General features: G+C 41.3%; 1 protein-coding gene, 3 long non-coding RNA genes, 2 other non-coding genes and 2 pseudogenes across 14 annotated transcripts, besides 36 other annotated features; 2 read left to right on the forward strand and 6 right to left on the reverse strand.

Moving 5' to 3' along the window:
• On the reverse strand, nucleotides 9128–328245 carry MED13L (mediator complex subunit 13L). 8 transcript variants are annotated; one of them, XM_017019090.2, is made up of 31 exons: nucleotides 327612–328245; nucleotides 288020–288257; nucleotides 161980–162064; nucleotides 147221–147304; nucleotides 73008–73153; nucleotides 70330–70524; nucleotides 69776–69964; nucleotides 65661–65826; nucleotides 63349–63453; nucleotides 58953–59684; nucleotides 57963–58188; nucleotides 56858–56963; nucleotides 56421–56545; nucleotides 53555–53654; nucleotides 47562–47779; nucleotides 47028–47233; nucleotides 41572–42509; nucleotides 37661–37840; nucleotides 36818–37041; nucleotides 34732–34924; nucleotides 33669–34092; nucleotides 32936–33155; nucleotides 31302–31490; nucleotides 26067–26290; nucleotides 25723–25865; nucleotides 22630–22788; nucleotides 21146–21322; nucleotides 19492–19649; nucleotides 16634–16795; nucleotides 13959–14071; nucleotides 9128–11950 (listed from the first exon to the last, which is right to left on the reverse strand). In XM_017019090.2, exons 1-31 carry the CDS (start codon nucleotides 327681–327683, stop codon nucleotides 11818–11820), a joined length of 6630 nt encoding a protein of 2209 aa, XP_016874579.1. In that variant the 5' UTR covers nucleotides 327684–328245; the 3' UTR covers nucleotides 9128–11817. The 8 variants fall into 8 exon arrangements, with proteins under 8 accessions (XP_016874579.1, NP_056150.1, XP_047284563.1 ...); NM_015335.5 differs by having other exon boundaries at nucleotides 47562–47782; XM_047428607.1 differs by lacking the exon at nucleotides 327612–328245 and adding an exon at nucleotides 326982–327244.
• Nucleotides 12128–12627: an enhancer, noted in NCBI's record as "H3K4me1 hESC enhancer chr12:116399381-116399880 (GRCh37/hg19 assembly coordinates)". NCBI's record gives its function as "activates a minimal SCP1, AML or CMV promoter by ChIP-STARR-seq in primed H9 embryonic stem cells {active_cell/tissue: H9 hESC(primed)}" and the evidence as "EXISTENCE:reporter gene assay evidence [ECO:0000049][PMID:30033119]".
• Nucleotides 48568–49069: an enhancer, noted in NCBI's record as "OCT4-NANOG-H3K27ac hESC enhancer chr12:116435821-116436322 (GRCh37/hg19 assembly coordinates)". NCBI's record gives its function as "activates a minimal SCP1, AML or CMV promoter by ChIP-STARR-seq in naive H9 embryonic stem cells {active_cell/tissue: H9 hESC(naive)}" and the evidence as "EXISTENCE:reporter gene assay evidence [ECO:0000049][PMID:30033119]".
• Nucleotides 48953–49002: an enhancer, noted in NCBI's record as "active region_7088". NCBI's record gives its function as "activates an Ori minimal core promoter by ATAC-STARR-seq in GM12878 lymphoblastoid cells {active_cell/tissue: GM12878}" and the evidence as "EXISTENCE:reporter gene assay evidence [ECO:0000049][PMID:35858748]".
• Nucleotides 49070–49569: an enhancer, noted in NCBI's record as "OCT4-NANOG-H3K27ac hESC enhancer chr12:116436323-116436822 (GRCh37/hg19 assembly coordinates)". NCBI's record gives its function as "activates a minimal SCP1, AML or CMV promoter by ChIP-STARR-seq in naive H9 embryonic stem cells {active_cell/tissue: H9 hESC(naive)}" and the evidence as "EXISTENCE:reporter gene assay evidence [ECO:0000049][PMID:30033119]".
• RNU6-1188P (RNA, U6 small nuclear 1188, pseudogene) lies at nucleotides 133122–133228 on the forward strand (annotated as a pseudogene).
• Nucleotides 181056–181350: a silencer, noted in NCBI's record as "tiled region #5057; HepG2 Repressive non-DNase unmatched - State 7:EnhWF, and K562 Repressive DNase matched - State 8:EnhW". NCBI's record gives its function as "represses a minimal TATA promoter and a strong SV40 promoter by Sharpr-MPRA in HepG2 and K562 cells {active_cell/tissue: HepG2 | K562}" and the evidence as "EXISTENCE:reporter gene assay evidence [ECO:0000049][PMID:27701403]".
• Nucleotides 182056–182557: an enhancer, noted in NCBI's record as "H3K4me1 hESC enhancer chr12:116569309-116569810 (GRCh37/hg19 assembly coordinates)". NCBI's record gives its function as "activates a minimal SCP1, AML or CMV promoter by ChIP-STARR-seq in naive H9 embryonic stem cells {active_cell/tissue: H9 hESC(naive)}" and the evidence as "EXISTENCE:reporter gene assay evidence [ECO:0000049][PMID:30033119]".
• Nucleotides 182558–183057: an enhancer, noted in NCBI's record as "H3K4me1 hESC enhancer chr12:116569811-116570310 (GRCh37/hg19 assembly coordinates)". NCBI's record gives its function as "activates a minimal SCP1, AML or CMV promoter by ChIP-STARR-seq in naive H9 embryonic stem cells {active_cell/tissue: H9 hESC(naive)}" and the evidence as "EXISTENCE:reporter gene assay evidence [ECO:0000049][PMID:30033119]".
• Nucleotides 192966–193110: an enhancer, noted in NCBI's record as "145 bp 12:116580291 sequence used in MPRA reporter constructs". NCBI's record gives its function as "activates a minimal TATA-containing promoter with rs113469387 allelic activity by MPRAs in UACC903 melanoma cells {active_cell/tissue: UACC903}" and the evidence as "EXISTENCE:reporter gene assay evidence [ECO:0000049][PMID:36423637]".
• Nucleotide 193038: a transcriptional cis regulatory region, noted in NCBI's record as "rs113469387 or 12:116580291 MPRA-significant variant associated with a GWAS melanoma risk locus at 12q24.21". NCBI's record gives its function as "allelic transcriptional activity by MPRAs in UACC903 melanoma cells {active_cell/tissue: UACC903}" and the evidence as "EXISTENCE:reporter gene assay evidence [ECO:0000049][PMID:36423637]".
• Nucleotides 199112–199206, reverse strand: MIR620 (microRNA 620). Its single transcript, NR_030351.1, has one exon. It is a non-coding gene; the product is annotated as a microRNA 620 (primary transcript).
• Nucleotides 204449–204994: an enhancer, noted in NCBI's record as "NANOG hESC enhancer chr12:116591702-116592247 (GRCh37/hg19 assembly coordinates)". NCBI's record gives its function as "activates a minimal SCP1, AML or CMV promoter by ChIP-STARR-seq in primed H9 embryonic stem cells {active_cell/tissue: H9 hESC(primed)}" and the evidence as "EXISTENCE:reporter gene assay evidence [ECO:0000049][PMID:30033119]".
• SNRPGP18 (small nuclear ribonucleoprotein polypeptide G pseudogene 18) lies at nucleotides 219597–219810 on the forward strand (annotated as a pseudogene).
• Nucleotides 247736–248030: an enhancer, noted in NCBI's record as "tiled region #4680; K562 Activating DNase matched - State 5:Enh". NCBI's record gives its function as "activates a minimal TATA promoter and a strong SV40 promoter by Sharpr-MPRA in K562 cells {active_cell/tissue: K562}" and the evidence as "EXISTENCE:reporter gene assay evidence [ECO:0000049][PMID:27701403]".
• Nucleotides 247736–248030: a silencer, noted in NCBI's record as "tiled region #4680; HepG2 Repressive non-DNase unmatched - State 23:Low". NCBI's record gives its function as "represses a minimal TATA promoter and a strong SV40 promoter by Sharpr-MPRA in HepG2 cells {active_cell/tissue: HepG2}" and the evidence as "EXISTENCE:reporter gene assay evidence [ECO:0000049][PMID:27701403]".
• Nucleotides 287727–287871: an enhancer, noted in NCBI's record as "145 bp 12:116675052 oligo used in MPRA reporter constructs". NCBI's record gives its function as "activates a minimal TATA-containing promoter with higher activity for the rs61935859 G allele by MPRAs in C283T melanocytes and UACC903 melanoma cells {active_cell/tissue: C283T | UACC903}" and the evidence as "EXISTENCE:reporter gene assay evidence [ECO:0000049][PMID:36423637]".
• Nucleotide 287799: a transcriptional cis regulatory region, noted in NCBI's record as "rs61935859 or 12:116675052 MPRA-significant variant associated with a GWAS melanoma risk locus at 12q24.21". NCBI's record gives its function as "allelic transcriptional activity with higher activity for the G allele by MPRAs in C283T melanocytes and UACC903 melanoma cells {active_cell/tissue: C283T | UACC903}" and the evidence as "EXISTENCE:reporter gene assay evidence [ECO:0000049][PMID:36423637]".
• Nucleotides 328074–328543: a silencer, noted in NCBI's record as "silent region_4899". NCBI's record gives its function as "represses an Ori minimal core promoter by ATAC-STARR-seq in GM12878 lymphoblastoid cells {active_cell/tissue: GM12878}" and the evidence as "EXISTENCE:reporter gene assay evidence [ECO:0000049][PMID:35858748]".
• Nucleotides 328594–328653: a silencer, noted in NCBI's record as "silent region_4900". NCBI's record gives its function as "represses an Ori minimal core promoter by ATAC-STARR-seq in GM12878 lymphoblastoid cells {active_cell/tissue: GM12878}" and the evidence as "EXISTENCE:reporter gene assay evidence [ECO:0000049][PMID:35858748]".
• Nucleotides 357621–357765: an enhancer, noted in NCBI's record as "145 bp 12:116744946 sequence used in MPRA reporter constructs". NCBI's record gives its function as "activates a minimal TATA-containing promoter with rs76530201 allelic activity by MPRAs in C283T melanocytes and UACC903 melanoma cells {active_cell/tissue: C283T | UACC903}" and the evidence as "EXISTENCE:reporter gene assay evidence [ECO:0000049][PMID:36423637]".
• Nucleotide 357693: a transcriptional cis regulatory region, noted in NCBI's record as "rs76530201 or 12:116744946 MPRA-significant variant associated with a GWAS melanoma risk locus at 12q24.21". NCBI's record gives its function as "allelic transcriptional activity by MPRAs in C283T melanocytes and UACC903 melanoma cells {active_cell/tissue: C283T | UACC903}" and the evidence as "EXISTENCE:reporter gene assay evidence [ECO:0000049][PMID:36423637]".
• Nucleotides 374579–374788: an enhancer, noted in NCBI's record as "active region_7089". NCBI's record gives its function as "activates an Ori minimal core promoter by ATAC-STARR-seq in GM12878 lymphoblastoid cells {active_cell/tissue: GM12878}" and the evidence as "EXISTENCE:reporter gene assay evidence [ECO:0000049][PMID:35858748]".
• Nucleotides 375848–375927: an enhancer, noted in NCBI's record as "active region_7090". NCBI's record gives its function as "activates an Ori minimal core promoter by ATAC-STARR-seq in GM12878 lymphoblastoid cells {active_cell/tissue: GM12878}" and the evidence as "EXISTENCE:reporter gene assay evidence [ECO:0000049][PMID:35858748]".
• Nucleotides 375998–376057: an enhancer, noted in NCBI's record as "active region_7091". NCBI's record gives its function as "activates an Ori minimal core promoter by ATAC-STARR-seq in GM12878 lymphoblastoid cells {active_cell/tissue: GM12878}" and the evidence as "EXISTENCE:reporter gene assay evidence [ECO:0000049][PMID:35858748]".
• Nucleotides 387724–387773: an enhancer, noted in NCBI's record as "active region_7092". NCBI's record gives its function as "activates an Ori minimal core promoter by ATAC-STARR-seq in GM12878 lymphoblastoid cells {active_cell/tissue: GM12878}" and the evidence as "EXISTENCE:reporter gene assay evidence [ECO:0000049][PMID:35858748]".
• LOC105370005 (uncharacterized) lies at nucleotides 390848–401279 on the reverse strand. Its single transcript, XR_945392.2, has 3 exons — nucleotides 401199–401279; nucleotides 396669–396802; nucleotides 390848–390922 (listed from the first exon to the last, which is right to left on the reverse strand). It is a non-coding gene; the product is annotated as an uncharacterized LOC105370005 (long non-coding RNA).
• Nucleotides 397756–398050: a silencer, noted in NCBI's record as "tiled region #4817; HepG2 Repressive non-DNase unmatched - State 23:Low". NCBI's record gives its function as "represses a minimal TATA promoter and a strong SV40 promoter by Sharpr-MPRA in HepG2 cells {active_cell/tissue: HepG2}" and the evidence as "EXISTENCE:reporter gene assay evidence [ECO:0000049][PMID:27701403]".
• Nucleotides 409660–409749: a silencer, noted in NCBI's record as "silent region_4901". NCBI's record gives its function as "represses an Ori minimal core promoter by ATAC-STARR-seq in GM12878 lymphoblastoid cells {active_cell/tissue: GM12878}" and the evidence as "EXISTENCE:reporter gene assay evidence [ECO:0000049][PMID:35858748]".
• Nucleotides 411367–411903: a transcriptional cis regulatory region, noted in NCBI's record as "candidate enhancer chr12.3954 targeted for multiplex CRISPR interference". NCBI's record gives its function as "positively regulates MED13L gene expression with high confidence in K562 cells {active_cell/tissue: K562}" and the evidence as "EXISTENCE:mutant phenotype evidence [ECO:0000015][PMID:30612741]".
• Nucleotides 419468–419969: an enhancer, noted in NCBI's record as "H3K27ac hESC enhancer chr12:116806721-116807222 (GRCh37/hg19 assembly coordinates)". NCBI's record gives its function as "activates a minimal SCP1, AML or CMV promoter by ChIP-STARR-seq in primed H9 embryonic stem cells {active_cell/tissue: H9 hESC(primed)}" and the evidence as "EXISTENCE:reporter gene assay evidence [ECO:0000049][PMID:30033119]".
• Nucleotides 433461–434137: an enhancer, noted in NCBI's record as "H3K27ac-H3K4me1 hESC enhancer chr12:116820714-116821390 (GRCh37/hg19 assembly coordinates)". NCBI's record gives its function as "activates a minimal SCP1, AML or CMV promoter by ChIP-STARR-seq in naive H9 embryonic stem cells {active_cell/tissue: H9 hESC(naive)}" and the evidence as "EXISTENCE:reporter gene assay evidence [ECO:0000049][PMID:30033119]".
• Nucleotides 477410–477957: an enhancer, noted in NCBI's record as "OCT4-NANOG-H3K27ac hESC enhancer chr12:116864663-116865210 (GRCh37/hg19 assembly coordinates)". NCBI's record gives its function as "activates a minimal SCP1, AML or CMV promoter by ChIP-STARR-seq in naive H9 embryonic stem cells {active_cell/tissue: H9 hESC(naive)}" and the evidence as "EXISTENCE:reporter gene assay evidence [ECO:0000049][PMID:30033119]".
• Nucleotides 477958–478504: an enhancer, noted in NCBI's record as "OCT4-NANOG-H3K27ac-H3K4me1 hESC enhancer chr12:116865211-116865757 (GRCh37/hg19 assembly coordinates)". NCBI's record gives its function as "activates a minimal SCP1, AML or CMV promoter by ChIP-STARR-seq in naive H9 embryonic stem cells {active_cell/tissue: H9 hESC(naive)}" and the evidence as "EXISTENCE:reporter gene assay evidence [ECO:0000049][PMID:30033119]".
• Nucleotides 478505–479051: an enhancer, noted in NCBI's record as "H3K27ac-H3K4me1 hESC enhancer chr12:116865758-116866304 (GRCh37/hg19 assembly coordinates)". NCBI's record gives its function as "activates a minimal SCP1, AML or CMV promoter by ChIP-STARR-seq in naive H9 embryonic stem cells {active_cell/tissue: H9 hESC(naive)}" and the evidence as "EXISTENCE:reporter gene assay evidence [ECO:0000049][PMID:30033119]".
• On the reverse strand, nucleotides 478804–478870 carry MIR4472-2 (microRNA 4472-2). The gene has a single exon (NR_039683.1). It is a non-coding gene; the product is annotated as a microRNA 4472-2 (primary transcript).
• Nucleotides 505197–505735: an enhancer, noted in NCBI's record as "H3K27ac-H3K4me1 hESC enhancer chr12:116892450-116892988 (GRCh37/hg19 assembly coordinates)". NCBI's record gives its function as "activates a minimal SCP1, AML or CMV promoter by ChIP-STARR-seq in naive H9 embryonic stem cells {active_cell/tissue: H9 hESC(naive)}" and the evidence as "EXISTENCE:reporter gene assay evidence [ECO:0000049][PMID:30033119]".
• Nucleotides 507456–507955: an enhancer, noted in NCBI's record as "H3K4me1 hESC enhancer chr12:116894709-116895208 (GRCh37/hg19 assembly coordinates)". NCBI's record gives its function as "activates a minimal SCP1, AML or CMV promoter by ChIP-STARR-seq in naive H9 embryonic stem cells {active_cell/tissue: H9 hESC(naive)}" and the evidence as "EXISTENCE:reporter gene assay evidence [ECO:0000049][PMID:30033119]".
• Nucleotides 532147–532647: an enhancer, noted in NCBI's record as "H3K4me1 hESC enhancer chr12:116919400-116919900 (GRCh37/hg19 assembly coordinates)". NCBI's record gives its function as "activates a minimal SCP1, AML or CMV promoter by ChIP-STARR-seq in naive H9 embryonic stem cells {active_cell/tissue: H9 hESC(naive)}" and the evidence as "EXISTENCE:reporter gene assay evidence [ECO:0000049][PMID:30033119]".
• On the reverse strand, nucleotides 534950–541503 carry LOC105370007 (uncharacterized). Of its 2 annotated transcripts, XR_945394.3 has the most exons (3): nucleotides 538861–541503; nucleotides 538314–538456; nucleotides 534950–535205 (listed from the first exon to the last, which is right to left on the reverse strand). It is a non-coding gene; the product is annotated as an uncharacterized LOC105370007 (long non-coding RNA). The 2 variants fall into 2 exon arrangements; XR_007063472.1 differs by lacking the exon at nucleotides 538314–538456 and having other exon boundaries at nucleotides 538861–539561.
• Nucleotides 547348–547902: an enhancer, noted in NCBI's record as "H3K4me1 hESC enhancer chr12:116934601-116935155 (GRCh37/hg19 assembly coordinates)". NCBI's record gives its function as "activates a minimal SCP1, AML or CMV promoter by ChIP-STARR-seq in naive H9 embryonic stem cells {active_cell/tissue: H9 hESC(naive)}" and the evidence as "EXISTENCE:reporter gene assay evidence [ECO:0000049][PMID:30033119]".
• Nucleotides 547903–548456: an enhancer, noted in NCBI's record as "H3K4me1 hESC enhancer chr12:116935156-116935709 (GRCh37/hg19 assembly coordinates)". NCBI's record gives its function as "activates a minimal SCP1, AML or CMV promoter by ChIP-STARR-seq in naive H9 embryonic stem cells {active_cell/tissue: H9 hESC(naive)}" and the evidence as "EXISTENCE:reporter gene assay evidence [ECO:0000049][PMID:30033119]".
• Nucleotides 555561–558968, reverse strand: LOC105370008 (uncharacterized). The gene is made up of 3 exons (XR_945395.3): nucleotides 558418–558968; nucleotides 557350–557465; nucleotides 555561–555684 (listed from the first exon to the last, which is right to left on the reverse strand). It is a non-coding gene; the product is annotated as an uncharacterized LOC105370008 (long non-coding RNA).
• Nucleotides 558993–559122: a silencer, noted in NCBI's record as "silent region_4902". NCBI's record gives its function as "represses an Ori minimal core promoter by ATAC-STARR-seq in GM12878 lymphoblastoid cells {active_cell/tissue: GM12878}" and the evidence as "EXISTENCE:reporter gene assay evidence [ECO:0000049][PMID:35858748]".

The following is a 563604-nucleotide window of genomic DNA, read 5'->3' on the forward strand; positions in this document are numbered from 1 at the left end:
GAGAAAACAGATCTTGTCTTGGAAGTGTAGAAGGTTCCAGAAAAACGACCAGGTAGGATGGTAGGAAGGAACTCATCTCTCCAAGGTTCAGGGCATGCAGCTATTCCACTTGACCATTCGGTCTGTTGAATGTCTCCTCTGTACCAGGCAGGAAGGGGCCGTGGGAGAAGAGTCCACTGATAACACAGTGTTGTCGGTGCCCTGATGGGGCATCAGCTACTCTGGGAGTCCCGGGAGGGACAGAGGGGCCAGCCCAAAGCTAGAGATGGCTGCGCAGAGGCAGCAAAGACCAGAGAGTTTGGGCTTTATCAGCACCAAGACTGGGGTGAGAAGTGCCTCAAGCAGAGACGGCTTTCTAGGTGTGAGCCGCATGCAAAGTGGAGCTTTAGTCAACGAAGCGGAAACAAGGACTGCAAGACTTGAGGGTTTCCAAGGCTCCTGTGAGAGGAGCTCCCTCTCCTGTTGATTTCTGTTGCTCCTCTCAGTAACTCAAACTCAGGTGGAAGTCACAGCATGCTGGACCTAGTTCTGTCCCTGTCCCGCACTGTGTTGCCTTGGGAGACCAGCCTAAGAAGCTTGCTCAAGACCAGATCATGGTGAACCTCGTTGGGTTCCCTGCCTAGGAAGTTGGACTTCACTAACACCAGTAATAGCTTGGAGATTGGATTGAAAGAGGCAGGTTGCAGACAGGATGGCATGCAAGGAGGCCACCGTTGAGATCTGGGTAAGAGGTGAGGGGAAGGAATTGTGGGGGGGGACATAGGACATGGTATCCGGCAGGTCTTGGTGATGGAGGAGTCGTGATCTAGATGCCTTCATTGTTTCTGCCTGGGGCAACTGGAGACCTGCAAGAATCGTTCGGGTCCTGGATCTATAAGGCCCTAGACAGAACCCAAATCCATGCCTACCTGAGATGATCTGGCAGGCAGTGAATGTGCTTGGCACTGTAAACCAGTTCCCCCACCCTCCATCTTGGTTTCTAAATGGTGTCTGAAGAATATTCTGGGCAAAAGGCACTCTGTAAGGACAGGGTTTAGCCGGAGTTGGAAGCAGGTAAATTGGTCTCTGCTCTTTCCCATGTGCCATCTCCCACCTTCCTTGGCTACAGGCTCTCCTTTGGCCTCATGCTCTGCAAGATCCTTTTGCCATCCTCCTCGAAGATGTGAGATCTTCCCTCTTGTAGCTAAGCCCGAGAGGCTACCTCGACACACTGTTCCGAGCTACAGGGAGAGGCCCAGAAGAGGTCTTTTTCCAGCTGTACAATCAGGACACTCACTCGGGGCGTCTGATTCTGTGTCCTCATAGTGGTGTGGAGGGAACAGCAGGACTGAGAACTGCGCTCTCCATCCCCATCCTGGGGCAGGGAAGGTGTATTAGTCCATTCTTACGCTGCTATGAAGAAATACCTGAGACTGGATAATTTATAAAGGAGAGGTCTAATTAACTCACAGTTCCACGTGGCTGGGGAGGCCTCAGGAAACTCACAATCATGGCAGAAGGCACCTCTTCACAGCGCGGCAGGCCAGAGAATGGGTATCCAGCGAAGGAGGAAGCCCCTTATAAAACCATCAGATCTCGTGAGAAATAACTCACTATCACAAGAACAGGATGGGGGAAACCACCCCCATGCTCCGATTATCTCCACCTGATCCCTCCCACAACAAGTGGAGATTATGGGAACTACGATTATGATGAGATTTGGGTGGGGACACAGCCAAACCTTATCAGAAGGAAAAGCTCATAACGGTGCAGAGAGGTGGGTACCACTGTAAATTCATAGTCTCAGGCCCGCTCATTGTTCTCCTCGGTTCTCATCCCTGATCTGCACCAAGGCTACTGCACATCCTGAGACCCACCCACCACTTCCATTTAACACTCCTTGGCATCCTCCTTCACAAGGAAAGGAACAAAGCCATCAACCAAGGCTCTCTCTCCATCAAGCTTCCGGGTCCCTCCTCCTTGGACCCATCTGTCACTCACGTCCTTCCCTGTTCTGGCACTGACGTGTGCTCCAGGCCTCAGCAAATTAAAAAGCAAACCAATCAGCCCCCCTGACACCTCCATGTCCTACTCTGGCTACCTGCTTTCTCTCTGCTTTGTTCCTGCATGCACTGCAGTCTGGCCTCTGCCCCGTCCTCCCCGCTGAAATCATTCTCAGCAAGGTCACCAGTGGCTGCCTTGTTCCCATAGCCATTTTGAGGACAGCTGTCTAACTGCTGAGGCCAGAAACCTCCCGCGTCCACAACCCACTTCTGAAACCGCACACCCTACTTGGTCAATAACCACTTTCTGTTGATTGTTTTTCAATAGCCCTCTCTCCCTCTTCACTATCCATACCAGGGTGTGGCCCACCATTATTCTAGCTTCCATTTTTACCCCCTTCCGATAGCCATAATAGTTGTTTTTTTTTCTTTCTTTCTTTTTTCTTTTTTTGAGACAGGCTCTCACTCTGTTTCCCAGGCTGGAGTGCAGTGGCACAATCTTGGCTCACTGCAACCTCCACCTCTCAGGTTCAAGTGATTCTCGTGCCTCAGCCAAGAAGCTGGGACTACAGGCACCTGCCACCACGCCCTGCTAATTTTTGTATTTTTGGGTAGACACGAGGTTTCACCATGTTGGCCAGGCTGGTCTTGAACTTCTGACCTCAGGTGATCTACCTGCCTTGGCCTCCCAAAGTGCTGGGATTACAGGTGTGAACCACCTCCCCCAGCCATGATAGTTCTTCTAAAGGTCAATCTGATCATTAACTTGCTTAAAATGCCTTCGTGAGTCCTCATTTCTCTCAGACGTGTCGGGCTGACCTGCAGGGGGCTCCTGTGGCCTCACGTTTCTGCATATGCTGTATCCTCCACCTGGAACACACCCCACCTCTGACAGCTGCCTCCTATTGGCTCTGCGGAGCTTCTGAAAATACCACTTTTCCAGAAAGCTTTTCCCAGAGTGTAAGCACTCTGTCTTCACCCTATCCCAGATCCCCCACTAGGCTGCACCTGCTCTCACTAGACTATGCGCTGCCCCAGGCCAGGGATGATGCCTGCCTTATTTCTTGTGGTTCCCCCATGCCTGGTTCCAGAGAAGATCCGATGACTTTTAGAATGGAGAATCTGAGAATGACAAAACATGGGGATGAGGGGAGAAGAGAGAGAGATATTCAAGATGACACAGACTTCAGGGTTGATGAGCAGGAGGAGAAGAAGAGTTTGAAGGAAGAGGTTCAGGGCTATGTCTGGAGTGACCCTGAGCTTCCAGGTCGAGGCATCTTGTGGGAAGATGGAGATACTGAATCTACAGCTACAGACGTGGGAGTCATGGGGGAAGGGCTGATTGTCTCTGGAAACTATAGAAGGGCCATGCTGAATTTTAACACAATAATGGCAGCCGGATGTCCTGTCTGCTTTACCACCTGCCTGCCTATCCACACTGTCCTAGCAGAAGTTAAGCTGACTTGGACAGATGTTTCTCGAAGTGTGGGCCACCAGTTCCTGGATCCAAGTCGCCTGGGGAGGGAGGGAATTAAATGCAGATCTGTGGGCCCTGCCCCCCACCAACTGGATCAGGATCTGGGGTAGCCTGGGAATCTGAACACTAACCAGCTCCCGGAGATCAAGGATTGAGACTTTGCCAAGACAGATGCAGAATAAGCAATGGGTGAGGAATTAAAGGTGTCAGCAAGACAGTAGCCGAAATGGATGGCTTGGTTATGCTGACAGACTGGACATGGGAGGTGCGTGTGTCCTGTCATAGCAACAGGCTGCTGGGGACATCCCAGAGGACCCGTAGGGCTCACACATCGCCCATTGCTCGCATAGCTTTAGAGGACAGTCCCTTGTGTCATAGATGCTGACCTCCTAGACTGATTTCCACCTTAAAGATAGGACTACAGTCGGGGGTTCATGTATCTCTTTATCCCCTAGCTTGGGGCCTGGCACCTTAGGGGCACATATCCTGTTAACAGAATCATCAAATTCCTTCTGCAAACATGTTACATTTATGTGTAACAGCAGCTGGGAGTGCCTAACGGTAAGACAGTCCCTGAGTAACATTGACTTCCACATTTGTTGGGGAAGAAGCCTGTGACTAAGGGAGTTGCCTAAAACTGAAGGGCAGTGTCCAAGGAAAAGGATGAAATAATTTGGCTCTGACTAGCAGGTGTTACCCTGTGGCCTAGGAAATGAACCCCACACAGTTTGAGTTCACATCCATTAAATCCCGAGAGAATGAGAACGGGGTTGGAACGGGTGGATCCAAGGTGCTGTTTTTATTAGAATGGAATCTACGGAATGAGAGGAGCATGGTGGATGTCTGTGGACTGTGTAAAGGTCATCACTGATGGAATTAGGTAATGGAGGTTTCTTTCCAAAACACGTTAAAAAAAAAAAGGCAAATGGCAGAGTCCATACACAAAAAAGGCAAAACTGAAGAGTTAAAGGAAGCAAATAAATCTGTATGTGTATTTATAAAAATTGGCTGACAAGTCAAAGTATAACATGAAACAGGAAATGCAAAGGCAAAAATTACCCTATTCAAATAAAAATAGTATTGTTCTCTTAAGAAATAAAATACAAGAGTTTGTATGAAGTACACCTGACACAAAATGACAAAGGTTGAAAATAAGTGGTGGGCCAAAGATATAACACTGGAATTCTAATCAAAGGAAAGAGGGGCGGTATTAAAAGGATAATTTAAAGCAAAGAGCATTATGCAGAACAAAGGGTGATTATACAGAGATAAATTATATAATACATAAACATCATTAAACCTTTATGCACCAGTAAGGAAGTACAAAGGAAGACCAAACTTCCAGCAGGAAATTTTAACTCCTACTGCCTGCCTGGGACAGAGGTTGAGGTCCGAATGGGGTGTAGAAAACAAACAAAAACAATATACTCAAGACACAATTAGTTGCTACCAAATCTTACACCCCAGCTGTACTGGCCCATAGGATCACCACTACTCCATGTGGCTGTTGATCATTTTGAAATACGGTGAGTGTGACTGAGAAACTAATCTTTTAATTTTATTAAGTCTAATTAATTTAAATTTAATTTAAAAACGGAAGCAGTGCATTTTTTCTGCTAAATCCCTTTTTTTTTGATAGAACTACATTTTTCCTCAACTATTGAAAATTTAGCATCCAAATGTAGACGTGCTGTAAATGTTAACTACATACAGATTTCAAAGACTTACTGCAAAAATAAGAATGCTACATAGTTCACTGATAATTTTCATATTGATTTTAGGTTGACATGGAATAAGAATTTGGATATATTTGGTTAAATAAAATATATTAAAATTAATTTCACCTGTTTATTTTTACTTTTTAAATGTGGCTTCTAGAAAATATTAAATTACATGTATGGTTCACATTCTATTTATATTAGGCAACACTGCCCATGAAATAGGACACACCTTGTTTTGAAGATTTCAGAGAATGCAAGATTATGTTGTAGCATAGGAGAATATTACAGCGTGAGAGACTTTAAGAGAATTTTCCTTAACAAAAACGGATCAAAAAAGAAATAAAGAACCAAGAGTATAAAAATAAAAATGAAAACATTAAGCATCAAGACTTGTAGGATGTAATCAACTTAAATCTAGTGCCAGATTTCATCCCTTTTAGCGTTTGACATCTCAAACGATAAAAGCAATTTTATCCCTTTTAGGGTTTGACATCTCTGAGAATCTGATACAAAGACTGTCTCCCTAAAAAAAAATGCACATGAAGAATTCTGCATATAATTTGAGGAGGGCCAACACATCCAGAAGCCCCCAGGCTATAATGCCTATATCATCAAAAGTGAAAATAAATTAACTAAGCAGGCAATTAAAATTCAAGCAAAATGAAACATAACTCTCAAGGAAACTAGGAAAAAGAATAAGAAGACAAAGCCAAGGTACAAACAGCAGAATTGTTAAGTCCATGAGCTGTTTCTTTGGAAAAATCAAACAAAAACTAAAAAAAAAAAATCAAACTGCTAGAAAAATCAATCGAGGTGGAATAAAAGCATTAATATTGCTAGAAATGGAAAAGAGCATACATCACCAAAAAGTTTCAAAATTAAGGGGGTATTCTGCACCATTGCATTAAGTAATACATTTGAAAAACTCATTTTTTTCCTGTAAAAATCTAAATTAACAAAATCAACAAAAGAAATGGAAACCCCAAATCAACCAAAAACGAAAAAAAAAAAAATTCCTGTTTTGTAAACCGCTTCCCCAAAAGGCATCAGGATCTGATGAATTTACTGGTAAATTATTTCAGATTTTTGAGGTGCAACTAATTCTACTCTTTCAACAGTATCAGTATTTGACAAACATTTCGTGAGTGCCTACTTCAGTCCTTTATTCAGTCTCAGCCCAATAGAAAGTTGGTGTCATGAAAGATAAACTCTTTGGGCTCACGGAAAATGACGGGGAAGTTCATTGGTTCATCTTATCAAGCAAACGTGATCTTGACCCCTAGACCTAAGAGAGAAAACCTCCTAAGCTTTGCAGTAATACAAGAAATAGCAACAACAAAAAACACTGGTGTATGTATAATTACAGAAACTGTGTCTCCTCTACAATTAAAAAAAAAATCACATACTTCAAAGGAAGCAGACAGGAAATTATATATGTAAATAATGTATCGAAATTAATAAGAACATCAAGACCTCTAAGTGAACAAACTAAGATTTATGAGAAGCTAACGTGAAAATGCTTACTGAAAAACGTTATAGCCTAAATTAAGACAATTACTATTTTACATGTTAAATTATTTAAATTGACATTCCCCCACAACGAATACTTCCTCGTATTAGATATTTTTTTTCCCAGAGCTTCTGTTCTAAGCTCTGGGGTGGCCCATTTTACTGAATATTGTCTAGTCTTATAAAACAAGTAGATTGAAACATGCCTCACCCAACAGCAAGGCAAAAGAGGTATACACTAGGCAGCAGGAGCCAGAGAAATGCTCAGAGATGCTGCCAATTTCAACGTGTCTGCATGCTGTGATCACTGGGTGAATTTCAAGCACACTCCAGGACAGACATGGTTTGACCCATATGGGTAACAGCCCAGACAAGTGCCATGTTAGCAGATTATTAAAACTGAACCTGTGCTTTCCTCACTTCCCTGCTTGTTTGAAAGAAAACAAAGAAAAAGTGGGACTAACAGGAATGTCTGTCTTCGGGTCTTCCCATCACCTGGGAACTTGAATTCATTGAGGAAATAGCCTTTACAGAGAAAAATCAATACTTTGGTTATGTCCAACCTTCTTCCTGGAGATTAAACTTTCTCATCAACTTCTATTTCTTAACTGCTTCATGATTTAGCGTTCTAGCTAGAAGCAGTTAAGTGTCAAAAAATCTTTTTTAAACGTGACCCTGGAATTGTAAGCAAAGTGGAGGAAGACTGGTAAATCTGGTTCCAGGCAGAGCAGGATGCCCAGGGCAAACATTACAACCCTCTATAATTACCTGGCACAACAGAATTTTCTAGTGGTGTCTCATTAGGTATTAATGACATGAAATAATTACTGCTAAAGTGACCTTTTTGTCAAGGGAATATAAACAAGAGAATCGTTTAACACCAAAATAACACGGTAATAAGTGAAAATTGCATCTTGATAGGATTTGGGCGTGCGGTGAATTCCAAAGCACGATTTCCTTTTTATACTGGCTTGACTGTAAATGACAAGCGGCAAAGACTGTTTTCAATATGTGGCTTATGCTTCTGCAGTATGTCTTACGAGGTTTGCTTTTAAAAACTCATTGACGAACTGTACTTTTATAAAGATTTTTAGTGGTTCTTTGATGCCCAGTTGGTAACAAATACCTTTGCTCATGACTTCCTGAACAGTAAAACCAAAAACTACATAATCACATGGTTGGAGGGAATGAACTGGTGTGAAGAGCAGAATCTGGGTGATGCAAACTGCTGAAGGCTGATGGCTTATCTACATCTAACTTGGAAGACATTTAAATGCATTCATTTATCCTACCTCAAAGAGATTTAGCTGCGGTTGCTGAATTGGTACAGGTGGGGGCACTTATGAAAATGACATTCCTACTATAAAGCCAACACTAATTGTTGAATATAGTACCACCCAACGTATGAGCTAAGCATTGAAGCTACTGAATGCTTGTAAAAGTACCTCCTAGTTCTGATTATTTAGCTGCTGCAGGACTATATAAAAGTTATATATGTAAGGCAGTAACTGGATGAGATCACTATTATTTTTTAACCAAAAAGTTGGCCTCACTTTTCTCAGTCTTTCTTCAACAGTGCAGCTGTAACATGGATACAAGCCTTTTAGTTTGCAAAGCATTTCTCATGCAATCATCCTCATCCCTCATTTGCAGATGAAGTAACAGAAGGTTGAGTTGTCTCAATAGCTTTATCTCTGGATTCTGATAATGTTAGGTTCAGAACAACGTATATTTCTAAAATGATGAAGGCAGATTAAAAGCAAGGCCTTTCCAATTATTCAAATGTTTATTGTAAGCTCTGCCAAGTCCTGGGGTTTAACCATTTTTAATGAGAGATTTTGCAAGGGCAGTATACGAAATATACCCTCGCAACTCCTGCTAGAACATGTGGCTTTTCCTAGCTGATGGACCCAAGAAGGGAACAGCATGGTAGATGGTGTGCAGCCAACAGGGACTTGCGTGTGGTGTATCAGATGCCAAACTCCCGTCACCAGCCTGTGAATCAGGAAAACAGCAGAGAGAGATGTATCTGTCATTTCTAAGAGACATCATAAAGAAACTGGCTGAGACTGTGTAGAGAAAGGCGGTGGAATATAAGATACAGACTTGTCATTTGTGCTAGAATTGACCACAATCTTACAGCTGAGAGACACCATTAGAGCTCATCGACTCACAGCAGTTGATTCGGTGTTGTGTGTGTTAGCATGTAAAAACTGATGGGGGAGTGTACTTGTGCCCTGGAGCATGAGAATACCATTTCAGAACAGCTGTTAGGGGGGTGATCAGGGTGGTAAAATTCTACATCCATTGCACTGACTGGAAGGTAGAGGCCTGGCTACTAATCTAGGGCTATTCAATACATATACATGCACCTCTCAAACAGGTGTAGATAATTTTATACAAAGGCAGGAGAGGAAGGGAAAAAAGCCACTCAAAGCTTCAGTAATTCAATAATTTATTCCTCTAAAAAAGTGTGTAAAAGTATATAGCTCTCATCCACAAGGTATATATGAATGACATTTAAAATGGAGGCCTTTTATTATTGTTTCTTTTTATCAAAGTCTTTTAGTGTACTGTACCAGCGCTATACTGTAGTTATTTTTTTAAATGAACTTCACATATTTTTGTATTCTTTCAAATTGTTTGCTATATATAAAAGAAGCTCACTGCAAAATGCTTGAAGGAAAAAAGGAAACAAAAGAAATTCAGAACTTCCCAGAAATGTACAGCTTTTACATTTAAAAAAGGTTCTGAAATATACATACAAGCATGCTGGACAATCCCACCCTTTTCCCCTCCCCATTTCCCCTTTTTTTGTTCAAACCATGGTAAGAGTTCTGATTTCTGCAGAATTTCCAAAATTAAAAATAAAAAAAAATAAAATAACTTCTCACTCTGTAGCAAATCCAGGGCTTGTACATTTCAGATTAATTCAGTAAAAAACTCACAAGTAAAATAATGCATATTTAAGGGAAATATTATACAGACTTTTTCACACAGAAGTACATAATAAGATTTTTTAAAATCTATTGCCATTCATTTATTTTTGCACAAAAACGTATAAATATGTCACCAGCTTTTCTTAACTTAAAAAACTTAAATAAAAGACACCAGATGAAAACTACCCTTTGCTGCCATTTTTTTTAAAGTTTTTTTGTAGGGGTTTTTTATTTTTTGTGTTTTTTTTCTTTTTCTGCTTAGAATTGGGTTTCTAGGGAAGAAAAGCCCCTGCATTAAAAACAGCCCATTTAAAAAAAAAATTCAAAGTTCTGATGAATTCCGGGAAAAAAGCAACCCCAAAGTGGTAAAAGATTACAAATATCTACTTTACAATTTGTCTTCTCACCAAGATAATTTTATACAAGTTTACAATCTTCATCTTCTTATGCTCTTCAAAAGGCCTTGAGAATTTTCCTTTCTGATTAAGAAAAAATAGCACTGCAATATTTTTAAAGTCAATTTTACACTGTACACATTAGATACAAATGGTTTGATATATCAGATTTTTTATCCTATACATTGCGAAAGTCAACCCCCCCTTCAACTGGTGGTACAGAGAACAAAATTATCCATTTACAAGTTATTTCTCTGCTTTCACATTCCCACCACACAACTTTTTTTTTAATATAATGTTTTAAACTTTAGATTATTTCAAGAAAAATACTTTTACAAAATCATATCAATTATTACATTTTTCCTTTTTTGTTAATAACCAGGACATGGAAGTCTCTTGGAAGAACTTTTAAAATTTGCATGATTCTCTCCACAGATGACAAGAGCTCAAAGGCCTGGTCACAGTGGCTCCCGGGAGGCCAGTACACACCCACTGTCCTCAGACAGAAACACACAACACAAGGGTTAGAAACAGGGTTTCAAAGACAACCCTCTGGGCCAGGAATGAGGAGTCATAAAATACTTCAATTAGCCATTAATGCTTTAAAAAGGCATTTTTTTAAAAAGTCCCACCACAAAGGCTCAACTTCAAGTACTAATTTAATGGTTAAGTTGTAATATTTCTTTGAAATAATATTCCTATGGTCCAGAAAAAATTCACCATATTTATAACTGATTTCATGAGCAAACACTTTCAATTGTTGTATGTACATAAGTCCCTTTTGATCTAATGAGAGGAGAGACCTGGCTTCCAATAAGAATTCACTAGAAAATATATTTCCGTTGTGACTATATAAAACTAATTAAGGTACTTGCCTCCATGGCTCTGAGTTGAGCTTGACTGCCTTCTGTATAAAAATGTTATCCTTCATGAAATGCTGGCCACTTAACATGGCAGAACTTTTAAAATCCAGTTTGTTGTTAACAAAACCTACTGCTGGGTGGTTTTGAATATATTACTTTTAGGCATGATCTCCCCAATGTGTTTTTACTCCTTTTCCGGCTTCTAGGACAGAGGTATGTAGTCAAAGAATCCTATGGTGGATCTGAATTGGGTTTCAGCTACTGTACCTGGTCCTTGTGAATTAAAAAAATAAAGTCACAAAAACCATATGACAAAACAAATTAAAATAAATAAACAAAATGAAGCTGTCTCCAGACCTTCTGCATTGACACACAGGTTTGAAGTCAACCAAAGCACTCATGCTAATCTGGATGGGAACACTAGGGAGACAGAAACCCCAGTATGAAACCATGTACTTGAGCTGGTTCTTATTTTTAAAAAGTCCCAGATTATGGAGTTCAGGTAACCCACAGGCCATACACCAGTAACTAAGAGGATTTCATCCAAAGGGCTAGACTGCCCTCAATTGTATACAGAGGCTGAAAACACAGACTCTTGTGCAAAAGGACACTGTCTCTTCTGTTTCCCGCTGAAAAGCCATCAACCACCACCACTTCCTGGGGACCAGTGGTTGGGGCTACACACACCACCGCACTGGCTGAAAGTCACCACTTATGGAAGTTTCCAGGTCCATGAGAGAAGTGTCAAGGAGTCACTCTGGTAATGAACACTGCAGAATTGACATGTGCCTGCTGAGAAGGAATCACAGTGCAGGACTGTGGAGAGTGGTCTGAAGAAAAGGATGTGGGTTATTTGCAGAGTGTAGCAGGTTCCTTGGACTGAGGTTGCAGGGAGAAGGAACTGAGCCAGAGAGAACAAGTGCTTTTCCAATTAAAGTATATTCATGATGGCATTGTACAACTGAGTGAGCACCACAAAGTGGACGGGAAGGCAGGAAGTACGGTCCTGGGTGGCCGGATTGCACGTGAGCCAGGACAGAGCGTTGTACTGCTCCAAAACAAACCTGCCAAAGAGAACACACAGAGCAGGGGCGTGAGCCTCAAGAGGGAAGGCTGGTTCTCAGATTCTAATACATTCCAGATCTTAGCAGGAAGGAGGTCTCAAAGGCATTCCTTAACTTGCCCCAGGCTCTTTCCCTCATCCTTTGTCTCATGTTCCTCCTTCCTTCTAGATATGGACTATCCAGTACAGTAGCCAGCAGCCACACATGGCCATTGAGCTCCGCCAGTGAGGCCAGTAGGAACTTGCGTGGACTGCAGGTAAAGTAGGCACTGGAGCCCAAACACTTAGGGGCCAGGTGCAGTGGCTCACGCCTGGAATCCCAGCAACTTTGGGAGGCCGAGGTGGGGGTGGATCACCTGAGGTCAGGAGTTCAAGACCAGGTGGCCAACATGGTGAAACCCCATCTCTATTAAAAATACAAAAATTAGTCAGGCGTGGTGGTGCATGCCTGTAATCCCAGCTACTTGGGAGGCTGAGGCAGGAGAATTGCTTGAACCTGTGGGCGGAGGTTGCAGTGAGATCATGCCACTGCACTCCAGCCTGGGTGACAGAGCAGGACTCCGTCTCCAAAAAAAAAAGAAAAAGAAAACGAAAAAAAGAAAAGTATGTAAAATATTTCATGAATATTTTTATATTGTTACATGTTGAAATAACATTTTGAGTATATTGAGTTAAATAAAATATATTACTAAAATTAACCAGTTTCTTTTTACTATTTTAATGTGGCTAACAGAAAAATTTTAATTAGATTTGAGGTTCACATTGTATTTCTATTGGACAGTGTTCCTCTAGGGCAGCAGTCTCCAACCTTTTTTGGCACCAGGGACCAGTTTCGTGGAAGACAATTTTTCCACGTGGTGGGGGATGGTTTCAGGATGAAACTGTTCCACCTTAAATCATTAGGAGTCTCATAAAGAGTACACAACCTAGATCCCTTGCATGTGCGGTTCACAATAGGGTTTGTGCCCCTATGAGAATCTAATGTCATTGCCTGACAGGAGGCGGAGCACAGGCTGTAATGCTCGCTCACTTGCTACTTACCGCATGCTGTGGGGCCTGGTTCCTAACAAGGCATGGACGGGGGTTGGGGACCCCTGCTCTAGGGGGCCTGGAAGCCAAATTTATGTTGATCAGGTTCTTTATTTTTATCCATAACTATAATTATACATTAATCTATAATATATAGTTTCCTATCATTTCCTAACCATTTAAGAGTTAGAAAACATTAGAAAAGGCCTGTATATTTTCTCAAGGTAGATGAAGAATGCCTGTGGCTTGATTAATACACACTTCTGGAATGCACTTCTCAACTATGTCATTTATGTTCTAGTCCATTTTTAAAAAAACACATAATCGGTGGCTCATGCCTGTAATCTCAGCACTCTGGGAGGCTGAGGCAGGCAGATCATGAGGTCAGATCGAGATCATCCTGGCTAACACGGTGAAATCCCGTCTCTACTAAAAATACAAAAAATTAGCCGGGCATTCTGGCGGGTGCCTGTAGTCCCAGCTACTTGGGAGGCTGAGGCAGGAGAATGGCATGAACCCAGGAGGCGGAGTTTGCAGTGAGCTGAGATCACGCCTCTGCACTCCAGCCTGGGTGACAGAGCGAGACTCCATCTCGAATAAACAAACAAAAATACATAATCTATCTCAGGAAGCATAAAAAGTGTTTTCAATGTGAGGTGCTTTAAGAGTTCCAGACACTGTCTTCTAACTATCCACCCCCAAGATCTGACCTCTCTTCATCACCATGAAGTGCCTGCTCTGAACAGGAAGCAAAGGCAACTATAAATGCCTATCACTGCCTAACTGAATCCAATGTATTACACCGCCTGTCCCATGCAGCTATGAGGGACTGCAGCTCTCACTGACTCATCAGATACTGTATCACTGCACAAACGGCAGCTTCTATGAATACCACACTTAGATTAAAACACCTTGGAAAGACAACAGTAAAGGAATATTGTTTCAAATTGCACTGCTATGATGCCTAGGTTGGTATCTACCTTAAAACATCCGACGTGGTTTTGGAGTCAAGAGGGTGTGGAACCCGCTGAGAATTCCTGGCAGGCAGAAGTTCGTCTGTCTGTGCTACTGAAATGTGGTGATGCAGCGAAGCCTGGTGAAAAAACAAAGAGAGTTACCTCTCTGGTCTAGACAATCACAGTGCAGAAGTGAGGGAGGCCATGTCTGCCAGAAGCAGATGCTCCCAAAAGTCCGTAGAAGTCAGGGTTTCTGTGAGTCTACAAATTTTAACCTGCTCAGTAACCCCCAAGGTAATCCCAAATAACTTCTTATCCTAGAGTTGGAAAAAAACAAAAAAAAAGCAAACTTTTTGGGCTTTTTTTGTCTACTACATTTTGTTTCTTCAATGGAAATAGTCTAGCACACACAAAAATACTATAATATATAATAAGGTCCCATGAATTGATATCGCCAAGATGCAACAATTATCAATATTCACCACTTTTCTGTTTTCATTTTCTTTTTCTGAATTAAACACAAATATTACCATCTCTATAAAACATTAAAAAAAAATAGCTGGGCATGGTGGTGTGTGCCTGTAGTCCCAGCTACTCAGAAGGCTGAAGCTGGAAGATTGCTTGAGCCTGGGAGGATGAGGATGCAGTGAGCTGTGATTGCACCACTGTGCTCCAGCCTGGGCAACAGAGCAAGACTCTGTCTCCAAAAAAAAGAAACAAACAAACCAACCCCCAAAAAACCCTCCCCACAAAAAAACAAATATTGTATTATTTTGCTTGTAAAAAGTCAGTAGATGTCTCACATAAGGACCTTTAAACATAACAGTAATTATCACAGAAAAATTAACAATGATTCCTTAATATTATCACCCCATCTGTAGGATAATGAGGAAGATAATGCTCCATTATCTCAAAAATGTCTTTTTATAATTGGTTTACTAAAATCATGAGCCAACATGATCTGTACATGACAAATGATTAAAGGCATGAAATGTCTACTGTCCCACTTGAAGTCACATGATTCATCACTGGGTTCAGGTGATACCAGGACACTACATCCATCATAAAGTTCCTCATCAACTTTTCACCTAATGGTTTTGGTATTACTTTACATGTAAAGGAGAGGCAACATATAAATGCTTCTTTCTCTTTATTTTTTTATTTTTCAGACTGAGTTGATGCTCTAGCAACAAATGATGACTGATTTTTTGTTTGTTTTCCAACACAATTATGAACCAAGGATTTGTTTCATTCTATCACTGTCATCATTTTTTTTAATGATCACACTGTCCCATCCTATCCCTGGACAACAGAGCTGCCCCCTAAGATGGCTCCTGAGGCCCTGCTGGACCATAATAATCTTTGGTAACTTTCTTCCTTTTAGGTGTGACAAGATGCCTCAGGTTCATTGTGAATATTTCCTGCTGCATATCTGGAATCAGTCATCTCTTCAAAGAACCACAGTTCCTTTAAATGACAACGGTGTGCAGGAACCACATTCGTGGCAACAGAGGTGTTTATTGCTGCTAAGCTTTTTCAGCAGACAGAGCTAAAAAAATGTGTATACTTTTTTAGAGAGGAAAAATAAATCTATGCTCATATTGATAATTCTAATTCAAAATAAAGAACACATGCATTTTTATAAACCTTCTTTGATTTTATAATAGTATGTTAAAGTCATTAGGAAAAGAACATTGCTTCACTGTCTAATAAGTTTTTGGTTTAATTTCCATCGTTTCTTTCTGAAAATATACACAGCTATGTGTGTACGTGTATATGTGTGTGAATGTGCATATCTTATAGATTACTCCATGGTAATCTCTACTCCACAGAATGATTACATAGAAATGGTCTCCATTTTGTTGTAGATGATTAATATTTCACTGTCTGGATGCACCACAGTTGATTCAATCAGTCCCTCACTGATGACACTTAGGTTCTTTCTAGTCTTGGACATATGTCATTTTCTGTTTTGGCAAAGAACCTTTGGGCTATTCCTTAGAGGTGGGATTGCTGCCCTGAAAGGGAAGTGTGTAGGGCTATATCATTCAGCAATCCCACCAACACCAGGGCCTGCTCCCCACATCTGGCCAACACAGTATGCTGCCAAATCTTTGTATTTTTGCCAATCTGTGGGCAAGAGATGGATTTCATTCTAGGTATTGCTGTTTTTAACATAAACTGCAAGTAGGGGATCTTTTGTTTTGAACCCTTAAAATTGGGATTAAAAGGTTCCAAGAAATATAAAGGAAGGAGCAAGTGTAAATGTGCGATGTTTTTAGCTGACTCTTACTCTTCTCTAATGAAGAATGTGAAGAGTCCCTGGCAGGGGAAGAAGAGGATGGCTGGTTATTATACCTTCGACACAGGCTTAACTTTACTGATAGTGATGCAATATAGACTTGGAGAAAGACCATCACATTGAACCCCATGCATCCATCCTAGATTTACCCTCTGGGCCCCACTGTTTCCTCCTTGGGCTACAGTGATTCATTTCTTTGTGACATGGTTTTGGGTCCTCCTAAATTCTACTCTCCACCTACAACTGTAATTAAAATTTCCTCAGAGTATAAGTAGATACAAGAGAAAAAAGGAACAGAATAAGATTATGGTGACTAAAACTGAAATTTCTAACCAAAATTAAATTTAAGCGTAAATCACTCATTCCTTGCAAACTTCTAATATGACACCAAACCAACCTTTAAGAAGAGAGGGCACTGGTTTTGAGCCTGGGGACACGATGACCAAAACCACTGGGGAAGATTCTCAGCTTTGGCAGTTGATACAAAATACCCAAGGGCCAGGGGCTGCTGCTTTAGCTCCTCTGGTGCTTCTCTAGAAAGAAGACGCTCACCCTGGCTCTGAAAAACAAAAATCCCAAAAACATGATCAGCATTTATCTTAAAGCTTGAAAAATGAACTTTCATCAGTTCACTCTGCACACTGCAGTGAGTGATCCCCTTTGTGGCAGCATCTCACAGAAAACAACAGGTGACTGAGAAAGGTAAGCGGGGCCAGCATCGTCTTTGCTGCACACATAGAGAAGATACCAGCAAAACTGACAGCCTCAGTCAAGTAAGTACAGATTTATTTGCTTGGGTTTCTTTTCTAAGGGATGTAAGATCTATTTCATGGCATTATGATGTAACAAACTAAAATGGAAAGATTACAATCTCTGACAGCAGAAGGCTCTACCACACGCAGGTGCTCTTTCACCAGCAACCAGCCAAAGACACACAAGCGCACCAGCCTGACCAGGACAATGTGACACCAGTATGTGCACAGCACAAAAGTTCCTGAGCTGCCAGTAGTGCAAGATCTGCTCACAGAGAAGCCATGTTTTCATTTGCAGCATTCCCCTTAATAAGAGACTCCTGGAAGAGGCTATGTTTTGCTGCAACTGACACTTTTCTTATCTTTTAATTCTTTTAGCTAGCTTCATCAATTGAAAATGTACCTTTCATGCAAGCAATAAGTAATGCATTTGTTTTTAAAAGTCTCTGTTTATGCTGGGTGCGGTGGCTCACACCTGTAATCCCAGCACTTTGTGAGGCTGAGGCGGACAGATCACTTGAGGTCAGAATTTCGAGACCTGCCTGGCGAACATGGTGAAACCCCACTCTACTAAAAATACAAAAATTAGCCAGGCACAGTAGTGCACGCCTGTAATCCCAGCTACTCAGGAGGCTGAGGCAGGAGAATCCCTTGAACCCAGGAGGCAAAGGTTGCAGTGAGCCAAGATCATGCCACTGCACTCTAGCTTGAGCAACAGAGTGAGACTCTGTCTCAAAAAAAAAAAAAAAAAAAAAAAAAACCTTCTGTTTGGAAGGAAAAAATAATCTGCAGCTACTACATCAAACTGTATCAATTCTGAGTTGGTTAAAAAAATAAAAAATTTACTGCCACTTTGAACGCATTCTCTTCCCTGCTGTAATGTCTTAACTGGATATCAAAGAATGTTTAATGGTTCAGAAAAAGGAAATGCTGAAAGCCTCTTGGAGGTCACCTGGCTGCAGGTGCTCAGGATTGAAAAAGGCCACCTGGCTAGCTTCAGAACAGCACTGTCTAAATCATGGCATTGAATTAAAGACTTTAGTGCTTAAGGCTCCAAAAAAAGGGAGAAATACAGCATACCTCTGTTTCTTACACAACTAACATTACAACTTCAATAACCAATTCTTTGTTAATGCATAAACTGAATTACAAAAACAGGTACTGGGAGGTAGTTGCTATTATTCCATTTCACAGATAAGGTAACTCAGGCTAAGAGAGGTGAAGTTAGCTTGTCCAAGGTCACAAAGCCCGTAGGCCCAGAGCTGCAATTCAAAGTTGTCTTTAACAGACTGTGGGGCATGCATTCTTAGCTGCTATGCTACTTGCCTCCAGAATTCAAATTAAACCCAACTTTAAAAAAATAGACAATGTAACATTTGTGTTTTTCGTTCCTATCACAACCGTTTCCCATGAACAAATTATCATTAACTGGTAAGTACTGCAAAGGAAACAAAGACCCTTAAAACCCCTTCCTTCCAGAAGAGGGTAATAGGGGCAGGTATAACATGGGAACAGTCTGAGATGCCCTCCTCTGGTCTTACCTGCTCTGTGACTAATCTAAGCTATAAACCTTTTTTCTCTCCAGCGTCTAATAAATTCAGTGCTGGGAATAAAAGTCCCCCCCCCCCCCCGATGAAAACTGAAGTCCTTTATGTCCATCTTTGTGTCTAAATAAATGAGTGTGAGCAGGCTGCTTATGCTTGTTCAGTCTAAGATACCAGACATAGCTATTTTTCAAAGTCTTAACTCCCCAGTCTCATAACATTTTAAATAAACAGTACAATACAGTGATGCAGCAGGAATCATCTAACTGAAGCAAAGTTACCACAAGCTGTGGCAGAACCCTCTAACTCTTAAATCTTCTGTTGTTCATCCACCTCCAATATCCCTGAGATATTTAAAGATGAAACCAGTTGTAAGCTCTGGTTTTTTCCTTAATACTCTGGCGTTAACCTGGACACATCTGTAAAATCAATCTCCTGGCGGCTCTTGCCATTCCTGCAGGTCGGCTAGAAAGAAGAAGGCTGCAAAATGACTAAGCCAGGACACGCAAAGAGCACGGCAGGCTCCTTTCAGAACAAGCCATCACCAACGTGTTCTTCAATCAGCACAATTACTCTGCATGTTGAGTAAGTACGGTTGTTGTACTAATCTCTTAAAAGCCACTATTTTGGCAAAAAATAAAACCATTAAAAAACTGGGAAGCAGCAAGCAACTAGAACTAATTTTTGCTAAGAAAACAATGCATTAAAAACCCTTGCATCTGTAATAGGACTATTCTTCTGATAAAACTTATTCATCAGAAATAATAACATATTTATTTCAAATTCCTGCCTTCTATTCAAAATGGAACCATAGTCAGTTTCCCACACTTATTTCTCTTGTACCAAGGACCCAGACCATCAAGAACTGTGCAAGTAGGAACAAGATGATCAGATGTCCAGTGGATTATCTTCCTAAAGGCTATGGTTGTCTTAAACAACGTACTCCAAATCATCCTTACCCGACTATGCTGGAAGTGAGAGCCCACACCAATTCCAGAAGGAGAGCCTGGGGAGGGTACTGGGGAAGAGTTGGGAGAGGAATGGAGGTTCCCAGTCATTAATATGCCAATATCATTGTCCATATCATCTGGGAATGGAAGGTCAACAAACATATCATCTAGAGGGAAGGGGGGAAAAAAAGCACAAAAATTAAAAAGATAGTCCACATATCAATATCATAATAATCCAACCTAACCTATGTCATGTTTTGTTGGCATATGGCTATTATGGACACACACTGTTAATAACTTAGATTCAGTTAGGACCTACTGAGTGCAAGCTATTACAAATTATTCTTTCATTTTGTACTCTCTCCAATGATCTCCTTATGTACAGTATTAACAGAATGCAATAAAGAATATAACATAAAAACCTACACTCTGCATAGCCTCCAAAGACACATAAAAGTATGGTAAAAGAGCTAAAGCAACAATTTAATCATTAAAATTGACACCATTCAAAAACACAGTAGACTCCATCTATGTATCCACTTAGCATCTAAAACACCAGAGGCTGAATGAATGCATGTTAATGAGTGTGAACTTGCCCTGAAAATGGAGACCTATTCCAAAAGCAAATCAAAGCACAATGTTTTCTCTCTTTTTTTTTTTTTGAGATGGAGTCTCCCTCTGTTGCCCAGGCTGGAGTGCAGTGGCACGATCTCGGCTCACTGCAACCTCTGCCTCCTGGGTTCAAGTGATTTCTGGCTAATTTTTGTATTTTTCATAGAGATGGGGTTTCACCACGTTGGCCAGGCTAGTCTCAAATTCCTGACCTCAAGGGATCCGCCTGCCTCAGCCTCCCAAAGTGCTAGGATTACAGGCATAAGCCACCGTGCCTGGCCCAGCATTTTCATTAAGAAATCCTCCCCAACATTATAAAAGTAAGGTACACTCACAGCAGAAAATTTGTAAAGAAAAGTATAAAAAGTGAAAACCATCACCTAGAACCCAATCACCATGATCATTTTTTTCTATGATTCTTTTATTTTCTCATATATTTGTTATTCTATTGTAATCATACCAGATATAAAATTTGGTATCCTTTTCCTCATCCCATTTACCATAAATAAACACTGGTAGGTGTTATAATTTCTTCAAAAACAATGCAAATGGATGCTGTGTTGAGTGTTTTATAGTTTATAAATAATCATTTTTTTAAACAAATACCTTAACAGCTATTCAAAAATTTCCATTAAGAATAATCAAATAAGGGTTTCTCTATAGCAAATTAGATTGCCATAGACTAGCTAAAGGAAGGTGCTCTCTTCATATTGCTTAGTACTTCACACATTTCAAATCACATCAGCAAATATTTATTGAAAGAGTGGCACCTAAGTACAGAACAGTGCCACGCAGGTATTATTTTTTGCCTTTAATGAAAAATGGAAGAAAGTTAATTGCCCAAACAAGGAAAATATTTATTTGGTCTTGTTAATTGTGCAGATAAATCAAAGCTTTAAGACCAAATAGATTCTCAAACCTTCTATCCCCTCTTTATAGTTCCTGGGTTGTTTATTACAACACAGAAAAGCCATGCGGCAGCCCAGTGATTCCATACTCCGGCTCTGCCCTGCATGAAGGTGAGCACTATCCATACAGGTCTTCTACTCACCATTGTTGGGGCTAAACCCATCTTCATTGGGGTAGTTGGCTGGAGCCACCTGGATGGTTGATGATGTTGGGAACACCAAGATGTGTGTACAAGAAGCATCTTGAGGGGTGTTGAGCTGAGATGACTGCATGTTCAGTGCAGTACTTCGGCCAAAAACAGAGCCCATTGTGACAGCATCTTTAAAGAAAAAAATAGAATTATATCAATCAATGAACAACCCCAGAAATGAGGTTTTCAGAGGGCCTGATCTGGAGTGGTATGAGTCTGATGAAAATGCCATGATAAATACACATTCAAAATTGAGTCCAATTGTTTAAATATCTTCAAAGAAACTGACTCAGAGCACATAGCTGTCTATAATAACCCAAGTTTCATTTCATACTGAAAAGGTTAAGATAAAATTGGACCAAGTCCACTAAATGTTTTAATTACTTACGTAAGAAGTATTTCTAAAAATAAACACCCTACTTTCTTTCCTCCTCTGGTTGTTCACAATTTATAAAGTACTGTTCTAAACGGTTAACAATCCTATAGAGATAGGACCATAAAATCAATACATGTTATAACACTTAATGAATGCTTACTACATGCCAGCATTTGTGCTAAACTCTTCATTCAAGTCATCGCATTTGATCATCACAGCATCTGAAGGTAGGAACTATGATCCCCATTTATAGATGAGGACAAAAGCACAAAGAAGTTACGTAACTGCCCAAGTGGTAGCGGCAACAGAGGTAACCTATAGTCTAATGAGGACATCTGTCTCTCACTGGATTGATGACAAGTAACCCCATTCTCACACCACAATACTGTTGACTTTTATAAGGAATAAGTGGGGAAGGTCCCCCATTTGATTCAAGAAATATCTGGATGGTAAAGATAGGTTATAAAAATATAAAATCGCTCAGTTACTGGTTTTCAAAAACCAGCCAGATTCTTAAGAAATTCTGTGGCCACGTTTTGGCCATCCACAAATGACACCTACATCTATTGAGAGCTTACTGTGTACCAGGTACTGTGCTAACTGCTTTATCCTTGTTTGCCTTCCCATTCATCTTCAACCGTATCAGAGAGACTATAGAAATATCCCTTCGAGGCTGCTGAGAGATTCTGCCAAATGCATGTCTTCAAAAGGATATTCAAATATGCATCATTCTGGTGTCTACTTTCATAGTTCTTTGGAGGGTGATCTTCATATACTAACAACAAACTGGGGTCAGGTAACAGTCATTAGCCATGACTCTATGAGATCTCAATGATATTCAGAACTTAGTCTCTCCCCCGAGCTATGGTCAACAAACATGATAAAATCACAAACCACTCCGCATGGAAGGTATCGAATGTTTTCCATCTTTAAGCCCCAAATACAATCTTCCCTTATAGAAATATAATGAAGACAATTCTACCCTTGTCTGCGGACTTAAGTTTGAGTGGACTGAATTGATGTGATATGTAATTAATGACAATGACAAGAAGAAATTTACCTGGCATCACTACAAAGGACCCCTGGGGCTCCATGGCAACCAGGCAGGCACTAAGGATAGAAGGAGAGTCTGCGGCAGAGATTCCACACATCCGGCACACATCCTTGAGCTTTTTGCTGATTGTCTGTAGTGAACATTCTCCAAGGAGGATACTCCAATCTGAAATCAAATATCGCAGTCATACACAGTCTTTAGAAATTCATACTGATGGGAGATTTGAGCTTTTTAGCAGTTCTGCCCGGTAATTGAATTTCCAAGGTTGGGCCCTAAAGGGAATTATGGCTTTACATATGTTCCCCTCCTTGCTATAGAGAATGTTACTCGACTTCTATTACACTTCATTAACAAAGGAACAAAGGCCTACTATTCTGTGGCTGAAGTCATGTCTGAAATGACCTTTGAGAGTCCAGCACTAATCCAGTCTAATCTACCTAGACCAGATTTAGGCACTTAGAGTGCTTTTCCATGATGACAGCAGTGTTAGCTGCCCTATCCTTTCTCCTCCTTCTCAAGGTCCGATTCTTTCAGTACTCTGCTCTGGAGGAAAGCACTGGCAGGTGGAGGTAAACCTGAGTTTTGTTTATTGTTGTAGGTTAGTTATTTCCATGAAAGTCAAACAGCAGCAGAAATGAAGAGAAATAGTTCTTAGAACACCCAAAAGAGCTCACAACGAGTGTGAGTGAAGTGCTCCAAATGATGCCATACTAATAGTGGAGATTGAAATGTTGGCATAAATTTCCTTTCTAATGTTTATTGCCTCCAAACAAAAGCATTATACCTAACTGGAGCACTGTGGAGGATTATGTTACTCTGAGAAGTGGAAAGCACTTGGTCCCCTCTTCTGACCTCCCTTACACACACGAAGTATGCGCCATTCCTATGCATCACCCCTGCTTTCGGATCCCATCTTGCTCATAAAATGCCACACCAGTGCAGGCTGCTCTACCTCCACACTTTTTTTCCCCCAAATAAGCTGCCATTTCTCCCCTTAAAGAGCAAGTGAATGGAAAACTGTTTCCATATTCCCAATGAACCCCAAACTGAAGTGGCTGAAATAAAAGTGGCCAGGAACATGAAGAATGTTTGTTTTAAAACTATGGGAAATCACAGATGTGAGCTTCATATTTCAAACCAAGTACGAAAGAAAAGGCAGTGTGTATTTCATCATAAAGACTCTGGAGATAAGAAACAGAAATTCACAAAGCTGACTCTGAAACCTAAGGCTCCTGTCATACACTGTCCCATGGAGATGCAATGTGGCACAGATCTTGGCTCCTCAAAGGAAGGAGCTGTAGATTAGTAAACAGATTTCCTGTACACTAGGTTCTTCCTGTGTTTTTATTCCTGAACATACATTTTCTTTCAATCTTTTGATGGGCTCCTCCAGTCACACATTCCTCTCCACTAAGAGATAAGGAAGAAGAATGTGCCCTTACAAAAATCATACAAAGGAAGGAGATGGCCTTAATAATTTTCCAAAATACCAAGTGACTAGACTATTACTCTATATTTTTATCCTCCCTCTTCTTTCCTATTATAGTCTAACTTTCCCCAAGGGTTAAGAATAGCTCAAAGCCTTTAAGAAATAAGATTGACTAAAAAAGCAGACTGGGGAGGAAGATAGAAAATTCTGACAGAAATAAAATGATGAATCCCCTAATGTATTAGACCTCCAGGCTCTTGATACAAGATTCATTATGATATTCCTTTAAAAAATGAAAAGGGTCTATTAGTCTACAGTACAACTTATTACTTAAAAAATTTGTAAATGCCAAAGAAAACATTTACTTAATACATATGATGTAATATTTATATAAACTGCTGTTAAACCCTGAAAATTTGATACCAGATTTAACCTGCATTGTAGGAAGCGAGGTACACTTAGGCATTCCTACAGTGCAAGTTATATCTGTACCAGTGATTTTTGTTTAGGGATTCTACAAATACCTGATGTGAATTTCCTATAAAAAAAAAAAGTACATGGTCTAATGCAGGGACCAGCAAACTATGATCCACAGGCCAAATCCTGCCTCCCATTTGTTTTTGTAAATAAAGTTTTATTAAAACACAGCCATCCACACTTGTCTAGAGCCGCTTTGACGTTACAACGGCAGAACTGAATAGTCACAACAGCAACCATCTGGCCTGCAAAGCTGAAAATATTTACTATCTGGCCATTTACAAAGAAACTTTGCTGACTCTGCTCTAATGTATTTGCACCCAGGAAGCCACCAAGCTAATCTGTGACATTAAGTCTTTCTTTTGTGCAGATCTTAGGGAAAAAACTTCTCCCATCTGAATGCATATATTGAACTTCTTACAAATCTGTCATTACTTAATAAGGCTTTAAAAATAATCTAGGCTAATTCATACTACTCACATAAAACTGTACAAGTAGCTACATTGGGATAGTAAATGAGCTGGGCTCAGCACCAGGCAAGGCAGCTGCTGGTGGTCAGTTGTGTTGTGTTACAGTTAAAGTGCTTCCTGACTGTTAAATTTATGACAAAGAATATAAGCAGTGGTAGTTGGGGACTGAACTTCAAAAATCTGCTCTTGTAAGCTTCCAGGCTCAAGAACATCAGACAGTGGCAATGTGAATAAAGACTGCCTCTACTGGCAACTACTTGTCCTCATGAAACAGGATTTCTTTGCTGTTGTGCCACCAAAAAAACTAAAGAAACACAAAACTCATCATCAACCACCAAACAAATTGAAGGCTGTTTTTATATGACTTCAACTGTCACCTATAATCACTGATATAAAATTTTTGTCTTAAAACTGACTAGTTCTTCTCCCTGATTCAATATATAAATAAATGTTCGAAATGTGAATTTACTATCATTTTTATATTAATAAAACCCTCTTTTTGTTTTATATATTGGGGCTCAAAATTTAAGATTTTATTTGGATATTTATTTTGTTGCCAAAGAAGAGTTTAAAACTGGTTTATCCTGTACATATAAAAGAATCATAAAATAGAATCTGTTTAATTCTTACAAATTTAAACATTTTCTCCCTTAGCTCAGTTAATGACAATAGCTGAGCCCTTTTCCTCTGTCTTCTGCAAATACTTCTTCAAAAATTTCTCACCTTTAAGCTCCCCATGGCCAAGACGCCCAAGTCGCCCGATTACAACTCTCCAGGGTAGAGATGTCATTTGGACAATCCCTATGCACCACTCCCATAACTTCTGTAGTCCAATTTTACGTGCAGATACTTTACTCCTCCGTGACCTAACAAATAAAGAAATGGGGAAGGGGAAGGGGTCCCTAGATAAATCAGAGTTATTTATCACTTATAAGACAAACACTAGAAATTCCAAAGAACCTATCCATGCTGTACCCACTTCATTTACATAGAAAACTGGAAATATTCATATTTGAGGAACGGTACAGCATTAATTTACATGCACCATAAACATCAAGTCTTCTCACCTGTTTGGTAAAGCAATATTTACAACGCAGGTCTCTAATAATTCCCCATGGAGGTCAGTGCAGGAAGCCAAAAGCCAGCGCTGGTCGTGAGACAGACAATAGCCCACGAAGAGCACATTGTATTTCTGGCTCGCCTCACCAAACGTCTCTCCCAGCTCTGTCTGCTTGTCTTTGATTGGGGCCAATATAAAGGGAGGGGAGTAAAGCTGGATTGGGCTGGGCCGCTGAAATCAAAACCAAAATCAATATCAGTACAAAGCCATACAACTTAATGATTACAACAAAATCCAGAACGACACTGAGGGGACCCACAGGGAGTAATGGTAGTAAATCGTTTCTCTCTCTCTCTCTCCAGTACTAGAGACACATAAATAGTACTGAGGACACATAACAAAATGATTGTTTAAATCATGTAAGCTGGGAAACTCAATCAAGCCAGTATTTCCTTATTAAAAGAAATTACTATTTTAGAAACTGCATTGGCCCAACTTCATTAGTTGTTAGGCAAGTGGGAAATTGAAACTACAATGAGATAATGCTACACAACCACCAGTATGTCGAAAATAAAAAAAGAGAAAATATTGGTAAGAATATGGAGCAACAAGAATTTTTATACATTGCTGCTTAAGCTGAACAAACATATACTCCCTTTGAACCAACAAAATGCACATATATGTTTACCAAAAAACAGGTATAAGAATATTCACGATAGTATTAATCACAATAGCTCCAAACAGAAAGTTATCTAAATACTCATCAACAGTGAAAGAGATAATAAATTGTGATATAGTTAACAGAATCAGAATATTAAACAGCAATGAGAATGAAAAAACTATAAGCAACAAAACAGATGAATCTCAACAATGAATAAAAGAAGCCGAATGTGAAAGAATACAAAGTAGATGATTCAATTTATATCAAGGTCAAAGACAGGCAAAACTACACTGTCAGAAGTCAGAATAGTGACTATCTTTAAGGGATTGGAAAGGCCACAAGAGGGGCTCTGGATACCAGTTATGTATTTGCTTCTTGCACTTGTTAAATGATATTTTTTTAATTACTGAAAATTCATTCAGCAGTACACTTATGATTGAGTACTTTTGAGTACATATATAGTTTAATATGTGTGTCTGTGTATATAATTTTAAAAATCAAATCAACAGTTGTTACCAAATATAAATATTTTAGATCAACTGTGAAAATGTTTTAATTGTCATATTTTTTACAGCCATCATAATACACATCTTACTATTTAATAAACTACAACAGGGGTCAGCTAACTTCTACAAAAAAGAAAACCAGAGAATTAAGTTTAGATTTTTATGGCTGTCACACATTCTCCTTTTTGTAAAAATGTACTCACTGGCTAAGTGTGTTGGCTCATGCCTGTAATCCCAACACTTTGGGAGGCTGAAGTGGGAGGATCACTGGAGCCCAGGAGTTCAAGACCAGCCTGGCCAACACAGTGAGACTCCCTCTCTACAAAAAATAAAATAAAATTAGCCAGGCATGATGGTGCATGCCTGTAGTCCCAGCTACTTGGGAGGCTGACTGCCTGAGCCTGGAAGGTCGAGGCTGCAGTGACCCAGGTTCATGCCACTGCACTTCAGCCTGGGCGACAGAGTAAGACCCTGTCTCAAAAACACAAAAGTAATAATCATTCTTACCTAGCTGGTCATTCAAGTACAGGCTGCAGGCCAGATACAGCCCAAATCCATAGTTGCTGACCCCTGAACTACACAGCATTAGGCATGGCAGTAACAGAATGACACAATTTTAAAGCTAAAAGAGACTTTGAAAATAATATAACCCAACTCATTCATTCATCATAGGGATTCAAAACTCAGGCTGAGAAATATTCAATGACTTGCTCAAAGTTGCAAAGCTAATCTAACACTCATCAATTCACTCTCCACATGACCAGAAACTGCACTCTTAGGTATTTATCAAGAGAAAGAAATATTATGTCCACACAAAAACCTTGTACATATTCATAGCAGCATTATTCACAAGTGCCAAAAAGTGGAAACAACCTAAATGTCCATCAACTAATGAATGGATAGACAAAATGTGGTACAGCCATACGATGAAGTATTATTTAGCCAGGAAAAGAAATGAAGTACTGGTACATGTTATGACATGGATGAACCTCAAAATCATTATGCTAACTGGAAGAAGCCAGACATAAAAGATCGCATATGGCCAGGCGAGGTGGTTCACGCCTGTAATCCCAGCACTTTGGGAGGCTGAGTCAGGCAGAATGCTTGAGCCAAGGAGCTCAAGACCAGCCTGGGCAACATAGCAAAACCCCTATCAAAAAATTACAAAAATTTAGCGAGGCACGGTGGCACATGCCTGTAGTCCCAGCTAATCCAGTGGCTCAGGCAGGAGGATCACTTAAGCCCAGGGAGGTCGAAGCTGCAAGTAACCGTGATCTTGCCACTGCACACCACCCTGGGTGACAGAGCGAGACCTTGCCTCAAAAATAAAAATAAAAAAATTGGGGGGAAGACTGCTTGAGGCCAGGAGTTCAAGACCAGCGTGAGCAATATAATTAGACCCTGTCTAAAAAAGAAAAAAAAATCATATATTGTGTGATTCCATCTATAAGAAATGTCCAGAACAGGCAGCTCCATAGAGACAGCAAGTAGACCAGTGGTTGCCAAGGACTGGAGTGGGGAATGAGTAGTGTGTGCTAATGAATATTGTGTTTCTTTGAGGGTTGATGAAAATGTTCTAAAATTAGATAGTAGTGAAGACTGTACAACTGTGTGGAAATACTAAAAACCACTGAACTGTACAATTTTTTTTCTTTTTTTTTTTTTTTTTGGAGACAGAGTCTCACTCTGTCGCCGAGACTGGAGTGCAGTGGCGTGATCTTGGCTCACTGCAACCTCCACCTCATGGATTCAAGCAATTCTCCCGCCTCAGCTTCCCAAGTAGCTGGGATTATAGGCATCCGCCACCACGCCTGGCTAATTTTTTTATTTTTAGTGGAGACGGGATTTTGCCATGCTGGCCAAGCTGGTCTCGAACTCCTGACCTCAGGTGACCCGCCAGCCTCAGCCTCCCAAAGTGTTGGGATTATAGGCATGAGCCACCGCGCCCGGCCTGAACTGTAAAATTTTTAAAAAGAATTTCGTGATATGTGAATTGTATCTCAATAAAGCTGTTATTAAAGCAAGAAAAGTCCAGCTGAGTTTGCCTGGAGTTTTTTATAAAACGAATGGCTAAATGTGAAATATCTTAGATATAATAGATAGCATCTGAAAACACTAAATAAAATATGATTCCCAAACTGTGTTCTGAGATGCGAGATATTCCATGAAAAACAAAAGATAACAGCAATTGGATTTATTTGAAAACTTGCATAATAAAAACTATAAATTCTTTCACATGTGATAACTTGCATAAAACTGTGCCACCCAGAGAATGAGAATTGCATGGAGGCAGGGGCCTGTTTTGTTCACCCCTGCATCCTTAGCACCTAATACAGCACCTGGCACACCGTAGATGCTCAACTGTATTTACCAAATGAAAACACAATGTTCTCGCTGCAGACTGAGGCAGAGGCAGCATTGACCAACTAACCATTACCTTAATGCAGATTAAAATGTATAAACTTCAGCAAATATTTATAACATTTGGTTCTTTTGTTTTTAATAAAGTAAAATCATTTACTTCTCTCTTCCTGTTCCAAGCAAAATGGAGAAAAACGATATTACTCGAAGTCTTTTTGCCATTTATTTTAATCTAAACCTCACTTTATCTTATGAGCTCCTGATGGTGTTCTGCCTGAGCATAATAACCTTTAGAAAGGCAATAATTCATAATTTCTGGAAACAAAATAAAAAACAAGTAGAGACATTTATTTTTGAAATTCTAGAAAAATTTAACAGAGAAAACAGATGAATTGCTCATAGAAGTGAAAAATTCAAACTCAAAGAATAAACTAAACTAAAACTGCCTAAAATAGAAATTTTATATAACACTGGAGTGAATGTAGGTCATTGGCTGAGCAGCTTTTCTCCCTTGGGACTAAGCTGACCTGCACCAAGTTACAACAAACACAGTGTTAACTACTTGCATCATTTTTCACTCCCAAGCATTTTACTTATAAAAGTGCAAGCATTTCATAGAGTTGTTCAGAACAACATTACCAACTAAAAATAGCAATTGGTGTTTTAAGGAGCTCTCTTATGGTAAAGAGGTGTATGCTGGCTTTTACTAATGGGATACTTTTCATGCAATAAAATTGTGGGAACTGATTTTTGAAGGCTTTGAAAATTCTGAACATTGCTTTTTATACCTATCTTCAAGATAAGGTGATTAGAAAAACAAAGGAAGTGTAAAACTTTTGTTTAAAACATGTTTAGCTTTGGTGTTGTAAAATTCCCTTTGAGATCCACACATATCTGTAGGAAGTAGGTTTTAAAAGATGGAGTGAAAATGCATTCATTTATATACGGAAGCACTGAGGCAAGGAAAGGAGAAATCAACTTCCTCTAAGTATGTGCATCACAAAACGAGGGACCCCTGCAGAGTAAACACAACTACAACTGTTGTCCCAGGATACAGACCAGAGCTGGAAAACGCAAAGGATTTCTGATCTAAGACACAGATTAGCTTAGAAAAATAAAGAAAATAAATTTAGGAAATTAAAACATTAAAAACTAAAAGGGATACATTTATTATTGCCTAAAGTCCTACATAAAAAAAACAGTAAGAATTTGCTTGCCTCTCTTCTCAAAAATGTTTTAAAGTTCAGAGAAGTATCTCCTCTATTTAAACCTAAGAGTTAAAGAAACCTGCCAACTCGTTTTTATTCCCCCCTGAGACAGGGTCTTGCTCTCCAGGCGGAAGTGGTTATGTGATCACAGCTCACTGCCATCTCAAACTCCTGGGCTCAAGTGATCCTTCCACCTCAGCCTCCCAAACAGCCAGGACTACCGGCACACATCACACCTGGATAATTTTTAAAAGAAAATTTGTAGAGATGGGGTCTTGCTATGTTGCCCAGTGTGGTCTCAAACTCCTAGGCTTAAGCAATCCTTCCACCTCAGCCTCCGAAAGTGCTAAGACTACAGGTGTGAGCCAACACATCCAGCCTAGCAACTCTTATATCAATGTAGAAGACCAACTAAGCAACCAGCCAATCTCTGGGTTAGATAAAATACCTCTTCTAGCTTGCATTTTAGTATAAATTTTCTAAGTTTCTGTCCTGCCAATACCTACCTCAGGGTTCTTGAGGGTCATCTCAATGCTGGCTGCAGGCCCAAATCCCGTGAGGGATTTAATGTGGATCTGTGTAGGCAGTGGTCGCCTGCACTGGCAGTACACTGAAAATGCCATGGACTTCAAGTATTGAATGTAGAAAACTTGCTCATCCTTCATTGTCTGCAGCATGTACTGGCAAGGCACAATCTAAAGACACAAATACAAAAAAAAAACAAAAACCAAAAACCTAGAAACTGAGATCTAACACACTAACAAGCAAGCTGAAAAAGGAAACGGCATGAATTCCTTACCACAATGGGGAGAGGTAACCTCAGCCTTAAAATATATCTGTGCCACACATAATATAATTAAATCCTAATTCCTTCCGCTGACATAAAATTCTCTATCACCAGCAATTTCAAAAGATGTACGATTATGTTGGTCAAGTTATACTGTCACTTAGAAACTACCATGTTCCCACTTTAGGGGTAAGATCTCAATTTATTACAGGTATTACCATGGCCCCAAAATTTTATTATATTTCTTTTTATAATTACACAGTGTGTATGGCATTTTTTGGAATTATTACCTAATCATTTAGGATACAGACTTCAAAACAATGGAAAACTATCAGCAATGTACTCTGATAACTTTAATTTCAATCTTTTAATTTTACAAGATAGCTTCAGTTAAAGTGACATTAAAACGAAACCCAAACATCCGAAGCATTGTTTTTCATCTATATAGAATTTTTTAAAAAATCATTACACTATAAAGCTGTCAAAGGTGCAGTGAAAATAAGCATACTCATTCACTGATGAAAGGAAATAAGTGTAACCTCTTTTGGAATGGAATTTGGCAATATTTGTCAGCATCTAAGAATCCATGTTAAAAATGACCTGAAATGTGAAAAATAAGATTATACATAAACGTGTCCTATGGCTTTATTTATAACAGTAAAGAAGTGGAGATATAGGAATGACTATGGAAAATATGCAGTCATTAAAAATGTTGCTTGTAAGAATTTAAATAATATGAAAATGTGTTAATGAATAACATTAGGTAGAAAATAAGTTATATTAAAAGTATGATCTCAACTGTGTAAACAAAAATAGAGAAACAAGCTAGAAATACACCAAAATGGTTATGGTGGTTGAATGTAAAAGACGGAATTATGACTATTTTTCTTTTATACTTTCATGTACAGGTTGAATATCCCTAATCAAAAAATCTGAAATCCAAAATGCACCAAAACCCAAAACTTTTGGAATGCCAATAAAACGCCACAAGTGGAAAATTCCGTTATCAGACCTCATGTGATGTATTGCAGTCAAAATTTAATCAAAACTTTGTATAAAGCACAACATGACCAAAAATATTGTATAAAATTACCTTCAGGTTATGTGTGTAAGGTGTATATGAAACATAAATAAATTTTATGTTTAGACTTGGGCCCACTGCAAAGGTCTCCCATTATATATATGCAAATATTCCAAAATCGGAAATCCAAAACACTCTGGTTCCTAGTATTTTGGTTAGGGGATAATTAACCTGTACTTCCATTTTTTAAGAAAAATCATAGGCCTGTATTTATTTTCATAACAACAAAAATAACAACATCAAAAGTAAATAATAAACTTGCAAACAGTAACCTGGAGAATGAAAGAATTTCTCATATGCTCAGGTAAATTATCCAGCATTTCTGTGTAGCAGCGCATCAAGCTCAACAGCCAAAAGTTCCCAGAAGTGGAGTCCTCCTCTGCAGCATACGTGAACGGGTCCACCATGTAAATGACAACAGCTGGAGGGTGGGCATGGCTGTCTGCAGAGTCAGGCTCCGTGGGAATTCCTATTCTCTCCCTTTCTGTAACACTGGAGAGAGAGTCACTTGTGAGATGCACAAAATAAATATAAATTACACGAACATGAAAAACAAAAGGGCTCAATTCTAGAGCACACAGGCTCCCTAAAGAATGTTTACAGATTAAAGGTAAGAGTAACATTTATCACCTTACCAAAATACAGGCAAACCAAGCCAGAGAGCATCGAGGGCAGATGGAAAATGGCAATGTACTCCTCTAAAATGGGAGGTATCTTTTTCAACTCCCCTTTCTTTTCTGTGGTTATGTTGTACAAAGTTGTTACTAATTAAGTTGATAGTAAGTAAGTTTAATAATAAAGTTTATAATTCATAATAATTTATAAGAAGTCTCAAATTTTTAACACTGCAGCTTTAGATCGACCATTGCCCCTTTCTTTTGAGAAGAGAAATAGAGCACTTCATAGGATTCACAGAATCATGAGGTCAAGGGAGAAAAGGTGCAGAAGAAGAAGAGAGAAAGGGTCTGAGCTGAAGCCACTCATCTCAATTAGTGAATAACATACCTCTCTTGTCCATCCTGTGAGGGCTGAGAAGAGCTCTGCCCAGGGTCAGTGTCTCCACCACAGCCTATGTTCCCTTGCGTTCTATCCGCAGAAATGCCCCCAGTGCTGGGGTTCTGCCCTCCAACACTACCACTGAATCCTGAAGAAGAGGTAGTGCTTATCTGGCTAATACCAGGAGCAGAGGCAGACGATGAGACCGGTGGCACAGAGGAACCAGATGCAGAACTACTTGCTGCAGGATTTGTAGAACTACTATTCGAGGTGGGATTAAATGCACTGCCAGCTGGGGGAGCTGCTGATCCATTTGGAGCTAAGGGCCCAGCATTCCCTGGCGTAGCTTGTCCCTGTGCTGCTGCTGGTGGGGTCTGGTATTTAGGTGGTATCAATAGGCTGCTATCAAGCTGCAGAGTGGCTAAATAAGGTGCTGAAAGAATACATGCAAAGAGGTGACTTTAGTGATATTCTGCAGTGTCGGACTGAACCAGAATCTAGAATGGTCACTTGTAAAAACATTATGCTTTCAGGCTGCAATACTCTGATTACAATACCCAAAATACTATCTCCACAGTCATGCTTATGTATTCTGCAAACATGGAGATGCACATGGAGCAACTTATAAATTCTACAGTAGAGGCTTGTTTGAAAAGAGAAAATCAATCACTTGTGATAGTCTCCTTTCAGACTGATTCCATGTGCCTGCCCTAAAAAATGAGAAGCTATATATTCCACAGTCATCATGGGACATTATGCTCCTAGGTTTACAAGCTTCTAAGATTCTCTTCAGAATATGGGTTAAAACTAAGCAGCTAATACCAAGTCATGCTGCTAAGTTTTCAAAATGTGCAGTAATTAGACATGATTAGGCAACTTTGAATAGTTTTTAAAAAATATATGTCCATATAGAAATTAGCATTAAACTGCCCAGAACACCAAACTGGACCTTAACAAATACAGCATTACTTGAGACAAAAGAAATATAATGTTGCATCTATAAAAGAAGGGATGGGACGGATTTGCTATTTTACTTCTCCAATTCTACTTTGCCAAATAAATTCCCATTTACCTAGGTGATGGCGGCAAACTTGCGCATAAAGTTTGAGTCTGGAATGATTGTCATTCTCCTCGCCGCTCCAAGGCTGGTTAAACCACTCACTCACAAGCTCATCTGTCAGCTTCTGTGCCACAGTTTTTCCCACGCGCATGATCCCGTCACGTAGCACTTTGCAGATGGGCTTGTGCTGCCCAAGCCTACACATCTGATATCATAGACAAGATCATTAGTTATAACAGGAGCCATTCCTTCATTCAGTACCAATGGTTAGCAAGGGAGATTCTTTAACATACATATGGAAGCATTTTCCTTTTTCTTTTAGGGTTATCACATGCAATCAAACCAACATTACAAGTTGGTCCTTTCAGGTAATTGTAATGTACCCTTAAATTGCTATCTGTCTCTCTAAAACTTGGACTAGGCTCTCTAAAAAAAAAAATGTTTCTTCACTCAAGCCAATTCCTCCTGTACAAGAGGAGGCTGCTGAACACTACCTGATTGCTAACGGACAAAGAATTAGCAGATTCCTGCCTACTGTTGCTAACTGAGACATATGCCCACTAAAATCTCCTAAGTAATCCCTACTCATAATATTTTCCCATAAGATAACATTAAAATTTTATGGGCCATCTGTTCTGTTACAGACATTTGGAGATCACCAATAGCAGGGGCCACTGAAGCAGTGAGTATGCTGATCGCCTTTTTTTTTTTTAAAGTAAATAGGACAAGGAGATTCTGCTATTAATCTCCATGACGCTAAATGGGTGCTTATGGCAGGGAATATAATAAACCTGCAAAAAGTAAACTACCTGTTCACCAGCAGGAGAGCCCGTATTATTATCCCTTACTAGAGTAGATGAAGTGAAGGCTTACTAAGCCCCGACAAAATCCTCTAGTGTATACTCTTCCTAAGGAGGTATCAATTACTGCCGAATAAGCAACCCTAGTGAAGTCATTAAGAAAAATTTAAAAGAGTGTCTGTCTGTACCCTCTTAAAAAGATCTGGCAGTGCTTTTTACATTTTGTAACTTATGTTGAAGGTTCCATTCAAGGAAATGGCTGGGCTTTAAAACTGCTTACACAAATTTTCTGTTAATTATGATTTAATAGTATTATATATGCCCTGACCAGACACTGTTCAGAAATGAATGTATCCAAGGCAGTGACTTAATTGATGTCATTACATCATGTTAGCATCTCCTCATTTCTTTGTAGCAACAACGTAAATTTACTATTCCGTGCCTACTCATACATTTATAGATCATGAATGTCCTGTTTTGGAATATTTTGCAATTCAGCTTGGAATCTTATTTAAAAACCACTTTCATAATGTTTACATGCCTATCATAGTACTAAATATTTTACAGATATTAATTTCATTTTGCTGAATACAAAGACATTAGATGTATCAGATACAAAGAACTTAGTGCATATATACTTTGGCATAAGAAATGTGGCACTTATTCTTCAAAGACAGACATGATTCTATTTTTTTTAAAGCAACAGGAATTCATATACTAAAGATGTAAAATTATCTGCCTGGTTTTTACATTATTATAGGAATTATATTTTTAATCAGTATCAAAGTTTCAGTATTAAGATGTCATGTTAAAACACAACAGGGACATTATTCATTAAACTTATGTTTCAATTCAGAAATTTGCAAAAGACACATTTTTACACTGTTGTCAGGAACTCTCACCTACTCACCCTGTCCCTCAATCCATCCAGTAAATAAATACAAAGAGTAGATGTGCTCTTTTGGTAAAGCTCATCTTCTACATAGCCACACTTTCCCCTGGTGAGCAATATTCTTCAACTTTTAGCACATAAATGGAGAAGAGAGAACTGATGGGATTTTAAGACGTGTGGTAAGAATGGGAGGGGAACGTTTTCTAAATCTAACAAATATAAAGCAAAGATGGGAAAGCAATTTGCTTCCAGAAAAATTGGCCAATTCAATTCTCTTCTTCATCCACCTGTTTGCAAATTTTCTCTGAGATTTACTTTCAAGACATTTGTCTTGAAATTTAGTCATCACTATAAACAATCAGAGGATCCAAGTCATAAAAAGCAATTTTCACAGTAACTTCCTCACCTCGTATACAGCACTCAAGTCCCTGAAGAAAGTTTTGGCTCCTTCGAGCAAGGCCTCATTTTCTGGACACACCACAATATAGGCAACATCACGGTGGCCCCCATATGGGTCCAACAAGAGCCTCTCCCAAAACGGCAAGGAGAATGGCGAGATGGTGAGGAAATCCTTGTCATAGCCTACCAGCAGAGTGGGGATGGGCAACGGCTCAGGAGATTCTTCCGAACCTAAAATGACATTGTAGTGTAGAAAGGTGCTAGAGAGTTTTTCCCACAACCTTACAATTTTGAAATTCCTGGTGCACTGGTCTTAATTCTGGCATCTGAAATGTCACTCCATGTTCACAAGACATTCTTAAAAGTATTTTTGAAATCATCTAATTAAATGGTCACTGATGAGGACTCTTAATTAAGTAAGTCAGAATTTGTTTATAAAGGTTCAGTAAGATCAGAGGGCAGACTAGAACAAGTTAAAATTAACTTTCCAAGCAGCACTACATCATTTCCTTCAAGATAAGCATTATGATTCTGACTATGATGAAGTAGACAGAACTGGCCCAGAAGTCCATCCAGATGAAAATGCAGTGAGGATTGGGAAAATGAGGAGAATCTAAAAAATGCACTTTTTAGGGATTAGCTTCCTCACTGACCTGGATTATGCCAAGGGTGGTAGGAAACTTGACTCCAAAAGTAACTTTAGGAAAACAAAGAGATTATAAAACTAAATGGTCAAAGAAAAAGACTCCCCTATTTTGTTAGTGACGCAAGGACTTGACAGTAACTAACGCTGCTCTTCACTGAACAGCACTGAAGTCAGAAGGAATTTTAAACAGGACAAAGACCCTACCGTAGGTTCCCCGTCCTGCCATTTTATGGAACTGCTGCCAAGTGAGTGGTCCCTGCACATGCTGGATGTTCTCCCAGGTCCTGCCCGTGCGCTTCTTTTGGATGGCATCTTGGAGAAAGGGCTGCAGGGACAACAGCATACGAACCACATCCTGGGAGGAGAGCATGCTGATGTCCAGCACTGGAAGAGAAGTGAGAAGAAACAGAGAAGATAAGGGGGCTAGCACCCTCCTCTTCCTCACCATCACCTCGAGCCTCAGTTATATTCAGAACAATGACGTTATTAGCTGTAGTAGATTCTAAAATATTTGACTTAGGAGTCAGGAGGAAAGATATTCTTCTACTAAATTAGAGAAAATAATTGATAATTTAGTATCAACAATAATAAAAGGGGAAATGGATTACTCTATATAAAAAAGTTTAATGGAAGAATTGTTTAAAAGTGGAAAAATGGATAGGTGCGACTTTTTAAAACCATGGAAATCTGTTTCCAAGGATTTTCATAAGACAGCTGCAAAAGTTTCTTAATTATTACTTTTATTTGCAAATATCAATGTTTTGTTTATATGATAAGTAGGAAAAAATGGAACTTAAATAAAAGCTTTTAAAAACTCTTTAAATGCTCCTAATTGTAAAAATATTTTCACAAAATACAGAATGCATGAAGAGAAGGCCAATCTTCAGTGCAGCCAGAGGCACAGGGAAACACAGCTGAAGCCCTCAAGGACCGAAGTCCGCTGCAGGCACGGATGGGATTCACTGCCTTCTAAATGCAGATGACTTTAGTCCCAGCAGTCGCCCTGGGGAGGGATTTCTAACCTAAAATTTGAAAGTTGTCTGAACTCCATGCAAAACTGTGCAAGCACGCTTGGACATACGTATTTTTTTCTCAGGATGGAGGGTTCATCATGCAAATCAGATTCTTAAAAAGGTCTGCAGAAAGAGCTAATGACGCTGGAGGTGATGTGGTGTGAATCTGCACAGCTGGATTCCTGAAGACTCTGCCTCCCTCTTACCCTTCTAGCTGATGAGGGAAGGGGCATGGAAAGAAATCTAAGATTTATCTGCCAACTAAATTTGAAACACAGGATGATTAAGGATTCTTAAGACATTTTCAAACGTGTCCCTAAATCAGTAAAACACAGGTTGCAAAGTGGTGGTCCACAGAATATTTTGTTAAACTTTGGAACAAATCACTCCAGGAAATTTCACACACAAATCTAGATTGCCAGCTTCCCTTGAACTGGGAGACCCATATTCCTGCATAACCACCACTTGCTGGAGCTGAGGAGCAGCTGTCCCTCTCAGGCACCTCATGGCCCCTTCCCTGCTGTCTGTCCTGAGTCTGATGCAGTTTTCATTGCCTTTTATCTTCAGCCAGTGCTTCTTTTTACATATAGTAAACAACAACAGTGAATACTTCTTGTATTAATGGCTCTATCAAAAGCAGGAAATCACAGACCAAGAGAACCACAGATTTGAGGAAACTAAAAGCAAGCACGTTTCTTATGAACCCTATTCCTGTGCCTGCAAAATAGAAAGTGAGTTTTGAAAAGACAGCTTAAGGCACTGCCTTTTGCAAATGTCTCCCATCACATTCATTTACATTATCTGGTACTTTTAGGCATCTTAAAATTTGAAACCCAGACCTCCCCTGCAATAAAATGTCTTATTTTTCATCCTGAAAGACGACACCACTGATTCATGCACACAGACTGCTTTTCTGTCCGAAGGCCTATCTAGTAAAAGGACTCACCCAAGCTGATCATCCACATTTCTTTAGGGGAAAGGCTGCATTTTCTTCACTTCATAAATTCATTCAGTAGAAACTGATTAAGGGTCTGCTTAAGTATAAGGCACTGTGCTTGAACCTAAGCAGTTATACAAATGAGCATAACCCTTTAATGCTTTCTTAGTCATCTCTACCTCCATGAAAGCTTCCTTGATTGGCCTAGTCAGAAAATACCCATCACTCCCCATACTCTACTGACCTCTGGACATACTTTTAATTACTTCAGATTTCAAACTGTATTTAAGAAGCTTATATAACTTTCTTCCCTGCAAGACTGAGAGTTGTTCAGAAGCCGGGTTCGCACATCATTCACACAACCCTTCCAGTCTGGCCTCTGCTCCCACCACTCTACAGAAACAGCTCTCACCACGGTCAGAAGACATGTTTAATCCTTATCTTAAAATCTTCACTTGCATTTTAATGCCTGTCAATCACTTCCTCTTTCTTGAAACACTGGCTACCCCTGGCTTCCAAAAGCCCCCTCTATGGTTCTTCCTTCTCTGCTTGATAGGCTCACGCTTCTCTGCCTCACCTATACCCGTCAGAATGTAGCTAAGCTCTACCAGGTCCTCTTCTCGTCTATACTTTTCTCCTCCTCCTCAATGAGCTCATCTGTGCCCCCTTAATTGAAGTTATCACCTATATGCCAACCACTCCCTCTCCCCTGAGCAAAAGGCCCAAGAGTCTACTTGATACCTCTACCTGGATATATCAAAAGGGATCTTTAAAACTTCCAAACTTCCACAACTCAATTTATAAACTTTCTCTCCAGATATAGTCTTATCTTTGAACACCACTGACTATCCAGGTATACAAGTAACAAATCTGGGACTCCTCAACATCTCTCTTTCCCTTATCCCCAAAACTCAACTCACTATTGAGTCCTGCAATAATATTTCTTCTCCACCTTCTTCACAAGGACACTAAGGCAAGCTATTGTTTCTTACTAGGTCTTCCTCACTAACCTCCTTGTCTCCCCAAATCCATTCCTGCCACTTTCTAATCCATACCCAGAATTATAGCCAGTGCACATTGTTATTTTTCCTTTTTAACTACACAAATCTGACATCAGTGCTTCTTCTTAAAACCTTTCAATGACTTTGTATTGCTTTTTGCAGGAAGACCCAACCCCTAGCATGCCTCTAAAGAGTCACTGTAATCTAGCCCCTGCATGCTTCTAACCTCGCGTCAGTTTCTAAAGGCCCCAAGCTCCATACAACCAAGGGCCTTCCCACTTGCAGCACCTCCTGTCTGGGACACATGCCTCGCTCCCCATTCTCCTTCCTCAGTTAATGTGTACTCATCATTGAGATCTCTGAGCAAATGTTACTACTTCTACAACGAAGTCTTCTCTGACCTTCAGCCTAGAGTGCCCCGTCTATCCCATGCTTTTATCACTTATAAAATGGGTTGTAATAATATGCGTGCTTGTGTAATTATTTAATTGATGTCCACTTCCAGAATAGATTAGAAAGTCCATGAGGGTAAGTGCCTTGTTTCTTTCAGTAACCATTTTATCCCCCATGATGCATTGCAGTTTAGGCAGTGAATGAGTAAGAAAAGGAAACAGCAAGTTGCTTGGCACTCTTACAGCCCAACTTCACTGGAGCTTTTAATAATACAACCAGTTATATGCCCCAGTAACCACAATGCAAAGTAAAATGTGATTTTGTTATAAGTGATACAACAAAGGGGGAAAACAGAGAAGGGAGAAGAGACTCTGGAAATGGCTAGAAGGCTTCATGGAAGAGGTTCCTTGGAAACTTGATCTGGAAGAATGGTGGATTTAAGCATGCAAGAGTGTGCAAATTATCAGTCTGTAAGCTCCTGACGACTCTGATACTCAGCGGTCACAGGTTCCCAACATAGACTGCTTACTTATGAGTTACAAGAGGAAAATTTCAGAAAACAATTACTCTTCTCCAAAGGCATTTCAATATAAAACATTCTCCCAGTCCATAAGTTTAGGATAAAATCAATACAGCTCTCACTTTAGGTTCTTTTTTTTCCCCCGAAAGACATGAAATTAAAATTTTTTGTCAAATACAGTAAAGAAAGCTTTTAAGTTATGATCATACCAAGATACTCCTCAAAGTAAATTTGTGTTCTGGGACACCTACCATTGCTGTGAGGCCAAGAGTGCACAGTGGCACTTCTCACCAGAGCTTCGTCCACTTTTCCACCAGTGGGGTTATCCACATACTGCCGCCCCTGCTCCAACGCATTAAAGCATTCCGTCCAGTAATCATTATTATCTGCTTGCACCCGGTCATAACTCCAGCTTACACAGGGAAGAGTTTGGCGATTGTTAGAGGAAATGTAGTCCAGGAAATTCAGTGAAGCAAAAGGTTGTGTGTGTTGATTCTGGAGGAGGAGGAGAAGGCTTATGGGTGGCTCCTGGGGTTTTTTGGTTCCTTCCACCTGAGGAAGGAAGGTGGACTGACACATCATTAAGCGCCTCTCTGCAGCCTGACCAATATCAGAATTCTTCCCAAAAATATCCAACTCATCTTCAAGGAAGAGTCCTGAATTGTAGCCAAGTTTGCGGTTCATAATCGCACTAAACCCACAGGTACAGCGGTACTGGTCCTCATTGGAAGAATCGGGGATGTAAAGCCCGACATCCGCCCCTTTGATGTTCATGTTGCAGGCACAGATGCAACAGCTGTCAAAGTTTCTGTCTTTAAAGATATTCATCACGGAATCGGAGAGAATCAGGGTAACATAGAGGCTGTGGGCTTCGGGAATTGGCTGCATGGTGGCGGGCTCCACAGAGTTGAGGGGCCGTGTAGTAGAGGGGGTGGAGGCTGGTGATCCTTGATCGGTGCTATCATACTTAACAGACCCTTGACCACTGGCAGTGCCCCCACCTCTGGGAGTTCTTGGGGTCCTGGGGGTTCGTGGTGTGGGGACAGAGAAGCGAGGGGTTGCTGGAGATGGTAGGACTCCTGCCCCACTATTGCTGGCTGGGGCAGCGCTGTTCAACGTCACGGGTGTGTTCATCTGTGGTGTGTTCAGATAGTCTGGATCTGCTAGGCTCCCAACACTAGGCACGTTACTACAAAAAGAGAAGGCACCAAGTGAGGAAGGGCAGCATGTCACAGATGCTGAACTAGACACATGATCACCCCAGCCATGTACTGTGTATTTCTTATCATTTGTTTCTGCTATCACTGGGATACACTGGTATATTTAATTTTCTCTTAAAAAAAAAAAAGAAGATACAAAGGTCAGTGCAGTGTGTAGAGAAGAAGAAAGTAAGGTATGAAGAATAATTCAACACAGCACTTTCCTTCTACTTATTCCACATATAAGCATCCTCATCCTAACCTCTTGAAGGAACTTTTACTATTTTTATAAGAAAACATGGTACTGGGTTTGGTCAATGTAATTTGAAAAGTTAACTACTAAATGGAACTTCAACCATAAGTGCAGACACTAAATTAGCTAGAGGACCATAGGATGAAATTTCCATCTAATTTGCAATTACATTTTTGTCATTTTTTTTTTGAAATTCAAAGTCTGCCAGTGTACTTGTTCTCTGAGGCTATAATCTATATATCATATCAAAGTAGTTATAATCAAATACACATGAAAATTTAACATTTTTCTAATTTTCAAAATGCAGCCCTATCTAGGCTTACATTTTTATAGTAATGAGTGACCATGAGGGAATTATATTTTAGGTAGCCCATTTACCAGTACTATACTACAACTGATAGAAATATTACATATGCGGCTAAGAGGCCTCAGTATTAATTAGGTGGTTGCACAGAAGTACACATACTGTATCAGAGTTTCCAGCTTCCAGCAGCTTTCTGTGGGGTGGTAAGCACTTCATTTTTCACTTTTCAATATGGTATGCATTGCATATAGTGTAATTATTTTAGTTGCCCAAGACTGACTGGGCTATGTTATCTACTTTCTCATAAGCAGTGACTTCTTTTTGGAACAGCTAGGCAGAAAACACTGTCTGCAAGGTTCTGCTGTTTCATTATCATAAAACATTTTCTTGATATACAGTTGGCCCTCTATAGCCACAAGTTCCACATCTGTGGATTCAGCCATATACAGATGGAAAATCAAAATAAAAATACAATTAAAAAAAAAACAACAGTTAAAAAACACAAATCAAAACAGTAAAGTACAACATTTATATAGCATTTACATTGTATTAGGCATTACAAGTAATCCAGAGATGACTTAAGGTATACAGAGGGATTTGTGTAAATTACAAGGAAATACTCTGCCATTTTATATAGGGTACTTGAGCATCTTCAGATTTTGGTATCCGAGGGGGTCCTGGAATCAATCCCCCAAGGATACCAAGGGACAACTGTACTTTCTTAGATGTATATGTATATTAGCATATGAGTCCATTCTTCCTACTTAGAAGGTATCAAAAGAATATTTTTAAAATTTTTTAATATCCTTTTATATATATTAATACTGTACTTAAACTAATGCTCCTCCAATAAACTACATATTCAGTTACTTATAATGTGAAAGAAGCACGTCATAAAGAAATGTCTCTTCAAATAATTTCCTTGTGATTTTTAATTAGCTATGCCTAAACTACCAGCCTAAAAGTCCAAATCAGGCACTGTAAAGAAATATTAAATCTGAGGCACAGTGGTATCTTTGAGTACAGATAAAAAAAAAAAAATGACCCAGAAAACTTGATTGGCAATCACTGCTCTCTTAGAGACCAAAATAGTTAAGTGTGTAATAACGATCTTTACTCTAACTGGACTCCTTTCAAATTCTCCTGTTCAACAAAACCCTAAAATTATTACGCAGTTCAGATCAGAAAAGGAACTATGAGTACTAACTGAAAACCTAAAGAATTAAATTGCTCCCTGGGTAGTAAGAATGGTTTATCTTGTAATCTGATTTTTCCCATTTAATAAAAATGAACTGAGTAGCAACCCTACGCTAGAAGCTGGATAGTCAAAAGTGAAAAAGAGAAACAAAAGGTGGCTCATAAGCAAGTATGGCAGACATGAAGCAAATGATTGCAGGGGTATTGCATGTGACAAAGGAGGAGTCCAGGGTGATGGCGAGCAGAGACCACAGCAGGATTACACATATGCTGGAAACATACTGTCCAATAAGGTAGCCACCAGTCCCCATGTCCTAAATTTAAATTAATTAACATAAAACAATTCAGTCTTGGTCTCACTAGCCACATTTCAAGTGGTCAACACCTGCAGCAGGAAGCTGATGACTGCCATAGTGGACAGTGCAGACAGGAATCACCTACATGCCAGGTGCAGTAGCTCATGCCTATAATCCCAACACTTTAGGAGGCCGAGGCAGGAGAAACACTTGAACCCAGGAGTTCAGGACCAGTGTCGGCAACACAGGGAGACACAAACTCTACAACAAAATTTCATAAAAATTAGCTGGGTGTGGTGGCACGTGCCTGTAGTCCCAGCTACTCAGGAGGCTGATGTGGGAGGATCACTTGAGCCCAGGAGGTCAAGGCTGCAGTGAGCTGTGATTGTGCCACTGTACTCCAGCCCAGGTGACAGAGCGAGACCCTGTCTCCAAAAAACCCCCCCAAAAAACAAAAACAAAAACAAAAACAAAACCTTCATCACATAAAGTTGTATAATAGAGCCAGTTAAGAATACAAAGAATCTTTGGGATGGCAAATGAAAGATGTAATAGATCTAAATAATGACCTAAATGATTTAAACGATTACACAGCAAAAGCTTGCATGTGACCTTTTTGGGGAAACCTGTATGTATGAAAGAGATTAAACTGCTGAATGGGTTCTTAAAACTGCTATGTCATTTATTGGCAACTGTATGTGCTAAGCTAACCCCTTATGCGCCAAGGTGTTCTAGGTGTGTTGTGCCAGGATCTAGCTGAGTAAGCTAGAGTACAATCGGAGCACAGCAGCAGCACACCAGCCAGGCGCTCAGGGTGCTTTTCAGCACACTCTTTATACTGCTGGTGCATTGTTATTTCCACGGTACTTCTACAGTCATTAGTCGTTGAAGCATTGTGGAAGTCCTGTGCGGGAGGCAGAGCAGGATTACTCCATTTTAAAGGGAAGACCCACGTAAAATGGTCATTTAAGGTCATGCATATAATTTTTGCAAGGCAGGAATTTCAGTCTTATTAATACTGCAAGTGTAGCTTCCTAAGTCTAGGATTCCTCTGTACTTTTCTGTCACCGTTTTTCTTTCTGACACTGACTTTATATACACAAGCAGGAAGTCTTGTTACGACATTAAAATTAACTTCATCAGGATGATTTTACAGAAGGTCACAAACTTGCAGCCCAGAGGCTGAGGCTGGACCACAAATTTGTTTTATTGGTTCCTTAAGCTCAGCACAATGGTGCTGAGCATCAGTAGTACCAACTCTTTTGCATTTACCCTGTCCATTTCATCTATATATTGCTTACCTGACCACAGCAGAAATCTGAATTTGTGGCCTTTTCTATCAATCAAATCACTTTATTTATTAAGAAATTATTCATCACAGGGAAAACTGATTCCATCATTGTTTAGCCTATCTGTTTGTTTTTGTGACAGGGTCTTGCTCTGTCGACCAGGCTGGAGTGCAGTAGTGCAATCTTGGCTCACTGCAACCTCCGCCTCGTGAGTTCAAGTGATTCTCCTGCCTCAGCCTCCCAAGCAGCTGGGTCACAGACACACACCATCATGCCCAACTAAATTTTTGTATTTTTTGTAGAGACAGGGTTTCGCCATTTGCCCAGGCTGGTCTCAAACTCCTGAGCTCAAGCAATCCATCCACCTCGGCCTCCCAAAAGTGTTGGGATTACGGTTTGAGCCACCGCACCCGGCCCTAGCCTATCTTCAACATATTCAGAACACTTACATTGGCCTACCATTGGGGAAATCATCTAACTCAAAGCCTGTTTTACAATAAAGTGCTGACTATCTCGTGTAATTTATCAAATACTGTACTGAAAGTAAAAAACAGATCGGTTGTATGGGTTCTCAAAGTACAGCATGTCCTGAACGTGTATTACTTTTACATCATCAAAAAGTCAAAAACTCCTGAGTAAATCCACTGTAAGTCAGGGACTGTCTGCATACAAAATTTCATTTAGAAAATAATGCACATTTTCCAGCACAAAATAATTTGCACAAAAACATGAACGACCAATAAAGGAAAGTTTCAAATGATATGCTACTTGTCATCATTTTTTCTTTCTTTTTTTTCTTTCTGAGACAGAGTCTCACTCTGTCGCCCAGGCTGGAGGGCAGTGGCGCGATCTTGGCTCACTGCAACCTCCACCTCCCGGGTTCAAGCGATTCTCCTGCCTCAGCCTCCCGAGTAGCTAGGATTACAGACTCCTGCCACCAAGCCCAGCTAATTTTTTGTATTTTTAGTAGAGACGGGGTTTCACCATGTTGGCCAGGCTGGTCTCAAACTCCTGACCTCAAGTGATCTGCCCGCCTCCACCTCCCAAAGTGCTGGGATTACAGGCATGAGCCACCGCGCCCGGACCTTGTCATCATTTTTAACAAACATTTAGTTAAGATAAAAATTGCATCAAATATGGCAAGTAAATGACACAATCCCTATACATACTTGTAGCCATCTCTAATGAAAGTGGCTGCAGGGGGCATGGGCAGTTGTTCAATTTTAGGAGGAATTGCCCATGAAGGCCGAAACAGACAGGCATCAGGTATCTTCAGAGGTAGCAAACAATGGCTCGGCAACATCTTCAGTGGAGCAAACATGGAGGATCCCACAAAAGGTTGAAAGGATGGAACTTTGTGCACATATGAAAAGTCCTGTGACAACAAAGTGGGGTCAGTGTTAATATTGGTAAACTCTGTAGAACACACCACAGTGGCATAGTGCTATCATAAAAACAGCAACCAAAATGATCGTATTTCAGTATTTCTCTCCTATGATCATTAGAAAATGCTAATGCAGAAATGTTAAATCAATCAAAAGACACTATTTAATATGCCTGCTGGTGTGCCTCATGTTCTAATTAAAAGGATTCTTAGGAACTTATGTATATATGGCACACAGACAATACCATTTTAAAGCAGATGTATGTGAATCCACTTGGAAACTGCTCTGCCCTGGAAATGTTAATATATTGACAACTACCTTAATTTCCTCGGGCTTGGGACTTCCTAATCCATCTTCCACTTCCATTTTGAATTCTGTGAGTTGTGTTGAAACCATACTGACCATAGGGCTCTCCATCATGCCTAATGCTGTCACTGTCTCTGAGCTGATCCCATCTTTATAATTCATCACAGGAGAAAATGCAGGATGCTGTTCCAAAGATGGTGGAGTGGGAAACATCCTTTGCAAGTCTGCAACTGCTAAAAATAAGAAATAAAAAAAATTTGTTTAATAGGAAGGGCTTCTAAAAAGTCCTAGCTTATAGCCAGGCGCACTCTTTGGCACCAAAAATAGTGCTAATTAAATGATCACATCAGTTCACAAAAGAATATTAATAATGGAAGTGACTAAGAAGAAGGCCATCAGCAGAGAATTATCTTTTTCTGGGTCTTGTTTTGTTTTGTTTCGTGAGACAAAGTATCACTGTATCACCCAGGCTGGAGTGCAGTGGCCTGATCTTGACTCACTGTAACCTCTGCCTTCCTCGTTCAAGCAATTCTTGTGCCTCAGCCTCCCAAGTAGCTGGGACTATAGGCACGTGCCACCATGCCCAGCTAATTTTTGTATTTTTGGTAGAAACAGGGTTTCACCATGTTGCCCAGGCTGGTCTCGAACTCCTGGGCTCAAGTGGCCCGCCTGCCTCGTACTCCCCAAGCGCTGGGATGGCAGGTGTGAGCCACTGTGCCTGGACTTTTCTTGGTCTTTATCACTAACTTCTTGATGCTTTATGGTCTGGCTTCACATTAATTAAGTAAACAAAGTCTACATAACTTGTATGTTTCTTCCAACAACTGATTCCCTGAAAAGTCTAAGGAGAGGAATTAAACAGAAAGTGGAAGCAATTAGATAGTTACCACTACTAAAGTTCTATCCCTGCTTTCAAGTATGTATAAAATATTACAAAAAATAAAAATTGTTTGGAGCTGATTACTCAGCTAGTTTGACAAATCCACTACACTTACAGCTGCTCTTTTGGGGAAACTCACAGCTGCTCTTTTGGGGAAACAGTTCCATATTTTTTCCAGACAGATATTAAAATGAAACTTCAAAGTTTCTTTTAAGAAATACTTAGAACAGCGGTTCTGAACTCCTTCTTTAAAAAAAAAGTTTCCTTTAATACACCTGTAGTAAAAAATTATCACTACAGTAGTTCATTAAGGCACTGATTCTTAAAAAGTAGACCTATTGAAAAGTTGTAGTTGTAAAATTTGGCCACTAGGGGGTGGCCTATGCAGCAAATTTTTTAAGTTTGGAGCCACAGGTTTTTAAATCAGTGATTTAATGTCCCAGTTTCCTATCCTATTGCTCTTTCCAACAACTTCAAGATTTAAACAGACCAATAATAACCACTGAATCACTAAGATCTGACTCCTAGCTCCGAATCAGAAATTAACACTGGGCAACTGTACCGTGCTGTGCTCACGGCTACCCAGTCCAGGTGCTGGGGACTTAGATCTGCTGTGGTCAGGTCACTTCCCCCCTTGGGGCCTTGGTTCCTTCATCTAACAGGGAAGGCAGGGCTAGATGGATGACTCTCAATGGGCCTACTTGCTTTGCTTTGTTTGTGAGGGGAGAGGAAAGCTTTCAAACACCTCAGCATATGGAGGCAGAAGAAAAGGTGAGAACTTCTGAATTACATAATCTTTACCGTGTTTCTAAGTGAAACAACTGTATAATCCTAAATCATTTAGCCTCTCTTGGCCTGTGGAGTTATTTGTAAAATAAGGAGAGGGAGAGGCCAATCAGCAGGGTTGTTAATTCCAACATTCATTTCCATTAGCGATGCTCCACTGCTACTTATTTTCTATAATAGGAATCTGTATCTGATTTCATTATACAAAAAAGTACCTGCTGCTTCTAAAAAAAAGAAGAAGAAAAAACTAAAAATCCCAAGTTGATCTTCAAGGCACCTTAAAAATTTATAGAAGTAGAAACATGAGCCAAGCCAAACAAGAAACTGGCAGAAAACTATTTGAGAGGCTACATAACCGATACACTCTGAGGTGGAAAAACAGGACTTAAAATGTAGCAGGAACCAGATCAGTAAGTTTTCTTTAAAACAAAGCCAAGATCTTTAATATAAAGTTAGTCTACACTGGAGGCCGGGTGGGATAGCTCACACCTATAATCCCAGTACTTTAGGAGGCCAAGGCAGGCAGATCATTTGAGGTCAGGAGTTCGAGACCAATCTGGGCAATATGGCGAAATCCTGTCTCTATTAAATAAATACAAAAATTAGCCAGGCATGCTGGCAGGAGGCTGAGGCACAAGAATCTCTTCAACTGAGGTGGCAGAGATTGCAGTGAGCCGAGATCTCGCCACTGCAATCCAGCCTCGGTGAAAGAGAAAGACTCTGTCTCAAAAAAAAAAAAAGTTCATCTACGCTTGAAATAAATCCATCACCTTTAACCTTTAGTCCCTATTCCTCCTCTCAAGCCGAAGAACAGCTACTACAAAACTGTAATATAATTTGAGTTATATTTTAAAACATAATTCTGCTTCATAAAATCTTCAAAGTCACATTGCCATAAATCTTAATAGCCAGTGTAGCTCTTTGTGAAGTACAGAAATTGTATAAATTCTCTTTAAGTTAAAAGGATGAGCTTAAACATAGCCTTTCTTATAAGTATCCTATGACACAAGATTTTGCAAAAAAAAAAAAATAGTTCTATTAAATTTGTTTTTACATTTCCTGTAAGAAACATAATAAAGGCATTTCCACCCACTTAGTGTTAGCTGACTTCTTTGATCTTCCTGAACGCACGCATATATCTCAGTTTTCAAAGCCTCAGCCACCCTGTTAATTTTAGCAAAGGTAAACAGAGAACACACAAAAAAGCAGGGATGAAATTCTACCTCCAAGAGAGTCACTTTATAAAGTGGTCTTTATCATTGTTACTATCAGATATTCTTAAGGAAGACTCAGTCTGTCTCACTTCAATTTCCTAATCCGTAAAATGGGAAAAATATCTACTTCATATTTTTTGTGCATATTGAGATAATGTATGCTCAGAAGTGAACACTTTGCTGCAAACATCTAAACATTCAGCAAATGATGAACTCAGTACAAATTAATTCTCCCTCCCAAACCTGGATTGGAAAAAGATGGAACCACTGTCAAGTTTTGGGACTTTCTGAAAATATATGACCCTAAAGAAATTTTGAGATGACCAAAGGGAATCGGACTCAAAGTGGGTAAAGCAGAAAGAACACACAGACTCCAAGAAACACTTTGGTCCTCCAAAATAGAAACATGATTTGTCTCTTCAATTTTCTTCCCAGAAAACGGCTAAAGCAAGGGTGGAAACAGCCACCAGGACGGACTGGAGGTGAGCTGTGCTGCCCACAGCGCTCTGCTTACTCCCATCCTGCCTATCTCTGCACTTCAGCGGGAACTCATAAGACACCCACCTGCTCCTGCCCAGCACTTTATGTATTCATGCACAGGATGGAAGACCTCCAACAAAGCAGCATTGTTGATTTCTTAGTGTTCTCCTCACCCCAGAGCACATGCCCAAGTCCCTTCCAAACCGTAAGGACTCTTGGAAAATAAACAAATGAACCAACCCCAAAATCCAACTCTTTCCTTTTGTCTATTCAAAGACTCATACTTTAAACTGATGTGCTTTCAAATGCGAAAATTTGTAAGAAAGTGGTTAATAATAAAACCTAATAAAAACATGTTTTTACTATAACACAATACTACCTTAACATAAACTTGATATTAAAGTAAACCTATTTGTCACTGTTTGTTGCTGTCTTCAGCATTACATTCACAAATGAATAATGAGGAACCTATGCTTTCCAACACAATATCCACTGGCCACACGTGGCTACTGAGCACCCAAAATGGGGCTTGACCAAATAGAGATGGGTTGCATATGTAAAACATACACTGTATTCCCAAAACTTCATACCAAAAAAAAAAGTAAAATATGTACAACCATTATATATTACATTTTTATAAAAAAAGTGAAATACTGCAATAATTTTATACTAATTACATGTAAAAATAATATTTTGGATACTTAAATAAAATACTGTATATTATTAAAATTAATTTCTTTTTTTAAATAGCCACTAGAAAATGTGAAATTGCACATGTGGCTCTCATTTGTGGCTTCCCTTGTGTTTCTACTGGACAGTGTTGTTTAGACATTAATTTTGTTTTGTTTCTGTTTTTTGAGATGGAGTCTTGCTCTGTCGCCGAGGCTGGAGTGCAGTGGTGCTATCTCGGCTCACTGCAACCTCCGCCTCCTGGGTTCAAGTGATTCTCCTGCCTCAGCCTCCCGAGTAGCTGGGATTAGAGGTGCACACCACCATGTGGTGCCAAGTTTTGTATTTTAAGTAGAGATGGGGTTTCACCACGTTGGCCAGGTTGGTCTCCAACTCCTGACCTCAAGTAATCTGCTCACCTTGGGCTCCCAAAGTGCTGGGATTACAGGCTAGACATTAACTTTTATAATACATTTGTCTTCCCACTGCAATGCCCAAAAATCTATTGCTGAGATTAAAATATCTTGCCAGGCTATTTTCATTGTCATTTCTTGGGAGGAAATACTGTGTGTTCCCCTCACTCCCCCACCCCATCCCACAAATACATATGCTCTCACGAACACATATTTATATATATGCTTTGTACACATTAAAATGATCCTCTGTATTCTTGCATATCTGGGTTTTCCTGGTGTTAATATTCTGTGCTACATTTCATATTGATTCGTTTTTATAACGTGCACTTTATCATAAAATTTTGAATTTTGAGTAGCTTCTTTTTGAAATAATTCTTTTTTGGATAGAAATGAGAGAAAGGATAGAGCACACAATATACTTCACTTGGCAATGCTGCTAACTAGCAGGATGTCTGCGAGTGAAAAGCCTTGGCTGAGTTATCAGACATTCTAACATTTCACATCACTACGCATCACGTCATGTCAAAAAGGGTAAAGGATCAATGGATTCAAAAAAGAGGAAAAACTCACTCATCTGACCTGCACATATCTATTTTAATACTGTTTCTTTTAATCTGTGAAGTTCCATGTTTGTGAAATTCTGCAGTGCAGAGTAATAAAACAAGAAAAATGTTTAACTAAAAAAACTACAGCAACGGGCTGGCTATCATTATTCATTTTCACCCATGTCATGCTTGAGAAAGCTTTGCATATTTTAAAAAGCTATGGATCCACTAAAGCTGTCAAAATCCAATCTCTGTATACTTCCCAACTTCTAGATTTGAGTAAATCAGCACTACATTTATAGGTTCATAAAGCTTTTTGACTCATCCCTATGACATGGTGGTTTTTCCCCTCAATTTGTTCTCATTACCAGCTGAAGTTAATGAGAAGGTGTTAAAGAATGATTTGCAATGGAATTATGTTTCTGCTTCAGAGTATCCACATAAGCTACCCTTTTTTTTCCTCTTGTAGAATAATTTGGTTTCTTAGGGCAAAGAATATACTCAAAAAAAAGAGGTTCATCTCTTTGTCAGCATATATGGTAAAACTAGTTGATCTCAAAAGGAAACACAAAAACTTTAGTATGCATCTTGAAAAGGACCACTGAAATCAAATATCCAATATCCTTGAGTGAATTATATTTATAAAAACAGAAACATTTTACACAGTCTTATAATAGAGTATCAGTTTGAAAAATCACTTGTGCAGCATTTATTCTACTAGGAAAGGACTATTAGAAAAACAAACCTAAAACATGTTTTTCTACATTTTAAGCTATAAAAAGCTAATTCTTAACTGGAAAACAAAGGAAAGGAATTCAAATTAAGATGGTTTCTGTATATGATTAGCTGCCTGCCATCTCAGAACACCAATTTATATAGGTTTTAATTCACAGTTAGAATTCTGTCAAAAGGAAGGGAAATTTCAGATAAAGATAAAGCACCACTAAGTATGAGAATATTATATCTAAGTTACAGGCAGTGAGCCACAATGGCTCAGTCAAGTTTCTCTACCTACTTGGTGGATAAGGAACAGCAGCTCTTCCATCCTTCCCAAGAGGTCGGTCTTCTGTCCCAACTGCAGGCATTTTTGATGAGCGCAGAGCAGGTGATACAGCCTAAGAACAGACGGTGTTATTAAAACAGAGTGACGTGTATATAAGTAGGGCAGCATTCAAATATTTCCTAATGTATGCCTATTGGTAGATGCCTCTTGGTAGAAGCGTTTACCAGGTGAACCTCTAGAAATACCAACAGATAGTGAAACAAAGGAGATGGTTACAAGCTTATCAAGTGTAAGAAACAGTGAATTTTTTTCATGGATCTTGTGAGGGCAGATTGCGCCATCAAAGGAGAGCTTGCAGACCTTAAGCAATTCTTCCCTCCCAAGTCAATTTTCAGGGACACAGTGTTACATTAGGGTGGTGCCTCCAGTAGTAACTGACAATTGGTCTGGTTTCCCTTATACTTGGAAGCAAGCAGCTAAAAGGCATAATCTCAAGCCCTCCAATTCTTTTTTTTTTTTTGCATTTATCACAACAAACTATGTATCTTCTGTACCTATTTTTATAGTTACTATTTATCTTCACCAAAAATAACCTTATTGTGTAAAATTATTGAAATATTCAGAAGGTTTTTCTCTGATCTGTTATTCAAAAACAAACCAAGTGCATTACTGGGCAAGATTATCTTTAACATTAAATGAACTGGTGATGAATTAAAATAAAATATAAAATAAAGCAAAAAATGATTTTTACAAATAGAAGGCCTTTTATTTATTTATACTTATACAATGTCACAACATTGAAATGTAAAATTAAAATTAAATTCAAAGACACATGAGATGACAACTCAGCCAACAGCCTCCCAACTCCATTTACGAGTAGTAAGATGAATTAGCAATATATTCTAAGGTAAACCGCTCATGTGATTAAATGCCAGACTAAAAATCAGAGTAAAGCAAAAACACTCAGAGAAATGAAAATTTGATTGAAAATGTCCAATTCTCCTTTTCATGTTAATATTACTAAAAGTATATTCCCAACAGTTAAACATTTCTTCATTAAGCTTAATAGTAATTCATAATTTATACAAAGAATAAGTTCAGTGGCCCAGAGCAGAAACAATTACCAGGATGGTGGTCATGAACAGATCAGGCAGGCCACTCCAAAATGCTTGCTCTGTTCCTTTCTTTCTCCTCCTTTGACTTGTACCTCCTTTTCTTTTCATATTGGATTCCCATCACCATTGCCAAAGCACCTATCCTAACCCTCTGTATCTTTAAAACCAAACCCAGGCAGCACTTGGCCTCCAGTGGATAGTCAAATTCAATGCCTGGATCAGCAATGAAGAAATGAGTCATTTCTTCTACCAGAGTTTTTCACATTTTCATGTCCTTTTCCTTCATGTGGCCACTGTATAAATTCAGATTCTAGTGTTCCAATCCAACAAAAGTTACCAGATTAGAGGATTCCTGCTTTCGGCATATCAGACTGGAAAAAAAAATAGCCCTTCTGCCAGTTCAGTTCTATACTCAGCAGCCCTCAGAGGAACACATATTAGTACAGTTTAAAATCCAAAACTTTCCTAGACCTATCAGTCTCTAATCATCCAAAAAAACAGACCAATGGTCTGTTCCTTATCCCTGAAAGCTAATCTAGTTCGTTTTTGTTGTTTAATCAAGGCTCATTCCACACTTAAACTAATGTCCCTCCCCCTTCCTCTCAATGACCCCTTCTTTCCATATTTCAAGTACAATCCATTCTTCCAGACCATTATGATCTCCTCATCTTCTAAGTACTTATAACAGTAATGGTATATAATATCTGTTAGATACATTTTATTTTAAAGTTTGGGCTTTAGAAATGTTTCCTACTTAACTTTCAAGCCTTAACTTAAACACTGCTCCCCATCACTTGGTCACGTCGTATCTGAATGTCCAGCAACTTTAGATTCAGGTCTATTATTGTACTCACAGCAATAAGTACATTATAACTTTATGTGCCATTTCTCCTTATGTCTGTGAGTGTCTCAAGTATAAGGGTGGTAATTTAATCATATTTCTAACCTCAATGACTAGCCTTAGTACCACCACAAAGGAATTAACCTTCAAACAATTAACAAATGTATGTAAAACAGATGAATAGGGAGGTAGATAAGTGAATGAATGAAAGAAAAGTAAACTAATAAGCTGACCTTTTTGAAAACAGAGCCTATCTTACTCATCTCTAGATCTCCCAGAAAAAACAGGCACTTGTATTTGCCCAAAGGTACAGAGTTGGTTAGGAGGATGAGGACACACATTTCCTGACTCTTAGTTCTGCTGATCTCCAAAGAATTATAATAATTATTCTTCTCTGTCATTTTAATTGTATGCTGCCTTGTAGTATTTAACTTCTATGTATATAAATTCTATTCCCCTACAATGATGCCATGATCTTAAAAAGTATAAATCATATTTGCATACCTAACCTCTGACTTATTAGATGAATAAAAAGTTATGTGGGCATTACTTTAAAAATCAAACCTAAGGGACAATGTAATACATTTCTAGTAGTCCTGTGATATTTAGAAGAATTTATTACAATAAATGTGAGAGATTTTAATATGTACAACTGGAATACACTAATGAAAAAGATCCTTCAATGAACAAAACTCGAGGTGGATACACTACACTAATAACCTTTACAATCTTTTCCAAGTATACAAACTTTTTTTATACAGCATGACTAGATTCCAGTATACAGACATTTATAAAGAACATTCAGAACCTGAAATAAGAGCCCCCAAATTCAGGACACCAAACTATAAAGAAATACTACAACACTGATATAAAGTCCTTTCATGTAGCGAAATTTTTGTTTATGTAGCTACGGCAAACTCACCCCAAGTTCGTCGTCATCAGAATTATCAAAGATGTTGTCTAAGTCATGCAGGGAAGGTGCCAAATCTGTTACCTGTGTAAGGCTACTGGAGCCAGCTCTGCCAGCAGCATTATCCTGCCGGACATCTGTAGGAAAGGAGGCAAAAGACACAGAATAAACAACTCCACCAAGCGCAAAGGAGTAGGGAGAGGACACGGATCTCAATGAACATGACCTGCCTGTGAGTTTTTCCCTATGGTTTTAGTTAAATTTAGAGACAATTATTTCCAAATATGTTTATCAGTTTTGAAAGGAACTGAAAAACAAACTATGAAAAATATATTAAAGATGAGATGAAATTCTTATTACAATAAGAATAAAATTTTACATTGAGAAGCATCTCCTTTGCATTTCATTTTAGCAACAATCCAAGTGAGGCAAATAATCATTGTACACACCTGTTTTAGTAGCAGAACTGAAAATAGACATGGCATTTTTCCCATCAGGCACCGGCGTGGAATGACCTGGTGTAGTGACATCCTTGGTACCAAATCCATCCTCTGACTGTATAATAAATTCAGCCAAACAAAACACATGAACACCAACCCAAAGTGTGAAATATGAGGGAGAACACAAAGAATTAGAGGGTAGAATGGAACTTGTTATGAGCACAAGTATGATAAACCATGGTCTATGCAACCAAAGGAAGTAAAAGATAGGTCCTTTCTCTGGAATTTCAACAGAACCATGAGCTCCCCACTTTCCCCTCAATCCTATGGGGTATTCTGAGTGAATCAGTGTTTTATGCCTAAGCAGTACTGGTGGCATTTGATTACAGACCTGCCATGGTGTTAAAAGCTGCCTTTAACAACATTTTAGATGCTAAATTATAGATTTGGCTTTCTGGGTCTAGGGAGATCTGTATAAAACAATCTAAAAAGCATTCCCCTAACTATACCGGCCTCTTATAATTGTTTTATTTCCTTGATTCTCAAGAATACCTATTTCAATGGCCCATATTTTAGAATGTCTGAAAATTTGAAATTAAAGACAGCAGACACAACCAGTACTCATTTTTATGATGATGAAACCAGTAAAATTAATACTGATAGTCTATGGGTAGAGTTGATATTAACCCAGAGAATATATAGGTACAGCGCTCAGCACAGTAAGGATAAGAAGCGCTCGATAAATTGTGTATACCTACTGTTACAAACATTTTTTCCTTTACATTTTGGGTAGTTCGGAATAATATTTTAAAAGAAATAGGGAGCATAGGCCAACAAGAATTAGCATATGAGAGAAAACATGCACTGTACAAGCTATAGCCTGGAAAATATGAGGCTTCATTTATGTTCGGCTGACTTTTAAACAAAGGTGAGCCATGACATAAAAAGGAACAATACGCTGTTCAATACAATAGTACCAAGAGCATGAATATGGGGACAGAGCAATCAGGCAAGACTATCTCAAACGTTCTGCCTCCAAAGTCTTCCCACACATGTTGTACTGACATAGATAGAAACCCACACCATGCTGGACTCTCTCTCTGTTAAATGGTACCTTATTCTTTTTCAGGGAATCTTTCTCCGTCCCTTGTTTGCATTTCTTGTTGGCTGTAAAGATGTATTTTATGTCACCATCTTCAAAGGTATATGGGTCATTCACTTCTCCCAAACTGTCTCCAGGTTGTTGTGATAGAGGCAATGGGTCAAGGAAGTGGAGTGGCTGCAACTGGGGCTGTTTGTCTTGCCAGATTTTAAACCGTTTGTTAGGTTGTGCTAAGAGTCTAAAAGACAAAAAAAAAAAAAAAAAAAAGAGCATTTATGCCTTAAAGCATTTACAAAGTTTAAACTTTTTGTAAAAACAACTAAAAATTCACCGATATAGTGATTTGCTTTTACAGTTTATATTCATGATTAAATAAAAATTAGCATACTTTGTCAAGAATATATGTTTTTGTCTCTGGGTCCATCAATTCCACTTAAGAGCACAGGTTCTCAGGACAGACTGCCTAGTTTCAAATTCCATCTGTGTCATTTACTAACTGCATGGCCCTAGTTTCTCAGTTATAAAATTAACGTAATAATATGGTACAGTGAAGATTAAATGAGATCATCTATGTAAAGTTTTAGAATGGGTGGCTCAAAAGAGCTATAAATATTATACTAGATACATGATACATACACCTGAATGCAGGCAAAGCCTTCCTCAAAAATGTCAACATACAAAGAAGGCACTGACAGCAGTATGGAAAGTCTTATAAAGCTATATTCTTTAATTAACAAACAGTAGGGCAAAAATGTATTAATATATTTGGAGTGTACTTAAATGGCATAAAGAGTTCTTTATATGCCCATGTGTCAAATGACATGTGTGCTAACCTATAAGTAGGACAAAGCATTTGACCATTAAACATTTTCCATATCCGGAGTCAAGAAGGACAAAGAAAAGCCTACTTCAATTTTGAATCTGAAAGTTTAGCAGGTAGAGATGGGGAGGGAGCCCATGCCCTTCCGGTGGACGGGTGGGTGGTGCAGAGAGCTGTCTTACCTTTGCAATGCAGTGCTCTCTGAGTTTACCTCCATTTTGGCATCACATCTCTCACCCTGGAGCTCTGGAGGCCTGAACTCAGCATCATCACTGGGTGGGAGACGATAACTATGCCACCACTTTTCTGATGACTCCGGGTTCGAGGGCCTAATCCCACAATATAAGGCTGTCTCGCTGACCTCTGCCATGAGAGGCAGTCTTTGGCCTACGAGGACAGTTCTGTCATCCAGAGTAGACAACTGCTGGAGTTCTAGTCCATTTCCATAAAGGGCTGGATTCACAGGGACCGATGGTGGGTCCAAACTCTCTGTTTCCTGACCTCGTGGCTGAGGGCTGAGTGTTGGTGGCAGAGGGGATATAGGGGAATGAGGTGAATCCATAGGATTCAGATTCATTTGCTTGCTTGTATTTCTGGAAGGCACGGCCATTTGCTTATCATATTTCCTACTGCTAGACACCTCTAAGGAGGAGTCTATCCCTGCCAACCCTAGTTTCTGTCCTGGTGTATCTTGCTCCATGCATAATTCTTCGGCCACAGAGGGCCTATGGTGAAATGGTATTAAGGGTCTCTTTTGCAGCTTGTCTCCTTTTTCCTGTCTTTCTGCTGTTTTGTGCTTAGAAGAAGCAGGAGGTGGTAAAGATGAAGATGATGATGGTCCTGCACTGAACCCTGGTTGAGATACTGTGGGAGGTCGATTGGGCCCGACTGCACAACGTTTTAAAAGCTTATGCCTAAAATGAGAGTAAACAATTACATCATTATAACATTAAGAAAAGAGATTCTCTGACAAAATTTTGCCTTTTAAAGCATACATTAGATGTACTAATACATATAAAAGGGCTCTAAGTTTTTAATTATACTTATATAACTAAAAAACACAATACACCCCAATGAAAAATGAAGAATCAATCACATACAAGTTAAGCAGATAAGAAATGGGCACAGCAAAAGATGTAAGGTACATTGCTAATCCCTACAAATCACTGATTCAAAAAAACCCAAATCTTTTAGATTTGGTGAGGGCCTCAGATAACCTATTCATACTGCATCTTAAAACCATGAGAGTAGAGTCATGAGATTCTCTGCCAAGAAACAACAAAGCTTCCAATTTCTATTTTATAACACTCTACTAACTGTAATATAGAATGGCTTATAATGGCTTGTAGTGCTGTAAATTGGGAATAAAATAACTACGCAACTACTCTGCCTCAAAGTGTGGAACTAAAACAGTAAGTTTCAATCCTAAGAACATTTAATAGGATAAATATACTAGAAACTTTATGTGCCACTATATCTAGGCAAGAAGGGATAAAAGACAACTTTGGATCTTACAGACACACGTTAAAATGACAGAAGTTAACACCACACATACACAAATGCACCTGAACCATCTAAGCAGAAAAACCAAGTCGGCTCACATCTTAACACACTTCTTGGCAAGCATGGGTGTGAAAAATGGCTCAGTAAGAGCCCACTACATGATGCCAAGGTTTAATCTGTACAACAAAGTTATACTGCATGTCAGCCAGTACCTCCCAATATATAAATCATTCCCGGGGAAAAATATGAGGTCTCCTGCCGGTGTAGTAGTAACTCTCTGAGGCCACTAGGGTGGCATTAAATTACTGCTGCATTGCCCTAAATGATGCCCTAGTGAGCAGTAAAACGGATTTGTGGGGCATAATGGGATGGTTTAGTGGGACAGCAGGATGGCTGCCCTGCTCCATAAGGCCATTAAAGAGTGGAAGGAGTGGTCTGTACCATAATGGGTTTGGTAATCCTGCAGCAGATAATCTGCAAATACTCTTGCCAAAGTCTTTGCTACTCTAAAAAAATAAAAACAAACACTCCTGAACTTCTTGTCTTTAAGCTCAATGAGCATGGTACCACAGTAACATGTGAACGTCTCATCAGAAAGTATCTCAATAACTTATGAAGGTACTTACTTTAAAACCTAAAATTTAAAAGTCTTTTAGACTTTTTTTCTCAGAGAGCATTTACCCGCACTAGTTCTTTGAGAGACACTTTATGATACCCTCTTCAAAGTAAAGATTTTTTGCAAAGTGGATAATCTAATCATAAAGTAAGTTTTTTCAACTGTATTTAATGATTCAGCTACATTGCAAAAAGGTTAGAATGAGGAATGCACAGTAGGTAGGAGAGAATCACAGTGCGTCTCAGCAGGAAAAGAACCTGATGCAGGCAGTGGGAAAATCAGACGAAGTCGGCACACTATATGGGTGACTGGTGGTAGGAAGAAACCTGAGGCAGGGCCCAAGCATGTAGAAATAGATCATGACTAAAAGAACAAGGAAAGGAGAAGGATTACAATAGGCATTTCAAAGGAAGTCAGTGTGAAATCCAGTGACAGATTACATCTAACAAGTCTGTAGGCTGGGAAGAGAAAATTGTGATAAAAATGACCACAATAGGGTTCCAGGTTTGCAGGGAAGCATACATGGCAAAAATTAAGGATTTTTCTTTTTTTTTTTTTTTGAGATGGAGTCTCGCTCTGTCTAGGCTGGAGTACAGTGGTGCGATCTCGGCTCACTGCAACCTCCGCCTCCCGGGTTCAAGCAATTCTCCTGCCTCAGCCTCCTGAGCAGCTGGGATTACAGACACGCACCACCATGGCTGGCTAATTTGTGTTTTTGTTTTTTTTTTAAGTAGAAATGGGGTTTCACCATGTTGGTCAGGCTGGTCTCGAACTCTTGACCTCGTGATCTGCCTGCCTTGGCCTCCCAAAGTGCTAGGATTACAGGCGTGAGCCACTGCACCCAGCCTAAGGATTTTTCTTAAAGGCATCCCCCAAAATACAAGACTATGTGAAAGTCAGGTTGGGACAGAAGTTGGAAAGTCAATGGAATGGTGCCTTGGTATGCATATGGTTATAAAAAAAAGACCTGAAGATATATGCATTTGGCAAAGAAATACAACAATAATTCCAGAAAACAAAAAGCAAAGCATTATTTGTTTATTTACACTTAACGTGTTACAAAAATAATTCCAGGTAGCTAATAAAAATGTGTAAAAGTCAGTAAATACGTTATCTTTTTAAGTGAAAAAATCTGGGCTAAGGAAAGAGCAGGGAAAATAAGATGAAAGAAAAGTTAAATACACTACAGTTTATATCCTATGTATGTGCTAAAGGCGGGCCTTAACTTGGCTGTGAGCTGTCCATAAGTCAAAGTTACTGGGAAAATACTTTTTGTCACACAATTCACAAGAGCCTAGAGACAAGAGTAAAGTAGGTATTCACCTACTAACACCAGAGAGAGGCTCTCACATGCTCAGAGAGGGAACCCTTAATGAGCAAGCAACTTCTTCAAAAACATCCTCCCTGAAAAATCAATAATGAGTTTCATTAGGCTTATCCTTACATCTCTCAACAAGAGGCTACCAAGGCAGAGCTCGATAAAGAATCAATTCAAGGGGCAGGGGAGAAGAGGAAAACGTGTCAAAGCTGTTCCCTAAGTGTACACACGCAGCAGTCTGCATATATGCAGGGGGCGTATGGACTACCTCCTCAGCCTGAAGCCAAGTCACTCATGCTACATTAAGAAACCCTGATCTCACCAGAGACATGAATGGCCATCTTCTAAATATGCTTATCTCACCTGAACTTTTTATCAACATTGAACAGTATCAAATTTGAAAGTGTATATTTCAGAAGCAGGGCTACTCAAAATAGCCCAGTCGTGGTGAAAAATCATCACCACTTCTTCTAACTGTCAAATGAGCTGGGGGTTAAGACTTATGCCCAGTTAAAGAATTTAAGAACCCTAATGAAAACCTATGATGGTAAGATTCTTTACTACAACAAAGAGTGGTAAGTCAATGGAATATCCATGAAGAATGCAAAAATTTTCTACAAAAAAAGCAATCTGAGGACGTATCCAAAGAACTAAATGAATAAGCAAGGTATCATTACTGCAACAGTTTTAGCTTTTAGCAGTTGTGACCAAATACCTGTCTCGATCAAAAAACACCACTGCTAGCAACAAAACAAATTATCTACAGAAAGTCTCTTTAATCCAAATTCTATTGACTCAAGCCCATCTGTTTTTAATGTATCTCTACTTTAAAATTAAGAGTAGTTAAATAAAGTCATTTAAAGGGCTAAGAACTGTCTTGTCAAACTGATGCCTTTAGTTTTGAAGCTGCTAACCAGAAAAAAGTTGTGGGAGCAATATGTTAACAGGGCCGATTGTCTAACAAACTCTGAGTCCTGACAATAAAACTGTATCATCTGCATATAAGAAAAAAACTAATCTTTTTCTTCTCTACTGGAGGAGAATGGAGAATCAGGAAGAACTGATCTGTGAGGCCAGGAGATGAATCAACAAGATGCGCCATCATTCGATCCATTACTATTTTGCCTTTTTTATTACCTACCTGGAACAAGAACAGCTGACTCTTTGGGTTGGATCCACAAAATCCCAAGTAGCAGGATTGCTAGCAGGCTCTTCTTCAAGAGTTGGAGTTGACATTTGGCTCCTCCTAAAAGGGTTAAAAATGTGACTTATGTGTGAACATAATACCCATACCCCTGGGGAGAAAAATGTTCAAGAGTTGAATACATTTCATTCACATAGTAATGGTATCCTGCTGACATGTAGTTCAGAGCAACCAATGAATAAAACAACCTGTTTTATGTACTGGAAGCAGGATTCAAAATGTTTCCATTTGGCTGGGCGCATGTGGTTCATACTTGTAATCCCAGCATTTTGGGAGGCTAAGGTGGGCGGATTGCTTGAGTCCAGGAGTTTGAGACCATCCTGGGCAACATGGCAAAACCCCATATATACAAATACAAAAATTAGCCGGGCATGGTGGCGCTTGCCTGTAGTCCCAGATACTTGGGAGGCTGAGGTGACTGCTTATCGGTAGCATATGAATTCTGAGTCAGGAATGATGGTGATGCCAAACAATCCCAGATTATCCACATGGGTGGCTGAGATAGACACCCTTGCTTACTCAGGGTTCAATGTACACAAACTTTGTTTCATGCACAAAATTGTTTTAAGACATTGTATAAAATTACCTTCAGGCTATGTGCACATGAAACATAAATGAACTTTGTGCTTAGACTTAAGTCCCATCCCCAAGATATCTCATTATGTATATGCAAATATTCCAAAATCTAAAAAAAAATCTGAAATCCCAAACACTTCCGGTCCCACGAACTTTGAGTAAGATACTCATCCTGTAAAATATTTACTAGCATTTAAGAGCAGCACTCCTAATGTGAAATAGAAAATAGAAGTATCGCCTACATATCACTGATAATTGGTAGCGAAAAGCAGATCGCTTTATTATACAATGAAATAACAATAAGGGGCAATATTTTTGGATTGCTGATTTTGCTACAGCAGATACTGCAAAGTGTTTCAACAGTGGCTCTACAGGGAGTTCTCCCACTCTCTGCCCTCCACTGCCCTCCTGGTTGTCTCATCTCCCTGTTCTGTACTGCTGAGAAAGGGACTATGATCTGTTAAGAGTTGTGGAGGTGTAAGGTTGATGGTGATTAAAAATCAAACATGATAAGTGAAAGGAAAAGAAAAAGAAAATGTTTACTTGGAAATAATCTAGGCATTGCAGATGGAAGTAAAAATATCTGTACCAATTATTCTAAAGGAAAGGACCATTTTAAAGTGACTAGAGATAACTTTTTAATTCTAGAATGTGACATGATTTTCCACTGCAATTATTTTAGAGCTCTCTACTACATCTTCAATGGACTATTCTAGAATCAATTCATTGGTCAATATTTAGTATGAAATTGCTAAAAGCTGGGTCCAAAGGACAGGTTTTAAATCTGTATAAAAACTTGGAACAGTAGTCACTTAAGAAACATTTCATTGGCTTCTAAATGAGGGAAGTTATTGGATTTTACTGACATGCATGTCCATATTCATTCTGTTTCAGAGAATCAAGACTCATTTGTCTACTTTCATTAGTCAAGAAAGCAGACATCTACTCATATTAAAACAGAGATGAAACTGTGCTGATTATGTTTACATAAATCTTGATAAGTGGAATAGTACTTATTGACTCCTGTTTGTCATTACTGTTTAGGCAATTAAAATAATCAGCAGCAGTCTTTTCTAAAAATCAATTCTCTCCTTTTCCAAAAGTATGTTAAAGAAGAAAGGCAGGGAGACTGGAAAGGAAGGAAAGTTAGGTCAGGGAAGAAAAGAACATAATTTTCTCAAATCAACAAACAGGAGCACGGCAGATAATAAACACCCCTCCAACTGTCATCAGTCTAGTTCAAAAATGTATTGTTAATTACAACTAAGGCCTGTATACAATAGTAAATCAGCAAGGAAGGTTCTTTCCCTTCACAATAGGGACGCATTCATACATTGATATGCAAGGAAAAACCAAACCCACTGGTTGCTGTCCTGATACCCATGGTGAATCCCTGTGCCAGCTGTGCTACAAAATATTAGGTCAACACCATGCCAATCTGTACAGTATCAGGAACTTCAAAAAGTTCCTCGATAATGAAATCAAGTACAGTAAATGTCTTGATTTTAACATATTTATTTCAAATTTTATTCTATTAAATTCAAAAAGATGAAATACCAATGATGACCTCTCAAGTTTGGTCACACAATAGTGCAATGTGATTGACATTTTCCAGGTAGCAATCAAGGAGATGGTTACTAAACTATGATCTAGACATAATCGAGAAAACTTACTTGGACTGGGTTCTGTTGAGGATGCATTCCTTCCAGACTCGATGGACCATATGATTGTGGAGTTTTGGAGGAATCTTCCCCGATCTCTTTGGACTGTGCATCGTTATCATCCCTCCATCTTGGGAAACCAGGTGACTGGCAGCACTCTGCATACCTCCACTCTCACCTGAAAAAAAAGGCAATTTGGAATGTTAGGATTTTCTGAAAAGGTTTCCTACTTCATAGACTGCTATCTTATTAACATAAATATGCATTTTAATTGTTGAAAGTCATATACATAGCTTTTTCCCTATCCCCTGGCAATAACACTATCTATAATCATGAGTAAAATTTCTATCAGAATGGATTTTTTTCCCTGGAACTCTGTCTGTATGATTCTTTGTTTTTTCCCTAAATCAATTAATCAGATGAACACTCACACAACCATAAGGGCACACACATACATAGGCACTCCTAGTCCACATGTATTGGAAACAACTTAGAAGCAAGGGTACATACATCACAATATTAAAGATGCAAACCTCCACTGATTGTTTTAGATTTTTAAATCTTAACACAGTCAATGAGTTTCAAGGCAAAAGGGAACAGTAGAGGGAGCTTTATACTCATGTAGCTAAATGGCTGTATATCAGCAGCACACAGTGCCCTGGGTAGGAAAAAGAAAGTAATGGCACAAAGCTTTTAACAAGGTCAAATTTCAAATTTGTGTGTGGTACTGTTTGTCCTTATGCCTGACACTATGTATTTAAAACTTAGTACTACGACACTGAAAGAGGTTGTCTTGACATTTTATTTCAGAGGATTAAAAATTCACTGGTTTCTCTCTAGTAACTCCACTTAGTTTTTTCAAATACAGTGGTTATAAATATAATCTATTTCTTTCAACTATGTTCATTATGATTATTGATGATACTGGTTGTTGTTTACATTTTGAGTATTTTACTACTTCTATCTTATATAAGACAAATACTAAAGTCAATTTCCAGTATTAAATTCTGATTGAATCACTTTCACCTATTTGACTTAGTAAGTATATATTATGGATTTTCTTCTCAATAGAACTATGATGCAAAACACCTTAACGAAAGTCAAGGTGAAAAAGAAAGAAGCAACTTTATAACACAAACTAAGTATTCTTATTATCAATGAAAGATGATGATGATACAAGCTGAATGGTCAGGCTTACGTCTATTTAAAAAAAAGACCCAAATGCTTATATTCTAAGGAAATGAAGCGCTCTTCTTTCCGATAAAAGTATTACTATATTACAAATGAGATAAGAAATTTGAACTTTGCTACATTTTAAAAGTTCCCAACTTGGTTCATGATGCAAAAGAATTAATTTCAATTTTACAATTGCTTTTCAAACACCAATTATAAAACTAGGCAAACTAAAGAAATAAACAGAAGTATGAAGTAGATAACATAGACCTTCTCTCCAAAACATCCTATGATATAGCTAAAGAGATCATATGCCCATGGTATCATAAAGAAACAATTTATGACCAAGAAAAGAAAAGAGTAGGGAGAAACAAGCCATAGAGACTTTTCTGACTAAAGCTAGGTTGAAGCTTTTCAGTGGCACTTAAATGACTGAACTAAAATCTGAGTGGTATCTTAGATGGAATTAAACAAGACTTGTTACTCCAATCTGTTAAAATGCATGTTGAATGTTGTTACTTGCAATTACCTCTACATATCAAACAAAGAGGCAAGTGGATATACCAATCCAAATAAGGTATGAGTAATGTCACTAATACTATTCGGCCCTCCTAAGCCCTCTGCTAATCAAGGAGAACCTTGGTGTTTTTTAGACGGCAAAGTAGCCCATTCTGTCCTATATCTAGAAAAATATGGCATTCAACTACAGAATGTCAAGGCTGACCGGGATACTCTCTGATACAGCATTAAGACTCCTAACCTGTAATTCAACATCCTATGATATGAAAATTTAGGCAAATTCATTTTACTACAAGGATATCGGCAGCTTTTGTTCAGTTGTGTGTGTTTGTTTTAAGGAATAAGGCGACATCAGGGGATTTATTTATCCAAGGCCTAACACAATAGCATACAGAGTTAAAGGGGAAGGAATTTGAAGATCCATAGTTAATTAGTCCACACTGAAATCCCCCATCAAAAAAAACCTCTTGTTTCTGAATTATGACTATTAAGAGTTCTGAACTGACCAGAGGTCAAAGCCTCATTTACACAGCAGGCCTTCAATTTTAAGTTGAATACAAATTTCACTAAGTACAAGGCAAAACAAAAACAAACAGATAACAAGTGGATAACTTAATGTAGTGCAATTGTTAAAAATCCAAATTGTGATGTGAAATTAAAAACTTCAAAATACTGATAATTCTAATTTTTATATTCATATATCTTCTCTATGATGATTACTACAAAAGACTATGAAAGTTCTTTTTTAGTTTAATATAGTTGATTGATGATAAATCCTTTCACAAGGAATCATCCAAATTCTCTGCTCTACCAAATGAAAGCCGCAAGTACTTTTTTATTTTTTTGAGATATGGTCTAGCTCCGTCGACCATGGTGGAGTGCACTGATGCTGTCTTGGCTCACGGCAACCTCCACCTCCAGGGCTCAAGCCATCTTCCCACCTCAGCCTCCCAAGTAGCTGGAACTACAGGCATTTGTCACCATGCATAGCTCATTTTTGTATTTTTTGTAGAAACAGGATTCCACCATGTTGCCCAGGATGGTCTGAAACTCCTGAGCTCAAGCGATCCACCTGCCATGACTTTCCAAAATGATGGGATTACAGGCATGAGCCATCATGCCTGGCCTTGGATGTACTTTTCTTTTCTTCTTTTTTTTTTTTTAACCATCTCAGCAAATACATGGTTCTTAAAAACATACATGTCCATTTCTATGTCTCCCACAAAACATCTGAGTAATTACCTCCAGACAATGTGTGCTAAACTTCGAGTTTTGAATATTGCTTTAAATTATTGCTACCACTTGTATATGACTTTATTGTTTACCAAGCACTTGTATATATTACCTAGTATGTACAACAACACGGTAAAGTATGTATTTATCAGAAAAAATAACCAAGATTCAGAAAAACTACGAGAATTAAATAAGGTCACTCACCTTGTAAACGATATAGCCAGGTTTTACAACGAGGTGCGCTCAATCACAAAGTATATGCTTTTCCCCAATATCTTCTTTAACTATAAACATTTATTTAATGCCCACTAATTGCCAAGAATTGTGCTAGAAACTTTCAAATTTTGTCTTACTCTGGTAATTTTCATGAGGATTACGTATGTATCATGCTTGATAGTTTATTTTCAAAGTTTAGCAGCCAAGGCTTTATTTACTCTAATGTTCCTGCCAGCTTGGCCCACATTCAATGCTTATAAATAAATAATCTCATTTCGGCTCAAGTATGATGAGTATCCTTTCCATACTGACCACAGTTCTAATTAAAGTGAGGTCAACTACAACAATAACAAAGTTAATATAGGAACTATACTACTCAATAAAGAAGGCAAAAATGTTCCCAATTTAAACAATTTCTGAATTTTTCCATGAAGACAGGCAGTTCCAACTGTCAAAACTGTCCCATATAATTAATATTTATTATTAATGCAGACACTTTACTGACAGAGAAAAGTATTTATTCAGAGCTACTAAGCACTAGTCTAACTTTACATCTAACAGGGAAAAGAGTTGTTCAAGGCCTGTCCCTGGCTGACAATGGTCACCGGGGCAGAGGCTTCAGCTACTCTCTGATTTAGTATTCTTCAGTTGTTCAAAATTAAAAAAAAAAAAAACAAAAAAAAACCCTACATTTTATCTATATGTGAACACATACACACATACAGGGGCAGATGTGTGTGCAAACTTTAACAGAATCTAAACTATTTAATAACAATAAAGACTAATATGGACAGAGTTAAAATTCTGAAGTGTATGAATTCTGTTTGTTTATAGTTTTCCTTCTCCATTTTGTAATATCCTTACGTTACTCTACTACCTCCATCTCTTCCAACAGGAATTTCTGTTTTCTCACCTGTTCCATGGCAGGTAGACTATACAATTGTCTGAGATCTCTTCTCCCCAGGACACTCCTGGATCCTACTCACCTAGGATAGCCTGTTCTGGAGAGGTGGGAGGGGTCAGAGGCATCCCACAGTTACTTGGGTCCTTCACACTACCAAGCCCTTGCTGCCCAACTGCAATGTGGCCTCCAGCACTGGCAACACTCTGAGGAACCGGGATGTCATTCTGAGAGATCAAAACAAATGCTGAAGGGTAAACCATCCGAACACCACCTATAAGCAAAGAGAACAAGGAAAGAATCAGGACTGAGAAAGAATTCATACAAGACTTCCAATTTTATGATTCCAATGGTGAAAATGAGATGCTCATGAAGTACTGCCAAAAGTGATAGGCTCCATTCTTTCATAAGTTAATAGCTGTTTAAACATGTGTTCCAACATGATGATAAGAGCATTTGGAATACAAGGACCAAGGGTGCTTCAGGCAAGATAACTACTCAGTACATACCATTGTGTCAAGAGAATTTCTTTAAAAAGATGGGTATGGAGATTATTTCTGAAGAATCTAAATGATTATCTTTTTAAATTAAGGAAGAGGAAGAAGAATAAAGTTCTTCAGGCAAAATATTTTCTCTTACCAACAATTACTTCAACTGCCACAGGGAAATCATCATCATATCCCAACTCGTCTTCCTCTTTCGATTCTTCTTTCTTTTTTAGCACCATCGGGTAGAAATACTGCCATTCCTCAATCAACTTACGAGTGGCTGGGTCTGACATCTTGTATGCTTGGCCTGTTAGCGTCCCATTTAAGCCATAAGGACTTACCAGTACTATGGAGGGGAGGAGAAATACATGCTAAACATTAGAGAAATAATTCCTACTTAAGTGCAACACTACATATGTGGTAATTTTAGGTTACAGTATCACTTAATGTGCATTGTTCTTTATTTCCTAACTCTATTTAAAGTATGATTTAAAAGAAATTTTTTTAAAAATTATTTTTGTAGAGACTGGGTCTCACTATGTTGCTCAGGCTGGTCTTGAACTCCCAGGCTCAAGTGATGCTCCCGCCTTAGCCACAAAAGTATGATATTTTGAAGTTTCTTGTTTTAAAATTTCTTATTATTTATACACCTCTCACCTCCCACAATTTTTAAACGAAATAAAATATGGATAGTACAATGTTATCAGACAGCTATGCTTTGAAGCATATACATATCTGTTTAATAATAGCCTGTACAATGTAAACACTGACTCTCTCAAAACAGAAGAAAATCATTCAACATGGAGACCGCAAATGCTGCCTAAAACTTGAACACTCTTGTGGTTCCTGAGACTCCCTAAACATCTGTGGTAATCAAAGAATAACATATAAATGAAATTTCTAACAGTGGGAAAGTTTTAATGTACAAAAGCTTGAAGCATAATAGTTATCGTTTCTGTTTTGACTGTTTTAGAGGTCTGTTGATAAAACAACTCTAAGTAAAATTTGATTTAACTCAAAGTAAAGGACCCAAAGTCCTCTATCTTCTTTCAGTATTTGACCTTGATGGCATTTTCACTGAGTCAGACACAAAAATATAGTTAATATAGTACTGTGAATTACCCAGCCAGTTCATAGCCTTGAAGTGAGTACTTCAATCTTCCAAATAATACGTTTCTGAAGATAAAGGCCACTTTTTCTTAATTCTAATTTTTAACAAAAACTCAGCATGGTCATTAAACGGAATGTCTTTTTTTTAATTTTTTTAAAGAGCTAGATCATATGTCACATCAATCAAGAGAGAGACAGTTATAGACATCACATGTATCGTTGAGTCTTTCTGCTGTTCCTCAATGATCCAAATGGGATAAAAATACTGACTCCAACTAACACAGTTAATCAAGGGTAATTTTTTTGCAATAATGCTTCCAGGAAATTCCCACATCAATTTGGATAATTATGATGAATATAATTATCCATAAGGACAGCAACTGCCTTAGTATGGTCTTCCTCCACACCAATCATGGAAAATAAGCAGAATAATGCTCCACAAAAGTATTCTATGACTTCCATCAGTGACAAAAATCAGAAAAATTAAAAGTGGTCTATAGGGACCTGGTATTCCTAATATTATTGTTCCCAACATTGAAGATTAGAAATAAGTTCTCTTCCCTCATGACTACTTATTCCTCTGTTATTACCATAACTAAATGCTTTTATTCTGAGTGATAAAATGTTGGATGGAGTCAGATGGTCCTCAGCACTTTTACACTCAAGAAAACAGTATTTTAAAAATTCTGATAAGCCATAATTTGCAAATACTGTACAATTTGTACTGTACAGTTTAAGAATTGGGTTTTGAATTTTCTAGTAGTTTTATTATATTTGGGGCAAGAAACAGATGCTTTCATTGAATTAAATCAGAATAGTTTATAGAAAACAAAAAATAAATACAATGGAGGCTAAATGCTCATGACAGGCTTTTACAGCAATTATAATATTTTAGTCAAGTCTGTTAAAATATCAGTGTTTTTTAAAATTATATTGTGTGATATGCTAAGACTATTTCAACCAGTCATCTCTAATAATGACATATTAGACTGAACCAAAAAAAGATTGTTTCCATACGGTTCAATCTAATATTATAACATTTAAAAGCTGTTACTCACAGAAAATTCTGAATTCCAAAGACAAAACTAAGATTTGTAATGCTCAGATCAAAAGGACATGAAGTTATTTTGGTGATATATAGGTGGTAAAGCTGAGAATTAATGAAAATATGAATGTATCAATTACATTTAAATTACAGCTAAATACCTATTACCAATGGAGTTTAAAATTAAAACAAAGTTAGGAACATCGCTGAAGAAACTATACACTGTATAATTCTAGAACTTTGATTCTGATAGAAATTTCAAATACTAAGTATTTGGTTTATCTTCTATAAACCATTACATTCCTAAAACCTTGTTAATAAACACAACAATGAAAACCTTTAATTTGTGACTTTGGTCAATTACTCATTGAATTCTATTTTTCAAGTATTTATTGATTTTCTTTTGTTCTGAAGGAAATTCTACATTTTATTCTTACAAAAGAATACACATAAGACCATCTTATATATGCGATAAGCTTCAGCGAAAAACTAACACACTATTACTACTTAATTATGAAATGGTAGTCTTTTCTTCCTTCTTCAAAATCTGACCCTTATGCTTAGCTTTAAAATGTCCATTTAAGATAAGGTCTCACCCTGCAAAACTTTACTGGGCAAGATGGTTATCCACTCGGTGGCGGATAGGGGTGGAGAGCAGGAACACCCATACTTACCTTGAAATGGTGCAGGTGAAGACTGAGCCATGTGTATATGCTCCTCATTGATCAAATAAATTGGCTGGTGCTGGGCAATCTCCACACTTGTGCATACATTACTTTCTCCATGCAGAAAGAATGTGAAAGCACAGGACAAATGCTCACTACAAAAGAGAGAATGAGAAACTCAACTTTATATTTTGGTAGGAAAGGGTGCTAGAAACAGGAACTACAGGTAAGATACAGCTCTACTTTATCAACCGTCCAGTAAGGCTGACTTCTAATTGTGGGCAAAAGAGAAACTTCTAATTCAGTATTGACAAACTAAGCCATCAGATAAATCTGGAAATACGAATATACTGCATTGAGAACTTTTGTAAGTTACTGTACAAAATGTTTCCAGTTTCATTTGCATAAAATCTAACTCTTATGCCAACTATAAACACCTAAGAACAGAGAAGGAATTGGAATAGTTTTCTATTGTCTCAGTGTCTAGCACAAGACAAGCACTCAAAACGTGTTAAGTCAAATAAATGAATAAACACTTAAAAGACTTATTTTTTAAAGTGGCCCACTGACCCAGCATAACAGCTCACACCTGTAACTCCAACGTTTTGAGAGGCTGAGGCAGGAGGATAACTTGAGGCCAGAATTCAAAACCAGCCTGGGCAACATAAGACCTCATCTCCACCAAAAATAAATAAATGAATTAGCCAGGCACGGTGGTGTGCACCTGTAGTCCTAGCTCCTGAGGAGGCTGAGGTGAGAGGATCGCTTGAGCCCAAGGGTTCGAGGTTGCAGTGAACTGTGATCAAGCCACTGCACTCCACCATGGACAACAGAGCAAGACCCCTGTCTCAAAAAAAGTGGCTTACGAACAAGATCAGAAGGCAACCCCTCAGCACATTTTTTCAAAATTGTAACTTTGGCCCTAAGATAGCCATAACACATCTCCATTTCTCAAAACATCTCGTAAGAACATTTTCCTGATGAAACAAAATCACTTTTACTAAATAAAGCCAAGCAACCACAATTTTTAAAAGTCATCTCAAAGATGCTGCTTCTTTTCAAAACTTCTCTAAAGTATTATAAAGTACATTTGGAGTACTACTCAAAAAAAAAATGTTGTTTCAAGTGCAAAATCATAATGCTTGAAAGGAAAACATGAAATAAAATTAAAATGTTTCTCTATCACATAGTGACACATATATATTCTCCTTTGACCAGTATGTTTAGATAACATTTTTTGTTTTACCAAAATATGACATTTCACCAGTAGGAAACACCCAGTCTTGGTATCTGGGTATTTAACATGACAGAGTAAATTCAAGATAGTGACTACAATTTTAAAAGAATTTTGAAAAAAAGTTTTAAAAACCCTTGATACCATACTTCTAAGTTCACAAAAGCAAAAATGCACATAATTTGAACATCTATAGGTATAAAATAATATAAACAGTAAAAATACTCTGTCCTTTATGAAAATGACACTAGAAACACACCATCTTCTACATACAACATTATGTCTGGCACATTAAATAGGACCAAAATATAGTTTTACTGATTGTGGATTGGCTTATTTTTCAGCTGTAAATTTCAGCTAAGGGAGTTTGAGCTGACTTATCCCTATTCATGCCCAGTATCCCATGTAGTTACTAGCTTATTTATAAGAAGCTGGTGGGAGAAATAAATGTAGACTACAGCCATAGAACATGTTCTCTATTCCACCGAGTCCCAACTGTGCATCAGAACAAATACAACCAACATTTATCTAAGAATGGTGCAAGGAGCCTGAAGTGACACTGAAGAAAACACAGTCCTTGCCCTCAAGGAGCATATTCACTAGCAAGAGACTGATATGAAAACACATGAATAAAATAAAGCCAGGCACAAACATACAAATAATAACAAAATGCCATAGAAAGGCTAACCAGTAGTGATTTCTTCAATTTAGAATATACAAACAAATGCTTTAAGAAGAAAAGAACAAATGAAAATTTGAGAAACGTCCATTCAGGTATTTTGCCCAGCTTTTAAATCTGGTTGGTTTCTGCTACTGACTTGAGTTCCTTAGATATTCCAGATATTAATCCCCTGTCAGATATATAGTTTGCAAATATTTTCTCCTATTCTGTGGGTTACCCTTTCACTCTGTTGGTCAGTTCCTTTGCTGTGCAGAAGCTTTTTACTTTGATATAACCCCATTTTCTATTTTTGTTTTTATTACCTGGACCTTTGAAGTTTTATTTTTAAAATCCTTGCCCAGATCAATGAATGTGAAGAAGGATTTCTCCTATGGTTTCTTCTAGTAGTTTCATGCTTTTTTTTGGCGGGGCGGGGGGGGGGGGGAGGTGATCTTGTTTTTAAATTGAGAAATAGGGGTCTAGTGTCATTCCTCTGCATGTAGAAATCCAATTTTCCCAGCATCATTTTTTGAAGACACTATTCTTTCCTCTAGTATGTGCTCTTGGCACCTTCTTTTAAATCAAGTGTCTGTTGATAAGAGAATTTATTTCTGGGTTCTCTATTCTGTTCCATTGATTTACGTGTCTGTTTTTATGCCAGTGTCATGCTATTTTGGTCACTACAGCTTTACAGTATACTTTGAAGTCAGGTAGTGTGATGTATCCCCCCACCACTGCTTTGTTCTGAAAATAAAACATGCAAATGGCCAACAGGTATATAGAAAAAATGTTCAACATGAGTAATCATCAGGGAAAGGAAATCAAAATCGCAGTAAGATATCCCTTCACTCCAATTAAAATGGACATCATCAAAAAGATAACAGATAACAAGTGTTGGCAAGGATGCAAAGAAAAGAGGACCTTTATACACTGTTGGTGGGAATGTAAATTAAGACAGCAATTATGAAAAACAGTATAAAGATTCCTCAAAATGTTAGAAATACAACTACCATATGATCCTGTAATCCCACCACTGGTGATATACCCAAAGGAAATGAACTCAGTATGTCGAAGAGTTATCTGCACTCCCTTGCTTATTCATTATTATTCACAATAGTTAAGATATGGAATCAACCTAAGTGTCCATCAAGGGATGAATGAATGAAGAAAATGTGGTATATAATACACAATGGAATACTATTAAGTTATAGAATGAAATCCTGTCATTTGAGACAACATGGATGAACCTGGAGGACATTATGTTAAGTGAAACAGATCAGACACATAAAGACAAATACCACATGATCTCACTCACATGTGGAATCTAAAAAACCTGATATCATATAAGTAGAGAACAGAATTGCCATTATCAGAGGCAGGGGAGGGGAAGGGAAGAGATGGAGGAGGTTAGCCAACAGTTACAGTTAGAAACAATAAGTTCTAGTATTCTATTGCACAGTAGGGTAACTAGTTAACAATAATGCATTGTATATCTCAAAACAGGTAAAACAGACAATGTTCTTACCACAGAAAAATGATAAATGTTTGAGGTTATGGATTTGTTAATTACCCTGATTTGATCATTACACGCTGTATACAGGTATCCAAGCATCACTTTGTAGCTCATAAATATGTACAATTATTATGTGTCAATTTAAAATAAAATAGAATTCAAAAAAAGAAAGAAAATAGGGTTTAATAGTAAAAAGAAAAAGTAAGAGAAAACATGAGGCAAGGAACAGATGTGGTTAAGAGAAGGATATAGTTTGGAATGGTGGGATGTGACTGGAAAGGAGTCAAAAAAAGGATGTCGGGGGCCATCCCTTGAGACATCGGAAGACTCGTATATGCAAAATAACAGGCAGTTAATTTAAGGATTGGTTTTAGAAAGTCTAAGGAATTGTTATAAAAATTTCAAAATAGTATTCATTTGAATTTGCTATGTCCCAAAACACAGACAGTTGAGAAGCATAAATAAAAAAGATTAAAATCGAATCAAGGATCTTTTATATTGATAACTTAAAAAACAAAATGTCCTTTTAAAAGAGGCACTGAAAACAAGAAAAATAGAAGTTATAGTGGAAATATAACAGAAGCCACCAGTAACTATATATTTTTGGCAAGTTATTTCATCACTCTGATCAGTTTCCATAGATGTAAAAGCACCTGTTAGTGCAGACTGCTGGGCCCCTGAGGCTCTGATTCAGGAGGTTTAGGGTGGGCCCCATAAATCTGCATTTTTAACAAGTTCCCATGTGATGCTGCTGCTGCTGCTGCTCCTGGCTCAAAGACCACACTTTGAGAATCACTGGATTTGATAATGCCTAAATCCCAACTATTAAATTCTATTTTTTCTAAGATCATGTAAAACAAGGACAGGAATGACAGCACTGACACTAGAAAGTTGAATCCCCCTGTGACCTAGCAACAGCACTTCTAAGAATTTATCCCATATATAAAACTATGGTATAGAGTACAGATTATAGCACTGCTTGTAATAAAGTCTGAAAAACACTAAAATGTCCATCAGTAGTGGACCTGTTAACTAAACTATGGTATGTAAGCCACAAAGTAATGCCCTGCAGCCATGTAAAAGGAAATGATCACACTGATACGGAAACACCTCCAACAAGGACTATTATGAGAAAAAAGGAAAAAGGTACAAAACAATATGAGTAATATACACCCAGCTGTATAAAATGTGAAAGTGGGGAGAAAAATATTTCCACACACAATTTGCTTACAATTTGCATGTGGCATAACATTTTTCTGAACAGATCATTTAAAAAACCTAATAACAGCTGGGCAAGGTGGCTCACGCCTGTAATCCTAGCACTTTGGGAGGCAGAGTTGGGCAGATCGCTGAGCTCAGGAGTTCAGGACTAACCTGTGCAACATGGCCAAAACCACATCTCTACAAAAAATACAAAAATTAGCTGGGTGTGGTGGCACTGCCTGTAGTCCCAGCTACTCGGGTGGCTGAGGTAGGAGGACAGCTTGAGCCTTTGAGGTTGAGGTGGCAGACAGCCCAGATCATGCCACTGAACTCCAGCCGGGGTGACAGAGAGACTCTGTCTCAAAACAAACAAACAAACAAACAAACAATCCCTAATAATTTTGGTTCCCTCGGGGAATGAAACGGCATGACTAAAGGGGAAAGAGAGAATTCACAATATTCTTTTATACTTGTTGAAATGTGGGATCATGTGTCACACAGAAAGCAATGTGAAGGCAAGATCTGAGGAAGCCCTTGCCTCCTATCCTTATGCAGCGCTGCTTGTTGGCCCAACCAGAGGAGTGCTCTAGAGAAATCCGCGGTGCTTCCATGTGTCATATTTGGTGCTTAAGTCAAAGCCTGCTGAGACCCTGATTTTGTAATCCAACATACAAGTTACTTGCTTAGCAAGCCATCAATATCTTTATCCAAAGCAATGCTAAAAATGGTGAAATAAAAACCGCACTGAGAACAGAATCCTGTGCCATCTCATCAGATAACTCCAAGTTACAAATTCAACAATGAGTTGTCACTCACTCATTCTACTCTAAAGAGAATAATCAAAAAGATTATGTCAAATGTCTTGATAAAATATGGACACACAACAACTATCATATTTCTCTGATCTAGAAATGTGCCTGCAAGTAAAATTCCGGTGTTTTCATACAAAGTCCACCCTCCTTCATTTCACAGATGAACCAATAGGGCTAAAAAGACTTTAGTGTGCCCAATAACACTTCTAAATGCACGACTGGAATTGGCCTTAAAATTCAATGTTCTTTCTACTAGCTGGCTCGTACATAAGTGGGAATGTTCATTTATATTAACTGTATCAACTTAAATTTTAATTTGTTAAAATGAGATCAGATTTGAGAATGAACATTGAAGATAAGGGGTTCTATGAATACAATTATAGATATGTTAGGGTATACAGTGTTACATGAGAAGTGGGAGGTAAATCTTTATTACAAGCTCTATACCATGTTCTTGCTTCTTGTCACTTATTACTCTTTTTTACCTGAACCTTTACTCACCCCATTTATTTCATATACTTTCATTAAAAATTTTAAGACTTTGGAGATTATTAAGGTCAACCTCTTTCTGATTCGGGGGGAAGGCAAGATTGAGCCCAAAGTTACACAGCAAGTTCAGAGCACAGTTGGAATAAAAACCTGGTCCTTCTTCTTAACATAGTGTTTAGTACATCCAAGATTTTCTACCTTAGATCAATGCTGCCTTCACCCCTATTCAACATCAACATAAATCAGACACAATGTAACTTAAACTAGTCCCGGCATCAGTTCTACTATCTCCCTAACTGCTATAGGCCAGAAGATACTATCAAATGAATACACAGAACCAAAAACATGGCAAGGTCAAAGGAAAATTGGAGCTTCACCCCTGTTCTCTTAGGGGCACACCACTTGACAAGTATTCCACGCCTTCTCAACTCTGTTTATTCTCCACTCTTTACTCAGTGAATCAGGTCTGATTCAAGTAATTCTTTGTTTAACCTCTTTCTCACCTTAAAAATCTCTGTAGTTAAACTTAATTCACCCTTCCCTAGAGATTACTTTCTCTCTGTGAAGGTACTCCTATACATACTCTCTTCCATCACGAATAATCTTTATGTCTTCCTCAATTTGCTTCAGGTAACCCAACGCTGAAGCACCTCCTCTTGACCATGCTACCCTTTTCTTCATCCTCTACCAACTAATATCAAGTAACTAACATATAAATAAAATGATAAAAAATGGAGACATTAATACTAGTATCATCAGTAAATAATCTACATAGAAATGAGATAAAACTTTTCTAAGTATTATAAAAGAAATAAATAAGGAACTAAGAAAATAATGGGAGTTGGGGTCTATTCTAAAAAGGGATTGGTCAGAGAAAAGCTTCTCTGAAAAAAAAAAAAGGGGGGGGAGGGAAGCATTTAAACTGAGGTTTAAATCATAAGAAAAAGGAAAGTGGTAAAAAACCATTAAAAAAATTGAAACTTATAAGTGCAAAGGTATGGAGAGTCTGCCATTTTTAAAGACATTTTTAAAAGGCAATGGTGGCTCTATCACTGTGCAAATGAAAAAAACTAGTGTAATTAAACCTACTGAAAAGACAAAGATTACCAGAGTAGCTAAAATAATTAAAGTAAACCCATCTACGTATTGCACAAAAGGCATGCAAAGTAAAATTACACCAAAAGTTAAAAAAATGTAGAAAATCATATGCCAGATGAATTCTAACAAGAAAAAACCTGGTACAGGAATAACAACAAATAAAACAACGAAATATTTTAAAACTTAAGTTCATCAATAAATATATAAAGAGAAACTCAAGAAGAAAAGTAATCAATCATGAACATGTACACAGCCACACTGGTATGCAATACAGCTCAGAAATATACACAGAAAAAATTTGAATAAGAAGAAACTGACAAATCTAAAATTAATAAATATTTTAACATGTTTTCTAGTGTATACCATGGCTTTCCACAAAGAAAGAACGTATCCTCTTTCCATGAATACATGGAAGAGCTACAAAAATTGAATACATAACAAGACACAAGACATCATTTCAAAGAAATGATGATATACAGTCTACATACTCTTTTTGGGTTTTTTGTTTGTTTGTTTGTTTGTTTGTTTTTCAGATGGAATCTCACTCTGTCACCCAGGCTGCAGTGCAGTGGCATGATCTCTGCTCACTGCAACCTCCACCTCCCAGTTCAGGTGATTCTCATGCCTCAGCCTCCTAAGTAGCTGGGATTACAGATGTGCGCCGCTACGCCCAGCTAATTTTTGTATTTTTCGTAGAGACGGGGATTCACCATTTTGGCTAGGTGGTCTCAAATTTCCGACCTCAGGTGATCCACCCACCTTTGCCTCCCAAAGTCAGTCTACATATTCTTTAACAACAGTGCAATTTAGTTAGAAATCAACAGTTTTTTTTTTAAAGGTTAAAATAAAATCCTTTTGTTTGAAAACTTAAACGTGTAGTTCCTAATAAATCATGGGTTACAGAAGAAATCACAATGGAAATCACAAAATATTTAAAACTGAATGACAACAAAAGTAATACATGTCAAAATCTACCAGAAACAGTACTTACAAGTAATTTATATCCTTATAGGCCTAAAAGTCTTAAATGAAGAAAGCAAGGAGTAAACACAATAAAACGGAAGGAAGAAAATAATAACAAAAATATGTATTATTAATAAAATAGGAAAAAGCAACAGAAAGGATTAACAAGATAAAACTTCTTTTTTGAGCAGACTAACAGATGACAAAAATACTAGGTATGACTGATTTAAGGAGAGGGATGAAAGATGTATGTGCAGGAAGGTAAGTGCTCAAACAATCCTGGGAACAAACATAGAGGAAATAACTACAAACAAAGAAGGAACACTTTTAACAATAAGAACACTATAAATACAGTAACTTTATGCCGATAAATCTGATATATATGAAATAAGTAATTTTCTATAAAAATAAAAGAATTTGAAAACAGTAACTAAAAAAACCCATCCACCCACTTCAATACCATCTTAGGTTTTACCAAATTTTCAAGGCTCAACCCATTTCTCTTATTCAAACTGCTTCAACAAATGATGTGATGAATTAACATCAGCAAATCTATGAAACTAATACAATGCATTAACAGATGAATGAGAAAAATCAAAGAATCTATCTCAATACCTAGGAAAGAAGCATATGTTAAATTTCAGAAAAAAGTTCAATAATAATTATTTTTAAAACTCTTAGGGAACTCTAGGAATCAAAAGGAACTGACCAAAACAGATAAAGCAATTGTCTTGCTTCATGTCAAAACTTTAGAAGAATCCCTTTTAAAAAATGGAGCAAAACAAAGATAACTGCTTTTCTACACAACACTGCCCTAGATATCCAAGTCAATGCAATAAGACAAGAAAAGAAAAAAGGTGGTATAAAAATTAGAAAGGGGCCGGGTGCAGTGGCTCATGCCTGTAATCCAAGCACTTTGGGAGGCAGAGGCGGGCGGATCACGAGGTCAGGAGATTGAGACCATCCTGGCTAACACAGTGAAACCCAGTCTTTACTAAAAACACAAACACACACACACAAAAATTAGCCTGGCATGGTGGCGGGCGCCTGTGGTCCCAGCTACTCAGGAGGCTGAGGCAGAAGAATGGTGTGAACACAGGAGGTGGAGCTTGCAAGAAGCTGAGATTGGGCCACTGCACTCCAGCCTGGGCAACAGAGCGAGACTCTGTCCAAAAAAAGAAGAGAGAAGAGAAGAGAAGGAGGGGAGGGGAGGGGAGGGGAGGGGGGACGGGACGGGACGGGACGGGAGAAAAGAAAAAAGAAAAGAAAAGAAAAGAAAAGAAAAGAAAAGAAAAGAAAAGAAAAGAAAAGAAAAGAAAAGAAAAGAAAAGAAAAGAAAAGAAGGAAGGAAGGAAGGAAGGAAGGAAGGAAGGAAGGAAGGAAAGAAAGAGAGAAAGAAAAAAAGAAAGAAAGTGGTGATGCTATCTTTATTTGCAGATGGATATAATTTTCTTGGATTTCCTATGTAGACAATACATAGACTAAGAGAACTAACAAAAGAGATCAAGCATGTAGATAAGGTTGGTAGATACAAGTTCAACAATAGTTGTACTCCTACAAAAAACTTAGAAAATAAAATGGGGAAAAATATATCCCATTAGCAATAGCAATAAAAACTGTAAGGTACCCAGAAAATAAACCAATAAAAGACAGCTTAGGTTTCTATGGAGAAATTTATAGATGAGTCTGTTTGAAGAATATAAAAGAATATATGAAGTCTTTTAAAAGATGTATCATATATTCCTGGATATAATAAATACCATAAAGATTATAATTTCCCAAAATGATCTAAAAATTCCATGTAATTCTAATCAATAGCCCAAGTTTTTGACAAGCTGATTCTAAAATTCATATAGAACACAGAGTCAAGAATAGCCAACCCAATTTTAAAGAAAAAAACAAGTGAGAGACAACCTGCTAGTATCACTATTTATAATTAAACCATGGTAATTATAACAGGATAATAATGACTCAAGGACAAAGAGGCCAATGGAACAGAACAGGAAACTCAGAAATCAACCCTCCAATGGCCCAGTAATCCCCAACACCCAGCCCCAGTTACCCTTCTAACCAAATTGCCTATTGCTCTCTCCCCTTTCTTCTCTGCATTCCAGCCTAATAAGCTATTATTCAAACAATCACAATTTGAAATTACTGTTCCCTGTGCCTAGAATTTTCTTCCTTTCAGATACCGACATGGCTCCTCTCTTTACTTCTTACAAGTTTTCCTTAAATGCCAGCACCTCATCAAGACTGTTCTTCCTGACAAAATTTAAAGTTACAACCGCCATGGGTCTCTTCCCTATTTTTTTTCCAATAGCACTCATCACACTGATACACTAACCACAGTGCTCAGAGGTTCTGTGCACCTAAAAACAATTTGCAAACTATAAGTCTCTCTCTACATTATGTTCTTTCTATAGATACTGGAAACAAAGGGAGATGAGGCTGAGAGTGACAGGAAGGAGGAGAGGAGACAAGGAGAAAGGAAAAGAAGACGGATGGGAGAGGAAATGATGGTAGAGCAGAGAGGGAGAAGAATATAGGAAAGGGTGGCGGGGAGAAGGAAGTGAAGAAGAGGAAGAGAGGGAGAAGATGATGGGGTAGAAAAAAGGTTTCTGGGATCTACTTAGGACTGTGGTGTATGAGTTTGATTGGGTTTTGTTTTTTTAAAAAAAAACACATTCAAGAATATAATTATAGCACTGGAAAGCGTTCATCTTAAGGACTTTATAGAGGGGTTTGTTCCACAGCTTTACACTTGCCACCTTTTTTATTTTTAAAAATCAATGTGTAAATTTTGAGGAATAAAACTAAGTAAAACAAATGCTAGAATATTTCTGACTAATAAACACCTGGGCTTATACCTGAAATTCGTTCACAAGAACATCATTTTAAGTGCCCTACACAAACACTACTGATAAAGACAGGAAACCACTATAAAAATTATTAAACTATTTTCAAAATAAAAACTATAAAAACTTCTTAATTCAAGTGCATTACATGACTTAGGGAAGTTTATTCAAGTTAAAAACCCTTTTCACTGGGTGCCTTATTTTCATATTTCACAAGTGTTACAAGTATGTCTCCAAATATTTCTCCAGATGTTTCTAACTCTTTATTCCAAGCTTCAAAGATCTATTTCTTCCAGAATTAAAGTAAAAAAAAGACCATCAAAATATATTGTTTCAAAGTACCTCTGGGTAAATATGGTCATGTCAGTTTGTGAGTAGTACAAGATCCTCACTCCTACACGTCACCTTGGAGCTTCCCTAGATATCAGGATTTTAAATAACATATTTTTGGTTCTCTAAAGTATGAATCATGAGTGTGTGTGTGTGTGTATGTGTGTACATATATTCCTTTTATATACATATAACAGGAAACTGTGTTAGAGAAAGCCCATCTACTGCTTAAGTACTGAATAGCTAAACACAACATAAACCTATTCCCTCCTGGCAATTACTGTAAAAAGGAAACATTCAATATTAGCACTCGTATACAATCACTCCATGAGCTACTTCTCCAGCCTCACTCAAACAGTCAAACTACTTCAAGACTGAACGCTCTCTGTGAGTGCCACTCTGGTTCATATCTCTATGGTTCTGCTTGCGTTGATGTTTTGCTTAGAATAAACTTCTCCTATTGTTCATCTAACCCCTATTTATATTTTCCATGAAATTACCTTTAAAGCCCCAGAATAGACTAAAATGCTCCTACACATCTCTGTGTATACCTCAATCACAGCACTTCGATTTTTATAAGTTTATGTTTAGCCCATCTTACTAAATTTTGTGAGGACAGGAATCATATTTTACCTATCATTTTGGACCCCAGTACTTAGTATGGTGCTTGCCATAGGTAGATGCTACATTAGAGTTTCTGATACATTATAACATTCCCCTAAAATTTTCTGGCATTTTACTAGAAGACTCAGAAATAAATAAAGCCTAGAATTCTGAGTCATGAGGTGCGGAAGAACACAAATGTAAAGCTCTGATAGTCCAGCGAGGCATACACCAGGAGATACACATCATTAGCCTTGAGAACAATCTCTCTACGCATTCTTCTGAAGGGAGCCTGCATGAGGCATATTCCTGATAGCTATGGAGAATAATACAGTGTTGACTCTCTTTGTAGCCTAAGGTAGCCTATATTCTCTGGGCTAGAAAGGTGACTAGCATAGCAGTCCGACATCCGTTCCACTTTCTCCATAGTCTTCTCATATTACCTCTTCCCACGGAGATCTCTTTCTTCTCTGCTACCAACAGTACTCACCTCTCACTGGGCACCCATACTAACAGAGAAACTCAGGCTGGGTCACACCTGTAATCCCAGCACTTTGGGAGGCCAAGGTGGGTAGATCACCTGAGGTTGGGAGTTCAAGACCAGCCTGGCCAACATGGTGTAACCCTGTCTCTACTAAAAATACAAAAATTAGCCAGGCGTGGTGGCACAGGCTGTAATCCCAGATACTCGGGAGGCTGAGGCAGAAGAATCACTTGAACCTGGGAGGCGGAGGTTGCAGTGAGCCGAGATCGCGCCACTGCACTCCAGCCTGAACGAAAAAGCGAGACTGTCTCAAAAACAAAAACAAAACAAAACAAAACAAAAAGCAGAGAAACTCACTGAACAAACATTCACTAAGCGCACCTATCTTTGTGCCAGACACTGTGCTAGATTTAGGGATGTATACATAAATAAGAGCAGATAGCGCTTGGGTATTTTACAGTTTCCTGAGCAAACTACATAAAAACCTTCAAAAGGAACAAAAATATACAAGCGTGAAACTATGGTACTCACTGGCATGCACAGCAAGAGCCCAAAGACTTTAAAAGAGGCAGAAATATAAAGGGGGAAAAATTCTGGTAGGACACGTCAGCCAAAATTTTGTGCTTTAATACCAAATCACTAAAAACAACAATAATAAATCCCTCAATATATAATTATAATGCTGTATCTTATACTGTTTGTAAACTATGCAATCTTTACAATTTCTATAAAGAATGGTTGCAACTCATGGAGCAAGGCAAGAGGTAGCAGGATACATTTTCCTATCATTTATAAGGTATCATATAACTCACTTAAGCTATATAATATATTTTGTAATGGCTAAAATTCTATATTCTCAAGGTCCAGTAAGTAACACTAAAACTATATTCTTATTAATTAATTAATTAATTTATTTAGAGACAGGGTCTCGTTCTGTCACTCAGGCTGGAATGCAGTGGCGCGATCATGACTCACTGCAGCCTCGACCTCCCAAGATCCAGCGATTCTCCCACCTACGCCTCCCGAGTAGCTGGGACCCCAAGCACACGCCACCACACCCAGCTAATTTTTACATTTTTGGTAGAGACGGGGTTTTGCTACGTTGCCCAGGATCGTCTCGAAGGACCCACCCACCTCAGCCTCCCAAAGTGCTGGGATTACAGACCTGAGCCACCATACCCAGCCAAAAACTATGTTCTAATAGGGAAAGAAATTTGTTTTCACTCTATCCTTCCAACTTCATCTCTCACTATTTTAATTTATATGTCCAATGCCTCCATTGCCCAATTTGCTTCCTTCACAGGGCTTGTCATAATTTACAACTATTAATATTTCATTTATTTTGATGGTCTCCCTCACCATAATGTGAGCTCCATGAGGGTAGAAACCATGTCTGTCCCCTGCCTTCTGTAACCCCAGCAACTAGCATACTGCATGGCACACAAAACCTAATATTCACCAGATAGATGAATGCAGTTTCAGTCATAACCAAAGATTAAATTACTTTTCTTTAGAAAGTTTCATCATGAGAAGAACAAGAACAACTGATATACACAGTGAAGATTTTTAAAGCTGAAAGAAGTTTAATCATCAATAGGAGAAAATAATATGTGTCTAGCTATTTAAAAAATATCTTTTAAGACTTTTTACTTAAGAAACACAAGGGGTTGGTGTGGGTTACAACTGGGGTAGTTGGGAAAGGACTTGTATAAATGCAAAAGAAGAAACTAGTGCTCCAGATCATTTTATTCTCTTACAATATTCTAAATCCTCTAAAAAGATATTTTTACTTCTCACGTTGAGTTTTAGAATGCAACTATTACATGTGCTTTCAAAACGTATTATGAATATTAATACACTCCTTTTCATGGTGTAAAAGTGTTTTGATAACAGATTCTCAATGCAAAATGCATTCGGATAATTGTATCTAAATGCTTTCTGTGGTATGAACTTATCTATTAAAATTTTCAAAGTTGCCATTAATCAAGCCTCTTGCCAGAAGCAATTTGCCTCAATATATAGATCCTTATTTGGGAATATTTTGCTAATATTACTTTACCACTTACTCTCCTTAAAAATGTAGTTTACTTTGGCACCACTCACAAAGACTATGTTGAGGTCCTTTGCTTGCAGGTATACTGAGTTTTCTTTTATCGGACAGGCCTTAACTTTTACCTCCTTTTCAAAAGACAGTGGCATTATAGTATCCACATAATGAGACTTGATTAAATTATTTTGTGAGGCTCTGAGGTACTCTTACTATTTCATATATCTTCTCTTTCAACTATAAGTTAAACCTGATTACAAGGCAATGAAAACGTCCAGGAAAGTTAATTGCACATAATTTTCTAAAATGAGGCATAGTACTTGTATATTACTACTAAATCACCATTACAGTTCTATGAATAATCACCCTCCTGAGAAAAAGTTACCAAGTACATTATTACAATACAAAAGCGCCTCATGGAACATTTTACCTACACCTATACCTACATAAACACATATTGAGCATCCCTAATCCAAAAATCAGAAATGTTCCAAAATCCAAAATTTTTGAGTGCCTACATGACACCACAAGGAGAAAACTCCACACATGACCTCATGTGACAGGTTACAGTCAAAATGCAGTCAAAACTTTGTTTTATGCACAAAAATATTTTTAAAATATTGTATAAAATAACCTTCAGGCTGTATGTACAAGGTATATATGAAACAAATGAATTGCACATTTAGACTTGGGTTCCATCCCCAAGATAACTCATTTTGTATATTCAGATATTCTGAAATCCGATGAAATCTGAAATCCAAAACGTTCTGATCCCAAGCATTTCAGATATGGGATACTCAATCTGTATAAGAGCAAAGTTAGCAAGCCCCATGGTCGCTGTTTTCTACCCTTCTATCCTCAATTCTAAGTTGTTCTCTGGCAGTAAGTTTGACACTTGGGTAGTGCGTTATAAATTCTTCCAGACTGTAGGATACCATTCCCAGCACCGTAGTGGTATCAGAGAAGCAGCACACTTTGTGTTAATGAAAAAATGGTGTTCTACTGGCCTACGGGACTTAATTCTCCCTGGGTACATCACTTATTAAGAGCAAGTGATAGTGAAGAGGCCGTGACTCAGTATGTCCTTAATTCAAAGAGTCGAAGAGGCTGAGGGGTCCCACTCCGGTAGTAAAAACTAATATAATTTTCAAGATGCCAAAATAGATATAAGAGCTGCTCTAGTCAGTGATGCGTGCTTGAAAAACCAGAAGCCAACATACGTAAGATTTGAGGATTATGAAAGTCATCTTACTAAAATCTCTCCTGAGGTTACTAAACTAGCCAGATTATCTAGTCACAGTCTCTGGACAGCACTTTGAGAATTCAATGGGGAGTGTGTCTGACAGAACACACAGATTAAAGTGGAATTTATATTAGGTAAACTGTAACCACCAAAGTATTTTTATTGCTTACTTTAAGACATGCTTGGAATTCTTTTTTTTTTTTTTAAATATAAAACCTTTCATCCGTTTTGGAGGTTACTTTAAAGATAGGGACAAGCAAGGTATAAGACATGGGGGATGATGAGGAACCACATAAATTTTTCTACTGTTTTTCTCATTAAATACTAAGGCATTATATATCACTGTGAACAATCAAGGATCAACTGACACTGAAATACTGCCAAGACTGCACATATTCTATTGACTCCCTGCCTAACTCCATAGCTCCCTATTGCTAAACTGAAATGGTGTACCTTCCCAAATTACAAAATGTGTCTCATTGTACACCTTAAAATCAGGAATGTTTATGTTTTACAAAAACATCCAACCATTATGACAGATTCTGACACCCATGGGGGAGCAAGTGGCAGTCATGGTGGAATTCTTGCCAGCTTGAAAGAAACATAGGGACAGACCTCTGACATCTGCCTAGATTCTCAAGCCTGGCTCACAGTGGGAGAAATGACCCGCCAAAAGAGTGTAAAACAGATGGAAGTTCCAACATGCTGCCCTTCATCAGGTCAACAGCAGCAAGCAGGACTTTACCTATGCGGTCAAAAGGCCAAAAAAAAAAAAAAAAAAAAAAAAAAAGGAGAACCTGCTAACGAGTACTGGTGCTAGCTAGGTATGCAGCCTTTCTTATAGAACGTTATTTCCCCATAATCTACTATTGCATTTTCCATCCATCCTTATTTTTTCCTCTATCCGTATTTCCTCATCTATTTTTTTTTCCCGCCTCGTTAAATTTACTATATGAAAGCTACCTTAAATACTTCTCTAATGAGATGAGGCAGGAAAAAGAGAAGGGAAGGACCCATGTTCGTATTCTTCCCCCCACACTCCAATTCTATCTAAAAAACTGATAAAGCTATAATATTTATTTAAAGGAAGCTAGTATACAACTACTGTATAACATAAAATTATTTTCTGTGTCTATTCACCGTAATGATTCTAGTTATATTTTTAAAGGCACTGCTTAGCACAAATATAGCACAAAAGAAATCTACCTTTTCACATCACTATTTCAGAGCTAGCAGCTGGCACTCACTGTGGCTTGGCATCTTCTTTAAAGGCCTTCCAACATTTGGCATTAGCCTTTCAGAGACCAGGGCCTTTCATACTCAGCACTGTTGCAAAATGTCTTACTCACTAGTACTCAAAGAAGGCCCCAGTTTCCCAGCAAAAGAGAAATAAAATTGGAGCTAACGCTTATTTGGTAGAATGCTATTATCAGCAAATACTTGTCTTCCATACTCTTCCCATGCCATAGAGCTACACCAGAGGCAGGTTTTCTTTTTCTTTCATCAAAACACAGTATGGCCTTCAACCATCTGCATTGCTCATGATCCCAACTCCTCTATCCCTAACATAAATCTCATAATTCTAAATACACTGATAAGCCCCTAGAGGATTTAAGGCAAGGAAATTACCATGGTCTCATTTATATTTTGAGATCACTTTAGGTGCAATTCATTATGAAGGAGTTAAAAGGAGAGGCAGAGATGACAGCTAGAAGGCTATGATGGCAGCCCAAGTGAGAGAAAAGCTTGGTTTATATGAGGGGGTAGCAGTGGAGATGAAAAAAGCATGAGTTCAAGATGTATTTTAGAAACAGGGCTGACATGACACTCAAGCAGAGACACCATGAAGGCGGTAAGACACATTAGTTAGTATGGAACTGAGGAAAGAGGTCGGGGCGAGATACCACCATTTTGGAGATATCCCTTACAGATGGTATTTAAAGGCAGTAGGGTGAGTGAGAGCACCTAGGTGTGAGTGTGAGAGACTGCAGACGCACAGAAAGCGACATGGCTCAACCAGTGCCCTACTGCCGTCAGCTTCTTTTAAGGGGGATGGGAGAAAACAAATGCCACAACGTTTTCTGTAAGCTAGTACACGATGCATAGCTCTCAGTGATATGTCTCCCAACAATAGGTAAAGAGAAAAAAGAAAATTGTGGTGTTTTTTTCCTTAATTTTTGTTCATTTTAGTAACAGAAGCTTTCCGTTCAACCTCATGCATAAACACACTTCCAACGGCAGTTTAATGAATTTATTAGCTGAATCAAACTAATCCATTCATATTTTCTCCTTTTAAAAAGTTAGAATTCACTTAGTAAGAAAATTCACTGAAAACAAATAATGAAGTTATAAGATACTATTTGAATCAAATTATCATTTGAATACAGGATTTCCTAATTAGTAATCACAACTACAAAATCTGATTAATATCACAACCTGAATAGTAACTAACAATAAATGAAATAATCACACAATCTATTTTACATGAAATTCAGAGATTTCCACTTTAAGGTTCTCCTTTCATAATGCTAATGAAAGTGGAATTCAGTAGTCATTGCCTTTCTTTGGATCAGCCAGGTCATTTACTCAAAAAATAAAAGATTCCATCAGATCTACCACTTTCCCACTGAATGACTCAGACGGACTTATTTCCTGATTTTTAAACTCGTATCAGAACTGGAAACTACTCAAACTCCCATCAATCCATTCTACAATGGATAAATAAATTAGGATATAGTCACACAGTGGAATAGTATACAGCATATAGAGTTGGCTTAAAATTCCACTATAGCTTGTATATGTTTAGGAGTCCTCAAAAAAAAAAAAAAAATGAAAGGGGATTTTAACTGATAACAGGAGGCAACTACATGTGATTGGCAAATCAAGCAAAAGTACTTGTATGATGCATCAATTGACCTAGATGTAGACAATCTACAGAATTAGTACGGGAGGGATAGTAATGAGAACCCCATGGGAAAGTGCTTCTCAAGCCCATTTCCCCTAAAAACTATAGGTGTAGGGAGCCAGTGTTACTAATGAACACGTGCTCCATACATCAGACAGGCTGGGGCAGAAAATGCTAAAATCAGTAATTAAAAACAAGGGAACAGGTATGGTTTAGCTCTGTGTCCCCACCCAAATCTCATCTCGAATTGTAATCCTCATGTGTTGAGGGAGGGGCCAGGTAGAAGGTGACTGGACCTTGGGGATGGACATACCTCTTGCTGTTCTCATGACAGAGTTACTTCTCAGGAGATCTGGCTGTTTGATGAGTATGTGTGTGTCTCTCCCCTGCTTTGCAGTGGAAAGATGTGCCTTGCTTCCCCTTTGCCTTCTACCACGATTGTAAGTCTCCTGAGGACTCCTCTGTCATGCTGAACCATGAGTCAATTAAACCTATTTTCTTTATAAATTACCAAGTCTCAGGTAGTTCTTTATAGCAGTGCGAAAATGGACTAATACAGGCCCGAAGAGATCTGTTCTACTACAGCTCTGTGCTAACTGGACCATGCCTGGAATGTTCTGTTTAATTCTGAATACCATAGTTGAAAAGAATTTTGTATAAAGTAAAACATATGCAAGGCTGGGCGCGGTGGCTCATGCCTGCAATCCCAGCACTTTGGGAGGCCAAGGCGGGTGGATCATAAGGTCAGGAGATCAAGACCATCCTGGCTAACACGGTGAAACCCCGTCTCTACCAAAAATTAGCTGGGTGTGGTGGCAAGAACCTGTAGTCCCAGCTACTCAGGAGCCTGAGGCAGGAGAATCGCCTGAACCCGAGAGCCGGAGATTGCAGTGAGCCAAGATCGTGCCACTGCACTCCGACCTGGGCGACAGAGCGAGACTCTGTCTCAAAACAGACAGACAAACAAACAAACAAACAAACCATATTCAAAGGAGAGTGACCAAAAGAACTTAAAGCCACCCAACATGACAAATGAAAGAAATGGAGAAATTTAGCCAAGAGGAGACAACTCAGGAGAGAGATAAAAACAATTTTTCAGTGCACAGGTTATACTCAAGTACACCATGCCATGAAACCTATTTTACTCAGCACTGTATTTTAAAACTATTGTTAGAATAGTAATTGCCCTCCTCCAATAGTGGTAAATATAAATTTTAAAAATTGATCAAAATGTGGCAACAGACTGGTCAATACTTCATAGTATACCAGAGGGCTCAGGCACACCAGCCAAGTACCACTGATGAAGACACTGCAGAAAATAGACTTCAACTCAATATAAAGACTAGCTTTCTAACTGGGTTATTTAAAGAATAAACAGGCTTACAAGAAAGGTACCATCTTGGCTATCCCTGAAAGTGTAATGAAGGAAACTTGAGTGTTGGAAGGGATGAGGGGCAGGATGCCTTTAATGGCACCTTCAGTCCTATGATTCTGATGATTCTGTATCTTGATTCTCAGATAAGCTGTGCCTGTTTTAAAATATCCCATACAGGCTGATTACTCAGAAGCAGATAGAATAATGGAAGGCAAGGCACATCAAATTATAAGGGAAAGATGAGATGTGGTGAGACAAGGTAGAGAGAAATATCTTGAAGATACCATTCTAAAACTTGAAATTTATATTACTAGTAAAGCCACATATACATGAATTCTTAAATCAGCCCCCTGAATCAAACTTTTCTGCTTTTTTATTACCAGGAGTACTATTTGAAAGCAGAACTTACATGATTTACATTTTGTTTATAAAAGCAGCAATATAACAGAGGTGAATAAACACACATTTCTTCTCCCTGGAAAGGACAGATGAGGCTGATAGCGTAAAAAAAAACCCAGCATCCTGTCTGACTGAAGTATTAGCCTATGAGGTGGAATGAGAAAAATCAGTATTGTTTGAATAGAAATAATTATAAAAAGAAGGAAATTTTATCTGGGTATGGTGCCATTACACTGTTTACCCTCAAGAGCTGAAGTCTCAGTTCAATTCTTTCAAGGATAAAGGGCTATATTTACCCACTGTTAGCCGATGTTCATGTTAAACAAAGCCCTCACAGAACGTAAACTTTTAATTTTTTTATTCAGTAACATTTAACTTCTTTCTGTGCCTGGGGTCATCACTGGTAAGAATTCCAAGAAATATTCATTCTGTGGAGATACATTCAGCTATCCTGGAAGAAGAACTGTACCACCTTAAACCTCAGGAATGGTTCTATCCCCCTCTCCCATTTAATCATGATACTCTGAATCCCTTCTGCATCAATTATGCATACAATAGAGTACAGTACATAAAACCACAATAAGCAATACAGAAAAAAAAGGATTAAAGCCACGAAAAATGTATTAATTTATTCTATGCAATGCACTTGTAATTCTTCCACTTTCAGTCAAGATCACAGTACAGTTTAATAGTCTGGTTCAGGGACCAATTAATCCTTTTATATTTAAATCAATCACTGACTCCTCTCCGAATAATTTAGCTTCTACATGCTGCCTCCCATTTGATGTCTTTGGGGGAAAGAGCACAGTTAACACTATGTGGTACATTAATCATGTTTAGTAACAGAAAAAGAAATGCATTATCAGAGAAATCTAATACAAAAAGTAAAACATGCTCTAAAACATGTTAGGATAATCAGTACATGTGTCACATTTTTCTTAATAAAAGCAGGCAAGTTAAACTGGGAACCAAGAGTATACTCTTCATCTGGCTTTTCATAGTATGTGTGCATGCATGTATCTATTTATCTTGACTATGTATAAATAGATATCCAGGAATAAAGCCACTCAGCTCAATCCATACCCCTACGCACTGGCAGATTCTTCTCCATCCCAACCTAAAGCAAATGACTTGATGATGCTCAAACAGTGGGGAAGGGGAAAAGTAATAGAAAGGCATGTATTTTATTCAAACTGGCATATGTTTGGCACTTTGCCACAAAGCTGAGTCCTTTTCCTAGAACAACTCAGAAGCCTAATTAATAGGGTTAATTCAATGTAATATTCATGTGTAGTCTAAAGATTCTTACCACTGCATATAAAGCAGATGTCCATGTTTTAAGAATATTTTCTCTAAACAAATGTGTCAAGAAAGCATTAAGAGTTCATGTGACCAAGAATAACGCCATTGTACTATATGCTAGCTCTATTTTAACCAACAGCAAGAGAAGGAGGTCCTCTTTTTTGTTCCTGGATCTTAATCACAAGAATAAATCAACTTGGTATTCTAGTGCCCACCCCATGGATTACAAATGCAGGATTTAGTTTCAGAAATTTCAAAGCCAACTTAAGCACTTTTCAAATGTTCCATAAGTAAGTGTTTTCAAAAAAATTAACCAATTAAGTTTCTATGTAGATTCAGCACTGAGAAAAGTGAAGTCTGTATCTTGGCATAACCCGAATGTATTGCTGACTCAGGAGCTCTGCCAGTTCAAACAACTCCACACGAAAGAAAGCGCAAGTGAATGTTAGCTCTGTGTTCACTTCACACCAACACAGAGAAATCAAATGGTCAAAGTTTAAGACCAGCTCTGTGATACTAGTGGGAAGAAGAGTGAAAAAAGAGGCCATACTATAGGTGGAAATCCTAACTCCTAAGAACACACAACAGCATCTAAAGACAGATTCAAAAGCCTGGCTAGATTATCTCACTGAAGGAATATTTCTCTGAGCATGTGAGCTGAGACAACATTTGAGAATCTGGTAGACAACTATGACCCGCAAATAATCATCAGGTAGAAAAATATTGTCATCCTCACTAATCCCCGGAAAAGTCACATCAAAGAAACATCTGGAAAGAACCCAAGTCTTCTGTTTCTTTTTTAAGCCTCAGAATAGAACAGAACACCACTAATCAAGATTAAACAAGTGAACCAAAGCTCATCATCAAAAATCATCTCATCCCTAGAATATGAAGTTGTATCAGCTAACAAGCTACTGTCAACAGGATGAGTCTTGTGTCATTTTCATGGTGGCTTGGTAAATTTGGGTGGATCCATTCATACTCCTCTGTCTAGTTATGTCTGTCAAATGGTATGCAAACTGTATATGCAAAAAAGGGTATAGTAAGAGACCCTACAGATAACTACAAAACACACATAAATCCAAGGAGTTAAATGCAAGGAAAAGAGGGGGCCCCTCCTTCTCTATTTATTTGTTTGGGTAAAATGCACCGTTATATTTTAGTGACTTTCTCAGGCAGTAAATCCAAAGATGGAAAATATTACATGTTCTTTCTGGATTCAGTATAGAATAATGTTCAAAACGATAATAAAATGCCTAAAATCCTTTTGAACACTGGTGTTCCTTTCCTTTCTCTTCTCTGCTTTTAATCTGGTCATCCCAATCCTGGGCCTACATAGTACTGAGTCCCCCTGGCTGAGACAACAAATGAAAGCCTCAGCACATCCACAAACTGCCCTTCTCTCATGCTCAGCTCCTGTCTGAGCTGCTCTGAAAAATTCCCTCCCATCCTCTTGCTAGCAGAGGCTGTACTCGGCTTCTAGATGGGGGTCTTTGGTGCTTCTTAACTGCCTCTGATTTGGTAGGAGCTCTTCCTTTACTAGCCCCTGTGGACTTGTAACTAATTATTTAATCTATGGACAGTCTGTACTGAAAACTATGGTATGACATAAAATATGAGTCACAGCGTATCTGGTAATAGTATATATGTGGTGAAAAATGCTCTGCTATAAACCTCATATTTAACATAATTTGACCAACATTAACATAACAAATTTTCAAGTAAATAACATCATAAACATTAGGATTACCAAACGGGATCCAGTTCAGAGTTGCTATTGTATCAGCAGCCATCTTTAGACAGGTTACAAGTAAAATGGGAAAAGAAAAATATTAATGCAATAAAAATTATTAAGTCACAAAAAATGTTTAACCAGCCTTTCAAAATCACCAATAACAAGACATATTTTAGGTAGATAAATATATATATATTTCTATAATAAAGTATTTCTTTTATTACCAACTACCTAATAAAGTAGTAGGTAATCAATAAAAATTACATGCATGAAGTGACATTTCTAAGTCAATATATAAAATCAACTCTGGAGAAAGACATGCTTAAAAAAGAAAAAGCAGGCTTAGCATTTTATTTATAAAGCCAATATTAAAATGCAGTCTTATCATTCTCTAACTACTCTTTAACATACCATGTCTAAGTCAAAATATGGTAGGCTGGTTTATAGTCACTCACACACACAAAAAAGAATGTTCTGATATTTGTGAAACTGGAGTTCTGTTTGACAAGTGCTGAGTTTTTTATTTTCAAAAGCTGAATCAGCTAATTTTGAATAGTCAGTGTAAAAAACAAAAACACAAAGATGTTTGTCAAGATAAATAATATGAAGACACCCATCCATTGAAACATTGAAAAAAAAATCACAAAAGAAAAAGTTAATGCTCTGATACAAAATCTAAAGCCAAATGGATGTAAATAATTTCACATCCCAAAATAATAGGAGAAATGGCCATTTAAAAGAAATGTTGGATATTTAATGGCTTTGTCTTTTGTTACCTTCGTTACTCAGCACAACCCCAACTTCACATATATGAGAACATTTTAACAATATAGCAGTAAAACATAAAAATATAATTAAATAAAGATATTTGCTTCAATTTGTAAGGGAAATTTCTTGCAGTGCAATTTTAGTAGCAGGCAAAATCAGTGTAATATTTCATTCTCACTTCTATCTGTGTACGAGTAACTAAAAGTGTTTTTTAAAAGAAAGAAAAGGCCGGGTGCGGTGGCTCACGCCTGTAATCTCTGCACTTTGGGAGGACGAGACAGACGGATCACGAGGTCAGGAGATTGAGACCACCCTGGCTAACACAGTGAAACCCCGTCTCTACTAAAAATACAAAAAATTAGTCGGGCATGGTGGTGGGTGCCTGTAGTCCCAGCTACTTGGGAGGCTGAGGCAGGAGAATGGCATGAACCTGGGAGGCAGAGCTTGCAGTGAGCTGAGATCGCACCAATGCACTCCAGCCTGGGCGACAGAGTGAGACTCCCTCTCAAAAAAAGAAAAGAAAGAAAGAAAATGTCTTCATTTACTTGATAGCCAAGTAGGCTCTTCACCCAAGTTAGGCATCTCACAGGAATATAAAAGATGGCCAGGCGCAGAGGCTCATGCCTGTAATCCCAGCACTTTGGGACACCAAAGCGGGGAGATTGCTTGAGGCCAGGCATTTGAGACCAGACTGAGCAAAAGAGCAAGACCCTATCTCTACAAAAAGAAAAATAAAAAATTGGCCAGGCCTGGTAGCGCATGCTAGTAACCCTAGCTACTTGGGAGGCTGAGGTGAGAGCATCGCTTGAATCCAAAAGGTCAAGGCAACAGTGAGCCACGACTGCCACTGGACCCCAGCCTGGGTGACAGAGAAAGAGCCTGTCTTCAAAAACATAAATAAACAAGAAATAAAGACAAAAACATCAAGCTAGCTGTTGTACAGATTTATTGAAGAACTTTGTTGAGAGCAAGAAACACCATTTCTTTCATTTAATTTATAAGTGGGTTTTCTTTATCCAATATGCATACATCAGCTACATGATTCCAAGTGACATGTTCTTGATAGTCAATAAAATTTCAGCTAAAATAATGTTAGTAATTAGAAACAGAAAATTAAAGAAAATAGATTAAGATAACCAGGAAATAAAAATAGAGGCTGATGATAACGGTGTCAGGAAACAAGCCCCAAGTAAATCCTCCAGGGTCTTCTGACAGATCTAAGGTGTTTAACTAACGGTTTCTGTCCCATCCCTCTTCACCCTCAAGCAAAATCCTCCTGACCAAATCCCAGTCCTCACTCACTACAAGAAGTTTTGCCCATGTTCTACTGCCACATAACCTGTATATTTCATCTGAGGCATTTAGAAGCTGAGGTAGGTTTCCAGTACAGCCTTCCCTCTTGTTTTCTCTTTCAATAGTATGGAAAGGATAGATGGAGTTAAGAAAAAGAGTAAGGGAAGCTTGACCATAAAACATTTACTGAATGTGTTTTTATTCAGGCTAGTTTTCATGTAGTGTTGGGAAAAATCAGTTATGAGTTATACCTGCAAAGATCAAAGATATATGTTACTTTTTTTTTTTTTGAGACAAGTTGAAAAGCTTGTGTGTCGAACTACACCATGCCCAGCAACTTTACTTTTAATTGTTACTTCTAAAAACCCATTTACTACTCTCTGAACAACCTGGGAACTAAAATTTGAAAAAGAATAAATAAATCCGTGCCTATCACTAGTCACAAAGGAGAATGAATTAGGTAATAGTCCCCACTCTAGGAACTGAAAAAGGAATCAGAGTCACTGGGGCAGTGCTTCAGAAGACACTGTATATTACAGTGGGCTGAACTGGGATAGGAAGAGGGGATAATCAGAACTTAAAACTGTGGAAAAAAGAGACTGCACCTATCAGAGCCTGTAAACCTGCACATCATACATCAAGGAAGAGCCAGGGTAATGGCAGGAGTGGTAAGATACAGGGCAAGGAGAGGGGAGTCAAAACATTAGGCTAGTGCAATAGCTCAGAATGAAGTGATAGAAACTTAGAATGTGACAGTAAAAGTTGAAAAGAAACCAAAGAATACATTTTACAACTAGGCAAACCAAGAAGTATACCTTGTGATACCATATGGGCACCTTCTTCAGCTGATAATGCTTAAGAAATAAACTTATCTATGAATCAGAATGAAATTTTGTTTTTTTTTTAATATGCAGAAAAACTCTTTGGAGTTCAGGGTTAAGGGCAGAAAAATTGACTAAGAAGTTATCAATATTTTACTTGCTACTTTCTCTTATACCTTTCAATTGGAAAATGAGGCAGTGCCTAAGTTACAGACAGCCATTACCGTTATTGATTTCCATTTTTAAAATCAGTGTTTTTAATATTACTTTAAGGAGAGACAATGATATTCTAATATTCTTGTGCTGTCTCTACTTAAACCTTGTTCCCAAGGAAACAGCTAATGTCTCAATATCAGATCCTGCATAATCATGACTACAAAGGAAGTATGCTACAATAAGACATTTGCACTTTTAGCAGAGTGAAAATGACCAGCTTCTTCTGCCTTCCTAGCAAACAAAAGTCTCTGATTTTCATACAAAGACCAGCCCTTTCTACTAGACATATGCTGACAGGAACAGGTTACAGTATTAACATGATCTCATGTACAGAATGTTACTATTTTCAGTGGCATTCTGTTCCAGATGAAAACAAAGACACAACTGAAATCACCTTTATTTTTAGGCATTAGTGACTGTCTCTTTTGGAAGAGGCTCAGTTTTGAAGTCAGGCTTATTAAAGCATAGGTGGAGATAACTGCTCATAAACCATTATGGATGAACATATTTCCCAAGGCCAAAAGGCTTGAAATTAAAATGACTTAAATAAAAACAATGTTACAGATTTTTATTAGCCAAAACACCCCCACAACAAATAAGCATGGATCTTCTTAAATGTATCACATAATTTTTTTAATACTGAGTACACTTCTTTCACCTTTTATAACCAGCCCTTTTTCCAGATGAAGCACTTAAAATTTTGGCATGGCAAAAGAAAAAAATGATAGATGAATCATTTGCAGTTAGGAAAAAATAGACGAAGTATGGACATAATCACTGGCACAACCTCGAATTTACACTTCTGAAGAAATGCTTTTCGTTAAGGATTTACAAACATTCAAACCAGACAGTTCTAACATTATTGGTATTGAGCCTAAAAATATAACATGCATGGACATTTTATCTTGCCCAAAATATTCAAACAATTTAGGAAGGTGGACAAACTGAACACTTAGCCTCATATACCACACAGTGGAAGAAAATGTAAACACTAATTATAAAAACATCTGAGGACTACAATTCTAAGAGTTTTTCAAATGGCAGGAATCATAAAATCAATTTAATAGATTTCAACCAATATTTCTTAAATAGAATAGAATTGAAAATGTAAATAAAATTTCAGACTTATTTTAAGAAATGAGAGATACAAAAACACGTATGTACTACGTTGCAATGTAAGATCTATTCCTTTGAATGTAGTCAAAATAAATGGAAAGTTCTTGGAAGGATCAAATATTGTGTTAAGCCTCAATTTAACAACCCAATAACACAAGGATTTTTCATTACACTGGCCTGTTAAAATGTTCTGTTAAAGCCCAAAACCATAATTTATAACTAGATTGTTCTAGGGTGCGACTCCATGGAAGTTAAAATTATGACTCTAAGAGTTGAATTAACTCTTTAGTGGAACAAAATATAGCACAGCTTTCCCAATAATGGTAACCTGGCAGATCAGGACAAGTATATACATTTAGAAAATATGTGAGCGGGCACACAAAATCTTAAAATTGAAATGATAATTTCACCAAAACTTTACTGGACATGTCTGCAGCAATATCATTTTTCTGTGTACACATGGAACAGGTATCATCAATACTAAAACTCTAGAAATAAAATGTATCTACTGAATGTGAAACTAAAAATGAACACCACTGAGACACTCTAATAACCAGTGGCAGGAAGCCAAGTTCGGCTAATAGAAAAGTTGTAAAATTAACTAAAGACTTCTCCCCCTGAATTAAAAGTACACCCTACTTAGAAGATGGTAATTCTTTTTTTTTAATTAAATGGTTACACAAGCTCTACGTATAAGTATCAAGAGTCTCTAATTTAAGTGTATAAGGAAATTTACATCCATTGGCCGGGCACGGTGGCTCATGCTTGTAATCCCAGCACTTTGGGAGGCCAAGGAGGGTGGATCACATGAGATCAAGAGTTCGCAACCAGACTAGCCAACATGGTGAAACCCCGTCTCTACTAAAAATACAAAAAAATCAGCCAGGCGTGGTGGCACATGCCAGTAATCCCAGCTGTTCAGGAGGCTGAGGTAGGAGAATTGCTTGAACCTGGGAGATGGAGCTTGCAGTGAGCCGAGATCATGCACGCCAGCCTGGGCAACAGAGTGAGACTCCATCTCAAGAAAAACAACAACAAAAAAAAAAACCCAGAAATTTACATTCTTCAAATATAAGTGCTCATTTTTCAAATATTTAACAACATATCTTTAAATGTATATTGTACAAAACTGTATGCATAATACGGAAAAATACCTAAATTAGGAAGCCCAAATTTTACAAGTCAAATCCTAAGGAAATGGGTTGTTTATAGATTATCATACATCATAAGCAATTTCCACAGCATTAAAATGTTAAAGAATATTATATAGCATTTTAATAAAACATTTTTCAAAGATAAAAATAATAGAAATGAACAGGCCAGGCATGGTGGCTCACACCGAGATCCCACCACTGCACTCCAGCCTGGATGACAGAGCGAGACTCTGTCTCAAAAATATTGATAACAATAGAAATGAATTAATATTTAACTTCAATAATTTTTAAACTAGAAATACAGTTTTATTCTCTCCATAAAGGGAGTAAATAGCCTGTGCAGTTTCCTTTTAAATCATAATTTAAAAATTCTAATTAGCCTAGACATAAACTCTGAGGAGTAAATGTTGGCTACAGATCATATGCAAACAGCAATGATAAATGGCAACCAAGTACAGGCTGAATATCCTTTATTCAAAATGCTTGGAACCAGAAGAATATCGGATTTCAAACTTCTTTCGATTTTGGAATATCTGCATACACATAATAAGATATATTGGGAATGAGACCCAAGTCTGAATATGAAATTCATTTAGGTACATTTATATTACATATAATACCTTAAGCACACAAATCCTGAAGGTAATTTTGCACAATATGTTAAATAATTTTGTCTGTGAAACAAAGTTTTGACTGTGACCCATCTCATGAAGTCAAGCATGGAATTTTCCACTTATGACATCATGTGGGCACTCAAAAAGTTACAACTTTGGAGTATTTCAGATTTTGGACTGAACAGAGATAGCCACTGAGGAGCCAAGCTGACTGATATGAATGCAAGGAATAAGATGAAACATAGCCAAATTTCCAGCATTTAAAGAGATGTTAAGAAAACACTTGCCAAAAAGCCACAATCAAATTCTAGCTTGCCCTTCATTTCTAACAGCAGCAGTGGTAGCCGACCAGTTTTGTTTTTGAAATTTAATGTTTATTATGTACTTACCTACACACATACACACACACACACACACACACACATAAAACTATATAAGAACATTCTATACAGCTAAGAAACACAAAAACAGTTTCGTAGTGTTAAATGACTTGGATAATGCAAAGGTGTCATTCAGAGGCAAGGATTCGAATTCAAAGCCAGGAGTGACCCATGTTTTGTTAGCTCAAAGACATGACCTTACACACAGGATAGAGAAACAGAAAGGTCAGACTAAAGGGATGATTAAAGTCATTAGAAAATACAAAGGATGTGAGGGAGTGTTGCTGAGTCCTGTATTACAAGAAGTGGGTCTCTCGCTAGGTCAAAATCTCAATTTTGCCTTTAGGAATTTATTTGGTTCTGCAGGAGATAGAACCTAAAAGCATTAACTAATGAGAAAATTGCTCTAATATTTTACTGAACTATACTGTAGAAATTAATTCTTCATAACCCATTGAGAAAAATGTCTTGGTGCCATCCTAAAAGGGTGTTAAATCCATTGTGATCTTTGTGGGGGAAAAGTTGGAAAGCATCATTCACTCTTAAATGTCAGTTAGTTAAGAACAAAAATCACTAATCATGTGTTAAGATTCTGGTTTGCATTACACCATTTTGACAAATTAGCCATCCCAATCTTGCTTTGCTTAGGCTAATAGCACAAACTGCTTATATCCTCAGTCTCTGAGACAGACCCAGAGACTGGGAAGAGGAAGCAGGGGAACAGGGTGCTGGGTGCCTAGAAGATGCTAACCAGGTATGAAAAATTAACAAGGAAGAATTTACAAGAATAATCCATACATTAATTATGGAGTGTTTAATGTATTTTGATTAAATGAGAAAGTCAAATGCATTTCAGTAAAACTGATGGGCAACATATTAATAGTAAGTCATGTAAGGCAAGCATCATCATTAACGTCTTAAAAAGCACTGAATAAGCCTAAGACATTTTCTAGAAAATAAAATATATAATCCATTATTCCATTTATTATGCAAATATCTGTCTTTCTGAAAGATTTACGGAAAACATTTTCTCCATGTGTCATGCACTATGTAAGAAAGCAAGAAAACCACAGCACTAATTATAGTTTCTTATTAAAAAGTAAAAAATTCCTTTTTATTCAATGACTTCTAAATTATTGCACAGATACAAGTGATTAGGGAGTTAAAAACATGAGTAAAACATAAAACATAATCCCTATCCTTAAGGAATTTATACTCTTCTAGAAGAAAAAGTAAAATATGACCATAAATAAGTATAATCGAAGGTATACATAAATACCAGAAGAAAAGCTTAGGTCTGTAAAATTTAGGAAGACATTATTCTGGCTGAGAGAATCAAGAGGCACTGTGGAGGAGTTAGGACTAAAGTTGGGCCTGAAGGACTTTTAGGATTCGGATAATATGAGACTGGATGCTTAGAAAGGAAGGCTATCCAGGAAAGGAAATACTAAGAGTTATTAATATTTGAGTGTTTACTTTGCCAGGCAGTATTCTAAGTGTTTTAAATATATCCTTAATTCTCACAACAACTCTAAGGTAGGCATTAAATTATTACCCCTACTTTGAAGCAGAAGGGAGGAAGGGGAGGGAGCTAAAGTCACTTGCCTAAGGTCATATAACTTGGAAGGGGCAAAGTCATACTTTAGATCTGACTAATCAAAGATTCTACACTCTCAAAGCTCTGAACTTTACAACCTTAACTGAAATGGCATGATAAAAACTGGTTATAGTTCAGTAACCATTAGCAAAAGGCTTTCACCTTAAATCAGCTCATTTTAGCTCTTTTTACCTCTATAAAGCTCATTAGAGGTATGCTAGTATCCCCATTTTAGATGACACCACAAGCTCAAGGAGTTAAAGTAACTTCCCCAGGGTCACAGAGGCAAAGGTCCAGCTGATAATCAAACCTCGGCTTTGGCCTACAAGTCCAGTGTTTCATCACATCTACTTTACATTAGAAAGGCTGCTTACAAATTGTCTGCCAGCCGTGAAGTCCAAGACTTATGCAATGATGCCCCATTGTCCAGCAAGTTCCCCATGCTCACTGCTCTGCTCCACGTCAACACAAAGGGAATTCTGCCAAAGATTTCATTTGAAAAACAGTTCTACTACTTAGAGTAATTTAACAACTATTACACACACACACACACACAAACACACACACACACACACACGTACGTCTTACCCTCATTTCCTCCTGCATTTTCTCATGTTCTATACTCTGGTATCCAAATCCCACTCCAGAAAATATCATATCCCACACATCATGTCTTTCTCTTGGTTTAATATGTGTAATACCTTGATTAAAACCAAAATATATTCAGAATAAAAACCGAGTAACAATCATGTAACAATCAGTGAGAACTCTGCCAAAGTTTCCCACCACTCTACCTGTATACCTTCTTTGAGTACCTACTATTTAGAACTCCAAGAGTACAACTTAAGCATGTTAAGTACTTTTCTTTTGCACATGACTCTATAATAGCCTTACTTTCAAGCATAATCAGAAAAGAATAGCTTTCATGTAAACATTAATAACTAGATACTTAACGGTAATGACTCCTACTGTCCAGCTGAAATCCTATTTAAGTGATACAATCATCAGTAAAAAGCTCAAGGGCACCAGAATGATTAAAAGAAAAGACAATTCCAAGTGCGGACAGGACACACAACAACTTTCATATACAGCTGGTGAGAATCTAAGTTGGTACAGCCAGTTTGGAAAATTGCTTGGCAGTATCTATTAAAGCTGAACATGTGCCTGCTACTCTGTGTTTCAATATTCCACTCCTAGGTATATACCCAATAGAAAATATGTGCCAGAATGTTCTTAGCAGGATTATTCATAATAGCCCCAAAGTAATAATAAATCAATGTCAACCCACAGAATACATAAATTGTGGTATATTAACATGCAAGGGATTAAATAAAAATAAAAACAAACTGCAACTATACATAAGACAAATGGATTTCAGAAATTTAACACTGAGAGAAATAAGATACAAAACTCAGCATAAAGTATACGCTATTAACTAAATAAAGTTTAAAACTCTGTAAAATTGATCTACAGTGGTATTGAAATAGTGATCCCTTTGAGGGGGAAATGACTAAAAAGAGGCATAAGGGGTGCTTCTAAGAAGTTGGTAATATTGTTTCTTGATCTGAATGCTAGAAATAAGGATGTATACACCTTATAAAAGTTGATAAAGCTAAACACTTATGATGTACAAACATCTTAATTGTATATTTCAATAAAAAGATTTAAAAAATAATTCCAATAGAATGTTTTCAGAAAGTTCATTGCAAGTCGGATAATTAAAATAGGTGCAACTCAGAAGAAAAAGCATATTAACATGTAAACTTTCGATCCCTACTTTCAGAGATATAGAGGAGTCAAAGCACATTCACAAGAGAAGTTAGTTCTTTAAATGGTACACAATCCCTCCTATGAAGACCAAGATTTTAACAATGGTTTCACAACCGGCCTTTCCAAGAAGAGTTACAGAACTAATGCATTTCATAGCTGGGAAGGCCTTTAGAAAATGCCATGACCGGCCAGGTGCAGTGGCTCACACCTGTAATCCCAGCACTTTGGGAGGCTGAGGTGGGTGGATCACCTGAGGTCGGGAGTTCAAGACCAGCCTAGCCAACATAGTGAAACCCTGTCTCTACAAAACTACAAAAATTAGCCGGGCTTGATAGCGGGTGCCTGTAATCCCAGCTACTGGGGAGGCTGGAGGCACGAGAATCGCTTGAACCCAGGAGGCGGAGGTTGCAGTGAGCCAAGATTGTGCCATTGGACTCCAGCCTGGGCGACAGTGAGACTCCCCGTCTCCAAAAAAAAAAACAAAAAGAGAAAATGCCATGCATGACAACACCAAAATGAGCTTAGTTACTGACTTTAATAAGATTCACTAAACATCCAGGATGATATCCATAAGCTCCACGAGCAGACAACCACAGTACATAAGCAGAAGAGGATTAAAAGCCAAGATTTCATGGGTGGTTTAGTAAGCTGCTGGCAGCCCAAAGGTAAGTTTGTTAGGGTAGGACCCTCACCACAACACTAGCCACATTCTGAGTGATACAGGAAGCAACAAACTACAGCAATTACAAGCAAGAGTGTACAATCTGGCTTTAGTACACCACAACGACTAAAATTTTTGTCCTAATAATGTATGCATTTTCTAATAATTTATGAAGTTTCTTTTCTTGTTTTTTGTTTGTTTTTTTTTTGAGACAAAGTCTTACTCTTTCAGTCAGGCTAGAGTGCAGTGGCACAATCACGGCTCACTGCAGCCTCAACCTCCTGGGCTCAGGTGATTCTCAGCCTCCTATGTAGCTGGGACCTCAGGCACAGAGTTTTGTCATGTTGCCCAGGCTGATCTTGAACTCCTGGGCTCAAGCAATCTGTCCAGCTCTGAATTCCCAAAAGTGCTGGGATTACAGGCATGAGCCACTGTGCCTGGCCTGATTTATGAATAAAATTTCTTTATTCATAATAGCTGTCTACATTTGTAGGACCTTAGTTAAGACATGATTAAGTACTAGAATTAGTTCCAACTACTGCTGGTGATAAACTCACCATCTACCTTCACTTGTTTTCTCTTAATTCTCCAAGAAGTAATCAGGTGAATAAAGAATCATCATCAGATAATATTCTCCAAGATTCTTTAAGAAATTAATTTTTATCTACTCTTAAATGATTGCACAATTATAGGATAGAAATTACTATCTTGTGCTCTAATTCAAATTGCTCTTAATGATCCTAGAGAGAAATGAATTACTAGAGATAAAAGATAAATTTTGCTGTGGTTTGTGATCTTTGTTTCTTTCCTTAAAACTTAACAGACCTCTTTGTCTACCTCAAAAGATTTACTAAAATACAGAATATACTTCAGTTACTTAACACATACTTGGTTATTGTATTTTCTCCAAACTGACATAAGATCCTAAATCATTCTGGTAAAAGAATAAAAATGGTCTCTTTCTCTCATAAGATTTAAATGTATCACTGCGTCAGACAAGGTTAAATCAGAAGCCGAATCCCTGAAGAAAGCTAGTAGAGTCATTTAACAGAAAATGAAGTTGGCTAACACCTGAAGGAATAATTGTAGTAGAGTATTCCAAGTAGCTCGAACACAAGCCCATAAAATAAAGTCCTGTGAGGCAGACAGGAGTCCCAAAGAAACTGCAATTAATAATCCTCCTGGAACAGCAGAAGCACATTCCACATGAAAAGGTACAAAAAGGATAACAAAAAGATCAGCAGTAAGCCAGAGCGAAAATACCAAATTTCCAGCAACCAAACTGCAAAACTCTATCTAGCGTATTAGTTATTTTCTTCAGGGGTAGAACTAATTAGCTGCATTATGGGTGGTTCAGTATCCATATGATATCCACAGTTGGGTACCCTCTGACTGACTGATGGCAGAATATTCTGTCATCAGCACTCAGGTTCCAGAGAGAACTTTCTAGGCAATGGTCTAATAAATAAAGACGTAATGTTTTGTTTATGAGATGCTGTGACTCATCGCCTACTAGATAATCTTAATCTACCCCAAACTTAGACTAATGGTCATTATTATGGTCTCTGAAACAGTTTAGACATGGAGATAGACAGCCCTAAAGTCTATTTCCATACCATTACTTCCATCTGGCAAAATTTGATGGTTTCCTTCACTTACTAAAGTTGATTCTCAGAGGTCAAAAAATGTGCTCAGATATTCAAAAACTTGGTATTCAAAATGCCTAAATTTGGTAAAGAGACTTAGGATTATTACTATTTTTTTTATTTCTGGTGCTTACAAAATAAAGTCTTATTTTAAATCATTGAGCTATCTAGTTAGTTTATAAATAGAATTCAGGTGGTTCAAAATACATTATTTCATTTAAAATTTTAGGATCCAACGTGTTATGTACTGAGACAGCTTTATCATTTAGTCAAGGATTAAATCACGAAAAATTCATTTACTTATTTCTGGCAAGATGTATAACAGAAAACTCTTTAAATCTTTTAAATTACTGGAAGGATTCAACTATAGACAATCAAAAGACATCAAACATACTTTCTTCCTGAGGAAGAAAAGGAATCTGCTAGCAAACTTACAGTGAAAAGTGACCATGATTTACTGTTTAAAAGTTCTAAATGAAATGCATCAGACTGAAAATCAGGATAAGGTTTGCCATTCCTTTTAAGGCACACATCCTTCTAAGCTCATGTGATTTCCTACTTTATGTAGTAAAGAAGGACACAAACAATATGCTTCCATGTGTTTATTTCAACCTAAGCAATATTCAACTTCAAAAACTCAAAAATACTGTTTTCCCCATATATTCTGAAGGTGCCTTTGTAATTACTGTACTGATGAGTCTGTATACATACATAAATTAAAATAAATGTTGAGATCCTAAGTAAAAAATAGCTTACACTATAGCATAAACTGGCAATAAAACCTATCATTTTGTAATCTCTATCTTTATCCATAATGGAAAATAAACAAATCTATGACCTTAACCATTTATATGACCTCCCACAATACGTTTTTGAAGATCATCAAAAGATGCAATAAGAGACCTTTCTTGCAGAGATAAGTTGCTAATCTTAATAAGTGTTCCCAGAAAGAGAATACCAGTCAATGGGGAAAGCTGAATTAAAAATAGTCTAGCCAACTGTAAAACAACAACAGCATAGTAGAGTAGACGGTGGTTTATGGACTTCTATATTTAGCATTACATTATCATATTCTCCAACCCCACTCAAGTAGTATTCTAAAACATTAGTGTTTCATGCCTTTTTGCAGACTGACTCACGACTATATATGTAAAATATGAATATGTTAATTAGAGGTCAAAATATGGTACAAGTATATGTACACTTTACTAATAAAGCAATAAGATACTGTGCTTAAGAAAAACACATAAAAAAAGGTTTCCATTTATACATTGATATGTAATAGATTTAATGGAATGAAAGTTTACATCTGTACATCAAGTCTGCTTAAACACATTTTTCTTTTTTTTGTTAAGACAGGGTCTCGCTCTGTCACCCAGGATGGCGTGCAGTCACGCGATCATGGCTCACTGCAGCCTCAACTTCCCAGACTCAAGCAATCCTCCCACCTGAGCCTCCCAAGTGGTTGGGACTACAGGCATGTGCCAACCCACCCAGCTAATTGTTTGTAGAGATGGGGTCTCATTGTGTTGCTCAGGCTGGTCTTGAACTCCTGGGCTCAAGCCATCCTCCTGCCTAGGCCTCCCAAAGTTTTGAGATTACAGGCATGAGCCACCATGCCTGGCCTGCTTAAACAAGCTTGATTTCACTGTCAATAACCCTCCAGTAAAAAATTATACCGTACTTTTTTTTTTTTTTTTGGTGAGGAGTTTCCCTCTTACCACCTTGGCAGGAGTGCAGTGGGTGTGATCTTGGCTCACTGCAACCTCCGCCTCCCGGGTTCAAGCAATTCTCCTGAGTCAGTCTCCCAAGTAGCTGGGATTACAGACGCCCGCCACCATGCCCAGCTAATTTTTGTGTTTTTAATAGAGACGGGGTTTCACCAGGCTGGCCAGGCTGGTCTCGAACTCCTGACCTCAGGTGATCCGCCTGCCTCAGCCTCCTGAAGTGTTGGGATTACAGGTGTGAGCCACCACACCCACCCTACATAATTCTTTTACACTGTAAAAGTATTTTATGCTTTTAAATATATTTTTAAATACATATGCTTTTAGATAAATTATTAAATTTAATTAATATTTGAAGAATGATGGAAAAGAAAAATGGATTAAGAGTAAAAAACATAAAGGAGGCACGGAGAAAAAGGCTTTAAATTATTATTTAAATCTGATGTATACACTATTACTTTTTACATAATACAAACTGAAATATACAAGAAACAAAACAAATCACTGTGATATAGAACCCCTTAAAGAAAACGCTTGGAAAATCTTTGTCTTTTCTACACTGCAGGGCAAAAAAACCCTCTAATACTAGAGGTGCAGTATGCAGTTTCACTGCTGGACTGTGTACACTGTGAGAGGAATGCAAACTAAGCGCAAGATTGCTCCTGGAGGGATCACAAAACACTGCCCAGGACACTCTCATCATTCTGTGGGCCTGGAGCATTCTCTGGATCATTAAAACTGTCTCAAGTAGTTGCCACTCTATTCGAATTAGACACATTTCTAATAAGCCTCAAATTAAAAAAAAAAAGTTAATTTTGAAAAATTCACAAAAACAGGCCGGGCGTGGTAACTCACGCCGGTAATACTATCACTTTGGGAGGCTGAGGCAGGCAGATCACTTGAGGTCAGGAGTTTGAGACCAGCCTGGGCAACACGGTAAAACCCCGTCTCTATTAACATACAAAAAATTAGCCGGGCACTGTGGCGGGTGCCTGTAGTCCCAGCTACTCGGGAGGCTGAGGCAGGAATATTGCTTGAACCCAGGAGGTGGAGGTTGTAGTGAGCCGAGATCATGCCACTGAACTCTCCAGCCTGGGCGACAGAGCAAGACTCCAAGGGAAAAAAAAAAAAAAAACTAAAAATTTGCAAAAGACAATATAAAGACAATGATTCTGTACACTTTTTTCACATTACAATTAACTGAAAGTACTACTTTGGGTTAAAAACAGTATTAAAAATTGGAGAAATATTTTAAGGTCTCAGATGTTAAGAGCAACAGTATGTATGCCAATTGTTAGACTGTATTGTGGAAGGAAATTTTAGGTTCAACTATTATCTTAAGCACACACACACACGAGATACTTGCTTTACGGAGCTTTGACTTTTGCTAAATTAATTCACTAAAGATAAATGGAAGTGAAAGCAATGAGATGAGAAGGAAGTTATGACACATACATGGCATCATCTTTAAAATGAGAAACTGAAAGCTCAAGATGATGGCATGTGGGCATATGTGTCTTCTTTTATTTTCTATCTCCTGCCTTCTTCTCCTCCCATCTCTGAGACTCCACTCATGCCAATAAACAAGCTGATCATTAAGTTAAATGCTTCTATATGAGGTCTCAGGAAACTAACTTAGTAAGACTATAGATTACTTTTCTCATCTTTAACTGAGAACATTCTAAGTTATTTTAAAGCAACTGGGTGGGTAGAGGACAAGATTTAACTTTCTTTTTTAAGTCATGAGACTCGTTTATTTTCACAGCTAAACATTAACTGTTTTTTTTAATTCCATATTATAAAATTGTTGTATTTAAATCCAGATGCATTTTTATTTTTAAATATAGAGTAGTTACAAATAATATGTATCTTTTATTTTTAAGGTATACAATAAATTCTCAATTTCTCAACACTAGGAAAGGCAATGTCAGAGGGTTATACAATTAGGCAGAACTGAGTTTACATCTTACCTATTATAAGCTGCCTTAAGTCAATTAACTTCTCGGTATTTCAGTTTTCAATGCTACAAAGTAAGATAATAATGCCTACCTCATAGATATATAAACATAAAATAAGATAAAATAAGTGATAACCTTCAGGACATGATAGTTACTAAAATTAAGTACAGTCTCCACCACAAATCAGAATGAAATCATCCCTTCATCAATGCGCATCCCAAATTACCTAATGTGAGTTTGGGAATAGATTTTAAATTTTACAGTTCAAATAAGCATGTTACAAAACATATCAGAAAGGAAAATTCAAGGCCAGGCGTAGTGGCTCACGCCTGTAATCTCAGCACTTTGGGAGGCCGAGGCAGGCTGATCATGAGGTCAGGAGATCGAGACCATCCTGGCTAACACAGTGAAACCACATCTCTACTTAAAAATACAAAAAATTAGCCAGGCATGGTGGCGGGCACCTGTAGTCCCAGCTACTCAGGAGGCTGAGGCAGGAGAATGGCGTGAACCCGGGAGGCAGAGCTTGCAGTGAGCCGAGATCACACCGCTGCACTCCAGCCTGGGAGACAGAGCAAGACTCCACATCGAAAAAAAAAAAAAAAAAAGGAAGGAAAATTCTATCCGAAATCCAAATTATGAACTATTACAGTCACATGCTAACATTAATACCTTGAATCAATTCTCTTCTATTGATTTTCTTTTTTCTGGGTATGGTGGTGCATGCCTGTAGTGCAGTTTTTTGTTTTTTTGAGATGGGATTTTGCTCTGACACCCAGGCTGGAGTGCAGTGGAGCAATCTCAGCTCACTGCAACCTCCACCTCCCAGGCTCAAGTGATCCTTCCACCTCAACCTACAGAGTAGCTGGGACCATAGGCATGAATCACCAAGACCAGCTAATATTTTGTATTTTTGGTAGAGACAGTGTTTCACCATGTTGGCCAGGCTTGTCTCGAACACCTGAGCTCAAGCAATCTGCCCACCTCAACCTCCCTCTATTGGTTTTCTATTGAACAATATTACCTTCATAGGAAATGAATAGAATAGTGTCTCTCTCTCTCTCTCTGTGTTTTTTTTTTTTTTTTTTGAGATGGAGACTCACTCTGTTGCCAGGCTGGTGTGCAGTGGCGCGATCTTGGCTCACTGCAACCTCCACCTCCCGGGTTCAAGTGATTCTCCTGTCTCATCCTCCTGAGTAGCTGGCACTATAGGCATGCGCCACCACACCAAGCTAATTTTTGTATTTTTAGTAGAGACAGGGTTTCCCCATATTGGCCAGGATGGTCTCGATCTCTTGACCCTGTGATCCGACCAACTCACCCGGCCTCAGTATATTTTTAAAACAGAGGGGGAAAACACCAAAGTGGCCCAGGTTGGAGTGAAAGCTTTTTTCACTGAGATGGCCTCACAGACCAGCACACAACATGGAGTCCCAGAGGTCTTCAGACCCTGGCTGAAAGCTGCTTTCTCTATGCCAATCAAATCTGTAAAGTACAAGATGTCCTGTACCCAAGTGGAGATGCTTTTGTGTCTTTGCTGCTTTCTTCCAAAATACTGGCTCTTCCTCCTTTTTGTCTACTTTATTTCTCAAAATAAGTTGTAGATCATTCTTGGAGGCTCAACGCAGCCCAAAACAATCTTACTCTGCAATGCCCACCCAGGCCCTTAGCACAGCAGCTGGCTATTTGATATCCAATTTAGGGCATTTCTGTCTTCTTTCCCCGCCCAGTCTCATCCATAAGAGCAAGGTCTGTGTTAGCCCCTGGGCAGCCCAGAAGACCACTTTTTTGTACTGATAGTAGATAATACATATATAACTGGCTTGAGGGAGGAAAAAAATTAAGCATTGTTTTGGGCCAGTGCAGAGGATCCCTTAAACTCAGGAGTTCAAGACCAGCCTGGGCAACACAGGGAGCCCTCCTTTCCACTAAAAATAAAAATAAAAATAATTAGCTGGGCATAGTAGCCTGTGCCTCTAGTCCCAGCCACTTGGGTGGCTGAGGTGGGAGGATTCCTTGAACCCAGGAGATCCAGGCTACAGTGAGCTGTGATCGTGCCACTGCACTTCAGCCTGGGCAACAGAACAAGACCCTGTCTCAAACAAACAAACAAACCAAATCAAAAAGCATTGTTTGGATATCTAAGCCACTGTTTCCTTCGAGTATTAATAATCTAGTTTTATGTACCTCCAAAACTGACTCTCACTGACCTAGATAAATGGTTATTATAAGCCTTAAGACTCATCAGGCAAAAGCCTTTTTTAACCACCACTACCTCCAAGGAAAAAAACTGTTTATCAAAATACACACCTTTAAAATTTTTCTAATACTTAGTATCATTATGGTACTGTTGTGATATTACTAATACAAAAATATAAACAGTGGTAGAGTCATCCCACTGTACCTACGGGGGATTGGTTCCAGGGCCCCCACACAGATACCAAAATCCACAGATGCTTAAGTGCCTTATATAAAATGGTCTGGGCTGGGCGCATGGTTTGTGCCTATAATCCCAGCACTTTGAGATGGTGAGGTGGCCGGATTGCTTGACTCTAGGAGTTGGAGACCATCCTGGGCAATGTGGCAAAACCCCACCTTTACAAAAAATAAAAAATAAAAAAATTAGCCAGGTGTGGTGGCACATGCCTGTAGTCCCAGCTACTCAGGAGGCTGAGGTAGGAGGGTCACTTGAACCTTGAGGTTGAGTCTGCAGTGAGCCACGAATGTGCCACTGCACTTGGGTGACAGAACAAGACCCCGTCTCAAAAAAAAAAAAAGTCTAGTATTTGCATACGACCTACACATATCCCCCTGCATACTTCAAATCATCTCTAAATTACTTACAATACTGAATACAATGTAGATGCTATGTAAATAGTAGACTGTATTATTGGGGGAATAATTACAAGAAAAAAGTCTGTACATACTCAGACTTAGCCAACCGAGTATGTACAGACGTACTTTTTAAAAATATTTTCAATCTGTGGTTGGTTGAATCCTTGGAGGCAGAACCCACCGATATGGAGGGCCAGCTGTACTTATTTCTTATGAAAAGAGGTCAATTTGATTAAGTTTCTCTGTTCCTAAAAAATTTGGAATCTGGGGCCCCAGATGCCTGGGGAAGAAAGTATGACCGAAAGCAAGAAGCTTTAACAACAGCTTACTTGATGTCTCAGCTGGAGAAGGGAGTTCCCAGGGTCTCATTAATACTCAGCAAGTCTAACAGTGAGCTACTTTGGTGAAGGCAAACAAGGAAGACTGCTTAAACACACAACAAAGCAACTAAACCTTCTACGGTACTATACTGCCAAAAGGGCAGCTTCTTCTCCTTACAGCTCTTCCATCTGACACTGGTACGGCACTGAGACTCGTCACACCATTATGTACCCAATCTCCACATTGTAGAGCATGACTCAACTATAAATGGTATGAGGACAAGGGCCCCATCCATTTTGTCCACTGTTACATCCCCAGCATCTAGCACAATGTGTGGCATATAGTCCGCTTTAAAATAAATATATGTGTCTATATGTATATACAGTCAAGCAACAATGGAAGTACCTTCTAAGAAAAGCATCACTAAGTGATTTCATTGCTGTACAAACAACACAGATTGTACCCAGACAAACCTAAATGGTATATATTTTTTATTTATATAAAATTTTATAGGGAAAATCAAATGTCCCAGCAACATTATTAAATATTAATTATACCTCTTACTTGATCTGCAATGCCAATATCAAGTGCCATACATCAGGTTTCTACATATGCTCCACTATAATCTTTTGGGACTATGTCATATATGGAGTCCATAGTAGGCTGAAGTGTCATTATGCAGTGTGTACGTGTGTGTATATGTGTTTGAAAATAATGTTTACATGTATGGTATGCTCTTAAATAAGGACCGGGAGGATAGCAAAAATAATACACACACATATGCATATATATGCTGAGTATAATAAATAGATGGCAAAAATAAAGAAAAGTATTTTACCACTTCACTTTCACCATCATAGTGTCATATTGATTTTTTACAATATGATCTGAAGATAATTTGAAGAAATTATGTAAAATATGAGATACCACATTAATAAATTTCCCTCCAAGGCAAGATTACATGTAGACCATTTAATATTCCTTCTGACCAGATCCAAGCTTTACTTATAAACAGTTTATAAGATTCTGAAGAAAATATGATTGCAATACAGTAAGATCTCTAACTGCATTCTGGCAGCACATCAAAACACATGTCCCAAGAGGCCTAATATTGCATGGTCAGCGAAGAGGAAAAGTCAAAGAAGTCTTCTACTTTGCTGTTTCTCTGAAGAGGGAATCACATTAGGCCATTAAGTAGTCAGATACATTATTTTATTGCTTGCAAAACCCTTGGGTAATAAAGAATGAGTACAAATTGCCACAGGCAGTTTTGGAAGAAAAACAGAACTGTGCAAAACAATGACAGTTGCTCTACTGCAGCACTGGACAAATGCAGTAAAGAAAACAGTACATCAGTTGCAGTTTTTCTGCTTAAGTAGAGTGCTCTGCCTTGTGTGAGAAGGAGCTATACAAGCACATAACTGCAGAATCTGTGTGTGAATGCACAAGTAGGACAAAGGTGATAGACTGTAAATGCGTTTGTAAAAGCTATCAAGTCGGATTCAGTCTGTCTTTGACTCTCTCTCTCTCACACACATACATACACACACACACGTGTGCACACACAGAGTTCCATTTCCTTCTAAATAATAAGACTGAGGAGCAGCTACAGTGAAAAGCATGCGCACTCTGGACACACAAAAGTAAAAAAGGTAAAGAGTTTTCATTGAGAGGAACATTAATATTTTTCAATGAGGATGCTAAGACAAAAATAAAGAGTGATACTTCTTTAATGTGGCCTATGAGAGAAGAAAACGACTTACTTTCTATGCAAAGAAAACTCATTTGTATCACACCTTGTACAGGTAAACAGCAAGAATGAGGGATTTATTTTCATGGGATTAAGAGAATGAAACTGGACTCACATCTTTAGCCTTGCTTGAAAAATGCTGTTAAATATCGTATGTTCTTCTAAAGACTACTCAAACTTCATTATTGTGCTACTTTAAGGTATTGTGTGAGCATTTTATCTACTTTCAATGTCAAAAACCGCAATTACTTTTGCACCAATCTAATATATACTTCTATACTGTTAAATTTTCCAAAGTATGAGAATCCTGTAACACTATGATTATAAACAATGTAAGAACTTTACATTTAATTACAGAATCTCATAAGAGTTTTTATCTGTAACAAAATACAGAGGACCCCTAACTTGTGAATTTTCAACTTTCAAAATTGTATTAAAAAAAAAAAAAACTCTAGAGCAAAAGCGCATCAACTCTACCGGCTACCAACAGAGGGCGAAAGCGGTCACATGCAGCCACTCCAACACTTCCTGCTACTTCATCTTCTACAGTTGGACAGGTTCATGCTTAGTTTCATGAAGTTTTAAATAACTGACTCTATTAAGTTTAACAAACAAAAGCATTACAAATAAGAAATGTACAACCAACCACAACAAAGTAAGAGATTTTAACAACTGAAGGTGATGAGAAAATGATGAATGTTTCTGCGAGTGGAAATAATTGTGGAGGACAAAGTGAACCCTGCAATACTGGAAATATACTGACACACAATCAAAAATAATCAACAAGAGATGAAAAAAAGCTATAAGATAGAGAATTATAAACAGAGAATATGAAATATGTAAAAACTATTTTTATTATACACTCCTATTAAAAAATACATCCATAATATTTGTATATTTATTTTTCTAATTTTCTATGTGTACCTCTGTATTTCATTCAATCTAAGAAATACATCAACTGTAGACATATTAGAACCAATGAAGTATGGTATTTGACTAATGTATTATATACGTTATGAAGCATATATGAAGTTGGAATTTTCAAAGGAAACAAACAAGAGACCTAGAGACTCTAATATTCTTCTCCCTGCACTTTAACAGACCTTTTGCACAACAGTTTGGAGATCCCCCATCAGAATATAGGATGAAATAAATAAAATGGTAGATGTTAGATCTCAATAAATGCTACTGAAAAGTAGATGCCTCATCTCCCCTATTACATTTATTATATATTGGATATCATCATCTGTGATAAACCTGACAAAACAAGCAAAAAAGCATGAAACAAATATTTCTTATAAAGCATCCCCCCAAAGTTATTCATTAGAGTAATGATGCTGTAGGAGTGAAAGGCACAGATTTTAGAGTCAGACCAACTTGGATTTGTGGCATGGCTATCTATGCCAGTCACTACTAAAAGCACCAGACACTTGCGTATTCTCATCTATAAAATGAACATAACAATCCTTACTTCACAGAACAAAAATAAGGATGAACTGTGAGTAAGCGCATATACGAAGCTTGCAGCAAATGTCTGGAACACAACAAGACTCAATAAAGGACAACAAAGAGATTATTCATGGCAACTTATTTCATCTGTTTAATTACACTAGCTTATCCAAAGTGTTGGACAGAAAGATGATATGTGAAAGGGTTTGACTTAACCAGTCTACTTCACTTAAGTCACTTTTAGATACCACAATTGCTGACACAAATACAGTATGAACCCTCAGACCAAAGCCCATTTCTGCTTATAGATGTGAGTAAATACAGGAAACGCACCAACAATGAGCAAGCATACTGGCCTCTTTATCTAACATAAGCTTCAGGGTACAGGGGTTCTTCGTGAATCTAGCACTGGAAAGTTCTATGTGCCTGCCGTAATCAGCCTCAGATGCATCTGACAGCTGATAATACTAATGGGACAACAAAGCACACTGTGAACAACACAGGCCAGAAGAATCTCCACAACAGCAAGGCTCATTTCAACAGGACAGTTTTCTTAATAAGAGCTTTTAAAACAAATGCCAATTAAATACGAATTTATTGATAATATGATCTGTAGAGCTATATTTTGCTAATTATCATTTATCAAACACTACCACTTCTTAAATACAAACACTCCTGATACACTGTTTAGGATTTCCAAAATGATCAACTAAAGGATTATTGGGCACAAACTGAAGTATGGATGGCAAAATCTTGACACAGATTGTGGGAAACAGGATGGTAGAATAACTGGCCTATACATGTGTTTTCTGACCTCTGCTGCCTCTGTTTATTGCCCTAGGATTGGCAACAGCTATTCTCAGAATAAGAAATCTGAATTCCATCTACTAACTTGAATTGACTTTCTACATGTGCTTTTCAGAATGTCAGTGTTTTAAATTTGAACTTTTAATTTATATTTTAAGGACTCCAATCTGTACTCTCCCTGAAATTGTTAAGATTCTAACCTGTAATAATACCTGTCTGTTCTTGTTGTGTACAACCATACACTACCACTGGCATCACCCTTAACATTTAATGCGGGGGGTGGGGGGGCGTGCATGTCCCTCATTTAAGGTTCAAAACTTGAGAACTCTGGTTATAACCTGGGCAATGAACTGGATCCAAGAGTCAGCGTAGTCAAGAGAATGCAGCACTAACGTCATTACCGAGTGCCATGAGAATGATAAAGGCAGTGCCTCCCTTGAAGTGTCTGAGAAAACTCATGCCCCAAGGAACGCAGAGCCTCTATCTCATTCAATGTGGACATCTTCTCCCCCACAACAGACCATAAAAGCAGTCTATACGCCAGAAACAGGAATAGAAATGGAAGATAATGCCAAAAGAATCCTGAGCAGCCCTATTAAAGATGATACGTGGAACCAAGACTTGTTGGCGGCTGAACTCACTTCCCATTAAGAACAATTCTAACTTTTGTCCATTTCCCTAGTAGATGCTATCTAGCCAACTCCCTTCACATATCACTGTTTAGGAAGATGAGATTTACTGACATGTATTAACAATGGGTAGGTAAGTATGTGGGTACCTTTAAGTATCACCAACCCTTGGTTTTCTCATTTTATTTATTTTTGCTTCATTAATAAAGCTAATTTGTACTTCCCATTTGCTTTCCTTTGCATTTCTTTTAAGTATTAGGCAGATGAATGCTTTTCTTATAAAGTTTCTTGTAAAGACTGGTTGAAACTGAGTATTCTTTGGTACTGACTTTTTAGCTATCAATTACTTGCACAGATTAAGGTCTAATGAATGTGTTCATTTGTAGTATTTTGTGAATATAGTATTTGATATATTTACCATGACCAGTCCATTGCTTTTCTCTTTAATACACGTAGTGCACTCCAAATCCAAAACAGTCCAAAATCCAAAACTTTTTGAGCACCAACATGACACCACGAATGAAAAATTCCATACTTGACCTCACGTAATGGGTCATTACCAAAACAGTCGAAACTGTTTAATGCACAAAAATCACTAAAAATATTGTATAAAACTACCTTCAGGCTACATGTGTAAGATGTATAGGAAATGCAAATGAATGTTTAGACCTGGGTCACATTCCCAAGATACCTCATTATATATTTGCAAGTATTTCAAAATCCAAAAAAATCCAAAATTTGAAACACTCCTGGTCCCAAGCATTTTGGATAAAGAGTACTCAACTTGTACTGCTGGTTTTTGAGTATTTTTAAAAAATTTTTAATGAAACCACCAAAATGCAGTTATAATTACATTCAAGTTTTACAAAGTGTAAATATCTCTCACTCTTGGCATGATTCATTAAGGGCTAAAATAGATAAAGTAGCTGCCAGGGGTCATGTCCAAGGGCAGGAGCTATTATAAGACAGGCAACTAACTGTAATCCCAACACACATTTTGGAGGCTGAAAGTCCAGAATTTAAATCCCAAATCCATGTTAATAGCTATCTGACCTTTTAGCAAGTCACATAATCTCTCTGAGCTTTACTTTTAACATCTGTAAAATGGGGATGCTATCATTTATCTCTCAAGGTTGTTAGGAGGATTAAATGAGGTATTTAATCAGCAGATACTTATGAACTAGGTCAAGGCACTCTCCTAAGCACTTTTTAATATTAACTCATTTCATCTCCATAATCCTAAATTCTCTCTTTTACAGATGAACTAAAACAGAGAGGTTAAATAACTTTTACTTCTCTAAGGTACAAAGCAGCAAAGTCAAGATTCGAATGCAGGCAGTCTAGCCTCAAAGTTCAGGCTCTTTAGCACCACACTAAGGATCTAAAACACTCGCCTAGCACCTAACATAGTGATGAAAATTATGATAAACCACACAGTGCCCAGAATAATATACAAGCATGCCGCACCCTAGAGGCCCTTAAAGATGGTCTTGATTGAGACAGCATATAAAGTACACAAGTACATCTACATTACATTTACATAGCACAGAAATCTTTAAAGATACAAATTAATGCTACCACTTTAGGAATTTAGAAGAAATCATCAACATACTATTTCAAAAATGGCTGTTTCCCAGCATGAGTGCCTAGATTTTCTCTTAACATTGTTAAGTGAATCTTACAAATAATTGGCAGCTAATATTTTGGTCCTATCAATATTTAGCACTCAATTTCAATTATAAACTAATGATATTAATTTTTGAAAGAAAATATTCAAGTGTACTTTAATACAAAGATTCAGAAGATAATAAAATTTACTATTATTTTCAAAATATCAGTATTTTTAATGAATAACGTAATAAATGTTCATTGAAGAAAACTGAAAAATACCAGGATATAGAGAAGACAACAGTTCATTACTTTAATGAATAAAGTAATAAATGTTCATTGAAGAAAACTGAAAAATACCAGGATATAGAGAAGACAGCAGTTCAATATCGGCTTTACATTTCAATGTAGTTTGAGACATTAAATTTTAAGATAAATGACTTCTTTATCTCAATTTTGGAAACTGATGAAATTTCATGAACTGAAATAATCACTGTCAAGGTGTTTCAAGAAAGAAATGTGCTTCAAACAGGTGAAACATTAATTCCACATAAAATTGTTTTAAAATAATAAATAATTTTCTCCACTTGCTTTTGTTGTTGTTTTTGTTTTGTTTTGTTTTGTTTGAGACAGAGTTTCACTCTTGTTGCCCAGGCTGGAGTGCAATGGCGCAATCTCAGCTCACCACAACCTCTGCCTACCGAATTCAAGTGATTCTCCTGCCTCAGCCTCTCGAGTAGCTGGGACTATAGGCATGTGCCACCATTCTGCAGATACTCTTGTTAAAGACCCTTTATGCACTATGTTCAACTACAGTGCTAAACCTCAAACAATATTTTCATCATATGATGTGATTAGTGATTAAACAAAACAAGCATTACTTAAGAGGAATTTTATAAAACCTTGGAGTTCCCAGAAACATTACATATGTATATGCACCGTAACTGATTAGCATACTACATTACACCCAGTCTGGGCCAGTAAACATTATTTTATATGGGCATGCTCTATCTCCTTCAAACTACTATTACAACATTAAACACCACTACTTAAATTCCCTTTCTGCTCCATATCCCTATTTCCAGCCATACTACCCTGGTATAAGTAAGTACTATGGGCTTATAAATTAGCTCACTGAAGGATACAGAAGTTGTCATCTGATTTGAAATGCATGGGATTAGATTTTTATTCACATTGGATGTTGCCTAAACAATCCTGGCTCTATTTTGCAACTTCCCGCATTTGTAAAACTTCCTTTTAACTGCAACAAGCAACTGGAGAAAAGGATTAATAGGAAACCTGGCACTACAGTTCACCAAATAACACAGTACACAAGTAGACACAGGTCTGTAGGGAAATACAGTCAGGACCAGCCACTGAACACAATTGCTTTTTGAGTCCAAAGATAAAACAGCTTGAATCTCAGATTGTCATAAGCATTTACTGTGGGAAAGGTCCTTTAAAATGATCTGGTCCAAACCCCTGGTTTTCTTGATGAACAATGGTAAAGAATTAGACTAATTTCAATCCAAATATTCACGTGCCTGCTATGTGCTGTGTATTAGTTCACAAACTGAATTTTCTAAAGAGACTTCTTTAGTAAACACATGAAACATGCCTGTTTACAATACAGTTTTTGTTTTTTGTTTTTTGAGATGGAGTCTCGCTCTGCCGCCCAGGCTAGAGTGCAGTGGCGCAATCTCGGCTCACTGCAAGCTCCGCCTCCCGGGTTCAAGCAATTCTCCTGCCTAAACCTCCTCAGTAGCTGGGATCACAGGTGCATGCCACGATGCCCGGCTAATTTTTGTATTTTTAGTAGAGACAGGGTTTCACACCATGTTGGCCAGGCTGGTCTTGAACTCCTTGTTAAGCCACCGTGCCAGGCCCACAGTTCACTTTTGTGAAGTCAATAAAATTAACTGAGAGGCAGTACAGATTCATGGGAAGAACAGAAATCCAAGCACTGGAATCACTTAGTGAATTAAATACTGTAGTGCTTTATGCAAATCATTCAACCTCTTACTTATTACAGATGGGCAATCTTACCTCACAAGTCCTTCTAACTCCAGTAACAAAACAAATTAGGTTCGTTTGTTAAAAAATAGCATTGATTCATTTGAAAGTCCACACTCGGATACTAGGAATTTGAATTAAAACTTTAAGTATTTAATTCTGCTTAATACTATGGTAGATTATAAGTAAAATTACTTGTATGTGGATAAAATGTGAGAATATTCTGAAAGAATATATTAGAGACCATTCATTGTGAATATGTCTGGTGAAAAGGGGAAACAGAAGGTAAAGAATGTGACTTCTGTTTCTCAACGTGCAGTCTCTTACACTGCCTAATTCTTCCATGGGTATGTATTTTTTTTTAATTTTTAAACTCTAATTTTTAAAAAAAAGTACTTAAATCATGGAAGGCAATGCAACGTAGCAGAAAGTTCTTTCTACTGAACTAGAAAAGGACAGAAAAGACTTCTTTCTAGTCTGGCTCCAGTTAGCTCTGTAAGCTTGGGAAGTCTATTTGAGTTCCAACATGCTAGCTCTCTTATGAAAACAAGAATGAAACTACACTGTTGCCACCATCCCAATGGACTCAATGTTATATTACTGGTCTTAGGTTACTATTCTCTCATTCAATCGTTCAGTGCATTCATCAAACACTGAAAGAAGAACAAGAACTAAATGAATGTAAAAGAGTGTAGAAATTAATTTCTCTGTAATCAAAATAATTGATAGTAAAAAAATACTGTCAGAGTTCTGGAAATGCTTAATTTGCTAAAGAAAAGGAGAGAACAGATAAAAGATAAACTTGGTGAAAACCCAAAATCTATTATTGAGGAAGGTAAATAAGTACATGTTCAACCCTTGACCTGAGCTGATTTTATTAGAATGCTTTCCAAACATATGTCAGTAACTAAATTTTTGAAATCTTCTAAAACACATAAATTACACCTCTAGTAGGAGGGATGATATTATCTTCCGTTTCCTAAATGAGTGATGGATCATACCTTCTTTCTCTAAATACAAATTCAATTACTGATCTCCCTAATGATGGATCTGAATGCATGAAATTAACTCTTTTCAACGTAAGATTCATCCTGCATCAGAGAAGAATAAGATGTATCACTGCATTTTTCTTCACAGCTTTATGTGACTGCTAACAGGGTCATGTGGTTATCAAAGCCGTTTTCTCACGATTTATTATTAATATGTATTTCTCTATTGCAGTTTTCTCCCCAATCCCATACCTTAAATAAAACATACTGTTAAACATTAAAACTTGAAGTCTGGCCGGGCATGGTGGCTCATGCCTGTAATCCCAGCACTTTGGGACACCAAGGCAAGTGGATCAGGAGAGCTCAGGAGTTCGACACCAACCTGGCCAGCATGGCAAAACCCCGTCTCTACTAAAAACACAAAAAGTAGCCGGGGGTGGTGGTGCAAGCTTGTAGTCCCAGCTACTTGGGAGGCTGAAGCAGGAGAATTCCTTGAACCCAGGAAGCAGAGGTTGCAGTAAGCCAAGATCTTGCCACTGCACTCTAGCCTGGGCGACAGAGTGAGACTCTGCCTCAAAACAACAACAAAAAACTCAAAGTTTTCTTTGACATTTAAAATACGCCCAATTTTTAAGTTTTAAAAGAATACTTTTTCTTTTATGTCACCTAATAGACAAAATGAATAAAGGAGGGGAAAAAATGACACTTTTTCTTCCATAACTCTAAGTTTGGCTAAATGTTACAAAGAAATGTATCTGTCCTCCAAAGCAAATTGTATCTTCTGATTTACTATTAAGCACCAGTCACTGAATATTCAGGCAAACCTTCAAGAGGCAGAGAGAAAGCCTCACTATTCCATACTCCTGTTCTCTATCCTTTTGACCCTAAGATTCAAATTGATTGGACACACCTGACTATACTAAAACTTTTCAGTTTGACAGCTCTAGAGGAAGGCACAGACCATGTGACTACCACAAGGGTGCCCTTGACAGAACAGCATCCAGCTTAGCCCCTTAGGGCAAGTATGCAGACCACTGCATATAAATTCAGAGAATGTGTAAGGATGGAAACCATTTTCCTCTTCCTAAATATGTATTTAAATACCCTGCTTAGAGCTTTATTGCGCAAGCAAGGTTCATTTAAAACAAAAACAGGATTAGGAATCTTCTTCAAAGCCTAGAAGGCTCTACAGTGTCTGGTCTCCACAAATAGTTTTTCCACTGTTTGCCATTAAACTTTCTAACCCAGAGGCTAAAAAAATGAATGACCACTGTTTTTTGTTTCTTCTTTAATATCTCACACTTAACATTAAACCACTATATCTTACCTTTTTCATTTTGGGGGGAAATACGGTATTTATTATTTCTTTGCCAAGACTAAGTGCAAGCAACTTGGAATCAGACTGTTCTAGCAGCTGCCCCTTTGCAGTGTGACCTTGGTCAAGTTATTTATCCCCATGTATCTCAATTCCTTTAACTAAAATTAGGAGTATCACTACTACTACCACTTAATCTCACAAGGCTACTGTGGGGGATAACAAGACATAAAGACTGTACAAGCAGTTTGCATAAACGTCCTGCCCTTCTCCTTTAAAATGTGTTCTCAGCACTTTCTAGATCTGTGTAATATGATTCCCTAGGACTCCATTTCCTCAGCTGTAAAACCAAAGAAAATAACACAAAGCACCAGGTATGTAGTCAACACTGGACATAATTTATGTAAAGCATTTATTAGCACAGTATCTCAAAAAATGCTAGTCCTGACTTACAAATAATAGTTCCTTTTCCTTCCAACTTGAAGCTGTGCTACTGAACATCTTCATGTTGTAGCTTTCGATCCTGCCATTTCAATTTGTCTTTGAGTACACATCTAGACCTGCAAGCTCCAGGAAATAGACTTCCTTTCTGCTGGCTCCTTCCCTTAAAGTTTGAAGAAGATGCCAAGTGATCTAATCCATCCAGAGAAGCTATAGTGGCACCAGATAGTACCATAAAGAGTATGCTATAATAGGTTTCAGGTGTTTCTCAATTGCAGTTGTGTGAGATACACTCTAGCCTCAAAAAATTAACAGGAGCCATTGGAGCCAGAAGATTTTTTTTTTTTTTTTTTTTTGAGACGGAGTCTCGCTCTGTCGCCCAGGCTGGAGTGCAGTGGCGCGATCTCGGCTCACTGCAAGCTCCGCCTCCCGGGTTCACGCCATTCTCCTGCCTCAGCCTCCCGAGTAGCTGGGACTACAGGCGCCCGCTACCACGCCCGGCTAATTTTTTGTATTTTTAGTAGAGACGGGGTTTCACCGTGTTAGCCAGGATGGTCTCGATCTCCTGACCTCGTGATCCGCCCGCCTCGGCCTCCCAAAGTGCTGGCCAGAAGATTTTTTAAGTGCTAAAATCCTTGGCAGGGGACACAATAAAATAATACAAAAGGCACTTAATGGGGGCCAAGCATGGTGGCTCATGCCTGTAATCCCAGCACATTGGGAGGCTGATAACAGAGGACTGCTTGAGACCAGGAATTCAACACTGGCCTGGACAACATAGTAGGACTCTATCTCTACAATAAATACACAAATTAGCTGGGCACAGTGGCACACACCTGCAGTCTCTGTTACTTAGGAGGCTGAGGGAGGAGGACTGCTTGAGCCCAGGAGTTGGAGGCTGCAGTGAGCTATCATCACACTATTGCACTCCAGCCTGAGTGACAGAGCAAGGCTTTGTCTTACAAACAAAACAAAATAAAAACCAAAAACTACAAAACGCACTCACTAAAAACAGTCCCAGGGCACATTAATGAATTCTGCAGAAGCAAGGGGTCAAGAGCAATTGGGAGAAGTTATGTATGAATCACCATAATATTGTGACAAGTCTGAACTAAGCCCTCAAAAGAAGGCTTGTTTTTGAGGGTTTTTTAAAGCTATTTTTTTAATCTTTAAGTATCAAGACCATGTTTATCTGTAGCCCTGGAATCACATAATTCTAACAAGCAACAATCCCAATTTTTCAGTCATTACTGCCAATTTGGGAAAGCAATTCACCATCTTTTATACATCTTGGGCCCAAAGGGCAGAGCACAAATGGACATAAAATAATGTCTCTGCTACTCTCTGGGTCTCAGGAGTCATATTTTTAGGGCAACCTCTTCATATCTTCCACGGCTGCTAAGCAAGCACTTTCCTCTCCAGTCAGTGCAGTCTTTCCTTGAGACACCACGGTGACATGTGTCTGTCTTACTGCTGCTTCCCTCCTCTTGATTCCACCCCAAGGCATCCAAACCTTACAGGCTTGTCAAAGCCCACTTTAACTTCATAAATATCTCTTCTTTACTAGAGCCCATATCAGTATCTACCTGTTTTCACCTTTACTTCTTATCAGCTATTTAACAGATCAAGATACTAATTATAACAATGTCTTACCTCTAATGGCTTTAAATGCTTATGTCTTATCTTCATAATAATACTGAGTTCCTCGGCAGGACTTCGGAAAGTTATTTTACTCACGCCCACTAATGGCCAAAGCAAGATCATTTTTCTTTGTGAAAAACTACTGTTAAGAAGAGCTACTCATAGAATATAGATAACAAAACAAATATATTAGGAAATTAGTAAATAAGGTAGACCAAGTATTTAGAGTGAATATAAAGTATCTTCTTTATATTCAGTTGACAGTCATATATGCATATACTTGGACTGAATGTCATAACTGTTAAGTAAAAATAAAGGAATGGAACAATGGGCAGAGTTATGTATACCACTGGATATACTATCTGCATAAGAAAGGGAATATATACATATGTATTTGTGTACATATGCACAGACTAATCTCTGAAAGGATGGAAATGAACTGGTAATAGGGATTAACACTAGAAGAAAAACTGGGTGGCCAGGCAGTGGATATAGAAGACTTACTTTCTCACCCTATACCATTTTGTGCTGCTAAATTTTGTACCATATACATGTATTTTCAATTCCAAATAACTTAAATAGGACAGAGAGCTTATCTACTGAAAGGAAAACATTTTTTAGGTATACATACTTTAGTAAATTAATAAAATAATTGGCCGGGCACTGTGGCTCACGCCTGTAATCCCAACACTTTGGGAGGCCGAGGCGTGTAGATCACTTACGGTCAGCAGCTCAAGACCAGCCTGGCCAAGATGGTCTCTACTAAAAATACAAAACATTAGCCGGGCATGGTGGCACCTAACTGTAATCCCAGCTACTCGGGAGGCTGAGGCACAAGAATTGCTTGAACCCGGGAGTCAGAGGTTGCTGAGCTGAGATCACACCACTGCACTCCAGCCTGGGCGACAGAGTAAGACTCTGTCTCAAAAAAAAAAAAAAAAAAAGGAAGGAAGAAAAACAATTAAAATGCTCTGCTGTGCATATGAATTATTATGATAAAGACTCAAACATTCATCCAATCATTTCTTGGGTAATTCTAAATGCCAGTCTCTATGCAATTTTGTAAAGAGATAAATTATTTTAACACTTTATAATTCATAATCATTTCTACATATAATTTAATTTCTACATATAATTTCTACATAATCATTTCTACATATAATTATAAACATTAACTTTATTAGTGAAAGCAGAATAAATAACTGAAAAAATAGTGGTTATGAACCTGGAAAGGCCTGAATTTAAATCCAAGATCCTAGACTTTGTAGATGCGTGGTTCTCAGCTTATGACTTAACTTCTCTGAACACTAATATCCCTCTTAAGACCAGAGTTCAGCAAATTATAACCCCAAGGCAAATTACATCCTGCCACCCATTTCTTGTAAATAAAGCTTTATTGGAACAACCTATGCCTCTTTGCTTACATATCATCTATGGCTGCTTTCTCAGTACAATGTGAGACCTGACTAGATTTGCCAGAGCCCATATACCCTACAAAGCCAAAAATACTAATTATCTGGTCCTTTACAATAAAAGTTCACCTGCCCCTCCTAAAAGTAAAATGCATACAAACCACATCTACTTTGAAATTGTCTAAGAATATAAAATCTCATGATATGTATCCTAGAGCAAAAGAAAAAGAATTTAAAAAAGACTAAAAATTTTAAAAAGAATATAAAACTCCACTCCATGCAGGCAGCAGGTCAAAACTATTTCAGAATGACATCAAGATATTATTTATCTTTTTCACTCTTTCTCCAAGTGTACAGTGGAGTTTTCCAGAGGCTACATGGAATTGTGACGTCAAAAGACTACAACACAGCTGTATTCACTTAAGCCAGATATTAAAGAAATTTGCAAAAACAGTGCCATTATTCTTACTACATTGCTTTAAAATATAGTCATTTTAGTTAAAATATAATCATTTATGTTAACATGCAGTGGGTTTATTATTATTACTATTTTAAAAGTCAGACATAACTTTCCTCAGTTTTATTTGGTGGTGGTGGTGGTGGTGGGTTTTTTTGAGATGGTCTCGCTCTGTCACCCAGACTGGCAGTGGTATAATTATAGCTCACTGCAGCCTCAATCTCCCAGGATCAAGCAGTCCTCCCACCTCAGCCTCCCAAGTAGCTGGGACTACAGGTACACAACACCATGCCCAGCTAACTTTAACCTTTTGCAGAGATGGGGGAGGGGGGGTCTCACTATATTGCTCAGGCTGGTCTCGAACTCCTAGGCTCAAGGGATTCTCCTGCCTTGGCCTCCCAAAGGGCTCAGATTACGAGCATGAGCTGTCGCACCCAGCCTTTTTATTCATTTTATTATTATTATTTATGTTTTTGCGACAGGGTCTCTGTCACCCAGGCTGGAGTACAGTGGCGTGATCACCGCTCATTGCAGCCTTGACCTCGTGGGCTCAAGCGATCCTCCTGCCTCAGCTCCTCAAGTAGCTGGGACTACAAGCGTGTACCACCACAGCTAATATTGGTATTCTTTTTGTAGAGACAGGGTTTTACCATGTTGCCTAGGCTGGTCTCGAATTCCTGGGCTCAAGCGATTCACCAGCCTCAGCCTTCCAAATTTCCTCCATTTGAATATTTTATCATAAATATTGATAAGAATCCACATAAACAAAAGCATCCTGGGGTCCTCAATTTTGTTAACAGGTGTTCTGAGATCTGAAAGTTATGGAATAAGCTATACCAAGCTTGTCCAACCCGTAAACCATGGGCCGCATGTGGCCCAGAACAGCTTTGAATGCAACCCAACACAAATTCATAAACTTTCTTAAAACATTTGAGGTTTTTTTTTTTTTTTAGCTCATTAGCTACCATTAGTGCTAGTATATTTCATGTATGGCCCAAGACAATTCTTCTTCTTCCAATATGGCCCAGGGAAGCCAAAAGGTTGGACACCCTTGTGCTATATTGTAACTTGAGTGCAACACAGTGGCATGATCAATTAGTCAACAAGAACAATTGGGCACAAGGGGCTGACCTTCTTTATATACTTGGCAGGGTTTGGATAAACAGAGTAGAGAATATACTTGGACAATCAGTGAGACTAACACCATCCAGCATGCAATTTAAAATAAAAATGTGACAAAAATAACTATAACAATTAGAAGTTCCCCAAGATACTTAAGAAATTTTATTCAAAAGTTTGAAATAAGGTGAAAGGAGGACAGCTTGTCCTTTCAATGCCATATAGAGAGAAAGGCACATCTGAGGATCATGTAGCCCTCAGGTTCCCAAACCATGTACCAAAGCACCCCAGAACACTGCAGCAAATTCACAAGGGTACTATAGGACATTCTCAATTTCTTAGGAAATCAAAGTAACATTTGTCAGAGAACATGCAAACTACTAGCTCAAGTTCACAGTTTCAGTATTAGACTGTACTACCTTACCTTCAATGAAGTCAAATATTTGTGAAACGTTTTTTCCGTGGTAGCTGTGATACAAAGTAAAATCAATGCAGATAGAAAATAACAGTAGTGATTTCCAGCCTGATTCTTTGGTTTGAGTTGTGCAGTGCTCACCAGGCATATACATCCTGTTAACAAGCAACTGCGGCTATTTAAGAATAAATTTTATTGTTTCACTGCAGTATGTGCATTATTTGTTGAAACAGTTACTAAGTTATCAGTACATAAATACTTATTATTTGTACTTAGTAACTAGAACTGTTAGGTATTTCTTTTGGCCTATAGGAATACGAAGGTATTCCTAGGGCACTATAAAAACAATAAAGTTCAGGAACTTCTGATTTAAGGGAACATACTTTGCACAATCCACATTTCACTGTTCTTTAAAGGTCACAAATTTAGTGAGGTTTTACATTAATTTGTATATTTGTGGATAGTAGAAACAGTTTCTGTCCTGACAAAGAGAGAGCCCCTATTATGGCTTGCACTCCTCAGGACATTAACCACTTTTGTAACTAACTCAGCAATCTTATCCTTATATTCTTTTATACATTTCCTATAAAGTCCTAACTAGTCTAATGCTCCTTAAACTGCTTTTAACATCATACCTGTTCCCTCACTAATTAAAGAGTTATGAAAATGTTTGGCAATTATTTGTTTCGTATTTGCATTACGATGCTAATTTTGTCTTTTTGTAAACTGTACTTTAGGATGCTGAAGTCCTTTTCTAGTATATCTAGAAATAACTATTTTTAAAAGCCAAAATTTAAAGATTTCACTAACTACCAAGTACTTTGGAGGAATGTATGTATAAGAATACATATAGCATAAAAAAAGATTCTACACATACTCCTGTATTAAAATAGTGGATATACCTATATGTTAGAATATAATTCAACTATCTTATAAGTCTATGTGGTTTTCAACATTTTCTAACATTTAATAAATATATTCAGGCTGGGCACAGTGGCACACATCTGTAATCCCAGCACTTTGGAAGGCCAAGGCACTTGAGTTTGAGACCAGCCCGGGAAACATAATGAGACCCTGTCTCTACAAAAAATACAAAAATTAGCCAGACATGGTGGCACATGCCTATAGTCCCAGCTACTAATGTGATTGAGGTGGAAGGATCACCTGAGCCCAGAAAGTTGCGGCTGCAGTGAGCTGTGATCCTGCCACTGCACTCCAGCCTGGGCAGCAGAATGAGAACCTGTCTCAAAAAAATAATAAATGCATTCAATCCTTTTATAATCAGAAAAATACACAATAGACTTGTTTAAATGTTTGGGATGATCTATGAATACATTTTTTTTTTAAAAGTGCTATTAATGAAGTTTAAAAAAGTGAATGAGTGAGTGATATAGAATTAAATTCCCTCCAAAGAAACATTTTAGTACTTCATTAAATAGAAGGCTAAGGACAAAAGAATAAATGGCAATATTTGTATAATTAGTTACTTCCAATGACAGACTATGCCAGTAAACTAAATATAGAGATAACAACTTATTTTACTCCCAATTTTCCACTTATTCTTTCTAATTTTCTTTATTTCATGTCAAACATTCTTATCTAGATCACTCTTTTCATTTCAAGCTACAGAAGTGACAAGTGCCTAAGAAGGGGAAAAACTTTCACTTTTGGGGGTATACTTATGAGGAACAGGTGAGGAGCAAGCAAAGTAAAAAGCAAATGAGTAAATATGTCTCTACATGTGTTGAATCATGTCCATCCAAATGAGAAAAAATATATAGAAGTGTTGGTGGTTTGTAAGGAACTTGCTTCTTTCCTCACCTGATAACTGACTCTGGATCCACTTCTGCCTGGGTTGCTTTTCACCTAGGCTGCCTCCGTTATTACCCAGAGTTGCTCTCTCATCTTACTATTAAAGATACTTGGCTCAGCACTACTTAGAACTTCCTCTTGTTCGCTTCAGAAGCATATACACAAAAATTGGAACCCTACAGAAAAGATTAACATGGCCCCTGCACAACGATGACATGCAAATTCATGAAGCAATCCACATTTTTAAAATTATAAAAAGAAAAAAAAAAGAACTCCATATTATATGTGAAATATTGAAAATGGACTACCACACTTGTAGTGGGTCCTAATAGTCAACAGGCCTCTTTACAACTACATATGAATATAAGACCAAAGTCAAACCTCTGAAAACATTTGATCTAAGGGAGGGAATGTTATGGGAGTTCCAGCATCTGCTTTTAATGAATGATTTATAGAACAAAGGACCTGAATACATGTAAACAACATCAAATGATTTGAAAGAGGAATAATAAAATGTTACACACTACTATCCCTAAATTAGGATCATTTAATTTTGACAAGTTGATAGGTTTGATTCAGAAAACTGCATAAGGTACTATGAGAACCAAGAAAAATTTATGAAACAGGCTTTCAAAGATTTATCTAGTCATTCATTCAGTCATTTACATTTATTATCTCATTTAATCTTGTGCAGGCCAGGCGTGGTGGCTCATACCTGTAATCCCAGCACTTTGGGAGGCCAAGTTGGGTAGATCACTTGAGGCCAGGAGTTCGAGACCAGCCTGGCCATCTGGCGAAACTGTCTCTACTAAAAATACAAAAATTAGCTAGGCATGGTGGTACATGCCTATAATCCCAGCTACTCAGGAGGCTGAGGCATGAGGATCACTTGAACCCGGCATGGAGGCTGCAGTGAGTCAAAATCGCGTCACTGCACTTCAGCCTGGAAGACAGAGCGAGACTGTCTCGAGGGAAAAAAAAAAAAAAAAAAAAAAACACCTGCGCAACAAAGTGGACATCATCCCTACTCAGGGTTTAGAAACGAAAAGCACAGAAGCAGAAACATAGCATATGGTGAGTAGACCAGTTTGATTATGCACACTAAGAGTGTAATTAAGAATGGGAGTTATAATAAAGTCTGAAACTTCTGTCATTTATTTTCAGAGGAGCAGGCTACTGGTTGGCAAATTCAGATCCATCAGGAAAACTCGTAATAATGCATATGTTCATCACTTCCTGAAAACGCTGCACGTACAAAAAGTCATAATTCTTGGGCTAAAAATTTAGAATTCTGAGCATTTATCATGTGGGTCAGGAAAACTGGCCCCTGTTCCTCTGCCTCCCTTCACCTGGCATCACCCTAGCCTCAGTTACAATTTGGTCCCTCAGTACCTTCAACTGATTCTGAAAATGCCTGACGTGTTCAAAGGAGTTACTCCTGCATTCCTCCTTAGTTAAAGGAGATCAAAGGAGATCAAATATACAGGATGCCAATGTCTCAAATGAAGACTACACAATGATGTAGCCAGAAGAATTAAGAGAGCTCTGAAACATGTAATGCTTGAATTTTATAGCAAGTCAAAGCACAAATACAGAACTCTTGGTTCTGCATCATCTATAGAGCATACCTTGTATTGTACTTCAAACACTGAGCCATGTTCAAACTTACCAGTGTAATATTCCTCAAAGGAAGAATCCTCTAGTTTGAAATGTACTTAATGATTTCATCAATTTTTACTGGGTATTTTTAGCACCACGTGTTTCTAAGGGATGGGGAAAAGGGTGAGCCTTTCCACTCTTAAAGTGTCCTTTGGTAACTTACCTTTTTGAACCTACAAAACATGCTTGAAATGATCAAGGAATAATGCACGACAGTACATATTCATTCTACTACCTGAGCATACTCGTGTTCAAGTCAGTAGTATATGCTCTCAGAGAAGGGGTAAATGGAGGGCTGCAGGTAAAGTTGCAAACGTAAAAGTATATACAATCCCAATTTTTCTATTTTCACATATTGTTAAGAGAGATCATAATGTCTTGTTTCTTTCACTGAAGAATTCCAGTTGAGTGTGATATTTCAATCGTGAAATTAAAGCCCAGAAATATTATTTATTCAAGAACACAACAAATCATTAGCAGAAAAAAGTTATTTGAAAGAGGTGAACTATTTTCTGATATAAAGCTTAAATTCTAAAATACAAAAATTAGCCGGGCGTGGTGGCATGCACCTGTAATCCCAGCTACTCAGGAGGCTGAAGCAGGACAATTGCTTGAACCCAAGAGGCGGAGGTTGCAGTGAGCCACCAGTCTCCAGCCTGGGTGACAGAGCAGGACCCTGTCGCCAAAAAAAAAAAAAAAGAAGTAGAAATGAAGGTGTGGAGATGACATGCTACACTGAAACTGATGTTTTAAATCACAGAGACAAATCCCAAAATTTACCAGCCAACAGCCCAATTCCCTTTTAGTGATAAGTACCTCCTATATATGTAGTCATTTTTTTAAAATCTCAGTTAACATGGACATACTTTTAGCCAACTGTTTTCAATTATATATACTGCGATGTCCGTTTATTTTTCTACATTCTCAATAACAGTTAACACTAAAGAAACAATACTACTCAATTTCAAGAGTACATAATTATCCCTGAAATGTTGCCTAACAATGTTCCCTCTAGGGTCCTCTGTGTGCAAATTCCTACTTTATATATGAAGCACGTTTAAGATCTCAAAATGTGTTGAGGCTATTTCTACTACAAGAATTGCAATTCACAATCCAGCATGACAGGGCACAAAGTCCAACAGTACTGTAGGCTTTCTATTAAAAAATACTCATAGTAAAATAAGGGTCACAAACAGCCCAATTGCTCAAACTTGAACAAACCACTCAATAATGAATAACACTGATAAATAACCATACAAAACCAATAATTATAAGAATCAAAGATCTCAACCCAATTAGAAAATAGTTTAAAAGATCATCTTTTAACATCAAGATAAGAATGGTGAAGAGACTATTTCTATTTTAATGACATAACCCAATTTTTGTTTTATGTTAGATTACTTTTCAAACCTCATTTACCATTTTGATCCTAAAGCATATGAAATAGATTTACAAAGGAAAAGTATGTCCTATTCAGTTTAATCCAACCTTTTGTGCTGGGAATTATAGATCCTGAGTAGAAAAAAAGGTAAAATTATGATGTACACTGGAAACTAAAATAAATGATTTTATATTAAAGATTCAATTTAGGAGTAATGTAGGAATGGGGAAAGGAGAAAGACTAAATTCTCATCTTCTAAATTCAAGAGAAGATTAAAATCACTCACACACACACACACACACACACACACACACACACGACATTAAGAACAGCAGAATAAACATGTTATTGATAAATTTAGAGGTAAAATGCCAGAAGAAACAGAAATCTTACTTCAGGGGAGCAACTCAAAGAAGAGAGATGGAATTTAACTTGAATTGCCAGGGAAGACAGAGTGGGTGGGAGAGAAAGAATATGAACAATGAGAAAATGAGTTTAGACTATGCTAGAACTGTGAAGGACAACTCTGGCTGGATAAAATGGCTTCTGCTGGGGAGCAGAAATGCTAGACAACGCTTGGGCGATCCCTACACAATTGACACCACATTATGTTCTTCTATTGGAGAGTGCTTCACCAAAAGTAGTCTAACCAAAGTATATACGAGGGCAGAGTGATTTGAAACAAAAGAAACTACAAGTCAAGAGACATAGGCAGAAGACAACAAAAACAGACCTAACATTCTATCAAGGAGGCAGCTCCACAGTTTCCGTAAAATGTAGTATTTTAATTTAGCAGTTTTCCACGATAATTCTTTTTTTTTTTTTTTTGAGACAAGAGTCTCATTCTTGTTGCCCAGGCTTGAATGCAACAGTGGGATCTCAGCTCACTGCAACCTCCGCCTCCCGGGTTCAAGCGATTCTCCTGCCTCAGCTCCTGACTAGCTGGGATTACAGACTTGCACCACCACGCCCAGCTAATTTTGTATTTTTAGTAGAGACGGAGTTTCTCCATGTTGGTCAGGCTGGTCTCAAACTCCCGACCTCAAGTGATCTGCCTGTCTCGGCCTCCCAAAGTGCTAGGATTACAGGCGTGAGCTACTGTGCCCGCCCCATGATATTCTTTAACCATAAATATCAAGCTATTATACTTCAATCTTATACAACTGTTAATAAAATCCTAAATGAAGCATGCAAGCCACACTTAACAGGTTCTCAGAGACAGATCTAATAATTTCTACGAACCATACTTAAAAGCTTTATTTTTATAACATCATTTAACACTCCACAACAAATAGTCATATTGTTATAATATACATTATGCATTTTCAAAATTTTTTCCTTTGACTCCATAAAAGGATAGCAACAGAACCACAATGCTAGTAAACACCATATTTTCAAATTCATACCAAAATCATGGTGATTTCAAACATTTGGTAAGACTACTTCTTTAAAATTAGAAAACAGCTGATGTCATTATTTTAGGGGTAAAATCAGTATACGATATGACATTTCTTATATTGCCATTATGTAGAAAGATTTATAGTAGAAACACCTACCTTATTTAATGCAAATTGTGTATATAAAAACTGATTCACAAATATTTGATTGGCAAGCTTTCTCTAGTACAAGAAATTACCAACATCATAAAAAATTCTCCTTATTTTTTTCTAAATATTACTACCACCAGTTTCACTACTAATAGCAAACAGCTACCATTACACAATAACCAGATGTTAGGTTCTGTATTAGCTACTTTATTTATGCTATCTTATTCAATACCATAAAATTCATCACAAAAAAGGCAAGCTTAAGTGAGTAATTTCAAGCTTAATAGAATTTATGTAATCTTTTTCTTAACATTTTAAATTGTTTCCTTAAACTAATGAGGAAAAAAATGTTAGAAAAAAAAGTGTAAAGTCAACCAAAAGCAAAAATATGAAACTGTATTCTTAACCATCTTTCCAGAAATGAATATTCTTGTCGAAAGAGAAATGTTCTGAAATCTAACTCTAATCTACAATGCTTTCCCCCTGCTGCCAAGTTGCTACACAGATGCCACAGTCAGAAAATTTTACCAAGTGTGATCACACTTTTCAAAGAAAGGACCCCATTTACTAACAGCACACTACGAATCAAACAGGCAGCCATCCCTCAATCGCCTCCATTCCCCTTACAATCCTATCATCTGCCTTTCAGCCTTGTTTGGTCACCTCCCAGACCTTCCTTCCTCTTACTGGTCTGTCTCATTTCTCATCATCCTACCTCATTCTGCAAAAAAAAGTTCATAAGGGCTGTTAAGAAACATTTGTATAGAGCACTAAAAGTGCATCAGGAAAAGGTTTTATATAAATGTTAACTCCAAATATATAATAAAGATCTTTTATGTCTATACATTTTTTAAAAGATGGTACCCTCCTTGACAAAGGATGGTATGCAACGTCAAGTTTTACATCCTAAAATACGTATCAGGTTCCCCATCCAGTAGTACAAAGTAGTTCCTTCCACTCCAACATGACACTCCCTTTAAATAACAACTATAAATTATGAAGAAGATATTAAAATCTGCAAAAACCTGAGTTACCAAATGCAGGAAGATCCTGGGGGAGGGGAAAGAGTTTACCACCAGAAGGAGGAAATGGCACTGAATCAATCATCCTCATTCTCATCACAGTTGTCCACCTACCCCTCCACCCCCCTTTTTAAACAGTTTGTAGCATAGGGCAGACTGAACCACAACAGCTAAAACTAACAGAAACCCGACCTTGGTTCTTAGTGGCAAAGAACCAGAGGACTGAGTTAAAGAGACCACAGCTGCTGAAAATGAGAATAGAAATTCTGGAAAGAAGAGAATCAAAGACACAAACTCTGCCCAAATCTCTGGCCAATTCCTACACTATGTGCATGGTGCAGGCTCTCAACAGCCCTCGGAAGGCTAAAACAGTGGTTTTCAACCAGGGGTGACTTGCCCTCCCAAGGAAAATCTGGCACTATCTGGAGACATTTTGGGTTGTCACGACTGAGGGAGGAGGGTGTGACTGGCATCAGGTAGGGAGAGATCAGGGATGCTGCTGAAAATCCTACAATGCACAGGACAGCTCTCACAATTATCCAGCCCAAGAATCAACAGTGCCAAGGCTGAGAAACCCTAGGATAAAAGAAGTAAAGAAATTTCAGCTTCTGCCCACCACAAAAGAGACAATAGTTTGGAATCTGAATTCAGCCAAAGTTAACCCCTTGCTTAAAAAAGAAAGAAAAGAAAAGAGGAGAGGGGAGGGGAGGGGAGGGGAGACCAAAATTCAGCCAAAATTAACTCCTTGCTTAAAAAAGAAAAAAAAAAGGAGAAAAGAAAAGGCCAAATCAACAACACGTTCAAAGATAACAGAATCCAGTCTCCACACTATATCATTGTTCAGAATATAATTCAAAATTATTCAACATATGAAAAAACAAGAAAAATCTAACCCATATTCAAGAGAAAACACAACCAATGGAGAAAAATCCAGATTTTTTTTAGTAGCAAAAATCTGTAAGCAATTATTGTAAGCAGCTTAAGGACATAAAGGAAAATGTGCTCACAATGAATAAACAAATACAAAATGACAGCTGAGAAATGGAAATAAAAAAGGTCCAATGGAAATTATGGAACTGAAAATGACATTATCGGAAATAAAATATACACTTTCCAGTTATTTAAATCTTCTTTTAAAATCTGCCTTCTTTTATGTCCACACCATAGTAGTGTTCACTAAATTCTTTTCTATAAAGATGGGATCTCACTGTGTTGCCCAGGCTGGACTTGAACTCCTGAACTCCTGGGCTCAAGCAATCCTCCTGCCTCAGTCTCTCAACTAGCTAGGACTATATGCATATGCCACAGCACCCGGCGATTTTCACTAAGTCTTGACTATAATAATATAAACCAGAAACTAAATGGAAATGAAAAGGATGATATCATCTAAACATTTGATATTATTAAATCAATGGGTTCAGTCTGAAAACATACCATAAGTATTACAGTATCCTTTTAGGATTAGTAATAGAGGTGGCAGAAATATATGGTAGACTATAACAGGAATTCATAAGTAATAATCTCAAGAGTCTTAAATTTTTAAGCCACAATGGAAAATTAATTTATACTTAGTACAGCTGAAATTTTCCAAATTAAAATTAAGACAACATTCCCCTCTCGCCTACACAGATGAACTGTTTTCTCATTTTGTAAATAAATACAAAATAAATGTGGAAATGAAAAAATATAGTAATAGCATAAAAACAGGAGCAGTCATTTCCCTCAGACAAGTCTGTTTTTAACTTGCCATAAAATTCCCCCCATGTTACTGAGATGCCATGAAAAAAGAATGGAAACAACCTTCCAGGCATATTCATTTTTACACTTTCTCTAAATTCTAAGATACTTCAGCAAAGTATGCCAAATTTAGCTACATTTACAAAGCAGAGGATAAGACATTCCTTTTTAAATGTAGTCAACTTCTAGAGTAATCCATTTCATTAATCTATGAGAATGATCTAGTTGATATACTGCAATATCATTCTACGGTACTTAGGCTCAGTCTATTATTTGGTCAGAAAAACATACCATGAACAACATCCTAAATGAGGCTGAGATATGAGTAAACTGAACAGTACTTCCCTCATGCTACCAAAAGGTTAAACTTTGAACCTTTATTCATTCATGCTCTGAAGCTTCAACTGACTTTGTTTCCAACAGGGAAAGTGGCTTTTGGCTAAGACACCTTAAGCAAAGGTGAATAGGTGGTCACCTCTGTAATAAAAAACTGAAATTAACACCTCAACTCCCATTTGGGACCTACAATTTCTCCTTCCATTTCTTGATCTGATTATGAGTATCGTTACTCAAGTTAACATAATCCTTCCCTCTCTACAAACATGTTCTTTTAAAATTTTCCAACTCTTGGGAAGAATGATATCAAATCTCTTGCAGTGGTGAATACAAGAGTTACTTTCTGCTTACAGCAGAACTAAATACAATGAAGGTAACATGCTCTGAGTGGTAGAGAAAAAAAGAATAAAAGATATGGATATATACAGAGACATACATGGATAGGACATGTCCAGACTTCACCAACTTCACTTCACTTAGAGAATCAGAGAATCAGAAAGCTAAAAGACAACTTAGAAATAAATGCTAAAACTGAAGTCCCAAAGGATTCACTAGGTCCCACAAGGTCAAATAGTTAATGGAAGATCATCTACATTTCCGGATGAACGGTCTATTGAACAAGGAGAGATTTGTTTTGAGCTTAGTTTCAGTTATTTAGCAGGAATTTAAAAAGGAATTACAATAATGGTATTCTCTCAACCTCTCCAGTATATTAAAAAACAAGGTATAGGTCAGGCGCAGTGGCTGATGCCTGTAATCCCAGCACTTTGGGAGGCCAAGGCAGGTGGATCACGTGAGGTCAAGAGTTCGAGACTAGCCTGGCCAACATGGTGAAATCCCGTCTCTACTAAAAATACAAAATTAGCCAGGTGTTGGTGATGCATGCCTGTGATCCCAGCTACTTGGGAGGCTGAGGCAGGAGAATTGCTTGAACCTGGAGGACATTGCAGTGAGCTGACATCGCACCTGTGCACTCCAGCCTGGGTGACAGAGCGGAACTCTGTCTCAAAAAAAAAAAAAAAAAAAAAGAATTAAAAAACAAGGTATATCTTTTACTATAAAAAAGAATTTAAAAAACAAGGTATCTCTTTTACTATAAGGTATTTTCAATCCTTCTTGAAAATAGCACATATTTAAATATATTTTACTTTAAAGTGTAAAAATCAATAATTATTGTTGACATATACTGTTTAGACCACTAATAGCACAAATGAAAAATAAAAACTAACAGTCATAACTTCTTTTAAGTTATTAAGAAAAAAAGGAAAAACTAGAAGAGTTGGATAGAAAGCAAATACTGTATTTAACTATCATCACCTCTGGCTGAAGTGGTCTTTCAATTTAACATTCCCCTATATATGTTTATGAAACTACAGAGCAAAGTACCTGGTACACGAAAGATACTTTTTAAAATTATAGCTACCACTATTAAGCTTTATCACAAGCCCTTATTAAGTGTTTGTCTGCTCCCTTCCTGGAATCAACAGTTTTGTGTTTTGCAGCTACTTGTAAAAACTACTGCAAAAGCTCTACATTCAGTATCTTCACTTCAACTCCCATTTATAATGCAAGCTACTGCAATCTGAATTTCACCACTTGAAACTGCCAATGTTATAGTCACCATGACTACATAATTGCCAAATCTAATAGTCTTTATAGTACATGTTTTACATGCCTCTATGGCAGACACAGCTGATCAATCTTGAAACTTTAAAATTCCATGGTTCTGGTAACACCAGTCTCTCTTGGTTCTCATTTCCAGTTGACTCTTCAGTCTCCTTTATGTATTCTTGTTTCTGTACCCATTCTACAAATGTTGATGATCCCCAAGACTCTAACTCACTTTTCACACAATCCCCAAATATATTCAAATGGCAGAATACTGTAACTCCCTCAGATAGACTCTCAGAAAATGAGTAAATGTTTTATAGAGCTACCAAAAAAAAGCTGTAAAACTATTATGCATGATTATGTAAGTCCAAATTGTCCCATTAATATTTGTCTATGGACTTCCCATCAGCAAGCCCTTATTAACAGATAGGCACCACATGTGCAAAGTAAATTTATGAGTAAAACAGAAAAAATCATAGATAGCTACTGATCTCATTTTTCTGGACACTAAAAAGAGGCTTGCTTTACCGTTCACACTTGAAGTGTCTGCTCACCTTCTAGACTAGGGATCCCTTCTCCGCCTTCTTATCTGGGCATCTCTAAAAGCTAAATAACACAGATGACTGGGCTATAACAGAGTCTGGGGAAAAAGAGGAGGATGGAGAGAAGGCGTACCACTCAAGAACAGGGCAGGTTTGCCCATGAGTCAGTGATAGCTAATTAATTCAGAAAATGGAATAGCAGGTTGTTATCTTTGAGGAGATAAAGGGGAGGGGAGGATGAAATAAGGAAAGGAAGGGAAAGTTTCAAAATACTAAATATGGTTCTCCTACATCAAAACATTTCTGGTATGAGTTAATAATGTATTGTTACACAAAATACACGCTTTGCTATTAAACCAAAAAACGTATTTACATTTCTTAAATATGTATGTTAGGTAATCTAAGAAAATAAAAAAGAAGTTTTAAAAAGTCTGAAGTTAAGAGGAGAGAAGACAAAAACGATAGTTAAAGTAATATACTTTCAGTGTGTATGGGTATATGTGTGGTGGGGGGGGTGTGTGCACATGTGCTATCAGCACATACAAAAGTAATTAGAATATCTGAAAACATGTGATGCTCTCTGGAGTATCACCCAAGAACAGAGTAGATTTGCCCAAGAGTCAGTGACAGCAAATTAACCCAGAAAATGAATTAGCAAGTTACTATTTTTGTTAACTTAGCTTCTGTATACCTGATACCAGAAAAGATCAAAGGCCCACTGTTATTGAGGGCAATAAACTGTTTCCTAAAAATGACATTCAAAGACTAAAGTGTATAGATTTCAAATTCTCCTGTAATAAAATGTGGATTGAGATTAAATTAGAAAACAAATGCCTTCCCAAGAGAGAGAACCTGCATGATTGGAATAATTTCCAAATGATTTTCACCGGTTTGTTTTAAAACATATTCTGAATGCAAAAGCTTTTTTTCAAGTTCAACCTAGACCTTAGAAAACAGAAATTTTGTATGTTTGATTTTAGTTGTCACCACTCAAGGGCAAACCCAAAGTTGTATTTTCTACTTATTCTTTTCCCAAGGATATGAATAATAAAAGATGTCAATATAGAGAAAAAATTATATTGAATGAATTTCTATGTTTCTAAAACTACCTAATCAAATACATATTTTTAATATATAATATGCAAATAATCTACTTTAGAATTCTCCTGAACATCAACTCATATCAAATATTAAGAACCCTTTTAGGAGTCCATTAGTAAATGAAATCATAGCACAAGAACTTTAAAGGAGTACAGAAAGAAATTATAGCACAAAAAATCATATGCTATTATTCTAACAGGGAGAACTCATTCATCAGTATTTTTTCACCATGATTAGAATATCTAAAATATGCAGTATGAGAAATTAGTAATACTAATAATCAGTAATGCTAGTAATCCTAGCATATACTATCTATATGCTAAGATTATAGATATTATATATAGATACTATATGCTAGTATTACACTATACTTAGAAATAAGAGCTTTTCTAAAACATAAATTTGTACATTTAATTTGTTTAGCACTGGGCAACAGGTTTTCCTCTCCATTAGCCACTAAATGGATCTGTACCAATGTACCAAAAAAGACACAACTAAACTTAAGAAAAATTAATTTAATTCATTTCTCTCTCTCAACTAAATTATAAACTGCCACATAAATTATCTAATTTAATCTTCACTATAACCCTCTAAGACATTATGATTTTCAACTCAATAATAATAAAAATTCAGCTGAGATAAACTTTGTCCAAAATCTAACTTGCAAGTGGAAGAATAAGATGTGAACCCAATTCTCTTCTAATGCTAAATGCTCTCCTTCACAGCATGACTGTCCATTTAAAACTGTCCAACTCAGGCATGACTACTGAGATCCTATTTCAACATCTACCAAGAGGCTCTATTTTCCACTCAGAGAATAAAAGGAGGAAAAGTCATCATACCTAATAAAGTTTTATTAAAGCAAACGCCAATTTTTAAATTCATCTTTGGTTTAAATGTTTTCTAATTGTTAAGCTTTTCTGAAATACTGTTTCAAAATAATTTACATTTCTGCACTGAAGGAAAACAAAGTCCCATATTCAATCATGAACATAAAGTCTAAAATCCATTCAATTACAGTGCTCATATATCAGCAGCCTCCCATTTATATTGAATCAAATTCCCAAATACATTACATGCATTATTTACATCAGGCTTGCTAAAGTTATGAAGATTTTTGGAGCCAAAATGAGTGTAAAGATATACAAACTCTATATAAAATAGGCTGATAATGATAGTTATTTTTTACTATTAACATACTAATTGCTACTCCTTCAATCCCTACTTTTTATCTACATTTCCTCTTCATCCCCAAGTGGCTGTCAAATCATCCTGTATTTTATGGTCTAAAGCTATTTTATGACTAGCTCATTTAACTCACCAGTGACCAGTGACACAATCCATGTTAGGCATGGACAGATGTACTCAGAATGATAAAGAAGGTCACTGGGATAAAGCACTCCATATTTAAGTCTGCAGAGTCATAAACATAAAAGCCAAATTTAAACCACTCAGAAGATTTAAATTTAAGTCCTCTGTAAATTTAAGGAGAATGCTAAGATTAAAAGTAAAAACCAAAGGCCAGGCACAGGGGCTCACACCTGTAATCCCAGAACTTTGGGAGGCCAAGGTAGGTGGACTGCTTTGAGCTCAGGAGTTCAAGACCAGCCATGGCAAAACCCTGTCTTTACAAAAAATTTAAAAATGAGCTGGGTGTGGTGGTGTGTGCCTACAGTCCCAGCTACTTGGGAGGCTGAAGTGGGAGGATCGCTTGAACCCGGGAGGCAGAGGTTGCAGTGAGCCGAGATCACGCCACTGGCACTCCTGCCTGGATAACAAAGCAAGACCCTGTCTCAAAAACTTAAAGAAGTAAAAATAAATGAAAGTAAAAACTCATGAAACACATTAGTTAAGCCGAATCTATACATATATATTTATAAGGGGAAAAAAATCCCATTTCATCAAAGTATCTGTAAACAGAATCAAACTTTCACACACCCATACACATTGCTACTTTTTAAAGGATTTTGAATGTACTGAAAAGGAAAATGCTTCAAAGAAGTTTATGGTGATTTGACAAAGAAAACTTCCGGTCCCTAATTTATCTGATTTGAAAATTTTCATAAATTATGTTTGGTTAATGAGAAGATTCCACAACCATTTCATTAAAGATTTAAGGCAGACAGGTTGAGTGAGAAGACTACTAATTAAGTCTCTGCTAGAAACTAGGAAAGTTAAGCAAGCAAAGGTTCCTAATGAGGCAGGAGTTTCCAGCTGAAATTTTGCAACCAAAAGAAAAGACCTAATCTTAAAACTACTATGTAAGGCTTCAAGGGCTCTAATCTGCACCCAGTACCTGGGACACTTAGGGCAAGTACACTGATAATAAAACAAAATTTAAATTGAATACCATGCTCATCAATAATGAATATTCACCATCAACTTATGATTCCAACTACATGTGTGCTACATTCAGAGGTAGCCAAAGTAAATTTTAAATTCTGAGGGTTTTGTTTTCCGATTCTGGTGTGACTGATCTAAAATTCCATGTCTGTATAGTATCAAGGATTGCATTTAAACACACACATATGATGGCTAAAAGTTTAGGATTGTTTAGGAAAGTAATTCACAGTTCTGGTTTTACAATCGTCAAAGATGTGTTGATCTTCTTTAAGGGGCACCAATGAATTCCACAAAAATTGTCACCATTTCTTCACTGTTTTTAAACTTATTCCATACAACACTTTTAAAAAATCAATGATGAGGCCGGGCGCAATGGCTCGCACCTATAATCCCAGCAGTTTGAGAGGCCAAGGTGGGCAGATGGCTTGAGTTCAGGAGTTCGAGACCAGCCTGGGCAACACAGCAAAATCCCATCTCTACCAAAAATACAAAAAATTAGCCAGGTGTGGTGGCATACACCTGTGGTCCCAGCTACTTGGGAGGCTGAGTTGGGAGGATCACCTGAGCCTGGGAAGTCGAGGCTGAGGTGAGCCAAGATGGCACCACTGTACTCCAGCCTGGGTGACAGAGTGAGACACAGCCTCAAAAAAAAAAAAAAAAAAAAAAAAAAAGTCAAAGATGAGGAAGGAAAATGGAAAATAACAAAACAGATTATCTTAATTCCAAATAGTATAGTAATATGTGGCTTGAACATGAGTATATTGGCAATCACCTTTCTAATCAATCTTTAATATTGAATATAAATTTAATAATATAGTATTTAAGAACACTGTGATCCAGGATCTATTTGAGTATATCTAAACTACTAACATTATTAGGAAATAAATAAATCAATAAGCTGTTCACCCACCCACAAGGCCAAAGAAACCAAAAAGCCAAGAGCATTCTAAAGGCTCACCTTTTGTTGACTGGCTTTTCATCCTTTTCGTAGGGTCGGACAAACCATTTCCCAATCCTAACGAAGTTCTTATCCATTAGGCACCTAAAATAATTACATCAAGAATTACTTTTATAGTATCAGTAACAAATTAGTAAGTCGCTGAAGCAATACACCAGATGAGATATATCACCAAAAATAAAAACACCACCAATTAAACTATCAAAATGTTTTATCACTTAAAATTTTTACGTTATACTTTCCGAAAGAACTCTGGGACACTGGGCACAGATTCTTATGCCCACGTAAAAAAGAAAATGTAAACAAAAGTAAGCAAAATAAATTGATTGATGTATTTCTAAAACATCTTACGCTTCAGAATTACTTCAAATAAAATCACACTTCTGCATAATTTCAATTCTTGCATCATCAAGAATGTTAGGAATACAGCATTTCTTAAGAGAACTTCAGAGATATTCATCCAAGCCACTAACACCCATCTTTCAAGTTTTTTTTTTTTGAGACAGAGTCTCTGTTGCCTAGGCTGGAGGGCAGTGGTGCAATCTTGGCTCACTGCAGCCGCCACCCCCCAGGTTCAAGTGATTCTCCTGTCTCAATCTCCCAGGTAGCTGGGATTATGGGCGTGCACCACCATGTCTGGCTAATTTTTGTACTTTTAATAGAGACGGGGTCTCACCATGTTGGCCAGGCTGATCTCGAATTCCTGGCCTCAAGTGATCCACCCGCCTCAGCCTCCCAAAGTGCTGGGATTATAGGTGTGAGCCATCATGCCCAGCCCATCTTGCAAGTTTTAATGCTGGCTTTTTAAATTTTTATTTTTTATTTTTTGGCTTTGCATGTGATAGGCAATACTTTTTACGTGATGAGGATCTCAGTGACAAAAATACAGCACAGCTTTATCTTAGGTATTTTCTTTTTGTAGGCACAATAAAGGACTTGATTATGGCTTTGCAAGAAACAAGGAATTGCAATTGTGTCTTCAATAATGAATATCTGCTTTATTCATATACAAGCAGTGGCCCACTTCTGTTTCCATGCCACTTGTGTATGTCATTTTAATGTCAAATTACAAGGTATTCTAACATGTTTTTTTGAAGACATGTTAAATGGCAAGTGAACCCAACTCTTGTAACAACAATAACATACACAATTCAGCTGAACTGACAACAACACAGAGTTATGATCAAGTTCACTCATGTGCAGGCAAATGACAACTGTATCTTAACTGCCACCTGGCCAACTGCGGATGCCATGGATTGTAAGGAGTATAACTGATTTTAAAAACATAAAAATGAGGCTGGGTGGGTGGCTCATGCCGGTAATCCCAGCACTTTGGGAAGCCGAGGCGGGCAGATCACCTGAGGTCAGGAGTTCGAGACTAGCCTGGCTAACATGGTCAAACCCCGTTTCTACTAAAAATACAAAAAATTAGCTGGGCGTGGTGGTGCGCGCCTGTAATCCCAGCTACTCGGGAGGCTGAAGGAGGAGAATCACTTGAACCCGGGAGGCAGAGGTTGCAGTGATCTGAGATCACGCCATTGCACTCCAGCCTGGGCAACAAGAGCGAAACTCCATCTCAAAAAAAATAAATAAATATAAAAATAAAAACAAAAACATAAAAATGTGGGGGGGAAATGGGGAAAATGTGCACATTTGGAACTACTGAAATACAGTTATCTCTAACAGTATTCAGTGAAATTCTACATATTTTGTAAGAAAAGATGTCAGAACACTGAATGTAATTCTTCTATACAGGGTCCTACCTACCAGCAAAAGAGTTATATAGCAATTCTTTATTCCATATTGAGGCAATTCTGCACATGGCTTTTGCCTCTGTAATTTCCACACCATCAAAGAGGATGGAAACAATTCAAGCCCTCACCCAACTCATTACAGGTTAGATGGGTTAGTGAATGGTAATAGTTTCTGATGACCACAATGGAACTCCTTTTGGGCAGTCAATTCGGAGAACCAATGTACCAAAAAGTCACTGGGCTCCACTGGTTTTACTTAGAAAATAAATTTCTACTGCGATCTTCCATTGTTCACAATGAAGAAAATCATTTTCAGCGTAACCAAATCTCTTTTCCTAAGCTTATAAGTTTAAAAAAAAATGCTTTTTAGGGGTAAGGACTGTGACTCCATTAAATTTAGAAAATAGGAAATATGGCACACCCACCCAAGGAGGAAGTATTCAAGAAGCAAAACTGAAAAAGCATCTCCACAGTTTATTCACCAGCTAACAGACTTAATTATATTTTTATTAGAGTACATATAAACATATTTCCACTAGAACTCTAGTGTTTAATACCAAGTTTCTGCAATAATATTATCAATAACTGCTACCAGAATCACTATACCACCACTACCTGGTTGATTACCAGGCACAGTACCTTATTTAACTCTTGTAGCAGTAATAAAAGATGAGTGTTACAATGGCAATTTTTGTAGATGAAGAAGCTGAGGCACAGTGAGAATGTCATCCAGATAATAAACAGCAGAGCTGCACACAAGCCCAGGTATATCTGATCACAGAGCCAGGACATTTAATAATTAGCATATACCAACTCTCATGCTGTCACATTTTCCCAATTCTTTCCTTATTTCTCAAGTCCAAATGTACCTTGTAAATTACAGTCTATTTAACGTGATAATGCTTCTTTAGTCTCCAAAAGCCATTGTTACATTGAAGGTATATCTTAAAATTGATAATGCTGAGAATAAAAGCAATACGGCACGTAACAGGTATGGAGTCACGTCAAACACTGAACAGTCTTCCAGTAACACACATCCTCACTTAGTAAATACTGTTTTAAAAAATATTCATTTCCTCATGTCTTGAAGGTCAGAATTCAAAACAACCATTTATTCAGTAACAAATCATAAATTTACAGTGTACAGAAAGAAAAATCCAAGGCTACAGAGAGTATAATATGAAATAAAAGCAGATAAAATATCTGTGACTAAAGAGGACAATGTCTGAAAGTTTATTTGTTCTTCTATCAAGTAAAAGTCACAAATTCTATATGCTGGACTTCATTCCAGAAAAAACAAACAAGGTCTGGAGGGTAGAAGAGCAGTGCACAGTCAAGACCACTCAAGGACAAAAGCAAAAGGCAAAAAGGCTGATGAAAACTCTGAGAGTCCAACACTGCGTGAATAGAGCTCCTTGAGTTCCCACTGCAGGTCATATTTCTTCGTCAGGCAATGTCATCAAAAGGTTGTTACACACAAAACAGCCATGGAAAATACCGATGCTTCAAGCTGAAACCATGTGTTTCCAAATAAGAGTCACAAATAACTTAGATGATTTTTCATTTGCTAATGAGTTTCTCTGTGATCAATGATTTCCCACACAATGAAAGGAAAACATGACAGCAGAGAATTGCATGAAGTAGTGTTTTTACTCAGTTTTTTAAGTACTGGGACAGAGATGGGAGATACACACACAGTCCCTCCAAGATTAGGCAGTACAGAAGTATTTCCACATGGTTATAGGAGGAAATGAGAGAGAAGGTGTGCCTTTTCTAAGGAAGACCTAATTGATACAAGGGAATATGCTGACTCAACAGTAGCCTATATAGAGGCACAAAGTCCTTGGTTCTCAAACGTTTTTGGGTCATGGATCTATAGCTTTAAAAAAAAATTGGCTGGGCACAGTGGCTCACCCCTGTAATCCCAGCACTTTGGGAGGCCGAGATGGGTGGATCACCTGAGGTCAGGAGTTTGAGACCAGCCTGGCCAACATGGTAAAGCCCCGTCTCTACTAAAAATACAAAAATTTACCCGGGTGTTGTGGTGGGCACCTGTAATCCCACCTACTCGGGAGGCTGGAGCAAGAGAATCGCTTGAACCCAGGAGGTAGAGACAGCAGTGAGCCAAGATCACACCATTGCATTCTGGCCTGGGTGAAAAGAGAGACTCCGTCTCAAAAAAAAAAAAAAAAAAAAAAAATTAATCAGCCAGGCATGGTGGCTCAGGCCTGTAATCCCAGCACTCTGGGGAGCCAAAGTGGAAGAACAGCTTGAGGCCAGGAGTTTGACACCAGACAACATAGTGGAACCCTGTATCTACAAAAAATTACAAAAATTAGCTGGGTGTGGTCATGCACACCTGTAGTCCCAGCTACTCAGGACTCAGGGAGCTGAAGTGGACAGATCACTGGAGCCCAGGAGGTCGAGGCTGCAATGAGCTGTGATGGCACCCCTGCACCCCAGCCTGGATGACAGAGTGAGATCCTGTCTCAAAAACAAAACAACAACAACAAAAATTAATGAAAGCCACTATAAATTCTGTCCTCAGAAAAAATGTGTGGAAGAGCAAAACATCGCACACAATTACACAGGGCTGGTCAACTACGAAGCATGTCCTTGGCTCTGAATTTCCATATTAAATACTACCACTAATGTCTATTAACCCTGCTTTGGCCAGAAATCTCTTTCTTCTCCCTTCTCCTCTAATTTGAATTCTATTCATTCTTTCTGTCCCGATCAAGCCTGCACACTACTCTAACATCTACAAATCAGCACTTTCACCACTGAGTTGTAATGATTAAGTTCTACAGCTTTATTCCCCAATAAAACTATCAGTTCTTTGGGAGTACAGACGGTGTGTGTCTGTCTTATCCACTGATAATATTCAACAAATATTTAAGTGCCCACTATGTAACATGCTTAAATGTATGCTCTATATTGGGAGGTGCTCAATAAATATATGAGAAATGAATGCCATATACCAAGGAGTATTTTCCTATTCATAATGTAATGCTGGCATTTTTCTTGTTTATAATCACTAATCACGGGTAGTCTTGTACTGTTATTTGAATTTTCTTATGTGTATGTATTCTCGCTAATGCAACAGTGGTGTTTGAGGGGAAAAAATCTACATATTTCAATTCTTTATAGCCCATCGTATCCCACTGAAGATTAAAATCATAGTAGATTCATAGACACTAAAAAATGTTTAGTATGACCAGCACTGCTGCCCAAATGCTTTAATGATATTTTAAAGAACATAATTTGCAAATCTTTTAATGACAGATAATTCTAAGATATAAAAGTTACATCAGAAATATAATTTCCCCTTTTTTACACTCTATCAAGCTTTGAGGGTCAAAATTTATACTTAACTTCACAAATAAATAAATCAAGCAGACACACTCCATCAGGCAAAAACTGTTTCAAATCAATATCATCATAAATAGTGCTAAGACTATATATCAATTAACCTTGGTTCTCTACTCAGTAATCCCAGTCATTATTATTGAGATTTTCTAAATGACTTCACTATCCAAATATGATATAATGCTGGAAAGTAGTACAATATTATCTGGCAAGATCACTGTGATGCCAGATTTATAAAATGGTCTTTAAGCAATAGTACTAGGAAATTATTTCTGTTCCCAACCCCCACCACCTCCCCAAAATCACTGTTTCAAAAAGAAAACAGCTGCTGAAAAATGAAAATGAAATCAGGCTGTGTGTATGTGTGTACCTAATGTTTCTGTGTCATGCCATATGGCTCTGAATAATTAAGTGCAAATGCAGCCTGATTCCAAAGTTGGCACCCCAAACTCTAATCCCAAAGCCACAGGCAGACCTGACGTAAGATTACAAATGTCACCAGAGCAGCCACAGCCTAGCTCGGGAAGCCATTTCCCAGATGAGACAGTTGGGAGGTATAGAAGGCAGCCCATCACTAGCTCTGTTCTTTTCTGTGCCCTTCAAATTATTTAAGTATGACGGTTTTCATAGGTTTCCCTACCATAATCTCAACAAAATTACATCTTCTGTTAATCATCGAGTTACAGAGCATCTCACATAGGCTAAATTTTACATTACTTCATAATAGAGTATCTCCACCAGCCTCAAAGCCTTTTGCTCACCATTCCAATCCAAATCAAATATATATGCAAAGAAGTCTCCTTCCTAGAAATTACAATGCTCCCAATCCCTAACCAAATAAAATAAACCTACATAATCAAGGGGCTGAAGAAACCTTTCCCGAGTAATCCCTATATTTTCTTTTTCTTTTTCTTTTTTCTTTTTTTTTTTTTTTTTTTTTTTTTTTTTGATACGGAGTCTCACTCTGTCACCCAGGCTGGAGTGCAGTGGCGTGATCTTGGCTCACTGCTACCTCTGCCTCCCAGGTTCAAGCGATTCTCCTGCCTCAGCCTCCTGAGTAGCCGGGATTACAGACGCGCCCCACCACGCCTAATTTTTGTATTTTTAGTAGAGACGGGGTTTCACCATGTTGGTCAGGCTGGTCTTGAACTCCTGATCTTGTGATCCGCCTGTCTCAGCCTCCCAAAGTACTGGGAGTAAAGGCATGAGCCATCGCACCAGGCGATCCCTATATTTTCATTACTTTAGGCTACTACTGTGCCCTAGTGGATACAGTCTCCTCTTGCCAAGCAAGCCCTATTAATCCCATCCTCTCTAACATGCCTGTCCGGTTAGCCTCTTTTACAGGCCTGGCCTCACCTGAAATGTCCATTCTAATGTAATTCCAAAAGCTTTATCTCTCCTCTAGTTTTAAACTTTTAATGTCTAATCTCATTCTCCAACTACCAAATAAAATTATGTACTTATTTATTTATGTTTAGAGACAGAGTCTCACTCTGTTGCCCAGGCTGGAGTGCTGTGGCAGATCAGAGCTCACTACAGCCTCAAACTCCTGGGCTGAAGCCATCCTCCTGCCTTGGCCCCACAAATAGCTGGGACTACAAGTGCACATGTCACCACAATCAGCTAATCTTTATTTTTTATTTCTTTAGTTTTAATTTACTTTTATTTTTATTTAGAGATGGGGGTCTCGCTTTGTTGCCCAGCCTGGTCTCAAACTCCTGGCCTCAAGCAATCCTCCTGACTCAGCCTCCTGAGTAGCTGGGCTTAGAGGCACAAGCCGCTGCTCCCAGATCAATTTTGTTTTTTAAATTTAAAGTCTTAATTCCTTCCCTTGACTGAAAAATATTCACTAAATAGCTACACAGACTGATTAGTCTCAGGGTGAATGTTTCTTTCTAGACATTTACAAATAGACATGTGCTTTCAGTCACTTGTTCTACGATATCTGTACTGTCTCTTTCATTAAAGTATATGCTCCTTAAGTCTAAAGACTCATTCTCCTACTTTCTTTAGAGAAATAAACACTGTTATTTCAATAAAATTGGTATTTATTGATTACTCATTTCTTGCTCCTGTTATCACATTATACCCAACGACTGTCAATGTTACATCACGATTTCTTCAACTAGGGCGGTACATCCCACCATGCTCCAGTGAGTATGTTATTCTGAAATCCCTTCACCACCACATCCAAGGACATTGCTCTTTTTTTTTTTTTTTTTTTTTTTTTTTTGAGACGGAGTTTCACTCTTGTCGCCCAGACTGGAGTGCAATGGCACGGTCTTGGCTCACTGCAACCTCCGCCTCCCAGGTTCAAGTGATTCTCCTGCCTCAGTCTCCCAAGTAGCTGGGATTACAGGCATGTGCAACCACACCTGTCTAATTTTGCATTTTTAGTAGAGTCAGAGTTTCATCATGTTGGTCAGGGTGGTCTCAAACTCCTGACCTCAGGTGATCCACCTGTCTCGGCCTCCCAAAGTGCTGGGACTACAGGTGTGAGCCATGTGTCCGGCCTCATTTGCCCTTTGATAATCACCTCTATTGCATCACCTCTATTACAATATCACAACACATTGAAAGATAGGAATAGACAAATATAATGCTATTGTTATCATAATTATAATTTCAATTTTCCCCACATTATTTTCACTGTATATTCCAAGTAAAATATCTTAACTCTAAACACTGAATCTTGGCAAACAGAGCAGCTCTGGGCCAAAGGCAATTTTACAGCTGTGTTATAAACTACCATGGGGTAAATATGCTAACAATCCATTAGTACAGCAGCACCAGCTGACTGCTCTGAAGAGCCATTATGTTTTACAAATGTCAGATACCCACAGATTAAAGTCTCCCTAAGTAAGTATGGACATGATTAAGCATAAAACAACTTCAAAAGACCCAAGTAATCTTCTCTTGTATGCAAAGCAATCATCTGCATTTCAGAGAAAAAAATGAGCTTTCTATTGAAATTAACATATATTTTATTCTAAAAAGTTAAGAAAATTTAAAGTATACTACTGCACATAATGCCAATTTGACAGCACTGTGTCAGACCTTTCAAGTATTTCTACACAGCTAGAAAAGCGAGATTTTCCTAAGTCCCATATGTGGTACAAATCACTGAAGCAATAAGAAAAACTCTTTTAAGTTTTTGAACTGCACATATTTTCCGGCTTTTTAAAACTTTTACATCCAATATTTTACTTTATTTTGATAGAGTTAGGTGAAAAGGATATGGTATATTATGAAAACTTATACTAACTATCCTAACAAAGTAACAGCCATTAGGTCTGCAATACTAAAAATGCCAAATGAAGAAACTCTTGAAAAATGATTGCAGATTTTTTTTCCCATCGTCTATTGATAGCCAAAGTACTTTTCCCTAAGGAGTGTGAGGCAATCTGAACTTAAAACACAAAGTGTAACCTTTGAGAAGTTAATCATAAATACCTAACAAAATTTCCCTAAATTGAGGACTGATAAAGAACAATCTCAACTGGTGCATTATTAGAAAGGGAGGAAGGATGGAAAGAAGTAGAGGGGACTAGCAGAGACTCTACATAAGTAAAAACTACATTTTATCATTCTGCGCATTTTATCATTCTGTGCATTTTTCCAACAAAAAAAGATAACTGATCATTAAGAAAATAGGAAGCACATTTACTTTTTCAAAAGCAAGGAAAAATAAGTGTAATTGCATGATCTAAAACTATAAAATTCAGAATGTATACTCTCAGATACTGAAATTCTGACAAATTACAAATAAAAAATGTACCAGAAGAAGCCAATAAGACTCAAAGTTTTAAAAACCAGGTATAAATATAGCCATAGGTATGTTTCAGAAACATATCTGTTTCAGTAACATAACTGGCCAGCTGTCTGGAAGACAGATTACAGTAACAGAACGGGAAGATAACTCAATTAATAGGTATGGCAGACATATTCTTTTCCCAAAGGTATACTATCCCAATGTGTATACTATATAAATAAATGCTATCCCTTCCTGTCCCACTGATATCAAGCTTGGCCATGTACCTTGGGTATCTTCCTACTGAAAGATGATACCTTGTTATGCATTAGATTTTAAGGTTGGTGCTGAATGTCTTGGCCAATGAAATGTGAGCAGAAATGGGATATACCATTTCCGAGCAAAAGCATTAATGAGCGACCATGTGCTCTGCCACTGCTCTGTGCTCTCTACCATGGGCCCACCAAGTCATACCCAGGAGGGTGCCCTGCCAACATGAGTTGTGGAGGGAAGAGGATATAGTACTATAATCAATTACTCACAATGAACATGCAACATGAGCATGAAATAAACTTCTATTGGATGAGCTAGTAACATCTTTGAGGTCTTCTGTTACTACAGCATAACTGAGCCTAACCTGACTGAATACTTCATAAAACACTTATGGTATCTTGAAGCAGGCCAAAATGAAGAGAGTGGGACCAACTGGATGGACTTCTGGAAGGCTGGCAAGAAAAGGTGGGGAATTCAATATTATATATTAAGAACCACAAACAAAGAACGAAAAATGCAGGAGGGTCGAGATATCAAAAAGGCCATCACATGGAAGCAGAACTGGTTGCGTTATAAATGATCCCAAAGAACAGAGTTAACGAAGAAATGAAAGTTAGAGGAAGACAGGCTTCTGCTCAGTGTAAGACTTTCTAATACTAAGCACTCTTTAAAGATAAAAAGAACTCTTTGGAAAACTGTGCTTACTTAACCAAAAGTATATATTCAGTAAAAAAGATATTATAAGGCTGGGTACAGTGGCTCACGCCTGTAGTCCCAGCACTGTGGGAGGCCGAAGTGGGCAGATCACTTGAGGTAAGGAATTCGAGGCCAGCCTGGCCAACATGGTGATACCCCATCTCTACTAAAAAATACAAAAATTAGCCAGGTGTGGTGGTGGGTACCTGTAATCCCAGCTACTGGGGAGGCTGAGGCAGGTGAATCGCTTGAAACCGAGAGGCAGAGATTGCAGTGAGCCAAGATCGCGCCACTGCACTCCAGCCCAGGCAACGGAGCGAGACTCTGTCTCAAAAAAAAAAGGGAAAAAAAAAAAAAGATATTATAGAAAGGGATTCCATGATTAGCTGGGTAAATTGACTATGTGACTTTTAATGTTTGTCTCCCACTCTGAAAAGGTAATACCAATACTTCTGTTAGCTAGTATCAACAACAGTTAACCACTTATTGAGCTCTTACAATGAGAAAGGTACTGTGCTGAGCCAAAGAACCCTTCACCATGTTACTGGTGAAGGAACAGGAGCTCAGCAGGCTTTAGTCACTGGCATGTGTCACACAGTTAACTGGCAGAACTGAGACCCAAAATATCTCTTATCTCTGAAGGAAGTGAAGAAAAGGACTTAAACAAACACGTACCCCCAAAAAGAGACATAAAATTAAAGCTAACTATGTTATCTTCTGTCTGATATCGTTATGGACAATGCTCTTGAGTAAGTAGCAGTGATCTTTTCGGTGTTTTTAATGGACAGATGACCCTAGCTAGATATATACAATGTAGTTTCAACAAATACTGAAAAGTTACAAAAGTAAGTGAAAGGTGAAAATATTTAAAGTCACATTACCATAGAATTTAAAATATTCTACACAGCATCAATATAAGATTACCTCAGCACCAATCAATAGCAATGACAAATGAAATTGTATTATTCTGTGAGAAATTTCCTTAATTTCTACAGTAAAATTGTTTTTCAATAACTCACTTCAGTGACATTATTCTGCATACAATAGAAATTGCAGCCTTTTGGAAAGAAGGTCAATTTATATGGCTCCTGCTTAGCTGTGAGAGATTCTCAATGTAGTAAATGAAATTCCCTTTTAATTAAACCTATCTTATGCTTAAAAAATAAAAAGCAGAAATAATAGATCACAATACAAACTTTGTTAACATGCAAACTATGGAAAAAATGGCTAGGGAGAGACACAAACACTCTCCAAGTGATAAAGTCCTTGATGATCTGTTTTAATATCCTCAGTTGGGCCGGGCGCCGTGGCTCATGCCTGCAATCCCAACTCTTTGGGAGGCCAAGGCGGGTGGATCACGAGGTCAGGAGTTCGAGACCAGCCTAGCCAATATGGTGAAACCCCATCTCTACTAAAAATACAAAAATTAGCTGGGCATGGTGGCACGTGCCTGTAGTCCCAGCTGCTTAGGAGGCTGAGGCAGGAGAATTGCTTGAACCTGGGAGGCGGAGGTTGCAGTGAGCCGAGATCGTGCCACTGCACTCCAGCCTGGGCAACAGAGCGAGACTCCATCTCAAAACAAACAAACAAACAAACAAAAAAAAAAAACCCCTCAGTTCTAGCTTTCAAGCCAGAAACTCACAATATCCACATCTTATCTGAATAGAAATGAAAAGGCATAACAGAAAATTGCCAGGAATAAGACAGTAAATAAATTCTCAATAAATTCATATTGTAAACAGGTTTTTCAAAGACTACAACAAATGGTTGTACAGGTATCCAACATTTTGGCTTCCCTGTGTCTCATCGGAAGAACTGTCGTGGGCCACACATAAAATAGACTCTAACATTAACAATAGCTGAGCTTTAAAAGAAAGGGGGGGGGGGCGCGTGGGGGGTGGGGGTGAGCTGTGCGTAATTTTCATGATATCCATCACCACAGATAAGCAAGCATATATTAGCCCTTCCAACTTCTGTTGACAATGAATAAACGGAGCCAACAACAATCATTTAAATTAGCTTTCCTATCTCATGAGCAGGGTAATTTTCATTCATAGAACAAAGTTACATTAAGTTTGATAAGAGAAAATTATTATCTTAAAGAACAACAGGATTAGTACCATTTTTCAAAAGAATCTGAAGTCATCCATAGAAACTATATGAAGATGGTTTGTTTGATCATTATTTTCTAAAAGAAAAGATGTTTTATTTGTTTCAAAATTGACTCCTGTAGGAGGGCTCAAATAGAGCATTCTGGAACTACTTTAATGAAATTTGAAAGAATACAAATCAAAGTATGTAAAATAAAAAATTTATGGTGAAAATAATTACTGACATTAACAGTATGTGAGGCATTATGTGGCACACATGATATATATCTATCATCTAGCAAAAGCTCAAGGTACATGGTGTCCTGTACTTAAATGTTAACTAAGGCTTAGTGAGATTAGGGTAACTGTCCAAGTAACAGACCCTGAAATGAAGCCAAGGAATAACCCAAAATTCTTTAGAACTATCCCAAACTTTATATGTCATAATTAATTTCCTTTTTTTTTTTTTTTTTTTTTTTTTTTGGAAACAGGGTCTCACTCTGTCACCCAGGCTAGAGTGTGGTGGCATGAACACAGCTCACTGCAGCCTCAACCTCCTGGGCTCAAGCAATCTTCCCACCTCAACCTCCCAAGCAGCTGTGACCACAGGAGCACACCATCATGCTCAGCTAACTTTTAAAATTTCTGTAGATACATGGTCTCACCATGTTTCCCAGGCTGACAATTTTCTTATAAATAATAGTTTAATTTGACCTGACTTCAATTTCCAACAAAAAAATTCTGAATTCATGAGCCATAAATAAATGAAATACCTGCATTTCCCCTCCCTCCCAGTTTTTCTGCTCTTCTAATTGTCTCTCGACAAAGAAACATGCTACCATTGCCAGTACAAAACTTAAAAGAATGTAATTCATTTTCGCATTTGTTCGTATTCTTCTGAAAGGAATAAATCATGATATTAAAAAAAAACACAGTGAGCTACAATTTTAAAATATACTTTGTTCACATACCTTGTAACTTTGTATAAAAAGAATTGTGCTTAAACGTGTGTTAATTATTGCAGAGATACCAAGAGCTTTATTCTGGTACAGGATTATGGCAACAGTAAGTTTTCCACATTTTCTTGGATAGAGTTTCTGTGTACTTTGTTTCGTTTTACAGTGGGAGACAGAATTACCAAATATTTAGAATACTTAAGAGTACTCAACTCTTAAATCAATGGTTCCACATGCATAGTACACCTTAGTAACAGATGATTTCTAGGTCTACTCCAAAAGACAGATTTGGAGGAACACTCAGAGGAGCTAAAGTTGAGAATGAGAAATAGAGAAATCTTCCGTCAGAAAAGTCTTTCTGAGTAGCTTAAATAACATATCAACTGTAGTTCAAGTGTCCTAAGCAGTTGTATTACAGTGGTAACCACCCTAGCCAATAGTTTGGATAAGAAACTGGTAAGTCCTCACAGCTTTGATTACCTGAAAGTACTACATACAGACTCAGGAAGAGACGTAAAAAGTTTTTCTCATACAAGCTCTTAATGAACCCATTCTTTCTCATCCACTTCTCCCCTCAAAACACTATTCAGAGCCTGGAACATATTGCTATGCCAGAAAGTAAGGGGATGCTCCAACGATGGGATCATGTCAAAAGGACATAGGAGCGAGCCATCACAAAGGGGCTTCCTCTGACCAAATCTGGAAAAATTTAAGCATCAAAATAAATGATGGTAAAAATCAACTATAATCCATTGAATAAAATAACAATCCATGGGTCCCAATTTACATAGCAAGATTAAATAAATAAATAAATAAATAAATAAATAAGGAAATAAAATGCAAGAAAATGAAAAAGCTCTTCCTTACAACAGGATGCCAACTAATAAAAAGTAGAAAGAATGGTGGCATTTGAAAATGAACAGTACAACCATAATGGTAATAAATGATTTAAGCAAGGACTACCAATATAGTCTAAAACAAATAAATGAAAATTTGATGAGAAATAGGATAATTATACAATCTCATTGTATCTGGCCACAAATTACATATTAATTACAAACACAAAATTGACAAAGATAACAGTTAACAAAATACTTATTAGTTTATAGCGGAGAAACTTGACAGAACATTACCTCAGTCAATTGACAGAACATGTTAACATCACTAATAATGGGACACTGACGATATGAGCCTACTGAAAACACAACATCACTTCTATGGTATTCCTACTACTAATAAAAAGCATAACCTGAATTTAAGCATGAGAAAACTATCTCAAACTGAAAGTCAATATAAGGTTTGAACTCATCAAAAATATCAATGTCAAGAAAGAAAAAAAAGGCTAAAGAACTGTTCTGGATTTAAAGAGACATGAAAACTAAATACAATGTATGATCATGGATTAATCTTAGGAGGTTAAGCTATAATGGATGTAACTGGGACAACCAATGACATCTGAATTGAACTACGGGTTAGATAATGGCATTTTATCAATGTTACATTTCCTAATTTTTATCATGATACTGTGCTAATATACCTTTGTCCTTAGGAAACATACACCAAATACTTAAGGGTAAAAAAGAACATCAATCTTGAGTTTACAAATATGCAAATGATTTAGGGAATAAATTTTAAAAATAAAAACTACCGTTGAAGGGCAGGGAATATGGGAGTTCTTTGTACCATTCCCAAAACTTCCCTAAATTTCAAATTATATCAATAGAAAGAGAAACTAAAGATTTATGTAATTTTCATACTAGCAATAAATCATTGCAAGTGAAAAGTTTTTGAAAATTACAGGAAACTCTCGGTATCTAGCAATATACTTGGTTGTCTGCAAACCACTGTCTGCTGTTCCTTCTCTTACCTTTCTAACAGATTGTGGATCGCTTTGAAGAGCAGCGTCCTACATTCATAGGAAAGGCCATTTTCCCAGAGTCCTTCTTCCACAACTGAAAAAAAAAAGAAAAAAGAAAAAAAAAGAACCAGTAAAAAGGACATCCAAATAAAAAGAAACTTTTAAAACATTTTTCTAAAGCAAAGTTCATGAGTTAATTTAAATGACTTAAATAATCTCACGCTGAAACAGAGAGTGGAATTTAAGTATTTGCCCAAAGTTAGAAAATACTTACGTACAAAAAAAAGTAATGTGTCTTGGTTTTAAAGTCTGAAATATGAGGCATGGTGTAACACTCCTCCCATAAATGTCTTTACAATCTGCTTCTTCAAAGTTTAAAATCATTTAAAATTCTCAAATTAATCTATTTAAGAGTATCGCAAAGACTAATTTTGTTAAAGTTCTATTGAAAGGTAAAAAGAATGTCACAAATTAATAGCAAAGTTATAAAATGTTTTTTAGAGGGAAAATCAAGAGGAAAAAAATTCCAAAAGTGTGAGATTTACACAAATGTCTTTACATGTTTTGAAGGTCTAAAGGACATGATTTTAGAGACTGTCAGGAAATTACATCTTCCCAGAACATCAAATTTATTTCCTGAATTTATAATTTTGTTAATGTTTGACATTTTGGGAAGTATCTTGTTTGCCTCTGAAATATATTATAACATTGAGCCACAAGTAACTCCAACACCAAAAGAATCCAACGTATTAACAATGCCCCATGCATTCCTAAAATTCCTTTTATTTTCATAAATATATAAACAGATACAAAATGTCCTAGAGAAGACAGTTAATTTCCTTTTAAATTACACTAGTTCAATGCAAGACAGCAAAAAATTGGAAGGATGAAAACAACATTTACAGAAGAAAATTTCCTCTCTTTTACTTGTTATCTTGACAAAAGCACTCAGAGGAGAAAATTCTGACAGAATTAAAACACACATGATATCCACAAGGCATGTTTAATGCTTTTACCACACCAGTAGACATACCAAAATGCATCTCCATATTCTCAAATCAGACAGCATTTGAAAAACTACACATTCAGGCCTTTTATCTTCTATTAGACTTTCTGAAAATTACAAAGCTGAATTTTTTTTTCTTGGTTATGTCAAATAACTTTTTGTCTTCCTGCCTATGTGGCTAATCCTGATTTACCAAATTTTCCCAAAGCAATCTCTGTCTAAAACAGTTATGATATTTATAGCAAGAGAAATAAAGTACAGCAAACAGAAAAACATTCCTGCTAACAAATGATAGTCTTTGCTTAAGACAGAACATTCCGAAATTTCCAACAATGCTCTGCAGGTATCATGAATCTATGTTCCCTCTGACACATTTATCCTTTGGGTAGAATTTTTCTGGGTTTGAAAAAGAGCTAATATCTCAATAGAAAGAACACCCCACATTAATTTGTTTTTATTTCCTACTGTGTTTCACTGACCCTAAGGCACCATCAAGTTTGAGATACACCATTATTTTGCAAACCACCAGGAGAAGAGGGGAAGGTGACAAACTATAACATCATTCCTATCACTTACAATTTTTACCTTCCAATTATTCAAAGAGCTCCTTTAAACTTATTGAGTCCTAGTCATCACATTCCATTATTATGCATACATAAAACAGATAATATAAGCAAAATAAATTAGTTAAAAATTCCTAACTACATCAATATTCCAAGTCTACCTCTTCTGAATCACTCTTCAACCCAGTCACTGGTGCAGTATCTTCCTACATAATCATCCTCTGTGCCATAAAGAGTGCTGGTGATGCAGCACTTGTGAAGAGTGTGCCACTTTTATTTCCATAATTTTCTTCCACTGGTGACACCTATTCGGCACATTGTTTAAAACTTCTGATATTAAAATCTCCAAATATACTTGAAAATAGGGGGCTGGATGTGGTGGCTCACAGCTGTAATCCCAACATTTTGCAAGGCCGAGGCAGAAGGATTGCTTGAGCCCAGCAGATCAAGACCAGCCTGGGCAACACAGCCAGTCCCCATCTCTACAAAAAAAAAAAAAATTATATATATATATAAAATTAGCCAGGTGTAGTTGTGCACGCCTGTTGTCCCAACTACTCTGGACGCTGAGGCGAGAGTATTGCTTGAGCCTAGCAGGGTCAAGGTTGCGGCAAGCCATGATCATGCCACCACTGCACTCCAGCCTGCGTGACAGAGTGAAAGCCTGTCTCATAAAAAATAAATAAAAAGGAGGGAGGGAGGGAGACAGTGAGTGGAGGAGGAAGAGGGGAAGAGGGAGAGAGGAGGGGGAGGGGAAGAGGGAAAGGGGAGGGAGGGGTAAGAGGGAGAGGGGAGGGAGGGGGGAAGAGGGAGAGGGGAGGGAGGGGGGAAGAGGGAGAGGGGAGGGAGGGGGGAAGAGAGAGAGGAGAGGGGGAGAGGGAGACAGAAGGGGGAGATCGATCAAGAAGGGAGAAGAAAATAGAATAACAAGTCCCAATAAATTCCTAAGCCAAATAATCAACATTATGTCTCCTGCTGCAACCACCCTTTTTGTTTTTATTTTGATATACTTTATGGCAAATCCCACTCCTAAATACTTCAGCGTGCATCAAATCATATTCTCAGCAAGGTCTGCCAATTCTCTCTTAAGTCTTCTTTGATCAAGTACAGCCCTTTTCCTTTTTTTTAAACATGCAGTTGACTTGGTGAAGAAACCAGGTTACCTGTCTTAATATCTCATATTCACATCCAATTTCTTCCTCATGATATCATCATTTTACAAGTTTTAATAATGGTGTTACCTTGACCTTGTCAGAGGATGTCAAAGGAAAGTTTACAAACAACAAACTCCCTCTAATTATTCTCAAATACTTTGTCAACTGAAATACTGAGGTGTTAACAGCTCTCCAGGCATGCGCTGTGGAACACTGAACAATTAATGAGCATGCACAGGCAATGCCAGCTTTACCACAATTGCTGTATAGCTGACACAATTTTAATACACCATTAAAATTTTATCCTGATTTCTACAATTTTAAAATAGAACCCAGAAGAGACTTTCTTCTTCAAACAAACAACAACAAAAAAAACTTGAGAGTGATTAACCAAAACCTACAATTAACATCATACTTAGTGGCAAAAGACTGAACGAACGGTAAGGATGTCTGCTCTCACTACTCCTATTCCACATTATACCTGAATTTCATCCAATACAATAGGGCAAGAAAGAAGAAATAATCGTCTCTATTTACATATGACACGACTGTCTATCAGAAAATCCTAAAGAATTAACAGAAAAAATCTACTAGAACTAAAACTGAGTTTAGCCAAATCACTGAATACAAGGTCAACAGACAAAAAACTATCACATTTCTATATTTAGGAATAAATAATTAGAAACTGAAATTTTTTAAAGTACCATTTACAGTAGCACCAAAACCCATAAAATCCTTGGGTATAAATCTTACAAAATATGCTAAAACTACAATACTAACAAACGAAATAAAAAAGATAAATAAATTGACCACAAAATAGAAAAATTCTTGATGCCAATTCTTCTCAAAACAAACTACAGAATCAACTCAATTCTAATAAAAATCCCTGCAGGATGTTTTATAGAAATAGCTGAGCTGAGTCTATATATTTATATGAAAAGACAAAGGAACTAGAACCACCAGAACAATGTGGTAAAAGAAAAATACAGAAATACTTACGTCAACCGAGTTCTAGGTTTAGTATGAATTAGGATAGAGCAAGCAAGCCAGCACAGTACTGTAGAAAGGATACACATCAATAGAACTGAGTTCAAAAATTGAGCCACAAATTCATTTTTTTTAATTCAACAAAGGTGCCAAGGCAATTCAGTCAATTCAGTAAAGGAAGAAAAGAAAAAGAACCTCAAACCATATAGAAAAAGTAACTCAAAATGAGATCACAGACCTGAACGCAAAACCTAAATCTAGTATTTCTAAAAATACATAGGAGATAAATTTTGGGAGCTTAGGGTAGGCAAAGATTTCTTAGATATGACACCAAAAGCATGATCCATAAAAGAAAAACTGATAAACAGAGTTTCATCAAAATGAAGAACTTTGGCTCTTCAAAAAATATGGGAAAGTTATGTTAAGCTATGGAAAAGACATGCCACAGATGGGGAATAAACAGTTACAAATCACATATCTGACAAGGACTTGTATTCAGAATACGTTACTTTTTTTTTTAATCTCAAAACTTAACTACCAAAAAAAAACAATTTTTTAAATGGGCAAAAGATTTGAACAGACGGTTCACCAAGTAAGACTAGATGAATAGCAAATAAGTATATGAAAAAGTGCTCAACACCTCATTAGTCATTAGGGAAATGTAAATTAAAATCACAATGAAACTTCATTATCCATTAAAATGGCTTAAAAGAAAAACTGACAATTCTACGTGCTGATTAACATATAGAATACAGTAGCCAGAACTGTCATATACTGCTGGTTGGAATGCAAAAACAGCACAGCCACTTTGGAAAAGTTGCCTTTGGCGATATTTTGTAAAGTTAAACATACATTTACCATACAACCCAATATCCCGTTGTAATATGACAATATCCCGTCGTAATATTGTGAAACACATATTTGGTCCTGTTTCCTGACATACAGCTCCTAAAATCCTTGAAATGTCTAGAGGGCTAAGAATGGTTTTTGTACACTAGTGGCTAAAGAAATGACAGGTGGCCTAGATAGCCTCAGGATGAGGGCTGATTATCAGGGAAATAATCATGTGACCAGAGGGTTAGAACTTTCTATCTCAGCCCCCTATTCCCCAACCCCCACCCTGACTTCTAGGGAGAAGCGCTGAAAGTTGAGTTGATCACTAATGGACAATTAACAATGATTTAATGAATCAAACCTACATGATTATATAACGAAGCTTTCATAAAAACCCAAAAAGACTGAGTTCTGAGAGCTTCAAAATAACTGGACACATGGAGGTTCTTGGAGGGTGGCGCACTCAGAGAAGGCATGGAAGCTCCTGCCCCTCTCTACATAACCTGCCCTATGCATCTCTTCCATTTGGCTGTTCTCTGTACCCTTTGTAATAAACCAGTAAACATAAGTAAAGTTTTCCCCTGAGTTCTGTGAGCCATTCTAGCAAATTAACAGAACCCAAGGAGGGGGCTGTGGGAACCCCAGATTTATAGCCAATTGGTCAGAAGCTTTGGAGGTCCAGACTTACTCCTGGCATCTGAAGTCCCACAGTCCTGTGGGACTAAGCCCTCAACCTGTAAGATGGGATGCTATCCCCAGGTAGACAGTGTCAGAATTGAATTGAATTAGAGGACACCCAGCTGGTGTCCCCTGCAAAACTGATTAATTACCTGATGTAGGGGAAACACCTGCTCTCCACCTCTGCAACATTTGGTCACAGAAGTGTTTTGTGTTGTGAGAGTACATGAGAAAAAGAGTTTGTTTTTCCCTAGAACCTTACATCCTTCTAGGTATATACTCAAGTTTGGAGGATGTAAGGTTCTAGGAAAAAACGAACTCTTTTTCTCCTACTGTACTCTCACAACACAAAACAAACTACAGCAAATGTATATAGTAGTTGTATTTGTAAATGCCAAAAACTGGAAACCATCCAAATGTCTCTCAACAGTGGGAAAAACAATGAAATATCTATACAATGGGCTACTACTCAGAAATAAAAAGGAACTTCCAATACAAGAAAAAATATGGATGAATCTCATTATGCTAAGTAAAAAGAAGCCATACTCAGACTATGTGCTGTATGATTCATTCATATGTCATTCTCGCAAAAGGCAAATTTAAGGTACTGTAAACTTCTCAATGGTTTCCAGGGATGGAGGTGGTGAGACAGGTTGATACCAAAGGGACACCGGAAATTTGAGGGGTGATGCCCCCCACTCTATATCTTGATTATAGTGGCAGTTACATACCTGCATACATTTGTGCAAACGCGCAGAAATATTATTTACTAAATAATGTATTATTTACTAAATATGGTAAACTTTACTCACAATCTTTTACTGTTCTAAATTACGAAAACTCATTTTACCATTGGGCCAAGTTTCTAGACTTAAGCCATCATGAATATGCTAATATTGACCTCTTTATTTTCTTAGTATTGTAATCAAAAGGACTCCTACTCTAAATTTATATATAAAAAGCATTCTCTAAATCCAAAAGATATGGTATTTATGTGATTAACCTCCATTCATAAAGTATTAAAAACAAAAAAAAAAAGTTTGAGTAATTAACAAGGAAATTCAGACTGAAGTAACTGTTCCTAGAGCCCAATGTACCAGTTATATTCTTCACTTCATATCAAACACTGTATATAATGCAAATGTAACAAAATATAAACATCTTAAGGCATTTTTTTAATTTTTTGAGACAGGGTCTCGCTCTTTCACCCAGGCTAGAGTGCAGTTACATGATCACAGCTCACTGCAGCCTCGACCTCCCAGCCTCAAGCAATCCTCCTACCTAAGTCTCCCCACTTTCTGGGAGTTACAGGCATAGGCCACCATGCCCAGTTACTTTTTAATTTTTTTGTAGAGATGGGGTCTTACCATGTTGCCCAGGCTGCTCTTGAATCCCTGAGCTCAAGTGATCCTTCTGCCTCAGACTCCCAAAGTGCTGGGATTACAGGTGTCAGCCACTGCACGCAGTCAAAATTTTTATTTTTTAAATGCTAAAAATTATTTTGAAAAATAATTATATGGTCATTCTCATCTGTTCTTTTATATTCTGTAAGTATATAACATAAATTAACATAAAGTTTGGGCACTAAGTTAATATAAAATAGGAAAGTAGTAATACAAAATAAAACAAATCATACTATATTAAGCCCTTGTCTAAGGAAAGTGTACTAAAGCTTAGAAAACAATAGAAAATTATAAATTATAAGTTAACAAACAAAATTTAAATATAAATCAGTAGATAATTTAAAAAGCATTCAGTGTTTGGATTTAAATTTCCTATGTCTTAGATATTGCATTGAAAATTACATACTAAAGATTCAAGAATAATCAATTTATCATAAAAAATTATAAGCCAATAACCACTCTAATAAATACTATCAATTTAGGCTATGAAATTAAGGATAATGCATTAATTTGCTGACCCTTTCAATTTACTATCACTAACAAATGCATTTGTCAAACAGAATGTAAATCAGACCATCCTTTTTTTCTCATGATCAGAGTTTCCAGAAATACAGGAGCAGCATATGTTTCAATAAATCCCTAAAATTTCAAAATAAGTTAAATCTGCAAAGACATGCTTGGAATCTAATAACAGATAATTTGATCAACATTAACTAGACAACACTACTTGACCGTGTTATGTGTCAAGCACCAGGCTAAGAACTAGGAATGCTCTCAAAAAGCTAACACATGTATGTGCAAACCACTCGGAAGCAAAAATTATTTTGAAACTTTGCAGAATAGCTACTAGCATAAAATGTCTTAAATTTTAAATTAACAATTAAATAACATATAATCAAGGTTGGTTTTCTATCCAGAAAACAATCATTCTTGTTTTATTTTATGTGCCAAGCTTTGAATTAGGCACTACATATAAATGGGGAGGTGGGGAGACTACTCACCACCACACTATGAGACATCTGGCACACTTCTGTCACTCAGTGTCGGGCTTCTTCATTATCACTATCATTAAGAGTCCTAATTGGGATCAAATATAATCACCCCTAACGGAAACTAAAAATACTGATTCTCTCTTTTCCATCCTCCCCTACAGTGTGGACAAGGACATACATTCTAACCCCTACCAGATGCTCCTGGTCGACACCTTTGACTCTGAATCCAGGGACAAAAAGAAAGCCGATGGAGATATCTTTCTGACAGCTCTAGGAACAGAGGCTTCAAGATCAAGTTTTTGGTGCTAAAGTAGCAGAGGTACCACAGCATCTAGTGCTTGGTGGTAGCTAGCAGTACCTTTCTCATTGAACCAGTTCTGTAGCGCCGATTGTAAAAGTGCCAAATAGTTGGATACCCAATATTCTTTTAATCAACTCCTTTTCTTAGTTTGAAGCTAAGAACTCTGATGAATACAGTTGATTCTAATCTCCATTTTATACATGAGAAAACTAACACTTAATCTTAAGAAGGCACAGTGCCTTACACCTGTAATCCTATCACTTTGGAAGATCAAGTGGTAGGATTGCAAGGCTCCAGCTCTTAAAAAAACTTTAAAAACTTAGCTGAATTTGGTGGCACGGGCCTGCAGTCCTAGCTTCCTGGGAGGCTGAGGCAGAAGGCTCACTTGAGTCAAAGAGTTTGAGGCTGCAGTAAGCTATGATGGCATGCCACTGTACTCCAGCCTAGGCAAGAGAGAAAGACCCCATATCTTTAAAAAAAAAAAAAAAAAAAAAAAAAAAAAATATATATATATATATATATATATGAAACTTGTCCAAAGTCACATAACTAAGAAGTCTTAAGAATTTGTAGTCAAACTGAGCTACAGTCAGCAGCATACAGGGATCAAATGCTTTTACACCTACTGTTACAAATAATAAATATATTAATCATTCCATTAACTGAATTCCTCAAGGGGAAGCAATTTATTTTCATAGCTGCTGTGGCTAGAACTTCTCGGATATTCATAAACATGCATAGAGTTGACTTGATTATGTATATTTCAAAATGTCATTGAAATTAGCACCAATCTAAAATTTCCTCACATCTACTTAAAGAGGATTAGTGGTACAGATGGGATTCATATCCAAATGTTCTGACTCTGACACCCATGCTCTTTCCCCTACACAACACTTAGTGTTAAGCAAATCCACTCACTCAACCCTTCTTTAACCATTCTTTTATTCTTAGCACTGGGTAGAAAGGCAATGTTAACACTGAAGTTAAATTTTCCTTTGGTTCCAAAATTTGGACCTAAAATTAATGTGTTCTAGTTACATGTTAACTTTTTCAAAGGCTAAGTCAGACAAAACCACATTTTGGCTTCTTTAAATAATCTCTCTTTCTCTCTCTCTCTCTCTCTCTCTCTCTCTCTCTCTCTCACACACACACACACACACACACACACACACACACACACACACAGAGTAAGATTTTCTTCAGGGGAAAATACATAAAGAGGGACAGAGTAGTTAGCCTACGTTTCTACAAATGAAATGCATTCTCCCTTTCAAGGTAGACTGAGAAGAAAAACGACTACCAAAAAGTCTATAAGAAAGTCCTATCTTTATGAAACCTACAATCTCTCCACGGCATGCTGTCTCCATTCCAAAAGAAAAAAAAATAAAAAACAGGAAAAAAAGCCTTTCTAATTCTTTTGATCTTTCCAGTTTCTATTTAAATGCTTATAATACCTTAAGAATATAAAGTAGCAAAAAGACTATCTCTATAGACTATGTTTATAAGTCTAATTATGCATAATGGGAGAATTTTCCTAAAATTTTGTTGGTCTCAAAAGAACCAAGAGATCTAAAATGCATGTAAAATAAATGAGTGACAACAGTCAATCAAAACAAGGAATTTCTAAATTAAAACATTCTCCTGCTGTTATTTTGTCTATTACAGCCAGATTAAAAACTAAAACTAAGTACTACTACAGCTGCCTATTTACAAAGAAAAACTATTTTGGCACTAAAGTTATCTCACTTAAATTATAAAAGCTATAATCAGAATGTGTTTACGTTGCTGTTATTCAACCTTTTTTAATACAGTTATCCTCATAATCAAATATTTAAACTGCAAAAGTAGTATATAAATGTTTTTTAACAGAAAAGACAGTGTTTATAAAGGAAAAGTTTTAAATAGTAGTAATTACTGCTTAGTGCCCAAATAATTTTTCAAATCCCCATCAATTGCAATATAACTTCTTTCAACTTCACCAAACATGACTCCTTACAGAATTAATAAGCTTATTTGAAAGAAAAAACATAGAAAAGGTTCAGGGAGAAAAAAAGTCAATATGGCAAAATATCAAAGCAGCATATACTTCAATGATTTTGTGTTTTCCAGCAGAGATCTTGGAAAGATATCCCTTCCAATTCCATAAATGAAACTGACATACTTTACTTGAAGGGGAAAAAAAAATGGGAGGAGGGAGAATGGAATAGGGTAGGGAGGAGCATAAAGATTGTGAAACCTTGAAGAAATTCAAGCTCATGCTTTTAGAATTCAGGTCACCCAGCCTTACACAGTTTAAAAGTAGAATTACTTTCAAAGAATACATATTTCCTCTGAGCTATGATACATATTTCCTTTTAATGTATCATATTGCAGCAACAGCTGAAATGAACGTCTAGACATCAAAAACACTTCTTACTCCCACCTACTGCTTTTTTACCTCAGGCATCAAAACTAATGAAACCTATTATCCAGAACATTGAGTTCAGCAACGGCATTGGCCACTGCAAATATTGGAGGTGGGGGAAGGGCACTTTCAGGGATGGCACTTCTTATTCAGCCGTTAAAATTGTTGAAAATCAAATTTCACTCGAAACTCCAGAAACACAAGTAAAGGAAGGCACAGGAAACAAGTACATTGTTTCCCAGTTAGATTTCAGTAACTAACGGCTAAAGATAGCATAGCTCTGAATCCAAGGTTTATCATTTGCCCACTGCCTTTGTTTTCAATTTCTACCTCAAACATATAAAACGCATCGTAGTGTTTAAAAAAAAAAATCTTCTGAATTATTAAATCTACTTCCAAAAACTACACTAATCAGATATTACAACAAGGAAACATGTATCCACTTAATCTAACTGCAGCAAATGAAGGATACCAAGATAAATAAACGATTTTGAAGTATCTGCTTTCTTAAAAACTGACTTACCAAAGAAACTCAGTAACAAAGGAGCACAATGCTACATTAATTATGAAATATAGCACTTCACACATAAAAAAATCCAATGACTTACAACACTACACCACCACTGACTGATCAATTTATGCTGCCATCAGTTGCCTGGTAGAATCTATATTTGAAGTCATTAATAACTAAATGGACTTATTACTTATATCAACTTCAACCTATTTAGAGCTCTGATTTCTTGAATTGCTCATGAGTGTAAAATATTCAGTATCACTTAACAAATCTATGTTGGAAATGGATTGTAACCTTCCCGATGTCAATTCATCAAACAAATAAGAATCATGGATAGAAGATACATACTAAAACGTTCCATTTATTTCAAACTATTTGCAACCTTAAGTGATTACAAATATTGATAATATTTGGCAGACAGAAGCACAATTGCGATTCAAAATTTTAACAGTGTACTATCTTCCTAAGGAATCAGCATGGGTTCTCTGCCAGTTGCAGGATAACCAGAATTTTAATGACAGTTTCTACACAGCATTGTAGCAGTTGAGACACGACCCAAGTTAGCATTTCAATGGATCACAAGACTCCCTGTAAAGCCAGCAAACTTTAAATTGAAGGAAACCATAAAACTAAATTTCGAGATAAACTGTACAAGGCCTTCAAAAGACAACTGCTACAGAAAACAGGCTGCAATGTTACTTTAATAGCTGCACACTGAAAAAGAAATCTTGCACAATGGCTGTTATTGACTTCTCAAAACCAAATTTGTCCCCATTTGCTACTTCTTCCAAATATTTTTTAAAATGATTACCATTTTTAACCTTTAAAATGATTAACATGCTCTTAATATGCTCTAGAATGCATAAACAAGGGTCCAGAAGGATTAAAATTAACAGTTATCTCTGCTAGAATAATGATTGTTTTCTCCTTTACCTCTTTGAGTATTTTCCAGATTTCATGACAGGCATTACTTTTATAAGCTTACATCATATTTGAAATAAATTTTTAAAATAAGGATCCTATATTAAACAAGGCTGTATGTTCAGAAATTACAAGGAAAACCAATATTTTTAAAACAGGAATCATCACAAGATAAATTTTGAGACGGAAAAGCAGACATGTGATTCAGTTAGAACATATACATTTAAATTCATCATTGCTACAAATAAACATTTTATAAACTTCCTCTAGGACAATGATTTTAATAAAGATGAGTCAACTACTGATTTCAACATTAGCACAATTGAGAAGTAAAAATTTAAAATATTTCCTTCCACTCTTCAGACACAAACTAATTTGAATAAAAAACACACGCACATGCACACACACGTGCACACAGAAGCTTGCTACTAAAATTCTGACAGGGCAAGTCCCCAAATTGCCTTTTACACTAAAGCTCAAACAGTTGTCTGTCACTGCTATTACTATGAGTAATCCTTGCAGCTGTAACTGTTTGAAATGCAGCTGTCTCGTTGGCATTCTCTCCCCACCCCCAGCCATGCAGCATTTCTGTTCTTGCTACAATAATCTTAAAGAGCATTTTACAGGAGGCTTAGCCCTGGCTGAGGGCACTCTACGGCGTGACCGAGAGAACATGGAAACACGATTCATTAGACACGCCTGGAGTGATAACAATGGTGCTGCTTCTTACTGCCTTTCATTTCGTACATCAGGCTGAGACTAATGCATTCTCGTTACACAACAAGCACATTTATAGACAGGGGAAAACTGTAATCACCTTTGATTAAGAGACAGCATATTTTTCCTATATGAGCTGCCAGCCATACTGACATAGTAATTATTTTTTAACTGACAGGTTAAAATAGCAAATGTAGCAAAAATAACATCTGCAGAGAGAGAGAGAAAGACGAGAGAGAGAGAGAGAGAGAGAGAGAGACAGAGACAGAGAGAGACAGAGAGAGACAGAGAGAGACAGAGACTGACTGACTACTGTGAAGACTTGGTGCACAAAGGTTTCTTTAGACCAAACTCAGTGCCATCTCCTTGAGACCTGATGGGTACCTTGGCTTTTATTTCAGCTTGACAGTCTATGGCAAATATTGCAGAAAGACTCTTACAGAAATTCATTCTATAAATCCAATTTTTTGGAGGCAGAAATTACAAAATTATTTTTGTCACTGAAACAGTAATGACTATTGGTCTACCTTCTTTCCACTTCTTTCACTATAGGACTAGAAAATTCAACAGTAGTATCCTTTTTTCCATTATCTTACAACAAAATAATTTGTTCTCTTCACTTTGTTATCTACTTTTACTAGATAATAATTTGTTTTCCTTAATATAAAATGCTACTCCAAGACAGAAAAAAAACTGCTTTCTACTATACCACAGTTTATAAAATGTAACTTTGGTTAAAAACAAGAATGTAGAATAATTAGATCAGTCTATCATTTCACTTAACGCCCATCAATCCCTGCACCTGGTGAAGGTTTTAACTGTAAATATAAAGGCCCTAATTTAAATTAGAAAAAAGTCATAAGCCACATTATACTGACAACATATAAAGTCAGTTTTCTTAAGGAATTTTAAAAAGTGAACCACCTTTCCATACACACAAATGCAATCTTCTGTTGGTTTACACATGTGTGTTGCTGGGTTGTAGTTTATAGAGAATTTGGTAGTTGACAGGAAAAAAATATTTGTCATAAATTGAAAGATCATAGTTAAACCAAAATATTGGAAAATACTTTTTCAAAGTTAGCAGTCTGTACAATTAAGCAATTAAAAAGTCTCTTTTTTAAGCTTTCTACAACACTATTGATTTTTACACTAAGAATGTGCTACAAAATAAAACAATTTGCACATGTGAAAATTTGTTAAGACAGAAAAGAAAACTAACCAATAATAAAAAAAAGTTAAGTCTGGTTCACAAAACTTTGAAACCTGTAATAGCTTTTCAAAAAATAATTATGTAGCCAGGCAATGTGGCAGGAGCCCATAATCCCAGCTATTCAGGCTGCTGAGGTGGGAGGACACATGAGCCCGGAAATTCAAGGCCAGCCTGGGCACTACAGTGTGATCCCATCTCAATCAATCAATCAATCAATGCAAACGGTTATGTACATACAACAAACAAATTTTTGTAAAACAGCAAAATGCTTTAATAATTTTAAATAGTAGGATTTTAGAGTTTTCTGACCTGTGCTACCACAGCAGGTTAGAAACTAGAAAATGTGTAGCCTAACTCTGATATGTCTATAAATGGACCACTGAACACTAATGTGCACTTAAACACAGTGTATTTTGAAGAGAAGTTTTTATGTGTCCCACACAATTTTAGAATTACACAAGCTTAAAATTTTCATCATCTGAAATCAAACAATGAGTCTTATTACAGAAGATAACATCTATACAATTTCTACTGTCGGTGCCCAATCCATGTCTCTCTTATTTTGGTTTTCTGTACTGTGTGAAGTCATGACTCCCCCAAAACTAATCAAATTACTTCTGCATACTTTCCCTGTTTGTCTTCTTTTTGGAAAAGACAAAGTTAATCATCAGTATAAAACATGTCACCACACATTAAAAATTTTTATTTTAAAAACATTTCAGTTTAAATGTATTCTTAGTAATCAGAACATTTTACTTTCATAAACAACTATGGTTTACATATGAATTTCTGTTACAATTATCTGGCTCTTAATAGAATCACAAATTATTATTCTCAACTTTTAAAAGACAGAATGTACAATTCTCCCCTTGTGTCTTCAAAATTAATTTGTTTATGAATGCAAAAACAACCTATTGGAAAGCAATAAAAGTTTCTCAAAACTTTTAAGTTAAAATATATCCAGGAAAAGTTGTCATTATCCAAAACTTAAGCCAAGAAGTTTCCAACTCATAAGCAAAAAATTTATAAATGACCTAAACACACCAACACTGCCAATATTTTTACTTCATGTTGGTGTTTCAACTCTACAAGATTCCTTTGCATTAACAAGTCAATATGAAAACTGCAAGTCCTTTAGGAAATAAAGGTCAGTTATTTACAGTCGCAGTGGTGTGAATGAGTTCAATCCTATGTTCTTTCGAAATCTGGCTAGAATGGCATTTTGGTTGCAAAGTTAAGTAACACCGTTGTTTTGGATAGGGCACAGTCTGGAGTAGGGCAGGCCTGGGCGGCTCCCATAACACAAGGTGCAGTGGTTTCTTCCTGTGGTCCTTGGAGTACTAGAGTCCTGTGCAAGAGCCCCAGTGAGTCCCTCTGGCCCTTTCCATCTCCAGTCTCAACCAGGACAGCTGCAGTTTTATCCAGTTGTAGTTTTAGCCATTATAACTTAGGAAGTTCTACAGAGAGCTCACTTGAAAAGGTATTACAAATAAATACAAAGAGTTTGCAAAGAGGATAGAATTTGCAAATTACCAGAAAAGTTGAAAGAATAAATCAAACCAAAAACCCAAAAAGCCTGAGCCACTGGGCAATGCTAACACTTCACTGGCTCTGTTGCTTCTTTTATAGTTATCTTTACTTTCTTTGAGATTCTTTCCCACTCATATTGCATAATTCTAACAAACTGCACTAGAATGTGGGAAAGCCTTCCAAGACAGATTCTGAGGATTTTAAATGTTTATAAAGTGAAGTCCTAACCAATCTACCCCTTCTAGTTACAAAACCCAGGACCCAAACCAACACTGGTCAAGCATTACAGACTAAATCAGTTTGATAGGCAGGCCTTAGAATCTACCCACCATTCAGAATAGATTTTTCATAGGTTAAAAAATATATATATTTTCCAAATAATTAACTTACAAATTATCTTTTGAAACATAGGCTATCAATAGTTTGTCAACTGGTGCTTGAGTATATTAATTCTTCTTTCCATAGTTTAAATACCAGCTATTAAAAAGCATAACAATAAAAGTTACTTTATCACTTTAAAAGACAGAGTTTTGATAGTGATGGAGCTCTCAGAAAGATTTTTGGTTGCCTGTAGTATTTCTTGGGAGCTATATTAGATCTGTTATATAATAATTCATTTCTTTTGTATGAAATTTTGTTTGTTATAACTCATAATTTAAAAACATTTTTTCAATTCCGATTCAAAAACGAAAAATACATATGAGATAATAGGTTAAAAGTTCAACTGTATATACATCATGATCTCAACTTTTCAGATGTGTGCTTAAATATCTGTAATGGAATAAACAAAAATTATAATTACTATAAATCTTTACCCAAACTTTTTATACTAAATTTTAAATATAAGTACCCCTATGTAGTCCGTTAAACAGTTACTACTCTAACTAAAATATAGATATATTCAAAGGCAATATTACCCACTCAGAATAACTCAGCAGTTCAGATGATAAAGAAAATAACCTAAAGAAACAGTAAACATAAAACAGCTGTTTGGACAGAAGATATACTAACACTTTGTAAAGTACAGAAATTGTCATCCCGTTTCTTTTACAATCCAGCTTCATCAAGAAGCAAAGCTTTTTAAACTAGTCTCCCTGCTTTCACTCAAAGCACCTGAAGTCCATTATTCATGAGAGCCAAAGTAATCTTTTTCAAACCTTAAGTCACATCGTAGCATCCTGCCTCTTAAAGCCTTATTTTAATGGCTTCTCATGGAATTAATAATCTATTTAATAAGCTCCTTACCATGGCCTACAAGGCTCCACCTGATCAAACCTCTGTCTACCTCTTCCAACACCCTCTGTGTACTCATTTCAACAGCACTGGCCTTCTTTTTTCCAACAAAGTGAGCTCAAGACATCTGACTTCCTTTTCCTGTATCTGGCTGTCTCCTCCAAGCGGCATTCCCTACCTGACCCTCTAATGGAAAGTAGTCCTGTCCCAGTCAGTCACTTTCTCATCTATTGCTTTGTAGCAGACAACTGTAAGAAATTATTCATTTACTACTTGTCTTCTCACCCACAAAGAAGAATGTCAGCACGATATGTACAAGGGCAATGTCAATCCTTGTGTGCTTACTATACTGCAAAGAACCTTCCACAGAGAAAAACATTGTGACCCTGAGGAAAACATTCAAAGTGGAGCAAAATGCAACCTAATATGATTCTAAGGATTTTTATACTACGCAAAATAGCCAAACAGACACGTTTATAAAAGGCTTAGCTTTTCTTCCTACTGACAATTGAAGGCTCTTACTTGAACCCTTGATAATCAACAAGATTAGAATGACTAATGAAGGGTATTCTTGAGGAAAAAAAAAAACAAGAAAATAAATTAAAATACCACAATAAACTCACAATGTAAAGTAGTTACTGTCATGAAGTGGGTCTCCTAAGAGTTTAATGTTTTAAAATCAGGCAACTTTAACTTATAAAACTTCTATCCCAATAAGAAACATTTAGAAATGGAATTAACTCTTTATTCTCTTTCCTATGCATAATTCATTCTACTTATCAACTCTATAGGCTATTACTACAGATGATAGCTCTTAATCACTATAAATTTACAATGTCCTATCAGTCGTGTTCATTATATCTGAAATAACAAAATAAAGTTACACAGTTATGGAGTGATATTAAATTAAATTCATATTACATATTGATGTAAGTGCATGTAAACAAGAATAGGGCATATGTGTTCCATGTTCCATTCTATTAGGTACAATGAGCTAAGGTCCCTACAGTATTTATCATAAGCCACATCTACAAAGGTTGAGGAATCTTTTATTTTCCCTTGAAGAATGAGGGGGAACATAATGCAAAAAAAAATAAAAGTGGAAAAATGCTGTAGCAGCATTTTTGTGGACGTTTTAGTAATTTTATATTATTTTCTTCCTGGAAAATCAGCTTCCATATAATTATTCTCAAGTATCTCTGGCTTATTCATACACCATATTTTTGTGATTGTTTCTCACCAATTTTTAAAACAGAATTATTTTTAATAAAGTATAACTCAAGGCTGGGCATGGTGGCTCATGCCTGTAATCCCAGCACTTTGGGAGGCCGAGGCAGGTGGATAAAAATATTTATCATCTATTTGAGGATAACCCAAATATTATACTCTGAGACAGATTACTAAAAATCCCATTTTCAGGAGAGTTATTAAAATGAAGGTGAAGAGAGAAGAAACTGAAATACAATGGCTCTTTTAAATCAGCTAGACAACTATTCACTATTCGTATTCATTTTGTATCCTTCAGTCTAGAAAAAGCAAGGCCCTTTTTAACTTTCAATTAGTCATACACTGTCCTGTTTATTTTTTCTCTAGCCATTTTGCCCCTTTGGAGGTGAACGTAAATTAAATCAAAGACATATAACACACAGACACTAATTTGGGAGTGGATTTTTGCCTACCCAAACCAGACATTACGCCTTGGCAAGGGAGCAGCTCTGTATAAATAAGACTATTCACAAGATAGAAATGATCAGCACAGGCCGGGCACGGTGGCTCACGCCTGTAATCCCAGCACTCTGGGAGGCCAAGGTGGGCGGATCACCCAAGGTCAGGAGTTCGAGACCAGCCTGGCCAACATAGTGAAACCCCATCTCTACTAAAAATACAAAAATTAGCTGTACATGGTGGCGCGTGCCTGTAGTCTCAGCTACTCTGGAGGCTGAGGCAGGAGAATCACTTGAAACAGGGAGGTGGAGGTTGTAGTGAGCCGAGATCGTGCCACGGCACTCCAGCCTGGGCAACAGAGTGAGACTCAGTCTCAAAAAAAAAAAAAAGAAAGAAAGAAAGAAAGAAAGAATGAAATGATCAGCACATATCCATTTACCTCAAGAGTAGTCACCAAAACTTCAAAGTGCCATTAAGAACAGCATCAATGCTTTTGTCTAAAAGATCTCAGAGGCTCTATAACAGACCCTTGATATCATAAACATTCATGACTTTCCAGGAAACCAACAGGTTTCTTAAACTCACAAAAAACTGCCTAAACATTTTTGATTAACTATGAAAATCATACTCTCCTTTGAAAGTGATCATACTTGTATAAATTTAAGAAAAAAAATCTTGGCCACACTGGAATAACATAAAAATGTTTTATACTTGCTTTACTTTAGTTCAGGTTAAGAATGACTATTTTAAAAATAAAACTCTCCAGATTGTGCAGCTTCAATTTTCCACTGCTCATTTTCTATGACAATCTGACCAAGAATTCCCCACAGCCACCCGCTAGGAGGGGAAAGAAAAGCTGATACCCTAAAACCTCATTCAAGAAAAATAAGCATCTCTGACAACATGTCTAGTTTTTCCAAAAATATTAATGAAAAGGTAACGGTATCATAAACTGAAAGGCTGTTTTAGAAATGAGCAAGTCAAGCTTGACAAAAGGCCAAAAAGGACTTTCTGGAAAGAATGATAAGCATCTTGGAATCTCACTTCTCTCACACACTGAGCTCCAATCTGCAGCCTTTTCCCTTCAAGCCAATGCACTTGATGGGTGTGATAACAGATGGATCATTGTATCTGCCAACTTCCTGTGATGTACTGTATGGGGACTGATAATTTAGTGACTACAGAAGTTCTACAACAGACAATGCAAGCAATACTGGCATTCAGTAAGTAGCTGCATGCAGTCCTCTAACAGCCTGTAGGTGTTGAATATATGTGGATTATTGTACAATATAAGCTCTGAACAAGTATCTAAGCCATTTAAAAAAAAAAAACCTTAAAACTGAGCAAGCTAAGAATTAACTAGAAAAATAAACAGGAAGGAACAAGTATATCTTATGTTCAAAGTGACATTTTCACTTAAACACACATGAAAAAGCTTTGAACAATGTATGTTTTATTAAAGTTTTATAAGCAGGTTAACATAGAAAAATACATGTATATTTTAAAAGTATACATTGTGGGCTTGGTTTTCAGGCTTCACAATCTGAAGTTACAACAACCAAAAAATGTCTCCAACCATTGCCAAATGTCCTCTGGGGGGTAAAAAATCTCTCCTGTTGAGAACCACTGAAGAAGACAGTCTAAAGTTCCACTAGTTCAATTCTAATGCTTATTTTGGAGAGAAAGGAAGGATTATAAGGAAAGGAGATTGTTTATTTATGGAAATTATACACAAAATAATCAAACATAATCCATATTGTATGTGCCAGCTAAGCACATATTATAATACTAAACAGAGGAAAGGCTGTATCAAGATTCAGCACGCAAACTGTTCACCAGGTTGCACAGCAAATTGGAAAGGCAACCTCCATTAACCAGCATAAGTATGCTTACTTCTCTTTGCAAAACAGAAAAAAATTCACAGCTCTGCCACAACACTGTGTACAAATGATACTAAAGGTACTTCCTTCTCAAATCCTCATCAAATAAACTCTGCATTACGCTGGGCACAATGTCCAGAACTGTCATCTTTAACAGACGTTACGATGAAACTCTCTAGGTTTTAGGTTCTGGTTAAAAAAGAACCTTCACATTTATGTATATACATATGTTTTTGTGTGCATGTATCATTCAAAATCCCATTGCAATCACATTTTAGAAATAGCAGTACCAAGGCTGGGCACACCTGTAATCCCAGCACTTTGGGAGGCCAAGGAAGGCAGATCGCTTCAGCTCAGGAGCTCAAGACCAGCCTGGGCAACATGGCAAAACCTTATCTCTACCAGAAATACAAAAAAGTTAGCTGGGAGTGGTGGCACACGCCTGTAGTCTCAGCTTACTCAGAAGGCTAAGGTGGGAGAATCACTTGAGCCTAGGTGGCCAGAGGTTGCAGTGAGCCGAGATCACGCCACTGCACTCCAACCTGGGTGGCAGAGCGCAACTCCATCTCAAAAAAAAGAAAAACGCCAGGTGCGGTGGCTCATGCCTGTAATCCCAACACTGTGGGAGGCCAAGGCGGGCGGATCACCTGAGGTCAGGAGTTCGAGATCAGCCTGGCCAACACTGTGAAACCCCGTCTCTACAAAAGTACAAAAAAAATTAGCAGGTCATGACGGCAGGTGCCTGTAATCCCAGCTACTCAGGAGGCTCAGGTGAAGAATCACTTGAACCTGAGAGGCAGAGACTGCAGTGAGCCGAGATCGTGGCATTGCACTCCAGCCTGGGCAAGAGAGCAATACTTCGTCTCAAAAAAAAAAAAAAAAAAAAAATCAGTACCAAATAAAATACTAGCACATTATTTTACTGGCACATCTCTGGGACCTGCCACATGTACTCAAATTACTGGGCAGAGGATTAGTTTGTCATTTTTGCAGCAACTCTACTGTAATACCATTCTCTAAGTCTAAAGCACAAAATCTCTTTTAAAATATTATCGGATACTACAAAACATTAGCATTTGGAGTAAATGTCCTACACTCAAACTAAGTATGCTATTTCCACATGGAAATGTGATTTTCTTCTCTTTTCTACTTGCTTTTTTTTTTCCCTTGCAATTTCACTATATGCTAATTCTGAGCTACAAGGTGAAAAGAAAGGGAAGAAACAGGTCGGGTGCAGGGGCTCACATCTGTAATCCCAACACTTTGGGAGGCCGAGGTGGGTGGATCTTTGGGGTCAGGAGTTCGAGACCAGACTGGCCAACATGGCGAAACCCTGTCTCTACTAAAAATACAAAAATTAGCCGGGTGTGGTGGTGTGTGCCTGTAATCCCAGTTATTCAGGAGACTGAGGCAGGAGAATCACTTGAAACAGGGAGGCAGAGGCTGCAGTGAGCCGACACTGCACTCCAGCCTGGGTGACAAAGCGAGACTCTGTCTCAAAAAAAAACAAAAAGGAAGGCGAAGGGGAGGAAAGGAAGAAAGAGGAAAAACAGACTAACTGCAGGGAATGAAACGGTATCACTTGCTGCACAGTTGCAATTCCCTTGTTAGGAAAAAATAAAACTAATAATATTTGAAAACTATAAGTTTGATTTACTACTGATAACACCAGGCATAAAGAGAAGAATCTTTGACCATTCGATAGAAGGAAAATGAGTGAATGGGCACAATTATCTCCAACTAGTAAAAGCCAATAGCACTGTTCAAAAAAATGAGAACCAATCTCACCAGAGTTTGTTTTCTTTTTACTATGTGAGCAGACTTGAGTTTAAAATTTCCAAACTGTACTCACAAAACACAGTACTTTCTCTTGCAACACTTTCCCTGTGAGTCAACATTGCCTAAAAGTCCAATATTGAGTTTTCTTCTACCTGTAGGACTCTTAATGTTAAGAGGAGCAACAGGAAGTGCTAACAATCTGGAAACAGCCTGTGCCTGAAGAAGAGCTCAATTCAGCATGACGGTAGACCAGGCTGGTACTGTAACTCTTGGTTCTGCTCAGAAGCTGGTCTTAACGGGCTCTAGGACCATGGTAACTCATGTGAGGCCCCTAGATATAGGCAGGCAGGCCCCTGAGCCCACAGTTCGCCCCATCTGACAAACAATATTTTCCAAAGATAGCTCACAATATATCCCATATTACATGCCTTTTCTTACAGTGCGACACTATCAGTCTTCCTATCAAGTGATAGGATCAATATTCCCTCCCCTGGATCTGGGTAGCTCTTTGTAACTGCCTCAACAAACAAAATATGGCCGAAGTGACTGTATGTTAGTCTCCAAGTCCAGAGCATAAGAAACTGATAGTCTCCACATCTGCACTCAGGAAGATCACTTTTGGAGTGCAACCACCCTGCTGTGAGGAAACCTAGTCCACACGGAGCAGCCACATGTAGTTCTTCTGGCCAACTGTCTCAGCTGACATCTCAGCCAAAAACCAGCATCGACCACCAGCTATGTGAATAAAAACACCTCCCGAGGCAATCAGCCCCCAGCCTGACAGAAAGACTGCAGTCTTGGAGCCCTTCCAGTGGAGCCCTCAGACATCCTGGAGCAAAAACTACTGGTCCCTATTGTGCCCTGTCTTAAGTTCTGACCCACAGAGTCCATAGGCATAATAAAATAAACTGTTTTTTGCTACTGAGTTTTGATATTAGATGATATACATCCAGTGCAACCACTGTCCCAGGCAGAGTAGATTCATAACTCATTCACAAAAACAAAATTATTGTACTTCACACTAGTTTTGCAGTAACATAATCTGGATGATTAGTGTTGGATGATAAATCATTAAGGTAGAAGCAGTATACTGAGAGACGAACTAAATTTCAAAGGCACCCGATTTCATTTTAGAAAGCACATTATGAACAAAAAGATACAGATTCAGTGAAATGAAATGCTGAATTTACAATTTATATTACATATTAATAAGAAAATTTTTATGAGAACCCTGGTGATATAACAGGGTACTAGGACGGTCTCAGCGGTGAAGCAAACTGGCTATGTGGCTGAATTTTAATTCATGTATCTATTCATTCAGCAAGTGAATGGATATGATATCTTAGGCACTATTATAGGGGCTGAAAATTCAGCAGTGAACAGATTTTTCATAAAACTTTCATTTTAGTTGAGAGAGGCAGAGAGTAATAATTTTACTTATATAAAATTATTCAAACCCCTGTTAAATGCAAGTTAAATGCAATTAAGTCTTTTACCTTATTTACCTAAAAGACAACATGTCTTTTAACCCATGTTAACCATGTTATGCTATTTACGATGATACGCCAGTTTTAAAACAAGACCCCAAGTGTCTGACACTCCTCCCACTGAGAGGTAAGGCCTGTATTTCTTTCCCTTAAAAAATAGGATTTATGGTTGCTTCAAGGAAGGAGTAGGATGAAAGCAACACCATGTGGCCGGGCGCAGTGGCTCACACCTGTAACCCCAGCACTTTGGGAGACTGAGGCAGGCGGATCACGAGGTCAGGAGATGGAGACCATCCTGGCTAACACTGTGAAACCCTGCCGCTACTAAAAATACAAAAAATTATCCGGGTGTGGTGGCATGTGCTTGTAGCCCCAGCTACTAGGGAGGCTGAGACAGGAGAATCACTTGAGCCTGGGAGGCAGAGGTTGCAGTGAGCTGAGATTGTGCCACTGTACTCCAGCCTAGGCAACAGAGCGAGACCCCGTCTCAAACAAACAAACAAACAAAAAAGCAAGTGACAACACATAATCTCTATGGGTAGGTTAGAAAAGCCATGCAAGCTTCCATCTCATTCACTGGAACACTCGCTCTGAAAGTCCTGAGTAATAAATCTAACTCCTCTGAGGCCACTATGCTGAAAGGAAGCCTAAGTTACATGGAAAGGCTACTTGTAGGGACTCCAGTCAACAATCCTAGCTCATCCATGCCCTCACATGAGTCACAAATGTGAATAAAAAGGCCTCCAGATGATCTTGGCACCCAGCCATTCAATTATACTAGCTTTGCCAGCTGAAGGTCGAGACATCACAGTGCTGAAACAAACCATATCTATTATGCCCTTTCCAAATTCTTGACCTAAAGAACCTGTGAACATAATGAAATGGTTGCCATTTTATGCCACCAAATTTGGGGTGGTTTGTTACACAGCAAAGGATAACTGGAGCAAGTGGTAAGATCACACTATAATATAAGGAAGTAGTATTTGTTCTAAGACCTAATGCTATCAAGGAACCAGGCTCGTGAGATGAAGGAATAGCTATTCAAATAGGGAGAGGAGCAAGTACATGTCCCTAAAGCAGGAAGAAACTTTAGTATAAGTCAATCAGATACACAAAGGCTAGCTGATCAGTTTTGTGATCCTTGATGAGTTATCCAGAAACTATGTTCAGTATACACAGAAGCCACTGTGCTGCTTCAAGTGGGGCTGTTTTTCAAAGATTCCCTTTTTTTTTTTTTTTTGGTGGACAGAGTCTCACTCTGTTGCCCAGGCTGGAGTGCAGTGGCACGATCTCGGCTCACTGCAACCTCCGCCTCCTGGGTTCAAACAATTCTCTGCCTCAGCCTCCCGAGTAGCTGGGATTACAGGCACCCGCCACCATGCCCGGCTAATTTTTGTATTTTTAGTAGAGATGGAGTTTCACCATCTTGGCCAGGCTGGTCTTGAATTTCTGACCTCATGATCCACCTGCCTCGGCCTTCCAAAGTGCTGGGATTACAGGCGTGAGCCACTGCACCCGGCCTCAAAGATTCTTTTGGCTGTTGTTGTGTCTCTTGATGTTTAATGAGGAAACTGAACTAAGTGCTATGGTCCCTTCATATCTACCATGCAAATAAGTGTTTCTCAAATTGGGGCTCTAGAAAATCCTTAAGCTTAAAATTAATGCTTATTTGTGCTCATCAGAATGATCTTCTCATAACTGAGTATCACCACACAATCTCAAGGCTAATGAGAAGAGAACACAGACCAAAAAATAAGTGTGTATGTGTGTGTGTATGAGAGAGAGGGAGAGAGAGAGAAAGAACGATGCATTCACGCCAAATGAAGCCACAGTAAGTTATGCTAAAGTTTTACAGCATTTCAAACAAGAGGAAATGGTGGAAGACTTGAGTCATCACACCATCCACAGAACAGGCAAGCCAAAATTAAACAGATTTGTTTCTAAGAAGTCAGTACCAAATTTTTGCTATGAACAGAAACCTGCGTTCAAGTAAACATCAGGTGGCATATAATATTATGCTCTTAATCTGTATTTTTATCAGCTATAGTTTTGATTATATTTAACCTATAAAACCATTTCAGTTTTATAATCATATAGTAGCTAGAAGCATAATATAATCAAGTGTTTACATTAATAAGAGTGAACATAAACTGGTGACCTTCACAACATAGTAACACATATTACATGCACACTTTCATGAACATTTGATTTTCCTGAATAAACTTGAGATCCTAGGTGAACCACACCAATTATTTTAAGTTAACATAAACAGAAGACAATTGAGGTAAATCATCAGTAAAAATTTAAAAACCAAAAATAAGTTATTTTGAAATAATTCTGTGTTGGAATAGTCTTCTCCTTCCAACTCTGTCTTTACATGGCTAAATCCTTTTCATTCTTCATTCCCTGTATGAACATCTCAGGCCACTGCAGCCCAAATTTTGAGCATCTCTAAACTACCAGATATTGTCTATGCCATTCCTACACCTGCTGCTTGACATTGTTCGCTATTTTGTGCATCCTTCTTGTCACTAAGATGAATGATGATGTAGTGATAATGGAAGTAGTGGTGGTGGTATGATAAAGATGAGGACAACAATGGCAGTAGCTATCAATTACTCAGTGATAATTTGTGTTCCAATAACATAATTCACCTCCATAATACTCTTATGAGGTAGACAAATATAATCTCCACTTTACAGATATAGAAATCAAGTAACAGGAATTATGTAATTTTCTCAAGGCCAAAAAGATAACAAATGAATGAGCTAGAAACAGAAAACTCTGGTCTGCTTTGTAACACCAGTATTAAACAAAGTATGGGCCTTTGGAAACTCACGGGGTTTCAGAATCACAGAGGATGTGAAAGCTGGGTAAAAATTATGAGGTACTCATAATTTTGAAGTACTCATAAATTATGAGGTACTCCAAGTGACATTAAAATCCCAGGGAAACAGGCTTTGGAATCTATTAACAAGCTTTCCAAGTATATTCTTATATTGAAGATTAAGCAGCAGACTGCACCCAGCGTTATTTTGCCTCCATCTAGACTATGGTATTTCTGAGAATACAGACAACTTGTATAAACTTGTCTAAAAAATACGGTGTTGTACCTTGGAAACAGTAAGAGCTCAATAAATGCTTGTTACTTTTATACCTTTATAATGAGGTAATTTTTTTTTTTTTTTTTTTTTGAGATGGAGTTTTGCTCTTGTTGCCCAGGCTGGAGTGCAATGGTGCGATCTCAGCTCACTGCAACCTCCGCCTCCCAGGTTCAAGCAATTCTCCTGCCTCAGCCTCCCGAGTAGCTGGGATTACAGGCGCCTGCCACTACATCCGGCTAATTTTGTATTTTTAGTAGAGACAGGGTTTTACCATGTTGGCCAGGCTGGTCTCGAACTCCTGACCTCAGGCAATCCGCCCGCCTCAGCCTCCCAAAGTGCTGGGATTGCAGGCGTGAGCCACCACGCCCGGCCTGACATAAATTTTTAAAACCCATTATTTCAATTCTATATTTGTTAAAATCTAGAAGGATCTAAATACTCTACAAAATAAATTTTATAAAACATAGCCCTATTGTTTAGGTATTTAAAGCCTAGACTTAGGAGAAAAAAATTTTAATTTCAATAATTTTCAAGGACTTTTTACATATCAGGGTTTGTTGCTGTTACGTACAGGGACTGGAGTACAGGACAGGGAAGGGTGGTAACAACATTGAAGCTGTAAAGAAAGTGAAAGAACTGAAGACCTCTTGGGTGGTCCCTGGAATTCTCTCTCAATGTTCTTTTCTGCAAGGGAAGCAGCGGCCAAGCTGGAATGCTCACAAAGCTACAGCGTCTTTTTATGGGTTCCATCTAGCTCTAGAGTTTTATGATTCAGTAAGGTGGGTGGTAAATTAAGCTGCTGCTGTCTTCCCACAGACTTGTTTGTGGCCATCAGGACAAATCTGGGGAAGCTCAATTAACACATGTCTGACCTTGGTCAAGTCATAATTCCTCAAAAAACATCTGCAATATTGTGACCTAACAGAAAATTCTAAGCAAATGTTAGTCATTGACAGTGAAATGTGTGAACACTTTATTCTGCAGCATTTTTTGTTTCATTGTGTTTAACCAATCATTCTAAGCCAGTAAAGTTCAAAGTGTTTTAAGATAACTAAAATCTCTGACTTGGGATGTTCTCTTTAGTATTTAAGATGAAAGGGAAGAAAAAAGTGATTTCAAATCAAACCTCCCTTAAGTGCCTATTTGACTAGTAACTGCTTAAATTCAGGGTGATTCACACATTTGGTTAATGAAGGACACCATGAAACCTAACATAGTTGAGACATATTCCTGGAATTTCTGAATCCACAATGATTACCACCTTTGTTTTAATAAAAGTGGTCAAGAAGAGACTGGACTGTAGATGAGACACTGAACTTTCACTAGAAAAACATAAATGCACTTATATGCCAAGCCCTCACACTGCTAAGCAAAGACCCCCTGAGTCAAGAACATCACAGAGTATGCGTCTCAAATCTTAACTATGCCAACATTTCACGGTTTGAAAAAAGTAAACTTTATACAGTGTCCTATATGTCACTGTTGCATAAACTAAAAGATAAAACACACAGCAATTCAATGATGATTGATGAAAACTTATAGGTTCGCTAAATTACACTCACCTGGAAACAATGCATTATAATGCAGATTCTTCTTTTTTCAAAGAAGGGTATCACATTCTCTAGAGAAAATACTGCCTTTCAGGGGTCAGTATTATAAATCCGCCAAGTGATCCCAGTTCAAAATTGAAATGTTTTGTCACCTAACATCAAAGCTTTAAAAATGTTTTTACACTTACCTTCATTTAAGAAAAAGGATAAATGACCCTCTTACAGTTACCATAAAATATTATTATAAAAAATATTTTCCCAATCTGATTTTAAACTCAAGGGTAGAGAATATGTCGTTTATCTCTTTTGTCGCACATAGTACCTAGCAAACGGTATTAACAATATGCTTGCTGAGTGTGCTTTAAATATTTGCTGGATAGGCCGCGTGTGGTGGCTCACGTCTGTAATGCCAGTACTCCTGAGGTCAGGAGTTCGAAGCCAGCCTGGCCAACATGGTGAAACCCCATCTCTACTAAAAATACAAAATTTAGCCAGGCATGGCAGCACACACCTATAATCCCAGCTACTCAGGAGGCTGAGGCAAGAGAATCACTTGAACCAGGGAGGCGGAGGTTGCAGTGAGCTGAGATTGTGCCACTGCGCTGCAGCCTGGGCAACAAAACCAAAACTCCATCTCAAAAAAAAAAAAAAAAAAAAAATTGCTGGATAAATAGATGAATGCCAACTAACACAGTTTCCAAAGGCAGACAGGACCTTTAAAACTATTTTAAGAGTATACTTTCTTTTTATAACTCACCTAGGAACAAAATTGTCACAAAGAAAAATCTGCATAAAGTGAACAAAAACATACTCCCCCCCTTTCCCAGCATGCTCTATTCTCATTATCCTGCTTTATTTTCTTCCAGAGCATTTACTACCATGTAACATACTTAATATTTATGCGTGATTATTGTCTACCTCCTCATCCCATTCCCAATTAGAGTGTAAGTTTAATGAAGGTAAAGATTTGCCTGTTTGTTTCAAGGTTATATCCTCAGTTCACAAAATGTGTGTCCTGGGATACATTAAACATTCAATGACTATTGAATCTATCTTCAGGATTCATTACCAGTGTTACTGTTTGTTCTAGCAGTATTTTTAGAGCTCTAGTTACACAGTGACAAATGAGGATGTTTTACAGATATGTACATATATGTGTACCCACACACATATATAGATACAAACAAAAATTATTTCATCTCTCATGAAATGTTGCTATCTCTAAGGTTTTTAAACAGAGCAGCTACCGGGAAAGGAACATGTTAGAGGAAGCAAATCATCACATCCAAGTCTAACTACAAAAAGGACCCAGAAAAGTACGTAATTACAAAAACTGGTTTGAAAACAAAACTTTCAACAACAATCAGTCATCCCTAAAGTTAAATCTCTCTGGAGCAGAAACTGATTCAGCATCGACTTACAAATTATCGCATTACTAACATCAGGTCTTGCAACAACTGAATTTATCTTAGGGAGGCTTCTAACTAAAGTCCATCCTACTCTGTAGGAAAAGTGGCTGAAATGATAGTCATCACATTTAATCTAATTAATTTCTAAATACTCATCTGCTTTGTTAGACTATAAATTCCTTGTCCAAAGGGGCAGCTATGTCTGTTGTGCTGTTTGTTTCCTTCAACTGGTAATTATTTCATTATTTGTTTAAATGTGTGGATTTTTTAAAATCTGTCTCTAATCGTGAGAGCAAAGAGACACACAGGGCTAAGCACAACAAATAAATATGTGTTGAACTGAATTCAACACAGAGATCAAGATGCCAATAAAATTAACCTTCAAACCACAACCTTATGACAAGGCAATTCAGTTATCATATTAAATATCCATACTAGGTACCTAATATGAAGGCAATTAAATAAGCCACAATTAATCTGTTAACATTCTGTATTCAAACCAATATTAAAGCTATGCATAACTAGTTATTGTAATTATATAAATGAAGGGCTATAAACATTAGGTGGCAGCAGCAGTACACTGTATTATAATCCTGAAGTTGATTTTTTTCATATATAGAAATCTGACCCAGAAATAGGGTTACACAGATAGCTTCATATATAAAATATACAAAACGAACTGAAAACACAGTAACAAAATATGCAAATACAATTATTCCTTTGTATCCAGATTTTTAAAATTATTATTTCTATAAATAAAATAATTGAGCAGTGCCAAAGTGTTGGCAGTTTTCTATAAATGTATTGAAATTTTTGCTTTATCCTAACTCTCTTGACAGTCTACATCCAGGTAGCCAGCTCTACCTTCAGAATGATATCTAGAACGTGAGCACTTCTCACCACCCTCACCACAGGGACTCTGGTGGAAGCCGTCCCCATCATCAACCTGGATCATGACAATAGCCTCCCGTGGGACCTCTGCTTCTGTGCTGGCTCTCCCCAACCCAGTGTCTTCTCCATGTGGTAGCTAGAGGAATCCCTTAAAATGGTTAAGTTAGCTCACTCATGAGCTAACTGGGTCTGCTCAGAACCCTTCAATGGCTTCTCAACTCTGAGAAAGGTTCCACTCTGGTCTTTAGCATCCTTCATAAATTGTCCCCCACACCCTACCCCAGCTTCACGCCCACTGCTCTTCCCCTTGCCCACACCACTTGAGCCATACTGGTCCTTCATCAGACCAATTATACTCTACCCGATGACCTTTGTATTTACTGTTCTCTCTCCCTGAAATGCTCTTCTGACAGATATCCATCCCCACACCTCTTTTAGGTCTCACCTCATATGCCACCCAATCAGACTTTCTCTGACTACCCTACTTAAAATAGCAACCATCCTCCTTCACTGCTTCATTTTTCTCCATGTCACTAATCAGCATCTGGTATATTTTATGTGTTTACTTCTTTACTATCTTCTCTACCAGAGCTAAAAATCCACAGGAACCAAGATTTTAGTCTGTTTTCTTCACTACTTTATTCTCAAAGCTTCAAACAGTGCCTGGTAAATAGTAGCACTCAAATACTTGTGAACAACTAATTTCTCTTATCAAGTAAGCATATAGCAATAGTCCTATAGCTGTTCCCTATCCAAGACAAAAGACATTAAAAGCCAGACTCAGTGGCTCACACCTGTAATCCTAGCATTCTGGGAGGCCGAAGCAGGTGGCTCACCTGAGGGCAGGAGTTCGAGACCAGCCTGGCCAACATAGTGAAACCCCATCTCTACTAAAAATACAAAAATTAGCCAGGCATAGTGGTGCACACCTGTAATCCCAGCTACTCAGGAGGCTGAGGCAGGAGAATCGCTTGAACCGGGGTGGCAGAGGTTGCAGCAGGCCGATATTGCGCCACAGCACTCCAGCCTGGACGACAAGAGTGAGGCCCAGTCTCCAAAAAATAAAAGTAAAAAAAAAAGTTCACTTTATTTACTACTAAGTTCAAGTATGCACAATTGATGTATGTGTGCATAAAAATAAAGTGACACTTTTACATTACACACAATTTAAAAGCAATGTTAAGTCAAATTTATTAAATTGACCATTATAATATGATGGAATTATACGTTTAAAATTTAAAACTATTCTTACAGTGTAGTTAATTATTAGAACTCCAAGCAACCAAGCTCTTGCTTATATTCAAATCAAACAGGTGAACTCAAAACTGACTTTTGTTTTATCTTATCTACTGACAAGTTTCGTGGGCTCAGGGTCTGCTGGCTTCAGAAAGAATTACAGGTTTGCTCTCGGCCAAATGACTCTATAATCGATGTTGACTGCTTAATTCTGAACTACATCAGTAGCTAACCACTGATGATGAAATGCCCAGATTTGGTTTATTTTCTTTACTGTTTACATACTGTAGAATAAACATTTGGGCAAGAAATACAGATACTAAAGGACCTCAAGAAATTTTCAAAATATAGTACACCTGCCAGGCACAGTGGCTCAGGCCTGTAATCCCAGCACTCAGGGAGGCCGAGGCAGGGCAGGGGTGAATCATTTGAGCCCAGGGGACACAGCAACACCTTGTCTCAAAAAAAAAAAAAAAAGAGGGAAAGTGAGAAAAAGAAAGAATGAATGAATGATTACCAGAGCCACAGAAATTTAGCATGCTCCTGCTTCTTGAAAGTCTACTTAGATCCCAATTCATAATGGGTGTGTCCTGAAGTTTCAATTGTAAGTCAACGATTTGGAATCCAGAAAGTTGTTGTGCTACAGGAACAACATTAAGTACATTAGCTAGGTTCCCGGCTTGTCCACAGCAGCTGATATCACATTAATTTATACTTCCTCTCAGAGCTGACTCATTTCCGTTATTCTCTGGGACTCCCTTCTAAAATGTTTCCATCAAATTTTTCATTAAATGACTTTTGTGGCCTAACCGATATAAACAATGATCCTACTTGCTACATGTCACTATGAAAACAAACTGCAGCGCAAAGCAAGAAAGGAAGAATAATTGAGATTACTTATATCTCTAGAGAAGGATGGACCTCACTAGGTTGTTCATATTCATAGACAGGATATTAAAGTTACAGATCCTAAACCATGAAAAATGAATATACAAAAACTATTTCCAAGAAGAAAATCACAGCAACTTGTACCTTAAAGGTTATGGATTGGCTAAAAGAGACCACACACTGGTTCACCTCCTTTAAATCCCCAATTATTTCACCAATACTACAGAACTTAATAGAAGCCAGGTGATTACCCAGAGCCACAGAACAGGCACACAGGCAGTTTCTCTTTGCTTGGCCTTTCCTTTGCCCCTGTGTTCCATACACAGCACACAAGAAAGGATTCTGACTGAGCTGAGAAATTCCTGCTATTTCACTGCCCCAACAGCTTAACTCACAGCCCTGAAATACTCACACCATTAACTCATGTGATTCCATTTAAAAGAATGTTTCACAAAAACCTTTCCTCATTACTAAATGAAACTCAGCCATCACCGATAAAGTCCACATCCTAATTTTGGATGAGAAGTAAGGGTGGTGCCCAACTACTCCTCAAATTTCCCCCATCTCTTGTCCTTCACTGTCCCAAAGGGCCCAGCTCCCAACAGTTCGACCCTGATAGTGAACTGAGATCCCATTTCTGAAATTCTGGGTGATTCCAAAACTGAGTTTGGTCTGAGAATCTTTGTCCCAAATCTATTTCCTCACAAAAAAATTCCCTAAAGAAAAAGCTTACCCCAAAACATAAAATCTTGGCTCAAAGCATGCTCAATATAAGTTCTGCATGTTTGTGGTTAATCAATGTGGCTAATACAACTAATAGCTGACCTACTGTAGTTTTTACTATGAATTCAGAGTACATTTTCTGAAACTCCAACTACTTTATGCAAACATTTTTAAAGATTAACTGAGATAACACGTAAAGGTGCTTAAAATAGTGTCTCTGGCAGAGAATATGTTCCATAAAAGTGAGTGGGTTTTGTTTTCCCAAAAGGTAAGTCATCTGGGCACTGAATCTGATATGCAATTAGCAACATGAAATAACCTCTCTCTGGCTGCTGTACATTACCGTATCTAAGGAATTTAACTTATCTGCTATCTAATAATCAAAATTTATGCTACAACACCGCTTCAAGTTGCACTTCACTGCATCACTTGTACTGTTTCTGTCCCATGGTTGCTCCACTTAATTCATCCCATACCACTTATAAGGTAATTACGTGTATCTGTGCATCTCACAAAATACGCACATACTCTGTTGTCAGTACACTGACTTCACATTATGATCCTATTTTCTTCATATGGCCATTTAAATAAAACTGGCTTATCCAACATCACCTTCTTCAGAACAACAAATTAATATCTGCCTCATACCAAACAGGGTAGCGAAACTTCCACCTACCATCTATTGTTTGATAAGGCAATGCCAATGTCAACCAAACCAATAATAATCCTAAATGGCAGATGGAAATCCTTAACAAGGAATCCTGATACTCAATCTCTATGCACATCACTACATATCCTTAAGAAAAGGACTCCATGGTGTGCATACAAAGATTTCCTCATCACAGGCTGAAAAGCAACCTAGAACAGGTATTCTGGAACCGAGCCCAGGGGAGGCGGATGCTTGGCCTAGCTCATCTAAAAAGTACCTTCCAGTACTAAAATTCTAGGCTTTCCTGCTTCTATACAGTTGTTAAAATAAATGGCATACAGTTCCTCAGCAGTTGCTTCAAGCGCTTTTTTTTCTTTTCTCTTTGAGACAAGGTCTCACTCTGTCATTCAGGCTGGAGTGCAGTGGTGCGATCATAGCTCACTACAGCCTCAAACTCCTGGGTGCAAGTGATCCTCCCACCTCAGCCTCCAAGGAGCTAGGACTACAGGCACATGCACCACACTCAACTCTATTTATTTATTTATTTATTTATTTATTTATTTATTTATTTATTTTAAATTTTTGTAGAGTCTTGCTAAGTAGCCTTGGCTGGTCTTGAACTCCTGGCCTCAAGCAATTCTCCTGCCTTGGTCTCCCCAAGCGCTGGAACTAAATCTAGGTGACAGCCACTGTGCCTGGCCTCAAGCACATTTTTAGTCTAAGCCTCATGAAGTTTAAAAAAAAATCCCCACACATAGAGGCATGCTTTAATCGTATGTTCCAGGTTCTCTGCAATAAATAAACCAAATAAACCAAATTCTTTTCTATTTGTGACCCCAAAAAGTTTTTAAAATTCACTAGCAAACAGACTTTAAATCAAGCTTGTTGAACCCACAGCCCGCGGGCCGCATGAGGCCCAGAACGGCTTTGACTGCAGCCCAACACAAATTTGTAAACTTTCTTAAAACATTATGAGCTATTTTGAGATTTTTTTGTTTTTGTTGGTTTTTTTGAGATGGAGTCTCGCTCTGTCACCAGGCTGGAATGCAGTGGCGCAATCTCGGTTCACTGCAACCTCCACCTCCTGGGTTCAAGCGATTCTCCTGCCTCAGCCTCCCAAGTAGCTGGGACTACAGGTGTGTGCCACCATGCCCAGCTAATTTTTATGTTTTAGTAGAGATGGGCTTTCACCATGTTGGCCAAGATGGTCTCGATCTCCTGACCTTGTGATCTGCCAGCCTCAGCCTCCCAAAGTGCTGGGATTACAGGCGTGAGCCACCGCACCCAGCTGAGTTTGTTTTTTGTTTTTTCCTTTTTTTTTTTTAAAGCTCATCAGTTATCCTTAGTGTTCGTGTATGTTATATGTGGCCCAAGACAATTCTTCTTTCAGCATGGCCTAGGGAAACCGAAAGATTGGACACCCTGCTTTAAATCTTGATTAAATTCCCTAAATAGCCAACCATGGTGACTCACGCTTGTAATCCCAGCACTTTGGGAGACGAAGGCAGGGGGGACTGCTTGAGGCCAGGAATTCGAGACCAGCCTGGCCAACGTGAGGAAACCCCCATCTCTACTAAAAAACACAAAACTTAGTTGAGCATGGTGGTCCACACCTATAATCCCAGCTTCTTGGGAGGCTGAGGCACAAAAATTGCTTGAACCCAGGAGGCGAAAGTTGCAGTGAGCCAAGATCGCACCACTGCACTCCAGCCTGGGCAACAGAGCAAGGCTCTGTCTCAAAAATAATAATTAAAAAAAAAAGTAAAAAACCAAAAATCTCTAAATAGCCTCAACTCATCATGAAGAGTTTAAGTATACACAAAAAACTACCAAATATTTATCTAGTAAAACAAAAACAACTACTCAAATATTTATGGTGGCCCTACTATGCCTAAGAAGGTACTACTGAGATATAGGAATAATAAATATAGTCCAGGGCCCATTGCCTCAGAGAAGATAACACATATCCATTTAACCAATATTCAACAAACATTTATTATGCAAACTGTGCTTATAAGAGTGGCTAATCCAGTGTACACTGCAGTCAAACTATGAAAAGATAGTCAAGCTTCTTAGCTTTTCCTATTACAAATGACAGGGATACCATGTCCTAAAACTCTGATATCATTTATCATTTCAAATAGTAAAAAAATAAATATTAACACCTGACTTTACTTGTATAATTTGGCAACATTATACTGCATCTAAGAATTTCATATTCTTCATGGTATGGCTATAAATTTCAGTTTAAAACTTACAGAAATAACCAGACAGTTTTATAGTATCAGACTCTTCACATCATAATTTTTATCAGCTGCAACAAAAAGTAAAACAAAACTGTTTTACTGTTACTGTTATCCTTGCCAAATATAACCTCTGTAAAAAGTATGGTGAAATATGTTCATACATATAAACATGACTGCAGGCGACAGAGCAGTCTTTAACTTATAAGCAACCTAAAGGTCATCTTGTATTAACGACTCTGCTAAAGACATCTTGACAGCACGATATGCTAAAGATTTCTTTCCAGGCTTTCAAAGAACCTATCTGTAATATACCAAACTGTAATTTTTCTACCTTACAAGAAGAACGGTTGGGTATTTACACTTTTTACAACATTCATCCTTATATTGTTCAAATATACAGTGAACATGTGCTAATTTCATAATTCTAAAAAAAGCTAATTTAAAAAACTACCCATAATATTATTGAGTAACATGTAATTATCATATATACTGTTAAAAGATGAGGTTTTTTTAACAAAAAAATTAGCCGGGCTTGGTGGCGTGCACCTGTAATCCCAGCTACTTGGGAGGCTTAGGCAGGAGAATCACTTCTCCTGGCCCGGGAGGCAGGAGGTTGCAGTGAGCCAAAATCATGCCACTGCACTCCAGCTTGGGCTACAGAGCAAGACCCCATCTCAAAAAAAAAAAAAAAAAAAAAAAGAGGGGGGCGGGAGTGGAGGGGGGCGGGGGTTCAAGCAGCTAGGACTGATTTGGTATTAAAGTCATTCATTTCCATTCATTCATGTATATAAACATACACATATATACAGACATTTATTTAGTTCTGAAGATTAATAAAATTCAAGTATTTCCTGAATTTCTCACTTAGTGTGCAAATAACTCAACCGTCTCCCCTACAATTATATTTTGCTTTTAAAAAAAGCCAATATTAAATACATTTTTGTGGAACTACACAAAGCCATATATTAAAATTATTTATAATTGTTGATGGTGAACCTTATAAATGGGATTATACTTCTCTCCTACAAAATGAGGAGTGCTACTGCAAGTGGCTCAAAAAGGAAAAAGAGAAAAATTAAGTTTGAAAAACTTTCATGTCAATGACAAAAGTGTTTTATATAGTAACCAGCTAAAGATAAAATCACTGAAAAAGTGATGTCAAGTTGACAATCCATACTAAAAACTTCTTTGCTTGTTTTATTTCTATATCTATCTCCATATATATGGAGATATCTATATATATATATATATATATACGGAGCTAGATATAGATATATATAGATATAAGTAGTTTATCTTGATTTTCTTATTTTGGGAAAGAGGAGCATAAAAGAAAGGAGAAATTATTGGAATTTAGGTTACCTCCTAAGAAAGGAGGCTTTGCTTTAAGAAGATGGGGAATGTAATACTCTATTCGTCTAACCAATCAATAACCACACTTTGAAATCTTTCACTTGTCTTCAACTAGCCATGTAGATCTGTTCCTCAGTATTGCCTTCGATCCACTCTTACCACTTTCTGTCACCTTACTAAAGCATGGCTCTGATCATGTTTTTAAACTCACTAAAAATAGTCTAATGATCTTATAACTGTACTATTTTTGTCCCACCTATTTGTTCAGTTTTCTCTGTATACTTCCTTCTATTTCCTACCCACTAACAACTCATTGTTTGAGATACTTTGATCACATCCGGTATTCATACCTTTGCTCATGCACCGTACCATGTGCCCAGAATAGGCTACCCTGCTCCCATCTCTGCTTATTACTATGTCATGTTTTCCATAAGACTTTCCTCATATCCCTCCAAGTAGACTAACTTCCCTCTTTCCTGACTTAAGGCATTCTTGATTATGTTTATATTCTAGAACTTCTCATATTTTGTCATGTATTATAGTTAGCTATATACAGTTAAGTCTTAGACCCCACTAGATTAATTAAAGGCTGATCAGAAGGAATTGTCTAGAGCTCAGCTGTCATGACCTATTGTTAAATATATTCCCCCAACAACCCTAGAAAGGAATTCTGCATGGTTTAGATAATATGTTTGATTGATTAACCTCATCTTCCATCTGTGAAACATGCTTCCCGCATTTTTCTTTTTTAATTCTCATTTGACAAAGAAGGCTGGCTCTAAAAAGAACAGCTCAGGCTATGCCCAAAAAGTCAAATGATTACTAACAAGCAAGTTACTTAAAAAACAGTATCCGGTATTTGTGAAAGAAGAGTTTTACATTTCACCTAAATGCCAAATCTCCCAATAATATTAAATCAGACCTTAAAGGGTGGGTAACATTTAGAATAAGTAAACAGGGAGATTAAGGAAAGACGCTGATACAGATGACCTAAGCAGAAGAAACAACATGAATAAAAACACAGAAAATAAGAGTTAGGCATTGAGAATGGTTTGGCTAGAGATGAGTAAGTGGACATTAAGTTCCTTTCATATGCCCCTATAGTGCCTGCAGCTTAGCTGGCAATAAAAAATGTTTAATAAATGAATGATAAAATAACATATTTTTAAAGGGCTGAGGAAGAAATGGAAGACAGAAAAAGAAAGGTGTGATATTTCTTTCACTTTGCCCTCTGATAGTTACATTTTTTTAATGTATCCATTTTTAATGAATGAATAAATTCATTTCTCTGGAAGTGGATCAAATACAAAATTAGACCCAAGTATACACATTTAATAAATGCACACATGGACAGATTTAGTTGTCAAAAGAATGGCTCTAAATGCAAGAATCTCTGTAAAGACCTAATTGGAATCAGAGCTGACGCTGAGATCGCTGTGATACCAGCATGGCCCTAAGCCAAATCTCTTTTCTGGCTGACCATGCAGGCTGTGTCACTGGACATTAACTTCACACAACATGTAACAAACCACCAAGTGTCTAGTTCTCTTGTGTCCGCCTAAGGCCAGAGCCTACCTTCCCTTACAGCAGTGCCAGCTTATCAACGTACTCAAATTTTATTACAACAAAGTCTTGGAAAGCAAATCCAAGAAGGCAAAAAATAAGTCATTTCTACTCTTCTTGTTACATCTAGATCTTGTCATAATTTAGTAAACTAAACTTCTATAATCAATGAGGTGGGAAAGACTCAGTGCTCCAGGCTGGCATTCTAAACCTCCTACAACCGGGTCTGAGCTTCCATTCTGCTCTCGTGTTCCACTACTCCTCCACTGCACCTCTGCCACTCAACTTCGCTAAGTGTTCCTATACAAGCTCCTCTGACACTTAGGATAACCTATGTTTCTCTGACCTCCCACAGAACTGAGGCACACCATTCTCACATCTGGCATTTCCTCATTCTTATTATTATCTGTTTGTACAGCTCTAAGCCAGAAAATAGTGAAAACTTATTTTTATTTATGGACAACCTAGAATTACGGAAAGATACAAGCTTTGAAAGTAGTTTAGTCTAGATTTGAAACCCACATATGGTACTTCAGGGGTGTGTGGCCTTAGGTAGGTCGTTTAATTTTCTCAATCTAAGTTTCTTCTTTTGTAAATGCAACCTATAATATATCGCTACCAGATGTTCTGAGAACTAGAGCTATGGTACGTAAAGCACCTAGCACTACACTAGGCCCACAGTAGGGACTCGTGTGGATGCCCCTACTACTGTTCAACTTTGTCTCTGACTCCAACCTACTCCCCAGAGGTCTATCACAACATCTTATTGTTAAAAAATGGGAAAACTTCAGAGGACCAGAAGATTAAGAGGGGGGAAATGAGAAAACTACAGAGAATAAACTAGTCCCATAAATTTCATCTTAACTAGGCTTTTAGCAAGCAAAATCTCTTGGGGGTGGGGAGGGGAGATATTTAGTTATGAATTTCTGTTATTGAAAATAAATGTGTATAAGAGGTCTTCATAAGGACGTCAATTTTCATATATAATTGGTTGAGATCAAAGACATCTTAAGTTACTATAGAAATGTCAGAACTGTTAAATGCTTTAAGTGAAAATGTTTCTTCACATCCTACCTTCAAATTGCCTCCTCAATGAAAAAGAAAATTATTTTAAAAGGTATCACGAAGAAACTCCATTAGCAAGGTGTTAGGACAGAGATTTAACAATAAACGCATACAATAAAACTCCTTTGTTACAGTGATTTTAGAATAAAGCACAGTACAAACTATATTACATTTGGCCTTTAGAAAAATGCAGATGGGAAGGATCCTACACAGTGGTTGAAACTGAGCAATAAGAAGTCACATTACAATGGACCTAAAGGCAGGAATAAATCTACAGCAAGTTTTGGAAAATCAAAATTAGCCATAATGTGCAAAAATAAAATGATGCCATCTGTCTATAGCGGCTATGGGAACCATACAGACTAATGAGTGCCTTATTTTTAACCTTCCTAAGGGTGAAAGTCACCAAGTGAAAGAACAAAGACAGAGGGGCAAAAGGTAAAGTAGGTCTTTTAGAAATACATTTCCTAAATCTAAGGACATTCAGAGACATCGACACTCAACTTCTACTCCCTATCCTTTCTCACCTTTATATTTCTGTATGTTTTCTCTGGTTTGTCCAAGATTCTCAAATACAAATTTCTGAATGCCAAATCCTACTTATCTGGACCCCTCAAATACAACCTCTTCCTTTTCCACTATACATTCAATGAAAAGTGTTCCCTCTCCCTTCATAATCTCCTAAGCATTTTCACTGATCCTGTCTTTTAGTATTTGCAGGCTCTATCCTACATGGAAATATATTTGTTTCATACAGGTTCTCTCTCCCCTGCTGGATTATAAACTCCTTGTGGATAGGATCTCCGTATAAAGCCCCCAAAAGGCTGTGAAAAAGTAAATACTCAGTAAATGCCTGCCAAATCAAAGAGGAATAAAAAGTAGTTTTTGTAAAGTCTGAAATTATTTTCAGCATAATTTTATTATACCATAATTATATTACTGTTTCCATTTCTAAATAAACTTTAACAGCAGCCAATGGTTCATATCCTGCTAACAAGAGGTAATAAGATATTGTTTGTGGTTTTTTGCTTTGCTTGGACATACGTGATTAAAGCGTCAAGTTTTGTCTGCAGCTAAAGTTTCTTCAACTTCAAGAATGTGTCTACCATGCAAAGAATGCAAGCCACAGTCTGGTACATTTCATATCATCCTTGGGGGATTTCCTACTCCCTTGCGGCTTGCCACCTTCCCTGCACTGTCAGAAGACCAGAGGGGCATAGAGGTAAAGATTTGGAATCACAGGACTCAGTCTTTACAAAAACCCAATGGCGTGGGGGGGAAAGCAACCAAGGAGAGAAGGACTGTTCAACATTGGAAAACAAATTTAGGAGAAATAATTAAATGAAATGTGAGTATTGCAGTATGATTAATAAGAAAATGCCCTTATTTTTTAAAAATGCATGCTAAAATACGATAGGTTATGGTTTATGAGACTTGCTTTAAAACTTTCAAGAAAAAGTAGACAAAGTAAATATTATAAAATATTAACTAGTATTAAATACAGGTGAAATGTAAACAGGAGTTCAGTATAATATTCTATCTAGATTTTCATATATCTGACATTTTTCATAATAGAAGTTAAAAAGAGCAGGAAAAAAAAAAAATTCCGAGTCTGTGAGATCTGGAGTCCAGTCCCAGGTAGAACACGCCCAGGTAGGACATTTAAGAGCAGAGATAAGTTACTAAACCTCTCCGAGCCTTGTTCTGCATCCAATGACAGTAATGTGAGGCTCAGAATTCTCCAATAATTAAATTAGTGTGTAACATAATTAGGGCAATGACATCACATGTAACTATACAATAAATGTTAGCTATTATTACTATCCACATTAGTGCTGGAAGGTGGAATGACCTGGTTAAAGAGTCTCTGTCACTATACACAGAACTTACTGAGGGGAGGGGAGTGTTTAACTGGAAGAAAAGATTGCTCACCTTTCTCAGTCTATTTGCCAAGAGCTTATGGTGGCAGCTAAAAGCCAAAATGTGGAACAAAAGAAGGAAGCCAGAGTGCCACCTCCATTAGTTAGAGCAGGCAGAGAGCACATTCTGATAGCTACCACAAGTCTCTATCCCACCACCACAAATAATTGCAGAGAAGGGAGCAGGAAGCAATCAATTTCTGTAATAGCAATAACCAGATATATGTCATTAACAACAAAAATCAGTTTTAACCACATACAATAAAGAATTAAAGTTAAGTGTTGTGCCCCCTTAAAGGCCAAAAGCAAGTTAAATTCACTCTCCTGGAAGAAATAATAGCAGTATTCCTATGGCAACTCCTCACAGGAAGTAAATGATTCCTTTTGAAAGACACAGACTAGACACAAATATATACACACTTGCTTCTATTTTAACCCATTCCCCCTTACTGCAGGAAATTTTGAAACCAAACAGAAAAATCTTTCTAACTTTAATATGCAAATAGTATATCTGGTTTAATGCTCCCTTTGTGCTGAGAATGTATTTTCCCATAAGCACACGGAAGGCTTATTGACACCATGGCCTCACAAGTTCTTCTCATCCCCAAACTGACAACATTCAGATAACTCCTTCATTAAAAACAGAAATGGCCTTAATGCGTATACACAAATCAATGTCGGTGAAAGGAAAACTACTCAATAGTAGGTATAACAACAACAAAAATCACAGCTGCCCGGAGCACTGCTCTTGTAGCAATAGCAGAAATAGTGGTAACATTAACAACAGTTTATACTTACTGAATTTTCTATGAGTGAAATGCTGTGCTAACTGATTTCCATGTGTTAACTCATGTAATCCTCACACTCAATGAAGCATTGTGACTCTTAATTCCCCACTTTGCAAATGAAGAAAATGAAATGTGGTGGTTTGCCAAAACAAAGTCAAACAGCAAGTACCCAGGAGAAAGAGAGGATTTTAACCCATGCCTGACTCCAAAAGCCCGTCCTATTAATTACTGAACAACACTGCTTCTCTTGAATGGATCCTCACTCACACCTGCAATAAGTCTGGAGTTGGAACTCTTGTTACCAAGAGCAATTAGTGGCACTAACAATGAAAACATAGATTCAACTTCCCACCACCCAATAAATAATTAGGTTATTTCTAGTAAGCATACTTTTAAGAAAGGAAAACTCTACTTTTTTAAAGAAATAATTCCATGCAAACGATTTGTTTTTCCCATGTTGTGAGATCAAACTCACCTTCTCCAGGAAACTCTCTGTTCAGAATGACATTCTCTGAGGGTTCCAGATAATTAAGTATTACTTAAGAATGAAAAATTTGTGGCAGTAGTGCTTACGAGACACATTAGTAACTCAATAAAATGTCAAGTACCAACATAGCATAAAAGACACATATTCTTAACTTTTACTTTTTAAAATCTATGAAAAGTTAGGTATTAAATCCAACCACAGAAAATAAGTATTGAATTTTTAAAGCAATATTTTTCGATAAAGATATTCTTTTTATTTAATTGTGTGTTGATGGTGGTGGTGTTTTTGTTTTTGAAAAAGAGTCTCACTCTGTCACCCAGGCTGGAATGCAGCTGGCACAATCTCGGCTCACTGCAACCTCTGCCTCCCAGGTTTAAGCAATTCTCCTACCTCAGCCTCCCAAGCAGCTGGGACTTCAGGCACACAACACTACACCTGGCTAATTTCTGTATTTTTAGTAGAGATGAGGTTTCACCATGTTGGCCAGGCTGGTCTCAAACTCTTGACCTCAAGTGATCCACCTGCCTTGACCTCCGTAAGTGTTGGGATTACAGGCGTGAGCCACCACCACCGGCCAAGATATTCTCTTATGGCCAGGCACAGGGGCTCATGCCTGTAATCACAGCACTTTGGGAGGCCAAGGCGGGAGGATTACTTGAGTCCAGGAGTTCAAGATCAGCCTAGGCAACACAGAGAAACCGTCTCTACAAAAAATTTAAAAATTAGCCAGGTGTGGGTGGTACACACCCAAAGTCCCAGCTACTTGGGAAACTGAGGTGGGAGGATTGCTTGAGCCCAGAGGTTCCAGACTGCAGTGAGCCATGATCATGTCACTGCACTCCAACCTGAGTGACAGAGCAAGACTCTGTCTCAAAAAACGACGTTCTCTTTAATGTTCTGAATACTTCCAAATGCCAAATTTCTTTTAAATCAATTAAATGTAACGATGAAAGGTCAACAGTCTTGACAGAGCAAACATACCACAGTTCGGCCACACAATAGGTATTTCACGTTTTCTCATGAAAACGTTTACAACACCAAAATAATACCTTTTGATCCAAGCCTATTAGCGCTGTGGGCAGTGCTAGAGTTCATTTCACCGCTGAAGTTACATTTTGCCACACAGTCTTCAACAAAGAATGTATGGTTCACACTTTTCTATAAACAAGATTTAAGGGGAAAAAAAAACCTTGAAACTGTTAATATATTAACTATTCTTTGCTGTTGTTATTCATAAAAATTGTGTCTGTTCTTCAAAACACAAAAAACTAAATATATTGATTCTAGGTCCCAAGCACTTATTCACTCTTCCATTTTAATAAAATAATCAGATACATAATTATAGGACCAGTATGTATTTTCATATTAGAAATAGTAAGGTGGAGGGTAGAAAATATCATTTCCATTATTGTGTATATAAATTTATACTCTATTTTTCTTACTCAACTCAATAAGGGAAAAATTTCTGTGCAATTACTTTCACGTTTCTATAGACAATTCACTCTAGAATGGTTTTTCTTAAACCTCTCATTTTACTTCATGCTATTATCGTAAATAACTATCATTTTTATTTCTACAAAAACATGAAATTCTTTAAGCTTATAATAATTATTAGCAATATGTTAAGGTTCAAGTTCATCAGTTTTTTTTATTTTTGCAGTAGTATAAATATCTTTCCAACCATATGATGAATGTCTCCAGCAAGTTATAACTTACAACTTTCCACTGAAGCATATATTATACATAAGATATGAGTACATCCATTAGGATTCCATTTTTAACTCCAAATTAACAAATGAAGGAATACTGGATTGTAGGCAGCACAGTGTAAATGTAAAGTCTCCAATTACTTAAAAAAAAAAAAAAAAAAAAACTTTTATAGTCCAAAATGAAGTTCAATACATCTGATGGGGAGGCAGGGGTGTTCATTTCAAAGTCTAGCATCAGTGGCAAGTTAAGGAAAAGATGTTGCACATTGCAGGCCAAGTTTCCAAGTACCAACCTCCTCCTTACCACAAGTATCAATGCATCAAAGGTATAAACTACTAAGCGAAGTTTTAAAAGAAAATGTTTAAGTTCAGAAGAGGTTTTATGTACCTTATTTTGTAAGAATATTTAAGCTCAGAGTTCTCAAAATGCAAATATATTTTATCTGAAGTGTTCCCTCAAATTAGAGGATATATAACTAACAAGTACGGACTTCTTATCAGCCCTCCCTCCTAAAGTAGGGGTGGCCATTATGCCTAAGTCATAAAACTGCCGAGTAGAGCAAAATATCTCCCTTTGCCTTTTTCTGTGATGTGGACACACAATGTGGCTCCAAGGCTGGAGTACAAGACAGAAGCTGAACATTGAGGATGAAAGAGCAACTAGACAGAAGGAGCCCAGATTCTTGACACCATGATAAAACTACCGTAATAGTCCTAGGCTTTTGCTCTCAGGATATTGAGAGAGCAAGCGAGAGAGAAGGAGAGAAACTGGTATCCACTGCTGTTATTTTAGGACTTGTACTATAGCAGTCAAGCTGTATCCTAAAAATCCAGATTGCACAGCCTCAACACTTGCCACCAAAACATAAATCAAAAAACTTTTTCATCTTTGTCGTATTTCCCATACTTAAATGTTCTTCCCTTCATTAACCACCCTGTGCTATGCCTTTCATAATATTCACTATACTAGTATACTACACTAAGATTTACTTAATATACTTATACCCCAAGTATAGTTCACTATACTAGAATTTACTTGATTTACTTAATATACTTATCTCCCAAAAAATAAACTGTCTGAGGACAGGGACCATGTCTATCTTCACAGCTGTATCCCCAGCACCAGCACAGTGCCTACTATGTATCTGAAAAACAGAACAAATTACACGAATCCTTCAGCACTCCAGCCTTTGTTAATCTCCCTCTTCCCTAAACTCCTCAAGGATCTACACTTTATGCCATATACAAGTCTATCAGTAGTATACTACTCCTTTCTTTGGCAACGGTTTTGTCTAAGTCTCCTCTTCTCAACATAACTGAACTACCTGAGTGCAAGAGCACTATGCATCCTACTACCTCTCCGTTTTACAGAAAGCACACAAATATCTGTTGAATAGTGAAGTTGTTTCTCACAAAGGTGAATACACCAGCATTCTCCCACAATATTTAGTCTTATAATGCAAACATTACGTTATTATGGTGCTTTTGTGGTCCCCACAAAGACAAACTTTTATTCTCTTCAAACTTCAAACTGTACTTCTGGAGAAAGGGGTGAAAATCCCAGTGTGTTTTAAAAGATATGCTATCAATACTGAGCCCTTAGTGCCCAAGCATAAAGTCAATGCGAGGCAAGTCCCTTGCACCAGCAACAGTAGGAGCAAAGAGGCAATGATTACATATAAGATGGAGGTGAGACCTGGCAGGATCAGATTACTGGTTGCCACAGCCCGCTGGTATTTTCTGAATAGAAGACAGTCCGGAGTAAAAACAAAACAATTAAATTGGATACTGAAAGGTAAGCAGTAGATGAGGAGCTTAGGGATGCAAGCTGCAAGGATCCAGAACCCAAACAGGAAACAGATGAACGCAGGTCAGAGCAGAAATTCAAGGGGAAAAAAAAAAAAAAACCGAGAAACAGATTGTGGTCATCTCTTATTCTACATACTGCAAGACAAGGCAAGAGCTTATCTCAAAACCTAGGATGACTTCAACTGGGAATGAAGGGGAAGGTGAAGGGAAGAGGGGATGGGATATTTGAGGCATTTGAAATCTACTTTGACATTATCAGTAATCAACTAATTATTAGAATTCTGGAAGAAGATCGGTTCTTCAGAATTAGTATTCAAAGAAAATATCCTATTTCAGAAATCCAACTATTTAAATTCAGAGCCAATCTCAGCGTGGTCCTATTTGCTGCTGGTGACAGTAGTGGAGTATATGTCTACGTCTGTAGAACTAATTGGCAAAGATAAGTCCGATTTGGTGATATTTAAACAATACATGGTATTAACTCTAAGAATCTGAAAGAGAAAAACAGAGTATATGATGCACTCCAGTGAGATTATATTATAAAAGATTTAGTATCTGCAAATAAATCTACCAACAAAGTGACAGACAAAAATTAGGGATAAAATGAAATAAGGAAAAGAAGCGATGAGGAATCAAAATTAATGCTCATGTGACTAGCATTGTGGTAATGTTGATAATTTTCAAATAGTGGAATTTACTACGTCACTTAATTTCTATATTATCTCATTTAATTTCTATAACCTTACAAGATAGGTACAATTAATATCCCCCATTCTACAGATGACAGTAAAACACAGAAAGCTGAAGTAACCTCACGTGACTAGTGAGCAGTTCAACTGTATTTAGATATTTTTCTATTCTGTAACAAATCCAGAAATTTAAAAAGAACTGGCTCATGTCAACAATCAACCAATAGTTCTTAACATCTTATTCTCTAGGGAAACTGAAAAATATGTTCAATCCTACCTTCCTTCAACAACAACTTCAACAAACAAAAAATCACCACCACAACTTTCTAGGAAAGGATTTTCTGAGTTTTTCTAAGTTTTAAAACAAAGGCAACATTAAGAGTTAAAGATCGACAGTATTCTATTTATTTAGAAGCCTCTTAAAATAAATAAATGAATTCTCTATTTTGTGCCACTGAATACTACAGGATCAAAGTAAAGCCTCTGAGATTATTATGTCCAACAAATGGAGGTCGCAATCTCAGAGTTTATGTAGACATCACAAAAACTGTTTCAATAGAAGTGGTTATTTTAGAACTGGCTGTCTGCCCAGAGAATGCCAGAATACATTTTAACCAAGTGGACAGAAAAAGAAGCAGATGGATTTGAACACTATTTTTTATCTACTAAAGTCTAAATAATACCAGAATACAATTTCCTCTCATTACTTTTATATATAATTAGACTTAGAAAGGTGAGCAGGTAATTAAAAGAAAAATCTTCTATAATTCACTTTTTATCACTCTAACTTACAGTTCACATTCCTATATACTTTCAACTTACATTTTAATTGAATTTTAGAGATTTTAAGAAAAAAGCACTCAAGTATCACTACTGATACCTTGTTTTGTAAGCTGTTTGTCAAAATGATTTAATATTTAAAAGATATGAAAGGATATATTTAAATGTATGGAATTAAAAAGGTGGTACTGTGTTTGTGAATAAAGTTATTTACAGATCATATCAGCCACATCTACATATTTAATTCCATAACAGCTTCTCTTGCTTTTTAAATTAAATCTTCAACTTTACAGTAACTGATTCTCAAGAGAAAGGGATTATAAATGTGCCACATCCTGCTATTTCAAAGCAGCAGCACAAAATAATAAAGAGCTAACTAATGTGGTCCCAATGATTACTGTACATTTCATTAAAATTTCATCTCTTTGTCCCATTTAAGGACTCACTACATGCTTCTGGCCATATGGAATCTGTTACGCAGACCCTGTGATTTCTTCTCCATGAAGATTACTTCACTACTTGCACAGAACAAAATAATATAAACTAAAAAAATAATTTATACCATGTTTACAGCTGAGTTTTCCTATAATTCTGCTACAATTCAAACTATCAACATATCGTCAGGTTAAATTCCATTATAATAAAACAGACAGATATTTAAATTTTTTCACAAAGGAATTTAAAGTCCCAAATAACGTTCAATTAACTGATAGTTTAAAAATAGTAACTAATTCTTGAGCAATAAGGTCTTTTAACTGCTATTTTTGTTGTTGTTGTTGTTTGCAACATACATTTCAACACTACTGAATAAACAAACTTAGTCCAAACAAAACCATTTAGGTGAGTCACGATGCATCATGATAGTGGCCAACTCTCTGGAGAGCCCTGCAATAGTCACCTGAGAAGCAGCATGATGTAGCAGGAAACCTGGATCTGCCTCTACTATGGAAACTGGACAAGTCATACAAAACTGGACAAGACACTCAGCTCCTTTGGGCCTTGGCTCTGATCTGTAGGAAGAGGCTGGACTGGATCCAAACTTTAATTTAAAAAAAAAAAAAAAGTGTCTCACCCTGTCACCAGGCTTGAGTGCAGTGGCATGATCAGAGCTCCCTGTAGCCTCGAACTCCTGAGCAGCCATTCTCCTACCTCAGCCTCCTGAGTAGCGGGACTGCAGGCACACATGACCACACACAGGTTTTTCTTTCTTTTATTTTTTATTTTTTTTTTTTTTGTAGAGACAGGGTCTCAAACCCCTGGGTTCAAGTGATCCTCCTGCCTCAGCCTCCCAATGTGCTGAGATTATAGGCGTGAGCCACCGTGCCTGGCCTGCAAACTTTATAAACAGAATTCTGGCTAAAGCCTCCAGTATAAATGGGCAAAGTAGATGTCTTAATTTATTTTATGCTGCTATAACAGAATATCTGAGACTCGGTAATTTATGAAGAAAATAAACGTATTTCTTATAGTTCTGGCTGAGAAGTACAAGACCATGAGGTCTGCATCTGATAAGGGACTTCATTTTACATCATCCCAGGTCAGAGGGCAGAAGAGCAAGAGACGGTGCACACTCCTTTATAACTAACCCACTCCCAAATAAAGACAGTAATCCATTCACAGGGGCAGACCCGTCATGACCGAATCACCTAATAGGCCCCAACTCCCAACACTATTGCACCAGGGATTAAGTTTCTAACACACAAACTTTGGAGAACACATTCAAACCACATCAGTGGACGTGCACTGACCTCCTTCTCCCACAGCAGCTCCTGAAACAGTTCTGGAAGTGGCAAAGTCCTCAGGAGAACAAAGTTTGAAAATCTAAAGAGTTTGGAAATATATATATATACACTTCCCAACCACCTTCCAGTACTAACCCCCAAATTCTTTTTACTTTGATTAAATTAACATGACCTCCCGCAACACTGCTGCTCCAAAAAATATCAATAAGAAATCAGATAAAGCAATTACATTTAATAAATATTTACTGAGTATTTACTAGGTGCTAGACCCTGAGGATTAATGATGAATAGAACAAGGCCTCTCCCCGTCAAAGTGAGCCCACAAGCTATAGGAGACAGATATAACCAACTACAATGCAAACAAGCAAAAGTTACTATGGATTAAGCCAAGAGTGCTGACTAAAACACATAGGAGGAGCTGCTTACTCAAACCAGAGGTCAGGAAAGCCTTCCCAGAAAAAAATTACGTCAACGCTAACAAAACAAATATATATTGGCTTGAATATAAAATGACAGTGTTTTAACCTGAGTAAATTCCCTTGTGTTTCTAACCTAACCACTCCCCTCATCAAGCTTCTTCACTATTTATCCATATGCTCTCTATCACCTTTACTCACTGTATCTTTTTTTAAAAAAAGAAATGGAATATCTAACAAGTTCTTAGGTGACGGGGGCAGGGGGGCAAAGAAAAGAAACACGATCTTGTATAACTGACAATGGCTACATCCATGTGAATACTCCATATGGGAATAATAACCTTTCAAGTGTTAACAAAGTGGAGTCACTCATGCCAAATGTCATATAATCAAACTGCAACTGTAAGAAAGCAGATAGATCCCAAAACAGACGAGTTTTTCCTAAAAACAGGAGATTCTAGCCTACCTGAGTCAGAACAAGAAAGTCCCCTCTGCTTTAACCCTTATAAAAAAAAAGTAAACTGAAGTAATCTATTGTTAACTAATCAGCTTATTTTCCCCATTGTTATGTTTCCTCATTCCCACCTCACAAAACCCAATAGTCTGCCATTGCCCAGTAGAAGCTGTGATTCTATTAGAATGGAGGCTGCACCGATTCATGAATCGAGAATAAAAGCCAATTAGATACATAACTAAATGAGTTTTAATTTTGTCTTTTGACACAAGAGTAAAAGTGGATATGGAAATATCCATGTGAGTATGGACTAATACAAGAGGGTTAAGGATTGGTAAGCCTACATGGTTATTTATATAAACTCCATCCATGGATTTCATGTTGAATGTAAAGGCATAATCTTTCAGGCCCAAAGACATTTTAAATTTTTTAATGTTATCACATGTTTCCAACTTAACCTAGAAATTATTTAATCAATGTTTTGAGAAGAATTAAGTACTAGACAGTAACTATAAAATTACTTCAGAAACAATAAAATTCACATATCTCCAAATAAACCTATTTGGAAAATAATATGATCAATCTGTTATCTTGACCACTAATTTGTATATACAATTCCTCGTAAGTTATACTTTTATGTCAAGTGACTTTTTCTATTTTTCTCTTTTACTACGTCTTAACATTTTAAATGGTAAAAATTCAAGTTGAACTGATCATTGAAGTCTTATTAAATCAAGACTTTTAAAAATAAAGATAAAAAATAAATAAAGAGACAAGGTCTTGTTATATTGTCTAGGCCAGACTAGATTCAAACTCCTGGGCTCAAGTGATCCTTCCACCTCAGTCTTGAGAGTAGCTGGGACTACAACTCAGGCCACCATGCCGAGTTTAAATAAAGACATTTTTAATGCAAAATACAATTATTTCAGAATTTTTTATGACTTGGGACAATGGCAAGACTGAAGATTACTTTTGCTTAAACTATTTCTTCTCAAATAGTTACAAAATACAAACAAAACTGCCTAATATATTCATGAATCAAAACAAAGGTTTAGGTATGATAGAAGACACCAGAGGCAGGTATTTACAAATCAATAAGCTAATTGCACTATCATCCTTATTAGTTAAAAAGCCCTATCAAGTATATGACATTAAATATATATCTTTATATAATAAAAATTCATGAATAATTGCACTGTTTATAGGTGAAGAATTTTTTTTTTTTTTTTTTTTAAGACAGAGTCTTGCTCTGTCACCCACGCTGGAGGGCAATGGTGCGATCTCGGCTCACTGCAACCTCTGCCTCCCAGATTCAAGTGATTCTCCTGCCTCAGCCTCCTGAGTAGCTGGGATTACAGGTGTGCACCACCACACCCAGCTAATTTTTGTACTTTTAGTAGAGACAGGGTTTCACCATGTTGGTCAGGCTGGTCTCGAATTCCTGACCTCATGATCCACCTGCCTCGGCCTCCCAAAGTGCTGGGATTACACTGTGCCTGGCCAAGGTGAAGAATTTTTAAGTGTATTGAAAAGGGTATTTACAAAAATTCATAGTAAAGCCCTTCTAAATAGAGAAGTACACATATCATACATAATAACTGCTTAGAGATGAATTAAGCTGAAATTGCGTTTTTGAATTTTTTTATAAAGGAGACTATTTCCTAATATAAGCCAATCTCCCAGTAATATCTTCAAATTGCTAAGCCTATACTAGAGAAATCAAATTCACAATAATGGTATACTTCAATGCCATAATATCAAATGAATAAAGCAGTAATTTTCTTCATTCACTGAAGGCAGCACAGGACAAAAGAAGTAAAACTGAAAATGTTCTTCTTGGGAGAAAAAGGGAAATATTTTAAGTTCAATAGTAAGAGATGACCTATGTAAAATTCATCAGAATATTTCCCAGAAATTTTCACATACTTAAAAAGAAACAGGTCCATTCACAAGTTCACGAGCTATGACTGGGTTCAATGCTTGCTGCTCTTCAAGCACAGTATTTCATCATATATTTCATTCTTTTCCCATCAGCACTATGCACCAAGACACATGAAAGTGCATATCAAATAAAAAAACTGAATAGTTTCTTACCACAAAGCTTCACTTTTGTTATTTCAGAGACAGATATAAAAATGTATTTAAACAATCTCAAATAATTAACTCATGAGGTGACCCCACCTATCAACAATTCAACTTCCTCAACCAAAATCTTGTAAGTATGAAAGAAAAAAACCAACAACAAAAAAGGAGACTTAGGAACATAATAACAAAATACAAAAAAGAAACACATTTTGTTTATTTATTTAACTGAAACAGAGGCTGCTGCAGCTGCAGGAGCCTTTTCTGACTGATGTGACATGAGCTGCTACATTTAAAACCAGACGCTTTAAACAGATGGCTATTCAGTTAAAGCCTTCAGGCTTATCTCCCACACTTGGTCACAGTTGCCAAGGAAGAGGACACTAGTTTTCCACTATAGCTTAAGTATAATTTCACACAGCACCATGGATTGACCACTGACAATTACACACACGACATCACAGACTGGTGATGTAACTGCTAACCGATGTCACACTGTCTTTTCAGAGTATTGCTAGTTACAAAGAAAGCACCAAGAAACAGATGTTAAAGCCTAGGTATAGAATGAATTTTAGCCTGAAATGTAGGCTATAGCAAATATACAATTCAAGAACCACTCTATACTAATAAATATTTCAAGTTATGTTTACTTTCAGTCTTTTGTTCATGTCAGAATTTTCACTGCCACAGCAATAACAAGCAAAAAGTGTAGCTGGAGCATAAACCAATTAAAGATCACCTTGTACTCATGTAAGTTTTTTGAATCAGCTTCCAAAAGCATATCTGCAATACATGGTTAAGAATATTATAGTCTTCATGTACCTGCTTTTGGATTATGAGTCAGTATTAATCATCCAAACAAGTACAGCAGTCTTCAGCACTAGTGCTGCAGTAAAACTTCGGAAGAACTGACATTCAGACTCCTGACACAAAAACATGACAGAATCTGTCTCCAAGAAAATATCTGGGCCCCTCTGAGGTTCTGTCCAAGATAGAAAGGGCTTAAGGCAATGAAGTAGGCACCATCCTTTTTTTTTTTTTTTTTTTTTTTTTTTTGACTACTAGACAAACTTTCTGACTAGAATGCCTATGTCCACTTTTTTGTTTGTTTATTTTTGAGACGGAGTCTCACTCTGTCACCCAGGCTGGAGTTCAGTGGCACGATCTTAGCTCACTGCAACCTCTGCCTCCCGAGTTCACGCCATTCTCCTACCTCAGCCTCCCAAGCAGCTAGGACTATAGGCGCCCGCCACCAAGCCCAGCTAACTTTTTGTATTTTTAGTAGAGATGGGGTTTCACTGTGTTAGCCGAATGGTCTCTATCTCCTTACCTCGTGATCCCCCCCGCCTCAGCCTCCCAAAGTGCTAGGAGTACAGGCGTGAGCCACCGCACCTGGCCTGCCTATGTCCACTTTTGGCATGCACTTCTGCCACCTTGCACATTGTAGACTAACAGAGTTTCACCATTCCTGTCTCGTTGCCCAACCACTCACCTTCCTCAAGACCCCACCTTCAATTCCTGCTTAAAATATGTAACATGGATTCTCCTTGTCTTTTTAAGATAAAGACCCAAATCCTTATCACTGACTGAAAGCCCTTTTGTGGCTACACTATGCCTAGTCTAGCCCTATCTGCCCTCAGGTGGGCCTCATCTGATCACATGCTCTCAGGTATTCTCTCCACTACAGCTGCATTGGTCTTTCGTTCCTGGAATACAACATGCCTCCTGCCACCAAGGGCTGCTGTCCTTTCTGCTATAAAATATTGTCATTCCTCTCTTCATCTACTTCAAGTATATTCTACTTTCAGATCTCAGTTCAAATGCCACTTTATCAGGTAAACCACTTTTCTGGTCAGGCGCAGTGGCTCATGCCTGTAATTCCAGCACCTTGGGAAGCTGAGGCAGGAGAATCACTTGAGGCCAGGAGGTGAAGAACAGCCTGGGCAACATGGTAAAACCTCACTGTGATGGCTAATACTGAGTGTCAACTTGATTGGATAGAGGGACACAAAGTATTAATCCTGGGTGTGTCTGTGTGGGTGTTGCCAAAAGAGATTAACATTTGAGTCAGTGGGCTGGGGAAAGCAGATCCACCCTTAATCTGGTGGGCACAATCTCATCAGCTTCCAGCAAGTATAAAGCAGGCAGAAGTTCTGTCCCTCTAAGAGAATCCTGCCTAATACAGCCATCTCTACTAAAAATACAAAAATTAGCCAGGCGCTGGCCCGTGTAGTCCCAACTACTCGGGAGGCTAAGGCATGAGAATCACTTGAGCCCGGGACGCTGAGGCTGCAGTGAGCCAAGATTGCAATGCTGCATTCCAGCCTGGGCAACAGAGCAAGACTCTGTCATTAATAAATAAATAAATAAACAAACCATTTTTCTGGCCTCTTATTAAGTCAAATCACCATATTATCTATACAGCACCATACTGCTCATAATCATACTTGTCTTCACTGCAGTTTTGTGTTATTTTATTAATACCTGCCTCCTACCCTGCCAATAACCTAAATCCAAAGATTGCACAGACCAAGTTTGTTTTTACTCCACAGTGCTTACTATAGTGGCTGGCACAAACTGAGCACTTAATAAATATTTGTTGAATGAATAAGTACAGAGAAGGATTTTAAAAATAAATATGCATCATTCAATAGAAAAATTTAGTATCACATTTTTCAATCACAGTCCTACCATTCTTTATTTTATTGAAATTTAAAAATTGTGAAAAGAACTCTTTAGGGATCAAATTTTTCATCCTTTGACTTCAAGTATGAAGACAAAATTCTTCATACATGACCCCATAAATTTATATCACAAAATTCGATGTTCAAAACTAAAATCTTTAAAAACCAGACTGTTTTAAAGAAACAAAAGATTAAAGATGAGTTTGTAAAGATAAAGAGATAGACAAATTGATTAAAAAGAAACCTCAGGCAGAAAAGAAACTCTTCAAAGAGCATAAATGTTTTATAGAGAAGAATATATTTTATTGTTACAATAAAAAGATACTAGGGTATGGAATTGTTGGCAAGATTAATATTATGTTTACAAATGAAAAGCATCCCTCGAATACAAGCAGTTTAAACAACTGTTTGATCAAAAAATACAGGGTACAAAAGATTTGATGCCAGTCTATTAAGTATACAATGCTCTATTTTTAAAAATGTAACAATTGACAGGCCAGTAGATACTGTGTAACATTAATTTTTCCTCTTTAGAGCTATGTTGACTTACAGATTTGGAGGTTTAACGTTTCCCCACAATATTTATACTTTAAAAATATCTTGTTCGTTCAGTAAGGGCCATCACTTACAAGTATTTATTTTATGTGGAGATCACTTTGAGGTGTCAAAAAAAAATCAATTCATCATATTCTGTGTACTATACTCCATTAGGACATGAGTGCTGTGGAGAGACCTAACTATAATTCTCCAATGGTAGCCATTTAAGTTTAGCTACCCTAAGAAAGACTGCTACTGCCATGCAGATATTCCAGTGTAGTCTTTCTTCACCTAGATTTTTATTTTCTTGACTTTTTCATTATTGCTTAATTGCTAACATTTCCTTTTGACATGTATTGATCATGCTAATAGCTATAACATGGCCTTTTGTGCCTAGAATTGATGGACTATATTTAATACAAATCTATATGAATCAACAAACAAGTTTATTTAATGATGTTTATTCAAAGGAATGACATTTTCTAGACAGCACTTTTCACATTTGAAATATTGAAGATAAAATGCTAGCTTTAAAAAAAATAAAAATCATTTTAACACTTTATAGTGATTCGCCACATGCAATTTTCCTAAACACTTTATTTTCATAGATAGCTAAGCCACATGTGTCAATCCTATCACCATCACCTACTGAACCAATCTAATCTTGTGTACTATAGACTACCAGAAGTATGAAACAAAGAGTCACATGAATATACCTTTCAAAGTTCAAAAAAAAGAAATTTTTATTTATAAACCCTATATGTTACAAAGAATTAAATTAATAATGAGAACAAACAGAGAAGAGCATTAAATAGAAGTAACATGCCTTTTATTTAACTCCACGAATAGTGTCTTGTGCTTAATAAACATTTTTCTGGCAAAAAAAAAAAAAAGGTACAAGAGGTACAAGGTGACGAGAAGCTATTAACTGTCAAACACAACACTAGATAATAGAGAGAGGTATCACAGAAATTCACTACTGTGAATACACTAACAGGCCTTCTTATAACCTGAGTAAAAGCTTCCGGAGATAGAGCTGATTCCTCTGATCCTGTGTTCACCTAGCAACTTTCTGACTCCTAGCTTAGCTTCTCAGGTACCAAGACACCATGAAAAAGAGGTATTAGAAAGTAATGAGTATTCTAATCAATGAAAAAATATAACCACCCCACTGTCCATTAACAAGCATTGTGGATACAAATCAACTTCTTTCTGAATATGATAACTGGTTCAGGTCCCCAGAGTGGGATCAAACCAGGGCAAATGGATGAAACTACAAAGTTGAAGATGCTAGCCTAAAGAAGTGGTCTCAAACTCCTTGGTTTTGGGATCCCTTTATAACTCTTAAAAATTATAGAGGACTCCAAAAAGTTTTTGTTCACATGGGTTTACTTACCAGTATTTATTATATTGGAAATTAAAACTAATTAAAAATTTAATATCTACTTATTAATTCATTTAAACACAGTAATAAGCCCATTACACAGCAACATAACATTTTCAGGAAGGCAAAGCACCAGGCCTACTGCAGGGGTGTGAAGGAGGCCACAAATTCTGTTTCAAGAGAGCTCTGAGCCCACGGAGTAGACATTATGAGCAAAGCTCGTCGTCTCAAGTCCAAAAAATTACAGACAGGAAGTTACTGAGACTAAATGATGGCAGATATGTCCAAGGAATATTGTGAGGATTTGATCCATTTAGGAATTTTGTGATGTATGTGTGGAGATGGCAACTAGTGGACAACACAACAGTACTGGAATGGTGGTAATACAGGCAAACAGTAACATCATATTAGAAGTCTAGGAATGAGGATAAATAATGGCTGCTCAGCAGAAAAATCCATGTTCCCTCTCCAAGTGATCTGTTTTACTGTGAGGCAAAAATCAGGTCATGTACATTTTCATATTAAATTTTTTGCTAAATAAGCTTCTGTAATCATCAAATGATTTCTGGAAATATAACTAATATAACATACATAAATTTAGTGAGAAGAGGTACACTGATTTTCATTTTCGCAAATCTCTTTTACATCTGCCTTAACAGAAGACAATCATATTGTCATATCTACTTTTATGTTCAATATATAACAATACGTTGTTTTGGTTGAAGTATACAAAGAAAATCTGGCATCACATAAGTATGTAGTTGGAGAAGGGAGGTGCACATTAATAACCTTTTCAGTTAATTGCAGATACCTTTCTCTAACACTATACCAAAACTAAACAAATGGTATTTGCTAAAAGGTTAGTTGAAGTACAGAACCTAAAACTATCAAGCCAGGTGTGTTGGCCAGTGCTTGTAATTTCAGTGCTTTGGGAATCCAAGGCAGGAGGATCACTTAAAGGCCAGAAGTTCAAGACCAGCCTGGGCAACATAAGGCGACTCCATCTCTACAAAAATCTTTTTTAACAAAAATCACCAGGGCGTGTGGCATGCCACCTGTGCTCCCAGCTACTTGGGAGGCTAAGGTGGAAGGATTGCTTGAGCCCAGTAGTTCAAAGCTGCGGTGGGCTACGATCACGCCACTGCACTCCTGTCTGAGCAGCAGAGTGAGACCCCGCCTCATAAATAAACAAACAAAAAATCGTATCAATGAACTTCTATATTCTGTCACATTAAAACCCAACAATCTATCATACACTTTGATTATCAAGCATTGGTCATTTGGAAAATACTGGTTAACTGAGTTATGCACAGATTCTGTATGTTGACACATTTTACCAAACTCTATCAAAAAATAACAATTATTAATGCCACCAATAATCTCAGCAGAAAGATCTTTAAGTACTGAGAAGTTATCAGCTCACAGTGGCCAAGTTTCCCAAAACTCTCATTTTTGTATGAAATCACAAATTTTATCACAAGCAACAGATACTGTCAGTTTTCCTTGAAAAACTTACCATTCATTTTGGAGAAAATACCTACCAAATGCCTAAATCTGATTGATCATAGTTTATCAGTCATTCTCTCAAGTATGATGCTCCATCTTAAGAAGTAGCTGGTCAATGCAAAACTCAAATAATTGCACGAAAGCTTTCCCTTGACACAAGGGAAGTGATTCATGTATACCTGCCATTTTCTCTCATAGAACATTAAAAAGACATGTATTAAAGGGTCAAAATTTCACACAAGTAATCATTTTTACTTTTTTTTTTGTTTTTTTTTTTTTTTTAAGAGTCACTCTGTTGCCCAGGCTAGGGTACAGTGGTGCGATCTTGGCTCACTGCAACCTCCACGTCCCAGGTTCAGGTAATTCTTGGGCCTAAGCCTCCTGAGTAGCTGGGATTACAGGTGCCCGCCACCATGCCTGGCTAATTTTTGTATTTTTATTACAGATGGGGTTTCAGCATGTTAGCCAGGATGGTCTCGAACTCCTGACCTCAACTGATCCACACGCCTCAGCCTCCCAGAGTGCTGGGATTACAGGGCATGAGCTGCAGCACCTGACAAATTTTTACTCTTTCATCACAGACATTCTTAAGGAAAATCTAAGGTTTTGTCTTCTGAAGAATACAACTACCAGAGTTGTTTGCTGTTACTGCCTTGATTCGTGCTAAGGCACCACCAGCAGTTTTATCCCTAATTGCTTTTGCATCATCAGTACAAATGTCAACAAAGTTGAAAAAGGCAAATAATGTCTTCATATTTTATAAAAATAGTTTTTTTGACTTGTGGGATCTCCCGAAACGGTCGAAAAGACCCACCCCACAACCCTACTCCCTTGATGGTTGCAGACCATACTTTGAAAACTGCTGGCCTAACGTTTGTCAAGGGAGTATCAAACAAACAGAAATCTGCCCACTGGAAAGTGATGCCTGGAACAGCCACATGGCTTTTTCATCACAGAGATTTCTTTCAGCTGCAAAGATAGGGGCTCCCTACCTGGGAAGGCAATGGATTTATGCAGCCAGCTCAAAATCTTTATATGGAGTTAAATACTTCACCTACAACTTACATCTTCTTCTTATGGAATAACATGAAATAAATTTCTGCCTACAGTGGAAACTATTTTATAGGTCTCCAAAAATCCAACACTTTTTTTCCTCTCTAGGCTAAACAAATCCAGTTGCTTTAACCATTCCTCATTTACAGAATCCTCTGATTTAGCCCCATCCCAACCACCTTCCTCTTGCAATGGCTCCAGTTTTTTAAGTCCTTCTTAAAACAAAGCTTTCTAAAATGAGCACAACACTCCAGATATCTCTGATGAAGATAAAGGCAACTGAAACCATTAATTTTCCTGATCTGGGTACAATCCTTCTGTAACATAGCCTCGATACCATGTTAGCTTTATTAGTCACATACCAAAACATCCAGCTCTTTTCCACTCACAGTACTGAGAAGCCCTATTTCCCCCTTCAATATCTACCAACCAATTTTTTTAAAAACCTCAATGCAGGACTTCACATGTATTCGTATTAAATTCTGCCCAGTTTCTGACATACACAGACTAATGATAATCTTTGGGAAATTTGGGTCTACCATAAATACTCGCTGTCCCTCTCAGCTTTTTTAATCAACTTCATGAAGATTTTATAAATGACTTCTTTCTCATTATCTAAGACTTTTGTTATTGCTTCTAATCAGCAAGTATTGAATAAGATAAAACTACAGGGAGAGCCCAGTGACCTAAAACTGCAGCTCATCATTCTGGTTCAAACAACTCAATGAAGATCCACTTAGGTATATAATCCCCTAACACACACCCTATGTAACACACTCCTATTTCATATAAGTTAAAATTCTACATAACTGCTTACTTCTAATCAATGACTCTAAAAAAGAACCCAAGAGTTCTTTTATAAAATGAAAGAATCACATTTCCGGATGTAAAAAATTCAACCAGATGAGAACACTAGCATATGATTCACCCCAGCTAGCTATACTGAGAAAGGTCACGTCAAACTGCCACTGCATTGTTCCAGGTAGCCTGCTATGTCACTGCCGCAGATATTTTTTTGGCCATATATCTCAGACTATCTGAAAGGACTGCCTCTTCCAGGTTTCACTCTCTAGAAATGAGAAACTTCCTGTTTTCCGTAAATGGTTACAGAAAATGCAAGTATATTTTATACAGTTTAAGTCTCTTTCTATTCCACATTAGTTACTTCATCGGGAATGCTAACAGCATGTACCTCCAGGCAACACAGCATAGTGAAAAGTGTTGAAGGCAAAAAGTCCTACAGTTCTAGCTTCTTTGCCACTTAAAAATGAGTGACCTTACGCTTTCACTTTGCATCTGCATGACTTATCTGTCAATTTGTGGGAATCGCGACAGACTCAGAAAATTGCATATTTCATAGCATTACGGTGAAGAATAATCGAGATTATATATATGAAAATAACCTCATAACCTGGTTGGTACAAGCAAAGTCCTCAATACAGATTAGTTTCCATCCTTCCTGCCACAGTGTCTTGCAAGGAATAAGCACTCCCACACTGTAGCATTATGTTCCCTTCCAACCCATTTAAGACAAAAAAAAAAAAAAAAAACAAGTACTATTCCGTGCTATACAACAGATAAAAGTTGTCACTCCCAGTCCAGGAGCTAAGATGTGTCACAGAAGACATTACATACTGTGAAATAACAGATCAGAAAATACACCTTGCTTATTTTAGGATACAAGTGCATGGCACACTAGAACAACTCAGGAAAAAAAAAAAAAAAGTCTGCCAAATTGGTGATTCTATATCATCAATCTAAAAAAACTATCACTCATGGAAAAAAGACATAAAGTATAGGTTTAAGAATAAAATATTTTCAATCAAAAACTCCTTTCTCATGTTTAAAAAATGACATTACTACTTTAAAATAAAAACTTCAATGGCTAAATATAACTTGACCAGGTATGGCACTGTAGGTTTTCTTCAAATGAAACTATCACATGTATCAATATATATAAAACCATTACAGACAGAGACAAACTCAAGAAACTATGTTGCAGTGATCCAGAGACAAAGGTAAGGACATAGATAGGACTTACTGTATTTTAATAAGGCACAGGACTGTCTTATTTTAAGATGACAGTATATAAATCAATAAAACGGGCACTTTATAGCATAAGAAAAATGTGTTATAATGAAAAATAATTATACATTTTTGTTTTATAGTTCTATTAAACTTGTCTCCTTTCCTTGCAACAGTGGTAAAAGCATTTCAATCCGAGATGTTTAACATACTGCAATTCCTTTCCTCAACTGCCTTACAGAGCATGCATTTGCTGGATAACAAAACGAGAAATTCACATAAGTTGCCTTAATTTATAAGGAATCAGGAGCACAAAGGACTATCCACATGAAAGGTCGACTGGGTAAATATTCTCATATTACACCATAAAGGAGAAACAGAAGAATGGAAAAGCCAGGATAACCCAGTGCAAACATGTATGTTAAATCTGAGCTTTGGGAGGCCAAGGCGAGAGGACACCTTGAGGCCAGGAGTTTGAGACCAGCCTGGGCAACATAACAAGATGCCCATCCCTACAAAAAAGTAAAAATTAGCCCAGTGTGATAGCACTGTAGTCCCAACTACTTGGGAGGCTGAGGCAGGAGGACTGTTTGAATCCAAGAGTCCAAGGCTGCAATGAGCTATGATCATGCCACTGCACTCTAGTCTGGGTTACAGAGCAAGACCCTGTGTCTATCAATCAATAAAAATAAAAACTCAAAAACTTAACCCCAAATTTTCAGGCAAAAGTTAACAGAAGTACTACACATTTTAAAAGGCAGTAACCGAAAGAGACGAAGGTTTCTTAGTGACTAAGCAGAGAAAGTACCAGTCACAACTGTAGAAATTAGAAGCCGTCACATAAGATGCAAGGTTTCTTTTGGATAGATAAAATGAACAAATTAAAAGAAATTCAATTTAACTGCCCAAGGGTAAATGATAATTCTAAGACACAAACACCTGAAAGAGTAATAGGTAGAGAGACACTGATTCATTTAAATGATCAAAACTATCCATTTTCTATGTAAAAGCTAGAGCTACATCTAAAAAGAATTAGATACAATATTTACAAACTCGTTTTTGTTTTGTTTTTTTTTTTTTACTGGGAAAAACAAAAAAGGTTTGGCTAAAGGAACCTAAGGTCAAAGCATATCTGACTATTCGATTTTGCTAACAGATAGGCCCCATAATGACTAAGTTTCTCCAATCCAGATTTTGGTTAAAATATTGATGCCTATGGGATAACTCTATGGGATAGTTGTTACTAGCTGCCAACACCTATCTGAACAGATTACAAATTTAGCTTCTAGAGTTGTCTAAGTGAATGTCAGTCTATCATGTAAGATAAAATACATGTGTAAACTTGCATGTATGAAAACCCAGCCAGGCACAGTGGTTCACGCCTGTTATCCCAACATTTTGGGAGGCCACCACAGAGGGAAGATCACTTAAGCCCAGGAGTTGGAGACCAGCCTGGGCAACATAGCACAGTGGGACCTGATCTCTATAGAAAACTAAAAATTAGGCGGGAGCAGCGATGCGAGCCTGCAGTCTCAGATGGCTGAGGCAGGAGGATCACTTGAGCCCAGGAGTTAGAGACTGCAGTAAACCATGATCACACCACTGCACTCCAGCCTGAGCAACAGAATGAGATCTTGTCTCCAAAAAAAGAAAAGAAAATACATAAATATATTCACACACAAAGATGTTAGCTGCTGTCTCTGCCAAAAAATAATTTAAGAAAAAAAAGAGTATTAAGACTCCATAGAGTTTATATAATTTACCCCAAGAAAACCAGCACCTTCCCGCCAAAAGTGTTAAGATTTATCTCAAGCAAGATTTGGGTCATGACTAAATTCCATTTGAAATAATTTCAATACATATTAACAAATATTTCCTGAGTCCCCTATTATGTGAGGTTTTTATAAAGGTATAATCACTCCACAGGGGAAACATACCCACACCCCCTTCCCTGACCCTAAAAACATTCTTAAAAAGCTTAATTCTGACGAAAAAAGAATATTGTAGGTAGAGGTAACAACAAAAACTAAGACACTGAAGTATCTGAATATGCAACAAAGAGAAAAATTTAAACGGCATGCTGAGAAGTTTCTACTTTTCTAAATAAAATGGAGTTCAGTTTCTGAACCCAGGAATATTGAGACCTTAACTTTTAAGAAACATTAACTCTTCAGGTTACCTGAAAGATGCAGATTAGAGACAGAAAAGGCTAAAAACAAGGAGACAAGTCAGGACGTCCTTGATGAGGACCCAGAAAAGCAGGTATGAGAAGGAAACAGAGCAGCATACTAAACATTAGAGAAGGAGAACTGGCAGAACTTTAAGTAACTACAGTTACAAGTGAAGAAAGAAGGAGGAATTCAAACATGGGTAAATAACTGAGAAATGATGCCGTTAAACCTTGACAGGAAACACAGTAATGCATAATAATAATAGGAGGGTCATTAATAAATGCAGATGATTAACAAAATCATGTCAAATATGAGATGGTGAAAAATTCATATGGAAGAGTCCAACATAATATCGAAAATATCAGAATGGAGCTCAAGAAAACAGTCTGGCTAGAGATGGTATCAAAAGTCTCGATCCCAGACAGGCAACCAGGGAAGCTATGGGAGTGGAAGAGACCACTGAAAAATCAAGTGGAGTGAGAGGAGAAAAAAAGTGGATCAGGAATAAAACTGGATAAGGACTCACTACCTGTGTAACAGAAAGAAAGCTAGACTACCTGGAAAGGAATCCCAGATCTACCACTTAACCTGTGTGAACTTGGACAAGTTCCTTAAGCTTCTCGTGCTTTGGTTTTTTCACATGTAGAACAGGGATAATAGCAGACCATCCTTTATACTGTTGTTGAATTAAGTCATTTTGTCTTCATGTAACCCACATGTAAAACATTATAGAAACTAAGGCTCACATGTAAAGTACATATAACAGTGTCTGACTTACACTAAGGCTCAATAAATATAAGCTCCCATCATCATCATCATCATCATCATCAAAAAAGAACAGTAAAAGGCAGAGAAACAGAAGAGTAGCAAAGAAAAAGGGTGAACAACAAGAGGATATGAAGAATGTAAGCTGAATTTGATGAAGGCTAAGAACTGGCCTTGGACAGGGCCTTTGACTGTAGTCTCAGTAGGTTAGCAAGGAAAAAAGTGAGATTGCCAAGGGTTGAGGATAAGCAGAGGCAACAACAAAAGTTATCTCTGGAGAATTTTGAAAACCAAATGGAAACATGATAGAGCCTTAAGGAGCAAAGGCAAAGAAAAAAATTCAGCTGAAGGACCAAAATGGTATGGATCAAGAGAAAGAAGCCAGTGGGCCAGGAAAATAGAAAACAGATGAAACAAAGACATGAAGGAATTGAGAAAAAGCAAGGGGGAGGAAGGGGAGGCAACCAGTTAACTCAATGGCTCTGACCTGTGGTACATATGCAGAATCGAGAACTCAGCCAAAAAAAAAAAAAAAAAAAAAGGTAAATTTCTTGAATTTGTTTATGTGCCTGGAGTATAAGATAGCCATTCCATATACACTCCCTCATCCTCAAATTCTTAAATACTGCAATAACTTGGTTAAATTAGCTTCTATTGCATTTTTGTTAATTGGGTAAATTTTTATCTAAGTATCCAAAAACACACATACAAAAAAGTACAGGTATGTTAAGGGTACAGTTCAATTAATTTTCACAAAGTGAACACACCTGTGTAATGAGTACCCCCCTCCCCCACTCACCAACACCGAAATCTTGAAACAAAATCAACTTCCTAGAACGCTAAGTCACCTCCCTCATGACCCCTCCCCAGGCACTACTCCACAGTAAGCGTATACATGATCCTGACTTCTATTATCGTAAGTTAGTTTTGTCTGTGTCTAAACTTTATACAAAAGAAATCAGAATACCACTTGTAAAGAAGCAATCCTCAAGACCATCACAGCAATTCAAAATCTTTCCAAAGCTAGGCATTGAGTCTCTGTCTCAGAAATATTCTTAGGTAAAAACAAATTTCACATAATTTATGTCCATCTTGACCATTACTCATCTGTGTCTCCCCAATGAAATACTTTTCTCTGTCCCTAAGTAAACCAAGAAACATCACTTTGCCTTAAATCTCAGTCATTTCACATGAAAGTTTCTCAAATAATAATGCTATTTATATAACTTTAAAATTACACTTTACATTGATATTATTTACTTGGTACCTAATCATACTATTCTTAACTGTTTTTAAGATAGGCCTCTTTCATTAATGATTATCTACCTGAATAGCTGTTATTAAAAACATACAAAAAGGTAAATCTGACCTATGAGGAAAAAGGTAACACATTAAAAGAGTTCACTGTCATACTCAGAAAAAAGTCAGTGTAAGGAAAAGTATTTAGTAACAACAATCTTAAATCTGTAATATCAATTCCTTCTTTGGAATTCCCAAGAAACAATTTTTTTTTAAAAGACAGAATCTCACTCTGTTGCCCAGGTTGGAGTGTACAGTGGCACAATCACGGCTCACTGCAGCCTCAATCTCCCGGGCTCAGGTGATGCTCCCCTGTCAGCCTCTCAGGTAGCTGGGACTATAGGTGCACATCCCAATACCCCGCTTTTTTGTTTGCTTGTTTGTTTGTTTGTTTGTTTGTTTTGGTAGAGACTGGGTTTCACCATGTTGCCCAGGCTGCTCTCGAACCCATGGGCTCAATTTGACTGTCTCAGCCTCCCAAAGAGTGCTGAGATTACACCACGCCTAGCCTCCCAGATACAATTGTTAATAGAAGTCACAGAATTTTCAGCATCAGTTCCATAGATATGTATTATGTATATGATGGTTAGCTATGAGAGTACTCTCTGATACTCAACCAAAGACTGGTAAAAGTATTTTTTATATTGAAAATTTGCAGAAATCTGTTTGTACTCTTTGGCAAATAATTCCAATTTTTTCATAATTTGGAGGAGCCAGAGTCCTAAGGACTTGCGGAGCAAACTCTTCTTTGAATTGAACTGCAAAGCTATGTACCAGACAATTCTGAAAATTAAAGTCAATTTTGGAGCTTAGTTCAACTGCATAACTATGAAAAGCTATGCATAATCATTTAAAATGAAAAACAGCAATTTCCCTATTCATGTTAAAAGTATCCAACATACAAACAGAAGAACATGAATATATCTTTGTTAGTAGCAAAATGAACACTCTAATCCTGTGATACTTCTGCACTGTTCTTACAACCCACTTGCCTTGTCTTCACCTCACAGTAAAGAATTAGGTCTGTCTTTATTTTCCTCCCACTAGCCTCTTGACAAAGGACAGTGTCTTAATCAACTTAAGCAGTATCCAGCAAATATTGGGAATTACAAAATATTTTTGCTGAATTGAACTGAATATTCATTCGCTTCTAAAATATTGTGACTGCTTAGAGTCTGCAAGACAGTTTGACATGAGAAATTAATCTAACATCTTTTTAAGCACACTCTGAATATAAAGAATGTATTAGAGATTATATAGTTACACCGTTAGCAAATCAAAGTGTATTAGAATGAATTTGTGCCATGAATTCATGTTTCCCCTACCCATTTTGAATAGTGTATTCTAATTTTCTCCACTGAAGCTGCATTTTGAAAATATATTCACAAATATAACTTCTGTATAAAACAAAAGTAAATAGGAAACAGTGAAAGCAGCATAGTTATTCAAACTGGAAAGGTACTGAATAACTCTGGTTATACTTTTTAATGAATTAAATCCAAAGTTAAGAACTTCTTACCACAAAATAATTTAAAATTTGACGATTTACGTGTGTGTGTGTGTGTGTGTGTGTGTGTGTGTACACAATTTTTTTAAAGGGGAATATTTTGGTGTCAATAAATACAAGAGATTATCTTTTTCTTCCTTAATTTATGTTACAATATAAAATCTGGGCCAGGCACGGTGGCTCACGTCTATAACCCCAGAACTTTTGGAGGCCAGGGCAGGAGGATCACTTAAGCTCAATAGTTTGAGACCAGCCTGGGCAACATAGTGACACCTCATCTCTACTAAAAATCAAAAAAATTATCAGGCATGGTGGTGCACACTTGTAGTCTGTAGTCCCAGCTACTTGGGAGGCTGAGGCCGGAGAAGCACGTGAACCGAGAAAATAGGGACTGCGAGCTATGATCATGCCACTGCACTCCAGCCTGGGCGACATTCAAGACTGTCTCCAAAAATAAACACTCTATGAAGGTATTTCAAAGTGGTGTCAGATAATGGGGACATTCAGATACCTGAGCAGTGAATAACCTTTTTTTTTTTAAAGGTTACAAGAGAAAAGAATAGAAGAAAGAAAAAAAGAGAAGGGAGGAGAACTAAAGAGATGAGGGCAAAGTCTTACATACAACCCTACATGGATGGATATGGCCATTCTCCATGGGACAGTGCCTCATTAGATAATTAGTAGTTGTTTGCCCAAATACAATCAGCTATATTCTGAGTCTGTGACCATGTCTATTAAAAGGAGTGTAAGTAACTACCTGAAAGAACTGTAAAAGATTCCAGTGACATACAAATAACACCAGTAAGATGCTGGTCACGTCTCATAAATGTGAATTTCCTTTATTTGAGTATCTATACAATCCAAGTGACTTACTTTGTGGTGTTTCGCATTTCAAAATTGTTGCAATTAATTAAGCTACAAGGAAAAGGTGAAAAGATTTCACCTTTATCACTGTGGCTCGACGACACTGTCTTGGTACTGCTGGCATCCAATGGCAGGGGCCAGAGATGACGCTGAACACCCTACAATACACAGGACAGACAGCTCCACAAACAACATCCAGCCCAAATGTCAATACAGGTTGAGCATTCCAAATACAAAAATCTGAAATCCAAAGTGCTCCAAAACCCAAAACTTTTTGAGTGCCAACATGATACCACAAGCGAAAAATTCCACATTTGACCTCCTATGACAGGCTGCAGTAGTCAAAACTGTTTCATGCATACAATTATTTAAGATGTTGCATAAAATTAACTTCAGGTTGTATGTATAAGGTGTATATGAAACATAAATAAATTTCATGTTTTGACTTGAGTTCCATCCCCAAGACACATCATTATGTATATGCAAATATTCCAAAATCTGAAAAAATCCAAAGTCCCAAACACTTCTGGTCCCAAGCGTTTCAAATAGGGGACACTTAACTTGTAGTGCCACAATTAAGAAACTCTGGCAGAGATGAAGTATCCATGCTCTTAAGTCCCTCCAGATCTACACGAGATCCCGCCCTCCTCAACTACTAAAAGACACAGTGCCTGCAATTCTAACTGCTCACTACTGCATCTACTTGTCTACAAAAAAGGTAGAATCTTGATTAAGTGGTTTCAGTAGATTTTTATTTAAAGTGATACACAGTAAGATATCTAAAGTATCAATTAAATCTAAATGGCTAGTCAAAGTTGTAACAGTTCTTCCTTACTATATAATTACATTGTTTATATGTGATAGAAATTTCTGAGGAACTTGAAAATGAGTTATTTCTCTCTCTCTTTTTTTTTTTTTTTTTGAAATGCAGTCTTGCTCTGTCACCCAGGCTGGAGTGCGGTGGCATGATCTCAGCTCACTGCAACCTCTGCCTCCCAGGTTTAAGCAATTCTCCTGCCTCAGCCTCCTGAGTAGCTGGGATTATAGGTACACGCCACCATGCTAGGCTAATTTTTGTATTTTCAGTAGAGACAGGGTTTCACCATGTTGGTCAGGCTGGTCTCAAACTCCTGACCTGGTGATCCGCCCACCTCAGCCTCCCAAAGTACAGGCATGAGCCACCGCACCCGGCAAAATGAGTTACTTCTTAAACAGAAAACAGTCCCCTCGAAATCTAACCTGTACACATCCTTTATAAATCATCTTTAAAAAAAAAAAAGTCGGCAATCCAAGTTTTACAAAAGAAACAATTATCATTCAAGTATTTAATCTTCTGTTCAAGAACACACAGGACATCGCCAAACCTAAATTTCCTTTGCATGCCAGCCAACTGGAATCTGGTACTGGCAAGTTACATAACAGGAATACATAACACTCTTTACTATCATCTCAATTATTTCTTTAAGGTGAATCAAAGTTTGTTTTTTTGTTTTGTTTTGAGACGGCATTTCACTCTTGTTGCCCAGGATGGAGTGCAATGGCGTGATCTCGGCTCACCGCAACCTCCACCTCCCGGGTTTAAGCAGTTCTCCTGTCTCAGCCTCCGGAGCAGCTGGGGTTACATGCCACCATGCCCGGCTAATTTTTTCTGTAGTTTTAGTAGAGACGGGGTTTCATCATATTGGTCAGGCTGGTTTCGAACTCCTGACCTTAGGTGATCTGCCCACCTCAGCCTCCCAAAGTCCTGGGATTACAGGCGTGAGCCACCACGCCCTGTCATGAATCAAAGTTTTAACTAATGATTGTGAGCTGCAACAAAATGGGAGAAACCTTAAGATTACATTTCTTCAAACTATGATTTTGTTTAAAATTGGAGCACTACAAGAATCTCACAACAAAATTTTCTTTTGATTGCTTGCTTAAACATACTCCAACTTCCAATGCTGAGACCTAAAACCATATTGCAAACTGCTGTTTCCATAGTGAAGTCTGTGGAACTGGAAAACTCCACAGGTCCAACCACCTTTCACTATTCTCCACTTGCCTCATGCCTTCTCCCTTTCAATTCTATTGCCAGTCATTGTAATCACTCCTGTGCACATGCCCCCACCTTCCTTGACCCTCTCTCATCTAAATCCAACTCACAACCTAATCTATGCCTGAACCTGTGCTGTTGAATATGGTTAGAAAAAAACCCAAACCCATTCAAACTGGTCTTACTTTAATAACCAAAACTCAAGTGGGCTCTTGACATCGTGCAGAAATCAAATCACACTTCCCTAAGCCCTTCCCTTAGCCACTCTCCTCCAAAACTAACCATTTTCTTAGGCATTCCCCACAAATCTCTGACACTTCTCCTATCTTTGGTCTCAACTGATGACCTTCCTTCCTTTTTCAATGACAGAAACCACTGAAAGAGAAATGCCACATTCCACATCTAACACCTATCAGCCTCTGTACTCCATACTCTCTCTTTTCTCTTACACTAGAGAAGATATATCCTTGCTGTTACCTGTTGCCAGTGCCCTACACTTCTGTACTGTTTCCCATTTGCTACAGCTTACTGAAGAACACTGCTCCAGCAATTCTACTCTCTCACTCTCTCTTTCTCTCTGACATGTCAATTTCTCACTCTCCACTGTATCAATACCAACACAAAACAAGTGAAAAAGTAGAAGGGTGATAAACTTGGAGACCCAAAGAACACAATTTGGAAACTAATGGACTCTAACATATATTACATGTTTACTCTCCCCACCCCAAAATCCTAGCCACAATTCAAGGACGCCCTCCCACCTCCCACCTGAAGTTCCTGCAGGACACTTCCAGAGCACTTTGATCACCCTGCTAACACACTGCTCTTCATGTGCTACACAAAGGTATGCAGCTTATCTCCCCTCTTGAGATTTTAAGCTACTTGAGGTGAAAGACTGTTTTAGTAACCACACAGCAGACAGGCAGTGAATGTTAATCAAAAGAAAGAATGAATGTATTTTTGCATGTATTTCTTAAGAGTTTACAAATTTGAAAAAAAAATGACCAAAAATTGCTTCGAGAAAAGCTGATTTAAATGTACCAAAGCCACATTTTAAAAGGATCAGAGAGAAATTTGAAAACAACGGGAGTCCAGAACTGACAGCAGTTTATAACAACTCCTTACCTGAGTCTAAAATACTGGGAAATAAATTCACAGTGGTTAAAGCTACTCTGCAGATTGTATGTGTGCCAAAACTTGAGTTTTACACAAACCATGCTGTGGCCAAATAAACAGTACAGTTTTCAATTCGAACATCACCTATGAGCAACTTCTTCAGTTCAGTGATGCTCAAATATCAGACTCATCAGCTACACTTGAAAAGGCAAATTTATAACGTCAATCTGTAAAACTGAGTTAAGGTATGAAAGAGTATTATAAAACATATCAAAGTAAAATGACTAGTATTACCAAGAATGACATCTGGTTTTAAAATATCAAATATCAAATTTCTGAATATCTCCTTATAAAATCCTAAACTGACAATTCTTAGCATCTATAAACAAACATGTATTTTGATACTAAGACCATTAAATCAACTTTGTATCACAAGCAAAACCCCCTTTAAGGTGAAATGTCATTTTTCAAAGACAAATATTTCAACATGCTCACAATATCTGTTTATTTTTAAAATTTCATAGAATTCAATGAAATTAGGTAGCACTGCATTTTTAGAGGCAAGCAGGGAAAAAATCAACATCAGATTATTTCCCTGAGTCATAAATTCTTGTGTAGAAAAAATGGTGTGTGTGTGTGTGTATGTGTGTGTGTGTGTGTGTGTGTAAAATGAGATTTTAAAAAAATGTGTGTATATATAGATAGTGGCTTCCCTGACAAATAGATGACTGTCTTTGAGATAATCAGGTTACAATGAAATTCTGAGGTTTGTACATTACACTTAGTGGAAGCCAGCAAAGCTCCAAATACAGTTTACAAACCACCATGCCAACCTCCCTTAAGCCTCATTTAAGAAGGATTACCACCTACAATCTATCCTCACTGTGCCACTGTTTCAGTGGTGAATCCAATGAACTGATTTTAAACAAACATGAGGTTTCAACAAATGTACTATTCATTAGCTACAGAGAACACAATGAAGAAGGCTACTTCAGAAAGGCAGAAACCCTCTGGTAAATTTGCCACAATCTTTAGTTAAACCTTAAACTTTAGGATAGTTACAATCAATCTACAGTAAATTCAGTGGATGATATTCTATTACAATATTAAATGAAAGCAGAAGTAAACTAGCAGTTACACAACATATATAGTATCCAAAATAAAGTTTTTTTAAGTGCATAAATGGAGACTATACTTTCAAGAAATGTGGAGTTTGTACAACAATGAAGAGAGGGATGTGTTTAGCTAAGTGGCAACTAGACAATGTCTCACTTTGAATCAAATCTGTCACTGAAATGAAGTTTTCCAGGAAACAATAAGAATAAAAAAACTTTAGGCTTGTTCAAAGAAACATAGCTTAAGAAAAAATTTTGTGGCAAATCCTCAAAATGCCAGTAAGGTAACAATAAATCATTTATCCAACCTAGAATGTGAACAGTCTACGGAGATGTCAATTATACCAGATCTCTAAGTTGCAGGTTTGAACTACTTTTCTGATGTCAAATATTCACCCCACTAAAATAAATTTTAAAAAATCAATAAAAGCCATTATTTTGATTTAAATCACATATCTAAAAACCATTAACTATTTATCACTTGAATTGGCATTCTCAGTTTTACAAGAGAACCAAAAGTCATTTCTATTAAAGTTTCAATATAGGTTATGGCTTATTTGACAATCACTACCAAATATTTATGACCTATGCCTGTTGGAAATAGTATTGTGCATGGTGGTGGAATTTTTCACAAGGATCCAGTGTTTGGGTTTCAAAAGAATACATTTAGAAATATATTCACAGGAAGTGTCTGTGTTAATGAATCATAGACATTCTAAGAAAATCCAGGCATCTAAAATGTTTGTTTCATACAGCAACAGACAGCAAACCACATATATTATATCCAAGATGTACACCAAGAAATTTTAACAAACATCTTTATTCTCAAAGCGCCTCATTTGATAAAAATTCGTAACTAGTAAAAATCAGGATTTATTTAATCAAGGTTTGAAAGACCACAAAATCTTTACTCACCTACAAAGTGGTCAGTAGAAAGCAATATTATTGGATAACCAAAAGAAAACCAAAAAGAAACACCTTTCTTATTTTTAAAAATATATACTAATTAGAATACGAATAACAAGACCTACTTGATCACTATAACACAAGTTCATTCTTTTTTTTTTTTAGTCTACATTTCAGAGGAGAGAGGACACGAATTCATTCTTGAAGTATAATTTCCAACACAAAATTTTACAAGACTCTAAAAGATCTTTGTAAGACTATAACTGCTATTAGGTAATACCTGACGAAAATCAACAGGACTGCTGACCATGACATTAACAACATGCAGAATCCAAAATTCCTTAGCATACTACTCAAAGCCCTCGGTAATCTGGTCTCATTTCACCTTATTGATCTATTTCCTGATACGGCACATTTAATTTCTTAGAAAAATATCAATTTTTTTCATCACATGCTTTTCTTTTCTTTTCTTTTCTTTTCTTTTCTTTTCTTTTCTTTTCTTTTCTTTTCTTTTCGAGATAAGAGTCTCGCTCTGTCACCCAGGCTGGAGTGCAGTGGCGCAATCTAGGCTCACTGCAACTTCCGCCTCCCTTCAAGCAATTCTCCTGCCTCAGCCTCCTGAGTAGCTGGGATTACAAGCATGCACCACCATGCCCAGCTAATTTGTTTGTATTTTTGGTAGACTCAGGGCTTCACCATGTTGCTCAGGCTGGTCTCGAACTCCTGACCTCATGATCTGCCCACTTCGGCCTCCCAAAGTGCTGGGATTACAGGCGTGAGCCACGGGCCCAGCCCATCATATGCTTTTCTTTCTCTATGCTTTTATTCATTCTATTCCCTTCTCCTGAAACAAATACGCTACCTCTTCGTTTCTGCATTTCATCATATACTTCTTTCAAACCTCATCATTTTGAAATACTACCTCCTCCTCAAAGCCTTCTCATTTCCCCAAAGCAGCAATAATTGCTGAATTAACATAGCATAGCTATAATTATTGCATAAAACATCATTTTATATATAGCATTTTATTTAGTTGTGTATCTTCATGTTTTCTCTATCCTACTTGACTGAGAACCCTGCAAACCGATCACATCTGCTGAATGAAAATAATCAACTGATTGAACGTAAAGTCAGAAGAGATTAGACATCAGATTTACAGAAAGAAGCAAAGTTTTCCTACACACACCACTGGGGGAGGGAGGGTGACAAAACACCTGAAGTTCTATACCTGCTTTTTCATTCCTGTTTAGGTGCTTTATTACACAGCAAACTTTTTTTTTCCAGGAATAATTTATTTAGATCCAGTAAGTTAGAAGCCTTAAAATATCATATTTAATTGTCACAGAAATCCTGAGGTAGGCATGTGACACTAAGTCCACTATACAGCCAAGGAAATTAAACCCCAACTGGTTAAGTAACCCATACAACATCTTTACAGTGAGGAAAGTGCAAAAGCTGGTACTAAAGTCCAAGCTTTGTGATACTTGGTTTACTGCTTTTGTTTCACTACACCACTCTGTCCCTGGACAAGCTGGAGCAAAAGGTCAAAACCTAAAACACAAAACAGGGTAGACACAGAAACACTGAAGAGCACAGATCCAATAATAACTTTTATAATTTCCTCTAGTTCTAAAAGTCCATATTTAATGTACCACTGTTGTTCCTCTCAACAGCAACCTAGAAAATGTGTTCCCAAGTCCACACTTTTCCATTCAAAATTCTTTCTATAACTAATCAAACCCATCTTTTCTACTGCTCTCCCAAACAAACCTTCAACTCCAAACAGCTGCTTCCTGCTATGCCGCACACAGCATGTTTATTAATACCCAATGCTTTGTACTCAGGCAGCTAGCACTTTCCTACCCACACTTGCCCCCATGTTTTTTGTTTTTGCCGAACTGCCTTAATGACTCCAGCTCACCGATTCCAGGCTATTACCTATAAAGTGAAATTTTGCATTTTATCATAGCTATAATGTGGGCTATTTTCTCTATGGAAGTCAATACAAAATAGTGGTTAAGACCAAGGACTATGGAGCCAGAGCCCCTCCTCTCTCACTTACGTGTTCTTTGGTTTGAGAGACTACTTGACCTCTCCATGCTTCAGTTTCCTGTCAATCAGCAGGAAATCATAGTATAGTCCCTACCTCACAGTAATGATAAAATGAGTTCATACATAAAAAGTGCTTTAAACAAAGCCTGACACACAAATAATGCTCCTATGTCAGTGTCTATCATTGTCATTTCTTCCAGTATCATGGTTTAATAGATCACCTCAGAACTATAAACTATCCCACAATGCTGGACACATATTGTTTTATGTAGAAGTTATATTTTAGTCATATGCTTTTAAGTCTTTCTCTGCAAAAGTTCAATTTATCAGGTTTTCTCTAACATGCTTATTTTATAATGTACAAGAGTATATCCTAAAATTATATTTCTATAATATAGAAGATATAACTATGCTAATCATAGGGGATGTATAGAAGTGAGTATCTGCTCTATTAAATCTGGAATCTGTACTGATCCAACTGTTCCATTTAATCAAATACCATGCAAACTATTAAGAGCTCCCTCTGACTTTAACAGCCGATTTCCCAGAGAAAGAGCAACTCGCTACTAAAAGATCTTAATAATACACAGGGCCTGGAGGGTACTGCTTTTTTTCTTTTTCTTTTATAAGTTAAAAAAAAAAAAAAAGGCTTTTCCTGTCAACAGAAATCAGTGAAAAGCCTCTTGAACACAGCAAGAAGGTAGGGTTGATTTTAGCCACAATGTAAGTCCCTGCAGAATTTCAGAGTGCCAACAACAGTGTCACTTTTCTCACTCATTCATTGGATTTATTTGTGGTTTTTCAGGACTACGATAATCTGTGCAACATTACTGGCTCCTCACCAGTATTACATTTTACATAACATAATTAACAAATTATTAAAAAAAAAAATCACTGTCATGTCACAGCTGCTATTATTAATCCTGAAAAGAAATTATAAACATAAAGGAATAAGTTAACTATATTATGGCTAACAAAACCAATTTTACATTTCTAAAACCATGTTTTTGAATAGTTTGAGCATAAGTATTCATGTAAAAAAGTACAGGGAAAGAAATCTACACCAAAATTAAAGGATACATTGAAGATCCTCAATTTTCAACAACTTACAAAGAATGAAAACAGTCACAGAAACAGAGTGATCTCAGTTCAAATTTTATATACCCAGCAATATATACAAATGCCAACAAGCTAGGTAAAACGGCAAATGAGTCCCTAGCTAGTAAGGGGAAAAGTAATTCACTTACATTAATTTTCAATTAAGTTTTAGTTTGTGTGAGATAGTCAGAGATTCACATGCAACTGTCAGAAATAATACCAAAAGATTCAGTGTACCCTTAACCCAGTTTTCCCAATGCTAACTCTTCCAAAACCGTAGTACAACATCACAACCAGCATATTGACACTGATATGGTCAAGATACAGACTATTTCCATCACAAGGATGCCTCATGTTCCCCTTTTATAGTTTCACCAACTTTCCTCCCACTTCCACCCCTCCTAAACCCCGACAACTACTAATTTTGCTGTATCTTTGTCATTTCAAGAACGTTACATAAATGGAATCATACACTATATAACCTTTGAGATTTTACTTTCCACTCAGCATCATTTTCTGGAGATTTATCCAGGTTACTGTATATCAAGACTTTGTTCCTTTTGTTACCCAGTAGTATTATATTGTATGGATATACAGTTTAACCTTTCATCTGCTGAAGGAGACCTGGGCTGTTTCCAGTTTAGGCTTTTACAAATAAAGCTGCTATAAACATTACGTATAGGTTTCTGCACAAACATACGTTTTCACTTCTCTGGGATAAATATCCAGGAATACAACTGCTAAATGATAGTTGGCATGTTTTGTTTTTTAAGAAACTCCAAACAGTTTTTATACACCCTCCAGCAACATCCTCTCCAGCATTTGGTGTTGTCACTAATTTTTCATTTTAGTCATTCTGTCAGGTGTGTAATGATAGTTCACTGTAGTTTTAAATGGCAATTTTGGTAAAAACTAATGATGCTGAACATCTTTTTATATGCTTACTTGCCATGTGTACATATCTCTTCGTATCTTTTGCCCATCTTCTAATTGGACTAGTTGGATTTTTTTTTAATACTTTGCGTTGAGAAATCTCTATATATACAAGTACTAGCTCTCTGTCAGACATGCGGTCTGCAAATATTTTTTCCCATTCTGTAGCCTATCTTTTCTTCCTCCCACAGGGGTTTCTTGCAGAACAAAAGCTTTAAATTTTGATAAAGTCCAACTTATCTTTTTATGGATTGTACTTTTGGTATCAGTTCTAAGAACTATAATCCTAGATGCCAAAGATTTCTTTTTCCCAAAAGTTTTATAGTTTACTTATTCCATTCAGTCTGTGATTTGTTTTGAATAAACTTTTGCATAAAGTTTGAGACAGGTCAGGAGACATTGTTTGGACTATGGATGTGCAACCACTCCAATAGCAATGGTTGAAAAGCTGTATGTAGTTTTTAGAGTTATAAGACCTTTGTCAGATTTAAACCTAAAGGGTTTTTTTGAGCAATTATAAATGGTTCTGTATTTTTAATTTTTGTGTACATATGGTCATTGCTAGTATACAGAAGTTCAATTGATTTTGTGTGTTTATTTTGTTGTACCCTGTGACCTTGCTGAACTCACTCATTAGTTCTAGATGTTTTTTTGGGGGGAGGGGAGAAGTTTAAATAGATTCCTTGGGATCTTCCATGTAAACAGTCATGTTATCTGGAAACTGGGACAGTTTTCTTTCTTTCTGATCTGTATGTCTTTTATTTCTTTTTTATGCCTTACTGCACTGGCTAGAACTTTGGTATTATATTGAATAAAAATGGCAAGAGTGGACATTCTTGTCCTGTTCCTGATCTTAGGAAGAAAATTATTCAGTTTTTCACCATTAAGAATAATCTTAGCTATAGGATTTTTGTAGATGCTCTTTCTCAAGTTTTACAGATACAAGTTTATCAAGTTCTCCCACTACAATTTTTCTGAGAGTTTTTAAAATCATGAATGGATGATTATGTTTGATAATCATCAATGGATTATTGTGTTTGATGGATTGTTATGGATTATTATGTTTGATGTTTGAACATGACCTTCTCAAAATTTGCAAAGGAAATTAATGAATTATTGCTTTGAAATAGTTTTCAAGTAGGTTCATTTTTGTTAAGTATGGAACTTGTGAATACAGAAAAATTGCTCACTACATCAAATCTGAATTAAAACACATTCCTCCTTATTATGCAACATATGCCTTACATCAACAGCTTCAAGCCCTATTTTTTTCAGGAAGCAATCCAAAACATTACCATTTAGGCAACCTGTCAAACAATCTCATACTTTTTGTTAAATCAATTAATCAAAACTAAGTACTCCTTTGCATTTCATGCTTTTAAAGGTTTACTTGTTTTAATTACAGTATAAATTGTGATGTACAAGTACTTTTTTAAAAACATGTGAAAACGATACAATTTGACCTTGTCAATCAAAGTATGAGACTTTCCTATCCTGGGATGCTTCTGTTGCTTACCTTGAGGACTGGGGCTGCACACAGTGGCTCATACCTGTAATCCCAGCACCGTGGGAGGCCAAGGCGGGTGGATCACCTGAGGTCAGAAGTTCGAGACCAGCCTGAGCAATATGGTGAAACCCCATCTCTACTAAAAATACAAAAATTAGTCGGGCGTGGTGGTGCGTGCCTGTAGTCCCAGCTACTCGGGATGCTGAGACAGAAGAAGTGCTTGAACCCAGGAGGCGGAGGTTGCAGTGAGCAGAGGTTGCACAACTGCACTCCAGCCTGGGCAAAAGAGCGAGACTCTGTCTCAAAAAAAAAAAAAAAAGAAAAGAAAAGAAAAGAAAATCACTGCTTGGTTCAGTCAAGGAACAGTAATTTCCAAATACTTCAGTATTTGGAATGTAACAGTAATGTCAAATACTTCAAACAAAATTCTACCTTCTAACTATTATTTATTTACAGTTTATTAAGTACATTGGTGCTCTCAAGGATCAGTACTGGGTAACAATAATCAAACTTTGAATTTAAACATGCATCTATTATTTGTGTTTTTTGTTTTTGTTTTTGAGGCAAAGTCTCACTCTGTCACCCAGGCTGGAGTGAAGCAGCCCAATCTTGGCTTACTGCAACCTCCACCCCCTGGGTTCAAGCAATTCTCCTGCCTCAGTCTACCTAGTGGCTGGGATTACAGGCGCCCGCCACCATGCCCAGGTAATTTTTGTGTTTTAGTAGAGATGGGGTTTCACCATGTTGGCCAGGCTGGTCTCAAACTCCTGACCTCAAGCAATCCACCCACCTCAGCCTCCCAAAGTGCTAGGATTACAGGCATGAGCCACAGCACCCAGCCACATGTATCTCTTTTTAACTATCAAATTAAAAAATTAGAATTTTTTTAAGAGCATAGAAATATGCGTTTTGCCAGGCCCGGTGGCTCACATCTATAATCTCAGCACTTTGGGAGGCCGAGATGGGAGGATCACTTGAGCCCAGGAGTTGGAGACCAGCCTGGGCAACACAGTGGGACTCCATCCCTAATTCATTAATTAATTAATTTAAAAATCTACATTTAATTAAAAAGTACTATAGCATCAAAAGTAAAAAAGGCAAATTATTTTCAAATCACCGAGGAACTATCAAAGGGAAGGCAAAGAAGAGAATACACACAAACTATTAATTTTTATTCTACCTAAAATGGTATTAATTATCTTAATGACAATAGAATGTAGTTAAAATGAGTGTGCTAAAATATTAATATCCAAATGCTAGGAAAGCAGATAATGGTTAAATTTTTTTAAGATTTAATGCCCACTAAAACAATTAAAAGAGAGCAATAAAATAAACTTTCAGGGCAACGGAAGGGTGGTGGCTTTTGCCTTTGTACAACCAGTGCCCTGGATCCACATCTCCCTTTCTATGAACAGACCCCATCCCTTATGTAGCCAAGCATTCTCTTGCCTCCCAAATGTCATGGCATGTATGTCAACATTTGAAAACTGCCAACATAGTTGGGGAAATTTAACTGTCTAATATCTGTTAGTTATATTTGTTTTGAAGAAAAATGTAACACAATTTCTAATTGCTTAATCTAAGAGAGTAAACACAGGAGAAAATAAATATGAATATAAATGCAAAAACAAAGCTAATAAGAAATGAAACTTAAAATCTCATTTAAACACATTTAATGAGAGAAATAAAATCTCAGTTAACAATATATACTTTATTAGTATAAAGGTTTTATTCTCTGTAACATCATAGGACTTATTCTAGGGATGCAGTGCATCCTTAAGTCACATTAGACATACCGGAAACATAAATATGTCAAAGTCTTTATACCAACCTACTCAGGAAGCTGGACAGTTCAAGACTCTTCCATTTCCAGGACAATAACAAGAACAATTTAAGGAATAATTAAAAAAACAACCCTGACCCTTATTTCTAATATTCCAATAATCCCAGCACTTTGGGAGGCCAAAGCAGGAAGACTGCTTTAGTTCAGCAGTTCAAGACCAGCCTGGGCAAGACAGGCAGACCCTGTCTCTACAAAAAATTTACAAATCAGGCAGGCATGGGCCGGGCGCCATGGCTCATGCCTGTAATCCCAGCACTTTGGAAGGCTGAGGCGGGCAGATCACCAGGTCAGGAAATCAAGACCATCCTGGCTAACACGGTGAAACCGCGTCTCTATTAAAAATACAAAAACTTACGCATGGTGGCACGTGCCTGTAGTCCCAGCTACTCAGGGGGCTGACAGAGGAAAATCGCCTGAACTGGGGAGGCGGAGGTTCGCAGTGAGCCGAGATCATGCCACTGCACTCCAGCCTGGGCAACAGAGCAAGACGCCTTCTCAAAAAGAAACAACAACAACAAAAAAAACAAAAATTAGGCAGGCATGGTAGCTCACTCCTGTAGTCACAGCTGCTTGGGAGGCTGAAGTGGGAGGATGGCTTGAGCCCAGGAGTTTGCAACTGCAGTGAGCTACGATCATGCCACTGCACTACAGCTTGGACAACAAAGCAAAATCCTGTCTTTAATAATTTTAAGTTTTTAACCTGAAGCTTATTTATTTTAGAAATAATCAAAAATATTTTTCAATGTAATAGAAGTACTATATTGTCCATGCTTTGTCTTAGGAACAAAACATCTAAACTTTAAACTCAAGCACAAATATCAACTGAGAATAGGTCTACATATTAACTTACTGTTTTAGAAGTACTTGAAATGTGAGTCATCTAATTATTTTTCGGTATTTCCAAAAAAATTCTCAAGTAGTTTATCTAAATGCATTGTCAAATCTGGTCAAGATGAAGATTTAGTGTAAAGTAGAAATCTCTCAGAAAAAAAAAACTCCTAATAATCACTAATACCTCGCTATTTTTGTTTAAAAAAAAAGGTAAGAATTTCTAATTACTAATAATCAGAGTCCCCAAAATCAAAGGAAAAAGCACAAAGAAATGAAAACCACATATCTGCTTCTCTAGAGAAAGGAAATCATCATGGGAATAGTAGGAGTCACAATCAAGAATCACATCCAGTCCAAAGAATGTAACTCACAAGTAAACCGATCACTGTACATCAGTCTCCTAAGAAATACCTTTATGAATGAACTCAATGAGAAGCTAGTCAAAGATTAAAGCTGATCAAAGTAGTTAGCAAAAAGACATTAACAAAGTTCAATTTCACTATTAAAAAGCTCCAATTAACTTTCCAGCCTTTCAGCAATTTACAAAACTTTACCAGAACCTAAATAAGTTTACTCAATCAGAATATTTCCTATCTCCAATTTTTAAAGATGTAGATGTAAATGACAAAAGAAGAGAAGATGACGGAAGGGTATTTAAAAAAACAAAAAACAAAAAAATAACCCTGTCTATACCCACACCCCTACTTCTTTTTTTCTTTTGAGACAGAGTTTCGCTCTTTTTGTCCAACCTGGAGTGCAATGGTGCAACCTCGGCTCGTCGCAACCTCCACCTCCTGGGTTTAAGCGATTCTCCTGCCTCAGCCTCCTGAGTAGCTGGGATTACAGACTTGCACCACCACGCCCAGCTAATTTTGTATTTTTAGTAGAGACAGGGTTTCTCCATGTTGGTCAGGCTGGTCTCAAACTCCCGACCTCAGGTGAGCCACCCACCTCCGCCTCCCAAAGTGCTGGGATTACAGGCATGAGCCACCACTCCCAGCCACCCCTACTTCTTTTTAAGTACAGGGTATTTCCTAATCATAGTAAAAATCATTCAGGACTACTTCATCTACAAATCCTCAATCCATCTGATCAAATTCACCTTAACCACATTCAAAAGCATCACGAAAATATTAAGCCCACAATGCTAAATAAACTTTGGCTGAACTGCATAAAGAGAAATATTTATATGTTCTAGAGAATATGAAAAGATTCACAAGATTGTTTAAAAAATCAAAAGCTTGTTAAAAATAAAATATGACTGAAATATAATAAGCTAGAAATAATTTTTTTAATTTACTGGAACTTCCAATCAAGATGGCATCATAAATTGCTTTGAAAACCCACCCTGTTTCAAATACAAAGCAACAACAGGCAAAATCCTGGAGAAGACATTTTAAAGACCTACCTAACTAAAAAAGACCAGCATCACCATGAAACAGAAATATGTAACAGAGAGTGGGCAGAAGGTATAGGGCTGCTAGGCTCTGGTTTCAGAAGGAACCAGTGAAGGCCTAGGTTTCAGATCCTATAGAAACAGGAATAAAAGTGGCCCACCTAAGATAAGGGACTGAGGCCGAAATTGGGCTGAAAACAAACTGCTACTAACAGCTGCCTGGGGGTAAGTAAGCTGTGTGGACTTTCAGGAAGTATGTCTTCTCAGAAACTGAGTGCCTAGGAAAGTGAGAATACTAGGGCTTCAGCCACACTATCCCACTGCCTGGCCAACTGGAACAAAGATGCAGGTGTATCTACCATCAGTGGGAGACAAGTGCCCTCTGCTGCCAATCTAAGACCTTGGTGGGGGTGGGGGCAACAGGGAGAAGCAGTTAAGAATACGTGCAAAACCACTAGAAGGGACTGTGGGGAGTGGGGGGACTTCCCAGTCAAAGCTGTACCATGACATAAAGAAAACGAATAAAAACACAGCAACTGAAATACAAAATCCCTTCAAACAAAATAGAAACAGAAAAGCCTGAAAATAGTATGCTTAAAATTTTTTTCTTTTTTTGAGATAGAGTCTGGCTCTGTCACCCAGGCTAGGGTAGCACAATCTCGGCTCACTGCAACCTCCGCCTCCCAGGTTCAAAGCGATTCTCCTGCCTCAGCTTCCCAAGTAGCTGAGATTACAGGTGTGCGCTACCACACCAGCTAATTTTTGTATTTTCAGTAGAGACAGGATTTTGCCATGTTGGCCAGGCTGGTCTTGAACTCCTGACCTCAAGCGATCCACCCACCTCAGCCTCCCAAAGTGCTGGGATTACAGGCGTGAGCCACTCTTTTACTCTTTATAAAAGAGTAAAATTTCTTTTATAAAGGGAAAAAAAATCACAACAAGCAGAAGTGAAACAAGGCTAGGTGGAAATGAAAAAGAATTTAAAAGCTAAAGAATGAATATTTTAACTCAAAGTAAGTTTTAAATAATTTTAAAATAAGCAATGGAAATGAAAAACTGAGTAAGAGATAAAATGTAAACAGTAAAAATTGAAAAGGAGTTAATAAACTAGAGAATAATAATGAAGAATTTAACTAGAAAGTTGCAGAGGCAAAGAAGTTTTAAAGATATATTATGGAGGCCAGAAAACAAGGTTCAATGATATATTTAACAGCAGTTTCAGAACAAGCAAAGAGGCAATGAGAAAAGAAAAAATTACACTGAATCATATATTATCCAGATCAACAACATAACAAAGAAAATTATAACCTAATGGATAATCTAACTTTCAAGTAGCAAGAAAAAAAATTACTGGTTGAACTCATCTAGCTTAATTTTTAAATTATATTTTTTACTGTTGACCTCACTTTAGAGGGCCAAATTGTGTACAGAATACATGCTACCCAAGAACACCACAGAGGTCCTCTGGGTGTTTCCACAGAGCAAAATTGAAAACAGGGCCAATAAGTAAGGTGCAATTAACAAAAAAAAAAAAAGTCTGACTGGCCCAGTCTTCGGCTTCGGCTGCAACTTAATAGTCCTTTAAATTCAGTTTCTAACACCCAGAGAAATGACACATGAGATAAGAGTGCTTTCTTTCCAAAACGGTGGCAATAAAACTTGTGATTGGGGTAGAAGAGTACTAGAATAGTAGATTACAGAATTGAGTAACAGGATTTCTTGTTAACTAAAACCAAATATACAATCAAAAAGCAAACCTACTGCCATCAACACAATTTATTCAATCAGAAGTATCTTTTAACCTTTCTCTCCAAATTTAAAATAAATAGAAAAGTAATAATGCTGATAATTTAGGCTGCATTTATATTATAAAATTTTAACTCTCTTTTTGGTGGTCCAGCTGTGTCTACATAGCTTAAGAATCTGATGGTTTTATCTAAACTAGTTAAGACATACAGCTGGTTAAAGTTTTGTGTATTTTAGGGGCACTATCAGATTAATAAAAGTGCATTAATTTTAGCATTAGACAGACATGTCTTCAAAATTTGAAGGCATTTATATCTAGTTATATACTTAGTAATTCTTTTTGATGGGAATACATATCAATGGGAATCTTTCAAAGATATATAGTAGTTTGAACAGTAACCATATTAAGTCTGAAAACACAAACAATAAGACAGAACATCAGTTCAGTGTCTCTCTCTCAAGACAAAGCATACTCTTTGCTGGTGATAAACAGCACACTCACTTTACTTTAGTCTAAGCCTCCACCCACATAATCCTTAAAATTATATTAAGCTCCGGTGGATGAAAATACAGCAGCAGTCCTGCAGCCTAACTGCAAAGATGAAACCGTGTACTCGGCTGAAGGGCTGGTCTCCCTAACTAGCACGGTTCAGTCAGCATCTATCTGACAGCACAAGATACACAGCACACGCTTTCTTTAGTTATCTGTACATGTCAGTAGGACTCTGGCCCACTGCCATAAGGAACTCTATCTCTGTTCTCTGCTTTATCTCGTTGTCCATTCTTCAGTCATTTAGCACAACCACTACTTTATTTTCATCAGTAAGATGTTCTTCTGGGACACAAATGGGAGCTCCAACTGCTTCAAAAGCAGTTACTTGGCCAGGCGTGGTGGCTCACCCCTGTAATCCCAGCATTTTGGGAGGCCGAGGCGGGCGGATCACCTGAGGTCAGGAGTTCAAGACCAGCCTGACCAACATGGAGAAACTCCATCTCTACTAAAAATACAAAATTAGCCGGACATGGTGGCGCATGCCTATAATTTCAGCTACTCGGGAGGCTGAGGCAGGAGAATCATTGAACCCAGGATTCGGAGGTTGTGGTGAGCAGAGATTGTGCCATTGCACTCCAGCCTGGGCAATAAGAGTGAAACTCCGTCTCAAAAAAAGAAAAAAAGGAAAAAAAAAAAGCAGTTACTCACCAGCTGCTAGCTAAAAATCATGAAAATTAGAAAGCAACTCTTTATGATTTTTTAATCAAAGTAGTGTAACATTTTAAATTGGCATTTATCACCCAGCAATCCATTTCTTTTGTAGAAAGCCAAAAGAATTTTAACATGTTCATATAAAAGCAAGAATTTCCATTGAAAAGAAATTTTTACAGAGAACACTTATTTAGCAAACACCTATGAATGCACAAAGTCATTAACAATAATACCATCAATAGTGCTTATGTATGGCAGATAACCAAAACATGATGTTATTTGTTACTTTCCTTCCACACACCAAGAACCCAATAATTTTTACTGCATATATTACATATTTTAAGTACCAGAGAACTACAATGTAAAAAAAAATTCTTTTTAAAATATTTCATCTTTTCCTCCTGCTTAGGTCTCAACTGTACCATCCATCTTATATCACAAGCTGTCCTCACCCTACCTTTTTCTCCCCTGCTGACACAAAATTCTATTTCAAGCAACCCAAGGGTATTCAACATATCCCACACACATATCACATACTTTAAAAAAAATTTTTTTTCATGCCTTTCTTGTGTTTCCTGCTTAGAGTACCTTTTCCTTCCTTCTTTCCTGGTGAAATCTAACTCTTCTGTAAAGGCAGTAGTGCCGCCTACATTTGCAATACTTTCATCAATCCCAAACTGAATAAATTGCTGTCTCTTCTCTGACCCCCTACAGAAGTTTAGATGTGCCTCTTCACTGAGACTTCTCTGACAACTCCACTCATGGGGTCAAAGGAGCACAGTGTTTCTCCTGGGAAGCACTGCATCCTGACTATCAGTTAATGTTGCCATAACTTAACAGTTTTATAATTACATCTTTCTTAGTGTCCATCATCCTGCCTCTAACACCTCCCCTAGACTAAGAGCGCCATAAAGAAAGGGATCCAAGAAATTCCTCTTACAGATCTTATGACTTGCCCTCCACATAGTAAGCATGCAAAACCTATTTGATGAATAATAATAACACTGAATGGACACTCTTTAGGAGAAATAGTAAAATGAATTACAGCTGCAGCTTTGGAAAAAGATATAGATGCTAAGGAACCTAAGTCATTAAGTCTTAGTACATCAGAGTACAATTACACAAAGTTAATGTCTCCTGCTGCCTCTCTTTAAGGCCTGATTCCCACCCTCTCTGCCCCTAGGAACCACTAAAGTTTCTATGTCTACAGGTGGGCACACTGATTAGGGACTATAAAGTAGAGGTTACTATCTGACCCATTTAGAGAAAAAGTTACCATGTTCTTATTTGCTTGTTCTTTCTCCTTGCTCTGGGAATCTAATACTAGCCACCTCTGTGATTCCCTTTCCATTCTGGTCCCATTTTTTTTATCTTGTCTCTTCCATCTTCTGTCCAATATCAGTTTTTGCATGAGAGAGGTAGGCTATTTTATACAGTACTAGTCAGTCAGAGAAACACATTTTATTCTATGCAGTAAAGCAAGCTTTGATTTTAAGAGACTATGTAAACCCAATCTCAGCCATTTCTGCTTAAGAAAATCAAAAAGAGAGTTTACACAAAAGTGATACAGCACACTTCACGCACACTTTATTTTTATGTCAAATAGCTTCCTATTGCAATATCCTCATCTGCAAGAAACACTAAGTCCTTATTTAGGAATACTAAATTGTGTCACCCTTGAGGCTTATGCAAGCTTATCATCTGACTTTTAAACATTTTCTATCTCTTAGAAAATACTCTGATCAAATGCCTAGGTTTCTACTTTCAGTAAGCATGTAAAAGCATTAGCACTGATTGCCCTAAAGCACTTTCAGAAAAACAGTTCCCATTTGGTTAAACAGTCATCAAATTTTAAGACCAGGAATCCATACTTTTTAAATGCTACTTTTTTTTTTTAATTCAAACCTATATCAGGAAAAATCATTTTTTGGTCCAGTATCAAAATCTAATCTCCACCCCTCAAGAAATAAAGAAATCTATCTGCCTTAACACCATACTTCCAACATTTAAGAAGCCAATCAATTACAACTAATACCTTTATACACTAAAGAGCATCAGTCAGAAGGACAAATTTTCTCAGGAAAATAATTTCAAGTTCAAGGTTATATGAGCATTTTGGACGTCATACTGTTTTCCACGAAATATAATTTAAATCAGCAGAGAGCCAAAATACATTGTCATGGTTGAAATAAAAGGAGGAAAAGTCCGGGCGCCATGGCTCATGCCTGTAATCCTAGCACTCTGGATGGCCAAGGCAGGAGGATGCTTTTCAAAAAAAAAAAAAAAAGGAGAAGAAGAAGGAAAAAGCAAACATTATTTTAAATAGCCTGTTTTTTAAAAAATTACATGACTAAATTATCTTAGCAACATAAGATTTCTTTAATAAAGTACTACCAATCCCCTGCCTTTTTTTTAATTATCGCATTTCCTTCTTACCCCAGGAAAAAAGTAATAATGGCCACACTGCAGTCATTCAACATTTCCAAAGAACTTTTGTACTTTGTACAATGTTAACAATCTAGTGTACTATAGCCACCTTTCTCATCACACATTGCAAGACATTAATTATATTCACAATAAATTTTCACACTTACTAGTGAAATACCATTTGTAGTTCAAAATAATTTGAAACTTCAAGAAAAACAGGTGAGAAAAATAATCTTTCCTTTCAGGTCTAATTTGTGAAACTTTCAGAATTCATTCAATTAGCAATTGTTCAACTATTGTTGAATTACTTGACAGGGACTATGTTAAAAGTGCTAACAGAAGAATATGTACGTAAACTGTCCTCAATGAGCCTACACCCCACAAGGAGAGAAAAAACACAATAATCAAAGCGTTCTGGTGCATGAAACCAGCAGTAGTACACTAAGTCTATACTAAGCACACTTCAAAGACTTCAAAGACTCACTGTGCCTCAATTTATATTTTAATCAATAAATTTGAATTTTTTAATGATTAAAAATAGTTTATAAAATAAAAGCACTACGCAGCAAGTTAGATTTTTTTAATACAGGGCTAGAGAGGTAGAGAATATCATAATAATTCCTATGACATAGTAGATCGGGTAGCTTTTGTCTTTTTAACTTAAAACAAGAGGGATGGTGTAAGCAAAAGGGCACATCTTCTGGGTTAAAACAGATACAGATCAGATCTGGAGAGAGCAGGTTACAAAAGAAGAACAGTCATCCTCAAGATTACTTAGTAAATACCCATGCTGGCCTTGAAACCATGGGCAAAATTCCAGATTGTAAAAGAAAACTGACTGTACAAAGACTAGGATCAACTGAATATAAAAATACACATCCACTAGTATAATTTTAAAAAGCCCCCATGGGTTGTCATATGAGAGTATCTATCTTTACCCAAGTCTTAACTTTCTTTAAAGTCCTCTATCCCAAATTGAAAATATTATTTGAAAATGTTACACGAAGAAGTATACAAGAAAAGTCTTCTACAAGATTAGATCAGGTAAGCCTATGTACTGTAATACCATATAAATTTTGGTCATTAAGTCCATCCAAATAAGGGTTGTAATAATAAATGAAGAAACCCTGAGATGGATACATTTCCTTAACTAAAAAAGAAATTACAAGGATGAGAGAAAAAGAATAAAAATAGACATTAACCCCGAGAAATAAAAATGACACATGTAGATCAACATCATAAAACATTTGATTTTTAAAAATGGTGATCCAAATATTCAACAAATCTATAAGCTGTGTATAAAGAAAGGTAACTTATGTGCACAGTCAGCAGCATTATTAATGCATTTAATAACACATGTGAAGCAAAGGACATCAAGGAGGCAGGAGGCTTCAGGGGGATCTGTACAGGTGAGCTTTACCTCCCACAATTGTACAGAGTTTTAGGAGCACGTGTATGGGTGCTTTTTTTTCTAGGAGACCATCCAAAGCTTTCTGCAGGTCTTCAAATGGATGAATGATCTGAAAAACCTAAGAGCCATCCATATAAGACTATAAAGTTTCCAACATTACAAATATGTCTTTTTCTTGAAAATGAGCAATATAATACAGTAAGAAAATAAGTTCTAAAAAGAATTAGGTTAAGGGCAAGGTTAAAACAAGCTATCATCAAAACTCCATGAAAGTCTTTTTATGGCATTAAAGAAATATGCTTCATTCTCTTTGTAAGCTGTAAATTTGAAAATTTAAAGTTTTAGGAAACTAAACTAGCTTTACAAAACAGATGTTGCTGCCTATGCCATTTAATCAATTCAAGTCACATTCCTAGAAGACAATATAGCCATCTGATGAGTTCAGCGTCAATGGAATGAGCCAAATCCACACAACAGCATTTTACAAAAATAATCAGTGGTTTAAAGCAGGGCATGTGCAAAATTCCTGAAATAACACATACATAATTCACTGCCAAACTCAGATCAATTCAGAATCTGCAGAGGCAAGAAGCATTATTATGGCTCTGAAATCCATATTCAGTAAGGCTGTGTTCAGAAAGTTTCATTTCAATTTCAAGAAAATAAATGACTAGAGAAGCTCAATAATGATTTTGGCAGATATAAGTACCCTTCGTTCAAAGCAGAATCATTTTACAGAGCTTAAGATTTTTTAAAAGATAAAGAAAAACACCAATTTATAGGACCTAAGTCTTGAATTTAAGGATGAAATGTCATCAACTTGAGAAATATAACACTGTATCTACTCAAATATTATAGCTATCCAGACAACAGTTAGAGGCAAGAGAGTACAATGGAAATGGTTGAAAAAGCACAGCCTTATTAGAGATCAGTTAGAATTGCAATTCTAACTGCATCACCACCAAGCTGTATGACACTGAGCAAGTTACTTCATTGCCCCATGCCTCGGCTTACGCATTTTTAAATCTCCTGTGGCTGTGATGCACAAGGAACTCCCCTCTCTCTAAAATCCACCAACCCTTAACCTTCTTCCCCTGACAGCCTCTGGGGTTCTTCACGGTCAGCGTCTCCCCACAGATTCACTCAAGTCTTTCTATTCAATAAGGCTTCAGAAAAATTAAAAACTGCTTCTCACAAAAGGCTTAGGAGAAAATGCAAAGTTAGAAGAATCTCAAAAATGTAAGAAAATCTGGCAAATGAAGAATACAAGAGAAATCACAAAGTTTTACAAAAGCACTCCTGTTCTTACCAGAACTCAATACCTGGAAGGCAGATGAATGGGCTTTGCTAAAACTTTTCAGATTTATTTTATGCTTGCTTGCCACAGAAACCAACACTGGACCTTTTAGTCTGAATTTCCTCATCTACAAAAACAGCGGGACCAAATTAAATCAGCGTTCTTCAAACTGTATTCCTCTGAACTCTCGAGTTTCATCAAAGTGCCTCAGAGACCTCAAGACAAATGTCTCCACACCATCTTCAGGCAGGAATGTTAACAGTTTTCTATATGAGGGTTCCATGTAAGATTCGGTTTTACAAGTTTTGCTTATAAAAGGCTTGCAAATGTTTACAAAATAAATAGGCCTTAAACTTGTAACATTCTGTACATGTAATATCATCACTTTGTGGTGGTGTTTATTTTTCTCTACTTGATGCTAGAAACAGTAACTTTTCTGAAGCTTTTGTTTTAAAAGGTGTTTTGTTTTGTGTTTTTTTTTTTGAAATAAACATAAAAATAAAAATAAAAAAACAGTCCAGTGCTAGAGCTGGTGGTAAAAGTGAAGACATATAAGGAAAGACTAGTGTAAGTTACCACAAAAGACAAGAGTGAGGCTGGGCGCAGTGGCTCACACCTGTAATCCAAGCACTTTGGGAGACCGAAGTGGGCAAATCACCTAAGGTCAGGAGTTCGAGACCAGCCTGGCCAACATGGCGAAACCCCATCTCTACTAAATATACAAAAATTATCCGGGCATGGTGGCAGGCGCCTGTAGTCCCAGCTACTCAGGAGATTGAGGCAGGGAGAACTGCTTGAACCCAGGAGGCAGAGGTTGCAGTGAGCCGAGATCACGCCACTGCACTCCAGCCTGGGCAATAGAGTGAGACTCCATCTCAAAAAAACACAAAAAGAAAAAGACAAGAGTGAAAAGTCATCGAGGAATCACTCAGACTTACGAATTGAATCAGTTAACTATATGCTTAGTTAGAAACAATAAAAACCCATTGCACAAATATTTTTGGTGAATAGGCTAGCCAGAGCAAAAATTTTATTTTATGGAAGAAAATTACATGTCGTAATGGTATCTGCAAAAGTGGGACTTTCAGAAGGCTTCAATATGCATTTCTTTGAAATGCCAGTGGTGGGCATACCACAATAGCTACTGATCTGCTTCCAAAAGTCAACCTAACTCAAAGTTTCTGCACATGAACCACAATCTAGCAATCTTTCTACTTTGAGAGAGAACAAAATTTTCTTTCTACTTTTGAGAGAGAACAAAATTCTAGATTACGGACCATAATCTATCAATCTTTCTACTTTGAGAGAGAACAAAATTTATCAGAACCTAGCCTTCCATAAAACTCCAGTGATTCAGACCAGCTGCTCAGGAGTCAGGAGCTGCCAGACGTAAACTGAATTGCTGTATTCCATGACTGCTATCAGCTAGGAGTAGCTACTACGCAGGAAGAACTTGTAAGAACTTTCCTGGCTAGCAAAAGACTGCTTGCTGTCTCAGTACCCATGCTGTAGGCAGTTCATGGCAATTCTTACAACAATCCTATTTTTCAGCGTAGATGGATGTTCTAATTCCTAAATTATAAACCTTTCACCAACTGCCTTTCTTCTAGTATGTGTTCTGGTGTTTGCTGTCATGACTTTTAATATAATGCCTTGTCTCATTCCCCACTATAAGTTCCTCTAGTTGCTATCTGGTCATTCTTGATCTCACTCTCCATTATATGTGTCCTCCTTTGGTCTACCCCTATCTTGTTCTGACCCACTGTTTTCCCTAGACCTGGCTCCTGCCCTTTATCCTAAACCTACCTTGTCTTGTCTGTAGATCCCTATCTGTAGATATAGAGATACTTAGGTATTATTATTATCTTATTTTCTTAAGCTAACCTGGCCAGAGTTTTCAGAATTGGCAAAGAATAAGATGTGTTCCCTTTCAGAATTTATAAAATGGCTAATATAAAAGAAGAATAATATCGCTGCCAAGAAAAAGCAGCAGTGTAGTGTCAGTGGTGATCACAGCTGGGACAAATACTGCTTCTTTGCTGTCTCCTCTGGTGGCTACCTAGAACACCATAAACCCTTTCTTCCAACTGTACATGGCCTCCTACTTACTCAACTACTCATGTGGCTTGCCTTCTGGGACACACAAATTCATCTTCATACTGTCGCCAAATCCTAACCAGAACTCAGAAAATGGTGAACAAAAACGGTGCCTATTAAAGAGAAAGAGAAGTCAGATTTTATCCTTATCCATTTGCTCTAGGAGCTCTGATGGCAAAAGCACTTCAAAACACCAGTTAACTATGTATTCCAACAATACACGATAAATGAGATGGCACTTCAAAAAGAGGTGCTGTAATACAAATTTTTTTCAAGTCGTGTTTTTTTTAACGTTTTTCCTAGCTTTTTTACACTCAATGAGACTCAAACAGAACTAGTCCTCTTCTCATCAGCTACTTGGGACCAAAGACATAAGTTCTTATTAGAAGATTCCTTCCCTCACCACCCCATAAAAGAAGCACAATGGTCCACTCCCTACAATAATCACCTTCTCAACTGTTCTACCATTAAAAAAAAAAAACAAAGGAAGAGAAAAAAAAAAAAAAAAAGGAAAGTCTTTTAAAAAGAAGAGCTAAGTCCTTTTCCTCCCTACTGTTTTTGGCCAGAGGGAGGGAGAAACTGAGCTATCAGTCCATTCAGAAGAAAATGGGTTACAAACAGAATGATTAAAAAAGGTATATTTTGGTAAATGGCCACCAATCTAATCCATTTGAATGATTCCAATTATTTTCCTACCTTATCCTTTCATTCAGATCTATCTTCTGCCATTCCTGGAGCTTGAGAAAGCAGTTAACACTTCCCGCTCTGAGGAAATGAAAGCCGCCTCACCACTGCGATAATCATAACCATACATATTAACTTCTTCATTAAAATATATTTAATATAAATACAGCAGTTTCTGCTGTGAAAACTTTACAATGCACTGCATAACTAAAAACTTGTTTTTTTTTTTTTTTTGCTTCCTTTGTATAAAGAAAACAAAGTGGCAATGATTAATTGGACAAAACTAAGAAACCTACCAAACTTTTGGGAATTAACTTCAGCGGATATAGAGATACTTAAGTATTATTACCTTTTTTTTTTTTTTTTTTTTTTTTGAGATGGAGTCCCACTCTGTCACCCAGGCTGGAGTACAGTGGCGTGATCTTGGCTCACTGCGACCTCCTCCTCCTGGGTTCAAGCAGTTCTCCTGCCTCAGCCTCCTAAGTAGCTGGGACTACAGGCATACACCTCCACACCCAGCTAATTTCTGTATTTTTAGTAGAGACGGTGTTTCACCGTGTTGGCCAGGCTAGTCTCGAACTCCTGACCTCAGGTGATCCACTTAGGTATTATTATATTTCAGAAGCTGTCAAACCATAGGAACATCTAAAACCTTACCTTAAGCACAAGCTAACAAAGCCAAACTGTTACTAATTCCTTCCAGTGAAGGAATGATACTTCTTCAAATGTGAGCCAGAAGTAAAGTTATTTACACCAATACATTTAAGAACTATCAGTTTCATGAATGAACATCTATCAGTGAAGAAGGATAAAGAAAAGTTATAGACGGGGAAAAAAAGGTAACAATATACAAAATTAGCAAGCCAAAGGGCTGTTGAGGAAAAACAGCAAGTAGCCTTTTTTTTTCAAACACCTGTCCTCCTCTTATTATTAAATCTAGGAATCCAGAGCATTAAAAAGTTACCAAAGCACTGATATACAACTGAGTATCTGTTTCTATTTAAACATACTGAAAGAAGATAAAACGCTAAAATAATCTGCATTCTCTACAGAGTTCACTGTTTACAAGTTAAATAACAAAACATTAACTTCTTTATGCCTTGTTTTGTAGATTTGACTTTGGAACTACACTTCATAATTATAAAATGATTAACTTTTTTTTATATATCCCCCCCAAAACTCCAAAATAAGATGAAACAAAAGCACCTCACTGTGTAACCAGTTGGTGACAAAAACCACAGAGAGGAATTATTCTGAGTGACTTTAAAGCATAGTAAAGGCACATTCATAACAAAATATACACTAAGAACAAAGAAAATCTCTAGGTATACGAATACAGTCATATGCCGCCATGATGACGTTTCAGTCAACAGATGGACCACACAGATGATGGTGGTCCCATAATATAATAAAACTGAATTTTTACTGCACCTTTTTTTTTTTTGGTAAGATTTTTTACAGAGATGGGGTCTCCCCATGTTGCCCAAACTGGTCTCAAACTCATGGGCTCGAAAGATTCTCCTGCCTCACCCTCCCAAAATGCTGGGATTACACATGTGAGCCACCGTTCCTTGCTTTTTCTATGTTTAGGTATGTTCGGAAACACAAACACTTACCATTGTGTTATACCTGCCTACAGAATTCAGTGCAATAACATGCTGTAGCCTACAAGCTACATAAAGCCCAGATGTATATAGTAGGCTATACTGTCTGTGTTTGTGTAAGCAAACTCTGTTGTTCACACAATGATGACATCACCTAAAGAGGCATTTCTCAGAGGCATTAAGCGACACATTGCTGTATTTCAATAACAGACAACAACAAAAAAAGAGTTAGCATTTCTAGTAATATTGATGGCAGTGTTGTTATTCTAAGAGTGCTGTATTTATATCATGGGATAAAGCAAATAAAAAAATTATGTTGAGCATCAGCAGTTTGGGCATGGGAAAAAGAAGATACAGACAGATATAAGAATGATATTAAGTAAAAACCTTGTAGTCCTGAACTTGAATTGCCAAGTATCAGTATGAATTACTATGTAATTTATGTTTTAAAAAAAGAAAAAAAAAAAGACATGCGTCTAAGTCTGTTCACTGAAAAGGCCTAAAAGGTATGAGTAAGTTAGTAGCAATAGGAATCCTCAGTGCTCAGATTGTGGTCTCTAAATACTATGCCCCAACTAAAGGAACTATAATTCCTTAGCAAAATGGGCTAATTCCAAATCTGGAGCATAAAATGTTCAAGATAAGAAGGGAACATGTTGTCATACCAAAAAGCAAGGAGGGTATCAGTGACTAGTTAAGAGTCGTGTCAAAACTACTCGGAGGTCACCTTGAATAGGTTTCCACTGGACAAAGATAGAAAATTTAAACATCGAGAAGGATAACAGGCTGGACGCAGTGGCTCACTCCTGTAATCCCAGCACTTTGGGAGGCCGAGACAGGAGGATCACCTGAGTTCAGGAGTTTGAGACCAGCCTGGCTAACACGGTGAAACCCGGTTTCTACTAAAAATACAAAAAAATTAGCCAGGTATGGTGGTGGGCGCCTGTAATCCCAGCTACTCTGGAGGCTGCGCAGGAGAATCACTTGAACTCAGGAGGTGGAGGTTGCAGTGAGCTGAGATCGTGCCATTGCACTCCAGCTTGGGCAACAAGAGCAAAACTCCGTCTCAAAACAAAAGGATAACAACTGCAATAAATTGAAACACAGTTTGTTTTAATCCACGAGTTCACGATAATATTCAAAAATAGGAACTCACAGGTCATCTTTGGAGCAACAGTTAACTATCACCCCATAGGGGAAAGTTAACGTAGATACATCTCCCTGAAAACCTTTCTTCAAATGCTATTTAAATCACACCTGTCATTTCAATAACTCAAGTAAGATTCAACTGTTCTACTCACAGCAGAAAGAGGATAAAACTAATTCAAATATTCTATATAAAGAAAAAAGCATCTGGCTGGATATAGTGGTTCATGTCTATAATCCCAACACTTTGGGGGACTGAGGCAGGAACACTGCTTGAGGCTGGGAGTTCAAAACCAGCCTTGGCAACATAGCAAGATCCTGTCCCTACCAAAAATCATTTTTTTAATTAGCCACGCATGGTGGTGTGCACCTGTGGTCTAGCTACTTCGGAGGCTGAGATGTGAGGATCACTTGAGCCCCAGAGTTTGAGGTGTCACAGTAAGCTATGACTGTGCCACTGTACTCCAGCCTGGGTGACAGAGCGAGACCCTGTCTCTAAGAAAAAATAAATAAAGCACCAGGGAAAAAAAAGGAAATACTACTATCTGATTCAAAGTATGAGGTAAAAAATGGAAATATTAAAGCCCCCCATCAAGCCTTCATTTGTATTTTATGCATTTCAATTAATATATCTTTATAAATATATTTTGATGAAATAAAATGCACCTATGCAAAAATCATCAATGATTATGAGGCATGCTCGGAGCCTAATGGTTTTTTAAATTGCCAACAGTTTAGGTACCACTACCTGTGGACTTTAAATGTTGCACGTACATTATAGAGACAGCTAGCTATGACGTTTGATTCCTAAGAAAAACTACAAACCAAGGAGGTGTACCTCAGTATTCAACATCCTTAAAGAATTTCCACTTTGGATTAAATGAGACCCCTAAGGCCATGATGAGGAAATATTTTTAAATTATATCCAGAAAAATCACATGTGCTAGAACATATATCCCTTCATGCCTTTGTTTTTTAAAATAGATGACTATTACAACTGTGACACATTCTCAATCTCTGGCCCTTTCTGATGCCTTGACCCAGTAACCATTACCATTCCACACTTCTCTGAAGCAATGCCGTGAAAATCATGGCTCTTCACTCAGTTTACATATTCTAACCCATCTGTCCTCTTCTATGCTTTCCTTCCTAAGTATTTTCCTTATTATTCTTTATTGCTTCCTACCAAATGCTGAGGGAGTGGTCAGATAACTATTAGAGCCCAACCCTCTACCACAGTGAGATCTGTTTCAGAAATACTTGGAAGTCCCAAGGCAAAAATAAACCAAGATGACACTTTCTCAAATGATACAGAGCCCTCAAACTTTGGTAAAGCCCAGAAGACTTCCAAGTGGTCCTATTCTGCTCTGTCTTACCCTATTCTTCCAAGCGGTCCTAACCTAGCATAAGTTAGGATTCAAGATTTAACCATGGCTTAACCAAAATTGGGCTTCCTCTTGAAATATTCTTCTAAAAGTTCTAAGAAAGTTAACCATTTCTCCCTTAAATTTTTCTAATGTTTTGGGCAGTCAATTCCCACAAACTAGACTAAGCCCATTTAAGGGAAAACAATTCAAGACCAATTCAGCTGCCCTCCCTTCCCACTGCAACTTACATATGACAAGAGATAAAACATTGTGGGAAAGGGGCAGGCAGAAAAGTCTTAATGGTTATACTCAGTTAGCAGAGGCACCCTGAAATGATTTCTAATCACTACAACAGTACACAGATATTCTCTAAACTATATTCAGAGGATCTGAATCTTCAGTGAAATCATTGCAGGACGGAGTATCAACTGGACTATACGTCTGGATCTGCAGCTACATTCAAGAAAAGTCAACTGCTTTGAAACGTTGCCACAATTACATTCTTAAAGGAAATCAGAAAAACCACTAAGCAAATGGTATGCATAATATTGTTACTTCTCTCAAACCTCTGAGAGCATTTAATAAATGTTTGTTGAATGAATCGCTTTATTTCGTGGAATACATATGGTATCTCATAAGCATTCTGTTTAACACCTCCCTAAAACTTGAAAGAAAAAAAACCAGCCCAAAAGCAACCGCAGAACGTAACCTATATATATATATATATATATATATATATATATTTCTATAGTGGTATCAGAGAGCCCTAAAATCCAACCACATGCCTTCGGGGAAAATGCATTATGATCTGTACAGCACCTAACATTAATCCTACAAATATACTACACAAAAGCAATAAAGAATTCCAAAATCCAAAACTGGTACAATTAATCTATCACTCTTATTTTAGCACGCAAGCAGAAACGTGCCAAAATAAGGCTGCCTGAGTTTAGGGAAAATGTAAGTAGTAAACTGGTATGATAATGAATAAAGAAACTTCTAAATAAAGCTAATGAAAGTGGAGCAGCATTTATAAATGAAAGCTCACCAGGAGACACTGAAAAGCACTCTCATGGTTTACCACCTGAAGCTATCAACTTGAAAAGCCTGCAAAAAGGAACAAAACTAGTTTCCAACCACAATGAATAAACTCGCCACCATATCAAAAAGGAAGAAAGGAGATGAAGAGGGAGGAAAGGACTACAAAGAGATCTAGGGAAACTTCGTGACACTCTAATTATGCCGCTAGCCAGAAGAAAACTTCCCACTGCACTTCTGCTCAATGATCTTCTGTTAGAAGACCTTTAGTCCCTTTTCTTACGATGGTGCCCAAAGTGGCCTTTCGGACCTTTCCAACCATTGCTGAAACCTAGACCAGCACTGTCCAACAAGGCAGCCTCTAGCCATATGTAGCTACTGAGCACCTGAAATGTGTTCTGACACCAGGGATCTGAATTTTTCATTTTATTTAATTTTAATTAACTTAAACAGCCACATGTGATAAGTGGCTACCATACTGAATACTGCAACTTGAGAGTCAAAGTCCCTGTCATTTTATTACTGAAGGCAGTTTTGCTGACCAAAAAAAAAATGCACCTTTAAGACAAAAAGGTGGCTGATTCTGCCTCAGAGGGGCCTGAACTCAAGAGAAAACAAAACAACACAAACCTTTCTTCAAGGGCATTTCTAAACTAAGTATCGGCCTACAAGGCTCCTAAATACTAGAAGATATATCCTGAAACTGCCTGATTTATACTTTAGGGCAGCTGAATTTGGGAGTCAGAAATAATTTTTATAATATGCAAGATAAACGTTAAGTGACAAAAAAAACAGGATGGAAAAATAAACCTAGAAAGTTCAAAGATTTTGCTTAAATTTCCTTACAAATAAAAGCAACTACTCATCACAAGTCCCAAATACCTCTCTACATTTGTAAAGCTGTCCACTTCTTAAGTATACTGCTGCCTGTATCATTTTAATCCTCGATTCCATTCCATTTAACACTTTTGTTAGATATGTCTCTGCTGGGTAGCACTTTCTAATAGCATTGTGACATATTACTAAGGCTGTAAAGCAACATGAGAGTAGGCATATAGTACTGTAGTTTAATAAATAACTATTAAAATAAGTTGAAATAATGAAAAAAACATTTTGAAAGTTATTAAACTACATATATCACATTTTTTTCTGAGAAAACCAAATCCACCAAATAATCATATTACAGTAAGTCCTCACTTAATACTGTTGATAGGTTTTTGAAAACTGCAAAAGTGAAATAACATATAACAAAATCAGGTTTTTTTCCTCATCCATGTTACAACAGAACATTGAAGGAAAGGACGTTATTCAAGAACCTGCTATATGTCATTTCACTTAAAGTCACAGTTTCACTGTATACCTTTGTAATTAAAATTTTAAGTTAGTGTATAATATCCTCTTAGAAACAAACCCATGAGATTAAGTTGTTAACTATTAAAAATGATAATTAAGTTAATTTTCATAAATGGTAAGGGTTGATAGTATTATTATTTTCCTGTTTGAATAAAAGTAACTCAAGAATAACAGCCTCTCTCACATGAAATCAATAAATCTTCTGAGCATCAGAGAATTCAATCCCACAATTTTATTTTCAGCTGAGTATACTATGACACTATCTTATAAACAACCCCCTTCTACTAGGAAGGTTTTTTTAAGCCCAAACAATTACAGATAGTTAAAATTATTCCATAAATACAGCACATATGGAGCAAGTTAAATAAAATATGCTTCTCCAACCTAACACGGTATTAAAAGTTAATCTCCTGCAGCTCACATAACAAAACAACAAAACTTTAACCTACATTCTGAGTAAAACACATGTATAGAAAACAAAATCAAATAAGTTCACCCTTAATAATCAAATGATATAAAACAACAGGCTTAAAATACTATCGGGAATCTCAAGTGATTCCTAAATATACATAGTCCTTACTGACAACAAAACTACAACAGAAATGACACAGAGAGAATTACAACATATATTAATCATCTTTTGAAACTAAAAAGAAAGTGGAGAGTTAATGCTCAAGGTAACTCCTTGACATGCTGCCATTAGATCAGGCAGACTATCTTCTGTGATGCTGCTATGCAATCAGATGGCTAGCCTAAAAAGAAAAAAAACTACTACTGTCAATTACAGTCTCAATACTAGCATCTAAAAAGTCTTATGCGCGAAGAAAAGCCACTTATAAACGAAGCATAAAGCCTACTGCTCCCAATTTGCACGGCTTGATGAACTTCTACAATTTAAACTTCATCTCCCACACTCTTCCAATAAACCAAGGTTTCCTTCTCCACCAATTCCCTTTCACAGGGAGGGAGGGAGGGAATGGGAAGGAGTGGGCAGACAAGGTGGACAAGAAAGAGGGGAGGGAGGGAAAACAAGAAGGAAGGAGGGATCTCCCAGCTGCAATAAACTGCTTGCAAATCAAAGACAAAAGCAAGCATGGAGGGGCAAATGTTTTGAAGTAAAAAATAATACTACTAAAATTATTTGCAAGTTTCTTCTGGAGTGCAAAAGTTTGTTTTTGTTTGTTTGTTTGTTTTCTGAGACGGAGTTTTGCTCTTGTTGCCCAGGCTGGAGTGCAATGGCGCAATCTCAGCTCACTGCAACCTCTGCCTCCAGGTTCAAGCGATTCTCCTGCCTCAGCCTCCCAAGTAGCTGGGATTGCAACAGGCATGCGCCACCATGCCTGGCTAATTTTGTATTTTTAGTAGAGACAGGGTTTCACCATGTTGGTCAGGCTGGTCTCAAACTCCTGACCTCAGGTGATCCACCCACCTCGGACTCCCAAAGTGCTGGGATTACAGGCGTGAGCCACCGCATCCAGCAAAAGGTCTTTTTTATTTTTACCACTTTGTAATTCATTATCCCAAATTCCTATCTGAGGCTTCTAATTTACCTACACATACTGATCACTACCAAATATGGAATCCTTTTATTTCAAGGGGTATAATATCCTTATAGAAAATTATTCAGCTACCAGTTAGAAAAAGCTGAGAAATGCTTTCTGAAATCTTTGCTCATCAGCCCAGAATTTAAAGTTCGTACCTAGCAAACACAGTGTTACATCCATCTTGTATAGATTTCCCTTAAAACACACAAAAACACACACGCACCCCTTGAAAAACTGTGAAGTATCTTTAAAAGTACAATTTAAGTCACAGCTACTCTGCCTATGGGGTAGCCCTGCTCTGTCTATGGTGCAGCCATTTTCCTGTACTCTGCTGCTCTAATACACTTGCTTTGCTTTCACTTAAAACAAAAAAGTCACAGTAAATTAGGATTCCTTAGTAATATAAATAAATCCACTGGACACAAAGTTCTAAAACTTTTCACTTTTTCATCGACAACTTGGGTTTAACAGTAACTATAAAATATAATATTCTTCTACCAATATGTTGTAGTCATGGTAACAAAAACTGTAAACTGCTTCTTGGACCATCTGACTTATCTTGTTATGCAGTAACTCAGTTCTTGAAGTCAAGAGCCATTCAGTGAACCTGGAATTCTTTTCTAAGAAACCTTCTCTCTTCACTTAGACAAAAAGGTTTAAAAAAAAGCTTCAGAAGACCTATTTCAAAGGCTGAATCGAATATTTTCAAAATATAAACCAAGAACCTAATCAAACACAAAATCAAAATTTTAATACTATATTTATATATCATCCTAAATTTGGATAAAATATATGTAATACCAAAATTTCCCACTATTCACCAGCAATGTCTAAGGAAAATATAATTTTTCAATAATAGCTTTTTTTCTCTTGATCTCCTTTAAACAATTCAGACAGGGGTAAGAATGACTGGCTCAAAATCACTTCACTCAACATGCTCAGAAGCAAAAAACCAGTACAGTTCACATTGCAACTAAAAACCTTCTACCTAAACTCACTGCAATTTCTATCATATGGTCAATAAATGTATTTGGTTAGTTCTGCACTATTTTATTGCCAAAAAAAATTCTCAAACATAATAATCTTTGTTGCCTCACAGACATGCACTTTCATTGGACTGATAAATTCAGGCCACCCTATTTAAGAATGTAAGCCTATCAATCTGGTCTCACATCACTACTACCAACTAATATATCCTAATGTTCAGGGCACCCTTAAATTTACAAATTATCAAAATCTGCATTAAAATTCCAAAGGATATCATTATATATGCATAAACTAAACTAGCAGTAGGTTAATTCCTTTTAAATGTCCCAATAAAGAGGTTTGTTTTTTGGAAGTGGCAGTGTAAAATATCTTATTTTTGCTTTAGTTACTATCAATAACCCAGCATAACATAATATGATCTTTGTGCTTTTTCACCCACAAATGGAGTAGTCTAAATGACAATCAGTACTTCCTCTATTCCTCTAAGTGAACATTCTTTGTTTCCTTCGCAGGTGACAAAACCATATTACATCCTATTTTTCTCAGAAGTCTTGGAGAAATCTGTTACTACATATTCCATAGAACCTTCAAAGCCTTTGTCCACTGTCTAAGGAATTAAGCCAAAGAAGTGTTACACAGTGTGGTTCCTATCTATCTTTCCAGCATCAAACATCCTCTTAACCTGCCTCTCTTATAGCTGATATCTTATAAACTCTGAACACAAGGAGTTACTAAGATTCCAATTCAATATCTCCTATTGTGCTAAAATACAAAAACCTAAAGTGCTGGGATCGTATCTTCCTTACTTCTACATCCATAATGCCTCGCACAGTATCTAGGAAAGAGTAATTGTTCAATGTATGTCTAACAGATAAAATGAAGCCAAGCCCCTTTCCCTACAGTGAAGTTGATTAATTTTAATACCAATAAGTTAAAGCTCTCCTTTCACACAAAAGTGCAATATTTAAGGATCAAAACACCAGATGTGATTAAAAATACACAAAACACCAATTTAATGGTCCTCACTGCATCTTTCCAAGAATGATGGAACCACCTCTTAATACTCTCCTTACCATCAATGTCCCAGCCCCAATTTATTTAACATATTGTAGCCCAGATTAATCCTCCCAACTGTTCACCTAATTCTCTTCTCAAGACTCTCAAGAGATCCACTAATGGTCTACTGAATGGTGGTAATGTATTAACCCAGTATTCAAGGTCTCCCATGATCTGATTTAAATTACCTTTTCAAACTTTTTTCTTCCTCTTCTCTTTATTACAACCTCTCAACAGACAAGCTGAAATTCTAGCTATGATCTATACTTGTCCACTGCGTCTCTGCTCTTGTGACACTTTTACTAAGCTATCTTTCCTCTCTTCTGCCCCTGAAACCCACGTCCTAATTTACTCTCTGAAGCTTTATTTATTTATTTAGAGACGGGGTCTCACTGTGTTGTCCAGGCTCTCAAACTCCTGGGTTCAACTGATCCTCCAGCCTTGGCCTCCCAGAGTGCAGGGATTACAGGCATGAGCCACCACACCTGTCCTGAAGCATTATTTTTACTGCTACTTCCTCCATAAGACTTGCTTAATCCTGGTATCTATAGGTCACCTCTACTCTTCCCAATTCCCAGAGAACTTTATCTGTAGCTCTATTACTGTGCCTACTACAAGTGTAGTACATCTTGTTTCTTATAGTCATCACTCCTACTAGCATCTAAACCTTCAAGAATCAATGCTTGCCTCAAGAAAGAAGGGGACAGAGATGCTTCTGGAAGAAATGTATGCAAAGGTCCAATAGTGGTTGGAAAAAGTGAAAACCAAAGTGACGGCTGCTCACAGAGAACACCAAGTTTAGTTTAAACATGTACTGACTGCTGGGGGAAAACTGTGAAAGGTCACTTTACTGATCAATGTAAGAAGCATAAAGCCATGCAGGAAATTAAATCCACTTTCTCGTGTACCATATTCACAAACATTCTATTCAATATAGGGGATTCAGCTCCTCAAGAGAAATTTGGTGGTTTGAAAACTAGTTACTGTAGCAAAGACTAATACATTACTGTACTTGATTTGACACTGAAAATCTCCAACAAAGATGTATCTAACTAGCAAGAAAATCCCATATCAATGTACAAAAATACCCGACAGTAATATATGGCAGCAAAGTTATTAAGGACAGAAAACTTAAAGCAAAAATCTGTTGTCCTCAAGGAAGAAAAAATTTTAATACTTTGACTTTTTTTATGTTCTGCTGAATACTTTGACTTTTTTAATGCTTTGGTGATAATTTGGGAAGTCTTTCCCTTTACCTTGACAGAGTATCAACTGAAGACCCTAACCCAATTGTGCTGGGATGTGTGCTCTCTCCTGTGACAGTTACCTCTACCCAGGAAAGACAGGCAGCATGACACATGAGCATGACCAAGAGGGTGCTTGAGCACCCACCCACATTGATGAAGATAACAACCTATTAGGGAATGAAACAGGAGCCCAATGTGAGCAAAGTCAAGTTTTTTATAAGCAGCTATCTGGTGGTATTCAAGGATGCAACATGGCAAAACTTAATCTTGGGAAGCTGGAAGAGATTAATGACTAAGTACATTTTTTTAAAAAACCATATTTCAGACCTGCAAATTTGGCTGTCTTGAGCCATAACTACATCCCTTTGAGTTTCAAACAGGATTGGTAAAAGTCCTATCCATCTCCTCCCACACCCACAAAGACAGTTCACGTCGGCCCATGATGACATCTTACAAAAGTCAAAAAAATTGGCTAAACATTTTAAACAAGAGAAACAAACTGCTGATGTTACAGCAGGAACAAGAACTTTGAAGAGGCAAAAACACGAACAGAGGAGAAGTACTTCCCCCATCACAGCTTTTATCACACTGTATTGTACCTTCCTGCTTACTTATCTAATTACCTCATTAAAGGATAAATTCTGTGAGATGAAGAACTGAGTGACACAGTTCAACAGTGAATGCCCAATACCTAACACATTACCTGGCCCTTATTTGAAGTGCAGTAATATCTGATGATTAAATAAACAAAAACACACAGCAAGAGTAAAGAGAACCCACTAAAACCTCATAAGCATCCTGAGAATTATACCAAAATAAGGTGCCTTAAATTCAAAATGCATTAATTAAGTTTCTGGAAAAAATGAGCAACTAGTTATATATCTCAGTCTCCTGGAAGTAACTAACCATGTCTTTCCCAGCACACAACATAGTCGTCTAGCACTCAACACAAGCTCGTTGAATTGAATTATACACTTCCCCTCCTCCTCCAAGTATAAGAGATTCGATAACATAAAGAGATTCAATAGCATAACTATCTAATCAGCCTTTCTCTAATTAAACTTTTGTCAAGTCATTTTCCAAAGTATGTAATTTTTTTTAACCCAGAGGCATTCAATGATCAAGTTTACTTCGTATAATACTTTCTGCAAAAGCCAAAACACAGAATAAAAGATAATAAAATGGGATTTTTTATAGCTCTCAAGAATATCCAATAACCTTCAAATCTAATATTTAACACACTGGCAATTACTGCCCACTCCTTCTAAATATAACAAAGTCAAGGTCAGTTTTTAACTCTGTTCAAAACAACAGACACTCAAAGATTCCTGCAATGCCAACAATTATAATTATGTCAACCAGCCAACATTTACAACAAAAACATGCTTTTTATACCTAACACCCCTTCACCCTACTCTGAGACTCACAGTTCAGTACTCTATGTACTTTCTGGCATTCTCCAGAAATTCGGTCTTCAGGGAAAAGTTTTAACCAGCATTTTTTTTTTTGACACTAACATCAAACTTTTCAGAAAAAGATAAAGAAGTTGTAAATGGCTCTCCATTTTCAAATTTCTTCTCCAAATAACCCAACACAAAATCTGTAATTTAACAGGAGGGCTTATCAGCATTAAGCAAAGCATTTAAGGCAATTTAAGGCAAGCAGTAAAATTTTTTTTTTTTTTGGAGACAAGGTCTTGCTCTGTCACCCAGGCTGGAGTGCAGTGGTGCAATCTCAGCTCACTGCAGCCTCTGCCTCCCAGTCTCAAGTGATCCTCCAGCCTGAGCCACCCCAGCAGCTGGAATTACAGGCATGTGCCACCACACCTGGCTAATTTTTTTTGTATTTTTGTAGAGACAGGATTTCACCATATTGCCCAGGCTGGTCTCAAACTCCTGACCTCAAGTAATCCGCCCACCTTGGCCTCCCAAAGTGCTGGGATTACAGGTGTGAGCCACCACACCCAGCCTATACCGAAATTCTTACAAGTTAGAATGAAAAGTGTCAACGTAAAATAGCCAATTACATACACCATTCTAGTCAGTTCAAAAAATTTTGGAAGCTGACAGAATGTCAATAATAAAGAGACAAGCTTTTTAAATTTTATCTTTCTGTACATAACTGGACTTATTCTTAACTTATATAGTGAATTTTATGAACATCTAATCAAGGAAAGTGAAATAAAGAGGAATACTCGTAAACATAAAGAATTTAAATTATATTCATGTTATTAGTATATATTTCTACATCTTAAAAAATCTAATTAGCATACGTTAAAGGTAAAGATAGGCAGATGCCTATTTTCACCAGTGTTCCAGTATTTTAACTAAAGCTAGATCAGCATTATAAATACAAAAATAAATAAATTTATTTCTGAAGAAAATGTAGACATCTATACTCAATTCATTAATTTTATTAATCTTAAGTAATTTTTAAGATTTCTTTACAAAGAGATGTGAATATAAAGATTAATTCATTGTTTATGTCCACAATGTGGACATTAAAATCCCTGGATCACCATCAAACCTAACTTTCGAAGCATTCATTTATTGTACACATATTAATTGTTTGAAATTTAAAATATACAGTATTTCCCAACCAAATTATTTTGAGAGTAAAATGTCAAAATTGAACCAAAGTCCTATTTAGAAAGTATTCAAGCTTTTAATGCCAAAAGCCATTTTTAAAGAAGTTCTTACCAAAGTAAGTTCAACTGCCAGTTTTTTTGTTTTATTTTGTTTTGTTTCTTGAGACAGAGTCTCGCTCTGTCTCCCAGGCTGGAGTGCAGTGGCATCATCTCGGCTCACTGCAACCTCTGCCTCCCGGGTTCAAGCAATTCTCTGCCTCAGCCTCCCGAGTAGCTGAGATTACAGGTGCGCACCACCATGCCCAGCTAATTTTTGTATTTTTGGTAGAGACAGGGTTTCACCATCTTGGCCAGGCTGGTCTTGAACTCCTGACCTCGTGATCCACCCCGCCTCAGCCTCCCAAAGTGCTGGGATTACAGGTGTGAGCCACCGCACCCAGCCTACCAGTTTTTAAAATGATATAGCAAAACTATCTGTAACACTGCCTAAGTGAACTAAAGCTGTAACAGACTAGCTTAAGCTGTTAATGCCATTATAAACTAATCTTTTCACAAAACATACCAAATAATCATGGGATCAATTAAAATCTCCATAAAATAATAATCTGAATTACTATTTAAATTAATATTTACTTCTTCTAAACTCTATTGCCTCCTACTCGAGATTTCCAAGAGAAAACTATTATTTACATAGCCAACTTCCAGATTCCCACTTCTCTTAGACCATCAAAATACACGCGCTGGATTTTAAAAGAGAACATAGGGCCGGACGTGGTGACTCATGCCTATAATCCCAACACTTTGGGAGGCCGAGGCGGGCAGATCACTTGAGGTCAGAAGTTCAAGACCAGCCTGGCCATTATGGCGAAACCCCATCTCTACTAAAAATACAAAAATTTGCCAGGCATGGTGGTGCTCATTTGTAATCCCAGCTACTTGGGAGGCTGAGGCAGGAGAACCACTTGATCCCGGGAGGCGGAGGTTGCAGTGAGCCGAGATTGTGCCATTGCACTCCAGCCTAGGCAACAGAGCGAGACTCTGTCTCAAAATAAAGGGGCCATAAACAAAAGTTTTTTGCTTTGATATACATATATTGGCAGAGGTTACATTTTATATATGGTCTATTAACCTGAGAATTAATTAACCAAATAAGTTACCAGGTAAAATTTTAGGCATAATACTTAGTCTTATGAAAACCACAGAGTTGGGGGAAAAAACTGTGTGGTTCTGCACTTTTAAACAAAGTATATACTACTGAATATACTACTGAACTCAAACTTCAGTGATTAGTTTGAAGTCCCTCTAGTGTTCAACTAGGTTAAGTTAACAATCTCGATGCGGTAAAAGCTGCCACTTATTTGATAACTACTAACTCTATCCTACATATTAAATAAAAATGAGTTTAATAAACACAAAAGAAAGTATAAAAACAAATTAGCAGCTGGGAGTGGTGGCTCATGTGTGTAATCTCAACGCTTTGGGAGGCTGAGGCAGGTGGATGGCTTGAGCCCAGGAGTTCAAGACCAATCTGGACAACACAGTGAAACCCCATCTCTATAAAAAACACAAAAATTGGCAATGTGTGGTGGTACATGCCTATAGTCTCAGCTACCCACAAGGCTGAGGTGGGAAGATCACCTAAGCCAGGAAGTCTAGATTGCAGTGAGCTGTGATCACGCTACTGCACTACAGCTTGGGTGACAGGGTAAGACCCTGTCTTAAAAAAAAAAAAAAAAAATGAGTAGTATCAAAATTTTCCCTGAAATTCATTCAAGTTAATATTCTGAAAGAAAGAATAAACCCAAAACTACTTTACACTGCAAGATTGATTACCAAGCACCTACCACAATGCCTAGTACCTATGAACTAACCATAAATATCTGATTATTTTCTGGTTCCCAATTTTCAATATATAATTCTTTCAAACCTTCATTCATTCCTAGTTTATTGGTACTATAAAATTAGGCACAACGAGCACAAATAAAAATTATTCTATAAACAAAAAATCAAATGTGGAAAAGGAAACAGGTTTATTATATATCATGCAGCATGAATCTGGAACAATAATCTTTGTTAATCAAATACTCTTGCTTATTCTATGTGATACTAATAAAAAGTTTAAAAACACTCTGATCAACCGATAATTAAGAGACATCAAACTAATTTTTAAGGGATTAGATCACAATCCCTATTTAAAATAATATGAAAAATTATTTTTTATTCAAATCCCCATAAGGAGCAAGGGCATAAATAATTATAATCATTCTTGCACAGCCAAAGACAGAAAGTGGTTATAAAAGACCACATTTTAAAACATCCAATGCCCATATATAATTTAACTAAGACTATATTGACAATGCTAGGTGGAAAACAACTCAAATTTTATACAGGTAGAAAGTATGGCCAAAATTATGAAAAGCAAAATTATATCCTTATTTAGCATCTAAAATCATGAAGATTTTAATATTCTGACAGTAGAGTTCATTTAAAAATATATGGCTATAAAATGCATTTACACAACAGTTAAATCTAGCTGCTTTTCACATTCACTTCATGTTGTACCATAAAATAAAGACATAATTTCCATAGTACAGACAAGAATGAAGACAAGCAAATTTAAATGTCTTGCCTGCAATGACACGTCACAGAAGTGGCATTGTATGAACACTCCATTCCTTATTTTTACTTTCTACACTTAATCTTATGACCTCTACCTCTCCATAGGCGAAGGATAACAGAAGAATGATAGATTTATTTCTTCCCGGCCTCTGTTCCATTTTGGATATGTGAGGGTGAATAGAAGGGAGTAATCCAAAATCCATGACCTATGCTGTAATGCCAGCTGAGCTATGTTCACAAACAGAAAAAGAGAATGAGAGATGGCTCCTGGCCAGGAAAGTCTGACTCACTAATGATACAAGTACTCTTTGAGCATCTTCTGGGAAACATGGCGGCATTTCAGGTGTTGCCAAACCAAAACTTCAACTAATATAGGGAATTCAAGCAACTCCAGGTATGTGTGTGAGTGTGTTTGCAAGCATCGTTGGAGAAGATGTACCTTGTTTAACATGTATGTACCTTAATAATCTTTGAAAAATGCCACTTTAAAATCATACAACTTGCAATCTACTAACTTGCTATCTTAAATATTTAGAAAGGAGATGCAACCCAAAGGCTATTTTGATAAACAACTGGACAAAATATGTACACTAACACTAAAAACTATTAAAGATTTCATTGAAAATGTTTGCCTAAATCGTACAATCTCATTTTATCATGTAGTCTGTTGCCACGACACTTACAGAAGCCAGTAATTAACTCAGGATTCCAGAGTGAAAGATAGAAAGCTCAATGAAAGCTATTGTCAATTTGATTCTATAGTAAAACGTTCAGGACTTTCTCAGAGAGAGCCTCAGCTAAGCCATATTACTTATCATTGCCATGCAGCAAATACCAACTCCAGTGTTGGACTGGAAATTTATAACTTACATAAGACAGTCAATGTCATTCAATCCATGATGTATTTATAAGTTAATGTATTTATAAGGATTCTGACACATAAATATTATTAAGCACTTTAACCTAATAAATAGTGCTCTTCCACAGCCATCTGTTCTATGGGACAATTACAAAATATGATTTTGGTCAAATGCTCAAACTACTTGCTATCTACAATACTAAAAAAAAATATGAAGAATTATTCAATTTTTAAAAAACTTTTTAAATTTCCATTTAAAAAATTCAACTACAGACTATAAAATAAGATACTGCAGGCCCAGTGCGATGGATCACGCTTGTAATCCCAGCACTTTGGGAGGCCGGGTTAGGCAGATCACCTTGAGGTCAGGAGTTCAGAATCAGCCGAACATGGCGAAACCCCGTCTTTACTAAAAATATAAAATTAGCCGAGCATGGTGGTACGTGCCTGTAGTCCCAGCAGCTCAGGAGGCTGAGGCAGGAGAATCACCTGAACCCGGGAGGTGGAGGTTGCGGTGAGCAGAGATCACACCATTGCACTCCAGCCTGGGCGACAAAAGCAAAACTCCATCTCAAAAATAAAATAAAAAATAAGATACTGCAAAAAGAGAAGAAAATTATATCACTGTTTTTTCAAAATGCAGTTAAAAAAGAATTCAATGCATCAAGAAAATCTTTCAAATGTGGCCACATCTCTCCTTAAAACAATATCCTATAACAACATCATGTCATCATGTTTTCCTATGTGTTCCAGGACACCAGGAAGTCTTCCTAGCATGCAATGGTGCTAGACTGATAATCTTTACACAAACTTCTATTACATTCATTAAATCTGCTCACTGGTTTATTCAACAAATATGTACCAGGAATTACGTTCCAATTTTAGTGTATGTGCTGCCAAAGCGAGCACATGTACCAGGCATTACGATGGTCCTGGAATTACAATGATGGGCAAAAGTCAGATGCAGGTCCTATCCCCATACAGTTTATAATCTGCTGGGAGCTTCTATCTAAGTCCTATTCAAAAACCCTCTAAGATCCCAACTACCTATGAAGCCCAAACTACTTAGCCTAGTGTTTAAGCTCCAAGAGGCCCAAATGTTCATTTTCAATCAATTTCTCATCTTTAACTCTTCCCCAATACACATCTCAAACTTCCCTACTGTAGATCCTTGAATGTGCAGTTACACGCACATGCTTGTCCTGACATAGCCATGTATCCAAATTCTATCTACCCTTTAAGGTTATTATGCCCAAAAATCAACTCGTCCTCAAGGCTCAGCCTCTCACATAAAACTCCAGTAATACCATGGGCCCCACATAGGAGACTTTACTTTCTACCCTTTAACAATGCTCTGTGTGTATATACTCTCTCTTCTACTAGGTTCTGAGCTCCTGAAATGCAAAAATGTTTCCAATTCATTTCTGTATTCTACATAGCACCTAAAATAATAGAGGCTCAAATAAATGGTGGTAATTCTAAATATAAGAAATCATGTAACAATGGTAACACCTTACCGTTTGGGGTTTGTTGTTTGTTGTTGTTATTGTTTTGTTTTGTTTTTGAGACAGGGTCTCAATCTGTCACCCAGGCTGGAGTGCAGTGGCACAATCTTGGCTCACTGTAGCCTTGACCTCCGAAGCCTAGCTGATCCTCCCACATGAGCCTCCCAAGTAGCTGGGACTGCAGGCACACGCCACTATGCCCAGCTAATTTTTTAATTTTTTTGTAGAGATAAGGCTTCACCATGTTGCCCAGGCTGGTCTCCAATACCTGGGCTCAACTGATACTCTGGCCTCAAGCGATCCTCCCACCTCAGCCTCCGAAAGTGCTGGGATTACAGGCGTGAGCCACCAAGCCCAACACACCTTACATGTATAAAGCTTGAAGGGTGCTTTTAAAGCATCCTCTCGTACACCATTTGATTGTTATGACATAATACTATAATTCTAAATGTGTGGGCAACTGAGCTGAATCAGTACTGACCCCAGGACATCCCATTAAAGTGTTTTTGCTATGTGCTAAGTTAGCACATTGTCTCAACCATACTGGGAATCAAATAGATATATCTGTGTATATTGGGACTAATCACTGATATTGCTGTATTTAAGTCATTTAACCTTTTTTTCACAAAATGGTATGTGCTTACTGGGGATGAGGGGGTACTTTTAAATCTGTTTCAGGGCTCCAACTGAGTTCTAGTTAATAAAGCCTTTACCATAGTGATGAGGATAACTGCTCCCAGCCACCTCTGCTACCCAAATCAAGAGCCCCTTTGTTATACTCTTCATGAAACCAATAAACGGCATGACAAATGTTTCCAAAATAGGAGTTATTGTCAACAAACGCTATTACCTCCCTAAACAATCAGAGTTGTATGTAATTTGTCCAAGGATGCCAAGGCAAGCAACCTTTTCGTTATAAATATCTACTAGGCTACTTTTAAGATAAGCTAAAAAATATAGTGCCTGAAATTTAACTGAGAGTATCGAAATTTTTCTCCTTTAGACTAAATATATTTCAAAGTGAATAACATGCCTTATTAAAAGTAGCAAACACCAAAGCAGCTTACATTTAAACAAGTTCAAGATTACCTGTGAAAAATAAAACAATCTTAATGAAGAGACCTCATGTTGAATAGGTTCACACTTCCCTTATTCAAGCAGTCTTTCCACAAATATTTACTTTTTTTCTCTTGTGTCAGAAAGTAAGCCTTCAAGATTAGCAAAAAGTCTTACTTCCCCCACGTGCTAGCAAAGTCAAAAATAAAAGTAATTTTTAAAAAAGAAAATATTTTGCATATGACATTATATAAATATGAGGAAAAGACTAACAACAGATTTATGAACACTCTAACCTTCCTTTTACCATCATATACATACAATCTTTTTCAACACAAAGCCACTTCATCTTTATCTAATTTTTATCTTTTTTTTTTTTTTTTTTAAATCAAGCCAGTTCTGCTGCATGATTAACTGTTTACTGCAGGGTATTATTCTACCACAATACCCTGGCAACCAGCTCATATTCAGTTACACTATCACAGCACAAAAAAAAGAGAGGGAGAGAGAGAACTAATTGTATGATCATGTGGATATTGTAGAAGCCCTTTAGTTCAATCCTAGATGGGCCTCAAGAGGATAATGCTTATTCTGTTGAACTCACTGCCAAATCCCAATATGAAACTGCCAGGATCAAAACAAGACCCAATTATACTAAGAGTGCATTTTATCAACGTCGGGTTTATAACAAATAGGTATGTGGCCCTGTACTTGTGCAAAATTGTTCAAAAATATTTACATAGATGGAGCTTAAAGAAAATTATGGAACACTTACTGGCCATAATGATATTCAATGAGAATCTCTTCAGGTAGCATCCAGACAGCAGCTCAGTCATGAAATGCTTAAAGCAACAGAATCCAATTTCATGATGTTCTATACTTAAAACAGATTTCGGCCAGGAGTGGCGGCTCACGCCTATAATCCCAGCGCTTTGGGAGGCCCAGGAGGGCAGATCACTTGAGGTCAGAAGTTTGAGACCAGCCTGGCCAACATGGTGAAACCCCATCTCTACTAAAAATACAAAAACTAGCCAGGTGTGGTGGCACACACCTTTAATCCCAGCTACTTGGGAGGCTGAGGCAGGGGAACTGCTCGAACTCCGGACGTGGAGGTTGCAGTGAGCAGAGACTGCACCACCATACTCCAGCCTGGGCAACAGAGTGAGACTCCATCTCAAAAAAAAAAAAAAAAACACCACAGATGCCTACACTATCTGGGTTTTTTAAGAGGAAAAAAATATTTACGTGTTATTTCTACCATTAAGGTTTTTTTTTTTTAACCTTAGGCCCAATGATACTTATAGCTGAGTATATCAAGTTTTAATTTCCATTTGCTCAGCCATCATAAAACAATACCAAGTGGAAACCATCTGTAATTACATTTTCAAACACTAATTCACAGAAAGTTAAGCAGAGAGATCTATACATCAGTTTAGTCTATTATACTTTAAGCAGATCCAGAGACCATAAAACAACTCAAAGGTAGCCTTCTGCTTCACCAATAGTTTTCCCATTCTTTCGCTATTTATCTCTGATTTTTCAATATCTGGGCTATGACAACAGATCTCTACGAAGAAAAAATAAGGGGTAAAGAAGATCTCTAACGATAGCAGATATGTAATTCCAGCTTATCAACTACCTCAATAAGATATAGGAATATCTCATTTTATTGCATTTCACATTGTTTCGCTTCACAGATGCTGCATTTTTTACAAATTTAAGGTGTGTAGCAACCCTGTGTCGAGCAAGCCTATCAGCGCCATTTTTCAAAAAGCATGTGCTCAATTCTTGTGTCTGTGTCACATTTTGGTAATTCTTGCAATATTTCAAACATTTTCATTATTATAATATCTGTTATGGTGGATCTGTGATCAGTGATCTTTGATGTTACTATTATATTGTTCAGGGGCACCACAAACCACACCCATATAAAACAGCAGACTGAACCAATTGATCACTATTGTATGTGTTCTGACTGCTCCAGGACTGGCTCCTCCCCATCTCTCTTATTCTCCTCAAGCCTAGTTGCTAGAAACAATATTAAAGTTAGGCCAATTAATAACCCTACAATGGCCATTAAATGTTCAAGTGAAAAGGAAGAACTGCCCATCTCTTACTTTATATCAAAAGTGAGAAATGATTAAGCTTAGTGAAGAAGTCATGTCGAAAGCCAAGATAGGCTGAAAACTAGTGCTTTTGAGCCAAGAAGCCAAGCTGTGAATGCAAAAAAAATAAATAAATAAAAAATTTAAAAAAATCTTGAAGGAAATTACAAGTGCTACTCCAGCAAACACATGAATGATAAGAAAGTGAAACAGGCTTATTGTTGATATGGAGAAAGTCTGGGTGGTCTGAAAGATCACACCAGCCACCATACTCCCTTAAGTCAAAGCCGAATCCAGAACAAGGCACAAACTCTCTTCAATTCTACCAAGACGGAGAGAGGTGAGGAAGCAAACCTGGGAGCTAGCAGAGGTTGGTTCATGAAGATTAGGGAAAGATTCCATCTCCCTTACATAAAGACACAAGGAGAAGCAGCAAGTGCTGATGAAGAAGCTGCAGCTTCTCTATTCAGAAGATCTTGCTAAGATCATTAATGAGGTGGCTACACTAAACAACAGGTTTTATTTTTTTCTTTTCTAGAGATAGGGTCTTACTGTGTCACTCAGGCTGGACTGCAGTGGCACAATCATAGCTCACTGCAACCCTGAACTCTTGGGCTCAAGTAATCCTCCCACCTTAGCCTCCCAAGTAGTTGAAACTACAAGGCGAACACCAACCATGCCCAACTACTGCTTTTCTTTTCTGCAGAGACAGGGTCCCACTGCAGAAGAGGACACTCGTTCATGACCCACTAAGATCCATTCCCCACTTCCTCTTTCCTAAGAAAACCCTAGTTTTATTTTAGGGAATTTTTATTTCATCTCCTATATAAAATAATGTGAACAGTACAACCAACCTAATGCCATTTATACACGTCAGCAATGAATTTGCTTATAAGCAGAAGGTGTTATTCCCTATAAATGTGTAGCTCTACTCCATTCAATGTTAATGTTCTAATATATAATTCTTTCTCGAATTATTTAGGCCCTAAATTCTACCAATATTTAAACCTTTTCTTCAATTTTCCACATTCAGATTCTTACCTCAGCCTCCCTAAGAAATAAAACTAAGAAAATATTTTGCTAAGCAAACAAAAAAACCCTTTACCTATATCACTATGCCATCTTAATGATCAACAACCTCTTTTTTAAATTTTTTTTTAACAGAGATGGTATCGCACTATGTTTCCCAGGCTGGTCTCAAAGTTCTGGGCTCAAGCGATCCTCCCTCCTCAGCCTCCCATAGTGCTGGGATTACAGGCATGAGCCATCACACCAGGCCACAACAGCCTCTTCTAAATCTTAAAGTTTTCTATGAAAGTACAAGCTTTTGAAATAAAATATACACAAATGGTGAGGGGGGCATCAAACATGGCTACACTTAAAAATGTTAGACTAAACACTTATCTACCAGTCACAATGTATTAATCATAAAAATTACTCACATTTTAAAAAACAATATACCAAATAACAGTTAATCTAGTGTTAAGACAATTTTCAACACTATTTGTTCCAATGGTGACTCTAACATCTCATTTAAGAGGATTTTACTCAGGTTTACTTTATATAAGTAGGTGATTTCATATCAACGCAAAACATTAGGCCATAATAACTATACTTACCAACAAACTGAAAATTATAACTTTTTTTTACCAATTCTTTAATTTTCATATCATTAGAACATAAGCCCTTTACATGCTACTTTAACACAATCTCAGTATGTCTCATTTTTCATAGAAAAAAACTAATTACATGGTTCAGTAAGTTGCCTGTGGTAACACATCGATTTTACTTACACTCAAAAGATAGACTTTAGCTTGTTCTCTCAATTTCAAGCATATTTACCTTAATAATTTTATCTAATTCACTAGATCTTTTTCAATTCTTCATCTGAAAGAACTGAGATTATGATCTTACCATAATTTTACAATATGAATGTATTATTTATCAGTCTTAATAAGTATGTTATTTTTCCTTTCAAGTATATAATTACACATTAAGTCTAATATTTAGTAAGTATGCACTAGACCCATTCAGATAATCACCCAATGAAAAACTTACTACTTTATAGCTTTGGCAAACTCATTCTTTCAAATAAAACAGAAAAACAGAACAGTAATGTAATTATTTAAAGAATCAGGAAATTTACATCAAAACTTGAATAATTCAGATCCAAGAAAAATAAAAGTATACTTTATAAACTACTTAGACCTAGCTGCCATTTATCACTGGATATGTGTTTTTCCTGAAAGTACTTGTTTCTCATGAAATACAAATGTATTCTTCATTATTATCCACAAAATAATGACAAATATGAAAGGTAAAGTAGCTGGGCGTGGTGGCTCACACCTGTAATCCCAGCACTTTGGGAGGCCAAGGCAGGAGCATCACTTGAGGTCAGGAGTTCAAGACCAGCCTGGCCAACATGCAGCCCTACTCAAAAAAAATACAAAAAATTAGCTGGGCATGGTGGCGAGCATCTATAGTCCTAGCTACTCGGGAGGCTGAGGCAGGAGAATCGCTTGAACCAGCGAGGCAGAGGCTGCCATGAGCCAAGATCACACCACTGCACTCCAGCCTGGGTGACAAAGTGAGACTCCGTCTCAACAACAATAAAAAAAAGTAAAATGAAACTTACTTTTCAGGTGCACTGTGATACCAATCTAAAATACTACAAATCTACAATGCTGCTGCAAAATGGTATCATTCATGTTTTCAAAATCACCAGAATTCCATACCTGAAAAATAAATAAATCCAAATACTGCAAATACAATTCCTTTCCAATTCAGTCAGGGATTAATTTCAATGACTCACAAATTTAATACCACTAAAAAAAAAGATAGAAAAACAGAGTGAAAATGAGTCAAAGATCAGATTTTCTCCTTGAAAGAAATTTTCAAAATGACAAGAGATAATCTTATTCCTGTCAATTTATATATAAAATAGTCATTACTTTTCCAGAAAGCAATTTTTTAATTTCAACTGATAATAAATTCATGTATAATACCGATGAAATTATTTTTACCATTTAGTTAAGGATAACCAGAAACCATCAAAAATCAATTGAAAGTTCACAGACTCTAAGATACACAGTAATATATTCCTACATACATTATTGTCTATGATTTTGGAAAATTCAATGTCAACACTTCTCTTTTTAGGTATGCTAAGCAATAGGGGCTATTCATTTTCATAGTGTGACATTGCCATTATAATTTGCCTTTGGTAGATCTTCAATATTTTATTCTCTTCTCCTCTTGAACTCTGCTGTGACTTAAAAATGCAGTCTTCATGTGATCTCAACTGATTTTCTAAAAGCAGGTGATTCCGGAATTTTTCGGTTGGTTTAAACAGGCTCAAAATTAGGCTCTTTTGAGGAAAGAGATATTCACACAATCTCAAAGTTTCATCCCAAATTTACTTAACAATTACAAAAGGAAAGGATATCTTTACACTGGAGAAATCTGGCAGACACTACCTTAATCAAGGGATCAAGCTCAGTACCATCAATATTGAGACAAACTGACATGACCTGTTTCTGATGTGATGCCGTGGAAAGGACACAACATCACCTACTCAGTATTCTTGCCAAATATGTTTATCCTGACTCTAACTGTAAGAAAACAATTAGACAAATTCAAAATGTGGGATATTTTACAGGACAACTAAACTGCTCCCTTCAAATAACATCAATATCATTGATCCCCAAGACAACTTCAGGAATATTCTAAATGAGAGGACACAAGCCATCTAAAAATGTGTGATCCTGATTGCATTCTGGATCAGAGAGAGAGAAAACTATAAAAGGTATTGCTAAGACAATTGGGAAATTTGAATATGGACTAAATATTAGATAATTTAATTATATCGATATTAAATTTCTTGAGCATGCCAAAAGTGCTCTGGTTACGTAAAAGAGTGCTTCACATTCTCATTCACAGGACTTAAATGCTGAAGTATTTAGGGGCAAAGGTCCGTGAAGTCTGAAAATTGCCTCAAATAGTTTAGGTGGAAAAAGAGGCATATGCATATAAGTGTGTAAATATATTTAAAAATAAAAAGCTAGGAGGAGTGGAGAAGCTAGGTTCTTGCTTGGAGTTATCTAAACAAAGGTTTTATCAATCCCACCATTTGGAATTGTAGACTGTAATCTATAGATACAGATTACAAAACTAAAAAAATCCAGCCTTCCCACACTCCTACAAAATGCCCACTTGCAATGAGTTCAATAAACAATAGTACTAGTATCTTAAATTATCTTACACCGTGGTCACTGTCAGAAAACAGATCCATTTTTCCAGGCTCTCTTATGTCTAATGTTTTTACAATCGCCCACACCTCCTGGCACAGGTGGCAGCACTCTTAAAAATAGAAAAAGCAATATTTATGTCTCTAAATTCACAACAAAGGGTAATAACTGCCAATCTACCCCTGCACTGACAATAAAACCAATTCAGAAGACTTCTGATACTGTTATAGGGACAATCATTTTTAGAGTTGTACAGATGTATCCTTAATTTATATGTCTAATAATCAAAAAAAGAGACAACATAAATTTTAAAATTGTAGACAGTGCATATTTAGTGCTAAATATTTGTGGTAGAAAATATACCCCAAAAATTGGCTATTTCTATCCCCTTGGGAATTAAAACCAGAAATAATATGCTTTATTTTAACTAGGCTTCAATATCCTCGCATTATCAAATCATTAAAAATTTTCACAAATTTATTATAAGTCAATCTGCCGGGAGTGCAATACTGCGCTACATTAGAACCTCATAAAATACGTTTCATTAACTGATTCGACAAACATTCTTAAGCACATACTAGGCTGAATCTGATACTTCTCCTTCTGGACCAGAGATTTGTAATGCTTTGGGGCAAGCAATTGGCAGTTCTGTGCTTGCTCTCTGTACTATTTTGGGTTTTCCAGATTGCATGTCTTTCCCACCACTAACTAACAGGCAGTGAATTGGCGAGAATATTGTGTTTATTTAAAAAGCATTTGTTGCCAGGCCCAGTGGCTCACGCCTGTAATCCCAGCACTTTGGGAGGCCGAGGCGGGCGGATCGATTGAGGTTGGGAGTTTGAGATCAACCTGGCCAACATGGTGAAACCCCATCTCTACTAAAAATACAAAAATTGGCCAGGTGTGGTGGCATACACCTGCAATCCCAGCTACTCAGAAGGCTGAGGCAGGAGAATCATTTGAACCCGGGAGGCAGAGGTTGCAGTGAGCCAAGATTGCATCACTGCACTCCAGCCTGGGCAACAGAGCAAGACTCTGTCTAAAGGAAAAAAAAAAAAAAAAAAAAGTAAGAAGTATTTGTTTGGTAGATTAGGAGAAGTCCACTCAGCACACTGTATTAATCTCTAAAACTTAAATTAAAATGTAGAATTTAGTCAAGCCAAAACAGCAAAGGTATAATAAAAGTGTTAAAGACTATTAATATGAATTATAGTATATAATCATTAGTATTTTTAATTTAAATACATCTGTATCCTGAACAGAATATTTAAGTTTATATTCCAATTTAGAATTTTAAAATCACAATATTATGGTTTCCCTGTACACATTAATCCTGTATTATTACTAAGTTAATCTTCCTAATTATATCGCTTTCCTGATCAGAAATGTTTAATTCCTCAAAATCTATCAAATTAAGTCTAAATGTCTTATCCTTGGTTCTGTGTACTCCATACTATGACCCACCTACTCAGCCTTTTAGAGGGGAGACTATTTCACTCCTACCCTAAGCCCCAGGTAACCTGTTCTTGCCACAATTCATTCGCAGCCTGTAGGTCTTTGCACAGTAGCAGTAGCAATAGTTACAATTATAGATTAACTGCTATATATGCTGCTCTAAGTACTTTTAATTTTTCTTAACCTCATAACCTAATTCACAGTGAGAAAACTGAGGCACAGTTTAAGTTAAATAATTAGATCAAGAATACACAGCTAGTGACTATGCAAGCATTCAAACCCAAGCAACCCAGAGCCCGTGCTCTGAATCACTACACCACACGCATTAACAATTCCCCAGACAGGAACCCAAGTGTTTATCCAAGTGACAAGGACAGATTATAAATGTGTTATAGCCTTCTCTCAGACTATTTCAGAGATATGTCAAGCAATTAAACAAAAAGTATAATATCATAAAACTAACTTGTGTGTGTACCCTGTAGGATTATTCTCATTTTATGGGATACTTTATACATTTAAATGCAAGATGGTTGCTTTGGTATTACATCTCACCGTGAGGTTTCTTGGTAGGACGCTATTTGGAGTACGCTATGAAGACAAAGGGAAATGCCAAATAACTAAAAAGCAATTTAAGAAACAATAAAATGCCTCTATTAAAAAAAATGTTAAATAATGGTAATGTCATGCTTAATTTAAGCCAGCTAACAGGATTCTGCTATTTATTTATTTATTTATTTATTTATTTATTGAGATGGAGTCTTGCTGTGTTGCCCAGCAGAGTGCTGTGGCGTGATCTCAGCCCACTGTAACCTCTGCCTCCCGGTTTCCAGCGACTGTCCTGTCTCAGCCTCTCCAGTAGCTGGGATTACAGGCACCCACCACCATGCCCAGCTAATTTTTGTTTATTTTTACTAGAGAGGGGGTTTCACTATGTTGGCCAGGCTGGTCTCCAACTCCTGAACTCAGGTGATCCTCCTGCCTAGGCCTCCCAAAGTGCAGGGATTACAGGCGTGAGCCACCGTGACCAGCCAGGAAATGCCAAATAACATAAATAAGCAGCAATGTAAGAAACAGTAAAATGTCCCTATTTAAAAAATGTTACAAATAATGGTAATCTCATGCTTAACATTAAAGCCTGCTAAAAGGATTCTGCTACTATTTATTTATTTTATTTTTTGAGACAGGTGTCACTTTGTTGCCCAGGATGGAGTGCAGTGGCATTATCTCTGCTCACTGCAACCTTGGCCTCCTGGGTTTAAGTGATCCTCCAGCCCCAGTCACCCGAGTAGTTGGAATTACAGGTGCACGTCACCACACCTGGCTAATTTTTTTTTTTTATTTTTTGTAAACACAGGGTTTCACCATATTGGTCAGGCTGGTCTCAAATTCCTGGCCTCAAGCATTTGGGCCCCCTCAGCCTCCCAAAGTGTTGGGATAACCAGCGTGAGCCACCATGCTCCGCCTATAATTTATTTTACCCAAAATAAAATGACTCAAATATATTAGAGAATGAAATAGATTCTAAAATATCTCCACTTTGTATGGCTACCAATTAAAATATTCTCTTTGTATCCTTCAGTTTTTCATGACTGCTATCGTATTTCCCCTTATTTGAAACAAAGTTGTCTTTATGACTTATTTTTCTAATTAAGGCTAGATATTTTCTGTTATTAGGTTGAACCATACATTACCTTTTTCAACTACTTTTACCTACAAAAATGGACACTTCATATAAATGAATCTAAAAACTTGCTCAAAATTCATATTAAAAAGAGGAGACGCACTCAATGAAATTATAATTATTCCATTACTGTAATACTTTCCTGATAGAATACAAAATATAAACAGTTTATACCACTATCAAACTCCAAAGAAAAGTAATCATTCCCAAGAGAAAATATTCACAATACTACATTTAATTAGAAAATTAGAAAAACTGTATGGTACCAATTTCATTTACACATAAAACATCTAAAACTCTTTCAGACTTCAGTATTTTTATTTCTTTGTTCTCTCCATATGATGACTGTTTTCCTAATTTTCTAACTTAAATGTAGTGTTTCTGTAATTTTAAAAATATCTAAAAATAATTCAATCTTTGCTTAACTCTTTACCAAAAAATACTTAAGATATTAATTTACACATGCAATCTAAAGCAACTATCCCAAAATTTAAATGCCCTACTCCTTTTTGTTAACTCAGTAACAAAGCCCATGAAAAATAACACAATAATTTAATAAGCTATTTCTAAGAACACTGACGATTTTCTCCGTTGGCATAGATAAATAAATTTATTCTATATTATCAACTAAATAACCCTCATTAGCAGTTGGGTTTGGTTTCCTCATCATTACAAAATTATATGTACCACACTAACAAAGAGCAGACCAAAAAGCTAAAACGTAAGAGATTAATACAGAGAAACAGAAGATGACAGTCAGAAACAATCATGAAAGATAAGAAAGACACTTTTTAAAAAGCTTTATACCTCTCTACTACATAGGGAAAAAAAGTAAAAATATGTTTTCATATTTTAATGGACAAACAAAAATGTTGTAATTATCTTCTAGGTGACATCTTATTTTTAAAATTCTGATAAACAGAATCCAGATGTTCTGAAACTCTAATTTTACCTAAGTTAACTGCTAACTACATAGAACAGGCTTTGAGATGAATGTTAAGTTCTGGGACTTTGCTGATTACCCAGCTAAGCAAGCAATGTCACCCACAATGGTTCTCTTATTTATAGACCAAATACCCTAAAAAATATCAGGATAAAGGTTTGAGCTGAACAGACAAATGGACCATAAAGTAAACAGTTCAATTAGTCCATTGTGGTTTACCGCCCTCTGGCTGCTGTGGCAGGAGATATCACAGATAAAAAATGGCTGCCAAGAAAAACTAGCAAGGTGTCAAGCAAAAGTTGGCAGGAAATCCTTCAGGCAAATGTAAAAGCTTTAGAACAGAGCCTCGAACATACATTACAGTTAGTTTTACTCCTTCCTTTAAAAAAAAAAAACATTAAAAACATCAAGTAACAAAACATTTCAAACACGATCTGAAATTTTTCAGACACAGATTAACACAATATAGTTTGGAGATAATAAAAGATGGTTCTAAGAGACTAAGTCAAAAAGAGTTAATACCCTAACTAAAGATTAGAATTAGTCTTGCTTGAGAAAATCCCTTTGCATACTAAATAGAAACACTTAGATAAAAAGGTAAAAATTTTTACCAGAAATTCAAAGACAACTGATAAAAGTTCCTGCTCATAAAACTGTGGTAAATATATAAAGCAGCACAGAAAAATGAAACTCTTACATTAATTCAGTTTCCAGATATCAGATGCAATCTGAAGCTAAAAATCAGGCAACACCGGAGCCAATGTTTCCTGGAATCACCAAATTACATGAAAAACAGAAATAAAAGCAAAAGAAAATTTGCTACACCCAATTCAGACCAGATCCCATATATTCATCTTTCCTCAAAATACTATTCAATGTAATCTCACAATTTTGTCCAATTAGGCTCAAAACTAAATTTCTGTATCACTCTCCAATTTTCCACCAAAGAGTTCAGCTGGCAGTGAACCATAACAACCACAGTCCAAGGAAAAAAACAGTAACTGTTCAATTCACTGTCTTGTTAGTTACTCACAATTCACTATCATTTAAAAACAGTGGATCTTAGCCTGGTTTCCACCCCACCGCACCCAGGAGACACAATACTCTCATTTAACAGCAGCGGTTCACAAGGTTCTGATTCTCAGCATAACTGGAAAAGGACAAGAGTTAGGAAAAAAAAACAGGGATGGGAGGAAGAGGGGTGAGAATGTTCCTTTTGAGAGAGACATCCATGAAACACTTAAGATCGTTCTTTTAGACAAGTCTTAATAATCTGTTTGAAATTTATCAATGTTCAAAAAAATATGATGCAAATAATTTTTAAGAAAAAAACAGAAACCTTACCCTGCAGTTCATGATGTATTACACCCACTAGGTTGGGTTCATCTCCCCACCAGAATATCCATAACTCTTTGCAATCTGGTTTGACATCACGACGCCATACACAAAGCAGGTTAGCTTGCAGACAGCGGATGAAACTTAACAGAATTGGATCATCTTGGGCTGGGGCTGAAATTATGGGTCCACAGTCCCCATGCCCTCCAAAATTGTACCTACGCCATTTGATTCCCGTGAGTTCAGCCTGGAAAAAGACAAAAAATTGTAATCGTTTTCTCATTTTACTTACAGACCACTAAAAACAGTCTTCCATACAGAAAAGCAATTGTGCTAAAATAAATATTTACACGAAACTTCATATCATAAGATTCCTCCCAGTGAAGAATGTATGTCAATCTTCTCGAATTTTAAGGTGGGAGAAACTTTCTATCAAGATTTCTACATAGCTCTTTACATTAAATACTAAAATAAAACAAGCTGATAATCATTATTTCCTGTTGAATAATTTAATTTGTCTAAACACTTACTATAAAGTCTCTATGCAGAAAACTATTTTCTATGTTATCATTCAATATTCAACTCACAAATTATATTTAGAAATCAAGTAAGATTTTAAAAATAAGTTTGTATATATGAAATAATTTCTTTCAAATAATTTCTTCCCATCCACAAGCCACAGTTTAAGTCCTTTTTTAATTAGGGAAGCAGTTAGCATGAAGTACGAGAGTGTTTCATCATGAATGCCAAAAGTCTATTTAGGTAGAAGCAATTAAGAAAACTGATACAAAGTTATCAGCAATTTATTCATGTTTTTTAACATGTAGCAAACAGAAAAGCTTTGCTTCTATAACAATTCCCTAATGTAGTTTGGTATTTTATTTTTTACACACATTGTAAAACATGAGAACTTGCAACCAGCAGAGAACAAATACTGTATCTTTGATCCATTACATACGTTTATATTTCAAGATGTCTTAAATCTTAAGTTAAGAGCTAAACTTCAAAGAGGTTTCAACACAAGCGAAAGCTAAATTTCTTAAAGTTATAAACTACAGCTATATATTGAAAACTAATAGTAAAACAGATTCATAATTTAATTCTGTACCAAACAGCCCAGGTGGCCCTTGCATTGAATCCTTACTCACGCATCTCCTTCCCCACAAGGTCAGTTATTTTTGTTAGCAAGTTGTTTGCAAAAATAACATGTACCACTAGGTAGAAAACAGCCATATCTTCTACTAACATAATTGAAACATATTAAAAGTGCTAAAGCAATCAATCACTATAATGACCACATTTAAGAAAAAGAAAAATCACCTTTCATTTAATCCAAATTAAAAAGGTTTTGCTTCAGGCTGAGCACGGTGGTTCACGCCTGTAATCCCAGCACTTTGGGAGGCCTAGGCGGGCAGATCATGAGGTCAGGAGTTCGAGACCAGCCTGACCAACATGCTGAAACCCCGTCTCCACTAAAAATACCAAAATTAGCCGGGCGTGGTGGCGTGTGCCTGTAATCTCAGCTACTCAGGAGGCTGAGGCACAAGAATTGCTTGAACTTGGAAGGCGGAGGTTGCAGTGAGCCGAGATCGTGCCACGGCACTCCAGCCTGAGTGACATGCCACAGCACTCCAGCCAGGGTGACAGAGTGAGACTCTGTTTCAAAAAACAAAAACAAACAAACAACAAAAAAAAAGGTTTTGCTTCAAAAAAGTTACAAAGATAATATACAAACTAAAAATATCTAAAAATCAGTAACTTATATTTTACGCTGAGATACGCAAATCTAAATTTTTAATGAATATGTTTAGTAAAAAGCTGGCACTGGCATCATTTAGGGTTTCCCTATATGTTACTTGGTTTCCTCTAAATATAAAAGCACTACATGGCCAATATAAAAAGTTCAGAAGTAATACACCATAATCACATTATAATAATCACTAGCATCCTACTGTATATGTCCTTCCTCTTTTTCTGTACATATACTTTTTAAAGTTGGAACCATATTGCATGATTTATATTTTTCACTTATTTTTATATATTACTAATTATTCTTCAAAATACACTTTTAATCTTTGCATAATATTCTATTCATTGGAAAAAATATAATTTAGCCATCCCATACCAACTGGACAATCTTCCATTTTATTTCCACTACTGTAATTACTATAATTGGTTAACATCCTTGAACACTGTTATTTTCCTGATTATTTCCTTTAAAGAGATTGCTTGATACTGAATTACCAAAGAATATATCAAGACTCATGATGAGTGCTACCACGTTACTGTTCAATTAATAGTCTCCCCAATACAAATAGCCACCTCCCAAATTGCATATCTTTTAAAATATCGGCCAATTGAATAGAACGGTATGTACTTGTATTAATACATAGTCCTTGTTCTGCTAGGAGGAAATCAGTATGCGGTATCACATCTTTGATCAGATGGGGCCACCATTCCTGGGTTTGAATCCCAGCTCTGCACTAACTCATTGGTTAAATGAGTCAGTATACATATGAAGCATTTATAAAAGACAGTGTCTGGGACATAGCAAAAACTGTAAATGATATTTTCATTATACCACTAGTAGTAGTACTATTTCTTTCACTTTGAGTTGTCTGTTCATACCCTTTGTCCATTTTTCTATCTTACAAGTTCCTTTTTTTTTTTCTGAGATGGAGCCTCGCTCTGTCACCCAGGTTGGAGTGCAGCAGTGCAACACTGGCCTCCCAGGTTCAGGCAATTCTCATGCCTCAGCCTCCTGAGTAGCTGGGACTACATGCGTGCACCACCACACCTGGCTAATTTTTGTATTTTTAGTAGAAACGGGGTTTCATCATGCTGGCCAGGCTGGTCTCAAACTCCTAACCTCAAGCGGTCCACCCACCTCGGCCTCCCAAAGTGCTGGGATTATACAGGTATGAGCCACTGCGCCTGGCCAAGTTCCTTTGTTTCTTCAAATAAAAGCAATGTGTATGTTTTAATCAGAAACCCTGACATCAATCTATAAACATCAAAGAAGGAAACAAAAATAAAAAGAAGTTGAAATCCAAAAAGGTAAGCAGAAGATTTATTTTATTTTTTTTTTTTTGGAGACGGAGTCTCGCCCTGTCACCCAGGCTGCAGTGCAGTGGCGCGATCTCGGCTCACAGCAAGTTCCGCCTCCTGGGTTCACACCATTCTCCTGCCTCAGCCTCCCGAGTAGCTGGGACTGACTACAGGCGCCCGCCACCGCGCCCGGCTAATTTTTTGTATTTTTAGTAGAGACGGGGGGGTTTCACTGTGGTCTCGATCTCCTGACCTCGTGACCCGCCCACCTCCGCCTCCCAAAGTGCTGGGATTACAGGCGCGAGCCACCACGCCCGGACATCAAGGTGTATGTTTTAATCAGAAACCCTAACATCAATCTTTAAACATCAAAGAAGGAAACAAAAATAAAAAGAAGTTGAAATCCAAAAAGGTAAGCAGAAGACTAACTTCTTTTATCACCTAAGCTAAAGAAAGTATTCTGTGCCTAAGAGCCTTGTGGATGAGGGAAGAGAAAGAAGGTAATAAAAACACACCAATAGGCCAGGCGCAGTGGCTCACGCCTGTAATCCCAGCATTTTGGGAGGCAGAGGCGGGCGGATCACAAGGTCAAAAGATGGAGACCATCCTGGCCAACATGGTGAAATCCCATCTCTACTAAAAATACAAAAATTAGCGGGGCGTGGTGGTGCACCTGTAATCCCAGCTACTTGGGAGGCTGAAGCAGGAGAATCGCTTGAACCCGGGAGGCAGAGGTTGTAGTGAGCCGAAATTGAGCCACTGCACTCCAGCCTGGCAACACAATGAGGCTCCGTCTCTTTAAAAAAAAAACAAAAAACAAAAAAACAAAAAAAAAACACACACACACACACACACAATAAATATGAATCACTAATAACATCTAATAACATTAACCTTATTTAAAGTGTTAGAAAATTAATATCAGAGCTTTAAACATCAGATGAGTCAGTCCCCATGAAAATCTATGCACGGTAATTTACTCACTACAACACTTTCACCTGTAATATCCGGCAGTAGAGCAGACAAAATATTTGGCATTGTTTCAGGAGAATGGTTTCCTAATCCTAGTACATCCACTAACTTCCTATCAGTACATCTATGCTCTCAGTGGCAAAGGGAAGCTGCTACCACCTAATCTGTTTTTTACAAAGTTGTTCTAGCAAGTGATATCTTTCTTACAAATGCAAGTGACACAACAGCAACGCTACAAACTTAAACACCTGGTAACTAATTCAGGTAAAACAGCTCCTTTAAAGTTAAAAACTAAATATCATTATATTGGTCTTCATTGAAAAATGTTACAATGAAACACTAATCAAGCCTAAAAGAGATAACTAAGTATAAAATGGGTGTTCGAAGATTTAGCTTTAAATTTTGAGTTAATGTTTGGTAAGAGAAAAGACAGCTTAATGATACTGAAATAGTTTGTCCAAGAAAAAAAATTCCCATCGTGGATGTTTATTCAATTAAGAGTAAAATGTCTTCATAGACCATGATCATATTTATAGTTTAAAAATTAAGTGCACTCCAAGTTCTTTTGTCTTTTTTTTTTTTTTTTTTTTTGAGATGGAGTCTTGCTCTGTTGCCCAGGCTGGAGTGAAGTGGTATGATCTTGGCAACCTCCCCCTCCCAGGTGCAAGCCATTCTCCTGCCTCAGCCTCCCAAGTAGGTGGGATTACAGGTGCCCGCCACCACACCCAGCTAATTTTTCTATTTTTAGTAGAGACAGGGTTTCACCATGTTGGCCAGGCTGGGCTCGAACTCCTGACCTCAGGTGATACGCTTGCCTTGGCCTCCCAAAGTGCTGGGATTACAGGCGTGAGCCATTGTGCCCAGCCATACTGTCTCAATTTCTGACTAACGTTTATCTCTACAACACAAAATTCTTTACCTAATGATTTCAAAATTTTAAAGCAAACCTTTAAAATAATTATAGATTCAAAATTATCCCCAAACACAATTATTTCTCACTGTCAAAAAGACAATCCTTAATTAAATCTAAGTTTTAAACTACATGGTTTCTAAAATATAGAACCAAAACGATGAAATTAAAATATACAAAGAAGGAAACCTATATGCACATTATGTATAATAACCACCAACATCATTATTTACCAAGCATCTACTTACTACCAGGCACCATACTAGAGTTTTCATATATTATTTCTAATACCGAGCACCATACTAGTGACTTCATATATAATTTATAAACTTCACAACAGACAGCTAAAGAAATTAGGACTCAGAAAGGTTGAATAATTCTCCCAGAGCCACACAGGTAGCAAATGGCAGATCCCAAATATAACTAGATTTAAGCTGTAACTGAATTTAAAGTATAAATTCTTTCCATTCTGCCATGCTGCTTCATAAGGCAAATGGTAAAAATTAGCCCTAGAGGATTATAAAATAGTACAAAGAAACTGTCATCAACTCAATTTAGCAATGACTAGAGCTCATGGCCATACTTTCTAATTTAAGAAAGTTCATAAATCTTTCTTTAGTCTTCCTGAGGTATTAAGAAAACTGGTATAAGAGTGCCCACGTATCATCCCATGAATAGACTTTTATTTCACTCAGATAATTATATGCCTTCTTTTACATGTTATCACTATAAGATGGTATCTACATAAACTAATTCTTAGATAATATGTACAACGAACCAACAAAATCACTATTCTGATAGCAAGACAGGCTGGAAGAAAATCTGCTCAGCAATGGCTGGCATGTGGTATAGGGGTAGTCAGGGTTCTCAGAAAATTGAACTTAACCCATTTATGCAGGAGGATGCAAATTTTTTTGTGAAAAATCAGACCTTGGCAATGACCTTGAGCAGTAGGATATAAATAACTCCCACAAGTTTAGTGTTCCAATAATGGAACATTAGGCATAAATGGGTTAAGTGGCAGATACTCCCCTGGCCTAAACAAACAGCTACTACAGTCAGTTCCAAACAGTTCTAATTAAATAGATTACAACAAAACAGGGATAAATGCACTTCCTAACTGACATGAATGTGATTCAAAGAAAATTTATATTGATTCCTAGTGTCCTATTCTTCACATACAATATACAGGAAATGAGATTATTTATTTGCAGTGACCCACAGCAACTAGATCCCTTGTGACCAACAGCACATACTTGCAATATGGCTCCTCAGAGTTAAAACCACATTCAGTGGTCAAGGAACACAGTAAAATCAAGAGACGTTGATTAGAATGAACCCATGGTGTAGTATCATGGAAAGAACACTGGCTGGAAATTAGGAGGTCTAGGTCCTAAGGCCTGGTTTTTCAACCATTTACCTATGTGATGTTAGGAAATCCACTGTACCTCAAGGCACCTCAGATTCAGGACCTATAAAGTGATAGGGTTGACCTAGATACTATAAATCAGTTCAAGTCTCCTGGCCCAGGCTAATTACATCCCACTCATAAAAGCAACTTGTAAATGAGATGGAACCCTTATTACCCATCAAGAACAGAAAAGCTGCCAGAAGATAGTCAACATTTCAGGAAACTATTGAAAGAGTCCTCAGAAGTACAAACCAATTAGTTTAACGTATCCATCCTGGGCAGGATTCTAGGCTGGTGTATAGAAAAGGCAGCTGTGATCATTTGAGGCTGACAAGCATGCATTAGGAAATTCCAAGTCGGCCTCACCTCACTTCCTCCAATGATAGGGTTACCACTGCAGTAGAGTAGGTTAATACAGTAAACATATTAAGTCACCTCTCAACTCAGAGGAAGGAAAAAAGTCACATGTAATAGAAAACTTCTGTTAAAACATAACTAATCAACTCCCTGTAAAGACAGCAAAATAAACATACACATCTGCTTTTGCTCTCTCCTAAACCCCTGTAAGACATCAAGAAAAACATTTGTTTCATTGTTTTATTTCATTAAATTATATAATTACAACGGCAGGTGGAACAAGAGAGGATATAGCATCAAAATTTTGAAGGCTAAGAAGCAGATGCTCTGATAAGGAGATTTACAATACGTAAGAAAACTGAATCCTAAACATGAAGAAAGAGATACAACCCAATTGACACAGAATCCCCTCAGCCTCAGGAATTAAATACAGGTATTTTGGAAGTAGGGTTGAAAGGCAGAGAGGAGATTAAATAAGAACAACTGGTTAAAAGCCTGCTTAAAAGGCGCTCAGCTGGGTGCAGTGGCTCACGCCTGTAATTCCAACACTTTGGCAGGCCCACAGCAGAAGGATCACTTGAACTCAGAAGTTCTAGACCAGCCTAAGCAACATAGTGAGACCTCAACTCTACAAAAAATTAAAAAATAAGCCAAGCATGGCGCTGCTTGCCTGTAGTCCCAGCTACTAGGGACGCTAAAGTGAGCGGGTCTCTTGAGCCTGGGAGGCTGAGGCTGCAGTGAGCTGTGATCACACCACTGTACTCCAGCCTGGGCAACAGAGTGAGACCCAATCACAAAATAAAATTAAAAGAAAAGAAAATAAAATAAGAAGGCACTCAGATGCCCAGGTACCTTCTCTACTGCACAAAGCTGAACTACTGTCCCTTCTTCACCCCAGCAAATAAATGCAAATGTATTCTCTGGAGACAGTAAACAGAGGGTACCTGGACTGCAGGACACAGGCAAACTGAAGGCACGGAACCAGAGTGAAAACAGGGCATTTGGTGAAATATATAGAATGAAGGCCAAGGACCACCCCCTCCCTACCACTGCCCTCTAAGCACCCAGAAAACTAGCAGCCAGTCTTCATCCCTCAGAAAGGAATTTGGAAAAGTCTTCTCTGAGAAATCTTAGCTCCACAGAAAAGACCTCAAGATACTGAGATCAGAGAGAGGTTCCCCAACTAAAGAGCCCACCCAGATCAGTGAGGCGCACAGTTAAGCAAATGTCGGTCACATGCTCAGAAATTCCAAGCAGATTCTTAGTCCACCATTCCTAAACATGAACATACAACCAAGAATTGCTAAATAATTAAGGAAAACCACTGAGGAATTACAGAAACAAAAACAAATGAAAAAGCAGCTAGAAGGGAAGACAACATTGGGAGAAGAAAACTTTAAAAACACCAAGAATATTCTCAACAAAATAAAATGGTGCAACCATTTAAAAACAACAGGATGCTATTTCAGGAGAGAATTTTTTAAAAGCTCTTGGAAATTTTTAAATAATGATTCCAGAAATGATAAAACTTAGTAAAATGTTTAGAAGATAAAGTTTAGGAAATCTCCCAGAAAGTGAAACAAATAAACAAAAATGGAAAATGGGGGAAAGCTGAAAATCCAAATACGAGGAAGCTGAAATCCAAATACAAGAGCTTTCAGAAAGAGAAAATACAGAAAATAAAGAGGAAATGACCAACAAAACAATTCATAACAATTTCCCAGAAAAACAGAATGTGAATTTCTAGATTGAAAGAGCTCTCTGAGTGCTCAGAACAATGGATTAAGAAAGACTCGCGGAAGGCATATCACTGTAAACTTTCAGCACACTGCAGACTAAGAGAAAATCCTCCAAGTTTCCATATAATAAAAAGAGGTCACATATCCAAAATCAGGATTTCTAACTGCTCAACAGCAATACCACAAGCAAGAAGGCAAAGGTGCAATAACTCCAAAATGCTAAAGAATTATTTCCAAACTAAATATTAAATGGCTATGCCAGCCTAAACTTTCTATCAAATATGTGAGAATAAACGCATTTTTAGACATGCAAAAAAAAAAAAAAAGCACCCTTTCTCAGGAAGCTACTGGGTGTGTACTTACCAAAAGGAGGGAATACACCAAGAAGTCTGAAGATTCAGGAAACAGACCTGAGAGGGAATAAAATAAATCCCTAAAATCATAACGAATGATGACTCCAGGATGCCAACTATACACCAGCGCAGAGGGCAACCAATCCAGATTATGACAGGTCCGTAAAGACTTCTTCAGGAAGGTGAAACTAATAAAACACCTGATACATCTGAGAGTCTTAAAGGGGTTTCATACAATAGGCAAAAACTGTGGGGATGAGTTAAGTTTTAGAAAAGTAAGCAGGCTGGGCCCTGTGGCTCATGTCTGTAATGCCAGCACTTTAGGAGGCCAAGGCAGAAGGACGACTTGACCTATTTGAGACCAGCCTGGGCAAGACAGCAAGACCTTGTCTCTATATACAGACTGACAGACACAGCTGAAGCATTGTGGCACACATATGTAGTCCCAGCTACTCAGGAGGCTCAAGCAGAAGGATCACCTGAGCTAAGGAGTTAGAGGTGGTGGCGGGCTGGGGAGGGAGGTGGGGAAGGGAGGGACAGGAGGGGAGGGGAGGGAGGTGGGGAGGGGAAGGGAGCGAGGTGTGGAGGGGAGGGAGAGGAGGGAGGTGGGGAGGTGGGGAGAGGAGGGGAGGGAGGTGGGGAGGTGGGGAGGCGGGAAGAAGAGGGGAGTGGGGAGAGGAGGGGAGGGAAGGAAGGGAGGGAGGGAGAGAGGAAATTTTTAAAAGGGCATCTGCTTTGTAGGAGGCAGAAAGAATGAGTTAAACCCTCCTCTTCGATAGTGGAAGATATAGAATTGAAAAATCTAAAAGTAACTATGACCTCAGTATTTAGAAACATTTAAGTAAGAACCAAGATAATCAACAAAAGAGGGTGAGTGTTTGCTTCTAAAGAAGGTAAAATAGGGGCAGGAGCAGAATACTGTTCTTATAAACCTTGTAGACCTATCTGATTCTTTAATTGAATTCTGTAAGAGTATATAGCTCTGCTTTAAAAAAAAAAAGGAAATTTAAACAAAATTAATCAAAATGGGGTAATAGAATGTAAAGCTACTAATATTGAGAACTCACTTATACTACTTTATAGACTTATTCTAGACAAATTCCTAAACTGAAGAACAATATCCCATAAATTGTGCTGCAAAAGCCAAAAGGTTATTTAACCATGTGTTAAAATAACGTGTTGTTGTTGACTGTTTCTTTTCTCCATTTTAGACTATTAAAACCCAGCTGGACAGAGACATCTTTCTAGCTGCATGCTCCATCCCATCTGGCTCTGCTCAAATTCTTCTCAGCCATAGCTATGTTGCTGGCCAAGGATTCCCTGTGTAGATGGGCTGCTGACGAGACACTGGGCCTCCCATCTGACTGGTTATTTCCATGTTATGAGAAATACAATGTGGTATTCCTCCATACAATGAGGTCATATATAAAAGATGCTAACGTATATATATATACACACACATATGCATATGTGCTGATTCATAAATGTTTTCCTCAAGTGTCATTTTCTTTTCACTGCTCAGTTTACCAACATTAACTAAAAAGTATAAAGATTTTTTAAAAGTTGGTTTATAGCGTAAGTATAAGGGCTCAGAGGTTTTATTTGACAATAAGTTTACTACAATTAAACAATGTGAAGTAGATATTTAAAAGTAGCTGCCATCTTAAGCTACATTAATAAAGGTAAGAAATCTTGATCCTATTCAACAGATCTAAATTATCAGTCATTATTCAGTACTGCTTTCAGCTCCTAGCTCCATACTTTAAGAATATAGGTAAAATGCAACAAATAAAGAGATGAAAGACTAGGCTGGTGAGGAAATCTAAACATGTCATATGGCTAGAGGCTATCTAGCCGCACATTCAATCCTTTCAAGCAAATTAACACGGCAACAAGAATAAAATAGAAGAATAAAGCCATGTGATAAAAATAACACAGCTGAATGAACTTAATACATAGTTAAAATGATTCTGAAGTTATTTAGTCTTCTGTTATATGGAAGGCTGATATGTAGAAGATTAATTACATTTGCTCAGCACAGTCCCAAGTGGTATCAACAGAACCAAATGGAAAAACTGATGATTAAAGCAACAACAACAGTGAGAGCTCCCTCTAGAAATAAATCCCTGACTGAGAGTTAATCATAGATATGGGGGGTTAAGGAGAAGCTGGTCAATACTAGATTAGGACACTGTAGAGTGGCTTCAAATATCAAAGGGCTAATTGAACAATATGACTTAAAGGGTTCCTTTCACACCTGAAATAAGAGTCTCAAGGATTCCATCCAACAATAAGATTTCATAATTCTAATATCATTTCTATTTCAGTCAACTAACTCAAGGGCTAGCAAACTGTGGTCTGGGGGCTAACCACCTGTTTTTGTAAATAAAGTTTTATCAGTACACAACTGTCCCATTTATTTGCATATTGTCTGTGGCTGCTTTCAAACTACAACCACAGAGTTGCAAGTGGGGCCACATGGCCCAGAGCCTGAAACAATTACTCTGGTTCTATAAGAAAAAGTCTGCTGATACCTGAGCTAGGATAACATACACAGACAAATGTGACATTTAAAATATAAATAAGCACCAAATTGTTCTCCAACTATAAACAACCAGAAAACTGGACAGAATATATAAAATTACTGTTTTCAGACACTAGACAACAGGGAGTACAGAGCTAGACTCCCTGAGAGAAGGCATACAAATGAGGTGGGCCCTACAAAGGCCAAGACAGCTGGAATTTGTGGAGACAGATCACCAGAAAGAATATTCAGGAAAAAAGCTCCAAAGATCTGATAGAGGCTCTTTTGAAACTGTTCCTAAGTACTAGGCTGCACATTCAAACAGTAAAATTCAACAAGGTCAGGCAGAGAACTACTGGGAGCTATCACTCCAAGAGTTCACCTAAAGCTGGGAGGCAGTCAAGTTCTGAACAGCCAGAGAGAAAAAACACTGTTAAACACCTTGGGCACTGAATAATGCCCATAAAATGACCATACCTCATAAGGAGGAAACCAGTGCTAGCATAAAGTCTATTCTAACCCAAGCTAATAATCAAGCCTCAGAAAAAAAGTATGCTAATAATAATAGGCTGATCTTATTAACTGCCAGTAACTTAACTACCAGCCAATACAAAATTCAACTCTTTAAAGGAAGGAAATAAAATCCAGACTTTCAACAACACTCACAATGTCCAGCAACCAATAAAAAATACCAGACATTCAAAAAGTAGAAAAATGGGACTCATGACTGTAAGAAAAGTCACTTAACAGAAACAGACCCAGAAATGAAAGTAATGATGAAATTAACAGACAAGCCAATTAAAGCAGCTATTATAAATATGGTCAAGAATTTAAAGAAAAACACAAACATAAGGACAGAAATGGGGGATTTTTTTAACTAAGTAAAATTTCCACAGCTCAAATATGCAAAATATAAAATGAAAAATTCGCTGTGGGTTTAACAGCAGATTAAGTACCTACCCAAAAAAAAAAAAAAAAAAAAAAAAAAGTCAGGGCTTTAAAACATACGATATTAACTATCCAAGCTGAAAAACAAATAATTTGTAAAACAAAACATAATAAACAAGCCAAAGTGACTTCTGCAGTCAGCACAGTATCAGGCAATCTAACATACACGCCATTAACGTCTCAGAATGTAGGAGAGAAGGGGGACAAAAATAATTTCAGAATAAGGACCACACTGTCTCCAAGTTTCATGAAATCAATAAACCTATGATCTAAAGAGTTCAGTGAACCCTAATGCAGCATAAACTAAAAAAAAAAAAAAAAAAAAAAAACACACCAAAATACATCAAAATAAAATTTGTAAAAACCAGTGATAAAAAGGAAAATATTACAAGTCGGCAGAGGAAAAAAAGATACATTACATAAGAAAAAACAAAGATAATATTAACTACAGACTTCTCATCTGAAAATATGCAGGCCAAAAACAATGGAAAAATATGCTCAAAGAAAAAAACAGTTCCCAAATCTAGACTTTTAGATCAAAGACGAATAGCCCTCAAAAATTAAGGTAAAATACAGACTTATTTTTAGATGAACAGAAGCCAACAGACCTGCAGTAAAATAAATGTAACTAGAATAATTTTTTTTTTTATTTCTTCAGGTACGAGGAACACGACACAAGATAGAAACCTGGATCTACACAAAAGAAGAACAATTACCAGGAATAGGTAACATATAAATAAATAAAAAATACTTTTTTTCTCGGCCGGGCATGGTGGCTCACACCTGTAATCCCAGCACTTCAGAAGGCTGAGGCAGGTGGATCACCTGAGGTCAGGAGTTCGAGACCAGCCTGACCAATATGGTGAAACCCCGTCTCTACTAAAAATACAAAAAAAAAAAAAAAAAATTAGCCGGGAGTGGTGGCACGCTCCTGTAGTCCCAGCTACTCAGGAAGCTGAGGCAGAAGAATCGCTTGAACCCAGGAGGCAGAGGTTGCAGTGAGCTGAGATCGCACCACTGCACTCCAGCCTGAGTGACAGAGCGAGACTCCTCCTCAAAAAAAAAAAAAAAAAAAAAAATTTGTTTTCTCATCTTTAAATTTCTTTAAAGGCTTATTAACTGTTTACAGCAAAAATGATAATGCCTTGTGGACTACATGTCAGATATAGAAAGAAGAAAAAAAGTATGACAACAATAGCACAAAGGCCAGAAGGAGAAAATGGGAGGTTTTTACATTATAAATAAAGAAGTTTAATATTATTTGAAGGTAAGCTGTGGTAAGTAAAAGATGCACATTATAAACCCTTGATCAATCCCTAAAAAGTAAAGGAAAGAGGTATATCTAATAAGCCAATTATTGGATAAATAATAAATGGAGCCATAAAAAATACTCAAAATAATCCAAAGTAGGTTTAAAAAAAAAAAAGGCAGAGGATGAAAGGAACTAAGAACAGATGGGACCAATAGGGAGGAAAACAAAAACAAAAACAAGACAGTGTACTTAAACCCAAGTAAATCAACATAATTATATTAAATATAAATTCTCTAAATCTTACAATTAGAAGGCAGAGATTCTCATCATGGATCCTTTTTTTTTTTTTTTTTTTTTTTTTTGTATTTTACTAGAGATGGGGTTTCACTGTGTTAGCCACGATGGTCTCGATCTCCTGACCTCGTGATCCACCCGCCTCGGTCTCCCAAAGTGCTGGGATTACAGGCGTGAGGGATCCTTTTTTTTTTTAAAGTAAGGCCCAACTGGCCAGACGAGGTGGCTCACGCCTGTAATCCCAGCACTTTGGGAGGCCGAGATGGGCATATCACGAGGTCAGGAGATCGAGACCATCCTGGCTAACACAGTGAAACTCCGTCTCTACTAAAAAAAATATAAAACATTAGCCAGCATGGTGGCAGGCGCCCATAGTCCCAGCTACTCGGGAGGCTGAGGCAGGAGAATGGCGTGAACCCAGGAGGCGGAGCTTGCAGCGAGCCAAGATCGCGCCACAGCACTCCAGCCTGAGAGACAGAGCAAGACTCTGTCTCAAAAAAAAAAAAGGAAGACCCAACTACATGTTACCTACAAGAAATGCACCTTACATATAGAAAGACATATTTACGTTGAGAGTGAAATGACAGAAAAAAGATATACTGTGCAAATTATGAGAGAGCTAAAGGGGCAACATTAATATCAAAGTTGACACCAAGAGAAGTACTATTACTAGGAATAAGGAAAAAAAACTGTAATGATAAAAATGTCAATTCTTCAAGAAAACATAAAAAAATCTAAAATGTCTAGGCACCTAATAACAGAGCTTCAAAATATATAAAGGAAAAACATCTGAAAAAGAAAAACAGAAATCCAAAATTATAATTGGAGACTTCAATAGGCCTCCTCTCAGCAATAGAACAAGTAGACATAAAATTAATAAGGATATAAAAAACATGAACACTATCAACCAAAATAACCAAATTGACATTTATAAAACATTACACCAACAGCAGCAAAATACTTTTTTTCCAAATGCACATGGAACATTCACTGAGAAAAACCATATGCTAGTCCATAAAACAGTGTTCAAGGAGAAATCTGTGGCTCTAAATATTTGTATGAGAAAGGCATAAAATCCAGCATGGGCAACATGACAAAACTTTGTCTCTACTAAAAAAAAAAATTAGCCAGGTGTGGTGGCACATGCCTGTGGTCCCAGGTACTCAGGTGTCTGAGGTGAGAGGATCACTTGAGCCCAGGACACTGAGGTTGCAGTGAGCTGTGATTGCTCCACTGCACATCAGCCTGGGTGACAGAGTGACAATGTGTCTCAAAATAATAATAAAAGGGCATAAAATCAGTGATCTAAGCATCTACCCTCAGAAGCTATAAAAGGAAGAAGAAATTAAACCAAAAGTAAATAGAAGAAAGGAAATAATGTGGAAAAGAGAAGAAATATTAATAGATAAGACATAAAACAAATTTGATAATACAGAAAAAAAGAAAACAAAAAGCTGGTTCTTTAAAGATTAGTAAAATTAACAAATGCTCATTAGACTAATCAAGAGGGAAAGAACAGACACACTACCAATATCAGGAAAAAAAAGGGGAGGCATTACCACACATTCTAAAAACACTAAAATGATAGGGGAATTATTACAGACAATTTTTGTGCCAATAAATAAAACTCAGGTTAAATGAACAAAATTCCTTTACCAAATTAACAAAGAAACAGAAAATCTGAACAACTCTATATCTATTAAAGACACAGAGGGCCAGGCGTGATGGCTCACGCCTATAATCCTAACACTTTGGGAGGCCAAGGCAGGTGGATCACCTGAGGTCAGGAGTTCAAAACCAGCCTGGCCAACGTGGTGAAACCCCGTCTGTACTAAAAATACAAAAACTAGCCAGATGTGTTGGTGCGCACCTGTAATCCCAGCTACTTGGGAGGCTGAGGCAGGAGAATATCTTGAACCTGGGTGGGGGAGGGGGGCGGAGGTTGCACTAAGCCAAGATGGCGCCATTGCACTCCAGCCAGGGCAATAACAGCGAAACTCCATCTCAAAAAAAAAAAAAAAAAAAAGACGTGGAATTCATGGTTTCAAACCTTCCCACAAGAAAATCTCCAAGGCAATATAGCTTCACTGGTGAATTCTATCGAACATCTAAGGAAAAAATATCACTAGTCCTGCACAAACTCTTTCAGAAAACAAAGGAGGGACTATTTCCCAAACTATTTTATGACACCAACATTAACCATGATACCAAAACCAAACAGAGATGATAAGAAATGTACACGCCAATATCCTTCATAAACACAGATGAAAAAACCATTAACAAAATATTAGCACATCAAATCTAATAACACGTAATAATAATACCATAAGCTTAAGTAAGGTTTGTCGTGGAATTCAAGCTTAGTTCAACATTTAGAAACCCATCAGTATAATTCACCATATTAAAAGAACAAAACCTATGATCATCTCAATAGATGCAGAAAAAACATTTAACAAAAATCAATACCCACCTTCACGGTTTTTTTTGTTTTTTTTTTTTTTTTTTTTTTTTTTGAGACAGTCTCACTCTGTCACCCAGGCTGGAGTGCAGTGGCGCAATACCTGCTTGCTGCAACCTTTGCCTCCTGGGTTCAAGAGATTCTCGTGCCTCGGCCTCCTGAGTAGCTGAGATTACAGGCGTGTGCCACCATGCCAAGCTAATTTTTTGTATTTTTAGTAGAGACGGGGTTTCGCCACATTGGCCAGGCTGGTCTCGAACCCCTGACCTCAAGTGATCCACCCACCTCGGCCTCCCAAATTGCTGGGATTACAGGTGTGAGCCCAGCCACTTTCACGGTATTTTAAAAACTAAGAATTAAAGAGAACTTTCTCAACCTTACGGGGATATCAGAAAATTCAAAGCTAATGTCAACAATGAGAAGAGTGAATATTTTCTGCCCAAGAACAGGAACAAGGTAAGGATGTACACTCTTACTACTTCTATTCAATACTGCCCTGTAGGTCCTAATCAATGCAATGAAGCAAGAAAAAGTAGTAAAATACAAATTACAAAGAAAGATATAAACCCATCTATAATTGCAGATAACATCATCACGTACGTTTTTTAAAATCCAAGGATTTACAAAAAAAGCTACTACAACTAATAAAGCTTAGGAAAGTTGCAGTATACAGAATCAATATCCAAAAATTAATGGCGTTTCTATAAACTAACAGTAAACATGTCAAAAAATACTCTCAAATGGCCAGGTGCAGTGGCTCACACCTGTAATCCTAGCACTTTGGGAAGTCAAGGCAGGCAGATCACTTTAGGTCAGGAGTTCAAGACCAGCCTGGTCAACATGATGAAACTCTGTCTCTACTAAAAACACAAACAAATTAGCCAGGCATGGTGGCATACACCTGTAATCCCAGCTACCATGATTCTCCTGGCTGAGGCTGGAGAACTGCTTGAACTAGAGAGGCGGAGGTTACAGTCAGCTGAGATCGCACCATTGCACCCAGCCTGGGTGACAGAGTGAGACTCTGTGTCCAAAGGGGGTGGGGGGGAATACTCTAAAATAATAGCCATTAAAACAGCATTGAAAAACACAACTTACTTAGGAATATATCTGATAAAAGTATGTTCCAGATCTATATACTAAGAACTACGGAACAATGTTGAGAGAAATTAAATATCTAGAGAAATGAAGAGCCAGACCATGTTCATGAACTGAAAGATTTAAAATCGTTAAAATGTCAATTTTCCCAATTTGATCTACAGATTCAATACAATCACAAATAAATCCCCACAGAAAAAAAATTTTTAATTGACACGCTGATCCTAAAACTTATATTGAAATGCAAAACACCCAGAAGAATCAATACAATTTTTAAAAGAACAAAGTCGGAGAATTTATCCTAATTTCAAGACATACTATAAAATTTCAGTAATCATCATAGTGTAGTACTGGCATAACAGACATGTAGATCAAAGGAACTGAATATAGAACCCAGAAAAAAGCAATGCACACATAGAGTCCATTAATTTTTAACAAAGATTCTAAGGTCATTCAATAAGTCTTCAACAAATGATGTTTAAATAGTTTGCTAAACGTATGCAAAACAAAACCAGAACTTCAATCCTCACCTCGCACCATGTAAATTAACTTAAAATAAGTTACTGGATTGCAAGCCTAAACCTAATTAACTAATGCTGTAAAACTTCTGGAAGAAATCATAAGAAAAAAACTTTCCTGCTTTGGGATGGCAAAGATGTCTTAGGACATGAAAAGTATAGATTTATAAAAGTAATACTTGACTTAATCAAAATTTAAAGCTTTTGTTATTCAAAGAAGACAGTGAGAAAATGAAAAGGCACACCACAAATTAGGAGAATACATTTGTAATACATCTATCTGCCAATGAACTTGTATCCAGGATATTCCAAGAATTCTTCCAATTCAGTAAGAAAACAACCTAATTTTTAAATTGGGCAAAAGATGTGAAGAGATATTTCCCAAAAGATATACGAATGACTTAATATGCACATGCAATGATGTTAAACTTCATCTGTTATCAAAAAATTACAAACTGAAATAAGTTACTACATACTGCACATCCCTAATTCAAAAATCCAAAATGCTCCAAAATCAAAACTTTTTGCATGCCAACATGACACTCAAAGGAAATTCCAAATTTTAAATTTTCAGAGTAGGGACGCTCAGCCAGTATAATGCAAATATGCCCAAATCTGAAAAAATCCAAAATCCAAAACACTTGTGGTTCCAAGCATTTTAGATAAAAGATTCACAACATGTACTACACGCCACAAGGATGGCTGAAATTTGTAAAAATTCATTGTACTACATGCTGCAAGAATGCAGAGCAATTAGAACTCCTATAAAACTCATGGGATATTAAATGATACAAACATTTTATTTTTTGCAAGTTTGGCAGTTCTTTATAAAGTGAAACTCCTAGTTATTTACAGAAATAAAAACATATGTCCCACACAAAAAGCAGTACATTAATTTTCACAGCCAACAGCAAATTGTGGCATATCCAAAAAAGAGACTACTATTTAGCAAAAAAAAAAAAAAACCCTACTTAAGCAATAATATGAAACCAGAAATAAGGATTACATACTATATGATTCCATTTATTAAAAATTCTAGAAAGGGCAAAATGATTCTACAGTAACAGCAGATTGGTAGTTGCCTGGAGGGGAGGAAGGCTGAGGGGCAAGGGGGAGACCCTGACTGCAAAAGGACATGTATGAACTTTTTTGCATCATAAAAATGTTCTCTACTTTGATTTCAGTGGTTTCACAGATATACACATTTGTCAAAATTATGAAACCGTACACTTAAAGTGAGTATATTTTATTGTATGTAAAGTATACCTCAATAAATGTAATAAGAAATGTATGTATTAATGGAAGAATACATGTAAACAATCTCTCAAAGAAAACAAACTACTTTTTTTTTTTTTTTTTTTTTTGAGATGGAATCTTGCTCTGTTGCCAGGCTGGAGTGCAGTGGATTGATCTCAGCTCACTGCAACCTCCACCTCCCAGGTTCAAGCGATTCTCCCACCTCAGCCTCCAGAGTAGCTGGGACTACAGACGTGCGCCACCTCGCCCAGCTAATTTTTGTATTTTTAGTAGAGACGAGGTTTCACCATGTTGGCCAAGATGGCCCCAATCTCTTGACCGCCCACCTCGGCCTCCCAAAGTGCTGGGATTACAGGCATGAGCCACCGTGCCCAGCCCAAAACAAACTACTTTTAATAAAACCAAAGTATCATCTTGCACATCTCCTGGTAAGTGTAAATCGTTTAGAGGTATACACAATATTTTCAAATAAATTATTTTCATGTCTGACTACTTCAGGACACTGATTAAATGATTTGTATTTGTTAACCTTAACTATAAGAGAATTCTTGTGAAATTTCTGGGAATTGAACTATTTAATGAAGTTCATTAGTGATATTAAGATGGTTTGCTTCTCAGCTGCAGTAACAGACTATAAACAGAAACGTATATTATTTACGAGGCAGGCACTGTCTACACAAACATGAGTGGCTCCTTCCCCCATAGTAACATACACTTTACACTGCTGTGGATAACAACATGCCCACTTAAAGAACTACATCTCCCAGCCTCCCTGCAGTTAAGTAAGGCCTTGAAGTATGGCCAGAAGTGTTGTAGGCAACTTCCTGGAGGTTTCCTTAAAGGACGGTGTGTCCTTCCCACATTTCCACCTCCTCCTAACCTAGAATGCAACCTTGATGACTGGAGTCTGAATAGCCATCTTGAACTATATGCCATAAACTAAGAACAGTGTAGTAACAAGACAGAAAGAGCCCAGATCCCTTGACAACCAAATCAGTTGTAAAATGCAGGCCTCCAAGCTGCCTGTACAGAAAAAGAGATTACTTTTTAAGCTATTTGTCTATTTTTAAATAAGCATATGATTGTGATACTAAATCATTTTGACATTATTTTAATAACTGGCTTTTACTTTAAAAAAAACTGAAAGACTTTTATCGAGGTGATCATTTTTATTTTTTAGATCACATGGTTATGTAGGTTTTTTAACCTTGCCCCAGTCATCAATCAAAACAATAAGCTATCTTTATAATTTTTCATTTTCCAAATGATTCCTCAATTTGGAACAGTCTAAGACAAAAAAAAATCTATTTCCCTATCTCTGGGAAGAAATTGTAGGCTGTATATTACTCCATTAATCTCTGATGAAACTTTAAAAAAACGTAAACTGTATTATCACTCCATTAATCTCAGGCAAATCTATATGCTCCAGTGATTTCTACCTTAGCACTTGTACTAAATTATATGGTCTACACTGCTAATTTTCAAAAGGCTCGAAAAAGAAAGAGACCAATAATGTTTGGAATAGCTACGAGGAGCTTCACTGAAGTCCTAAAAGAATTTAGATAGAAGAAAGAAAAACATAAAATACAAATGTACTACTGGTTAAAAGTTCAGGCTTTGAATCAAGAGATTCAGCTCCTGTGTGACCTTGGACAAGCTACTTAAATTTCTTGTTTCAGTTTTCTTATCTGAAAAATGAGAATAGTAGACTCTACCTCAAAAGGATCTTGTGAGCATGAGAAAATGCATGTAGCTGGTAGTTAAGCAGTGCACGCCTGCAGCAAGCACTCTTTACAAACAGCAAAAGCTCTGAGGTGAGAACATGTAAAGGTCTGACTTGAAATACAGATTCCTTTTAGTGAGTGGTTGGAAATTTTATTATAAAAAGAAAAAGAACGGCCGGACACGGTAGCTCACACCTGTAATCCCAGCACTTTGGGAGGCCGAGGTGGGCGGACCACCTCAGGTCAGGAGTTCGAGACCAGCCTGGTCAACATGGTGAAACCCCGTCTCTACTAAAAATACAAAAATTAGCCTGGCATGGTGGCATGCACTTGTAGTCCCAGCTACTTAGGAGGCTGAGGCGGGAGAATCACTTGAACCCGGGAGGCAGAGGTTGCACTGAGCGAGATTACACCACTGCACTCCGGCCTGGGCGACAGAGTGAGACTCCATCTCAGAAAAAAAAAAAAAAAAAAGGCTTTTTAGAGATTAAACACTTGAAAAATAAACTCACAGAAGAAATCTGGATACCCATATAGATGAAAAGATGCTCATAATCTCACGAGAAATCCAAAAATTGAAAATTTAAATATTGAGGGTTTTTTTTTTTTTTTGTAGAGGCAGAAGTTAAAATGAGTAAGTTCCATTACAGGCAGGGACAGAAAAAAATAGGCATTATATATTGTCCATAGAAATGTAAACTGACACATCTTTTTAAACTGTTTATAGCTATAGCTTTCCAATTTTAATGTATAACTGTACTACACAGCAAAAAATTGAAAGAATCTTAACGTTTCTCATAGTTGATGGTTAAACAAACAATAGTACATCCATCTTATGAAACAGGATACAACTGCTCAAAAACATAATAAAAATGAGTAAACTATATCTAAATTTACTGACATAAAAATACTTGAAGACAATGTTAAGCGGAAAAAGCACATTGCAGGAAAAGGTGGAGAATTATTTCTTATCTGTAATTTTTTTAAGTACAAATCTGTCCATCACCAACAGAATGCATAAACTGCGATATACGAGAACTACAACTGTAGAATTGTGGGAACATAACATTAAAGGCAGTTTGCAAAAGAATACGATTCAATATTAAAAGTCCAAAAACATGTAAAAATATACATATAAATACATATGTGATTAAAACTTTAAAAATTAAAGAATGATACACATGAAATTGAAGTAAGAGTTACTTCTGAAGGGAGAGAAAAGAGAATGGGAGAGGAAGAGCACACACAGGACTCCGTAAGTGGTGAAAAGTTCTTTCTCTTAAACTGCGTATTAGGTACATGGGTGTTCATTGTACCATGAATCTTTCTACCTTATGTGTGATTTACACATGCTCTGTTTATCTATTCAATATCTAATAAAACAATTTTGACACATGCAAAAGCAAGAAAAAAAAATCTGGAATAATACAAATTAAACCTCTGGAAGTTACCTTCCTGAAGGTGAGGGGAGGGATCCTTCATGTTTTGTGTTAGACACTTCCATACTGTTTGAAGCTCACACTAATTACATAAAATTGTATAAAATTTTTAAAAGAAATTACTTTTCCACTAAAATTGTAATTATGAAAATTATAAGCACATGGGAAATGTTAGTGAGTACAGCTGAATAAAGAATTCTATTTACACTGTGATTACATCTATGTACAAAAATGTGCACATTAACAAGAACAGAAGAAGAATTGGGGTAAATCTGATCTAATGGAGCGGCTGGAACATGGACAAATGTTTTACAGTTTTCATTTCTTGGAAGTTGTATTTCTTGGAAATATTTGGTATTTCATTAGTACTACCTCACTTGGAGAGAAAGTAAAGAAAAATGACAACTGCGGGAAAGCCAACTCTTTACCTTCAGGGTAGCCAAGTGAAAAACCTCCCCACATACGAAGGCTGAATTAATTTACAGCCAATCTACAATGGATAGTACACGCTGTGCCAATAAGTGCACTCAGAACAACTGGAAAGGGTCCCCACCACACCAAGGAGATTACATCAAAAGGTTCTGAAGCGCATATGTCCATTTTAGCGCTTAACTGAGCACTGGTGATGCACATAAAGTCCAACAGTCAGGGTTGCACTCCTGAACACGAGGAACCCAGGAATGTGCTGAGGAAAAGGGGGTATGGAGAGAGAGGCATGGAACGAGGAAGGAAAAATTTCTCCAACATGTGAGGCAAAAAATACAACATGGCATAACAATTACGCTCTCAATAACAAAAAAAATATTGTGCACTCAGAAAGCTAAGTGTCACGGAAACAAAGAATAGAATGATAGGAACAAAAATTTGAAAGAAACCAAAATCAAAACAAGCAATAAGTACCAATGATAAACACTGGTTTGTGGTCTCTACAAATGCCCCCGCTATTCTATCCACTGGTTCCCCAAATCTGGCCATTTCCACAAAGGCATGAAGGAAAACAGATGGAATGTCTATTTCACCCTCTTACCAAAAATATCACTGATTTGAAATTAATATAAACAAAACCTTCATGTAAAAAATTAAACGAGAATATCCCAAAGCAGATCTGCAGTAGGAAAATGCATCTGCTTTCTGGGCTTACCACTATTAAAAGTAGATGCTCTAGGTAACAAAGGCTGATACAGAGCCAACTGCTGTTAGGTTACCCTTCCCCTGCCCACCTTTTCTTTCTTCCTATTAGGACTTTTCCATGCCCATTTCTTATAACTAAACTTGCATGAATCTTCCCCTGCCAAAATTCACACCTCCAATCACCACCGTCTCTACCCACGACCTGCCAAAGGCCCCACTCTACCCATTGCACCAGACTTGCCTTCTCCTATCTTCCCCACCTTTTTTCTGCCCCTCCCTTCCCTTATAAAACCTACTCTTATTGTCTCAAATATTTTCTGTAGGCTGGGCATGGTGGCTCATGCCTGTAATCCCAGCACTTTGGGAGGCCAAGGCAAGCGGATCACTTCAGGTCAAGAGTTCAAGACCAGCATGGGCAACACAGTGAAACCCCGTGTCTCTATAAAAATACAAAAATTAGCCGGGCATGGTCATGGGTGCCTGTAGTCCCAGCTACTCAGGAGGCTGAGGTGGAAGAATCACTTGAACCTCAGAGGCGGAGGGTGCAGTGAGCCGAGATTGTGCCGCTGTACTCCAGCCTGGGCAACAGAAACTCAGTCTCAAAAAAAAAAAAAAAAAAACTCTGGAAACAGGCAGATTATAAGTGCTAACGTTTGTTTTCACTTTCTTTTCACTACTCCTTGCTTTAAAACTTTGATTTCTGTAGGGTTTAAAAGCAAGAACCCAGGCTCAGTGAATACTTTCTTATATACACAATTGTGATCAAAGCTTAAGTCTACTGTTTAACAACTTCAGCAGATAGATATTGCCAACTGTTCCTCCCCGTTTTGCATACACAAGAATGCAAATGCCATAAAACCAAGAACATCTGTTTATCATCTGATTCCTGTTCTATGGCATATTTATAATTGATCACCAAAGCCTGTCAACTCTACCTCCAAAATATTACACGATCTATTTCCTTCTCTCCATTCCTACTGGCCCTGCGTTATTTCTCACACCTAGACTGTTCTAAGAGCTTCTTCCTGCCTTTGGTTTTTCCCCTATGACAATCCATACTCCACAGGGCCCACATGGGTTTTCTCTCTAAAACATAAATCTGATCATGCCATTATCCTCTTTAAAACAGTTCAGGCATTCCTCTGTGCATACAGAATTAACTCCCAATTCCTTCATGTCCTTCAATTGGCCATCAAACATCACATTATCTTCTACCTATTAAAAAATAGGTATTAAAGAAAAGGTAAATTTAATAAAAGAATATTTGCAATGATGTCTAAAAATGTATGGTCTGTTATTGTATTATTTACATAATTATTTATATAACTAAAAAATTCATTCATCTCCATCATACAATATTACCACCAAACTCAAACTTTTACAAATGGCTAAAGAGTTATGTTCACATAACATACTAAAACTAGACTGGGCTGTTTTACTTATTTCTATTTTCAATTCCAAAATTAAAATATAAGATAGATTACAAGGAATCTAAATCAATAGATATTTTCTAAAATGGGTGTTAACATATATAACTAAATTTCTCACAGCTTTCTGGAAATTGTTAAAGTCAGCTCTGTGGGTTCTTAACAGCATATCACACCTACCATATGAGAAAGTTTGGCAACAAAATCAAAGTTACTTTAGAAGATAAACGCCTACCTTAGTGAGTCCCACTTGTTTTTCCATCTGGAATATTCCTTGAGTTTACCATATAAACCACTAACACAAGCTACTCATCTTAACATTCATTAGAATAGTTTCCTAGAATAGGTAATTCTTCTACTTCAAATCAAATTTATACAATTTACTAAAGTCAGCTTATTAGCTTATATATAACAAACTATGGATTCTCATGAGAATCATTCCGCTGTTTAATTAAATGTTATAGGATCTTGCAGATTCAAGAATAGCACCATCTGTCTGGGTTGCAAAGCTCAGTTTCACAACCTTATCACCAAATAGCAACAAAATATCATCTTCATACATATCTCTCTCAAGTAATTTGTAGACAACTAAAGAATGTAGTCTATTTGGGATCATGAAACCTGATTCAATCTGTGCAGATGATTACACTTTTCAAGTTAAAGCGACATACTTTGAACACTGTGTTTTTAGTAACTTAAATGTTAGTTAAGAACTTGTATCTCAGGAGGCAAATATTTGTGCTCTTTAGTTGCTAAGATGAAGATTCATGCTCTGATATAAATTCTAAATGCTAAATGGCTCAGGTGTCATAAATCTGAAAATTTTTGAAGTACCTTTTCTTATTTTTTTAGAATAACTATTATGTAGCTAAATTTTCCTAAAATATCTATAGCTCTAGGATTACATCACAACGCTTTCTGACAGGATTCCCATTCTCTTTTATTATGTAAAAAAAACTAAAAAAAGAATTATAAATTAAACTATGTAATCTGAAGACCAAAAAAAGTAAAACTGACTGAGAAAAGGTCTAAAAATCTCATTATATTTCTGAATTGAAAAACAGAAATAATACTTGCCACTGCAACTTGTAATCTAAACAACTAGTAGAGACATCCCTACTACAGGTAAAGGGTCGTCTGCACCTCCTCCCACACTAACTATTCAGGCAGACTACTATGAAGTATAATTCCAAATTCTATTGTGCTAATCTCCAACTGTGGAAGAAATTACTGAGACAACATGTGTGGGCTAGCTACTAGCTATCTTACTAGGCAGTCTCCAATGAATAAGGCAACACCAAGTGGTCAAAGGTAAGAAGTTGGATATCACACAAACCAAACTTCAGTTTAAACCTTAAGAGATTATCTCAACAGGATACATTTATTTATATATCCCAAGGCTCTAAAATGAGCCTCAATTTGATGTCTGACTCTTGCTAGTCAGACAGAGAGAAGACACAACACAGAATTCTACTCTACCCTTAGGATAATTTGCCTTGATCCTCAAAAAGCAAAAATACCACCACCACTTAATTGGTCCCAATATCCTGTCTTGCCAATCAATGGATTGCTAAACCCACCTCCACTGAAGCTGTATGAAAACAAAGTACACTGAATCGCTAGACTCAGAACCTGAGAAGGCAGAGGTTCAAGCAAGGCTGGAATTCCTGGCATACATCCACAACGTATGTATGCCAACATACCCAAAATGGAGCTTTCCCTGGGCTTTCACTCATCAGCAGCAAGGCCCTCATCAGAAGGGTATTAAACTGTTAACTCTTAGGCAGCAGTTTAGAGCAAAAAGCAGAACTAAAATAATAAACTGCAAAGAGAGAAGACACTGACTAAAGAGGCAACCCTTAAAATAAGATTTTCTGGGGCAGCCAACTAAACTGTCTCTAAAAGCAATTCCAAAGGAAAAGGACAAAAAAAATTATAAACAATGGCAACATCATTTGATCCATTTCAAGGGGGCCTACTTTGAACAATACTCCTCATTTCAGCAGATATATCTCAGTTCTGATATGTCTAGTTCAAAATCAGTTTTATACTTGTGAAATTGTAACTTTAAAACCTTTAAAGGAAGGTAACAAAAATAAAATGATTGCTGCAATCAACTAACAAAATGGAAAATTTCTAGCTAAAATTTTTAAAAATTGATTTTGTTTATTCGGCCTGAAGCTCACTACTTTTAATCCTTGAACTCAAAAAACACTCAAGTTACAAGATTGAGATTGTTTCCCACTTCCTTCACACTTATTCCTTTCTTAGATCATCACATCTTGTATTTCTAAGAGGTGTCTTCATCTTTTCTAGCACTAACACTATCGGCTGGGTTTTTGATAACCATCCTCCAGCCAGGCTTGTTTTATCAACTTTCCTTGTATCTTCCATCTTTCCTTCTGTCTTTCCACTATTGATGCTCCAAAGTCAACAAACACAAATCTACCTTTCAGGCTCTTACCCTCCCCTACTCCCCCATTCCTGCTTGCTTCACAATCAACCTTCTGAATCAAACTTAAAAGTAAGCTGCACACAATGGTGCACGCCTGAAATTCCAGCTACTCCAGAGGCTGAGGCAAGAGGATTACTTGAGTCCCAGAGTTCAAGCCCAGCCTGGGTAACACAGCAAGACCCCACTGCCCATCAAACCACCATCTCTAGATTGATTAGACAGACAGACAGATAGAACTGAAAAGTGTCTGTACTGGCTTACCTTGCCATTCATTCACTCCTCAACCCACTTATCCAAGATTCTACCCTCAACAGTCAAATGTAATTATTTGAACTACCAAGCTGCCCAAATAGCAAACCTTCCCTCTCTTTCACTCCTTACACCTCTCCCCTTCAAGGTTCACCACGATTGTCTCTGAAAATCACCATTATTTCATTTCTTTACCTTTAAGTCAGAGAAAGCAAATTAGATTGTCTATTTAAAGCACATATAACCTATACCTTCACAACTTAAAAGCCTAGGCTTCATAAGAAGTAATCTTAAACCAAAATCGAATTTGTTTTCAATGCACAGAATTTAAACAATGAAGGGTTACACAGTTCAACAATTCTAATTTGTCTGTGTAAGACAGCAGTCCTAGAAAGGCTTTTAAACACATTATTAAATGTAATACCATTTAACACACTTGTTTTTCCTCAATTCACTTCTCATAATAGTTTCTATATCGTCTTGGATTATCTCCCGTTTTAGTTTCATATCCCATCTGCTCATTTGAGATTCACGTCTGTCCAGTTTCTGAAATATTTGTCACTTTAGTCATTAGCATTTTGCGTAATATAGCACTTTTTTTAAAGTTCAGAACTGATTTTAGAAAACTGAAAATTATTTTAACATCATTTCTTAATCTAAATTGGCCTGCCCACACTTCAAATTTTCCACCTAATAAAAATTCAATTTCAATAAGTCTTTGTACTGTTTTTTAAAAGAAAGCCAAGAACCAGGACCATAAATTAGAAGTGTTCTCCTACATACCACCTCAATAAAGATCCTCAAGAATAAAGACTAAAAATTGTCAAGCTTCCAAAGAATGCCCTTCCCCTTCTTCTCTAGCAAGCCACATCCATCCATTCCTTCAACATCCAGTTTTATTACTCCCCTTTCAGGTTTCTCTGGCTACAAAGTATTATCAGATATTATGCGGTCCATGTCACTCTCCCTCTGCAGAAATTAAATAGTGCATGCAGATCTTTTTTCCGCATATCAGTCTAGCCCTTTTGTTAACCCAAGCTAGATTTTAATAATTTCTGATGTACATTATTCCAAAATACATGTCTCAAATTTCTCAAACATAGCGTACAAAACATTAACATTTCTAAGTATTTGTTTACTGGCTACCCCGTCCAATCTCAGCCCTAATTCCCTTTTCATCCCATTGGATCTCAGAAGTCCTCATTTAGCAAACGTAATAGCCAGCAGAAAGCTTGTCTCCAGGGCTGAGTGAAGGAGGAGAGGAAAGAGAAGGGAAGTGCTAAAATGCAAAGAAATACAGAATCTTTTCCTGATGACATCACAGAACCTGCCACTAGTATCAGCAAAGAGAAAGCAGCAGTGGGTGCCCACAAGCAGGGAAAGGAAAACCTGCCTTCAAAACTGCTGCTCTTCCCACAGGGAGCCATCCTCACCTCTCCACACTCTTCCACACAGCAATCCTCTCCTTGGCCTAGAAGAGGAGCTATAGCTCCCGCTCTGACTGCCAGGACTATAAGTCAGAGAAAAGGTGCTCCTGACACCCTACATGAGAACACTAAGCATAAGTTTATTCCCACAAAAATGCTGCTATAAATAGCATTTGAGTTTTATAATAGACCTAATTAAGTACAATATACAAGGTAAATAGGCTAACCATCATTTGTAGCAAGAGATGGGAGTTTTTTTGTGAAAACAAACTTACAAATTAACTTTTTCTAGTATTTTAGAACACAGGAGACCACCTACATGTAAAATTCTAAACCTCTAGATACAACTTAAGACACTATTCATATTCAACATGACTAATACAAACGCTACAGATTCGTGGGAGGGCTTTCCTTCCTTCAACAAGCCTAAACAATATTTTTAGATACTGCCACATTATTAAACAGAAAATAGAAATTAGCCAGTAGCTGAGTTCTCTCTGTTCAAAACACAGTAAGGGTTGTGACATGTGTGTCAAACTAAAACATGATTTAGTCTTTAAGAAGAAAAATATATTTATTAAGTACTATTCCTGACATTCCCTGAGACAAATCTCAAAGTGTTAATAGAACTGCTATTTAAAGTTCAAAGAGCACTCCAGAACTGCCAAGGAATTAATAGCTTAAACTACCAAATAAGAGCCACGGTTCAATTCCCAATCTCAGCCAGCTATAGCTCAGAGTTGGTACAGCAAAATCACCCAGCGCATTAAAGGCACACCATGCAACTGTGAATCATATATGGTTGTAACGAAAAACTGTTAAAAACTAAAAATGAATTTCAAGTTTTTCTTCTCAATCTTGGCTTATTTACGAGGAAAGACACAAGAACAATTTAATCCTCTGCTCCCTAGAAAAAAATACAAACACAACATAAATGCTATACTTAAAACAAGTCATTTTACCATTCCAATCTCCTGGTTAACTGCCTCGGGCTACTCTATAACTTTAGTTGTAATTTACTAAAGGTCTCTTCCTACTAAAGAACATCATCTAGTCATCCAAAGCGCTTTCCTTAAAAGGTACTCAAAATGATTTTTCACGCCTCCTGCCCTCCAACACCAAGTTTACAGGAGAAACTGAGGCACAGAACTATTACGTGATCATACTAGTAAAAATGTTTAATACAACTCAAGTTTCCCTACTACCAGGTTATTTCCCATTTTACTGGGCTCATAGAAAACAATCTTTTGAATGTTGAACAAAAGCACTGCTATACAGCTTAAAGAATGAAAGTAAAGGAATTCTGGATCAAGCCCCCAAACAAAATCCCCAGAAGGCTCAAAAATCTATAGGTTGCCTACTATGCTACAGAAAATCTAAACACTAAATGAATTCTTATTCCTTTGAGGAGTAAGAACATGTCTCATGATCAGTTGGAATTGTCTTTAATAAGGAAATTCTAGAATTCATCTAAAATATTACCAAGCCACAGTACATACAGTCTAGATAAAATATATTCAGAACACAGAGTTAATCATCAAAATAAGCTGAAATAAAAACAGCATACTTGTGATCAAGACCCAAATGGTCAATAAGAGCTCCCTTGAGGAATGGAGAATAATCGTCCAGGAATTCCATCACTTAACAGATAGTTAATGAGCACCTAGCAAAGATGATTTCAACAGGGTCACTCTCCTGCAGAAGCTCATCTGATGATCAGAGGTACACAGAGGGAGGTAGGGGGTAACTAGTTCTGCCTGTGGTGGTCAGAGGAGGTAACATTTGAACTTCTTAAGTAGCATTGTGCCAGGCTTACATGCAGGCACAAATACTAGGAGCTAGTTCCAAATGTTCCAGTTAGATATATGTATGTTTTTCCTTATTTCTCTTTAGGGCATGAAAATTCAATAGTCAGAATTGTCAACATAAAATGTTTTTTGTCAAACCAATTATACTCTTCTGAATACCTTATTAGTGCTCATATTAAGTTCAGATAAATTTAATCATCCTTCTTAATAATATTGAAATGAGGAAGCCTCCTGTATTATACTCAAAAATACTTCCTCATACTCACACCTGTAATCCCAGTACTTTGGGAGGCCAAGGCAGGAGGATCATTTGAGGCCAGGAGTTTGAAACCGCCTGAGCAACATAGTGAGACCCTATCTCCCCTCCTCCCAGCAAAAAAAAAAAAACACTTCTTCATAAATTTGTCAAATGTTTTTTAAGGGAGAAGAAAAGATCACAATAATTCTTATTCAGTTTAATATCCTTTTAGATTACCAATTTTTGAAATTTCTACTCCCCACCATAAAACTTGTTTACAATTACATATTTTATTTGAAACAAGTCTGTCACTCCAATTTAATTTTAATATCAAATGTCTTAAATACATTCAACTCAGTGACTTAATACAAATTAAGAATTATTAAGTAAAAAGATCTAATGAAGACTTAAATATTTTCCTGCTTTATCTTCTCCTATCAATTTTTTTTCCCCATCAACTTTTATTTTAAGTTCTGGGGTACATGTGCAGGTTTTGTTACATAGGTAAACATGTGCCATGGTGACTCGCTGCACAGATTAACCCATCACCTAGGTTTTTTGGTTGTTTTTGTTTTGTTTTGTTTGAGACAGTCTCGTTCTGTCATCAGGCTGGAGTGCAGTGGCACAATCTCGGCTCACCGCAACCTCCAACTCCCTAGTTCAAGCGATTCTCCTGTCTCAGCCTCCCAAGTGGCTGGGATTACAGGCACACACCACCACGCCCAGCTACTTTTTGTATTTTCAGTAGAGACGGGGTTTCACCAAGTTGGCCAGGATGGTCTCAATCTCCTGACCTCATGATCAGCCAGCCTCGGCCTCCCAAAGAGCTGGGATTACAGGCCTGAGCACCGCACCCGGCCTATCATCTAGGTATTAAGCCCAGCATCCATTAACTATTCTTCCTGATGCTCTCCCTCCTCCCCGCCCCCCCAATCTACTTTTAAAGTTAAAGCCACAAATTTAAACTATGCAAAAAAAAAAAAAAAAAAAAAAGACACTAATGAAATTTTGATGCACTCAACTCAAGAGGATCCTTTAACAGTAATGGAGGCAGGGAGCAGCGGCTCATGCCAATAATCCCAACATTTGGGGAGGCTGCGGTGGGAGGACTGCTTGAGCCCACTGCACTCCAGCCTTAGTGACACAGGGAGACTGTCTCAAAAACAAAACAAAACAAAACAGACAAAAAAGAAAAACAGTAATGGAGTTTTACTATACTGAAAAATAGTACAAAATGTAGAAAGCTGTCAGCCAAGGCTCTGCGCTATTTCAAAGTAGTAGAAATACAGTTTTAATTAGATTCTACACCACAATTCATCTAGAATGAGAAATAAACACTGAGAAATATACATAGTAAACCAGAGTATGGAAATGCCAATGAAATAACATTTTGCCTTGGACACAACTGACTCTCCTGTCATCTAGAAAGAAGTCAATGAAAAAATACAAGGCAGTTTTCTTTTTTTTTTTCAAACTAGAATCAAAATATATTCTAAAAAGCACTTTATTAACTTAAAAAAAGGAGGACAACTCTACTCCAACAAAGATAACCAAAACATGCTAATATAAATGCAAGAAAAACAGGAGTTCCTAAAGGAGGATTATTACAGCTAATATGTGAGGATAAAATCTATTCTATACCACAGATAATTTTTTTTTTTTTTTGAGACAGACTCTCGCTCTGTCGCCAGACTGGAGTGCAGTGGCACCATCTCGGCTCACTGAAACCTCTGCCTCCTGGAATCAAGCGATTCCCCTGCCTCAGCCTCCCAAGTAGCTGGGACTACAGACGCGCACCACCACACCCAGCTAATTATTTTCTATTTTTAGTAGAGACGGGGTTTCACCATGTTGGCCAGGATGGTCTCAATCTCCTGACCTCGTGATCCGCCTGCCTTGGCCTCCCCGCAAAGTGATGGGATTACAGGCTTGAGCCACCACGCCCAGCTAGATAATCTTAAAGTTCAGTAATAAAACAAGGGAGTAAAGGAACACGAATTTTAAACTATTTTTCTATCAACTAAAGCAAAGACAGAAAACGCTGATGTACATGACTTCATACTAAACAAAAATTGGGCAAGCATACATATTTCATTCATGCAAATGAGTCTGAATTTACAATTCGTTTATGTTAATATTTACTAAGATTAATGAAATATCATCTCCCCTATGTAATGAAGTGAATTCCCCCAACAGAACAAAGCTAACACCTTTAAATCTTTCAAATAAACAATGAAAGTATATATACTATAAAAGAAAATTATCAGCCGGGCGCGGTGGCTCGAGCCTGTAATCCCAGCACTTTGGGAGGCCGAGGCGGGCGGATCACAAGGTCAAGAGATAGAGACCATCCTGGCCAACATGGTGAAACCCCATCTCTACTAAAAAATACAAAAATTAGCTGGGCATAGTGGCGCGCGCCTGTAGTCCCAGCTACTCGGGAGGCTGAGGCAGGAAAATCGCTTGAACCCAGGAGGCGGAGGTTGCAGCGAGGCGACTTCGCACCACTGCACTCCAGCCTGGTGACAGAGCGAGACTCCGTCTCAAAAAAAAAAAAAAAAAAAAAAAAAAAGAAAGAAAATTATCTGAACAAGCTCAGAAAGAAGTTAAATGACTCAAGAGGGGGGAAAATGTCCTAAATTCCAAGAACACATACAAATACTGATTCGCTAATTCTGAAACTCTAAGCAAGTCTTATGAAACAAATACGTGTGTGTGTGTGTGTGAGTGTGTGCGCTAGAATACTATACAGACTTTTAGGCTACCCAACTACCTCACTTTGAAATACATTAAATATAATTTCTTAAAATAGAAATGTTATTATGACAGGCACGCCTGTAATCCCAGCACTTTGGGAGGCCGAGGCGGGAGGATCACGAGGTCAGGAGATCGAGACCATCCTGGCTAACATGGTGAAACCCCATCTGTACTAAACATACAAAAAAAAAATTAGCCAGACATGGTGGCAGGCGCCTGTAGTCCCAGCTACTCGGGAGGCTGAGGCAGGAGAATGGCGTGAACCCGGGAGGCTGAGGCAGGAGAATGGCACGAACCCGGGAGGCGGAGCTTGCAGTGAGCCGCGATCGCGCCACTGCACTCCAGCCTGGGCCACAGAGCCAGACTCCGTCTCAAAAAAAAAAAAAAAAGAAACGTTATGACAAAACAGAAATTCTGGTGGCCAACATCACACAACAGTTTGTAAATCAGATCTGCACAAAATACATCTGAAATAAATGACACTAATAACAATGTTGCATGTATTTTTTTCTTCATTTCTACGGTTGCAATGCACAGTTCAATAACAGTAATACCTAATAGTCAACCATACTACTAATTCTCATAAAATCTGTCTAATCTGGCTAACTGGTTAGCTCCTGTGAAATAAATGTATCATTCACTTTCAAAAAAAACACACACACACACAAATCAGTACTCCTACTACTAGCTTAAAGAAGGGGAACATTGTTATTATTGTTATTTTCTTCAATCAAAAATAAGTCGAATGTTTCAAAAAAAATCTACTCTATCTTTGATTCAAAGTTGAGAGACAGCTGAATTAACTGTTCATAAAAAATAAACAATTTTTCTGTTGTCTGTTTCTCTATAAATATGTAAATAGTAATATTTACATATTTTCATTGAGATGAGTTTCATCTCAATTTTAAATTATTAGGCAAAAATAATTATAGAACAAAATTAACTTAGTTATCACAATTTATAGCACTAGTACAAACTGGTGAGAGAGATCTCTGAAAGTGGTAAGGAATACAATTAAAAACCAGGCTGGCCGGGCGCAGTGGCTCATGCCTGTAATCCCAGCACTTTGGGAGGCCGAGGCAGGCGGATCACAAGGTCAGGAGTTCCAGAGCAGCCTGACCAACATGGCGAAACCCCATTTCTATTAAAAACACAAATAAATTAGACAGGCATGGTGGCAGGCGCCTGTAATCCCAGCTCCTGGGAGGCTGAGGCAAGAGAATCCCTTGAACCCGGGAGCTGAATGTTGCAGTGAGCCAAGACTTCACCAGCCTGGGTGACACAGTGGGACTCTGGTCTCAAAAAAAAACCAAAACAAAAAAAAAAAATGATAAGCTATATAAGCACCTGGCATAAATTCAATAAATACATACTATCCTAAACACACCCCCTTGCCCATTCTTCTCACAAAGAATAGGCCCTACCTAACTTCTTCCCAGTGAGTACTTCAAGCAACATCCACAGCAAAATATTTGTAGCATACAGGCCTAAGGTACATTATTGTCTCTTTAAAATTATGAACTCATCACACATACAAATGGCTCTTTAAAACAGTCCAGTAAACTGCTACACTATGCCTTAAATTGCTGTCTATTATGTACTTAAAAATATTTACTAGCAATTGGAGGTTAATATGGCAACTATTACCGGGTGGCAATTATTGCTATTAAAAATATATAAATACTGTAACACCATGTGCTACTAACAACAAAATGCTAAACCGAAAACATACATTAACAAATTGTAAATATTTTCATTACAGAAAATGATAGCCAGGCGTAGTGGCTCATGCCTGTAATCCCAGCACTTTGGGAGGCTGAGGCAGGTGGATCACCTGAGGTCGGGAGTTTGAGACCAGCCTGACCAATATGGAGAAACCCCGTCTCTACTAAAAATACAAAATTAGCCGGGCGTGGTGGCACATGCCTGTAATCCCAGGTATTCCGGAGGCTGAGGGAGGAGAATCGCTAGAACCTGGGAGGCAGAGGTTGCAGTGAACTGAGATGGCACCTTTGCACTCCAGCCTGAGCAACAAGGCGAAACTCCGTCTCAAAAAAATAAAAAATAAAAAGAAAGAAAATGAACCATCATGGAAAAAAATGCTTTAAACATAAATTATAAAATCACAATGAACTGGTACAAAAAAATACCTTGTGTATTTTGGCACTTTGAAAATTAGAGAAATCATTCCCTTTTCCTAATTTCCATTTTATAGTCCACCCTATTTTGTTCTAGCGCAAAAAAAAAAAAAATTCAGACTTTCTACATTTACAACTACCTTCCCATTCTGCAAAAAAATCCCTTAAGACAAAAAGAAAGTAGGTCAACAATAGATTACCTTAAAAGCTTCAAATATAGAACTAATGGTCTTCAATAGGAATTATGTACTAATGGGTGTACTAGTGTCTCAATTCAGCAAGAATTTGAGATTATCACCCAATTATCCATAGTCAGGAAGATTCTAAGCAAATAAAACATGAAAGTGGAGCATACATATCTAAGAACTAGAGATCACTCCCTCATATCAAAGAGCACATATTTAAATCTAGTTAAAGGGCACAAAATCACTTTCTCCATATTAACTCAATAGAGAAAAATAAATGTCTACTTAACATCCAGAAATTATGTCTTCTCACAAGAATGAGTTCACATACCATAGGGTGCACTGTTACACTTTTCAAAAAGGCAGATTTAACACACTTTTAACTGAATGATTAACTGAGTGAATATATAAAAAGTCACCCAGAAATGTGATGGACAGCATAAGAAAATAGTTTTGAGTCAGAAAGGCACAGGCAGGCATGCACTTAATGCAGCAGCTACAAATCTCACAGCAGTTAGAATAAGAAACTTATACAATGACCCATATCATATATACACAATGGCATTTTTCACACGTTAGGAAAAGGGAATGGATGCTGAAAAATTAATTTAAGAAATTTGATTCCGTGCAGTAAAAAATCAGAAAATAAGTAAAAGACTAGCAGAAATCTTAAAGTGTCTGATTGATTGCACAATCAACTTTTGGTAAGCCATAATGAACACCTCAAGGTAATGGAAACTGGGTGGGTATTACCACGGTACAGAACTTAATCTCTTATTTCAATCTAACTAATGAGAGTATCTAGGTAAATTCTTTATAAATACTTTTCTCTGCAAAAAAAAACAAAACAAAAAAAAAAAAAACCCTGCAGGCCAAAAGAAAAAAATGCATGCTATTATTAAACCATAAAGCGTTCTTATAAAAAAACATGATTTTGAACAAGTGATTACATCTCCTTCAGAAATAACTATGATATACAATGTACTTTGGGCAACATATTTTTAATATTCCAGGTTGCTACTGCTGTATAGCATTTTCAAAAAAAAAAAATCTCAATTTGGAATCAGAAAAATGTACAAGTCAGCAGTTTAATTAATTTACATTTCTTCAATAGCACCTTATCCACACTCCACGTACAAGAGAATGAAGACATTCTACGTTCCTTTAAAAAAAAAAATCAACTAAGCATTTCTATGGTTCTCTAGTTCAAAGTTGCTACTTAAAAAATAATTCTTTTTAAAAAAGCATATTCAAAAATCAATCCCTTGGTTTAAAGAGGTTTAGGGGAGAAATATCTCAAACACAAACCTTTAGTCATTCAAAATCAAAGTACAGAATCCTCTCCTACAAAATTGCTTCTCCAAAAGAATCTCAAGCATTTTATCTCTGTAACGTTATCATCCTTACTTAAGCTTTAAAAAAAAAAAAAAAAGATAAAAGAAATGATATACCCTAAAGACTGGCTATACATATACTTTCATTTGTCTACAGAATCCGTATATACACAGCCATTACCAGTCAGCATAATATATGATAATTTGGGAGATCGCTCTACTTGGTTATTTTAATTACCTGTAAGTGTCAATGTGGTCACCAGTAACCACACAAAAACCATTTTAAATACCCCTTGATCAATATGTTTGCTAATCTATGGAAGTCCCTGAACCTGACTGATACTAAATGATAAGACTGAGGAGGGAAAAAGTTGAGGCAAAAGGGGGTTTTACTCCCACATACCAAAAAATCAAGGGAAAATTATCACAATACTAAGAGAAAGAATTCCAACTTATAAATGAATTTTAAGATTAAATATCTGGATTAAAATATTTCATTTAAAAAAATTTACCTGATTTTACTAGAGTGGGAGCAATGATACTATGTCTTTGTAGGTAAAAATCACGTGTTGATTTTTTGGTCTGCATTGTAACACATTTAATAAAGTAACACTTTCATTTGAAAAGTTGGCGAGAATTTGCATTTCTCCATTAGTCTCATAGCAAAAAGGCATCTATGCCACCCATAATTAAATGTAACTAATTACAATTTGAACACTAAATTATTTATCCAGTGTAAACAAGGATTAAGAGGGAAATAATGCTTCTATCTACAGCGGGGGTTACAGAAAATAATTTCCAAAATGCATGCTCTCCAAAAGGGACTCACCTCCCCCCCAAAAAAAACAGGGTACACAACTTAAAACAAGTTGGGTGTTTTTAAGGCTAAATTAAATAAACCGTTCAGCCAATTTTCCAATTATATTCTACGCTTGAAACGTAATTGCCTTACATCTGTTTACAAATCTTTGCTCAATATTTAAACAAATTCGTACTCTCCTGGGCACATAGCTATACATACAGTAACTCATGCACAAAGCACATATTTAAAGACCACGCACTGCAATTATTAGCCTAAACGCCAGGTTTAACAACGTGAATGTTTTCAGAGGTAGGTAATACGACCCAATAAAAAGCAAAGATGGCATTTACCACCAAATGTCACTGACACCGCCAGGAAAAGAGTTGCTGGAGCCCTATACATTTTTAATTTCGATGAATCTAGACACCGTCGGCGGGTGCCAGGCTTCCACGAGAACAATTGACACCCTAACTGCTTCAAGATTAAGGCAGGCGATTCAAATCCGAAGGAAAAGTTGTCAATTATCAGAAAGAGAGAGCGCGAGAGAGGCGAAGGCAGATAAAAGCGATGTTATCAAACCGACCAGCTTGTTGCTTTTGTGTGTGTGTGTGTGTGTGTGTGTGTGTGTGTGTGTGTGTGTGCGGATTCGTTGTTAGGATAGAGAAAAACAGTTTTTAAAAGACACAGGAGGAGAGAAAGAAGAAAAAGCTTTCTCCACCTTCCGTCGGCTCGGTGCAATGGCTTTACGGCTCTCCAGCATAGTAAGCCCCGAGAGGCAGGCGGCTGTCGATGTTTACAATCGCGGGAGCTTCGGGTGCAAGAGTCCTTTCCTGACACAATCGCATTCAATCAACTATTTTAGGGCGAAATTGCAGGTGTCATTATGGAATTTAAAAAAATTCAAAAGGCAGGCGGGCGGGCAGGCAGCTGATCCAACAACGGGGGAAGAGGTTGCCGATCGGAGGCGCGGCAGCACAAGGCAAAGCCTTCCACATTTACGGGGGGAAAAAAAGGGGGGAAAGGGGAGGAGAAGGGGAGTGCGATTGCAACAGAGGGTGGGCGTTCGAAGTGCGACCCAGAATCCGCAGCTCCGAGACTTCCACATGCAAATTCCACGCCGAGCGCCGCGCTCACAAATGATTTTTAAAGAGCCAAATAAACACTGGATGGGATCCAAGGCGAGAGAGAGACGATCCAAAAGGGGGAGAATCGGCGAGAGGCGAACGGCGGGGAGACGCGAGGGAGGGGCGAAGTCCCGGCGGCGGGAGGAGAAAGTTGGTCGGCGGCGGAGGTCGGGGACCCCCCCCCTTCCCCGGCACAGCCCCCTCCCCGCAGCCCGGCTACTCACCAGCGAAAAGAGGTTGGAGTGACAATCCTCCAGGCTCGCCCCGTTCGCCACCCAGTTCGCTGCCGCAGTCATGATCCTCCGCGAGCCCGGCCGCCAGAGCGGGGCATGTCGGAGCGAGGCGTCCGAGGCGAGGCCGGGCCGGGCGGCGGCGCCTCGCCGGGGAGCGCGGGGCGGCCGGGCCGCCGCCGCCGCCGGGGGAGGGCGCGAGGGCCGGCGGGCAGGCGGGAGGCGCCGCGGCGACGCCGCGCCGGGGGCAGCGGGCCCGGGCTGGCGGGGGGGGCGCGCGCCCCGGGCCGGCGCTGCGGGCCGGCCACCGCCTCCGCCTTCCCTGCTCCTCAGCCGCCGCCGCCGCCGCTGCTGCCGCTGCCGCCGCCTTGTTTATCTCCAGCCACCGACTCCCCCTCGGCCCCCGCCGGCGCGCGAGGGGAGGCGAGCCCCGGAGCCGCCGCCGCCGCCTCGGAGCCGCCGCCGCCGCGGAGCGCGAACTCGCGAAGGGGGGGGTGCGGACGAAGCCAGCGGGCGACCCCGGCAGCCGAGCGACGTCCCCTCCTTCCTCTTCCTCCCCCACCCCCCCCTCCTCCCCAGTCAGCCTCGCTTCTCCTCCCTCCCCGGGCTCGCTTGCTCTGACAGCAATGGCGGCCGCCGACCGCGGCTCGGCCCGCCATTGGCTGGCGCTTGGTCACGTGACGGGCGCCGGCCGCGCGGGGGGAGCGAGGGGCGGGCGGGGGAGGGGTCCGGAGTGGCGGCGGCGGCGGCGGCTCGCGGGAGGCGCTGCTGAGCTGAGCGCGGCCGGGTCCTCCGGCCGGGAAGAGGGAGGGAGGGAGGCAGAGAGGGAGAGAAAGAAGTGCGGGCGGCCGGGCTCCCCGGCGGGCGGCGGACTGCCGGCCCGTGGCTGCCGTGGGCTGCCCCTCGTGGCCGCCCCGCCCCCTCGCGGTGCACTGATCGTGGCGGGGCGGGACCGTGGGTCCCGGGCGCGCCCGTGGTGGCCGCGGAGGAGGGCGCGGGACCCCCGGCCTGTGCCCTCGCAGCCCAGGCCGGCTGGCGTGGCGCGGCGGCCGCGATGTGGGCCAGGCAGCGGGTCCGAGTGCCCTGGGGAATGTGTCCTCAGAGGCTCGCGCCGCCGTCCGCCTTTTGCAGAGGAGAAAACTAAAGCACAAAGGGATTAAATCACTTGCCCGAGGTCGCACACTTGGGAAGAGGAGTCCAGATTCGAACCCGCGCACAGTGAAGCCAAGCTCTTGGACAAGGTTTCACAGGCTTCGCCCAGGGATATTCACGGCTGCCATAGACGGAGCGCTTACTGTGTTCCAGACACTGTGCGTTTAATACAGAAATGTTTATTGAGCCCTTACTCCTAGTTACTGTGTGCACTCATTCATTCATTCATTCATTCATTACATAAATGTTTCCTGAGCTCCTGCTGTGTGCCAGAATCTGTTATAACTTCCAGGCACTGTGCTAAGGCCGTGTTGGGAGCAGACCCTTCTTCCTGGCGTCATTCATTGGATAACCAACATTTCCTGAGTGTATATGGCCTGGGAGTCCGGAGGAGTGCTGCTATGAAGAGAAGCTCTCCCAGTCCTCAAGAAATGGATCCCCGAAAAGGGGGAGGAGAAAACAATGTCTTCACTAATACGCCTCCAAACATGGAACAATCAGCTGTTTCAGGTAGATTAAGCTAAAAGAGGAAGAGTGGATGGCTGGCACAGTGGCTCACGCCGGTAATCCTAGCCGAGGTTTAAGACCAGCCTGAGCAATGTAGCAAGAACCCCCGTCATGACAAAAAAAATAAAATACAAAAATACAAAAATTAGCCAGGCGTAGTGTGGCATGTGCCTGTAGCCCTAGCTACTCGAAAGGCTGAGGTGGGAGGATAACTTGAGCCCTGGAGGCAGAGGCTGCAGTGAGCCCAGTGAGCCGAGGTCGCATCACCGTACTCCAGCCTGAGTGACAGAGAGAGGCCCTGTCTCAAAAAAAAAAAAAAAAAAAAAAAGGAAGAGTAGAAAGCAGGGAAGAGATGAGAGTGTATAATAAGAGAAGTCTTAAGACACGTGAACTGAGTTTTGGAACTACCACAAATACTGCTAAAGCAAAACTCATGAGCAACATGTTATAATGTGTATTATCATGCAACATATTGTTACAATGAATGTCGTTACCTACATTATTTCACATAATCCGCAGAACAACCACCTAAAGTAGATACTGTTATTATTCTTAGGCTGTAATTAGGTAAAACTCAGAGGTGTGCAGTGACATCTCCAATCTCTCAGTTAGTACATGGCTCAAACTCAGGTCCTTCTGACTCCAGAGCCCGAGCATGAATTCAGGAGGCTCCTTAGAAAGATGCCTCTGGCTGGCTTTGCCATCCCTCTAATTGCATTATTTTGACCAACATAGTTTAACTCTTTGAGCCTCATTTCCTAATCTCAAAAATTGATCCTGATTGCTGACCCAATGACCTCAGGCCAATATTGAGAATTTCTATTAAGATACTGTTGATGAGCGGATGCAGTCGCTCACGCTTGTAATCCGTGCACTTTGGAAGGCCAAGGCGGGCAGACCAACTGAGGTGAGGAGCTCGAGACCAGCCTGGCCAACATGATGAAACCCTGTCTCTACTAAAAATACTAAAAATACAAAAATTAGCCGGGTGTGGTGGCGTGTGCCCGTAGTCCCAGCTGCTTGGGAGGCTGAGACAAGAGAATCGTTTGAACCCAGGAAGCAGAGGTTGCAGTGAGCAGAGATTGCACCACTACACACCAGCCTGGGCGACAGAGTGAGACTCCATCAAAAAAATAAATAAATAAATAAATAAAGATACTGTTGGTAAAAGTAAAAAAAAAAAAAAAAAACCACTCTGTCAACATACACGGTGTTACTTAGGCCTGAGCAATTCGAGGGTATAATGCCCATCATATCCAGATTCCATATATTTACATCAGAGGTGAAGGTAGTTCTATCCTACTCACCTGGTGACCAAATTGTCATTCTTCAGCATGTTTAGGTTTAAGTAGAAATAGTAATAGGCCAGGTGCAGTGGCTCACACCTGTAGTCCCAGCACTTTGGGAGGCCAAGGCCAGCGGATCGCTTGAGTCCAGGAATTCAAGACCAGCCAAGGCAACATGACAAACTCCCATCTCTACAAAAGAATTAGCCAGGTGCTCACCTGTAGTCCCAGCTACCTGGGAGGCTGAGATAGGAGGATCGATTGAGCCTAGGAATTTGAGGCTACAGTGAGCCATGATCTTGCCACTGCACTTCAGCCTGTGTGACGGAGACCCTCTCTCGAAAAATCAAATACTAATGATAAATCTTTCAGAGCAAAACCTAATAGAAACATGAATAAAGGACTTGGACAGTTTACAGAATAGAGAAGACCAGCTTTTAAATGCAGTCATGTACTACATTTTGGACAACAGTGGACCACATATATGACAGTGGTCCCATAAGATTATAATACCATATTTGTACTGTACTTTTTCTAAGCTTAGATGTGTTTAGATACACAAACACCATTATATTACAACTGCCTACAGTATTCAGTACAGTAACATGCCATACAGGTTTGTAGCCTAGGAGCAATAGGCTATACCATTTAGCCTAGCTGTGCAGTAGACTATCTCATCTAGGTTTGTGCAAGTGCACTTTATGATGTTTGCACAATGAGGAAATCACCAGTGTTACATTTCTCAGAACACATCCCCATCATTGACACTTGATTGTATATAAAATGTTACTCAACCTCACTCGTTGTTATTGGCTGAATGTTTGTGTCCTCCCCAAACTTCATATGTTGAAACTCTACTCACCACTGTAAAGATATTTGAAGGTGGAGCCCTTGGGAGGTAATTAGCATAAGAGTGGAGCCCTCGTGATGGAATTAGTGCCGTTGTAGGAAGAGACACAAGGGAGTTTGCTTCTCTCTCTCTACTGTGTGAAGACATAACCAAGAAGAGGGTCCTTACCAGGAACTGAAATGGCCAGCACCTGATCGTGGACTTCCCAGCCTCCAGAACTGTGTGAAGTAAATGTCTGTTGTTTAAAGCCACCCAGTCTATGGTAATTTGTTATAGCAGCTGGAGCCGACTAACACACTCATCATAAGAAAAAGCAGAAATTAAAGCCACAAGAAGTATTGACAGTATTTTAAAAGCTTAGACAAATGTAGAGAGAAGTAGGACTCTCATACACTGCTGGTGGGAATATAAATTAACACCATAGCTTTGGATGTCCGTTCAACTAGCATCAAAATCTATAATGCACACAGCCTTTGACCCAGCTGTTCGACTTCTAGAAGTTTATCCAACAGAGATACTTGTACGATTGTATAAAGACATGCAGTGCAGGGATATGAACTATAGCATTGTTTGTAGGGTACAAACTAGAAACATGTCCATCATTTGGGGAATAGTTAACAATATAATTTACTCCCATGCAGCCATTAAAAATAATGAGTTAGTGCTATTTGCACTAATATGGAATAATCTCAAAAATAGATTATTTATTGAGATACCTCAGGAAGGGTAACAAGAAACTAGTAGTAACATTAGTTGCCTCTAAGGAGGGGAACTAGGGGGACTGGGAGTTGGAGTGGGATTACTTTTTACCATACTGTTTGCATTTTCTTTTTTCCTTTGTTTAAAATAACCAAATGTTGGCCGGGTGCTGTGGCTCATGCCTGCAATCCTAGAATCCTAGAACTGGGAGGACAAGGTGAGTGGATAATTTGAGGTCAGGAGTTCAAGACCAGCCTGGCCAACATGGTGAAACCCCATCTCTACTAAAAATACAGAAATTAGGCGGGCATGGTGATGCGTGCCTATAATCCCAGCTGTTTGGAAAGCCGAGGCAGGAGATTGCTTGAACCTGGGAGGTGGAGGTTGCAGTGAGCCAAGCTCCTGCCACTGCACTCTAAACTCTAACCTGGGCGATGGAGTGAGCCTCTGTCTCAAAAATAAATAAATAAAATAAAATAACCAAATGTATACATATCCATTCAGTGCAGTAAGTTATAAACAACAAAAATCAATAAATAAAATTGAAAACAGAGTAATCAATCAAATGGCATCATAAAAGTAAACTTAAAGCAAATAGAGAAAACAAAAAAGAAGAAAGAAAAATACCCTCATCCACAAAGATTTTCTTGGCTGTCAGAGACCCCAAAGAGAAGGAGAAAACACTAGAAGTGCTGCTTGTAGCTGTGCTGACACCATGAATACAGAATGGGAACCCAATGGCAGCCAGTTGCAGTCTCAAATGCACTACGGAGCAGCCTATGATCCTGGACAAGCCAGTCAAACTTTCAGGGCCTCAGTTTCCTCGTGTGTGAAAACAGCAACTCGGGTGATCTTTCAGATCATTTCTAGCAGTGAAATTCTTTGACACTGCACGGTTGAAATTACTGATAAAGATCCACAGAATTCTTACTCAATAGAGAAAGCAATGGGAGTTGATGAGAAACCTCAGGAGATAAGATTAAAAGAAAACAAAACAAAACCATCAACTGACTAACAGGAAGCAGCAAGGAACAAAGCTCACAGACGTCGCAGTCCAGTTCCCTCTGTCGCAGTCCAGTTCCCTCTGTGGAAGGCACCTGATAACCATCCTCATGACTTGGTTTCCCCATTTGTGAGATTGCCTGCTGCCCAGCGGGCAACTGAAGTCCCAGGTCTTAGAACGACAGGTTAGTTCCCTTTCATGGTTACTAAATGTAATGGCAGAGAGAAAATGGAAGCAAAAATATGACCAGAGGAGGAACCATCTATTAGAAAGACCGCAGGAAGCTGCCAGAGCTGCAGTGTGGGAGCATTTTGCAGGAGTTAAGAATGTCGCTTCAGAATAAGAGACACCTGGGTTCCAATCTCCGCTCTGTCGTGCTCTAGTTGTGCGGCCTCGAGCAGGTCATTTAACCCCTGTGACCCTCATTTCTTCCTGTGCATTGACCTCCCAGAGTGATAGCTCAGGGAAAGTTCTTAGCACAGTGCCTGACTCCAAAGGTGGTGATCAATACATTATAACCCTCACAGCCACTTGTGCATTCTTATACAGGAAGGAGCATCACCCAGTCATATCACATGAAGGGTTTTTCCCTGTATAACCTAAACTTTATTGGATTTATTTCATTGCAAATGACAAAAGTACAGAATGCCAGCTATAAAAATATACCAAGAAAAGGGGAATACTCTTCCCTCTACCCCACTGAGATAACCAAAGTTCACACGTGGTTGTAGATAATCACTCTCTTTCCTCCAGACTCATACCAACCAACACAACTTAAAGACACATTTCTAAGGGAATTTTTTTTTTTTTACTTTTTATGAAAATGGGATCGTGTCACATATATTACTTTGCAATCTGCTTTTTCCACTTAATAGTTTGTCACAAATACACCTCTAGACCTATATATCTGCATCTAACTCATTCTTTTATTAGTTGTGTAATGTTTCATAGAACATCTGTGCCATAATTTATCAATTATTCCCCTATTCCTGAACATTCAGGGATTTTCCAGTGTTTTCCTACTTTAAATAAGGGTGCAATAAATAGCCTTATCCATATATCCTTATGTACCGACAGTTTTATTCCTGTGGAATAAAATCCCCAAAATAGGATTGCTTTTTTATTGTTAATAAATGTGTGTTTTTATTGTTAATAAATACAGCCAGAAGACTTTCCCCCAAAGGTTGCAGCAATTCACATTTCACAGTCCCTGGAGCTATACAGGAAGAGTGTACACTTCCTTACAATTTTGCCAGCATTTGGATGTTGCCAAATCTTTTAAAATTGTTGCCAACCTGATAGGTGAAAAAATGGTATCGTTTGTTTGCTTTTTTTTTTTTTTTTTTTTGAGACAGAATCTCGCTCTGTCACCCAGGCTGGAGTGCACTGATGTGATCTTGGGTCACTGCAACCTCCGCCTCCTGGCTTCAAGAGATTCTCCTACCTAAGCCTCCCGAGTAGCTAGGGTTACAGGTGTGCACCACTACGCACGGCTAATTTTTGTAGTTCTAGTAGAGAGGGGTTTTTGCCATATTGGCCAGGCTGGTTTCAAACTCCTGACCTCAAGTGATCCGCCCACCTCGGCCTCCCAAAGTTCTGGGATTACTGATGTGAGCCACCGTGCCCAGCCTGCATTTGCTTTCCCTGAAACTCTAGTGAGGTTGATCTTCTCTTAGGCATTGCAACCATCTGCATTTCCTCTTGAGTTGTTTGCTGTTAGCAGCTTAAAACAAAAGAGAACCAAGTTCAGTTCCAATGAGACCAATAAGAAGCTTGGCACAATGACAGAACCTGGTCTTTGGTCACTCTCTCCTGGCATGGACAAGATAATTCATTCCATAATTGCATAAAGATTTTCTGAACATCTTTCATGCGGTAGGCTGATACTTTTCATTCCCTTTCATAATTCAATTTTTAAGTTGAGATGTTTCAAGTCTCCTCTTAAATGGTTTTATACCAATCGAGCTACGCTGTCTTGGGCAATAACAGTTTTGCTCATAACCACTAAGGATTTCCTAATTGTTCCAACCTCTCCCCTAAGACAGTATAGAGGATGAAGTAAAAACAACAGCAGTTATCGCCGATTTGGAGAGGCAGTGTCTGCAGGTCACTGGTTGAGGCATGAGTAAGAGCAAGTGCTTTAGAGCTGGACAAGACCTGGTTCAAATCCCAGCTCTGCCATTACTCTTCTGACCACCTTGGGCTGTGATTTAAACTCTCTGTACCTGGCTTTTCTCATCCCTAAAGCAAGGTCATGTTCATACCAGCCTCCTAGAACTATTGTGGCCATTCAGTGAGTTACTGTACACAAAGCACTTGGTACCTGCCTGATACATAGTAAGTGTTAATACATGTCAGCTTTATCATTAACCTCCAGAGCTCCTTTTTATAAAACAAAGGAGGAGGACGAACTCCAAGAAACACCACCAAAGAAGTAATTTAAGCAATTATTTGAGTTGCTAGCAGTTCCAATGAGATTAATTTAACTGGATTTAGTGGCATTTTGCCTACACCTTTTGTACACTTAAGAAGGCCTCTTTGCCTGGGGTAATGCTGATTCTAGTAGCCCACAATGAATTGCTTTCAAATAGCCCATCATAAAGCCTAAGGAAGTTCTGAACAGTGTCCCCTGATATTTTTCTTTGATGACACTGCTGCTGTTTGACCAAAAAAGGGGTGAACTATATTTCTATATTTATACTTTTTTTGGCCTCCACTAAGTTTCTTACACATTGCAGGCTATGGCCATCACAGGTGGTGAAATGTGTCACCTGGAACTAAATTCTGCTTTCTCTGGACAGACATATATATACACACACACACACACATACACCAGAAACCTGAATGGTCCCAATGTACAACAGCCAACTCAGGTTTTAGGGGAACAAAATCATTTTTAAGAAAAGAGAGTGAGATCGTGCCATGGCACTACAGCCTGGGTTACAGAATGAGACTCTGTCTTTTAAAAGAAAGAAAGAAAGAAAGAGAGAGAAAGAAAGAAAGAAGAAAGAAAGAAAGAAATAAAGGAAAGAAGGAAAGAAAGAAAGAAAGAAAGAAAGAAAGAAAGAAAGAAAGAAAGAAAGAAAGAAAGAAAGAAAGAGAAAAGAAAAGAAAAAAGAAAAGAAAAGAAAAGGAGAGTGTTCATGAGGTGTAGATTCTCTAACTTTTTTTCTCCAGGGGTGTGTAAGTGTGAGTTCAAGGCTCATGAAAGTAAGGGGCTGTCCAGGTGGCCCTGAGCCAGGTCTCACTCTGGTAGGGAAGATGCCAACTTCTCTGCCAACTCTGCCAGAACATCTCACCCTTTCTGTTTTCTATGCCCCAGGCCAGGTCTAAGCGCCCAGGCTCCCAGAGGGGCTTTGTAAGGAAGACAAATGTCTCTTTAACGGTGGCCTTAATTAGGGATTTCAGCAAGGTCTGGATGGGTAGGAAGGCAACTGATCTAGCCACCCTACCCTGGCAATACTCCTCTTTGAGTACCCATATCCAGGTCCTGGCATGTTAGACAAAGGCCACCATCCTCCAGGGATCACACACAGTTCCTCCAAACTCTCTGGCACCTTGAGTCCTCAGGCCTGAGAAGACAGTTCTTTTTTTTTTTTTTTTTTTTTTTTTTTGAGACAGAGTCTCACTCTGTCGCCCAGGCTGGAGTGCAGTGGCGCAATCTCAGCTCACTGCAAGCTCCGCCTCCCAGGTTCACGGCATTCTCCCGCCTCAGCCTACCGAGTAGCTGGGACCACAGGCACCCGCCACCAAGCCCGGCTAATGTTTTTTTTTTTTGTATTTTTAGTGGAGACGGGGTTTCGCCATTCACAGGATGGTCTCGATCTCCTGACCTTGTGATCCGCCTGCCTCGGCCTCCCAAAGTGCTGGGATTACGGGCTGAGCCACCGCACCCGGCCAAGAAGACATTTCTTGTTCTCAAGCACAGGTGTACTGGCTTCCTGCTGGCTGGGTCCCTGCCCCCGGGGCCAGATCTTGCTTTCTGCAACAGATCTTTTATTTAAAAGCACCCCTGCCCAGGCGCAGTGGCTCACACCTGTAATCCCAGCACTTTGGAAGGCTGAGGCGAGCGGATCACTTGAGGCCAGGAGTTTGAGACCAGCCTGGCCAACATGGTGAAACCCCATCTCTACTAAAAATACAAAAATTAGCCGGGCGTGGTGGCGCATGACTGTAATTCCAGCTCTTCGGGGGGCTGAGGCATTGAACCCAGGAGGCAGAGGTTGCTGAGCCGAGATTGTACCACTGCACTCCAGCCTGGGCAACAGAGCGAGATTCTATCTCAAAAAACAACAAAACAAAAACAAAACACCACACGTGAAATTCAAGTCATCCCTTTGTCTTCCCTTTGCCCCAGTGACAGGTTTCTTGGGCTTCTCTAGTCACGTGGGTACTAAATTCTCATCAAAGGTGATGCAAGCAGGGGAGCTCACCTCTCCTGCTTGGGTCTCAGTTTTCCCTTCTTAAAATGGACTGCCAAGCCGGGCGCGGTGGCTCACGCCCGTAATCCCAGCACTTTGGGAGGCCGAGGCGGGTGGATCACGAGGTCAGGGGTTCGAGACCAGCCTGACCAACATGGTAAAACCCCATCTCACTAAAAATACAAAAATTAGCTGGGCGTGGTGGCAGGCGCCTGTAGTCCCAGCTACATGGGAGGCTGAGGCAGGAGAATGGCGTGAACCCGGGAGGCGGAGCTTGCAGTGAGCCGAGATCATGCCACTGCACTCCAGCCTGGGTGACAGAGCGAGACTCCGTCTCAAAAAAAAAAAAAAAAAAAAAAAAAAAAAAAAAAAAAAAAAAAAAAAAAAAGGTGGACTGCCAAACTCTTAGGATGTTGGAGAATCATCATCAATTGGTTTTTTAAATTGTGAGCACAATTTCTCTATTTTCAGATGCGCTGACTGCAAGAGTCTATCGTGGATGGAAATGGAGTTTGTGTATAGAGTCACTCTGTTGCTGCTGTCGGTACAGATCGCTTCCCCAAGGAAATAAATTACATTTCATTCTCTATATATTGTTTACTTTATAGTCTCTTGATCTTACTTTGCTGACTTCTTGTTGTAGATTTTTCAGTAGCTTGCTTCCCACTTAATCACAACAGGTTCTGTAAATGTTAGCAAGTTGTGTTATGGGGATTTGCTACCAGCATTTCACAACGGTTACTGAACATATAAACCCCTTCTTTATTCTACCAAAAAAAAAAAAGCCTTAGTAAATATTCCCCTCACTTACAAAAAAATATAGACCCCTAAAATGATTTCCCAATGAGCAGATTTTATTTCATGTTAACCATGCAACAACTGGAAACACATTTAGGGTTGTTCTGTATTTGTGGTTTTATGAGGAGTTCACTGTTTACTTAGCATGTGCATTTCTGATGAGCCTGTCCATTATAATCTAATCCGTCACTACTCAAAATTCTAACAGAAGAAAGACTTTCTTCTCCCACCTCCTGGCAGAGCTAGTCAGCCAAGACACACCCAGTTATACTACTCCTTATCATGCCATCTTTTCAGGAGGCTCTTTTCTGAGTGTGTTTATCAGGCTCATTTTATGCTAGGCATCTAATCTTCCCAACTATCTTGGAGATAAGGCCTATCCCAGAACCCATTTTACAGATGAGATAACTGAGGCCCAGAGAGATGAAGTGATTTGCCCAAGGGCACACACCCTGGAAGTACAAGGCAGCACATGAACTTTGGCCGCTACGACCTCCTGTACTAAGATGAAGCTGAGAGAACTCCCCTGCCCCCAGTGCTTCAGATACTCTCTGCCCCTTGTTCCAAGTTCTCCGCCTTTTTTACCAGCCAGGTGTGACCCCCCACCCAGTTGTCTTACAGGGGCCTGCAGCAATACAGCTGGGCCACTTAGCAGCCACCCACTCTTAAGTGGCCTCACCATTCGGAGACTCCACTTTCTCATCCATAATGTGGGCGTAATTATATGGACCTCACGGGAAAATCAGTAATAATGATAAGCACGGGCATGTTTACTAAGATCTTTGAATATGCCAGGTACTGAGCCAGGTACTTTGCACCATGGTCTTATTGAATCCTCCCAACACCCCTTCGAAGTAGATACTATTATGATCCCTCTTTATAGATGAGCAAACTGAAGGACAAAATGAAATATCCAGAATGTGCCACCACCCAAACCCAAGCCACGGTCCCTTTGTTGCTCTCACTCCTTCTGCCCCCAGCCCTCCTAAGTTCTATTCTCCACATGGCAACCAGTGGGATCCTGTTCAAACCTAAGTCCTATCATGTCACTCCACTGCTTTAAACTCTTCCATGGCTCCCATCTCACTCAGACACGTCGCCATGGCCTGTAGGGTCCTATGGAAACAGGCTTTGTGCTCTGGCCCTCAGACCTCATTTTTTCCAGCCTTCCCAGTGCACACCCTGCTACAGGCATGCTGATTGCCCCAAGGCTGTTTCACACACTCAGGTCCCTTGCAGAGCCCTTTTCCCCAGGGCATTCATACAGCTCCCTTCCTCGCTTCTGTTGGGTCAGATGTCCCCATGTCAGAAGCCCTCTTAGACCACTGCACTGAAAACATCATGCCCCTCCATCTCACACCCCTCACTATGTTTACTTTTCTCTTGGCATCTAGAGTCACCTGACTGGCTCACATCTATAATCCTAGTATTTTGGGATGCCGAGGTGGGAGGATAGCTTGATGCCAGGTGTTCCAGACCAGCCTGGGCAACATAGTGAGACCCTGTCTCTACAAAAAATACAAAAAATTTAATGGGTCTTTACATGTGACAGAAAAGTAAAAAAAAATTAAAAAAAAAAGAGGCCAGGCTTGGTGGTGCATGCTGGTGGTGCATGCTGGTGGTGCCAGCTACTCAGGAGGCTGAAGTGGGAGGATCACTTGAGCCTGGGCAGTTGAGGCTGCAGTGAGCAGTGATCACACCAATGCACTCCAGGCTGGGTGACAGAGTGGGACTCTGGTCTCAAAAAAAGAAAAAAATTTTAGGCTGGGCACGGTGGCTCACACCTGAAATCCCAGCACTTTGGGAGGTCAAGGCGGGCAGATCACCTGAGGTCAGGAGTTTGAGACCAGCCTGACCAACATGGAGAAACCCCGTCTCTACTAAAAATACAAAAATTAGCCAGGCATGGTGGTGGGTGCCTGTAATCCCAGCTACTCGGGAGGCTGAGCAGAAGAATCACTTAAACCCAGGAGGTGGAAGTTGCAGTGAGCCAAGATCACGCCACTGCACTCCAGCCTGGGCAACAGAGTGAGACTCAGTCTCAAAAATAAAAAATAAGCTGGATGCAGTTGGCTCACTCCTGTAATCCTAGCACTTTGAGAGGCCGAGGCAAACAGATCACGAGGTCAGGAGATTGAGACTATCCTGGCTAACACGGTAAAACCCCGTCTCTACTAAAAACACAAAAAAATTAGCCAGGCGTGGTGGTGGGCGCCTGTAGTCCCAGCTACTCGGGAGGCTGAGGCAGGAGAATCCCTTGAACCCAGGAGGCGGAGTTTGCAGTGAGCCAAGATCACACCACTGCACTCCAGCCTGGGTGGCAGAGCAAGACTCTGTCTCAAAAATAAATAAATAAATAAATAAATAAATAATTTTTTAAAAATGGAGAGACGATTAAAGTCACCTAACATATCATACATTTATCTTTATATATTTTTGCCTGTCTTCCGCTCCCTCTATTAGAATGTAAACCCCTTGAGGGCAGGGTCTTGAGGGGTTTTTCCCCTGTTTGTTTACTGCCATATCCACAATGCCTATAACGTTGCTGGCATTTAACAAATATTTGCTGAATGAAGGAATACACAATAATCCAGTACTATACAGTAAGCCCCCACCAGTGCTTGGCATAAAGTAAGTGTCAATAAATGCTAAGCTGTTATCATCAGAGGCGTTAAACCACCTTGGGCCACAGGCAGCTCTTCTCCTTGGCAGGAGGACGAGGGCCTTGTCAACTCCAAGCCTCACTCTACCTCTGTCCAGAAAAACTCACTTCCGTGGGAGCAGGAGCGCCAGTACCTCCCACCAGCAGCTGAGAGGGGACAGTAGCACTTTGCCGCTTGGCCTGGGGTGAGGTCGGGGGTCACCAGACCACAGAGGAGGGAGTTTTGTAGGTTTCCTGAGGAGCTGCAGGGGTCAAACTGCATCTTCAGCACCTGAAGCAGACAACTGCTTCCCGAGCCAGAATTAGGATCAAATCATAGTCTAAGTATCTCCAGTAAGTTCTGTGCCCCCACCACAGCAACCTGGCTAGCACTGGGAATTAAATTTTGTATAATAATCTGATTTTCTCTCTAATTTTGAAAGTAACACATGCTCCATAAAATATTCAAACATCAAAGAAATATGTAATTTAGAAAATGAAACACCCCTTTTCCCAACCCAGATAGCTACTATTAACAATTTGGCATGCAGGATATTCATCTAAATTTTTTTCTAAACATATTCTAACGTGTGTTACTACTATTATTACTTACAAAAATGGAATCATCCTTTATATTCCTTTTGCACCTTGTTGTTTTTCCTTAAGTTTATTGAGATGTAATTTACATGTAGTAAAACCCGCCATTTTTAGTGTAGTTCTCTGAGTTTTGACAACATATCTGTAGTCATATAAGCATTACCATAATCAAGGTTTAGAACAGTTCCATTAACACCTTCCCCACCCCAAATTCCCTCCTGCTTCTTTGTAGTCAATCACTTTCCTCATCCTTAGCTCCTGGCAATGATTACTCTATTTTCTGTCCAATTTTTCTTTCCCATAATGTCATATAAACAAAATCATAAGGCACAGAGCCATTTGTATCTGGTTTCTTTCACATAATACATGTGAGGCCCATCCACGTTGTTGCATGGATCAATGGTTCATTCCTTTTTACTGCTGTATAATATTTCATTGCATGGACGTATCACAGTTTGTTTATCCATTGACCAGTTGAAGGACATTAGGGTTGTTTCTAGTTTTGGTACGATTTCAGATAAAGCTACTATGAGCATCCACATACAAGTTTTAATGTTAGTTTAGTTTTACTGTTTAAATGCTAAGTGTCATTATTATTACTTTACTTTTTTTTTTTTTTTTTTTTTTGAGATGGAGTCTCACTCTGTCACCCAGGCTGGAGTCAGTGGGGCGATTTCGGCTCACTACAACCTCCACCTCCTGGGTTCAAGTGATTCTCCTGCCTCAGCCTCCTGAGTAGCTGGGACTACAGGTGCACACCACCACGCCTGGCTAATTTTCGTATTTTTAGTAGAGACGGGGTTTCACCATATTGGCCAGGCTGGTCTCGAATTCCTGACCTCGTGATCTGCCCACTTCAGCCTCCCAAAGTGCTGGAATTATAGGCGTGAGCCACCGTGCCCAGCCCTTACTTTACATTTTAAATACCTTTTTGTCATTTCTCTTGGCTAAATACCCAGAAGTGAGATTGCTGGGTCATAGAGTAAGTATATATATTTATAAGAAACTACTAAACTGTTTTCCAAAGTGTTTTTTCCCTGCCTCTTGCTTTTTATTTCCTAACCTAAGAAATATATATTGCCTGATAATATGTATTTATTTGCTTGTGAAATCTTTCCCACTAGAATGTAAGGACATGGTCTCCTTTGTTCACCATTGCATCTTTTTTACCTAGGACAATGCCGTGCACATAGTATATGCTCAAGAAATGTGTGTTGGGGGCCCGGCATGGTGGCTCATTCCTGGAATCCCAGCACTTTGGGAGGCCGAGACAGGCGTATAGCCTGAGGTCAGCCTGGTTAACAGGGCGAAACCTGGGCTTTACTAAAAAAAAAAAAAAAAAAAAAAAAAAAAAAAAAAAAAAATACAAAAATTAGCCAGGCATGGTGGCATGTACCTGTAATCCCAGCTACTTGGGAGGCTGAGGGACAAGAATTGCTTGAACCCAGGAGGTGGAGGTTACAGTGAACCAAGATTGCGCCACTGCACTCCGGGCTGGGTGACAGAGCAAGACTCTGTCTCAAAAAAAAAAAAAAAAGCAAAACAAATAAAAGAAAATAAATGTGTGTTGGATGAATGAGCCCCATGGACCTTCTTCCACGTGAGGGCAAGTAGATACATATCATTAACCCGCAAGACAACATCATGGATTCCACTACTGGGTGTGTCTCACCTGACTCCACCATTCCCTTATTAGTGGGTCCTTGGTGCTCCTCTGTTTTTCACTACTACAAACAAGGCTACATCCATGAGCTTGCATAGTTATTTGCAAACTTGCATGAGTTTTTCATTAAAACAAACTTCCAGAAGTAGAATTGTGGGTCAAAAGACATGAAAGATTGCAATTTTGGTAGGTTTTTGCAAAAGGTGATACTGATTTATACTTCCACCAAGAGTGGGGGAGGTTACCTGCTTCAGAAGGGTCCTTGCTTCACTGCAGCCCTGCCTGCACTGAGTATTACTGATGGAGATGAATATCAAATCCATGTTGCTGAGGGGCTCAGAATCAGCAAGACCAGCGCCTCCCTAATTATTGGATTTGTTACAGGCGTCCAGTCTCCTGGTCTCCTGAGAGAATTGTGGAAACTGACATAGGATTGACAACTTCTTGTTTTGCTAAGAAAGAATCAAAAATCAAAATAAAACCAAAGCTACTATCTACAAAACACAGTACCTTCTCTCATCTTATAAATAAAAGGACATTTTACTGCATTGAAAAATTGGAAAGGCAAACTCTGAGAATAAAAGAAATCAAATTGTAATACATTTGAACTTTGGTTTATTAGTATTATGTTATTACTATTTCACTGTGAACTTGGGGAAAGAATGCAGCAAGGGGCTTGTGGATGGGTTTGGATGGAAGCCTAGTTACTACCAGTAGGCCTGCGTAGGTGACCCTGTGAGGGATCTAAATGAGAACAAAAGGTAGTTGGAAAAAAAATGAAACTGAACAGGGGAAAGAAATGAAAGTGTTACAATTAGCTAATTGGGCCCAGTTCTTCTGGATATAGCTTTATCTCCCCCACTGTGCGCAGAGCTCTTCTCCACATCAAAGACCACTCGCACGCCTGGAGAATTGGAACCGATGTTTATGGAGTGCTTTGAAGATGTAAAGTACTGTTTAAATGCTAAGTATCATTATTATTACTTTACATTTTAAATACCTTTTTTTTTTGGTGGGGATTTTTAATACGTTTGCAATTTGATTTAATGTGCGAGCAAGCCTGTCTGCTACATCATACTTCAATTCTGGCTTAGGTGAGGCAAGGAACCCAATGTACCTTTGGAATACAGAACCAAGCTCACCACCTTGTCCTTGTAAATTGTGTTTTCCAGGAAGATGAACACTGTCAATCAGATGCTGTCAGTTTATGTAAGAACATGTCTCAAGATCTAATTGAAATACAGTATCTTTCCAGGCAGAGTTGATAGAGTTATCACATTACAGATTTTATTTGACTCTGCATCTCAATTCATTCCTTTGTATAGTTTCCAGATTTCTTCATAAAACAGAAATTAGACACAGTCTTGACATTAGAATTTCACGAAGAAGCAATCAAATCCAAATTACTTCCAAGAAAGAAAGGACTATAAAAGTAACTAAACAAAATGAAAGAAAAAGACATTCTGGAGGGCCCTAGTTCATGAATTAATTTTGTTATTTGGTTCTTGGGACAAATCCAACTTAATTTAAGAGGTTGCCAGACATAAAACACAAGGAAAAACTTTTGCCTCTGTGGCCAGCAGGAGCTTGGAGAGAAACACGGTAAAGTTTGAAAGTTTTGTTTACTTTTCATCTTTGGTTTTGCATAGAACTCAGACAATAAACTGGTCACTATCCCTTCTTCAGCTTATAAAGACTTGACTGGTCAGTATCCCTTTCATGTGTTCACTGTGTGTTAATAGATTTTTTTTCCAGCATTGGTGGGGGATTTTTTAAATTAAAGAATCATCAAACTTAAATGAATTCCTGGACATAAAACTTGGATCCAAAATGGAACATAGTCATTGGACCTTTTCAATTTCCTATGGTAACCAAAGACCAAACTGTGTTTTAAAAACTGTTGTAGTAATGAGATTCACAAGAGGTATCGAGTTACTAAGTGGCTTTTAGCCTCTTTTGAAACTAAAGTAAAGGAAAATCTCATTAATTTGAACTGTGCTAATAATGGCATTTGTTATAATTCAACCTGGCCTGAGCTGCAGTTTACCTTTAGTCTACCTGTGAAGAAAAGTTTACCAGAGTAACTGTGTCAAGAAGATTGTACAGGGCGCATTCCATGTCTTCAAAAGAGTAAATTGCCGTAAGGCTTTTAGCACCTCACTCTTACCCAAATAAATTCCTGCCAAATCCAGATGAGTTTTAAATGTTGATTAGAGCAGAAGAAAAGTACTACTACTTGGAAACCCTTTCTTTGTCAGGGTCTCCTCTGTACTCAAAAGGAATAAAGGTTCATTTTGTTTAAGGATTCTAAACAGTCTCTTTAATACAGAAAGACCTCTTAACCTGCCCTTCACACCAGTTGTTATGAACGCATGAGGCTTCATTGAAGCAGTAGCAAAGATCTGTAATTACAAGCACTAACAAGGGAATGAACTCAAAGGAATGTTTTTTCCCACTTGTATGTGTCAGGCCATGAGCTTAGCACTTTCTGATTTCTTTACATTGTGCCTGGTGCCTGGTTACCAACAGATTCTTAGCAGAGAATCATATTTACTATTAATCTGTATCTTTTTCCAGCTATACCAGAATATTAACATCCATTGGCCTCATTGGCATCAATGGCCAGGTAAAAGATTGTCAAAGGAAAAGGAGGGACCTATGTATAAAGAAATAGATAATAGATGATAGACAGATGGATGGAAGAGTAGATAGATAGTAGGCGAAGAGAGATGGATGGATGATGGAGGTCAGATGAATGGATGAATAAATGATGGAAAATGGATGGATGGGTAGATGGATGGAGGATGGAAGATGGATGATGGAGGGATGGAGGATGAAGGATGAGTGGATGGAGGATGAAGGATGGGTGGGTGGATGGATAATGGATGGATGGATGGATAGATGATGGATGGATGGATGGATGGATGGATGAAAGGATGGATGAATGGATGAATGGGTAGATGAATGATGGATGGATGAATGGATGGATGAATGGGCAGACAGAACTATTCAAAGCAAAGAAACTTTAAACATACTATCCAGGTGTCAGTGAGTAATTTTTCTTTCCATTTCTTCAGTTTTCCATTGAATCAAGGACAGTGGCAGGGCACATTGGATATCTATGAAACAAGAATGGCACAGCCCTTCTGGCTATCGCAGTGGACTCTGTATCTGGAGCTCATCAGATGAGGTCCAAAGTCTGTAAGAAACCAACAGGAGGAGCTGAAGCAGGCTAGATCCCAGTCTGTTAGGGAAGCTGGAGAAAGGGTCAGTGTGGCGGCTGCATGCACCAAGTAAACACAGAGGTTCTGCTAACTTGAAGGATTGGTTTGATACTGTGATGCTTGAGTTTTGTTTTCCTTCCCACAGTATTACTTAATGGATGTAATTTAATGGGTGCCAAAAGTCTCCAAATCTCTCTTCCCTACTAGAAGGAAATGCCTTAAATTCTCACCATTCCATTCACATTTTTTTAATTCAAAAAGCTTTTTGCTTTATTAGATTATAAAAATAACATTAACAAGTAAATAAATAAGATAAAATGAGAGAGCAAAAGGAAAAGAAACGCAAGCTCTCCATTAAATATTCAAACAATATGGAAGAATATTAATGAGCAAGTGAAAATGACCTACAATTCCATCATTCCATGATATGCACTACTAACATGTTGAAAAATATCTAATGAAGCAATAAAAGCAGCATATTTAAAGATCTACCATGCTCCAGGCACTGGATTACAGGGGACAATGTTTGTCCTTTGGGACTTCATAAGCTTCTGAAGGAAACAAATGAGGTATTATAAGTGTGATGAGTGTTTTGCAACTTGTTTTCTGCACTCAACAACGTGTCATAGGCATCTTCGTGTGTGTGTGTGTGTGTATGTGTATGCATATATCAGGGATGAAAATATCACTAAGTATTTATCAACTTTTCACCTATTCTTTCTTCTAAAGAAGATTCTGCCTTTGCCTCCCTAATCCCTAGACCTTTTGTTGGACCCATCAGGGACTGGAGAAGCTAAGAGTGAGTACATTGACTTGCAATTTGCACAAGGAAGGACCTGAAGCCACCTGGGGTAGAACAGAGTAGATCAAAAAGGGAGTAAGGCCAGGCATAATGGCTCATGCCTGTAATCCCAACTCTTTGGGAGGCTGAGGCAGAAGGATCACTTGAGCCCAGGAGTTTGAGCTTGCAGTGAGCTATGATGGTGTCACTGCACTCCAGCCTGGGCAACAGAGCAAGACCGTCATCATTACAAAAATTAAAAAAAAAAAAATTAGGCATGGTGGCACCTGATTGTGGTCCTAGCCTCTCAGGAGGCTGAGGTGTGAGCCCAGGAGTTCCAGGTTGCAGCGAGGTATGATGGCACCACTGTACTCCAGGCTGGGCCATACAACAAGACCCTGTCTCTTACAATTAAAAAAAAAAGTGGGGAGGAGTGGATGAATGAAGAAGGAAAGAGTGCCTGAAGAAAAGAATATAATAGCCCACACTGAAATTGGGAGGAAATGAGGAGAAGCATTTAAGGAAGTAGCTGTTACAATGAGGGAGACTTGAGGATCGTACGGATTGCTCAAAGAGGCTTCAGTTCAGATATCAATTATTTTCCAATGCTGGTGATTCTTTGGTATGTGATTCTTTGGTTGAGACTGGCCACAGTTTGGCTCATTGTAGTCTGATAGCACATAAAACTACCTCATTCTTTTTGATGGCTGTATAGTGTTCCATTGTGTGAGTGTAAACAAACTTTATTTACTCCTTTCCCTTTAGGCTGAGATGTAGGTCATTAGATCTATTTTTGCTATTAAATATAGACACTGTGATGGACATCTTTCCAAATAGGCTTACTTCTAAAAAGTGAAAGATAGGTAGGTGAATGAAGACAGGGAAATAGGAAAGAAAGGAGAAGAAAGAAAGAAAAAAGAAACAGCAAGAGAAAAAGAAAGAAAGGAAAGAAAGAAAGAAAAAGAAAGAAAGAAAGAAAGAAAGAAAGAGGAAGGAAGGAGGGAAGGAAGGAAGAAAAAACTGTGGTTTATCTATACAACACAATACTACTCATTCACAAAAAAGAATGAAATATTGATACACAAAACATGGATGAATCTAAAATTAATTACACGAATGAAAGAAACTTCTGTATGTTTCCATTTCTATAAAATTCTAGAAAGAAAACAGACCAGTAGTTGCCTGGGTACTGGGATGTGGGACAGGAGAGAGGGATGACAAAGGGGCATGAGGCCATTTTTGGGAATGATCCTATATTAATGATCTTGATTGTGGGATAGTTTCACAGGGGTACACATAAGTTAAAATTATTAAACTGTACACTTTAAACATGTGCAGACTATTGCATGTCTGTTATACCTTAATAAAACTAATAAAGTAGATGATGATAGGCAGACAGATGGGAGTGGCCTTTTAAGGTGAACAAGAGAAGAAAGGGGACCCAGCCGAGTGATTTAGGAACAGTTGGCTTGGGGCCTGGGGAGAAAGGCAGAGAGTATACTGTGGATTTCTGTGGGACACCACAGTGCAGAGGGGTGTTTTTAGAGGGCAGCCCTGATAAGATAGCTTCTAGGATTGAGGAGATGGGCAAGGCTAAGACCCAAGTCCCACCTCATACTAATTTCCCAGCTGCAGCATAGATCTGTTTTTGACCCCTCTGCAATACAGAACTTGAAGTGGTTAAAAGGCTGGGGCAGCCCTAGGTTCGTGTACTAGCTCTGATCCTTTTTGTTTGTTTTTTGAGACAGGATGTCACTCTGTCACCCAGGAGGGAGTGTAGTGGCATGATCATGGCTTACTGCAGCCTCAACCTCCTGGACTCAAGCGATCCTCCCACCCCAGCCTCCTGAGTAGCTGGGACCACAGGCATGTGCCATCATGCCCAGCTAATTTTTTATTTTTATTTTTCATAGAGATGGGGTCTCACTATGTTACCCAGGCTGGTCTCAAACTCCTGGGTTCAAGTGATCCTCCCACTTCAGCCTCCCAAACTGTTGGGATTATAGGTGTGAGCCACCGTGCCTGGCCTGACTCTGCTCCTTTTTAACTTTGTGGACTTGGCAGGTGAAGCCCCCTTTCTGAGCCTCAGTTTTCTCATCTGTAAAATGGGGATAGTAAGTAGTACCTACAATAAAGTGTTTGCGAGACATTGTGAAATAAAGGCACAGAGTGCTTAGCAAACTGTGTGACACATAGTGGGCACTGAATAATAGTTTATTTTATTTTTTTATACAGTATTTAAGAGATTAAGAGCTGGGACTCTGGAGTCAGGCCAACCCAAATTCAAATCCCAGATAATCGACTTTGAGCAGGTGACTTAAATTCTCTGAGTTTCATCTCCTCATCTATAACCTGGAGACGATACACATGCATTGGTTAAAAGCCTGGAAGGAAACAGAGGGCACACTCAAACTGAGTAATTTGAGGAGAGTTTAACATAGAGATTATTTGCACAGGTGTGGGCAGAATTTAGGACTATCAACAGGGTAGAGTGTGATACCTGGGTTGGCAAAGGGAGGTGCTGTTACTACCCCTGGGCTTGCAAGGACTAGAAGGGTCAATTGCCAAACCTGAAAAGGCGGAGCTGTATGGAGAAGGTCACCCAACAGGAAATGTGGCATTTGGAAGAGGCACAGCCAGTCCATGGCAACATAGAAAGGAGAAGTGTGGGGGACAAGTGTCCCAAACTCATTGTCTTCCTTCCTCCGATCTCCTGCCAGTGCCTCTTCTCTCCTTAGACAAACCCAACTAGGGGCCAGAGGGCCAGGGAGCCAACGGGAACAGCTCAGCCCCAAAGGTTCAGAGTAGGAGGACAAAAGGATGAGTGAACCTAGAGGGGCGAAAAGATTAAATTCAATAGGTAAAGGTCCAATCTCATGGGATTAATAGCAACTCCTGAGTAATCAATGAGATCAGGTTAATAAAGCATCTAGCACATAGTAAGGCTCCCCTAAGTGGCAGCAGCCCATGGTTACCCTGGAACCAACCCTAGCTAGATTCTCAGGGTTGCTGCCTGGCCAGCCTTGACCCAACCCACAGTGCTGGGAATGGAACAGAGCTGATCTTCTCCTACTTTCTGTGTTTACTTAGAGAAAACTTGGCTGCTTAGAGCCAGAAGAGGTTGACTGTGGTTTTCTGCAACAGCTGGGGGTGAGGGGAGGCAGAGAGAGGGGAGCTGGAACATATTAGGACTCCTGAAAGCCAAGAGACCCCAGAGCCCGGGAATCTGAGAAGAGTCCACACGCAGAACAGCATTTGCTTGCTGTCACTTTGCCAAGAGATTGTGGATTTCAGGGCTGAGTGGCAAGTCCTGGGACCTCATCCCCAGGAGGCAGGGCCACGGGGCTGCACCCAGGGCCGGCTATGTGGAATGTGCTGCTCTTGGAAGCGACTGAGGCTCTCGCTTTTTAAAATTGGCCTGTAAATCTCCGTATAGTTTTCAGGGTTTAGGAATTTTATTTTATCTGGATTAAAGTCATGTTCTGCTTTGGCATCGGAAGGCGTTTATGACTGTTAAAACAAGAAATGAAAAATATAGGCTTGGAATCAGAGAGGCTGCCTCCTGCCAGACTTTTAGGGGTTTGTCTTGGGGGCCAGGCTGAAGGTTTTCTGCCCCTTCTCTGACTGCTCTGGTGTTTCTTGATAAAGTTGGGGCTGCCTGAATCTGAGCAGCAAACGCAATAGCCTGGGAGGGTCTGTTAGGAAGGAAACCTTTTTCTTTGCTTAGGTGAGCTCTACCAGTCTCTGTTTTCCCCCTCTAGGGAAATGTACACTCTCTGGAGCATTGTTTAAAGGGTTTTCTCACATTGCCGGCACCTGGCTGCACTTGGTCTAGGAGGCAGATGGCTTAGGACTTTTGATTCATCAGGGCTTGGGATGACTTTACATTCCCCCAAATTGCCATTTTGGGCAGGATTTACATAACTGAGATTCCAGCTTTCTTTGGCCTAGTTTTGCCATTTTCTCTATTCCGTTTTGCTTTTAAAGCACACATGCATTGTGTGTGCACACACATGCATACACACACACACACACACACACACACACGCATTTCTTTCCTAATGGTACAAGTTATACATGCTTCATGGAGAACACTTGGAAAGCAAAGGAAAGCACCAAGCGGGGGTCGGGGTGGGGAAGGAGCTGGAAAGCAAAAAAATCACAAGAGAAAATCACTAGACATTTTGACAAAGATTGTTCTAACATGTTTCCTCCTATCCAGCTATCATCTACCTATCCTCTATTTTTATTTTATTATTATTATTATTATTTTGAGACAGAGTCTCGCTCTGTTGGCCAGGCTGGAGTGCAATGGCTAGATCCTGGCTCACTGCAACCTCTGCCTCCCAGTTTCAAGCAATTCTCCTGCCTCAGCCTCCCGAGGAGCTGGGACTACAGGCATGTCCCAACACACCTAGCTAATTTTTGTATTTTTGACAGAGATGAGGTTTCACCATGTCGACCAGGCTGGTCTCAAACTCATGACCTCAAGTGATCTGCCCGCCTCTACCTCCCAAAGTGCTGGGATTACAGGCATGAGCCACCGTGCCTAGCCTGCTTATCCTTTTTAAAAAAGTATGACAGATGACATGCAATTTTGTTGCCTGAATTTATACCTTTCCATTTTTACAGATAATATGTTGTATTTTGTGATAATAATATCAACTACTACTTATTACATACCGAAATTCAGTGCTTAATTCAGAGCCTTTGTAGTCAGAGGGATCTGGGTTCAAATCTCAGTAGGATTCATTTCTCATTGCGTCTTTGGGCAAATGACCTAACTTTGAGGAGCCTGGGTTTCTTATTCTATAAAATGGTGATAAAAATGTTGTTTGCCTCAGAGGGAGGATTGCTGTGAGGATCAAATAAAATTCTGCCAAATAAAGAAAAGCCCGGGAAATGCTTAGGTCCATAGTAAGTGTTCAATAAATTACTGTTCATATTCTTACCACGTGTGCTGTATGTAGGACATTTGTCTGTGTTTTTCTTTTTCGTGATGGTGCTATGTGCAGCATTCTCTCTAAACCAGAACTTTGGGCCCCACAGTATTTGATTCACGGTAAGCAGCTAGATGATTTTAAACTTCTGTCTTCCCCCAAGAACACTCGACAAAATTGGCAGTCTGTAATATGCAAAAATCCACCCAGAAATGGAAGACAGGGACATTTGCACAAGCTGGGTTGTGTCTACAGAATTAGAAGACACAGTTGGACTAATTTTAGTGCCTAAAAATTGGAAACATTGGAATCATGCTCTATGGGAAATGCAAGTTCTTGAAAGTGGCAAAAGGAAACACCAGGAATGGTTGAATTTGGGACCATTCCCTCAAGGTTTGGGCACAATCTTCATCTGTGGGTAGACTCTATTTGGCTGGAAGCTAAAAGGTTAGGCGGGGGAAAGGGTTAAGCATCTTTCAGGTCCTCAGGTTAGGAATGAGGGAGAGATCTCATTCACATTGCCTCTTCATTGTCTTGATTTTCTCGGCTATCTACTTTCCTTTGTCTTGCCATAGATAATTTTGATCCTGTGACCAGGCTCTTTAGTGTTTTGTCCTTTGGGATTTCTGAGAGGAGCGGGCCCCTGTGATTGACCTCACGTGGGCAGACTGCACACAACTCACTTTGTATCTGAGGAGCAGAGTGGGGGCCTAGCTCCCTTTCGTGCAGCCAATCAAGCTGGCGCTGAGAATTTATGAGAGGAAGGCGAACCACTTTGAAGAAAGGCGCCCTTGTCTGCTGCTCCGCCATTGCTCCGTGGTGTGCGTGGGGAGGTGGAGAGGGGTGGGCACGGGGAGAGGGGCTGGCGCCCTGGGGATGGATAAGGGAAGAAAAGAATCCGCGAAACCAGGGTCAAAAGTCTTTCTGTGAACAGGAAAGAAAACTGAGCAGCCTGCCTTCCTCCTTGCAGGTGTGTGCTCACAATGGGGGAGCCACAGACCCTTCCCAAAGGTCAGGGAGGAAGGAGCGCATCACAGCGGCTGCCTGTATTCACCCCCCAATCCACCCACTCCTTGGAGACTGAAGAACTAGAGAGAGCCAGGAAGGCAAGATCACTTCTAGAAGCAATCCTGGCCGCCAGTAATCTAGATGCAATAGTAACTCCGCCGAGTCAGAGAGGCATAGCTTCAAATTCTGGGCTTCTCCCTGGGGAGGGCAATTGCTTCATTTCTCTGAGCGTCAGTTTCCTCATCTGTGAAAAGGGGTGGTTAACAACGGAACCTCCTTCCTCCTTTATCAGGCCGTCGGGAGAAATTTGTAGAAAGCAGTCAGCACAGTGCCTGGTATACAGTAAGTGCTGAACAAGTAGAAGCTACTATTCATAGCAATCATATTTGGTTTCAAAAGAGATATTCTGCTTTCATTAAAGCCAAAAATAAAGGCCATTCATTCAGTCGTTTTTTTCATTCATTTGTTCAGGCAATCAATAAACATTTAACAGGGCCTACTATGTATTGGTGACTTTAATGAATTTGATATTAATAGTAGCTAACGCTTGCTAGGGGTTAGGCTCTGTTTTGTTTTTATTTTTCGAGACAAGAGTCTCACTGTGTCACCCAGGCTGGAGTGTACTGATGCAATCATAGCTCACTGCAGTCTCAACCTGTCTGGCTCAAGCAATCCTCCCACCTCAGCCTCATAAGTAGCTGGACTACAGGCACTCACCACCATGCTTGGCTAATCTTCTCTGACTTTTTGTAGAAATGAGGTCTTACTATATTGCCCAGGCTGGTCTCAAACTCCTGAGCTCAAACAATCCTCCGAAAGTGCTGGGATTACAGGCATGAGCCGCCACACCCGGCCCCTGTTAGGCTCTGTTTTAAACCCTCCATATGTCTTAATTTATATAAGCGTCACGACCACATGGTGAGGTAGGTACAAAGAAGTTGATCATGGCCATGTCACACAGCTAGTAAGATTAGGAGCTGGCATTTAAACCCAGGTGTGCCTACTGCCCAGATCTACGTGGTAAGCACCTTGCTAGTCCAAAACTAATAAATAAAACATGATTCCTGCTGCCTGGGGCACCACAGTCCACTAGAACTTTCTGCTATCATAGAAATATTCCATATCTGCACTGTCCAATATGGTACCCACTGTTGGTAGCTACTGAGGACTTGAAATGAAGCTAATGTGATAGAGAAACTGAATTTTAAATTTCATTTCATTTGTACTAATTTCAACATAGGTTTAAATAGCCACACATGGCTACTGCCAGCATACTGAACAGCCTAGCTCTAGGAACTCAGAGTCTAGTGGAGGAAATTCACCTTCACTGAGGTGGTGACGTTATGCTATGTGGCCCTGTTCAAGCCCCAAGAACATAGGAGGACACAGCTGTGGTGTGGAGAGTGGCCTGGGATCACAGGAGGCTTCCCAGAGACAGTCATCTCTGATCTGAGTCTGCAGGAAGGAGGGGTTGGTAGGAGAGGAAGGGAGGTATTTTTAAATATGTCCAAATATGTTGGATTTCACAACAGGGTCTGTGCTCAGCCAGGACTTTGGTGGAGATTGAAACTTGTAATCAAGAGCCAGAGTCCTCTTTGAGCTACAAGATAACCAGCACTTACCCCTGAAGGATGAAACCGTATTGGATTCAGGAATTTGTCTACTGTTCTTTTTGGCTGCAGGTTTTGCTTGTTTTTGGCTTTTAACCATCACCTCTCTGAGGACATAAAAACACCTGAAAAGCAAATTTGAAAAATTCACTGGTTAGTTTGAATGCTTTGTCAATATCATGTGAAGCAAAATGTCTAAGATCCCCAAACCAGCTCTAGGCAGACAAAAGAGTAGTAATAATCATAAGGATAATGAGGATAATAATGAAAAATAGTTACCACTTATTAAGACACTTTGTGCCAGACCCAAATTTAAGTTAAGTGCTTTTGCGTATTGATCGTCTTGCATACTCCTACAATCTATTCTCTGCACAGCAGCTAGAGTGGCCTTTTTAAGACATAAACCCTAAATCAGATCATGCTAGTCTGCTGCCGAAACCCCTTAAGTGGCTTCACATTGTACTTAGAATAAAATCCAAGTTCCTTGCCCAGGCCTGCAAGGCCTGACCCCAGCCTACAAATGTTCCCATTCTCCACCTACTTACCAAGCTCCAGGCACGTAAGACCCCTCTCTGGTGTAAAGCCCCAAGCTTTTGTCTGCCCCAGGGCCTTTGCACTTGCTGTTCCTCCAATTGGCAACTCAGCTCCCCACCCTAACCCTCTACTAGAATGAAATATGTCGAAGATCAGGGATCTTGTCTCTTAGGTCACTGTTGCATCTCCAGCCCCCTAGGTCAATTTGTCATACGATTGAAAGAATTTGAATCCTCTGTTATGAGGCATTGAAATCAATGCAAATTAAATAAAATTTACAATTCAGTATGAGGTATTATGAGGCATTATTATCCTCATGTAACAGATGAAGACAGTGAAGGTCAGAGTGGTTAATTTGCTCAAAGCCACATAGCTTGTGAGCTTCCCACTATATACCTGGAGGACTCCAACTATTTGCTACTTGTCAGCTATGCTGAGGCTGCACAGCCACCTTGAGAGATGGAAGATCCTTTAGGATGTGGTTTTCCTTCCCTCACTCTGCAAACAGCCCTGCTATGCCTCACTTAGTCCTTCATTGCCAGAATCTCTCTATATAATAAGAAACCTTAGCCTGCAAAACTACTCAATTCCCTTCTGGCTTTTACCGTATGTTTTTCTTTGATTATAAAATAAGTATTATAGAAAGAATGGAAAGTAGAGAAAGAAGATAAAGAAGCTGGTGGAAAAACCACTCGTGACCTCACTACCCAGAAGCAATTCTGTTAGCATTTTGGTTTCTTTTTTTTTTTTTTTTTTTTTTTAAGACGGAGTCTCGCTCAGTCACCCAGGCTGGAGTGCAGTGGTGCCCTCTTGGCTTACTGCAACCTCCACCTCCTGGGTTCAAGCGATTCTCTTGCCTCAGCCTCCTGAGTAGCTGGGATTACAGGCGCATGCCACCACGCCCAGCTAATTTTTGTATTTTTAGTAGAGACAAGGTTTTGCCATGTTGGCCAGGCTGGCCTCAAATTCTTGACCTCAGGTGATCTACCTACCTCAGCCTCCCAGAGTGCTGGGATTACAGGTGTGAGCCACTGCACCCAGCTTCCTTTTTTTTTTTTTTTTTTTAGAGGTGGTTTCTCACTATGTTGCCCAGGCTAGCCTCAAACTCCTGGCCGCAGGGGCTCCTCCTGTCTTGGCCTGCGAAAGTGCTGGGATTACAGGTGTGAGCCACTGCACCTGGCTAAACACAGTTTTGTTTTGTTTTGTTTTGAGATGGAGGCTTGCTCTGTTGCCCAGGCTGGAGTGCACTGGTAGGATCTCGGTTCACTGCAAACTTTGCCTCCTGGGTTCAAGTGATTCTTGTGCCTCAGCATCCCAAGTAGCTGAGATTACAGATGTGTGCAACCATGCCTGGCCAATTTTTGTATTTTTAGTAGAGACGGGGTTTCACCATGTTTTCCAGGCTGGTCTAGAACTCCTGACCTCAAGTGATCTGCTCACCTTGCCTCCCAAAGTGCTGGGATTACAAGCATGAGCCATGGCGCCCGGCCCAAGCACAGTTTTTAAGGCTGTGTTGACGCTTGGTAAAATCCCCTTGGTTGCCTTGTCACCTAGCTTCACAGCCACTAACTCTTCCCAGGATGCAACTGCTGCCACTGTCCCTTCCACTGCAACCAGGAAGTAGGGTGGAAAAGGGCCCAGAATCTGGAGGTCAGAAATCAAGGTTCAAAGACTTAACTATGTGCCCTTAGAGAAATCACGTCTCATCTTCTCTGCAGAATGAAGACGATAGTCCTTGCCTCCGAGAACAGTGAAAGTCAAATAAAAGATCAGATGGGGAGAGTGTGTAGTAAACTCAAAAGTGCTATAAAATTGTTTGGAATTCCTACAATCCAATGAGTTACGACCACAGAGGTTATTTAAGAAGACTTAAAGGTCAGCAGAGCCAATGTTCCCCAGCCCAAATACTCAAAAGGCTTGCTCTTGTTATGAGATGATATATATAAACTGGATTAGCGGGTCCTTTGCTTGCAATAAATCCTTGGGGGTTTGAGAGAGTGGATGTACCCAGCTTGCTAGCTGCCCATCCAGCATCCATGCCTTACCACTTCCTGTCCTAACAGAAACCCTGTTTGAAGCCAGACACTTCGGCTCATGCCTGTAATCCCAGGACTTTGGGAAGCCAAAGTGGGAGGATCAATGGATCCCAGGAAGTTGAGGCTGCAGTAAGCCATGATCACACCATTGCACTCCAGCCTGGGCGACAGAGCAAGATCCTAAAAATTAAAACCCAACCAAACAAACGAAAACCCTGTTTGGGTCAGGCATTCACCCAGTCCCCATTCAGAATGGGACTCAGGGCAAACTAACTCTGCCCTCAGCTGCAGGAGTGGGCCTGATTGGTCAAAAATAATCCTTCCCCTTGCTAGTGATTGGTTCTGGTAGAGGTCATGTGACCCATTCTGGTCACTGAGGTGGGGGACATATGTCAGATAGGGAGCGATCTGGCTCCTAATAAAGTATCCCTGGAAGATATATATATATAGACAGATCTATCTATCTATCTATCTATCTATCTATCTATCTATATACTTTTTTGAGGTAGAGTTTCACTCTGTCACCCAGGTTGGAGGGCAGTGGTGTGATCTCGGCTCACTGCAACCTCCGCCTCCCAGGTTCAAGTGATTCTCCTGCCTCAGCCTCCAGATCCCAGCTGGGATTACAAGCATGTGCCACTACACCCAGCTACTTTTTGTATTTTTAGTAAAGACGGGGTTTCACTATATTGGCCAGTCTGGTCTCAAACTCCTGACCTCAAGTGATCCACCCGCCTGGGCCTCTCAAAGTGCTGGGATAACAGGTGTGAGCCACTGCACCCGGCCGAGGTTTTTTCTCCTTTCTCCGGATGCCACTTTCTCTGGATGCCACTCCAGTGCTCCTTTCTCTGGATGTCGCTCCTTAAAGTGCTGCAGCTGCAGTCTGATAGTCTTGCTACCAGACTGGCAAAGAAGCCAATACGGAGAGAGGAAGTGCAGAGTGGATGATAGTGATGGTAGTAATAACAAAAGCCACAGACATTTATTGAGCATTTAGAACTTGCCAGAGAGTATTCTAAATGTCTGATTTCCTTTAGCTTGGGAGATGGCCTTGCCTGTTTTCATGGCCTATTAACTAGTTTTTGCATTTTTTAAATGGTTAGATAAAAATCAGGCTGGCCATGGTGGTGGCTCATACCTGTAATCCCAGCAACTTTGGGACCCCAAGGCGAGAGGACCGCTTGAGCCCAAGAGTATGAGACCAGCCTGCGCAACATAGTGAGACCCTGTCTCTGCATTAAAATAAAAAATCATCTGGGTGTGGTCATCCCAGCTACTTTGGAGGCTGAGGCGGGAGGATCATGTAAGCCCAGGAGTTAAGGCTGCAGCGAGCCTTGAACATACTCACAAAAACCCTATAAGTTGTTGTGTTATTATTATCCTGTTTTTCACAAATGAGAAAGCTGAGGCTCAGAGACGTTATGCAATTTGTTCAAAGTCACATAGCTATCAAGAGGTTAGCTATTCAATATCATACTGGCTTTGGAACCAGTCTTCTTAATCACTTTGGGAAAAAACCCAATCCCCGGTGTCACTGTTGAGACGTCGAGTCAACCAACTCTAAACCCACCTCACCTTTAGATTTCTAGGTTAAAGGGGCACATGACATTACTGTATTATTGAAGCCAGTTTGAAACTGCATTTCTGCTCTTTGCAGATGAAAGCATCCCCTTGGATGCCATGAGAAAGCACATAAGAAAGGTAAGAGCAGAAAGGTAAGGCAAGCTATCAGCTTCTTGGACCAGCAGCCTTTTGTCCTTGCTTGGAGAATAAAAGCTTTCTTTTTCCAAGCACTTCAAGGCTCCACAAGGTCCCTTTAAAAGGGATTATGAAGGAAATCCTATTTTAGAATTGCTGCTGATTTTGGCAATTTGCAATATTAGCCTGATGAGGAATTACACTCACTAATAAAATATCTCAAGTTGGGTTGAGCCTAATTGTTGCAAGTGTTAGTAGTAATAGCCTGTCACGGGCACTTCTGTGCCGGCGCATCCCTTGCTTGGCTACAGCCCATGTGGAAAATCAATTTCCTCTAAATGTTTGAAGAATGGCACAGAAGGACCTGATTTCTTTTCCCTCTGCTGGAGTCAATCTGGAGACAACGAACTTATAAAATGAATGAAAATAGCTATCGTTGCAGGATGCAGGGTGAATGCCGAGTTAAGCAAAGCCCCATGTCAAGCTCAAAGTTCTAGCTTTTTTGTCCTGAGGCCAGAGACAATATACGTTTGTGTCCCGAACTGACGTGCTGTTAAAAAGTCAAAGAAAAGAAAGAATTTTACTTCAGCCCAGCAATTTCACTTCTAGGAATCACTCCCACAGAAAAACTCCCACCAGTATGCAAGAATATATGAACAGGGTGTTCCTCACAGCCTGGCTTGCGATGGTGAAAAATTGGAGGCAAGATAATTATCTGACAAGAGTGGACTGGTTAAATAAATGGTCATATATCCATGCTTTGTAGCCATTAAGAAGAAAGTGATAATCTGTACGTATTCCTGTGGAAAGCTTTTTCTGATATAGTGTTGAGTTTTAAAAAAAGCAAGTTGAAGCCATATATATATATATATCATGTAGAGTATATGTAGTTGTAGCACTATATATAGTATGAGTTCATTTTAGTAAAAAACCCCAAAACTTCAACAATGATATGCACATTTATATGTAGATCTTCGTACATGAGTAGAGAAAGGTCTGAAAGGATACACACCAGGTTGTAGATGGTGGTGATTAAACCCAAGGATAGAAATGGTAAGAGGGGAGATGTCCCTTCTATATTGTTTAGATGTTTTACAACAGGGCATATGGCTTTGGTAATAAAAAAAAAAGAAAGGAAGAAATTGGCTGTTCAGCTTGTCAGAATAGCATTGTACTAGATGTACCACCATTTCTGAGGAAAGGGAGGATCAGGCCTTGACTCCACAGGGCTGGCAATATAATCTAGCCACACATGCAAGTCTGTTACACAGCCTAGTCTGATACTTTATAGCTCTTTCTAGTCAATAATCACCATGAAGGGACTTAATCCTTAGCTACCTGCCTACCAAATCAGAACCAAGTTCAAACTTCCTGGGGCCAAGGCCAGAATTTAAAGATTTACTTTTTTAAAAAATTGGGAAAATACACATAACATAAAATGTACCACTTTAAATTATGTGATTTATTGGCATTCAGTACATTGGCAATGTTGAGCAACCATAAGCACTATCTCATTCCATAACTTTCTCATCATCCCAAACAGAAACCTTGTGACCATTAAACAGTCACTCCCCAATCCTTCCGTACTGCAGCTGCTGAAAATCACTAAACTGCTGTCTGTCTCTATGGTTTGGGCTGTCATGCACATTTCATATAAATGAAATTATATAACATGTGGCCTTTTGTGTCTGGCTTCTTTCACTTAGCACCATGTTTTCAAGCCTCATCCATGCTGTAGCATGTATCTGCGCTTCATTCCTTTTTATGGCTGAATAATATTCCATTGCATGGATAGACCACAATTTGTTGATCCGTTCATCATGTGATGGACATTTTTGATGTTTTTATCTTTTAGTTACCATGAGTAATTCTGCTATGAATATTCCTGTATGAGTTTTTGTTTGAACACCTGTTTTCAGTTCTTTGGGGTGTATATGGAGGAGTGGAACTGTGAGGTTCTATGGTAATTTTATGTGTAATTTATTAAGATTTGCCTTTAAAGTTCCAGAAGCCTCGTCTTCTGACCATAGAGGACATGCAGTGAGTGGGAAAAACTTCCCCTGAGTTTCTCGATTATGTCCCCTGAGTCTAGGTAGTTAAGTACATAGATGAAGATAATTGCTATGTAATTATCTTATCTATACTTAAAAAATCATCTGCTAAAATTCCACTTCTTTTAGAGTATTCCAAATATTTCCTTTTTTTCCCTCTATCACCTATTTGTCCCAGAGCACCAAATATTTCTATTACATGTGAATTTGGGGAAGCTGTTAGTCAAAATACATTAATTAGGGCTGGGTGCAGTGTCTTACGCCTGTAATCCCAGCACTTTGGGAGGCTAAGGTGGGCAGATCACTTGAGTCCAGGAGTTTGAGACCAGCCTGGGCAATGTGACAAGACCCCGTCTCTAGAAAAAGTACAAAAATTAGCTGGGCATGACGGTGCATGCCTGTACTCCCAGCTCCTCAGGAGGCTGAGGTAGGAGGATCACCTGAGCCTGGGAGGTTGAGGCTGCAGTGAGCCATGATTGCACCACTGCACTCCAGCCTGAATGACAAAGTGAGACCCTGTCTCAAACAAAATAAATCAATAAACAAAATACATTAATTAAATGATTAATTCAGAATTTCTCATGTAAAAATCCTGTTTTGCACTTGTGGAAAATCAACACTTCTGATGATTCCTAGCACAATGGGCATTAACACTGAATTCGTCAAATGTCAGACCAGGTCTTGCAAGGTAAGCAGGGTCTTGAAATGGGCTTTTACTGGACAGTAACCTATGATAAAGAGTGGGCCTAACTTATAATTGCTGCGAACATAGCAGGTAAGTTGCTTTGGATGTAGGACCTGGGCTGAAGCCCAACTCTGCCAGTAATTAACTTACCTTAGGAAAGGTAAAGGGTTAGGTACACCCTTATGAGCCCTCAGTTTCTTCCTCTGTAATGTGGAACTGATTATAGGACATACTTCATGGGTCATTCATTTATTCATTCATTCAGTAAATATTTATTGTATACCTATGGTGTGCCCCATGCTATTCTTAGTGGTTACTAAAACAAACAACAGTAAACATAGTAAGTAATTATAAGATAGATGGTGATATGTTTTATAAGAAAAGGTAGAACAGGAGGGCCAAGGGAAAGGCTGGATTTTCTTATTTATTTATTTTTTAGAGACAGGGTCTTGCTCTGTTGCCCAGGCTGGAGTGCGGTAGCACAATCACGGCTCGCTGCATGAACTCCTGGGCTCAAGGGATCCCCTGACTGTAGCCTCCTGAGTAGCTGGGACTACAGGTGTGTGCCACCATGCCCAGCTATTTATTTATTTATTTATGGCAGAGATGGGGTCTTGGCATGTGCCACCATACCCAGCTATTTATTTTATTTATGGATTTATTGATTGATTGATGGTAGAGATGGGGTCTTGATGTGTGCCACCATGCCCAGCTATTTCTTTATTTATGGTAGAGATGGGGTTTTGCCATGCTGCCCAAGGTGGTCTTGAACTCCTGGGCTCAAGTGATCCTCCTGCTTTGGCCTCCCAGAGTGCTGGGATGACAGGCGTGAACCACCGCGCCTGGCCTAAAGACTGAAGTTTGAAAAGCACGGTCACGATAGGCTCCACTAAGAAGGTGACATTTGAACAAAGCCTAGAGGAAGAAAGGGCATAAGTCACGTGGGTATCTTGTGGGTAAGGAACAGGGAGTCCACAGGCCCTGAGGCAGGAATGTTTGGCCCTGTTCATGAAAACGCAAAGAGACCAGAGTGCCTGAACCAGTGCGCGCAAGGGCGAAAGGAGGAGTTTTGGATTCAACTTTGAGCCAGATGGGGAGCCCTCGGAGGTTTATGACCTGAGCTGACTTGTATTTCATATGCATCATTCAGTCTGCTGTGTTGAAAAATAGACCACAGACAGACAAGGGCAGCAGCAGGGAGGCCAGTGAGGAGCCTCCCGCAATCATCCAGGTGAGAGAAGATGGGAGAGCTTGGACCAGTAAGGTGGCATGGAGGTGCTGAGAACTGGTCGGGTTCTGAATACATTCTGCAGGTAGAGCCAACACAGTTTCCTGTTGGGAGGATTAAATAAGATAACAGGGGCAGAGCTCTGCGCACAGAGCCTGCATGTAGATAGTACAGAATAATGGCAGCCACAATTATGATCAAGGTGGGTATAGTGTGTTCCCCTGCAGGAGCGGATCAGAAGCTAAAAAGAAACTGAGCAAGGGAGAAGCTATTAAGGTTCCCATGTGGTTTGCAGTGAGTTACAAAGGCCATCAAAGGTAACAAGGCGTTCACACAACGCCGAAAAGGGCTTTCGCAGTATCCAGAGAAACAGGGAGCCGAAAGCAGCAAAGCCACATCATTTAGACCAAACTAGAGACTTTAGAACCAAGTTTTTCGGATAATTGCAAATACATCTTCTTTTGTATTAGGTTGGTAAAAAAGCAATTGCAGTTTTGCATTAAAAGTAATGGCAAAACTGCAGTCGCTTTTGAACCAGCCTAATAGTATATGGAAAGCAACATCAGTCAGGAAAACTGTTTCTAGATTCCCTGGCTTTAGAAATATTTACTGGCAATAATATCATGGCAGCTCAGGTATTTAGTTTCAGGTTTTTAGGTGAACTGCCCAACTTCAGGATTCCTTTCAGGAAGAAGACCCAATTGCCAAGAGACGATTGGATTCCTTTCAACTCAACTTCTCTCTGTTCCAAATTCCAGCGACAAGCGGTCTGTCTGAGGATGATAGAGATGGATTTCTCCAGGGCAATGCCAACCTTGCTCCTCCTGCCTCTAGTAATCAGACCTCCAGTTTATGTTCTGCCAAACTCTTCCCATTGGACATCTGGCCCCAGCAGGGAGAAACACAGACCAAGGCACTTATTTTGGCTTTGACGTCAGCAAAGGAAGGCTGATGAAATTCATCATCAGCGCAGATGAAAATCCACCGAGCCCTATCTCTCTTCCTTACACCGCCTCCGTTTCGAAAGCTGACAGAGGTCTCGCTTTCCTTTTGTTTTCATTTTGCTCTGGATTAAGGTTTGAATTTTTTTTCTATAGTTAATTAGAAGATAATAACGCCAGCGAGCTTATTGTTAATTATTTGTATCTGTACTTAATACTTAAAAGTGTACTCAGTTCTCGCGAGCTAATATTTGGCTTGTCAGATGCATTAGTCATTGTAATTAATTGAGCCCATATACATTTACTGGGGCTGTGGGTAGAGTTATAAAAACAGCGGCAGATATGAAATGTCTCCACTATCTTTTGCTTATCGCTAAACAGAGAATTTGAGGGAAGCGAATCCTTCTTGCAACCTTCACTCGTCACCTGGCTGACTTCTTTCCTCGTTCCTCCCTAGAGGGTCTTCTCTTTAAGACCCTCTATATCCTCTCTTTCTCTCGGCTCCTGTTAATTTCCTTTGGAACATCAGGCCCAGCTGCTTTGTTCATGGGGCCCAGTGCAAAATAAAAACACAGAGCCCCTCGTTCAAAAACTATTAAGAATTTAAACATGGCGATGGCAGAACATTAAACCAAGCCTGGGCGCACCTGTGATTGCACAGGGTGCGTGCCCATCAAGCTGGTTCTGCACACCATTGACTGCCTTTGTCCTTTCCCCAAAAGGGAGCTCCCCCACCAGAATGTGACCCATCCCTCTTCTCTACAGCTAGAACAGTGTGCAGCACGCAAGAGGGGCTCAAGAAGTGGGCAAAACAATTTTCCAAATGCAAACTTGAAAAACGCAAAGTGTAGCCATGCCACTCCCCTGCTTAACATCTCCCATGGAAGGGGCAGAGGGAAGTTTCTGGAGGAATGGAAATGTTCTCTACCTACACCTGTAGAGGGGTGGTGGCCACACAGGGGTATACACCCGTCAAGACTCATCAAACTGTAGACTTAAGAAGAGTCTGTTATACTATGTATAATTATACATCAATAAAAAATAGCATGCTTACAAAAACCCCAATATCTCCACGTTATCCTCAAGGTAGTCTATTCTCCCTCATATGTCACACAAGGTCCTTCCCCAGGGGCTCATTCTGAGTCTTGCAGCCTCACCTCCAGCACTTCTGTGGCTTCCTGTTTTCCAGCCATGGTGACTGCCAGCATGTCCCAGGCCTACGTGCCGTCTTACTCAACTGCTCCCCAGCCCAGGAGTTAAAAAAATCAAAATACGTGTCACCCTGTAGGGCACCAGCACCAACTGAAAGGGACTAAAGAGCAGGAATGGGGCAGAGTCCCAGAGCCTCTTGCTGTGCCAAATGTTAACCCTTTAGTGTCTGCATCGTGGGGAAGTGGGCAGAGATCCAAGAGAGAGGAGGTAGGGAGGGGGCCGCTCGGTGGGCTCTGGGCCCTCACTGTTTACCAATCAATATGGAGGTGATCAAATATTTAACCTGGCGTAGTCACATTGGCGTGAGCCTGCTGAACATCAACCCACCACCTAAAATGTGGGCCGGGCCAGGCCAGGCGCAGTGGCTCACGCCTATAATCCCAGCACTTTGGGAAGCTGAGGCAGGTGGATCACCTGGGGTCAGGAGATCGAGACAAGCCTGGCCAACATGGTGAAACCCCACGTCTACTAAAAATACAAAAATTAGCTAGGTGTGGTGGTGCACACCTGCAGTCCCAGCTACTTGAGAGGCTGAGGTGGGAGGATTTCTTAAACCCGGGAGGTAGAGGTTGCAGTGAGCTGAGGTCACGCCACTGCACTCCAGCCTGGTCAATAGAGCGAGACTCTGTCTCAATAAATAAATAAAATGTGGGCCAGCCCTTCCTTCTCTGGCTGACATCTACCTCTTCCTTCAAATCTCAACTCAAGTGTCTTCTCCAGGAATCCTTGGCGGCTCCGTCTCTTCCTTGGTCTCTCTTGCATTTGCCATACTGTCCTGGATTAATTGATATACATTCCAGTCTTAATCTCTGGAAGGTAGGGACTATGAGTAGGGCAAGGTGCCTGGCACACACACACTCAGGGGCACACACATGGATGAAGGGATTTTCCTGTTGGCCTTCCTGGCACGTAGCGCAGATACTATAGAAATGGATGAATGAATGGATGAATCAGTGAATTTCTTCTTTGCTTTATCTATATTTACTTTAATTGAAACAGTGGCAATTCTTGAGACATGGGCTTGGAGAGAGTGTATTGCAGCAACTAAGATCTCAGACTCCGAACTCAGGCAACCTGGAGGGATTCTAGCGCTTGCCGTTCGTCAGTTCTGGGTGTGTGACTTGGCCTCCCTGAGTACCAGATCAGGTCATTATTGATCTGACTTCACAGGGTTGCTGAGGAGCTCTAAGCACTTAGCCCTCAGCAGCTCTGACTGTAAGAGAAATTGTATCTTGTTCACCATGCAGCCTGAATCGGTGGATGTGGTCGCCAGATGCCAGGAGAAGTCACCTGCCATTTGCAGCCATCCTCAAGTAAGCATCTTTGGTTTTACCTTCCATCTACCCAGTCTCTTGAGTCAGATGATTGCACAGCAAAAATGAAATATCCCTGTGATAAGAATATATGACTGGCAGATGTTACTGAACTGAAATCTGTGAGACAGTGAAAATGGATATTTTCTCATTTGCCTCCAACTTCCTGGTGTCTCTGCTGGAAGGTACCAGTTTCAGCCATGAGAGAGAGAGAGAAAGAGGGAGAGGGAGACAGAGAGAGAGAGAGACAACGAGTGCTGAGGGGAGTGATCCTCAGCTTCATCAGGTGATCAGGTGAACCAACTTGTGGATTACCTTCCCAATCAAAAGCCTGCTTTCAGCCTTTCTGGAAATTCTGTGCAGGAATAATTCTTGGCTAAACATAGCATAAATTGTCCCATCACCCCAGACCTCCACTTCCTTCCAAACCTCAGCTTCTTAACCAAGTCCTACATTTCCAAGAAAAGGCATTTTAGCATCCTGCATAAAAACTCAAGACTCCAGAGCCTGAAAGACTGAAAGTTCAATCCCACATTTACCCATTCCTGGCTGTGAGATCTTAGGCAAGGCTCTTAACCTCTCTTCCTCTCTTAGTTTTATTTTCTTCCCCTGTCCAGTGAGGAAGAACAGTATCTCTGTTGCAGGGTACCTGTGAGGACTATGTGACACTTACTAAGTGGCAGGATTTGGTGAGAGTTTCTTAAATATTGGTTTGATACTCACTGGTTTCAAAAAAGGATATGGAATGGTGGAAATATTTTTTTAATTCTATAATGATCCCTGCAGATCTGCAAAATTGGAAAGACTCTTATTGAATGAATCACCTCATGTGCCACTGGCATCTTTCTGCACGGTAGACTGAAAAATGGCCTCCCAAAAGATTCAGGTTCAAATTCCTAGAACCTGGGGATGTGACTTTATTCAGAAAAAAGAGGCCAAGCCTGGTGGCTCACACCTGTAATCTCAGCACTTTGGGAGACTGAGGCAGGAGGACTGCTTGAGGCCAGGAGTTTGAGACCAGCCTGGGGAACATAAGAAGAACCCATCCCTACAAAAAATAAAAAGGTTAGCTGGGCATGGTGGTGCATGCCTGTGGTCCTGGCTACTCAGGAGGCTGAAGCAGGAGGATAGCTTGATCCTGGGAGGTTTAGGCTGCAGTGAGCCTTGATGGCACCACTGCACTCCAGCCCCGGTGACAGAGTAAGACCCCATCTCTAAAACAAAAGGAAAGGAAAGGAAAACGATATTTACAGGTATGATTAATTAAGGAGCTTGAGATGAGACCATCTTGGATTAAGATCAGCCTTAAATCCAATAGAGATGCCTTTATAAGAGACTATAAGGGGGGAAGACACGCACAAAGGCGAAGGCCATGGAGGCAAAGTTGAGAGACATGCAGCCACAAATCAAAGAAGCCAGCAACCACCAAAGCTGGAAGAGGCAAGGAAGGCTTCTTCTAGACCCTTTGGAGGGAGAACGGCCATGCTGATGCCTTGATTTTAGACTTCTGGACTCCAGAGCTGTGAGAGAATAAATGTCTGTTGTTTTAAGTCACCTAGTTTGTGATAATTTGTGACAGAAGCCCCAGGAAACTGATACATCCTATAGCATCTTTAATGGAGAATGCAACCACTTGATTATACTGGGCAGTTCTAAGGATGAAGAAGATGATTCTGTAACATGTGTGCCTTGAGCATTTTGGTAGAAGCCAGCATGGGGCCCTGACAATCTAATCATTTAGAGTAGACAGACTTTTTTTTTTTTTTTTTTCTGGACACAATCTCACTCTCTTGCTCAGGCTGAAGTGCAGTGGCTCGACCTTGGCTCACTGCAACCCCTGCCTCCCAGATTCAAGCGATTCTCCTTCTCAGCCTCCCAAGTAGCTGGGATTACAGACGCACTCCACCACACCCAGCTGGTTTTTGTATTTTTAGTAGAGATGAGGTTTTACCATGTTGGCCAGGCTGGTCTCGAACTCCTGACCTCAAGTGATCCGCCTGCCTTGGCCTCCCAAAGTGCTGGGATTATAGGCGTGAGCCACTGCACCCAGCCAACTAGACAGACTTGTGTTCAAATTCCAGCTTCCCCTTGAATAGCTGTGAAATCTTGGACAAGTTACTCAACCTCTCTGAGCCTCAGGTTCTTCGTATGGGAAACAGGGGTAGTGCTTTGCCTACCTCGGGAGATAGGGGGATGATTCATTAGCTATGCCTGGTATGTACCTGGCATGCAGAAATTGTTTCATGAACGTCTGCTGTGATGGCAAACCTTTCGGGTAGATCCATCTAGTTTCTCACGCGTGCGGCAAGCGGCTGCCGTGTTTACCGACCGTCCTGTGACTGTGGGGACTGGCAAAGCTAAATGGCCTGAGTGGGTTGAACTGTGGCCGCACCTGGTTAGCACCGTTCTTTTTCTTCTTCTGAAGGAAAGGCGTGGCTGTTCCGAGGTGCCTTGTGAAATAGCCAGCCGTCCTGGGCTGCCCTTTCACTGTTCCTGCTGAAGCCAAAGGTGCCAGAAAAGCCTAGACATTGAGCTCCGCGCTCCCCAGTCGTGACTCTGTGTCTACGACGAACTTTCTAAAGGCAGTGGCTTATAAACGAGCAGTACTGACTCCATGGCGGTTCCATCTACTTCCCGAGTGTGTCTGTGTTCAGAGCGCTCCGCCATCCACAACCTTCCTACTGACTGGTTAGAAGGAGTACCTCCTTTCCACTCACTTAAAAGGACATTTTTCCAATGAGAGCAGGTCATATTTCAGACTGCATTGCCAAGGTACCAGGAGCCAGTAAAAGGGGGCATTTAAAACGGTATTTATCTTGACTGGCAAAACAGGTCATGGCTGTAAAAGAAACAGCTCTGGAGAAGGAGGCAGCCTCGCCGACTCTGGGCTCCCTCTCCCTACCCCCCCTCCCCACACTGTTTAAAGCATTCTGGAGCCGCTGCCAACTTTCCTGGCAAAGCTCTTATTTCTTTACATGTATGTTGCATTCCATCTGTTTAATGTGCGTTCTGTGCCATTCACGGATTTTGGCAAGGTCTGGCGAGGTGGCATGGCACGCTCAGGCTTGTGCTAAGCCAAACAGGGCATGGGGGAGAGAGGGACTGGAGGCCGACGAAGGAGTCCCGCTTCTCCCTCTGGCTCGGGGAGGCCTGGAGTTGCAAAGACGGAATAGGAATTGCATAGCAGTTTTCCTCCAGACGTGATTGAATCGTGCGTGTGCCACTGTTGCATTTCACCCTCCACAGAGGGGTTTCGGGGTGCGGTTTTGCAGTTTCTGAAACACAGCCAGAAAAATCGAAATGATGAAGAAAGGTAACAGTAGGGAAACCCACTCGTACTCATGGATCTGGGGTTTCCCTAGAAACACTGCAAGGCCCGGAAGGCCAGAAAATGCTAACACCTGGATCCGATAGTCCCGACGCCTAAAGAAAAATTGATCTCAATCTTTGCATTATTCTCAACAACCATTAAGTACTTGGTTGGTGAAGCGGAGGCAACGTGCTGTGATTTGGATCCAATTTCATCCACTTGGAAGACAGGAAAGCCAGGTTTTATCCACTGCCAAAACATCTGGTGAATTCAGTTAAAAAAAAAAAAAAGCACCAGTTTGGTGGGGGAGAAAACAAAACCCTCTAGAAACAGTTGTTGGGTATTGGGCGACCAAAATCATTCTGTTGATTGACACCCAATGTTCACTTTTCCGTTGGTTGCTGGTTGAGTAGAGCTTTTCAGAATGGGGAAAGCAAGACTTAGGCGAGAGAAAGGCAGATGACGGGGTTAAAAACATGAACGTTCACACTTTAAGAAAAAGTTAAGTGCACATTTCTTGAGTCCAGCCAAGAAAATGAACAGAATCTCCCTGTTAAGAAGTGGAGTTACTCACCTGATTGAAGAGAGATGACACGGCACAGGGGAAAAAAAAAAAAAAGGTACAGGCTCCTAATAAGAAACAGCCGCATGTGGGATAAAATTAGTGCAAGTTGTATAATCCCAGTTGGCCAGTTGTAAGAACAGGGAGGAGAAAGGAGCAGGGGGAACATGTTTCAGATGTGATTCAAGAGGTCCTGGAGCCCGTCCTGACCCTCTGGGTTGGAATTTCTGACTCTCTTCTCTGCCTTGACTCAGAATAGGAAACCGAATCCTGACCGCGCGTTTCTTTTTATAGAATTAAACTTTCTTGCCAACTTCCTCCAGAGCACAAGATTACCCCTCATCGTCTCTAAACAATACGCCAATCATCAGATGGAAGTGAGGGGGTGCACTGTCCTATTTGCACCAAACATAACCCAGGCCCCCGAGCAGAAGACAAACAACAGGAACAGAGTTTGGCTTTTGTACTGGGCCTGGTAAATACAACATGTTCTTACAGGTTGGAAAACCGTCTGGTTCCTCTTTGTACTTTCCCACTTTCTCCCACTTCTTCTAACTTGAATCTCATCGTTCTGCTTCGACATTGGCCAAGTTCACATTTGCCAGTTGCCGAGTGGATAATGGATGGTTTGTAAGATGAGTCGTATGCTAGGGAGACAGGCAGCTGAATGTATACTGTCTGTGTGAGCAAATGACTTCTTTTGAACCTGAATCCCCACCCGGCCCCATAGGCCATCCATGTGCTGATAGACATTGAAGAAGATGACAACAGAATGACTTAATGCCCATTCATTCAGTCGTCATATTTGTGCTGGCGAGGGAAACCTGCAGAAGCTCCCTTGCCCTGATAATCAGTTAGGAGGGGTCAGTCCTTGTGTGTAAGGTATGCTGGTGCTTGGAAGCCCAAAGGGGACATTAATAGAATGCAAAGTGTTTGGTAGTCCCTCATTAAAAATGGATTTTGTTTTCAGTGCTTTGAGGATGGGAATAGTGAAGTTGGAAACTGTGCTTGTAATTGGGAGCAGGTCTCCTGCCAGATTCTAACAGCTTTAAGGGATATCCAGTTTTGGGTTTACAGTACTACATTCTGGCTCATTGAAATTGCATCTAAACGTTGCCAGAATGTGTCATAAACTACAAAATCTGTACAAAAATATATTGACATAATGACTCTGTAGCCTTAAGTCAGAGGGGTGGGGGAGCCATGTGGCCCCATCAGCATTGTTCTTGCTCTGTCTCACAGCAGACTTGGGTCACCTGGGACAATTACCATTCATGGGATTCCGACCCTGGTCTGACCAGTTCTCTCAGCTGCTTAGAACAGCCTCACCCTGTCCCATGGTCACAAATAGCATCCCTGCCTGTGCCACACCAGATAAGGGGCTGGGGATCAAGCCCAGCAGAACCGTTCCCACTTGTTCCTAGAATAAAGTCCCTCATGTCCTGCTGGCCTCACCATTCTCAGTTCTGATCACTCTTCGCTCGCTGAACTCCAGACACAAAGCATCTTCTTTTTTTTTTAGACAGAGTCTCGATCAGTTGCCCAGGCTGGAGTGCAGTGGTGCAATCTTGGCTCAGCAACCTCTGCCTCCCATGCTCAAGTGATTCTCTTGCCTCAGCCTCCCCAGTAGCTGGGACTATAGGTGCCCACCACCACACCCGGCTAATTTTTGTATTTTTAGTAGAGATGGGGTTTCATCATGTTGGCCAGGCTGGTCTCGAACTCCTGACCTCAAATGATCCACCCGCCTCGACCTCCCAAAGTGCTGGGATTATAGGCGTGAGCCACCATGCCTGGCCAACTCTGCATTTCTAACAAGTTCCCAGGGGATGCTGATGCTGCCGGTCCATGGACCACGCTCTGAGTAGCCACGGTACCAACCTTTCTCAATCAGAGTTCCATGATAAAATAAAGCCTGACTGAAAATGAATTGAGCCACTACTCTCTCTGTTCACCTAAGGATGGTGCCTAACTAGAGCCATTGGCTAGAAGTTAATTCATTACATATCTTACATGCCTTAGGGTAGGTGGTTTTGTTTGTTTGTTTTAATTTTTATTCTTTTAGAGACAAAGTCTTACTCTGTCCCCCAGGCTGGAGCTGGAGTGCAGTGGTGTGATCATAGCTCCCTACGACTTCCAACTCCTGGGCTCAAGAAATCCTCCCATCTCAAACTCCCAAGTAGCTGGGACTACCGGTGAACCTAACCATGCATGGCTAATTTTTTATTTTTTAATTTTTGGTAGAGATGGGGTCTTGCTATGTTGCCCAGGCTGGTCTTGAACTCCTGGACTCAAGCGATCCTCCTGCCTCAGCCACCCAAAGTGATGGGATTACAGGTGTGAGTCTCTGCGCCTGGCCCGGGCAGGGTCCTTACTACTGACTTTTGGGCTGGAGAAATCTTTATTGCGGGGGCTGTCCTGTGCATTGTAGGATGTTTGGCAGCACCCCTGGCCTCTACCAACTAAATGCCAGCAGCACCATCCCCAAGTTGTGACAACCAAAAAATGTTTCCTGACATTGTCCAAGTCCCCTGGCGGGCAGTGTTGTCTCCCCCATTGAGAACTACCATCTTTACACGTTAGGGTGTCATTCTCTGGCAGTACCAGGTTGAGAGGGGTTGGGAAGTTGAAGACAGTGTTTTGTTCATGGCTATAATTCTGTTGCTTAGCACAGTACTCTGCCTATGGCAGACCCTCAATATGTGTTTGTTGATTGATTGAATGAATGAATGAATAAATGAAAATAAATGAATGAAAATGAACTCCAAAATCATGCTTGGCTCATGGGTAAATAGAACTCTCTTCACACAGCCTCCAACCTCCTCCACCCCACTCTCCTCCCCCCAACCTCAAATCAGTGGGCTTGTTGTCATCTAAGGCACAATTTTTCTAAATGTAGCATTTTCCAGGGTAAATATCCCTTTGAAAAAAATGTGAAGAAAAATTCTCGCTTGAGATCTTTTTTTAAATGTCTCCAATGACTAAAATCCTCTTACAGTAAGTACCCAGAGAATTGCATTTGCTTAAAGAAAAAAAAAAAAAAAACTGCCGTTTTTAGTCAAGAATGTAGAAAGTACTTGAAAATCATATACTTTTCCCCCCCATCTTACTGAGCAAATTATAAAATGGTAAAATTGATTTTAGTTCTAGATTGTTTTTAAAGCTCCACCTCAGACTGAGGCCTCATGGATAAAGTGGTACTAGGGACTTATCTGGAAAAAAAAAATCCCTATAGTAATAACACTGGAAATTCAAGGAGGAAAAACAGTAGTCACAGGGTTTTTGATTTGTTTTATTTAGGGGAGTATCTTATATGATTTCAAGAGGAAAATTACATATAAATAAGATCTACATTTTGCTTAAAACTATGGATTCAGACTGTATTAAAAAATACGATTAAACCAAGCATGGTGGCTCACACCTGTAATTCTAGCACTTTGGGAGGCCAAGGTAGGTGAGTCACTTGAGCTCAGAAATTTGAGACCAGCCTGAGCAACACAGCAAAACCCCGTCTCTACAAAAAATACAAAAATTATCTGGGCGTGGTGGTGCGTGCCTGTAGTCCCAGCTACTTGGGAGGTTGAGGTGGGAAGATCGCTTGAACCTGGCAGGTGGAGGTTACAGGGAGCCGAGATTGTGCCACTGCACTCCAGCCTGGGCAACAGAGCTAAAGCCATCCCCCATCTCAAAAAAAAAAAAAAAAAAAAAAGGTGAATTCACTCAATGTATATGTTTCCACACACTCAGTAACTCTGAGGCAAGTTTTCAAACCAAATTGCCATGTAGAAAGCAAAGCCAACTTCTCCCTCTTCTCTTCTAAACCTTTGCGCCAATGAGCAGGCTGAGCTCTCAATTACTCAGGGCAGTTGAGTGAGATTTGGAGCACTGAAAAGGTTTCTGGAAAAGAATACGGTGGTGACAACCTTTCCGTGCTCTTCTACGTATATCCTTCTTTACCTAATAGAGGTTAAAAATCATTTCTATTTTGCATGCTTACCCTGACATCATCTTGTCAGTGACTGCCTGAATGGTTCTGGGCAAATATTGTGACTCCAAGTCTGGGTTCTCTATGTGGGGAGGGGAACGGTGCTGTGATTGACTGGTAATGTCCGCCATGAGGAGGGCCATGGAGAGTGGTGGATGGTCTGTGTATTTGCCATTCCTGGATCCTGGTATAGTCTTCTCTTCTATCATAGCTGTTCTAGTAGAAGGAGAACTTCAAGGAGAAGGTGCTGTGCTTCTGAGGATAATGTGTCTCACTCCATTTCATACAGATACACCAAGTCAGCATTTCAATTCACGAAAGCTCCCAAGACAGATGTGAAACAGAAAGACGCCATTGTGGGAAAATCCCTTCCCTTCTCTGGACATATCTAAATAGGCTGTTATATGTGTGACTCCCTCTCAGGGTAAGTATGGCTAAGACATGCTATGTCCCTTCATTGGGTTACTCTACATTTGACTCTGTCACTGTGACACTATATGCTGCCAAAACATCACATCCCTTCCCTTGGAACAAAAAGGTCTTTTCATAAGACTTATTAAGTCTGAACATTAATCATATTCATCATTATTCAGTCTGCCTGCTGTCCACAATACTTAAATGAAGGGAAATTTTAAAAATAGAAAAAGACAAGTTTAGGAACTTCAAGACAATGATGAGAAAGGAATGATGGGGAAGAAAGCAATGGTGACCAAACCTATATTAAAAAATCTTAAATAAAAAAAATTAACAAATAGACTCTTAACTTTCAATATTAGTCTTTATTTCAAAAATAAGAGGAAGAGTGATTAAAGAGATGAATTCACATTTGAATAGGGTCCAAATGACTTAAGGACTATTTGGATTCAAATATTTCAGTTGGACCAGGAATGATGTTAGAGTTATGTGAGGCATTAGGGGTTGAAGTGAAATGGAAATCTTTCTTTCATTTAAAAGCAATTTTCTTGCTTTTGTGGGCCTTGAGAGTTTTCTAGGCTATGCAGGCCAACGAGCCTCCAACTCCCTTGCCTTGGACTCATGAACTCCCATTTCAGATCCAGCCTGTTAGGAGGAAGTAGAGTTTCTGTTTGTGACAGTTCCTTTTGCAGAAATCATGTGGTGCAAGAGAAGATTGTCCATATAGAGCTGAACAGTTGTTAGTTTTGAATCCAAATTAGAAAGTTTCTGCGCTAGGGCTGGGCATGGTGGCTCACACCTGTAATCCTAGCACTTTGGGAAGCCAAGGTTGGAGGATCACTTGAAGCCAGGAGTTAGAGAGCAGCCTGGGCAACATAGCGAGACTTATCTCTACAAAAATTAAAAAAAAATTAGTGGAGTGTAGTGGCATGTACCTGTAGTCCTAGCCACTTGGGAGGCTAAGACAGGAGGATCTCTTGAGCCCAGGAGTTTGAGACTGCAGTGAGTCATAATATCACACCACTGCACTCCAGCCTGGGCGACAGATGTGAGACCCTTCTCTTAAAAAACAAAACAAAAAACAAACAAACAAGAAAGTTTTGGTACTAGTGATACAGTAGAATCACACCTGATTTTGGTTCTGGCTTCAGAGCCTCTCATGTAAGATGCCACCATGAGAACGATCACTGGTGAACAGGGTGAAACAGAAAGTGCTTTGCTTGGAAAGACAGGAAGCAGGTGGTGAGTTCTTCTCCACCACATTTCAAAAACAGAGTGTATGTAGTAGGCCCCATCAAGCAAGCTTTAACCTCAAACCCATTAGATGTTTATTAAGCACCTACTGTGTGCCAGGCCCTGTGCTAAGGGCTTTTATATATGGCATCTAATTAAACCCCAGGACAAACAGAAACATCCTAGCAGACTCTACCCATCCCTCATTCCTAAGTGTGGCTTGATAGTAAGGCAGAGCTTTTCAACCTTAGCACTACTGGCATTCAGGTTGGATATTTGTTCTTGGGGGCTGTCCTGTACACTGCACGATGTTGAGCAGCATTGCTGGCCTCTACCTACTAGACGCCAACAGCATACCTTGCTCTAGGAATGACAATCAAAATGTCTCAAGACATTGTCAAATGTCCTCCAGGGGACAAAAATTGCCCCTACTTGAGACTCACTTCCTTAGAGACAGAATGGTTGCAATGCCCAGGCAGCTGTAGGTAAACATATCTTTCACTCCCTTCAGTGGTCTGACTCAGTGGTTCTCTAACCTGAATGTGTTATAAACAATATCATATACACCCTACTTTATGGGAAGAGAATTTTCAAGGGTAATTTGACCCCATTCATTTTTGCCTTACGTGCTGACATGACAATCTAACCTCTCTTTTATTGGGGTGTGTGTGTGTGTGTGTGTGTGTGTGTGTGTTTGAGATGGAGTCTCACTCTGTTGCCCAGGCTGGGGTGCAATGGCACCATCTCGGCTTACTGCAACCTCCACTTCCTAGTTTTAAGCAATTCTCATGCCTCAGCCTCCCAAGTAGCTGGGATTACAGGCATATGCCACCATGCCTGGCTAATTTTTGTATTTTTAGTAGAGACAGGCTTTCACCATGTTGGTCAGGATGGTCTTGAACTCCTAACTTCAAGTGATCCACCGGCCTTTGCCTCCCAAAGTGCTGGGATTACAGGCATGAACCACTGCACCCGGCCATAAGCCCTCTTTTAAATTGGACACCACTGGTCTCCCTGAAGAGCTCAGAGCAGTCACAAAGGTCTTTTCAGCACAGAAAAATCTCTCTCCTGCCCAGGCTTCTTCTGCAAGGACAATGGTGATTATTGCCCATATTGAATACTTCCTGTGGTGCCGAGCCACCCTACTGAATCCTTACATTGACACTATCAGGTAGGTGCTATTCCTGCCCATTTTTCAGAGGAGACCCTGAGGCTAATAAATGCTAGAGCCCATTTGATGCCAAGCTGGAGCGCTTTTCAATAGAAAATATGCACAGCATGCACTCAATAATGGTGAACTACAGTTTACTAGTGGAAAACAAATCTGTTTGATTTAATCATGAACAGTCATTCAAAATTATTTTCCTGAACCAAAAAAAAGACTGATTGAACAAAGTTTCAAGATACAAAATCAATGTACAAAAATCAGTATCATTTCTGTACACCAACAACGTCCAAGCTGAGAGCCAAATCATGAACACAATCCCATTCCCAATAGCCACGAAAAGAATAAAATATCTAGGAATACAGCTAACCAGCAAGGTGAAAGATCTCTACCATGAAAATTATAAAACACTGCTTGAAGAAATCAGAGATGACACAAACAAATGGAAAAATATTTCATGCTCAGGGATAATCAATATTGTTAAAATGGTCATACTGCGGCCGGGCATGGTGGCTCATGCCTGTAATCCCAGCACTGTGGGAGGCCGAGGCGGGTGGATCACCAGGTCAGGAGATCGAGACCATCCTGGCTAACATGGTGAAACCCCATCTCTACTAAAAGCACAAAAAAAAATTAGCCGGGCTTAGTGGCGGGCGCCTGTAGTCTCAGCTATTCGGGAGGCTGAGGCAGGAGAATGGTGTGAACCCGGGAGGCGGAGCTTGCAGTGAGCCTCAATTGCCCACTGCAGTCCAGCCTGGACAACAGAGCAAGACTCCATCTCAAAAAAAAAAAAAAAAAAAAGGTCATACTGCCCAGAGGAATCTACAGATTCATGGCCATCCCTCTCAAACTAATGGCATTTTTCACTGAATTAGGAAAAACTATTCCAAAGTTCATATGGAACAAAAAGAAAAAAAACAAAGCCCAAATAGTAAGGCAATCCTAAGCAAGAAGAACAAAGCTGGAGGCATCACATTACTTGACTTCAAACTGTTCTATAAGGCTACAATAACCAAAACAGCATGGTACTGGTACAAAAACAGACACAAACACCAATGGGACAGAATAGAGAGCCCAGTAATAAAAATCACATACTTACAACAGTCTGATCTTTGAAAAAGTTGACCAAAAAAAGCAATGAGGGAAGGATTCCCTGTTCAATAAATGATGCTGGAATACCTGGCTAGCTATATGCAGAAGAGATTGAAGCTGGACGCTTTCCTTACCCCACATACAAAAATCAACCTAAGATGGATTAAAGACTTAAATATAAAGCCTAAAACTTGTAAAAACCCTGGAAGATAACCTAGGAAATACCATTCTGGACATGGACCCTGGCAAAGATTTCATAATGAAGATGTCAAATCAAATTGCAACAAAAACAAAAATTGACAAATGGGATCTAGTTAAACTAAAGAGCTTCTGTACAGCAAAAGAAACTATCAACCAGAATAAACAGACAACCTACAGAATGGGAGAAAATATTCGCAAACTATGCATCTGACAAATGTCTAATATCCAGAATCTATAAGGAGCTTAAATTAACAAACAAAACAATAAACGGTTCCATTAAAAAAGTGGGCAAAGGACATGAACAGACACTTTTCGAAAGAAGACATGCATGTGGCCAACAAAGCATATTCAACATCACTAATCATTACAGAAATGCAAATCCAAACCACAATGAGATAGCATCCACACCATCAGAATGGCTATTATTAATAAGTCAAAAAATAACAGATGCTGGCAAGGTTGTAGGGAAAAGGGAACACTTATACACTGCTGGTAGGAATGTAAATTAGTTCAGCCATCGTGGATAGCAGTATGGCAATTTCTCAAAGAAATTAAAACAGAATTACCATTCAACCCAGCAATCTCATTACTGGGTATATACCCGAAGGAATATAAACTGTTCTATCATAAAGACATATGCAGGTATATATTCATTGCATGCATATATATATTTATCACAGCACTATTCATAATTGCAAAGTCATGGAATCAACCTAAATGCCCATCAACGGTAGACTGAATAAAGAAAATGTGGTACATATACACTATAGAATACTACTCAGCCATAAAAAAGAGTGAGATCATGTCCTTTGCAGCAACATGGATGGAGCTGGAGGCCACGATCCAAAATGAGCTAACGGAGGAACAGAAAACCAAATACCACATTCTCTCACTTATAAGTGGGAGCTAAACATTGAGCACCCATGGACACAAAGCAGGGAACAACAGACACCAGGGCTTACTTGTAGGTAGAGGATGGGAGGAGGGAAAGGACAGAAAAACTACCTGTTGGGTACTATGTTTATTACCTGGATGATGAAATAATCCGTACAGTAAATCCCCATGACATGCAATGTACCTAAACAACAACTCTGCACATGTACTCCTAAACCTAAAGTAAATATTAAAAATAAATAAGTATTTTTTAAAAAAGACTAACTGTACTGGTCAATCCTCCTAATATCATGGCTAGGAAGGATATGGATATTCAGAGTGTATATATAACCCAAATTGTGTTTCTCTTCCAAAATATATAACACAAGTGGTCCAAACATGTATTAACTAACTGTCAAAACAAAACAGATCATTTTATTTGAAGCTACAAAAAGACTGGAGTATTGGCAGTTACTCTGAAATAATGGTGATCATGCTTGCCATATCATAGTGGCATTATACATTTGCTATGACACCTTCTCCATATAGCTGGGTGCTTCTTGAGGTCAGGGACTGACTTAAACCCTTAGACTTAGTCTCTTAGACTCACTTAGACCTTGGTACCATGCTAAATTTGTCGAGATACTAAATAATACGTGAATGCACTTTCTAGTTTTTTGTTTTTTTTTTTTTTTGAGACGTGGTTTTAGCCTGTTGCCCAGGCTGGAGTGCAATGGCACAATCTCGGCTCACTGAAACCTCTGCCTCCTGGGTTCAAGCAATTCTCCTCCCTCAGCCTCCCTAGTAGCTGAGACTACAGGCGCACGCCACCACACCTGGTTAATTTTGTATTTTTCGTAGAGATGGAGTTTCTCCATATTGTTCAGACTGGTCTCGAACTCCCAAACTCAGGTGATCCGCCCATCTAGGCCTCCCAAAGTGCTGGGATAGCAGGCGTGAGCCACCACGCCCGGCCGATTCTAGTTTGTTTGTTTGGTTGGTTGGTTGGTTTGAGACGGAGTCTGGCTCTGTTGCCCAGGCTGGAGTGCAGTGGCATGATCTCAGCTCACTGCAAGCTCCACCCCCTGGGTTCACGCCATTCTCCTGCCTCAGCCTCCCAAGTAGCTGGGACTACAGGCACCCACCACCACGCCTGGCTAATTTTTTTTGTATTTTTTAGTAGAGATGGGGTTTCACCGTGTTAGCCAGGATGGTCTCGATCTCCCGACCTCATGATCCACCCGCCTCAGCCTCCCAAAGTGTTGGGATTACAGGTGTGAGCCACCGCGCCTGGCCTCTAGTTTTTTTTTTAATTTATTTTTTGTAGAGATGGGTTCTCACTATGTTGCCCAGGCTGGTCTCAAACTCCTGACCTCAAGGATCCTCCCACCTCAGACACCCAAAGTGCTGGGATTACAGGTGTGAGACACCACACCTGGCTATGAATGCACTTAAAATCTAACAACTATGTGCACTTAATCTTCATCTCTCAGCAACTGTCGGTGGTGAATATTTTCAAGATCCTCTTTTTCATAGGAAGAGACTAACGCTGAAGGAGATGAAGTGACCAGCCCTGGGTCACCCCCTGGTAAACTGTGGTTCCAGGCTTTGGACTCAAGTCTCATGCTTGGAACTCCAGCTCTCATACTTTTTAACATTTTTACCAGGTAAAAGTGGGTTGGGAACCCCAGATGCCAAATGTGGCCCGATGTCTACCATTTCCAAACTGTCTTAATATGAAGCAGAATTAAATATAGGGAATTGGGCCGGGTTCGGTGGCTCATGACTGTAATCCTAGCACTTTGGGAGGCCGAGGTGGGTGGATTGCCTGAGCTCAGGAGTTTGAGACCAGCCTGGGCAAGCTGGTGGAACACTGTCTCTACTAAAATACAAAAAATTAGCCAGGCGTGGTGCATGCCTGTAATCCCAGGCTGAGGCACAAGAATTGCTTGAACCCGGAAGGCAGAGGTTGCAGTAAGCCAAGATGGCACCACTGCACTCCAGCCTGGGGGACAGAGTAAGACTCTGTCTCCAAAAAAAAAAAAAAGAAAAAAGAAAAAAAATTAAACACAGAAAATTGTCATAAGCCTTTAATGTACACGGACTCAGTCACGTATGCTTGTGAAGAGAAAGCAAGCATAATATAAGTACAGGCAGTTTGCTTCTGCAGGCTGTGGAATGGGAGCATGTCCAGGGTGAGGTTAGGGTGGCAGCTGCAGATGGCTGATCCTTCACCAGTCTCAGGAATCACCAGCTTCTTTTCCCATGTGGCCCTTTGCTGCCCTAAGTAGGAGTCCAGTGTTTATGCATGTTTTTACAATATTGAAAGATTAACATTTCTCCTACAATTTGACCTCTAAATACAAGGAAATAGCTTCATCTGGTTCGCAACCAAATAATAACGTGGGATCAGCTGGCTGGGCAGGACTTACTGTATTTAGAAATGATCTATGGATGGCCAGTGTGGCTGCTTCCTATGGGATTTGTGAGGGAATTTTGGGATATATGTAACTGTATTAGGGTTCTCTAGTGGGACAAGACTAATAGGATAGATGTATATATAAAGGGGAGCTTATTAAGGAGTATTGACTCACACGATCACAAGGTGAGGTCCCACAAGAGGCCGTCTGCAAGCTGAGGAGCCAGGAAGCCAGTCTGAGTCCCAAAACCTCAAAAGTGGGGAAGCCAGTAGGGCAGCCTTCAGTCTATGGTCAAAGGTCCCAGAGCCCCTGGCAAACCACTGGTGTAAGTCCAAGAGTCCAAAAGCTGAAGAACTTGGAGTCCGATGTTCCAGGGCAGGAAGCATCCAGCACAGGAGAAAGATGAGGCTGGAAGACTCAGCCAGTCTAGTCTTTCCATGTTCTTTTGGCTGCTTTTATCCTAGCCGTGCTGGCAGCTGATTAGATGGTGCCCACCCAGTTTGAGGTTGGGTCCGCCTCTCCCAGTCAGATGTTAACAGACACACTGAGGAATAATGCTTTGCATCCTTCAATCCGATCAAGTTGAGAATTAATATTAACCATCACAGTGACCATCGCCAAAAATCACCATGCTGATTTTGGATCCCAAGGTATACCTGAGAAGTATTGGGGAAACATCAAAACCAGACACAGATTAAAATAAGAAAGAAAGACAACTTTGACATTTTTTTGAGTGCTAGACATTCTTCTGTGAAGTTCCTGTGTACTAACTCATTTAGTCATCAGAACATGACTATTAGGTAGGTACTATCATTATCCTTCCCATTTCACAGATGAAGCAACGGATGCACAGAGAGATTCAGGAACTTGCCCAAGGACCTGGTTAGAGTGACAGAACCATGATTTGAATGCAGATAGACTAGGCCTACCACACTACACCACATTCCTATCTCCTTAACCAGACAGTGATCTCCAGGAAACTTGAATTAGGGTTCCTCATCTTTTCATCTTCTCTAGGTCTGGCCCTGACCTGTGATCACTGGGAATTCAATAAAGGCTCGCTTCAACTTGAATTGACTTCTTCGATTGTTGACTATCCTTTAAAACATTTTGACAAAAGAAAAAGAACAACTGCCCAGGAACTCAGCATTTAGAGGCAATCTATAGCTTCTTAAACACAGCAAAAGGGGTGGAAACAGGATAATAAAATGAAATATAAATAGCTTCACCATTATCCGTAGAACCCATTATGAAGCATAACAGTGGCTGGTCTCTCTCACTCTCTCTAAAATACAACCTCTTTGCAATGTTTTGTTTCTGTTACTGTTTCTGCTCGGGTAAAAGGATTACAAATAAAGGGTTAAACGTTTTAGTGAGAATTGTATTAATTGGGCCAGAGGTTGAATGTAGGCCTATATTTGTGCTAACGCTGAAAAACGTTTTGCAAAGCCATATCATGTATTTGAGGTAGCAAGGGAAAGGCTTAGCCTACTCAAGATGACTGTGTTTTGTTTTTTTGTTTTTTTGTTTTTGAGACAGAGTCTCCCTCTGTCACCCAGGCTGGAGTGCAGTGGCCTGATCCCGGATCGCTGCAACCTCCACCCCCAGGGTTCAAGCAATTCTCCTGCCTCAGGCTCCTGATTAGCTGGGACTACAGGCATGCGCCACCACGCCCAGCTAATTTGTTTTTGTATTTATGGTAGAGATGGGGTTTCACCATGTTGGCCAGGCTGGTCTTGAACTCCTGGCCTCAGGTGATCCACCCGCCTCGACCTCCCAAAGTGCTGGGATTAAATGCGTGAGCCACCGCGCCCAGCCAAGATGACTGTTTTCAAGCAAGTTGACAACCACTTTGCCAGAGCTCCTTTAATGAGCTAATTACAAAGGGCTCTTAGGTGTCCTCTGAAGCCAGTTCTGGAGGAGCTCCACTTAAGAGACACTGAATGAGTCATTAGCACCTGAAATACTGTACACACTGTTGGCTCTTGGAACATATAATGGAATTAATGTTTTTGCCACTTCAGACTGATCTTCTGTAGTAGTCAGGACGTTTTCAGTTGTAAGCAACAGAAAACCAATTCAAATTGGCTTACACAGAGAGGAGTGTTTTCGAGCATTAGGCATGGCTGAAACTCTGTGCTTAAAGGCTATCAGCAGGAATCTGACTGTGTCCATTTCTTGGCTTTTCTTCCTTTGTGTTTGTTCCATTCTTAAGCAGGCTTTCTCTAAATGGTGTTAAAACTGTTTCTAGCAGTTTCAGCCTCGTACACCATCACCTAGCGCCCCAGTGGAAAGAGAGCATCTACTTGTCAATAACTCTAGCAAGAATCCCAGGGCTAAGATTCCTTGACTCTGATTGCCTTAGCTTGGGTTACATGCCCACCCTCGAGCCAATCCTGGTGGCCAGAACAATGTAATAGTCTTATTGGTCAGAACTGAGTCAAACCAAGACATGGGTGGGCCCCATTGAATCACGCTTCTAGATGGAAGGAGGTAGTTTCCCAGATAAATATCCAGGTTCAGATGCCAGATGATGGGATTGGGAGGTGAGGGGGATTGGAGACTGGGCCGGCAAAACCAATGAATGTCCCTGGAACCTTCCCTCTAAATAATTTCCAACAAGCAAGGTGTTACCAAACTGAGGGACTTCATATGGTTTATAAGCAAAACTTAGATATTTGCTTAGATATCTGAGGTTTAAAACATGGCCTATATTGGCTACAACATTTTGGAAATATTTTCTGCAAATTGCACTCACCCACATGGCTTGAAGTTTGGGGGTTTTCCTTTTTTCTTTTATTAAAGAAAAAAAATTGTTTTAATTCTTGGAACAAGTCCTTAAGAAAAAGAGGAACAGAAATGCCACAACATGATTTGAAACAGACGACTCCGAGAGCAAAATTTGCGTGGCAAATTAGCACACAGTTGACATTCCTTCTGTCCTGATGACATTTCTGATGTTGAATAATATTCCTGGGGTTCCTCTCTAAACTATTATGCCTTTTATTTTTTATGTTAATGACTTTGTTCCTAATTACAATAGCAATACCTGCCTAATTGAGAAAGAATTGAATGTATCAAGAAAGCACCCACAGTGAGCTAACATACACACACACACACACACACACACACACACACACACACATACATACTGTTCATTGCCCAACATTCTAGTTAGGAACATCTGTTTAATAAGTGTCATGCCCTAGGTGTTAGATAGTCGCTGTCCTAGTCCCATTTCACAGATGGATAAGCTGAGGCTCACAGTATTCAAGCTGTTAAGTACCAGAGCTAAGAATTCAACTTTTATCTGTCTGAGCACAAAGCCTTGGCCTTAATCACTATATTATTCCTCCACTCTACCCTGTTGCCCAAAGATTTTCAAAACTAACCTTACAGAAATGGTGTATTGTTCATAATTTCTACAGCTTGCTCTTTTTTTTTTTTTTTTTTTGAGTTGTAGTCTTGCTGTGTCACCCAGGCTGGAGTGCAGTGGCGCGATCTCGGCTCACTGCAACTTCTGCCTCCCGGGTTCAAGCAATTCTCTGCCTCAGCCTCCCAAGTAGCTGGGATTACAGGCACCTGCCACCACGCCCGGCTAATTTTTTGTAGTTTTAGTAGAGAAGGGGTTTCGCCATCTTGGCCAGGCTGGTCTTGAACTCCTGACCTCGTGATCCACCTGCCTCGGTCTCCCAAAGTTTTGGGATTACAGGTGTGAGCCACTGCGCCTGGCCAGCTTGCTTTTTAAAATACCACATTTTCTTATGTCATTTAATACTCTTTCACATAATTTCTTTTGGACTGCACTGAGTCTATCACATGGATGCACCATAATTTACTTAGCTAATCTTCAATTATTGGACATTTAGGTTGCTCCTAATTTTTTTAAAAAAAATTTATTTATTTATTTATTTTTGAGATGGAGTCTCACTCTGTTGCCCCAGGCTGGAGGGCAGTGGTGCTATCTCAGCTCACTGCAACCTCTGCCTCCTGGGTTCAAGCAAGTCTCGTGCCTCAGCCTCCCGAGTAGCTGGAACTACAGTCGTGCACCACCACACCCAGCTAAATTTGTATTTTTAGTAGAGACAGGGTTTCACCATGTTGGCCAGGCTGGTTTCCAACTCTTGACCTCAAGTGATCCACCTGTTTCAGCCTCCCAAAGTGATGGGCTCAGGTGTGAGCCACTGAGCCTGGCCAAATTTTTTTAGTAATATATATACATACATATATACACATATATACTATATATATACACACACACATATACAATATATATATACACATATATATGTATTTTTTTTTAGATGGAGTCTCGCTCTGTTGCTCAGGCTGGAGTACAGTGATGTGATCTCGGCTCACTGTAACCTCTGCCTCCTGGGTTCAAGTGACTCTCCTGCCTCAGTCTCCTGAGTAGCTGGGATTACAGGCGCACGCCACCATGCCCGGCTAATTTTTGTATTTTTAGTAGAGACGGGGTTTCACCATTTTGGTCAGGCTGGTCTCGAACTCCTGATCTCGTGATCCACCCTTCTTGGCCTCCCAAAGTGCTGGGATTACAGGCGTGAGCCACCACGCCTGGCTTAGTATTATATTAATGCTGCAGTGAACCACCTTGGAGAAATATTTTCCAATACAACTCTGATTATGTTCTTACCACAAATTCCTAGAATTACTGGATCAAAAAGATTTTGTATATTTAGTATTTAATAGCTATTGCCAAATTGTTCTTTAGAAAGGCAGACCCAATGTGCAATCCTAAGATAACTTGCCTCCTTCCCTCCCTTTCTTCCTTCCTTTCTTCCTTCCATTCTCTTTCTTGAGACAGGGTCTCGCTATATTGCCCAAGTTGGCTTTGAACTCCCATCTCAGGAGATCCTCTCTTCTCAGCCTCCCGAGTAGCTGGGACTCCAGGCATGCACCACCGTGCCTGGTGAAACTATGAATTTCTACTTTCCCACTCGGACCCGTTATGCCTCTTCTTCAGAGATGACTAATCATGAGCTAATTGTGCCTCTCATCTCCTGCAATGGGGAATAGAGTCCCTTTCAACATATAAATCATTCAGTAGTATTCAAATGGTTTAATGCAAATGCAGTGGTAAAAAAAAAAATTGCTCAGTGATAATTTGCATCCCAACCATCATCACTGTCTGCATTAGGAGAATTTATAATCATTTTTCCCCAACCTTTGTGACTGAACCAATGTCCTGAGTATAGGATTATAGTCAGCACCATCAAGATAACTCTGGGTATGGGCCAGGCGCGGTGGCTCACGCCTGTAATCCCAGCACTTTGGGAGGTCAAGGTGGGCGGATCTCAAGGTCAGGAGATTGAGACCATCCTGGCTAACATACTGAAACCCTGTCTCTACTAAAAATACAAAAAAAATTAGCCAGGCGTGGAGGCAGGCACCTGTAGTCCCAGCTACTCGGGAGGCTGAGGTAGGAGAATGGCGTGGACCCGGGAGGTGGTGCTTGCAGTGAGCCGAGATCACACCACTATACTCCAGCCTGGGCAACAGAGGGAGACTCCGTCTCAAACAAACAAAAAAAAGATAACTCTGGGTATGAATCTGTTGCTAGTGGGAGTGATGTGATGGCTTCAGTAAAGGATGATGACGTGGCTGATCTGCTGCAATGACCCCTCTGACTGTAGGTGGTTATGTTGACATGGAGTCCGTCACACCCAACTTCCCTTTGTATGGGAACTCCCCTGCCTGCGGTGCTCTGCTTAGAGGAGCCACGGTCAGCTGTTTTCTGTCTAATTGGACTGGGCTCATGACCTACCGTGTAGTCAGACTCAAAACACAAGAGAATCAGACCTCTCTGAGAAATTTATTTATTAATTCATTTACTTTTGAGACAGAGTCTCGCTGTCTCACCCAGGCTGGAGTGCAGTGGCACGGTCATGGCTCACGGAAGCCTCAACCTCCTGGGCCCAATTGACCTTCCCACCTTAGCCTCTCGAGTAGCTGGAACCACAGGCATGCACCACCACGCCTGGCTAATTTTTGTATTTTTTTTTGTAGAGACGGAGTTTCAACATGTTACCCAGGCTGGTCTTGAACTCCTGGCCTCAAGTGATCTGCCTGCCTTAGCCTCAGCCTCTCAAAGTGCTGGGATTACAGGCATGAGCCACCACATCCGGCCTCTTTCAGAAATTTAAACTTGAAGAACTGAAACAATCGAAGGCAAGCAGGGGGTAGCTGAATCCAGTAGTGGAAAGGGGGAAATTGAAGGGCAGATTCCGTAGTCTAAGAGTTCGTGACTCTATGTCAAGCACAGGCTTGGCCCACTGTTGATGTTCAATACGTATTTGTTGTTGAATGAATGAGCGGAAGGATTTGATGATAGCCGACCTCTCTCTTCTTTCTCCGTCCAGGGTGCCTCCCCCTTCTGGTAGCAGCATCCCCATTCCTTTGGGAGCCTGCCTAGAATGTTAATTCTAGCTGGGGGAATTCTAATTGCAATTCTAAAATGTAATTCTAGCAAGGGGAAGGCAGGTTCCCGAAGAAATGGGAAACAGGTTCACTCCATATGGATTGACACTGCCTACCTGAACCACCTGAATTAAGAAGTGTGGTATCCTCAGCTCTTGAGGCTCCCCATGATGTGACACTAGTGTCCTTTTCTGCTTCTATGCTCACACTCCTCCTTGGCTTCTTTCCCTTCCCTGGATGTCCGCTTTTCTGTTTTTTGTTTTGTTTTGTTTTGTTTTGACACAGAGTCTCACTGTGTTGCCCAGGCTGGAGTGCAGTGGCGAGATCTTGGCTCACTGCAACCTCTGCCTCCTGGGTTCAAGCAATTCTTGTGCCTCAGCCTCCCAAGTAGCTGGGATTACAGGTGCCCACAACCATGCCCAGCTTATTTTTGCATTTTTAGTAGAGACGGGTTGTCACCACATTGGCCAGGCTGGTCTCCAACTCCTAGCCTCAAGTGATCCGCCTGCCTCTGCCTCCCAGAGTGCTGGGATTATAGCCGTGAGCCACCGTGCCCAGCCCTAATTCTCTACCTTTTGTCTGTGTGAGCTTGGGAAAGTTAATTAACCTCTCTGAGCCTCAGTTTCCTTAGCTGTGAAATGGGGATAAAAGTGAGATAACACCCACAAAGGAGCTGGAACAGAGCTGCCACTCATTGTCTTCTGTTAAATATGAGCCCTGCCCCATCCCAGAGATTTGGGGAATAACTGCAGGAAAGTCCGTGGTCACGGTGGGCAGTATAGTGTGACAATTAAGAGCATCAGCTCTAGCTCTGTCATTTAGTAGCCCTGTGACCTTGGGTAAGTTTATGTAACCTCAGTCTCCTCACTTTAAAGTGGGATAATAATAGCGACAACATCTGAGAGCCATTGTGAGGAATAATTGAGAGGATTGAGAAACGTGCCCAGGAGGTGGGCTTGGCTCTGAAGAAGCACTCAATGAATGGCAGCTATTTTTTGGCGGAAACCATGGGGAGAGAGGCTTTCTTTTCTCGATAGGGTTACTAAACTGGTAGAATGTGAGCCTAGAGCTGCTAGCAGCCATCTGTGGGAGGCCCTGCCTGCAAACAAAGCCAGCCCAAAGAAGGCCGAGCAGCAGAGAGGTGGACAGGGAGGGACTCCTGGTGACTTTTTTTTTTTTTTTGTAATGCAACTTTTTTCCTTTCTTTTTTTTTTTTTCCGAGTCTCGCTCTGTCATCTGGGTTGGAGTGCAGTGGCGTGATTTCAGCTCACTGCAACCTCTGCCACCCAGGTTCAAGCAATTCTCCTGCCTCAGCCTCCCGAGTAGCTGGGATTACAGGCGTGCGCCACCATGCCCAGCTAATTTTTGTATTTTTAGTAGAGATGAGGTTTCACCATGTTGGCCAGGCTGGTCTTGAATTCCTGACTTCAAGTGATCTGCCTGCCTCGGCTTCCCAGAGTGCTGGGGTTACAGGCATGAGCCACTGAGCCGGGCCTGTAATGCGACTTTAAAATATAACACTAAATACTTATTAACATGGGGTTGTACCAGACATGTGTTTAACTCATGCAAATCCAACTCTGCATGTTTGCCTTGGTAATGAGGAAGTGGGTATAATCCTCCAGAACCAAAGGGCCAGGGAGGAGGTCTGAGTGCCACTCCAAATGGGGTGTGGAGGACTGAACTCCTCCTTCCCTGGCTTCTGTAGCTGAGGGAGGCACAAAACCAGTGGTTCCCAACTTTATCCCAATGCTTAGTACCAGGATGCCCTTTTTATTATTTATTTCTGTATTTATTTATTTAGAGACAGGGTCTTTCTCTGTTGCCCAGACTGGCAGTGGCGTGATCATGGCTCACTGTAGCCTCCAACTGCTGGGCTCAAGTGATCCTCCCACCTGGGCTTCTGAGTAGCTGAGACTACAGGCGCACCACACTAGCACATCCAGCTAATTTTTAAATTTTTTGTAGAAACAAGGTCTCGCTATGTTGTCCAGGCTGCTCTCGAACTCCTGGCCTCAAACGATCCGCCTGCCTCAGCCTCCCAAATGCTGGGATTACAGGTGTGAGCCACTGTGCCCGGCCAGGATACCCTTTTCAAAACCTTCAAAAATATCACCAACCTGCACTTGAGTGTTTTCTCATGAGAAAAGGCATAACAACAAAAAGCCACTGTGAATTAGTATGTACTTTTAAAGAATTTTTAAAAATTGCACTAGTGCTGAAAAACTATTCATGTGTCTATATGTGGGAGGTATTGTTTATTCATTCTATGGACCATTCCATCTGCACTTTGGGTATGCAGACTCTTGCTGTATGACTCTGGGGCCCAACCCCCAACACCTCTACAGCCCTTGGGTTCCAGTGGTGCAGTTCTTGGTATGTGGCCTGCAGCCCACTGAGTGGGTCTAAGCTCCTTTCTACAGGCCATCAACTGATCCTAAAAGGTCACATTCTTCCTCTGGTTCTTATGAACAAGTTACACATATATCCGTTGATTTCCAGCTTGATGCATGACTAAGTGCCACTTTCTAGGAACCTACTAAGTGAGTTACTACAATTGACTAGTCATAACTAAAATTAGAGTGTTACTGGGAATTACCGAGAACTCAGCCGCAGGGATCTTCTGGAAGCCTGGCTCCTGCATGATGCTTTTCAATGCTGCAAAACTCCTACTGCACAAGTCACAAAGCAGGAACTGGTGGCTGCAGATGGGAGGAAGGGTCTTTGGCCTTGCCTAAGTGAGCCAAAGATCAAAAGCATTTGAGAGCCACTGTTCTAGGATCTGGAAATTCAGTAATCTACTCTCCTGGGTGCTTTAGTCCCCCATCTCGATATCCCTGACATTTCCAGCTGCTCTTAACGTCATTCCCAACTTGCACTTTTAGACCACCATAAGTTACCTATAAAGCATGCTTTAAACAACTGATATTATAAATAACATTCAAATTCCAGTTCTGACCTCTAAATGCCTAAGCCGACCATTCAGTTAATAAATATTCAATAATACTCAAATATATTCAGGCGTATATTAGATCCAGGGCATGTAGTAGTCATCAAGACTGTTGCATTCCCTGTTTGCATGGAACTTATGGTCTGGTATCAGAAAAAGACACTATATAAATAAATGAAGCAATGATAACATTTCATGGGCTTAAAAAAATAAAGTATTGAGGTAGAGGCTGGGTGCAGTGGCTCATGCCTATAATCCCAGCACTTTGGGAGGCTGATGGGGGGGATCATTTGAGGTCAGAAGTTTGAGACCAGCCTGAACAACATGGGGAAACCCCGTCTCTACTAAAAGTATGAAAAATTAGCCAAGCGTAGTGGCACAAGTCGGTAATCCCAGCTACTGAGGAGGCTGAGGCACAAGAATCATTTTGAACCTGGGAGGCAGAGATTGCAGTGAGCCAAGATTGTACCACTGCACTCCAGCCTGTGCAACGGAGCAAAACTCTGTCTCCAGAAAAAAAGTATTGAGGTAGAGAATGGCATGGGAGTCCCTATTTGAACACAGTGGTCAGGAAAGATGTCTTAGTCCATTTTATGTTGCTATACAGGAATACCTAAGGCTAGGTGATTTGTAAATAAGTTTTTTTGGTGCACACTGCCACAGGCCGTACAAAAAGCATGGTGCCAACATCGGCTTCTAGTGAGGGCCTCATGCTGCTTCCACCCAACGGGAGATAAATAGGAAATGGTGTGTGCAGAGATTGTATGGCAGGAGAGGGCGAACGAGAGAGGAGAGATGTACCAGATTCTCAAGGGAACCAATAGAGTGAGGACTCTCCACAAGGGAGGGCATTAATCTGTACATTAATCTGTGCCATTAGGCCCCATCTCCAACATTGGGATCAAATTTCTTTTTTTCTTTCTTTCTTTTTTTTTTTTTTTGAGACGGAGTTTCGCTCTTGTTGCCCGGGGTTGGAGTGCAATGGCGTGATCTCAGCTCACGGCAACCTCAGCCTCCCAGGTTCAAGTGATTCTCCTGCCTCAGCCTCCCTAGTAGCTGGGATTACAGGCATGTGCCACCATGCCCAACTAATTTTGTATTTTTAGTAGAGACGGGGTTTCTCCATGTTGGTCAGACTGGTCTCGAACTCCCGACCTCAGGTAATCTGCCCGCCTCGGCCTCCCAAAGTGCTGGGATTACAGGCATAAGCCACCGCACCCGGGCTTTTTTTTTTTTTTTTTTTTTGAGACGGAGTCTTGCTTTGTTGCCCAGGCTGGAGTGCAGTGGCACAATCTCAGCTCACTGCCAGCTCCACCTCCCAGGTTCATGCCATTCTCCTGCCTCAGCCTCCCGAGTAGCTTGGATGACAGGCACCGGTCACCATGCCTGGCTCATTTTTTTGTATTTTTAGTAGAGATGGGGTTTCACTACGTTAGCCAGGATGGTCTCGATCTCCTGACCTCGTGATCCACCCGCCTCAGCCTCCCAAAGTGCTGGGATTACAGGAGTGAGCAACTGCACCTGGCAGGATCAAATTTCAACATGAAGTTTCAGGGGACAAACATCCAAACCATAGCAAAAGATGTATCAACCAGGGTTCTGTGATTGTAAGCAACAGAAAATGATGCTGGAAATTTATTGGAAAGATGTGGGAGACTTGCAGAAGCAATGGAAAAACTGGACCTTGTGAAGGAATGACCAGAACCACACAAATTCTAGGGATGTAGGGAGCAAGAATGAATGGAGTGTCTCTTAAGTGTCTCACGTACATGATATATCAATGTCAGCCATTGTCTGTCTTTGGTTCATTTGGGTCAAGGGCTTATTCATTTGGCATGGAGGGAAGGGAAGGGCAGGAAACCTTGATTGGCAGTTGCTCCAAGGCCATGTAGAATGCAGGAAGAAAACAGGGGTTCCATGGTGGACCCCACTGGCTGGCCAAACCAACACGCATTTCTACCTCATTCCCTCTGCCAATTTCCATTGTCAAGACTAGAAAAAGCAAAATCTTTGCCTTCCTAGCCTCCCTTGCAGCAAGGGATGGGTGTATTACACAGGTCTGGCCAATGAGACAAGCTGCTGTGGATGGAAGAAGGTGTTCCGGAAAAACTTTTGCTTTTGAATAAAAGGGACAGGTGTTGCCAGTACCACCATTTCCCCACTTCTTCTTGTTTTGAACATGGCCATAAACCTTGGAATGACAGTCATCTGCTTTCTTGCAACCACGATAGAAAATGCAAGCGACTCACAGAGATACAGACTTTGGTATTGCTGGGTTGAACCAACTCTGGAATTACCTAAGCTAGATCTCTTGTTTTGTGAGAAAAATAAATCCTTATTTTTTTAAGTCATTGTTTATCAGGTGGTCTTCTGTTACTTGCAGCCAAACGTATTTTTTGGTAATTGTGGTAGATTGTATTATTGTTCCCAACTGTTTGCTCCCCTTCCTGTAATGGGATTATACATCCCTGTCCATTGTCATGTAAATTTCAGTGCCTCCCAGCAGTGGTATATCCTTTCCCACCCCCGACAGACTTGGACACAACTTGTTTTTTGTTTGTTTGTTTGTTTGCTTTTTGAGACAAGGTCTCACTCTGTCACCCAGGCTGGAGTGTAGTGTTGTGATCTCAGCTCACTGCAACCTCCGCCCCCCAGGTTCAAGCGATTCTCCCACTTCAGCCTCCTGAGTAGCTAGGACTACAAGCACACGCCACCACACCTGGTGAATTTTAATATTTTTTGGTAGAGATGGGGTTTCACCATATTAGCCAAGCTGGTCTCAAACTCCTGACCTGCCCACGTTGGCCTCCCAAAGTGCTGAGATCACAGACATGAGCCACTGTGCCTGGCCACAACTTGTTTTGATCAATGAACTGTGAGCAGATATGACAAATGCCAAGTCTGACCAGAAGCTTTAAGAGAGATTGTGTGATTCAGTTCTGTCACCTGCTGTTTTCCATCTGCCATATGGACAGCTTGTCCCAAATAGGGGCTGTTCCTTTAGACTGTGTCCCAGAATGAGAGATGCATGGAGCTGTAGCAGCTGAAATGTAACAAACATGAAATAAATGTTTGTTCTTGGAAGCCACTAACCTTGGGGTTGTTTGTTACTGCATCAAAACTGACCAATACACTGAAAATGATCCTGTTACCTCCAAAACTAGTATGAATGTTAAGCATGCAAAATTAATGGTATCCACTATTGAAGGCCTTACTGAGAACATGACAATAAAGCTGAGGTCTCAAGCATGCAAAGTGATCAGCCATGCAGATAAACAGGTGAAGAGTATTCTAGGTCAGGGAATCACATACTCAAAGACCTGAGCCAGGAAGGTGCTTGGCATTTTATTTTTTTAAGACAGGGTATTACTTTGTCACCCAGGCTGGAATGCAATGGCGTGATCATGGCTCACTGCAGCTTTGACCTCCTGGGCCCGAATGATCCTCCCTCCTCAGTCTCCTGAGTAGCTGGGACTATAGTCACATGCCACCACATCTGGCTTATTTTTTATTTTTAGTAAAGACAAGGTCTTGCTATGTTGCCAAGGCTAGTCTCAAACTCCTGGGTTCAAGCGCTCCTCCCACCTTGGCCTTCCAAAGTGCTGGGTTTACAGGAATGAGCCATTGTACCCGGCCATGCTTGGGATTTTTTTTTTTTTTTTTTTTTTGAGACGGAGTCTCGCTCTGTCACCCAGGCTGGAGTGCAGTGGTGCGATCTTGGCTCACTGCAACATCCGCCTCCTGGGTTCCAGCAATTCTCCCACCTCAGCCTCCCGAGTAGCTAGGGTTGCAGACATGCACCGCCATGCCTGACGAATATTTGTGTTTTTTGGTAGAGGCATGGTTTCCTCAAGTTGGCCAGGTTGGTCTCGAACTTGACTTCAGGTGATCCACCCATCTTGGCCTCCCAAAGTGCTGGGATTACAGGCATGAGCCACCACGCCCGGCCCATGCTTGGCATTTTTAAGAAACCAATGTCAGGATGACTTTCCTCTGTTCCCGTTCTTCCTGTTTTCAGGTCTTTTAGCTTGGACTTCTGTTTCTAGTGCTACTCTCTTCTCCTTGGACTTGCTGTTCCAACTCAGCTTCACTGTCCCTGATCATTTGTCTCTCTAAGGGCTCAGCTTGCTCTCATCTCTGGCTCATTCCACTCTTCACTATTTGGTGTTGCCCATCCCAGCCCTGACCCCAGGAACTGGGTCAAGCCAGAACCCAGCCTGGAAACACAAGGCCAGGCATCAGACAAGGGGGTGGTTTCATTTCTCTCCCCAGGCTCATTTTATGGTATTCCAGTTCAGCACTAGGGAAGCAGAAATCCTTCCATATTTCTTAATTGGTGGCCACACAGCTTGTTAAATTTAATTAATGAGGTATCATCAACTCATCTCTGATGCCTTGGTGGAAAGTTGAATTCCACATGCAGGTTGGGAAAACAGGTGGGTGAATGTGTCTCTGTGAGTTTCAGGGGTAGGTTGTATTCCTGGTGGGCACTCCTGGGATACTCGGTCTAAAACAGTCAAAATCTCATGTATATTAAATGAATGATATGCTTGCTCCCAAATCCTGTGAAACAGGCTCATTTTAGTATACCTCCCTGCCCTCAAGTTCTACCCCTGAGAACTCTGTCACAGCCCTGCAATGCCTCCCTCTTCTCATGCCCCAGTCACTCAGTTTCTCAGGAGACCTTTCAGTTATTTATTTCTCACCCTTGTTTCTGAGAAAGTTGTGTCTTTTAAACAAATCCTGTCTTACTCAGGTGAGCCTGATTGGATCTCTGTTCCTTACAACTCGAGATGTTCAGACGAGCCCACCTGTCCCCCATTTTGCCCGTGGCTGTCATTTGGTGGAGATCATAATAAGATTATTTGGAGAAGTGATGCCTGCCAAACCCAACCCTCATTGTAAAAAGAGCAGAAGATTTGGCTCTTTTTACAGTGGAGTGAAGACGAACCTAGCAAAGAGATGCTGAGAAAGGGTGGGAAAGTAGAGAGATCGAAACAAGGAGTTAGAGGCTGTGAAAAAGATGGAAGAGGCTGATGGCTCTTCCAGAATTCACAAGCTGGGGTCTTTGGGGACCCAATTCAGCCTTGCAAACATGTTTTGTTGGGCTGAAACCATGTCTTTAAAAAACGTTGAGTGTAAATGCTTTGAAGACAAGAATGCACTTTTCTGTTCACCATAGTCCCCACCACTCCCTATTGTCCTCCCAGTGGCTTCCTCCACTTAGTTGGAGTCTAATGGTCTAGTTCTTTAGCCAGTTGAGTTTGTCATCTGTGCTTTATGTAAAAAGCCTGGTTAGAGGATTTTCAGGAAAGGGTTAGAAAGGCCCTATCATTAAGTTTAACCCTTATCTTACATTTGAAATCTTACACTTCTACCAGAGTCCCACACTATGAGCCTTATTAGACGCTACCATTTCCATGCATCAAATGTGCTAAATAAAGAGTGATGTGCAAACCCGCGTTGGAAGTAAAGGCAGCATCTCGTGTTGTGTTGGACTTGTCTAAGGAGAGGAACTGACACTGCTTACCTGTTGCCGAAGACAAGCAGGAGGAGACCCTTGAGAGGTCCCTTTAGAAGCAAAGAGGTTTCTCAGTGGGATCATTTCCACCTCTGGTCCATCTGACTTCACATGGGAGGAAAAGCCAGAAATGTCCCCCTAAGCTAGAAGAGGGGAAAAAGAAAATGCACTTAGGAACTGCCGATGATAGGGAAGAGAGCAGGGGGCAACATGTCCAGATCTTGCAAGAGACACTCAGGCAGCATTCCAGGCTCAGCCTGAACTTTCGACCCCATTGTCTACTCTAATTACTGGAACCAGCAGGATTAATTCCTCGACCTACTTTCCAGTTTTGTTTTGTTTTTTTTTTTCTGCCACAGAGCGATAAGGCTGCACTGGGCTTCTCTCTGTCATTTGAATGCAACAGTGGGGTTACATGCAGACTCGTGTTAGAGCCAAAGGAGGGTCTGATCTTTGAACTGGGGGTTCAAGATCACTTCTTTTTAGTTGATTCTCAATAAAGAGCACTCGAACACATGAAAACATCCCCTACTTTGAGAACAGAGATAGCAATGAAAACAAGATATTATTTTATACCTGCTAAATTAGCATACAATTTAAACTGATACATTAAAAAAAAATTTTCTTTAACTACCAAATGCTGGTGAGGTTGAAAGAAACCTGATGTTCACAAGTTGCTGGGTGGCACAATTTTATAATACAGCAATATATATTAGGGATCATTTAAAACCATGCTGTCCATTGATTCTGTAATCTCATTCCTGGGAAGTTGTCCAAAGGAAATGATTCCAAAGAAGGAAGAGCTGTATACAGAGACCTTCACTGCAGCATAGAGAGAAGAGTGTCAAAATGACTCATACGTAGGCTAGCAAACTCACGGGCCAAATTCTGCCAGAGGCCTGTTTTTGTATGGCCAGCCAGCTAAGAATGTTTTTTCTTTAAAGCCTTTTTAAAAGAATATTAACATGAACAAAAAAAAATGCGAAGTATGGCCAGCGAGTTAAGAATGTTTTTTCTTTAAAGGCTTTTTTTAAAAGAATATTAACATGAACAAAAAAAAAAAGAGTAGCGTTAGCTGACCTCTAGAATAAGAAAAACTTGGATAAAGATTATAGAACAGCATAGAAAAATGTTTACCATACATTAAGCATTGCAAAATATAAAATGGAATTTCACTATGATATCAACCATTTAAAAAGATGTCCTGTGTATGCAGGAAGAGAAGGCGAAGATGAAATCAGTTGTTTGGGAGTGATTTGAAGGAAGTTATTACTCTTAGAATCCCTTCTTATCAGAAACAGCTCAGATGCTCATGGGTAGGGAGTTTATTTTCTAAATGTGTCATCCTTATGATAGAGTACTATGCAGCCATTAAAAATGATGCTTTGGGTCTGCATTTACTGAAATAGAAAGATGCTGATGACATACTGTCAAATGAAAAGGAACATTACAGAACAGCATGCTCAGTGTGTTCTCATTTATATAAATTGAATACTGATCAATTTCTGTGTGTATGCATAGAGAACAATCTAGAAGGGCAAATACAAAATATGTTTGCCGCAATTATCTCTGAGTGATGGAATTTGGGGTGAATTTTACTTTTACTATTTGATGGTTTATATTTTTCTCAAACGACCACTTATTATCTTTATAATTAAAAAAACTCAACAGAAAACTTAAAAATTTGTCATTGGCAAGGAAGCCAAGGCTCTAGGAATCTGCTGTGCCCTCCCCTGTCTCTTTTCACTGCCTTCACCTTAAATGCCACTTCCTCCAGCCTCTGGGTCTCAGGCACAGGCCCAGGACTCGCTTTGGCTGCAAAATTTAAGGTGATGCCAAAAAACTCAGCGATCAAGATAAACATTTTAATGCCATATTTTAAAAAATCAAAATTAATGGGAAAATTCATGATGAACAAAATATTAAAATTTTTAATAAAGACAGGATCAGTATTATGGATTTTTCCCTTTTCCTCTGTCTCCAGTATGCCTTGGCACGGCACTTTTACTGAGTCTGTCTCTGTCTAAGACATTGATGCTTTGTTCACCATGAATTTTTGGCATTAATTTTTATTTTTAAAAATATTGTAATAAAATGCTACTTATCTTGATACTGAGCCTTTTGGCACTCCCTTAAATATACTAAAAAATCATTGAATTGGACCTTTTCAAGAGAAATTTATGGTATATAAATTATACCTCTATAAAGCTGTTTAAAACTTTATTTGTGGATATGAAAATTTGAATTTTGTGTCATTTTCATGTATTACAAAAAGACAGCAAATCTGTTACCTGTTTTTAAAAATTTTTGAGACAGGTCATGCCCTGTTGCCCAGGCTGGAGTGCAGTGGTGTGATCACAGCTCACCATAGCCTCGACCTCCTGGATTCAAGCACTCCTCCCACCTCAGCCTCTCAAGTAGCTGGGACTATAGGCATGTACCACTACCCCTGGCTAATTTTTAGAAATTTTTGTACAGTTGGGGGTCTCACTATGTTGCTAGGCTGGTCTTGAACTCCTGAGCCCAAGTCATCCTCTCACTTCAGCCTGACAAAGTGCTGGAATTGCAGGTATGAGCCACCATACCTGGCCTAAGTTTCAAAATTGTTTGTAGGAACACGGTCTTGCTATGTTGGCCAGGCTATTCTTGAACTCGTGGAAGCAATCCTTTCACCTCTGCCTCCCAAAGAATTGGCATTACAGGCGTGAGCCACCACGCTCTGCCTGCTTGCATGTTTCATATAGCCTACGGGTTAAGAATGATCTTTAAACTTATAAAAAGTAGGGAAAAAAATCAAAAGAAGGATAATATTTTGTGATACATGAAAATGACACAAAATTTAAATTACAGGTGACCCCTGAGTTAAAACATGGGAAATAACTTAACACAGAACCTGACTTGCATCAATTTAGGCTTACAAAGGAGTCAAATGGCCTCTCGATGCTGTTTCTCCGAGGCAGGATAGGCGAATACCTGCCACTTGGGGTTGTTTTGAGGAAATGTGGGCTGAGCACCTGCACAGAAGCCTCTACCTTTGCAAGGTTGACATTTCCAGGAGCAGAGAAGCCAAGCTACCACCCAGGCAGCTTGCTCTGGAAGCACAAGGGTCACTGAACCAGCTCCAATCACCAGTTCTGTTCCTATATCTCTTTGGTCTCTTTCTGCCATAGATATTCCCCACTTCTTGGTCATATTTTTCAGCAGAGTTTTTAATTACTGTCCAAGCAGCCACCACCTAGGAGTTTATCTGCTTCATTACTATGTGACAGGGCTATAAAACTGCAGATAACCCTGGCTCTCTGGGCAGGAGGGCTGCTGCCTCATCAGCCACCGTCTACAATAATTAACCATGCAGGGAAATAAAAACAAATATTGGACAACAGATGCCTCATCTGTGACCGAAAGCCCCTGACTCAACGAAAGCCAACTGGGCTGTGCCTCGGTGGCTCTCACTGAAGTGTTCCTGAAAATCTCCACCCTCAGAGTTTCTGTTTCACCCACCTGTTCCCTCCGAGTAGCAACCTCCCCACATCGCCAGCCTTCCAGCTTTAATAATTCACCCTCACTCACTTTAATTTTTTTTTTTTTTTAGAGACAGGGCCTGATTTTGTCACCCAGGCTGGAGTGCAGTGGCCCAGTCATAGCTCACTGCAGCCTCGACCTCCTGGGCTCAAGCAATTCTCCCATCTCAGCCTCCTGAGTAGCTGGAACTACAGGCATGTGCCAGCACACCCAGCAAATTTAAAAAAAAAAAAAACTGTAGGCCGGACGTGGTGGCTCATGCCTATAATCCCAGCACTTTGGGTGGATGAGGTGGGCAGATTACCTCGGTTCAGGAGTTTGGAGACCAGCCTGGCCAACATGGTGAAACCCCGTCTCTACTAAAAATCCAAAAGTTAGCCGGGTGTGGTCGTGGGTGCCTATAGTTCCAGCTACTCAGGAGGCTGAGGCACAAGAATCACTTGAACCCGGGAGGCGGAGGTTGCAATGAGCCAAGATCATGCCACTGTACTCCAGCCTGGGAAACAGAGCGAGACTCTGTCTCAAAAAAAAAAAAAAAAAAAAAAATTGTAGAGATGATGTCTCAGTATGTTGCCCAGGCTGATCTTGAATTCCTGGTCTCAAGGGATCCTTCTGCCTGGGCCTCCCAAAGCTCTGGGATTATAGGCATGAGCCACCATGCCCAGCCCCCACCTTCATCTTTGAACACTCTTTTCTTATCCCTCCCTCTCTTCTCTAGTCTAAGTCTTTCATGGCCCCCAATCCTTCCACTTTACTTTGTTGCGTCAGACCACCAGAAGGCAAAATGCCTTCCTTGATCATAGGCTTGTTGGAGGATTAAACGAGGTAAAGTACATGAAGGATCCAGCTTGGTGCCTGACCCAAGGTGGGTGCTTGGTCAATAACTCTTAGTACCCTGTCAATAGATGTCTTAAATAACAATGCCAAGTATTTGCAGACATGTCATAATTTCTGGGAGTGCAGACTATCTACAGGTCAAATGTTGTTACCCAAAATGCAATGATCATCTTGCCTTACCAAAACGGTTCATAATCAACTCATTCATCCATTCATGCAACAGTGAGGGGGCTGGGTGCAGTGGCTCTTGACTGTAATCCCAGCAACTCAGGAGGCTGAGGTGAGGCCAGAGGATCGTTTGAGACCAGAAGTTGGAGGTTGCAGTGAGCTGTGATGGTGCCATTGCACTCCAGCCTGGGTGACCAAGGAAAAGCCGGACTCTAAAAATAAATATGTAAAATAAAATAGAATTAAAAAAATAAATAACAGCAAGGAGCTTGTGCATCACATTAAGTAATTTGGACACTTCTGTAGGCATTGGAGGCATTGATGTTTTAAAGTAATTTACAAAAATATACTTATTGAAACCATGTAACTGAACATCTACTAAGCTCCAAGCACCGTTCTAGACAGTGCGGATTAAACAGAGAACAAGAGTAACATGGTTCCTGTCCTCAGGGAGCTTAATAAAATTTAGAGGGGTAGGCTGGGCATGGTGGCCTGTAATCCCAGCACTTTGGGAGGCCAAGGCAGGTAGATCACCTGAGGTCAGGAGTTCAAGACCAGCCTGGCCAACATGGCAAACCCTGTCTCTACTAAAAATACAAAAATTAGCCAGGCATGCTGGTGGGTACCTGTAATCCCAGCTACTCTGGAGGCTGAGGCAGGAGAATCACTTGAACCTGAGAGACGGAGGTTGCAGTGAGCAGAGATCGCGCCACCGCACTCCAGCCTGGGCAACAGAGTAAGACTGCATCTCACACACACACACACACAAAAGGCCGGGCACGGTGGCTCACACCTGTAATCCTAGCACTTGGGAGGCCAAGGTGGGCGGATCACGAGGTCAGGAGATCGAGACCATCCTGCATAATACGGTGAAACCCCATCTCTACTAAAAATACAAAAAATTAGCTGTGCGTGGTGGCGGGTGCCTGTAGTCCCAGCTACTCGGGAGGCTGAGGCAGGAGAATGGAGTGAACCCGGGAGGCGGAGCTTGCAGTGAGCCGAGATTGCGCCACTGCATTCCAGCCTGGGCGACAGAGTGAGACTCTGTTTCAAAAAAAACCAAAAAAAACCAAAAAAAACAAAAACAGGTTTAGAAGGGGAGCCAGGCCCAAGGAGCTTGCAGGAAAGATGAATCAGTCCAGGCAAAAGGTACAGCTCCTGAAGTTTCCTGGAGGAACAGCTTGAGCTCGCTGGCAGGATAAATGGGAGTGGCCCAGATGCTGAGAGGGGCTCGGGCCTCCATATCCCAGTACAAGGGAATAGCACAGATGTTCCTGGAAGTGTTTCGAACATGCTGTTATACCAGAAGCTTGTTCTTAAACATAATTTGAAAGGCTTGCTGGGCTCCCAGCTTTTTTCATAAACCCACCATGTCTACATCATGGAGGTTTTGAGCCTTGGCTGCGTGGAATGTGGATTCAATGAAGCAACCTGTGCTTCAGTTTTTACATCTGAAAAATGGAGATGATAAAGACAACTCCACAGGGGTGTTAACAGAATAAAATGAAACAACGTACTGAAAGCATTTGGAGGCAGTAAAAGGTAGATATTGTCATGTATGTTTATCCTTGCCAACTTGCCACCTCCTGCCTAGTCCCCACCCACAGGTGAAAGAAGGTGAGATAGATGCTACATAGTCCCTAAAAAAAAGTTCTTTGTTTCATCTGTGGCACCACTGATTTATTAATTAATATCTTTGGAGAAGAAGCTGATGCCTGCCTTTTAGCTGCTTTGACCATTGTATAGACTCTGTTAGTTAGTTACCCAATATTCATTCCCTCATTCGACTTTGCTAACAGAATGCAATTTTGCTTGGAGTAGCAATGTGCCAGCCTCAGAGGTTGGATCGAGATGGATTTAAGCAATCTGGCCATGTGACCCAGTTTTGGCCAATGAGATCTATGCAGAAAGCTTCTGCTTTTTTGACAAATGAGTTCACAGCTGGCATTGTCTCTGCCACCCTCTTACTGCCTTGAGTTGGGAAGGTGACCGGAGCTGTGGCAGCCACTGTGTGATCATGAGTAAATGGTGAAATCTGAGACAGTGGTTCTGACATGACCGGGCCACTCAATCAATACCACAATGTCTGTTTAGAGAGAAGATAGATCCTTAGGTGTTTAGCCACTGTAATGGTTTTGGTTATAGGCAGTCAAATGTAATCCTGACTGGTTGAGCAGGGTTGAGCATAGACTGTTCAGAGCCATGAGCACCAAACAATGCATCAAGTCATGGGTATCTGGGGTCTAGAGTCAGGTTACCAGGCAGGCTCAGGAACTTAGAACCCAAGTCCTTGCAGTGAGGCAAGGACTGGAATACAGGGGTGCTGAGTCCCCTTGCTCAGCCAGAAACATGGAAGATGAGTTTGGAGGAGGAGGAAGTGCTTCCATCCAACCTAATAGGCTGGGGCATGTTGAGGACAGAGGAATGGGTCTCCAGCAGGGACAAGAAGGGCTCAAACTCCCTGACATTTGGCTGGATCTGGGGTTTTCACTCCACTGCACGTCCTGCCCACTTGTTTCCTCAACAGATTGTAGTGTCTTGTTCCTCTGATTCTTTCTCATGAGGCCTTATTTTTACAACCTCCCTTTGTCCACCTGTGGCTCAGAATAAGGTAGAAAGCTGAGAGGGCAGCAAGCTTAAAACTCCAAGGGGCGGTAGCCCCTTCTCCCTGGCCACCCTCTCCGTGCATAAACATTTGCTGAGTGGGTGACTGAATGCATGAAGGAGCATATCCTGCAGATTCCATGCTCTCACTATCTGTGCTAATCCATAATAATTTCTATTTGACTTTGGAATGCATTACGTAATTTGCATTCTGCAAATTTACCTTCCTAATTATGTTCTTCTTTGACTAACACAGAACTTAATTTGCACAGATTGAGTGATGGTCGGGGGAGGTTTGCTAGGTGGGATCATTAGGTGGCTAATCCATACATTGGCAGTCAAGAGTTGTCTATATTGGGAAGGTCAACTAGACTGATATTTGAAGCAGGGGTGGCGTGTGTGTGTATGTGTGGGCCTGGCGTCTTGCTTCTGCCTCAGCCATTCTGTGGAAACTGTGTTCCATAAAAACACTGCCTACCAGCTTGGTCTTGGCTTAGGCTTTCTGGCCTATCCTGCCACTGTTCTGAGAGTGACATGGTAGTCCATGGCTTTAAAGGCCCAGCATTGAATTAGATTTACACCTGGCCTTGCTCAGACTTCAGGACCTCAATGCTAGCAACTAGGTTCCCAGGTGAGTATCCTGGGTACAGGGATACTGCATTCTCCCTCCACTTGCCCAATGCATAAAAGAATGAATGAATGGTTGGATGGCTGGATGGCTGGATGGGTGGATGAACTCTTTATACAACAGGTTCCCAGTCTCGAATCTCAGTTCTTTAGAAATGAATGCTGTTTATTGACTCTTGTACCATCCACCCACCTGGATCTTCACTGACTGAACCTTCTGTTAGGGCTGGGTCTGAAGTTCACCTGGACCTTGATTAACTGGCTCTACTTTGCCCTGGAAAGGATCCCAAGCTCTCAATCTGGTTGGAGATTTTAGGCCTTATGTGCCAGGGCCTGGGATGGCTGGTTCCTGGTCTTGTTCTAATGTTTAGATGTCGATGGGGCCTGGCCTGGCCATGTGCCTTTGAGCTGGCAGGTCTCAACCCAGCTGCACAGCCAGCATTCAGTACAAATGAACCACTGATACTCAACTCATTCATAGTCTTTGTCCTGAACCATTCGCTTCAACGTAGCTAGCTTGGATTTTGTTCCTACTGCCTTCTAGGTATCTTGGCTCCCACCCCTATATTAACCCCCGGACTGATTTATGATTCCACACCATTGGCTGTGATCTCATGGTTCCCTCCTGGACAATGGGTCACACCTCACTTCCTAACCCACAATCCTGTCACTGGGCTCTGCCTTTGCTCCTCGATGACGGTTCACGGCAATTTCTTTGAGTACATCACCCATAGCTGCTTTTGATTAACATTGGCCAAATCCAGGACCCTATATCCATGGCATCTTGTAGCCTTCTCTCTCCTGGGTCTATCTGACTTCAGGAAATAGAGCAGGATGTTCATACCGATGAATCAGCTTGGAACCTTAACACCAGGTTCCCCTGATCTCTCTTGGCAACTGTCATTCATCAAACATTGATTAAATACTAACTGCATGTCCAGCACTGTGCTGGGCACTAGAGATTAAATGGTGACCTGAACGTAAGCAGTCATTACACTGAACCCCACTGGAGAGACACACATGTAAACAGCAAGTGCAATGTAGCAAGTTAAAGCCAGAACAGAAGTACCTGAGCTCTATGAACCAGCACAGCACCTCCCAGCAAGGCAAAGTCAGAAACAGAATAAGGAAGATGAAATCGACGTCAGATGCCAAATGGTTTCCGACTAGAAGGCCTAGGGGATTGTTGTCCCTGAGTTTCCTCTCGGGAAACCAGACCTACTTCCTCCTCTGACTAGGGGGTCAGGGGTTGGCAGGGGTTTGTGGGGGAAGAGGCACTGATAGCCCAGGTCTTCCCCTGTCTTTACCAATCATAAGTGCCACACGAGCTGAGCTGATAATCAACTATGGACGGCCAGCCAGGCACTCTCCGCAGCTACCTCGGCACAGAGGAAGACCTTATCAAACCTCACCACTTGAAAGGAGAAGGATTGCTCCAAAGTGAATGCCCTGTTCCTACCGCACAGGAGAGTTGGAGGAATTACTGAACACACCATGACTGCAAAGTCTCACCCAAGATAATGTGGAAAGGACTTTCGAAGAACTCCCTGATTCTAAGAAAAAATTAGAAGGAAGCCGTCATCTCCATGGGATAAGGTGAAAAATCAAGACGCAGATAGCAAAGAGGTCCTGGAGCAAGGCAGCATCAGAGTCGAGAGGAAAGCAGATGACACGAATTAACATGAAGGTTCGTTCCCTTCTCCTCCCCCATCACTGCTCACAGCCCACACTCAGGGTATGATACCCAGAAAAATGACCTCACCCTTTTGGACTGTGGGAGAAGAGAAAATCTGAAAGACTTTGTCATTCTGTCCAAATGATAGAATTTATTTGTTCAAAGATATTACATATACTTTACAAACATTTTTTTAAAGAATTTATTTTGGCCAGGTGTGATGGCTCATGCCTGCAATTCCAGCACTTTGGGAGGCTGAGGCGGGCGGATCACCTGAGGTCAGGAGTTCAAGACCAGCCTGGCCAACATGGTGAAACCCCGTCTCTAATAAAAATACAAAATTCGCCGGTTGTGGTGGTGGGATCTGTAATCTCAGCTACTTGGGAGACTGAGGCAGGAGAATTTCTTGAACCCGGGAGGCGGAGGTTGCAGTGAGCCAAGATGGTACCATTGCACTCCAGCCTGGGTAACAGAGCGAGACTCCATCTCAAAAAAAAAAAAAAAAAAAAAAGAATGTATTTGGAAAGAATTATTTAATTACTATGAATTAATTATCCAAGTAATTAATTATTTAATTACTTGGACAAAAGTATAATAGCAAAGGAAGTAGTGTCAGGAGTGGTGGAGGGGTCATTTTAATGAATAGATGAGGCTTACTGGAGAAGAGAACATAATCATTTTATGAAAATGATGCCGAACGTCCTCAAGAAAGTGCTTTTCCTTCCTCTTCCTGTCTGATTGGGCTCCCCTGTACCATATACTCGCTTTCTGGAGGTGGCATTCCCTCAGAACACAAGCTGGACAAGGCACAAGGCAAGAGACAGGCTTATCCATCAAGGAAGGTCCAAGGCTGGTCACAGTGGCTCACGCCTGTAATCCTAGCACCTTGGGAGGCCAAGAGGGCCGATCACTTGAGCTAAGGATTTTGAGACCAGCCTGGCAACAGGGCGAGACCCCGCCTCTACAAAAAATACAAAAATTAGCCAGACGTGGTGTCACATGCCTGTAGTTCCAACTATTCGGGAGGCTGAGGTGGGAGGATTGATTGAGCCCAGCGGGTGGAGGCTGCAGTGAGTTGTGATTGTGCCACTGCACTTCAGCCTGGGCCATAGAGTGAGACTCTGTCTCCAAATAAATAAATGAAAGAAGGTCCAAAAATATGATCTTTATAATACTTGGTATGTTGTTTATTTCTTTGTCAAAATCTTTTGTGTTAGCCATGGTTCTCCTAGAAGCAGAGACTAAAAATAAATTTAAAGCAGAAAGGATTTATTAGAAGAAAGGTCTGTGGGAGAAGCAGGGAGGGAGACAGAGAAAGTGAGGAGGGCCACACAATCCCAAATGAAGGGGAGAGGAAAGGAAGTTGGGTGGGGGCCTGGAACAGTGGCTCACACCTGTAATCCCAGCACTTTGGGAGGCCGAGGTGAGTGGATCACTTGAGGCCAGGAGTTCGAGACCAGCCTGGCCAACATGGAGAAACCCCCGTCTCTACTAAAAATACAAAAATCGGCCAGGTGTGGTGGCACAGGTCTGTCATCCCAGCCACTCGGGAGGCTGAGGCAGGAGAATTGCTTGAACCTTGGAGGCAGAGGTTGCAGTGAGCTGAGATCATGCCACTGCACTCCAGCCTGGGTGTCAGAGTGAGACTGTCTTATAAAAAAGAAAGAGGGAAGGGAAGGGGAGGAGAGGGGAGGGGAGGCGAGGGGAGGGAAGGGAAGGGAAAGTTGGGTAGGATCTAGTTTATGATGGGTAAAAAAAATTTTTTTTTAAAAAGAAGAAATTTGGGTGGGAGTGTCCTGGACTCCCATGCAGTCTAAGGAAGGTTTGGGAAGGCCCTTGGAGAATTCTCAAGCTCAAGTCACCATTGGAGGAGCCCTGCACCTCCCATGAACAGGCTGCCTTAGTGTCTCTGACGTGCTCAGTTGCTGGCCGAGAGCTGCAGAATTGGGATAGCAGCGCCAGCGTCTGGGGCGCTTGGTCTATTATAGGCTGTATTACTCAGGGTTCTCCAGAGAAACAGAACCAATAGGAAATGTGTAGATATAGAGAAAGAGATTTATTATGGGGGATTGGCTCACACAATTATGAAGACTGAGAAGTTCCACAATCTGCCATCTGCAAGCTGAAGACCCAGGAAAACTGGTAGTATAGTTCCAGTCCAATGAAGCCCAGAGGCCTGAGAACCAGGGAAACCAATGGCATAGGTCCCAGTCTGAATCCTAAGTCCCCCAAACCAGGAGTGCTGATGCCTGAGGGCAAGAGAAGGTGATGTTCCAGCTCAAGCAGACAGCAAATTCATGCTTCCTAAACCTTTTTCTATTTGAGCTCTCAGTGGATGACATGACGCTCACCTGGATTGGTGAAGGCAAACATTATTCAATCTACCGATTCAAATGCTAATCTCTTCTGGAAATACCCTCACGGACATACCCAGAAATAATGTTTTACCAGCCATCTGGGCATCCCTTAACCTAGTCCAGTAGACACATAAAATTAATCATCACACATGGAAGTCTGGTCACTTCACATCTCTTCACAGCGACGGCGGCTCCAGTTTCCAGTCCAAATCAGTGTACGTGCTAGGGGGCTTTCTGCACAGCTTTTGGGTGGGGTAGTCAATCGAAGAGATCAAGTTTGCATGCTGGAATATTTTAGTTGCTGAGATATTTCAATGGTTTGTGAAGACCATGGGGAAATAAACATTTAAAATTAAAAGTGGCTTGGAAAATCAAGGCAGTTTCTCAGCGGTAGTCCCCCGTTGACAGAAATATTTGGGACACTTGTTATAATTTCTTTATTTCTACCCAGACTTATTTAATCAAACCTTGGAGGTGAGAACCAGAGCTCTAATACACACCAATACCGTATTTATAGTTAGCATCAAAGTAAAGGGAAGTTTGAGGTGATTTACACCAAATCCAAACTCAGTGATATCCGAGTAAGTGAAATTTGACTATATTTTAATATTGCAATCTCCCTGCATTTTTCTTGCCACTGATAGCTACATCCACCCTTTTGCTTTAAATTCCTTCTATTTTCCAATCCCTTCTGTCAGACAGCTAAAAAAAAAAAATGGTTACAATATTCTTAGAAAACTGTGCTTCAGAGAAAGCAGTGAGGTTACTCAATTGTTTCTCCTCTGTTAATTTGAGAATCTTAAATTATGCATGTTGTTTTGCACACATTTGCATGTTCAATTCACATGCCTGAGTTATTCGTCTACAAGATAAAACCAAGCATAGTAATTCAAGTAACCTGTGTCTGATTTCTCTTCACCCAAATTTCAGGGCTAACCGAGTTGCAGTTAAAGAATGGATAATTAAATCACTTGGGAAGCGCAGGGGAGTGCTGGTGGATAGGAAAGATGGGGTTACTGAGCCAACTCCTGCCTCCATCCCGTCTGGATTGTCAATCGTTTCTCCTTCCATGACCTGCTGGATTTCATAACCTCCACGAGGCCCCTTTCCCAGAAGGGACTCACTGTCCTGGTTACAATCCTTAAATCTAGCTGGGCAGGAAGGCCAGGAGTGGAGTTTGTCCTCTGCCTGGTGTGGATAACCTTGAACATAAAGAAACCACCACAATACAAACGGCCCTGAAATCTGAACCAATGCCACCGCAATATGCAGATGAGAAAGTCAGAACCATTCCTCCATTGGCTGACTGCCGGCCTGACGTCACAGTGGCCCAGCCCAGCGTGGCCAGAAGTGCTGTGGGCAACTTTCTGGACAAGTTGGAAAGCTTGTGTGTGTGGGTGTGTGTGTGTGTGTGTGTGTGTGGGTGTGTGTGTGTGGGGGGGGGGGGGTCTTTTTTTTTTTATCAGCTGGTGCTGGTTTCCTGCATTTCCTGTGTTACGGGGGGGGAAAAAGGTGTTTATGTACAGCAAGAACTGATGAACTCAGGGCTGAAGAGCATTTTGTTCTCTGTGGCAGCTCTATCCCTTTCCTTAGGGGAGATCTATGTTAGAAACAAAAATGTCATAGGGGAAGGTTGTGAATTCTAAATGAACTGTGGGGACCTCACGAACCTCTTCAGCTTAGTGGTTTCCAGGAAGCCCCAGGCTGAGCCAAACTTTGTGACTTAGCTGGTGTGAGTCTTTGGCTGTGATCTTGACCACAAACTTCAAGATATGCAGGCATGGGAGGCTGGGGGCCTTTTTTATTTTTCTCTACCTCACTTTGCCAGGTTCAATGCAAAGACAGAATCCAATCCTCTGATCTGTGAACTTCTGACGATTCCCCGCCCTCAATGTGCTGGTGGTAGGAAAATTTCCTCTTCTCTTTTCTTTTCTTTCTTTCTCTTTCTCTCTTTCTTTCTCTTTCTTTCTCCCTCCCTGCCTTCCTGCCTTCCTTCCCTCCCTCCCTCCTTTTCTTTCTTTTCTTTTCTTTTCCCTTCTTTCCTTTCTTCCTTCCTTCCTTCCTTCTTTCTGTTTCTTTTAGACGGAGTCTCGCTCTGTCGCCCAGGCTATAGTGCAATGGCACGATCTCAGCTCACTGCAAGCTCCACCTCCCAGGTTCACGCCATTCTCCTGCCTCAGCCTCCCGAGTAGCCTGGACTACAGGTGCCCGCCACCACGCCCGGCTAATTTTTTAATTTTATTTATTTATTATTTTTTTTTGAAGAGGCGGGGTTTCACCATGTTAGCCAGGATGGTCTCAATCTCCTGACCTCGTGACCCACCTGCCTCGGCCTCCCAAAGTGCTGGGATTACAGGCGTGAGCCACCGCACCGGTCTTCCTTCCTTCCTTCCTTCTTTCTTTTTCTTTCTTTCTTTCCCTCCCCGCCCTCCCTCCATTCCTTCCTTCTTCTTTCTTTCTTTCCCTCCCCTCCCTCCCTCCCTCCCTTCCTTCCTTCTTTCCCTCCCCTCCGCTTCCTCCCTTCCTTCCTTCCTTCTTTTTCTTTCTTTCTTTCCCTCCCCTCCCTCCCTCCCTTCCTTCCTTCTTTCTTTTCTTTCTTTTTTTTCTGACAGAGTCTTGCTTTATCACCCAGGCTGGAGTGCAGTGGCACAATCTCAGCTCACTGCAACCTCCACCTCCCAGGTTCAAGCCATTCTCCTCCTCAGTCTTCCAAGTAGCTGGAATTACAGGTACACACCATCATGCCTGGCTAATTTTTGTATTTTTAGCAGAGAGATGGGATTTCACTATGTTGGTCAGGCTGGTCTCAAACTCCTGACCTTAGGTGATCCGCCCACCTCAGCCTCCCAAAGTGCTGGGATTACGAGTGTGAGCTGCCGCACCCTACCTAGAGAGAGAGATTTCTTACGATGTTATTTGAGCACCTGGATCCAGCTGGACCTGAAACCACAACTCCTGCACATTTTTGTTAATGGCACCAATACATTTACATTTTGATGTAATTTGGATTGAGCTGAATTTCTGTAAAGTCAGTAAAGGAGTTCTCACTGGTACCTCCAACTTCCCCTGGGCCCCTCCCTGTGTGGTTTCTTACTAGTCTCTTCTGCTTCTGTCAGCGTTGGTGGGGGAGGGAAAGAGTCCATGTGATGGCATATGGGTGATAGATAGGGGAGTTGAGTCATGGTGGAGTACAGCCCAGGGATCAACCTAAGGAGACTGGGGTCAGATAGGACTGGGCAACGAATATCCCCTTTCTGAGCCTCAGTTCTCCCATCTGTAACATGGGAAGAGAGACAGTCCCTCCCTCTTGGGGTTGTCTGCAGGTGGGATGTGGTGTCTAGGGCATAATAAGTGCTCAAGAAAAAGTGGCTATTAGAATAGTCCTAGATGGGGTCTTCTCCAGGCCTCTGGTGCAATGCAGGGACAATGGAGGGGAAGGGAAGGTTTTTAGAACCTTCCCTGGGGTTTGTAACCAACAACTCTGGGCCTCTGTTGTCACTGCCAACCACAAGCACCTGCCGAGCAAACGGCATGCACCTGTCACCCGTCACTCCGAGAAGGGGCTCCAATCCAGCCAGAGCAGGCGGCCTCTATTCTAGGCCAGATCCTGGCTGTGTGCAGCGTCTGTGAGCTCGCCCACCTGTTCTGAAACCCAGCTGGGCTCCAGTCTCTGCCTGTCCCACCTCCCACCCCCAGCTTCCTTCCTGGAGCAAACGTTGATCCGATGCCTTTCATGTCCCAGGGACTGTGCTAGGAACCATGGGGATGCAAGGGCAGAAACCTGAGTTAGCGAGTTTCATACTTTGTGCCATGCTGTGTGCCCAGGGTGGGCATTGCATATGCTTGTCTCAGCCACACAAAGCCTGAGAGGTGTGCTAAACACACCCGTTTTGTAGAGGCTCAGACTGAAAGCACTGCCTGCTGAAGGTGGTGGAGTTGATACAAACACTGTGTGTTTCTTTTCTTTTTTCTTTTTCGAGACAAGATCTTGCTCTGTTGCCCAGGGTGGAGTGCAGTGGCGTGATCTCGGCTCACTGCAGCCTCAAACTCCTGGGTTCAAGTGATTGTCCTGCCTCAGCCTCCTGAGTACCTGGAACCACAGGTGTGTGCCACCACACTCGGTTGAGTTTTAAATTTTTGGAAATGGGGTCTCACTACGTTGCCCAGGCTGGTCTCAAACTCCAGGCCTCAAGCAATCATCCCTCCTCGGCCTCCCAAAAAGCTAGGTTTACAGGCGTGAGCCACTGCGCCTGGCCCTGTGTGTTTCTTCAAAGCCCATATTCTTTAATATGCTGCCTGTTACAATAAGGATTACACTGTGAAATGCTATTACATTTAAAAACATAGTGCAGGCCGGGCGCGGTGGCTCACGCCTGTAATCCCAGCACTTGGGGATGCCAAGGTGGGCGGATCACAAGGTCAGGAGTTCGAGACCAGCCTGACCAACATGGTGAAACCCCGTCTCTACTAAAAATACAAAAATTAGCCGGGTGTGGTGGCACGCGTCTGTAATCCCAGCTACTCGGGAGGCTGAGGCAGGAGAAGCGCTTGAACCCGGGAGGCAGAGGTTGCAGTGAGCCAAGATCTCACTGCTGCACTCCAGCCTGGGCAAGAGAGGGAGAGTCTGTCTCAAAAAGAAAAAAAAAAGAAAAAATTAGTGTATAGCTGGCTGGGGTGGCTCATGCCTGTAAACTTGGGAGGCTGAGGTGGGAAGATTTCTTGAGCCCAGGAGTTCGAGGCTGCAATGAGCTATAATTGAGCCACTGCACTCCAACCTGGGTGACAGAGTTAGGTCTTGATTAAAAAAAAACAAAAAAACAACATAGTGCCTAGTATATAGTAAGTGCCAATAAATAGTAGATATAAATCCTACTTGGATTCTAGCTCTCACATAGCCATGGTATGTAGAGTAGGGAGTATGTAGATGTTAATACATCTACATGGTATGTAGATATATTAATAACTGACTCAAAAACAGAAGGCAGGGCTGGGCGCGCTGGCTCACGCCTGTAATCCCAGCACTTTGGGAGGCCAAGGCAGGTGGATCACGAGGTCAGGAGATCGAGACCATCCTGGCTAACATGGTGAAACCCTGTCTCTCTACTAAAGATACAAAAAATTAGTCCGGTGTGGTGGCAGGCGCCTGTAGTCCCCAGCTACTCGGGAGGCTGAGACAGGAGAATGGCATGAACCTAGGAGGCAGAGCTTGCAGTGAGCCGAGATCATGCCACTGCACTCCAGCCTGGGCGACAGAGCAAGACTCCATCTCAAAAAAAGAAAAAAAAAAAAACAAAAAGCAGAAGGCAGAAAGCAGAGCTGTGCAACAGACATAGACTGTGAACCCCATATGTAATGAAACATTTTCTAGTAGCCACATTAAAAAGAAACAGGTGAAATTACTTTTTATAAGATATTTTATTTAGCCCAATATGCCTCAAATATTATAATGCTAACATGTAATCAATATAAAACTGTTGTTATTATTATTATTATTGAGACAGGGTCTCATTTTGTCACCCAGGCTGGAGTGCAGTGGTGTAATCACAGCTGGCTGCAGCCTTGACCTCCTGGGCACAAGCGATCCTCCCACATCAGCCTTCTGAGTAGCTGGGACTACAAGAATGCGTTACCATGCTCAGCTAATTTCTGTGTCTTTTGTAGAGACAGGATTTTGCCATGTTGCCCAGGCTGGTCTCGAACTCCAGGGCTTAAGTGATCTGCCTGCCTCAACCTCCCAAAGTGCTGAGAATACAGGTGTGAGTCACCACACTTTGTTTTTTTGTTTGTTTGTTTGTTTTGAGACGGAGTCTTGCTCTGTCGCCCAGGCGGGAGTGCAGTGGTGTGAACTCAGCTCACTGCAAGCTCTGCCTCCCGGGTTCACACCATTCTGTCTCAGCCTCCCGAGTAGCTGGGACTACAGGTGCCCACCACCATGCCTGGCTAATTTTTGTATTTTTAGTAGAGATGGGGTTTCACTGTATTAGCCAGGATGGTTTCGATCTCCTGACCTCATGATCTGCCTGCCTCGGCCTCCCAAAGTGCTGGGATTTACAGGCGTGAGCCATTGTGCCCTACCCCACAATTTGCATTTTCTGCATTTTTTTTTTTTTTTTTTTGAGACAGAGAGTCTCACTCTGTCACCCAGGCTGGAGTGCAGTGGCATGACCTTGATCTTGGCTCACTGCAACCTCCACCTCCCGAGTTCAAGCAATTCTCCCGCCTCAGCCTCCTGAGTAGCTGGGATTACAGGTGTGTGCCACCACACCTGACTAATTTTTGTATTTTTAGTAGAGATGGGGTTTCACCATGTTGTCCCGGCTGGTCTCGAACTCCTGACTTCAAGTGATCTGCCTGCCTCAGCCTTCCAAAGTGCTGTGATTACAGCCATGAGCCACTGCACCCGGCCAAAAAAAAATTATTAATGAGACATTTTACATTCTTTTTTTTTTTTTTGGACGAAGTCTTTGAAATCTCTGTGTAAGTATAGAGCATCCCAATTGAGGTGCTAAATTTTTATCAGAAATACTTGATCTGTATTTAGATCTCATAAAATTTATGGTTGAATAAGTTCGAGTATAATTTGCATACCCAAGGTGCTCCAAGCAAAGTTTTCCAATAACTGAATGCAGTATTAGTTTTTTTAGCTTAAATATAAAGGTAAATAAAATTAAAAATTCAGTTACACGGTCACACTTGCCACATTTCAGTGCCCAATAGCCATATCTGGCCATTGTGTTAAGCAGGGTGGTAGAAAGGACGCCTGTGAGGTAGAGGATTCCAGGTGAGACTTTAGGGGTTGATATTTAGTGTGGAGAAAATACATGTCAAAACACATGGACAAAAAGAGGCAAATTCTGCGGTTGTCTACCCAATATCTGTAACCCCTTTTCCTTAGCAACTCAATTTAGATTTTTGTTAGGAGTAGCAATAGATCAAATTAAAAAAAAGAAAGAAAGAAAGAAAGAAAAACTACATTTGTGAGCTCCCTTTACAGATAGTGTTCCTAAGTCATATCTTATTAATAGTCACTGGGAAGGCTGGACACAGTGGCTCACGCCTGTAATCCCAGCACTTTGGGAGGCCAAAGGGGGACGGATTACATGAGTTCAGGAGTTCTAAACCAGCCTGGCCAACATGATGAAACCCCATCTCTAGTAAAAATATAAAAATTAGCCAGGCGTGGTGGTGGGCTCCTGTAATCCCAGCTACTTGGGAGGCTGAGGCAGGAGAATTGCTTGAACCTGGGAGGTGGAGGTTGCAGTGAGTTGAGAGGGTGTCATTGCACTCAGCCTGGGCGACGGAGTGAGACTCAAAAAACAAACAAACAAACAAAAAAACTAAGTGGGAAGTAGTTGGGTGGAGCTTCCAGGAAATCTCTTTAAAGAATGGGGCTGACTCACCTGAGATACCCTTCTGCCCTCCCTTCTTCCTCCTTCTTTGTGCCTGGAATGAAGACATGATGGCTGGAGTTGCAGTAGTAATTGTGTGACCTTGATCACTGAAACCATGCTCTAAGGATATCAGAGAGGAAAGACAGAATGAACATGGGATATTGATGATCTGGGGGACATGTCAACCTGGACTTTTTTTTTTTTTAAAAAAAGATTTCTTTTTTAAGAAAAGAAATCTTTACCTTGTTTAAACCACTGTTATTTCAGTTCCCTGTTACTAGAAGTCAAGCACAATTCCTAACTGATACAAAAGTGTGCAAGTGTCAAAAAAGAAGTGAATAGTTTGGTGTGACTTGTGTATTTGATAAACCATCCTAGGAAAAGCATTTGTTTATTATTTACTTAATGAATACTGCTTGCAGGACTTGTAAAGTATAATGTATGTAATCACCACCGCTTTTACGTTTTATAGATAAGGAAACTGAGACAGAAGTGAAGCAATTTGGTCAAGGTCCCAAAGCTAACAAGTAGTGAATGTGGCTGGGCGTGGTGGCTCATGCCTATAGTCCCAGCTGAGGCATTTTGGGAGGCTGAGGCAGGTGGATCACATGAGGTCAGGAGTTCAAGATCAGCCTGGCCAACATGGTAAAACTCCGTCTTTACTAAAAATACAAAAATTATCCGGGCGTGGTGGCACACAACCATAGTCCCAGCTACTCGGGAGGCTAAAGCAAGAGAATCGCTTGAACCTGCAAGGCAGAGGTTGCAGTGAGCTGAGATCGTGCTACTACACTCCAGCTTGGGCAACAGAGCAAGACTGTCTCAAAAACAAAACAAAACAAAAAACCCAAGTAGTGAATGTAGGCTTCCAGTCCAGGCAGTTTGACCAAAGGGCCGCTGTCTTATGTAGAAGTCAAGGAATTACGGCTGAATAATGTGAAGGAATTCGAACTGGGTTCAGACACGTGAACCGTGGCCTGGATGTCCCAATCTCACTTGCCTGGTGTCCTCGGGCCCCTGTGGGTCTCCGAACACCAACTTCAGCTCATCTACTTGGGTGTGCCACACCAGTGGTACACCAGTGTGACTGCACCAGTGTGACTGCAATTGTGTGTGTGCCATTGTGTGTCACACCAATGCGACTGCACTCTAGACTCTGGGCCATTCTCCTGGGATTTGCCTCCAAGCCCCTCCCCCTTCATGATATGCTAACTGGCTTTGTAGAGGTGGCCTGTTGGCGGCACACTGTATTCTGCACATGCTGGAATCGGTGCCAGCTCTCCTGTTTCCCCGCAAGCTGTTTGGTCCAGCAGGGAGCTTCCTTGTTTTTGCTCTAAGTGCAGTGGCTTTCCCGAGGGCGCCCGCAGCAGAAAGGACTGGAGTCGGTCTGTCTGGGCTATTGTTCAGCTGGTAGGCATCCGTATGCCATGCTGGGCATTCATAGCTGGCGTCTATTCTGATTGGCCAGTGGCCATGCTGTGCTGGTTATTAAAGAGTTTTAATATAACCCCAGCCTGAGTTATAAACTATGTGTCTTAGCATTTATATGATCATGGGCAAACCACTTCACTTCTTAGTTTTAATGTACTCATCTATAAAATGGGAATATAATACATCCAGGGGTTACGAAGAAGGCAAAATCAGACCACGTCTGCAAAGGACTTAGCAGTGCACCTAGCTCCCTGACCGTGCTTGGTAGCTGGTAGGAACTATTATTTTGCTAGTGACGTCTTGGATCTCAAGTGTGGGCAGGTCAGAGCTCTTGCTTCCTGGGTTGACAGTGAAGGGTGAGGAACAGCCTTGACATTGAAAAACCGCAGGCTATTAGCTCTAAACTTCTGCCTGGTATAATGGAAGGAACATCGGTCTTGGATTTAGGTATTCTGGGGTCTGGTTCTAGCTTAGGTTGCTGATGTGGGACAGTCCCTTGGGAGCTGTGAGTGAGAGGATGTGGGACAAAGTCCCATGAGGTCAGGTAGGCTGTGCAAATGGAAGAAACTGAGCAACTGGGGACTCGGGATTCCGATACTAGGAGAAGGCAGAGGTAGTGGGCATGGGGCCTGGGGATGGGAAACATTCTCTTTTAGAGACAGTGTCTTGCTCTGTGGCCCAGGCTAGAGTGCAGTGGCACCATCACGGCTCACTGCAGCCTCAAGCTCCTAAGCTCAAGCGAAAGCCCAGCCAATTTTTTATTTTTTATTTTTTGTAGAGATGGGGTTTCACTATGTTGTTCAGGCTGGTCTTGAACTCCTGGGGTCAAGTGATCCTCCCACCTCAGCCTCCCAAAATACTGGGATTACAGGAGTGAGCCACTGAGCCCAGCCAAAGGGTCTTCTTTTTTTTTTTTTTGAGATGGAGTCTTGCTCTGTTGCCCAGGCAGGAGTGCAGTGGCGCAATCTTGGCTCACTGCAACCTCTGCTTCCCAGGCTCAAGCAATTATCCTGCCTCAGCCTCCCCAGTAGCTGGGACCACAGATGACTGTCACCACACCCAGCTAATTTTGTATTATTAGTAGAGATGGGGTTTCACCATGTTGGCCAGGCTGGTCTCAAACTCCTGACCTTGTAGTGATCCACCCACCTGAGCCTCCCAAAGTGCTGGGATTACAGGCATGAGCCACCGCACCCGGCCCCAAAGGATCCTCTCTTAAAGTAGGACGGTTCTGGCAGCCTGGGGTGGCTCCTGACAACTTTGTGAAGCGGAGGGAGATAGAAATAAACATCTATTAAGTTCCTACTATGAGCCAAACTCTATGTGTTATCTTAATTTTTATAAAGGAGTTCAAGGAAGATTTTTTTTTTTTTTTTGATACGGAGTCTTGCTCTGTCGCCAGGCTAGAGTATAGTGGCGTGATCTCGGCTCACTGCAACCTCCACCTCCTGGGTTCAAGCAGTTCTCCTGTCTCAGCCTCCCAAGTAGCTGGGACTACAGGTGCGTACCACCAAGCCCAGCTAATTTTTGTACTTTTAGTAGAGATGAGGTTTCACCATGTTGGCCAGGATGGTCTTGATCTCTTGACCTTGTGATCCACCCGCCTCGGCCTCCCAAAGTGCTGATTGTATCCCCATTTTATAGAGGAGGAGATTGAGGCCTGGAGACAGAAGTGATTTGGGCAAGGGCCGCATTGCTGGGAGGCAGCAGAGGAGCCAGAATTCAAACGCAAGCCTGACTGTCCATGGGAGTATCTTTTTAGTTTCTTGAAAAATACCAATGTTGGCCCCTCAGGGCTTCCTCCTGCCTCTGCTGTGCCTCTGCCTGACATTTCCTCTGCATCCTCCAAGTGCTTCCCAGGCTGGCTTCTTCTTGCCCTGCTGGTCTCTGTTTAAACATCGCCCTTTGAGGAGGCCTTTCCTGACCCCTCCTCCCCCCGCCGCATCTACCAGCGTAATTCTGGCTCTTTGAGTGGTTTACTGCGTCACAAGTCACAATCACTTATTAACTTTTTGTTTGCTTCTTTTATCTAGACGAGGGCTTTAATTTCAAGGAGCTCACATTCAAATGGAGCAGAAAGGCACTGAACCCAGAAACAAATAATTCTCTAGGATGGTGGTAAGTAGTAAGAAGAAAATAAAACAAGGCAACAGGAGAGAAAGTGATGGAGGGGAAGCAGAATGTAGACGGGCTGATCCAGGAAGGCTTCTCTAGGAGGTGATGTTTTTTGATGAGATCTGAGAGTTGAGGAGAAAGTTGTTTGAAAATCCAGGGAAATGGCAGGGCATGGTAGCTCACTCTGTAATCCCAGCACTTTGGGAGGCTGAGGCGGGCTGATCACTTGAGGTCAGGAGTTCAAGACCAGCCTGGCCAACATGGTGAAACACTATCTCTACTAAAAATACAAAAAATTAGGCCGGGCGCAGTGTCTCACGCCTGTAATCCCAGCACTTTGGGAGGCCAAGGCAGGCAGATCACGAGGTCAGGAGATCGAGACCATCCTGGCTAACACGGTGAAACCCTGTCTCTACTAAAAATACAAAAAAAATTAGCCAGGCGTGGTGGCGGGTGCCAGTAGTCCTAGCTACTCGGGAGGCTGAGGCAAGAGAATGGCGTGAACCCAGGAGGCGGAGCTTGCAGTGAGCTGAGATCGCGCCACTGCACTCCAGCCTGGGCGACAGAGCTAGACTCCGTCTCAAAAAAAAAAATTAGCCGGGCGTGGTGGTGGGCACCTGTAATCGCAACTACTTGGGAGGCAGAGGCAGGAAAATTGCTTGAACCTGGAAGGTAGAAGTTGCAGCAAGCCAAGCTTGCACCACTGCACTCCAGCCTGGACGACAGAGTGAAACTGTGTCAAAAAAAAAAAAAAAAAAAAAAAAGGCCGGGAGCGGTGGCTTATGCCTGTAACTCCAACATTTTGGGAGGTTGAGGCGAGTGGATCACCTGAGGTCAGGAGTTCGAGACCAGCCTGACCCATATGATAAAACCCCTTCTCTGCTAAAAATACAAAAATTAGCCGGGCATGGTGGCGGGCGCCTGTAACCCCAGCTACTCTGGAGGCTGAGACAGGAGAATCGCTTGAACCTGGGAGGCGGAGGTTGCAGTCAGCTGAGATCGCACCATTGTGCTCCAGCCTGTGCAACAAGAGCGAAACTGCATCTCAAAAAAAAAGAAAGAAAGAAAATCCAGAGAAAAGGTATTCCAGGCAGATGGAACAGCCTGTGGAAAGGCCCTGGGGTGCAAATGAGTTTTGTGTGTTCAAGAGACAGAAAGAAAGGCAAGTGGCTGGAGCTTGATGGCCTGGGGGAGGGTGGCAGGAGATGAGACAAGGCCAGAGGCCACGTCACATAAGGCCTTAGAGGCTGAGATAAGGAGTTGGTTCGTTGCTTATGGTTTGTCTCCTAATTAAACTGTGAGCTCCATGAGGGCAGGGACCTAGTCTGTCTTATTCACCACTGGGTTCCTAGACGCTAGCCCAGTGCTTGGCACATGGCAGGCACTCAACTGAGCCAATAAATTCATGTGTCAGCACACTGCCTTCTACAATCTTGCTACATTCCCCATGTGGTTTTTGAGCATTTCTCATGCCTGGCCTTCCTGTCTTCCCCTTGGCGTCTCATTCATTCCAAGCCCTAGTTCTGAGAATGCATCCTAACCCTGTGAGGTCATCAACTCACAAAAGCTCAAGGGTCTACTTCCAGGAAGAGCTGCATTTTTTTTTTTAATTTAAAAAAAAATTTTTTTTTTGAAACCGAGTCTCGCTCTGTCGCCCAGGCTGGAGTGCCGTGGCGCGATCTCAGCTCACTGCAACCTCCACCCTCCTGGGTTCAAGTGATTCTCCTGCCTCAGCCTCCCAAGTAGCTGGGACTACAGGCGTGCGCTGCTATTCCTGGCTAATTTTTTGTATTTTTAGTAGAGACAGGGTTTCACCATGTTAGTCAAGCCGGTCTTGTATTCCTGACCTCAAGTGATTCGCCTGCCTCTGCCTCCCAAAATGCTGAGATTATAGGAGTAAGCCACCGAGCCCGGCCAAGAGCTTCATTTGAAGAGCACATTTCACAGGGGTCCTAAAAACTTTATGGCATCAAATGGTGGAGTTCCAGGCCCACGTGTCTGTGCTCACATGCATGTATATGCTTCGAGGTCCTAGTGCCCCCTCAGATCCATGCAAGAAAGCTGCCCTGACCCACCAGCTGTTAGGAAACTCGGTCACATCGATAATTCCTATGACTTGTCCTGCCCGTGCCCGAGGGAGTGAGAAGTTAATTAGCTTTGCTGGAAAGGGCCTGTGAAATGTCGGGAACTCTGTGGTCTGAGAACCGTCTAAACTCACTGTACAATTCTGCATTCCAGCCCCAGCCCGGGCTCACTCCACCAGATCTCACGCCTGCTCACGGCGTTACGTGGTATTTACAAACAGTGGACACTAGTGGGTCAGTGGGGGACAGGAACGGGGACGCCCCCGTGCTGCATCTGAGTTGTCCTAGAGTTAATTTAATGATGAAACAATCACCAGACATTCTCCTTTCTCTGGGGAGTGCAAATGGCTTTATAAACACCAGGCCTACGGCTAGTGAGGGAGGCAGAGGTAAACGGTTTACCTTGGATGGGAAGTGAGTGTTCAGTCCATTAAGGGGAGTCCAAGAGCAGAAGTTAATTGTCCCTCCAGGCCTGGAAGTTAATTCGGCCTTGAAAATAGTTCTCAAAATCCATTTGCCGACCACTTCAGCCCACACTGATCGCGTCCCACCAACTGCACTTGAACACATGTCTACTGGCCATTTGCTTGGTCCGACTGACTCAGAGACACTGGCCCAGGAAGTCTATGACCTAGGACTTCTCCACTTCTCAAAGTGGAGAACACAGGTCTTTGTCTGCAGCACAGGACAGGCAATAGGGTGAGGCAAGGGAGGCGTTGTCTCAGTCCCCAAAAACAACTCTGTAATTCAGAGAAAATATTTAGTGCAATATTTTTTAAAAATTAAGATCAGTGAAAAAAAATCCATGATGGACAAAATAGCAAAATGTAAAATATAGACAAGATCTTATCCTCAGTTGTCCAACTTCGACCTTTACCCACAATGACCTGGACCCTCACTCTCGTGACATTGATTTTTACTCTTGAAACCCTGCCCATCACTGGCCTCACCATAGTCCCAGCCTTGATACGAAGTTATTTTAGGTGGTGGTCCACCTGCGGACATTTTTTTATTTTAATAGTTAAGTTTTTTAAAAAAAATATGGACAAGCGATTCCAGTAGGGAATTCATTGTTGGGATATAACATTTTTCTTTTAAAAAATTAATTTCAGGGTGGGGGTGGTGGCTCATGCCTGTAATTCCATGCTTTGGGAGGTAGAGACAGGAGAATTGCTTGAGGCCAAGAGTTTGAAACCAGTCTGGGCAACACAGCAAGACTCCATCTCTACAAAAACTAAAAAATTAGCCAGGCCTGTTGGTGCACACCTGTAGTCCCAGCTACAGAGGCCGATGTGGGAAGATTGCTTCAGACTAGGAGTTCAAGGCTGAAGTGAGCTGTGATCATGCCACTGCACTCCTGCCTGGGTGACAAGAGTGAGACTCCATCTCAAAAAAATAAAATAAAAATTATATTTTATGACTGCATGGTTATAAAGATGCATATAAGCCAGACTCAATTATATCCACCTTTACATCAATGCCATCAAGGTATGCACCTTGCTTATTTTGAGCAGCAAAATATTTTCAGGGCCTCCAGCAAAGCTCATGTCCACAGGCAGTGTGGCTACTATGCCGAATGGAGAGGCTGGCCCTGCTGCACAAGGGACAGGCATTTATGTGTGTATGTATGTATGTATGTATGTATTTTGTGACGGAGTCTTGCTCTGTTGCCCAGGCTGGAGTGCAGTGGCACAATCTCGGCTCACTGCAACCTCTGCCTCCTGGGTTCAAGCGATTTTCCTGCCTCAGCCTCCTAAGTAGCTAGGACTACAGGCGCCCACCACCACAACTGGCTAATTTTTGTATTTTTAGTAGAGACGGGGTTTCACCATTGGCCAGGCTGGTTTCGCACTCCCGACCTTGTGATCCGCCTGCCTCGGCCTCCCAAAGTGCTGGGATTACAGGTGTGAGCCAGCCGGGGCAGGCACTTATATGCATAATCCTTTAATTTTCACAATGCCTCAGGCAGGCACCATTAACTCATATTATAAATGACAAAAAGGAGGCCCAGAGACCTTCAGCAAGTTGCCAAAGGTCACACAGCCAGTGAATAGCAAGGCAGATATTTGAACCCAGGTCTGATTCTGGAGTCTGCCCTTTCCGGGCCCCCACTCTCCCGCAGCAGCCCAGGAAGTGAGATAATCTGAAGAGTTGCCAACCCCTGAGTGATCCATCATGTCCCTTGGTAATGGAAATTGTGATTACGCTCAGGGCTGGTTCCCACGAGGCCCATAAGATGTCAGCGGTCTGCAGGAAGACCCCAGTATTCTGACCTTGTGGTCACCTGGGCTTGTGGGGGCTTCACCACACACTGAGGCTGGTTTCTAAAGAGTCTCTAGGTGTTTCAGCTGCCGCCCTCAGACGGCGAGATGTCCTCAGAGCCTCTGAGACACCGGGCACCGTCCTCCAAGTCTCAGACTCCAACAGAGCAGGTTGATGTTTGTTTCATGATTCTGTGTTCTTGAAAAGGACAAAGCAAAAAAGAGAGATAAAAAACTTTGGACGCAGACCAAAGCCGCTCAGGTTTTTAGCTCTGTGTCCCCTTGCAGGCTCCTCCGTGAGACAGGCCTGACAAGTGTCACCTGAACAAGGGGTCAAAGCCATTCCATTCCATGCATGCGGCACTGCAATTTTAAACAACTGTGGCTTGAGACAAAGATCCTCCCGAGAAAGCAAAATCCAACAGAGTTTGCAGTTTCCAGCTTCCGTGCTTCCTGAATTATACATGGGCAAAACCCCCTTGAAGGCTGCTTTTTAAGCCGTGAGGGGAAGGCGTGTAATTTTGGTCTCTAGCATTCTGCTGAAACACTTGCTGAGGACAAGGCCCCTTCCTCGCCAAGTGGCGTTTGCCTCCAAACCAAACAGGGGACTTTGACGCCTCAAATAGCTTCAAGCTGCCAGCAGAAAGGAGGCAAAGGGGACTGGCACTTCCTCTCTTTGCCAGTCTTGAATCCTGAGGGTTCAGAGAGACTGGGAAACTGGGTTCCTGTCCCTGCAGTGGCAGCTGTGACACAGGCCAGGGTGACATTCTTCCCCTTCCTGGCTGGAAAGAGGGAAAGTGCTGTAAACCTCTGGAAAGGGACAGGAGGCCAGGAGAAGCGGACTGAGCCAGGGCAGGCGAGGCACAGTAGGGTCCAGCTAGGGTGTAGGCAGCCCGGCCACCCTCTCCGAAAGACAACTGCTCCAGGTCCAGACTGCCCAGCAGTGGGACGCCAGGCACAACAGGGACAGTGACACTTCCCACTTCTATAATGGAGCAACTGGTCTTCAGGGCTCTGTAGCTGCAAAATGCTACCCACTGGGAGGGAGTTCTTGAGACTGTCTTCTCTCCCTGAGGTTTGCCTAAGGTTAGTGGGTGATGGCATTCAGAGGACCTGAGTTGGCTGGGGTCATTTGGCTCGGTGGTGGCTAAGGATGCGGACCCTGGTGACAGTCATGGCTGCTTTGTAACTTATTAGCCATGTGACTCTGAGACAGTTATTGTACCTCTTAGATCCTCGGTTTCCCCCTCTGTAGAATGGGCTGATTGCCCCCATTGAAATATCACAGAGTTTCTTGCACAGATAAAATCAATGCAGGCTGAGTGCCTGTAGCTCAGTAACTGAGCAGATTTTAAGCACTCAAAAAATGAGAGTCAATGGGAGCAGTGGCTCACACCTATAATCCCAGCACTTTGGGAGGCTGAGGAGAGAGGATTGCTTGAGCCCAGGAGTTCAAGACCAACTTGGGTAACATAGTGAGACCCCCATCTCTACAAAACACACACACATACACACACACACACACACACACACACACAGCTGGTCATGGTGGCATGTGCCCGTAGTCCCAGCTACTTGGGAGGCTGAGGTGGGAGAATCGCTTGAACCTGGGAGTTCCAGGCTGCAGTGAGCCGTGATTGTGCCACTGCACTCCAGCCTGGGTGACAGAGCCAGACCCTAACTCTAAAAAGCAAAACAAAATAAAAACAAAAACAAAAACAAAACAACAAAAAAGGAAGCTATCTTCATTATTTGGATCCTGTAGAGAAACAAATGCATAGAGCAGGTGTGTGTGCGTGTGTATGTGTTTGTGTGTGTATGTGTGTGTAAGAATGTCTTTGTGCACGTGTGAGTATGCATGTGTGCGTGCATGTATGCGTGCATGTGAGTATGCATATGTGTGCATGTGTGTGAGTATTCATGTGTGTACGAGTATTCATGTGTGTGTGCATGCGTGAGTATTCACGTATGTGTGAATATGCATGTGTGTATGTGTGTGAGTTGCATGCATGGGCATGTGTGTGAGTATGCATGTGTGTATTTGTGTGAGTATGCGTGCGTGTGTGAGTACGCATGTATGTGTGAGTATGCGTATGAGTATACATGTGTGTGAGTATGCATGCGTGTGTGTGAATATGCATGTGTGTATGTGTGTGAGTATGCATGCGTGTGTGCATGTGAGTATGCATGTATGTGTGGGAGTATGCATGTGGGAGTATGCATGTATGTGTGAGTATGCATATGTGTGTGTGCATGTGTGTGGGTATGCATGTGTGTGCATGTGAGTATGCGTGTGTGCATGTGTGTGAGTATGCATGTATGTGTGAGTATGCATGTGTGTGCGCGTGTGTGAGTGTGCATTGTGTGAGTATGCACATGTATGTATGTGTGTGGGTATGCATGTGTGAGTGTGTGAGTATGCATGTGTGTGCATGTGTGTGAGTATGCGTGTGTGTGCATATGCATGTGTGTATGTGTGTGAGTATGTGTGTGTGCGTGTATGTATGTATGTGTGAGTATGCATGTGTGTTTCCATGTGTGTATGTGTGTGTGCAGGCATATAAGTATGCGTGTGTGTATGCATGTGTGTGTGCATATGTGTGAGTATGCATATGTGTGTGAGTATGCATGGGTGTGTGCATGTGCATGAGTATGCGTGTGTGCATGTGTGTGAGTATGCATGTGTGTATGTGTGAGTATGCATGTGAGTATGCATGTGTGCATGCATGTGTGTGAGTATGCGTGTGTACGTGTGTGAGTATGCATGTGTGTATGTGTGTGAGTATGCATGTATGTGTATGCATGTGTGTGCATGTGTGTGAGTATGCATGTGTGTGTGTATGCCTGTGTGTATGTGTGTGAGTATGCATGTATGTGTATGAATGTGTGTGCGTGTGTGTGAGTATGCATTGTGTGTGTATGCGTGTGTGTATGTGTGTGAGTATGCGTGTGTGTATGTGTGTGAGTATGCGTGTGTGTATGTGTGTGAGTATGCAGTGTGTGGGTGCATGTGTGCACACTCAAACCAAAAGGTCAGGGGAAAAGCATTCTCCCCACTAGAAGCTGGAACCTGAGGAGGGCAAATGCTTCATTATTTAGATTCGAAAGCTACTCATTAGGCAAGACTAGAGCACTTAGGAAGAAAAGCTGACCTACCAGTGTAAAATGTTATTATAAGTAATGACAATGATTATAGGATGAGGGTGTGAGCTGAAAGAGGGAAAGCTGGAGAGGTTAATGTCCATTAACTACCGAGAATTAGGATATTGGCTTCTGCAGACACCTCTGGCTAAGCCCAACGGTCTGTTTATTTACCTCGTAGGAAGCTCTTAGCACATCAAAAAGGTATTTCAAACACAACCCTCACCCCCAACAATTAGCTTTGGGAAGAAGAGTAAATATGGATGCAATTTATCACTCTGAGGGCCCTACTATCGGAGACAGGTGCCTGTCAGTGAAATAAAACAGACCCCAAGCCCCGCCAGGAAGATCAACCCAGAAGCAATTTGCTAATTTGCTGATCATGGGTGGACAGTCGTTGCTCAAGGGCTTTGGTGACACACAAACAATTCATATCTTTCTGCTAATTCTCATAATCTGAGTCAAATGTTTCCTTTTGGAACCAGTGGGGGAAATAATGACTCAGGAGTGGGTTGAGTCAATTTCACTAGCTTTGCTTTGTCCCCCTTTAACTTAGAAATGTAATTAGAAAGAAATGGAATACTGTTGGCAAAGAGCCATGGGAGAGGGACGTGATTGGAGGGGACCATCCATCCCAGTTGGCCCTGGACCGAGGGGTTTTCTGCAATGTAGGACTCTCTGTGCTAGGTCTGGGACAGTCCTGGGCGAGTGGGGACGGTTGGTCAGTCACCCTACCTATTCCCCCTTTCCCATGGCCCCATGCAGGTGTTGGGCAATCCCAGCCGGGAGTAACAGTGGGTAAAAGTTGGCTTGTAGTTGCCTTTAAGAAATTCTGGGCTGGGCACAGTGGCTCATGCCTGTAACCTCAGCACTTTGGGAGGCCAAGGTGGGAAGATCGCTTGAGGCCAGGAGTTTGAGACCAGCCTGGCCAACATGGTGAAACCCCATCTTTACTAAAAATAAAAAAATTAGCTGGGCGTGGTGGTGCATGCCTGTAGTCCCCTACTCGAGAGTTGAGGTTAGGAGGATTGCTTCTGCCCAGGAGGTCACAGCAGTGAGCTGTGATCATGCCACAGCACTCCAGCCTGGGCAACGGAGCAAGACCCTGTCTCAAAAGAAAAAAAGAAATTCTACCTCCTCCCATATGGCAAAACAGACTGTGAACCCATTAGCAACAGGAATGTGATGTCGCGTGGGGCCTGAGTGGGAGTAGCAGACACCAAGGGAACAAGTCCAGAGAGACTTCTGATAGGCGAGTGCGCGAGGGTCCGAGAGCTGATCTTATACTGATGACTTTACCTTCCCAGGGAACTCTTGATGGGAAACGGCAGGACCCTGTGACATTCTGCAGATTCTGAAATTTCTGTCCCCTCCTCCATCTATATCTGAGCGTGTTACAGAAACCAGGGCAATAATGCACACTTTATTCGCGAGATGCACATAATTCTACCATTTCAGCTGGTTCCACTGCTTCTGAGATTTTGTATATAAATATCTATGCGTGTGCGTTTGTGTGTACATTTCTTGACATATTTACGAAGCCCCAGTTTGCCAACCTTCAGGGCATAATGCAAGAACTATTTTTCATCCTAATCTGCTGTAATGACATGTTTTATTATACTATTTCAGCTGTTTCCATTGCTTTCGCTGTTTCATGTTTTATGTATTTTAACTAATGCTTTAATTTTAGTACGTTGTGCCCTAAGGTGACTTCACAAGGCTTACTTTGGAAGATCGACGGGGATTCACAGCAATGGCAATTGAAGGCTCTACCCACACCCAGCACGACGCAGATGTGGAGATGGGAACGGAGGGCAGGGTGGGAAGGCTGGCAGCTTAGGACCTGGCGTTTGTAACACCGAGATGTACAGTCACCCTAGGTTTGCTCAGGGCTTTAGCCCAGTTTTAGCCCTGAAAGCCCAGCGTCTCAGAACCTGCTCAGCTGTGGACAGACCAGGGTGGTTGGTCACCCTACCAAGATGACGGGCTTGATTTCGATATTTGGTTAGGCTGCTTCTTAGGAGGTAGGAGGTGTCTGTCTCAGTGTACCAAAGAAAGGGCCTGAGGTTTGGAGTCCCCTCCTCTTAGTTTCAAGCCCAAGCTCTGCCGACACTGTAATAGTCATTTGAATCTGATGAAGTCACTTTAAGCCTCCGTTTCTACATCTGGAAAATGGGGCTGGGAAAGCATCTCCTGGAGACCTGCTGTCAGGGATAGAGGGAGCGGTCCATGTTCTCTGCCTGGCACTTAGGGAGTGGTTGAGGTGGCGGTGCTTCACTAACCAGCTGTGGGGTCTTGGCCTGATCATTCCTCTTCTCAGGGGTTCCCATTCCCTTTTCTCCTACCTAATAATGGAGGAGTCAGACAGGATCCTTTTATTTTTTTAGAGATAGGGTCTCGCTCTGTCGCCCAGGCTAGAGTGCAGTGATGCAATCATAGCTCACTGCAGCTTCGAACTCCTGGGTTGAAGGATCAGCTAATTAAAAAAAATATTTTTTGAGACAGACAGGGTCTCACTCTGTTGCCTAGGCTGGTTGTGAACTCCTGGTCTCAAGAGATCCTCTTTCCTCAGCCTCTCAAAATGCTGGGATTACAGGCAGGAGTCACTGTGCCCGACCCCCAGACCGGATACTTTTGAAGTGCTCAAAGTCCACATCCTGAGGCAAAGTGAAGGGCAGAGGCCACCACCTAGACCTTCCAGACTTAAGCATCAAGGAGTCCCCTTAGCCTGTTTACACCCTTCGGCAATGGGGGCAGAGGAGCACAAGAGGAAAAATAGTAATAATAATAGTGGTCGTAATAATAATAGCTTCTGTTTCCAGAGAGCTTATTGCGTGCCAGGCAAGCCCTGTGTTAAGCATTACTCTTTACCTTCCCATTTGATCCCTTCCACAGGACACATGGGAATAAGTGAGAGGATAACACCCATTTTGCAGAGGAGGAGATGGATATTCAGAGAGGTGAATATATATATTTTTTGACATGGTGTCTTGCTCTGTTGCCCAGGGTGTAGTGCAGTGGCACAGTCTTAGCTCACTGCAACCTCTGCCTCCTGGGTTCAAGTCATTCTCCTGCCTCAGCCTCTCAAGTAGCTGGGATTACAGGCACCTGTCACATCCCCGGGTAACTTTTGTATTTTAGTAGAGACAGGGTTTCGCCATGTTGGCCAGGCTGGTCTCGAACTCCTGACCTCAAGAGATCTGCCCGCCTCAGCCTCCCAAAATGTTGGGATTACAGGCGTGAGCCACCACGCCTGGACTGAAGACGTTTCTTGAAGACCACATAACAAGAAAGTGGTCAAGCAGGCATGTGACATTCGTGACTCCAACGTTCACCACGATATCCTGCAGCCATCTTGTCTGGAACATCCCTGTCTGTTCCCAGCCCATGGTAGTAAATGGGGCGGCACTCAGTCTTTCATACCTGCTTGTCTCCTTCCTCATTTTCCCTCCAACACACCAGACTCTGGGTCCTCCTGCCTCTTTTGGGTCTTAAGCAGAAATGTCATTTCTTTCTTCCTTTTTTTTTTTTTCCTTTTGTGAGATGGAGTTTCACTCTTGTTGCCCAGGCTGGAGTGCAATAGTGTGATCTTGGCTCATCGCAACCTCCGCCTACCGGGTTCAAGCTGTTCTCCTGCCTCAGCCACCTGAGTAGCTGGGATTACAGGCATGTGCCACCACGCTCGTCTAATTGTGTATTTTTAGTAGAGATGGGGGTTTTCCATGTTGGTCAGTCTGATCTTGAACTCCTAACCTCAGGTGATCCACCCACCTTGGCCTCCCAAAGTGCTGGGATTACAGGCGTAAGCCACCGTGCCTGGCCCATTTCTTTCTTTTTAATCCCCATGCCCTCTCTTTGAAAACCTCCTCTTCACACTGCAAAGTCCAGCTCCTCTGTGTCCAAGACGATATCCTCTTAGACTCCTACTAGTGGCTTATTTGCTGATTCAGCATTGGGTCTTCCCTGTCCCTGACATAACATGACGGGAAGTCAGTGGAAAGTTTTTTGGTCAGAAAAGCCCCAGCTGTCTCACTCATGTGCCCTGGATGGCCATTGGCCATCCTGTTTCAGATCCTGGAGATGTGCTACCACACACCACTGTGTTTCATTCTCACTGGACACCAGGAGGCAGGCACTGGGAAGAAGACACCATCATTCCTACTTCTAGAACTGGCTAAGAAAATTGCACTTTTTTTCTGTCCAGGCGTGGCGACTCACACCTTTAATCCCAGCACTTTGGGAGGCCAAAATGGGTGGATCTCTTGAGATTAGGAGTTCAAGACCAGCCTGGCCAACATGGTGATACCCCGTCTCTACTAATAATATAAAAAGTAGCCGGGCATGGTGGCAGGCGCCCGTAGTCCCAGCTACTCGGGAGGCTGAGGCATGAGAATCATTAGAACCCAAGAGGCAGAGGTTGCAGTGAACCAAGATCATGCCACTGCATTCCAGCCTGGGTGACAGAGTGAAACTGTCAAAAAGAAAGAAAGAGAGAGAGAGAGAGACAGAGAGAGAGAGAGAGAAAGAGAGAAAGAGAGAAAGAAAGAAAGAAGAAAGAAAGAAAAGAAAAGAAAAGAAAAGAAAAGAAAAGAAAAGAAAAGAAAAGAAAAGAAAAGAAAGAAAGGAAAAAGAAAATTACAGCCCATGGGCTGGCTGTTTTTGTCAATAAAGTTTTATTGGAAACAGCCATGTGCATTCATTTATGGTAATCCATGGCTATTTCCACACTACAGCAAGAAAGTTGAATAGTTGCCACAGAGACTGTAATGCCTCGCAAAGATATTTACTATTTGGCCCTTTGCAGAAAAAGTGTACCAACCCCTGTAAATCAAGACGAAGAGCGGAGGTTCAGAGGAGCTTCAGCAACCTGCCCTAGTTTTCTCAGTGAGCCAAGGAAGGCCTGGGGCTCAAATCTGAAACCCCAGATCTTAGGGCAGGTTTCTACGCCCTGGACTCCATCCTTGCTTTCTCCCAGGGCTCCCTTTCTACGCCCCAAACTCCATCCTTGCTTTCTCCCAGGGCTGCCTTCCACGGAGGTTCCCGGTGCTCTGCATTACACCCCACAGGTGGCTCTTGCCTGGCTTTGGGGGGCTCAGGGCAGCAGCCAGCTGGAGACTTCAAGTACAGGCACTTAAGGCACGGTGGGACCAGAGAAAAGAAAGTTGGCTGGAGAAGTTTTGTTTATTTGTTTGTTTTCATTTTTTGAAGGCTGGAAGTGCATTTGCTAAAGAACCTCACTTCTACCGATCTCATTTTCCACGCACTTACAAACGGACCAGAGGTTGCAAAAGTGAGTCTCTCCTCGCTTCTACCGATCTCATTTTCCACGCACTTACAAACGGACCAGTGGTTGCAAAAGTGAGTCTCTCCTCGCTGAACTGCTCTGTTGTTTCCAGTTTCTGAGGGGCCATCTCGGGCAAGGCTTGGATGGGGCAGGGCCTTCTCTAGGTCTTGGGACCGCCCCTCATTGCAGGAGACAAAACTTCCCACATCCCACATCCAGGCTTCTCTGATGTCCCCTCCCCCGCACCCAACCCGCACCCATCTTCCCTGTTTCAACCCTCCAACTCCCCTCTCCCCAGCATCTCCAGGGGTCTGCGTTCTCCTTCCCAGCCCTGGGAGCTTTATTTCAAGCTGAGATACAATGACACATCATGTTCCTTTTCTCTTTCCTTCTTCTTTTTAATAAAGCTGTTTTGTGTCTCCACACCACCCCCCTTCTGCATTCCTTGCATCTTAGTCTTCCCGTCCCCCTCCTGTAGGAAATGTCTAGGATTCTCTCACTGGGGTGTAATGGTTAAATTGCTACCAGCTGATTAAACAGCAGCAGTCGAAGCTGTAATCCTCAGCGTTCAGGAACCTGGGAAGGCAGGGACGAGTGCCCTGACCGCTTAGCCCCTGCTGACCCCCCTGCCAGGCGCCCGCCCAGTTTCACCCCTTTCATTTGTCCCGGGTTGCTTAATAGAATCTGCTGGGAAGGGGCGAGGGGCTGAGAAGGAAGAGGAAGGAGGAGGGAAGAGGGAACAGGCAAGAGGGGAGGAGGAGAGGGTCCCTCCACCAGCTCTGGTTCAACCTCCAAGGAATGTTGCTCCCACCCCTGTCCCTTTCCTGCCCCCCTGTAAAACCACACACACACACACACACACACTCTCACACACGCACATACTCACATTAGCGTACACACTCACATGTTCACACACTTACAGATACTTGCATATACTCACAGCCACACACACACACCCACATGCTCCCTTGTTCATACACACAGCCACGCACACACTTTCTCAAACTCATACATACAGACACACATACACACTCATGCTCACACACAGTCACATATGCATAAACGCATGATCACACACACACAGCCACACACATTCACACACTTTGATACCCCCCAGAGCCAGTCTCTTTCTCATTCTCTGCAGAATGAAGACCACATGAAGGAGAAATCCCACCTGCCCTGCTGCTCCTCCTGGGAAAGCTTCCTCCCCGCACCTGCCCCCCATATAGGGAAGGGTCAGAAAGATGGGAACTGTGAGATCAGAGACCGGTCTGGGAAGCGGGAAAGTGCAGGCTTTGGGTGCAGGCAGCCAGCTGCAGGATCCTGGAGTCAGGACTTCCTTTCTTCCTGCCTCTCTGAGGATCGAGTGGGAAAAACACCCAGCCCAGTCAGGCAGGCACAAAACATGTGTTACCTCGATGATCTGTGCTGGGTGCTGGGGTGCAGTGCAGCTGGCATAGCCTTCTGCACCCTTGAAAGCAACGTGTCCCTTGGGCTCCTTGATGGACACTTCCCACCCTTGGCTCTTCACCTGCAAACTGACCTGTGACCATCATATGAGACCCTGGGTGTGCAAAGGTGTGGCCACAACTTAGCACATGCCAGGGTCCCACGACGATGGTTTTCCTGTATGATTAACGTTGCTGTCGATTCAGGCTCTGGACTAAGAATAGCAGGGGGCAGCCAGCCTCCTTGGGAAAGTTTATTTCCGTGGAAAGTATAGTTCAGATGAGTGAGGATCTGGCCTCGATTCATCCTCCCTCCCTCACACTTAGTCAGAAACCAGGGAAGGGCCTACTGGATGGAGGGGGAATTGGCTCACAAGCACTGGAAGTTTGCCACTGCTCCAAGTACGCTGCTCTCTGAAGCAACCTTTCTCTTTCCCCTGGGAGAAAAAAGCCTCCAAGCAGGGTGTAGGAGAGGGCAGAGGGAATGGCTGCCGAGGGCCCTAGGCCAGCCTTATTTCTGTGCAGCGGGTTGAATGGTGTCTCCCATTCATGTCCACCTGGAAACTCAGAATGTGACCTTTTTTGGAAACAGGGTCTTTGCAAATATCATTCAGGTAAGAATGAAGATGACATCATACTGGGTTAAGGTGAGCCTTTTTCTTTTCTTTTCTTTTCTTTTCTTTCTTCTTTCTTTCTTTTTTTTTTTTTTTGAAACAGAGTCTCACTCTGTCACCCAGGCTGGAGTGCAGTGGCGTGATCTCGACTCACTGCAACCTCCGTTTACCAGGTTCAAGTGATTCTCCTGCCTTAGCCTCCAGAGTAGCTGGGATTACAGGTGCCCACCACCACGCCCAGCTAATTTTTGTATTTTTAGTAGAGATGGGGTTTCACCATGTTGGCCAGGCTGGTCTTGAACTCCTGGCCTCAAGCGATCCTCTGGCCTCAGCCTCCCAAAATGCTGGGATTACAGGAATGAGCCACCATGCCCAGACCAAGGCGAGCCTTAAATCCAGTGTGAGTGTCCTAAAGAAAGCTAGAGAAGGACCTAGAGACTGTGAGGATAGAGGTCGACATTGGAGTGATGCAGCCGCGAGCTAAGGAACTCCAGGAGCCACCAGAAGCTGGAAGGATACTGGAAGTGACATTTTGATTTTGGACTTCTGGCCTCCAGAACTGGGAGAGTAACACATTTCTGTTGTTTTCAGCCATGCAGTGTGCGGTAATTTGTTACAGTAGCCACAAGAAACTAATATGCTTTGCAAAGCATGTGTCAATGATCCCATTTTACAGATAGGAAAACCAAGGCACAGCGAGGGAAAATTTGCCTAAAAATCACACAGTTGGTTGGAAGTGAAGCCAGGATTCCAGCCCAGGTCTGTGTGATTCCAGCACCTGGACCCTGGACCACCGAGTTCACAGAGAAGGGACATTTCTGCAGGGGAGAGCTGTGGTCAAAGAGAGGAATAAAGGCAAGTGTTGGCTTCCTCAGAAAGCGGCAAACAGACCGGCAAGGAAGCTGTGGCAAGGGGTCTGGGAGATGGGACCCACTGTCTCAGACATCTTCCCCTAGGCTTAGAGTCCACATCAGGGAAGGGTTGCTGAGAATTCCACTGGAGTGTCTCCCAACCCCTCCCCCACCCCTCAATCTGGAGAGCCAGGTGGTTATGAGACAAAGAAGCAAAGGACCTCTGGTCACAGCTGACCAGAACATTCTTCCTGTCTGGGAGCTGCCCTGATCTTGCAGTGGGCAGTGAGCTACTACACCTGCCCTCTGGGAGGCTGAGTATTTACCTAGAGGCACTGCTGGGGCTGCCGGCCTGGGAGCAAAATTTAAGGAGGCACTTGTTCTCAGGGCCATGCATGATGTTCAGGGTCGTGACTTGCGTGAACCTGAGAATGAGCGCCTCCTTAAAAATTGCACCTGGTTTGCCTGGCCCTATTCCTGGCCCCACCCCAGGGGTAATTTATCAGAGGAACAGAGGGTATTTGGGGTCCATTGGCAGCTGGTAGGTGCAGAGTCACACAGACCTGGGCTTGAATACTGACTTCAGTCACTTAATAGCTGGGTGACCATGTATGGGTCTATTCTTTTACTTGAGCTCAGTTTTCTCATCTATAAAATGGGGATTATAGAATAAAACTGACCTCATAGGTGGTTGTGGGATTAAATGAAGAGTGTCCACATAAAGTACCCGGCACTCAGTAATGTTAGCTTATTATTATCTTTTTTTTTTTTTTGGCAGCTTAGAAAGAGGAAGTTCGTGGGTTGCAAAGTGAGTAATGGCTGCATCTGGGAGCTGATCAAAGGTGGCCAGCCAAGTTGAGTAGCCAGTTCGGTGTATGAGACTTAACAACACTGGTAATTTCTTTCTTTTCTTTTTCTTTTTCTTTTTTTTTTTTTTTTTTTTTTTGAGGCACTCTGTTGCCCAGGCTGGAGTGCGGTGGCGTGATCTTGGCTCACTGCAATGTCTGCCTCCCAGGTTCAAGCGATTCTCCTGCTTCCGCCTCCTAAGTAGCTGGAACTACAGGCACACGCCACCAGGCCCAGCTAATTTTTGTATTTTTTAGTACAGACAGAATTTCACCATGTTAGCCAGGCTGGTCTCGAACTCCTGACCTCAGGTGACCCACCCGCCTCAGCCTCCAAAGGTGCTGGGACTGCGCCTGGCCAACACTGGAAATTTCTTGTTTAAGAAAATTCCAAGCTCATACTGGGAGGGCGAGGCCAGGACATGAGGCTGCAGTGGACATCCATAGCTGCAGGGAGCCTCACTCGCTAGGCTCTTCCACATGTGTGAAGCCATCACATTCCTCTAGGCACCGCCCAGGACATCTCCTGCTGGAGGAGCGTTAGAGAGTGTCCCGGCTCCCCCTAGATCCACCTCTGACCATCTGATCTGGTTACTTCCTAACGTCCTGTTTGTTTTCCTCTAAACCAGAGAGAACGTTGAGCTGGGTCATTGGCGATAAGGGCAGGTTGGGTTGAGCAACCGAATCTGTTCCTTATCCAAGCAACAGATCTTTTCTAAAGTTCAGCTCTGGTCGGATCCACTGCCCACGAAGCGGTTCATACAGCCACCACCATCAGTTCATGATTCTCCACGCCAACAACAGCATGTGCTTCACTAGCCTCCACAAATGCTGACAGGTGAAGGCAGACTGTTCCTTGGAGCAGTTGACCTGGGTTTATTTTATTTTATTTTATTCATTTTATTTTATTTTATTTTATTGAGACAGAGCCTCAATCTGTTGCCCAGGCTGGAGTGCAGTGGCCGGATCTCAGCTCCCTGAAAACTCCGCCTCCAGGGTTCAAATGATTCTTGTGCCTCAGTCTCCTGAGTAGCTGAGATTACATGTACATGCCACCATGCCCATCTAATTTTTGTATTTTTAGTAGAGATGGGATTTCACCATGTTGGCCACGCTGGTCTTGAACTCCTGGCCTCAGGTGATCTGCCCGCCTCAGCCTCCCCAAGCGTTGGGATTACAGGCATGAACCATGGCACCCAGCCTTATTTTATTTTTTGAGATGGAGTCTCACTCTATTGCCCAGGTTGGAGCGCAGTGGCACAATCTTGGCTCACTGAAGCCTCCGCCTCCCGGGTTCAGGTGATTCTCTTTCCTCAGCCTCCCAAGTAGGTGCGGTTACAGGCATGTGCCACCACGCCTGGCTAATTTTTGTATGTTTAGTGGAGACGGGGTTTCACCATATTGGCCAGGCTGGTCTTGAACTCCTGACCTCAGGTGATTCGCTCACCTTGGCCTCCCAAGGAGCTGGGATTACAGGCATGAGCCACCACACCCGGCCCACTTGACCTGCTTTGACTTTTTAAGCCCATTGATTTGCTCTCCTGTCCCTTGTTCCCACCCTAGAGAGAGAGGCATGCATCCAATGTTCCTATTTCCGGACTTTTTTTTTTTTTTTTAAGGGCTGGGCTGCCATCTGCCCAAGTCAACACCCACCTAATTTTCCGGCGTAAACTGCAGCCCTCGTTTGCTTCCTCGAGCTTGGCCTGAACCCAGCACCTTAATCTGTACCTTGGCCAGGCTCCCAATGCAGATGCAATGTGTACGCTTCCCCATTAGCACAATTATCACATCACTAATGAGGGCTGCCACCATTTATTGAGCTGTTACTATATGCCAGGCTCTGTGCTAAAAGTTTTCCCCAGATCATCTCATTTAGAACTGGCATTAACCCGACGAGCAGATGATTATTTTATGAATGAGCACACTGAAGCAGAGAAATGGGAGTGCTTGACCAAGGTCACCCGTTTGGGGAAGCAGGGCGAGTACAGGTCAGTTCCACTGCACACTGCAGGCCCTGAACCTCCCAATCAACTATACTGTTCTTTAGTTACCTGCAAATTCATCCCCTCTACCGCTAAACCTGGCTCCCTATGTCTCCTAGGGTATTGGATTTTTGAGAACAGGAAGGCACAACTATTATTTTAAAGAAATTATATGAACTGGTGGGGCGTGGTGGCTCACTCCTGTAATCCCAGCACTTTGGGAGGCCAAGCTGGGAGGATCACGTCAGCCTAGGAGTTCAAGACCAGCCTGGGTAACATAGGGAGACCTTGTCTCTACAAAAGAATTAAAAAGATAGCCAGGCGTGGTAGCATGCACCTGTAATTCCAGCTCCTCATGAGGTGGGAGGATCACTTCAGCCTGGGAAGTTGAGGTTGCAGTGAGCCATGATCACACCACTGCACTCCAGCCTGGGTGACAGAGCAAGACCCTGTCTCAAAAAAGAGGAAAAGAAAAGAAAAGAAAAGAAATTGTATGGGCTGGGCGTGGTGACTCACGCCTGTAATCCCAGCACTTTGGGAGGCCGAGGTGGGCGGATCACTGGAGGCCAGGAGTTGGAGATCAGCCTGGCCAACATGATGAAACTCCGTCAATACAAAAAATACAAAAATTAGCTGGGTGTGGTGGTGTGTGTCTGTAATCCCAGCTACTCGGGAGGCTGAGGCAGGAGAATCGCTTGAACCTGGGAGACAGAGGTTGCAGTGAGCAAAATGGTGCCACTGCACTCCAGCCTGGACAACAGAGTGAGACTGTCTCGAAAAAAAATAAAAAATTATATAAACTTACAATTAAATAGATACATTGAATTGAAAGATAAAAGTAATAACACTAAAACTCCTCACTTCTTAATTTACTATGTTCTCCCATTACCTATGCTCTTAAGATTATGATATCTGTTTGGTGAAAATTCTCTACAGTGTCTGCTCCTGTGCCTGTCTTCCCAACTCTGTGTTCAGTGACCTCCCCTTGGGAGTTTGAGATTGACTTTGGTGGGAGTATTTACACCATAGAAATGGGCAAATGCTATATACCAGGGTTTTCCTCCAGAGAACTAGTTATTAAACATTGACCAGCACCACTGATCACAACATTTGTGGTAGGTATTATAAGCCCTTTTAACACAGAAGCGACTGAGGCTTAGGAATGCTAAGTGATTTGGCCGAGATCAATGGCTAGGCAGTGGTGGAGCCAGAATTCGATTCCAGGTCATGTCATCTCTACTGCGTGGATATACCTTCGCGATTGCTGAAGAAGGAAAAATAAAACAGAAGCTCACTCCTTTCCAACCTACTCCCACCCCAGATGCTGCCTTGTGTCTGATTAGTAGAAGCAGAAGGTTGTTGGAGTTGGTTCCAATAGAAGAGTAGTAAGTCCTTGGCCTGGAAAGGAGGGAGTGAGACAAGAAGATGACAAGTTAAAGTTTTAAACAGACTGAAATCTCATTCCACTCACTTGAGCATTCAAGAGCTAGTGCTAAGTTGGCCAATTAAGAGTAATTTCATCTCTAGCGCCTCTTCGAGAGTTATTTAAATAAGACTTTAGAATTAATCTTTCATTTATCCCAAGAATGAAACGCCATTCCTACCCTCCACCCTCCCGCCACACACACACACACACACACACACACACACACACAAATGGAGCCACTCTTTTCAAAAGGATGAAGTGTGGTGTTAAATTAACCTTATTCATCCCACACCTGAGCTGCGGTTCTTCCTGAACTGTGTGGACCTAGCGTTAAGTTGTTGCTTCTTTCAGCTCCACGAGTATTTTTAAGTAGATTCAAAGTCCCTCTTGTGAATGAATCATGAACTCAGCAAACGTCAGAAGAGCCTAAAACTCATCAATTGGTAAATATCATTTGTGCAGTGTTTAAGAGGGCAGATAACTTGCCTCCTCATACAACCCTCATGCAGATGAGAAGTAGGTAATTAAGTCCATCTTAGCCATCTCCTCCCAACTCCTTTATTCTTCCTCGTGAGGATCTGCAGTCTCAGTCTTTGATCTTTCTTTGCTCTGTCCTGAAGTTTCCCCGGCCATGGAAGGAGTCTTGAGCAGAGTGTGAGAATGGCCAGGTGGCGGAAGTGTCTGAGAAGATCCTGCATCGATCCAGAAGCAGTGGGATAAGGAAGGAGCACTGGATGGAAGTCAGGTGTCCTGGGGCCCAGCGCTGGCCCTGCCACACATGGTGTGAGCGCTGAACCCCTGTCCACCTAGCAAAGGTCACATGATGTCCTGGACCCCTGTCCTGTCCTGGACCCATGTCCTGTCCTGGACCCATGTCCTGTCCTGGACCCCCTGTCCACCCAGCAAAGGTCACATGATGTCCTGGACACCTGTCCTGTCCTGGACCCCTGTCCACCCAGCAAAGGTTACATGATGCTGTCTGTAAGCTTCTTTTTATGGTTCTGATATCCAAAGCCACTTAATAGCGTGGAACTTCCACTTCTCCAGTTTAAAAGGTTAAATATGTATATCAGGCTGGCTGGGCTCAGTGGCTCACGTCTATAGTCCCAGCTACTGGGGAGGCTGAGGTGGGAGGATCACTTAAGCCTGGGAGGCGGAGGTTGCAGTAAGCCAAGATGGTGCCACTGCACTCCAGCCTGGGTGACAGCGAGCCCCTGTCTCAAAAACTGTATATGTATATAAGGGCCTACATTTTTGGTTAGGGAGAGAAAGAGAATGAATAAGAAGCTGGTTCTTGTATCTTGAGTCATTACAAACTCCTCTCTCTCCCCCTGCCTGAGGCGTCCTCCTTCTTCATTCTCTATTCAGTTTGCAAGGCTGTTATTCCTGCCAAATGAGTCATTGATGTGGGAAAGTTAATTTATTTTGGCAGACATCACCATTGCTCCGAGAAATAGAGACTATGCACCCACTGTCGCAGAAGACACAAATTATCGTGGTGATTCATTCATTCCTCCCTGCATTCATTCATTCCCAGAATACGTGATTGTTTCTGGAACATACACAAATGGGCAACCCTACCTGTTGTTTTCTGTCTCAGAGAGTAGATGTGAGAATTAAATGAGGTAATATGTAAAAGTGCTTATATAATAATAATAATAACTAATCCTGATTGAGCACGTATTACGTGTCAAGCTGCGTGGTAAGCCTTTTACCTGCTTTATTTATTGTCTTTGATCCTAACACTGCTCTGCAGGGCAGGGATAATGAGTACTTTATTTCAGAGATTCAGAGATTGAAGCTAGGGCAGGTCAAGGTGACCTGGCCACAAGTCATTAAACAGTGCACAAGTGGCAGAGGGAAGCCAGCCCTGAGTCTGGACTTGAAAATATTGCATCATGACCCATATTTATAAGGTATTGATCACAAGGCAGGCATTGGACTTAGAACTTGCTTCTTCTCTCCCATCTTACTCACTTGTCACACAAAACACCTGTGACGTGAGTGCTGTGATTAGCATCTCTATTTTCCAGCTGAGCAAACTGAGATTTGGAGAAGGGAGACAAGTTGCCCAAGGAGTCTCAATTACTGCAGAGCAGAGCTGGGTGCAGGGACAGGAGTCTGGGCTCAGAGGACACTCTGTCTTCACTGTGAGCAGAGAGAGCAGAGAGCTGGCACTTGGGATGTGGGTGTGCCATTTTTGTTAGCCACACTTACCATGAGCACCATGGTCACTCTCTCCAGGGTGCACACATGGTCCCAGGCAATAGATCCTGTGACAGAGACAATGCTGTGGGTTCACCAAATCTTATATTCAGGCTCTGAGACACACAAAGGGGCCCCGGCAATTGCTGAGCGCTGACTAATGGAATGTGGGAGTAAGTGATGAAGGTCACTTCCAGGTTGAGCCTTAAAAAAAACAAAATCCTGTGATCCTATATCTGCTGGCCAGACACAGCAGAGAGTCCCTTGGAAGATCCTGAGATCTTGAAGGACAATGAAACTATCAAATGGAGGATGCCTGGATCCCTGAGTGACTGCATGGAGCAAAGCTCTTTCCAACCTCCCAATTGAGCTGTATTGGACTGTGGTTTGGACCTCAACCTTTACTGGGGTACTCACTGAGATGGGGTTGTTTTTACAGCAGTTAGCTACCTTTACTCATACAGATGTTTTAAGAAGTGTATTGGTGCAATCCTAGCTCACTGCTGACTTGAACTCCCGGGCTCAAGTAATCCTCCCACCTTAGCCTCCTGAGTAGCTGGGACTACAGGTGGCAGCTATAAGAAGTGGTTTTTTTTTTTACATAATCATATTTTGGTCTCGAGTTGCCTTGGGAAAGGGCTTGCCTCCACCAGAACTCAAGCTTCATGAAGGTCTATTCCCTTGCTTTGGGTGCAGGGCCTGGCACACCATAGGTCCTCAGTAAATATTTGTGGAAGTGACTGAATGAACCTCTCATCTCAGAGGTCCTTTGCCCACAAGGACACTTCCTGGATGATGATGGGAAGAAGGTCTTATTCACGTGACTCAGTCCTTCATCCTCTCCCAACTCACTCCAGCTCGCTTTGCATATCTCCAGTATGGATCTGGGGGGACAACCCTAGCAGTAACATCAGGAACCTGCCTGTCAAACAGATGCCACTCTACAAATATCACGCTGACTTCACATCATCCCAATTGGCTGTAAAATCTGGGAAAAGCCAGGCAGAGTGGGCTCCGAGCTGCTCACACCACATTTAGATGTTTACAGAAAACCAATGCACAAGGATTTGCTCGAAAGCTAAATTTCCTCTTAGCCAAAGCCCAGAAATACCTTTTAAACCCTGAGCAAATAAGCCAGAGGAGAAGGCATTTTCCCTTTGACTGAGCCTTCAGAGCCTGGAGATCTTCAACTTTTCAAAGAATCAAGCTTGCTGCAAAAGACAGACTTCATGGGGATGGGACTCCCTCGCTGGCCACAACAGAGAGACTTTGCAGATTTGCCCTTTCGCCCCAGACCAGATGGCAAAAACAGCCACAAGCCCCAGGCCTGACTTCAGACTGCAAATAGAAACAGCCCCGGAATGCACGTCTAGGTCCACTCAGAGAGAGAACGCTGGCTCAAAATAAAATAAAAATGAGCAATTGTTTTAGAAAACTAACCAAACAAACAAAACCCTCTCCTGGTGGAGTGCTGAGCTGAGCGTGATGTACTCTGAATACAAATTTGCTATAACCAGCACTGACATTGACAATACTGGCTGTCATTTATTGAGCACTTACTATGTGCCAAGCGATGGCTTTACACAGGAACCCCATGGAATCCTTAAACAACAACCTTCTGAGACTGGCATTTTATTATTTCTCTTTTATAGATTCAGAAATGGAGGTGAAGAGAGGGTAAGAAACAAATTCAGGGCCGGGCATGGTGGCTCATGCCTGTAATCCCAGCACTTTAGGAGGCCGAGGCGGGTGGATCACTTGAGGTCAGGAGTTTGAGACCAGCCTGGTCAACACGGTGAAACCCTGTCTCTACTAAAAATACAAAAATTAGCTGGACATGGTGGTGCATGCCTGTAGTCACAGCTACTAGAGAGGCTGAGGCAGGAGAATTGCTTGAACCCAGGAGGTGGAGACTGCAGTGAGCCGAGATCCAGCCACTGCACTCCAGCCTGGGTAAGAGAGCAAGACTCTGTTTCAAAAAAAAGAAGAAACAAGTTCAGTAGTCCCAGCTAACTTGGGAGGTTGAGGCAGGAGGATCCCTTGAGCTCAGGAGTTTGAGGCTGCTGTGAGCTATGATTGTATCACTGCACCCTAGCCTGTGTGACAGAGCTAGACCCTGTCTCTAAAAAATAAAGAAAGAAATAAAATTAAAATTTAAAAAATTGTTTAAAAAAGTAACAAGTTCAGTTTCACACAGTTAGCAAGTGGCTGAGTCTAGATTCTAACCCAGCATGTCTGGGATTAAGCAGGTCTCAGTTCAAAACCCAGCTCATCTGGCTGTATGACCTTGGGCAAGTTATTTAGCTTCTCTGAGCATCAGTTTCCTCATCTGAAGACAAGAATAGTAACGGTAACTATTTTGTGAAGACGATATATGCAAAAGTACTGAGAATGTTCTTTTTCTCTCATTGCATTTGTGCATTGTTTTATGTATAATGCATTATTCATACTGCTGGCAGGTGGAAGCAGAACCCTGCTGCCCGTGTCTGGGTGGGCGAGAGACTGGGGAAACACGGCCAGGAAGCAGCCCGGCAGATGGGGGCTGAGCGCACTGGCAGGGGCAGGAGGAGGTAAGTAAGCAACCGGAGAAGAGCTAAGGGGTCCTCGTGGGATTAGCCATGAGATTCCTAAATCCATAAGCAAAAATTGTGAAAATGGGGCCAGGGGCGGTGGCTCATGCCTGTAATCCCAGCACTTTGGGAGGCTGAGGCAGGCAGATCACTCCAGCCCAGGAGTTTGAGACCGGACTGGCCAACATGGTGACACCCCATCTCTACTAAAAATACAAAAATTAGCTGGGTGTGGTGGTGCATGCCTGCAATCCCAGCTACTCAGGAGGCTGAGGCACAAGAATTGCTTGATCCCTGGAGATGGAGGTTGCAGTAAGCCGAGGTCGTGCCACTGCACAACAGCCTGAGCGACACAGCAAGACTGTCTCAAAAAAAAAAAAAAAAAAAAAAAGTGAAAATGGTCCCCTGATGTGGCCTCCACTAGATACAGCCACCAAGGGCACCCCTGCTTTCTCCTTGCAGCGGGGAAAATGATTCTGTTGAGCAAGAAGAAAGTTGTGGGGCTGTGGACTTCCGGGATGGTCAGGCAGTGCCTGGCAGAAGGAAGGAGTGAGGTGAATAGGAAAAAACAGAAAGGCGGTGTGCTTGTTTCCTGTGGCTGCTGTAACAAATTGTCACAAGCTTGGAGATTAAAACAACAGAAATTTTTTCTCTCACGATTCTGGAGGCCAGAAATCTGAGATCAAGGTGTTGGCAGGGCCACACTGCCTCTGGAGGCTCTGGGAGAGAAGCTTTCCTTCTCTTTCAGCTCCTGGTGGCTGCGGGCATTCTTTGGCTTGTGACCGCCTCCCTCCCATCTCTGCTTCTGTCTTCACATGGCCTTTTGTAATTGTCTTCTCTCTTCGTCTTCTCTTGGAAGGATATTTGTTGAGCCAGGCACAGTGGCCCATGCCCTGTAATCCCAGCTACTGCAGAGGCTGAGTTGGGAGGAGCACTTGAGGCTAGGAGTTTGAGACGAGCCTGGGCAATACAGTAAGACCCCATCTGAAAGGTCAAAAAGAAAAGAAGACAACGAAAAATAAGAAAGAGCGAGCGAGAAGGAAAGATCTCATTTAGCACCCTCAAAAGCACAAAAAAAAAAAAAAAAAGGAAAGAGACACTTGTCATTGAATTTAGGACCCTCCCTAATCCAAGATAATCTCACCTTGAGATCATTCATTTAATTATGATTTCAAGGTCATATTGGAAAAAAGTGCTTCCAAAGGCTTTTTTTTTTTTTTTTTGAGATGGAGTCTCGCTCTGTCCCTGAGGCACTGCCACTGCAGTGGCGTGACCTTGGCTCACGGCTCACGGCAACCTCCACCTCCCAGGTTCAAGCAATTCTCCTACCTCAGCCTTCCTAGTAGCTGGGACTACAGGAGTGTGCCACCACGCTCTGCTAATGTTTGTATTTTTAGTAGAGATGGGGTTTCACTATGTTGGCCAGGCTGGTTTCAAACTCCCGACCTCAGGTGATCCGCCCGTCTCGGCCTCCCAAAGTGCTGGGATTACAGGCGTGAGCCTCAGCGCCCAGCCCCTGTGGACATATCTTAGGAGCCCACCCTTCAACCCACCTAAGCTAAGGAATATTCAGGTTGATGCTCCTCAAAACTTATAACCATTAATGATTTCAAGCATAAGAAACTATAGACATCCATTTACTCAGAACCCACATTTAACAGATGCTAACATTTTCCCATTATTTCTTTAATCTCTGTCTTAGAAAAAAAAAGATATAAAACATTACAGACATGTTTCTTTTCTTCCTTCTCTCCTTAGAGATAACCACAAGCCTGAACTTGGTCGTTCATTCTCATGCTTGTAATTATACTTTCACTACATATATATGTCTCTTTAAATAATGTATAGTTTGCGTGTCCTTTAAAAAAATTGTTATAAATAGAATGATTATATTTAGTATTTTTAAAATGAATAGCTTTATAGTGACAGAATTCATGTATCATAAAATCCATCCTTTGAAAGTATACAATTCAGCAGTTTTTACTATTTTCACAGAGTTGTGCAACCACCAAAACATTTTCATCACTCCTCCAAAAAAGCCCATACCTATTAGCCATTGCTCCTCCCCCTAGCCTCTGGCAACCACAAATCTACTTTCTGCCTCTGGATTTGCAAATTCTGGAGATTTCATATAAATGAAATCATATAACATATGATCTTTGGGGGCCTAGTTTTTAAAATGTGGCCTAATGCTTTCAAGATTCATCCATGTGGTAGCATGTATCAGTATTTTATTCCTTTTTGTGGCCAAATGACATTTCATTGTAGAGATGGGCCAAATTTTGATTATTCATTCAATTGATGGACATTTAGGTTGTTTCCACTTTTTTGGCTATGATGAAAAATGCTTATAAGACCATTCATGGGCTGGGCGCAGTGGCTCACACCCATAATCCTAGCACTTTGGGAGGTCAAGGAGGGCAGATCATGAGGTCAGGAGTTCGAGACCAGCCTGGCCAATATGATGAAACCCCGTCTCTACTAAAAATACAAAAATTAGCCAGACGTGGCGGCACGCACCTGTAATCCCAGCTACTCAGGAGGCTAAGGTAGAAGAATCGCTTGAACCCGGGAGGCAGAGGTTGCAATGAGCCGAGATCGTGCCACTGCACTCCAGCCTGGGCAACAGAGAGAGACTCCATCTCAAAAAACCAACAAACAAAACAAAACTAAACAAAAAAAACAAAAACATTCATGTACAAGTTTTTGTATGAACAAATGTTTCAATTCTTTTGGGTATATAATTAGAAGTAACATTGCTGGGTCATATGTTAACTGTGTGTCTATATTTTTTGTTTGTTTGTTTTGTTTTGTTTGAGACAGTGTCTTGCTCTGTTGCCCAGGCTGGAGTGCAGTGGCACAATTATGGCTCACTGCAGCCTCGACCTCCCAGGGCCCAGGTGATCCTCCCATATCAGCCTCCCAAGTAGCTGAGACTACAGGCATGCAGCACCACACCTAGCTAGTATTTTGTATTTTTTGTAGAGATAAGGTTTTGCCATGTTGCCAAGATTGTCTTGAACTCCTGGGCTCAAGCAATCTGCCTGCCTCAGCCTCCCAAACTGCTGAAATTAGAGGCATCAGCCACTGTACTCAGGTGTATGTCTAATTTTTGGAGGAAATGCTAAACTGTTTTCCAAAGTAGCTGCCGCATTCTACTTTCCCAGCAGCTATGTATAAGGGTTCCAATGTTTTCCCATCCTTACCAACACTTATTATTGTCCATCTTTCTGATTTTAGCCCTTCTAGTGGGTGTGAAGTGGTATCTAACTGAGGTTTTGAGCTTCATTCTTCTGATGGTGAATGATGTTGAGCATCTTTTCATGTGCTTATCGGTCATTTTGTATTTTCTTTGGAAAAATATGTATTCAAATTTTTGCCCATTTAAAAATTGGGTTATTTTTCTTTTTATTATTGAGTTGTAAGTGTGTATATGTATACACCTACGTATTTCTGCATTTTATTGGAGTATTTAGTCCACTTATATTTAATGTAGTCACTGATTTGGGGAGGTAATGTAATTACTGATAAAGTATCTAATTTTTCTTTCTTCTTTTTTTTTTTTTTTTTTTTTTTTTTTGAGAGACAGGATCTCATTCTGTCACTCAGGCTGGAGTGCAGTGGCATAATCATGGCTCACTATAGCTTCCACTTCCCAGGCTCAAGTGATCTTTCCTCCTCAGCCTCCTGAGTAGCTGGGACTACAATAGGTGTACGCCACCATGCCTGGCTAATATCTGTAGAGATGGGGTTTCACCATGTTGCTCAGGCTGGCTCAAGCAATTCACTCATCTCAGCTTCCCGAAGTGCTGGGATTACAGGCATGAGTCACCACACCCGGCCAAGTATCTAATTTTTCTACTTGTTTTCTACATGTCTGTGTTTCTTTTTTTTTTAAGACAGGGTCTCACTCTGTCACCCAGGCTAGAGTGCAATGGCATGATCTTGGCTCACTGCAGCCCCTGCCTCTTGGGGTCAAGCAATTCTCCCACCTCAGCCTCCTGAGTACCTGGGATTACAGGGGCGTGCCACCATGTCTGGCTGATTTTTGTACTTTTAGTAAAGATGGAGTTTCACCATGTCGGTCAGGCTGGTCTGGAACTCCTGACCTCAGGTGATACACCCGCCTCAGCCTCCCAAAGTGCTGGGATTACAGGTGTGAGCCAACGTGCCCAAACTGTATCTTTTTTTAAAAAACCTCTTTTCTTCCTCATGGCCTCCCTTTGTATTCAATAGATATTTCCTAGTGTACCATTATAATCCCCTTGTTGTTTCTTTTGCTATATGTACATTTGGATTTATTTTCTTAGTGGTTGCCTTGGAAATTACAAGTAACATCTTAGTCTAAAACAATCTAGTTTAGATTAATACCAACTTAATTTCAACAGTATGCAAAAACTTTACTTCAATATAGCTTTATTCCCTACCCTCTTTTTTGTGTTATGGTTGTCATAAAGATTACATCTTTCATATTATAAGCCCATCAACACAAGTTTGTGGTTTTTCCTTTAAGCAGTTGTCTTTTAAATCAGAAAGAATGAACAAAAATTAATACTTTATACTTATCGATGTTGTTACCTTTACTTGTGCTCATAATTTCTTTGTGTATATTCAAGTTACTGACTGGTGTCCTTTCATTTCGCCTGAAGCACTCCCTTTAGTATTTCTTATAGGGCAGGTCTCCTGGCAATAAATTCTCTTATTTTGTGTTTATCTGTGCATGTCTTGATTTCTTGATTTCTGAAGTATGGTTTTGCTAAACATAAAATTCTTGGTTGGCAATCATCTTCTTTCAGCTCTTTGACTATATCATCCCATTGCTTTTGGAACACTGTGGTTTCTGATGAGCAATCTGGTGCTAATCCTATTAAACTAATGAGTGGCTTTTCTTTGCTTTCAAGATTCTTTCTTGGTCTTTTGCTATTAGCACTTTGACTATAACACCTAGATGTGGATCTCACATCTAGGAGTGAGGTAGGAGTTTATCCTATGTGGCATTCATTGAGCTTCTTGGATGTAGAGATTAATCTTTTCCATCAAATCTGGGATATTTTCAACCACAATTCTTCAAATATTTCTTCTGTCCCTGTCTTCCTCTCATTTCCTTTTGGGATTCCTTTTATGTGTATGTTTGTATTCTTGATGGTATCCTACAGATCCCTGAGGTTCCATTCATTTTTCTCCATTCTTTTTTCTTTCTCTTGTTCCAAATGAATGCTCTCCATTAACCTGTTTAAAGGTTTGCTAATTCTTTCTGCCAGCTTAAATCTGCTGTTGAACCCTTCTAGCATATTTTTTTTTAATTCCAGTTATTGTACTTTTTGACTCCAAAATTCGTATTTGGTTCTCTTCTATAATTTCCATTTCTTTATTGATATCTTTAGTGACACATTATTCTCATAGTTTCTTTAGTTCTTTAGACATAGATCCCTTTAATTTTTGAACATATTTAAAAGAGCTGATTTAAAGTCTTTGTCTAGTAAGTTCAACATTGTGGCTTCCTAAAGGACAGGTTCCTGTGTATGGATCATATATTCATATATTTTTTTCATGTTTCATTTTTAAAATTGAAAACTGGACATTTTTAGTAATATAATGTGGCAACACTGAAAATCAAATTTCCCTTCTCCCCGGGGCTTTTGTTTTAGTTGTTTGTTGTTGCTATTTGTTTATTTAGTGACTTTCCTGGACTTATTCTGTAAAATCCATATTCCTTGTTGTGTGTGGTCACTAAATACTCTGCTGGGTTTGCTTAGTGGTCAGTTACTTATTTCACAAAGATGTCCTTATAGCTAGGCTGTTAATTAACTTCTTGTAAGGAGTAGAATGAGAGTAGGAGTTATATTCTTGGTTAAAAATAAATAAATAAATAAATTTATATATATAGCTTTTATCTGTTCCCTCTAAGGCCAGACTCTAACGGGCATCTCTGCCACTCTCCTTCTGCAGCTGCAGATCTTTTCTCAGTTGAGCTTCAGATGAGACCACAGCCCCAGCCAGCTTCTTAAGTGCAGCCTCATAAGAAACCGTAAGCAGAGAACCAAGATAAACCATGCCTGAACTCCTGATCCACAGAAACTGTGAAATAGTAAGTGTGTATTGTTTTAAGCCTTGAAGCCTGTGGGAATATATATAGTAACGTGTAACTAATATGGCAGGGAAGGACAGGTTGCCAACCTTTGGAATTCTATGGGTCTACTTTAGAATGAGAATTTGTGGGTCTCTCACCCCACGAGACAGCAGAGGACCTGGGTTCCAAAGGTTTTCCTTTTCTGTCTCCCCGATGTTGAGGTCTTGCAGGCAGGAACTATGTGTATGCTCCCAGTGCTCTGTCCAGTGTGCTGCACAGCCTGGGTGACCCATCATTATTTACTGAATGCTAAATTGATGAGTGGGACCCAATGCTCTTCATAGGATCAGGGGAAACCCAGCTGGAATACACCACAAGCAGGACTTGAAGCTCCTCAGGAACAAGGTCAGAGGCTAGGGCTATAATAGCTGTTTTGTCTCTTTTTATGAAAAGCTTTTACTGAGAAGTAAGAGCATGGTTCCAGGCCATGACAGTGACACCACGAGTGTGTGCTGGTCTCAAGGGAGGCTTAAGTATTAAGGGCAGTGCAGGGTGGTGACTAGTTGTGGCACAAGAGTGTCGGAGCCCATCAGGTTTGACCCAAGATCCTGACTGAGTCCTTCCTGGTTCCTTTCATTGTTAAGCCTGTTTTCTATCTGTAAAATGGGGTTAACAATGGTCCTATTGGCTGGGCATGGTGGCTCATGCTTGTAATCCCAACACTTTGGGAAGCCAAGGTGGGTGGATCACTCGAGGTCAGGAGTTTGAGACCAGCCTGACTAACATAGTGAAACCCCATCTCTACTAAAAATACAAAAATCAGCTGGGTGTGGTGGTGGGCACCTGTAGTCCCAGCTACTCGGGAGGCTGAGACTGGAGAATGGCTTGAACCCAGGAGGCAAAGGTTACAGTGAGCAGAGATGGCACCACTGCACTCCAGCCTGGGCAACAGAGCGAGATTGTCTCAAGAAACATAAACAGAAACAAGCAATGGTCCTTATCTTGTGGGTTTGTCATGAGGATGAATGAACACATAAAATTCTTAGCACATAGTAAATGCTCAGTTAATACTTTTCACAGGAAACATGTTTGGAAAGATCAGCTAAATGTAAGTTGGTGACTCCCACGCAGCTAAAATTGTGTACATTGGAGCCTGATTTTCTTTTCCTGGGGCCTCAGAAAGCTGGTTCTACCCAGCACATGCCAGATAGATGAGGAAGCTTGGGGAGAGGGGCCTGGGAAGGAAGGTGGGTGATGCTGTCTAAGAAGTCAATACTTCCTCTTTCTCTTTCTTAGAGAAGTACTGCTGCCCAGACCCAAAGAATTACTGGAAACAGAACTAGTCTGATATTAAACAGAGTAGTAACCATGCACTTGAGATAATTTGAGGGCCACACAGAATGTCCACCTACCCCCAGACTCACCTTGTATCAGTCTATTCTCACACTGCTATAAAAGACTACTTGAGATTGGGTAATTTATGAAAAAAAGAGGTTTAATTGACTCTCAGTTCTGCAGGCTATACAGGAAGCATGGAGGCCTCAGGAAACTTACAATCATGGGGGAAGGGTAAAGGGGAAGCAGGCATGTCTTCACATGGCGGCAGAAGAGAGAGCAAAGGGGGAAGTGCTAAACACTTTTAAACAATCAGACCTCGGGAGAACTCACTCACTATCATGAGAACAGCAAGGGGGATGTCTGCCTCATGATCGAATCACTTCCCACCAGGCCCCTCTTCCAACACATGGGAATTACAATTCTACATGTGATTTGGGTGGGGACACAGAGTCACATATCACACCCTTAGGTCTATCATTGTGCCTGGGAGTTCCACCATTCAACCTGCTTCTAAAGGTCCCTGGGAAATGTAATTTGTCAGCTTAAACTCAACCACATCTATTCAGAGCCTATTGCATGTAATCTGCTCTAGGGGAAAGATCTATAAACGTTTTCTTTATACTTTACACGGTGCTTTTATACAGCTAATTTCATCACTGCAATAATGTTATGAGGTAGGTATTTATGATGATTCCCATTTTGCAGAGGAAGAAACTCAGGCCCAGAGAGGTTAAGGGGCTTATTGGGAGGCCAGGCAGATGTCAACTGGCAGGGCTAGAAAGCACATCTGGAAAGCACATCTGAAAACTCCAAGTTGTTGGTGTTTTCTTGCTCATCTCAGCTGCTCTCAGGAAGTTTACAGGAAACAGACAAATCAGCCAATCAAGAAATGGTCAAGGCTTTCAAACTGGGTTCCCTAGTATTCCCCTGAGGTCTCCTGAGTGTTAAGAGGTAAGAGAGGGTTGGATAGCGTGCGTGGCAGTAGGTCTTGGGCTCCCCAACACACTTTGGCAGGATCTCCTCTTTCTTCTGCCTTTAGAGGTAAAAGTGTTCGATATTTCAGGGGAGATAATACAACAGTAAAACCGAACAAGAATTTCTTGAATATCTATTGTGCATTCAGCCTGGAGTGGGGTGGGGAGGAAGGTAGCTTCAGGCAGTATAAGAAGAGCTTACAAAACAACCCACATGTGAAAACTTGAAGACTGATAAGAAATTAAATAACGGCTCAGTATAGCAACAGAAGCACTGTCCCATAGCCATGTCTGGTTCCCTAATTAATGACTTCGGCAGTGACTTGGGTGGTCAAGAGAGAGCCGGGAAGTGTTGAGCTGAGTAACCCAGCCCCACCCATGATCAGCAATAGGGCACAGGAGCCCGGAGCGATGAAACCTGGGCTGGACAAGTTTTGACAGAGAGAAGATACTCAGGAAGGGCCTCATTGGGAGGTGGTGAGGGTGGGTTAGGTGCAGTATCACAGCAACCAGCCCCTGAAGAGAGGGCAACACCAAAGCCTGGTGTTTGTCTCCAACCACTGCAGGGTTGCACTCTGCAGATGACGACTCACCCTTGGTAAAGGGCTCCCCATCCCTGCCTGATATGGTTTGGATTTGTGTCCCTGCCCAAATCTGTTGTCGAATTTAATCCCCAGTGTTAGAGGAGGGGCCTGGTGGGACATGACTGAATCATGGGGGCGGATTTCCTCCTTGCTGCTCTCACCATAGCGAGTGAGTTCTCATGAGATCTGGTTGTTTAAAAGTGTGTAGTACCTTCCCCTTCACTCTCTTCCTCCTTCTCTGGCCATGTAAGACGTGCCTGCTTGCCCTTCCCCTTCTGCCATGATTGTAAGTTTCCCAAGGCTTCCCCAGTCATGCCTTCTGTACAGCCTGGGGAACTCTGAGTCAATTAAACCTCTTTTCTTTATAAATTACCCAGTCTCAGGTAGTTCTTTATAACAACGTGAGAATGGAGAAACACACTGCCTCCCTCACCCCATCGGGTCTCCCTTCTGCTCACTGGCACATGGGATTCTGCTGGGCAGAGGCCATCCGATGAATGCTCCAACAGACTGGGTTGACATCCCAGCCTTGCCCCTCTGTAACTGAAATATGTGGATAATAATAACACCCATCTTACAGGGCTGCTTGGATAGTGAACTAGATCATGCACATAAAGAGCCTGGCACCATTAGTTCCTGGCACATGCAAGTTCTCAATAAATGTTGTTGGCTATTATCTGCAGCTACATTCAACATGGGCAGGCTGGGAGCAAAGCTCTTCTTGGCTTTAATTCACTCATTTAATAAGCATTTAATGAGCACCTACTCTGTGCCAGGCACTGCACTGGGAGCTGAGGCCAGAGACTGAAAAGTTCATTTTCTTTAAGTAGCTCCCAGTCTATTGGGAAAGCAGAAGTGTGAACCATTCTTATTCTGTGTGATTATTGAAACGTCTGCTTGGTAGTAATGATTATAGTTAACATGTGTTGGGTACTTGCCATGTGCCAGTTATGAAGAACTTTATAGGTATTATTATCTCATTTGATCCTTACGAGGTAAGACTTGATCCTCCATTTTACAGAGGGGAAACTGAGGCTCTGAAAGGCTCTGAATGGTCATGTCTGGGTTTCCAATCAAGGATGGAGGAGAGTTCACCAGGAGGCAGAGGTACTGCAAACTCCAAGCCTTGAGGGTTTGAGAGATCATATAGAAGTCAGAATGGATGAAACATAAAATCCTTGAACTATGAATCCCTGGCAGGTAACCCATGCCAGAAAGCAAAGTCACCAGGAGTGAGCAAGGAGCTGATTCAGAAGTTCTAGCCTCACATCTGATCAGCTTTAAGCATGTGACATTTATAGATGACTTAATATTGGTCGATCCCTACTGCACGCAGTGGCTCACGCCTGTAATCCCAGCACTTTGGGAAGCCAAGGTGGGTGGATCACTTGAGTCCAGGAGTTTGAACCAGCCTGGCCAACATGGCAAAACACTGTCTCTACTAAAAATATAAAAATTAACTGGGCATGTTGGCACACGCCTGTGATCCCAGCTATTTGAGAGGCTGAGGCAGGAGACTCACTTGAACTTGGGAGGCGGAGGTTGCAGTGAGCCAAGATCATGCCACTGCACTCCAACAAAACAACAACAACAACAACAACTGTGGATCCTAAAGTTAGGTTTAGGATTAGGATTTGATTTGGATCTGGGTTTATGCTTGGCACAAAGTCAGGGGCCTGAGATGTTAGGTATTACTTACAGTTACAGCATTCCTTGGTTTTGCCTGGTATGGATATGCATGAATTTCAGTTACGATGTTTAAGAAATAACAGGAGTCCCCCAAAACGTGGTTCAGATTTCATTTTCCACAGTATATCGAGTGTGAATAATTGCATCAAGTGCAAACTTTGCTGTTAGCTGGTCAGTCCACAAATCACTATGTAAATAACAGACGCATAGACACGTATCATGATCAGCAAAAATCACGTCACTTCTTTCAAAGCCTGTTGGTGTCTGGTCACCGCACGTCGTTATTCAGTTCACACACAGCTAAGCGTGCAGCTGTGTTGCCTCCTTCTCTCTGGGTGATAACTCACTTGACATTTTACATAAATGGATAGTAAAAAGAAGGAATTAGCCAACAAAGATGAAAGTGCGGGCTGGGCGCGGTGGCTCACGCCTATAATCCCAGCACTTTGGGAGGCCGAGGTGGGCAGATCACTTGAGGTCAGGAGTTCCAGACCAGCCTGGCCAACATGGTGAAACCTCGTCTCTACTAAAAATACAAAAATTAGCTGGGCGTGGTAGCGGGCACCTGTAATCCTAGCTAGTTGGGAACCTCAGGCAGGAGAATTGTGTGAACCCGGGAGGCAGAGGTTGCAGTGAACTGAGATCATGCCACTGCACTCCAGCTTGGATGATAGAGTGAGACTCCATTTCAAAACCAAACCAAACCAAAACAAAACAAAACAAAATAAAACCCATAGATAGATATACTGATTGGCTCACACATTGCAGAGGTTGGCAAGCCCAAAATCTGCAAGGTAGGCTGGCAGATTGGGGACCCGGGCCAAGGAAGAATTGCTATTGTGGTTATCTGGAGGCAGAATTCCTTCTTCTTCGGGGCAGGTCAGTCTTTTTCTATTAAGACCTTCAACTGATTGGATAAGACCCACCACATTATAGAGGACCATCTGCTTTACTCAAACTCTACTGATTTAAGTGTTCATCTTATCTAAAAAATACTTTCACAGGAAACATCTGGAATAATGTTTCACCAATGATCTGCATACCATGGCCCTGCCCAAGTTCACACATAAAATTCACCATCCCAGGGTTATAGAAGAAATAGATGAGGGAAGTCACTGTGAGGAAAAGGACGAAGTCCATCCAGAGGAAGTGAGGCTGGCAGGAACTCCTGCGGACATTTCACAACACTGAAAGTTCAAAGGATACAATTTTGGAAACTGATCCAATCTTAGAAAGAAATATGACAATTCGCCAAGGCATAGAACAAGATGCTCCCTCTGTATCATTAGTTAAACAAGAAGCTGGCAAGCATGGTTCAGGCTATTCTTGATAGTTTTTACACAAAGAAATACAACACACACACACACACATATTTTTTCTTAGGGTCTCACTCCTGTCGCCTATGCTGGAGTATAGTGGCACAATCACAGCTGACTGCAGCCTCAACCTCCTGGGCTCAAGTGGTCCTCCCACTTCAGCCTCCTTGGTAGCTGGGACTACAGGCATGCACCACCATGCCTGGCTAGTTTTTATAGAGACAGGGTTTCACTATGCTGCCCAGGCTGGTCTCAAACTCCTGAGCTCAAGTGATCCTCCCTCCTTGGCCTCCCAAAGTGTTGGGATTACAGGCGTGAGCCACTGCTCCCAGCCTACAGTTATATTTTCAATGTTTCTAATGTTCTAAATTGAAGTATAAGAAAGAGATGTTAGTTTTACCTAGTTTTTCATTTCCTTAAACATTTATAGCCAACAGTAAGAGAGTTTTAGTGTTTTGACAGAAGATTGTTAAAGGTCACAGAATAATCTTATTTTATCCTGTTGGTGATTGAGATCTTTTTGTACACTTTCAGTTTGCACGGTCATTCTTACAGTCCACATGAATGTGCAAAGTGAGATTGGCTGTGTTATTTGTATCATCATCATCAGCATCATCATGTTCTCCACCAGGCAAGTGGGGTAAACACCCAGGATGCAAGGCCAGGGGTTGAACTCTTTTTGACTCCCTTTTCTTTTTTCTTTCTTTTTTTTTTTTAATTTTTATTTTTGTATTTTGAGACAGGGTCTTGCTCTGTCGCCCAGGCTGGAGTGCAGTGGTGCGATCTCAGCTCACTGCAACCTCTGCCTTCCAGGTTCAAGCGTTTCTCCTGCCTCAACCTCCTGAGTAGCTGGGATTACAGGTGCCCGCCACCACCCCTAGCTAATTTTTGTATTTTCAGTAGAGACAAGGTTTCACCATGTTGGCCAGGTTGGTCTTGAACTCCCGACCTCAGGTGATCCACTCAGCCTCCCAGAGTGTTGGGTTTACAGGCGTGAGGCACTGCGACAGGCCCTCCTTTTCTGACCCTGGGCAAAAAGGCCCCTGCAAAGTTCCAGGCCAAGGCCCTCTCAGCCCTGGCCAACATTGTCCTCTCTCTGCAGAGGCTGGGATACTCTACAGTCCCAGGAAGCTTCCAAAAAGGAGAGCTCAGTTTACAACCAATAAAAATAACTCAGGGGTGACAAACAGCTCCAGGGCCCCAGGGGACGCTCTTATGCAATCTGCCTTGATTTCACAAGCCCTACATGGAGCTGTCAGCAGAGGCAGACTGAGATGCACGCCCTGGCTGACACCACAGGGCAAGGCCCCTCTGGCTGCAATGACTGGGAACAGTGACTTTGGCTGTGACTGGAGGTGGCTCATTTACAACAGAAGACATGCAAAAATAGCGCAGCTGATGGATTGGTTGGTTGTTGGTTGACTGACTGATTTAAATACATAGTATTTCTTTTTCTTTTTAGGCAAAGTATACTAACAATGGATGATCTCAGTAGAAAATTCAGAGTATGCATAGGCCAAAAGGAAACAAATAAAAACTACCAGCTGGGCGTGATGGTTCACACCTGTGATCCCAGGATTTTGGGAGGCCGAAGCGGGAGGATTGCTTGAGCCCAGATGTTTGAGACCAGATTGGGCAATATAGGGAGACCTCAGCTCTACAAAACACAAAAAAATTAGCTGGGCATGGTGGTGCACACCTATGGTCCTAGCTACTTGAGAGGCTGAGCCTGGAGGATCACTTGAACCTGGTAGGTCAAGGCTGCAGTGAGCTATGATTATGCCACCACACTCCAGCCTGGGCAATAGAGCAAGACCCTGTCTCTAAACACAATAAAATACAAACTACCCATAGTCCAACTACCGAGAGAGCACCACTGTTACTTTCAGCCTTTCAGGCTTTTCTAGAAGCCAAAAGCATATAGTGCCGAGCTTCAGACTCTGATGCCAGACCACCTGAGTTCCACTCCTAGGCTGCTTAACATCTCTTGCACCATCTTCCCATCAGTGAAATGGGAATATCAATCACAGCCTTTATTACTTTGTTGTATGGTTAGGGATTTTCTGTTTTTTACTGTGAAAGAGGTCAAGAGGAAGAGCCTTGTGGTTAAGTCTTTGTGTACATTCTTTTCTTTTTCTTTCTTTCTTCTTTTTTTTTGAAATGGTGTCTCACTCTGTCGCCCAGGCTGACATGCAATGGCGCCATCATGGCTCACTGCAGCCTCAAGCTCCTGGGCTCAAGCAGTCTCCCTACCTCAGCCTCTCATGTAGCTGAGACTACAGGTATGTAGTCTCACACTTGGCTAATTTTTAAAATTTTTGTAGAGATGGGGTCTCACAAGTTTACCTAGGCTGGTCTTGAACTTCTGGCCTCAAGTGATCCTTCTGCCTTGGCCTTCCAAAGTGTTGGGGTTACAGGTGTGAGCCACTGCACCTCGCCTGTGTACATTTGGAATGATATCTTAGGATAAATTATTGGGAGGGCAACTACAGTGTCTAAGAGAGTACCCATTTTGTTTCATCTCCTGCCAAATCAGGAAACTGATTAAAATGAGCTACTTGGTGACTGGTAAATTAAATGAGCTATGCTGTGGCCCATGCCTGTAACCCCAGCACTTTGGGAGGCTGAGGCCAGCGCATCACTTGAGGTCAGGAGTTTGAGACCAGCCTGGCCAACATGGTGAAACCCCATCTCCACTAAAAATACAAAAATTAGCCGGGCATGGTGGTAGGCAACTGTAATCCCAGCTACTCAGGAGGCTGAGGCAGGAGAATCACTTGAACCTGGGAGGTAGAGGTTGCAGTGAGCCAAGATCACACCACTGCACTCCAGCCTGGGCGATTGAGAAAAAAATAAATAAATAAGAGAAGGATCTGGCTTGGAATCCTGGCTTGCCATCCCACTGGCTGTGTGACCTTGAGCAAGTGGCTTCCCATTGCTGGGCCCCAGTGTTCTGGGCTAATATGAAGCCATCTCTTAGGGAAGGTTGTCATCGGGTTAGAAATAATGGGTGAACAGGACAGAGCACGTAATCTGGTGCTCATCGTAAAGATCGTAGTAGTAGTAGCCATTATTATTTATACTAGCCCAGAGGGAGATGGATTTTCACATGCGTAACAGAAAGAGGCAGCGGGAGCAAGCTGTGGTCACAAGGGCATTCTGCAGGAATGTTACAGAGAGAAGAGAGAAGACCTCTGCCAGTGGGGTGGAGGCTGCTGGACTGAATGTTCATGTCACCCCCAAATCCTTATGTTGAAATCTTAACCCTGAATATGATGGTGTGAGGAGCAGGCCTTTGGGATGTAATCAGGTCATTCATGAATGGGGTTAGTGCCCTTATAAAAGGGACCCCAGAGAGTTCTCTCACCCTCTCTCCACCACGCGAGGATACAATGAGAAGTTGGCCGTCTGCATCCTGGAGGAGGGCCCCAACCAGAACCTGGCCATACTGACACTCTGATCTCGAAATTCCAGCCTCCAGAACTGTGAGCAATAAATTTCTGTTGTTGCTAAGCCACCCAGTCTATGGTACTTTGTTACAGCAACGAGGGCTTTCTGTAGTCCTGTTGGAGCTGGACAAACACTGAGGCCTCAGATGCCCAGAATTCATATGCTCCAAGAGGCTTCCTTTTGTTTTTGAGACAGAGTCTCCCTCTGTCACTGAGGCTGGAGTGAAGTGGTGCAATCTCGGCTCACCGCAACCTCTGCCTCTAGTGTTCAAGCAATTCTCCTGCCTCAACCTCCTGAGTAGCTGGGGTTACAGGCGTGTGCCACTACGCCCAGCTAATTTTTGTATTTTTAGTAGAGACAGGGTTTTGCCATATTGGCCAGGCTGGTCTTGAACTCCTGACCTCAGGTGATCTGCCTCGGCCTCCCAAAGTGCTGGGATTACAGGTGTGAGCCACCGCACCCGGTCTCCAGGAGGCTTTCTGTGTGTACACACGCATGTGTGTGCACACATACACACACACACGTTCATTCAGCTCAATGCAACCAGCCACTTTCTGCTGTTTAAGAGAAGACAAGCACTGTGCTAGGTGCTAGGGATACAGACATGAATGAGGCACAATTTTTGTCCTTAAGAAAAGCACAATTTTGTAGGAAACCACAAAAGGAAGCACGATCACATCATGTGTCCTGCGCAGTGGCTAAGATGGACTCCGGTGAGAGGCATTTAACCCATCCATATGCCTCTAAATCGAAATCCCATGCTGTTGCATATCCTTCCTAGATTGATTGAGAGCCAAGTTTCATACACAGGAGGGGATTCTTTATTGGGGGATGTGGTTTTTTTGAGTGACATGTTCTCAGGAGAAAGGAGAGAGGAGGCAGGACAGGGCAGGAGAGTTGCTAAGGATGGCAACTGCTGGAGTCTCAGCCTGGTCCCGCAGGGAGCTCTGGATACACAGTTTGCAGTTCGTTATTAATATTTCCTTCATTGAGGTAAGGGGCGGGCCCTTCACACCCTTGTCAATCAGTCATTGGCTGTGGGCTGCTCTGGGGGTGGGAGCAGAGAAGGTGAGACTGCTCCCACTTGATCGAGGACAGCCCTCTAGGAAAAGGTGCAACTCTGAGCTGTTAGCAGCCAAGACTCATAGTGGCAGGGAGTGAAGGCGCCAGCAGCATCTTTGAACCACTTCTCCTTCTCCATCCCCAACCCTTCACATGGGTAGGCTCCCAGGCCCACAGACACTGCAGATAGAAAAATCAAGTTTGGCCAGGCATGGTAACTCATGCCAGTAATCCCAGCACTTCAGGAGGCTGAGGCAGGAGGATCACTTGAGCCCAGGAGTTTCAGAGCAGCCTGGGCACCAAATCAAGACTGTACAAAAAATTTAAGAAGTTTGCCAGATACACTGGCTTTTTGCCTGTAGTCCCAGCTACTCAGGAGGCTGAGGCAGGAGGATCTCTGGAATCCGGGAATTTGAGGTTGCAGTAAGCTATGATCATGCCACTGCATTCCAGCCTGGGTAACAGAGCAAGAACCTGGCTCTAAATAAATAAATAAATAAATAAAGCCGAGTTTGCAGCTATCACAGACTCTCAGCTGAAAAAACCCTTAAAGATCACCTAATCCATCCCCTAGATTTTGATGATGAGGCCTGAAGAGGCTCAGTCATTTGTCTACAGCTGTTGTGACAAACTCCAAAGCCATAGGGGCCAGGCAGGAAAAACAGATGCTGTCTAAGGTTCTAAGGAGTGGTGAGGACTGTGGCAAACTGGAGACAGGGGTTTCTCTAATGGGTCGCAGCAGCCTGGTTCCTACAGCCACGAGGGAATGAGGGCCCAGAGTGATTGGCGCCTCTGAATTTCCCCAGAGAAGCTGGAAGTCGTGTGTGTGTGTGTGTGTGTGTGTGTGTGTGTTCTGTGTGAAATCTTTCTGTTTTGAAATGTTGGCAACTCTTGGAAATTCTTGAGAACACTGTATGGGCCAAGGAAAATATGTCAGTGGATGAGACTTGGCCCCAGGGTCACCAGTGTGCAGTGTCTGGTCTATGGCCTGAGGCACGTGGGAAGTGCAGCAAGGATTCCTGGATTAAGGGGCTTTCTATCATGCCAGTAACAGGACGAGAGAAGAAACAGACCAGATGCGGGAGGAGAGAAGGAAGAGGGCTCCAGAGGAAGGAAATGGGAACAGAAACAGAAACCTGGGGCTTGCGGGTGCAGGGGGACACTCATCTCCAGGGTCTCCAGGGTAAGCTGGAAGGGGAAGCCCGGGGCTTACTGGTATTGTTTTGTTTCGTTTTGTTTAAATGAGGATGAAATTCACATAACATTAACTGTTTTGTTGTTGTTGTTGTTGTTGTTTTGAGATGGAGTCTCTCTCTGTTGCCCAGGCTGGAGTGCAGTGGTGCAATCTTGGCTCACTACAACTTCTGCCTCCTGGGTTCAAGCGATTCTCCTGCCTCAGCTTTCTGAGTAGCTGGGATTACAGGCGCCCACCACCATGCCCGGCTAATTTTTGTATTTTTGTTAGAGACAGGGTTTCACCATGTTGGCCAGGGTGGTCTCGAACTCCTGACCTCAGACGATCTGCCTGCCTTGGCCTCCCAAAGTGCTGGGATTACAGGCATGAGCCACTGTGCCTGGCCTAACAATAACTATTTTAAAGCATACAATTCAATGGCATTAAGTATATCCACAATATTGTACAACCATCAGCTCTATCTAGGCTCCAAAACTCTTTTTTTTTTTTTTTTTTTTTTTTTGAGATAGGGTCTCACTCTGTCTCCCAGGCTGGAGTGCAGCGGCACAATCTTGGCTCACTGAAGCCTCAGTCTCCCCAGGCTCAAGTGATTCTCCCACCTCACGCCCCTCAAGTAGCTGGGAACATAAGTGCACGCCACTATGCCTGGCTAATTTTATTTTATTTTTGTATTTTTTGTAGAGACAGTGTTTTGCTATGTTGGCCAGGCTGGTCTTGCACTCCTGAGCTCAAGCGATCCACCCGCCTCAGCCTCCCAAAGTGCTGGAGATATAGGCATGAGACACTGTGCCTGGCCCCAAAACTTTTTATCGACTCAAATGGAAACCCCATACCTGTTAGCAAGCACTTCCCATTCCCTCCTTCCCAGCCCATGGCAACCATGAATCTGCTTTCTGTCTCCCTGGATGTACTCATTCTGGACAGTTCATATAAATGGAATTACAGACTATCTGGCCTTTTGCGCCTGGCTTCTTCCACTTAGCTAATTTTTTTTTTTTTTTTTTTTTTTTTTTTGGCAGAGTATCACTCCATCACCCAGACTGGAGTGCAGTGGCTCAATCCTTGATCTTGGCTCACTGCAACCTCTACCTCCCAAGCTCAAGTGATTCCCATACCTCAGCCTCCCGAGTAGTTGGGATTACAGGGATCTGTCACCCTGCCCAGCTACCTTTTGTATTTTTAGCAGACATGGGGTTTCGCCATGTTGGCCAGGCTGGTCTTGAACTTCTGACCTGAAGCGATCCTCCTGCCTCAGCCTCCCAAAGTGCTGGGATTACAGGCCGTGAGCCACCGCACCCGGCCGGCCTGTTTTGGGGTTCATCCACACTGTAGGATGCATCAATACTTCATCCATTGATGGTTATTCGGGTTGTCCTGCAGTTGTGGATAGACCCAGGGCTCACTTTTCAAAGGGAGGTAATCCACCCTAGCGTTTAGGAACATAGGGGCCACGGACCCATGAGGTACAGCAGACACAATGCCTAGGGCCCATGAAAATGTCTTCATTTCTCTCTCTCTTTTTTTTTGAGACAGAGTCTTGCTCTGTTACCCAGACTGGAGTGCAGTAGTGCGATCTTGGCTCACTGCAACCTCTGCCTCACGGGTTCAAGTGATTCTTCTGCCTCAGACTCTCGAGTAGCTGGGATTATAGGCATGCACCACCAGGCCTGGCTAATTTTTGGATTTTTAGTAGAGACGGGGTTTCGCCATGTTGGCCAGGCTGGTCTTGAACTACTGACCTCAAGTGATCCACTGGTCTTGGCCTCCCAAAGTGCTGGGATTACAGGCGTGAGCCACTGTGCCCGGCCCAGTGCGGTTTCCATTTCTCTTAAAATCAGAAGGGAAAAGTCCCTAACTTTCAGGATTGAATAAAATGTCTTAATTTTTAATTCTGCCTGGATTATATTTCTCTTTATATTAAGGCAGCATAAAATACAATTATGCTTGAAAGGGCCCACAAAGGCAGGAGTGCCTAGGACCCACAAAGACTGGCCCTGTGGGGACACAGAAAATTGAGGACTCGGGAGTTGGGAAAACTTCTTAGTAGCTTTGTGACTGTTCACCCCAGGGCTGGTCCTTGTCTTGTTGAATGTCGCATCCCTCACTGCCAGAACAGTGCTTGGCCCATCGTAGGGGCTCAATAATTTTTTTTTTTTTTTGAGACGGAGTTTCGCTCTTGTTGCCCAGGCTGGAGTGCAATGGCGCAATCTCGGATCCCCACAAACTCCGCCTCTCGGATTCAAACGATTCTCCTGCCTCAGCCTCCCGAGTAGCTGGGATTACAGGCATGTGCCACCACGCCCGGCTAATTTTGTATTTTTAGTAGAGAGGGGGTTTCTCCATATTGTTCAGGCTGGTCTCGAACTCACGACCTCGGGTGATCCACCCGCCTTGGCCTCCCAAAGTGCTGGGATTACAGGCATGAGCCACCGTGCCCAGCCAATAAATATTTTTTAAGTTAATTAATCTGAGATGAGTCACTGCACTCATCTCCCAGGCTGGAGCACAATGGCGCGATCTTGGCTCACTGGAACCTCCACCTCCTGGGTTCAAGCAATTCTCCTGTCTCAGCCTCCCAAGTAGCTGAGACTACAGGCACGTGCCACCATGCCCGGCTAATTTTTGTATTTTTAGTAGAGATGGGGTTTCACCATATTGGCCAGGCTGGTCTCAAACTACTGACCTCATGATCTGCCTGCCTTGGCCTCCCAAAGTGCTGGGATTACAGGCGTGAGCCACTGCACCCAGCCAGTGTCACTGCACTTTTCTATGCCTCGGTTTCCTCACCTGAGATGAGGAAAGCTAATGTTATCTCTCAGGGGAGTTGGGAGGATGAGGAAGCTTGCAGCACGTGGAAGCTTTCTTCCCTGGTTTTTTAATGGCAGGGTGGGTAGCAAATTTACTAGAAGCAAATTTCCATCAATACTGAGGAGCAAGGCAAAAAACAAGAAACAAAACTGGCCGGGCGCGGTGGCTCATGCCTGTAATCCCAGCACTCTGGGAGGCCGAGGCGGGCGGATCTCAAGGTCAGGAGATCGAGATCATCCTGGCGAACACGGTGAAACCCCGTCTCTACTAAAAATACAAAAAATTAGCCGGGCGTGGTGGCGGGCGCCTGTAGTCCCAGCTACTCGGGAGGCTGAGGCAGGAGAATGGTGTGAACCCGGGAGGCAGAGCTTGCAGTCAGCCGAGATCGCGCCACTGCACTCCAGCCTGGGGGACAGAGAGAGACTCCATCTCAAAAAAAAAGAAAAAAAAGAAACAAAACTAAGGAGCAGCTGGGCACGGTGGCTCACGCCTGTAATCCCAGCACTTTGGGAGGCTGAGGTGGGTGGATCACTTGAGGTCAGACGTTCAAGACTAGCCTGGCCAACATGGCGAAACCCCATCTCTCTACTAAAAATACAAAACTTAGCCGGGCGTGGTGGTGTGCACCTGTAATCCCAGCTACTCGGAAGGCTGTGGCAGGAGGATCGCTTGAACCCAGAGGCGGAGGCTGTAGTGAGCTGAGAGCACACCACTGTACTCCAGCCTGGTTGACAGGAGAGAAACTCTGTCTCGAAACAAACAAACAAAAAACTGAAGAGCATTTGCTGGGTCTCTGTGAGACTGGAAGCACATCAAGGATTTCTGCAGCTTGGCTGAGTGGCCCCAGGTCTGGAGAAAAGGGCTGATGAGCAGAAAAAGACACCAAGGAGACGTCAAGGGAAACGGTGCCTGAGAGAAATTGACAGAGAGAAATTCGGATGAACAGGGAAGGTTCAGTGAGTGTGTGTGTGCGTGCATGCGTCCACGTGTGAATGAGTGTGTGTGAGCACGTGCATGCGTCCACGTGTGAATGAGTGTGTGTGCGTGTGTGTCCATGTGTGAGTGGGTGTCTGTAAATGTGTGTTGTGTGTACATTTGAGGATTGTGTGTGTATGAATGTATGTGAGTATTGTGCATGCACACGTGTCTGTGTGAGACTAAATAATGTGTGAATGAGTGTCTTTGTGTGAATGTGTGAGAGTGTGCATGTCTGTGTGCGTGAGTGCTGTGTGTGCCTGTGAGACTTGTGTGTGAGTGTGTGAATGTGTGTGAACACGTGCGAATGTGTCTCTGTGACAATGTGTGTGAACCTCTGTGAACATGTGTCTGAATGGGGCATGTGAATATGTGTGTGTGAGTGCATATGCGATTACGTGTGCCTGTATGAGCGTGTCTGGGAGAGTGTGTGTGTTGTATGTGCATGTCTGTGTGTATGCGTGAATGAGGGGGGTGTGTGTGATTGTGTCTGAGTGTGTCTGGGAGAGTAAGTGTGTGTGCACATGTCTGTGAGTATGTGTGCATGTGTGAACGAGTGTCGTGTATGTGTGAGTGCATGTATGTGATTGTGTGTGTGTGTCTGAGCGTGTCTGGGAGAGTGTGTGAGTATTGTGTGCACATGTCTGTGTATGTGCATGTGTGAATGAGTGTCGTGTGTGTGATTGTGTGTGTCTGTATATGTCTGGGAGAGTGTGTGAGTGTTGTGTGTGCCTGTCTGTGAGTGTGTATGTGTGAATGAGGGGCACGTGTGAGTGCGTGTGTGTGTGCGCGCGCGTGTGTGTCACGGGTGAGGGGATGGGGGCGTGGGGAGGAGCAGGGAGCTGAAAGCCTCCCCGGCCCACAGATCTGGGAATTCCACTGTGACTCCAGTTGCGGCTACACTTTCGGCTGGATGCTGGGGGCAGCAGTGCAGTGGGGTCTGAAAGCGGAATGACCCTATCTGGGTTTTGTCTTGATGAGAGAAAATTCTTTGCCCAAGGCAACAGTCCCCCCGGGGCGTGCCCTCCGCTGTGGGTGACTGAGAGCTCCAGAGAGCCCAGGGATCCTCTTCAAACCCAATTTGCATTAGAAATCAATGTGGGTTTCTTTTTTTTTTTTTTTTCCCCCTTGAAGCCCCAAGATGCCAAGACCCTCGAGCAAGTAATAATGATGCTTTTCAGACCAGGACTTCAAGCTGCTTCACTGTGATTAGTCTCCTTTTAGACACAGGAAAACTGGGGTGACTTGAAGGAATTCTGCTGACAGGTCAAAGGGAGGCTGTGGCCTTCCCGCCAAGGTGACCTCAGGGGTCACAGAAACCTCGGCTCCATGCTGGGTCCCACTTACCTGGGGGCCATGGCACAAGGAGATCCTGCTGGTTTCTGTCCAGAAGTAAATTGAGTCTCTTGTGGATGTCTCCAGGGTGTAACCCTGCAGGCTGAAGCTGCCTGTCTCCTGTGGGGGCAAAAGGCAGGCTGAGCACAGATTCCAAAGGCCCTTTTGTGGTCAGCTCTGACACGAGGCAGTGGAGTGTCATGGAATAAGAGGCAGCTTACCCATCAGAATGGGGTTTGAGTGCTGTGAGAATGACCTCGGTTTCCCCATCTGTAAAATGAGGAAAAGTATCCTCCTACATAGGGCTTATTGTCTGAGAGCTAAATTGATGTAGAAAGTTTAGCACGGTGTAGGTGCACACTCAGGAGTGGTAAACCGTTAGAGTTATGGCATCTTTACCATCATCATCATCATCATCATCAATACCATCATCGACTCATGAAAAAGCCACTGCCCTAGCAAAGGAGGTCCTGAGAATTCCAGAGTTCCAGGATCTGAGGGGGCTAAGAAAACTCACTCCAGGCCAGGCACGATGGCTCGCATATGTAATCCCTGCACCTTGGGAGGCCAAGGCGGGAGGATCACTTGAGACCAAGAGTTCAAGACCAGCCTGGCCAACGTGGCAAAACCCCGTCTCTACTAAAAATACAAAAATTAGCTGGGTGTGGCTGCCTGTGCCTGCACCTGCAGTCCCAGCTACTTGGGCGACTGAGGCACAAGAAGCACTTGAACCTGGGAGGCAGAGGTTGCAGTGAGCCAAGATCGCGTCACTGCACTCCAGTCTGGACGACAGGGCGAGACTCTGTCTCAAAAAAAAAAGAAAAAAAGAAAACTCACCCTACACTCCCAGCCCCTCCAGGGCAGTGGCGCTGATGGATGATGTTAATTCTGCAAAAGCAGTGACGAGATTTCTGGTAGCAGGTCACCATTCCCCTGGTTTCCTGAGAACCTTGGTGAAGCAGGCTGGAGAGGTTCTGAGAAACCCACCATCAAGAATGCTTGATGTCGGGCTGGCGGGGCGGGGGCATTGTGCACGTCTGTAGTCCCAGCTACTCCAGAGGCCAAGGCGGTAGGATCCTTTCAGTCCAAGAGTTCAAGACCAGCCTGCGCAACATAGTGAGACCCTGTCTTGAAGTTAAAAAAAAAAAAGGAATCAAGATGGAACGTTTTTTATTTAGTCTCTGAAAGATCTGGACTAAGGATATGTGTTCATAGCCCCCAAATGGAAGATTGATTTGAAGGGAGTAGGTGTTCTGGAAAGAGGATGGGTTTGGAGGAAACCTCCAAATCCTGCAGACCTGGGTTTGAATCCCACTTCCGCTCTGTCTTAGCTCTGTGGGTATGAGTGAACAATGCCACCTTTCTGAGCCTCAGTCACCTTGTTTGTAAAATGGCCACAGTAATAGACTTGTCAGAGGCATTTGAACCAGAGCAACTCCATCTTGAATAGGAGCTGGGTAAAATGAGGCTGAGACTTACTGGGCTGCGTTCCCTGATGGTTAGGTATTCTAGGTCACAGGATGAGATAAAAGATCAGCACAGAATACAGGTCATAAAGACCTTGCTGATAAAACAGGCTGCAATAAAGAAGACAGCTAAAACCCACCCAAACCAAGATGATGATGACAGTGACCTCTGGTCGTCCTCACTGCCACACTCTCACCAGCTCCAAGACAGTTTACAAATGCCTTGGTAACGTCTGGAAGTTACCCTATATGGTCTAAAAAGGGGAGACATGAATAATCCACCCCTTGTTTAGCAATAATCAAGAAATAAGGCCAGGCACGGTGGCTCATGCCTGTAATCCTAGCACTTCGGGAGGCCGAGGCAGGTGGATCACCTGAGGTCAGGAGTTCAAGACCAGCCTGGCCAACATGGTGAAACCCCATCTCTACTAAAAATACAAAAATTCTTTGATTCCTTTACTTTCTTAATAAACTTGCTTTCCCTTTATGGACTCACCTTGAATTCTTTCTTGCAGAAGATCTAAGAACCCTCTCTTGGGGTCTGGATCTGGACTCCTTTCCTGTAACAGACCCGCTTGGATGACATACATCAGATGCAGGCACACAGTAGGAGGCTTAAAATAGTGGCTCTGTTGGTTTAATCCATTCAATCGGCGAGCAAACTGGTTTGAGACCATTGAAATGATTCTTGACAGTGAAACAGGGTGTTTACTCAGGCCACAAACATTTACAAAGAACCTAGTATGTGCCAGATCCCAGGAACTCCAAGGGGAATGAAACAGGACCCCTGTCTAGTGGGGAGAGAAGGATCCAAGTGGAGGAGGCGAATGTCTTCTGATCGCAGGCCCCCAGGAGACGCCTCTCAGGCAACAAGCAGAGGGTGGCGTGCTCCTCTAGGGAGCTTCCCTGGCAGCTGGGCCTCCAGGGAGAGTAGACCCACCCACAGAGTCTCGAGGGACCTGCCATGGTGGTCCTCAGAGACACAGGATGACAGTGACAGGCTTTCTAAGCCCAGAAACAAAACAATAGAAGAAGAAAAACATTGCTGAGTTGTCCATTGGGAGGGTGTCCTGGAAAGAGAACTGCGTTTAGAAACATGGACATGCGGTAGGGGGCCGGGTGCTGTGGCTCACGCCTGTAATCCCAGCACTTTGGGAGGCCAAGGAGGGCGGATCACCTGAGGTCAGAAGTTCAAGACCAGCCTGGTCAACATGGTTGACCATCTCTACTCAATATACAAAAATTAGCCGGGCGTGGTGGCGGGTGCCTGTAATTCCAGCTACTCGGGAGGCTGAGGCAGGGGAATCTCTTGAACCTGGGAGGTGGAGTTTGCAGTGAGCCAAGATCGCGCCATTGTGCTCCAGCCTGGGTAACAAGAGCGAAACTTCGTCTCAAACAAAAAAAGAAAGAAAGAAACATGGACCATGGATGTGTGGCCGGGCACGGTGGCTCACGCCTGTAATCCCAGCACTTTGGGAGGCTAAGATGGGTGGATCACCTGAGGTCAAGAGTTTGAGAACAACCTGGCCAACCTGAGGAAACCGTGCCTCTGCTAAAAAATACAAATATTAGTCAGGCATGGTGGTGCATGCCTGTAATCCCAGCTACTCCGGAGGCTGAGCTGGGAGAACTGCTGGAACCCAGGAGGCGGATGTTGCAGTGAGCCGAGATCGCGCCATTGCATTCCAGCCTGGACGATAAATCAAGACTCAGCCTCAAAAAAAAAAAAAAAAAAAAAGACACCAAATTGGATTTAGGGCCCACCCTAATCCAGTAGGATCTCATCTGAACTAATTACATCTAGGCCTTATTTCCAAATAATGTTGCATTCATCAGGGATGAACATGAATTGGAGTGGAGTGGGGCAGCAGAACACTGTGCCACCCTATACACCACCCAAGCATGGGAGTCATAAAGCCCTGGGTTCAAAGCCCAGCTCTGACACTAGTGAGTGGTGGATTTGGGGTAGACTTCTTAACCTCTCCAGGCCTCTTTTTCCTCATCAGAGAAGTGGGGGAATAGGTCAGGTGGAGTCGCTCATGCCTGTAATCCCAGAACTTTGGGAGGCCAAGGCGGGCAGATTACTTAAGGTCAGGAGTTCAAGACCAGCCTGTCCAACATGGTGAAACCCCGTCTCTACTAAAAATACAAAAATTAGCTGGGTGTGGTGGTGCACGTCTGTAATCCCAGCTACTCGGGAGGCTGAGGCACGAGAATGGCTTGAATCTGGGAGGCTGAGGTTACGGTGAGCCCAGATGGCACCACTGCACTCCAGCCTGGGTGACAGAGCAAGACTTTGTCTCAAAAAAAAAAAAAAAAAAAAAAAAAAAGAAAGGAAGAAAAAGAAAAATGAGGGAATAATGCATGCCCAGCAGGGCTGTTCTAAAGATCCGACGAATGTATGTAGAACACATAGTAGGTTTCATAAAACAGAAAAGGTAATTGTCTCTATTCCTGGAAGGATCTGCCTGGAACCTGCCGGCCCCCTGCAGCTGGCTTCTTAAATGCCTGCAGCTGGTGCAAGCCTCTCACTCCAAGATGTTTCCACCCCAGACACATCCCAGAGCCCCCTGCATCTCCTGGGAGGACGAGGATGGATGGAAGCGTGCTGCCAACGCTGGGACACCTGCTTGCTTTCTGGGCAGTGGCCAGGAAATCGCATCTGCTGCCAGAAGAGAGCACCTGCACATCCCGGAGAAGGGAAGGGGACAGAGCCGTGTGATTCTAGCAGAGGAACACCCATAGGATTCCTTCTGTTGTTCCCAAGGTCCAGGCTCCCAGGCTGAGTAGGCAGGAAGGAGAATGTGTCTTCACACAGGAAGCCTCACTGCCCAGAACATGGGACAGATCTAGCTGGAGCTGTGCTCAAACAGCTGTGGAGGCATTATAAATCTCTCTCCCCGAGATGAGGTTCAGAGGCTCTTGACATGCCCTGCTAATGGTAAATCTTCCAGTGCCCACAGAGCAAGCCCTGGACTCTTAGAGCATCAAGGTGAGACTGCCTGCCCCCCTTAAGCCTGTTAATGGCATCAGTGATGTATTCCCCTCCAAATGTGGAAGGCTGCCTCTTTCTTCATTGGAAGCATCAAGGGAGTTTTAACTGTAAAACAGACTGTGCTTCAAATCCCATCTAAATGCCTCATCCTGAAGCTCTGACCTGCCACTTTTCTGCAAATGACACTGGGTGATTTGAATGGGATTAGATTGGACAGTGGCCCCTGGCTGTTGTTTAAGTTTGTGTGGGTTTTGTTGTTTGTTTGTTTTAATGCAACCTGTCTTTAAATCTTCACTTTCAAAAAAAAAAAAAAGTGGTCATTAGCCTTATTTTTTATTTAGAGGATGTGAAGTCAGAAGTTCCCTTCCCTGATTTATTACCTCATAGGTTTATGACTTTGAAGAATCATTTCATCTCTTTTAGTTTCCTCATCTGTAGAAAGGTGATTGTAAACTCTTTCTTATCGGCTGGATACAAAGATGAAATGAGATATCCTATGGCTATCAATCAGAGTTTTGAGTTGTAAACAATCCATGGTATGCTGATAAATAGACTCTTCCAAAACAAAAAAAGCCCTGATTTGTAGCAGTTGCCAATTTCCGTGGTGAAACTACACCCATCTTGGCTGATTTTAAGTGACCAACATGATGTCACTGAAAATTGAATTGGGAAGGGGTGCAAACCTTCTCCTGAGCTGGTAGGAGCTGACTCCAGCACGCCCCTGAAGACAACAGATACCAATGCTGACTAATTTTATTAGGAAAAATATATACCCAAAGGATATGGGGTAGCTTGCAGAATTTCCAGCAGGCAAATTGGATTTGGAGTTAGTTTGTGCATTCAGGAGTAACTCCCACATTGCCCCAGAAGTCGTCCAATAAGTGAAGATGCTACTGCTGTTCCCTCTGTCACAGACACAGTTATATCCTCCCTTATAGCCAACAATTCTGGACACCAGTCAGTGCCACTAAAACTGCAGCCACTGACATCTCTGAAAATGCCATGTAGCTGCTGGGCTGCTACTACTCCCAGTTAGCACTGAGATGTACAGTTTCTATTTCCTCCACAATTAGTGTCTCATTTAATCTGGGAAAGTGCACCTGATTGGTGGAGCCAAGTCATGTGCCTGTGCCCTAGCTGCAAGGGAAGCTGGGGAAGGGAGAGTGTTAGTTTCTTGTGACTGCCATAATGAGTTCTCTAATGTTGTAATGAAGTCTCTAGAGGAGGACCCTTCCTTGCCTCTTCCAGCCTCTGTATCTCTCTTCTGTGTGGCTCCTAAAATGTTACTTGTCATTGCATTTAGGGCCCACTCAGTCAATCCAGGGTGATCTCATCTTGAGATAATACTTAAGCTTAATTACATCTGCAAACACAGTTTTTTCAAAAAGAGTCAAAAGGTAAATTATTTTCAGTGTCAAAGGTCATACAGTTGCAACTACTTAACTGCTGTTGTAGCATGAAAGCAGCATAGACAATATGTAAATGAATAGATGTGGCTGTGTGCCAATAAAACTTTATTAACAAAAACAAGTGGTGGGCCAGATTTGGCCCATGGGCTGTAGATGGCTGACTCCTATTCCAGAACATGAAGGAGCCCAGCTTGTGATGAGTGCTCAGTAAGTGTGGGTTGAGTCTTCCGTCTACAGTGTCCTTGAAATGTATTGAACATGGGGACCAAGCGAGGGCAGAAATTAATAAAGAATTCAAAGAACACTAACACTCTGTGGCCCATATTCTTTTTTTTTCTTTGAGACAGGGTCTCACTTTGTCCCCAGGCTGGAGTGCAGTGGCTTGAGCTTGGCTCATTGCAACCTCCGCCTCCCGGGTTCAAGCAATTCTTCTGCCTCAGCCTCCCCAGTAGCTGGGACTATAGGCACCATGCCACCATGCCTGGCTAATTTTTGTATTTTTAGTAAAGATAGGGTTTCACCACGTTGGCCAGGCTGGTCTTGAACTCCTGGTCTCAGGTGATCCACCCACCTTGGCCTCCCAAAGTGCTGGGATTACAGGCGTGAGCCACCAAACCCTGACTTATTTTGTATTTTTTGTAGAGATGGGGTTTTGCCATGTTGCCCAAGCTGGTCTCGAACTCCTAGACTCAAGCAATCCACCTGCCTCAGCTTCCCAGAGTGTTGGAATTACAGGTATGAACCACCGTGCTCAGCTCCACATTCTTGAATAGACTACACAAAGGTGAAAAATTGGACCCCCAAAAATAAATACACAAAAATCAAGTTTGTGAGATGAGTGTTACCTGTTTTGGAACCCAGGGCTAATGTGGCTTACAATTTGATCTCTGGTTTCATGCTCAGTGACAGCATCCAGCCAGAGACCGGGGTGCCTCTGGTCATCAGGAAGACCAGGGAAGAATGTAGAGGGATTTACACAAATTCACCCCATTGGAGGAGAAACACAGGCAAAAGCCTAAGTGTCACGCTGACAAAGAACAGAAACTATCAACTGCTGCCTCCATCAGGAGTGAATCACATGAAATCCAGATTTTCTACTTCCAGGATTGCAAAACATCCAAGAAACAGAGTCTGAAGGGTAAAAGAAACAAAGAGTGATAGCGTGAAAAATAAATCAGCTCTGAAGGCTGCCGGACCTGGGTCCAATTCTCAGTTGCCTGGTGACCCAGACCAGTCACTTTACTTTCCAAGCCTCAATTTCCATATCTGTAAAATGAGGAGTGTTAGACCCATCTCACCTCCTGGTTACTAGAATTAAACTACACAATTTTCATCATAAAACATAGCACCTGGCCGAGTGCAGTGGCTCACGCCTGTAATCCCTACACTTTGGGAGGCCAATCTGGGTGGATCACCTGAAGTCAGGAGTTCAAGACCAGCCTGGCCAACATGGTGAAACCCTGTCTCTACTAAAAATATAAAAATTAGCTGGACATGGCGGCATATGCCTGTAATCCCAGCTGCTTGGGTGGCTGAGGTAGGAGAATAGCTTGAACCCGGGAGGCAGAGGTTGCAGTGAGCCAAAATTGCACCACTGCACTCCAGCCTGGGCAATAGAGTGGGAATCTGTCTCAAAAAAAGAAAAAAACAACAAAAAGCACCTATTGAATGCTCAGTAAATATTAGTTCCTTCCAAGCATGACAATGGAATGAAGACTGAAGTTTTCTGTTTTTTGTTTTTGGGGTTTTTTTTGTTTGTTTGTTTGTTTTTTAAGACAGGGTCTTGCTCTGCCGCCCAGACTGAAGTGCATTGGTATGATCATGGCTCATTGAAGTCTCCAATTCCTGAGCTCAAGAGATCCTCCTGCCTCAGCCTCTTGAGTAGCTGGGACTACAGGCATGCGCCACCACACTTGGCTAATTTTTAAATTATTATTATTTTTTGAGACGGAGTTTCACTCTTATTGGTCAGGCTGGAGTGCAATGGCGCAATCTCAGCTCACTGCAACCTCTGCCTCCTAGGTTCAAGTGATTCTCCTGCCTCAGCCTCCCAAGGAGCTGGGATTACAGGCATGTGCCACCACACCCGGCTAATTTTGCATTTTTAGTAGAGACGGGGTTTCTCCATGTTGGTCAGGCTGGTCTCAAACTCCTGACCTCAGGTGATCTGCCCGCCTTGGCCTCCCAAAGTGCTGGGATTACAGGCGTAAGCCACGATGCCCAGCCCTAAAATTTTCTGTAGAAACTGGAGTCTTTGTTGCCCAGGCTAGTCTTGAACTCCTGGCCTCAAGCAATCCTCCCACCTTGGCCTCCCAAAGTGCTAACATTACAGGCATGAGCCACCACAACCTGCCTAGGAGTGAAGTTTTGAAAACTTACATACCAGAATATATATAGCCAAGTAAGTGTGGTCCCTTAGAGGAGGGCCCTGGGGAAGGCTGACCCGTGACCAGCCACACTGTCACTGCACAGCACATTTTGGGAGTTGGTCTCTGATTAGCCTTCAGGGCCTCTGCAGTTTCTCCTGACTCTCCTCAGTGGTGGCAGATTCCCATTCTTGGAGAGTGAACTCAATTTTTAGACAGAGCCCAAGGTTAGATAGAATGGGGTCTGATGAATAAAGAAAGAGATGAAGCTGGCTGGGATCGCTTTGGGTGAGAAAACACTGGTGGCCCACAGGTCTGAATAAGTAACTATAATAAATAATAAAATAATAATTGTAAAATAATGAGCAGAGGTTACTTGTGTGGCTTGGAGCTTGGTTCTGAAGGAACTCCCCAGAGAGGAACTCCAAAAAGCCTTTGTGGCTGGGTGCGGTGGCTCACGCCTGTAATCCCAGCACTTTAGGAGGCCGAGGCGGGTGGATCACTTGAGGTCAGGAGTTCGAGACCAGCCTGGCCAACATGGTGAAACCCCATCTCTACTAAAAAATAATACAAAATTAGCCCGGCATGGTGGTGTGCTCCTGTAGTCCCAGCTACTTGAGAGGCTGAGGCAGGAGAATCGCTTGAGCAGGGGAGGTGGAGATTGCAACGAGCCGAGGTTGTGCCACGGCACTCCAGCCTGGGCAACTGAGTGAGACTTCATCTCACAAAAAAAAAAGGCTTTGAGTTTTGGAGCTTTGTTGAAATGAGTGACTAAGCCCCTGGAGGTATAGCTATACTTGTTTGGAAGGGCAAGTTCTGGGGCATTTGCAGTCTCCGTAAGTTATAATCGTATCTTGTGGAATTCAATCATTCAACTTTTTTTTTTTAAATTTGAGACAGTCTTGCTCGGTCATCTAAACTGCAGTGCAGTGGTGCAATCTCAACTCACGGCAACTTCTGCCTCCCGGATTTGAGCAATTCTCATGCCTCAGCCTCTCGAGAAGCTGGGATTACAGGCACCAGCCATCTCACCTGGATAATTTTTCTATTTTTAGTAGAGACAGGGTTTCACCATGGTGGCCAGTCTGGTCTCGAGCTCCTGGCCTCAAGTGATCTGCCCGCCTCACCCTCCCAAAGTGCTGGGATTACAAGCATGAGCCACCATGCTAGGCCTCATTCAACATTTTTTTTAAGAGATGGGATCTCGCTCTGTCACCCAGACTGTAGGACTGTGGTGTGATCACAGCTCACTGCAGCCTCGAACTCCTGGGCTCAAGAGATCCTCCCGCCTCAGCTTCCTATGTAGCTGGGACTACAGGCGTGCACCACAACACCCAGCTAATTTTTTGTTTTTATTTTTGTAGAGATGGGGTCTTGCTCTGTTGCCCAGGCTGGTCTTGAACTCCTAGCCTCATGCGATCCTCCTGCCTCCACCTCTCAAAGCATGAGGATATAGGTGTGAGCCACTGTGGCCAGCCCTCATTTAACATTTATTGAGCATTAACCCCTCTGCTAGGCACTGGGTGTGTGCTGAATATGACTTGGTCTCTATACTCAGGTTTGCAGCCATAAAGAGATATTATCACAATTCTAATATGGAAACATCTAGACAACGCCACCGTGGTCTGTGCAAATGTGCTCCTAGAGTTGTGCAGTGCACAGCCTATACAATGGTATATGGCAGCCTTGCTTCATGGGAGGAAAAAGTATGGAAGTAAGTTATATTCATGGGGTCAGGGAGACATTTGATCTAGAGCATTAGGGAGATGAAGGAGTTTTTAAGGCAGAAGCCGGTAGAAGGGAGTAGGAAATTCCAGACCCAGGAACAGTGCGTCCTGAAGTACAGAGAAGGGTAAGGTACGTTCCCCAAGTGCTGAGACATCTGGTGGAACTACAGGGAAGAGGCAGGCGGGCTGGGGGCAAGGAGGCTGAGGGGACTGATTTTTCCAGTGCATGAGTCAAGATCCCTCAGGGGCTTCTGGGGGAGTCAACGAGGCTGCTGAATGTCAGGCATTCCATTCCTCTGAGTGGGTTTCGCAGCCTCTGCTGGAGAGAAAGATTGGAGAAGGAACACGGGCCTTGGCATGGCACAGACCAGATCTGGATCCCAACTCTGCAGGCGGTAGATGGTGTGTTATCCTGCAAATTCCTTAATTTACAGAAGAGCAGAAGTTTCTTTATCTTCAGAGGAGCAGGAGTTTCTTTATCTGCAAACTGGAGGTCACAGGCGGGGCGCAGTGGCTCACACCTCTAAATCCCAGCACTTTGGGAGGCCGAGGCGGGAGGATGGCTTGAAAGGAGTTCAAGACCAGCCAGGCAATACAGCAAGACCCCCATCTCTACAAGAAAATTTAAAAATTAGCCAGGCATGATGGTGTGGGCCTGTGGTCTCAGCTACTTGGGAGGCTGAGGTGGGAGGATCGCTTGAGCCTGGGAGGTTGAGGCTGCAGTGAGCTATGATCATGCCACAGGCAAAGAGCAAGACCTCGACTCAAAAAAAAAAAAAAATAGAGGGCACAGTCATGCCTACTGTTAAGGATTGGTGACATGGGCAGGGGCTGTAAAAGTTATCTTCTTTCCTCTCCAACCTCTGGTCTCTGTCAATCTCTTTATGTAGGTCTCTTTGTGTAGGGGACAGAAACCAATAATTAGGGTGCTGACAGCACCAGCCCTCTGCGGGCTGAGTAAGTAGGCGATTGTTGCAGTTTCTGAAAGTCTGTCTCTAGCTATTTGGCCCAAGTTACCACATTTCTCGTTAGCAGCACGAGCCGTTTCTCTGGGTTTAGCATTGCCCTCGCTCCACAGTGGTCTTTTAAAATGCAAATCTGCCCCTTTGAGTCTCCAGTGCCTCAGGGTAAACTACTTTTATCAGTGTTTTCCATCTGCCCTGGAATGGGGAGGTAATGGGAGTCGCATACCTTGGGCTGGGAGGGCGGCAATGACGGGGCCCGCTCGTTAGTCCCCAGAGAGATGGCAAGGAAGCTCCTGGGATTGGAATGGAAAGGAAAAAGGAAAAGAGTGTCGACGGCATTGAATTCCCCCATGCACGGTGTTGTGTGGGGTCCTTTGGATGCCCCGAATTACCTGGGTCTACGTGTGCAGGCAGGATGGGGCGGGGCTGGCATGCAAGCTCTAAGGAGACACAGGTACTGACCTCCTGGGACTCACAGTCTGGCTGGAAACTAAGCGTAAACAGATAAGCAAGATACGATGGGGCAAGGAAATGCTGGAATCATAATGGTTACCTGTTTTCTGAGCATTCAGTATGAACAAGGTCTCATGCTAAGAACCTTATCACCTGTTATCTCTACCCTTGAGTAACCACTTGACAGTTGAGGAAACTGAGGCCCAGAGGGGCTAAAAATGACTGGCCCAAGGTCAGAAAGCAAACAAGGGGCATAGATTCCATAAGCCAAGTTCTCAACTGCTGTGTTGGCCGGGGGTGCTGTGGCTCACTCCTGTAATCCCAGCACTTTGGGAGGCTGAGGCAGGCGGATCATTTGAGGCCAGGAGTTCGAGGCCAGCATGGGCAAAATGGCGAAATCCTGTCTCTACTAATAATACAAAAATTATCTGGGTGTGGTGATGCACGTCTGTAATCCCAGCTACTCAGGCAGGAGACTCACTTGAACCCAGGAGGCGGAGGTTGCAGTGAGCCGAGATTGTGCCACTGCACTCCGGCCTGGGCGACGGAGCAAGACTCTGTCTCAAAAACAAAAACAACACCCCCCACCCCCACCAAAAAAAATAAAACAAAATCAACTGCTGTCTTTTGTAGTGTCAGAAGCGTGTGAACCAGGACAACTCTATCTTAAATAGGAACTGGGTAAAATGAGGCTGAGACCTACTGGGCTACATTCCCAGACGGTTAAGGCATTCTAAGTCACGGGTGAGACAGAAGGTCAGCACAGAATACAGGTGATAAAGACCTTGCTGATAAAACAGGCTGCAATAAAGGAGCCAGCCAAAACCCATCAAAACCAAGATGGCGACGAGTGACCTCTGGTCGTCCTCACTGCTACACTCCCACCAGCACCATGACAGTTTACAAATGCCATGGCAACGTCGGGAAATTACCCTATCTGGTCTAAAAAGGGGAGGCATGAATAATCCATCCCTTGTTTAGCATATCATCAAGAAATAACCATAAAAATGGGCAACCAGCAGCTCTCAGCTGCTCTGTCTGTGGAGTAGCCATTCTTTTTTATTCCTTGATAAACTTGCTTTCACTTTGCACTGCGGACTCTCCCTGAATTCTTTCTTGCGCAATCCAAGAACCCTCTCTTGGGGTCTGGATCGGGACCCCTTTTCTGTAACAGTAGGACCCACCCTGGAAGATCAGCCTGTTTGTCTATGTTCAAGCCTGGGGTTTGCCCCCTCTCCTGGGCTTGGGGTCCGGCTCTGCCTTTGCTTCTCATTGCAGCATCTTGGACAAGACCGAACCCTTCTAAGCCTCTATTGTCTCATTCATGAAGATGAAATAAAAGAGAGAATTGCAAATTTGAAATAGTACAATATAAAAAATGTATGAAATGGCCGGACGCAATGGCTCATTCCTGTAATCTCAGCACTTTGGGACGCCAAGGCGGGAGGATCACCAGAGGTCAGGAGTTTGAGACCAGCCTGGCCAACGTGGTGAAACCCCGTCTCTACTAAAAATATAAAAATTAGCCGGGCGTAGTGGCGGGCACCTGTAATCCCAGCTACTTGGGAGGCTGAGGCAGGAGAATCGCTTGAGCCTGGAAGGCGGAGGTTACAGTGAGCCAAGATCATACCATTGCACTCCAGCCTAGATGACAAAAGTGAGACTCCATCTCAAAAAAAAAAAAAAAAAGAAAAAGAAAGGAAAAGAGAAAAGGCCAGGTGCAGTGGCTCATGCCTGTAATCCCAGCACTTAGGGAGGCCGAGGTGGGCGGATCACCTGAGGTCAGGAGTTCAAGACCAGCCTGACCAACATGGAAAAACTCTATCTCAACTAAAAAAAAAAAACAAAACGAAACAAAACAAAATTAGCCGGGTGTGGTGGTGCATGCCTGTATTCCCAGCTACTCAGGAGGCTGAAGCAGGAGAATGGCTTGAACCCGGGAGGCAGAGCTTGCGGTGAGCCAAGATTGCACCATTGCACTCCAGCCTGGGCAACAAAAGTGAAACTCCATCTCAGAAAAAAAAGAAAAAAAATGTATGAAATGAAGTCTCCCTTTGGGTGCAAAATGTAGAATAATGTAAACCTCTCCAAAAAGACAAAAAAAAAAAAAAAAAAAAGCATCAATAATTGCATCATTTCGGAGCTGCATGGGCCAAATGAAGCCGAGCCATGGTGCACTATTGCCTTGTGTTAGCGATACTTTAGTTGATAAATGAAACTTTCCCAGGGTTATCCTTGGGTTATTTTGAGGTTTTAATTATGCAAAGATCTTCAAGAATGCATCCCTTTTTAAAATGTGACCTCCCTTATTACTGTATATGTGTATGTTTAAAAAGATGTAACACATATAAATTATGGGTCCCCATATGGCTCCTTCTACGGACTTAGTTGCATTCAAAGATCCACAGTCTAGCTATCAAATACTAATTAAATCCATACCGTATGTAGTCCAAACCCCGCAGCAACACTGAATACAAGCTGTGCCCTCCTTTTTCCCAATCCCAACTCCAAAACTCCCAGACGACTCTCCCCTCCCTCCTTTCTCCCAGCTCCTTGTTATAGAGATGAAATAAGTTTCTCTAAAAAGTCCTCCTGTCAGATATATCTAATGTAAATGATGAGTTAATGGGTGCAGCACACCAACATGGCACATGTATACATACGTAACAAACCTGCATGTTGTGCACATGTACCCTAGAACTTAAAGTATGATGAAAAAAAAGAGAAAAATAAAATAAAATAAAATAAAATAATAAATAAATAAATAAAAGTCCTCCTGCCCACTTTTCTCACTGTCTCATCTCAAGTCTGTATTTTATTTATTTATTTTGTTAGAGACAGGATCTCGCTCCCTCTCCCAGGCTGGGGTGCAGTGGCATGATCATACCTCAATGCAGTCTCGAACTCCTTGGCTCAAGTGATCTTCCTGCCTCAGCCTCTTGAGTAGCTGTGACCTGCAGGCACGTACCACTGCACCTGGCTAATCTTTTTAAAAAAAATTTTTTAGAGATAGCTGTCTTATTGGCCAGGTGCAGTGGCTCACATCTGTAATCCCAGCACTTTGGGAGGCCGAGGCGGGCAGATCACAAGGTCAGGAGTTCGAGACCAGCCTGGCTAACATGACGAAACCTCATCTCTACTAAAAATACAAAAATTAGCTGGTCGTGGTGGCAGGCACCTGTAATCTCAGCTACTCAGGAGGCTGAGGCAGGAGAATCTCTTGAACCAGGGAGGCAGAGGTTGCAGTGAGCCAAGGTCATGCCATTGCACTCCAGCCTGGGCAACAAGACCAAGATTCTGTCTCGAAAAAAAAAAAAAAAAAAAAAAGAGAGAGAGAGATAGGTGTCTTACTATGCTGCCCAGGCTGGTCTCAGTCTCCTGGCCTCAAACAGTCCTCCTGCCTCAGCCTCCCCAGTAGCTGGGATTACAGGCATGCAGCACCATGCCTGGCCCAAGTCTCTATTGAATGGGTGGTCTACAAGGTTAAGGACTTTAGACCTGGGCTGGCAAGGACTCTTGGGAGAGAATAGGAAGAAAGCGAGAAACACCGGCATTAGTAGATTGCAGAGTTCTAGTTCATGATTATCCCTTGGTCTCATCTCTCTGCACCCTCCTGGAATCCTCCCTATATCTTGTTGATAACCATTCTCAGCGAGGGGTAGTTTCCTAACCTGCCCTGTCCCTCCCCTCCCCAACCCTTGGCTGCCTCCTCTGCCGGCCTATCTGCTCCTTCTTTAAGAGTGATCAGTCATGCATTGTCCCTTTTATGTTCCTTCTCTAGGGTCCCCAGGCACACTTAGCCACTCCTCAGCTCTGGATTCCACTCACATACATGCATTTCCTTGACAATGATCTGCAATGGTTTGTCTATAGGTAAATTTCATCTCTAGGCTGTGAGCTCCCAAAGGGCAAGGACCGATTCACTTCCATCCCTCTATCCTCAGCACTGAGCCCTGCAGACATAGTAGGTGCCCAATAAATATCGCTACATAACAGAGACCCAAGAAAGGCCTTTGGAATTGAACTGAATTGAAAAGAATAGTGAAGACTAAAAATTCGGAGCATAAGGACTGACATTCCTCTGGAAGAGGCAGAGCAAAGGCTGACTGCCTCGTTTCTCTTTTGTAGCCCTCTGGACGGTCTGAGTAGTACAGCCACAGTCCAAGCCCTCCCCTATCCAAATTCGGGACATCTGAAGGACCCGACCCAGCACCATACATGGGGGAAAATCTATATGCCCTCAGCGCTCTTTTATTTCCTCCTTCCAATTCCAATCCCAGGACCTTCCTTGCCATCATTCCGGGGGCGAACGAGTTGACCTCTATGCCCTCCCTTCCAGCACAAGGTATGCAACCCCCGCTTCTCTGTTTCGCAACTTTCCATTCCAGGGTTGACGGAAAACACTGATAAAAGTAGCTTACCCTGGGTGGGCAAGGAGACACCCTTGGTATGCTGTATCCTTAACTGAGGTAGATCATTTCCAAAGACCCCATCTCACATGCTCTTTTGCAATGGATTTTGCCACTCCTCCCATCCAAAGGAAGAATTCTTTATCCTCTCCTTGAATCTGGGCTGGCCCGGTGCCTTGCTTTTAGCAACAGAACTCAGGAGAAGTGAGGCTGGGCAACTTCCAGGCCTTGCAGCTTCTATTTTCACTTTCTTGGAACCCAGCCACGATGTAAAGAGGCCCAAGCTATCCTTCTGGAAAGGCCACATGGAGGAGAACCAAGCACCCCAGCTGACAGCCAAAACCAAGTGCCAGACACGTGAGTGAGGTCATCTTGGGTCTTCCAGCTCCAGTCAAGCTCCAGGGGGAGTGTGGCCATGTGAGTGAACCCAGATGATACCATGTGAAGTGGAAGAACTGCCCAGTGGGGCCCTGCCTGTATCTTTGGCTCACAGAGCCACGAGCACTAACAGTTGTTATTTTAAGCCACTGTGGGTTTGGGGTGGTTTGTTACGCAGCCATAGATAACTGATACATTAACTTTTTTTTTCTGTATGAGCAGAAAAATTGGTGAGGGGGTGGTCTGCGGCTTCTGAGCTGGACTTAGGATATCATTAGAATTCAGGCTTCTCTGTTTTTTTTTGTTTGTTTGTTTTTTGTTTTTTGAGACGGAGTCTCGCTCTGTCGCCCAGGCTGGAGTGCAGTGGCGCGATCTCCGCTCACTGCAAGCTCCACCTCCCAGGCTCACGCCATTCTCCTGCCTCAGCCTCCGGAGTAGCTGGGATTACAGGCGCCCGCCACCACGCCTGGGAAATTTTTTGTGTTTTTAGTGGAGATGGGGTTTCTCCGTGTTAGCCAGGATGGTCTCGATCTCCTGACCTCGTGATCCACCCGCCTCAGCCTCCCAAAGTGCTGGGATTACAGGCGTGAGCCACTGCTCCCAGCCGCTTCTCTGTTTTTGTTTTGTTTTGTTTTGTGTTTAGCTTAAAAGAATACAGTCTCAACCTGGTGATCAAAGTTAGCATCCCCAGAATGAGGCAAATTGGCAGTATGTGCCAGCTGATAGGATGCACTGTGAATGAAAGTGCGTAACCTGAATCTAACCATGAAGAAACAGCTGATAAACCCAAATTGAGGGATGTTCAATAAAATCTCTGACGTGTGCTCTTGAAAAATGTCAGTGTTATGAAAGATATAAAAAGACACAGGAACTGCTTCAGACTAAAGAAAGCAAAAGAGAGGACAACGAAATGCCATATGACATCTGGAGCTTCCTTTGGTGACAAAGGACATCATCAGTACAAATGGGGAGACCTGGAGAAAGTTTTCAGATGAGACAATAACGCTGTGTCAGTGTTCATTCCCTACGTTTGATCATTGTATTGTGGTTTTGTAAGACAATGTTGCTTGTTTTTAGGAAATTCAGAGTGAAGTATTTCACAGAGGTGTGATGTCTGAGAAAACAAGCATTTTTCTCCTCTTTATAGCTGTATCTACAGAGACAGGGGTGGGGGGTGGGGGAAGGATACAGCAAAGTGGTAATGTGGTAACATTTGGGAAATCTGGGTGACAGGTACATGGGAATTCTTTGTATTGTTCTTGCAACTTTTTCCTAAGTCTGAAATTATATTTCAATAAAAAGTAAATTGGGTTGGGCACAGCGGCTTACACTTGTAATCCCAGTGCTTTGGGAGGCCAAAATGGGAGGATCGCTTAAGGCCAGGGGTTTGTGACTAGCCTGGGAAACATAGCGAGACCCCCATCTCTACTAAAAAGTAAAAAAAATTATCTGGCTGCGGTGGCGTGCGCCTATAGTCCCAGCTACTTGGGAGGCTGAGGTAGGAGGATGACTTGAGCTCAGGAATTCAAGGCTGCGGTGAGCAGAGATCACACCACTGGGTGCCAGCCTGGGCGACAGAGCAAGACCCTGTCTGAAAAATAAATAAATAAATGCATAAAGTAAGAAGTTAATTAAAAAAAAAAAGGAAAGCAAATCATCATGTGTGCATGGCTGCTCACTAAGAGGAAAGAACCAGCCGCCTGGGGCAGGACTATTCAGGCTCTTCCTGGAAGTCCCTGGCTCAGAGCAGACTCTTGCCCCTTTCCCCTGTCCCTCTGCCTCTGGTGGCACGCATGTGACAAGGAGCCACTGACCAGCCTGGCTGCCCGCAAGGCCTGGAGCCCGGCATCTGGAAAGGATCAGCTGCCACCGCTAAACTCACCCCTCCACCCACAGCTCATTCCCGGAGTCTCTGAAGGCGGGGCTGAGCTTTGGGGGTTTCGCAATAAGAATCCACACATATTCTTCTGAGGAGGCTGTCAGGAAAAAGCCTTCTCGGGACATCCCTGCAAGCACTTTGCCAAGCCCTCAGTGACACCTTTGCCTTCCTTGCTCATCTGAATTTTGGGGGTTCCTGTTCAGAGGCCACAGAGCACAGGATAACAGAGATGATGGGTGAGCAGATCTTCTGTCAGGACACTTCCTGGGTGGTTTAGCTATTTTGTCTGCCTGGGGCAGGGAGAGAGGAGAGGATCCCTACGGCCCTAGGGGCATCATGAAGTCTCTCCAAGCTTTTGTGCTGAAATGTACATTTTACCTCTCACTTCCATCCTTGCTGCACTTCTAATGCAGTGCAGGCAGCTTTCATGGGATTTGGGCCATGCAGGACTCGCAAGCTCAGCAATGCCAACCATGCACGTTTCTGGGCAGAGCTTCCGGAGGGGCGTGGGCTGGGCTGGAAAGAGCCAGGGGTTTGGAATCCAAGCGAGTCAGGAGGGCAGTCTCCGATTCACCACTTCCAGGCTGGGCAGCATTGGTCTAAAGGCTTCTCCTAGGGCGGAGCTTAATACCCCCATGTGTAAAATGGAAAAAAACAAACACACAAAAACAAATACCCCCATGTGTAAAATGGAAAAAAAAAACACACATGTGTAAAATGGAAAAAAATAAACATTCCTATCGCGAATGAAGCGATAGGAAAGTGCCCGGCATAAAGTAGATTTGTAAAAAGAAACAAAACCAATTCTGTTTTTTTTTTTTTTTTGGTTTTTTTTTTGAGACGGAGTATCGCTCTGTCACCCACACTGGAGTGCAGTAGCGCGATCTTGGCTCACTGCAAACTCCACCTCCCGGGTTCACGCCATTCTCCTGCCTCAGCCTCCCGAGTAGCTGGGACTACAGGTGCCTGCCAACACGCCCAGCTAATTTTTTTGTAGTTTTAGGAGAGACAGGGTTTCACTATGTTAGCCAGGATGGTCTCGATCTCCTGACCTCCTGATCCGCCCGCCTCGGCCTCCCAAAGTGCTGGGATTACAGGCGTGAGCCACTGTGCCCGGCCTAAAACAAAACCAATTCTGCAATTCCATCTGCATTTAGTGAACACTGACTCGGAGCCAGGGGTAGCACGAGGGCCCTCCCAGCTGTGGGAGGATTTAGGTTCAAATCCACGCCTCACCTCTGAATGACTAAGGTTAAATTACCCAATGTAACATATGCCTGGTTTCCCTACCTGGTAACAGGTATAATAATAGCATCCACTGGCCAGATGCAGTGGCTCACGCCCATAATCCCAGCACTTTGGGAGGCTGAGGCAGATGGATCACCTGAGATCAGGGGTTCGAGACTAGCCTGGCCAACATGGTGAAACCCCATCTCTACTATAAATACAAAATTAGCCAGGTGTGGTGGCACGCACCGGTAATCCCAGTTACTTGGGAGCCTGAGGCAGGACAATCGCTTAGAACCCGGGAAGCAGAGGTTGCAGTGAGCCAAGATTGCACTACTGCACTCCAGCCTGGGCAACAGAGTGAGACTCTGTCTTAATAATAATAATAATAATAATAATAATAATAATAATAAATAGCATCAACCTCTTAGACTCCTGTGGGGATCAGCTGAGTCCATACATGTAAATTCACTAACAGTGAATGCTTCTGTAGCAGACATTGCAGGCCAGACACGGGTCTACACTCTTTATTAGTATTGCTCCCATTTTACAGATGAGGAAACTGAGGCACAGAGAGACTGGGTAATTTAATAAGAGGCAGAGGTGGAATCTGACTCAGGAGTCTGGGTCCAGAGTCAGTGTTCCCAACCCCTGAGCTCTACAGCCACAGGCATACAGTAAGTGCTCAATTCATGTTAGCTGCTACTAATGCAGGGCGAGTTTCACAGGCATGAGATCAGTGCCCACACAGGGGCTGGCGCTTAGAAGGGTAATGCTCTCTCGAAGCTCTGCTGTCACCAACTTGAACTTCGTAATAATTTTTGCACAAGGGACTCTGCATTTTCATTTCGCCCCGGGCTGCACAAATTGTGCAGCTGTCCCTGCTGTGTATCTTACAGGAGCAATTGCCTGCTTCTCCCTCCTCCTCTCTCAACTCTGAACTCCTTGGGATGTAAGATTCAGCTAACTCATCTAGCTCTACATCCACCCCTAGCCCATGCCCGGCCTGCAGCAGGTGCTCACATTCTGGTTGGGAGCGACAGAGGTGAGCAGAGCCACAGCTGTTGTTCCTGCCCCCACAGCCCCCTAAACACCCCAAGAATAGCTTCTAGCCCAGGGAGCCTCGGGAACTGCCTGAGAACAAAACTTTCCCGAAGGTGCAGACTCTGGCCAGCGGCCATGGAACCAGGCCTTTCCAGGACGATTGGTGCAACCAGGGGAACTTGCAGCTCTCTGCAAAAGGGGAATCCTAGCCAGGCCCGAAAGACCCTAATCAATAGTTCATTAAGATGCCAGCTCAGAAAATGCAGGGAGACCCAGCATAACGTGTAATTCTGCCTGCGTGGGCTGGTGCTGGGCAGGGTTTTCGCAAGCTGGCAGGGCCCGCAGATAACACTGAGCCCAAAGTGCAGGCTGCAGTCCGAGCACAAGGCAAACACGACCCTCCCTAAGTGGCAGATGTGATTCAGTCCAAAGGTTCAAGTGCGGCAGTTACATTGGTTATGAGATTTTTTCCCCCTTTATACCAGGAGCTGGCAGTGTGGGGGAGGGGGAGAAACCAACACTTGTTGAGCACCTACTATGTGTCTGACTCTGAGCTGGACACACATTAGGAGAAAGGGGTTCAGGACCAGGCAAAAAGTGGGTTTGGGTATTTCTGGGGGTGGAGTTGGACATCATTCCTCTTTCCTGCCTCCCTGACGCGTCCTCCATTCATAATAACTGATTTTTTAAAAAACTGAAGCAAAATGCAATAGCAAAATAGACCGTTGTTGGCCAGGTGCGGTGGCTCACGCCTGTAATCCCAGCACTTTGGGAAACCAAGGTGGGCAGATCACCTGAGGTCAGGAGTTTGAGACCAGTCTAGCCAACATAGTGAAACCCCGTCTCTACTAAAAATGCAAAAATTAGCCAGGTGTGGTGACGCACGTCTATAGTCCCAACTACTCAGGAGGCTGAGGCAGGAGAGTCACTTGAACCCAGAAGGTAGAGGTTGCAGTGAGCTGAGATTGTGCCACTGCACTCCAGCCTGGGCAACAGAGCAAGACTCTGTCAAGAAAGAAGGAAGGAAGGAAGGAAGGGGAAGAAAAAAAGACAGAAAGGTACAACACAGTGGCATTTACTACATTCCCAGGATTCTGCAACCACCACCTCTATCAAGTTCCAAAATATTTCTGTCACTGCAGAAGGAAACCCTAAACCCGCTATCTTTCATTCACTCGTTCTGCTCCTATTCTCTCCCCTCCCTGCCCCTCTCCCTGTCGACCCTGGCAACCACTCACTCATGTGCTTTCCGTCTCTATGGATTTACCTATGCTGGACACTTCATAGAAATGGAATTATACAATTTGCAACCTTTGGTTTCTGGCTTCCTTCACTTCTTCAGCATGATGTTGCTAGATTCATCCATGGCATGGCGTGTGTCAATACTTCATTCCTTTACTGCCAAATCATATTCCGTTGCATGGCTATGCCACGATTTGCTCATCTTCCCATTCAACGATGGCCATTTAGGTCACGTCCACCTTTTGGTTTTTATGAATAATACTATGTACATTACACTTGCTATGTGTACACGTTTCTATATGGACATATGTTTTTGACTCTCGGGTGTATATCTGGGATATCTGGGAGTGGGATTGCTGGGTCTTAGGGCAACTGTATGTTTAGCATTTTCAGGAACTCCCAAACTGTTTCTGAAGGCAACTGCACCATGTGACATTCCCCCACCAGTGTAACATGTGTAACACGTGGGAATGCAGCATGGAAGGAATGTACAAGGGTTCTGATTCTTCACACCCTCACCAACACTTATTATTTTGTTTGTTTCATAATCACCAATTTTTCATGCCGGTGGAGATGAGGCCCTGTCTGCCACGGGGTCTTGTGCACAGAGCCATGTCTTCCAGATTTGCAGGAGAGCCCTACAGAAGCCAGACTGCAAGAAGAGCAATTTGAGTCCTGCCAGAAAGAATCTTTTTTTTTTTTTTTTTTTTTGAGACGGAGTCTCGCTCTGTCGCCCAGGCTGGAGTGAAGTGGTGCGATCTCGGCTCACTGCAAGCTCCACCTCCTGGGTTCACACCATTCTCCTGCCTCAGCCTCCCCAGCAGCTGGGACTACAGGCGCACGCTGCCATGCCCAGCTACTTTTTGTATTTTTTTAAGTAGAGACAGGGCTTCACCGTGTTAGCCAGGATGGTCTCGATCTCCTGACCTCGTGATCCACCCGCCTTGGCCTCCCAAAGTGCTGGGATTACAGGCGTGAGCCACTGCGCCCGGCCCAAGAATTAATCTTACATGGAAGAGCCCGATAGACTGAGAAGCTCCGGGCTGCACTGGTCTTAAAGGGCCTGCCTCCGGGTGGTATGTAGGTGCCTTGGGGAGAACGTGGCTGTGTGTGTGAGTTGAGAGAGAGCTGGGTCACTTGGAGTTGGTAACTTGGAGGCAGCTATGCCAGGGACACCTCCGCCCAAGTGTCACTGCAGTAGGCAGCGTTTTGCCCACTCTGCCATGTCACTGATAGCCTGAGTGAGTTGGCAGAGAGTGATGCTGCAGGTGGTTGGAGCACACCCAGCCCATGTGAGTTAATCATGTGACATCTCCTACCCCAAAAGGAACCAAGAAGTACAATCATATTATCCTTGGAAGGGAAGAGAACCAGAACTATTTGGCAAACAGCATTAACAACTACCACATTTAACTGCCTGCAAAGAATGTATTGACAATAACGTATTGATGGGTAAGTACTAATTACAATAATGGGCTGGGCACAGTGGCTCACGCCTATAATCCCAACACTTTGGGAGGCCAAGTTGGGCGGATCACCTGAGGTCAGGAGTTTGAGACCAGGCTGGCCAACATGGTGAAAGCCCGCCTCCATAAAAATACAAAATTGCCCTGACATGGTGCTGCACGCCTGTAATCCCAGCTACTTGGGAGGCTGAGGTGGGAGAATCGCTTGAACCCAAGAGGTGGAGGTTGCAGTGAGCCAAGATTGCACCAGTGCACTCCAGCTTGGGCGACAACAGCGAAACTCCATCTAAAATAATAATAATAATTACAATAATGTTTCCTGAGTGCTCCCTAGGTACCAGGCATTGTGCTAAATGCACCATTTCATGAATTCTCATAGCAGTCCTAGGGAATAGGCATCATGATCTCAGATGACGCTCACAGAAGGCAAATACTATGTTAGTCTGTTATTCAGAATGCTTTAGGCTGCAAGTTATAGAACACACAACTTAGGTGGGCTCAAATGGTCTTAAGAAATGTCATTACTTCACATAATAAGAAATCCAGGCAGGACACAGTGGCTCACACTTGTAATCCCAGCACTTTGGGAGGCTGAGGCAGGAGGGTTGCTTGAGTCCAGGACTTCAAGACCATCCTGGGCAACATAGCAAGACCCCATCTCTACAATTTTTTTTTTCTTTTAATCAGCCAGGCATGGTGGCATGAACCTGTAGCCCTAGCTACTCCAGGAGCTAAGGCAGGAGGATTGCTTGAGCCCAGGAGTTTGAGGCTGCAGTGAGCTATGATAACACCACTGCACCCCAACCTGAGCAACAGAGCCGTATCTCATCTCTAATTAAAAAAAATATATCCGGCCAGGTGCGGTGGCTCATGCCTGTAATCCCAACACTTTGGGAGGCCGAGGCGGGTGGATCACCTGAGGTCAGGAGTTCGAGACCAGCCTGGCCAACATGGAGAAGCCCCGCATCTACTAAAAATACAAAAACTAGCCAGGCATGGTGGCGGGTGCCTGTAATCCCAGTTACTTGGGAGGCTGAGGCAGGAGAATCGCCTGAACCCAGGAGGCAGAGGTTGCAGTGAGCCAAGATAGTGCCACTGCACTCCAGCCTGGGCAACAGAGCAAGACTCCATCTCAATAAAATAAATAAATAAATAAATAAATAAATAAATAAAATATCCAAGGAAGGGCGTGCTTGGATATAGCCCATGGCTGTGTAGTATCATCATCAACACTGTGAGTTCTTTACAACTTGGATCTAACATCCTTGGGGTCGTCTCTGTCTCAGGCTGCAGAGATTCCCAGCTTTTCATTCAGACACAGAGAGGATTGTTCAGTGTCTCCTCCTTAGGACAAGAGAAGCTTTCCCAAAGGCCCCGCAGACTTTCCTGTCACTAGATCACCTGGTCACTGGTGAACCAGTCATGGGCCAGGGGAATGGAAGTCCCATGCCTGGCATCGTCAGTTGGGTAGAATAGATGTTGGGGACATGGGGTTACAGGGAGAAGGGCAGAGTCAACCATAGGGAACAAAGCCACAGTTTGCACCCAGAGCTGCCTTCTTTTTGACCTCCTGAATATTCAAGAAAACACAACCCAGGCAAGGGTTGTTCTGCAAATCTCCAGCCCAGGGAAGGAAGCCCCACCCCGACTTCCTTTTTTTAAATTTTTTTGAGAGAGGGTCTCACTCTGTCACCAGGCTGGAGTGCAGTGGCACGATCTCGGCTCACTGCAACCTCCACCTCCCAGGCTCAATCGATTCTACCACCTCAGCCTCCTGAATAGCTGGGACTACAGGGGTGCGCTACCACACCCAGCTAATTTTTTTATTTTTAGTAAAGACAAGATTTCTCCATGTTGAGCCCAGGCTGGTCTCGAACTCCTGGGTTCAAGTGATCCCCCTGCCTTAACTGTTGGGATTACAGGAGTGAGCCACCGCACCTGGCCCTGACTTCCTTTTTAACCATGGTTTTAGCACCTGGGCATCCTCTCCCTTTGATCTGCCTTGGACACCCCTGGGGTCCAGCCAACCAGTGACCCAGCATGTCTATTCTAATCAGCCAGCCCAGCTCAGAGCCAGGGCAGGGAACTTCTCATTCTGCTTCTGATCATGTGTCCACTTGCATCAGCCTTCCCTGGCCACCCACAGGGCTGAGGCCTCTGAGAGCTGCTCCTGTTCACTCAGACATATCCAGCAGATCAGCAGTTCTGGGCCCGGGGCCACTACGGCAGGGGCCTTTTGGATTGGCTGTCTGTCCACATGCATCAGCTAATCCTGGCTGGTGGCTCCAGCACCACCTGCAATACGGAGTATGAGGCCTGGCCCCATCATCAAAGGAAGCTGGAGGAGGCAGTGCAATTAGCACATAGCCTTTCTTGTACAGGATGCTAAAGCCTGAGACTCGGCATAGGCAAAGAAATGCACAATGATGGGGAGGGTTTTGGGGGAGTGAGAGGGAAGGATGACAGAGAAGAAAAGAGGAAATAGAGGCTGGGTGCAGTGGCTCACACCTGTAATCACAGCACTTTGGGAGGCCGAGGCCGGTGGATCACCTGAGGTCAGGATTTCGAGACCAGCTTGGCCAACATGGAAACCCCGTCTCCACTAAAAATACAAAAATTAGCCGGTTGTGGTGGCACACGCCTGTAATCCCAGCTACTGGGGAAGCTACGGCAGGAGAATCTCTTGAACCCGGGAGACGGAGGTTACAGTGAGCCAAGATCATGCCACTGCACTCCAGCCTGGGCAACAGAGCAGGGTGGAGTCTCAAAAAAAGCCAGGGGGTTTGTTGGAGAAAATAGAGAGAGAGAGCAGAGTGGGGAGGAACAAGGAGACTCTGAGACGGCAAACTCATCTTGCTCTTGTCTGCATCTCCGGCTCCTATAATACAGTGGTACGTACAGTGGTATGGGCAAGGAAGAGTTGTTTGAACTGACCTGAAAAATGAGGGAGACAGAAAAGATCCCAAGATAAAGGAGGAAGATGAAGGGAGGAGGGGAAAGAAGAAGAAAGAGTGACCGAGCACAGTGGCTCATGCTTGTAATCCCAGTGTTTTGGGAGGCTGAGGAGGGAGGATTGCTTGAGGCCAGCAGCTTGAGATCAGCCTGGCCAGCAGAGCAAGACCCTGTAACACACGCTCCTCAAAAAGGAAAGAGATTCAGAGAAGATAGCAATATGGCAGGGCAGGAATGGGTAACTATGACCCTATAGGGACAAGCCCTATTGCCTTGTCTTTTTTTGAGATGGAGTCTCACTCTGTTGCCCAGGCTGGAGTGCAGCGGAGTGATCTCTGCTTACTACAACTTCCACCCCCTGGGTTCAAGTGATTCTCCTGCCTCAGCCTCTCAAGTAGCTGGGACTACAAGAGCCCACCACCAGGCACGGCTAATTTTTGTGTTTTTAGTAGAGACAGGGTTTTGCCATGTTGGCCGGGCTGTTCTTGAACTCCTGACCTCAAGTGATCTGCCTGCCTCGGCCTCCCAAAGTGCTGAGATTACATGTGTGAACCACCACACCTGGCCTTGTTTTGTTTATGCTGTCTTTGCTACGGTCTGTATTTATGTGCCCCTCTCAAATCCATACATTGAAATCAAACCCTAGGAGGTGGAGCCTTTGGGATTAGGTCATGAGGGTGGAGACCTCGTGATTGGCATTAGTGCCTTCATAGAAAAGGCCTGAGGGAGCTTGTTCACTCTTTTGCTCGGTCCAGCCTGTGAGGACATAGCAAGAAGGCCCATCTAGGAAGCAGAGACCAAGCCCTCACCAGACACGGCATCTGTTGATCTTCCCAGCCTCCAGAACTGTAAGCAATATACCTCTGTTGCTGAGAAATTACCCAACCTCAGGAATTGTGTTAGAGCAGCTCAGATGGACTGAGACACTCACTGTGAGCTCAGTCCCTGGAATTCTGTAGTGGTTGCAATAAATGTTTGTCTTGCTGAACTGAAAGAAAAGGAAGGGAGTCTGGGCATGGTGGCTCATGCCTGTAATCCCAGCACTCTGTGAGGCCGAGGCAGGTGGATCACCTGAGGTCGGGAGTTCTAGACCAGCCTGACCAACATGGAGAAACCCCATCTCTACTAAAAATACAAAAGTAGCTGGGTGTGGTGACGGGTGCCTATAATCCCAGCTAGTTGGGAGGCTGAGGCAGGAGAATCCCTTGAACCCAGGAGGCAGAGGTTGCAGTGGGCCGATATCGCACCATTGCACTCCAGCCTGGGCTACGAGAGCAATACTCCGTCTCAAAAAATAAAAGAAAAAAAAAAAGAAAAGGAGACAGAATAGGAGAGGAAAGAAGACAGAAGGAAGACAGGATGGGGTGGGGGCCCTGGGATGATGAGAGGAGGCATAGAGACAGAGAAAGGGGAGAGGAGGAGAGGACAGGAACAAAGAAAGGCTGGGACTGGAAAGCATAGGAGGAGGGAAGGGCGAGAACAGGCAGGGACAACCAAGCAGGGAGGTGGAAGCAAAGAGGTTGGGCCAGCCATGGGATCTCTAGCAGGCTCTTCCTTTGATGAAAATGCACATTAGCAAACGTGCTAGGATCTGACAAGCGCCAACAGGCCCATCGCAGAGTTAAAAAGCTCTACATCTGTCAGGGTTTCAATTTTTAAGTCAGCACTTTCCTTCTTCTCATGCTGGGATTCTGCAACTGTGGTTTCCCCCCACCCCCATGTCTCCCGCCAGTGCGTGGGGCTTGTCATGGAGCCGTCAGACTTCCGAGGAGCCTGGCGGGGCAGAGTGGGTATGGGTTGGGGGGGTGGTCTATGCAGGGTGAGGGTGGTGGCCTCCTCCACAGCAGCTGTTGCAGGGATGTCCTGTCGAAGGAGGGCCCAGGGAAGTGGGTGATGTGGTAATGTTCTCAGCAGACACTGGGAGTCTCCAAGGCAATGAACTTCTGTAATGGGTTGAACTGTGTCCCCCCAAATTCATGTCCACGCAGAATGCTGGGATGTGACATTATTTGGAAAAAGGGTCTTTGTAGGTTGATATGGTTTGGCTGTGTCTCCACCCAATTCTCATCTTGATTTGTAGCTCCCATAACTCCCAAGTGTTGTGGGAGGGACCCAGTGGGAGATAACTGAATCACGGGGGAGGTTTCCCTTAATACTGTTCTCGTGGTAGTGAATAAGTTTCACGAGATCTGGTGGTTTTATAAGGGGAAACCCCTTTCACTTGGCTCTCATTCTCTCTCGCCGCCACCACGTAAGATGTGCTTTTTGCCTTTCACCATGATTGTGAGGCCTCTCCAGCCACGTGGAACTGTGAATCCGTTAAACCTCTTTTTTTTTTTTTTTTTAAATAAATTACCCAGTCTCGGGTATGTCTTTATCAGCAGTGTAAAATGGACTAATACATAGGTGTAATTAGTTAAGGATCTCCAGAAGCAATTATCCTGGATTTACGGTGGGCCTTAAACCCAACGACTGGTGTCTTTATAAGAAGAAGAGAAGACACAGAAACAAAAAGAGGCAAGACCAGGTGGAGACGGAGGTAGAAGTTGGAGTGAAGCATCTACAAGCAGAGGAACGCCAAGGATTGCCTGGAGCCACCAGGAGCCAGAAGAGAGGCCTGGATCAGACTCTCCCCGGAAACCTCCAGAAGGAACCAACTCTACCCAAACCTTGATTTTGAACTTCCGGCCTCCAGAACTGTGAAATAATAATTTCTATGGGTTTAAGCTACCCAGTTTACAGTACTTTGTGACAGCAGTCCTGGGAGACAAATATACCCTCCTGACCTTGGGGAAGTGTTTTCCCTGCTCTTGTGTCCAAGGGGGAGTTGGCAGGACTGTTAGAAATGAGGGATGGGCCTCCATTTGGCCCACCATGGGCCAAATCTCCAGAGCTGGAGAGTAGTAATTTCTCCCCCTTGGGAGTGGTGTTGATTCTCTTCTCTCTAGAGCTCAAGGTCCTGGGCTAGCAGCTGGAGAACAGGACTCTGAGGGACTTTCATCCAGCCATGCATTCAGGGACCCAGTGAGGGTGATGGGCAGCTGCCACACCCTACAGAATCTGGGCCTGAGTGCTGAAGAGGGACCAACCTGGGTGCCCCTTAAGCATAGGATTCAGACTCCAACAGGCCTGTTTTGTTTTTATTTTAGAGACAGGGCCTCACTCTGTTGCCTAGACTGGAGTGCAGTGGTGTGATCATAGCTCACCGCAGCCTTGACCTCCTGAGCTCAAGCATCCTCCTGTCTCAGCGTCCCAAGTTGCTGGGACTACTGGTGCTTGCCACTGCATCCGGCTAATTTTTACATTTTTTTGTAGAGACAGGGTCTCACTATGTTGCCCAGGCTGGTCTTGAACTCCTGGCCTCAAGAGATCTTTCTGCCTCGGCCACCCAAATTGTGGTGATTATAGGTGTGAGCCACTGCGCCCGGCTTACACCAGTTTTAAATCCTACAACATCCTAGGTGTGCTAGCTTGGATTGGTCACTCAGACTCCAGGGTTCTACAGTCTCGTGTAAAATGAGAAGGAGAATATCTACCTCATGAAGTCACTGGGAGATTTAGAGAAAAAACACACATGAAGAGTTTAAATAATGATGATAATGAAGATCTTTCAAAGCCTGTTTCTGTGTAGCCCTGAAGGGTTACTGTGGGTCACCCTACGGAAAGATCTATGCTCTCCAGCAAAATCGGAAGACTGGACACAAATGTGTGAAATGAGGAAATCATAAAATACACAAGATTAGCAAGTGACTAGGATTTAATCCAGGCTGACTGGAGTCAGGTTTTATGTGGTGTCATGGAGGTAGGTAGGGTGGCCAGCTTTTCCCAGTTTGCCTGAGACTTGCCTGGGTTTAGTGCCGGAAGTCCCATGTCCTGAGCAAACTAGGATAGTTGGTCACCTTGCACGGAGAAGCACTGAAGGAATTATCCACCCATCCATCCATCAACTCATTCATTCATTTAAACATTCCATGAACATGCATTGAGTGCCCACCATGGGCCAGTCTCTTTTAGGCACTGGCCAGGATAGAAGGAGCCCCCATAGCAGTCACATGCATACTTGCATTCATTCATTAAGTAAAGCATCTATTATGCAACTTCTGTGTGCCAGGCATTCTTAGGTGCAGCAAAGACAAAGACAAATAGTATCATTTGTGTCATTAAGATGTTTATATCTGGCCAGGCGCAGTGGCTCATGCCTGTAATCCCAGCACTTTGGGAGGCTGAGGCAGGCGGATCACAAGGTCAGGAGTTCGAGATCAGCCTGGCCAATATAGTGAAACCCCGTCTCTACTAAAAATACAAAAAATTAGCCGGGTGCGGTGTCGCACGCCTGTTGTCCCAGTTATTTGGGAGGCTGAGGCAGGAGAATCGCTTGAACCCAGGAGGCGGAGGTTGCAGTGAGCTGAGATTGTGCCATTGCACTCCAGCCTGGGTGACAGAGCAAGACTCCATTTCAAAAATAATTAGCCGGGCATGGTGGTGGGCACCTGTAATCTCAGCTACTCAGGAGGCTGATGCAGGAGAATTGCTTGAACTTGGGAGGCAGAGGTTGCACCACTGCACTCCAGCCTGGGTAACAAGAGCAAAACTCCATCTCAAAAATAAAAAGATGTTCATATCTAGCAGTGGAGAGAGATGGGGCAGCAGACAATTTCCTCCCACGCAAGAAAGGCTGTTGCAGCATTGGTTAAATAGAGAAGCCTTAAGGAGGAAGAGAAGGGATTTCCAATTCCACCCCAGGATGGAAGGGGTGAATAGGAAAGCTTCTGGAAAGAGGTGGTGCTGAGCTGTCTCCAAAAGGAGAGCTGGCTGGAGGCAGGTAGAGAAACAAGGAAGGGCATTGATGCAAAAGGATCAGGCTGAACCATGGTGGCCAAGTGAGTTCTGCACTTAGGAAGTCCAAGCATGATGCCACCGGGAGGTGGGAGAGACGAGGAAGGGCAAAGAGAGGGGAGCGAAGAGAGGAGCTCAGTTTGCAAAGGTACAGAGATAGGGGCTTGGAAGGACTTGTGGAAGGACCAACAGTGGGGTGTTGACAGAAGGGAGGTGTTTAGAGTTTATTCCCTGGCCTGGGGTCTGCCAGTTGTCCTGGCTGGTGGTCAGGAGTGAGGGCCTGCCAGAGCAAAGCCCTGGGAGAAGATTCGAAGGAGGAAAGAGACACAGGCTAAGCTTCATGACTGACTACCCTATGGGAGAAACAAGGAGAAGAAATAAAAGTTGGGCCACTCTGGCACTGGACTGGCTGGATACCATCTTAGTTTTGGGTCTAGCTTTTAGGACAGTAAGGTGCACTGAGTCTTCCTTGTGTTCAGGTCAAAGACGCTCATTGTCCCTATTTGCTCTGTTAATTTTTTCTGTCCAGTGCAAAAACATTTATTGAGCATCTTGGAGTTGGACCCCCCATTACTGAGCCCTCAGTGTACAAAGAGAATTAAGATAAAAGCTCCATCCACAAGGAACTTATGATACAGTGGTGAAGGCAGATGCAGACACACACACACACACACACAGCCACACTAGAATACAATAACAGAAAGACCCATTGTAGCGACCACTTTCTCTCTCTCTCTCTCTTTTTTTTTTTTTTTTGAAACACAGTTTCACTCTGTCGCCCAGGCTGGAGTGCAGTGGTGTGATCTTGGCTCATTGCAACCTCCACCTCCCAGGTTCAAGCGATTCTCCTGCCTCAGCCTCCTGAGTAGCTGGAATTACAGGTGTGCGCCACTACATCTGGCTTATGTTTGTATATTTAGTAGAGACCGGGTTTCATCATGTTGGTCAGACTGGTCTTGAACTCCTGATCTCAAGTGATCCTCTCGCCTCAGCCTCCTGAAGTGTTGGGATTACAGGCGTGAGCCACCGCACCCGGCCATCCCGAACTTTCTGCTTTCCTTTTGATGGGATCCCTCTTCCCCTTCTAGGGAGGTAAAGACAGAGACTCTGCAGGCATCACAGAGGACTTCTCTGGGTTCTATGGCTGCCCTAAAAAGGCTTGGAGTGTCTGGGCAGTGTGGCACTGCCCCTGGTGCTTGGGACCCAGCCCTGCGCTCTGCTACACAGTCTTTACGTCTGCCCCTTAATTTCCAGGACTTTCAATTTCCTGATCTAAGAGAATTTTATAGACATGGTGTGCGTGGCTGGCTGTAATAACCGTCTGTTGAATAAATGACCCCTTCTGTCTTGACTTGCAGGTAGTTAAACCTCATGCTGAGAGCAAAGGTGAAAGACTCGGGGCGAGCGGTGTAGGGGTTTGCTTTGCCAGTGACCTGCAGGCTGTCTTCACTCTTTCACTTTGTCACTGACAGAACATGACTAACAATGTTTATTTACCTCCTTTGGTGTTTGGAACTGCTTAAGCAAAAATATTTGGTATAAGAAATGCTTCCTGACTTCTGCTGTTGGGTCCCACTGAGTTAGCACCCCAATTTATCTCTAGGGGATAAATTGTCCCCCACCTACCCCATGTGTATCCTGGGCTTTGGGTAATATTAAATGCATCCTGGCCAGGCGTGGTGACTCACACCTGTAATCCCAGCACTTTGGGAGGCCAAGACAGGCAGATCACCTGAGTTTCGGAGTTCAAGATCAGCCTGGCCAACATGGTGAAACCCCATCTCTACTAAAAATACAAAAATTAGCCATAGGCGATGGCAGGTGCCTGTTAATCCCAGCTACTCAGGAGTCTGAGGCCGGATAATCACTTGAACGTGGGAGACGGAGGTTGCAGTGAGCTGAGATCGCATCACTGCAGTCTAGCCTGGGTGACAGAGTGAGACTCTGTCTCAAAAAACAGAACAAAACAAACAAAAACGCATACTTCAGCTCTGGGGGTGCCATGTGACTCAGGACTGGCCAATCAGAACACTGTGTTTTCCTGGCCACAGGGATTGGATCAGAGATGGACCTGTGGTCCAATCAGAGCCAACAGGATGCAAATATTTTTGCAACAACCTTTGGAAAAGGCTCCCTAATCTTCTCTACCGGACTTGAAGCTGAGAAAATGGGACAGGGCCTTCTGACAGCCATTTCGTGGAGATAGGAGTGGAAGCAGTATGGAAAAAAAGCCAGGTTCTGGTGATATTTGCACCCCTAGATTCCACAGGGCCTGAAACCAACCATGATGGTTAATTATATATGTCAACTTGAATGGGCCACAGGGTGCCCAGAGTAAACATTGTTTCTAGATGAGATTAGCATTTGAATATGTGGATTCAGTACAAGTAGACTGCCTTCTCCCATGTGGGCGGACATTGTCCAATCCTGAATGAAACAAAAGGCAGAGGGAGAATGCATTCACCCTTTTTTCCGCCGCCTCAGTGTTTGGGCTGGGACACCTTATCTCACCTTCTCCTGCTCTTGGACTGGGATTGACATCATGGTCTTCCCTGGTTCTCAGGTCTGATTGACACCGCCAGCTTTCCTGGGCCTTCAGCTTGCTGATGGCAGATCGTGGTACTTCTCAGCCTCTGTAATTCCATGGGCCAATTCCTCATACGGTGTATATAAGCATATATTATAGGTTCTGTTTCTCTGGAGAACTCTGGCAGACATACCACCTATTCTCTAGACTTTTCAGTTGTGTGTGCCAATACATTCCTCATTTTGCCTAAACCAGCTCAAGTTGGAGCAGTGCCTACTTAGAATCTAAAGAGTCCTTGTGTGCTCATCATTTAGACTAGGGGTCAGCAAACCACGACTTGTGAGCCAAATCCAATCCAACACCTATTTTTTTTCCCTCCTTCTTTATGAACCTTATTGAGTTATAATTTACATCATGTCAAATTTGTCCATTTAAAGTACATGATTTGATCTGTTGTAGTAAATATACACAGTCATGCAAACCAGCACCAAAATTATTTTTTGGAACACTTCTATCCACCCCCAAAATTTCCCTCATGTCCTTTTTTGCTTTATCGGTAAATGAATTTTTTTTATAATAGCTTTTTTGAGATGTGATTCATATGCCATAACATTCATCTATTTAAAGTGTACAATTCAATGATTTTCAGTACATTTATAGATATGTGCAACCATCGCCACAGTCAATTTTAGAATACTTTCATCACTTCAAAAAGAAACTCTGTGTCCTGATTCCCTCAACTCCAGCCCCCAGCAACCATTAATCTAATTTCTTTCTCTATGGATTTGTCTATTGTGGACATTTCATATAATAGAATTATCTCATGTGTGGTGATTGGCTTCTTTCATTTAGCATAACCTCAAGGTTCTTCCATGTTGTAGCCCGTATCACTACTTCATCCCTTTTTATGGCTAAATAATATTCCCTTCTATGGATATGCCATATTGTACTTATCCATTCATCCAGCTGAGGGACATTTGGGCTGTTTGCATATTTTGGCTATTATGAGTCATGCCACCATGAACATTCCGGCACAAGTTTTTGTGTGGACATGTTTCCATTCCTCTTGCATATACACCTGGAAGTAAGATTTCCAGGTCATATGGCAGTTCTATGTTTACTCATTTGAGGAACTACCAATTACCTGCGGAAAACAGAACCTCTGGTGTTTTTCAGAGTGGCTGCATCTCTTTTTTTTTTTTTTTTTCTTTTTTTTGAGATGGAGTTTTTATCTTGTTGCCCAGGTTGGAGTGCAATGGCACAATCTCGGCTCACCGCAACTTCTGCCTCCTGGGTTCAAGTGATTCTCCTGCCTCAGCCTCCTGAGTAGCTGAGATTACAGGCATGCACCACCACGTCTGGCTAATTTTGTATTTTTGTAGAGATGGGATTTCTCAATGTTGGTCAGGCTGGTCTCGAACTCCCGACCTCAGGAGATCCGCCTGCCTTGGCCTCCCAAAGTGCTGGGATTGCAGGCGTGAGCCACCGTGCGTGGCCGGCTGCATCATTTTACATTCTTTTTTATCTTTTTTGAGACAGAGTTTCTATTGCCCAGGCTGGAGTGCAGTGGTGCGATCTCAGCTCACTGCAACCTCCGTCTCCCAGGTTCAAGCAATTCTCATGCCTCGGCCTCCCGAGTAGGTGGGATTACAGGCACCCGCCACCATGCCCAGCTAATTTTTGTATTTTTAGTAGAGACAGGGTTTCACCATGCTGGCCAGGCTGGTCTCAAACTGGTGACCAAGTGATCCACCCGCCTCAGCCTCCCAAAGTGCTGGATGTACAGGTTTGAGCCACTGCACCCAGACCATTTTACATTCTTACTAGCTGGTTTCTCCACATCTTCACCAACACTTATTATGATGTTTAGATTATAGTCATCCTAGTGGGGGTGAAGTGCCGCCACCAGTTTTGTAAATAAAGTTTTATTGGAACACTCACACTCGTTTGTCATTTACATATTGTCTATGGCTGCTTCTTTTTTTTTATTTTGAGACGGAGTCTCGCTGTCTCCCAGGCTGGAGTGCAGTGGCGCGATCTCGGCTCGCTGCAAGCTCCGCCTCCCGGGTTCATGCCATTCTCCTGCCTCAACCTCCCGAGTAGCTGGGGCTACAGGCGCCCGCGTGCATGCCCGGCTAATTTTTTTATATTTTTAGTAGAGACGGGGTTTCACCGTGTTAGCCAGGATGGTCTTGATTTCATGACCTCGTGATCCACCCACCTCGGCCTCCCAAAGTGCTGGGATTACAGGTGTGAGCCACCTCGCCCGGCCTGCTTTTTTTTTTTTTTTTTTTTTGAGACAGAGTCTCGTTCTGTAGCCCAGGCTGGAGTGCAGTGGCACAATCACAGCTCATTGCAACCTCTGCCTCCTGAGTCCCGGTTCAAGCAATTCTCCTGCCTCAGCCTCCTGAATAGCTGAGATTACAGGCACGCGCCGCTATGCCTAATTTTTGTATTTTTAGTAGAGACAGGGTTTCACCATGTTGGCCAGGCAGGTCTTGAACTCCTGACCTTGTAATTCGCCTGCCTCGGCCTCCCAAAGTGCTGGGATTACAGGCATGAGCCACCGTGCCCGGCCTATGGCTACTTTTACAACAGCGGAGTTGAGTAGTTGCTACAAACATGATATGATGTGCAAAACTTAAAATATTTTCTGTGTCACCCTTTACAAAAAAGTTTACTGATCCCTGATTTAGACTAATCCTTTTATTTTTAATTAGAGGAAATTAAGCCTGAGAAATATTGTATCTCTATGTCGAGGCAAATGGCTAGGACTGGAGTTTTTTTGCGTGTTTTTTGACATGGGGTCTTGCTTTGTTGCCCAGGCTGGAGTGCAGTGATGTTATCGTGGCTCACTGTAGCCTTCGCCTCCCTAGCTCAAGAGATCCTCCCACCTTAGCTTCCAGAATATCTAGGACCACAGCTGCACACCACCATGCTCAGCTGGTTTTTAATTTTTTAAATTAAAATTATTTTAATTTATTTTTTGGTAGAGATGGAGTCTTACTATGTTGCTCAGGCTGGTCTTGAACTCCTGGTCTCAAGCTATCCTCCTGCCTTGGCCTCTTAAAATGCTGGAACTAGAGGTGTAAGCCACCATGCCTGGCCTAGGACTGGAATCTTTCTGGGACTCGGTTCTGACATCCATGAAGTGGGATACAATGCCCACCTTATAGAGCCAGGCCCAGTGGCTCACATCTGTAATCTCAGCACTTTCGGAGGTCAAAACGAACAGATCACTTGAGGTCAGGAGTTTGAGACCAGCCCGGCCAACAAGGTGAAACCCTGTCTCTACTAAAAATTGAAGAATTAGCAGGGCATGGTGGCGGGCGCCTGTAATCCCAGCTACTCAGGAGGCTGAGGCATGAGAATCGCCTGAAACCGGGAGGTGGAGGTTGCAGTGAGCTGAGATCGTGCCACTGCACTCCAGCCTGGGTGACAGAGTGAAACTTGGTCTCAAAACAAAGCAACCAACCAACCACCTTATAGGATGTGGTGAGACTTGTAAAGCAAGGGCAGTCAAGTGCTTGGCCCAGGAATAAATAGACATTAAACCCAGCACTTCTCTAGAATCTGAGATGCCTGGCTCCTGATCTAATGGCCTGCACATCCCCTAATTTCTCATCCAGATGCTTTTTCTGTCACCCAGCTGGCTCTAGCTGAGTTACTGGTGTTCCTACTGAGTCTTCCTTACTCTGATCTGAAAGCCTAAGATATGCATCTTACATAAAAATTAGAATCATGGGGCAGCGTGGCTCATGCCTGTAAGCCCAGCACTTTGAGAGGCCGAGGCGGGCGAATCACAAGGTCAGGAGTTCAAGACCAGTATGGCCAACATTGTGAAATCCCATCTCTACTAAAAATACAAAAATTAGCCGGGCATGGTGATATGCATCTGTAATCCTAGCTACTTGGGAGGCTGAGGCAGGAGAATCACTTGAACCATGGAGGTGGAGGTTGCAGTGAGCCGAAATCATGCCACTGCCCTCCAGCCTGGGTGGCAGAGCGAGATTCTGTCTCAAAAAAAAAAAAAGATTCAAAAAAGATTCACGCATCTGGACATATCACTCAGCATGCAGACTGGAGTCCTCTCTTCTCTCCCACATCCTGGCGTCTCTTCTGTCCTCTGGCACACCATCACTGTTGGCCAGCAAGCTGGGTCTCTCATCTCTTCAGCCTTGTCTCCATCCTAGCTCTGTGTCTCTGGGTCAGTACCAATTATCCATACACACATTCATGCATCCCAGGACAAGGCCAAGCTTCTGTCGGGAACACGGACTCCATTTGAAGTCAGGCAGGTAGGGTGGGGATCTGGCCCTTATACCTGGCTGTGGAACCTTGAGTGTGTTACTCAACCCCTCTTGGCCTCAGTTTCTTTATCTGTAAAGCATGGACAGCCATGTTTACCTGTCAGGGCCACCCTGAGTATGAAATGAACTAACAAATGGGAAGCCAGCATGGTTTAATGAACGTGTTCTCCAGGAAGTAGGGGTCAAAAAACAACCCTCTCTATATATTGCAGCAGTGTAAAGAGCCTTATATGCATTCTTCCCATGTTACAGTGGGGACAGGGGCTCAGAGATGTGAAGTGAGCTTCCCAAGGTCACACAGCAAGTGAGCGGAAGGGCTCTGCGCCTAACTTCCCGTACCACCTCAGGCCAGCTCCTTCTCTACTTGGGGCCTCCGTGTCCCCATCATTGTTCAGATGATCTAGAAGCTCTCGTTCTATTCTTTTTCTTTTTTTTTTTTTTCAGACAGAGTCTCACTCTTGTTGCCCAGGCTGGAGTGCAGTGGTGCGGTCTTGGAACATGGGAGGCAACCTTAGCCTCCCAGGTTCAAGCAATTCTCATGCCTCAGCCTCCCAAATGGCTGGGATTATAGGCACTTGCCACCACGCCTGGCTAATTTTTGTATTTTTAGTAAAGACGGGGTTTCACCATGTTGGCCAGGCTGGTCTTGAACTCCTGACCTCAGGTGATCTGCTGCCTCAGACTCCCAAAGTGCTGGGATTACAGGTGTGAGCCAACATGCCTGGCCTCTCGTTCTCTTCTATATCCAGAGTCCTAACTCCCTCATGGTTCATCTCCTGGGAGGGGCGGGGACGGCTTACCCACCTGTCCTTCACCTGGCCTCCTGACCCACAGGCAGTGCCCCCACATCTGTCCCCAAGGCTTCTCTCCCCTCCCTTCCCTCTCTCCTTCCTGCTGCTTAAGAGCATTATTTGCTTCTTGCAAAATGGCCTTATGCTGGGGAGAGCCCCCTCTGCGTCCTACAGGTATTTCTGCTCTTGGCTGACTTGTTTTCACAGTGCCGATCTGACAGTTCTGCAATGGAAATGAGGGTTTTCTGGCATGGTTGTGGCAGGGTGCGGAAGCTTTACTCAGCTCAGACTCATGACAACGATGATTCCTCATAATAAGCCCTCTCATCTGAGTCAGCTACCCAGGAATTCTATAAAATACGTGGGAAGAGGCCCCTGGTGGGAACTTAGATCCCGACGGTCACTCTTCCTGGTGTGGCTGGTCCTGCCTTAGTTACTGCCACCTCCCTCTGCCCTTCACAGCCAATTCCTACTTCTCCTTCAAGTCTGGTCTAAAATGTCACCTCCTTAGAGAGGCCCTCCCAGATTGCTCATGTAAATAGCCTCTTCCCTCCATTCTCATCCTAGCTTCCTGTTTGCTTCCTTCAGCAGACTTAACCCAAATTACAATTTTACACATTCATGTTATTTGCGGGCTGTTAAGTATTAAAGATTCTGAAAGGGGTGGGGCTGGCGTCACGTTTTTCATTGATCCCTGCCCCAGCTCTGTCAGTGTCTAGCACACAGTAGGTACTCCATGCATTTTCGGTGAATGAATAAAAACATTGTTTGGAGCAGTGAGGGAGGCCCGGGGAAGCTGCTTTTTGGCAGTGAGAACACGCGGAGCTGGAGATCCTCCTGCAGGGAGCTGACTTCATCCTTCTTGTTCCCGTCCCAAACCTTGTCCAGAGGCTACAGGGAGGGAACTGTATGTACAACTATCTTTGCAGCTTTTCAGACTTCCGAACAAGCTGCCTTCCCAAGAAAACACATTACCCAGAGGCTTTTTCTCCCCTCCTGCTCAGACAGGCAGTGGCCCAAGGAACGGCGTTTTGTTTATGATAATAAAGTGGGACCCATGGCAACGCATTGTGATGTCATGGCAGTGTGAGATCATAAATCCTTCCAGGGGAAGAATGAAGCGCAGCGGACACAGTGGCTTCTCAGCCTCCCCTGGCCCAACTGAGGCTGTTGCTAGATATGTTTTTCCTGTATCAGGTGGTTCATTTCTTTTTTTCTTTTTCTTTTTGCCTCTTGATCTTTTTTTTCTTTTGTCCCTAAAGAAAAAAAATTAAAATAAATAAATAAAAGTTTTAAAAAAACTCTGAGTGGAAAGATTTGTCCCAGGAATTTCCTGCTGGCTAATGTCCAGTTCGCAGAGAATGCCAGCAATAATGGGAACAATGCTCACTCGTCCCGGACCTGTGATGAGAAAACTTTCCCAATTCCCCAGTTCCGTGGCTGAAATATGGCAAAGCCTTGGAGAGTTACTGGGCAGCGGACCATGGAGTTTGCAAGGAAAGATGTCCCTTGCTCACACTCTTAGTCTGCCCGTCCACCGTCAACCTTTCTCTCTCTTTTGCTCCTTCTCCATTTCTGTTTCTTCTTGCCACTCTCAATCTGTCTGGCTCTCTCTTACGTGGGTTTTCCGTTGTTTCTCCACCACTCTCCGTTTGTCCCTCTCCAGCTTCGTCTCGATCTCTCTTTCTCAGTCTCAGTCTGTGTTTTTCTTTCTCCACATTTCATTCTCCTGCTGAGTCTGTCTGTCCCTCCCAGGCTCTGTCCTGGTGGTCCTCACTGGTTTTGACTCGCTGTTTCTCTCTTTCCCCACTCACTTTCCTCCTCCCTTCCCTCTGTGCTTATGTTACTGAAGGAAATCACATTTGGAACTCTGAGGACTGAAGAAGGGCAAAGCTGCCCCTGGGGTTTTGTGATCTGCAAGCTGAGTGGCGACGGGTCCCTATTTCCAGGGTGGGTGTTCCGCGAGGCAAACCAGACCCCGACGCAGGATATCTACCCCCATTCAAGGAATATGTTGAGCCTGTGATACAGGAGCTGGAGAGAAGGTCACTGGCCAGTCTGCCAGGGCCTGTAGACTTTCCAGCACTTCTCCCTGCCAGCCCCACCCATGCCTTCTCTGCTACCATCCTCCCCACCCTCAGCACACACTGCAGATGGGGAGGAGAGGCGCTCACTTGGCGGGAGGAGGGAAGGGAGGGGAGTAGGCTCTTCCAATCTTTGGCCACCCCAGGGCCCTTGTTCTGCCTGGAGCCTCCTTTTGACAACCCATATTCTGTTCCGCAACAGCCCCCATACTTAATCTAAATCTGGGTTTTTCAGCCTCAGTCCTATTGACATTCAGTGCTGGATGATTATTTGCTGTGGGGGACTGTCCTGTGTTGTAAGATGTTTAGTGGCATCTCTGGCCTCTATTAGATGCCACCACGAACAACTCCCCTCGCATGGTCACAGCAAAAATGACTCCAGACCAAATGTCCTGTGGGGGTAGCGATGGGGGGTGGGGTTAAAACCACCCCTGGCTGAGAACCACTGGTCTAAACCATCTCTGCTCCTGCTCCTTCCATCCACATTCCTCCCTGTTACTCTCATTTTCTCTCTTGCTAAAACCCTCCATGGCTCCCTATTATTATTAGTAGTAGTAGTAGTAGCAGTACCATGAATATCATAGCAAACACCTATATAGGGCTTTCTGTGTGCCAGGGATTTGGCCATGTGCTTTGTGTATATATTAACTAATTTCCTAGCCCCTATCTCACGGGGCTGTTGTGAGGTTGATCATGAGAAAGCAACATAGCACCTAGCCCAGTGCTAAGAGGTTGTTATTACTACGAGTCTGTGGGTCTTAGTGTCCCTAAGCCACACCCTGTCATGCCACTATGCTTTTGCACCTACCTTTCCCACTGCCTGGACCTACTTTGCCCCCTTTCTCCACTTGGTGCCCTTCTCCCCCACTGGGACCTGCTTCCCATCTGAGTGGCTCTCCCAAGACTTTCCTCTGGGCCTAGAGCACCCTGGGCCCCTCCACTGGAGGCTCCTATCTCCAGTTCAGCAGACTGACCAGGAGCTGGAGGTGGTACAGGGGCGATGGTTTATTCAGGGGTACTGGGTCTGGAGGTTCTTCTTGTTCTTTCTTTTTTTTTTTTTGATACAGTGTCTTACTCTGTTGCCTGTCGCCTAGGCTGGAGTGCAGTGGCATGATCTCAGCTCACTGCAACCTCCATCTCCTGGGTTCAAGGGATTCTCCTGCCTCAGCCTCCCAAGTAGCTGGGACTACAGGCGCCTGCCGCCAGCCCAGCTAATTTTTGTATTTTTAGTAGAGGTGGGGTTTCACCATGTTAGCCAGGCTGGTCTCGAACTGCTGACCTAAAGTGATCTAATAATAATAATATGGAGTCATGGAGGGTTTTAGCAAGAAAGAAAATGAGAGTAACAGGAGGAACGTGGATGGAAGGAATAGGAGCAGAGATGGTTTAGACCAGTGGTTCTCAGCCAGGGGTGGTTTTAACCCCCATCCCCCACAGCTACCCCTGCAGGACATTTGGCCACACCTGCAGTCATTTTTGTGTAGGTCTGAGGTTGAAAAACCCAGGTTTAGATTAAGTATTGGGGCTGCTGCAGAACAGAATCCGGCCTGGGTCTGCAGGTTATAATGAATAAGGGCGAGTACCTTTGGTGGGAAACCTAAGAATGATGAGGGCAGAAATAAGCATCAAAGTCCCACCATACCCTCCATCCCCCCAGCCCCCCCACCCCCCATACCCCCATCCCCACCTCGGTCTCAGGGCTACACCTATCCTCTATACTGTCTCCCTGGTGCCATGTGACCCAAACCCGGCCAATGAGATGAAGCCACGCCCCTGGTCACAGTCAATGGCTTGTGGCTGTGCACGTGACTTCACTTGGTCCAGTGACATTTTTGGACACGAGGTGGGGTTAAAGGTGAACCTGGGTGCGGCTCCCTGCAGTGGTCCTGTCGGGAATCAATGTCAAGAAAGCTGGGACTGAGATGGAGCTGGAGGCTGGAGGCCGCTATTTGAGGCCTGTGGGCAGGCGGTGCCGGAAGTTCTGCCTTGGGCTCCCCACCTCCGGGGCCCTGAGTCCGTCTGTTTCCCTGAAGCTGTTGGGAGTTGGTTTTCTTCCTTCTCCCTCAGTCACGCCCCCGACTCCCATGCTGGTGCCTTGTGCCCCTTGGTCTTCCCACCCTGCCTTTCGAAACCCTCCTTTCTGTGGAGCCCTGGGTTCTTCCCATCTCAGACATGAATCCTCCAGAATTAATGAGAACCCCTGGGGCCCCCGCTTAGCCCTGCACACTGGGTTTGCAGACCTCCCTCCCCAAGCTCGAGGTGATGCCACAGGAACTGAAAACGCATCGACGGGCCCCCAGGGAGGAGGAGGGGACTGCCCAGTGGCTCTCACTTTAGGGTCTGTCTGCTTAGGGCCAGATCTAGACACGCAGACCTCCCGCAGAGCAACTGGAAAGCCCGATGTGGGGGCGAGCTCGGGGAGCCCACATCTGCACGTGTCCTTGTACAGGGTGCCCCAAGTTCTACCACAGCCCCAATGCCTCTTTGCACAGCCCTCCCCTCCGCCCTGCGCCTCCAGCTGCAGCAAAGGCAGCTCACTAAAAAAGTGAGCTGTGGTGGGGAGGCTTGGGGGGCAGGAGGGATGGCAAAAATCACTCATGTGGATGCAACTGTACCTTCTAAAATGAAGTACAGATGGGCAAATTAGGGTGCTCATGTGTATGCAAACCCTGTGTATGAACTAACGTGCGTGGCATGCTGCAGATCACATTTTCATACCAACAGCATGGCTTTAGTGCATTAGGCATAGGCCCGCGTACACACACACACGCACACACACACACGTATACACACCAGTGTTAAGCACTTTTAAGCACCACTCCATGAAGGATTCTGAAATCCTAAATTGGGGACAAATGTGCGGCAGGGTGCTGCAAAGACAGTGAGTGTTGGGAGAAGCCAAGAAATGATTCTTCATTGTATACACGGTGTCCTCCACCTACTCCAAATGTAAATGGCCCCCAGTATCTGGGGTTCTGGGAAGCTGGCAAAGCCACCCCCAACCCAGCTACTTTCTTGCCACTTTCCATCCTCACGCCCAGATGGTGCCCAAGATATAATCGCCATATAACCCCCCTCCCCAAGGCTTCAAGCCATGGAATAAATTTCGAGCCATGCTATAAACTGTGCTTTTGGATGTCATTGAGCGCGCCCGTGCCAATGACATCACTGTTTCCATGGCAACTAATATAATTAACATGAGAGAAAGTGCAAGGAGAAAGAGAAGGAAAAGAGGGAAAACACCAAGTCCAACCCCAAACAGAGAAAATTACACGGTGGGGGAGAGGAGGGGGGCAGAGGGGCCTATAAAATGTTTTACTGCTACTTGTTAGAAAGGCCCGGCATAACTCCGCTCATAGCTGTGGGGGTAATGAGATCATTTGCAAACTGTATCTCTTGCAAAATACAGAAAGGGCTTTGTCGCCTTCACAGTTTATGGAGTTGAAACAGAGGAGCCTGCTCCAGGTGAAGCGGGAACTCCTCCATCTCCTTCCCGGTTCAAGGTTCTTATTAAGCCAGGTCTGCTCTACGCCGGACTCGAAGAGACATAAGCACACCCAGGTTTGGTCCTCTGGGTGTTCATATTCCCAGACGGGAAGTGTGAACACATTGAAACATATCCAGGCGTGAAGCAGAGATGGGCAAGGAGATAAAGCAAACACTCATACTTCTGTGTACAGCAGCAGCACCTCATACCCAGGCTGGGCATTCCAGCTCATAAAAGTCGTTGGCCAGGCCTGGTGGCTTGTGTCTGTAATCTCAGAGCTTTAGGAGGCCACAGTGGGAGGATGGTTTGAGTCCAGGAGTTTGAGACCAGCATGGGCAACACAGCGAGACCTATCTCTAAAAAAATAAAAATAAGAAGGCTGGATGCGGTGGCTCATGCCTGTAATCCCAACATTTTGGGAGGCCGAGGCAGGCAGATCACCTGAGTCCAGGAGTTTGAGACTAGCCTGGCCAACATGGCGAAACTCCGTCTCTATTAAAAATACAAAAATTAGCTGGGGGTAGTGGTGGGCGCCTGTAGTCACAGGTACTCGGGAGGCTGAGGCAGGAGAATCACTTGAACCTGGGAGGCAGAGGTTGTAGTGAGCCGAGATCACGCCACCGCACTGCAGCCTGGGTGACAGAGCGAGGCTCCGTCTCTAAGAAAATCAGCTAGGGGTGGTGGCGTGCACCTGTAGTCCTAGCTACTTGGGAAGTTGAGGCAGGAGGATCGCTTGAGCCCAGGAGTTTGAGGCCGCAGTGAGCTATGATCATGCCACTGCACTCCAGCCTGGGTGGCAGAGTGAGGCTCCATCTCTAAAAAAGTTAACAAAAGAGTCTCAAGTGCACTGTCTTGATGAAGCTTAGTCCTAGGTGCCTGGAATTTTACTCCCATTCAACAGATGAGCACATCGAGGCTCCAAGAGGAAAGCCAACTGGCCTGAGTTGGCCAAGCTGAGCCTTGAACCCAGCTCTGTCAGACTCTGAGGCACTATTTCAGAGTTGTCGGCCTGCTTAGGGTGGAGTCTGAAGAAATCTTTCGTCCAGTCCTGGCTTTCATCCTGTGAGCACTAGTTTAAATCATTCTTCCTCACTATGCCTCGGTTTCTCCAGTTTCCACTACTTGACACGGTCAGAGTCGGAAGGGTGTGGAAGAAATGCACCATCCCAGTCCATGGCCAACCTCAGGAAGTCCATCCCAGTCCATGGCCAGCTGGGCCTGCGAGAGCACCTCACCCAAGGCTTTCAACCGCCATCTGACAGAGACGTGGGGTTCCTCAGAGAGATTTGGGGTGCATATGGGGTTGGGGATGCTAGGAATAGTGGGGGCAAGACTGCTACTTAATTTGTGGTGTCCATGTAAAATGAAAACATGAGGCCCTTATTCAAAAAGAGGGCACTGTACTGTTAAAAGTACTAAAATAGTGGCCAGGCGCGGTGGCTAACACCTGTAATCCCAGCACTTTGGGAGGCCGAGGCGGGTAGATCACTTGAGGTCAGGAGTTTGAGACCAGCCTGGCCAACATGGTGAAACCCCGTCTCTACTAAAAATACAAAAATTAGCTGGGTGTGGGGGCGGGTGCCTGTAATCCCAGCTACTCAGGAGGCTGAGGCAGGAGACTTGCTTGAACCCGGGAGGCAGAGGTTGCAGTGAGCTGAGATTGGGTCACTGCACTTCAGCCTGGGTGACAGAGGGAGAGGGAGACTCTGTCTCAAAAAAAAAAAAAAAAAAAAGCAACTTGACCATGGAGAAACCCGAGAAACTCTACCTTACCAGGTGATCAAGGTCAGCAACCGTGAGATTGTGTTGATAGTATGGATTCTTGCTCTGATAGTATGGATTCTTGCTCTGATGTAATAAGAATCACATTTTATCTCTGGGTCTTCCTCCCCAAAAGGCATAACCCTGGTGTCTTAGTCTGTTTTGTGCTGCTCTAATGAATACCTGAGACTGGGTAATTTATGAAGAACAGAGATTTATTTCTTGCAGCTCTGGAGGCTGAGAAGTCCAAGGTCGAGGGGCCTGCATCAGCAAGGGCCTTCTTGATGTGTCTTCTGATGGTGGAAGGGGGAGAGCAAGAGAGCACATGGGAAGTGGGGAGAGAGAGAGGGAGGGAGGGAGAAGCAGGGAGAGAAAGAGAGAGAAGGGAAGGAAAGCGAAAGGAGGCAAACTTATCCTTTTACCAGCAACTCATTCCCAAAATAACTAATCCATCCAGATATAAAGGCATTAATTCATTCTTGAAGGCAGAGCCCTCACGACCTAATCATCTCTTAAAGGTCCCACCTCTTAACACTATTGCATTGGAGATTCAGTTTCCAACATGCGAACTTTGAGGGGACACGTTCAAAGCACAGCACCTGGTCCAGTTCTGAGAAAAACATTCCCACAGACGGACTTTCTCCAAAATATCTGACTAGTACTCCTCAAAACTATCAAGGCCATCAAAAACAAGGAAAATCTGCGACACTGTCACAGCCAAGCAGAGCCTGAGGAGACATGAGGACCTGAGTGTAATGTGGGATCGTGGATGAAATCCTGAAACAGAAAAAGTGCATTAGGGAAAAACTAAGGGAATGTGAATAATAAAGTATGGGTTCTAGTTAATAATAATGTCATCAATACGGGTTCATTCATTGTAATACATGTACCATACTAATATGTTAATTATAGGGGAAACTGGGTGTGGGGTATATGTGAATTCCCTGTACTGTCTTCACAGTTTTTCTGTAAATCTGAAACTGCTCTTAAAAATGAAGTCTATTGTCCAGGTGCGGTGGCTCATGCCTGTAATCCCAGCACTTTGGAAGGCCGAGGTGGGCGGATCATCTGAGGTCAGGGGTTCGAGACCAGCCTGAGCAACATGGTGAAACTCTGTCTCTACTAAAAATACAAAAATTAGCCAGGTGTGGTGGTGCATGCCTGTAATCCCAGCTACTCAGGAGGCTGAGGCAGGAGAATCGCTTGAACTTGGGAGGTCGAGGTTGCAGTAAACTGAGATTGAGCCACTGCACTCCAGCCTGCGAGACAGAGTGAGACTCCATCTCAAAAAATGAATGAATAAATAAAGTCTATTAAGAAAAGACAAGACACTCCAACACCCCCTCCCCACACACACACCTAGTCCAAAGCCTTCATAGAATGGATGAAGGCAACACAGTGAAGTGTTCACAATCATGGACTCTAGAGGCAGGAGATCTGGGTTCAAATCCTTGTTGTGCTACTCCAGCTGTGTGACCTTGGGCAGCTGACTTGACCTCTCTGAGCTTTAGTTGTCTCATATGTCAAAAGGAGGTGAAATTAACAGTTCTACCATCACAGAGTTGTAGAGATCAGAGGGGGGACTTCAAATGAAGGCATAAGACTTGGCCAAGCTGGTGAGGCTGCACTCTGGGGTGGGGATCCACCCATAGACAAAAATTAGCTGGAGCCTTTTCCATCTGCATCAGCGCAGCCCTGGGACAGAGCATGTCTTTTGAACATATCTATTATACATCCAGGAATGGCTTGGTTTACATGATGACCTTATTGAGTAATGGCAACTCTTAATGCAAAATGCCAGAGTTCACACCTGGTCACTGGGTTGTATCATTGGCCTTCAAAAAAGATGGTGTGATCGCAAGTTTTCTATGATAAAGACACATTCAAAAAGAAATGAGGGTCAGTCCAGATGCAGGAGCTGTGGTATTGGAAGAAATACTTCCACTGGATTTCTTAAGAGTTCTTCAAAAGGGGGCGGTCTCCACTTCTCCCTTCCTCTCTTCTGCGCTCCTCTCCCCTAAGCCTTTTCATGCCTATATTGCTCATGAAAAATCTTAACAGTGGTAGATGTCCTTCCCCTTATAAGGATACCTGTAATCTCTGAACCATGCCAAACCTGATCTCTTGGGAGGTTGGTGCCCCTCCATTCTGAAGATTGTTTGTAAACATAAATGGAACCATCTACTGGGTTCTTTCTTGGACAGCTTAGAGAAAAAGGAGACTAACCCCCAGCAGAGGCTGTATACATGTGCTTGGACAACATGGACTTGTCTCCTTTTTAGCCAAGCTTATTAACTCTCTGGAGCCTTGAGGCCCTCGTCTATGAATGATGGACAGTAGTATTGCCTACCATCCAAGCCTATGGTAGAACTAAAGGAGACAGTGCATAGAGAGTGTGGCGGCCCGAGGTCTGGCATTCAGGAGAGATTGGTTATGATTTACTGAGCTCCAACTAGGAGCTATGCCAGCAGTTGACATTGAGAAATCTCAAACTACGTAACCATCCTCCAAGCAAGATCTTATCTCCCTTTCTCAGGTGAGGAAACTGAGGCACAGGGCAGTTAACAAGCTTGCCTAAGGCCCCCCGGGGAATGCTGAGAAGATGCAGAAAAGCCCACGGTCTGAGTAAGGCTAAGGCACAGTGAGGGATGGACTTGTGTTGCAAGACCCACAGTCCTTAATTCAATTCAGCAACTCTTTATGGAGCACCTACTGTGGGCTGAGTGAAACAAACCTAGACCCTGCCCTTGGCGATTCCCCCAAAGAAGAGCATCAGTGCACACCCAAGACCCAGCTGCCCACTTCTGGGGTCATGAACCAAATGCAGGAAGTCGAGCCCTTGCCCAACAATGGAGCTCTTGGGTGCTGGCACCTAAGACCTCAGAATGTACCCAGAGCATGGCCAGATGCGGTGGCTCATGCCTAAAATCTCAGCACTTTGGGAGGCCAAGGTGGGCATATCACCTGGGCATATCACTATGTTGAGACCAACATAGTGAAACCCCATCTGTACTAAAAATACAAAAATTAACTGGATGTGGTGGCGCATGCCTGTAGTCCCAGCTGCTCGGGAGGTTGAGGCATGAGAATCGCTTGAACCTGGGAGGCAGAGGTTGCAGTGAGCCAAGATTGCACCACTTCACTCCAGCCTGGGTGACAGAGCAAGACTCCATCTCAAAAAAAAAAAAAAGAATGTACCCAGAGCTATGGTGACTTCTGGGATACTCCTTGAGCCAGTAGGGTGACCAACTCATCCTCATTTGCCTGGGTCTTCACAGGTTTTAATACTGAAAGCCCTGAGTCCCACCTGTCAGTTCTGGGCAAACCGGGGCAGTTGATCTCCTGATAGGCAGGCAGGATGTAATGATTATGTGAATCTCATCTCATTCTCACAAGCAGCCAATAAGCTAAGTTCCATTATTATCCCCATTTCACAGATGAGGAGACTGAGGCTCAGTCGAGGTCAAATGGGGCAAGCAGAGGCTAGAGTCAGCTGTGTCTTCTGGAAGAAGGGTTTTTTCCCCCCTAATTCCCACCATGCTACCCTACAGGCTAGCAGCAATTCTATGAACAGAGAGGGGATTTGCACTGAAATTGATGTTCCCTCAGCGACTGGGCTCTTAACCACAACCCTCTAAACTGCCCAGATTACACTGCACTAAGGCAGCAACCCTAGCTTCAGCATTTTCTATACCCTTGGAACAGTGGGTTGAAACATTTACTAAATCATATCTTTGGAGCTTCCCAGGAAAGGGGAACTATTCAAATCCAAGGCGATAGTTTTCCTTTCATTCATAGCACAAGGTCTGCTGTTTGGGGCATTTGGTGCGAGGTGTGCAAACACTGCCAGCTGTAAATATTAATGTTGAGAATCATGGCTGAGCCCATTATCAGCAGGGCTCAGGTTGACTCACAGGTGGCCTTGGACAAGCTGCATCTGAAGGATGCAAAAGGCACCACCTGCCCCAGCAGTCCCCCGACTGGCCTACCACAGCCTGAACTTCCCATATCAGACCTTAATGAACTCAAAGGCAGCATGTGGCTGTCTCCTGCAGGCTGCTAAGATAATGCGTGTTTCCCAAGGAAGGACTCTGGTTCTGTGACCTGGCAGACAGTTGGGATTTTTTTTTTTTTTTTTTAGATGGAGTCTCATCCTGTCACCCAGGCTGGAGTGCAGTGGTTCGATCTCAGCTCACTGCAACCTCCATCTCCCGGGTTCAAGCGATTCTCCTGCCTCAGCTTCCCTGTAGCTGGGATTATAGGCGTGCACCACCATGGCCGGCTAATTTTTTGTATTTTTAGTAGAGACGGGATTTCACCATGTTGGCCAGGCTGGTCTCGAACTGCTGACCTCAGGTCATCCATCCTCCCAAAGTGCTGGGATTACAGGCATGAGCCACCTCACCTGCCTGGGATTGTTTTAAAAAGCAGTCCTGACCCCACTCCAAATTTGGAACCCAGGGGATGGTAAGCTCTGTGCTCACTTGGCCAGGGCATTGTACTTCCCTTGCCCTCCACCAGAAAGCACTTTGTGCAACTCTAAAGCCCCAGAGGAATGGAAGGAACTGTTTCTCCATTTACGCTTGTTGGTGCTGCATTGCTTGGTCACATGTCTCAACTTTCCTGCCCCCTCCCCTTCCAGTCTAGGAGTCTAGGGAGATTTTTACACATGACATCTGCTTCCTAAACATTCCAGTTAAGCCCATGAGTAATGCCCGTCCGTTCCTCTGGTTGCTCTTCCTTCACTGCCCACTTTCACTGCTCCACTTTTCCCCTACCTGCCTGAGTCAGGTCCCTGGTGCCTGGGAGATCTGGGTGACAAGTGCATTTCACTGGGGTGCGCTGGGCGTGGGGACAGGGAAGGAATTTGGGGTGTGAGGGTCAAACAAGTGACTTTGCAGGATGAAGGGGGTGCCTATAAAATAGGGGGACAGCTCCAAGTCAATCTGTCCAGGACAGTTTTTCCCAGGGCTGCTGTGATGGAGCTCCATACCATGGCGGGATCTCTACTGGGCACGGTATGAGATTTACCTTCCTTGGCAAGATGGAAGGATCAATTAATGATGCTTGGAAAGTGCTAGGGCCATGCCCGATACATAGTAAATCACTGTTGTTATTTTGGCTCATGTATTCCCCAACTTATGGCAGAATGTGTCCTCTCCTGTGCAGTGCTCACCGTCGTCCACACATATTCACAAAGCCCCCAAGCACCCATGAGGTGCCAGATGCAGTAGGTAACACCCAGATGTGGAAAGAAACTTCCTGATCACTTGCTCAATGCTAGGCCCTTGACCTGGGTTGCTTTGCACGGCCCTCCAGGGACCCTAATAGGAAGACAGAGTGACTTTTATTTTATAGATTCAGAAACTAAGGGGCCGGGTGTGGTGGCTCATGCTTGTAATCCCAGCACTTTGGGAGGCCAAGGTGGGTGGATCACTTGAGGCCAGGAGTTTGAGACCAGCCTGGCTAACACAGTGAAACCCCATCTCTACTAAAAATACAAAATTAGCTGGGTGTGGTGGTGCGTACCTGTAATCCCAGCTACTAGGGAGGCTGAGACAGGAGAATCCCTTGAGCCCAGGAGGTGGAGGTTGCAGTGAGCTGAGATGCTGAGATTGCACCACTGCACTCCAGCCTGTGTGACAGAGTGAGACTCTGTCCCAGAAAAAAAAAAAAAAAAAAGAAAGAAAGAAACTGAGGTTAAGAGGCAGTGGCATTCAGTATCTTGTTTAAGGGGCAGAACTGGGCTTTGAAGCCTGCTGACGTCTGGGACCAGAGCTCATGGCTTCATCTGGCCCTCTCATGTAGAAGATACAATCCTGCCTTCTAGAAGCTTAAGAACTGCAAGTCAGTCAATGACCTCAGACGAGCATCGATATGGGAGATGTAAGCTCAGTGGAGGCAGATCTCACTGTAGGCAAGAAGGCTTCCAGAAGTCCCCTTTAAGTGGACATGGAGGACTCTGATAGGAGCGAGCCAACAGGACACATTAAAAAGGAGCAGAGGGAATTCGGATGCCAGTTAGACTTGGGGACAAGAGGTGAGGGAGATGCAATTTTGATGGAGGCCCAATTGCAAAGCCCTTAGCAAATAACCAACTGAGGTCAGACTTCATTCCGGAGGCAATGGGAAACTGGTGTTGGGTTTTTGTTTCTTTGTTTGTTTGTTTGAGATGGAGTCTCACTCTGTCACCAAGGCTGGAGTGCAGTGGCTCAATCTCAGCTCACTGCAAACTCCGCCTCCTGGGTTCAAGTGATTCTCCAGCCTCCCTAGTAGCTGGGATTACAGGTGCCCACCACCACACCTGGCTAATTTTTGTATTTTTAGTAGAGATGGGGTTTTGCCATGTTGGCCAGGCTGGTCTCGAACTCCTGACCTCAGGTGATCCTTGGCCTTGGCCTCCCAAAGTGCTGGGATTATAGGCGTAAGCCACCGTGCCTGTCCTGGTGTCAGTTTTTTAAAGGAAGAAAGTGACAAGGAAGCAGTGTCTTGGGAAAATCCATCCAGTTGTGTATCATCATGGTAACTGCAAATACTTCGATGACTACTTTTTGTTCATGCAGCTTCGTATCAGGCACTATGTTCAACCCTTTAATGTCTTATTTCGTTTGTTCAAATAACAGTTTGTGGGAGGTTTTAGAATCATCCCCATTTCCAGTGTCCATCTTTCTATTTCCAGATATTGGGATGAGGTGAATGTATTTTGCATGTAAGATGGACATGAACTTTGAGGGATCAGAAGGTAGCTTGGTGAGGTGACTCACGCCTGTAATCCCAGCACTGTGGGAGGCTGAGGCGGGTGGATCACTTGAGGTCAGGAGTTCAAGACCAGCCTAGCCAACATGATGAAATCCTGTCTCTACTAAAAATACAAAAATTAGCCGGGAATGGTGGCAGGCACCTGTAGTCCTAGCTACTCAGGAGGCTGAGGCAGGAGAATCGCTTGAACCCAAGAGGTGGAGGCTGCAGTGAGCTGAGATCATGCAACTGCACTCCATCCTGGGTGAGACAGTGAGACCCTGTCTCAAAAAAAAAAAAGGTAGACTGTAATGGGTTGAATAGTGTGCCCCTAAAATTCATGTCCACCCAGAACATCAGAGTGCAACCTTATTTGGAAACAGGGTCTTTGCAGATGTAATTAGCCAAGGATCTAGAAGAAAAAATCATCCTGGATCAGGAGTGGGCCCTAAATCTAATGACTGATGCCCTTCAAAGAAGAGAGAATGGGAATTAGAATTACCATTTGAGCCAGCAATCTGCTTACTGGGTACCTACCCTAAGGAAAAGCAATCGTTCTCACAAAAAGATGCCTGAAATTTCATGTTCATTGCAGCACTATTCACAATTGCAAAGACATGGAATCAATCTAAGTGTCTATTAGTGGATGATTGGATAAAGAAAATGTGGTACATATACACCATGGAATACTACGCAGCCATAAAAAAAAGAATGAAATAATGCCCTTTGCAGCAACATGGATGCAGCTTTAGGTCATTATCCTCAGCAAATTAACAAAGAAACAGAAAAACCAAATACTGCATGTTCTCAGTCATAAGTAGGAATGAATAATGGGTACTCGTGGACATAAAGATGGGAACAGTAGACACTGGGGACTCCAAAAAACAGAGGGAAGGAGGGAGGGAAAGGTTAAAAAACTGCCTGTCAGTTACTGTGGTCACTACTTGGGTGATGGGTTCAGTTGAAGCCCAAACCTCAGCGTCACACGATACACCCATGGAACAAACCTGCACATGTATCTCCGAATCTAAAATGATAATGAAAAAAGGAGAGGACGCAGAGACAAAAAGAGAGGAAGACAATGTGATTAGGGAGGCAGAGATTGGAGTGAGGTGACACAAGGCAGCTGAGAAACGCCAACAGTTGCTGGGAGCTGGGACAGAGGTGCGGGACAGACCCTCCCTCAGTGCCTCCAGAAGGAACCGACCCTGAGGACACCTTGATTTTGGACTTCTGGCCTCCAGCACTTTGAGAGAATGAATCTCTGTTGCCTAAAGCCCCCTGATCTGTGGTAATGTGCTGCCGCAGCCTCAGGAAAACAATGCCTATTTTGGACATTTGGGATTCTGACTTCAGGCCCAGACCCCCTCTGCTTTGGCCTGACAAAGGGAGACAGGGACAGTGACTGATGGCATTATGGAGGCCTGCTGGGGTTTGGAGCAGAAAGCAGGGCTGCTGCATCCATAAGGATGTGTGCCCTGGGTCCCACATAGCACCCAGTGCACAGTAGGTGCTCTGCATGTGTGCATGGCGATGGAAACTGTCTGCCCTAGTAGGTGCTGAGTCCTACTGCACAGTGGTTGTCCACTATTATGAAGGGGAGTGTGAAGACCTCTGAGACAGAGCGAGTGAAAGGAGGAAAGTGAGAGAAAGTAAACGGTCTGGATCAGGGTTTGGAGACCAGGAGACACGCGAGGACTGTGCCCGCTTCTCTCCCCTTCAGCCATCAGACAGGGACTGGCTAATTGGAAGGTTCTCAACTGCATCATGCATTTTATTTACGATTGATTGATTTAAAAAAAATATTTTTAGAGGCATGGTCTCACTTTGTCACCTAAGCTGGAGTGCAGCCTCCACCTCCCAAGTTCAAGCTGTCCTCCCGCCTCAGCCTCCCAAGGAGCTGGGACTACAGGCATGTGCCACCATATCAGGCTAATTTTTAAATTTTGTAGAGATGGGAGTCTCGCTCTGTTGCCCAGGCGGGTCTCAAACTCCTGGTCTCAAAAGATCTTCCTGCCTTGGCCTCCCAAAGCACAGGGATTACAGGTTTGAGGCCCCATGCCCAACCCATCACACATTTTAGAACTTAAACCTGACTCTTTCTCCAGTGTGGAGAACTGGAAATAATTCCAAGATCATTCCAAGTGATAATTTTAAGTGCCAGCCTATTAAAATCAGATTCTTATACCCTCATCACTCCCCACAAAAACCACACAACTCTCACAGCAAAAAGTCCTAAATGGGGGTTGGGCGCAGTGGCTCACACCTGTAATACTCCCAGCACTTTGGGAGGCTGAGGTGGGAGGATCACTTGGGCCAGGAGGGTGACACCAGCCTGGGCAACATGGCAAAACCTTGTCTCTGCAAAAAAAAAATAATAATAATTAGCCAGGCATGGTGGCACATGACTGTAATCTCAGCTACTCGGGAGGCTGAGGTGGGAGGATTGCTTGAGCCTGAGATGTTGAGGCTGCAGTGAGCCGCGATGGTGCCGCTGCACTCCAGCCTGGGCGACAGAGTGAGACCCTGTCTCAAAAAACGAAATAAAACAAAAAAGTCCTAAATGGTCCCTATGATACTAAAGGGCTAGAGAGCATATTTGTCCTTTGTTAAAAAAAATTCTTATCTCTCAGCATACAGGAGAGATAGCAGATATTTTTCAGATAGGCTGCTGATTCTTTTTAATCAAAAGGAAATTTAAAAAAAACGGGATGATGTACATTTCTTATGGGGGAGAGCGGGAGTCTTATTCCTTGCCTGTCTCAAAATAGCCTGATGGAACACAGTATTTGCATTATACTCAGGGTCAGCTGCTCTGGGGACCGTGGCCCAGCCCTGCCTGGAGAAAGGAGCGAGGGGCTGAGTTTTTAGATTTACTGCATTAATGCTTCTCTAGTTTCTGTGGAGTAGCCACTGGAGAGAGGCTTGGCTGCGGATGTAGTGAAAGAAATATGCAGAAATGCAGTAACAATAACTAAATATAACTCACATCTGAAATGCCTTTCACTGCACCAGAGTGCTTTCCAAATATATTATCTTATTAAATCCATACAAGAGCTGAGGGAGGTAGGGTCCTCTCCTGCCCCTGTCTTATGGGGGAACGGATTTGCAGAGCCCAGGTCTCACGACGGCATGTTCTTTCATTGCACCTGTGGTCTTCTGCATGGGCTTCCCGGAGGATCCAGATTCCACGGAGATGCCCTGGGCACAGACAGTGGAGATGGGGCTATGTTCATTAAGGCAATGCCAGCTGCTGCAACAAACTGACCCACAAGTATCCATGAGTTAATACAGCATCCACTTATGTCTCACTATGTGGAATCCAAAATGGGTGCCCCTGTTTCTCAGGTAACCTTCCATAGGGTCATTTAGGGATCCCAGCCCCTTCCAGCTTGCTCTGCTCACCACTCAGCCTTTGCATCCTCTGTATTTAGCCTGCAGGTGGAAAAGGGTTTTTATGAACCAGGCCTGGAAAGGCCTCCCCCTGCCCCTGCCATCACTTCCGTCCACTATCCATTGGGTAGTGCTCAGTCACGTGGCTATATTTATCTGCAAAGGAGGCTGGGAAATGCAGCCCAGCTTTATTGCTGGAGAAAGAGGACTGGGTATGGTGAAGAGCCAGCCATTCTGTTTCCTGGGATCTTCCATTCTTTTTAAAAAATCGTTTTTAAGAGATGACGTCTTGCTCTGTCACCCAGGCTGGAGTGCAGTGGCACAATCATAGCTTACTGCAGCCTCAAACTCCTGGGCTCAAGTGACCCTCCTGCCTCAGCCTCCCAAGTAGCTGAGACTACAGGTGTGCACCACCACACCAGGCTAAGTTTAAAATATTTTTGTAGAGATGGGGTCTTGCTACGCTGCCCGGGCTGCTCTGAAACTTCTGGCCTCAAGCAATCCTCCTACCTCAGCCTTCCAAAATGCTGGGATTATGGGTGTGAGCCACCATGCCCAGCCTCCACTCCTACTTCCTGTTCCAAGCAGGGCAGCTCTGATTTTATGCATTTCATATATTGCATTCTGCATAAAATTTAGTTTGAAAAAAGGGCATCCCAGGACTTTATGAAAAATGTGTCAAGGCTCTAGATCAGTGGCCCTCAGACAAGGTTGATCATCTAAATCAATCAGGGAGGTTGTGAAAAACAGATTCATGGACCACTCTCTTGGTAATTCTGATTCTGCAAATACAAGGTCCTTTGTATGTCCAGCTGGCATCTATACCAAGCTTCTTCACTTGCCTTTGCAAATTAATGAACAGATTGGTGAAGGATGGAGACAGCAGATGATCATGGGGCATCAAAGATAGAGATAGCAAGAAATGTTAGTGAGGATGTGGAGGAACAAATCGTGTACAATCACTTATCCAGTAAAGTTGAAGATACACACAGTCTATGATCCAGCAATTCCACTCCACGTTTATGTTTGGGAGAACTCTTACACATGTGCACCCATAGACACATATAGCAATGCATCATTGTTGAGATTTCTGCTACGGTTTGAATGTGTGTGTTCCCTCCAAAATTCATGTTGAAACTCAACCCCCAGTGCAACCGTGTTAAGAGATGGTGCTTTTAGGAGGTGATTAGGCCATGAGGCTCTGTCCTCTTTAATGGGATAGCACCCTACAGAGCAGCTGGAGGGAACTAGGTAAGCCCTTTTACCCTTTCACCTTCTTCCATGTGAGGATACAGCAACAAGGCATCATCCTGCAAGTAAAAACTAGGCCCTCACCAGACACCGAACTTGCCAGTGCCATGTACTTGGACTTCCCAGCCTCCTGCACTGTGAGAAATAAATTCCTGTTGTTTGCAAGTTACTTGATCTCAGGTATTTTTTTACAGCAACACAAACAGACTGATACTATTGCCAAAACTTGGACATGCCCCAAATGTCCATTGACAGTAGATGGGATAAGTGGCTGCAGGTTCCTACAGTGGAGCACAATAAAGCAATGAAAGCCAATAAGCTGCAGCTCCAGACAAGAACATGTTCAAATTTCACAGATATTTTGATGACTACAAAGAAGGAAGAGAAAAATTGATGAGCAGGAGTCCATTTACATCAAGTTGTAAATCAGGCAAAAATGAAACTAAATAGTTTAGAGATATAAACATAGATGGCAAAACAATTAGAAATAAATATCTGAAGAATCAGGATGGGGTGATACCTCTGGGAGAGACACACAAGAGACACCTGGGTGGTGGCTGTGTTCTATACCCCCCTCCCTTCCCCTCCCCTCCCCTCCCCTCCCCTCCCCTCCCCTCCCCTCCCCTCCCCTCCCTTCCCTTCCCTTCCCTTCCCTTCCCTTCCCTTCCCCTCCCCTCCCCTCCCCTCCCCTCCCCTCCCCTCCCCTCTCCTTTCCTTTCCTTCCCCTTCCTTTCCTTTCATCTGCCCTGACATAGGTGAGGGTATCCTTGGATCTAGGGGCCTTCAAGTTGAAGTTTGCTCTCTTTCTCACCACACCCATTCTCCAGTGATGGCCTCACTTCCCTATACCTGACTAAAGGAACTCTCTGCAAATATTTTTAGAACAGCAGAGGTCATTTAAATATTCCAAACACACAATTTCCCAAGGGCTCCCAGGGGACTCCTACATGAAAGCAAGATTCTGTGGTCAAATGTGTTTTGGAAATATTTAGTTATTCACAATTTAAAAGATGCCTGACTGCAGGACTTCTCAGAGCTTTTAATGCCTAAGAAAATCCGAAGGAGGACTAGAAATGCAGAATTTTCCAAACTAACCACAGAGTTTCTGGTGAGACTGGTGTTCCCCAGAATAAACTTTGGGGAAATTCCACTGTAGCTGGAATTTCAGATTGACAGCATAGGAAACAACATTCCTGCTTTCACTGAGTCCACTAAAGAACTGTTTCTGGCCAGGTGCGGTGGCTCATGCCTGTAATCCCAGCACTTTGGGAGGCTGAGGTGGGCAGATTACCTGAGGTCAGGAGTTCAAGACCAGCCTGGCCAACATGGTGAATGAAATCCCATCTCTACTAAAAATACAAAATTAGCCAGGCATGGTGTTGCACGCCTGTGGTCCTAGTTACTCGTGAGGCTGAGGCAGGAGAATTGCTTGAACCTGGGATTTGGAGGTTGCGGTGGGCCAAGATCATGCCACTGCACTCCACCCTGGGGAACAAGAGCGAAACTCCATCTCAAAAAAAAAAAAAGAAATGTTCTGTTGAGGGAAGATGAGCTAGGCAGTGCCCTGGTCTCTGTTTGCCTCACTCTACCTAGCAGCAAAATGGGTGCAGAGTCATTAACACCAAGGCTGTCAAGAGAGTTGATTATACTTTGTTACGTGATCCAGGAAGGACACATTATTATTATCATCAAGGATACATAATAGTGGGCAGCTTCATAGCATCACATAATTTCAGGATGACAAGAAAAGCTTCCCATTAGATCATCTAATTGGTTCCTTTGGTTGGAACAGGAAGGTTCTAGCCAATCTAATCACACCCTTGGCTTTGTGGGCACACCTTCCTCCAAGGAGCTCAAAGGGTTTCACTCTTTTTAGGGTCCAAAGTCTGGAGGGGATAGAAAAGGGGAGGGGTGGTTTCCTCAATTGCAAAACATATTCATTGCTTTAGGTTACAAGAGAAGCATCAGTCCAAGACGCTAAATGGTAGCCCTACTGGTCTAATAGTTACTAGAACCCCACAGTGGAAATTACTCCAACAATTCTCAGAATTGGATGGATTTGGATGGCCCTTTAAGAGGTCATTTAATGGCTTAGCCTCCAGGCACAGCCATGCCCACACCACCAAAGACTGATGCCTGGCCTACATTCTGCCCATAGCTCAAGCTATACCAACTGCTCCTCCTTTGATGACACACAGAGGCTGTATTTTAAAATCCTCACCTACTTGATTTGGAATCACAAAGGTATTAATAGGAATGTCAATCAGTGAAAAAGAGCCAGTTACAGACACTCTCTTTAACTGCTGGTGCATACTTTCTATTGAAAAACAGTACAGTTTGGCATCAAATGGGCTCCAGCATTTGCCAGCTGTGAAATATAGGGCAAGTTATTTAACCTTTGTGAGCCTCTGGGTCTGCTCTGTGAAATGGGCAGGAATAGTACCTACCTCGCAGTCAACATGAGGATTCAGTGTAATGGCATGGCACCATGGGAAGTGTCCAGTAATGGCAGTAACCACCGCAGGCCTTGAAGATGAAGCCTGGGCATGAGATTTTGTGCTGGAAAGATCTTTGTGATAAAGCTGAAGGTCCTTCAGGGAGACCAGTGGTGTTCAATTTAAGGGAGAGGTTAGGTTCACATGTCAGTGTGTAAGGTAAAAGTGGATGGAGTCAAGTTACCGATGAAAATTCTCTGCCCATAAAGTAGGATATATATGGCATTGCACACAGAACATTCAGGTTGGAGAACCACTGAGTCGGACCATAGGAGAGAGTAAAAAGAATGTTTATCTTCAGCTGCCTGGGCATTGAAACCATTCTGTTTCTAAGAAAGTGGGTCTCAGTTGGGGGTGGTTTTGTCCTTGCAGTGGACATTTGGCAATGTCCAGGGAAGGACACTATCATGAACTGCTGGTGGGAATGTAAACCTTCCAACCAGCTGTTCTGCAGAGCATTTTGGCAATAAGTAGCAATGACCTTAAAAAAATACATGTCCTTTGACCAGCAATTCCACTTCTAGGAATTCATCCCAAGGAAATACGAAAGTGTTCGACATCTTACTTAGCTATAAAGACACCACAGTTTTGGCAAGAACAGCAAAAGATGGGGAGCAACTTAAATTCCTGACAATCAGGAACTGATTGAGAAGTTTGCGCTGCTGCCATGTGACACAGCCATTGGGAATGAGGCAAAAGTGTGCGTGCATTGACATAGAAAGGCGTTTTTGATGTACTGTAGAGAAAACAAGCAGATGATAACAAAGCCTTGTGAAACATTTTAGAAGTGTGTATGTGCGTATGTATAGAAAGAAGGCTGATGGCCAATAAACGCACGAAAAGATGCTCAGCTTCGCAGTAATCAGGGAAATACAGAGTAAAATGATGCACCACGCTCACCCACGAAATTGGGCACATGCACAAAATTAAAGATTGATCATTTCCACTCTTGGCAATAGCACAGGGATCAGATCTTCTCATGGACTGCCAGTAGAAGTATAATTTGGTACAGCTTTTTTGGAGAGGAATTTGACATTTATTTATTTATTTATTTATCTATGAGATGGAGTTTCACTCTTGTTGCCCAGGCTGGAGTGCAATGGCATGATCTCATCTGACCACAACCTCTGCCTCCTGGGTGCAAGTGATTCTCCTGCCTCAGCCTCCCGAGTAGCTGGGATTACAGGCCTGCACCACCACAGCCAGCTAATTTTGTATTTTTAGTAGAGATGGGGTTTCCCCATGTTGGTCAGGCTGGTCTTGAACTCCCAACCTCTGGTCCTCCACCCACCTCGGCCTCCCAAAGTCTTGGGATTAGAGACGTGAACCATCGCGACTGGCTGAAAATGTTTATTTTTAAGAGAAGGGTCTTATTCTGTCACCCAAGCAGGAGTGCAGTGGAACCATCATGGCTCACTGCTGCCTTGAAGTCCTGGCTTAAGTGATCCTCCCACCCAGCCTCACGAATAGCTAGAACTACAGGTGTGCATCACCACACCCAGCTAATTTTATTATTTTTAATCTTTTGGTAGAGATGGGGTCTCCATCTGTTGCCCAGGCTGGTTTCAAACTCCTGGCCTCAAGCAATCCTCCCACCTCAGCCTCCCAAAGTGCTGGGATTACAGGCGTGAGCTACTCTGCAAAGCCTAGAATTTGACAATTCTGTCGAAATTTAAATTTCATATTACAGTGCCTCTAGAATTTCACTTCTATGAATCTATCCCACAAAAGTACTTGCACAAGTGGACAAAGATGTATGGTTTGTGTTAGTGATAAGTTGGAAATGACCTGAATACCCATCAGGAAAGAGTGGGCTTGCCAATTGCAATTTGTTGATGTAGTAGAATGTTACCCAGTTGTCAAAGAAAATAAGGAAGATTTAAACGAGTTGATATGTACAGCTCTCTAGGATAGGTAAAGAAAACCAAATCACAGAAACGTACATATTGCATGAATTTGTCTATGGATTTTTTATTTTTATTTTTTTTTTTTTTATGGAGATGGAGTTTCACTCTTGTTGCCCAGGCTGGAGTGCAGTGATGCAATCTCAGCTCACAGCAACCTCCGCCTCCCGGGTTCAAGCAATTCTCCTGCCTCAGCCTCCTGAGTAGCTGGGATTACAGGCATGTGCCACCACACCAGGCTAATTTTTGTACTATTAGTAGAGACGGCGTTTCACCATGTTGGCCAGGCTGCGCTCGAGCTCCTGACCTCAGGTGATCCACCCACCTCAGCCTCCCAAAGTGCTGGGATTACAGGCATGAGCCACCATGCCTGGCTTTTTTTTTTTTTTAATACTACATATATAGCTGTATACACATACAGGTCTATCAATGTATGTGTTATCGAACACGAGGGGTTCGGTCTAAGCCCTGTTGTTTGCTGCACAGAAAGCCAATCACTGAGACAATGAGTATTGCCAAGGAAGAAGCCTTTAATCGGGTGCTGCAGCTGAGGAGATGGGAGCTCAGTCTCAAATCCATCTCCTTGACCAACTAAAATCAGGGGTTTATATAGCAGGGAAGAAATGTAACCACGTGTGGGAAAACAGGTGTAAGGAAGAGGAGGTCAACAGGAAGCAGGTGGTCAGTTAGGCCATCATGTCTTGTGAGGGGACTGACATCTCATTGTCCAAATGCAGTGACCTGGTAAGTTTTAGCTCCTTGATACTATCTGGGAGGCCTGATGACTGGTTTCCTGAGAAAGGAACTCTGATAAGACAATTGTAACTTTCTCAAGTTTTAAGGCTAGGAGGATCGGTTTCTATGCTTATTCAAAGAAACCATAAACATCAGTTCTATAGGACAATTGGGTGAGTTTCATATGGACCAAGTTCTGACAGACTCACACTAAACAGTTAATAGTGGTTATCTCTGTGAAGGATTGGAGGAAAAATATAAGCACTTTCTCTCTTATATTCCACACTTTTTAAACAGTTTGCATGCACGAATGTAATACTTGGCTGATTTTTTTTTAAAAAAAACAAACAAAAAGAACCATGGAAAGATGTGCACACGGAGTCTTTCTGGGCAGAGGGGTTATGGGTGATTTTTTTTAGTTTCTTGTGGCTCGTCAGGATTTTTCTGCTTTTTCTACAATGAACATGTGTTAACTGTGCTATTTTAAAACATTTTTAATTGTAAGAGGAGTAATAGTAACAGAAACATGTACAAAGGCATTTAAATAGAGACAGCTAAGCAAAGTATAGAACATCGCTCTCTAGCTTTAAGAGTTCTGTGATCTAATGGGGTTCTGTCTCTCCATCTCTCTTGTCCCTAACACACGCCTACACATACACACTCTACAAGACAGGACATAGGCAGTAAGTGTTTCTGGAGGTCAAAGGATGAAGGGAGCTGTGTACAATGGGCGGCAGGGAAGGGGGACCGTGTCCTAGGGGCTGCGCTAGTTAGCACTGCCTTGTAGAAACAGGCAGGCTTTAATAGACGGAAACCCTCCAGTAATTGAAATGCTATTATCTGTGCTGGTGGCATCCTGCTCTGGGGATTAATGACCCTTGTTATCAATTAATTCTTCTTGGATTCCAAGCTAGATATTGGCTTTCACGACTTAAGTGGCTTTCTATCATGTTTATCCTTCATGGACGCGGAAACCTTTCTGTACATCTCAATAGAAAAAATAAGCTGTGCACCCCACCCTTCTCCCAGATTAAGACCACAAACAAAGGTGAGGACACTCTCCCTGATGTGAAAACACAGTTCCATCCACCCCTACTGCCACTGGCTAGTCCTTGATAACAGAGAAATGAACTCCAGTGATGGTTTCGTGGGTGTACACTTATCCCCAAACTCATCGAGATGTATACATCAAATGGGTACAGCTTTTTGTAAGTCAATCACCCCTCAATAAACTGGTTAGGGAAAAAAAGAGGCTGGGCGCAGTGGCTCACACCTGTAATCCCAGCATGTTGGGAGGCCGAGGCGGGTGAATCACTTGAGGTCAAGAGTTCGAGACCAGCCTGGCCAACATGCTAAAACCCTGTCTCTACTAAAAATACAAAATTAGACAGGTGTGGTGGCATGTGCCTGTAATCCCAGCTACTTGGGAGGCTGAGGCAGGAGAATCACTTGTACTTGGGAGGCAGAGGTTGCAGTGAGCCGAGATCATGCTATTGCACTCCAGCCTGGGCAAAAGGAGTATAACTCCATCTCAAACAAGCAAACAAAAAATGAAAAAGAGAGAGAGAGAGAGAAAGAAGGAAGGAAGGAAGGAAGGAAGGAAGGAAGGAAGGAAGGAAGGAAGGAAGGAAGGAAGGGCTCTTTGAATCCTTCTTCTCTCTAGGTTTGCATGTTTGCTGTCCGATGCGTGTCTTTATCATGGGCAAACTGTATCACCCCATTCCATCCTTAAATAAACTCCAGGAGGTGACTATGTATTGTCACCATTACACAGATGGGAAAACTGAGACTCTGTTGGCCAGAGAGATTGAGTTCAAGGCCAGGAATAGTTTACTGTGTCTGCCTCATCACAGCTTTGAACTGACAAGGTCAAGGATTTGGATTATGTTCTCTCTGTGCTGATGAGCTTCTGGGTCTCTTTGTGGTAACTACATCCTCCTGCCCCACCTAACCTAGGGCAGACACAATGGCTTTCTGTCTCTGCAGATCAGATCAGAGCATGTCTACACTGGCACACTTCCTGCCTTCCTCTTGCCACCCTGAACAGGGGCTGAGCTTGAATGTAGGCTCTGGAATCTAGAATAGAATGCGTTGAAGACTACTGCCTCTGGGCTCACAGGCAGGTGCAGGAGACAGACCCTCCAACACACAAGTTCAGTACAGCATGGGAAGTGCAATGGTAGAGGAGACATGGCCAGGAGCTGGGACAGGTGGAGAGAAGCTTCCTGAGGAGATGATGTGCAAGCTGAATCCTGAGAAACAAACAGAGGTTCGCTGGCCAGATGGCCGGGCTGGGTGGCTCACGCTTGTAATCCCAGCACCTTGAATCACTTGTGGTGGGTGGATCACTTAAGGTCAGGAGTTTGAGACCAGCCTGGTCAACATGGTGAAACCCTATCTCTACTAAAAGCACAAAAATGAGCTGGGCATGATGGTGCACTCCTGTAATCCCAGCTACTTGGGAGGCTGAGGCAGGAGAATCGCTTGAACCCAGGAGGCAGAGGTTGCAGTGAGCTGAGATCGGGTCACTGCACGCCAGCCTGGCCGACAGAGTGAGACTCCATCCCACCCTCCGCCCCCACGCCCAGAAAAAAGAAAAAAAAAAAAAAAAGCTCACCGGCCAGGAAAGGAGGGAGAAAGGGGATACCAGGAAGATGGAACAAAAGAACAAAACAGTGCATCATCCTGGGCATTGTTTATGTGCTGGCCACAGAGCTATTTGTCTTGGATCTTCTTGTGTGGCAGTCACCCTGTCCTATAAGGCAGGCACCAGTTTATCCTCATTTAACGCAACTTGGCCAAGGATGGGTAGCTGTTAGGGTAAAGGCTAGCAACTGGACCTAGGTCTGTCCGGCTTGAGAGTGAGGGGCCTGACTCTTGCACACTTCTACCTTCCACTGAGCAGTGGTTCTCACCTGAGGGTGATTTGGCCCCCAAGGGACATGCGGCAATGTCTGGATTTTTTTGTTACGATGTGAGGAGGGGGCAAGGCACGGTGGCTCACACCTGTAATCCCAGCACTTTGGGAAGCTGAGAAGGATGGATCACCTGAGGTCAGGAGTTCAAGACCAGCCTGGCCAACATGGCAAAACCCTGTCTCTACTAAAAATAATAATAATAAAAAAATAGCTGGGCATGGTGGCATGTGCCTGCAGTCCCAGCTACTTGGGAGGCTGAGGCAGAAGGAATTGCTTGAACCTGGGAGGGGGAGGTTGCAGTGAGCTGAGTTAGAGCCCCTGCACTCCAGCCTGGGCGACAGAGTGAGACTCCATCCCACCCCCTGACCCCCACCAAAAAAACAATGTGGGGAGGGAGATGCTACTGGCACTTAGTGGGTGGAGGCCGGGGATGCTGCTCGACACGCTGCAATGCACAGGGCACCCTCCCCACTGCAAAGAATGAGCCAGCCCCAAACGTCAGCAGTGCCGAGGCTGAGAAGCTGCAGTGCTGGAGATCCGTCAAACGTCCTATGCTGGGCACCTTATGGGACGCCAGAAAGGACGATGCCGGAAATGAGCTATGGAGACAGGGCCACGCAAGGTCAAAGTGAGCCTTGAGCTGTAGCTTGGGGCCGGCCTGAAGACTTGAAGGGTTTGGGGCAGGGCAGACCTGTACCTTAGGACCAGCGCGGTGGCGCTGTAGGTGACGACGTCTCGGAGGAGGTCAGCACCGCCCTCCAAATGTCCAGGTGAGACTCTTGAGCGGGTGGATGCAGAGGAAAAAGAGCGGAGGGGAGGGAAAAGCAGCTCCTCTTAGCAGCCCATGGGTCGGAGTGGCGTGTCCCACTATGAAGGATGGTACATTAAACCCTCTAAATGAGAGTAGCGACCTGATTAGAGATGGAACTGACGGGCTCCCATTGGGATGCGCGCAGATTAGCACGGTTATTCAAGCAGCTTCAGCGAGCTGCGGAGGAAGCCAGGCAGCCCGAGGGACACCTGGCCTGTGGGTGCTGATGTTCCCCGAGCCTCCCCTTAGTCTCCGCGGGGTCCCCCATCCCTTCACCCCCACTCCTGCAGGCCCCCATTCATGTGTCCTGCTCTTCTTCGAATCCCTTCCACTTGGTCAATATCCTCCTGCAGAGAGAGGCTAGGGATGGGGCTGGGGAAGCCGACTCAGACCCAGCCCTCCCGCAGGTGAAAGCTCCTCTCTGGTCCTGCGCCCCAGCACTGAGCGGGACTTTTCTCCACTGCTGGCCCTGCAAGACGGGTTCTTGCAGGAAGGGTTCTCACAGGGACCAACTTCTGCGGGAGCGGGTAGAATTTATTTGTGCTGAGGATCCAGATGGAGTTGTTTAGGCTGAGCTGAATCCTTTTGCTTAATTCTGAAGACAGGAGGCTCTGGAAATGGACCCCTGAGGATTCTCCACCCCAGGTTAGGCCACTGGTTGACTCATTCCAAAAAACTAAAGTACGTGGGGTGCGGTGGCTCACGCCTGTAATCCTAGCACTTCGGGAGGCTGAGACAGGAGGATCTCTTGAGGCTGTGAGCTCAAGACCAGCCTGGGCAACACACCAAGACCTTGTCTCTACAAAAATTAAAAAAAATTAAAAAAAAAAAAATGCTGAGCATGGTGGTGTGTGCCTGTAGTGCTAGCTAGTCAGGAGGCTGAGGCAGGAGGATCACTTGAGCCCAGGAGTTCAAGTTTACAGTGAGCCATGATTGTGCCACTGCTCTCTAGCCTGGGTGACAGCACAAGACCCTGCCTCAATTTAAAAAAAAAAAAAAGCCTGTGAGTCCTGAGACATGCTGTAAATACAGATGAAGCTTCATTCACTTGCCCGCTGCTCACCTCCTGCTGTGCAGCCTCGTTCCTAACGGGCCACCAATACCAGTCCATGGCTGGGGGTTTGGAGACCCCTGCTATAGATTTCTCAACTCTGGACTCTCGCATGAATGGCATCTTACCATATGTAGTCTTTTCTGACCAATTTCTTTCATTTAACATAATGTTTTTGAGGTTCATTCATGCTGTAGCTAGTGTCAGTACTTCCTTCTATGGCCAAATAACATTCCACTGTGCAGATATATCACATTGTGTTTATACATTCAAATATTCATGGACATTTGGGTTTTGTCCACTTTTTGGCTATTATGAATAATGCTGCTATAGCATTCAGCTACAAGTCTTTATGTGGGCATATATTTTCATTTCTCTTGGAGTATTTGCTGTTTTTATTGCTTTCTTTTATTCCTGGTCATGTTTTATTTATTTCGAGATTTCAAATAACAGAACATGAAATGGTTAATGGTTATACACAGAGAAGGCACGAGTTTAACTGAGCCTTAAGAAATACTGCTCTATGTGATAAAGTGCCTTGATAAAGTGGACAGGAACTCTCCTGAATGGCAATGATCATGTCTGATATTTCTTTTGGATCTATGGCAATTGCTCAGCCAGTGCTGGCTGAGTGACCTGAATGCTTAAATCAATTCAGATTCTACAAATGTTTACTGAGCTGAGTCTTTTCCCCGTGCCTGGGTACATTTATCTTGCAAGGCATAGAAGATCGTATGGCACAAATATTCATTCCCATTTTACAGATGGGGAAACTGAGTGAGGAGCGAAGGCCACAGCCCTGTGGCTTTAAGGAGTACTGGAAAATTGAACTGTGAGAAGTCATCAGTTGCACAGGTGTAGCAATGCACTTTGTATTCCGTTGGCTTCCCCATGGGAATTGGAAGCCGGGGGAGGGGGGGCGGGGTGGGGTCTGCTTTAAGCAGGAAAATCTGGGTTGTCCCAACAGATACACGATCTGGTGTTACTCGTTTTACAAAATTTCTTTATTGCACAAAATAACTGAAGATCACGGTCCTTGCTGGGTTCCCGGGAGGCCGGTGCTTTTCAGTGCTGCCGGCTGCAGAGTGCATCACTTCACACGCCAGCTGGGCTTCTGGCGGAGTTGTAAGTCAAAGTTTTGTAAATTAGATCGTATTTTAGGGAAGAGATAAAAGAATAAGACTCTGAATCTTTGAGAAGGATCTGTGTGTGTGGCGATAATCAGAACCGGATTTATGATTCCTGTAAAGACAAAAATCAGAGATAAATGTCAACAACGCCAGGAATCCCGTGATAATTAATTAAGAGCCTATGTGTGTAACAGGCACTGTCCTAGCTTTCAAGATTTTTTTTTTCATTTAAATCTTGCACAAGCAGAAGCATTGACCACAAAAATTGTGTTTGAGGTAGGTGTTATTGATCGCCAGCTTAAGAGTTGGGGAAACTGAGGCTGGGGAATATTAAGTAACTTGCCCAAGGTCACAAGAACTAAGAGGTAGAGTTCGAATTCCAACCAGACCCATACTTGTTTTTATTGTTTTATTTTGTTTTTGTTTTCTTTGGAAGCACTGGTTCTTTCCAGGAGACAGTCCACGGTTATGTGTCAACTCAGAGGTCAAACTGCTTGGCTGGAGCCCCAGCTTCATCCCTTACTCTCTGTGCATCTGTTTCCTGGGCTGTAAAATGAACTGCAAAAGACCTACCCTAAAACATGGCCGTGAAGTTCAATTTATTTAAAGCGCCTGGCACACAGCAAGTGCTTAATAAGTGCTAGCAATCATCATGCTGAACTGCTCTTGTAATAAAAGGATCCTTTCGTTAAATAAATTAAATAAATTGAACTTCACAGCTCTGTTTTAGGGTAGGGCTTTTGCGGCTCATTTTACAGCATTTATCAAGCACCTACAGTTCACAGCATAGCCCAATGCCCCAACATCATTCTACGCTAGGATTATAATTGGATCATCCCTATTCCGTAGTCGCTTACTCACTGTGGGACTTTAGCAAACTGCTTAACCTCTCTGAGCCACAGTTTTGGTAAAAAGAGGCAATAAGCCAGGCGCGGTGGCTCACGCCTGTAATCCCAGCACTTTGGGAGGCCGAGGCGGGCAGATCATGAGGTCAGGAGATCGAGACCATCCTGGCTAACACGGTGAAACCCCGTCTCTACTAAAAATACAAAAAAAATTAGCCAGGCGTGGTGGCGGGTGCCAGTAGTCCTAGCTACTTGGGAGGCTGAGGCAGGAGAATGGCGTGAACCCAGGAAGCGGAGCTTGCAGTGAGCCAAGATTGCGCCACTGCACTCCAGTCTGGGCGACAAAGGGAGTCCATCTCAAAAAAAAAAAGGCAATAGCACTCACTCCCAAAAGGGCCACGGTGATGATTCAGTGAGCTACACAAGGTAAAGTGACTTAAATTAGGAATCACTCAGATGGCAGTCCTTATTATTATCATTAGTATTGTTATTTGAGATGGGATCTCGCTGTTCATCCAGGCTGGAGTGCAGTTGTGCAACGATGGCTCACTGCAACCTTAAACTCCTGGGCTCAAGTCATCCTCTCACCTTGGCCTCCCAAGTAGCTGGGACTATAGGCATGCACTGTCAAACCCAGCTAATTTTTAAAAAAATTTTTATAGAGATGGGGGTCTTGCTATATTGCACAGGCTGGTCTTCAACTCCTGGGTTCAAGTGATCTTCCCATCTCGGCCTCCCAAAGCTCTGAGATTACAAGGGTGAGCCACAGTGCCCAGCCAGTCCTTGTTATGATTATGTGCTAGGAATTTTACACATGCCCTTTCCAGTGAATCTCACCACAATTCTAGGTTTTAGCTTTAAGAGGAGAAGGCTGAGGTCAGAGAGGTCAGTAACTCTCCAGGTGCCACCAATGGTCTGGGGTGGAGCAGGGCTTAGTGCTGAGGCCCATCAGGCATTGAACGTGCCCTGAAGGTTATCTATAGAACAGCCATTCCTGGCCAGGCGCGGTGGCTCACGCCTGTAATCCCAGCACTTTGGGAGGCCGAGGTGGGTGGATTATGAGGTCAGGAGATTGAGACCATCCTGGCTAACACGGTGAAACCCCATCTGTACTAAAAATACAAAAAATTAGCTGGGTGTGTTGGCGGGCGCCTGTAGTCCCAGCTACTCGGGAGGCTGAGGCAAATACAAAGAATTAGCTGGATGTGGTGGTGCGTGCCTGTAGTCCCAGCTACTCAGGAGGCTGAGGCAAATACAGAGAATTAGCTGGATGTGGTGGTGCGTGCCTGTAGTCCCAGATACTCGGGAGGCTGAGGCAAATACAGAGAATTAGCTGGATGTGGTGGTGCGTGCCTGTAGTCCCAGATACTCGGGAGGCTGAGGCAAATACAGAGAATTAGCTGGATGTGGTGGTGCGTGCCTGTAGTCCCAGATACTCGGGAGGCTGAGGCAGGAGAATGGTGTGAACCTGGGAGGCAGAGCTTGAATTGAGCCGAGATTGCACCACTGCACTCCAGCCTGGGTGACAGAGCAAGACTCCGTCTCAAAAAAAAAAACAAAACAAAAAAAAACAGAACAGCCATTCTTCTCTACCCCTGCCCCCTGATTTTATTTGGGTATACACCATCCCATGTATAGAGAATGAGACTTATCCCTACTCCCAGAGGAACATGTGAATGTGAGTGTTCTGGGAATGAGATTCCAAGAGGACAATAGACGTGCAAGAAATTTACTGAGATGCCTGTGAAGGATAAGAGAAAGAGAGCAGGAGTGGTCAGGGAAAATCTTTAGGGTGTGATGTGGGTCTGACACCTGGGAAAAGAGAGGGGGAAGGAAGGAGGACTGGGTTGGAAGAGGTTCAGGCTGCAGCCCAGCTCTGAGAAAGTCTCAGCCAGGCTGATGGGGAGTTAGAGTCCCACACTGGGCAGAAGTGCCCAGTTCTAGGCATGGTGGCTCACGCCTTTAACCCCAGCACTTTGGGAGGCCAAGGCGGGTGAATCACTTGAGGCCAGGAGTTTGCAACCAGCCTGGCCAACATGGTGAAACCCCGTCTCTACTGAAAATACGAAAATTAGCCAGGCATATTGGCACATGCCTGTAGCCTCAGCTACTCGGGAGGCTGAGACAGGAAAATTGCTTGAACCCGGGAGGCAGAGGTTGCAGTGAGCCAAGATCATGCCACTGCACTCCAGCCTGAGTGACAGAGTGAGACTCTGTCTCAAAAAAAAAAAAAAAAAGAAGAAGAAGAAGAAAAAGAAGTGCCAGCTCTAGAACCCGCACTATACAGTTCCTGTCTGGGAGCAGTCTGGGGAGAGCAGAGTCTCTGCATGAAGCAGATCCAATGGTGCAGCACCCATAGGCTGTCAGATACCTACCCTCCCCACAGCAGGTTCTCTTGAAGGGAGATCTGAGCGGTGCAGCTCCATGGCCACCACAGGTACATGTCCTTAGGCCAAGTCAATCAAAGCAATTTCACTGCCCTTGGTAGCGCCTGGTTTGGGCAGAGTAGATGATGCCCCTGGATCAATGAGACATACGGGAAGTCTACTGAGGGGTTTGTGGGAAAGGTGTTTTTCTTCTACCTCTCACCTCTCAATGCAGCTATATGAGGATGTGGTGTCTGGAGCTGTGGCAGCCACCTTGAGATCATGAAGTGACAAGCATGAAGGCAAAAGCCAATACGCTCAAGGTAGAGTAGGGAGATGGAAAGAACATGGAGCCTTGATGACATCAGTGTGTCCCTGAATTAACCACCCTGGAATATCCTCCCTCAAGAAACTTGTCAGTTGAGATCACAGGTCTCTTATTGCTTAAATTATCTACTGCTATGTAACAAATTACCCCCAAACTTAACAGCTTCCTAACAACAAACATTTATATCGTACACAGTTTCCAGGAACCAGGAATCAAGAAGCAGCTTACCTGGAAGGTTCTGGCTCAAGGTCTTTCATGAGGTTGCAGTCAAGATGCTGGGCAGGGTGGCAGGTATCTGAAGGCTTGACTGGGGCTGGCAGATCCTTTCCCAAGATGGCACACTCACGTGGCTGTTGGCCAGAGGCCTCAGTTCCTCACCATGTGGACCTCTCCATAGAGCAGCTTGAGTGTCCTTACAACATGGCAGCTGGCTTTTTCCAGAATGAAAGTGATTCAAAAGTGAGAGAAAGGAAGAGGCTACATGCTCTATATGACCTAGTCTCTGAAATCACACACTGTCTCTTCTATCTTATTCTGTTTGTTAGAAGCAAGTCACATAGCTCAAGGGGAGATAAATTAAGCTCCACCTTTTAAAGGGAAGCACATTGGCCTAGTGTGGTGGCTCACACCTCTAATCCCAGCACTTTAGGAGGTCACAGGGGGAGGATCACTTGAGCCCAGGAGTTTGGGACAAGTCTGGACAACACAGTGAGACTCTGCTTCTACGAAAAATATAAAAATTAGCCAGGCATGGTGGCAGGCACCTATAGTTCCAGCTACGTACCTGTAGTCCTCAGTCCCATGCTGAGGTAGGAGGATCTCTTGAGCCCAGGAGTTCTAGACCAGTCTGGGCAATATAGTGAGATCCCATCTCTGCAAATACATTAAAAAAATTAGCCAAGTGGGGTGGCATGCACCTGTAGTCCCAGCTACTCAGGAGGCTGAGGTAGGAGGACCCCTTAAGTCCAGGAGTTCAAGGCTGCGGTGAGCTATGATTGCACCACTGCCTGGGCAATAGAGTGAGACTCTCTCAAAAAATAAAACAAAGGGAGCTGTATCAATGAATTTTTGGATTTAAAACCACCATAGCTACTTTCAGCTGTGCCCTCTTTATTTACAGAGATCCCCAAAGCCGATAGTCTTTACATCACACATCACTGCCAGGCCGGGCAGGGAAAAATTGTGTGCTCAGGAGATTACAACAGACCCTATAATCCTCAGAAGACTTTTCAACTGAGAAATCATCCAGTTCCAAAAGATTCTTGCAGAATAAGTCTGCTTAAAGGTATATATGCCTGTATAAACATGCCCTACCTAAAAATAAACTTAGATGTAATCATCCATTAGGAAATACCAAAAATACACAAAAAGGGATAAAGAATAATTTTAAAACTCCTTTGACCCACCACCTCGCTTAAGAAATAAAATAATACCCATGTGATGGAAACTCTAGATCTTCATATACTCTGATCATATTGTTCTTCTCACCCGCAGTGGGAACCACGACCCATATTTGGATGTTTTTCATTCCCACAAGTTTTTTTTTTTTTTTTTTTTTTGAGACAGCACCTCTCTCTGTCACCCAGGCTGGAGGGCAGTGGTGCGATCTCAGCTTACTGCAACCACTGCCTCCTGGGTTCAAGCGATTCTCCCGCCTCAGTCTCCTGAGTAGCTGGGATTACAGGCACCCACCACTACACCCAGTTAATTTTTTGTATTTTTTTTAGTAGAGACATGGTTTCTCCATGTTGGCCAGGCTGGTCTCAAACTCCTGAGCTCAAATGATCGGCCTGCCAAAGTGCTGGGATTACAGGCATGAGCCACCGTGCCTGGCCCCACTACTTTCTTTAACTGTGCCTGGTATAGACCTGTGCAATATCTGGTATCATTTTGCATGTTTCTAAGCTTTGTGGAAATGAGGGCATACTGAACGTATTCTTCTGACACTTGATTTTTTTTTCTCTACACTATGTATGTAAGCTTCAACCATGCAAGGAGATGGAAAAATGGAAATCTCATACATTGCTGATGGGAAGGTAAAATGGTGCAGCTGCTTCAGAAAACAGTCTGGCAGTTTCTCAAAAAGTAACACAGAATTGCTGTATGACCCATCCACTCCTAGGTATATACCTGAGAGAAATAAAACATATGTCCATATATAAAAGCCTGTACGTGAATGTTCCCAGCAGTGTTATTTATATTTTTTGTTTTCTTTAAATACCCTGCTGGATGCCAGAGTGTTATTTATAATAGTTTTAAAAAGCGGAAACAACTCACATGTCCGTCAGTTGATAAGTGGATAAAATGTGGCTTATCCATACAGTGGAATATTATTTGGTCGGAAAATGGAACGAAGTACTGAAACATGCTACAACAAGGATGAACCTTGGAATTGTGCTAAGTGAACAAAGCCAGGCCCAAAAGACCACATAGTATACAATTCCATTTATGTGAAATATTCAGAATAGGGCAAATCCATAGAGACAGAAAGTAGATTAGGGGTTGCCTGGGGCTGGGGGTAGGGAGGATTGGAGAGTGACTGCTCAGTGAGTACAAGGTTTATTTGGGGGATGGTGATAATATTCTGGAATTAGATCATGGCGATGGTTGCACAACTTTGTGACTACACTAAAAACCACAGCATTGTACACTTTTAAAAGTCAATTTTATGACATATACATTCTATCTCAATAAAAACAGATTCAACCACAGTATTCATCTGTTCTCACACTGCTAATACAGACATACCCGAGACTGGGTAATTTATAAAGAAAAAGAGGTTTAATGGACTCACAGTTCCACATGGCTGAGGAATCATGGCAAAAGGTGAACTAGAAGCAAAGGCACGTCTTACACGGTAGCAGAGAAGAGAACATAAGTAGGGGAACTACCCTTTATAAAACCATCAGATCTCATGAGACTTATTCACTATCATGAGAACAGCACGGGAAAGACCCACCCCCATGATTCAATTACCTCCCACCAGGTCCCTCCCATGACACGTGGGGATTATGGGAGCTACAATTCAAGATGAAATTTGGGCGGGACCACAGCCAAACCATACCAACTGTGTTAACACAGAGGCTTGATAGTCCATTTTCACTACCGTATAGCAATCCGTTAGTATGACCATTATACATCTATCCATTCTCCCATTAATGGGCATCGGTATCATTTCTCACTTTGCTGCTATTCCAAGCAGTGGTACTGTGAACATTCCCTGCGCATCTCTTTGCGCACGCAGGAGGGTTTCTTGAAGATACATAGGAAGAAGGGTGGTTGCTGGGCTGTAGCGTTTATGCATCTTCAACTTCACACCCCCACTCTCTAAACTCCTTCCTCAGTCTAGGGAGAGAAGGAAAGGAAGCGAGCTCTGCCTCCACCCTTGGCCCCTGCAAACCTCCCGAGGTCTCAGGAAATAGGGCAACTGAAATGGAAAACAAATAGCACAAATCAAATGGTGGGCTGTTTCCCCTGCCACCACCGTTCGGAGACCCGCTGGATGGGCAGCGGGGCCTCCCCCACCAGAAAATATTAACAGCATTTAATGAATATTCACAAGGATTCATTAAACATTTCCCAGTGCGGCTGAACAAAACAGTGTTCAAACCCCCAAGCCATTAACAAAAAAGGAAGAAGAAATATTACAGGGACGATATGCGCAAGCTAAAAATGCCACAAGCAAGAAATCACTTTTATTTTATTTTTTTTCAACTCAACTTCATCTCCCTCATCTCACTGATGTTTAGAAGGGCCCCAGTGTGCTGAGTCTTTGTGAAGACTTGGAATAGGACAGCCCTGATTACCATTACTATGATTGTATTTTTCTACTTCATATACACAGGAAGTTGTTTCACCACAGCAATAATATTTATTTATTTGTTTTTCAGAAAGAGTCTCACTCTGTCACCCAGGCTGGAGTGCAGTGGAGCAATCTTGGCTCACTGCAACCTCTGGTTCGCAGGTGCAAGCAATTCTCCTGCCTTAGCTTTCTGAGTAGCTGGGACTACAGGCACGTGGCACCAGGCCTGACTAATTTTTTGTACTTTTAGTACAGATGGGGTTTTGCCATGATGGCCAGGTGGGTCTCGAACTCCTGACCTCAAGTGATCCACCCGTCTCAGCCTCTCAAAGGGCTGGAATTACAGGTGTGAGCCACCATGCCCAGCCGATATTTAAATGAGACATTTAAGTTGAAAAGAGCTTCTCAGCCGGGAGTGGTGGCTCACGCCTGTAATCCCAGCCCTTTGGGAGGCCGAGGTAGTGCCGATCACTTGAGGTCAGGAGTTCGAGACCAGCCTGGCCAATATGGCAAAACCCCATCTCTACCAAAAAATACAAAAATTAGCCAGGTGTGGTGGCACATGCCTGTAGTCCCAGCTGCTTGGGAGGCTGAGGCAGGAGAATTGCTTGAACCCGGGAGGCAGAGGTTGCAGTGAGCCAAGATCGTGCCACTGCACTCCAGCCTGTGTGAGAGAGCAAGACTCTGTCTCAAAAAAAAAAAAAAAAAAAGAGCTTTTCTATGGGTCACCTCATTGGATGCACATAGCTCCCTGGTTGGATGGTGCAAGTTCTCTTATCCTCATTTAACAGACAAAGAAACCAAGGCCTATGATCATTAGTGGACTCAACCAACATCACTGTACTGAGGTGAGGCTATTATATACTCAGTGCTTTGGCATCTTCCCAGGAAAGGTGACGTTGTGACCTCAACACCCGGATCCCATAGCAAACAGGCCCAAGCATAGTGGTCTTGGATGAGAGTGCTGCCTGGCAGAGTCGCCCGCTCCCACCGTAGAGTGACTGGAAGAGCCAGCTAGACACTCTTTCTGGGGAGGCTAAGTCTATGGGATGTGAACATAGACGAGTTGGGAGCTTGGACAAACGCTGAAAGACAAACAGAGGGAAAAGTCAGGGAAGCAGAAAACATGAGTCAGCAGAAGTCATCAGTCAGTAGAAACCATGAGTCAGCAGAAGTCATCAGTCAGTAGAAACCATGAGTCAGCAGAAGCCATGAGGCCTTGGAAGCCCAAAGCAACAGTCTCAGGCCCATAGATTGGCTGGTGGAATGGGGAGCAGTAGACAACAGTCTAGAGACTGGGTGTGGTGGCTCACGCCTGTAATCTCAATACTTTGGGAGGCTGAGGTGGGGAGATGGCCTGAGGCCAGAAGTTCAAGACCAGCCTGGGCAACACAGTGAGATCCCATCTCTACAAAAATTAAAATAAAATAAGAAGTAGAGCTAGAGAGTAGTTAGAGCAGTTTATCTGCAGAACACTTCAGTGGGCACTGCAGAGTGGTAAATCCTGAAATACTTTCTTTATTTTTTTTGAGACAGAGTCTCAGTCTGTCATCTAGGCTGGAGTGGAGTGGCGTGATCTTGGCTCACTGCAACCTCTGCCTCCTGGGTTCAAGCGATTCTCATGTCTCAGCCTCCTGAGTAGCTGGGATTATTGGCATGCGCCACCACTCGGCTAATTTTTGTATTTTTAGTAGAGACAGGGTTTCACCATGTTGGCCAGGCTAGTCTTGAACTCCTGACCTCAGGTGATTCGCCCGCACAGGACTTCCAAAGTGCTGGGATTACAGGTGTGAGCCACCGCGCCCAGCCTAATCCTGAAATACTTTCCACTCTCAGCAAGACCTGGCTGTGCCTTACTAGTGACTGATCCTTTTTCCCTGTTTCCCCATTTCCTTTATTCTAAGCCAGTGATTCTCAATTACAGGTGACTGTGCAATTACAACATCTGGAGATCCTCCCTCACTGGGGGACAGGTCCTACTGGCACCTCATGGGTAGAGGCGAGGGATGCTACTCAGCATCCTACAGTGCACAGGACAGCCCCCATCACAAAGAATCATCCAGAAAGTCAATAGTGCAGAGATGGAGAAACCCAATGGAGGCCTCCTTTCAATCAGTGTTTTAGGGTAGGTAGGTTCTCTGGAGCAGAAGCTGAGACAGACTTTGAGGTCCAAGGGATCAACATTGTGAAAGGGAGGAAGAGAAGGAGGAGGAGGAGGAGCAGGAGAAGGAGGAGGAGGCGGTAGCAGGACTGGGCATCAGTGAGATGAGGGAGATGAAGTTGAGTTGAAAAATAAAATAAAATAAAAGTGATTTCTTGCTTGTGGCATTTTTAGCTTGTGCAAATCGTCCCCGTAATATTTCTTCTTCCATTTTTAAGAAGTTGAACTGTGATGTGGGCACAAGACCTTGGCCAGCCCCATGGGCATAGATGACCTGTCAGAGTTGTCCCTGCCATGGGCCAAATTGGCCAGGTCTTTATATTCCTGTAGGGGTCAGTCACTGGATACAGGCTGAACTGGGAAGGGTACAGCCTGTGCGAGCTGGCTGCAGACAGCAGAGGCAATTCCTGAGGGGGGCTGACAGCTGTATGCCATCTGTGAGCCACCTTCCCAGCAGCTGAACTCTAAGTCCTTCCTTGAAGGCGGATCCAGGTGGCTTATCACCGTGTTCATCACAATGAATAACCATTGACCTGCTAGTTCATGCATCCACTAATTCAGGAAGTTTTGATGAAAAGAGCAGTCCCAGTTAGAACCTACACATAGATGAGTAGGTCTCCATAAGCCAATGCGATTAGCACAACTGAAGACAAAGGAGAAGCCTGGAAAATAAAATTTATATTTCTAACTTTGTTTTCCCTAAGTCAAATGAGATGCATACAACGTATCTCTTGGTCAGCATTAAGATGAATGGGTGAATTGATGAATGAATGAATGAGAGGTTGCAGTGGCTCATGCCTGTAATCCCAGCACTTTGGGAGGCCGAGACAGGTGGATTGCTTGAACCCAGGGGTTCAAGACCAGCCTGGGCAACATAGCAAGACCCCGTCTCTACAAAAGATTTTAAAATTAGCTGGGTGTGGTGGCGTGCATCTGTGGTCCCAGCTACTCAGGATGCTGAGGTGGGTGGATCACTTGAGCCTGGGAGGTTGAGGCTGCAGTGAGCTATGTTTGCACCACTGCACTCCAGCCTGTGTGACAGAGCAAGACCCTATCTCAAAAAATAAAGAAAGAAAAGAAAAGAAGGGGGCATAGTAATAGTGGCCATTGATTATTTAGTGTGCCAGGAGCTCTGCTAAGTGATCTATATATATGATCTCTCAACCTCACAAAAGCCTTTTAGGGTTTTTCACCCCATTTTATGGATAAGGCTTGACTTAATCACCTATTGCTGCAGAACAAACTACCTAAAAATATAGTGGCTTAAAGCACTCACATGGCTGTTGGCTGGAGGCCTCAGTTCCTCCACAGGGACATTCCCACAGGGCTGTCGAAGGCTCCGCATTCCCTGGCAGCTGGCTTCTCCCAGAATGAGTGATCCAAAAGACTCCAAGGAGGAAGCCACAAGGCACTGGGTGACCCTGCCTTGGAAGTCACACAGTGTCACCTAGCCACATTCCTTTACTTAGAAGTGAGTCATTAAGCCTGGCCCATGCTCAAGAGAAGAGGAGTTAGGCTCCTTCTTTTGAAGAAAGGAGTAGCAAAGAATTTGTGGGTATTTAAAACCACCCCAAGGCTCAAGCTATATAATTGGTATTTGGTGAAACTGGGGTTTATCCATTCATTCATTCCATAAATAGCAGCACTTCTGTCTTTGCAGTCCAATGTGGTAGCCACTTGCCACATAGGCTGTTGAACAGTTGAAACACAGTTGATGTGCCTGAGGAATTGTATTTTTTATTTTATTCAACTTTATTTAATTTAAATTTAAAACTAAAAAACTGATTCATTTAACTGTTGGAAAACTTTGACATCTGTTTGGAATAACTTAGCCTCCTTGTAAATTTTATAAAACCTAATAAGATCAAGTATTTCCAGCCGGGCACGGTGGCTTATGCCTGTAATCCCAGCTACTTGGGAGGCTGAGGCAGAAGAATTGCTTGAACCCAGGAGGCGGAGGTTGTAGTGAGCCGAGATTGCGCTATTGCACTCCAGCCTGGGCAACAGGGCAAGATTCTTGTCTCAGAAAAAAAAAAAAAAAAGATCAAATATTTCCAATGAAAATTTAGACCCAAATTGAGATGTGCTGTAATATAAAATATACACTGGATTTTGAAGACTTAGTATGAGCAAAAAATAATGTAAACTACCACATTCACATTTTTGTATTGATCACACGTGGAAATGAAAATGTTTTTGGATATATTGGATTAAATAAAATATATTACTAAAATTAGTAAATTAGTTTTATCTGTTTCTTTTGACTTTTTTTTTTTATTTTAAAGAGACAGGGTGTCACCCAGGCTGGGGTGTTGAGATCATAGCTCACTGCAACCTTGAACTCGTAGGCTCAAGCGATCCTCCCGCCTCAGCCTCCCAAAGCACTGGGGTTACAGGCATGAGGTACCACATGCCTGTACCTTTCTGTTTCTGTTTCTTTCTGTTTTTTAAGGTGGCTGTTTAAAAAATTGTAAATTATTATGCCTGTAACTACTAGCACTTTGGGAGGCCAAGGCGGGCAGATCTCTTGAGGTCAGGAGTTTGAGACTGGCCTGGCCAACATGGCAAAACCCCATCTCTACCAACAATACAAAAATTAACCAGGCCTGGTAGTGTGTGCCTGCAATCCCGGCTACTCTGGAGGCTGAGGCATAAGAATCACTAGAACACAGGAGGCAGAGGTTGCAGTGAGCCAAGATTGCGCCACTGCACTCCAGCCTGGACAACAGAGTGAGAGTCTTGTCTCAAAAAAAATTTTTTTAATTAAAAATAAATAAACTACCTATGTGGCTTATCTTATATTTAGATGAATGGCACTGTATTCCATACTAAATGCTATGGATCCATAGTTCCTACTTTCATGGGGCTTGCCATCAAAAGAAGACAGCTATTAAGTAATTAATCCAAAGACTCAATTGAAAAATGATGTTACAAGGCAGAGATCAGGGGAGCTGTGAGTTTCACAGGGGATCTGGCCCAGATTGGCCTGTCTCCTAAGTAAGCCGGTGATTTGAGAAGGGAGGGAGTTACAAAGCCCAGGCGTGGGAGCATCTGGTGGGAGGTGGATGGCAGAGTCTCTGCACTGGGGGACAAGGCACCAGCTCCCGGGGTTCAGAGCCAGAGGAAGCGGATGCACCAGGAACGCTGTCACTTTGATGTGCAGGCAGCGAGGCGGCAGGGCGCGGCTGGGCTGCCCTCAGCTGTCAGGTTGGCACTTGCTGCCCTGCCTACGCAGTAGCCAGGCTCCGGAGGCCTCCAGATATCTCTGGGCGTGGCCTCCTGTGGCTGTGCTGGAAATCACCTGGGGGTCCCACAAAAGCTAAGCACCAAGCAGGAGGCTGGCCCTGGCTCTGACCTGGGCCAACCCTGAGTTCCGGATCTCTGGGTTCTTGCCCAGGCACAGGCCGGAAGGTGCCTTTGACAACCACGCAAGGGCTGGACCATGACAACTGGGACTTTCTGAGTCCCTGCTGCTGGCTGGCCAGTGGCTCATGGCAGCCTCGGGTGATTCAACCTGGCCCCTTAGCCACATTTCTCCTTCCTTCCCCAAATCCGCCCTTCTTATGTGACCCAAATTCCTATTGTTCCTAAAACACACCAGGCTCGTAGCAGCCACAGGACCTTTGCCACTTGCCATATCGTCTCCCTAGAACAACTCCCTTCACATATTGGCATAGTTGGCATCTTCTTGCCATGTGAGTCTCAGCTCGAGTCACCTCCACCCCTGACCACTTTCCTAACATTCTCTCCATGCCTTGAGTCTTTATAGTGACTCTCTGTCTCATTTCCCTGCGGATTTTTGTTCAGGTCATACTCCTCACTACCTTTCTTTAAATAAATAAATAAATGTAAGGCTGGACTCAGTGGCTCATGCCTGTAATCCCAGCACCTTGGGAGACTGGGGCGGGCAAACCACTTCAGGCCAGGAGTTCGAGATCAGCCTGGCCAACATGGTGAAACCCTGTCTCTACTAAAAATACACACAAAAATTAGCTGGGCGTGGTGGCGCATGGCTGTAGTCCCAGTTAATCAGGAGCCTGAGACAGGAGAATTGCTCGAACCCAGGAAGCAGAGGTTGCAGTGAGCCGAGATCATGCCACTGCACTCCAGCCTGGTGATGGAGTGAGACTGCATCTCAAAAAAAAAAAAAAAAAAAAAAAAAGCTTAAAAATATACAAATTAGCCAGGCATCGTGGTACATGCCTGTAGCCCCAGCTACTCTGGAGGCTGAGGCAGAAGAATTGCTTGAGCCCAGGAGGTGGAGGTTGTAGTGCACCCCAGCCTAGGCAACAGAGCGAGACTCTGTCTCAAATATAAATAAATAAATAAATAAAGTTTAGAGATGGGATCGCACCATGTTGCCCAGGCTGGTCTCCAACTTCTGGCCTCAACCGATCCTCCCTCCTTGGCCTCCTACAGTGCTAGGATTACATGTATTAGCCACCACACTCAGCCTGGAATTATCTTGCTCATTTATTGTCTCATTTGTTGTCTTTCTCCCCCACCAGAAAATAACTTCCCCAAGAACTGGGACTTGCCCAGTTCCTGGCTCCTGGCAGGTGCTCAAAAAATAATTGTTGAATGGATTCATTCATCTTCCTAAAACGCAGATCTGCAAACAATTATGGAGCCCTCACAGGAATGTGGACAATTGTTTGTGATGAAATTTGAAGTTAAAAAAAGAGTAGAAAAATGATACCCTCTGATATTGTACTTATAAAATATATTCATGCAGGGACAAAGCAGGAAATGGAAAATAGTTAATTTGTTGGGAAGCATAGGAGTATGGGTGACTGGTATTTTTCAAACTTTTACTTAATATGGTTACCGTTGTCTTTTAATAACAGTTTTATTGAGATGTAATTCATCCACTATAAAGGTCACCCTCTTTTAAAGCATACAATGCAGTGGTTTTTAATATATTCTCAACGTTGTGCACAGGGCCCTAATTTCAGAACATTTTTATCACCCCCCAAAAAAACCGTATACCCATTAGCCGAAACTCCCACTCCCCTACCCTCCTATCCAGCCCATGCAACCACTAATTACTTCCAGTCTCCACGCTTCGCCTACTCTGGGCATTTCGTATAAGTGAAATCATACAATATACGGTCTACCATGACTGGCTTCTTTCACTTATCCAGATGTTTTCAAGGATCATCCAGGTTGTAGAATGTCTCATACTTCATTTTTTTTATGGCTGAATAACATTCCATTGCAGAATATCCAATGTGGATATACCACATTTTATGTATCTATTCATCTATTGATGAACACTTGAGTTGTTTCAGTTATACTATTTTTACCAAAAAAATAAAGAAGTGAAGTGGAACCTTTTCCCTCATTGCTCTACAAATATATTCTGGTCATTCCTCTGGCTCCCAAATCCTGGAGTCCTCTCAATGCTTACAAGATACCGTCCAGCCTTCTTTGCTTACATTGTTGGTCCCTGGCTATCTTTCCAGCAAATTCTTCAGTTGCTTTCTCTGAGCCCGTGTGTGCTCTGGTGACATGCTAGCCACACACCTTCAGCTACTATGCCCTTGCCAATGCCATCTTCTCTTCTGCTTCCTGGAAAAAGTCGTCTGCACACTGCAAAATTCAGCACAGAGGCCAAGCGTGGTGGCTCACACTTGTAATCCCAGCACTTTGGGAGGCCGAGGTGGGCAGATCACTTAAGGCCAGGAGTTCGAGACCAGCCTAGCCAACATGGTGAAACCTCGTCTCTACTAAAAATAAAAAATATTAGCTGGGCGTGGTGATGCTTACCTGTAGTCCCAGCTGTTCAGGAGGCTGAAGCAGGAGAATTGCTTGAACCAGGGAGGTTGCAGTGAGCCAAGATCACGCCACTGCACTCAACCTGGATGATAGAGGGAGACTCTGTCTCGAAACAAAAAACAACATAAAACAAAATTCAACTCAGATGTTCCTTTCTTTGTGAAGACTTCCCTCCTCCTGGTTCTCTGTTTACAACTCTCTCGGCTCCTAAAGGACTCATTATTGTGTTTATTCCCCTGCCTGTTTGCTGCCTTAGCCTATGATAGGAGTACCCTTAGGGTGTCATTCATCTTTGTCTCCTTCGAAGCTAACGTAGTCCCTGGCACCGATCAGGTACTCACTGAAGTCAGATGACTGCATGTATGAATGGAGCTGCTTCTCTGATGGACTGAATAGGAACCCAACAATACCACCTTTTGGCAAAAAAGACATTAAAATGTCAAGGTTAAAGTGTGGATTTAGGAGTCGGATGGACATAGTTTGAACCCCAACTCTGCTGCTTGCCAGTTTGGGTGGCTGCTTGGGAATCATTTCCTCATCTTTAAATTGGACATAATGTCTTCCACCTGATGGAGTTCTTGGAGGATTAAATACAGGTGAAACACCTAGCACAGAGTATTAGGTTGGTGCAAAAGTAATTGCGGTTTTTGCCATTTAAAAGTAATAATTGGGCCAGGTGCGGTGGCTCATGCCTGTAATCCCAGCACTTTGGGAGGCTGAGGTCGGTGGATTGCCTGAGCTCCGGAGTTCAAGACCAGCCTGGCCAACATGGTGAAACCCTGTCTCTACTAAAAATACAAAAAATTTGCCGGGCGTGATGGCGCACGCCTGTAGTCCCAGCTACTAGGGAGGCTGAGGCAGGAGAATTACTTGAACCTGGGAAGTGGAGGTTGCAGTGAGTCGAGATCACACCACCAGACTCCATCCTGGGTGACAGAGCAAGACGCCATCAAAAAAAAAAAAAAAAGTAATAATTGGGCCAGGCATGGTGGCTGACACCTGTAATTCCAGCATTTTGGGAGGCCAAGGTAGGTGGATCACTTGAGGTCAGGAATTCAAGACCAGCCTGGCCAACATGGCAAAACCCTATCTTTACCAAAAATACAAAAATTAGCCAGATGTGGTGTTGGGTGCCTGTACTCCCAGCCGTTTAGGAGGCTGAGGCAGGAGGATTGCTTGAACCCAGGAAGCAGAGGTCGCAGTGAGCCAAGATCGCACCACTGCACTCCAGCCTAGGTGACAGAGTGAGACCATGTCTCAAAAAAAACAAAAACAAAAACAAAAATCATAAGTAATAACTGTTCAGTAAGTGATTGTTCTTTTTAAAAATCATGGTGTATGCCAGGCAAGATGGCACATAACTATTGTCCCAGCTACTCAGGAGGCTGAGGCAGAAATATAGCTTGAGCTCAAGACTTTGAGTTTAGCCTGGGCAATATAGAGGGACTGTCTCTTAATAAATAAAAGGTATAAAATACCTCATAAAATTTACATTTTAACCATTTTAAGTGTATAGTTCAAGTGGTTTTTCATACATTCAAATTGTTGTGTCCATAAGTATTTTTATCAATACTGCTATATTATGTCACAAGTCTTTTTTTGTTTGTTTGTTTTTCAAAAGAGGGTCTCACTTTTTCACCCAAGCTGGAGTGCAGTAGCATGATCATAGCTCACTGCAGCCTCAAACTCCTGGGATCAAGTGATCCTCCTGTTTCAGCCTCCCAAGTAGCCAGGAATACAGGTGTTCACCACCATGCCCAGCTAATTTTATTTTTTTGTAATTTTTTGTAGAGATGGGTTCTTGCTATGTTGCCCAGGCTTGTCTTGAACTCCTTGCTTCAAACCATCCTCCCACCTCAGCCTCCCAAAGGGCTGGGATTACAGGCTTGAGCCACCACACCCAGCTAATTTTATTTTTTGTATTTTTTTTTTTTTTGGTAGAGAATGGGTCTTGCTATATTGCCCAGGCTGGTTCTGAACTCCTTGCTTCAAACCATCCTCCCACCTCAGCTTCCCAAATTGTTGTGATTACAGGTGTGAGCCACCATGCCTGGCCTGTGTCAAATGTCTTAATAGTGTGGATTTTGCTAGAGACAGGACATGCTATTCTGAACCGGTCATGGACTTGCCTAGGTCTCTGCTTTCTCTAGTTCATTTCATCCTCTCAAGAATCCTGGGAGGTTTTCTCATTTCCATTTCTATTGGAGAGCTCTAACGATGTGCCCGAGGGCACTTGGCAGCAAGTGGCAGAGCTGAGACCAGCCCCCAGACCCACGGATCTGTCCACTACCTATCAATAACCACTTGCTGAATTGTGATGAACCCAGTCTGACCAAATCGCTTCTCTGAGGTTCTGACTTTGACACTGGGAGGGGCGTAGCTAAAATGAGAAAAGAGGCAGCCCCATTCCAGGACAGGTGAATGACATGGGAGCTCTGGCATCCTCAGCCCAGACAGCAGCACAGGGCAGGGGCTGAGAGAGCCTTGTCGAGCTGCTGATGTCTTTATGCAGCCAGGACTGACTCCACGGTAGCAGGCCCAGCATGCATCACCCCTGTGACAAATGATAAAGATCTCATTCGGCATACGAGATCCACTTGAGGAACTGAATGGAGACAATTGAAAAGCGCTCCACACCGGCCACTGAAGCTGAAGCCCGCAGAGCCGGATGATGTAAGGTCTTCTGTGTGGATTTGCTGATTCTGGAGATTTTAACTATTTGGGCTTTATTAGTCTCTGGGCCTCCTCGTGGGGAACTGAAGTGCTGGAACTCGGGGAAGACCTGACTTGTCAAGTCCATAGTATCAGAGCATTCAGACAGGCTGAGTGTCTGATTTCGGCCAATCAAGTTTCATTTTGAAGACTAACTATGATGGATTACGATGGCTTTCTAATTCCTCACTGCCTCCCTGGGAAACTTTTTTTTTTTTTTTTTTTTTTTTTGAGATGGACTTTCACTCTGTCCCCGAAGCTGGAGTGCGGTGGCACGATCTTGGCTCACTGCAACCTCTGCAGTTCAAGCGATTGTCCTGCCTCAGCCTCCCCAGTCACTGGGATTACAGGCATGCACCACCACGCTTGGATAATTCTTGTATTTTTGGTAGAGATGGGATTTTGCCATGTTGGCCAGGCTGGTCTCGAACTCCTGACCTTAGATGATCCACCCGCCTCAGCCTCCCAGAATGCTGGGATTGTAGGCGTGAGCCACCACGCCTCCTGGGAAACTCCTAAAGGGGCCCCTCTTCCGTATTTCCTTGTCCACAGGAACAAATATTTGCCCTTGCAATTAGATCCCTCCTACTGCCACCATTGCTGTATTTCAGCAATTCATGAGAGCCTGACAAATGCTAGTTAACCAGCTTACTGCAGTACAACTGACCCCTTGAGCGTGTGAGTGAATGTGACAAGTGGCTGGTGACATGCTCAAGTCACTCATTTGTGTCGCCAAGTTTAGCCATTTGACTGTGTGCTTCTAAGTTAAAGAGTGTCACCTCAGGTGATTCCAGTTCAAAGCGCCTTGGGAAACAATCATGAAATTAGCTGATAAATGTGATAGTCATGGTGTACACAGGGCGTGGGACGCTGGATAAAACCTAAAGAGACCTGACCCACTGCCCTCTAGGTGCTTAGCCTCTGACCACACCAAGCTAGCGACATTCCAATCTCTCATAAAAAGCATTTCAAAATGAAAGAGACTGGGCAAATAAATCGTGGTACATGCACGGAATGCGATGGCCTTCAGGCATTGAAAAGAAAGAAGTACGTTTCCCATACTACGGGGATTTGCTCACCTAACTTCCCACCTGTACACTTCTTTTTTTTTTTTTTTTTTTGAGACAGAGTCTCACTCTGTTGCCCAGGCTGGAGTGCACTGAATGGATCTCAGCTCACTGCAGCCTCCACCTCCTGGGCTCAAGCGACTCTCCTGCCTCAGCCTCCCAAGTAGCTGGGATTACAGGCACACGCCACCAAGGCCAACTAATTTTTATATTTTTAGTAGAGACGGGGTTTCACCATGTTGACCAGGCTGATCTTGAACTCCTGACCTCAAGTGATCTGCCCGCCTGGACCTCCCAAAATGCTGGGATTACAGGCGTGAGCCACCTCGCCCAGCCCCACCTGTATACTTTTGCATATGCTGTTCCCTCCATCTGAACACTTTTCCATCTGTCTCAATCCCCAAGAACATGCATTTGGCATACAGTAGATGTTTAACAGATGAGCCAGCTCTCACAGCTTTTCCCTCCTCAGGGGTTCACAAAGCAGGCCAGTTATCCTATGCCCAAGGGATGGGTCTGTGGTTTATGGGGTCAGCTGGGAGTAGGAAGAGAGATTGATCTGGGCATATTTGAAAGAAGAGATCCGCAGTGTATAGTTAAGTGAAAAAAGTAGGTTACAAGCAGTGTATATCTTATGACCCACTTTTTGGTAAAAAGAAAATCCCTTATTTACATGTTTGTTTATGCATAAAAACGTCTGGCAGGGTCCACACCACATTAACGTTGATTACCTCTAGGGATGGTGGAGTTGAAGCATGAAGAGAGAAACTTTTGGCTTTCTATTTTCTACTTTCTAAAGTGTTTTTTTTCTTATTTTTAACAATGGGCATTGTATTAATTTTGTAATTAAAAATCTAATAAAGATTTTTTAATGTGCTTGGGGGAATAGAATAGCTATACTTCCAAAATATTTGCAGTTGGACTTTGTTGCAGATGTACCAAGCTGCTCTGTTAGTTATCATGTTGGGTGTGTGTATTTTATTTTATTCTTTTAAGAGATGAGGTCTTGCTCTGTTGCCCAGGCTGGAATGCAGTGGAGTGATCATAGCTCACTGCAGCCTTGACCTCCTGGGGTCAAGCAATCCTCCCGCCTCAGCCTGCCGACTAGCTGGGACTATAGGGACACACCACCACGCTTGGCAATTTTAACCATACCTGGCCATTTTAACCTTGTCCAGCTAATTTTTTTTTTTAATGTAGTGGCAGGGTCTGTGTTTTATTCTTTCGACCAGACTGTGGACTCCACAAGGGCAGGAACTGGGTCTAATGACGATATCAATAACACTAGCCCCAACACTAACTCCACGATTTGCTGAATGCTAAACATGCTGCATGCATCTCTGAGTATAATTTCACTTGCCTGTAAGTCTTCAGATACCCTATGATGCTCTGGACAGCCATAAGGACATAAATGTGAAGATTTTTTATTGAAAAGTGCAACTGGCAATGCTCTAGAGAAATAGATACAATTGCAACTCTCTCATTCAACCACGAAAGCTTTTCTCCACGAACAGGACTTTAACATGTCCCACCTAAGGGAAGAAGACAGTAGGATTAATGCAGAGGGCAGGTTCCACCTCCCAACCAATTTGGAACTCTAAAGGGCTGAGTTCGGAACACACTTGGTCATGTTTCCCGAAGTGTGTACTGTCATGCCTGCCTGCACAGTGTTCTATGAAAGCATTCCATGCATAATTCTATTTGGAAAATGCTTTTTGCTACTGATCCTCTTGGAGATTCCCATGCCTGTGAACACATTAAAGGCTCTGAAAAGTCCTGCTGTAAAGAAGCAGGTTTGACTTGGTTGATCCCTCCCAAATTTCCCCAGTTCATTTGTTCACAGAGCCTATGATCTCATGAACAATTCTGAACATGTTCCTGTAATATGCATTGGAAAATGCTGCCCTGGAATGTTCTCAGCCAGCTGCCACCAAGAAATGTCTGATTCCATTTGGAGACAGATCAGGCTTGAAATTGTCAGAAACTGATATTCCAAGTTTCCTTCACTCTGGTTGTATCCAAAAGATGACAAAGATGGGTTTGTAGCATGGATGGAAGCAGCACATCCTATTTCCCAACTGCTGAGAGAACACACCACGCTAATCCTTGGTGCTTTCCGAAAGAGATGATGTCATCACTGTTTAGCACCATGTGCAAAGTGCCAGGAAAATAACATGGGATCTGGGGTCAGACATACCTGAGTTCAGATACCAGTTCTACCATGGACTCACTGTGTGACCTTGGGTAGGTCACTGTACCTCTCTGAGCCTTAAAAATGGGAATTAAAGGCCGGGCTTGGTGGCTCATGCCTGTAATCCCAGCACTTTGGGAGACAGAGGTGGGCAGCTCACTTGAGACCAGGAGTTTGAGACTGGCCTGGCCAACATGGTGAAACCCCGTCTCTACTAAAAAATTAAAAAAATTAGCCTGGCATGGTGGTGCAGCCTGTAGTCCCAGCTACTCCGGAGGCTGAGACAGGAGAATCGCTTGAACCCCGGTGGCGGAGGTTGCAGTGAGCTGAGATGGCGCCACTGCACTCCAGCCTGGCAACAGAGCAAGCCTCTGTCTCAAAAAAAAAAAAAAAAAAAAAAAAAAAAAAAAAGAGGGGGATTAAAATGCCTCCCTTGAAGACTTGTTTGAGGAGCGGACATACTATACAGGGGATGCTTGAGGAGAGTTGCTACAGTATTCCTTCCAAGTTATTTACTCCTACTGAGGTAGGAGGCGGAATTCGACTCCAGAGGTGGGGTTGGGACACGGGAACAGACTGAGGACTAGTTAAAGCAGGGCCGGCAAAAGCAGCTTTCTATCAGACGCGCCCACCGGTGTGCCACGTCAATTTACCATTGCCATGGCAACACCTGGGCGTTACCGCCCCTTTCCATGGCAACGACCCAATGATTACTACCCCTTCCCGAGAAGTTTCTGCATGAACCGCCCCTTAATCTGCATGCAATTTAAAGTAGGTATAAATACGACTGCAAAACTGCCCTGAGCTGCTACTCTCTGTCTATGGGGTAGCCCTGCTCTGCGGGAGCGGTCACGGAGCTGTAACACGGCCTCTTCAATAAAGCCGTTTTCCTTCTACCTCTGGCTTGCCCTTGAATTCTTTCCTGGGCAAAGCCAAGAACCCAGGCGCTAAGCTGCACTTTGGGGCTCGCCTGCCTGGCATCACTACTGCTGCTCGGCTCACCCACCTTGGAATGGTGGAGGTCTCTCTTTGCTTCTCTCAGTTTCTATCCCCCCAAAGACTAGGAGTGCTCTTTGGCCCAGGAAGTACGTGGTCTGTGGAGTTGTAAGACTTCCAAGGACACTACAGGGAAAGAGGGCAGATGTAAAATAAAATTCGTCTGATACAGCAAAAGTCTGAATTGTAAAATCTTGGAAAGAAATGCCATCTCAAAACTTTTCGAATTGTTAACAATAAAACCAAGGCACCATCAGTCTATGAGAATCTTGTAAGTGCTCTTAAAAGTAGATAAGAAAAAGGCCGGGTGCGGTGGCTCACGCCTGTAATCCTAGCACTTTGGGAGGCCGAGGCGGGTGGATCACGAGGTCAGGAGTTCAAGACCAGCCTGGCCAAGATGGTGAAACCCCGTCTCTATTAAAAATAAAAAAAATTAGCCGGGCGTGGTGGCACGTGCCTGTAATCCCAGCTACTCCGGAGGCTGAGGCAGAGAATTGCTTAGGAGGTTGCAGTGAGCCGAGATCGCGCCACTGCACTCCAGCCTGGGCGATAGAGCAAGACTCTGTCTCAAAAAAAAAAAAAAAAAAGTAGGTAAGAAACAAAAAAAAAAGGTCAGCTGTGGTGGTTCATGCCTGTAACCCTAGCATTTTGGGAGGGCGAGGCAGGCGGATGGCTTAAGCCCAGGAGTTCGAGTCCAGCCTGGGCAACATAGCGAAACCTCGTCCCTAATAAAAATAAATTAAAAATAGGGCCAAGCGTGGTAGTTCATGCCTGTAATCCCAGCGCTTTGGGAGGCCGAAGTGGGCAGATCACTTGAGGTCAGCAGTTCGAGACTAGCTTAGCCAACATGATGAAACCCCATCTCTACTAAAAATACAAAAATTAGCTGGGCGTGGTGGCACGTGACTGTAGTCCCAACTCGGGAGGCTGAGGCACGAGAATTGCTTGAACCCGAGAGGCGGAGGTTGCAGTGAGCTGAGATCGTCCCACTGCACTCCAGCCTGGGCGACAGAGTGAGACACTGTCTCAAAAAAATAACATAAAAATAAAACAAAAAATAATTAAAAAAAACTTTTACCTGCTTGTGGCAGAAACAGATACACGTATTACCCTTGGAGTCCCCAGCCTTGGGTTGCAACGTGAGCACCACAGTTTGCTTGCTGAGTGACCCTCAGGAAACAACTAAACGTCTGTGCTTCCAGTTCGTCACGTGTGAGATGAAAAGAGGAGTATCAAACCTCACAGGAGTCATGCTGTAAATCCCTGCAACCTGCCAGCTCAGGACCTGGCCCAGGGTCGGCACCCAACATTGCTGTTATCGCTCTCATTATTACGCACTGGGTGTTCGGTTCCTTTTCCTTTTGCCAATACTCTTTCTCCTCTTCTGTCCCACTTTATTTCCCTGTGCCACCTCCCCTACATTCTTTTTTTTTTTTTTTTCCTTTGCCATCAATAGGGAAAATCAAAATAAATCAAACCAAGCCAACGCCAAGCTCTGCAAGCTCTCAGCGGCTCCAGCGTTTTCAAGGAGCGGGGTCAAGGTCAAAGGGCCCCTCCCAGGCTGCCCGGGCGGGGCTGTAGTGGGATGCTGGTCCCCAGGCTGCGCCTCGGTTCTCCAGGGCGAAACGCAGGGGCGGGGCCGTGCAGGGGCTGGGCGTCGCCGCCGGAGAGGGTCCCAGCGCGCCCAGGCCTCCCGCAGGCGGGACGCGGCGTCGGGGGGCTGCTGCGCTGCTCGGCCCCAGCGGGCCCGCCGCGCCGCCGCGGCTCTGGCTGCCTCCTGCATGCCAATTAGGCCCTAATTTGATTTCTGTTCTATCTGTGCGAACCCCATTAAAACCCAATTCCGCTTATTACCAACAGCTTTCTTGCAACGCGACGCCTCTCCCTCCCAGGGCCGCTGCTCAGGCGCGCCGAGGAGCCAGGCTCCGCGCACCAGGCTGGCGGGGACACCTTCCCCGTTCCCCCTGCCCTGGGACGTGCAGGGTCCCCGCTGATTCCCGCCCCGGGGCTCCCCGGGTCCAGGCTGGGGCCCAGGGACTGGGGCAGGCTCCAAGTCACCAGCTTCATAAGAAGCAATGGAATCGTAGAAAACTGGAATCGAGGGTTGTTGGGAACTCAGAGGTCACCAGGTCCCCCCTCCCCACCCCCTGCAGGAATTCTGGAGACGCCTGGGCGATCATCAGTCCCCCACCCACGCTTGGGCTGTTCCCAGCGCGGGGAAGTTCCCTCCCTCCTTCCAGGAAGCCTGGCTGGGTTCAACTGTCCTCCCCTCTGCTGTATGATTTTAAGTAAAGCTCTCCACCACTCTGAGCCGCTGTCTCGTGTCCTCCTCTATAAAACAGGACCTTTAGGGAAGATAACCTTGCCTCCTAGGGCTGTTGGGAGGATAAGACACAACGAAGACCTGAAAGAGTGGTACAGGGTGAACACCCGACAGCTATGGGGCCTGACTCCTGGCTCACCCCTGTAGTCCCAACACTTTGGGAGGCTGAGGTGGGAGGATTGCTTGAGACCAGGAGTTCAAGACCATCCTGGACAATATAGTGAGACTCTCTCTCTCTACAAAAAAAATTAATAATAATAAAATAAAATAAATAAAAACCGGATGGGGTGGTGCACACTTGTAGTCTTAGCTACTTGTGAGGCTGAGGCAGGAGGATCACTTGAGCCAAGGAGTTAGAGGCTGCCGTAAGCTATGATCGCAGCACTGCACTCCTGCCTGGGTGCCAGAGCCAAGACCCTGTCTCCAAAAAACACAATAGTAATAATAAATGAAATAGCTGTGAGAAGTTAATGCTGCAGAATCCATACTAGGATAAGATCAGTGAGGCACTTGCCAAGGTGCAAGATGTAACGGCAAACAAAAAATGTCCATAATCAAGATAAATAATGGCAGGAAGTGGCAGCTCACGCCTGTAATCCCAGCACTTTGGGAGGCCGAGGTAGGAGGATGGCTTGAGTCCAGGAGTTTGAGACAGCCTGGGAAACATAGTGAGACCTCATTTCTAAAAAATAAACAAATAAACAAATAAATAAATAAATAAATAAAATTTTAATACAATATTGTTAAAAACTGAAAATTACTGCCAACAAAATCAATGATGAACAAACTGAAAAAATTAAAGACAGGACTGGGGTTAGAGTGAGGCAAGTCAGGTGAAGACTTTCGTGTACAAGGTGGGATCCTGTCTTTCTTTAAAGTTTTCATGTCTTGTTCATTGTGGATATTTTGCATCAATTTGTGAGTTTTAAAATGTTGCATTAAATACTGTTTATCTTGATTACTGGGTTTTTGGTATCCCTTTAACTTTAGCAGCTGAGCCGAGGCTTCACTCTGGTCCCCGCCCTGGGTTGCCGTCACAAGAAAAACCTTCCAGAGCCTCAGTTTCTAATCTGCAAATTGGGGCTAAGCATGACTACTTATAGGGACGTTTTGAGAATTACTAAGCAGGCAGCATAATTAATAGTGTCTGCTCTAGAATCAGGGCAAGTTCAAGCCCCATCTCTGCCACTTACTAGTGGGAGGAGTCGCAACCTCTCTGTGCCTCGGTTTCCTCATCTGGACTATGTTTAGTTCCCAGAGGTTACTGGGAACTTAACTACAATAACACTCACAGTCAGTGCATGCATGACACTTAGCAAGACATCAGTTCATGTTGCCGCCATTATTATTTGCACGGATATCCTTAACCTTGACCATCCCTGGTATAGCACAGGCCCTCAATAACTAAAATTCATGGTGATATGGGGGTACTTGACATCATTTTTGCAAGGGGCCTGGCACATAGTAGGTGCTCAGTTGACTGTACGTGCTGCAAGAACAAAGACCACTTCTTTTCCTTTTCTTTTTATTTATTTATTATTTTTTTTTTTTTGAGACAGAGTCTTGCTCTGTCACTCAGGCTGGAATGCAGTGGCGTGATCCAGGCTCACTGCAACCTCTGCCTCCGGGTTCAAGTGATTCTCATGCCTCAGCCTCCCAAGGAGCTGGGATTACAGGTGCACACCACGACACCTGGCTAATTTTTGTATTTTTAGTAGAGACGGGGTTTCACCATGTTGGCCAGGCTGGGCAGAATCCACTTCTGATTTGTTCCCCATCATAGCCCCTTAATAACCTGCACATAATAGGTCTGCAGAAATATTCAGAATGAATCAATGCAATTGTTAAATAATGCAATACAGTGCACTCCATCTTTGGTTTCAGGAACGATTAGGAAAGTTTATTCTCTCAAGGACCCACCATCCTTCATCACCCTCTGTAATAATAACAATGCCAATGACCCGGGGGTGCCTCCTCTTACCCCCTGTGGAAAGGGCTTGCTCTCTGGACCTCGCTTAGGTAGCTTTGATTCTCAAAAAACCCTTCGGAATGACTCTGAAAGGTTTCATGTTTGGCCCCTTGACCTTGCAGAGAAAGGTAAAGAAGGATGATAGAAACACACTTCTACGGCACCTGCAGCCAATTCCCTGACACGCCCAAGGGCCTGAAGCCGCCCCTACAAAAATTGCCTTCATCCCATTGAAAATTACAGACATGGCTTTGGGAAGTGTGCTAAGGCTGTCCCAGTATCAGGCTTGGGCTAGCCACTTCATTAATGTACTTACCTGTCTGGCCCCTGCTGGCATTTGAGGGTTAACCTCTGGCTTATCTGGAACTGGCCTTATTTGGACCCCAGGATCTGGCCCTCCCTGCCTCCTTGCCTCCAGGCTTCAGACCCTTGACTTTCAGCAGGGCACGCATACTGTGGGGTTTTCAGACTAGTCTTGGCTTTTGGCCTTTCTTTGAGATTTGGCAGCTTGCAGAGGTGGTCCTGACCATTGTGTGTGCTGGTCTGGATCCCCCAGGTCTCTCCCTAGACCCTTTTGGGGCCGTTTGCAGGGACCAGTGATGTCTTTGAGGCTATGTTTAAGGCAGGGAGGAGTGATGTGGGTAGATGGGCCCACCCTCACTCATGTTTTTGTGCCTAAGGCTTGCAATTTCAGATGACTAGCTAGAGTTATATAGATGAAAGACACAGATTCAAAGCCAGCCCCTCAGCATTGAGGTCCAATCAGTGATGATCCTCAAAATATGTGTGTATTAGTATTAGTCAGTTCTCATGCTGCTGATAAAGACATACTTGAGACTGAGGAATTTACAAAAGAAAGAGGTTTTTTTTTTTTTTTTTTAGACAGAGTCTCGCTCTGTTGCCTAGGCTGGAGTGCAATAGTGCGATCTTGGCTCACTGCAACCTCTGCCTCCTGGGTCCAAGCAATTCCCCTGCCTTTCTCCTGCCTCAGCCTCCCGAGTAGCTGGGACTACAGGTGCATGCCACCACACCTGTCTAATATTTTGTATTTTTCAGTAGAGATGGGGTTTCACCATGTTAGCCAGGCTGGTCTCGATCTCATGACCTCGTGATCCACCTGCATCAGCCTCCTGAAGTGCTGGGATTACAGGCATGAGCCACCACACCTGGCCAAGAAAGAGGTTTAATGGACTCGCAATTCCGTATGGCTGGGGAGGCCTCATAATCACGGTGGAAGGTGAAAGGCATGTCTCACATGGTGGCAGACAAGAGAAGAGAACTTGTGCAGGGAAAATCCTCTTTATAAAACCATCAGATCTCATGAGGCTTATTCACTATCATGAGAACAGCATGGGAAAGATCCACTCCCATGATTCAATTAACTCCCACCGGGTCCCTTCCACAACACATGGGAATTGTGGGAGCTATAATTCAAGATGAGGTTTGGGTGGGGACACAGCCAAACTACATCAATGTGTCACTCAGTACAACAAGGGCATTTGATCAGTCAGAATGGATCTTGGCTACAGCACAGAAGCAGGATCCTGGAGGTCCCCTCCCTGCTGTACCAGGGCACCATTATCCTTTTAGTTGCTGAATGGTGCAGAGGTCCCTGGCGTCTTAGGAAGGGTGGTGGGGGCTGGCATAGCCAAGGTGGCAGGATGGCACTTAGGGGTTCAGGGAGGCAGCTATTTACCAAGTGCCACAGACAGAAGTATTCCACCATTGGAACTGTGTCGCTGTATCAGTGCATCCTGGTGAATGTCAGCACTACCTCTAACCACCAGGGCTGACATTACTCCTCCCCGACCAGATCCTGAGCCCCATAGGGTTGGGGCTGTGTCGTACCCCCTTCAGAGCCCAGCATAGGGCCCCCCAAAGAGCACACACACTGTACGTGTTTGTTGAAGACAGAGGGATCCAGGAGTTCTTGGACATTAATGAAAAAACCTGGGCTGATGACACTCCATGGT

The sequence above is a fragment of the Homo sapiens genome, chromosome 12 (assembly GCF_000001405.40).
Source record: "Homo sapiens chromosome 12, GRCh38.p14 Primary Assembly".
NCBI classification, from domain to species: domain Eukaryota; kingdom Metazoa; phylum Chordata; class Mammalia; order Primates; family Hominidae; genus Homo; species Homo sapiens.

Coding starts and splice junctions, on each gene's coding strand:
- MED13L (NM_015335.5), bottom strand. CDS start 327,683: ATGACTGCGGCAGCGAACTGGGTGGCGAACGGGGCGAGCCTGGAGGAT. Junction 37,841..41,571: donor CTCTTGGCCTCACAGCAATG/GTAGGTGTCCCA, acceptor CTTCTCTTCCAG/TGCTGGACATCAGCATGCTC. Junction 37,042..37,660: donor GGCAGGACGGGGAACCTACG/GTAGGGTCTTTG, acceptor ATGTCATTTTAG/GTTCGGAAGAATCTCCTGAG.